The 561,448-nt window shown below is 38.6% G+C and overlaps 14 protein-coding genes across 24 annotated transcripts; 7 read left to right on the top strand and 7 right to left on the bottom strand.

Moving 5' to 3' along the window:
* The first annotated feature begins 32,708 nt into the window (after positions 1-32,708).
* On the top strand, positions 32,709-52,776 carry zbtb34 (zinc finger and BTB domain containing 34). The gene is made up of 2 exons (XM_057356984.1): positions 32,709-33,014; positions 44,791-52,776. Exon 2 carries the CDS (start codon positions 44,825-44,827, stop codon positions 46,352-46,354), a length of 1,530 nt encoding a protein of 509 aa, XP_057212967.1. The 5' UTR covers positions 32,709-33,014; positions 44,791-44,824; the 3' UTR covers positions 46,355-52,776.
* Positions 52,777-54,217: 1,441 nt separating this feature from the next.
* On the top strand, positions 54,218-167,194 carry ralgps1 (Ral GEF with PH domain and SH3 binding motif 1). Its single transcript, XM_057356152.1, has 21 exons — positions 54,218-54,519; positions 61,980-62,067; positions 62,833-62,966; positions 65,366-65,470; positions 65,667-65,717; positions 72,025-72,108; positions 74,172-74,261; positions 75,722-75,814; positions 87,988-88,114; positions 141,073-141,210; positions 141,373-141,466; positions 144,696-144,763; positions 148,604-148,730; positions 148,856-149,010; positions 152,372-152,420; positions 152,516-152,596; positions 152,741-152,846; positions 155,426-155,518; positions 155,776-155,881; positions 161,901-161,992; positions 162,182-167,194. The coding sequence occupies exons 3-21, from the start codon at positions 62,910-62,912 to the stop codon at positions 162,209-162,211; spliced, it is 1,746 nt and encodes a 581-aa protein (XP_057212135.1). The 5' UTR covers positions 54,218-54,519; positions 61,980-62,067; positions 62,833-62,909; the 3' UTR covers positions 162,212-167,194.
* si:dkey-191c17.2 (uncharacterized protein LOC100005628 homolog) lies at positions 58,794-61,409 on the bottom strand. The gene is made up of 2 exons (XM_057357111.1): positions 61,405-61,409; positions 58,794-59,565 (listed from the first exon to the last, which is right to left on the bottom strand). The coding sequence occupies exons 1-2, from the start codon at positions 61,407-61,409 to the stop codon at positions 58,794-58,796; spliced, it is 777 nt and encodes a 258-aa protein (XP_057213094.1).
* On the bottom strand, positions 91,345-115,285 carry angptl2b (angiopoietin-like 2b). Its single transcript, XM_057356153.1, has 6 exons — positions 115,135-115,285; positions 114,709-114,770; positions 103,870-104,744; positions 94,270-94,463; positions 92,597-92,867; positions 91,345-92,517 (listed from the first exon to the last, which is right to left on the bottom strand). Exons 3-6 carry the CDS (start codon positions 104,723-104,725, stop codon positions 92,318-92,320), a joined length of 1,521 nt encoding a protein of 506 aa, XP_057212136.1. The 5' UTR covers positions 104,726-104,744; positions 114,709-114,770; positions 115,135-115,285; the 3' UTR covers positions 91,345-92,317.
* Positions 167,195-185,718: 18,524 nt separating the features above from the next.
* On the top strand, positions 185,719-195,152 carry LOC130568367 (glycosyltransferase family 92 protein F13G3.3-like). The gene is made up of 2 exons (XM_057357174.1): positions 185,719-186,015; positions 193,147-195,152. The coding sequence occupies exon 2, from the start codon at positions 193,161-193,163 to the stop codon at positions 194,463-194,465; it is 1,305 nt and encodes a 434-aa protein (XP_057213157.1). The 5' UTR covers positions 185,719-186,015; positions 193,147-193,160; the 3' UTR covers positions 194,466-195,152.
* A 3,081-nt stretch (positions 195,153-198,233) lies between these two features.
* hmcn2 (hemicentin 2) lies at positions 198,234-285,504 on the bottom strand. Its single transcript, XM_057356507.1, is given in 81 exon segments — positions 198,234-199,543; positions 199,634-199,760; positions 199,915-200,034; positions 200,123-200,434; positions 201,970-202,098; positions 202,195-202,320; positions 202,522-202,641; positions 202,762-202,896; positions 203,734-203,853; positions 203,979-204,038; positions 204,119-204,359; positions 204,452-204,573; positions 204,664-204,801; positions 205,008-205,160; positions 205,354-205,524; positions 223,755-223,836; positions 223,978-224,168; positions 224,309-224,443; positions 224,551-224,764; positions 225,189-225,379; positions 225,844-226,113; positions 226,392-226,526; positions 226,672-226,806; positions 226,945-227,052; positions 227,150-227,314; positions 227,634-227,755; positions 227,908-228,064; positions 228,829-228,956; positions 229,072-229,216; positions 230,077-230,218; positions 230,298-230,434; positions 230,972-231,053; positions 231,133-231,326; positions 231,636-231,914; positions 232,351-232,448; positions 232,536-232,719; positions 232,801-232,925; positions 233,031-233,190; positions 233,652-233,795; positions 234,150-234,281; positions 234,385-234,466; positions 234,591-234,787; positions 234,869-234,982; positions 235,074-235,235; positions 235,743-235,839; positions 236,084-236,271; positions 236,404-236,517; positions 237,264-237,497; positions 237,581-237,731; positions 237,832-237,974; positions 238,279-238,557; positions 238,669-238,826; positions 238,986-239,112; positions 239,477-239,624; positions 240,303-240,433; positions 240,578-240,775; positions 248,015-248,098; positions 252,227-252,472; positions 252,755-252,882; positions 256,973-257,132; positions 258,143-258,296; positions 258,824-258,936; positions 259,292-259,436; positions 260,001-260,128; positions 260,216-260,311; positions 262,270-262,464; positions 263,304-263,462; positions 264,633-264,746; positions 265,577-265,704; positions 266,826-266,967; positions 267,455-267,727; positions 267,968-268,089; positions 268,996-269,140; positions 270,315-270,578; positions 270,903-271,023; positions 271,109-271,215; positions 271,355-271,526; positions 280,455-280,577; positions 280,973-281,131; positions 282,446-282,516; positions 284,849-285,504. Coding segments are annotated over 81 exon segments (12,639 nt in total). The 5' UTR covers positions 285,108-285,504; the 3' UTR covers positions 198,234-199,164.
* An 861-nt stretch (positions 285,505-286,365) lies between these two features.
* ncs1b (neuronal calcium sensor 1b) lies at positions 286,366-322,168 on the bottom strand. 2 transcript variants are annotated; one of them, XM_057356213.1, is made up of 9 exons: positions 322,047-322,168; positions 319,412-320,285; positions 308,739-308,763; positions 304,398-304,536; positions 301,016-301,094; positions 293,150-293,238; positions 292,975-293,052; positions 290,033-290,149; positions 286,367-289,947 (listed from the first exon to the last, which is right to left on the bottom strand). In XM_057356213.1, the coding sequence occupies exons 2-8, from the start codon at positions 319,473-319,475 to the stop codon at positions 290,051-290,053; spliced, it is 573 nt and encodes a 190-aa protein (XP_057212196.1). In that variant the 5' UTR covers positions 319,476-320,285; positions 322,047-322,168; the 3' UTR covers positions 286,367-289,947; positions 290,033-290,050. The 2 variants fall into 2 exon arrangements, with proteins under 2 accessions (XP_057212197.1, XP_057212196.1); XM_057356214.1 differs by lacking the exon at positions 322,047-322,168 and having other exon boundaries at positions 286,366-289,947; positions 319,412-319,516.
* Positions 322,169-323,943: 1,775 nt separating this feature from the next.
* si:dkey-164f24.2 (uncharacterized protein LOC566607 homolog) lies at positions 323,944-339,052 on the top strand. 5 transcript variants are annotated; one of them, XM_057357313.1, is made up of 13 exons: positions 323,944-324,309; positions 324,453-324,657; positions 324,780-324,814; positions 329,986-330,336; positions 336,066-336,113; positions 336,480-336,515; positions 336,697-336,993; positions 337,103-337,141; positions 337,271-337,327; positions 337,449-337,541; positions 337,660-337,761; positions 338,485-338,539; positions 338,685-339,052. In XM_057357313.1, the coding sequence occupies exons 2-13, from the start codon at positions 324,492-324,494 to the stop codon at positions 338,750-338,752; spliced, it is 1,347 nt and encodes a 448-aa protein (XP_057213296.1). In that variant the 5' UTR covers positions 323,944-324,309; positions 324,453-324,491; the 3' UTR covers positions 338,753-339,052. The 5 variants fall into 5 exon arrangements, with proteins under 5 accessions (XP_057213296.1, XP_057213300.1, XP_057213298.1 ...); XM_057357317.1 differs by having other exon boundaries at positions 338,485-338,554; XM_057357315.1 differs by having other exon boundaries at positions 338,485-338,588.
* Positions 339,053-339,481: 429 nt separating this feature from the next.
* Positions 339,482-341,587, bottom strand: epgn (epithelial mitogen homolog (mouse)). 2 transcript variants are annotated; one of them, XM_057356575.1, is made up of 5 exons: positions 341,453-341,587; positions 341,252-341,359; positions 340,737-340,854; positions 340,499-340,654; positions 339,482-340,363 (listed from the first exon to the last, which is right to left on the bottom strand). In XM_057356575.1, exons 1-5 carry the CDS (start codon positions 341,487-341,489, stop codon positions 340,309-340,311), a joined length of 474 nt encoding a protein of 157 aa, XP_057212558.1. In that variant the 5' UTR covers positions 341,490-341,587; the 3' UTR covers positions 339,482-340,308. The 2 variants fall into 2 exon arrangements, with proteins under 2 accessions (XP_057212558.1, XP_057212559.1); XM_057356576.1 differs by having other exon boundaries at positions 341,252-341,319; positions 341,453-341,554.
* Positions 341,588-341,706: 119 nt separating this feature from the next.
* mthfd2l (methylenetetrahydrofolate dehydrogenase (NADP+ dependent) 2 like) lies at positions 341,707-348,681 on the bottom strand. Of its 2 annotated transcripts, XM_057356573.1 has the most exons (8): positions 348,371-348,679; positions 347,703-347,887; positions 347,415-347,537; positions 347,187-347,339; positions 346,591-346,698; positions 344,471-344,563; positions 343,539-343,664; positions 341,707-343,119 (listed from the first exon to the last, which is right to left on the bottom strand). In XM_057356573.1, exons 1-8 carry the CDS (start codon positions 348,511-348,513, stop codon positions 343,004-343,006), a joined length of 1,047 nt encoding a protein of 348 aa, XP_057212556.1. In that variant the 5' UTR covers positions 348,514-348,679; the 3' UTR covers positions 341,707-343,003. The 2 variants fall into 2 exon arrangements, with proteins under 2 accessions (XP_057212556.1, XP_057212557.1); XM_057356574.1 differs by lacking the exon at positions 346,591-346,698 and having other exon boundaries at positions 348,371-348,681.
* Positions 348,682-350,331: 1,650 nt separating this feature from the next.
* On the top strand, positions 350,332-355,101 carry lipg (lipase, endothelial). The gene is made up of 10 exons (XM_057356572.1): positions 350,332-350,555; positions 351,395-351,585; positions 351,837-352,016; positions 352,602-352,713; positions 352,804-353,028; positions 353,120-353,362; positions 353,468-353,588; positions 353,739-353,963; positions 354,074-354,169; positions 354,454-355,101. The coding sequence occupies exons 1-10, from the start codon at positions 350,453-350,455 to the stop codon at positions 354,464-354,466; spliced, it is 1,509 nt and encodes a 502-aa protein (XP_057212555.1). The 5' UTR covers positions 350,332-350,452; the 3' UTR covers positions 354,467-355,101.
* A 13,377-nt stretch (positions 355,102-368,478) lies between these two features.
* ipo11 (importin 11) lies at positions 368,479-516,614 on the top strand. Of its 2 annotated transcripts, XM_057356365.1 has the most exons (30): positions 368,479-368,590; positions 372,347-372,493; positions 376,452-376,552; positions 377,689-377,761; positions 380,055-380,258; positions 404,945-405,077; positions 405,950-406,008; positions 408,392-408,440; positions 412,788-412,858; positions 412,966-413,158; positions 413,482-413,634; positions 415,912-415,955; positions 417,218-417,308; positions 420,351-420,398; positions 421,078-421,183; positions 437,274-437,400; positions 446,143-446,176; positions 446,462-446,502; positions 447,009-447,125; positions 448,272-448,385; positions 453,373-453,488; positions 457,635-457,711; positions 468,808-468,887; positions 471,244-471,324; positions 475,957-476,052; positions 476,144-476,257; positions 478,412-478,533; positions 489,322-489,417; positions 490,551-490,635; positions 515,538-516,614. In XM_057356365.1, the coding sequence occupies exons 2-30, from the start codon at positions 372,356-372,358 to the stop codon at positions 515,700-515,702; spliced, it is 2,928 nt and encodes a 975-aa protein (XP_057212348.1). In that variant the 5' UTR covers positions 368,479-368,590; positions 372,347-372,355; the 3' UTR covers positions 515,703-516,614. The 2 variants fall into 2 exon arrangements, with proteins under 2 accessions (XP_057212348.1, XP_057212349.1); XM_057356366.1 differs by lacking the exons at positions 368,479-368,590; positions 372,347-372,493; positions 376,452-376,552; positions 377,689-377,761; positions 380,055-380,258 and adding an exon at positions 391,458-391,554.
* A 35,156-nt stretch (positions 516,615-551,770) lies between these two features.
* On the bottom strand, positions 551,771-553,469 carry htr1aa (5-hydroxytryptamine (serotonin) receptor 1A a). Its single transcript, XM_057356369.1, has one exon. It carries the CDS (start codon positions 553,260-553,262, stop codon positions 552,060-552,062), a length of 1,203 nt encoding a protein of 400 aa, XP_057212352.1. The 5' UTR covers positions 553,263-553,469; the 3' UTR covers positions 551,771-552,059.
* Positions 552,706-560,436, top strand: rnf180a (ring finger protein 180a). 3 transcript variants are annotated; one of them, XM_057356373.1, is made up of 5 exons: positions 552,706-552,807; positions 554,906-555,652; positions 557,803-558,034; positions 559,013-559,138; positions 559,291-560,436. In XM_057356373.1, exons 2-5 carry the CDS (start codon positions 555,260-555,262, stop codon positions 559,491-559,493), a joined length of 954 nt encoding a protein of 317 aa, XP_057212356.1. In that variant the 5' UTR covers positions 552,706-552,807; positions 554,906-555,259; the 3' UTR covers positions 559,494-560,436. The 3 variants fall into 3 exon arrangements, with proteins under 3 accessions (XP_057212356.1, XP_057212355.1, XP_057212357.1); XM_057356372.1 differs by lacking the exon at positions 552,706-552,807 and adding an exon at positions 554,786-554,828; XM_057356374.1 differs by lacking the exons at positions 552,706-552,807; positions 559,013-559,138 and adding an exon at positions 554,786-554,828.
* Positions 560,437-561,448: the final 1,012 nt, after the last annotated feature.

Raw genomic sequence — 561,448 nt, 5'->3', positions numbered from 1 at the left:
AGAGGAGACAACTATTTTTGACTAAAATTTTAGTCTTTTCAATTGAAGTTAATTCTTGCTTTACTTGAAGCTTATGATATTACTGTATTTACACATTTTAAACATGTAAAATAATTTGAATCTTAAACTAAACTATTAATTACAAATTGGAAAATTTATAAAAGCTTTGACTTGACAGGTGACATAACGTGAAAAGGAACAAAAACCACAGTCATTTATTTATCAAACACATTTTTTCTGTTGTCATTGAAAAAATCTGATGTCATTTTTATACAATAATACAGGGTGTGCTTCCTTTGTCCTTAAACATTTAGCTCACTTCAACATTTTTGAGAGTAAAACTGTATGTCATGAAACTTACATTTATCCATTTTGTCATTAAAAAGGTTGCCATAGATAAATAATAATAATAATTTCTTTTTCAACAGGACATCTGATGTTCCGTTCAAGATATAGTCAGATATAGTTCAATGCATTGCGATGTATATGTGGCATTGCTCGCTGTTTCATAAGCATCATTTGGGGTATCTTAAACTCTAATAATGACAATCATTAACATATTTTATAGATTGTTGTGCCGTCATACAAGAATCTTTCATCAAATTTGACCCTTTAAGACCCTGACATCTTATGATGAAAGGATAAACATGCAACCTTCATATTCTTATGCCTGCTTGACCAGGCTCAATCTTGGCAGATGTGCTATACATTCTTCAGATGTCTCACATAAATAAAACGGACCACTGTCCACTCCCTCTCCAAAGGTTAGTTCTTCTCCAGATATAGATTTCCAGTCTCTCGCCTAAAATGCCACAGTTAATAATTAACTATCAGAACATTTGTAAGGGGGAATCTATTTTTTACGATGGGTCATACTGGTAAGGTTAATTGTTGGATTTACTAGCAGCCAATTTTCCTTTTTCAGCGTTAATAGAGATGGATTTAAAAGGGGTCTAATAAAAGGGGTCCGACTGACCTTTGCAGTCTATTGTTTGATTAAAATACAATTTAGAATGTTAGGGGTCTCTGAAGATTAAAAAATAGCAGATTATGTTTTGATTACTTAGGCAAACTGGGTTTAAATAAGTAACGGAGAATGTACAGTCAGCCGGGTATCACCACAAAGTAAACCAGACAGGGTCATACTATTATTGTAATATATAATGGCTATTCAACAAATAAGTAAATATAGGCACATAATATTAAGATGATGCATTTGATGGTGTGTTCAAAAACTACCAGCACATATGATAGACTCTACACAGTGTAGGAGATAAAACATTGCTCAGAGGTTGCTCAGGAGATTTAATTTCGCAGTTCTCCGTTGTATTTGTTAAATATTGTGTTTCTTTTACTATTCAACAATAAAATAACTATAAAAATGTTATGAAGATTAAAATTTTATGTAGATTGTATATTTAAAACAATTTGGGTTTGGTAGATTTCACACAGTGGAAACATGCGATTTCTGGATATCTTTCTATAAATAAACATCAACCTCAGACTTTTTGTCAAAATTAAAGGGACTTTTCACCCAAAAATGAAAATTCTGTCATCATTTACTCACCCTCTTGTCATTTCAAACCTGCATGACTTTCTTTCTTCTGCAGAACCCAAAGAAGATATTTTGAAGAAAGTTGGTAACCGTAAGGCACCACTTCTATTGTATGGACACAAAACCAATGCATGTGAATGGGTGCCAATTAACAACATTCTTCAAAATATCTTCTTTTGCATATGATTTAACTTTTTTTCATTGTTACATTTTATTTTATTCCGCAATCAGCAGAAGAGTTAACCGAGGTGGTGACCACCCCCAGCTTTCCTCCATTCATTTATACACACATACTGTATCCCAACCACTCACACTGTAACTTCCCCAAGTGATTAGAACACAGAGGTTCAGTGTTCCCTGCTAGAAACTGAGGAGCGTGTGGCTGCCATCACCCGTGGTCAGGCTTTGCCCTGTGTAAGCACGTCCGCCGGCTCACGTGTTGACATGATAAGCAGAGCCTTCATCCGGCCGTGGCGCTAAGAGTGCGTGTCAGCCCCTGTTTGCGTTGACGTATGAGTGTGTGTATATGCGCCGATTTGTGTATGCGCACGTGTGCAGGAGTTTTGTGTTTCAAAGGCTCGGTGTAGGCTGATCGGGCGTTTAAGTTGCTAGGTCGCAAAGGACGGCTTCTTTTGGGCTTAGAGAGTGCCGTGTGGGCTTCCCTTCCCTATCCCCCCTTTCATTTGTCATCAGCAGCAGGGTACCCTCCTTCCCCCCCGATTGCCACCATGCACTTCCTCTGCTGAAAAAGTCGGGTTGACATGCTTACATTGAGCAGCAGCCACCCAGAGCTGCCATACATTAAGATGAATGCCACTTATGTTAAATTGCCCCTTGATGCCTGTATTTCACATTTAGCTTAATGTAAATTTGATGATTCAACCTTCACTAAACTTTATTTTATGAATATATGCGCTCTTTATGGATTTCCTCAACTTCTTGTGAGGATTTGTTAATGAGCGCAGGAGCCAGAAAGCAAAATAGTTTCTCGGCTTATTATAAATTGATAGATCTACCAGATGAAGTAGCTTTCTAAGTCTGCTTTATAGTCGTGGCCTGTTCATTTTTTCACTAGACAGGGATTTGGCGCAACATAAGCCGCCATCTACGATGTAAACCAATCAGGTGTGGAATAACTTTTCCACGGCTTCCAACCATCAGCAGAAACTGCAACCAAAACTGACACAGGAGAACCGTATTCAAAATCATTACAACAGATTGTTATTGCCCTAAATCCATACTCTGATCCACTTGGCAGCTGCTGTCAACCTTGAACGGAACTGATACGCCAGGATCAGCCCGCTATATTTCGCAAAGCAGAACATAATACTTTGACAAAGGCCTTCAGGAGCACGTTGAGGAAAACGGGCAAAATCAGCAAGCCCTGACACAGAATTGAGTCGTAAGCCATGCTGGAATGAGATCTTGGTTGCCTGGAGCCAAAGACAGCTGCCCACAAACTGCTTGCCCAGTGGCTGGGTGCTTTAAAGGAACTGCAGGTTGGTTCTTGTCTTCTGATGCCTGTGGGAACATTGAGTTCTCTCTTAAACACTTGATCATAGAAGCCTACATGCCTGAAGAAGGACTGGTCTGTCTGGTAGGGCACGGTCGGATTTTATTGCCTGGACTGGCACTCAGAGTTTGGCAGAACATTTGCAGCTATATTCATAACTGAAGGTGTGACCTATGGCTACACAGGACACTTATATTTTATTTCTCACAATGTGAAGCATTTTGTAAAAAAATATTAAATAAAAGACTTTCACACAGAATACATTTTTCCATTCTACAGCGCTACCAGTCTATTGTATTTCTGTGTAAATAAGGGGCCGTGTACAAACAATGCGTCTTTGCGTCTGAAAACGCATGATGCAGCGGTCATGAATGGTTTTAACCCTTATGCAGTCTTCGGGGTCTTTTTGACCCACAAATGACGTTTGCTAAAATATAAAATGTAATCTTTGTCCAAATGGCATGATATTTTGTAAGTCAACTAGTCCTAGATCTACAAAGTTCTTTTTGAATGATATCTTGATTTTATGTTGGTGTGGAAAAAAGTCACACTCATGGTCTTCGGACAAAAATTCATCCTCAAAATCAAAAACAACGCATGTCACACATAAACAGAAATAAAGTCTACAATGCAAAATGATCGTCTTCACACATGCACACACAGAGCGAGAGAGAGAGAGAGAGAGAGAGAGAGAGAGATGAAAGGATGAGACAAAACAATTTCGCACAGAAACACAGCTGTCTTACAGTTAGTAACTGATGTTTATATAAAATTTGTAGAATTATATGAATAACAGAAGATTGAAATAAATTATAAACTCTAAAGACTGCAAATTTTCTCTTTGTAACATCTTGTTCAGATTTGATTCTAATCATAATGTAACATTAATGAAAAATTGCATTTTATAACAGCCACAACGCCATTAGCTGTTATACAATGCACTGTAACCCACTGCTTCTTGGGGCTTATTGCTTTATTACGGAATGCGAGGGATGTGCTTTTGATAACAGAAACTGACATTGCTACTCACAAGCTCGCAACGCTTGCCCCGTCGTGGTCTTCTGATTGGTCCGCTTCTCTGGTACTCACGTTGATGCGCTGCACGGACGCGACGTTTTCGAGAAGCGCTTCATGCCACCTAATCTAAACAATATCTTAATTGCGAGTCTTTTGACTCTCGCATGAGCGCAGCGTTTTTAAGACGCTGTGTCAAGGTGAAAGAATTTCAACTTTTACGCTTCGCCTTTTTAAACAATTCCTGAGCGCTGCTTTTCGCGTTTTTCGATGTTTTTCTGTGTGAATGGGTTCACTGGAATCTTGTTTCATTGTTTACTGGAAATTATTAATATGTTTCTCTCATAGACTTGCCATGCACTTAGTCTGCGTTATAGACACCTTGGATTTGGGATATTTCCCACCACAATCCCGAAGTAATGTCTGGATTTAGCAACATTTGAACTATTTAGTAATATTAAAACATTACAAGAGCGCCGTTCCAAAAATGATTTCCTGAGGTGGGAAATAGCCTATCGTAATTCCGAGGTGACTTGAAAGATAGCCAGCCAGACGAATTTCTATACTGTACAGTACATGTGTCTGTCCAGCCTGATCACGTTGGTCTGTCTGCAGAGTTCTGTCTAAAAGACTAATTGTGAATTTGTTTGTATTTTATTAAGTTAAAGCAACCCACCTGCTCTGTCCTCGTTGTATGAAGCTTACCATGACCAACAAGATTCTCACAGAAGGGGTGATACTGAACATGGCATAATTGTAGGAGGACAGCTATTGGAACAGAGTTCTATTAATAGATCATTGCTCAGTTTAATGCAATTAAGTCCTAAAAATTCAGTGCGCTTTCACACCTCTCTATTTCTCCAAACAGGTGACAGCCATCTTTAGTGGTTATGACACAGTTTGCCTCTCCAGATGATGTTATATGGTCGTAATTGAGTTAATGAGTGATGCCCAGAGAGTAAGTGTGTTTCAGCACCAGCTCACATGCAGTCTCAAGCTGTTAATGATCTCAACAGGGAATCACTCTCTAAAACAATAAACTAATCAACCTGGACCACTCACATTACAGGAGCAGCGATGCCCAATGGGGTCGAAGCGATGAGGGATTCCTAAAAAATGATCGGACACAACATAATTTTTGTTGCTTTTGAGTGCTGAGAGGATGACATGAAACAGTTAACAAGGCATATGCACAGAAAGTCTTTTCATTAGTCTTTTCACTTTTCATCCGAAAAGAAAACTTCTGTCATCATTTACTAACCTTCATATTAGTCCAAAGCTGCATGGCTTTATTTATTCCATACCAACATGAGATTATATGAAGAATGGTGATGCTGTTTGTTCTCCCGATTTCATAAAAGTGAATGGGGACTAAAGCATGAGTCACTAACATTCTATCTAACATCTCCTTTTTTTTTAAGAAACGGTATAGGGATTTGGAGCAACATGAGGGTGAGTAAATGATGACAGAATGTTTATTTTTTTTGGCAAATAATCCCTTTAAAAACAAATAACATTTATGCTGATAGCATTGAAAACGTGTCTCACTGTTAAATTATTTAAAAGTTGAAAAGTGAAGAAGCAGAAAGGAATGTAACGCAAATTCAGTTATTTCTAAATGCTGAATGAAGAAATATTTGGTGGCTAATTGGATTGTACTATTCATTTTACATTGACAATGACATGAATTTGGTTTAAAAACATGTCACTTCGCATTTCCCCAGAGAACCACTGACTTGCGCGGAAAAGTTTATGGAGCTAAATGAATCCTGCTATTAACTGTGTCTATATTTAAGTCAGATTGGGTTTGTCCCCCGTATTGTGTGACCTGGCGCTTACCTTCAGCTTTGTTTCTCATTTTGCTTTTTTCTTCAAACCACAAACCACAATATGCTAAGACTGTGGCTAACCAGCACTCAGAGACACACACCGTGATATTCTCAGATGACAAGCTCAGTGTGTTCATTGGCATTTCATGAATTCATGCCATGACCACTGAATCTAGCCAGTCATTCTTAGCAAAGACAAAATGTTTATTTGTTGAGAAATGTAAAGCATTTGGTGCATTTAAAATATACATTATTTGTTTATGATTAATAAACAGATACTATTCTATATCTGTGATTTTTACCCCTGCTGAAAAGACCAGAATGGTCTGAACACATTTGTGGAATCCTGACTTGCACTAATGTCACTGCAGATATGGTGACCTGTTACTAGACTCATTATATGGAACTTCTGCGAGAAACATTTGTGTAACTAGCAGGTGTGGGTAACACTCCACAGACCCTATTCATGCAACACAAGCTGAACAAATCTCTTTGTAAATTATTCTAAAAACCTTGTTGCATTCATTTCAATTCAGTATGCATGTAAATGTGCACGCATGTGCATGGTTGTACATGTGTTTGCAGAAGCATGCACATGTCACATTGGACGGGTGACAGCTGTAGCAGAAAGCACTCCATCAGTAGTACAAAGAGCTGGGAGGAGAAAGGGAGGTACAGATCAGTTAACAGCACTGCACGCTTCTCTTTCAGTCTGTTAGGAGAGGTGGCAGTGATCAAGGGCCCGGTGCCCTTCGGCATGAGGGCCGAGAGGCCAAGGAGCAGGTGTATGTCTGTGATGAGAATATGGTGGATGTCCATGTTCCCTTGCATTATAGAAGTGTTTTTTACACCCTCATATTGGAGATATTCCAGGAAAGACACATTTTAGGGTTGTTAATTTGCTAGCATGCATGTTCTAGTCAAGACTGCACATGATCCTTTAATGGAAAATTTTGAAACAGCAACATCTGTGAGCCCAATGTTTGTACTCTATTCTATTGCATCAAAGATATTTCATTGCCACTGAATGCACGTGACTTATTCAACCATTTTCTGTTTTTGAAAAATCACATTATGGCATATCCCGGTCCTATTGAGCAGTACAGCTGATGCCAAGAGTTAGTTGGGATTCAGTTGTGCCATTGTTGTGTTTTGAGCGAGATCATATTTTGAAACACTGCTTCAATTTAACGGGATGAAACGACAGTGCCAGTATTTCATATAACTGTCTAGACATCCACATCATTGCTACAGCTTCTGTCGAACGAAACATTGGGCCTCCACATCTGTCTTTATTTGTATATGGTTTTTCAATGTCTATCAGTCTGTGACTTTTCTAGCTCACTGGGTGTTGGTGAAAATCCCCAAACAAGAACGCTATGATAAATGTATTATCATATTTTCGCCATGGTTAACCATATATATTTTCTATCCTCTTTCAAGCTGTTTAGTTGTGGAGATAAATATTTACTAAGCAGGATAAACCATGAAACATAACCAATCTGTTAAAAACAGAGCTTGTGCTCGATGTTGTAGGGAAAACGATTGGTTTTTGGTTAAAAAAGTTTTCAAGGTCTGTGCAAGGGATCAGTTTCCTTTTTTTATATTTTAATCGCAGCTCAGTTTGTATGGAATAATACATTTTGATTTCATTAAGCTATTATAGAGTCGGTTGATGACAAAAGTGATGACAAAATTTAGAGTTTAAAGCAAATCATGTGCAGAATTTGTGACTTTTTTACAATGGTGGGAATAGATTTTACCATGGTGAATGTGTGATTTCTACTATAGCATTGTCGACAAACATTTTTTATAGGAGTGTCAAATGATGAATCGCATCCAGAATAAATGTTTGTTTACATAATATATGTCTGTGTACTATGCATATAATTTTATTTATAAACATACACATGTTAGGAAATATTTGCTTGTTTTTATTTATATTTACCAATTATTTAAATTATACATAAATCGTCGCCTTAGAATTATAAGGTTCTATCTGCGTTTTGAGATATTGAGCTTTAAAGTTTTTGCATTTCATATAGCAAAATAATATAAGAAACAAATCTCTTTCATACATTAAAAAAAGACAGAGACCCCAAATGTATTATAAATGTATAATATCAACATTTTCTGAAATGTGTAAATGTGTAAAATAGAACCTTCTGATTCTGAAAAATCACTTTCTGTTTAGAATTATAAGGTTCTATCTGCAAAACATTCATTAAAGAAATACATCTTCAAACAATACAAACACCAACTTATAATGTTTGTTAAAACATTAAATTAGTTTTGTAATATTGTGTTGACGTGTTAAATTATTTATGAGTTTTATTTCATACTTTAGGACGCATAACTTTTTGTTCAAGTTAAGCATAAAAGGCAGTGCTAAATGTTTTATCTGTGCAGTGCAGTGCAGATGTTAATTTCAGTTAGGTATATGGTGGGTAATTCTACACATTATTTCAGGAACCATTAAGTTTCCGTTGGTTTAGACAGACAGGGCTTTATATTGTAAAATTTAAGACATTATTCGCATTATGGAGTAACATGTAAACATAGGAATTAAGCTAACAGTTAGCGCTGCTGGCTGTTGTGTCTATAGCTAAATATAAAAGCAAAAAATACTGTAGTTTGAGCTGCTTTCCTTGACAGGAGTATCAATAGCAGTTAACCTTAAGATTTCTTTTAAACATTGATTTGCATTGCACTGTTTCCACTGTCACTGAGGAGCCCGGCCACATGACAAAGAAAGCTGATCCTGATTGGTCCTCTTGTGTGCTTTCAAAGTGCTGGTTGGCTCGCAGCTAGAACCTTATAGAACCAAATTATAATTCGATTTTGTAGATAGAACCTTTTTGTTTCCTTAAAAAAGTCTCAAAATGTACACATTTGAAATAACAAACATGGCATAATGTACATAAATTGTCACAGAATAAGAATATGCGAAAAACTCAATTTTGACAAAAATAAGGCAACGAAATGTTAATTCATTTTTACATTTTTCTTGAATATATGCATGTATGTGTAGGCCTATATGTTTGTAAATACAAAATTAATATGCACAGTACACAGACATATATTATGTAAATACAAACCTTTATTCTGGATGCGATTATTCACGATTAATCGTTTGACAGCTGCAAATTTTTTACTTCTTACCACATTTTGCAATGGAATTTCAAAGACACATTTACAATTACACTATTTTATTTACTTATTTTCATTTATTTACTGTATTTATTGAAAGTTGCATTTAAAAGTACACTCAAAAATGCCCGTTGTGCTTCTGTATCACATGACTCCAGTCTCTTTCAAATGACTTTGTTTCATTTTCCTTCTCTAATCTGCAAAGGACGTAATCCTGGCCGCAGGTTCGATTTGACTGTGTCTAATCACTTGGTCTTGTGTTTGAACTCTCAGACTAGTGAAGAGAGGAAAAGCTGAAAAGCAGGTCCCACAGTCTTGGATTCATTAACGGTGGGATACTCCCACTTTTTAGGAGGCTGGCATGGCAGAGGCTAATGTTTTCCTAACGGTCTTTTCCACAGAGATACGTTTGCACTCATCTTTGATAGTTAACCCAGGCTGACATTTCCCTGACTCCTACACCAATGCTGACCTGCTTCCTATTAGTGCTCGTCCACCCGTTCGGCCGCCTCTGCGGGCCCATTGTGCCTACACGCACACACGCACATTCAGGGTGCTGAGCAGAAGATTTTAGAGTGGGAAGCCTAACACATCATCAAAACATGCTTGAAATAAACACAGTGGCTTTAAAAAGTTCACTTTTGAGCCTGAATTATACAGTTTCGTATTTTACAAGGCAGAGTTTGAAACAATGTGCGTATACACAAAACTCGACGGCTGCACAAAAAGTAATTTCAGAAATGTCACCTCGGAAATACAATACGGTTGTGACTGTGTATGGCCAGATTTAGTGAGATTCTGTGTTGACTCGGAGCAGAGGAATTTGTTTGTTTATCGCCATCTCCAACACACCATCACTTTTGTTTTGTCATCTGTTATAAGGCCAAATTTTTGAAATAATGATTGTGGCTATGTAATCTTGACAATACACGGGCTAATACTAAGCCAGCTTCAAACCATTTGAATATTCTTAATACAAAGCACTTGTGAACCTTTCCATTTCGCAGTAATATTTTACAGAAAATCTAAAAAGCGCATGCGAGGCCGTATGCGGATGGCTGTGTTTTGAATCCTTGGTTCTTTTTAAACTTATTGTCCTTTACAAATTGGCTCATATGGTGGGGGAGCTGTGAATCAGGCATCCATCTTCAGCAGTGCTAGCTGTTACTGTTTGGTGTGCTCTGCATTTATCAAGTAGACTCACAGAGGCACAATAAATGGGTGAAGAGACTGGCCCGGGGCTGAGCCGAGGGGGCACACTTACTAAAGGACACCAGACAGCTACCACCTGCATTTGAGTCCCCGTGGAGCTGAGTGTGTGCATGTGGGTGGGTGGATGATTGGGGAGGGTTGTGTGTTGTATTTATGTGTGTGAGTTCGTGTTTGTGTGTATATGATTGTCTGTTACAGTTTTGTGGTACACTGCTGCACGTTTATTTAACAGTAATGCAGCTGGGTTTGCACTTGAATTTCTCTTTGAAGATAACAAAGGTATTTCTGTTTATCTATATTTTGGATTTATCAGGAATGTTTGGTCATGGTAATGCCAAAGTACTGTCGCATTTGGAAGGGAATTCCAAAAACGACCACAGAAACTGCTTCAATCATTTTTTCTGTATAAAATCTATAAACATAGTTTTGGTCTTTGCACTCAGATACAAAAATTTGAAGGAAAAAATAATGCAAATGATGAAAAATGATGCAAGTATAAAAATTTGAAGGAAAAAGGGGCGAGAAAGGCTTCAAAACATCAGATGTTTGTCCACATGTGTTTTGTTCCTCTGTTCTATTGACAGTTTCAATGCAACAACATAAACAAACGTTACTGCGCATACGTGATTTTGTGGCCCGAACTTAACTTCCGGTACATATCCGCAAAGTGTCACGATTTGGCAAGGAAAAGAAGCCAAGCGCAGGCAGCGGTAAAGGGGTAACAAAACAAGATTTTAATAAACAAACAAAAACCCACGATGGGGTGCAAAACAAAACCGGAACTAGATAAACGGAAACAAAACAAGAACTCAAAACAAAACACTTCCCATGAGAGGGCAAAAAACTAAACAAAATCTAAAACGAGACAAGGTATAATCACTCGGCAGGGGAAGGTAGGGAAACACGAAACACTCACAAAGTCCAACAGGAACGCAGGTAAGAACAGAGACAGTACATAGGCACACGAGCACAGGGTACAGGTTACAGGTGCAGGTGCAGGGTACACGTACATACACACAATCCACGGGCACAGGACAATGACACATGAGGACTATTTAAAGGGAAGACAAATGAAGGATAACGACACAGGGCAGGTGAGAAACATTAGACACGGCAGGGAAGCAATACATGAAACGAGAGGGGTGGGGCCAATGACAAGACACGAGAAAGCACGTGAGATGTCAAAACATAGACAACTCATGGCTTTCTCACATAAAACCTAAGGGCTCCGTCCCGATCCTGCCACACGACTAGAAATATAGAACCAGGAAGGCAGGACCGTGACACAAAGAAAATAGAGTCCCTGTAGATTATTTCTGATAACAAGCAAAAGAAATAATGAGTAAATTACATTAGCAAGTTAAAGTATGTCTCACCAGTATTATTTTGGGTTAGAACTGTTACTTGGCTAAACTTAGATGCGACTAAGTTACACGACCCATTCAACAAATTGTTTTTTTACAATTATTATACAATATAATAATTAATATACAAATCAACAAACACCGACCAGGCACTTGCATTCCGATGAAACGGTCTATACTGTTGTACTGTATTATTGCTTTTCTGCATTTCTCTATTTGCTGCCGTAATAATGATTAAAATTCCAGACATGCAGTTAATAAGGACATCAACAAAATAGCTTCTAAATAATGTCATATTTTCATTAAAATATTGTATTAAATTATGTGGTCAGACTTCAATAGGGGCATGAATGGCGTTAGGAAGCAGTGGCAGTTAGATGTTGGATCTTGGACTTTAGAATTGAACCAGATATGATTAAAACATTCTCCAGTCAGAGCAACTCAAGCTAAGTTACTTGCAGGGTTGCATATGTCCTATACTGTCAACAACCTGCCACAAAGACTAAACTAGACCAGCGATTACAAACACCTTCTGTTCTGGCTCACTCCATCTTTCTCATCCTTAGATCATTTAGACAACTATGGGGAGTCCTATTGTAATTTTGTTGTCTGTAATTGTGTGTCTCAATTTTGTAATATTACATAGTTGTTTGCTACATTAACGTGATTTATTTAGCATCATGCAAACATACTGTATACTTTATGGAAACTGGTATACACTTGTATACCAGTTACACTTGTTGTTGTTACCCCACTACAACAAATGAATGTAAATTTGATCAAAATTATGTTCAATATAATTTTATACATCTATCACCCACCTCTCACCCAAACATCATGGCTATTTATTTTTTATTATAGTTTTAACCCATTTTTGTTTATTTTGAACATTTTAATTGGTTGATATAAAGGGAGTATTTTATTCTACAATAAACGAGAAAACAAACAGGACTTCACAAAGCATAGGGTAAAAACATAACAGACAAGGTGTGTGCTGTCACAATTACAGCAAATTTAGACCTTTACACTGTCCCAGTTAAAATAAGGCTACATTAGCAGAGTTGTGTTGCATCCAGCCTGTTCAGCCGATATTTACATAATTTTTGCATAGGCTAGATTTTAAGCTTGTGTGATTTGTATGTATCACTTCCAGCAAGATCATGCTCATTTAAATGATTTGAATTATGTTATTTAACTCTTGTAAATTGAATCGTAATTTCACAGCTGCATCTGTATCTTGAAATCATCATCTAAAGACCAAAGTCGTACCCGCTGCATAAAGTATTAACTTGTTTAGCTATGGTTTTTAGATGATGACAAAATAAAACAATCAATTAAAAAACAATAATAGATTTAGGTCAATATATGTATGGATTTTACACACAAAGCCAAAGACTTGATGCATTCAAGCTATCTACGTGCATTATCCAACCTCAAGTTGCTTGCGGCATGCTTCTAAATGGCTAGGCTACAAGAAAAACAGGAGTTTGTCAAAACTCGTTTTTCATTCATGACTTATAACTGATTAAACAAACTGTTTTTACATTACTACTTGTTTATAAATTAGAAATAGGCTAATTGCAATGCTCCATCTTACACATATTTTTGCTATGTTTTTTCTACAAATGCAGTTTAGATAGCCTATATCTTTTTGTTGTTGTTGTTTTGCAAAGAGAGTGTTTCGTTCTCCGCTTGTAATTGTGACCCCTACCTTTATGTTTCACAGTGTTACACAAACCTCAAAAGCATGTAAATGCATGTTATGTCACTCTTATTTCTGCCGAGAAACTGAGCCAGCTGCATGGGCCCAATAGTATGGAAACCTCTCCCAGTTCAATACTGCCCCCTACATTTCAACCTGTGCACTACAGTAAAACGGAAGCTTCCCTTACTGACCCCCCAAAATAATAAAATAATTATGTAATTAAAAGAAAGACCTTACATTCACACAACACATATATTTTACAACCTATATTTTTCATACCAATTGTCAGAAATATTTATTCTACATAGGCTACATCAGGAATGAATCTTATTTAGCTTATTTCTTGTTTTTCATTCATTTTCATCAATACTTCATGTGTTTGATCTCTGATTGGCCCATAATGACTTTTTCAGACAAACAAAACAAATGATATTACGTTCAGAGAACTGATTGTGCTTTCGGTAAATTTCTTCTGCAGATGCTTTGACATGTGAAAACGATTTCAACACTGTCTAACTGCGAAGAGCAGTAATCTAATTTGTATTTGTAATTTTATTAGGTGTAATCATAAATGCTCATCAATGTCCAATGGCCGCACAATAGGGAAGGATGAGTGTGTCTTAAAATTAATGCTATTAAGAAAAGCTTGCCTTCAATCAAAGGGCTATAAAACTCATCATTATTAGACACGACCCCTCCAGAGACCCATTCGGCTGCTCACTAACCTGAGTTATTACTCAAATCACTGCTTTCATATGCTATATAATCATCACACAATATTACAGTACATTCACTTTCAGAACCATTGTTTTAGATGGCCTCTCATGTTTATGTTGAAATTTGTATTATTATTCTACATGTCCATCTTCCTCTTATTTTCTGTCGTTTGTATTCTCTTTTTCTCAGCTTCTCCTATTCTTTATCTTCTTTCTGATCTGAATTCTATCTGAAGTTGTATCACCATTTCTATTGTACCATATCTTTTAATATGTTTTTCAGATCATGCCATCGCCCGCCGTACACTAACGTTTCTCTAACCTCGGCCGAGAAAACAGTGCTGAGTTCGAGAATCATCAAGGCAGACACAGCACTCCACAGGAGCGTTCCGAACAATAGAGTTCTGGAGAATGAACCGAGGGCATAAATCCCCCTCCCAGCTGTGGGCCCGGTTCGATCCCCATGCTAAATTCCGGAGAGCACACCGGAGGAGCCTTCAGGGCATAGAGGCTGGCAGGGTGCAGGGCTGTGGGAGTCTGAGGAGCCCAGAGGCTGCCTCTCAAGATTTAGGTGGGGACGGGGGTACCACATGAGGCCTATTTGATGCACTGTGCATTCTTTACCCCCTTGTGTGTTTGGTGTCTCGTATGTGTAAGTGAGTAGGTTCAGCAAAAGTTGGAGCGATCTACGTACATATTGCCCCCCCTCACCCTTCGCTTTATTCCCATAGTCTTTTTAGCCCTCATCTACGTCCCAGCTTGCCTCATGCCAGGTTTGATTCCCAGAGTTTCCATGGATGAAGCTCGGAGACCGAGGGTAATAATGTGTGCCTTTGTGAGGAAGTTCAGACCGAGGAATAGTGCACATAGAGTTCAGAGCGGGGTCGGGGCGCTACGATGCTAGCACACACGAAGGCCAGACACACATCTCATATCCCCGACTGAAGAGCAGAGAGGCTCTGTCTGTCCGCGACAGAAAAGCAGCATGAATCACTACAGGCCATGAGACGGGGATAGACGAGAGTAAAAAATAGAGGCAATGCTGTTTTTTGCAAAGGTATGGTAGGCTCTCGAATCGCCTGTGCATCCCAGCGAGATTTGTTTACTAAGACGAAAGCGCAAGGCAAAGTGTCTGTTTGTTTTAGTAGATATCAGAGCTCTCATCACGCAATGCTCTGAAATGGCACAGGGAATGTACAAAGGAATAGGAGCGGATGTGGTTTTTCTAGATGGAGTGAAGAAAAATGAGGTTTTTTGGTTTGATGAAAACCAAATCCTGTATACACTGCTGCTTCAGCGGAATACCAAACGAAAAGAGAGAGATGAAATAGTTGCCTTGGTATTTTATTTCTGCTTCTCGTACAGGAATGGCATTTTGCTACCTTAAAGGGACAGTTCACCCAAAAAGGAAAATTCTGTCATCATTTACTCACTCTCTAACTGTTTGCTTGCCTACATTCTTCCAAATATCTTCTTTTGTGTTCAACTGAACAAAGACATTTATAAAGCAATTTTGTAATTATGTACGCTAAGACATATTTAGGGGTTACATGCAGTATAAGCATTGACTCTCACTTTAAAAACACAATCCGGTTTCTAAATACGTTACAATAACACGTCATATTTTTGTTTTCGATTACCAGTTCATCAATCGATTAAACAGAATCCCTTTGTAATTCAAACAATAAGATCTCAGGCAGTCATTTGTAGCACATTATACATGAACCACTCCAGATCTTCGATGCAAATGCCGCTCTTCAGAAGCCCTTTGAGGATGACAACGTTTGATGACACAGGCCTGTGAAGAAGAGGAATGTGCATCTCGCCCACGCTAGCAGGCGAGCGACCCCAACTCAGCCCCACTGAGGGGGCGTCTCTGGTCACTGTCCATTAGCTTCGACTGGTTCTGCCCGCACAATGGGCGCACTTTGTCCGGGCCTGTCAGGGATGCACTGCGGTAGGCATGAGGGGGTGGTTCTGGAAGCTTTGATCTTCGGCTGCTCACTCGCTGGGTTGTGCCGTGTTAGAAAGCCGATCCTCTGATATTTCTGTCTCTGTGCATCACTGTGATCCGTACTATAGACAGAAGAACTTGGAGGTAGAGAAGAAAAATGTGAAAAATCTGCAAATTATTAAAAGTTTCACCTTGAACTGGGTTATGCGTCTGTGTAGCTTGAATGGCAAGATGGCCTAGACTCTTCTTTCTGTATTAAATGTCTTAATTAGATTTTAAAAAAGAGGTGAAGTGAAATAAAAAAAAAATGCTTTCGTGGTGTGTGTTTTCTCATTTGTGTGTGTGGATGTAGGCATGGTTTGCTGGTCTTGGTCTCAGATGAGTATTAGTTTGACCAGGCCTGGAAACAGCTAAGACCAGAAAAAGAGGTTAGACTTGGTTTCAGCGGTGAGATCTCAGGGAGTATTGTTAAAAATCAACGGGTTATGGCCTTTGCATGTTCTTATGTATCAAATGTACATGTTTTAATTCTCTCATGTGTGTGTGTGTGTGGCGAGGGTAACCACTTTAAAGTGCTCATTGAAGTGTGATGACACAGAGACATGCTGATCAGTATGCTCGTGAAAGAGAGAGTGGGAGATACATCTGTGTGTGTGTGTGTGTGTGTGTGTGTGTGTGCATGCGTTTGTGTGTCTTTGAGCCTGTGTGTGATTTTAGGAATTTAAATCCATTAATCATATATCCATCATGAAGCTCTACATTCATTTTTTCCAGTAGCTACTCATGGTGGAAATCGACTTTGAAAGAAACTTTTTTTGTTTGTCTTTGAGTAAGTCAAGCTGTTTTTGTCTACTGCCTTTATCTTTCCCCTCCTCTTGTCTTCGGGCTCCTCAGATAAGACGTTTCCTTCCTCCCCATCTCATTTGTAAATGGTTCTTCGGGTTCCTCTCAATAACGATTGCTTCTTGGATTGAATTATAACTCCTGCCATGGTCCTTTAGACATCTATTGCTTCCATTTAAATATTTAAGCAACAAAGTTTTACAAGTTCTCCCTAGGGTGAGTTTAAGAGGACTGATACTGGCTGCTCACTGTCCCATGATGCGATGAATGGCGTTGAGGTGGAGTCATCCCAGATCAGGTAACTGGCCAAATTATGGCAGACACTAAGAAGCGCTTTGGACAATGACCTACAGAAAACAGTAGACAAAAGAGCCTATTTTAGAGCTGGACAATGCAGGAGGTCAGAGAAGATACATGAGACAAGGTACACCCTTCAGATGTACTCAAAGACATTATGATGGCGCTGTGCTATGCACACACGTGTACATTTATTTATGGTCTAATACAATTTGATTGCTTGGATTTATATACTTCAAAGACATGTGATTTACACACATCAGTGTAGCTTTATATTGTGAGGCACTTTCCGCTCTCACCTATATTACTTACTTAATTTGATCTTGACACTCGTTACCGGGAAAAGGTCATATTTTGAAATATCAGTGCTATCTCTTCATGGTCAACTTTGAGGTCAAAGAAATGTTATTAAATCATATGTTTTTGCCTTAAACATCGATTGCTGTGATATTGATTTGGTGAGAAAAAATGGGTCAGAAAAAAGTGGCAAATACCATAGACCGTTTTTCGATCTTTAGCATTTATTAAAATCATACACTCAAAAATGAAAATCTAATGTAGTTCAAAAAGGAGTAAATGAATACATATGTTACTGATTAAAATGTGTTATTTCTCACATCCAGGGGTTAGTTTATATTACAATATTAGCCCTTAATTAGGCTATGTGTGTGTGCGTGTGTGTGTGTGTGGGGGGGGAGGTTAAACCCTACGGTATGGGGACAAAATGTCCCCACAAAGATGGCAAATCCAAAACCCTTGTCCTTGTGGGGACATTTTTTTGTCCCCATGAGGAAACAAGCTTATAAATCATACAGAATTAACTTTTTTTAAAATCTAAAAGAGCAGGAAGTTTTTTGTGATTGTTAGGTTTAGGGGGTGGGTAGGGAACATGATATACAGTTTGTACAGTATAAAAACCATTGCGTCTATGGAATGTCCCAATAAAACATGGAAACCCAACATGTGTGTGCGCGTGTGTGCGCGTGTGTTTATACAGTATGTGTAGCTATTTACATTTTAAAAAATTCCTCACCATTTATTCCCTGGAAATTTCTCAGCATTGATTTCCCTTTGTTATCACCTTCCAATGTGAGTCATTCTGAATCATTTTAACATTTTGTGTTGATTTTGTGTAAAATAAATGAAAGGGACAACACAAGTTGTGTCACACAAAAGTAACTCATTGTGTGTTGTCCTTAACTTTTTAGAGTGTACATATCACTTTTTTATAACAAACAACAACATTTTGGTTGGTAGAGAGTTTTAATGACCTACTGACGTGTGTGTCCTCTTGAGGGGCCGCATGTCCATATCATCTGTCATCATCATACTCAAAATTCTTTCACCTGCACCATAATCCCTTATTATTCACCTGAGAGCCAGGATGACAAGCCTCTCTCTCTCTTTTCTCCCTCTCTCACAATAGTATCATTTCACTGTTCGCTCTTTACTTTCTCACAATGATGATTAATCTGAAGGGCATAACACAAATTGGACAGAAATTACAGAGATGACAGACAATAGGATACTGGGAGGTAGGGGGACTAAATTGTTGAGAAGTTCTACTGAGCTTGTCATGGATGTCACATAACCGCTAGCTCCATGCACACAAGATCCGACTCAGTGCTGGACTTTTTATACGTGGCCCATTCACATTATCAATGTGTGGCCCTTTTGACCTTTTGGGGTTACAAATTAGATTGTGTTTTACCTACTCACAGGAGAGATCATCACAGGTAAGCAAAGACTCTATTAATAATGCACTGTGGTGTTTTGTCTGTTGCCAGCAAACCACCCAGGACGAGTCAAAAATGCGATGCCATGAAGAATTTCTCTCCATTGATTCCCTGGCAATTTCCCAGCATTGATTTCCCTTTGTTATCACCTTCCAATCTGAGTCATTCTGAATAATTGATGAGAAGACAATATTCTCACCCTGAGGCTTCCCTGTTACACATGACAGCTTGCTCAGTGATGGGTTTTCTACAGCCTGTGTAGAGCTAACACTCAATATCTCTGATGGTGGAGGCACTCTTTGAGTTTATATGGCCCATTTAAAAAGTTCTCAATAATATAAACTAGTATTGTCCTTAAAGGTCCAACGTTTAATTTTTTGGAGGATCTATTGACAGAAATGCAATATAATATACACAACAACGTCTTCAAAGGTGTATAAAGAGCTTACATAATGAAGCGTTATGTTTTTCTTACCTTAGAATGAGCTAGTTCTGTCTGCATGCACTGCGGGTCCCCTTACGTGGAATTCATCCATGTTGTTTCTACAGTAGCCCTAAATGGACAAACTACAGAGCGTGTTCCGTAAATACATCTCATTTAGCAAAGCGGAAACGTGACAACATCTTAGTTCCATGTTAGCCACCATAGTGCTTCGAAAGGGAGGGGTGAGCTGTGGACTGAGCCGTTGGTTGCAACCTCACCACTAGATGGCGCTAAATTTTATACATTGGACCTTTAAATTACATTAAATACTATATAATTTAAAGTCTCCATGAACCGGAAGTTGCTATCGTTTTTACTTCCGTGTTCTGACACATTTCCTAGTGAAAAGGAATTTCAAATGAGAAAATTAGTGGGCGTGGCTTGCGTTTTTCACTGTGTAAAAACAGTTGTTGCATTGATTTTGAAATGAAACTTGCAGCAGACTGACAGTTGAAGGGGAGGAGTTATCGGATGCTCCAGCCAAGCCATCTAATTTACGTCATTTAAGATGGATAGTCATTTCAGGGCGGAAGTGCTTTTTCAGATTTTAACTGAAGATTATGAGGGCAAATGAATTTTAAAAAGAAAATGACCCACATTGATAAGCTATTTACTATAAATGCTGCAATATTTCATGAAAAAAATAAGAATTGTCATTGTTAATTTCACTGGGACTTTAAATTAAGTTATAAACGGTCTTTTATCAAAAGTTAACATCTATCATGATATTTTTGCATTAAAAATATTACTGTACCTTCATTGTATTCATGTTTGTTTTTAAAACTCATTTTTTTGTAGTAATTGACATTATACCACATATGCTGTTCAAAGAGCTTTACTTTTAAAAACCTGGTATTTTAGTAAAATTATATTACGGTACTAAATCACATCAATGACTTCAGATTTATAGTAATTTACAATTATACACTTTAAACGAATCTCTGAGAAAAGTAATATTCTGGCAGCTGGGGCGCCAGAAAAAACATAAAAAAATTGGAAAATACATGTTTTTCATGTTATTTCATACCCTACTTGTAAATTTGACATTTTTTAAAAACAAATTTCTTATCAAAATCATTCAAATAAAATTAGCATTTTTACAGTATGGATTTATAGATTAGTATTCTTTTAACACACAGTGATGCAGATACAAAAAAAATGGTACAAGACATCAAAAAAAGGCATTGTAAAATTTCTCATTACTATAAAGCAAAACAAGACATTGAGACCATGACACAAACTCCTCTCTTCTCTATGGCTTAAGGTTTTTGAGGTGCGTTGACTGTGAAGTTTATGAAAACAAACAGCAGAGACTAGGCATTGAAGAGATTTCTGCTTACATATGGTTTGTGTTCCTCTAAACCACCCCATACTATCTCTCAGTCCTTCTCTCTGAGAGAAATATCTCAGATGGTCGGAGGAAAGACTAGCATATCCAGTCTTGAATGCACCAGAAGGAGCAGAACGCTTTACAATATGTATTGAATGAAACTCTTCACTTATTCAAATTCTAAGTGCATGTTGCTTTTGGAATATTTCAAAGGCTTCATTTAGGGGAAGTTGTTATGCTGGGAATTATAGGAGCAGTCGATAGAACAGGACCAAACACCATCTGTGTAAACACACAAGGGCTTAGCATGGCTAGCTAGAGGCGATGCACTGAATCGTATGCATTTACAATGCAAAGTTTAGCGTGGATGCTAAATACAGATTAGGATGTCGGTGCAGTTTGTTGGCTTTATGCTTTAGCTAACGTATTGAAATGCATAAATTCATTTAGAAAAACCAAGAGAGGTGAAAGTTATTGACGTTTTTCTTGTGCACTTTTTCAAAAAAGAAAATCTGGCCTGTGAAGCCAGGCCAAGTTTCATATTTCACACAGATTTCCAAAATCTTTCCAAATGGTTTCTTCATATTTTGTAGTGTTGACTGTCCTAAAACAAATGTGTTGTCATATACGCTTTATCTTTCTTTGACATTTTTATTGTGTATGTCAACTTCATTTAGTTATTATTCCCCTTTTTGACAGGTCAGCCTACAACCTATTTTGATCTGGAAAGTGAGATTTCAATCTTCCATTGCAATATCATTCCAGATTATAGAACTGCAGATATTTCATGCACATCCATCCTTGTGTGGTCTGCACCTGTCAGTTTTTTACTACCGTATCATAATGTTGGATGAATTGTAAGTTCTTTGTCCCATTTTTGTCACTTTAACAACTCAATATCACATTGAAAGGAGACCACAGCATATGCATATATACTGAATACTCCCACCATATGCACTCGATGGTTGAATACGGCTAAATCAAAAGGCAACTTTACAAATTGCTCCTGATTTATGTATGTCGCTTACTGAGCTGTCATGGCATCTCACAGCATGCAATAAATTCTCATTCTTGTTCGACTTGTTTTTCCATCTCAGCAGAGCACTTTTTCCTGTAGGGCCAAACAGATGTGATTTCTGTCGTTTAGAGCTGCGCGGTTCTATATCATCATATGCAATGCAGAACCGCAGCTGTGACAGTGTGCCTGTAATACAACAAAAAAGACATATATTTAAGAAATAACATCGTTTCAAGTGCATTACAGTGCTGAACAGAGGCATTGTAAATAAACAAATTGTTTTTGTTTATAATGCATAATAATGTTAGTGTTTGGGATAGAGTGTATCAATTAGTATGAGTAAGTTGAATTCAGCTAAAACAACCACTTTTTCTTTCTCTGGCAATCTGAACTCTGACCCAAAGAATGGGTTGAGACCCTGACTAATTGAATTATGCTTTAAATCTCACACACTGCTTGTAAATGTTGTTTTGAACTTCTGGCCCCCTTGAATCATCACTAGATTGTGTTAGAGCATTGTGTTATCAGTGCAAAGGTCATGGGTTTGATTCCCAAGGAGCATGATTCCCATATACAGTATATACTGTATATTAGGGCTATCACGATACTCAACATTCACTACATAATTATTGCGGCTCAAAATTCACGATAAAGATATCATCGTGATATTTATCCAAATGTTCATAAAAAAGAAATAAATGATGCCATCAGTGAAATTCATTTTTGTTTAGTTTTTTTCTGTTATTTGGTCAATGAATCACACATAAAATAAAAGTGTATGAAGGCAGAGAGCGTTTTTAGTTGTAACTTATGGTGAAATTTTTAATGGGTGCTGAATAGTTTACGAAATTACGATATGTGCAGAATTAACACGATTTCGATAATTGTGGTTTTTAATATCATAGTTATTTTCAATACCACTATATTGTGACACCTCCGTCAAAAATGAGAAAAGTGAATGCTCTCCACACACAGTATATGTGACTCAAATAATTTTGCTTCAAAACCCACTAAATACCACACTCTGCCCGGTCTGAAATATCTGCTATTGCTGGATATAAATGGAGGAGCCTGATAAAAAATTCTTGTTTAAATGAAAAGTCGTCTGACGCACTTAGAGTAAAGGATTTTGCCTCTGAACTCTTCATATAATTGTTGCTGTCCTTCTGTAACTTTACATGTCCAAATTAGCTGTTTTTCAGGAAATTGACAAAAAACACTGTACTTTATAAATGATTGTGATATATTGTAACACATACTGTATATACTATACATACTATAAATGTCTGTGTGTGTGTGTGTGTGTGTGTGTGTGTGTGCGTGCATGCGTGTGCATGTTTATATATATATATATATATATATATATATATATATACACTATATACAGTATGACTATAAATAATTTCACTTGTATTTTTGTGTTTCAGCCAAGTGTGTGTATTTCCAAGCACCATCATCCACCTGATCTCTACCTGCAGTGTTTTCCCACCATGATCTTTCCACGTACTGTGAGTAGGGGCTCAAGAATGTATATCTGGCTCAGCTGTGTCCACATAAACATGCGTCTGTTTTTTTAGGAAACCAGATTCCAGATCAGTGGTAGGGGCTAAGGGGACACGGGCAAAAAAGATGAAGGTCGTGACTTTTAGTGCCTTAGTTGGGGCCACAGTCAAGTCACTTATTGCATTGCTCTGGAATGAAGTGTGAATAAAATGTCCGCCATCATTTTTCCTCCAGAAAACCCCTATTTAAAAGGAGGAGGCTGGCTTTCATCTCGGGTTTATGAGGAGTCTTTAACTCACACATCATGTTGGTAGAAATAGTATCGGAGAGATGGAAGATGGTTTGCGGTATTCCAAGTTAATGCATGACACTTACCACATCTGTACGTGTGCCATCATTATTTGTCAGCTGCATGGAAATACGTGTGCTTCTCATGGCCTTAAAAATGTTAATTATCACATTTGTCTCTGTTCCTATAAACCGTCTGCCAAGCGGCTTCGTAGAGTCTTTAAGGTCCCACACAGACATCTTCAGGGAACCAATTAAATTCTACATGCGTCCCTTTATTAAAGACTTAAAACATCAGGGCCAATGGGAAACTGACATGACAAATACTGTATAGTCATTTGCCTCTTGTGAAGTAAAATTCATACATAAACGGAGATGGCATAAAAATGATTTCATCCATTGGCATCTCACAGAGACTGAGGAATTAAATGAAAGGGAAAATGCATTTGTGTTCCACGTAACGTTCCACCAGAAGATTTACTGCCACCGCTGACCCCAAGTGCTTTTGGCGGAAACCCTCAAGAGAACCCAACTCCGGCCTTATGCCAAACATTTAAAGAGGTGATGAGAAAACTATCCAGATGAGAAAGGAATACATTGGTAGGAACACAATACCCTTTCTCTTCCTACCTAACACACACACACACAGTGAAAATCTTCACTAACTCTCTTGGCTGACCACTCTGGACTCGTCCCCGGAGGTGGAGGTTGCTGTGAAGGTAAAGTGTTGCTCTCTAGCCACTTTGCTGCTGAGGATTAAGTTTATAGAGATTGGAAACTGAAACGATTGGTTGGTTGTTTTCACTACGGGCACGTTAACCGCCACAGGAAACATTATTGCCAGACTCTCCATTTAGGAACGGAAATAAAGAATTTGTCAGAGTAATCTGAAGGTAATTAGGTGAAGCGGAGCAGTTGGAACGACAGAACGCACCCTTTGCCCCCTTTGCTCTATGAGGTGTCAACTTCTAGCTGTCTCTCCCTGGCAGGCATCTTGACCCACAATGGCGGGGTGTGGGAATCGGAAGCGTGAGTGCCAGCTCGCTTCTGCCATCAGTTTTTGTATCATTAGGATCAACAGGACTCAATCACAAATCTCCTGAAAATGTAGTTTTAACCTAGCTTGCACTCTGACAGGAAGTCGATCTGAGGGGCTTTAGATCATTTGTAATCCCAGCTGCTAATTGGGTGGCTGTTGAGTATTACATTATATGGATATCTAAGTGAACTTTTAACCTTTTGTCATTTTGTCTGTATGGTAGAGCAAAGGTTTATTAAGCAGTTCGTCATGCGACAAGTTGACATTTATATAAATAAATGTTTTTTTTAATAGAAAATCATAACTTTTATTGGAAAAAAAGAAAATGCTTCCATTAAAATGCCACAACACCAGCAAAGGTCAAAGGTTGATTTGGTCAGGCGCAAAGGTTAACTTGTGTCACACAGCTGTGGGTAACCACCAGTCACTTCGCCTGAGCGGGACTGACAAAAATCAAACATGAGTGAGCGCAGCTATGGGTCAGGGCTGGTTAAACTCGGTCTGGCGCAGGTTATGAGATCTACAGTCTAAAGGGGGTTGAATTCTCTCCGGCGAGCACCTGAGCTCACTGTCTGTTCCCCGAGCGCTGACCCTCCCCGACTGAGATATTACCGCTTCAGGCTGTTGCTCTGTACAAGCCCCACTCCCCGTCTGTATTTTCCTCCTTCTCTTTTTTGCTGCCGGCAGATTGAGCCCATAAATGAGGGGCTTTCAGGCTCTCATGCAAGATCACAGGTGCTTATTTAGAAAATGACAATTTGGTCTTTCCATAATTCCATGTTACAGCATTACCAGATCTTATCGCGAGAGCCCGTATCTTATTCCTCAGGTTTTATGACTTAATGAAAGATATTTTGACCCTTTCTCATACAGCATACAGACACACAGGCATAAAACAGAGCCACTGGGGGGCTAGACGAATAATCCTAGGATCTTGGCATGGGAAGGCTGTGTGTGTTTCAATGATGTTCATCTGTGTCGGTAAACCTTTGATGAAGCAGATTCAAGGGGATACTTGGAAAAACTTAATTTTCTTATTGTCATATTTTATTATACCTCATGTTGTTCCCAACCTGTATGACTTTCTTACTTTCGTCAAACACAAAAAATAGAATGTTAATGATTCAGACTTCGTCACTGTTCACTTTTATTTCTATTCATTTTTTCAATTCAATAAAAGTGAATGGTGGCTGTAGCGAGGAAGGCGGGACGAGAGCCGTGGGGCAGGAAGGCGGGGCCGGTGGCGTGAGTGATAATGAGTATCAGCTGTACGCGCACCGGTCCCGCATGCCTCACAGGGGAGCTCGGGAGCATAAGAGGACGAGCGACGGGACTGCCGACGAGAGAGGACCGGGCCCGGAAATGTTAAGTTTTGTGTTTATGTTTGTGTGGCCGGCTGTCGTCCGTGAGGGGCTGCCGGCCTTTTACTTACGTATTATTGTTTGTTTATTTTTGATTAAAGTTTTTTGTTAAATGTTTGCCGGTTCCCGCCTCCTTCCTTTCCTTGTCTTGAACTTGTTACATTGGTGCTAAAACCCGGGAGGAAGGAGGGACATGCTGTCGAAGAGCCCTTGCCGCCGATCGGCCTCGCGGTGCTGGGGAGTTCGGGCAGCGCAGACAAAGGATGTCCGCCAGCGGCTGCCCGAAGCGGTGGTGCCGGAGAGAGAGAGCTCGATACATTTAATTGAACCGGTCACATACAATATTTACAGGTGTAATAAAACGGTCAAAGGTAGACAATGATAAAAGTAACAATAAATACTCTCACGGCTATTTATCCGCAAGCCATGTTTGTCAAATGTAACTAAGGTATCATACACCTGGCAGTTTATCATGGAGAGCACACCAGCATGACTAGTGGACATGATTTAAAGTAAGTGGTCAACACCCTGGAGAGGTGTGTGAAGAGTCAAGGCACTTCCTGCTGCGTCCTTTACAAACAGGAAGTTTAAATCCTGGGAGCAGACAGTGTCTGAGACACATACTGAGGCACTTGCGTTTGGAGAAATTTTTGGATAGGATTAACCCTGGCCACAGTGAGCTATTTTCAGTTTAGGGTGGGCAAGAGTTGAAGTAAACATCTTAAAGACTAGAGGTGAACTACCATGTGTTAACTCTGTAAAAGTATTTAATGAAATAACCAGTTTTATCATGCAAAAGATTTTTTCTTTTTAAACAACTAATACTTATAACTAACTTCATTCTCATTTTCTTCATAACTTTTTTGATATCACCATTGTAGGCCGCTAAACAGCATGTAGAATAAAATGCTTTCTCTATAAACCTGATAGGCGTCTTCATCTCATTTCACTGCCCAGTATTATTATATTTCTCAAAAGTACTATTCTTTTTTTAATTAGCAAAAAATTACCAGACTTTTACCAGCGATTTCTCCGTTATATAATAATCCGCTGAGACACATTTCTCTCCTTCTATCTTCTTATGTTCCCTTTTTCTTAGTTGAGGCCCCATAACTCAAATACCTCTATCAAACTTACATGCTTTTCAGGGGATGTAATTTCAGCCACTTAAGGATCATTAAAAAGAGATCATATTAAATATCGCTGGTTAAGAGGCGTACTGAGGGGGGATAGAGAGAAATAATGAGGAGATTTGTTTGTCAGTCAAATTCTGACCAACTCGATCCTTCAAGCCGTCTGAGGGAAGGTGGTGGGGTTGCACCGGGGGTCTTTATCTTTTGCAAATCTACCGATGAAATGTTGACAAAACAGACGATTTTCGGTAATTTTCGCCGTGGCGCTCTTTCAGCGAGCCAGTCAGTCAGAACCCCCTCATTTCACGTAGCACCACGCCACGACCTTTGACATGTATCTCGTCCCGGGCTTCTTCTCCAAATTGGCGAAGGGACGTAACAGTTGTGCCTTTCAGGTCAGGTGGATGCAGTCTTGGAGTTTAAGGCTGAAGGGCTATAAAGGATCTCATTGTGTTTCTTTCCCCTGTGGAGCTTGGGCAGAGGGATAAGAAATGTGGTTAATGGCTCAGGAGTGGGCTAATCATCAGTTGCCATTACTGCTTCAATATCAGCAGGGATGACAGACTTATCAATGACAAAGGGCCCAGGTGAAGACCTGGACCGGCCCCCTCAGTTTTGATCTCTGGTCCGCTAAGCAGGAGCTTTCATTCGAGCTAAGCACCAGTCAGTATACTTCTCTCACTCTTACTCGTTCTGGCTCCTTCTTTCTCTCTTTTCTCTCCAGTCGTGCCAGGAATCACTCATCCACTCCCCCCCTGCGGGCCCCCACGTTATGTTCTCTCAAGCCTTGGCCATTATATCCCCAATTTGGCTTAATTTCTTAGGCAACCGCAATGTGATAATGCATCTCTGTGGAGAGGATATAAAATCTCATGATTGTTCTTTTCATTTAACCTTTTTTGTACCTCATACAATGTGTGTGTGAAATGAAACAGTTTGCCTTTATTTTAATTGACAATTCAATTTTGTATTCATTTTAAAACATGACAATGCAAAGTCACTCGATACCATTTAACTTAAACTTTACGGTTTAAAGTTTGAGAAAAGTGAAGGGAAAGCCATATAATAAATAAGAATTAGAGCTAATACAAAATTAAGAAATTCAACAAATGTATTTCTCAAACTTGCAATGTGTTCAAAGAAAACAACAGACTTTATAAAGAAGACAGAAAACAATCTGTGACATAACCCCTATCTGTCATCATGGCCTTTGGCAAATGCTATAAAATACTATTGCTGAATAACTCTGATCACCCACTGGGTGCCAAATGAGAAGGCTTTATTTCTTAAATTCAATCACCCCGGCGTTTCTGTGTGGGAAACCTCACATCAATATGCTTCAGGCATATATTGCATGATTATCATCTGTCATTAGAGCTCGCTATATTGAGGGTATTCGGTGCTAAAGTGGCGATTAGGTGTAAAATTATCAGGAGAAAAGAGAATGAACTGCATATGGGAACTTGAGCCTGCACATCACAACACTCATCTAAACTGTTGGAGAATATTGTTTCGACTATTGCACTGGATTTGTTTAAAGGAAAGAGAAAATTGTAGCTGAGTGTTATATTACATAATGTTTTAGAATTACATCTCCAACTCTTCAATATCCTGATTTCTTGACGGTCATTGATATTGAGATATAGTTTTTTAACTAATTGACTGGTCTCTTGGAATCTTTATGGTCTCTTTAATAAGTATTAATAATTTGTCTTTTTCTTTGTATTACTGAAAGTGCACGTATACGTGCAAAATGCACGTATCATAACAATGTCTGTAAGGACATTTGAATCATAAGAGTGTGAGTTGCTTTCACAAGCTTATGAACACATTGAAATGTTTCCAGGAAGGAAGTTTAAAACTAAGAAAATTTAGTTTTCCAGCTAAATAAACATTGTTCTTTTCAGCTACGAAAACTCTGAGAAGATTTAAAAAGCAGAATTTCAGCTTACAAGTTGCCACGACTATATCCTTAAGGCTGGATAACACAGTTGTTGTGTTGTGATCCGATTGTTAATACTTTTGTTGTTTTTTAGATGGTGCGAGCCGAGATGAAATTTGTATTGCTCAGAGGTTGCTCTTTCATAGCTCAGGAGTTTTCATTTATGTCGAGTCTCAGATGTTTCTCCTATAAAATTGCTTAAAACGAATGTAGAGTGTATAAAATAGTCTGGATTTGAGTACATTTGAAAATGAAATGAGAGTTCATATTGAATCTTTTGACTTTTGACAGCGAGTGTGGCAAATCTGAGTTCAGTTTGTGACATTGTCGAGATCTCTAATAGAGACTTTTGTGAGATTTTTGTCTCCTTTTCTTATGAGAAACACTCGAGATGCAGGACACTTAAGCACAAATTTCCTTTGCTCTCCCTTTAATCTCACTGATGTCTAAGAGAAATAGCCGAGATATCTCATCTGTGATTTTTCTTATAGGAACCACCCATAGATGCTACAGTATTTGCTCAACAAATATCAGCAGATATGATGTGAATAAATCTTTGAATATATCTAAATGCGGGTCTTCTGATCTCAAGCTAGATGTGTGAAACAATGTGCACTACACAGACAAAAAGCATGAGATATAAACATGTTCAATAATCTGATCACTGAATCGTATAGTATGTTTTAAACCCCAGCTTTGCCAAATAGTAACCTTAGAGGAATAAGTCATGCGCACACACACATGCACACCTGGACAACCCGAGCCTTTCACCGGCTGCCGTGGTGAGGAGCAGGTACTGACAGACTCAAGCACCTGCTATTGGAAAGTATGTTCTCCCTCAGTGATCCTGAGTTTTACAGGACTGGGAGACTATTGTTCTCTCCTAGTGCTGACAGCCAAGGTATTTCTGGACTTTCTGGAGCACATACAAACACAATGGCCAATTCATGTAAGTTAGTAGCCTATAGGAAAAATAGCCTTAGGATTTGAAGACGGTTTATAACAGTAAAGCAATCTGAAGGTTTCCTTAAGGGTATGTTCCTGCTATAAATGCATTTGATGATAATATCTGAATTCCTTTATAATTTCCCTGTCTGAGGGTCAAGCTACCCTTTTGAAGAAATTCGAAAGATCAGTTAGCGCGCCGGAGTGACAGTCACCTGTGACACAGGTTTGGCTGGCCAAGAATGCAGTGCACCTGTAAAACCGAGTTGCTCTGATCTGTATCTGCAGCTATCAACGGCAAGCAATCAATCATCGCTTGATTTTTTCTGTAATTGACACAGTTATGTGCAAATGGTTTAAAAAAGGTAATGAGTTTTTTAATCGTATTAAAGGAACAAAGTATCGATTTTTGATGTATAATCTCATTACTAAAGACAAGCGCTGGGATGATTTATTGATTGTGGCAATCAATAGTTTCATCAACAAAAACAAATTTGGTTTGTATGCAGTGCCTTTTCACTTTTAGAAATACTAGGCTGTCGTCTATAGTCGTGGAATTTTAATCCCATACTTTGCTGTTTTTCATGCCTGATATGCATCCCCTAGAAAATGACCACTCTCCCAGCCAGGCCTATCTTAAGCAGGAGGGGAATTTGCAAAGTCACCTGGGCTACAAATCACAGCGAGGCACCTCTGAGCTCCGGGGCCACCCTGATTGGGTCCCCCGCTCTGATCCCCAATGCTGACCTCGCTCAAAATCATCCCCATTAGCTTACTGCTGAGGAATTCTCGGTCAAGTGAATGGCGCAGTAGCTAACAAAGGTCTGTTTCAAGAAGATTACAACTTTAACAGGAAACCCTTTGATGAGCGATGCTGTTTGAAAATGTTATCAATATCACCGTCACCCCTCGGGGTCAAGAAAACCATTTCTAATCACCCATACCTGTGGCTACCTATTTCTAGTGTTTGTGTGTGAGTTTGTGTGTCATTCTTTAATGGCTGAAAGAGAACATGGGAGAAAAAATAGGCGAATTAGCTCAGAGAATAGAGGGGATGCTTGTTTAACATGGACCGCGTTCAAGCGCACGTGCGATGACAAAGCGATTTCGCTCCTTACACCGGTCATCCACCTGCACTCAGATTAGGTCAGATATTCGTTTCTGAGGCCAAACTGTCCCTCAAATAAGTGGATGAAAAAGGTCATTGTGAATAACATTCTCTAAAAAAAAGAGTGAATTATGTAACCACTGGGAGAAACAATGATGCAAAAAAACATTTGCAAGAGATTTTAATTACTGTCTCTTGGATATAACAGATACATTATGTTTTTGAACTAAACTTAATTTTCAAAATAACTAGCCTACCTGATAGGTAGACTACAGGTTTAGTAAAAAAACACTCCATGTGCAAACTATTGTATAGAAATGGCCAACTTCTGGAGGTATGATCATGCATACCTGTGAAAATGTATACATAGATAGAACACAAATAGATTGGATCTATTTAGGCCCTGCATTTTAAAACATTATGGCCTGGTTTTACAGACAAGTCTTATCTTAAACCAGGACTATGCCTTAGTCAAAAAGTCGCTTTAAAAATGCCTTAGAAAAAAAATGACTGTGTGCATCTTGAGACAAAACAATGGCACTGACATATTTTAAGATATATTACGGCAAGTTATTTTAAATGAAAACAGATCAAACATTCATTTTAGTCTGGGACTAGCCTTAAACCTTGTGAAACCTCGCATAAAATAGCCATGTACACTGTCCAATTTCCAACATATCTAGTCCTCAATTTAAGAACTTGAATAGACCAAACTTAAGTATCCTAAATAGCAAATAATTTCTAACTGTGAAAATATAATGTCAAGATAACATTGTTTATTGTTTATCATTTAATATTATTTAGGTCTCCCACTGCCATAAATTGGGATATACAACATTGTTGCACAAAATAAGTATATTTATATAAATATGGTTTACTATTAAAGTATATTATGATCATACTACGTTATGAGAGTTAGTACAGATGGTATAATCCCAATAGTCATTTACTGAATATTCAGAATATACGTCTCCTCTGGTACGTTAATTTGGCCTGTGGCGCCCTCTGTTGTTTCAATTGTAGTATATCAGCTTGAGACTGACCATCAGAATACAAGTTGACACTTCATAGGGTAATGATAATCGTTTATTTAAATGTTCATTTTTTATGATTTAATTTATTTTATCTGTTTGCTACATATTTACGCTTTATATTACTCAAGACAGGGTATTTAAAGGAACATGTTTAAATAGTAGTTTGCTTTTAGTGAACCTACTCAAGTTTAACTCACATTAAAGTAATAAACCTAGGCACAATAGGCTACCGATCCATAATGAATATTGTTGGATGATTACATTTTGTTACCCATTGTCTTTGTTCCAGTATTTAGTCTATATTAGTGATGTTACGTTGGTGAACGAATCGTTCTTTTTGAACGAATCTTTTAAGTGAACGAATCGTTCTCGTTCACGAAAGGCAATGTCTCATATTTCTCGTTCATCTCTCCCTCGACTTTCAATTAAAGTTTATGTATATAGCGCTTTTTATAATGTTGCATTGTTTAAATTACAAACACGTAACAAATTATTATTATTAGACTATACGTTCCGCAGTCATAAACAAAAACGTCATTAACGTCTAGCCTACATACAGTAACCTAGAGTCGTCCGGGTATTCACGGAAATGGTTAGCGGACACTTTTCACTGAAATTATTGCAACAAAGTAAACATCCTCAAACACACTGTAAGTTACCCTCCTTGACCCTTGCACTTCCATGAACGTGTGTGAGGGATGGGGCGAGGACCACCGCTGATCTTTATAGCACATACCCGCATCTTCGACACCGCGTCAAGAAACTTGCAAGCCAGAGCGCGTCCCTGGAGACTGGTCGCGTCCACTTCCGGTGGGGCAGAGTGCTGGAAAAATAGCAACGGCTGAGCAGCAGCACAGGCTCAGCTGGGGAAGGAGGAGGTTAGGCTGGAGCTAAAGCGAGTCGCTGTGCATGGGAATGGGCGACATTTGACTGCGGAGAAGGTGAGAGGAGACATTATGAACAGCGGTGTGTTTAATCAGACGCAATTGTTGTTTTATTTGATACTGTTCCTAAATATACATAGCTAACCCGGCTAACTTGTTAGCAATTCCTTGACAGCTTTCGTACGGGCTAGCCTGGCAGCAACTTGGCTAGCGAAAATGTGATGTGGGAGTTTGTATGCAGCGCATATCTGATTTAAACCGTCATCGTTTCCGTTTACCATTTTACCGCGAAAATTGACTGCTAAACGCAGATAGCCTGTTTAGTTTCCCTTGATATGCAGTGTTAGCTACCAGCCTCCACATTCCACATTTCTCTCAGTCACTGGGCCACTTTCCCGTCCGCCTATTTTAGGCAGTAAACAAAGTTTTTAAGAGCTGGAAATCGTGTAACATTCACTGTGTTTACTCACAAAACGTCTGCTGCATTTAAATGCACTGAGTAACGTTATCGAAAATGTAAGATATTGGCTGCGTCCTAAAATCTAGTGAGGTGCCAATCTAACGTTAGTCAGATTTTCTTTAGAAAGCACCTGTGATGTATGATTCCCAAAACTGCTGTCCAGGCAGCTCACGGGCCAGTGTGTCAGTTGAGTAACGTTAGTTACTTATTTCTTGTGTTAATCATATATTTACTGTTCAGGTGAAACTACATTTGATTGGTTGTCAACTTAATCGTGAATCCTCAATTAATGTTTTCATCTCATTGTAATTAGTTTGTTTAACGATATTAGTTTAACGTTATTAGTTTGTTTAATTGTTAACGCTTGTTTAAAGGAATAAAACAAACACGGGTCCACGTTACTTTCGTTTTCGTTTCCGCCCACATTATTTTTACGTATGTAAAACTTACATGTAGAAGACATACTCTTAAAAAAAACTAAGTTTACTTCATTGTTTTCTTTTATTATTGACGACGTCTCAGTAAAGTAAAAGCACGGGAAATAATACGTATAATTTCTTCATGGAGCATATTTATGGTTTTACTTAAATGGGTATTTATTGTTTTGTCTGTACATTATTATCACTATCAAATCTGTGTACAGCACACAATAGATATGTAGCAGGAGTCCAAAGGGCAAAGTGTTTGAGTCATGGCAAATATGTTTAAAAAGAAAAGTCCACTTTAGCTGATGGTTTACACATAGTTAAACAAAAACAAGATCTGAAGCATAGTTTATGTACATATGCATGTATACCTCTGCTCTTGCTGGTGTTGTTCCTCATTCACAAGCTTTGAATAAGTGTCTGCCTAGTGATGGTTAAGCGTAATTGACAGATGCAGGCTAGTAGGATACATGAAAAATGTGTCACCTCACTTTACTAGCCTTTCCGGTTAGAACATGAATAGAAAGAATAATTTAGGTCGTTGCTGGTGATGGGGTAATAAAGGTGGTTTATATAGAGATGTCTGGCATAGTTTCAAGCTGATCATATACCTTGAAAATGTCTTTGGTTGAGAAATGTGTTAAGAGTAAAAAGGAATAATGCTACTTGACATTGTGTGTAATTTGCTCATCAGCATTGCATAAAATCGTCTTCATTGTCGACTTCCTTTTTCTAGTAGAAAACGTTTTTGGTGCATTGCTCCTATAGGTGCATTATGGTATAGCTGGAAACACAAATGTCCCTCCCAACCACTCTGCATGTTTTCCCCGCTAGGCTTGTCTGAACAGACGGAGCCAAACCAATTAAGCCGTGTGCACGAGTAGACATTATTGCTTTGCACTCGATAAACCTTTCATTTTTGTGGCCATGGTTCTCTTCAGGATTAGCTGTTAAACGGCGTTTCGGTATGAGGGCCCTGTTATGGCAGTTTTATAGCACACAGAAATAGAGAAGGGATCTTGGTTTTTGCAATTTCTCGTATCTTACACAAGACCTTCCCTCTGCTGCTGAATCTGATGACATCTCTGTGAGTATATTTATTAAATGTTTTGGGAATTGTGAACTGCAGTTTTTGGCTCAACCTTGAGGTTTGGCTGTGTATTTCTTGTCGCTTGGCCGGCTTCAATGGGGAGCAAGTTTAGGTGGAAGAAAGGATGGCTTTGACCTGCGCACCCAAAGCAACACAGAATAACTTGAGGATATTTTTATCCACTCTGATTACGCCTGTTAGATATGCAAAGCCTGGCTGATTTCCCTTGCCAATTTCTTTTATAGCGATTCTTAATTATCTTTTTGAGTTTGTGCAGCAGCTTCTCTTTGATGCAGCTTTTCCTTGCCATCAAAATGGCTGGACTTATCATGGATAGAGCTCATTTTAGCAGACAGAATGAGCACTTAATATGTATTGACCTTTTACATCTCTCCTGTCAGGTTTAGAAACTCTACAGTACTGTTTTAACTGAAAATTCCTTTGCTGTAGTGTAACCTCATGACTGGGGGTGAGTACGTTACCTGGAGCTTCTGACCCATTTTTTGTTAGTCTTAGAGCTAGCTACTGCAAAGTCGTGAATACCACATTACATACTGTATATACGTGTGTCCAACACATTCTCACTCCCAACTCGTCACATATTTACGCTCGGTCAGCACCATTCGGCGTCACTTTTTAACGCGCAGGGTACCCGTTTGGTGACGTTTTTCGACATGCAGGGCACGAGAATTTTACAGTCATTATAAAATTGTATATTAGAGATCATTTGCAATGATGATGTTTCGGGGTTTAATTTAAGTTTAACGGCCAGGATAATTGTGTTTACACGATGCTGTTCAGGCAGTTTGAGCAAGTAATGTAACAGTTTATTTATCGTAATATAAAACACAAGATAGACTACAAGTAGTCACAATGTCGTTCAAAAATACAGATATTCCAAGGGTACCAACGCAAAACGATCGATTTGTACGAGGAACAGATGTGAAAGTGATCACCTTCTGGCGTAAATCTCAGATTTAGCTAATGTTCCGTTTTTTTTTTATTTGCTTGTTGTGTTTTATATGGCTGAGAAGTGGTTATGTTTAGGGTGAGGGTGGGGTCTCCCAAATCTCTCTTATGCCATTTAATATTATATCAATATTAATAATAAAATAATATATTATTAACGGTTTGTTCTCGCACCATTGGACACGTTTACGGTTTATTTATCAACGACCTATATAAATACATTGCTTTTTCAAAGCAGAACTGTGTACTGTAATTTGGTTCTTGGCTGTGACACCAGCAGCAGTTATGGCAGATATAAAACGTAGGGGCATTTTTGTTTGTTTAGCTTTTGGCACTCCGTAGAATACAATCTCAATAAATCAAAGTTTTGCTGAGAAAAGCTGTGTTGTTTGTTTAGCCATCTCGTGGTTGGCTATTTCTTGAAAGTAGTTCCCCACAAAGTTTGCGAGCAACCCTGGCTTCTTTCCCCCTCTTGTGGCCTATATTAAGTTCCTCCTGCCAAACTCTGCACGTTAAGCATTTTTGGCGCTACTGGACTTGGTTTTTATTTTGCAGAATAGGCTAAAAGGCGCTTATCTTGAAGCAGACCTTCTGCAGCGTTCATTTGCCAATGCTGATATGGCACTTTTCAGTCTTAACTGCAATGCTCAGTGAACCGGTCGAAGAAGTTTTCAGAGTTAGCCTTGATTTTTTGTTTTTACTGCTGTTTAGGGATTCTGGGTAGTGTTTCCTTTAATGTTCTCTGTTGCTGAGTGGATTTGTTTACTATATTACTATTATATATATTACTATATCTCTGTTTGGAAATATTAAAATACACGTTTTAACAGGCTACACCGCGACCATAAACGACTATTTAACTATAAAGACTCTAAATGAGCTAAATAAACCCAAGTGATCTTGTGAAATGTGCTGGTCCTTGGCCAAGGCAGCGTTTACCTCATCTTCTTTGTTTTGGTACGTTAAATGCTTTGTTAAAATTACAGCTTTGGAACAAACACATTTGCTTGCCCACTAGTAAGGAGATACAATAAGTAACTTATGGTAAAGACGTGTCATGCAGTGAACCAAGGTGACACGTAAAGGGATCACTTTAACTTTAACAGCCCTTTGATGCTGTAAAATTACCCTTTGACATGCAAGTTGACTGCTGACAAATCTTTAATATCACGGTTTACATTAATGTATCACATTGGTTTATTGTATGGGTAGGTTACTTATATCAGGGTATGAGGAAGTGGTTTTAATAATTTTAAGATTCAGAAGCCGTGTTAGAATCCCCCTCAGGACATTTTGAAGAAACCTGTGCTTCCATCTCCCTGGAGCACAGCCAGCCAACACGCTTGAGTTGATCAGATCAACTGAGCATACATTGGCACTCGTCAAACTTACATTCAGCTTGGTTCTTGGAAGACAACCTTGCTGAAACTCCTCTCTATGCGATTGTACTTGATACATGATCGTAATGAGATAAGGGAGCGGTTTTCAATTTAACCTGATTTTCGTCATTTTTACTTTTACGCATCGTTTTATCACTACATTTAAATGGCTTAAGTGATATCTGGCTATGATATTTATTTGTTTGCTCTGAAATCTCGGTTCATTTCCCTTCAATCACATATGTAAATAAAAATTTTATCTGAAAAGCCATTGTGTAGATTCAGAATGTTTAATAGTCAAGTAAACAGTAAAAAAAGTGGAAAACACTGCTTGACTGATTTTTACAGTTTTATTTAGCTAAGTACCAATGTTTAATAAGCTAATGTTATCTATAATGTCAATAAGCTAATGTTTAGTGATGCATCGAAATGAAAATTCTGGGCCGAAACTAGGGATGCATAATAAATTATCGTCCATATCTGTATCGGCCAATAAATGGTCATTTTTTATTGAGTTGTTATCGGTATAACATAAAATTTAGGCCGATATATTATAGCTGGTAAATCATAAATCATTTCCTCTGTTTAAACTTCTTCAGCTGCATGCTGCTTACAGTTTAAATACAGTACAGTTCTATCTTTCTGTCTTGATCATTTAATAACTGCTATTAGCAAAACATTGTTGATGTAGGTGCAGCATGTAGATACAGTATTTATGAATGTGTAAATTATAGGAACAAAAGCATATTATTTGAATCAGACTGCTGTCTGAATGCTTTGTCTTGAGACCTGTTAGACATGTGGCTATTAAGACATTTTTTCTGGGTTGCTCTGGAAAAACATAATTTGTTTATTAAATAAAAAATATACCAGAAAAGTTGAAGCTTAAAGAATCTGTAACTAGTGTAAAGTAGGCTTGGTACATGATTTTCAGGGAAAAAAGAGAACTTATGATTACCTTGTTTTCTGCAGTCAATGTTTTCAAATAAAAGCAGTTGTCCACTAGACTTTTTTATTATCCGTCATTTTGACGGACAGGCTCGTAAAAAATCTGTCATAAATCTATATATCTCTTTTTACCCGTCACTATAGTGCAAGGTGGCGTAAGGTGGTAATTAGCATGCTGTATTTTAATACAACTGAATGCCCAATAAAGCCATTGTTGTTTATATTCATTTATATATTTAATGTTTCTGTTGTCAGACATAACATAATAATTACAGAAAAATGTTTATGTTCATATGTCTAGTCAGAAACGATGACAGGTAAATAGTGTTTTGTACTCACTCACAATGTGCTGCTTCTGCCGCTCACTGAACAGAGAGACATTTTTCCACTCACTGAAAGTTAAGGTTTATCCAAAAAGACGCTAAACGCTTTTGTGAAGGAAAAAACTCTGTAAACAGCGCACCACTGCTCGCCTTTGTGTGTGTGTGCGTACACGCGATGCGGGGGTCTGTGACAGATGCATCTACACCACGAGTCTCCGCTGACTGCGCGTGCTCGCGATTTTCAAAGCGGACCAGGCATTATAAGTAAGCTAATGAATGGGAAACACACTTCCCTTTGCGATTGAGTTCATGGCAGGGGTAGTAGCCTACGATCACACTCTAATGAAGGGAAATGACAAAGCGGGGAGTTATTTTAATCCGTCAAAATGCCGGACAGCCTTCAGATTTTTTCGTCACTGGTAAAAAAAATCCGCCAATGACGCTGGTGTTTCTGTTCGTTCCCTCACTTCTGGTCAGAATGACAGCATATGTGCGATGAGACAAATGTTTTCTGCCGATTTTCATTTCCTGCCGATTGGGAAATGTTTACGTTTCCTGAATTGCTGACAATTCATACTGAATCACAAGGGAGTGAGAAGGAAAGACTTTAGGGCGGATGAAGCTATAGGAGAATCAGGACAGAAGAATCTCAAATGGGAGATGAGAGGAATGAGCGAGTTAATACAGCTTGTGCTCTGAGGATAAACTGACAACCCGCTACCGCCCACTTACTTTGTAATTTTGCTTGTATCATCTTTAAGATGGATTACTCTTTCTCTCATATTGTTTTTTGCCCATGCATTAACTGCATCTTTTAATGGTGCATAATGCATACCATGAATCAGACACCCATGTCTCATTAGCTCGTAGACTTTGATCTGGACAAATGGCCTAAGAGCTTTGCTATATGATCTGCTGTTTTACTTGAGGGACGTGCACATGTTTTTCAGGTGTGTTTGATGACCAGCCACAGGCTCTTTGTCTTTATGGAGGTGGGGTGTCTCTTAAGTCTGTAAAGTGCTTGTGTCTTCATGTAGACATTGAAAGATTCATGGTCTGGAATCTCTGGATTAAAGAGCGCTCTAGATGCAACACTAAAACTTGCACTTTCGAGCCAGAGTTCAACTGACAACGTTTCTGTTTTGTGGATCTTTGTGAAATTATACAGATGTGGTATCTTGTAGTGGTGTAACGGTTCTCGGTAAAAAATTGAACCATTTTAATCATCTTAAATCTGATGACACATTTATAATGTGGTTCGTTAAAAATTATAATGCATTAAACAGACAAAGTTCAGCTAATGTGTGTTTGTCGATGGATACACGTAACAAATTAAATTACGTAGACAAATTTCAATAGGATTGACGTATTCTGTACAGTCATTTATGCTTTCATCACCCGGGTGTTGTGAGCGCGCGAGTGCAGGTGAGACCTGAACAGCACATGTTGCTGTTTAAACTACACTCATTCAAGCCTTGCCAATTTAAACATTTAAGTGCAAGATGACGCAGAAGAAAACTCGCTTGCGCGCTGTGAGAAGATCCGGAGCGCACATATGCAAAGTCTCAGACATGGTGCAAATATTGAGTTGTCTTTGAAGCGCTTAAACGGACAGATTCACACACGAATTAGGTCAACATGCCCCTCGTCGAGTATCTTAACAAACATAGTAGGTTATGTCTTAAGTGAAAAACAACGCATGTGTACCTGGATCGGTTTCATTCCTCTTAAAGCGACAGCAGCATACTCCTGCTGTCTGTTAAAAGTCAAGGAAATCACTCACTGCTTGTGACTCAATAGCTTCTGTAACTTAAATTATGATTCATCTTTATTTAATTTGTACATATGCAATGTTATGTTTTATTTGATTACTTTAATCCATTTCTACCCTAAAAGGTGTATATATATATATACTGTATATACAAACCCGATTCCAAAAAAGTTGGGACACTGTACAAATTGTGAATAAAAAAGGAATGCAATAATTTACGAATCTCATAAACTTATATTTTATTCACAATAGAATATATTTTAGATAACATATCAAATGTTGAAAGTGAGACATTTTGAAATGTCATGCCAAATATTGGCTCATTTTGGATTTCATGAGAGCTACACATTCCAAAAAAGTTGGGACAGGTAGCAATAAGAGGCCGGAAAAGTTAAATGTACATATAAGGAACAGCTGGAGGACCAATTTGCAGCTTATTAGGTCAATTGGCAACATGATTGGGTATAGAAAGAGCCTCTCAGAGTGGCAGTGTCTCTCAGAAGTCAAGATGGGCAGAGGATCACCAATTCCCCCAATGCTGCGGCGAAAAATAGTGGAGCAATATCAGAAAGGAGTTTCTCAGAGAAAAATTGCAAAGAGTTTGAAGTTATCATCATCTACAGTGCATAATATCATCCAAAGATTCAGAGAATCTGGAACAATCTCTGTGCGTAAGGGTCAAGGCCGGAAAACCATACTGGATGCCCGTGATCTTCGGGCCCTTAGACGGCACTGCATCACATACAGGAATGCTACTGTAATGGAAATCACAACATGGGCTCAGGAATACTTCCAGAAAACATTGTCGGTGAACACAATCCACCGTGCCATTCGCCTGTTGCCGGCTAAAACTCTATAGGTCAAAAAAGAAGCCATATCTAAACATGATCCAGAAGCGCAGGCGTTTTCTCTGGGCCAAGGCTCATTTAAAATGGACTGTGGCAAAGTGGAAAACTGTTCTGTGGTCAGACGAATTCAAAATTTGAAGTTCTTTTATCAATCTCAATTACAAACATTCATGCGCTCTGCGGTCAGAAGAAGGATCCGGGTACTGAAATGGCCAGCCTGCAGTCCAGATCTTTCACCCATAGAAAACATTTGGCGCATCATAAAGAGGAAGATGCGACAAAGAAGACCTAAGACAGTCGAGCAACTAGAAGCCTGTATTAGACAAGAATGGGACAACATTCCTATTCCTAAACTTGAGCAACTTGTCTCCTCAGTCCCCAGACGTTTGCAGACTGTTATAAAAAGAAGAGGGGATGCCACACAGTGGTAAACATGGCCTTGTTCCAACTTTTTTGAGATGTGTTGATGCCATGAAATTTAAAATCAACTTGTTTTTCCCTTAAAATGATACATTTTCTCAGTTTAAACATTTGATATGTCATCTATGTTGTGTTCTGAATAAAATATTGAAATTTGAAACTTCCACATCATTGCATTCTGTTTTTATTCACAATTTGTACAGTGTCCCAACTTTTTTGGAATCGGGTTTGTATATATATATATATATACAGGTGCTGGTCATATAATTAGAATATCATCAAAAAGTTGATTTATTTCACTAATTCCATTCAAAAAGTGAAACTTGTATATTATATTCATTCATTACACACAGACTGATATATTTCAAATGTTTATTTCTTTTAATTTGATGATTATAACTGACAACTAATGAAAATCCCAAATTCAGTATCTCAGAAAATTAGAATATTACTTAAGACCAATACAAAGAAAGGATTTTTAGAAATCTTGGCCAACTGAAAAGTATGAACATGAAAAGTATGAGCATGTACAGCACTCAATACTTAGTTGGGGCTCCTTTTGCCTGAATTACTGCAGCAATGCGGCGTGGCATGGAGTCGATCAGTCTGTGGCACTGCTCAGGTGTTATGAGAGCCCAGGTTGCTCTGATAGTGGCCTTCAGCTCTTCTGCATTGTTGGGTCTGGCATATCGCATCTTCCTCTTCACAATACCCCATAGATTTTCTATGGGGTTAAGGTCAGGCGAGTTTGCTGGCCAATTAAGAACAGGGATACCATGGTCCTTAAACCAGGTACTGGTAGCTTTGGCACTGTGTGCAGGTGCCAAGTCCTGTTGGAAAATGAAATCTGCATCTCCATAAAGTTGGTTTATAACAATATATACACTAAAATATGCAATATGCAGATGCACTACAGCTCCCCCTAGTGTCTTCTATAGAGATGTGCAATAATTGCGATGATCTGAAACCATCGCGATGAGGTCAAACAATCGCGATGAGACGATTATTTAATAATCGTGACAGCCCTAGATTTATTATTTTCATAGAGTGTGTAGTTAACGTTAAGCATAGTTTATGTAGTTTAGTATGGTGAAGACGATGCGGTTGATCCGTCATCTGTACGGATCATGCTCTACGGTTCGGAACACATGTGACCTGCAGATTAACCGTAAGTTTATTCATCATTGCGTAAAAGATAGTTTTAGCGTGCGCATGCTCTCGCTCTCTCTCCATTATCTGGAAGAGTGTATTCTTGCATGTATCTAAACTTAAACTGCTTAAAGCGTGTGACCTGCGGATTAACTGTAAGTTTATTCATCATAGAGTCAAGCTTTAGCGTTCTCTCTCTCTCTCTCTCTCTCTCTCTCTCTCTCTCTCTCTCCAGTATCTGGACGAGTACAATATTTCAGCGCATTCTCACGTACTGTATATCTTAACTTAAACTGCTGCGTAACCAACAATGTTGTTGAGTCAAAGCACAAATATTGTGCAAATGCGCACCACCTCAGCAATTTTTTGATGCACCACCCACTCATGATTCAGTAACGCATTTAAGAAGATGAGAGAAAGTCGGTCGAGATGCTTCATTCATGATCGCCAACTCATAACTCATGTCACATTTATAATCTTATCTCTAGAGATCCCCTTGTCAGCTGTTCACTCTGATTGCACATTTATATCATATTTATTTGTTATACATATTGTCATTGTTTAATGCATAAAAGATAAATAATAAGGTAAAATAATCTGTTAAATTAATCTTTCTATTGAATGCAAAAACAAGTTGTTATAGTTATTATTATTTGCATTAGCTGATCCGAAAATGATCAGATCCGTGACCCAAAATCTGTAAAATGATCCGAAACCGTTTTGTGATCCGTTGCACCACTAGTTTAAAGAGCAGAGCATATCATAAGCAACACAGAGATCATGGGTTCAATATCCAGGAAATTTATGAACTTAAAAAATGTATATCTTGACTCCTTTGTACGTTTCTTTGAATAAATGCCAAATGCGTAAATGTAAATGCAAATAAATGTTCCTAAAATGTACTTTATCTCTATTTTCAGAATAGTAAATAGTCAACAAAGAAGTAAATGAATCCCCTGTTAGTTCTGCGTACCAAGTTTGTTTTCTCATATGAATGTTACGGTAGCATAGTACGACTTTGTTTAGCTTATGATGTTTGCTCTCATGTGTAAAAAGTTTAGTGAAGTGTGGTCAGACAGTAAGCACGCTGACTAAAATCCTGCACCAATATACCAAAGGCATCTTTTGGCTGTTATAGCCTTGATTATATTACTATTTAATAATGTACCTTTCTTAGACCTAGATTATTTTGAAGGTCCCATGAATTTGTGTGTTAGGTGCCGTTTCTCTTTTGTTTTTGTATGTCCTTTTTGAACGGGNAAAATAATCTGTTAAATTAATCTTTCTATTGAATGCAAAAACAAGTTGTTATAGTTATTATTATTTGCATTAGCTGATCCGAAAATGATCAGATCCGTGACCCAAAATCTGTAAAATGATCCGAAACCGTTTTGTGATCCGTTGCACCACTAGTTTAAAGAGCAGAGCATATCATAAGCAACACAGAGATCATGGGTTCAATATCCAGGAAATTTATGAACTTAAAAAATGTATATCTTGACTCCGTTGTACGTTTCTTTGAATAAATGCCAAATGCGTAAATGTAAATGCAAATAAATGTTCCTAAAATGTACTTTATCTCTATTTTCAGAATAGTAAATAGTCAACAAAGAAGTAAATGAATCCCCTGTTAGTTCTGCGTACCAAGTTTGTTTTCTCATATGAATGTTACGGTAGCATAGTACGACTTTGTTTAGCTTATGATGTTTGCTCTCATGTGTAAAAAGTTTAGTGAAGTGTGGTCAGACAGTAAGCACGCTGACTAAAATCCTGCACCAATATACCAAAGGCATCTTTTGGCTGTTATAGCCTTGATTATATTACTATTTAATAATGTACCTTTCTTAGACCTAGATTATTTTGAAGGTCCCATGAATTTGTGTGTTAGGTGCCGTTTCTCTTTTGTTTTTGTATGTCCTTTTTGAACGGGACATAAGGTCAGGCTTCCCCTCACCAGTTTTTTTAAAAGGTTGTAAATTTGTAATACCAGTAATAACTGTACCTAAAGTGACATAAATCGACTAAAACTGCATTTCACATCTATCTTTCAGGTTCTCTACAAACCAGGAGAGACGTCAGTGAGTCATGGAGGACTGTGGAAGCCTCATAGAGTTTGATGTGCCTGGGTTCAGCAACACCGTCCTGAACCAGCTCAATGAGCTCCGTCTCCAGGGCAAGCTGTGCGACATCATCGTCCACATTCAGGGACAGCCGTTCCAGGCCCACAAGGCCGTGCTGGCCGCCAGTTCACCGTACTTCCGCGATCATTCATCTCTGGGTACAATGAGCGGCCTCTCCATCTCGGTAATCAAGAGCCCTGAAGTGTTCGAGCAGCTGCTGGCCTTCTGTTACACTGGCCGCATGACGTTGCACCTGCGTGACGTCATTAGCTTTCTCACAGCTGCCAGCTTCCTCCAGATGCAGGCTGTGATTGATAAGTGCACGCAGATTCTTGAGGGCATTCACTCTAAGATCAGCCTCCCAGTGCCTGGTGGAACGGATTCGGACAGCGATTTCACACCCTCGAGGGCTGGACGCAACGGTGTGAAAGACAGAGGTATTTTTATAAACCCCACCGAGATTTCGCCACCCTACTATTCACGCCAAAATCATTGCGTGGATGTGCGTGGCTCAGGTAAGGGGATGGCGCAGCAGGCAGAGGAGGGACAGTCAGATCGGGCGAGCAGCGACGGCGTATCCGAGCAGGAGGTGTCCATGGAGGTCGAATCAGAGCAGGTAGAGCTCATAGGAAAGGATGGGCAGGTGACAGATGTCCATATCAAGGTGGAGAAAACGGACCGGCCCAGCTACTCCGACAGCTCATCGGCAGGTGATGATGGCTACCACACTGAGCTCGTAGATGGCGAACAGGTGCTAGCCGTCAGCGTAGGATCGTACGGGCCCGTGCTTTCCTCCGCCGGATACACCTACTCTGCACTGCCTTCCCCGTGTTTTGTCAGCCTGAGTTCCTCCAGCCCCTCTCGCTCATTGCTCAGTAGCTACCGCGGTGGTCGTTCCCGCCCCAAACGTCCCGTGCCTCTTCCAGCTGATTTGCTAACTCAGCTCAAGCCCGCTGCCGGAGAAAGCGACGGACCTGCAGCAGCGACTGGCTTTGTGAACGATGTGAGGGAACGGAGTCTCCGTGGCCAATGGTACCCCCACAACGAGCGCCTCATTTGTATCTACTGCGGCAAGTCGTTCAATCAAAAAGGCAGCCTGGACCGCCACATGCGTCTGCACATGGGCATCACGCCCTTCGTCTGCAAGTTCTGCGGCAAGAAGTACACTCGCAAAGATCAGCTTGAGTACCACATCCGCGGCCACACGGACAACAAACCCTTCAACTGCCAAATCTGCGGCAAATGTTTCCCCTTTCAAGGCACACTCAACCAGCACTTGCGCAAGAAGCACATGATCACCGGCACAGAAGTTAACAATCACACGGACTTGCTGGCAGATGCACCCGATGGCCAGAAGGGGGAGCAAGAAGACGTCTCTGAGGGAGAACCAGCCTACGGAGCAGCGTGCAATGATGACGCATTGACGAAAAATATAGGCGAAGAGAGTGGCAAGTGTAGTCCGGATGAAGCCCCTGCGTCCAAATGTGGTTATTGAGAAATACGTTTTCATATTCGGTTGTTTGTTCTTATATGATAAGGAAGCAGAAATAACAAACCTGTCTTGCTCATTTTCTACTCCTCTGTTTTTGTGGAAGTTCTACATGGGACTAAGATCAAGCTAATGTTTTTAAGGAACCAGAGTTTTTCAAAGGGAAGGAGTCCTACAATCGGGGAAATAAATAATCGAAGAGGCGGCGTATTCAAGGGCCTCCCAAGAGTTTTATCACGTTTTTATATATCTATATATATTTCCATGTTTTTCGACATATTTACAGAGTAATATAGGCATGTTGCAATAATGAATAATGTGAAAGCTCAGATGAGACGCTAGTCATATCACGCTTTTACCTGACCTATTTTTGCACATATGGCCCGTAGTAGGTCACTCACTCACAAGGAATGGTTTTTCTGCCAGCTCGAGGCTAATTGTGACACATCCGTTCAATACCTCATTATACAACCTCATTATACAACCTCAACATACTCATAATGAACAGTATTTTTAGCTTCTTTTCAACTCCGGCCAGGTTTTACCTCACAGCAAAGAACCTGAAAAGAGGAGACATTTGTTTTGTTCTCAGGGTTTAATGGATACGGTGGTGAAAACCTTGAACAAAACATCTTCACTTTATCAAGATATTTCAGTTATATATTCTTAAGTGATTGTATGAATTCTGAATCGATGTAGTTCAGTTTTCTTCAGCAGCCATTTTATGTACGTCTGGGCGAAGAGTGCTGGCAAAGGTGTATCTGTGGTGCGTTTTGGGATCAAGGATCCAGTACAAAATATGAAGATGAGGGCTCCCTTTTTTAATGATGCAATATTTCTTCACATAATCACAACATGTTTCTAGCGTTAACCAGTTGTATGTGTAGCTTCAACATTTACAGAGGAGTTATACTGTTTATCAGTTCAAGAATGTAAAATTTTTTGGCCTTCATGTGTTTATTTTCGGTTTGTGCCAAGTTCGTTTTTGTTTCAAAAGAGTCATTTGCAGTTTGCTTTTCCTGACACTGAGAGGGAGGGTGTGCCTTCAAAAATGAAACCTTAAAATGTATATTTTACTTTAGTTGAAAATATGGTTTGGCACAAAATTCATGCACGTTGTGAAAATTGCCTTAGGGCCGTACCACCTTGGGAAAAGGTGGAAAGAATTCTTGAAACATTTATAACGTTGGTTTCCTCACTCGGTCAATGGTTAAAATTTCTTTTCTTACAGTTACTCAGTTTGAAAGTGCTTAGGTATTTGTGTAGATTGGACAGCGATGATAAGAAGCTTTCCATTGCTTCACACTTAATGCATTTGTTGACGTACAGACCAGACATTCAGTGTTTCAAATCAGAAATGAATAATTCAACAACATTCACTTCCTGCAGTCATGCTTTAGTATAGCACTTTTATGCATTTAGTAGTGGGATTAGAAAACTTTAGATGTCTGATATCACCGTAATATCTATTTTCATATCTGTTAACAGTACAGAAACATACCTCACTTCTTTTTTTTCTTTTTCGAGACATGGTAGTTGAGCTGTGGTTAGTTATGACTCGTTCCTTTTTTATGGAGATAAGAGAGAATTTTCACATGGCAATTTTAGGTGGATTGTATTAATGTTTTTTTAATCATTCGAACAGATCTCAGATAGGATACATATGGTGCAAAGCAGAAAGTCAGATAATATTTGATTGTGTTTTATATTCCGTAGTTGTCAATATAGTTGACTAATTGCTTATTTGCCTCCCTAACTGTCTGATTTGATTTATAGTTCCTGATGCTCAGACAGATTTAAACATGCCCAGTTTTCAGAATCAAGTGCTTTCATGTGTGCTCGATGTATTGTACACACCCTCTTTAAGTTCACTTTAGCTACTGTCATATAACATCTGCGGTATTATCCCATCAACACAACTCCTTGTCACACCGAGTTTCTAGAAAAACTCAAATACGGGACGTACACAATGACTTTAATTATGGTGCTCCTCCTTGTTTGTTTGTTTGTGTAGTATTGCAGTATCTTTCTCTGATAATGTTTACTCATTTATTGTTTTAAAACTATATGCATATCACTGTTTCAGTTATAAATGCTCTTACATTTGACATTTTATGTGGTCTGGACAAATGTGTATGCTTGGGCCCCTCCTCCCAGGGTAGCTTCATCACAGGTCCCGGGCGTTCCCATTTGTCCCCCAGAGGAATAGTTCACTCAGAAATGAAACTTCTGTTATTATTTACTGAGACGTATGACGTTCTTTGTTTTGTAGAACATAAAAGGAAGTATGCTAAGGAATGACAGCTTTAGTCATTCACTTTTATTGTTTGGAACTAGCATCATGTGAAACACTGGACATGGCGTATGTATAACAGAATTTTCAGTTTTTAGTCAAATATTCCTTGAAGATTTATCGTAAGAACTAAGAAAATTTGAAGGAAATGACACCTCTTCCTTTTTCCCACTTTTTATTTAAAACTAGCTTTGATGTCTTTGCTCTTAATTCATATTTCTGAACAACTAAACAATATTTGTGCCATTCGAATCTTATCACACGCTCATATTTCTAGCAGATGAGCAAAGATCAACCTAACTCTTTTGTTTTAAACTCCTCGAGCTTGAACAGATAATGCCCAACAATGAGCCAAATGTGCTAATTGTGTGGTTACAGTTAACAAGAGCCAAAACGCTTAATGGGAATACATTAGGACTGGTCCATACTACTGACAGAGCACCCTTTGGCGCTGCTCTATGAGATGACGTATATTATTTGAAATAGTGTAAGCCTGATTGCTTTGTTCCCCGAATGTAGGGTTGCACCGAAACGAAAATTCTTGGCCGAAGCCAAACATGATGTGAAACACTTGGCCAAAGGCCGAATAATACCGAACACCGAGCATGGTTTTTTGCATTTCTTCTATTTATTAAGCAATTTTTTTCATTATTGCACAAACTGAATAGTCAAAATGTGCTTTTTATAATTTGTCTTGCTTTTCAATAAAATACAATACAACTTAATATAAAATTGAGCAAAACAAAGTAAATTCAAACAAAAAATTGAGCCCTCTCCCTTCATGAATAGCCTATATTAATTAGGCCTATAACTGACTGCTTAAAGAATGTAATGTAAGTTACTCTGTACCCCTACAACAAAACAGTTCTTTAAAAAGTGTCATTCCACATTAGGCCATAAGCTAAAAATACGAATAAACTAAAACTGTTGGATTATTATAGGCTACATTGCAAAATGATTTGAAAAAAAAAAAACATCCAATGCAAGCAATTCTGACTGATGCTGACTGACAACCATTTCAGTTCACGTCTCTCCTCCAAACTCCGCCCACAAAAGCTGACTGTTCTCTCAGAAGGTGCACTGGTGGCCAGGATGCACCGAACATACTTTGACAAGTTGTTTAGTACAGGGATCTGTGTGCACGCGACGACTGTATGATGTCGCGAGCGGCGGGGCTACTGTCAGACAGCCCGCTTCCGTCTGAAGTAAAGTTACCGACCGGTAAAGACGCTTTCATTCGGAAATTTACTTCCGTGCGGCAAGTCCCGTGCTGTGTCTTTCTCTGACACTTTAAAATGCTCCACGCACACACACACACACACGCACTGCCAAAATGTTTGCGGCAGTAATAAAGCGCACGCGTCTCTGTCTCTCTCTATCTCTGCGCTGGTTGCTGCTTGATCGTATCACGAGTCATGTTAGGTCAAATTTATTCGTCCATTTCACATATTCGGCCGAACTTGCGTTTTTTGCTATTTTCGGCCGAACATTTTCGGTGGCCGAACATTCGGTGCATCTATAGGGATACCCGAATGCGTTTAGATTTGCGAACCAGGCCTTTCATCTTACATATTGTGAACACGACTTTGGCCTCTGACCAAAGAGCAAACCAAAAATGTGAAGGGTTTGTGAATGATGCTGCATAGCGGACTAGAAAGAGACCAAAACCAAGCCCTGGAACAAATATTTTTGAGAAATCTAATTTCCCTGTCAGGGCTTTGCCTGCAATAAAGAGGAAATGTATTGGCTGTTGTTAAATAAAAATACACTAGTTTTGTTGAGTTGAGAGATGTGTAAAGCCTGGCCTTTAGCTTTTGATAAACTGGCATTGAATTGTGGGGGGGGGGTTGGAGAGAGGTCATGAGTAAAGTCAGAGATGTTATATCTAGAACGTGTTTGAGTTTGAACCCATGCCTTGCCGTGAAACAAAGGCTATGTCACACATCAACCCCGCAGGTCATATTTTGTGGCCGTGCCCAAGACTATGGAATGAGATTAAAAAAGGGAGAATGTGTGTGTATCAGGCTTTTGTACAAATACTGAACTAATGGTTGTGTGCAAAGAGGGTTCTCCTATAGTTGAAGTTTTCAGTATCGTAGTTTTTTTGGTTACCTGGGGACGTTGTATTTGTAGGGGATTCATATGCATTAATATCAAATGAAGCAACAGAGATTTAGCATCACGAGCATTATGCAGTTTTGACAGCAAGAAAATATGCTGAAATAAAATGGGACAATCAGACAGCTTCAAAATACGGAAGCGTCCTCTTTAAAATGACTTATTTTTGTCGACTTTTGCCTGGCTATAATCTTATCAGAATGATGACGCTTTCAGGTTAGCAAATATCTGTATCATGTATATTGTTTGTTGTCTATGGGGGTATTGGGAAAATGCATGCCGGCCCACTTATTGCTAAGGTAGAATTGCATGGTGCCCTCCACATTGTAATACAAAAATACAGATTTGTTTTTGTCTTACAACTTGAAAGTGATTTTCATTTATACCTATTGCGATACTTCATCTGGCATGCACTTAATAAACTTATAGATACCTTAATGATTTTTTAATGAAATTTTATTCCATAAGGGATTAATTTACTATGTAATACTCACAATTTATGGGACTCATAAAGCCTCAAATATTTTATTGCTTGGGATGTGTTCCTTGTAATGGTGCTTTACGACTGGTCAGGTTTTTTTAATGTAAGCAAAAAGATGATATTAAATCTGTGATATAGGGGTTAACTTACAATTGTAAATGATTTAATGAATTGTACAAATAGCGTCATGCTCATACTCATACTCACCTAGGTCCATATTCATTCAGTTCACATGGATACAGTTCAGTTTGTGCCGTACACAATAATCAAAAAAGAAGTGTTTACAGGATAAGCTGTTGGACTACTTTTTTATTGTGCAGCTCATCCTTTTTAACTATTGATACTTACTTCAGGTAGTTTATGAACACTGCTAGAAACTTAGAGATGTTGAAAAAAAGAAAATCTTGACGTCTTCCATTGATTCTTCACTTCCACCATGTCTCCACTGTGTAGTAATAAGTAAAAGCAATAACGTTGGAGCAGTTTTTCCATTGATGTGTTGCCTCTCTGATTGCAGCAGGATTATGTCTCAAAGAGTGTATTCAGGATGTCAGGGAGTTGAGATCAATCATGAGCAGGAGAGGATTTCTTTATTTTTGGAATATATCCTTTTTGTGAAAATTTGGATGGGTTGGGCGAATATGTTTCTTCTAAGGTGTGGCTTGTTTTTGTGGTTACCATAGTCCACATTCTGTTTGTGGCCGTCTTCAGTACATGTGTGTGTGCGTGTGAATGTGATCATCTACCACCTCATTGACACTGGTGGAAATCTTATTTTGTATCCGTGTCGAAAATGGGTTTTTGGGCGAGAAACCTTGTTGCCATTGTTTGTGCTAAAGATCTTCCTTCTTCATGCATTAATACTGTAGATAAAACTGGCCAAAATTTGTGAACATGAACATACGATGTGTTTATAGCAGTCTGAAACGCTGTGAGCTTGTAGTTCTCATGTATCCGTGAAATGGCAAAAAAGAAAAAAGTAGAACTCAGGGTTTGCTAGTATACAGAAAATGCCATTTTGGATATGCAATGTTTTTTTTGTATGTCCAAAAATAAGCTTGCACTTTTACTTCAGGTGGGGAAACAATTCCTCAGTCATTGGTTCCCAGAAACAGTCTGCCTCATAGGTGCAGAAAGATGCACCGAAATGTTTCCGTTTTTGCTTTCCGAATGCATGAGACAAGTAGAGGAATACAGAAGATCTTTAGCTCTTATCAAATAAGTAGCACTCTGCCCATCCACTCTATGTACAACCTCACAATCCTACTGTGAACCTCAGAACTCTACTGTTTTATACAACTATGAAGTAGATGAAGCTAGCTGACGCTAATGCTGTAACGATTAACTCGCCATTTACATATTTTATTTTATAGCATGAAATATAAAGTTATATTTATTCAAATTATATATTTTACTCATAATCATTCTGTGCTGCTTTTTATTTCCGTTCTTAAAGCTTGTATATTGCTTTTTTATGATACAAAGAAATGTTAATAGATAATAAATGCATTTGTTTGTACAATAAAGATGCTGATTTGGCAAATTGTCTCTTGTTTGGATATCCATGTCACCTATATCAGTATAACAAAAATATGCACTGTTAAACCTATGCGTCAGTCTGTACTGACTCCTGAAGGCATATGGGTAGTTGACAAATAAACTGCACTTGTGTCCTATGGTGTCACAGCAAAAAAATTGAAAAACTAACAATGAAGATTAATCTTTTTTATGCTATTTTAATAGTATAAAATAATATATTAACATTTTGATTTCTGCTGTCAAACCATAGGACACATGGGTCAAGTACCATACTTAAATGTCTAAAATTGGTTTTGTAGACAATAATTTGTATTTTCCTTCAATACTGTTACACAGCATCATAGGGTGAGACCACAGATGTTAGCTGAAGTGCTAATAGTCCATATTTGCAAATCCTAGGCAAATAATTTCCAGTTTTATTCAACTGTATTATTGACGAGCTTTGTTTTAAAATGTGGGGAAAACATTAATAATTAAGTGACCCTAAACTTTTGAAGAGTGTGTGCGTTGCAGCGTTTGGAGAATTCTGTGCATATGCGTTTAATGTCAGTATCCGGTGGTAGTGCTGTGACGACCATTTTCCACTAGATGGAGCACATGTACAGAAAATGCAGTAGTATTAGTTAGTCTAGTAATAAAGATAAAATAGCAATGATGTTTTTAAAGGGGCGTATACTGTTGTAATTAACTTTATGAGACTCTAAGCAAGACGAAAACATATTGGCAATGTGAGAACAAAAAGTCACTGGAAAACAATTTAATATTTTAATTTTTCATGTATTTGTGTCTAAATTTTTTATTAAATATTTAATTAATTTAACTTAAATTATATTTCATTTAAATTATATAACTAAAGTTAATTATACGTTAGTGTAATTCGTAATTACATAAAAATGCAAAGGTGCATGATAAATAATGCAGTATTGTCATTTAAAAAATCAATAGTTGTATATTTTTCAAGATATATATTTTAGCATATCAATCAAGCATTCCACTGCTATTAATTGGCTATTAAATAAACTGAATAACAAAATGAATTGTCCTCATGGACATGCTGCTCTATACACATACACAATACTTTTGAAACAAGTAATACAACGATATATAACGTCATAATCATAAACGCTTAAGACAACTTAAACCATACACAACATATTTAACCAATGTTTATATTTTCAAAGTATTTTAAGAAAAAAAATCATATAGTGTGTATCACTGGTATAAAGATACAATTTAGCAAGTAGGCCTATTTTAAAAGAACAGCTATCTGTTACATTGCATATATTTATTAGAGCCGTTATGCGAGCGACAGCATTGACCTCATTAATGATTGGTTAGTCATGATAAAGGCGGTCTCTGGATTTTTCTCCACCCTACGTAATTGGTCATTGTTTCTGTAAATCAAAAGTGTCGCGCGCCAACATTTCCAGATTCTGATTCCCAGCTGTTGGCAAATGACTCGCGTCTCCACCATCCGGTAACATCGTGCCTACGCATCGGGACTGCGCTCAATGCCCGTCATCATGCCTACTCAAACCACAGCGTTTGCACTGTCGGGTGAAATCTGAAATTGGCTCAGACGGGCTTTAAAAAACCCGTGGTCATCGGATGAGACTGTATCCATCGAAATTTGGAATTTTGTCCGTTGGGTCGTGCTGCAGTACAGAGAAATAAGACTGGCATAGACTGGCGCGTGCATCTTCAGAGCGGGCGAGGACGCAACAGTATTTACATTCACAGGTGAGTTGAACCTATTGTTGACATCAGTGCTCGTGCATAAGTGCATCAAAACGACGACCACAATTGGCCACAAAAACAGCAGCAGTGATGGAGTTGCGTCACGGGGGGTCGTCTGCGTCTGCCTGGCGGTTTGCCACACTGTCAGGATGATGCATGCGCCATTGCCTTGAAAATACTGTATTGTGCATATGCAGTGTTTTAAATTATATCCTCTTGTCAAAAAATAGATCTGTGTTTAACAATTTTCAGATTTTTTTATATGGTTTGATGTGTGATACAGTGTTGATGATGTGGTGGCCCTGCTCATCAATATTCAGAAACATCGTACGTCTGTTATGTCGGCACTGCCATAGCCATAGCAATCGATATATATTATATAGATCTAGATTATACTTTACCAGAATGGCCATTTAATGTTTTTAATGGCGTGTTTATGAAAATCTAAATGAAACTGGGCTTACATTTGCATGCATTTATCATTAACACACATTATAAACAAAGTTAATTTTGTTGGTTTGTTACAGATATTGCAATTTGCAGTGAAAGGGATTATGGATGTAATGTCAAGTTTGTTACATTAGCTACATTGGTGTGAAGTCGCTGTGTCTGGGATTTGGTCACATTCAGAGAGCTCATATATTATTGATGCTTCAGATATAGAGACTGGAGCACTCCGCTTAGACATTTTCAGTGGTTATTCAATATTTATTCCATGTTGTGAAGTTGGCATATAAAATGGAAATAAGTAGGACTCTTTAATGAGATAAATGATGTTACACATCAGTATGTCTGAGTAATGTTTCATCCGTGAGAAGTCTTTTGCACTGTATAGAAAGTTGTTTCACTAGTTAAAGTGATAGTTCGCCCAGAAATGAACATTCTGTCATCATTTACTCACCCTCTTGTCATTTCGAACCTTCATGACTTTCTTTCTTCCAACACCACTTTTTGGGTGAACTATCACTTTAATGTATGTTATGAACAAATATAATCTTCATAAACAGTTTGGCAGTACACCTATTCTTTAAAGAATTAAACATTTCAAGTTATTGTTTATTATTATTGAGGGTCCTATTTACTATTTTAAGAGTACGCTGTTTTGCTATGTACAACATGTTTGTAAAATAAAGGCATACATGTTGCTGGAAATGCTGGATAAATGTCTTTCTATTATTGTATAGTATATCCTGATGCAGCTTTATTTTTAATGCTGAAAATTATGGTTGGTAGCAGTATTAAATTTGCTTTAAATAGTCGACCTGTCTGTGTAAATAATACATTTGCTTTCCAGCACCACACCTGCAACTCTTCCCTGACTCAAATAATGTGTGTTTCTGTAGTTTATGGTTGTGTTGTTGAGCCTTCAGAATCCTATTTTATCTCATCTGCTAGATTCACATAGTGATTATGTGGCAGCATGTGCCGCACAGTGGTGAGTGCGTGGTGTAACTTCTACATTTATGAGACAAATCTGTTTTAACAGATTATGTGTGTCACTGCCACTGGTCTTTAGAATTTGTTGGTCAGTAGTAGACCTTAAAGGGACAGTTCACCCAAAAATAAAAATTCTGTCATCATTTACTCACCCTCGAGTTGGTCCAAATCTGTCTCAATTTCTTTGTTTTGATTAACACAGAGAAAGATATTTGGAAGAAGTTCTTGGCCACCACTGACTACCATAGTAGGAAAAATGACAATGGTAGTCAAAAGTGCCCCAGCACGGTTTGCTTTCCTACATTCTTCAAAATATCTTCGTTGGTTTTAACAGAACAAAAAAGTTATAAAGCAATTTTCCTACTATGGTGGTCAATGCATGGTGGCCAAGAACTGTTTGGTTACAAGCATTCTTTCAAATATCGTTCTCTGTGTTCATCACAACAAAGAAATGTATACAGATTTGGAACAACTCGAGGATGAGTAAATGATGACACAATTGTTATTTTTTGGTGAATTGTTTCTTTAACAACATTACTAACAGCATTAGCAATGTTCTCTTTGTGTCAGTATGGAAAGTAAACAGATTAATTATTTAGAGTTGATGGCAAAATTGTCTGTGTCTGCGGTTGTATGAGTCTGTGTAAACAATGCTAGCTTTGTTTTTGTGTTACGCCTCCAAGGAATCTGTTGTCTAGTGCAAAATCTAAAGTGAAAATCTCTTTTTTTCCAGAATTAACCCTTGTTTTCGAATTGTTTTGTGATGCTTATAATATTTAGACTTTTCGGCTGGCTTTTTGTAGCTTAGCTGGTACAGCATGTCTGTGCTATACAAAGAAGGCATGAATACTTAAAAAATGTGTGGTACTTAAAGTGCTAAATGAGTAATGTTAATTATTGTAAAACTCATACTGTAAGAAAAAATATGGCAGACTTTTCAGGTTCTTAGGAGTAAGAAAAAATATTAACTTCTAATGTTGAACATGTCCAATCTCTAATGTGGCAGATTTTTGCTTGCAGATTGCTCGGCCCTCAAGAGTTGTGTATGTACAAAAATATAAAAACATTAGTTCTTTCTGTTGCCATAGAAACTATGGATGTCTCAGCAGACTGTGCTTGGACTGAATCCGTCTCTTAAATGAAATGGAGTAGAATCACACCTGTGGGTCTGTAGGGAACAAAAACAAACACTTTATTTTTCTTTTGTAGAGACATGGCGATCAGAGCACATGACTTCTGACTGTTTACACATACACTGCAACCTGTACATGTGCGCTAAAAAGACAAGAATAAGTGTGTTTGGATTCAAAATATTTTACAATATGTTTATCCTGTAAACCACATGCAGTCTAGTCAATCTGGACTACTGTAATCCCCAGCTGATGGACTGCAGATCATGATCCGCTCATAATCGCATTCTATTACTCGACCCGATTACTGCCATTGGACTACCAGAAACAATTGATTTCATTTTATGTTTTACATTTTTTTATTATTTCCTTTATTCCCACTTTTATGTGAAAAAGTACAGGAAGTAACACGAGGCAAAGTTAAATTTATACGTCCATGTGAGCACCACAGCTTGATGTGAGAATGTGTGTTTACTACAGCGATCTTCTGCTGTCTTTTATCTACAGTCTTAAAAATAAAGGTGCTTAAAAGTTTCTTCACAGCGATGCCACAGAAGAACCATTTTTGGTTCCACAAAGAACCATTCAGTCAAAGGTTCTTTAAAGCAGTGGTTCCCAACCTTTTTTCCTTGGGCCCCCCCACGTAACATGTATGACGTACATGTATGACAATCGGACCCCCCCTCAAATATGTGTGTGTGTGTGTGTGTGTGTATACACACATAATTGCTACTCACACACACATTTATAGATAGTAAATATAAATAAATGAAATAATTGAATAATAAATTAAATTAAATGGTTGAATATGAGTAATATAAAAGATTTTAATTACATTTTTACTTGAATACTCAAATAAATTTTCAGGTTATTTTTCAGGTTATTTCAGTTTATTTTCAGGTTATTGTATGAACATACAGAGTATACTGAACGTTATGAAAGAACGGTTAAACATTAACATTGCTGTACTTGCATAAAGAGATGTGGCTACTGTCAATTACTGCTTATTTTTACAAGGTGTCTTTTCATTTTGCTTGGTTTCATGCTGTCATTTACCAATTTTTCACCACAGAACACACATTCTGGCCGAGACTTGTCTTGTCCTTCAATAAAACCTAAATTTGTCATAGCGTCTAAACTTTTTCCTTTATTTCTGACGAAGAATCACCGCATGTACGTTTCTCTGCTATTTTTCCTTTTGATTTTTATGTTAACACGAACGTTGACGCCTGACAGAGGACGTTTCTCATGTGAGTCTCATATCGAGAACAGCCAATGACAGTGCTTCCAGCTACCGCGAAGCCCCGCGTGAATGTCTGCCGATGGAGCCGGAAAAATTGAAATAATTATTTTATACAAGATATAACCATTTTTAAAGCATTATCTTGGCATTGTAAGCACATGATTTTTTTAAAACATACAAAAATATTTTTATTTAAAATGATTAGTGGAACATTTTATGCAGCTTTATTTAACCTCAAAGCATGTCAGCTCCCGCGCCCCTCATGTGAACTCTGGTTGCCCCCTAAGGGGGTCGGGAACCACTGCTTTAAAGAACCATATCTTTCTTACTTTTTTTAATAATCTGAAGAACCTTTTTTTGCCGCAAAGAACCTTTTGTGACATCTAAAGGTTCTTCAGATGTTAAAGGTTCTTCATGGAACCAAAAGGTTCTTCTATGGCATCGAAGAACCTTTTGAAGCACCCTTTTTAAGAGTGTAAGCTTGCCTTTGGTTTCAGGCCCAAGTCTTTATGCAGCCGGTCCATCCTTTCGAGGTCGGTGCTGATGTTGAGCACATCTGCATCCATTGACAGGAACACAGAGGAAGCTACTGTAGGAGTTCTGTAATTTCTATCCAAAGCCAACATGAAGCCACCAGGCAGAGAATACTTCACTGACCTGGATCCCATCCAGCTGTCATAAATCTTGATTTGGGCCGTCCTCAAGAAGTTCTTCATAGTCATGTCTTGTACTTCAGCATGTGTCAGAGGAAGCTGTAGACATTTTGTGATGTGCATCATAATGGAGCATGGGTCATTCAGCTCTGTGTATGCGGATCCTACTGATATATCATCTGAAGATGTACTCTGAACTTTGCTTTTGGACGTGAGATTCTCGCTGTCAGCTGTATTTCTTTTTTCAGGATGAAAGCCTGGTTGTTCTCTTTTCTGAGATGATGAGTCAGCCATGTTGCTTTTCTGCTCTTCTTCAGACATTTTGGTCTCTTCTGATACAGATGGATTAATGTCTTGCTTCTGTGCCAGGATCAGCCCCCACTGGCCCTCATGCTGATTTAACCAGGTCTGTGTAGAAGCCAGCTGGAAGCTCTCAGTGTCGTAATAGTACTCTATGTCTAAGGTTTCTCCAACACAGCGGGCACCCATTTCTCTCAGACGCTCCTCTGTCAGCTCCCCTAGCTCATACTCCATCTTTACTGGAACCCGCATGGTGCCTTGAAGCACTCGTCTGCCTTTGTCTGCTCTGTGATTCGCAATACCCGTTTTATTTCATAAAATTATGTTTTTCTGTTTTGTGAATAGTGTGGAGGGAGAAAGTCTGGAGTGAGTGAAAATTCACTGCGTTGCAAAATGACGATGCGCATAAAAAACAGAGAAAAATGTAATTATTCAGATGAGATGAATCATTTAAAAATCCTGCGCACTGTTAATACTATAATTTGCATACATTTCTGTCAAATAGAGACAGTTGCTGAGATAGAGAGACAAAAATAATAAAACTTCCCACTAGTCTATGAATTATAATCTAGTAAACATCTATCATTTACCCACTGAGTGTATGGACCTTTTTCACAAGACTGTGATGCGTTCAACGGTCATCAGCATTGTAAAAATCATTTTTGTCGTTTTCATTCTAAAAATATGTATGTTTATAACACTATAGTACTATAGTATACGCTAATGCGAGGCTGTTTCTTGGAAGTCGCAGTAAATTTGACTTCATTCTCTCCTTTGACTGCCATTATCAGACTCTTTCATTTCTTTTTGTCATTTTGTTGAAAGTAGTGAAAAACACTATCCTTGAGTTTTTCTTTTGCTATTTGAGCAAATGAGAATGCACAAAAAATATGTGGTAGTCTCCTATTCAACGCTTTAGAAGTTTACCCAACTATGACGACTTCTGCTGCTGAGAAGCCAGGAAATGTGAAAAAGTCCATTAAACATTCATCTTATTCTTGTGTTTTTGGTGTTATAGCATGTAAAAATAAAATCAAAACATTTCCTCACAAAAATATAAAACAATGCGCACGACTGTCGAGTGTCAAATATAGTTTTGATACAGGAATAACAAACACGTTTTTTCTTACCTGTTGTTCTTCTCAATAAAAATTAAACGTTTGCAGGTTTGCTTGTATGTTTTGTTGATAACAATGCGTAATCACAGTTAAGGTGAGCTTCACAGCTCTGCTTGTGTTGTAGTTACTGCTTTTGTCTGTGTTTGCCATGGTGAAATGCACTGCAACCTGCAGCTCTCGCTAATTACATTCGTTTACGCATTAAGAAAATGAGAGGACACACCAAAAATAAGTCTGGACACAATTGGTGTGATGTGTATGTATAATGTGGGCCACTAGGAAGCCATACAGACAAATAAAGAAATGCAGGCCTGCTTGTGGTCAACAAACGTGAGTGTTCATGAGTTTTGACTGAATACTTCAAATTTTCTCAAGTTAAATTCTGCTGATGTAAAGATACAGGTGGTGTGTTTATTTTTTTAATAACATAACCTAGTAGTGTCCTCTCAAAATGTAGGCTGCGTGTAATATGTTGACTCGTGCTCTTTTGTTTTAGAATCAGCATGTAGATAAATACATATTTATTTTTTATATTTTATCATGTATTTTAAGTCTTTGCTGTTGTCCTAACGTACACCTTAGGAGACATACACGGTAGGTTACTCTGTAATACAGTTTAGGGGGTGAATGTATGTCACCTTATTTAAATGGTATATTAAAGTGATAGTTCACCCAGAAATGAAAATTCTGTCATTTTTTACTCAACCTCTTGTCATTTCAAACCTGCATGACATTCTTTCTAATGCAGAAAACAAAAGAAGATATTTTGAATAATGCTGGTAACCAAATGATGGAATTACCCATTGACTAACATTGGTTTTGTGTCCATACAATAGAAGTGAATGAGTACCGCCGTTGTCTTCGAAATATATTCTTTTGTGTTCTGCAGAAGACAGAAACTCGTACAGGTTTGAAATGATTTTTTAAAATTGTTCTTTAAAAAAGTCATGAAATTTAAATAGGGCTGTCACGATTATTAAATAATTGTCTCATCGCGATTGTTTGACCTCATCGCGATGGTTTAAGATCATCGCAGTTATTGCACATATCTATAGAAGACAGTAGGGGGCGCTGTAGTGCATCTGCATATTGCATATTTTATTGTATATATTGTAACTAAAGCATGGTAATACTTGTAAAACGTACCACTTTAAAAAAATAACCTGCAGTACAATTTAATATTATTTCAGTGTGAAAACCAGTCTACCAAAATCTCATGAACATAGAAGTAAACTTTTATTGTAGTTTGCAAGTGAGAAAAAAACAGACTAGAAGCTTTTCTATGACTGATAGCATTTTAATGGTGGCTTCAATTCACTAGAATGCATATTTTGTTACGACACTTTCATTTTTGCAATTTTACACGTCTAATACATGCGTGGGCAACTTATAACACACGAAAGACACAGAAAAACACGTATTTGCGCCATATGACCCCTTTTAGAAACCAACCTTGATTACACAAAAGGAACTAAATGTTTATGTTCCACTGCTAACCACCGATTGCTTCTACAATCATAAAGAATCATAAAACATCTATTAAGCTCACAATAACATTGTTATTTTGTTCTCTGTTTTCCAGTATTACAGCACCACAGATTGGAATGGCCTCCTTATCAACCCCATCACACAGATATTAGCCATGTGAAAGATCTGGCATAACAAAATGGGTATGAAAATCTCTGCGTATTATTCTTCTATATTATTGTTGCTTGTTGTGTATTAGTCCTGCGTAGCCAGACCTTTGACTTACACAGGAAGAGACCTTTTTGCTGAATTTTAATGCAGCCAACCACAACTCATTTCATTTTTGGGCAATAGGATATTTCTCATTGGCTCATTTAAACAAGAAATGGCTGGCAGGCTAAATATAGGACATATGAGAAGCAAAATGTATCCCATATAAAGAAAAAAGAGGGTGAAGTTGTGGTGAAGACCTCCCTCTTCTGGCTATTTTAAGCATTGCAGCTTGTTGTGTTTACCCTGCTTTTAAAGCATATTATAGTGGATATCATCATGGAACCGTTTTTTTATGTTAGTAAAATTGTCATTTTTTCCCCCACAAGCATTCACTTTAAAACTAAAAGCATTTATTGGTAAAAAAAAACTGAAGCTGACAAGAAGCTGCGTCTATACAGTATATGCAGAAATGTTCTACTACGGTTTCTGCACTAAGTGACCATATGTACCGCTATTGTTTTGCTCTCTTACTATTCGTAAATAACTAAATTGTTAAAACTGCTTTTGATATCAAAACAAATATACAATACTAGTATAATATAATATCTATTGTTTTAATTATTCAATCCTTTGACATCCTCAATCTTCATCATACTTTGTGTTTTATAGGTTTAATATACTACATCTTTCCTAAAGTACAATCACATGGTGTGAAAATGGTGTAGACTTGTTAAATGTGTTTGTGTGTGTTTCAGGGATGGCTGAGAGATCATGTGTGGGGGTGAGCAGCTGAGATTGGCTGTGATCTGGATCTTCTCTACAGGCTGAGAGCATGTACAGGAGGAATGGGCTCCCTGCCAGCATCAGCATCACCTCTGGCCACACACAGGTACCCAAACACATCCCATGTGCATACTAATGCTTTCAGCTTTAAAAACATATGTGCTGAAATGTACAGTTATTTATTAGAAAGCACTTAGGAATGCTTGATTCACATTGGTCAGTTGGCATTCTATGATCAGATGTTTTTGTATAACTGTTCTAAACGCTATAATTTCCGGTTGTCCCAGGCTACCGATTACCAACACAATGCTAGTTTTAGGCCTCTCATATCACTCCATGGGCTTTCTCTTTAAACACAATAAAATGATTTAAACTCGATTCAATATTTCATAAATGCTGAATGATAGGCCATCACTCTGAATATTTAAAACACTTTAATAAAAGCATTTATTAAATATTTATTAACATTTGGCAACTTACAGTGCATTCAAGGCACACATTTTATTGAACTAAACGTCAAGAACTGTTAAGCATGAACCATTAACGGTGGAAAACAGCAAAATCATGCAACAAAAGCTATTATTGTACTCATAACCATTCAATTGTCACATCCTAGGATTAGAGCTCTTATAAATATGAAGATGCACCAGATGCATAACTGCCAACTATATACATTTTGTATTTCAGAAGGTGTGATGGCAGTCTGTGAAGAGTGGGGGCGCTGTTTAGGCTTTTCAAAGACTGTAGAATACAGCTTATAAGATATCACATGGGCTGTGTCCGAAATCGCCCACTGTACGCTCATTCACTATTCACTACATTAGTTCACTAATATTGTCCACTTTAAGCGGGTGAAACAAGTGACTAAATTCGGACACTCGGTGCGGTGCACTGGAAATGCTGGGGGCGCCATCTTCTGCCGAGACACGGGAATTCATTCAGCACGAGCATCAAGATAGATGACTAGCAGCTAGCCGTGAGTGTACATCGGTTGTACACTCAATATTATGATGCGTCATGGGATTGAATGAGTGCACTCAATAAGGTCCACTATGAATTCGGACACCACTAAAAATGGATGTCCCCTCAAATAGTGCACTATATTAGGGTATAGGGGGCTATTTCGGACACAGCCATGGTTTTTGCTTGCTGAGTTTGCTTGCTGAGTGTGCAGAAGTGTAACAGCACACAAATTCATTTCATGTATTAAAACAGCTGTGTTTTTAAGCAAAGCGAAGTTTTAGTTGGTTTGTTTTATGATGTAGACTGACACAGTGATTTCATTTTTGTCAGCTGTACAACAAATAGAAAAGCCAAAAATAAGGATATATACCTAAGATATTTATAAGAAAATGTTTTTAGTTAAACAGTAAACAGAACAACTGTCCATGTCCTAAGTTTTGTAACAATTTCAGTTTGTAATATTAATATACACTGACCAAAATTATAAACGCAACACTTTTGTTTTTGCCCCCATTTTTCATGAGCTGAACTCAAAGATCTAAGACTTTTTCTATGTACACAAAAGGCCTATTTCTCTCAAATATTGTTTACAAATCTGTCTAAATCTGTGTTAGTGAGCACTTCTCCTTTGCCTTTTGTAGTTATTTACCCCCAAAATGGGGGCAAAAACAAAAGTGTTGCATTTATAATTTTGTTCAGTGTAAATCATATTTGACTTATAATAGCTCAGTGGTTTCACAGTATTGTTTAAAGGAACAGTAGGAAAAATGCTTTATAAATTTCTTGTTCTGTTGAACACAGAAGAAGATATTTTGAAGAATGTTGGAAAGCAAAAAGTTCTGCGGCACTTTTGACTAACATTGTAATTTTTCCTATTATGGTAGTCAATGGTGGCCAAGAACTGTTTGGTTACAAGCATTCTTCCAAATATCTTTCTCTGTGTTCATTAGAACAAATACATTTTTTAATGTGAGTAAATGTTGACACAATTTTTATTTTGGGGTGAACTGTCCCTTAAACACATATACCGTGTATCTAAGAACTCGATGCTATTAAACCGAACATTATTGACCTTCTATAAAGGCATAAAGGAGACTTCCGCCAATTACAGGGAAGACGAGATTCAAATGAGATTTTTAAGCTAATAGTTTTCAGTATAAATATAGATAATACACTCAATGCAATCAGAAACGTCAAAGGATCTGTCTGAAACTGTATCCTTTTTATAGTGACTATTATTTCCTATTCTGTCTTTGCCATGTGGTCTGTTTTGGTCTGACTTTAATCACATTACGGGCTGCTTTGGCACGTCGCCTGTTAATAAATTAACGGAAGTGATATGGAAGTGAACGTTCTCGTCCACTTTTACATCTGTGACGAATAATCAAATGCAATCAAATCATTCAGGCAGTTGTAATGAAGCTGGTTCGGTATCCACAGGAAGAGCTGAACTGGCTGTGGATTTTGGCCTATATGGATTTTATAGATGTGTGAAACCTTAGGGCTGCTAAAATGTGTAGTTTATCTCTGCTGTGTCTGCAGGACAGCAGCAGTTCAGAGTCTCTGGATGGACGGAGCTTGGACTCTGCTAAGAGTTTTGATGCGGTGGTGTTTGACATGCTCAAAGTGACACCTGAGGAGTTTGCTGTGAGTACATGTGCACAAACTAAATTTTTTGGAGGATGGGAAGTGTTTCATTGTCTGTTCATTGATTATTGCAACCCAGTTTGCTCCATTTAAGATGCAATTTGTAACTTTCCACTGCAAAAAATAAAACCTTTTAGCCAAAGAAATGAATAGTGCTCTTGAAAATTGTTTAACAGTGTAATGTTTTTCTTTGCAGAGTCAGATCACTTTGATGGATGCTCCTGTATTTAAAGCAATACAGCCTGAGGTGAGACAGATGTCTATGACGAGAGACTGTTGCCACATGTGATGTATCTCAAGTCCAACTGCAGTAACAACATGCGCTGCGATTAAGTTATATAAACTTTCCTGGCTGTTTTCCTAATAACAGGGAGATATTCAAGATCTATTTTAAAAGTTAAGAGTTTAAAGCATGCACTACAGAGACTCATTAAGTCTTCAAAAAACATGTGTAATACATTGACTGCAGGATGTGACAACCAGCCCCGTTCTCTTTTTCGTGGCTTGTCCACTATCCAGACCATAGGATTCAGAAGACACACGCAGCAATATTGGAGTACCGCAGCTATGAACTGATCTCATGTGCTCTTTTGTGCTAGAGAGTAACGTGATGTGGCAGCTTTCACTACAACTGTGCATTAATAACGCACACACAATCCTTACAGACCGCAATAGCCACAGCATCTTGCTCTAAATTATTCCATTACATTCACAAGAGCTTTTCCTCTGCTTTGAGTTACAGGCATTTCAGTACTTTCTTTACAAGAGAACGGTTAAGATGCAGAGTTTTTCCATCCATAATGCAGTTAGGTTTGCAATGGCATTTTATAGTTTACACAGTTTTTGGAGTTCACATAGTGAAATGTGATAAAGATTTCCAAAACATTTAAAGGCCCACTGCGATGCCTTGGAACGCGCAGCATTATTTGAGAGACATATCGAGTGACCCCGCCCCCTTTTCAAATAACCAGTAGCGTAGCACACAGTCAGCCTGGCAAAGCTGCATTTAACAGCGTAGTAGCCACAGGTGTGTAAAAGTCTATCGAAAAGAATAGGAAGATCAGTGAGACCAGTGATGAGTCGTTTGAAGCTTGTTATTTACGTTGGTGAGTGACACTGGCGCTGCCACTGGCGACACGACCCTTAACATACAACATTTGTGTAGACTTGAAATGGGTCAGATACGTGTTGCTTTCTCAGTGGATTTGTGCGTATGACCGTGGAAATGATCAGCTCTGTGCTATCATGTCTCTGAACTGCAGAGGACACTAACGCGAAATTAAGACTTTAATGTTAATGGTTACACTGTCTGGATCATCCCCCATCTCATTCACCATGTAGGACATAATAAATGTGCGAACAAGTGGCTGATTTGCTCTCATAGTGAAGGGGGCGGGACTCTTCGGATTCTAAAGCGGATTTGATTGGATGAGAGGCTGAAGTGTAGCGTGATGTCATGGAATTTCTAGATTTTTTTGAGCGTACCTGCCAGTCAGTTTTGAGCGCTTATATCTTCTAAACGGGAATTTTGTCAGCGCGTAGGAGCATATCAGTTTATTGACGTCCTTAAGGCTAACTCATTTTTATAAAAAGAGAAAACTTTCATTTTGATTTCACTGAGGCTTTAAGTCATTTACATAGTCAGAAACACAATGTACAATACAATGCAATGATAAAAGCGTCTGCCAAATGCGTAAATGTAAAATGTACACTACATGAGCATTTTAGTTCGTTTTCATGTGTACATCAGCTGTATAGTCCACAGATGACAAAAGCCCCATGCAATTCTAAAAGGTATGTATAAAGCATTATAGAAATTGAAATATCTAAAGGAAGAGAATAGAAATGTTCTATCCATAAATCCACATCCACGAAAATCTTGAACAATAATTTTTACAAGATGATGTTAAATAATTTGTAGGGTGAGAAAACAGTGTCCCAGTTTCATCTCGAAGAAATATTAGCTTGGCTTTCTCTGGGTTCTCCAGGCTGCCGGGCAATGGTGTAATGCTTCTGCAGAGAATTGCCTGGCAATATGTTTGGCAATGGGTCCTACGCAAGTCCTCAAAACGCTTAAGTCTGGAATATTCTGTTCCCATTATGTTGACCTTGGTATGAATCTGTGTCTTTTTTCAGAGACATGAGCAAATGGAATTACCATTCATTTAAAACGGTCTGGATGGTTGAAACTGTGGAGAGTTTGTGTTTACATAATATATGTCTGTGTACTGGGCATAATAATTTTGTATTTAGAAAAACACATTTACATACACATACATACATATTTAGGAAACAGTTACATGTATTTATTTATATTTAACAATAAATTAAATTATATATAAATGTTTTTTTTTCTTTTTTTCTTAAATATATGCATGCGTGTATTTTTATGAACTCTGTTTTTATGAATAGTAAAAAGTTTAGGGAATATGCACAGTACAAACGTCTATTCTGGATGCAATTAACCACGATTAATTGTTGTTTGGCTTCAAAGGACATTTATTAACCTTGTGGAGAAATGGGGTATCCAATGCCATTACAATGCAAGGAAGAGGCAGAATAATGTTTTCGGCTTGTGTTCAGTCATAAACACGTAATTTTCATTTTTCATTCCTTTAAAAGAAATGAAAGTTCTTTCATCGTAAGGGAATGCCCTTTTTAACCTGTATTACCTTCTTTCAGCGAAACACAAAAATAAATAATAGATGTCAGATTTGGTAAATTCTGTAAATTCTGACACACTTGTGCCGACCATCATGACATAACAAGAAAGAAAGTCTGTACTGGTTTGGATTGCCTGCGAGTGAGTAAATAATGACATGATTTAAATTTTTGGGTGAACTTTTCCTTTAAAAATACACTTTTGCACTGTATAAATTAAACAGTACAAGAACGGAGAAGAATCACAATTTACTGCCAGCTTTTACACTGTAAAGTTGAACAAATACATGCGTATAATGCAATTATCATGAACATATTTTCTAATCAAGACCACCTGATTAGTTTTCTAAAAATTAAAAGGGCTACCTTAATCATAACTGTGAATGTTAGTTTACTGTCCTCTGCATCTCCAAATAGGTTATTGAGTTTTTCGGTGTGATGTTCTGTTTAATGACAGCTGGTGTTATTTTTCAGTATAAAATGAATCTAAATTTGAGGATACATTCTTTACATTGCATGAAGTGTTATAGCAAGGCCTTTACTGTTTCAAAGCATTAATCTGGGCTTGGATTGGGTGTAAGAAACGGGAATGCAGTATTTCCATCCTTCTTTCCCCCGGAGACCAATCAGTCACAAGTGACAAAGACTTTTCTCCACAGCTTCAATGCTGTCATTTTTATCTGCCTGTACTCCAAGTGTTTTTATTGCTGAAGTCCTTTTTTGAGTGGTTTAAAACGGTGTTCAGGAAAAATCATTTTATGTGCATAGAACAAGATAAATACTTTCCTCCCATTTCTGTTGACATGTTTGCATTGGAGTGTTGTCTACTGTCTACACACATAAATTACTTGGTTCATTGATTTTGTGAAAATATATCAAACTTCCACTGTAGTGAACCTCCTCTGAAGGGGCTTTTTCAAGACGGCAGCCGTTTGAAACACATTGAATTCATTTGGCTACAGTACAGTCCCGCTGGAAAAGAGCTAATTTTAAAAACGCTGAGTTTGACCTCCCCAGCCACTAATTCAGGTCCCATTCATTGCAATCAGTTTTTCCAACCCTGACATCTTTGACAATGAAGTGGTTTTGTTATTGTTGAGACGCCTGTAAGTTTCACTCGTCTGTGGAACATGAATATATAGGAACGTTTTGGTTTTGACCACATACATTCATTCATCAGTATTTCAATAGTGTGCTTCAAAAATTTTGTGGATTTCTAAAAGAAGATGTTCTTGAAGTTGACACGGACATTTGAATGAATAGATTTCAGATGTAGGTCTTAAACAAATGGATAGTTCACCTAAAAATGGAAATTATTTGATCATTTATTCACTCTCGTGTCATTCCAAACCTGCATGACTTTGATCTGCAGAACACAAAAGAAGATATTTTGAAGAATGTTGGTACCCGAACAACACTGGTCCCCGTTGATTTCCATTGTATGAACACAAAACCACTGAGACATTTCTCAAAATATCTTCTTTTGTCTTCCACAGAAGAAAGATCTTGAATAACATGAGTGTGAATGGGTGAACTTCAATGCTGTTTGAGGAAAATGACAGGGCAGTGTCCCTTTATATGATTTTTTATTTCCTTTGAGAGACAAGGGCTTGATGTACAGTTAGGCCTATAAAAATATACTAGTATAACTTTTTTTAAATTAAAACGTCCCGCCCTGAAACAATGCAAGTCTTGTATCAGCTATCCACAAACAAGAGCCCTTACTTTGTCAAAGTGGTTGAACTGTAACATTGACTTGAGTCCAAGAAAATGTGCGGCTCAAAATGATGACTTAGCAAACAGACCTAAAATATTTTGGTAAGTGTACACCCACTGAGCTGCACATTCACGTGGAAACTCCACTTTCCGAGCCCATGTGGAAACAGAAATGCCCTCAAAAGTTTCCATGTGTCTGAACGATGCTGTAAAAGCTTTAAGATCCATAGCTTGTGTGAACCTGAGAAGGCTTTGAACCCTCTCAAGTGTCAATGAGGTGAAGGAAACAGACAGATGTGTCAAATTCTAAATGTCATCTTCTCTTGAACATGGATATTATTTTAATTTTTTTGAGCGTATCTCACACAACACAATGTCTAAACGACCTTACAGTGCATCTTTTACAGTATATACAGTGAGGGAAATAAGTATTTGATCCCCTGCTGATTTTGTAAGTTTGCCTACTTACAAACAAATGAAGGGCCTATAATTTTTATGGTGGGTTTATTTTAACTGATAGACACAGAATATTAAAAAAAATCAGGGGAAAAAAATGTTATATAAAGGTTATAAATTGATTTGCATTTCAGTCAGTGAAATAAGTATTTGATCCCCAAGCAAAACATAACTTTGTACTTTGTGGAGAAACCCTTGTTGGCAAGCACAGAGGTCAGACATTTCTGATAGTTGGTCACCAGGTTTGCACATGTGTCCGGATACATTTAGTCCACTCCTCTGTCAATCTTTAAGGTTTCTTGGCTGTCGCTCAGCAAATTGGAGTTTTAGCCTCCTTCACAGAGGTTCTATAGGACTAGGGTCTAGAGACTGGCTAGGACATTTAATGTGCTTCTCCTTAAGCCACTATTTGGTTGTCTTGGCAATATGTTTTGCGTCTTTGTCATGTTAAAGGCTCATCCATGACCCATCTTCAGTGACCTAGTTAAGGGGAGGAGGTTCTCGTCCAAGATTTTACGGTACATGGGCCCGTCCCTCAGCCCCTCAATGCGGTGAAGTCATCCTGTATACCTGTAGCAGAGAAAAAGCCCTAAAGCAGAATGTTTCCAACACTGTGCTTCTCTGTAGACATGATGTTCTTGGGCTCATAGTCAGCATTTCTCTCCCTCCAAACACAGGAGTCCATTTTGGTCTCACAGCAGTGCCAGCACTTTCGCCAAAGCCTTTTCTGAATCATTTTGATGTTCATTGTCAAACTTAAGACGAGCCAGGCGGGCCTTCTTGGGCAGGAGGACCTTGCGGGTGCTTCAGGATTTCAGTCTACTGTGGCATAGCGTGTTACCAATGTGTTACCAATGTTTTGCTTGCTAACTGTGTTCCCAACTGTCTTGAAATCATTAACAGGTTTCTTCCGTGTAGTTCTGGGCTGATCTTTAACATTTCTCATGATCATCTTTACCCCATTGGGGAAATATTGCAGGGAGCTCCAGAACAAGGGCATTTGATAGTTATTTTGTATATCTTCTATTTCCAAATAATCACACCAACAGTTGTCTCCTTCTCACCAAGCTTCTGTCTGTAGCCTATTCAAGGTTTGTGCAGGTCTCCAATCTTGTCGCTGACATCCTTTAAAACCTATTTGGTCTGGACCATGGTGGTGGAGAGGTTGAACTGGAAGATACAGATTCTGTTGGCAGGCATCTTTTATATACATAACAAGCTGATTTAGGAGTACTTTCTTAAAGTGACAGGACTAATCTGTGGTCCATATAGGCACATAACCAATCTGTGGAGCCAGAATTCTTGCTAGTTGGTAGGGGATCAAATACTTATTTCACTGACTGAAATGCAAATCAATTTATAACCTTTATATAACATTTTTTTCCCCTGATTCTTTTTAATATTCTGTGTCTATCAGTTAAAATAAACCCACCATAAAAATTATAGACCCTTCATTTGTTTGTAAGTAGGCAAACTTACAAAATCAGCAGGGGATCAAATACTTATTTCCCTCACTGTAACACACTGTTAAGCTTGCACAACGCTGGTGGATTTATACAAAACAAACGAGTAAAATTGAAAATTTCACGTTTTCTTTTAAATGAATGTACAGTATGTCGGGGTATGTAATGGAAATGTTTAATCTGCTTTACAGGTATGTCATCAAGCATTTATTGTCTTTAATATCAGTAAACATAACCAAAATCATTTTTTTTATGTAGGAGCTGGCAAGCTGTGGATGGAACAAAAAGGAGAAGCACAGCCTTTCACCCAATGTTGTGGCCTTTACGAGGAGATTCAACCAGGTAAGATCTTTAACAACTGCATTAAAACTGCATTTATTACAAGCCTAAATACCAGTTAGTGTTAATAACCTGTGGGCAGGACATTTTGTAGCCTATTTGGTTAGTTGAGGGTCAAAATGTCCTTGGTTTTTGTTATTTAGACTATTAGGCATTGCAGTCAGCAAGTATTTGAAGCTGTTAACTTTAAAGGCATAATTCACTCAATGATGAAATAATGAAAATTCTGTCATCATTTACTCACCCTTCGAGTTGTTCCAAATCTGTATTCATTTCTTTGTTCTTATGAACACAAAAAAAGATATTTGGAAGAATGCTTAAAACCAGACAGATTTTGCCCCCCATTGACTCCCATAGTAGGAAAAAATACAATGGTAGTCAAAAGTGCCTAAGATCTGTTTGCTGCCCTACGTTCTTCAAAATGTCTTCTTTTGTGTTCAACCATAACAAAAAAAAATGATAAAGTATTTTTTCCTACTATGGTAATCAGTGGGGGGCAAAATCTGTCTGGTTACAAGCATTCTTCCATATATCTTTCTCTGTGTTCATCAGAACAAAGAAAATGATACAGATTTGGAACAACTCGAAGGTGAGTAAATGATGACAGAATTTTCATCCCTTTAAATCCTGGCTTTTATTACAACTGCCTTTGTATTAAACAGATCTCTGATAGCCCAGCCCTCACACCATTACTTGTGACAGGAATTGAAGAGAGATCTTCTTGGGGGGAGGAGGTTAACGTTTCTGTGGAAAGATTGTCAAATTCAATTTCATAGTTTCCTTAAGACTTCACCTCTTGAGTTTGAAAGTCAATGCAACAAATTGAATCAAGTAATACAGATGAATAGATCTCATTATACTGAAAGAAAAAAACACCGTGGAGCGTCACCGTATGATCCAGACACGGGCACACAGTACTTCCGTTCATTTTTATCTACATTAGTATAGTGTAGATAGTGTAACCTCGGGTTCCAATTTCTATAAATTTAGCTCATCCGAGTGCATTAGTGTCATAGGTGTGCATTTGTTGCTGATGGAGGGCACAAATGAAATATGGCTGCCTCCTTGGATATTATAGTTATGCAGTGAAACAGACGTGTCAACAGTTTTTTGTCTTATTTACCTACTCCGTCTTCTGTAATGCTACAAAAAATTTGTTAATGGTTTTTATGCGTTTTGTTCCTGTTTGTGTTGTCCTGGCAATTGTCTGTTTGTATTTTTCACAGGTCATTACTGACTTCTATACACACATGACCTGACAAATTATCCGTTCACACGCTTTTCCTGTAAATGCACAGCACTTTCTTTATCCCCATTTCTGAAAATATGCCTAGAAATAGCCGTTGAATAGGGGCATTATCCAGTGGAAATGAACATGATTTTTATTTACATGGAATTTTAGTTTGGCAAAGCTTAAATGTCTTGGTATGTTAATATAAAAGGCTATTTGAGATCTGCAATTACACTTGCCATTTCACTTGCTTTTAATCTTGCCCGACTAGAAAATTCCTTATTCCTCAACATCCAGTCGCATTTTCTTTAGCTTTTGCATTTTTGTGAAAATTTGCATCCTGATTAAAGACTATTTGCTTGTATTGGTTTAAACCAAGCGGATGTTCTGGATCTTTCCACTGGGTAGAGTTTTACTCCATCTGTTTATACTGGGCTCAAACCACATTTAATTATATTTTGATTTGGTTTGATTTTGACCTCTTTACATTTTCTTGCTTCAGGGTTTTGAAATATGTTGATTTTGTGCTTTGCCACCATGTAGATCTTGCGTCACTGTGTCTTAATGCTTTCCGTTTCCACAAAAGAGACCACAATTTTTTCTTACAACACATTTCCTTTTTTATTTCCTTCATTTTTATACAGCAAGTCTATGCTGAGTAAGTTTGTATTTGTCAGGAATTACCTTTTGTTGGCTGGCAACATGTAAATGACAGAATGTGTACACTTCAATGTTCTGTCTTCACAAAGGTACTATAGCTTTTGTACTGTGGGCTTGCTGCTTGTGTGTTACGGGTCTAATGTTACTTCAAACTTTTAAAATGTTCTTCTCTCAGGTGAGTTTCTGGGCAGTGAGGGAGATTTTAACAGCTCAGACACTCAAAATACGAGCAGAAATTTTGGGACACTTCATCAAAATTGCAAAGGTGAGACATTTTAGCGTTATTGCTGGTGCTTTGTGCTTTGTTTGTGTTGCCATAGCATCTGACATACAACTGACCCTGTGTGTTTTATTGAAATCAGGAAAACGTTTATTCATTTTCATATTCACATCTGAATTTCATTAGGCTTAATGCTTTCGTAATTGCATTTGGCCTTGCCTTTACTTTAACTGGTGTTAATAGAAATGCAAGCAAGACATTAAACATGCAAGCTTTGATGGGCAACAATAATTTTCCTTTAACAATGACCATTAATAATGATGTCATCGCAAACCAATAGCATATAGGGGAGTGCATGTGAAATAGTTTAAACAATCATTATTTTTTCAGTTTCTTTTGGAACAATCAAGCATTGTGAAACCAATTATGAAATATAATATTATTATTGTTTTACCATTTTCTCATGTAAATGTCAGTCTAACGTAAGTGCTTTTCTCGTTAACCAAGTATTTTTTCACACATTTTATTTGACTTTCCATCTGTCTTGTAAAAGCTGTAAGTCAGCACAAAAAGCAGCATGGTTTTTGTAACGGACCAAAAATATGTATTTAAAAAGGAGAATCGAAACCATTTATTTTCTATGTACAAAACTGCTTTTGATTTCCAAATCAAAATACATTTTTGAATAAGTCTAATAAAAATTACAGTATTTTTCCATCCTGATAAAATGTGATGTTTTGCTTAACCCATAAAAAGTTCTAATCTAATTATATAAAAATACCTTTGTTGTTGATTTGATACACACACACTGAATATTTATGAATAATCCTGACAGTATTAAAATCTTCTCACCCACACACTCCTGTGAATTCAATCAGTCTGCAAGCTCTCCTGAAGCTAAATGCACCGTAACACAGGAAAACCTGCTGAATGACTCTATGTGGTTGAACACTCACCCTGCCTGCCAAGTTTGAAAATCGCAGCACTTTACCCAGCACACCCTGCTACCGGCAGACACACATGAGTGAGTCAACAGGCCCATGTTATGGGCCCATGACAAGTGGTACATGGTGCTATACAGAGGTCAAACGTTGACAAAAGCATGACATCATCTGGCTGGAAATCAGAGTGGAAGAATAGATGAAAGTGGAGTTGATTTCTGAACCAATTATTTTTTGTCATAGTTGATGGAAAGATCACAAAACCATGAAATAGTTGTTGTCAGACAGAGACTTACAATTTATATGATTGATTGAGTTGTATAGCCTAATTGCAGTATCATTGAATCCATGAACATCTGATGAACCGGCTTCTTTGTATTTGGACTGTATTAGACGAGTATCACTAATAAATGGAAATTCATAATCTATTTATTAAGTGAATCCTGGTTGTTATGAAGACTAAATGCTTGAGCAGCCTCACAAATCTGTGCCGGTAGAATCTATTGCACATTCACAAGTTGTACACATATGTGCATTAAAGCGGTTTGTCCTTATTGTTGATAGAAACTGCTGGAGTTGAATAACCTGCATTCGCTGGTGTCGGTGGTCTCTGCTCTTCAGAGTGCTCCCATTTTCAGACTGAGTAAAACCTGGGCGGTAAGTTATTATTGATTAGATTGCATTTGTTTACAAAAGACTAATATAGCTACCTGGTTTTTGTTTTGTTTTCGTGCTTTATTAAAGGATAGCTTGCATTCTTAGATTTGACCTCATACCTGATTATTTTTTTGCACATTTTCTGTAATGTAGATTTAGAGTATCAAAGATTCTACAACACAGACTAAATGGGTTTTCGGTTGTTTTTTAGGCAGAGAAAAATCTCTTTAATAATCTGTTCATAGGGGAATTGTTGTGTTTAACCACCGAGTGGTAGCTGTTTGCTGCTGTGTGATTTAGCCGGCAGTGCTGTGTTTGTATTTATTTCTCTAGAGAGCCTCCGTGCTCTTGGATTTCCGTTGATCTTATTTACAGAGAGCACAGCAGTCTGAATGCATTAGGAGAGTGAAAAAATGAACCGTTTGATCCCATTTCTGAACATTTAAGTCACTTGGAAAATTTAGAAAGAGCTTCTTCCAAGATCGTGTTTACTATAGCCAAAGCTTTAAATCTATTTAAAGTGTTTAAAAGTGTTTGCATTACCACACTTTGAGGTCTAAAAAAACCTCTTAGGCTTTTTTCCGGATGAAAAGGGCTGAAGTGTATAGCGCCACTAACAAAACTTGCTACAGTGAGAATTTGGATATATCTGCTAATATTGTTTCTCTTTTATCTGCATTGGACTTTGGTTGTTTGCCATTACATCATCTTAATCTGAGTTTGTTTTTTGGTTTATTATAAATAATGTACATTGACAATCTGTTATGCACCAGTTTATTTTACACAGCCTCGGTTGTGGTGGACAATGCATTTTTCCAAAATAATTTCTCCCTTGTATGAAATTTCAATGCAGTTTCATGAGCTAAAATATCATAATACTTCTTTCCTTCCCAGTTGTTTTTACCTCAGTATATCACATTGCTCTCATTTGCAATGGTGGAAACCATTTTTTCAGCCTCGTGTGCTTTCACGCATTGATTTGTAAACTGAATCCACCTTTCTCCTGATATATCTATCAGAGCGCCAGAGAAATTGAATAATTTATTAGCTATCTGACTTATTATCTGATCCTCATTGTTTTCTTCGGAGCAAACCTAGAGGTCATCTTGAAGAAAGATCACATGCCTTCAGAATAGCGTCCAAGAGAACCTCTTCATTTTTCATCCTTCACGTGATCATGACTTTGAGAGGCATGTTATTAAATAGAGGGTGTAAACATATATTGTTCCAAGGACATTCAGTGCAGGGTAGTAAATGTGATTTTAAGGCAAAGGGGATTTCAGATCTGGCAGGTTTATAATCCCGTGCTAATTTCAATAAGAGATCTCCGTGGTGGGAGTTTAGACTCACTAAACTTAATGATCTGGGATGCGCGGCGCTGCCAGCTGCCAAAATTCTGCATTTTGCCACAGCACTTCTCCAAATTGAGAAAAGATGGAAAAAGAATGAGCATTTTATTTTGTAAGCCATTGTGGCAGGGCCGTTTGTCTGATACCACAAGCTTAACTCTTACGCCATGGATATGGCTTTTTCAAGAAAGGGTATTTTGACAATGATTTTTGACAATTAAATAATTGTAGAGATTTTATTGTATTAAAGACCAAATTAGTTTATTCAAATTCATCAATGTAATTTATTGATAAAGCATATTATAACTCCTATTTTATACCTAAAAACAATAAGTCACTTTAAAGAGTGTTTTTTTTTGGTTTACGCACAGAAAATCAGAAATGCAGAAACCTTGTGAAAAAAATGCACACCTAATATACAGTATTCCTAGTGAAAGAGAAATATTAAGGTTATGCCATACTACTTTAGTGTTCTGCATCCCATAATGCCATCTCTTACAAAAAAGGATATTTTCAAGTGTGCTATTAGTATACTTATTTTAAACTAAAAAAAAGTAACGTGTACTTCTTTTTTGTCTACTATTTACTGTATGTACTTATCAGAACTGTACCTAAAAATGACACTTGTTTATACTTATACTAACCGAAAAGTCTAAGTGTATTTGGTATGTACTTGTACTCCTATTCATTGTAAAAAAATTGTTCACTCAACTTACATTTTTTTGTTATCGTTTTGCTTTGACTCAGTTAAGTTTCATTTACTTAATTATTTTCAACATTCAATGTTTAGTTGAAAATCGTAAACTTACTTTTTCAAGTTGTCTGTACTAAAAATTAAGTTCATTCAACTTAAAGTAGCTTATTTTACTAACAAGCAAATTTAGCTAAAGAAATAAAAACACACTTTTTCAATAAAATGACTTTATTGTAAAGTGTTGCCCTTAAAATAAAAAAAATGTAAAGGACAAAAAACATCAGACATTTTGTTATACAACCTACGTTATTTGTTATGGCCTACGAACATCTTCAGTCAGCTTCGTGCTGCACAAGATCTCGCGGTAAATGCTGAGAACGCGAACGTGATTGCTACTGAATTGACTCAACCTGTGTTTTTAAGTCGAGGCGACAAATACTCTTGTCAAGTCAACTTACAAACTAGTTGAGACAGTAAAAACTTAAGATATTAAGTTGTATGAACAAATTCAGAAACTGCAAGTTGAGTCATTTTAAGAAAATGAAGTGGAAACAACTAAACTGCTGAATAATTTTTTACAGTATACTTTTTATATTTCAATCAAAAGATTGTAGAAGTATATTCTAGGTAGTTGTGTTTACTGTTTATTTGAGTCACCTATTGAATATTTTTTTCACATAGTTTACAAACAAGAGTTTACATATAAGGTATATTTCAAAATGAATAAGGTATTGTTTAAAAATATATACTGTAAATAAACTAGAAGTAAACTAGAAGTATGATGTTAAGATCATTTATTATCATTTAAGTATACTTGCAGTAGTTTACTGAGACTATACTTCAATGTGTATGTGATGCAAGTATATACTGTACCTATACTGTAGGTTCACTTGTACTGAAGTACAAACAAATAACATTACTGTAAACATCTACTTTGTTTACTCAAAGTTTACTACTGTTAAACTTACTTTATTTAACTAAAAAGTTGCCCAAATAGTATTGAAACAGTATATTTACAAGTATATACTATTGGTACATTGATATTAGTATACCTATACTTGACACAAGTATATATACTGGCTGAAGTATAGTTAATAAAATGAACTTTGAAGATGAAGATGAAAATTGGGTTTTGCTAAAAAGTCAAGCGTGCCACATGCCAGCATTTCCCAACACAATTTTCTCATCTGCAGAGAAGGTTTCAGGAGACTGGTAGGAATGATGACTATCTTAGATCTGGCTGTTCTTCAGGAATGGGATAACGGAGGCTCATTGGCATCATGTGCCAGTGGCTATCCAAATATTCCTATTTGTTTATTGTATTTATGCAGTGAAGGTTAGACAGAGTTGGACAGCTGCATCAGGTGTTTTTGCACATATACATTAGCACAGAGTTAGTCCAGAATAAAAAGAGCCCGCACAATCCCTCTATTCATTTCACTATCTATCTTTTAAACTGAAATTAACTTTCATTAGACACTATTAATATCTCAGCTATGTTTTAGGAGGTTTCTTTTCCCATCAATAGGGATTTTGAGCGTATGAGCGTTAAGAAAAAGTGAACATTAAAGTATAACATAGTCCCAATTGTGGATTTGAACATTTCATTTATTGATCGGTTCATGATGAAAAGCCACTTGCATGTGTTTGCTGGTTTACTGTGGCGACTGTTTTAAGCAGGGATGGATTAACGCACGGGCCTACTGGGCACATGCCCAGGGCACTAGACCAGCAGGGGCCCTGGCAAATGTATTATATGTAAAAAAAATGTATATATATTTTATTTTCTCAATAAAATACCACTGAATACTGTGGAATAAAGACATTATTTTTGCAGTTGTGAAGTATTAACCGTAGCGAATAAATCAAATAAAAAATCCCAATGCATTGCCGTGCTGTTGAGAACCAACTTTTTTATTAAGATAACGTTAAATGCTTTGATGATTGATATTGCTTAATTTGTAATACATGGACTGTTAAATGCTCGTCTTCTTAATGCAGAAAATAATTTATGCAAGGAATAAGCCTATTCCCAAGTGAGTTTGAGAGGTCAGAAGCTTTTTTAGGTGTTGAGTTCTGCGAAATATAAATAAACCAATTTGTGTTGTTTTTTGTGCATTTTACACAGAAGACGTTTTTCTATTCTGTTGAACTACTTTTATATTGTTTTTCTATGTAAACACGCTCTAGACGGACGTGTTTAACTGTTATGCCTGCGTCTCGCGCCGCATGCAGCGTCTCTCACATAGGCCAGGGTTTTAAGACGCTGTTTCAAGTTGAAATAATTTCAATTTTTACACACAGAGTGAGCAGCTCGTCAATGTCAGTTCCACAGCAGTGGACCAATTGTCATAAGCTTTTGTTTACAATAGCAAGTTGGCATATGGCAATTTCTGTTATCAAAAGAGTGCCACGAGACCCTCAGTCTGGTATACGTTTTGAAACAGTCAGATTCTATATACAATATGTCTTACTCTGTATTCTGGGCTTTCATGTTTATTGGTGTGTTGCAATAAATCATACAGGAAATAAAAAACTGAAGATATCTCATTGGTTATACATACAGAATATGAAGTGCAACCGTGTTCAAAGTGAAGACAAAATATATCTGAACACTTTCTGAATGTCAAATGTTAGAGGACCATGTTCATAGTTAGCGGATGAACTGTTCCTTTAAGCACCCAGACCCATTTTGGGACCACTGCAAGTACATATACAAGGAACGTTTATGGAAGAAAAGTTGTGAGAAAAGAAAGAAGAAGCAATAAAAGAGTTTGGAGGCCTGTTGAAAAGAGATGAGAGGAGAAAACAGGCTCTGCTGACAAGAAGACAAAGAGCCAATTGATTCTTGTATGTATCCCAACATTCCCTCAGTGTTACACGTTTTGCACTATACAACATTTTCCATCTCCTCAGCAGCCCGCTTTTCATTTTCTTTTACTCGCATTGTTCTTCCTACTTCTGTTTACCACTAATAATCCCTATTTCTCCGCTCGTTTCTTTTCTAACTTAAACAAGAACGACAAATGGACCTATTGGCAATAACAGGCCTAAGGATTGCTCTCTTCTGCTGAAAGTCTCGTCCTAGACGAAGCGCAAGCTAAGTGGAGACTTGTTCCTAATGCGGCCCTGAGCTCAGTGCCGTGCTGTATTTACGGCTGCTGATGTATGGAAGGTTTAACTGCGATCTGGCAGTCACTTCTGGACTCCATGAGCTCCGTTTTATAATCAAAGCCAATCGTGCGTTACTGTACAATAAAATAAAGACATAAGCGTTTGAAGGGACTCCCTCACTGTGAGAACACTGCATGTGTGTCTATGGGAATGAGTTTTGATTGATGAAGGTCAGTGGGTTACATCTTTGTATATAAATAATATGAATAATAAGTTTGTACACACACACACACACACAGATGGAAGTCACATTGACTGAAACACACCACTGCTGTTATAGTTTACCCTGTTCATCATTTACAGTAGCTTTGTAATTTGTTTTTGCTTTTAAGTATTAAGCAGACTCCCTTAGCTCCCAGTAGTCTGTCAAATCTTTGTCATAATATTTTCATTTCCACACCAAGTTGCTATCTAACTCTCCTGTCATTGATTTTCTCTGCGCTTTTTAAAATAAACTAAAATCTCGACCACTTGCTTGGAGATATAAATTAGAATGTGTTTGAAAAATACATCTTTCTCTGTGCGGGCTTTGCGTTTACCAGTCTGATGGAGAAGCGTCCATGTTGAGGCTTATTAAATTCATCTGGTACATTTTTGGCCCAAAAATTAATAAACACGACACAGAGAGACAGTTAACTGTCACTTAATCTTATCACTTTCTTACGGCATTGCTTAAGTATGAAACCGACAAAAACGAGCTGTTGCAAAATGAATGTTTTTGAAAGTCATGTTGAGAAAAGCTTTTATATCACTAATATGTATTATTATTATTATTATTACAGTCAATGTCTTGGGGAAGCAGAAAATGTACACTTTAAAAAAAATTAGAGAGGCCGTATAAGATATTTTGTTTATTAGCACTAATAACAATGTCAGGATAAAAAAAAAATGCGGAAGATTTTTAATTAAAAAGGACATTTTAGAGAAATACAATATGTTAAAGGGATAGTTCACACAAAAATGGAAATTCCATCATTTATTCACCTTCACGTTATTCCCAACCTGTACTGTATGTCTTTCTTTGGTAACCAAACAACATAGTCCCCCATTGACTTCTGTTGTATGAACATAAAACTACTGAGACATTTTTCTTTAATATATTATTTTGCTTTCCAAGAGTCATATACAGGTTTTGAACCACGTGAGAGTGAGTAAATGATGACAGGATTTTTATTTTTGTGTTAACTATCCTATTAAATATAGATAATTTGGCAAGACATGGGTAGTTAACAAATAACTTTAGGGCAACATTTTAAGGAAAAAACTTAATAAATTTAAACCGCTTTTTATATTAGAAATATAAATATTAATAATATAAAATAATATATTATTTACCGTTTGTTTTCTAAACTTTTGTTATGTCACACCATAGGACACATATACTGAACAACAGTATATTTGTCAACCACCCACATGGTCCAGAAGCACTTCCTATTTCCTTTTTTTTATTTCACATTTGTTAAATCCTAAAGATTTTCATTTAACATTTTGATTCAGTTGTAAATGTTTTGTTATTTGTTTTTTGTTCTAACACTTGAGTAGTGTTAAAAACTGAAACAGGAAGTGCTTCTGGACCAGAGTAACTTATGTCTTGCAAAATGGTAGTCAACCAATTGTAAAACAAATTAACAATAACAAATTCAGGAATAATGGTCAAACTGGCAAATCACAACCAATAGCACAGGTCAGAAATTGAAGCAACTCACAGAGACACACGAGACAAGAAGATTGTGTGAAGAGGAGGCACTGCACATGCTGAGTTAACACATCATTATTGAGCACATAGAGTAACAGTACTCTGGAGAGACACTGTAATATCACTTCTGGACACACAGCAGTTCACATTGTTGTCTCAGCAACATGCTGCTTATATTGTTAGGATTGCAAGTGTCGAGGTAATAATGTTCTCTAAAAACACTTTTGCTAACATTTTCTTTTAGAAAGTGAACCATTCAGCATGTTTAATTTCTGTGTAGAAATGGCACGCAACATTTGATAATGTTGAATTCTTAGGTTAATGAGGCGTTGTGTAATCCTAACGGCTATTATGCACACGTTGTGTGAAATGATTGTATTCAAAGGCACATGTGCTGTTGTATGGAAGTGTTTTCATTTATGGCACTCATAAATCCGCCCAAATACTGAATCTGTTTCATGTGACTGTGTTCTTCCCATAAATGAAAAATATATCCTGTGNAGTAGTTTACTGAGACTATACTTCAATGTGTATGTGATGCAAGTATATACTGTACCTATACTGTAGGTTCACTTGTACTGAAGTACAAACAAATAACATTACTGTAAACATCTACTTTGTTTACTCAAAGTTTACTACTGTTAAACTTACTTTATTTAACTAAAAAGTTGCCCAAATAGTATTGAAACAGTATATTTACAAGTATATACTATTGGTACATTGATATTAGTATACCTATACTTGACACAAGTATATATACTGGCTGAAGTATAGTTAATAAAATGAACTTTGAAGATGAAGATGAAAATTGGGTTTTGCTAAAAAGTCAAGCGTGCCACATGCCAGCATTTCCCAACACAATTTTCTCATCTGCAGAGAAGGTTTCAGGAGACTGGTAGGAATGATGACTATCTTAGATCTGGCTGTTCTTCAGGAATGGGATAACGGAGGCTCATTGGCATCATGTGCCAGTGGCTATCCAAATATTCCTATTTGTTTATTGTATTTATGCAGTGAAGGTTAGACAGAGTTGGACAGCTGCATCAGGTGTTTTTGCACATATACATTAGCACAGAGTTAGTCCAGAATAAAAAGAGCCCGCACAATCCCTCTATTCATTTCACTATCTATCTTTTAAACTGAAATTAACTTTCATTAGACACTATTAATATCTCAGCTATGTTTTAGGAGGTTTCTTTTCCCATCAATAGGGATTTTGAGCGTATGAGCGTTAAGAAAAAGTGAACATTAAAGTATAACATAGTCCCAATTGTGGATTTGAACATTTCATTTATTGATCGGTTCATGATGAAAAGCCACTTGCATGTGTTTGCTGGTTTACTGTGGCGACTGTTTTAAGCAGGGATGGATTAACGCACGGGCCTACTGGGCACATGCCCAGGGCACTAGACCAGCAGGGGCCCTGGCAAATGTATTATATGTAAAAAAAATGTATATATATTTTATTTTCTCAATAAAATACCACTGAATACTGTGGAATAAAGACATTATTTTTGCAGTTGTGAAGTATTAACCGTAGCGAATAAATCAAATAAAAAATCCCAATGCATTGCCGTGCTGTTGAGAACCAACTTTTTTATTAAGATAACGTTAAATGCTTTGATGATTGATATTGCTTAATTTGTAATACATGGACTGTTAAATGCTCGTCTTCTTAATGCAGAAAATAATTTATGCAAGGAATAAGCCTATTCCCAAGTGAGTTTGAGAGGTCAGAAGCTTTTTTAGGTGTTGAGTTCTGCGAAATATAAATAAACCAATTTGTGTTGTTTTTTGTGCATTTTACACAGAAGACGTTTTTCTATTCTGTTGAACTACTTTTATATTGTTTTTCTATGTAAACACGCTCTAGACGGACGTGTTTAACTGTTATGCCTGCGTCTCGCGCCGCATGCAGCGTCTCTCACATAGGCCAGGGTTTTAAGACGCTGTTTCAAGTTGAAATAATTTCAATTTTTACACACAGAGTGAGCAGCTCGTCAATGTCAGTTCCACAGCAGTGGACCAATTGTCATAAGCTTTTGTTTACAATAGCAAGTTGGCATATGGCAATTTCTGTTATCAAAAGAGTGCCACGAGACCCTCAGTCTGGTATACGTTTTGAAACAGTCAGATTCTATATACAATATGTCTTACTCTGTATTCTGGGCTTTCATGTTTATTGGTGTGTTGCAATAAATCATACAGGAAATAAAAAACTGAAGATATCTCATTGGTTATACATACAGAATATGAAGTGCAACAGTGTTCAAAGTGAAGACAAAATATATCTGAACACTTTCTGGATGTCAAATGTTATAGGACCATGTTCATAGTTAGCGGATGAACTGTTCCTTTAAGCACCCAGACCCATTTTGGGACCACTGCAAATACATATACAAGGAACGTTTATGGAAGAAAAGTTGTGAGAAAAGAAAGAAGAAGCAATAAAAGAGTTTGTAGGCCTGTTGAAAAGAGATGAGAGGAGAAAACAGGCTCTGCTGACAAGAAGACAAAGAGCCAATTGATTCTTGTATGTATCCCAACATTCCCTCAGTGTTACACGTTTTGCACTATACAACATTTTCCATCTCCTCAGCAGCCCGCTTTTCATTTTCTTTTACTCGCATTGTTCTTCCTACTTCTGTTTACCACTAATAATCCCTATTTCTCCTCTCGTTTCTTTTCTAACTTAAACAAGAACGACAAATGGACCTATTGGCAATAACAGGCCTAAGGATTGCTCTCTTCTGCTGAAAGTCTCGTCCTAGACGATGCGCAAGCTAAGTGGAAACTTGTTCCTAATGCGGCCCTGAGCTCAGTGCCGTGCTGTATTTACGGCTGCTGATGTATGGAAGGTTTAACTGCGATCTGGCAGTCACTTCTGGACTCCATGAGCTCCGTTTTATAATCAAAGCCAATCGTGCGTTACTGTACAATAAAATAAAGACATAAGCGTTTGAAGGGACTCCCTCACTGTGAGAACACTGCATGTGTGTCTATGGGAATGAGTTTTGAGGTTTTGATTGATAAAGGTCAGTGGAACATCTTTGTATATAAATAATATGAATAATAAGTTTGTACACACACACACACACACAGATGGAAGTCACATTGACTGAAACACACCACTGCTGTTATAGTTTACCCTGTTCATCATTTACAGTAGCTTTGTAATTTGTTTTTGCTTTTAAGTATTAAGCAGACTCCCTTAGCTCCCAGTAGTCTGTCAAATCTTTGTCATAATATTTTCATTTCCACACCAAGTTGCTATCTAACTCTCCTGTCATTGATTTTCTCTGCGCTTTTTAAAATAAACTAAAATCTCGACCACTTGCTTGGAGATATAAATTAGAATGTGTTTGAAAAATACATCTTTCTCTGTGCGGGCTTTGCGTTTACCAGTCTGATGGAGAAGCGTCCATGTTGAGGCTTATTAAATTCTTCTGGTACATTTTTGGCCCAAAAATTAATAAACACGACACAGAGAGACAGTTAACTGTCACTTAATCTTATCACTTTCTTACGGCATTGCTTAAGTATGAAACCGACAAAAACGAGCTGTTGCAAAATGAATGTTTTTGAAAGTCATGTTGAGAAAAGCTTTTATATCACTAATATGTATTATTATTATTATTATTACAGTCAATGTCTTGGGGAAGCAGAAAATGTACACTTTAAAAAAAATTAGAGAGGCCGTATAAGATATTTTGTTTATTAGCACTAATAACAATGTCAGGATAAAAAAAAAATGCGGAAGATTTTTAATTAAAAAGGACATTTTAGAGAAATACAATATGTTAAAGGGATAGTTCACACAAAAATGGAAATTCCATCATTTATTCACCTTCACGTTATTCCCAACCTGTACTGTATGTCTTTCTTTGGTAACCAAACAACATAGTCCCCCATTGACTTCTGTTGTATGAACATAAAACTACTGAGACATTTTTCTTTAATATATTATTTTGCTTTCCAAGAGTCATATACAGGTTTTGAACCATGTGAGAGTGAGTAAATGATGACAGGATTTTTATTTTTGTGTTAACTATCCTATTAAATATAGATAATTTGGCAAGACATGGGTAGTTAACAAATAACTTTAGGGCAACATTTTAAGGAAAAAACTTAACAATAAATTTAAACCGCTTTTTATATTAGAAATATAAATATTAATTATATAAAATAATATATTATTTACCTTTTGTTTTCTAAACTTTTGTTATGTCACACCATAGGACACATATACTGAACAGTATATTTGTCAACCGCCCACATGGTCCAGAAGCACTTCCTATTTTCTTTTTTTTATTTTACATTTGTTAATTCCTAAAGATTTTCATTTAACATTTTGATTCAGTTGTAAATGTTTTGTTATTTGTTTTTTGTTCTAACACTTGAGTAGTGTTAAAAACTGAAACAGGAAGTGCTTCTGGACCAGAGTAACTTATGTCTTGCAAAATGGTAGTCAACCAATTGTAAAACAAATTAACAATAACAAATTCAGGAATAATGGTCAAACTGGCAAATCACAACCAATAGCACAGGTCAGAAATTGAAGCAACTCACAGAGACACACGAGACAAGAAGATTGTGTGAAGAGGAGGCACTGCACATGCTGAGTTAACACATCATTATTGAGCACATAGAGTAACAGTACTCTGGAGAGACACTGTAATATCACTTCTGGACACACAGCAGTTCACATTGTTGTCTCAGCAACATGCTGCTTATATTGTTAGGATTGCAAGTGTCGAGGTAATAATGTTCTCTAAAAACACTTTTGCTAACATTTTCTTTTAGAAAGTGAACCATTCAGCATGTTTAATTTCTGTGTAGAAATGGCACGCAACATTTGATAATGTTGAATTCTTAGGTTAATGAGGCGTTGTGTAATCCTAACGGCTATTATGCACACGTTGTGTGAAATGATTGTATTCAAAGGCACATGTGCTGTTGTATGGAAGTGTTTTCATTTATGGCACTCATAAATCCGCCCAAATACTGAATCTGTTTCATGTGACTGTGTTCTTCCCATAAATGAAAAATATATCCTGTGCCGACAGCATATGTTTGAATGTCTGGAGTGTAATTTTGTAGTTCTGGGAACTCATCAGTCTCACAATATTATCTGTTGCATTTTAATATTCAACATATGGCAAAAAACGCTTTATTTACTTTCTCTTTTGTCCACAAATCAGATAATCTGCTGAATAACTGAACTGTTTGTTTCCTGTTTGTTTATCTGCGTTCGGAACAGTTGATCAGTCGAAAGGACAAGGCCACCTTTGAGAAGCTGGACTTCCTTACGTCAAAGGAGGAGAATTACAACCGCATGAGAGAGTACATCAGATCCCTCAAAATGACCCCCTGCATCCCTTACCTGGGTAAGTGGGAGATGAAATGTAGATGCACTGTCCATTAATTTAAGGTTAAACACAGAGAAATCTGTCAAATGAGGTATGATATGTTTTTTCTTTTTATGTGTACGGTTGGTAACTGTATTCTTCATTGACTCTACCCATAACACCTCGTCCATAGAGACTACATTCTGTTCAGCTGGCAGTACATTGGTGCTTTAATTTATATACAGTCTTGCCCCCTAATGCTTGTTAATTGAATAATTTGCACTTTTTCATAATAAGGGCAGGAGAATGATATAAAAATATAGCACACGACCCGACTAACCAGAACCGTCGAGAGAAAGAGTCGTGTCAACTCTGTTGACTCCGGAACAGTTTTTTCACAACAATGGAGGTTCATGGAGTCTTAGTTCCCGGAAGTTACTAGTAATGCATGGCGCTGCGGCTAAACAGACCAACTGAGGTAAACTTTTAACACATTTTAAGATGCAAGTCGTTTAATGAATAAAACAATTAAAGAAATAAAGAATGAAAAGAAAAAACATAACTTCCTGAAACTATCTGAAGGCTCTATGAATCACGTGATGCTCTTAAAATGTAAACTTCTGTTGTCGCAACTCTCTATCTCATATATTTGGAAGATTTCATGTCATTTCATTTCATTTCAGGCAGACTGGATATGCTGTTGAAGGAGTTGTTCAACTTCAAAATGAAAATTCTGTCATCATTTACTCTCCCTCTTGTCATTTCAAACCTTTTATGACTTTCTTCTGATGGACACAAAAGAAGATATTTTGAAAAATGTTGGTAACAGAAAAGCACAGCCCCCCATTCACTTCTATTGTAACCAATGCATGTGAATGGGGGCTGTTAACAACATTCTTCAAAATATCTTCTTTTGTGTTCTGCAGAAGAAAGAATGTCATACAGATTTGAAATGACAAGAGGGTGAGTAAATGATGACAGAATTTTCATTTTGAAGGTGAACTACTCCTTAAAATTGCTTTTCTAACCAAATACTTTGTGACCAGCAGGGGGCGTTTTAATAAACCTAGTACAGTAATGATCCATTTGCCTTTGTTGCTTTTCCTCTCAAAATTATTTTTAATGGCATAGCGTTGTGTTTCACATAATATAAACCTTTAAGATGTTTTTAATGCACATTGCAAATTAATTGTCTAAAAACCCAATGTTTTGCATTCTTTGGTCCATGTTTGTTTTAAAAAAATGTTGTTGGCTGATTAACAAAATAACTTTCTGTGGAGGAAGTACCTCAACCCAAGAATCAAATCCTTGAATGGAATCGTATGGTTTTTCCCTTATTGTTTTGAAAATTGTTGTGTTGGTCTTGACATAGTTTTTGTCATATTGTTTATATACTTCTTATATCTTTTTCCTGCTTTCTGGAATTCAAAACAGTGACAAAGCGTGTTTTGCCTTCTCTCTAATTCCAACACTAGTTACGCACCTGCCCAGACTAACTGCTCCTAATAGCTGCTATTTCTCTTTTACGTAAAGACTTTTTAGTTGCAGAAGCTCAGAGGGATGTGATTTACAGATGCATTAGTCTCTTCTAGCAATCCTGCAGACAGTTGTGACAGCATTTGGAAATAGATGCTTCCTTCAGGAATACCCAAAAACCAACACTCTCCTGGGGAACAGGGCCCAGATCCCAACTCGATTATAATCCTCTTACTATACAACAGTACGATCTGTTTGCTTAATGCGACTCAATCATGAAAGAGATCTGAGGCTTTGTGCCGAGGAGATTGTTTGGATCTGTTTCCAACTGCTGTCTTGTTTTTACGAGAGGCCATGTTTGTGTTTTTTTAGACATGGGTGTTTGATTCTGTGTAGACATGAAGCAGACCGTTCAGTATGTCATTGCCACATGCTGGATGTCCAGGCACACGGTCTGAACTGGAGTTTTCCAGGTGCTTCTGTGCCATTGTGGAATGCGAATAAATGACAGGCCAGGCAGAAATAACATGAGAAGGTTGTAACTCACATTGTCTAGAAACTCTGGTACAGACAGAGAACGACAAAGAACGTCAAAATCTGAAACTAATCGGAACTGAAATGCAGAAAGAGGCACAGTCATTTTTTTAATAAGGTAAATACGGGGATAGGGCTGACGCACGCTGTCTGCGCTCCACCACATACGTCTTTTTCATTAACCGAATTTCCTTTACATAATTCACATTGAACGTCTGCTTCCACTTGGGCGGCGTCAGTAAACACTGTGTCTCCTGCAGAAACAGAGAGCTCTCTCAAACACAACGCCACGCAGACTGCCGTACCTGCCGCCTGTAACTTGCGGTCTAGTCGCAGGGAACTCCAGAAATATGCTTCTGTTTTTAAGCAAAGGAATGTCTCTCAACAGCAGTCAGTTGAACGTGGAGTGGAGAGCGGGTACGGAAAGACTGTGACTGAGATTTAGCAGCCTGTCACTTCTTATCTGTTTTTCCACTCGGCTTTTCCAGTGGCCTGTTCCATTATTGGAAAGATTTTTTGTCGCTTTGCATGGTTTAAGGATGGAGAGAGGTGCAAGTTATGTACAGAAATAAATGTTGACTCCCAAGCCATTAAACAAAACACAAGGAATGCATTTTTTCAATCTTTATATACACCGTTCCCCTTGATTTCCATTGTAAATATGCTTTTTGTTTGTTTTTGATGACTGAGAACTTAACTTATTTTGGAATGTTACAACTATTGTTGATGGACCTTTTTATCCTATTTTAGTTTTTTTGAATTGTCAAAGAACTTACAGCTGTGAAAAAAATGAAGAGACCATTTCGAAATCAGTTTTTCTGATTTTTAAATATACTATTTATAGGTATGTGTTTAGGTAAAATGATCATTTTTGTATTTCATTCTGTGAATATTGTTTCTACTTGCAGAAAATGAAAACTGGAGATACAGGAGATGCTCTGTATTTTTTCAGACCTCAAATACTGCAAAGAAAACAAGTTCATATTCACTTTTTAACAGTAATATATGTATTTAGGAAAAGTGCAAAGTCTTGTCATGCTGTCAGTCTTTCACATTGCTGTTGCATGACTCCTGAGGTTTGATTTTGTTGAAATTCAACAGACACTGGACGGGAATGGCCACAATACATCTAGAAATGATGATTAAATGAAAATTTGAAATGGTCTCTTTATTTTTTCTTCTTTTTACTTGAATACACATTTTTATGACAGCTTATACCAAAATCAGCGCAGATGTTCTAAGCAACAGACGTGTAGCTGTACAGTGCATCTTTTATTGCAACAATTGGACAGTACATGGGGAAATCTGTTACACTTACAGTATATTACAAATTACACATTATTTTCAACAATATTATGTTTATATGTATAAACATGTGCTGGGTCTTCATTTGATACCAACAGCTAATTTACACAGTAAATACAGTTTTTAAGTGAACCAAACCAATGACTGTTTTAAGATGTGGCATTTTTTTAACTGTAGCATTTATATGAATTTCAAAAATGACATCCCTGAAATAAATATGAGTCATTCATCTCATCAGGAAATATATATTCTCTGAGCTTCGAATAAACTAGGAAAGCGTAAACTACAGTATCCAACTATCACCGGATCGGACGTCCTGTGTCTTATTCGTAACAATTAATGAGTACTGTTCGTTTATCTGTGGCATTTTTAACGAAATAAATCAAGACAACACAGTCGCAATTGCACTGAATATTCAACACAATCTCACAGCAAAAACGTACCTATTTTACGAGGTGGTAAATTTTGGCTAATTCGTATGAATTCGTGCGATCTAATTCGTACATTTTAGTACGATTTGCTTTCGCACCAGTGACGTTAGGTTTAGGGATTCAGTATGGCTTTTTTCTAATTATCATTGTTTTTGTAAGATTCACCACATACGAAATTATACGAATTAGCCGCCTCGTAAAATAGCTACGAATTCTTGTGAGATCAGGATGGAATATTTGGTTAAAAAAATTTGTGATGTTCATTGTACCATTTTAGGTTTTAAGGAAAATAGGTCAAACAATCAGACATTTTATTTTCTGACTTTGTAGTCGCTCACAATTCTGCTACTTCCCCATGTTTTTAGGCACATGTTATATCTAGCTACTGTATTTACTTAAAAAGCATAATTAAAAAAACACAGTCTAAGTGAATTGCACTGTATAGGGGGAACATGGGCAAGCAGTCATGAGTTTGTGCCCTGTGTTTCTGTGCTGCTCAGTGGAAGGTGTTTGGGTTGGGTCGGATCATCATGACAACCTTCTTGAGAGAATAAGAGCCTCCTCTGAATTCAGCCCAGTAAACCCCGTCCTGATAGCGACTGCGGTAGTGACCTCCTCTGTACCACACGCCGTTCAGATTTGAGTGGGCACAGGCATTGTACCACCAGCCTCCCTTTTGGTAGTGAGCGCAGTTGCCTGAGAAAAAAGCCAAATGTAAGTATATAGACCAGTTTAGAACCACTGTATTATAGTTGTAAATATCTCCATTTTGTACCTGTGTACACATCATGATCCCTGTCCAGAGTGGTAAACTGCTTCCCATTGTGCCAAGTTAGGGAGTCACCGGCATTGCCGTGGTAACGGCCCACCCTGAGCTTGTAGAAGTCGGCCTCGGACTCGAGACGGAAACTTGCGTACTCTGCGAACGTCTTGCGTCCAGCCCAGTCTTCCAACGTCACCAGCAGTTTGTAGTTCCCCTGGTTGGTTAACCAATGTATGTTTTCCAGCCCCAACCAGTATTCTCCATCGATGTTTCCAAAGCCTTGCTGTAATAAAACAGAGGAGGTTACTGCCATTGAGCACTTGATGGACCAAGTCAAATATTTCTCTTAGTCTACATTACTTACTGTATAATATTTTGTCATGTCTTTATGACTGACAATTTGCCATTTACTGTTGGATTTCTTAAATGTCTTTTGACAGTTTTGGTTCGCTTTTCTAACATCTCTCTCCCTCTGTTTTCCTTTCTCTCTGTTTGTTGTTTCTGGTTTTACTAGTAGGTCTGTATTAGCCATCACATACTTTGTATCAGTAGTCTGCTCTCTAAGCCCATGGACACTTGTAATTCCTGAACCACCCGTGTGCTAATACTACTTCTAGGGCATTGAAAACCTGTTTTGAACCTGGCGACGATTCAAAAAAGCTGTAGAGGATTGCTACCGCTTTGAAAACCTGATACTTAATAAGTACAGAACATTATCTGTTTATGTATTCTACAGCATATTACGCATACATATAAATCAAATGAATGTTCAGAAAATAATTGAGTGAGTTTCCCCATTTGCAATGAGGCATGTCAATGCCGTGTGGTAGTTTCTGTTTGCCATATGTTCCTCATTAAACTTCTTTAAGATCTGTGCATTGACTGACTTCCGAGTTAGCTTATGTGAAGCAGGCGAGAGTTATAGACCATGTGACAACTGATTCACTTATGTACAGTAAAAACAAGCTGTCTTGGTAACATTTTAACATAAATTGCATTTGTTTGTAAATTGACTACAATTACGTTCAGACAGTCATTTATTGCCACTGTATGTATCACTATATACTGTATATATATATCACTCACTGGGAGACTGCCAATTTAATCCATAAATATAAACAACTTGCGTTCAACAACACACATGCACGTTAACATATTTTAACAAATATATTCTTTCCACACGTTTTGGTATCATTGCAAATTGTTCTGGTAGTATATTGTAATTTTAGGCTCCCAGTCCTGATAACAATATTTGAAATAATAATATACCTAAATTAAATATACTTCGATTGAATAATTTACAGTTTCTGACAATCCACTAACATCAGTGTACATAGAGAAATACTTGCAATAATACCATATATCTTAATAACAAATATTCTCTTTAATTTTTTCCCTTGTATTATTTTTATTAAATATTTTATTATGATGTATGTAAAGCTGCTTTGCATCAATGAAAATTGTGAAAAGCGCTATATAAATAAAATTTAATTGAAATTGAATTGAATATCATACATTCCTCAAAATGTTGTGCTTTGTCTATTTTGTACCATACATCTCATATTTTGATGGTTTAATTCAACCTGAAGTGTCAATAAAACCAAAACCAAATATTGTAAAAATATGCCCCCTGGATATCACTTTTGGCTACTCTACTGTATATAAAAGCTATAATATTGTATTACCTTATACGTCTCCCAGTTTCTGAAGAAGTTGACCGATCCATCCATTCTTCTCTGGATGACTGTCCAGCCACCAGGGTCATGTCTCTGATCACACCACACCTGCATCAGTTTGTTTGTGTTCTCCGGCTTCACTAGATACATGCCACTGTTAGTGTGGCCGTCTTCCAGAGCCTGCAGACAGTCTTTGAATGGACCTTAGACAAAAAACACGAAAACATATTTACCCTATTCAATTTGCACGTTAATTTTAACCTCCTTGTTCCGTTGTCATTCTCTGATACAGTTCCTTTATAGGAAATCTTATAGCAGGAACATGACAAAACATACAGTTAGTGTTTTGCTTGAAGGCAAATTCAGGTGCAGAGCTGCAGCAATGTCTCATTGACTGCTGCTTGCAACGGCAAGGTGATGGGTTCAATGGCAGCCAAAGCCTGTACTGCTTAAACAATGTATACATTGAATGCACTGTATGTCATTTTGGATAAAAGTGTCCGGTAAATGCATACATGTAAAAAGAATTATACTTTTTTCTGAAAGGCAAACTCAGGATTTCCCTGCACACTGCTCTCAGATAGCTCTTTTGTTCATGGCACAGCTGGAAAAGCCTTTAGTTTAAAGAGGATTGACCTTGGCTGCCATTCTGGCCTGGGACGTTGTCTCTCCTCTCCCAGCCAAACATAACGCTGGCACTGAGGCCAAAGAAAGACCCATTTGCTAAATAATGCAACAGTAGCAAGTAGATTAGCAAGCACTTCCAAACTTCCCTGGGCACAGAGTTGTGTTTTTATAGGGATGTGTCAAATATGGCTCCAACTTCCATGTTTTTCCAAAGAGATGCAGAGGAAAACGCTTTTCATAAGTCAGTCCTGTCTTCAAAATAATTCCCTATACAAATGGAGGAACAGTGACACTATGTTGATACACACACTGTATATAGTGAGGCTGGGTTATCCATATTATATCCATATATCCACATTTGTCATAACTTTTTGAAGTAATCTAATATGACATAATCCTGCTGAAACACCAGTAAGAAGGTCTTATCACAAGATAAAACTGCAAGGGCGTCAACCTGAACTGGTTTATTTTATAATAATCACCGGCTGCACATTATCTTGGTTATTTTTTACCACTATTTGTGTATTTGTCTAACCAACTAAATAAACAAGGATGTGGAATATCAAGTTGAAATTGTTATTTTAGCTTACTTGCATAGACCACGGAGAATGAAAACACAGGTATGGAGGAAACAGGTTTTCAAGATAAGCATCCAGTTATCCGGACAGGGGTCATTTTTCAAAAATATTGTGCCACAATCAAACAATCAGATTCAAGTAGTCCAGATTGCCTTGTACATAATATCATCGCTGTCCTTACGAAACTTCGGATATCAAAATTCGCAGCTTTTCCGGAATGTAAAAGTTGACAAGCACTTTTTAATACGTTATATTGGTTAAATATTTGTAAAACCGAGTGACAAACAAAAGATAACTAATATTAATGATTTATGATCAAAAATTAAAATCATGAAATATTGTAAGGTTTCAAAAAGACAGCAGCAATATATTATGATATGCTGTTTCTTACAGATGGAAAATTAATGTTCAACCCAACCTGAGATTTCAAAGCAAGCTGGCGATGACCTCATATGTTCCATTATTGTTTGTGTATTTTAGCTGTGGGATCCTTGCTGTCAAATCTGGCAGACAGTCGTGTTATCTTAGATCTCAGTCTTTAAAGTACTTCTGAAGCCCTGTGGTTTACCTACAGTAGTCTGGAAACATTTTAGCGTTTACTCTCATCTTGTAGCTTTTAAAAAGCAGGCCTCATGCCTGACGGCTGGCCAACAGTATACCCCTCATTCACAATCACTTCAGCGCCTTCATCACTCTTGAAGTTAGAAAAATCATCTGGATGTGCCTTTCACTGAAACGTTGAAAGTAGCTTTAGTGAGTTTCGGTCTTTGCTGCAAAAAAAATGTATAGGCTGAATGAAAGTGTATGAAGGTGAACAACAGTAAGAGTTTGGAAGAACTGGTAAAGGAATAAGTTTGTCTTGACTGTTCACACCAAGAATGATAACTATAAATACAAAAATATATTAAATTACTGTAAGATTACATTAGTTTATTATAAGCTCTCATGTTGAAGTTTCACATTTTAAATGTGTGTGGCCTTTTAAATTTTAACGGATTTTAATTGGCTATCAATGTTTTGTCATTCATCATCTGAAAAAAGTCGCTCTGAAAGTGATCCCAGAGATATCGCTCCTCTGTATTTTTAGAATTTTATTTACCTCTTAGTTAATTTTTTTTAATTGTTGGTGTGAACAGGCCTTTAGTCCTGTGTGTGATTGGTGAGCCACCAGAGTTTAAAAAGTTCAAAAATATGATATAAAGTTATATAATTTATAATGATGATAGTTCTTTCCCAAACATATTAGTAATCTCTGCATATAAAGCTTAGATGGTAAAATTCAGACATGTGGATCATTCTTGCTTCTCTATCATTTCCACATACTTGATATAGTATGGCTGCTGTGTTTGCTTTTTAAAATAATTATGCTAATAAAAATTCCAGCCTTTGCTAATCGGAAACATGGTGTTGTTGCCGTACTGCGTGCCACAACAGACTGCGTAATCTCAAGGGAAAGAATGTAATGTTTTGAGGATTCCTGTGTGTTTGTGTCTTAAGGAAACACAAACACAGTCGCCACAGATATCAGGTTGTGCGTGTGTTGTAAGATCTTCAAATACTGGATTTTGAAATCTCTCTGTCTGGATGATTTTCACAGCATGAGAGAAGCAAAATCACGCTACCTGACAAATTTAAGCAAACTATGCAGATGGGGCTCATTAACCTCTTGCCGTGAAAACAACTGAATCCATTCCAGCATTCCCAAACCCTGGAGCCTGTTATTTATTGTGACAGAAGATTTATAGAATGACAGGAAACAAGTATTGCATAGACTTATGACATTTAATAGAAATACATTAGGGGGCAAAAGGCAGAGAAAGTTTTTTTAAGCTTAGAAATACAGTAAACAGTGTTTATTTGTCCATAGTTTCTTTGTTCAAAAGAAGATTAAAGAACAAACTTTAATTTGAACAAAGAAAAGGGGCCCTAAATTATTTAAGATTCTGCATTTGTATATGAAGCAAAAGGAATACATACTAATACTTATATTTTTTTAAATCTTTTAAAAGATCTGCCATTTTTTATTTGTTATGAATTTATGGTAAAACATTCTGTATTAGATTGCAAAAAAGTAACAACATTGAACATCGGACTTTTTGACCCATCTGTTTTTCTTTTTCAGATGATTTGTTTGTTTTATCAGAGTTGTAGGCGGAACATCACATGTACCCTTTTCGATTATGTACATGAACTTTAATGAAACCTCATTGCACATTCCCTCATATCTTTGAGCTCTGAAGAGATTGCTTACTTTCCAGCGGAGAACTCTGCTTGTCAGCATGTTTAAAAAACTCCCACCGTTCTGTTTAATAGGGAAGAGAATCTGTATGCCATGGAAACTCAAACAGAAGAGCTGAAATTATAGGTTGAATCTTTTGTAATTCACTTGTAACCGTATACACTCATGAATGAACAAGATTGTAGTCTTTAGTAGGTAGTAAAGTTTAACATGCACTTGAGCTGGCACGAACTCCCCTAGTTTGTGAAAAACCTGATGCTTCAACATTCCAAAGAAAATCTTGTGCTTTTCAATGCAAATCTGACCTATTGTACATTTTCAGTGTGAAGAAATGTTGTGATGAATGCACATGGCTCTAGACTAACCTTTTGCACTGGTTGCACTGGTGCGCCTTTTCTTAGGTGCACCAGCACAAAAGTTAGGTGCACCCAAATTTTCGACCGCATCGCATTTAACACCGCAGTTTTACCAGTTCACTTTTTTTTAAATCGCTGTCCATATAGGCAAAATTGACTTGACATTGTAAATGATTAACTAACAATCTGGTCAACATAAAGTTCTTTATTTGAAGCACAATTCTACAAGAAAGTTAACTTACTGAAAAAGTGTTGGTGCTTAAAGTGCTTCACTGAACTGAAACTTAAAACATCCTAAGATAAATGGACATAACCTGGGAGGTTGATGGCTCCGTGTCAGAGCATTATTTATGATTTTCGGACGGATCAGGCCTTAACTTAACATTATTCACAAAAAGTTGTCAATCGTTCTTTTCATCTTCTCTCATCATCCGCGGCGGCTACATCCACTCTGTTTAACTGACGAGGCTATAGACTCCTCACCTCTCTGTCTGACTGCAGCACACGCATTTCACACCAGAGGCGCTAGGTTATTTTGACTGACAGGCTCGTAAAAAATCCGCCAAAATCTATTATTACCCGTCTCTATGGTGCAAGGTGGCGTTAGGTGGTAATTAGTATGTTCGTTACGTCATCACTCTGTACTTGCGTCTCGGAACTTGTTGTATTTTAATACAACTGAATGCCCAATAAAGCCTTTGTTGTTTATATTCATCTATATATTTTATGTTTATGTTCATATGTGATTCGATCTGGGAAAACCCAACACATGGTGCAAATTTATATATTACAGTTTTTGATACCATATTCAAGCCCTTTCCAAATCAGTTTTTATTTTGCTCATACCTTGTGTATGTAACAAAAGTTGTGGCTGAGGTCGGCTGAAGCGCTATGATTTTCAGGAACGGAATTTGGAGAAAAACGGGTTTAAAGTTAAGTGATGAAAATAAAAGCACAACAGTCCAGTATCACAAGGAAAAGTCACTTTACTGTGGTAAAACACTTACTCTAATAACAATTTAATAAAAAAACATTTCCCAGTGTTGAAGTCTATAAAAATACTGTACAAAACCGTTTGAATAAAACGAAAGTAAGGAAAATGGTGCAGGGCACACTTAAAGAATGAGAGCTCTGCCATTATCACTACACAAGGAAACTAGCAAACATTACGGACAACAACTAATAAGCAGTGAAGCAAGTTTTACGTTGTTTATCATGTGCATAGTGTCTGGACTTTTGATCATCCCTTGTATGTTTAGCTCTGTCATCTCATGAAAACATTGTATAAAAAACTTTGCATGCCGTAGTTTACACAGGACTGGCGGGAAATGTGCATTGATACTCCTTCATTCTTCATGTTATGTGGTTTACTTTGATAGGTGTCCCAGCGCAACATCTGACGGGTTTTCCCAGATCGCATCACATATGTCTAGTCTAGTCATTAACAATGACAGGTGAAAACATGCACGTCCCTTCGCGAGCATATCACGCTCTAATGAAGCTAATGAAGGGAAACGGGGAGTTACAAATTGCCCTCATTGTAATCCGTCAAAATGACGGACGGACGGACGGCCTTCAGATTTTTCCGTCACTGGTAAACATTTTTTGTCAATGACAGAGAATTTTCGGTTAACGCAACCTCTGGTACACACACGTACAGGAAAATCTGGACCACGGCCAATCAGAGGGGGGTCCGCCCTTCACTATCTCTGATTGGTTTAGACCACGATATGGTCCTAATTTGTCTGTTGTTTAATCACAGGGATACTTTCAGAGTCTCTGAGACTTTTTTTCTCCCTCGAACGGCTGGTCGCACCGGTGTGACCTCAGATTTTTCTTAGTCGCACCATTGAGAAATAAGGTCGCACGTGCTACCAAATTGGTTCGCTTCTAGAGCCCTGATGCAGCTGTTAGGTCTGGCAAACAAACGGAAAGGAGTTTGGACAACAGTATGCGTGTGTATGAAAGAAGGCAAACAGGCAGTGCCACGAAAGAAAGATTGAACTGGCTAATGGTCTAATGGCACAGAAAAAAAAACTGTGGAAGGGGAAAAACAACTTTGGGGTAAATCTGTTAAAAAAATCTAGCTAGCATTCACAAAGATGGATGAGGTGATGACCTAGAGCTGAAGACGTATCCATCAAGTCAAGTGAACTTTACTAGAGAGATATGATAAGAAGGAAGAGGAAACGAGGAGGATTTTCACTGGTGCAGGTCGCGTTAAAACAACATAGTAAATCTATCAGCAGGCTGTTTCTCTCTCTCTCTTTTTCTCTCTCTCAAGGTCTACTAGGAAGACACACAAAAGATAGAACTGTGTGTTTGTGTCTGGGTCGCCCATGTCTGGTACCACTGGAATAAATGACTTCACTCCAGTGCAGATGCCTTTTCCTTTTTCTCTACCTCAGCTTCATCGTTCTTATGTGGCACATCCTTATGCCATTTCCCAAATCGTCCCCTGAAGACATTTTCTGTCTGTTTTTTTAGTATTTTGTCTTCTGTCCAGGATCTTTCTCTCTGTTTCCTTACAGACGTCTCTTTTATACTGTGGTCTCATTGTGAATGCTAGAGTCTCTCTGAGGTGAGTTTGTGGAACCTTTTGCTGATAAATGCATGTGGAAAATAGCCTTGGAAAAAATGCTCATATGACCAGATAAAGTGCAAATACAACCACTGAAATCTGCTTTTTCCATTATGCATTTATAGTTATGTAGTAAATAGTTCAAATCATTCAGTTTACAATGTCTCAAAGGTGCCATAGAATGGGAACTGTATTTACCTAGGCATAGATGAATAATAAGAGGTATGTACATGGAAATGACACATCGTGAGCCTCAAACATTATTGTTTCCTATTTCTTGTGTAAATCGTGTGCATGTAAAAGACCACTGAAAAAGAGGCCAATCCCAACATAACACCGACTGTAACGATACTGTTGTACGCCCCCAACGTTGCATATACCCGCCCATGTTCTTGGCCAGCCGGACGTGCACAGCCGAATCATCGGAAGTTCTACAGGTATTGTGAGTAGGGTTGGGCAATGTCTACCAAATTGGCATTGGATGATGTCTACAGTGAAACTCTTGTTAGAGAGTCGGACTCGTGACCAGAAGGTTGCCGGTTCGATTCCCAGGGCCGGCGGGTAACGACTGAGGTGCCCTTGAGCAAGGCACCTTACCCCTACTTGCTCCCCGGGTGCTGCAGTGATAGCTGCCCACTGTTCCGGGTGTACGTGTGTTCACGACTTGCTGTGCGTGTGTTCACTACTCTCTGGACGGGTTAAATGCAGAGGTCACATTTCAGGTATGGGTCACCATATCTGACTAATAGGTCACTTCACTTCACTTAAACAAGCCGCGACGTTATGAAGTGAGGCGCGTCTAGGCGCAAGCTGCGTAGAGACACGTCTTCTTTATAGAAACTGTGAAGCTGACGTCACGCCCTATGTTGCATGTTGCAGTGGCGCTGCCATCTTGGGAGGATAATACTCCACTGCTATTATTGTTTTGATATGTACCGTGTAGCGAGGAAGGCGGGGCGAGAGCCGTGGGGCGGGTAAGGCGGGGCCGGCGGCGTAAGTCAGCAGTGCGACCGCCGGTCCCCGCATGCCTCACGGGGGAGCTCGGGAGCATAAGAGGACGAGCGACTGGATTATCGAGAGAGAGGACCCGGGCCCGGAAGTTAAGTGGAGTTTGTTTATGTTTGTGTGGCCGGCAGTCGACCATGAGGTGGCTGCCGGCCTGTTATTTGCTGTTTATTGTTTATTTATTTTTGAATTAAAGTGTGATGAATGTTCGCCGGTTCCCGCCTCCTTCCTTCCCTACATTGAACTTTATTACATTGGTGCCGAAACCCGGGAGGAAGGTGGGACATGCTGCCGAGGAGCCCTTGCCGCCGAGCGGCCTCGCGGTGCTGAGGAGTTCGGGCAGCGTGGACGAGGGCGTCCACCAGCGGCTGCCCGAGACCGTGGTGCTGGAACGAAGAGGATTCGGTGGGGACGGAGAGCCCGTGGTTGTGCTCCTGGGATGAGGTGGGATGGCGGCCATGGAGGGAGCGCGGGAGTGCCGGCTGCCCTCAGCCAGGAGTCATCGCCGGCCGCCAGGAGGCGGATGGAGGATCGGGCCGTCCGCCGGACGTCCAGCACCACAACCTAGCGCCGCGAGGAGGAGCCTCGGCTGGGCTGAGGACCGAGCGGCAGCGTGTCAGGGAACCGGACCACATTTTTTTGTTTGTTTGTTTTTGTTTTGTCCTCTCTCCCCTCTCTCGTCCCGATCGCTCGGGATGTTCCCGGCTCCGTTCTCTCGCCTCGTCCGTGCATGCCCCAGTCACTGGGGCCCTCATGGGAGAAGGCCCCCCGGGGGGGGAGTAAGCACAGGCTCGGTGCTGCCCCCCCGGCCTGTGAGGGGTGATGGGGGTATGTAGCGAGGAAGGCGGGGCGAGAGCCGTGGGGCGAGTAAGGCGGGGCCGGCGGCGTAAGTGGCAACGAGTGTCAGCTGTGCGACCGCCGGGCCCGGGTCCTCTCTCTCGATGATCCGGTCGCTCGTCCTCTTATGCTCCCGAGCTCCCCCGTGAGGCATGCGGGGACCGGCGGCGTAATTGGCAATGAGTGTCAGCTTACCCGCCCCACGGCTCTCGCCCCGCCTTCCTCGCTACATACCGTTACTTGTTTTGTTTGATATATGGAGAAATCGGAAGTGAAAGAACCATGGGCTTTTACTGAATGACTCTGCGTAATGCTATTAACACAGTAAGACCGACCTGCCATAGTTATGTTTCCTAATCTAACAAGAAAAACAAAACACTGCATTGAACGTACAAGCATTCATCCTCCTAAGATGGCGCAACATTAAATGCGGCGTGACGTCGATTAACGAGCTATACAGCGCGAGCTGGGCAGTTATCAAGTCAGGCGTGTCATCTGTACTGTGCAAGCTTCTCAGTTAAAAACTCATGCGCGTCTTCTTTATACAACGCAAGCTGCACAGATATAAAGTCTGACACGTCTGTTCTGTATCGTGCAAGTTTATATCCCCCTTAAGCCTTGTTTATATTTGTTTACAATGCAATTTGAAGCACAGAGCAGCGAGAGTCACGTGACGAAAGTAAATGGGACAGTTTTTCGAACCTGGGACAATATCAAGCAGGCACTTAGTAAAGCCACATTCTATGTGGATATCAGAGAACAATTTAACATTTTGTATCAATGAATTCTTTGGCACCTTTAAAATATGACTACTTTGACTACAAATTGTCAATAATAAGCTTTAAATCATTAATTAGTCTGCCTAATTTTTAGTTAAAACAAAAATATGATTTTCTTCTATACAACATTAAGAGCATGTACATAAAATGTAGTGACGAAGATTTTTTTTCCATTGAATAAATTACATTTAATTTATCTTAACTTTTTTAGTGGGTTCATGCAAGAGTGTCTCCTGAATGAATGACACTGCTTTGTTTATCATGTCCATCATCTGACCAGGTTAAAGTTGTCTTTTTGAAGCTGAGACAAGAACAGATGCTTTATTGTCAAGAGGGGCTCAGACGTCTTTGTTCACACCAAATGCATTCTTCGCTCTATATTACTTGCAGGATTAATTGGTTTTATTTGTGCAACACAAAAAACATCGCTCGACTGAGAGTGTCTTTGCACATCTGGACTTGTCAAACCAGACGTGTCAATGAGCTCCTCGCACGGATTTTGCATTCGAGTTGAAATTTTTCTAATTGCGTGGAAGACACGATTGAGGCATATATTGTGCGTTCTTGGCAATCAAATTTTTTTGTAGAGAATGAAACTGAGACTCACCAGAGGGTTTGTTTGTTGTAGATGGGCTGTTAGTTGCACCTGGAATTGTGGGAGGAGGGACCGGCGGGACTTTTAGGTTCTGATCGCTCTGGATCTCATTGGTGATCTGGTTGTTGCGGCTGAAGGTGGGTGGCTGGTTGGGCTTATTGATGGGTGATGAGGGTCTTGGTTGAGGTTGGGGCTGAGGTTGAGGTTGAGCCTGGACCCTTGGAGCCACAACTGGTGGTCCCCTCTGACACTGCGCCTCGAGAAGGGAAATGAGCGTTGACTGGTTATTTGCTAGTGATGCGAGGTGCTGATACTTGTACTCCAGATCTTTATAGCGGTTGGTAAGCTGCAGCATCTCAGAAGTCTGGTTAAGGATCTTGTTCTCCAATTGGGACAGCTCCAGCGCATTGTCCCTTTTGCGGATGATCTCGTGCAGTAGCTGCATGTATAGCTGCGTCACTCTAGAGTTCATGTTGCGAGACTCCTTGCGCAAAAGCTTCACCTCATTGACGATACCGCCGTCCACCTCAACGAGCTGCTGCAGAGTCTCGATTTGTCTCTTCTGTTTGTGTAGCTCTGAATTGAGAAGTTCCAGCTCCTGCTTATTGACACGGTTCTCCAGCACAGCCTCGGGCTCCTTGGAGTTCACACAGATGGCTCCCGTAACCTTCTGCTGGGGTACAATGAAGGTGTAAGAGCACTTGTCTTGGGGAGGAGGTTCGGGGGCCCGCCGGGTGCGAGACGTTGACAGGAATTCAACCTCTGGACCTTCATCACTGCTGTCAAACTCCTGAGCGCCACCCTCGGTTCCTCGGATCGGTCCACTCACCAGGAGCAACACCAACCATACCAGCCCAGGACGATCCATGATGGCACTCCAAACAGGCCTGTGAATTGCATGAGGAGAGAAGAAAGTGGAAGGAGAAGAAAGAAAAGGGGGAATTAAATCTCATTAGATTGAGAATTGCAAACAGAACAAACTGCATAACTAACAACCACTTAAACTGACAGTTCAGCCTCATGTCATTCAAAACATGCACATGACTCTTTCTTTTGTGGAACACTCAAGAAGATATTTTAAGAAATGTCTTGGTGGTTTTGTGTCCATACAATGGAAGTCAATGGGGGACAATGTTGTTTGGTTACCAACGTTCTTCAAAATATCTTCTTTTGTGTTCTGCAGAAGAAAGTCAGTCATACAGCTTTGGAATGCCATTAGGGTCAAACGTCAAATAAGTTACATTTTCGAAAGATGCTTTTGTGTTTTTTCTGCATTCTTTAGTAATCCTTGAAATTTAATAGTACATTAGACTTTAATGCCACCCTTCGTGTGTGAAGATATATTTTCCACCCTTTAGGCTCACGCATTAGACCAATTTCAGAACAAGTCTAGCTTAACCAAACTTACACAACCCCAACTGATCTAGACAGAAGATCTGGCACCTCACTCTGTTCCTCTGAACCTTAAACGCCCCAGTGAGCTCATTACTAGAGTCAGTGAGCTGCCTCTGTTTCTAATACAGCCAGGGAAGTTCTCTGGGGACAGATTAGATTTCACTTGGAAAAAATGATCTGGCCTGCCACCATGTTCCTCCAGGGCTGATTGAGAGACAGACAGGAGTGTGGCCGGCTGAGTTATGAGGCTCTTCAGACCTATATTTTGAAAGTTAACTGGAGCTTCTGGACTTAGAGGCTGTGTCCACCGAGGCGTTTATGCCTGCGGCCGGCGTGTTTTTTCAATTGTTTTCAACAGAAACGCCGCGCTTTTAAAAAAAGCCATCAGTTGATGTCTTTTTCCGCGCTCAGCACTGGTGCTATGCGTTTTTCCCACGATCAGCGCCGGCGTTCGACCAGGTGCCCAGAGTTGAAAAATGCTCAACTTTGGGCAGAACGCTGTGCCTGCAGCGGGCGTTTTCAGCTGAGCTTCTGCCGTTTTCAGCTGCATAAATGCGGCATCATTAAAATTTTGTCATCATTTACTCACCCTCAAGTTGTTCCAAATCTGTATACATTTCTTTGTTCTGATGAACACAGAGAAAGATATTTGGACGAATACTTGTAACCAAACAGTTTTTGGCCACCATTGAGTAACATAGTAGGAAAAACGGCAATGGTAGTGCCCCAGAACTGTTTGCTTTCCTAAATTCTTCATAATATCTCCTTTTGTGTAAGAAATGTATAAAGCAATTTTCCCTACTATGGTAGTCAAAGGTGGCCAAGAACTGTTTTCTTCTACAGAACATTCTTCCAAATATCTTTCTCTGTGTTCATCAGAACAAAGACATTTATACAGATTTGCAGCAACTCAAGGGTGAGTGAATAAAGACAGAATTTCATTTTTGGGTGAACTGTTCATTTACAAGAGCGATCATAAAGATTTATCCCATAAGAAATCAATCCAACAGCAACCATAATTAGTTATAATGAAAAGTCATGTTTTATAATCAGGACAATGTTGACAACCCAGCCTCCATGCAAAAGCAAATATCCTGTTGCAAAATCAAACTTTCCCTGCTGCAAGGTGACAGACTATGTTTAATACTGTTGAATGAATGGATGTGTTTGGTCAACATCGATGTCCTGGCAGGATCCAGCTCTGAATAAACGCTACATGACGCCACTTGGTTATCTAAACCTTGCCAGAGGCTTGAGCATCGCTGAGGGAGAATGGAAAATCTGATGTAGCCCTTTGTTCACGTAAACACACATCTGATCATAAGTGTATTGCACTAAATGCACTGTGCGAGGCTCGCACAGACCTTGAAGTTTACAAGGCTCGGTAATCCTGGATGAAATTGTATAATCCTAACACCTGCTTTTACTGAATAGATGTCCTTAAAATTTTTGTTTACAGTCACCGAAAAGTGTGACATGATTTATTAGTCAGTTTTGTTTTTTTTCACTGTGGAAATACCAGTTACATAAAAGCCATTCTGCGAGACCCTGTCAGCGCATGGTGTTTGATATTTATGAAGCCGCTTTGTGTTGTTTACCTCAAATTTCAAAGAGAACAAGTGTATTATTGTAAAAACAGCCTCGGGCTGTTTGAGAGGGTGGAAACAGTAAGAGATGGCGATGGAGACTTCGGAGGAAGGATAACAAGAGGGTTATAGTCTTTGGAAAATTTAATTGAAAGCTGCTGGTGGATACTGTTACAGCGTGCCGCTGTGCAACACCTTTCTGACCTACAGTGTGCAGGTTCTCTGATCTCCGCATACACAAATACACAAGCATCTACAGGTAGTCCATGCATATGATGGCATAACTGTAAATTAAGTTTTTTGCTTTCCTGTAGCTCAACGGGTAGAGAACTTCATGGGTTTGATTCTCAAAGAATTCACAAACTCATATAGAGTGCCACAGAGATGATGTATTTTTGTAGGCCAACCCGGAAGTTAGCGCCACATTGGTTCCCTCGATCAAAAGCCTATGCATTTTTCCCATAGACTTTTGGAAGATCTGTGATTCCCAAACGTTTGTGATGTTTACACGTTTTGTCTATCAAGATCTTTTACACAACTTTTCAAACTTTATTAAGATGAATCCCCATCCATGTTTTTAGAGATTTGTGTCCATGTTGCATTATTTGTGACATTTATATGTGTGGTGACCAGTGTTGGGGAAGTTACTCTGAAAAAGTAATGAATTACTAGTTACTAATTACATATTCAGTAGTGTAATTAGATTACTGTACAAATTACTCTCTCCAAAAAGTATTTAATTACTCATTACTTTCTATATCCTATATCAACCTTGATTAGTTAAGAAGTGATTCAAGGATAGACACGAAACGGCTCTTTTAATTCATTCAAATAAATGATATAAAACTACATAAAGTAGTACAAGTATTACAAATGTGAGAATTGTACATTAAAGCATGGATTTTAAAGATTGACTTTGAATTTTGATATCAATTTCATTATTGCACACACATATATTACACAAAGTATTTAGTTTAATTACATCAGAAGTAACTGTAATTAAATTACAGGAAAAAAATGAGTAATCCCTTACTTTACTTTTTCAAGGGAAAAGTAATTAAATTACAGTAACTAATTACTTAGTAACTAGTTACACCCAGCACTGGTGGTGACATCTATTGTCCCCGCCAAAGGAAGTAGTCGTTTTTAGTAATTTGTTAGCAACCGACGTTTTTAAGACACAATAAAGTTTTTAAAAAATAACGAGCTGGTTATAACTGGTGTGTTTTGTCATAGATTAAAAAATGAAAATACCGTGTGGTTTTGTTAACCACACATCTGATTTCAGGAGATTTACCAAAAACCCCATAGACTTTGGGGCGATGGAATCGGAAGTGCTAAAATGCTAACTTGCTTTCGGGGTTTGCATACAAAAATGCATTATCTCTGCCGTACTAGCTTGATGAGGTCACTTTGGATAAATGTGTCTGATACAGTAAATGCATACTTTTAAATAATATAGAGCGACTTAGAAACTGTTTTGTTGTTGTTTTGCCTATTAGAGCATAGATTTTTTTGTGGAATGCAAAAACAAGTAGGTTTAAACAAATAGCAAAAAGTTGCAGTGTGGTTATAAGAAATATCTGCCCTTTTGGGGCACTGCTTGTCCAGTCAAATTCAAGGAGTGGATCTGTTGTGTAGTAGAGCAAATTACAAGCTGCTATTATTCATGACCTGGGTCAGAGGAGTAAAGATCACTTTGCTCTGTAAACAAATGCAAAAAGGTCTGTCACAATGTTATCATAAAGGCACTGAAGACTTGTAACTGACATGAGTTGAGTGACTTGAGAATGACTTGAGAATTTTTTTTTGAAGGAGATTTTGTAGCACATTCTGGGAGGACTGCCAGAAGGGAGATAAGTCAGTGGATTTGATTTATTGTAAAGTTCAGGTTCACTTTTAAAATACTAGCACTGACAGAGGGATAGTTATAGAGGATTTATAATTAAAAGGGAGAAGGGAGTACAGATTAGAAACAGATAAAATTAATGCATCACATAAATATGATGAATATATCAGGATTTCCTTAAATGAGTCCCCAAAAGACATGTTTTTGGTGTAAGGCTGTCTGTCTGGTATAGTAAAGCAGGACTGATGCAAGATTCTGAGATTCAGGCTATTTTAACACAGTATCCACAATGACAGAAACACCAAGAGATAAAGTCAGAAAAATGCACAAGTATGCATGATCCACATTTCGACTTCCTAACTGAATCAGCCCAGATTCATCTAGCGTATATCTCTCATCTGCCCTTGACAGGGCCCTTCATGATAGTAATGTTTAACATCCCAGTAAACACACATCTTAAAATTGTTTATTATCTCTTTATTTGTCCTGCCAAACTATTTTAGTACTTCCGGCTACTGATAAAGTTGCATAACATTCACAGAAAAAAATGATGTTGACGAAACCCTTCCTGGCGTTTCCTGTCTTGTGGTAAATCTTTATGGCCATTACTTCAGTTCATGATAGTATTAGCTCATCACATTTGTTCTCCAAAAGCAACTTTCAACAAAAACATGTTATTCTCATGGCCACATTTTGCTGTTTTATGATGACTAGTCTAAAAGTGCTTTCAATGACCCTCCTCACAAAAGGTTTTTCTCTCTGATCTTTATTCTCAGGGACGCCCACGTTTAAAAGCTGTTGACTGATGACAAGAAAGATCTATAGAGACAGCTGCTCAGATCAGGTTTGGCTTGGTATGGGGTTAAATGAGGTTACAGAGCTCTTAAAGGGATAGTTCACCCAAAAATGAAAATTCTGTCATCATTTACTCAACCTCTTTTCATTTCAAACCTGTATGACTTTCTTTCTTCCGAAAAGAAGATATTTTGAAGAATGTTGGTAACCAAACAATGGCGGTACCCACATTGGTTTTGTGTCCATACAATGCAAGTCAATGGGTACCTCCGTTGTTCAGTTACCAACATCAATCCCAAAATATCTTCTTTTGTGTTCTGCAGAGGAAAGAAGCTCAAGTCAGCAGTAGAAAATAACAAAAGTAGCAATTTCTGTCTCCTTTCCACTTTCCACTGTAAAGTATTATTCTCAGGAGGGGCAGAAACCCCCACCTCATGTCTCTGTAACAGACCAGTAATGATAGGTTGGACTTGTGACTTTTTGGATATTCTGACACACTGTCTGACAGCAGGGATATTACAGCAGGCACCGTCTCGCATGATCTAATGCTGCGGACGGGATGCGGTCCTGTGAGCTTGTGTGGGTCTGGTAAGAGGGGATACCTGTGGTTTCGTTCAGTGGAACATAAGATGCGCTCGAGAGCGTGCGATACAGAAATTCAAAGGAGACCCCAAGTCTAAGCGGTAGGGCTTCCCGGCCCACTCCAAGAGACGGTGGAAATTCCTTCAGTTGTGATGAAACGTCTGTGTGATCGCTTCTAGTCATGGGTTTAGCAGAAAAGGCACTCACAGACAAGAGAAAGCACATCTGCCTAATCCACAAAGCTGTCATTACCCCCTTTGGTGGGAACAAAACAATCCTCCAAAGTCCGTCCTTTCTTACATGAAGCACTTTTAGACACTTTGTGAAGTGTCCTGACAGGCCAAAGCGAAGTTTACCTCCTCCAGTGTTTTATTACAGATGGGCCATTACTAACTGCATGACTGAACTCAACTATTTCACATATTCTTGTTTAAAAGAAAAAATGTTTTTCACAAAAAGAATAATAGTCAATGGAAACGAGTTCTGCTTTGTTATGATCAGAGTTGTGTAATTTGAAATTATATTGAAAAGTCCTTTCCAATTAATTTCATGAATTTGAGTTGCACTTAGAATGGAAAATACCAATTGGAATTTCATTAAAAATATATAGCTGGCCCCAAAATCAAGATTCTGTCATCATTATTCAATTTTGAGGAATGTCTCAGTGGATTTGTGTTCATAGAATAGAAGTCAATGGGGACCAATGTTGTTTGGTTACCAACATTCATCAAAACATGTTTTGTGTTCTAAAGAAGTCATACAGATGTGGAATGACATGAGGGTGAGTAAATGATGAAAGAATCGGGGGGGTGAACTCTTCCTTTAGAAAAGTAGAATTGATTTCTAGAAATTGCAAATAAAAGGAGTTTACATTTAAGCATTTAGCAGACGCTTTTATCCAAAGCGACTGATATTGCATTATACTATACATTTGTATCAGAGTATGTGCAGTCCCTGGGATCGATCCCATGACTTTGCCATTTCTAACGCCATGCTCTAACCACTGAGCTACAGGAAAGCTTTAGTTCTAGCAAAGAATAAATTACTCATCAATGTATGAAATGCCACTGCTTAATACAGTAGATTCAAATGTTGGTGAATCTTTAGTTTTGTGACCTGCATCAATGTGGTTCACTATGTATTGAACTTTAGCACGTTTTCATCAAGGAATAAATATGCAATCGACTCATGAAAAGCAATTCATAACAAAAAAGGACTGACGAAATTCCAGTTGTCTTTCCAAATTATGTTTTTCAACTCATCTCATGGGAGCCAGTTTTATTAGTCATTTTTCCTACTCCTGGTATTAACCAATTGCTTTAGTCCAGTGTGGGGCGGGCTGGTGGGGAATAGAGACGTGACAGGTGGGGGTATAAAAGTTAGCAATGGATTAGGGTTGGTCGAAATGTTTACCAAATTAGCATCTGACGATGGCTACATTGAAACATCGGGATGGACAATGACATCGCCCTGCGGCGTTTTAAAGTCAGCCGTGTCTGGTATGAGCTTCGCAGAGACACATCTTTAAACAGCGCGAGCTGGGCAGTTATCAATTCAGGCATCTGTACAGCGCGAGCTTCACAGTTATAAAGTGAGGCTTGACTGTATTCTTATTCTGATGTTATATTCATCAAGAGTTATAAAGTGAGGCGCGTCTTCTTTATACAACACGAGCTGCGCAGTTATAAAGTCAGGCTAGTCTGATCTGTACAGTGTGAGGTTTTATGCGTCTTAGCCTTGTTCATATTTGTTTACAATGCGCAGAGCAGCGAGAGTCACGTGACGAAAGTGAAACATTTGTTGGAATCACGATGCCAGCTCAACATCGTCATGTCAATCAGCCATCGGCGATGGACGATGGCCCAACCCTAATGGAAAAGTTTGTGACATGGAATGAAAAGAAAACCGGAAATTCTGCACCAGCAGACAAAACCAAGACAGAGAGTGATCAAAGTTTATTACCATTATGTTGGGGCCATTGGGGACAGGTGGGGCTCGGAACCCTTCCCTACCTCCAAAGTGGGGAATGGCAGAAAAAGTTTGAGAAACACTGAATTAGAGAGTTCACAGTTGTACATTAACTGGCATTGCAGCTGTTAAGTGAGACTTTCCATAGAACAGTAACAGTGTTTCAGTCTTTAATTAGGGGGTAAGGGACAAAACAGATGTCCTCTCTCTCTTTCTCATTTTCCATCTCGCTTTCTCTCGTTCTCTCGCCTGCTCCTCTCATTTCAACCTGAGCATGGCATTCCTTGAATTCCACCCCTCCTCATTAGAGTGAGCCAAGCTGACACACACGCACACACACACACACACACACACGCACGCACACACACACACACACACACGCACGCACACACACACACACACACACACAGACTGGTGAAGTCTAACATTTACCTAACACTTGAGCTGTGTGCCCTCACACACAAATACATGCACAGCTTCACAGAGTACACACACACATTGAATGCACGGTTTTCTTTTAACAATAAACCCATTTGACGGTTATTCATTTCATTGATTATGTCACAGTGCCATGTCAAATACTTTTTTTCTGTGTGAATAATGCAGTGCAGAGGTGTCAACGTACTGTACAATATGATGAGCACAGATTCTGAATCGTGTTCAGAAATGCACAAATGTTGAACTTTGACAAAAAATGTGTACTGTAGTAAATCTGTTTAGATTTTAAACATCCTGCAGGTAATCCAAGCTTTTGTAAGACACATCTGGTGTGATGGTTGTAGGAAGAAATGGAAGAATCGTGGTCTAGACCATTGTATAAACAATTCTGAGTGGTTTGTATCTAGAATTACGATTATGAGCTGTGTTCGTTTTGTTGACAAGGGAAATGGTAAAGGCTGACGTGTAAAATGTCTACGCATTCACCCATAAGCTCTCTCTCATTCAAAAAGAAACTGACTGAACAAAGCCTGATTCAGGATTTGTCTCCGTTCTGATCGCTACAGATGGAAACGGCTTCCTAGGGGATGAAACGAGACACATCCACAGTCTCCTGCATCCTGTCCCATCTTAAACTTTCGCTCTGGGAGCGAGATATGAATCTTATTGCATCTTCTTATACAGTAGTGTATCTCTCTATTCAAAATACTTTTTATGTCTTTTTCCAAAAATAGTATTTTATAAGCATAAAAGGAGAAAAAAACCCTTAGTCGTGTTTTACATTGCACCCTTTTGTACTCTTAGAACCCACTTTTTTCTGTCATACATCACACTTCGAAGTGTATTTATAAAACCGTCTAGACTCTGTCAGCACTGGAGGGAAACGACGCTTTTTGCACTGAATTCAGTGCAGACAGGTTTATTGGTTCTGCGGGCGTGCAGCAGCTGCTTTGTTGTTCTAGACTCTGTGCGGGACGCTGATAACAGGCATCGTGTGTTTATAATCAATTAACTGCCTGTTGCCACTAAAATACGCTGTCCCAAATCTCTGACTTCCTTTGTCCCCAACAAGCCCGCAGGACTTCCTTTCAGCCCTGCAAAGTTTAACCCTCCACTTAAAACTATCAAAATGAGATGTCGCCCTGGGCAACTATGCTAATCCGCACAGCCTGTGAGAGTCTCGAGGTGGGAGGCAAAGCTTAAAAACGATTATGAAAGCACACAGCCCTCTCCCATAGAAAAGAAAAATCACACAAGAGATATTTTAAATGTCTTATTTGTTTTTCCTAGACAGCAATGAGGGTAATGGAGATAATACAGAGCCTCTTGCTTCTCAGATGTTTCTCTCAAACATTTTGGGAATCTCACAGAAGTGTCCATAGAAGTTTTAAAAGAGATTGCACAGTGTCACAAACTGTTCTCAGATTTTAAGTCTCCAACAGTCTTAAAAATAAAGGTGCTTAAAAGGTTCTTCAAAGCGATGCCACAGAAGAACCATTTTTGGTTCCACAAAGAACTGAATGTCAAAGGTTCTTTAAAGAACAATCTCTTTCTTACCTTTTTATAATCTGAAGAACCTTTTCTCACCACAAAGAACCCTTTGTGAAACAGAAAGGTTCTTTATTGAACCATTTAGACGAAAAAAGGTTCTTCTATGGCATCGTGAAGCACTTTTATTTTTAAGAGTGAAAGTGTGCATTGAAGTCAGATATTTCAATATCTTTATTAAATTGTGAATTTTCTTTTGCTTTGTCAGCAATTGCTCAATAAGAATTTTAGGTAGACAAAGTTTACCATTAAAGGAATAGTTCACTTCAAAATAAAAATTCATCTTTATTTCACCCTCATGTCTAAACCTGTATGACTTTGCAAAACTCAAAAGATATTTCCATTGTGTTGACATAAAACCACTGAGACATTTCTCAAAATATCTTTCACAGAAGAAAGAGTCATATACACGTTTTAAACAACATAAGGGTGAATAAATGGTGTCATTTTTATTCTTGGTTGAACAATCCTGAGCCAGCAACTTGTGAGCAAACAGATTCCTATAACCACAATGCGTTGCAAAAAGCATCTCATTACACAACAAAAGCTCACCGCTGACCGTAAACAGGTGTTTAAAAGTTCATTCCAAGATTAGTACAAGCACTACATTGTGGTCAGCCAGATGCAATTACACACATTCAGAGACATTCAGCAGAGCGAGTAGAGCCGCAGGGCTCACCTTAACCTTACCTGATATCTCCAGTCTATTGCACGGCTCCCTTTTCAAACCCGTCGGTGTCCTGAAGAAAGTTCTGTGAAAAGAGTCATCACAACTAATAAAACAACTAGAAATTGCTCTGTGGGGTTTCCCTCTCTCTTGTAATCCCCCCACTGTTTCTCTTTGTCAGTATGTCCTCCTTGTCAGTGGAAAGGTCTTCCCTCTTAAAGACTCCTATTAAACACCTCTGACGCAAATGCCTGTCAGATGCCGGTAGCAGTCGCTTCAAGACCTTTTCTCTGAGCCAATAAATGTGAACAGTCCTTACAATTATATCAAAGAATTGTGAATATCAGATCTCTTAAACTGATTGATTCCTACTGTAAAATTCGAAAGCGTGTCCAAGAAATGAACAGTAGTGAGGTTTAAGAGAAGTAGTCAGAAGTCCTCAGATGAACCTCTCTAATAGGTGCAGAAGATCCAACAGCATGGTCAGCTTGCTCCTCACAGTCCAAAGAAGGAGCCCTTGTGATCTCTCTCAGTCTGACTGGACTAAGTCCATCACTCCTGTTCCAGTAACCCTGTCTACTGCTTTTACTCTCTCTCTCCCTCTCCTATTTACAACAGGCACTTACAACAGGCAGTGAATTTGGGGTTGGTCCACTCCCCTCTCCACTTTTCTCCTCCCCTTGGCACAAAGGCATCTGAAGGCATGAGCTTCAGATCCCCCACCCATCTTCACAACCCCTGCAGTTCACTTCTCTATGGTTATTTCCGGCTGGTCGGCTACCGGCTGCAACTGTTGTCTGGAGTTCAGTGATGTCACAGCAATCAGGTCCTAATGGGCCGTCTGTATTGTGTGTGTGTGTGTGTTTTATGGTCGGAATCAAGACAGAGAGGGGTGGAAAGATCAAAAAGAAAGTTAAAGAGAAAGGGTGAATGGTAATTGTGTCCTTTTTCAAGGGGAACTTAAATTGAAGGCATTAGTTACACACGGTTGGTTTATAAAAAGTACAAATAACAGTTATTGACCAGTGCATCTCTGTTATTGCTGAAATAAAATATTAAAACTGTGTTTCGGTGACACATTGAAATGCATTAACACATTTTTAGTGGTTCTTGTGGAGTCGATCTGGGTTCACTTCATTTTATTGGTAACATTCTGCTTTGTTTTTGGGGCCGACAGGTCTTAATTTTTACTACGTGAATATATTTCTGCTTAATCTTTCAATTGCTCTGATTTTAGGTTTAACCTGGAGGTCTGGTGGATAGTACCGTTGTTGCTTTAAATGAGACATGAATTATTATTTACAGCAAGCAAAATTGTAATTTCACAAGCCATCTAACAAAGCAGTTAAGGCAAAATATGTCCTGCACATGAATCTGATGTGCTTAAACCATTCTATACTCCAATTTAGAAAGATTTATTAATTTAACATTTCACCACGTTTTAATGACCTTTTCCTCCTTCACTTCAAATGAAGCCTAATAAAATCTCTGGCATACAGTGGTGGTTCTGTTAAAATCCTTAATTTCTCCAAACAGGAAATCGCTTTGTGGGTATTTACAAGCTTTGGGATGTTTCCTTGTGGAACATTTGCAGTCCGTGAGACTCACAAGGTGTTCTCACAGCAGATGTTTAACAGAAAGTGTTTCTTGTTAGGGTCAAAGCTCACCTGGTTTTTTAGGAAGAACAGCTGAGTACAGGACCTTGTTGAGAGCTGTAAGACACATTGACCAACTGTATCCCACTATCATCTGTCTCTGATCAATCATCACCCATTCACTGTTTAGACTGTGTACACACTTCTGTTCTGAAAGTTTCAACTCAATCTCACAGCAAAAACTTAAAGGGATAGTTCACCCCCCCAAAAATCTATCATTTAATCACCTTCTAGTTGTTCCAAATCTGTATAAATTTTTTTCCCCCATTGATGGTAGTCAATGGGGGGCAAAATCTGTCTGGTTTTAAGCATTCTTCCAAATATCTTTCTCTGTGTTCATCACAACAAAGAAATTTATACAGATTTGAAACTACTAGAGCAGTGGTTCTCAAGCTTTTTCGTTGTAAGGCCCGCTTTGTGTAGGGTGCATCGTTTTGCGGCCCCCAAATAAACATATAATCTCAAAATAGATTTAAATAGATTATAATCTTAAATTTAACATTTTAATTAAACCAAAAACATATGCCGGTATACAGTGCTGGAAACTTAATTATTTTGTTTGGTGGTCTAATTTTTCTAATGTTTGATTCCATAAAATGTATGATACATTTCTATATTTAAATAAAATGCCACAAAATCTGTGGCCCCCCTGGATCCATCTTGGGGCCCCCCAGGAGGCTACGGTCCCCAGTTTGAGAACCACTGTACTAGAGAGTGAGTAATTCATGACAGAATTTTCCTTTTTGGGTGAACTATTCCTTTAATTATTTTACGCTAATTTTGGCTAATTCGTGTGAATTGGTACGAGCTTATTTGTACGTTTCAGTGCGATTTGCTTTCGCGCCAGTGACGTTTGAGGGGCGGGGTTAAGGGTGGGGCTTCAGTATCGCTTTAGTTTTTTCTAGTAATTGTTCTTCTCTGTACGATTTAAAACGTACGAATTAGCTACCTAGTAAAATGGTTATGAATTCCCGTGCCAAATGCCAAAGTTACTTCTACAATAAACCGGGTTTTAGAACTGGAAACAGATTTCAGGCCAAGACAATATTTTTTTTTTACATTGTTCATGTGGAAATAATATATTTTGAGTAGGCAAAGAGCATTCTGGCCAAAGTGTCAAAGTTAATACTTTAACTGTATAATGTGAATAGAAGGACAGAATACTGAAAATGACTTTTTAGATTTGATCCTGCTTTTTTCCAGAACTGTTTTGTTGCTGCTAGGTATAGAATACTGCTTTGTTTGGCAGAAATGTCTTCTGGAACACAATGTTGAGTTTTTAGCGCTATGCCTGATATCCAGAAAGTCTTGAAAATAATCTCTTACTTCTTCCTGACGGAATTTGCAATGAAGCAGTAAAGGTTGGCATGGAAAGAGAGTATTGGAACATTCTCTGTGATGCGTTTAGGCCACATATACACTTCTTTTGAAAGTGGAATGGAATTCCATTATGTCAAAATTATGATGCCTGACATAACAAGCATTTGGTCATCTTGTGAATAATAAACATGAATGCGATTCAATGTCTTTTACAAACAGACATTTACAGTACTACACCACTTTTCAAGCTGGATAACGTTTGGAAATTCAGCTTTGTACTATTTGTTATGGTGTAATGAGAGCCCAGTTACCACGGCAACTTGTATTTACACCAGACACACACAAAGTGGTGTCACACCAAAGACTTTATAAGGTAACCTCTTGAAAGTGATCTTTCATCAAACCGCTATTGATGAACATACGTTTTCCACATGCTAGCGGCAGGACGTTACGCACCATGTGCAGCCCCCCCGCGTTTCGTGTGACTCACAGGGCCAGGCGGCATTGTGGTTCCTGAATAGAGCTCTAATCTGTATCATAGACTGAGTTAACTGTGTCAGATTCTTTGTCGAGGAGTGTGCGCTTGGATTTTCTCCAAACACAGTGTGTAACTGTGGGCCGCTTCTCTTTCCAGTGATAATCCAAAGCAGGTGCAGCTGCGATAGCAGATGTTTTCCTGTGTATTGTACGGGTGGTGACCGATAATGTTTTTGAAAAACAAAATTAGGTCACGTGGGGTGAATCGAGGGAAGCATTCTCACTGTCACAGTCAAAGCTTTTAGCGAGTTGTTCTCAAATAAATAACTCCCATGGCTGCTTCTCACTTCAGAAAGAAAACAAGCATCTGTTGCTAAACGTAGTCATTCGGCTGCAGAAATAATTGTGATGAGAAAGGTGAAAGTAATATCCGGAGCTGTCATCTCTCTCGATTTAACCTTACCCACTGTGAAACATCTCATGACACTTGTTTCAATTTCCTTACCAGATGTGAGCGATTCATCCATCTGCGAAGACATTCGCAGGCATTACTCTTCAACATAAACAAGTTCATTATTATTCAGAGGTTTATTTATTAGCAAACACTTGTACTGATAATGAACAGAATTGTGTTCTTATGTGCCTTTTAAGTGCGTCAAGCAAATATTACAGAGCTTCCATGCAGCCCTGAGATGTCTTCATTGCCCCAGACATCATAGCTTGTAATTTCTCAACCTTCCCTTTAGCAAACACAATAGCAGTTCAAAAACGAAATAATTTAGCTGAATCACAAAACAAAACAAGAAAAGCAAGAGAAAGGACATGACCGTGACAAGAATGTGCTTCAGACATCGTGCTTTTCCTGCAAGCCTCTTTTCCAAAAATCTTCCATGTCAGCATCGATACCGAGAAACAAGTTGAAAACTCACAAATCACAGCATCCACGTCAAAAACAATCACATTTTACCTAGTTTTTCGTTGTGTTTCACCTTTTGTTAGGTTCTCCTGTCCCGTTCTTTCCATCTGGTTTTTGTTTGTTCCAGTACTTTTGTTTAGCAAACGGACTTGTGTTTGGTAACAAGGCTCTGTTGTATATGCCTGGACTCGGCTCAGTTATGGGCCCTGAGCCACTTGATTGCACAATGAGAACATTTACGAATGTCTGTCGTTTTTGCTGTGACTTGGTAACACATTGAGGGCAAACCTCTGATAATCAGAAAGCGGACAAGGAGTTGAAAGGATACAGAATGATAATAGTTTATCTGGAGGATTGGATGGTGATTGTGGCCTCTGTTATACCTGATTGAAGCGTACCCTTTGTTCCTCATGTGTATACGCAAAGAGCGTGATATCATCATCTTGTGATGCCAGCACTTATCTTCAACAGTAAAAGCCTGTGTGCTTGTTTTTTGGAAGGTAGATGTACACACTAAACAAATGAGATGACTAGTAAAAATGCTTCTATATACAAGTTTTGTATTTAATACAACATCTGAATTAGATTTTTTTTGTTTTCACCTTCTTATGATGAACAGTTCACCTCAGAATGAAAAATAATTTGCTCACCCTCAAGTTGTTCCAAATCTGTATAATGTCTTTGTTCTGATGAACGCAGAGAAAGATATTCGGAAGAATGCTTGTAACCAAGCAGTTCTTGCCCACTATTGACTACCGTAGTAGGAAATATTGCTTTATAAATTGCTTTGTTCTGTTGAACACAAAAGAAGATATTTTGAAGAATGTAGGAAAGCAAATAGTTCTGGGGTACGTTTGACTACCATTGTCATTTTTCCTACTATGGTAGTCAATGGTGGCCAAGAACTGTTTTGTTACAAGCATTCTTCCAAATATCTTTCTCTAAGAAATTAACACAGATTTGGAACACGTCAAGGGTGAGTAAATGATTACAGAATTTTCATTTTAGGTGAACTGTCCCTTTAATAGCAACATGCTCTCAAACTGGGATGATTTTTGCCAGTTGTGCAAAAGTTGTCACTGAACGTTAGGAAATCTGTCCCTTTGTCCTCATTTAACTTGGCCGATGTCACAATACTTGCTCCTGCAAATTTGACTTAAAATTTGATTCCAAATACTTTCTTTCTGTTTTAAGATTTGTACATGTACAGTATGTACTTTATGTGGTCATACTGTCGCTTTTCTGTCTTCCAAATCATGACTTTGTGTGTGAATGGTTAGATTTGGTTATGATTAGGGGTGGGCAGGAGTACCCGAGTACTTGAACGTGACAGTGACGATCGGTCATGGGTCTAAAATATATATTTTTTATTAAAATTATTTTCTTTCTTTCTTTCTGGTTATGCTGGCTTTTTGGGGTGGTATGAGATTTGATAGGTTGTGTTACGTGAGGTTGTGGTCCAGAGTCAAGACCGGAGCACAGCTGTTAAAAGTGCACATTGATGGCAATCTTGTCAACATAAATGTTTGTGTCAGTGTTGTAATTTAAATCTTTTCATTATCGCCATCATGCACACGCCCCGCCTCCACACATGCCCAGCCCCGCCCCCAAATACTCGAGTTTTTAAAATCTCTCCAGAACTTGAATGATGAAAGATGATAAAAAAAATGCCCATCCCTGTACATGCTGTAAAGTGAAGTGGTGTCAATTTTGAAATATCTGGTAATAGGTACAGTAAGCTCAGGAATATGTTTTGATTTTAGTCATTTTAGCAGTTTGAGAGAGTTTATAAATGTCTAAAAAATGATGGCATCGAAGAAATCAGATACAGTATGTAATGTGACAGTTTTGAATCCTATCTCAGATTAAAAGACAATCTGTCTCTCTGATCTTCTGTGCATGAAGATTCATGTGTTCAAGTTTTCCAGCCATGGAAAAAGTGAGCATGTGAGGTCATGACAATTCCTCAGAGCAATCTGCAAGAGGCAACAGTTCATGCTATTGTTATTTAAGTTTTGATGTTCTTTGGATTCTAACTATTGCTAGGCGCTGATATAAGGATTCAGTGTTTTATGGCACTGAGTGAGCCCGTTCGGTAAAGATAGAAAAGGGCTTTGCCGGGTGAAAGTCTGCTTATATAACTAGAAAACGAATCTGTGACATCATTCCAGCTGCAAGGATCAGGAATCACAGGGGGACTGGGATGTAGGAGTAACTTTCATGTATTTAAGATATAAGACCTACATTTATTCCTTTGAAGTGTCGAGCGGAGGTAGACAAGAATTGTGTGGATTTGTTCAAGAGAAGCTTGGTGCCTTTGGGTTTTGTGCTATCCTGCACTCGCATTGTGCTTATGAATAAGTCCCAAAACACATCAGATCGGCCTCTTTAGCAGGGCCACCGCATGGATTCTACTGGGTAAACATTAGTCAGAACAAGGCTAAAGTGTTCTCCCGTCTTCATCGATGATGGATGTCCTCACGTTGACCTCAGGTGACCCTTTCACCCCCTGCGCCTCAGATTACTCATCCTTTCCACTCTGAAATAACTGACAACGGCACCGTGAAAAGTGGGTTGTGTTGCAGACGGCAGGAAAGTTACTCTTAAAGCTGTCTACCTTGTTAAGTCTTCATAGAAAAGATTATTGTTCAGATTGTTTGACATCAGCCCTTAAACTGTTAAACAACAGTAGGACATTCTAGCAGTTGCAAGATGTCTTGCAAAACAAATGATGCATAAATAGAGCATACATGAAATTATGTAAAATGAATGTTACGTTACGTGACATTGCATTGCGTTGCGATTTTATACACTTTATATACTGTATGTTCTGTGAACTCTTTAATGTCATTCTTTTTATATCAGCAGAAGAAAAGATACTGGACATCCAAATAATTGAGTCTGTTTGAGTCCGTACTTTCACTGAGCAGGTCATCAGCTTGATTTTGATTGCCAAAACAGACCTTTATAATCGGCTCCTGTTACAATTGCACCCATCCTCCCCCTCCTTCATTCACTCAACTGCCCTGCACTTCCTGTTAAGGCTAACCAACCGTGCAGCTGAAAAATTGAATCTGACAGTTTGTTTTGAATGAAAGTTTTGACCCCTGATATTTCTGTGCATGCTACTTAAAGTCTCCTCGGCTTCTTTATGTTGTTAGTTCTGGCTTCATTTTGAGCTGACTCACAGCTGTCTCCCTCACCTGTGAATAATAGCTCTCGCCTTGACATCAGCACGTTCACGCATGTAACAGTAGCTCAACCCCAAGTCATTTTCCATGGTGTCATTGGGGGGGCCTGAGCATGTGCGCTTTAATTGAAAAATGAGATCTGGCTATTGATTTTGCACCTGGCCGTATGGTGTATAGTGTGTAGAAAAGCGGGCCTGTTTGTGTGGGTACTGGCCTTTGTATGATGATGATGATGTATTTGTTTGCATAGGGAAACGGCTTCAGTTGTTAAATTACATTATCTGGTTTAAGATGGCTACTTTATTTTACTTTACTTTAATACTGTGCATAACTTGCTCAGTTAGGTGGGATCAAATTAACAGCATTAATGTTAAAAATAAAGATGTGTTGCTAATAGCTTTCTCTTGCCATTTTTCTCTTGCGTGTGACTTATTTTTTTTTACCTAAATGCTTTTATATGGAGGTGCTGACTTTGCATGTTGCATGTTGCTACTGTTCTACTACATTCACCATAATTCATTTTCTTCTCCAAAGTACTTTGGAATTTTTGTACGTCCTAAGTATTATTTTCCTGCTGTGCTTATCATGTTTTCTACTCAAGCCACATGGGCCTGGTGCGATTTACAGTTATTTTTACAGGATACCCCGGTGTCTTCTGTCCACAAAAATTGCTGAGGCACTTTGTTAAAAAAACATGAATGATATGAATTTTAATCTCTTTTCCCTGTAGTTTCCATAGTTTGGTAGTAGGGTCTGTATGGTAATAAAATAGTCTCCATCATAATGTCTTTGACCGCCTTCGGGAAGAATCAAAAACTTGGCCGAGCGTACATTATTATGAAATTGTTATCACATCCCGGGCTTTCCTAAAGCTCATAAATCCATAGTTGATAGGAACAGCAGACCCTCGGTTTTATTTGACAAAAAATCTGCCATCTGCCAAGAAAAGGCAGCCAGAGCACTCCACATTTGGATTAAAAGAATATTCAGAAAAGTGGAAAAAACTGAGCCCCACCAATTTATGTGTACCAGCTAATTGAATAAAATGTGCTGTAGTTTCCATTACATTCAAATAGTTCTGACTGTTAATTCTGATTACACAAGATTTCATTAAGTGCCTGTAAACACATACTGTACCTGTGAAGACACATTCTGTATTAATGTGCCAGCTTGCTATGTTGCTTGGCAACCGCAAACCGCCTGCAGGTAAGATAATAAACTATATTATTTGTCAAGATCTGTTTGTTCAAATAATAATTATTAATAATCATAACTTACTGATTTTTTCCCTATTGCTGTCACCACAATTTTACAAAACAAATAAGACACTGACTTGAATCTGAAAATTACAGTGATTATGCCATGGGTTAGGGGGGGTTTAAAGCGGTCAAACACCCCTACCCATGGCAAAATCACTGTAACATACTGTAACAACTCCACTGCTGATACAGCATTTAGTGACTATGATTATAACTGCGATTGGTTGTACTGAAACAGTATGGATAAGCTATTAAAAGTCCAAATAACTTTAATTTGTATGAATATTTTACTTTCTATTTAGTCTACCGGAAGTTGTTCACCCAAAAATGAAAATTCTGTCATGAATTACTCTAGTTGTCCCAAACCTGTATACATTTCTTTTTTTGGTTGAACACAGAGGAAGATATTTGGACGAATTCTTGTCACCCATCAGTTCTTGGTCACCATTGACTACCAAAGTAGGAAAATGACAGTGGTAGTCAAAAGTGCCCCAGAACTGTTTGCTGTCCTACATTCTTCAAAATATCTTCTTTTGTGTTCATTAGAAGAAAAAAATTTTTTAAGTTATTTTCCCTACTATGGTAGTAGTCAATGGGCTCCAAGAACTGCTTGGTTATAAGCATTCTTCCAAATATCTTTCTCTGTGTTCATCAGAACAAAGACATTTATACAGATAGCAGAATTTAAATTTTTGGGTGAACTGTTCCATTAAGATATTCCATATTCCTTTTTGACAAGACAGTTCTCTGCACATCACAAAGAAGGTATCTATGACAGGAGATTATAGTGCAGCTTTCAACAGGTGACTTCCCACCGCGGTAAGCAGAGGTCCATTGTAGTAAAAGAGCAAGGCTTTCAGAGGATGACAGCACTTCTGTAATGCAGAATAAATAGAGAGGGATAAAGATAAGTGTTTCCAGTAATTATCCCAACTGAGGATTCTTCCTCCGACATTCACAAAAAGAAAGACGTCATTTTGTCTTCAGCTGAACGCGTGGAAAAATTCCATCTGCTGGATGTTACCGGAGGTCGTCACTCAGTGGCTGTGCTTAACATAAACATTGTGCTTATGGTTAGATGTGCTGAGGAAGACGGACGATGCAAGATAAATCTGACTCGTTTCAGACTGAATGAGATACACTGTCAGAAGGTTTTACATAGTTTCCCAGTCCTTACTAAAAAATTACTTTCTGCTGCCAAAAACAACCAAATCAGTTATACCTTAGAGCAGGGCTATTCAATTAGTTTGTCATGGGGGCCAGTTCATGAAAAGCATCCCAAATGAGGGGCCGGAGAGATATGGCTTGCAATACTAGGGATGACACAACAACAATAAGAAATCTGTTTTATTTTTTCCCAAATTTTGTTTTTTCTGTTTAAATGTTTCTGATTCTGATTTCCGTCCTTTACTATACAATATACAGTATTTACCCACATGAAAAAATACTTCAGTATACTACAGTATTCACTTATAAACTATATTAAAAAACCTGCAGTAGATACGTTGAACCATACAGGGAAAAATAAAAATAGAAATAAAATTGTTTTTGTTTTTTAGTCTACTTAAATGCAAGTAATATTTTTTTATAATAAATTCTAATTTCGTATAATTTTACTAGCACATTTACTTTAGTTTACTAGGGCTTTAGTTTACTAAAGTAAATAATATACTCAGTGGTTGAACTATAAAAAAATCAAGAGGGATGGTGTGGTTAAATGTGGGTGTGTTATAACTTGTTCAAGTTAACCAGACTTTTATTTTGAGGGGTCGCCGCAAAGGGTGTTTGGTTTGACAGTTGCTTTTCTCACATGAAACAGGTTATGTGCGTTCTCTTAAAGCTCCACGAGCACACGCAAAACAATTGCAGATTACATATTTACACACCATCTGAATATTTCTAAAGTTACTCATGCACAATTTGAATTGTGTTAGCTGTTCGGTGCTACTTTTTGAAATAATACATTTGCCATATTCTGTGCCATTCCGCGTTACACAGCAACATATGCCTGGATTCCGCAATTCAATCATAGGGTCCTAAGTTAACTATGGGAGGCCGTATGTTGTATTTTTGTCCCATAAGACACCCAAAGTTTTTTTCTACATTTAAACGTGCTGATGTTGTATTTTAAACTGCACAACAAAAACATTGGTGCATTGTAAGACGCCCAAGCAGGCTTTTCTACATTCAAACACGTTCATGTGTTGTATTTTAAAACTGCATAACAAAAAAAGAGAAATTCAGTGAAACAATATTAGCCAGAGGCGCTGTTCTCCGACGCGCTATTCTCCGCCCTTGCCTCTGTATTTTTGAAATGGTGGTCCTATTCGTGCTAGCAAAATGTCAGAAATGAAACTAATAAAAGTTAGTCCGTCATCGTTCTGTTTACCGCGTCTCACAGGAGAGGCTGCTTGCGAGTCGCGCCTTTCGCCTAATGTCACGTGACTCCTGCTCTGTGCTGCATGGAACAGACGCGCGTCAGTTCGTTCCCGACTGAACTAAATTTAGAGATTCTTTTTCACACTGTGCTACTTGAAGGGCCGGAACAAATTACACCGCGGGACGCCAATTGAATAGCCCGGCCTTAGAGGAAGAGTGGAAGTATAAGCTCTGTAATAGTATCTCTGAAGAAATTTTCCTTTTGCCATTAGGCTACATACTTTCCCTTCAACCTTGCACACTTGTTATAAGAACTGCTGATTTTAATTTTTCAAGTGGCTTGTCAACCAGAGATACCAGAGAATCAGAACCTGAGCCTGTCATATGCATCAAACAAAAATTTGGGATGTTTGTAATGCTTGGTTAGAAACATCACAATTTACATAATTTTTGCTTCAAATTGTACACATATGCAGTTATCGCAATGCAAATTTGTTGAAGTTGAATACATAGCTTGCTACTCATCATTTCACTGTTGCTAAACTTATCAGGTGTACATCATTCTGAAAGCTGATTGGTCCGTGTTAATGAACATTGCAGCTTCAATGCTTCCAATGGTCTGTGTGACTACCCTGTCATCAGTCTCGACCTGTGCCGACCGGGTGTAAGAAATATCTCACTAGTTCTGGATTATGCCTGTTGTGGAGAACTTTTGATTGATGGCATTTTCTCATAATTATCCCTAATTGTGTTTTGCTTTTTCAAGGCTTGAAGTGAAACAGTGCAGTCCTAGTGTAAGTTTCAGCCTGCCTCACTAATTTCCTAAAAGACGACACTTTAAAGTGCCATCATTGCAACGGTAGGCTGATAGCTGGATGTTTTCAGCTTCCTTTGAAGTACTGATCACTCACAAGTTTTAAGTGTCTGTAAAATTGTGACATGCTAGCCTTGATCTCAATAGTAATCATAACTTGTTGTTTAACTGGGGGAGTGTTTCCTGTTTAGTCAAAGCTGGAGGACTGCGGAGAACAAGGTGTGCTCTGTCGATGTGTGCTGAGTTAATGTATGTTTGGGTTCAGGTCTGATGGGTTTTATGCCTGCTGCATTGAGGAACAGAAAAGGAACGACATGGTCGGCATGTTACGCTTCATGCCATGCTTAAGATATTGCTGGGTTTGCTTGTGTTAACTGCAGGGGGACCTCGAGTTGTGTGTGTGGACACCAACTCTCAGCCCCTAGATATTCAGGAAAATCAGAAGTACTTGTTTTGTTCACACGTAAAATCTATTTTAAAATGAATATTGGTCACAATACTGCACAAATAACAAGCACAGTTTTTTGTTTTCCTGTGTTGATGGATTTTGTAATGAGAAGGTGAAAAGTTTTCAGTTAGAACATAACAGGAATAAATCACGATTTTCCACTTTGTCGCTGGTGCAAGGATATTTTAGTTTACTAAAAGTTTTAAAACATTTCTAAAATATTTGCATAATTATTTATATTATTATTATTATTTTATTATTTATTATATTACTTGACCAACTTATACTAAGCAAAAATGAGAAATGTTGCCTCAGGACTAAACTGCACTGCAAAAAATGACTTTCTTACTTAGTCTTTTTTTCTTGTTTTTCAGTAAAGATCTAAACATTCTTGAATCAAGAAGCATTTTCTTGATGAGCAAACTGACCTAAGAAAATAAGTCTTGTTTTTAGTAAAAAAAAAATGAAATGTCAGTGAATTAATTAATTTCTTAAAACAAGCAAAAAAATCTGCCAATGGGGTAAGAAAAATATTCTTGAATTGAGTGACTAAGAAAAAGGTAAACCTTAATTTAAGATTATTTTTCTTACCCCATTGGCAATTTTTTTTGCTTGTTTTAAGAACAAATTCACTGAAATGTAATATGTTTGACTAAAAACTAGACTTATTTTCTTAGGTCATTTTGCTCATCAAGAAAATGCATCTTGATTCAAGAATTTGTAGACATTTTTACTGGATAACAGATTGTAATAAACATGAGGCGTTTATGCACGGTTGTGCTTGGATTTGAAGTTGTTTGTGTGTGGATTGTCCAATGCCAAACCGCGTAAAGAACGTCTCAAAATCCAAATGCACAGAACAGGATGAATGGACGCGCGCTGCAGGATACACAAATGCACAACTTCTCACTGGTATGCGCAAAATGATTATACATGAACACAAAATAAAACATTGTATTCACAAATCTGTCTCTATTTGTACAAATCGCCTCGTTTATTACAATCTAAATTTCACAGATTCAAATCATACGGCATTTGTTTGTGAATAGTAAAATGCAAGTGTAACTTGTAACTTGAGAAACTCACATTCACGGATGACTGTGCATGCATTTGTTAATCATTTTGAGATGAAATTCATCCCATAAAGTAGAGCCACATAAAAATAATAAAATAATACAATCTGTAAAATAAAAAAACATAAAAACTAAAAAGATTAAAATAAAAGCAGATTCAAAATATTAACAAAACTACAATTAAACTGAAAACTAAATTGTAATAACTCTAACCTGGGAGCAGTAGGGGTAGGGACATTATAAAGAGCAATCTGGACAAAAGTCTGTGTAGTGCAAGAGGAGTCAACATTTTTGCTTGGTTTTTCTCAAAATAAAGACCTAAAATTAAATAAGCAAATATTGCAACATGAGTCATCAACATTTTTGCTTTGTTTTTCCACAAAATAAAGGCCTAAAATTACATAAGCAAATATTAACTAAAGTGAGGATTGTTAGTGTTATGGAGAGCACTTGAGCTAACACACATGGATGAAAAACTAACATATGTTTATCTTTTATTAAAACTATCTGTCTAAGTTTGAAAAATATTGCCAGCCAGTCGTTTCTATTTCATCAGCAAAGCCCTTTGCTGACAAAAAGACTTTTTCAGTCCTGCTCACATTAAGAACAGCAGAGTTCTGTGAAATGTGATCAACATGCGTGCACCCAGAGCCAGTGTGGTACATGTCATTCTCCCATTGAGTGGATGACTTATTCTTGTGTGAGAATGAGAAAGCTTTTTAGACATTGTTCACAGTAGGGGGCAAGTGGCCCGTCTCAGCAGAGGCAGACCACACATTTCACCAGTTTATGAGTCAGTTACATTAAAATGCTATTCGTGGAATCATTTCGAATGAAAGAAACTTTTTCTTGATTTTATTGCAGATGTCTGGTAACATACTAGACGATGGTGGATGTGTTTTTGAATTTGTTTCTTTTGCTCATCAGTGATGCAGCTCCAGTGTGCGAGCTAAAGCTTTGACTCTTGTTCTGATTTTGAAGCAGGCCAAAGATCATTGTGAGATCATATCCTGTCTACAGGATAAATCCCTGGGAAATGCTTTAGTCAGAGAAATCCAACCAAAATACGACCCACGGAAACCAGGAACAAGAGATGACCTCGTGTTCCCTTGACCCAAAAACGTACATTCTGTCATTATTTGCCCACCCTCGTGTCATTTCAAACCCTCTTCAAATGTTCTATGGATCACTGTTTTTCAAGGATCTGTTTATTTTTGGGCTTTAGACGATATGGACTTTAGTGAAGTCTTTAACTTGTATGAAAGGAGTTTCTATAACAGTTTCTGGTCATTCCCGTTCTGGCATAAAAGACACTGAAGACCTCAGCCTTTAGATACTCTGGCACTAAAGTGATTTATCACAGAGCTGTAGCTTGTTTTCCGATGCGCACCATTAGCTTCCCTGTACCAATGTTTTGGTTGCGTTGCTCAGGACCTGCGTTCAGATGAGATCCTGGTGACGCGGTAGGGGCGAGACCTCCACTTCGAGAAGCAGGCATGGGTGAAGACAAGGCCTCGGTTCTTGGAGGAGGTGCTCAGCGGGTGATCGCTGCACTTGAAAGAGAGCCATTGTTTGTTTTGGATCGACATCCACACACACACAAAAGGAGCTGTTGAAATGTTCTCCATCCTCAGGGCCTTTTGTTGAAGGCTCAGCCTTGAGGCATGATACTTCATTCACCTTCTGTTCTTCTGTTTGGCTCAACTGTTCTGTTTATATGGGTCATTTTGAAAGGTTTCCCTTTCAATGATGTCCTAGAACTGAAACTTTCTAACATTCTTCCAAATATCTTCCTATGTGTTTAGCAGAACAAAGTAATTTATACAGATTTGGAACAACTTGAGTGTGAGTAAATGATGACAGAATTTTAAGTAAATTATCTATAGATGTTTATATAATTCATTAGCATTAAAAAATACAGATTAAAAGGGAGTTTAAAGTGTTTTAATCCATGAGGTTTTTCCCCTGCTATTGTTATATGTGAGCATACCGTAGACATCATTTCTGATATCCATTGCAAAAACAGCACTTAAAATGATAAATGTAAAGAGCTGCTGTCCGGAATGAGAAAACCAGAGAGGTGTTTTCAGCCACAGAATGGAAACGGAAGCAATTCATGACCTTGTCACCTCTAACTCTTAATTTTATTTCCATGTTAAACTTCTGTGTTTTTTCTTTTGGGTAGCTTTCCAAAGGTTCTGTATTATTCTGAAAGTCTCTCTTGGTGTAAACTGCTCCTTTTGTCGCTACCCTTGTACTTTTTATTGGAGTTATGAATTAGTTCTCGTCATAAATTTTCCACTGGAAAGAAAACACGGAAATCTTTTTACATAAGAGAGATCCAAATGTATTTCCAGTGACTGGCAGAACGGTGAGAGGTGTGTCACGATCACTCACCAAAGGATTTGTGTTTGTTTAGTCATTTGTTTGACAGCATAAAAATCTAAAAACTCATTACTCCAGAAGTATGATTGCCTCAATAGCCACACATCTTTTGGACTCATTCTACCTTAACCACATTACTATAGATTTTTCTAAAGCTTCTTAAATAACCAGCCTGGTTTTATATTTTATTGTCTGCTGGTTTTGGAGCCAAGCTTTCCTCTGAGACCCACATGTCCCGTTGGAGAACCTTCCATTCTCTGTTTCTCCTTTTTCCATCTATTGATACTATACAAACAATGGCTCGGTATTATCCTGAGCTATGGAAAAATCCAGCAGTCAGCCTCAGGCGAGCTGGTGGTGTGGTAACACGAACGTTCCAATCACAGCACAACCCGGTGTGAGGAACTCGCCTTTTGTTATTATTTCCCATGTTCAGCAAGTACAGTAATTCATTTCAGATTGAAAGAAGTGCCTCAGTCAACCACAGTAGCTGCTTCTGCCAAATTCAGTGGTAACAAAATAGCCTCTTTTCACCAAACATTTTTGCTATATTTTATTACCAGTTTAATCCTCAAAATGAACAAAAACAGAATTGTAGGTCAGAATTTATGCAAAGAAGAACACATTATGTTTTCATTTGTTGTCTGATCTTATTGTCTGTAAGAAATATGTGATCTAAACTACCCTGCACTTTACCATCAAAATAGTGTGTGTGCTTTCTCAACACTTTTTTAACCACAGCTTTAAGCACAGGAAGCTTTCGGCTCAGTGGTTAGAGCATGGCGCTAGCAACGCCAAGGTCATGGGTTCGATCCCAGGATATTGCACATAGTCAGAAACAAATGTATAGTACAATGCAATGTAAGTCGCTTTGGATAAAAGCGTCTGCCAAATGTATAAATGTAAATGAAAGTGTAAATTCCATGTGGATTCCAGCTTTTATTAGACTAATTATTACAAATTGAATCGATTAGTAATGTTGCAGTCTTATCAGCTCAATCTTTTTATCTAACATTTACACAAGATCTGAAGTAGTTTCTTCTCTGTTTTTAACCCCAAAGTATAAACAGACATACACACAATGGATAAGCCACCAGAATGCTTTAAAGTTGTTTAAAGGGATAGTTCACCCAAAAATGAAAATTCTGTCATCATTTATTCACCCTCAAGTTGATCCATACTTGTGTCAATTTTATAGTTCTGCAGAACATGTAAGATATTTGGAAGAATGTCAGTAACCAAACAGTTCTGGGACACTATTGACTTTCATAGTATAGGGGAAAAAACTACTACTGGTAGTCAATGGTGCCCCAGAACTGTTAATTTTCCCATTGCCCATTTTTCAAAATATTTTCTTTTGTGAGAACAAACAATTTTATACAGTTTTGGAACAACTTAAGTGACAGTAAATCATGACAGAATTGTATTTTTTGGCTGAACTACCTTTAAATATAGATAAATTAGTGTAATGGTCCAAAATCAATGTGTGCAACTTAAAAAGTTTCACTTTTCGTAAATACTTTTTGGTGACCTTACATGTTGTCAGGTTGTTAGTGTAATTGACCGTGTACGTGAACTCTGATGTATAATGCAGAAAACCTTCGACAATAATAGGAAAGGGATAGCAGGGTTTCTTCTGAGTGGTTTTGATGCCCACAGCAACACTACACACAGGTTGTGTAATAAGCCACCTCAGTAAGCAGGATCTGAGATCCTGGAGGATAGGATGGATGGAAAATCCTCCCCAGCCCTGCACTGCGGTCCCTGCCGAACCTCATGAGCTCATTGTCTGGCTAGACGTCTGCAGGCTCTTTCAGCACAGCTGAACAGTAGCCTGACCACATCCTCAGAGCTCCACAGCCCTGTAGTCCCTGTAGATCACTTCTTTTATTAGGAAAATGAACCTACAGCAATGTTTGTTGGAGAGCTAGTTTGTTGGTATAAATCTGTCATTGCCTTACAAGACGTTATTGAATTAGATTCTTGTGTTATATTGTATTTCTGGGCTGTTAACATTGCAAAACATAACTGCAAAAATTATATTAAAATAAATATTTTTAATGGGTTTTCAAAACATTACCTTACTTCAGCTTTTATTGGAGAAATAAACATTGGAATGGGTTAGTTACAGTTAAACAATACTGAACAGCAATACTCTGCATATTAAAATAGATAGGAGATTTTTTTTTATTTTACAAAAATTGCATAAATCTTTCAGAATGTGTCATTTTATACCTGTATTACTAGCCATTTGTTATTGTGGATTTGCCAACCAAGAGGATTATCTGAAGTTCATGGAGACATTTGTGAGATTTCTGCTTTTTTTTCTCAAGAGAAGCATCTGAGATGCAGGACACTTGCAGAAGTTTCCATTTGTTCTTCATTTAATCTCATTGACAAAATAATTAAATATCAAAGAGATCTTGTATGTGATTTTTCTTGCTTATGGGTTATAGTGTATCAGGCTTTTAGTTTTTTTATTTATTTTTTTGTATTTCCTGTTTGTTAGCCCTGTATTGTTCTGTCTGCCAAATCTTTGACGTTTGACATTTTCCGTTTCCATTCACATTAAGTCACATTAAGAGTCCCTACCCAGAATTAATGCTGATTAAGAAACAGGCACATCCTTGTTGAATTCCAAAAAGGAACGAACAGTTTTCCGAAGGTCACTATATATGGAATATTCCAGTCTATTGACATCTGCCTTATGTTCTTCATGTCCAAATGTTGAAGAAGTGGCGTCAAGCCACCAAAACTAATGAGATTTCTTACTTTCAACAGAACTGGAAAACTCTCCATGTTTTCAACAATAGTTTTCCTGTTGATATAAATTCATAATGGATTACTGTTATTGGCATGCGTACAGATGTTTGAACTCAAATTTGTGTTTAGTTCCAATTCCACGTTAGAAACAAAAAACATGCAGAAGAAGTTAGTTCAGGATTATAAGCAGGAAATTGTGCTTACAGAGGCAGATTAAAATATATTTTCTGTATTATATCCCAGTGGTCAATGTTGACAGTGTTGAAAACTTTGACATTTTTCCTAAATGATCTCAGAGGAATTGTGCGACAGTCTCATGTCAATTGCCACATCAAAGGACCAAAGAGAGACAGTTGCATAAGTTTGTCAAATATCTTCCATGAAGTGTGGCTTTGCCATGTGGGTATGTGTGAGTGTGATGATGTTAAGTGTACTAAGTTATGTACACGTAGTTATTTTCCAGTGTCTTTGGCTGTTTTATATAAAGTCCTTGAGTCACTGCACAATAATAGACCCTTTTATCTTGTTATGCAATAAATAAAGCTTCCCATTCCACATAAAAATTTCCATAAACTGTCGAAGTTTCCAAACATGCCAACATATTGAGTTGGTTTGTTGGCGAAAGGCATTATAACGTGAGTTTGTGCTAGAGAGATGTCAGGTAATAATAGACTATATCATTGTTTGTCTATATGGAGATTTTGTTTTTCAAAATATGCTTTTGGCTGTGTAGGTTTTTACTGTTCCATCATACCATTTTCTTCTACGATACCACCATATTTGGCTTTACAGCTCATAAAAAATGTTTCATTGGGCTTCCAGACAAATCCAGGTGCTCCATATCAAACTGAAAAATACATACCATCCAATGTATTACTCAAAATCACGTTTCTTTTTTGACATGCAGTGATCTATACTTAACACTTTTTCACAGCCATCCCAATTGTTGGAAAGCCATATCCCCTGAGACAGCCACAACACAACACAGCACCCTGAAGTCCTGCTGTCACATGTTAACTCACACCTCTGGAATGTTTCTCAGCCCCTCGCCAGGCCAAGTCAAAGCACTGTTCTAGTTGTTTGCTTCAAGACGTGCATTATTTCAAAGTTTTTTCCATAGTAAATTATGAATGCAGACAGCCCAAAACCACACATCTATAAAGTGTTAAAGTGTATTTAAATGAACTTTTCCACAATTATAATTCCACATTTAAATGTTCTTGCCATTCCCAAGAATTCATGAGAATTCATGAATGTTGCACAGTGTGTAAAGGTGCTCTACATTCTTTGTGGTTTTGGCAACACAATCTCACGGGAATTCGTAAAATATTTAAGATGTGCCTAATTCGTACGATCATATTCGTACATTTTAGTACGATTTGCTTTTGGCCCAGTGATGTTAGGTTTAAGGGGAGGGGCTTCAGTATTGCTTTTTCTAATAATTGTATGTTTTTGTATGAAACATTACATTACATTACATACATTGTACGAATTCATACAAATTAGCCACCTCCTAAAATACTTACAAATTCTTGTGAGATCAGGTTGATTTTGAACACCTTTTCTGGATACAGCAATGAAAAGTAATGAAAGTGATTGGAAATACGAAGGTTACCCATGCAGATAAAGTGAACAGTATTTAGCTGGGCCTTTGATATCAATATGTCTGCTAATATGACTTGCTCCATGAAAGGTAGATGCAAAGGCTACGTTTTAGGCTGCTTTTAAAGTGTCCAGTGTGTCATTTTTTTGGAGGATCTATTGAAAGAATTGCAATATAATAAACATAACTATGTGTTCAGAGGTGTATAAAGACCGTACATAATGAAACATTATGTTTTTATTACCTTAGAATGAGCTATTTCTATCCCCTTACATGGAATGCGCCATGTTTCTACAGTAACCCTAAATGGACAAACTGCTCTACAGAGTGTGTTTTGTAAATACGTTATCTCATTCGGCAAAGAAGCCAAAACATGACGACATCTCAGTTCTGTGTCAGCCACCATAGTGATTCGAAAGGGAGGGGTGGCGCTAGATGACGCTAAATTTCGTGCACTGGACCTTTAAATCCCTTTGAAAAAGTACCACTTCAATAACATAGCAGCCCTGACTGAAAAGCTTTGCTCTGTGCTGATTTAGGGTTAACAGAACAACTCATATAATATAAATACAATTGACACCATGCTTTAGATAAGAGGAGCCTGACTGTCTGTTTAAACTGGGATTGGCTGACAGTCATAAACTGTGAACATGATGCCTTTACACAGCGGTGGAATGCATTTGCCATCACTACTGTGCATGACAACCTGTTTTGTACCGCGTTTAACTCAACACATCACACTTAACCATCCAACACTTTCTAAACACTGTTCACAAGCCGACATTTTGTGAGGGCTAACAAAAAATTGTTCTTGCATTGCATCACAAAGTCGAAAACAAAACATCTGCTCTTTGTCATGGTAATTATTCAAGTTTTCCACACTGTCTGCTTCATATCAGTGTTTACAGGTTGTTGATCTCATGAACAATCTTTGGCCGTTGAAGTTGTGAAGAAACAGCTGGCTTTTGTGAAGCGGTTAACCTTTCTATGATCTTCTACTGTATATTGGCCTCTGTCTACTTGAAAATCATACAAATGTTGCACATTTCATGATGCCTTTTTATTTGCAACGTACTGTGGTGTATTTTGCCATGTAAATATGCTGTTTCGGACATGCCATGACCTGTTTAATGTGATCCATAACTTAAATTAATATAAAACTGTGTTGAATCTATTTTATGTAAGTGTGTGACTGGGCTTCCAGCCTGATGTGTGGCCTAGATGCTTTTGATATTTATAGGCCAAAATCCACAGCTCTGCATGTTCACTGTGGTTAACTCGCATGTGATCATATTTACGTATTATTAGCGATACATCACAGGTGAAGCATATCAATCTTTGATCATCTGTGACATGTCAGGGTTTATTTTAATCACAGAGATCAAATCTTATGGTATTACAGTGAAACACTCAGTACTACGTTGTGAACATCTTTGGAAGGACAACTAAATGCATTTGAGTGTTGTATTTCAGGGAGCATAAACCTTGAAGTCTGTAAATGTCTTTGGAGGTAATGGTCCCTGATTTTAGGAGGTGTAGCACTCTGCCAGGCAGGAAGACCACGCTCCAGCGTTACTCCCTGTTCTATTCAGGGACATCAGTATTTGGACTGAATATCAACGGCTGTTTGCTTATCACCTCCTTACTTTCAGCTGGTGCTTTTCTAAACATCGTAAATGATGCCTTCAGAGGACACTTTGAAAGGAGAATGATCATAGCAGCTATGTTGTAACTTTGTTTAAAACAGAGGTTCTCAAATACTGACTCTGGAAAATGAATTGTAGAGACCTACAGCTCGGCAGCTTGAACTTGATTGGTAGCATATTAGGGACAGATCTGTAAAGAGTTTCAATTTTTGGTCCCTTTTTAACACAAAATAACAAAGAAAGCAAAGAATGTATATTTTCCATACAATTCATGGTGATCATAGTATGGCCTTAAAGGAACAGTTCACCCAAAAATATAAAGAACCTTTTTCTTCGGATGTTTAAGGGTTTTTTTTTTGGAACCATTCAACCAAAAATCAAAGCACCTTTTTTTAAGATTGTGTAGATGGCAGCTGAGGAAACAATCATCAACTTTCACCTTCAATATGAATTAAATGGTGTCGTTTTGGTGTTGTAATTGAATCCAGTGAGAGGTCACTGGAGGTCAATGAGCCTCTAACTTCACAGTTCACAGGAAGTATGTCAGGGTCAATCTCGGCTGTACAGCTGACCTCTGACCTCCATGAGTAAAGCACTTACACACACACACACATACACATAAGACTGTTTCTGTGGCTTTAAATGACAGCTTCACTGTCTCTTATAACGCCAAATACTATTTCAGTACAACTTTCCAATTGTGTTAAATGTCAAGTCAACTTCAACTCATTTTAAACATGTGTTAACTGAAAGGTTGAACCTCATCTCTCATATAAGATCAGTGCAAGTTTACACAAATTAAATTATCAGTATTATCAAAATTAAAGACTACCATGGTAGGAAATATGACAATGTTAGTCAAAAGTGCCCCAGAACTGTTGTCCTAAATTCTTTAAAGTATCTTCTTTTGTGTTCAACGGAACAAAAAAAAAAAGAAGTAATTTTTCCTACGTACTATGGTAGTCATTGGGATCCAAGAACTGTTTGGTTACAAGCATTCTTCCAAATATCTTTCTCTGTGTTCATCAGAACAAAGACATTTATGCAGATTTGGAACAACTCAAAGGTGAGTAAATAATGACAGAACTTTTATTTTTGTGAGAACTATCCCTTTAAAGGGTTGTTTGATATGTTTGTATGTTTACAGTTTTATATGGTATAATGCTTGTTCCATTGTGACACCTTACTCAATATGGTGTGACAACATGCCCCATAAATGCATAATCAAGCCGGTCATCAGTAAGGGTAAATACACTTTACACATCAGATTTTTCCAATAATGAGAGCACCAAAAAAAACTTCTTTATCCCAGCACAAAACCAGGTGTCACTTCACACCACTTTAGCAGAACATTTACCATATCCACAAGTCATCTGCTTTAGCAATGGAATATGAGACCCGCTATGTAGCTACTAATGGTTTTTAACTGCACAGATTCATTTTTCAGCCAAATGTTGAACCTCGGTTCCACTTGGTCCATTCCTCCGGTGAAATTTACTGATTCAACATTTTCTGCTAACGCTTCACTCACACCTGTTATTTATTTAGCAGCAGTCTTGAGGCTTGCCGTGAGAAGACAGCATATCCCTGTCTGTGTAAAGCACATCTTAGCTTCTCAGTTAATGACAAATTGCTCACATTAACAGACTCATAACTTCTACCTGCTCATTATAAGGCATTTCCATGACCGCTATAGCGGAAACAGATCTCTAACAAGCAATCAGGCAGTACCCCCAGGCTGCCATTTCCAGACCAGACACTGCACACGGGTTTAGTTGTGTCCTTGTCGCCTAACAATTAGCAGTGAGGATGAGAGTCCTGGAGAGAGATATCTCTGAATTATTTGTTGAAGGATGTGCTGCAAGTGGGGTGGAGAGCCACTGAAGTGCACAGTTCAAAGCTTTGAAGTTTCACAAGACCAAAGGAAAATTCAGGGTCATGTTTCTCAGAGAAAGAGATGTGATGAGATTGTGATAGAGTTGAGCAGCATGTAAATATTTGTTTAATGGGTTGTATGTGGTATTTGAGAGCAATTTTATGCAAATGTCAATCTTACTATGAAAGAATAGTTTTTATTATAATAGGTTTTCACTATATTGATAGCTCATATCAATATTTGGTTGATGAGAAGTGAGATTTTAAAGTTGCATATTCTTTATTTGTAGAGCCTGATTTTTCATAGTAAGTGCCACTTTCAGAATTGTCACATAACGGGTCCACATTTCTCATAAATAGCCACATGAAAATTAAAATAAAATATTTACTTTATGTTCTATGAAGAGCCGTCTCTTCTTCATTTGTTGGATAATGAAATTATCCAAATTATTCTGGATAACCAGAAATCCTAAGGTACGTTGTCTCTCAAAAACGTGCGTTCTGATGTCTTGACTGAATCAACAGCGGTTTATTAAAATATGGACAGATTGAATACTGGACATGTCCCTACCACTTTTTGGAAGAAATAAAAAATACGGAGTGTCTATACAGTGCAAATAGCCCGCCTTGTAAGCAGAGGCTATACACTAACTTAGCCCACCATTTTCAGATTGGAATAGAGACAATGTAAGAATGGCACGAGGAAAGTGGCGGCTCCAGTGGCGTAGAGCATAAAGCGCTTGTTACTTACTTCATGTCGTCGTGGGTTCGGATCTGTTGTTTGCCAAACTGTTTCCCTATCTCATATCAGATCGTAAAGGCATTTGTTTTCAATAAAATGATGCAAATATTTGAAAAGTGGGTATTCAAGTCATACATGTACCAAACATTAAGCACTTAATTGCAGTCTGTTGCTATATTTTTCCTTATGGTTCTCGATATGCGGTTGCTATCGTCTATTGCAAGATTAATCACATTGTGTTTGATAGAAAACGTGTCTCAAATAAATGTGACCCTGGACAACAAAACCAGTCTTATGGGTCAATTTTTCGATATTGAGATTTTTACATAATCTGAAAGCTGAATAAATAAACTTTCTATAGATATATGAGTTGTTAGAATATGACAATATCTGACTGAGATACAACCGTTTAAAACTCTGGAATCTGAGAGCGCAAAAAAATCAAAATATTGAGAAAATTGCCTCAGAATTTGTTAATCAGGGGCACTGTGGCAGGCCATCCACTCACAAAAATAAAGTTTTTATATATTTAAGGTAGGAAATTTACAAAATATCTTCATGGAACATGATCTTTACTTAATATCCTAATGATTTTTGGCATAAAAGAAAAATCGATCATTTTGACCCACACAATGTATTTTTGTCTTTTACTAAAAATGTTCCCGTGCTACTTAAGACTGGTTTTGTGATCCAAGGTCACAAATGGAAAAAGTCACAACTTTGCAGTTTCATGAAATGCATCGTTCAAAACTAAATTTTGAAAGTTCATTATATAGTATTTGTAGCCTATCTGGCAATGGCCGAAGTAATAAGTGAAAATAAGAATTTTTATTTTTCCATCTGTTTCCCCTTGATAAGTCATGTTTGTCATTAATAAGGGTTAAACGTTTCATTCTGGGACCCACCAACAGGTAGGCTAACCTGTGTCAGACACACCAATTTGTTAACATGGGGAATCACATACACATTCTTTTCAGTAATTTTTATTTAATCACAAATTAATGCGTTTAAATGCAATATTAAAATACCTGATGGTAGGTCTGCATGATTATGGTAAAATCATTATTGCTTTTCCCCATGATATTATAATTGTGATTAATAATGTTGATTAAATTGTTTTAAAATGTTTTAAACTGCACGCTTAAATTGTTTATATAAAACATTCTGCTCATGAAATACTTGATTACTGTTGTATCGTCTCAAAGGGTTGACATTTTACACATTAAAACTCATCAAAACTGTGGAATAACTTATACGGAACTACAAGAATTATTTGTGATCGCTGTAAATGCGCTGATTACGCCCCCTGAAAGCAAAATAAACACATGCTTCCTTCACGCCATGTACACGCCCCTTGCGCATCCATTGTCCACGCACAATAATAGTCTATTCCCATCTGAGTTCATATTCGTTGTTAAAGTATTGTTGTCCTGTTCCCATTTGTCCCCATCATTTTTCAGAACAAAGTTACGCCATTAGATATGAATCAGTTTGTTTGGTTTCAAAATTATTCATTGATATACTGTACATGTACCACGTTTTATGTACAGTAGTTGATGTAGTTGAGTTTTCATGTTTTAAATTATTTATATTATACCGTTATTAATATTTATTTAAATCATATTAGTAGAATTAAAATAAAAAGTCAGTATAATTAGCTTCATGTTGTTGGTGACATAAATAACGTTTTTTTAAGGTAACTTCACTGTAGTTACACTATTTTTAAATATGAGTGGCTTAAAGCTTTGAAAGTTTTTAGCTTCTTTGACCAGATACAAACTCCAAAGTCCATTTAAAAACCCGCCTGTCTGTAATGAAACATTTTTCTTTGTTTACTTTAGGAATTTACCTGTTTGATATGACCTACATTGACTCCGCCTACCCTGCTTCTGACAGCATCATAGAGACTGAGCAAAGAACCAATCAGATGAACAATCTTTTGCGTGTCATCGCCGACCTTCAGGTGTCCTGTAACTATGGTCAGTTTCTTTCCACAAAGTATAATTACTGTTCAAGCAATATGATTATTTACTGTATGTGAATATCAAGAAAATTCTTAAAGCTTCTTTTTTTTTAAAGCTACCAGGATTGTTTTTATACAATACATTTGAATTTGATCGGCACATGTATTCACCCCACAGATCATTTGGTCACGTTACCACATGTGCAGAAGTATCTGATGTCAGTGCGATACATTGAAGAGTTGCAGAAATTTGTTGAGGACGACAATTACACGTAAGTTACGCTCAATCTAGAGGTCTACTACAGTAGATTTTTGAGTATCTGTTTCACATCTGGATTCAGACCGTCTGGTTTGAAATATGTTGTACAATTTCTTGAACATTATAGCTCAGTTGTTATAAATGGATTAGTTAACATACTTAAAGGAACAGTTCGCCCAAAAATGAAAATGATTTAATCACCCTCAAGTTGTTCCAAATCTGTATAAATTTCTATGTTCTAAAGAGAAAGATAATTGTAAGAATGCTTGTAACTAAACAGTTCTTGGCCACCATTGACTACCATAGTAGGAAAAATTACTTTATAAATTACCTTGTTCTGCTGAACACAAAAGAAGACATTTTGAAGAATGTGAGGAAATATATATATATATATATCCATATATTTGGAGCAACTCCAGGGTGAGTAAATGATGACAGACGTTTTATTTTAGGGTGAACTGTCCCTTTAAACAGAACTGGATTTATTTTACTCTATTCAGCTGTTTGAATGAAACAATTGTTTTGTTAAATTTGTTAAATTTTGCTACTCCAGATTTCTTTGTATTCTGTTGATCACTATGTCTATGCCAGTTTACACACTTCAAACTATTCACATCTGTAAAACTCTCGTAATCCAAGACCTCCTTAGTTTTAACACTTCATTCTGCCCAGCTGCCTATAGTATTTATTAAACGTGTCAGTGGAATTCATGTTGTCGTGGGTTTAGCTCTATGGCCCACAGGGCAACCAAACACCTAATTTACTGGCCACAGCTGCACCAGCATGGCATGACTTTATGTTGCATTATAATCCCTATTTCCTTTACCTCAGGCCGCTGAACATATGAATCCTATAATGTGTTTCCCTGCTATAGTCTTATGTAATATGCTTTCATGTAAACACTGTAATATACAAATGTGATGAGATTACAAATAAAATGTTATGAGATTTAAAAGAAGGATTTGGAAGTACATCTATTTGTGCTACAAGTGTATAATGTGTAATTATGTACAATGTGTCCAAAGACATTTGCAGCATGTGGGGTTTCACAGGGTGATATCATCATTAAAAGATGCTTTTCTGCTTCTTGTTTCCTACTCTCAGACCAAGAGCTCAGAGCTCTCTTCATGCGCACTGTGTGGTCCTGTCTGTCTGTTTTGAATGAAGGGCAGGTGGTTTTATTGCGGTCCAATTTCTTGCAGTCTAGACACAGTTATAAATGCGACACCAGGAACTGCGAAACACTGGAATTTCGTATTTCCACTTTCTCCATGTGGATGTTTCAAAGTAATTTTCCGTTTAGATTGTCGGCTCTCTCGAGGTAATTGTGTGGAGAGTGATCTTTTCAGTCACAGTTTTTAAAGAGCTGTTATCTTGCACTTTTCCATGAGCGCTATTCATTTTGAAAGAACTTTAGTCACATATGCAATGTTTTCTTGTCGAAACCATTAGATACAATATGTCAGATAAACTTTGATCTAATAATTTTAATATTATCAGTAAACTGAAAACTCCAGGCTTCTCAATTTCAACATTATTTACTGTTTCCAAAAATTAAAATCATATATTTAAAGGTGCACTGTGGAGGTTTTAGCGGCATCTAGCGGTGAGGTTGTGAATTGCAACCAATGGACCTTTCAAAGCATTACGGTGGATGACACAGGACTAAGATGTCGTCACATTTTTGCTTCTTTGCAGAAGGAGATAACGTAGTTATGAAAAGCGCTCTGTAGAGCAGTTTGTCCGTTTAGGGCTACTGTAGAAACAACACAACGAATTCCATGCAAGGGACCAGCAGTGTATGTAGATAGAAATAGCTCATTGTAAGCTAATAAAAACATAATGCTTTATTATGTAAGGTCTTTATGCACCTCTGAACACATAGTTATGTTTATTAAATTGCATTTCTGTCAATAAATCCTCCTTAATATCAAGCACCTTTGATGAAATATACATAAACTTAAATTATAACATTTGTGTGGTTACAAGTGGTTCGTGCCGACATGCAAAGACTAGACCCCTGTAGCGAGTGTGCACATTTAGTACCAAGGTCTTGTGTTGTTTCCTTCTAAGGAAGAAACGATTAGTTTGCCTTATTGAAATTCACTTTACTGAATTATTTCTTCAGCCACATTCTAACAGCTGACAGTAATAAGCTGAAGCTGTTGGCCTGGTAAGGCTGTCAAACACGGGCTGTGTGGATGATGAAAAAATTAAAACCGAGGACGACATTTAGATGACACGGTGACATAATTCACACGTCTTTTCCAGGCTTTATTAAAAACAATTACGTATCTGACTTACTTTTTAAAACAGCAGATGAAATTTGTCTGGACTACAGTAAATCTGGGTCATGGGGGACAATTATTTACATAGACTGTGTAATGTAATGAAGAAATAGATTGTGAAGATGAACTCTAAGGTACTCTAACAGATATCAGTGTATATCAGGCATACTATTTAGTTATGGTGTAGATAAGGGACTTTTATGTGATCTGGCTATGTTGAGCTTTTATCTGTTTTTTATATGTACTGTATATTTTGCAGATGTCCTTCTGTAACCTTGCATCTCCATATTTTGTGAATTTTTTACATTTATGCTTGTCACTTTATTTTTCAAATATTTGGTTTTCCAAATATCTAACCCATAAAAAGTATTCAAAAGTGCTAGTCAACTTTGACAACACAGTGTTTAATCATTTAAAAAGTACAGTGTTTTTTCCATTTCCTGAAAAACAGCTAATTTTGACATCTGAGGTTTTGCAAGGATAGCGACATAATATAGCTGTTTTAGAATAGTGTTTGGGCTAAAAGATCATTAAATGAATGAATTGTGAAAAATGGGCATACCTGGAAACTTAAGACTACTAAAGTTACTCCAAACGAAATGTTACTCATTGTGCCACATTATGCAGGATTCACATTTCAATATTCAGACAAGGATTAGGGCTCACAGGATACTCTGGGTCCTCTGGCAACCCTGCGTTTTTCTGGTTTGTGGATGTGAAAGGAAAGCAGGGTAAAAACTGGTAATTGTTTGCATTTGGGAAACTGACATCATCGTCTGGAGCTCTCCAGGGTTGGAAAACTACAGCTGTGGTTCCTCACTGATCTTACGATTCAGGTTAACAGTCTTAAAATCAAGGCCACACTTACAGTACAGTACGTTCTGCCATTTGGCACGGCTTCATGAAGCCTTGCTGAGTCATTGAAGTCAAAACCTTATTTTTTATTTTCTACAGACTTTCATTGAAGATCGAACCTGGGAACAGCTCGCCTCGTCTGGTGTCCTCTAAAGAAGACCTTGGAGGTAAAGTCTATATGTGGATTCAATTTAACTTTTTTAAAAACTGCAAGAGGTTGATCTATAGTCTTTTGAGGGGGGTGTTAACTAGTGGAAAAATGGGGATCATGAGAAACTTTGTTGAAGAATCTCAGCTGTATCTGATTGGGGGATGTGGTGTTCGGCTTGGATGATAATATGTCTGGAAGTCATTGTTGGGTAGAGGGATTTCGCAGATGCATGCATTGGTGGGGCAATGAAAAAGTGAGACCCGTGTAACCTCAGAATTTTCAGGGTGTTGTAGGTAAGCCCCACAGATGCTTGTTTAAACAGAGAAACCTTCTTCCATGAGCTTTATTGATCTCTGTCTGGCAGACAGAAACCATCAGTAAAAATGGCTCTTGAGGAGACCTCCTTCTGGATCATGGTGGTCTTTAGTTAAGATTTGGATGTGTCGTGTGTTTTTTTATTCTGGACGTTAAAGGGTTAGTTCAGTCAAAAATAAAATGATTATAATGATAATAATTAACAATGTCGTCATTGCTTTTTTCCATACCAAAATATCTGTTTTTTTCTTTAAATACTTGAAAGCCAATATGGCCTTCACCATACAAGTCTTTCTCAGTTTGGTGTTTTATCGAGAAAAGCATCTCAAGATTACAAGCCAAGCTGGTGGAGAACTTGAATGAGCTCATGGTGTATGTCAGTTCCTCTCATGAGCGACAGAACAATTAGGATGTTTCCTGTTCTTGTGTATCAGATGCTTGAGCTGGAAATTAAATTATATCAAGCATTTTATGGTTATAACAGCTGTGGCAAAATGTACCAACTCATGGAAAAGCGACTGGTGAGAATATAGGGCATGGATTTTAATGTTCTGCGTGATGCCATCATTTGTCATTCTCACAGATGGGAAAAAATGTATACATTTTAAATGTTTAACATTTATCAAGTTTTATAAATGTTTAGACTAGTCTTCAAATACCAGTGTTTCACAGTTTTTTGTAACGTGACCTGATAGTTTTGCCTTTTCTGTGTAATTGAATGTATTTGTCAAGGCTCTGCCTCTATTAGTCATGTTTTTCTTGGTCCTGTGGCAGAGCCATGACAAGGCCTTTGGTTATGTGTGGAGAGAAACATATTATTGTCCTTTTTACAATAATAATAGTTCTCTCCAGTGTCTCGTCATTGGCCCCGCCCCTCTCATTTCATGTATTGCTTCCCGGCCATGTTTGATTACCCTCACCTGCCCTGTGTCGTTATCATTCGTTTGTCTTCCCTATAAATGCCCTCATGTTTCTTTATCCTGTGCTCGTGGATTGTACTGTGAACTTGTACGTTTGTCGTGCTTACCAGTGTTTTGATGTTAGCCTTACGGTCCGTGTGCTCCCTGTTTGCTGTGGTCCTGTTTCCCCTGTCTTAGTAAGTGTTTAGTTTAGTCTTTGTCAAAGTATTGTCTAGTTTAGTGTTTAGTTAGCCTTGGTCCTGTGTGTGTTTGTATTATTATTTTTGTCACCTTGTCGTTTACCCCCCTCGTGGGTGTTTTGTTTCGGTCTTTTTATTTATAATTAAAATCTTATTTGTTAACCCCGTCATTGCCTGCCTGCATCTGGGTTCTTACTCCATGCAATCCTTGTCAGTATTTTTCTAAGATTTTACCAGATTTCAAAAATTCCCACAAGCAGGCATCAAGATAATTGGTCAAAATTGACCTAAATCCATGTTTGGTGACAACTCCATGTGGCGCAGTGACTGTAACTGTAATTAATTCAGTTCTATGAGATTCTTCCATAATTTGCACACAAACACGCCGGATTCACAAAACTGTTAAGAGAAACTATAAGCACTTTATTAAGATAAATGATAGGACGTTCTTAATAATATTATATAAGTGTAATTAATTCTCAAATATTTTCTTAAACATCTTCATTTTTCAAAGAATAAAAGGGCAGACTTTGTCAGTGATTATACTATAGGAGTAATTTGTCCATTTGTTAAACTTATTTGTGTAACAAGCACCTCGCAACTCACGTTCTTATGTAAGCGTGTAATGTGTTAAACGGCATTAACGAATATTATAGGTATACTTCTTTAGCGTATATTTTACGAGTCTGTGTAAGTAAACATTTTGCAATGTATGTAAAATCACTCTGGATTTTCTAATAACGAAGGCTAAAAATCGCTAAAGGCAGTTAGACCTGATCAACATTATATCAATATAACATTCATTATTGGCGAAGAAACACCACCAAATACATGTAAAAAAACTATTTCCTTTTGAGCTTTTAAAGACAACCGTGAGGGTATTCTAGCTTAGCCTAGATTATATTTACAACAATAAAGCCGTTCTCATACATATTTTCAGCTTCTAATGTCAGTTCTGACTTATAACGCGACGTCTTCTAACAAATCACTATCAAAAGCGGCGATTTTGGCTATATTCTTTCACACAGCCTCTGTCTAGGTAACCATGTGCATATTTGCAGACGAAATGTATTCATGTTTACACATTCAAACAGTGGATAACAGTGACAGGTTGTTGGAAATGCTGTTTTGTACTCATTTCATTCAGGAGTCACCTGTCGAATGTGCTGCTTCTTCCTGCTGCTCACTGAGACGATCCCTGCACGGGGAAAGAGAGATCTTGCGCTCGCGGGACAGCACTGGTGACATTTTCCCACTGAATGAATTGTTTATCGGAAAGTCGCTAGATTTTTCGCTTTGTGCTATCCTGAACAAAAGCTGCTAAAGGGCTCGTAAATGTGACTAAATCAAGAGACAACCTTGCGTGCATTAGAAACAACGTTTTGTGCGCGCACGTTTCTGTGTACTGGCCACAGAGGCACACAGCAGAATGAATATAGCGAAAACATTATGTGAAATTTTCTCCCCCTTGCTTGGGTCCCAAGCGCGCATGGGCCCCTGGGCCTGTGCCCATGCCCATTGGATAATCCGGCCCTGATGCTGGTCATTTATTATTACATTCAATTATGCATTTATAAATATAATTAGTTTTGTCTTGGATCATTTTAAACACATACACTTTGCTTTTCATGAAACTCATGAAAAAATATTTTCTTGACCCAGATATCCGGTGTGTGAATGATATCTGGTGTGTGTTTCTAATGACACTGCTGGCAGCGTTCAGGACAACTCGCTTCTGATTGTTAGTTCAGACCAGAGGCTGTTTCTAGTTAATCTAGGGATCTTCTTGCACTCTATAGGACCTAACAAACTGTTTAAAAGTATAGGGAATGTCAGGATGAACACAGTCCTAATGATAAATGAAAACTACTTCCAGCATTGCAACAAATACCCTTCCGGTTACATTTTATTATGGAAAAAGACCTATAAACATAAAAACTGCAGGAAACTTTTTTACTGGATGGCAGACTGTCCACTTTTTTTGGCTAATCAGGCTTTTAGAGAGCAAAAGCTTTTCTAACTGTGGTTTTAATTTTTGTTTGTTGTGAATAGGACAGAAAAGAGCTTGAGGGTGCAGTTAACATGTACATGGTCTACCAGTCTGTATATTGTAGTTAACTGAAAATGTAAATATTAAAGTGAGTTTTTTAACTAAGCTTAATGAAAATTATCACAGCATGTGATTAAATGAATGAAGATCTCATTCATTAACATTAGTTAATGCTTCATCTAGCATTACCAGAATAGAGTGATATAGTTTTACAGCATTTAATAATCATTCTTAATGATAGTTAATACAAAAATGATTAACAAATATTAATCAATACATCTTTCGGTTTTAAAATTTCAAAAAATATCAACATTTTTGTACAGTGTATTGTTCATGGTAACTAATGTAGATTACCAACGTTAATTACCATTTTTCTGTGTGTGTGTGTACAGGGCCCTCTGAAGTGTCAGCCTCAGTGAGATATAACCGCCGGCCGACCTGTCCTGATACATCAGTGGTTGCCTACCTCCCGACCCCACCCCCTGCCCGCCACAGGAAGAGCCACAGCCTGGGGAATAAGTAAGTATCATGTTACATTAAAACACTACCACATGTGTTATGACATAAACACTGGTCCCTATGCCAAAAAAGAATTACAAAAACGAACCTCAATTCAATTCAACAATTCTGTTTTCTCTTTTTAGTATGATGTGCCAGATTGGTGTAGCGGAGAGTAAAAGTGCAACTTTCCCAGCTAAAGAAAAGGCCAGACACCTTTTGGATGATAGTTTCTTAGAATCACACAGCCCTGTGAGAAACCACACTTATGATTCAGTGTTCACCAATGGCATTTCACTGGGTAAGTCCTGTTCCCTTTCTGTCGGTCTCTCGACGTTGTGATTGATCTTGAGAACCTATCATCTCTGAATGTACTTTTAAAAGGCCAATGAAGTTGGTGAATGGCATGGCATGCCAGTCTCCGCCCCGTACATACTGTACAGGTATAAAAAGAAAGATGGCGTGCCCATTCATTCACCTTCTGTTCTTCGGAACCTGCTGAGCTACATGCTGAGCGCATTTTCTTTGATTGAACTACTGAATTCTACGATGCAGAGCAACGGATTCGTCCTGGTGTGTGCGATTTCCCCTGGGCATTTTGGTAGCGAGCCGAGGTTGTCGACTAGAGCAAATTTCCCTAAAAGAGCAAATTTCTCAATGTGTGCACTTGCCGCCAGGCATGTCTCACCACTGTAATCTTGGATGTGGCCGGCTCGTCCTCGAGCCTGACAGGCACGATAGCTGCATCACATGTCTGGGTCATGCTGAGGCAGCGTTCATGGATACGGCATGCCCGCACTGCGAGCATATGCCGATCAAGGCATTGCGGTCACGGTTGGCTGTGTTCTTTTTGGACCCAGCCACAGCATCGTCTGCTTCCCGTTCCGTGGTGGCTACCAAGCCATCCGCAGCGGCGGTGATATGGGGACTCCCATGGACGTTAATCCACCGCGGACCGTCCATGCCCCGTCACGCTCGCCTACCTTGTCTCCGATGGGCGGCAGTAGACTGTCCCATAGCGGATCTACGCAACAGCATACAGAGGATGAGGTGTCAGGCTCTGCCTCTGGCGAGACAGCCGTGCTGCCAGCCACAGAACCTCCCCCCACAGGGATGTTGCAGATCTTCCCACTAGTTCCTCTGTCACGATATCTGGGGGCCTGGTTACAGCTTCCCAACCCGTCGCAGTGGCTAGTGAGGACGATCCATCTCGGCTACGCGATCCAGTTCGCCAGGCGCCCGCCCAAGTTTCGGGGCATTCTGTTCACCTCAGTGCGAGGCCAGAATGCTCCCATACTTTGGGCCGAGGTTGCCACCCTTCTGGCGAAGGGGGCGATCGAGCCCATCCCTCTGGCCGAGATGTCTTCAGGGTTTTACAGCCCCTATTTCATCGTCCCCAAGAAAGGTGGGGGGCTGCGCCCCATCCTGGATCTGCGCACTCTGAACAAGACCCTTCACAGGCTCCCGTTCAGAATGTTGATGCAGAAGCGCATCCTGATGTCTATCCGACATCAGGATTGGTTTGTGGCAATCGACCTGAAGGACGCGTACTTTCATGTCTCGAATCTCCGACGGCACAGACCGTTTCTTCAGTTTGCCTTCGAGGGTCGAGCATTCCAGTACAAGGTCCTGCCCTTTGGTCTGGCGCTGTCTCCCCGTGCCTTTACCAAGGGCGCGGAGGCTGCTCTCGCTCCCCTCAGGGAGCAGGGCTTGCGTATCCTCAACTATCTTGACGACTGGCTTATCTTGGCTCACTCGCGAGATCTGTTGTTTATGCACAGGGACCTTGTGCTCTGGCACCTCGACTGATTGGGCCTACAGGTCAACTGGGACAAGAGCAAGCTCTCCCCCGTGCAGAGCACCTCTTTTCTCGGTATGGAACTGGACTCTGTTACCATAACAACGCGCTTTACCACCTAAACTTTTTCAGAGGCTCCTGGGGCATATGGCGTCCTCAACGACAGTCGTGCCTCTCAGGTTGATGCATATGAGACTGCATCAGCATTGGCTTCAGAGTCGAGTTCCTTGGAGAACGTGGCACACCGGCACGAGGCGTATTCACACCACGTCTCACTGCTGTTGCACCTTAGCCCCATGGACAGACATGTCCTTCCTGTTTGCCTCCCTGGACACCTCCCATTGTCTGCTTTGGTACTCCCTGACCGAGGTTCCTGAGGGGTGCGAGGAGGGTGAATCCTCCCCTCTTGGGACCTTGATGTGGTCCTTGTGGACCTAGGAATGGCCCTGTTTGAGCCCCTAGGAGAAGCCGTTCTACCTCATCTCACGATGAAGACTGTTCTCCTAGTGCAGTTGCTTCCATCAAGAGGGTAGGGGATCTGCATGCACTCTCTATGTCCAACGAGTGCCTTGAGTTCGGGCCTGGTGACTCCCACGCGGTGCTGAGACCCCGGCCTGGCTACGTGCCAAAAGTTCCCACCACTCTCTTCAGGGACCAGGTAGTGAACTTGCAGGTGCTCCCCTCCGGGGAGGAAGACCCAACCCCTTCCATGTTGTGTCCAGTACGCGCTCTGCGCCTTTACTTGGACCGCACGCAGAGCTTCAGAAGCTCTGAGCAGCTCTTTGTCTGTTTTGGAGGACAGCAGAAGGGGAGAGCTGTCTCCAAACAGAGATTTGCGCACTGGATCGTGGACGCCATCACCTTGGCGTACCGATCCCAAGATCTCCCGTGCCCACTGGCAGTGAGGGCTCACTCCACCCGGGGTGTAGCCTCCTCGTGGGCACTGGCTCAGGGCGCCTCTCTGGCAGACATCTGCAGAGCTGCGGGTTGGGCTACGCCCAATACTTTCGCGAGGTTCTAAAACCTTTGTGTAGAGCCGGTGTCTGCCCGCGTCATACACACCAGGTAAGACCGATGGCCAGCTGGGCGTACGCCTGTGAAGCGCCTTCTCCCTTCATCAGGTGAGTCAGTTCACTGTTCCAGCTTCCCTACTTCCTCCACTGGACAATATAAGCATTCCATCCATCACTAGGCACTTCAAGCTTACGAGCCGGCTTGTTTATTCTCCCTATGGCAGATGTGGTCTCTGTAGCGTTCTCCCCTCAGGCGAGGGGGTAGCACTTCCCAGTGTTCCTTACGGTGTCGAGCGGCTATCTCGCCCCTAGAGTAGCAAAGGCCACCGCCTGTACGGCCGTTAGTAAGAGCCTCTCGTCGGATTCACGCATTTATGGGTAACACTTTATAATAACGTCCAGTTGTAAGTGATGTATAAGTGATTAGTTAATGATGAACAAATAATTTACAAAACATTCATAATGGCATGCCATTCGCCAACTTCATTGGCTTTTTAAAAGTACAATCAGAGATGATAGGTTCTCAAGATCAAACCCCATTCTGTCGGTTCGACATAACGTCTCGTTCCTTCCATCAGGGAACTGAGGTTACATACGTAACCAAGACGTTGCTCAACCTAATAAAAAAACTCTAGCTATCTATTAGGGTTTTACCACTAAATCGTAGCATTATTTAAGCATTTGAGCACTGGGTCAAATTGCTTGTTTTGGTTACAGTACATGTTTATATTTGCATTATGAGACTTCACATCTTTGTTAAAGAAAATTTCAGAAATATTTTTTCAACCCTTGAGTTTGAAAGAAAGAAATTGTTAATTCTTGATTCTCATAATTTCTTTTTTGCTCTGCAGGCAGTAGAGAAAGTTCTTTTAGTGATGAATTATCAAGTACAGTTGAGAGGTAAAATATACTGTACATCATTAGTATTACAATATTACATCTTTATTTATTTATTTCTCAATACATGTCACTTTTCATCTTCTTATCTCATTTAGAGGTCGCATGTACGCAACTCTCGGCCCAAACTGGCGAGTTCCCGTCTGTAACTCCGCTAGAAGCAGAAGTTATATATACAGGTATGAAAACTGCTGTTTATGTGTGTCCATAAGTATGCATCATTAAAAATTGTGTACAGTATGAGGGGAAAATAATCCTTTTCAAAATAAAATACATATGCTGTATATATATAAATCATAATACATAGTGTGCTTGTTTATTAGTATCCCTGGGGCCGTGTCCAGCTATGAATGCAGTTCTTTGAGCAGTATAACCATTGAAGGGCCCTTACGGAGAAAGACTTTGATGAAGGAGGGTAAAAAACCCACTGTAAGTGTGCTATCAACTGTCTCTGCAGTGTGTTACAATGACATGCTTGTAATTCCGTTCATGATCACAATGATGTTTGGTTTGTGTGTAAATGACAGCCGTCTACCTCCTTAGCTCATTAATAGAGATTGTGAAGACCACAGTAGTTAATGAAAGAAAATCTAGAGACAAAGCGCTGCCGCCATCTACTGGTGAACAATTAAACTGCAATAACTACAACAACTTCTCAACACGTTATCATACACTTAAAGGGATATTTCACCCAAAAATGAAAATTATGTCATATTTTACTCTCACACAGGTTGTTTTTGTTTTGGGGTATACTATCCCTTTAACACTCTATTAAACCTTTAATTAAGCTCACGTCTAATGTAAACAAAATGTGCATATAGGAGTAAAACATGGCGGGCGGGTCAACCCTAACTTCAGAAGCACTCACAGTACCGGGTTATTTAGGCCTGGTTGCACAGACAAGGCTTATAGCTTAACACATTGTCTACACCGGACGCGACACGTCAGGCGGCTTGTTCTTAAAGGGATAGTTAACCGAAAAATAAAAATTATGTCATCATTTACTCACTCTCAGATTGTTCCAAACCTGTATACATTTTCTATGTTATGCTGAACAAGAAGGAAAATATTTGGAAGAATGCTGGTAACCAAACAGATCCCATCCCCCATTTACTGCCACAGTTGTGGCCTAATGGTTAGAGAGTCGGACTCATGACCAGAAGGTTGCCGGTTCGATTCCCAGGGCCGGTGGGTAACAACTGAGGTGCCCTTGAGCAAGGCACCTTACCCCTACTTGCTCCCCGGACGCTGCAGTGATAGCTGCCCACTGCTCCGGGGGTACGTGTGTTCACCACTTGCTGTGCGTGTGTTCACTACTCTCTGGATGGGTTAAATGCAGAGGTCACATTTTGTTGCCTTGTACTTGTACATGTGCAATGACAATAAATTGAATCTAAATCTAAAATCTGTTTGGTTTCTGACATTCTTCCAGATATCTTCCTTTGTCTTAAGCAGAACAAAGAAATGTATACAGGTTTGAAACAACCTGTGGGTGAGTAAATTTTGGGGTGAAATATCCCTTTAATGGGTGTGTCGTGTCACATTGTGCCGTGTCTAGTGTGGACAAAATATAAAATTCTAATGGGTTCTAGTGCGTTCTATTGTCTTTTGTCATGTCACGTCGCGCCGCCTCTGGTGTAGACACGGTGTAAGACAGGACTATGCTTTAGGTAAATTAGAATATTTAAGTCACTTTTGAAAAAAAATGCTTTAGAAACAATTTTACTGGTGTGCACATTGAGACAAAACAATGGCATTGACATATTTTAAGATATGTCAGGGCAAGTTAGTTTAAGTTAAGACAGCTCAAACATTCATTTTAGTCTGGAACTAGCCTTGTCTGTGAAACCGACCCTTAATGTGCTTCAGTGTGTGGTCGAACTCTGGCGCGGTTCGATTGAAATATAAATGCAACACTTAGGCATCTAGATGAACCCAAAACAAAAAAGGATAAGATGCGACCCTGAATATCAAGTGATGTGGTGAAATAAAAAGAGGGTTTATTAGATCTTGACTTTATTAGATTTTGACTAGTTTAAACCCTTCATGAGGTCGTCTTGGTTATGACTGTAACCTTTGTTCCCTGATGGAGGGAACGAGACGTTGTGTTGAGAGACAGACTGCGGTCTGATCTTGAGAACCTATCATCTCTGAGAGGAATTAAAAAACGCCAATGCACTTGGCGAATGGCACGCGCACGCCAATCTCCGCCTCACGAATACGGCAGAGGGGGGCCCGTCCAGCGCCCCAACACTGCGTGCCTGTTTCACACGGCACCTCACCCGTACAGGGAGGCGACTGTCGTGATGCCGACGCGCCTCAAGACCTGCCCGAGCAAGGGTCAAGTCTGACCAAGGGGTGAGGGTGCGAAGGCACTGACGCGTGATAATAATATGCCTAACAGGGCGGAATCCGGGGAGGTTTGACGGCTCTGCGACTTACCTGCTTATTGTCGCCAGCCAACGCAACGTCCAGTGGAGCGCAGTATGGACACGTCAGAGACACCGTCATGTCGAGAGTGCTATGGGGATAGAATAAAACCCAGAGAGAGAGAGGATACTCTTCTGTGAGAGAGTGAGCGTCAGGCCGGGGCAGAAGCCTTCCTCCGCGGGGGTCTACGTCTCTGGCAGGCCGTCGACTGGGAGGGCACAGATCCTGGAGGGGCCGCCGTGGGGAGGCAGGACTGCTGGGGCAGGCGATGCTTGGGACCTCAACGACCGATAGGTGGCCAGGTCGCGGCAGGGCATTGACTCGCCTCCGCCTTCTTCTTCGCGGAAAAGTGTTGTGACACATCCTTCACGGTGTCACCAAACAGCCCAGGTTGCGAGATGGGCGCAGCCAGAAGGCGTGCGTGCGTGTGTGTATGATATTCAATGTATTGCTGATAGTTAACATGTTTTCATGCACAGCTGCTTTGTAACAATGAAAATTGTAAAAAGCGCTATATAAATAAAAGTTGAGTTGAGTTGAATGTGTTTGATGTGCAGTTGTTATCTTTGTGATGGCAGCTCTCATCATGGCGGCGATATTGGATTGTCCTGTCTGGCTCTATTCTCATCTATTTTGGTTCCAAGGCACTAAGAGCAAATGAGCGAAGACATGTAAGTTATCCAATATTAATTCATTTGAAAATGAGAAGTCTTGCTGTATGAGGTGCTCTTTACTTTCTTTACATTCAGCTAGTTTGGTGAGGATCATAACTGCAAATACGAACTGTGCAAAGACACACTGTAGTAACAAATATGTAGCAACGCGTTATTTTAGCTAAGCACCTACTGTGTGGCCCACATGCATTTTGAAACATCACTTTTAAGGGTTTCTCTTAATCTCTTTATAATTGTATCTATTTGTCTTGAAGTATAAATCCAGGCCGTGTAAAAAGATCACACTCACAGGTTGGATGGTGGCACTGCTTGACAACCCTGAACATCCCAACATTTTCCAGCTCACTGATCCTGAAAGAGGTACCACAGTTATCCAGCTAAGAGGAATATCTCAAAATATATATTTTTTTGTGTTGCACAGAAGAAAGAGTCATATTCAAGTTTTAAACGACATACGGGTGAATAAACAGAATTTGTATGTATGAGTAAACTATTACTTTAAGTCAAATAGTTCCCAGCATTGTGAAAACTAGACATATAGAGCCGTGGAAAAAAATTTGAGACCACTACAAATTTTCATTTCAAATCAGCATTTCTTGGTGTATTGTCGTCATTCTAGCCCAGTGTCTGTTGAATTTAAATAAAATCAAACCTCAGGAGTGACATAAAGTCATTCAACAGCAATGTGAAAGACTGACAGCATGACAAGAAACATGAAAACTCATAAAAATCCAGGTTGTCACATAAAAAATAATTTTTGAACTTTTCCTAAATACATGTACAGATTTGACTGTCGTATTGCTTAAAAGTGAATATGAACATGTTTTCTTTGCAGTATTTGAGGTCTGAAAAAATACAGAGCATCTTTCCTGTTATTTTCACCAGTTTCTCCAGTTTTCATTTTCTACAAATAAATGCAAATAGAATACAATGCAATATTTTATTTGAAATTTGGTAAAAATATTGTTAGTAGTTAACAGAATTAAACAAGAATGATAATTTTACCTAAACACATACCTATGAATAATACATTTTGAAATCTTTTTTACTTTGTGTCTCTGTGGTGTTTGACAATGGTTTAGAAGCTGAAGTTCCCTTTCTGTCGGTCTCTCGACGTTGTGTCGAGCCGACAGATGGGGTTCGCTCTTGAGAACCTATCAACTTCTGACTAGTTTAGAAAAGGCCAATGAAATTGGCGAATGAAATTTGCATGCCGGACTCCGCCCCCGGATATCCGGGTATAAAAGGGAGACGGCGTGCTGCATTCATTCACCTTTTGTTCTTCGGAGCCTTCACTCTGATTGACTTCGAGACTTCATCTCTACGCCGAATTACTGCTGGAACCTTATGACGTGATGCAGTGGACTGTCCCTTCCTGCAGCGACTTCCCCTGGGCGTCTCGGCAGTGCCAGAAGAGTTCGAGTTTTTTTCTCTAAAAGAGCAAATTTCTCCAGCGTGGCATGTCCTGCTGTTCTCATGGGTGCAACACACTCATCGAGGAGGGAGACAGACACGATGTCTGCTTCCAGTACGCTGGGGCAGACGTTGTGGATACGTCCTGCCCGCACTGCGGGCGGTTGACGATTCAGACGTTGCGTCACGGGTGGCTGTGAAGAAAGACATCAAACCAGAAAGACAGCCAATAGCCTAGTGGGCAGTGCTCCGACACGTGGCACGGTTGCGCATCGGGCGACCTGGGTTCGATTCCCGTCTCGTGGTCCTTTCCCGAACCCTCCCACTTTTCTTCCTGTCCTCTCTAACAATAGCTGTACAATTAAAGTCAACAACAAATCTTAAAAAAAAATCTAGGCTACAATGCAAAATAAAAAAATTACAGCAAGATCGATAGCATGGTCACTGCAAAAAAATATGTCTTTTAATCTCTCCCTCATGTGGATCTCTTTTAATGGATTATCAACATGTTAAAGACATTTATGCATGTAATGTGGTCAAATTACTAAAATGATCCAAACTATCATGTGATTGATGCTTGTACTGGCAGCTCCGTCTGTTTTTTTTTTTTTTTTTGAAGACTGGTTAGGGGACCCCCAAGAGCCTTGACGCAATTCGAACACTGCTTGTGGTCCATGAGAAACTCCTCTGGCCGAACCTTGCATAGATGAGTAAGGCCGAGAAGGTCCGCTTTCTCGACGCGCCCATCTTGCAAGGGGGGGGGCTGTTTGGTGATTCTGTCGACCCGCAGTTCTCGAAAGTAAAGAAGCAGACAGAGGATATCAGGCATATCCTCCAGCGCCGCGACTCGGCCGCCACGGCCGTCGAGTCCCGTGCACCGTCTGCTTCCCAGCAGCCCTGGTCTTCTTCGACGCCCTCCGGCTCTCTCTCTTAAGAGTTCTCTCTCTCTGGGTGTATATCACAGCCGCTCTCACCCTCTACACGACGGTGTTCGGCAACTCGACGTTGCGTCACGGCGAGACCCAATGTCGAGGATAATCAGTAGCCCTCAGCACTCTCAGTCGACAGTGTATTGTGCTACATCATCGCCAGGCAGGTAAGTCAGCAGAGCCGATCTCCTCCCCGGGGGCTTCCCCACGGCAAGGAATCCGCACTGCCAGCCATCGAACCACCCCCTGGGAGGTCGATGAAGCAGATCGTACCCCTAGCCCCGGTCTCGGTCCCTGGGAGCCTGACTAGAGCTCCCAAACCGTCACAGTGGCTACGGGATATGATCCGTCTTGGCTACGCGATACAACTTACCAGACGCCCGCTCAAGTTCGGGACATCCTCTTACCTCAGTCAGAGGCAAGGATGCTCCCGTGCTTCGGGCCAGGGTCACCACACCTCTGGCAAGCGATCATGCTCGTCCCTCTGGCCGAGATGTTCAACGGGTTCTGCAGCCCATACTTCATCGTCCCCAAAAAAGGGGGTTGCTAGATCTGTGTACCCTGAACAGGCACCTACTCAAGCTGCCGTTCAGGATGCTCACGCAGAAGCGCATCCTGGCATCTACCAGATGTCAAGATTGGTTCATGGCAATAGACCTGAAGGATGCTTACTTTCATGTCTCGCTTTCGGGCGGGCGTATCAGTACAGAGTCCTCCCTTTCGGTCTGTCCCTTTCCCCGAAGAATCATGGAAGCAGCCCTCACTCCGCTCGGGGAGAGAGGAGTGCGGGTACTAACTATCTCGATGACTGGCTCATCTGGGCACACTCGCGAGATCTGTTGTGTACACACAGGGACCTAGTGCTCTGGCACCTAAATCGGTTGGGACCACAGGTCAACCGAGAAAAGAGCAAGCTCTCCCCTGTGCAGAGCATCCTCTTTCTCGGTATGGAACTCGACTCTGTCTCCATGACAGCGTGACTGACTCAGAGCACGCTCAGTCAGTCTTGAACTGCCTGAAACACTTCAGGCAGTCAGCGGTCCACCTGAAACTTTCAGAGGCTCTTGGGCACATGGCATCCTCGGTGGGGGTGGTCCCCCTCGGGTCGATGCACATGCGACCGCTCCAACACTGGCTACAGAGACGGGTTCCCTGGAGAGCGTGGCACACCGGCAGCAGGCGTATGGTCATCACGCCTTTCTGCCGACGCACCCTGACCCGCTGGTCTTCAATGACCTTCTTGCGGACAGGGTCCCCCTAGGGCAGGGGCAAGGCACGTCGTGGTGACGACGGATGCCTCCCTGCAGGGTTGGGGTGCCGTGTGCAACGGGCACGCAGTGTCGGGGCGGTGGACGCCCCCGCCTGCGTTGGCATATCAACTGCCTAGAGTTGTTGGCTGTGCTACTTGCACTGAAGAGGTCGCAACCTCTCGTGCAGGGCAAGCACGTGCTGGTCCGGTCAGGACAGCACAGCTGCCGTGGGGTTATTAATCGTCAGGGTGGCATTCGCTCACGGCAGCTAACACGACTCGCCCGACGCCTACTCCTCTGGAGTCAGCAGGTGATCCACACACATCCCAGGCGACCTGAACCAGACTGCCAACGCGCTCTCTCGTCAGTCGACGCCTCGCGGAGAGTAGCGACTCCATCCCCGCGCAGTCCAGCTCATATGGGAGCAGTTCGGCTAGGCGCAGGTGGACCTGTTGCCTCACTGGACTCCTCCCATTTCCGCTTTGGTACTCCCTGACCCCTCGGCACGAATACCCTAGCACATAGCTGGCCGCAGGGTAAGCGGAAGTATGCCTTCCCCCAGTGAGCCTCATTGCGCAGTTCTTGTGCAAGGCCAGGGAAGAGGAGCATCAAGTGGTACTAGTTACGCCCTAGTGGCCTAACCGCGCTGGTTCTCGGAGCTAAGTCTCTTGACAACAATTCCCCCTGGCCGCTCTCCCTGGCGAAGGACCTGCTTTCCCAGTGGAAGGGGCACATTACGGCATCCCAGGCAGACCCCTGGAACCTCCATGTCTGGACGGGACAAGGAGATCCTGAGTGGCCCACCCCCTGCGGTGGTTTGGACATCACTCAGGCTAGGGCCTCAGCCACTAGGCGGCTATACGCCCATAAGTGGCGCCTCTTCTCCTCCTGGTGCTCTTCTCGGTGAGAAGACCCGCGGAGTTGCTCGATCGGGAACATGCTGTCCCTTCCTCAAGAGAGACTGGAGAGTAACCTCTCCCCCTCCACACTGGGAGTGTATGTAGCCGCTACGGCCACTCATCACGATCCAGTTGCTGGGAAGCCTCTGGGACAGCACGACGTGGTCATTAGGTTCCTAAGGGGTGCGAGAAGGCTACCACCTCATCCGCACTCCGTACCCTCTTGTGACCTAGGTGGTGGGCCTCAAGAGGCCCCCCCTTCGAGCCCCTCGGAGCTGCTGCTCTTTCTCACCTCACAATAAAGATGGCTCTCCTGATGGCGCTCACCTCCAAGAGGGTAGGGGACCTACAAGCACCCTCCGTGTCCACAGATTGCCTAGAACTCGGGCCCGGTGATTCTCACGTTATCCTGAGACCCCGGCCCGGCTACGTGCCCAAAGTTCCCACCACTCCCCCTAGAGACCAGGTGGTGAACCTGCAGGGGCTCCCCACCGGGGAGGAAGACCCAACCCATCTGTGTTGTGTCCAGTACACGCACTGCGCCTCTACTTGGACCGCACGCAGAGCTTCAGAGGCTCTGAGCAGCTCTTTGTCTGTTTTGGAGGTCAGCAGAAGGGGAGGGCTGTCTCCAAACAGAGGCTGGCGCACTGGATTGTGGATGCCTTCGCTACAGCATACCGATCTCAAGATCGCTCCTGCCCGTTAGGAGTGAGGCACACTCCTCATGGGCACTGGCTCAGGGCGCCTCTCTGGCAGACATCTGCAGAGCTGCGGGTTGAGCTACGCCCAACACCTTCGCAAGGTTCTAATACCTACGCGTGGAACCGGTGTCAGCCCACGTCCTGCAGGGCAACGTGTAGGACCGGCAGCCGGTAGGGCGTACGCCTGCGAAAGCCCTTCCCCCTTCCTCTAGGGGGATCAGCGGCTATTTACGCCTCCCCTCTTTCCCCCACTGGGTAAAGAACAGGCATTCCATCCATCACTAGCACCTTCCTGGGGGCAGGCTGGGCAGAGCAGCCCTGGCCCTTAAGGCCGGGGAACAGTTGAGTTATCTACCACATAGCTCTAACCGGACCTAGTGCTCCAGATGTGGTAACCCCCCCCGTGGGCGGTTCCGTCTGATGTATCCTCATGAATGGTTCCCACCTCGGCAACCCATGACCTCCCTAGGTGGACCTCCACCTTGCGGTTAACTCCTTCAGTCCACACGTTTTCCCATGAGTTCTCTACTGATGGTGAGACCACGTGGTGTCTCCACTAATTCCTCCCTATGGTAGGTAGTGGTCTCTGTAGCGTTTTTCCCCCAGTGGGGAATAATGCCTACCCAGTGGCCCTTGCCGTGCCGGGCGGCTTCTAGCTGATAGAGAATCAAGGCCTCCTCCCGTGACGGCCAGTGGCAGGGGCTTCCCACCTTTATCTAAAGGATCACGCTGTGCCGTTTTCCATAGGAACCCCATCTGTCGGCTCGACACAACGTCAAGAGACCGACAGAAAGGCAACGTCTTGGTTACGGATGTAACCTCAGTTCCCTGATGGATGGAACGAGATGTTGTGTCCTTCTTGCCACAACTCTGGCCGCCCGCCGCAGCGGTCGAGGGATGCTCAGGCTCCACAGACCAAAAGGTGAATGAATGCAGCACACCGTCTCCCTTTTATACCTGGATATCCGGGGGCGGAGTCCGGCTTCGCCAATTTCATTGGCCTTTTCTAAACTAGTCAGAAGTTGATAGGTTCTCAAGAGCGAACCCCATCTGTCGGCTCGACACAACGTCGAGAGACCGACAGAAAGGGAACTGAGGTTACATCCGTAACCAAGACGTTTTCCTAGATCACAAAATCTATCGAAATGAAGCCAAGTGGGTTCATTTGTTTTCATTTGTGGATCCAGGCAATGTTTACAAGTTCCAGACTGGATCGCGTTTCTCTGCCGTTATCTGGCACAAACATCTGGCCGAGGCTTGCAGAAGTACAAGACCACAGGTAAGTTCCTTATGAAATAAACATTTTTAACTGAGTGGAAAATATTTTTCCAGGTCCTGAGCAAATTGCATGTGATGTTCTAAATTTGTAAGTTGTTTTTTAAAACAGATCTGCTAACATGGCAAAATTTAAATGTTTGGCATAAACATAAACCAACAGAAGGAATATTCTCCACCTTGTTCTCCCCAGATACCAGCAAACCTCATGTCCTTTGAATAGGCCTCGAGAGTGATGATAAATTCATGTGAATACCTAAAAATGTGAACAATTTTTGAACTGTATCTAGCCACCTGGGAATGATATTTTTACACTTTGAAGAAAGAAAGAAACTGTGTTTTTTGCACTTCAACCTCTGTGCAAATGGGCATAATATTGCTGGAAATGAAGTGGCAGCTGATTAAGTTCAGAAAGTCGGAAATTCATTCGGATGGAAACACATCTGTGCCCACAGAAGATGTCGCCTGGAATTCAGTTTCAATTCAGTTAGTTTTACCTAACAAACCTAAAGCTGTGTGTGAAATATGTTGTAAATAATGTGTCTAAATAACAATATCTAATTGATGTTTCCATGTGACTAAGTGCCAAAGTTATGACTTGTATTGTTACAGTTTTTCTCAATCGATTTTGCACATATCTCAGTCTAAATGAGTCATCATTTCCCTAAATATTTATCTCAAATAATGCAGAAAGAAAGGTTGTTTATGGCTGCTGTCATTGGTCAGTGTTGCTGGTCACTGAAGACCCTGTCACAGGACAACATAGTGAGGTTATTACTGTTATTTTATACTGTAAACTAAAAGCTTGATAGACATGATAGAGGTTTTATGTTCTTGTTGCTGATGTGTGTGGTTTTAAAAGCACCCACAATTTGATGATGTTGCTTTCAATACAGTCCTCCAACAATGAGAAAAAAACCCTGAAAAAAGTCTGTGTTGATCATTTTGAGTGCATCGACCTAAGTGTAAAAATGTGCATAAAATCGATACAGATCAACTGTGAACTTGTTAGCTTTACGTTAAATTCATGTTAGATGTTTAAGAGCACCTTGAGAGCAAAAGTGGAAGTTGGAACACAGTCTAAACCTGCATAGCGGGTTCATTGTAGTGATGTCACACACATCTTACTTTCTTGTGGGTAAAATACAGATTTTTATTATAAGCACATTACCTACAGTAAATTATGCTTGGGAAACTTTTGACAGTAAATTGACCCTCCTCAGTACACTTCACAAGGCCAGTTCACATCAACAGTAATTACATTTAACTCTTTCCCCGCCGTTAATACAATTTTCTGTCATTTCTAACACAAGTGGTGAACTTGTCATTAACAAGTTTTTCTGGATTTCCATGTTTTCAGTGATATACAGTACAGCACCTTGGAAATTATAAGGTTCTATCGCCATTCTGAGTTTTGAGATATTGAAAGTTTCTGCATTTCATATAGCAAAAGTGATATGAGGAACATGTCTCTGTCATACATGATAAAAATCCTCTTAAATTTGTAAATTAAAGCAATAAGCCACCCTTAGCTGTTATAAAATGCAGTCTAACCCACTGCTTCGCGGGCTTTATTGCTTCTATAAAACGGTTATTCCATATGCGTAGCAAGGTTTCATAAAATAAAGTAAATAAAATGATATTTAGGCTATGTAATGCGGTCAGCCGTTATAAATCGGGTATTTTATAACGGCTTAGAACTCGTCTCAGCCAATCACAATCAAGGACCAGAACTGACCGTTTTATAAGGGGATTTTTGGAACAGGTCAAATGCAGACAGAACCTTCTAATTCTAAAAAATCACTTTTTGCTTGGAATTATAAAGTGCTATCTTGCAAAACATTAGCTACTGCAATAATTCTCAAGCAACACAAACAGTTTACTTAAATTATTTAAAACATACAATTAGTGTTGTAATAATGTGTTGACCGGTATAAAAAAGTTACATTGAACCAAGTTAAAAACGTCCCGAAATGTACACAACTTAAAGGTGCAGTTTGTAACAATTTTGCAGGAAAATATCCAAAAACCATTAAGCTAGTGTTATATATTTTGTTCAGCTGAGTACTTACAATATCTCAAATGTTTCCAACTACTTGTACATCATGAGAAAATCGCCATTCTAAACATTTACATGGGAATGTGCAGTAGTGTTGCTTTCGTCAATGAAAATTATGACGAAATATGGTCGTCAACGAACCTTTATCACGTGACGAAAACGAGACGAGACGCAACGTAAATGCTGGTCATGTGTCGATGACTATAATTAAATGTACAATGCAATATTGTTGACGAATAAAAACGAGACTAAATGTGGTTTACAAAATAAAAACTATGCTAAAATGTCTCTTCATTGTCGTTGACCAAAACGAGACGAGACGAAACGTTATTTCGTCTGATGCGGAATCCTGTTATTTAAATGTCATCTGGCTGTTCTGCGTGTCTGAATGAATTATGTGCACAGTCTAACATACAACACGAGTGATGGTCGAGTATTTATCTGTGCTGCACTGTATGAGGATGTGAACACAAGAACTTCATCTCCAGAGTTGCTCTGAGTTTATTTTACGAGCGTTTACTGTTTGAGTGAAGCTATCGGCAAACACAAAAACTCAAGCGTCTAACCAAAGACCCGTCAAAATAAAAGTCCCGTTAAATTGAACACTCCGACAAAAAATACTTTAGTGAACTATAATAACTTTAAACCTCTCTAGCTCCAGTGCTATGTGCAAAAAAAGTCTGCATTAATTTACTGCATTCTGTATGCTACTACAGGGCACTGAGGGCACTTACTCTTCTCCTGTTGGTTCTTTGCAATGCTGGCAAATGTAACCTTCCAGTTGACTTGCCAAATCACTTACATTTGTTTTATTAATAAAGGATATTGGAAGTAAAATCGGTCTGGGTTATGACAAATGCTACACACAGCGAGAAAAAGAAAATTTGTATAGGAAAAAGATGCATCGAGAATTGTTTTATCATCACATTCGCCCTCTGAATCGTAATCGAATCGCATCGTGACGTGCCTAGAGATTCCCACCCCTACCGATGGCCGTAAATTCAAATCAGACGTCTTCCGTGTCTGGAATAAGATAACCTTGTTTGAAATGGGTTTGGCTAAAATAATATTTTGGTTTCGTCTATACTACTAGGTACTTATACTGACTGGGTTACATAGAATTGCATTACAAAAAAGAGACTAAAATACAATTTTCATTGACTAAAACTAGACTAAAATGTCATCAGTTTTTGTCGACTAAAACTAGACGAAAATAGTCATGGATAATTCTGACTAAAATAAGACTAAAATGCTCAGACTTTTAGTCGACTGAAACTTGACTAGACTAAAAAGTGTATGAACGTGACTAAAACTAATAAAAACTAAAATGACAGCTTGACACAAAGACTAGACTAAAACTAAAATTAAAACAGGCCGCCAAAAACAACACTACTGTGCAGTCGCCTGTCAATGGCATCATATCCACGTTCCCCTTTGTTACCGCCTTTACTGACGTAGAAACAGCATGACAACAGTGTCGTGGACAAATGCGGAAGTAGTGTGTTGCGTCTAGCAAGCCACTGACTTGTTTCGAGCAGTCACTTATTTATGGACCACAATTATTTACAACAATTATAAAACTTTACCTCATCTGCTAACATGATTTCTCATTCCCGTCTGATTGATGGCCATCAGCGGTGGAGTTGAAGACAACAGATCCCATCATTCCATGCTCCTTCACAGCGTCATCAAGCTATGGCATTCTTGTTGTTTTGATCGTGCGCCCTCTAGCGGCGTTTTTTTTACAAACTGCACCTTTAAAGAAAAAACATCACATAAATATGTAAATAACTTGTCACAGAATAAGAATGTGAATAAATGAAAAGTTATAAAATGTGATACAAATGTTGATAGATTCCAAGGTGACAAGTAGGGGTCGGATTTGATATATTCTATATTTTTATATACAGTAGATGAAAATATTCTGGGCCATGTGGTATTGCCAAATACCACAGTGGAACCCATAAATGTGTGCCAATCTAAACTTCAGTTTGAGGTTCTACAAGGTCTACAGACAATATGAACAAACTGTTATGGCTTTATGATGTCTGAATGCTTCTCGGCAGAGGTGTAAAGTACTTAAGTAATTGTACTTTATTACAGTTTTTAAGTATGAGGTTCATTACTAACACTAGTTACTTGTATAAACCTTCATCTTATTTTTACCTTGAAAGGTACAGTCGTTTTGTAAAACTAAAGAATGAAAAATACATTTGTAGTTAGATGGAGTAAATTACACAGTTTGAGGTGGGGCCACGTTTCTTATTGGACTACTGCTTTACAACTGTGATGTTTACATTTATATTACACCCATAATTTCATCAAAACTCAAAACAACCAGGTAGTAAATACAGGAAATAAAAAGACCTGGAAACCAGAAAGACACCATCAGATGCAACAGCCGCTTAGTCTTGTGGGTTTAATGTTCGCTCTATCAGAATTTATTCAGCAAATACGTTTCCATTTTTCATTATTCGCATTAACTGATTTCCATCATACGTTTCTGATGCGAAACTTCCAAATGTGCACAAAACCAGGGTGATGGAAACCCGACTTGTGACAAGAGTTTCTCTTTATAGTGAAGTGATTTCCATTCATCTTTAAGACTTACAGAATCTATCAATATGTTCCTTTGCACTTTTTAATGTAGCTTTCATTTTCAATTTGGAAATAGTAAATGTTTGAGAGTATGTGCAAAGAACACACACTCAGTATTTTTTACATTTCTACTTTTCTGGCATCAAAGCGTGGGCAGCTTCAGTAAGTAGGTATTCAAATGAACAATGTCCTGAAAAATGTGAAGAATTGTTGTGTTCTGCAATATCTCTGAACATCTTTCTCCTCCCTTGTGGACTGATTCATTCTTTTGGAAAACTATAATGCCTTTTTAGTCGTAGTTCACATAATTAGGCTATTTATTTAGCTTCTTTATTTTTTTGCTTATTTTTGAATACTTTGGCTTGTATAAATTGAAACATATGTATAAAAGTACATTGCAAAGTCCAGCATTTTACACAATGACACGTTTATGAAGTGTAGAAATACGACACAATGATATGATATTAGGGCATTTGTGCAATGTATGTCTAATGAACTTTGATCAAAATGCTGTATAAATGAAATAAAGTGATCAAGGTGCAAACTGAAGACATTTGCTGGTTCTACTGTAAGTTCTTTGAAACATTAATATGTTGGTCAACTGTCAGTGATCAACTGCTCTGTCTTTCTGGGTGTTTATTACAGTAGGCAGTCCTTTTATTATTGATAAACATGTTGGTTTGCGTGACACTGTTCAGACACAGCAGTTTAAAGAACATCCTGATAATCAGGAATAAACTTTAAAATAAAGCCTAATTTTGCTTTGACATCAATTATTTTACACTTGCATGCTAAGTGACATCTTGTATCATTCAGCATTTCTTAATAACTTTTATTTTTTTATACTTTGTTTGCACCTGATTTGATTTGTAAGGAAAGCTTACAAGCTTTCATTTCGGGTTTAATATTATTATGCATTGCATGTTTACCAAATATATTAAAATGTTCGACATATGCTCAGATTTAGTCAGTTTTTAGTCACATACACAGCCTCTTGTGTACCATACACTCTTAAAAATGAAGGTCCTTAAAAGGTTCTTCACATTGATGTCATGGAAGAACCATCTCCCTTACCATTTCAATGAGCCTTTTGTGAAACAAAGAATCCTCGGGTGTTAAGGGTATAACTTTCTCAACCACAATTAGTTTGAGACTGCTATAAGTCTAAATCAGCTAAAAATCACGTGAAACAATCAGACAGTAAAAATGTGTTTTTGTCGTTTTATATAACCATACCAACAAACAAAAAGAAACTAAGAAAAACTGTACATGTTTAAGCACGAGTTCTTTATGGAACCATTTAGACAAAAAAGGGTTTTCTATGGCACCGTGAAGCACCTTTATTTTTAAGATATATCTGTTCTGTTTTTCTCAGAAGATTGGAGATTTCTCCGAAGCACTCACTCATAGCACCTTTTCAGTCAACATGAACACAATTTTTCTCATTTTGCTGTAGGTTGTTGTTGAAGGTAGTAGAGATGCATTCAGTAATTTATTGTTTATGTACTTACGTAACATCGGTTCCCTGAGATACGGAAACGAGTACTGCGTAGCAGGACGCTATGGGGAAAACTCATTTTTCTCAGATGACTGAAGCTTTTTAATAACGCAGTGAATACTGCACGGCCATTGGTTCGTGCAAAGTAAAACTTCGAACCAATGGCAGCAAAGCTGCATGGACCTATGGCGATGGAGCCCGCCAAACTGGGCGGGGCTTATGGCTATATAAGCAGACACATCGCCGCAGTGTCCTCAGGTTACTTCGACTGAAGCGAAGACCAGCTGCAGCTTGTAAGCACGGCCAGGAACGCACTACTTGTTCCCGTATCTCAGGGAACCGAGGTTACATAAGTAAACGAGTACATTCCCTATCGATACTTCACTCGTACTGCGTAGCAGGACGCTATGGGGAACCAATATAATCCCGCCGTGCTACAAGAGGAACGATAAACACCAGTTTACCCCGGAGCCAGGGCTCGGGGGCCAAGTATGGAGTAGGGGAGCCCTGCGGGAGTGGATGTGGCTAAGCTAAGAGGTGGTCCAGTCCGGTTAATAGTCCCAGTGTGCTTGGTGCCAGTGCGGTTGGAAGCAACAGTCAGGAATCAACCGTTTAGCAGAGAGGACCCGAGCCTGCAAGGCCGGGAACATCCAGACTATAGAATCTGGTAAATGTGGAAGGTGAAGCCCAGCAGGCTGCCGCACAAATCTCCGCTATGGACACACCGCTAGACCATGCTCATGAAGAGGCGACACCTCTAGTAGAGTGGGTTCTAACTCCCGTGGGGCATTGAAGGCCCAAGGAAGAATATGCTAGCGTAATAGCCTCAACTATTCATTTAGAAAGTCTCTGCTTCGTGACCGGGGACCTTTTGGTGCTGTCACCGAAGCAAACAAAGAGCTGTTCCGACCACCTGAAGGGGGCAGAACGCTCAATGTAAACCTTCAGTGCTCTGACAGGGCAGAGCAGGTTCAGCTCCGAGTCCTGCTCGGTGGAGGGGAGCGCAGAAAGCTTCACTACCTGTGCTCTAAACGGGGTACAGACCACCTTATGTACGTAGCCATGCCTTGGTTTGAGGACCACCCTAGTGTCGTCAATGCCAGAGCTAGAAGCAGAGTGGTTTTAAGCGTTAGGGGACGGAGGTCCACAGACTGCAGAGGCTCAAAGGGAGAGCTCTTAACTCTGTGGGCAGATCCCATGTGGGAACAGTGAGGGTGTGAGGAGGGCAGAGCCGCCTGGATCCCTTCAAGAAACAAACAGCGAGGTTGTTCTTACCCACCGTTTGGCCTGCTATGGGGGCATGGGAAGCCGAAATGGCTGCCAAATAGACCTTGAGCGTGGAAGGGGAACAACCCTTATCCAACAGCTCTTGCAGGAAGGACAGTATCAACGATATGCTGAATGAGACTCGTTGGCTGGGAGACAGAGCGCTCTTGGCAAAGTTGATCCCGAGTCCCAGGCATTCTAGATGGCTGAGGAGAAGGGACCTGTGGGACCGTAGCTCGTCCTCTGTCTGTGCTAGAACAAGCCAGTCGTCGAGGTAGTTTAGAACGCATATTCCCTTCCGCCTGAGAGGGGATAGAGCCTCGTCCATGCACTTCGTGAAAGTGCGAGGAGCCAGGGACAGCCTGAATGGAAGGACCGTGTATTGATATGCAACCCCTTCGCAGGCGAATCTCAAGAAACGTCAGTGATGGGGGCTATCTGGATGTGGAAGTACACGTCTTTCAGATACAAGGAGAAGAACCAGTCCTCTGGGCATATTTGCGAGAGGTTCTGTTTCAGGGTAAACATTCTGAAACGCTGTTTCATAAGGGTGTCATTCAGTTCAGATGTTGAAGTTCAGATGTTCGTTCAGATGTCTGAGATCGAGGATGGGGCGGCGTGTATAGCCTCGCGATACTATCCCCAGAACCCAATCCGATACCCCGGGGATGGCCCGTGTGGCAAGGGGTTGAATGTTTTGGGGAGGTATGCTGCCTAGTGGGGGCTTGACTCCTGTGGTACGTGGAAGAGGAAGGTTGCTCTTTTTCTGAAAAGGTTTGTGTTTTATTACATTTTCCGCTATAACAGCGATTAGTTGTGTGGGCGCTAGAATGGGCCCAACATTCACAACAGGGTTGAAAAACACATTTCCGCCAGCAACCGGGATTGAACAGAGCTCGTTTGGAAGGAGGTCCAGCCGCAGCAAGACCTGGTCCCTTCCTCTTCCTCACTTGAGTCTCAGGGCGGCGCCTGAGGTGCAGGGTCCAGCGTGATCTTCGGCCAGGGTCCCTAGCGCTGAGGGAAGAGTTTTCCCAGGTGAGCGGATGAGGACCTGGAGCCGGGTCTTTTCGGCAGGAAGTGCTTCATGGCCTGCGAAGATTTCTGCACTGCCACAAAGCGTTCTTCGAAGCCCTTAACCGCAGGTCCGAAGAGGCCTGTGGCAGAGATCGGAGCATCGAGGAAGGGGAACTTGTCCGCCTCCTTGATCTCCGTGAGCATCAGCCATAAGTGGTGCTCGAGTACCACGAGTCTGGGCGCGTAGTGCGAGATCCGTTGCGCTTCGCAGCTCTCTGAAAGACATGGGGGTCAGTTCCAGACTCATCCATTCCCTGGAGGAGTTTGGCCTGAAAGACCTGGAAAACTGCCCTGGAGTGAAGCGCTGAAGCCGCTTGGCTGGCGGACGAGAATGAGCGTCCAGCGAGGGCCGAAGTCGTCCTTCATGGCTTAAGGTGGGTCAATTTCGCCGTCCATCCTATGGCCCTGGGCGGACACAGATGTGCGGCCACTGACTCATCGAGGGGAGGCAGCCTCTCGTAACCTCTGTCCTCTGAGCCGTCGACCGAAGTGAGAGCGGAGGAAGAAGAAGGTCGTAGACGAGCCGAATAGGGGGTGTGCTATGACCTTGTAAGTTCTTTGTGAACTTCCGGGAAGAATGGTGACGTTCGCTGACGAGGGGCCTGGGGGCGCCCGGCAGGAACCACTCATCCAGACGGCTGCGAGCAGGTTCTTCTGGATACCAGGGGCTCTAGGAATGGAATCACGGGATGCTTTGGTAATCGAGCGAGCTCACAGGATCGGCACTCCGACAAGTATCGACACGCGAAAGACACACCCGAGGACGATGATCATGAAATTCCTGAACTTCAGAGATAGGGAGCGAGTACTAAAGGCAGCCAAAATCAAAGGGAATGTTCTTTACAATAATGTACAAGTCTGTTTTCATCCAGACCTCTCCGCCGGCATCCACAAAATGCAGCGCGACTATGATGAGGTGCGGAAAAGGCTGCGAGACAAGGGGATTCACAAGCACAGAATTCTCTTTCCAGCACAGCTCCTGCTGACTCACGAGGAAAGATCCTACACCTTCCAAACTCCATCTGAAGTTGACAAATTTGTCCAATCACTTTGAAAGAGCACAACGAACTGGATGTTAGGAATATGTAACGGTAATATTGGTTAAGATAATTCATTTTATATAATTCTCACACAAAAGAGAGTAACAACTTTTTTGCGTTACGTTCTCATGTCCAAACGTTTATTTACATGATCACACAAACTAAAATGGCCATGATTCACATTTAAATTTCGGATCGTTGGATTGACACTCGAAAGGGAGGTTCAATAACCCATAACGGACTTTACATGGTCAGTTGGGTTGTTCGATTGTTGTTGCTGTGGGTTTTTCTAAATATATTATACATATATTTTTGCCAACTCATCAACTCAGTCCCCAGGTATGTCATTATCTGATATGGGCCTGAATGTTCCTATATATTAATCCTTTAATGGGTATGTTTATGCATGTTGCATTGTTCTATACAACAAACTAAAACGTATTGGTAGTATTCGGTAATAGCAGAGTGAGCTTGGGAGAAGGAATTTTTGGACACCATTTCGGGCCATAAGCGGTTGGTATAAGGTGTGTGTTTTTTATTTATTTATTATCTTTTATTATTATTATTATTATTCTCTCCCCTTTTTGGGGGGGTATATATCCTATCAGCCCTCCTCTAAAAAGCAAAGCGGTCAGACTTATAGACATGTGTATTTTACAAGCTAAACGTATAATTGCTCTTAATTGGAAAAATATTAATGAGCCAAGAATTGAAAAGTGGGTTACAGAAATGGCGTCAAACATGTCAATGGAAAGATCACGTATATTGTCAAAAAGAAACAAAATGCTTTTGAAATTGTCTGGAAACCTTTTATTAACCTATTAAGGTACAATACAAATGTTGGTTACATGCTACAACAAGAACGAGGTCTGGGGGAGTAGGGTAGTAACATGATGTATACATAGACTTGGGAAATACTCTTTACCTGATCTGGATTTCTCTCTTTATTAATTCTATGTAATTCTGTTTAATTTTCCTTTTTTATTTGTTTTGTTTTGTTTTGTTTTGTTTTGTTTTGTGTTTTGTTTCATTTTTTTTGGGAATGGGCTGATGGGAGGGGAAATGGGATGTAAATTGTTTGCTATGTTTACATGATTATTGTGGAACCTGGCATGTTGTGGAACCTGTTGAGATATGCAAACTGAAAAAAGTAATAAATAAAAAAAGAAAAGAAAAAGAATGTACTCCTAAGTCAGCTGTTATGTATATAAAAGATGCCTGCCAACAGAATCTGTATCTTCCATTTCAACCTTTCCACCAGCATGGTCAAGACCAAATAGGTTTTAAAGGATGTCAGGGACAAGATTGGAGACCTGCACAAACCTTGAATAGGCTACAGACAGAAGCTTGGTGAGAAGGAGACAACTGTTGGTGCGATTACTTGGAAATAGAAGAAATACAAAATAACTATCAAATGCCCTGGGTCTGGAGCTCCCTGCAAGATTTCCCCAATGGAGTAAAGATTATCATGAGAAAGGTTAAAGATCAGCCCAGAACTACACGGAAGAAGCTTGTTAATGATTTCAAGACAGTTGGGACCACAGTTAGCAAGCAAACCATTGGTAACACACTATGCCACAATAGATTGAAATCCTGAAGCACCCGCAAGGTCCTCCTGCCCAAGAAAGCCCGCCTGGCTCATCTGAAGTTTGACAATGAACATCAAGATGATTCAGAAAAGGCTTTGGAGAAAGTGCTGTGAGACCAAAATTGAGTCCTGTTTTTGGAGGGAGAGAAATGCTGACTATGACCCCAAGAATACCACCCCTACAGAGAAGCTCAGTGTTGGAAACTTCTGCTTTAGGGCTTTTTATCTCTGCTACGAGTACAGGATGACTTCACCACATTGAGGGGCTGAGGGACGGGCCCATGTACCGTAAAAATCTTGGACGAGAACCTCCTCCCCTTAACTAGATCACTGAAGATGGGTCATGGATGTGCCTTTAACATGACAAAGACCCAAAACATATTGCCAAGACAACCAAAGAGTGGCTTAAGGAGAAGCACATTAAATGTCCTAGCCAGTCTCTAGACCCTAGTCATATAGAACCTCTGTGAAGGAGGCTAAAACTCCAATTTGCTGAGCGACAGCCAAGAAACCTTAAAGATTGACAGAGGGGTGGACTTAATGTATCTTGACACATGTGCAAACCTGGTGACCAACTTTCAGAAATGTCTGACCTCTGTGCTTCCCAACAACGGTTTCTCCACCAAGTACAAAGTTATGTTTTGCTTGGGGATCAAATACTTATTTCACTGACTGAAATGCAAATCAATTTATAACCTTTATATAACGTTTTTTCCGCAGATTTTTTTATATTCTGTCTCTATCAGTTAAAATAAGCCTACCATAAAATATTTTAGACCCTTAATTTCTTTGCAAGCAGGCAAACTTACAAAATCAGAGGATCAAATAATTATTTCCCCCACTGTACGTGTTGCTCTACGCACCGCTTACGCACTGCACACGGAGTATGTGTGAAACGGGCGTAACAAAACAATAGTGACGCATAGCACAAAAATGTTGTACTCACATAAGATTGCTGCGCCATTCCTATCGGATCCAATATTGACGGCACAGCACTGCTTTTTAATTTTAGTCTCTCCACAAATCCAGCATTGACCTGTGCCTTGTTCACAAAGGAATCCGCTGTAATGTTTTACCCACGTGAGCTGGAACATCTTTAAAAATCAACTTCAACTACACATTACTAATGTCAGAATCCGAAGTAAGGTTATGCAGCGACTGTGTTCTTCCACAACCAGGCACTGACTGCACTATATTTTGCGATCTTTGATAGCATGTTTATTGCTTGCCAGTGGGCAGGGCTAGAGAAGGAGTCATTGATATTCTTCTGTGGAGGCAGTGTTTAACCTATCTATGTCATAGATAGGTGCATTCCAGGACCTGGCATTCGCTGGGCCTGGTGTCAATAACCGTTGTAATTTCAGTAATAAGGGCATTTTCAGTTCTGACACTTACAGGATGTTTGTGTGAATTCCCTCTTATATAACAAAAGCACGGGTTAAAATTGATGTCTTAATTTAAATCTCCTTTAATGCATGTAACAGCTGGGCTATGTCTGCTTACTGTACAGTGGCTGTTGCGAGTACGTTTTTATTGATTAAAAATGATTTCACATATGAACCAGTTTGTTTTTCTTTTTACATATAGGTCGTACATGCTGCATGCCTTCAGTATAAAACGCTAAAAACTTTTGACGATCAAAGATCTAAAAATGATGGAGACAAAAAAAGCTATTGTTGCGTTATTATTATATAGATGTTTTTAGATTACAAAAGGCATTTTTTTTAATGAAAAACGGCCTGTTTTTATTATTTATTTATTGCTAAACACAGAACAACGAGCAGCCGTACTTTGCGGTGTCTTTGTCTTAAACACGATGGCAAAATATGACCCAAACGGCTGTCTATAGTTCACACGCACATCGACACGTCTGTGAGCTTGGTCAGGAAAGGAATGACACAACTATGGAAGGCCGTTTAGGCAAATATTTCTGTAGACGTAACGTGTACAGACGATATAACGCGTGTATGTGTTATTGCGCCTAAAGACGTAGGCCTTTTTTCAATTCCAAGAACACAAAAAACGGACTTGTGTTCTTGTGGAGACCGGTCTTGTGAGGCAGCATCGGAAGAACGAACTTGGATGGACGCACCGCAGTTACTTCTGGGACTTCAATTCTGGGACTTATTTTTTACTTGTACATATTTACATACATACATAGCTTTACACTCTCTATATCTTTATCTTATGTTTATTGTATTGTATTTCTTAATTTTTTTATACCCATAGGCCCTTATTTAAATCATTGTGTACTGTATTCTATTGTGTTATGGTCTCTGTGTACTGTTGTTGCTGTTTCTGTGTTCTGGATGCTCCTGTCACCAAAACAAATTCCTTGTATGTGCAAACATACTTGGCAATAAAGCTCTTTCTGATTCTGATTCAAGTGGATTCCGTAGGCGCGCAAGGCTGCATACGATGTATCCTTGATATCGAGAACACATCCGGGTACTTTCATGCGTTCTCTGTTCTTGAGTATTGGAACCGGACTTTGACAGTTATTGATGACGTAGAGTGAGAAAACAAGGACACAAGACCACTGAAGAACGCATATTGAGAAACGGCCATAATTCATTGTACAGACGTTAGACACGTGGACGCGTAATTGTGTGTAGAAGCGTAAACCCAAGACTTCCGTTGTCAAAATAAAAGTCACATAAAGCGATGTAGCCCTTACAATTTTTTATTTTGGCAAGGCTTTCCTTGTTTACTCATCATGATTAATTATATTATTTTAATTATACCATGTTGCTTAATAACATGATGATAATTTATACATTTTGATATTCAGAAAAGATATAAAAAATCTGTTAAAAATATTATATAGCATCTGTCACACTCTTGTTGTAATGAATTTGAAATTTACCATCAGGAAGATAATTGGGCACATACAGTAATTAAATTAAAATTAATTTTGAAGAAAACATTGTAAATTGGTTTAAATAATTTTATTCTCTTTGTGAATTAGGACTTTATGAATGCTGGTATGTTATATTTTTATGCACTGAAATTAGCTTTATGTATCAGATTCCATTAAAGAGAAGACCCAAGAGAGAGAGATGAGCAAAGAACCAACACAAAATGCAGGCACGTGCAGAGGGGGGATTTTGGGCTTTGAGCCCTGGCCCTTTTTCTTCCTTGAGAGAAAGTGCCCTTTTTCTGGGAATTAAAAAATAAGTAAATTAATATATGTGTGTGCGCACACGCGTGTGTTTCTGTGGATGCCTCAATGATCTCCTGGGTCACTGATTACCTTACAGGTAGACCTCAGTTTGTGAGACTGCGAAACTGTGTGTCCCGGCAGGTGATTAGCAGCATAGGTGCTCCACAAGGAACTTTTCTGTCTCCATTTCTTTTTACCCTTTACACTTCTGATTTCCAGTACAACACAAAGTCATGTCACCTGCAGAAGTTTTCTGATGATTCTGCTGTTGTTTGGTGTATTGAGATGGGACAGGAGATGGAATACAGGACACTGATCAACAGCTTTGTGGAGTGGTGTGAAGCTAAACACCTACAACTAAATGTATCAAAAACAGAGGAAATGGTCATTGACTTCATGAGAAAAACAACGCAACACATCCCTGTCTGTATTAGGGATTGCGATGTGGAGATCGTGGACTCTTACAAATACCTGGGGGTCACATTGACAATAAACTCAACTGGTCAAAAAACATGGAGACAATTTAAAAAAAGAGCCAAAGTTGACTCTACTTTTTATCTCTATCTATCTATCTATCTATCTATCTATCTATCTATCTATCTATCTATCTATCTATCTATCTATCTATCTATCTATCTATCTATCTATCTATCTATCTATCTATCTATCTATCTAAAAAACTACTACAGTCATGAGAGCAAATCACAAGAAGAGTACAATGCCAATAGAGAATGTGACGCTGACGTCACACCCTATGTTGCATGTTGCTGTGACGCCGCCATCTTGGGAGGAAAATACTCCACTGCTATTATTGTTTTGATATGTACCGTTATTTGTTTTGTTTGATATATGGAGAAATCGAAAGTGAAAGAACCATGGAATTTTCCTCAACGACTCTGCATAATGCTATTGCAGTTTTTTAACATAGCAAGACCGACCTACCATAGTTATATTTCCTAATTAAACTAGAAAAACAAAACACTGCATTGAACGCACTCGCAGCCATCCTCCCAAGATGGCGCAACATTCAACGCAGCGTGACGTCGATTAACAAGCTCTATAATGACAGAATGATTGGGAACAGGTGTGATCTCCATGCGCAGCACATGGAGCACCAGTTATTTAACTCATCTGCAAGCACATTATTTGCTTTACAAATTTCAAAGTGCTTCACAAAATTGTGAATGCACTTAAAAAAAAATGTTATCTACATTAGACAAAATTCATAGCACTTGGGTTTTATTGGAAAATACTGCCATTTACAAGTCTACACTAATTTACCGTCAGCATAAATACATCATCACTGCACCTGCAGATTCGCGAGGTTATTCACATAGGAAGCGTTTGTATAGCGTGACAGCAGCTGCATCGAATGTGCAAGGTAAGCAAGCCAACCACATAGCTTATAATGGGACAGGAAACATGCCCATATAAGGCGTCATAACTGTCCCACGTTGAATAACTTTGCAGTACAACCACTTAGAGACAAGGGGGTGGGCTCATTTTACTCAGGCAATCAATCAGTATCCCAGGAACTTCCTTAAGCTACGAAGCCACGCCCATAGCAACCATTTACAGCAACCTAGCAACCGCTCCCATAGACTCCCATTATAAAAAGTCCAGATGGATATCTTTGCAACTCAGTGTCGTAGAGACAAGGGGGTGGGCTCATTTGACTCAGGCAACCAATCACTATCCCTGAAACTTCATTAAGCTACGAAGCCACGCCCATAGCAACAAAACATGTTAACTTAGCAACCATTTAACAAGACCTATAACTCTACATCAGAACATCGTAGAGACATGGGGGTTGGTTTGTTTCACTTGGGACTTGAAGCATCATCAATTGGTTTCTACTAAGCCACGCCCATAGCAACCAAACAGGTTAGCCTAGCAACCATTTAGCAATACCTATATCGCTGCATCAGAACATCATAGAGACACGGGGGTTGGTTCGTTTCACTCATAGCTTAGAGTATCATCAAATGGCAGAGGCTAAGCCACGCCCATAGCAACCAAACAGGTTAGCCTAGCAACCGTTTAGCAATACCTATATCTCTGCATCAGAACATCATAGAGACACAGTTGTTGGTTCGTTTCACTCATAGCTTAGAGTATCGTCAACTGGCAGATGCTAAGCCACGCCCATAGCAACCAAACAGGTTAGCCTTGCAACCGTTTAGCAATACCTACAGTGGCTTGCAAAAGTATTCATCCCCCTTCATTTTATTCACATTTTGTTATGCTGCTGCCTTATCTTAAACTACTTTAATTTTTTTTTTTTTACATTAATCTACACTCCATGCACAATAATGACAAAACAAAAAACTGATTTTTGACAGCTTTGCAAATTTATTAAAAATAAAAAACAAAAATAAGTACATTGCATAAGTATTCATACCCTTTTCTGGGACACTTGAAATTTAGCTCAGAAGCATTAGTTTTGCTTGTTGATGTTTATACACTTTGAGTGGAGTTAACCTGTGCCAAATTCAATTGAATAAGTATGATTTGGAGCGGCACATACCTCTCTATAAAGGGTGCAACAGCTGAAAATGCATATCAAAGTAAAAACCAAGACATGGGGTAAAAAGAACTGCCAGTAGAGCTTTGAGACAGGATTGTATCAAGGCACAGATCTAGGGAAGACTTCTGAAAAAAAATCTGCTGTATTGAAGGTTCACAGAAGCATGTAGCCTCCATTTATCCTCAATGAAAGAGGTTTGGAACCACCAGATCTCTTACTTGAGCTGACCTCCTGTCCAAACTGAGCCATCGATGGAGAAGGGTCTTGGTTAGAGCGGTGACCAAGAAGCTGATGATTACTCTGGTTGAGCTCCATGATCATATATGGAGATGGGGGAAACTTACAGAAGGACAAACATCACTGCAACACTCCACCAATCTGTGCTTTATGGCTTAGTGGCCAGACTCAAGCCTTTGCTCAGTGAAGACACATGGAAACTTGAAATATGCAAAAACGTACTTCAACGAATCTTTTAAACTCATTTTTAAAGTAGTCTGGGATTAGGCTAAAACCCCGTCCGGGAAACCAGCCCAAAGTGAAGTAATATATATTTTTTGTTAAAAGTTACCGTTACAAGGTCTGAGATATACATTGAATGTTTAACTGTTATAATTGAATAATTTTGGAGATGGTGATACAGTCTTGTTTACAGTCTTGTATTTACTGTATATAAGACATAGCCTACTGCAAAAACAGTTTACTGTCAAGCTGTTATATAATTATTTATTGTCCAACATTCCCAATTTTACTGATGCATGTCTTTAATTTAATTTATTTTCATATGTTAGTATTAATTCAGTGTTTATAATGCTAATACTTGAACTTAAAAGAATTTCAACCAAAACTGACAGGGTTTCTAGAGAGCAAAGATTTTGTAAAAAAAAATGGAAGGTTGTAAAATAAACCGTTAAATAGTGAAGTGAAAGTGACCTATTAGTCAGATATGGTGACCCATACCCGAAATGTGACCTCTGCTTTTAACCCATCCAGAGAGTACTGAACACACGCACAGCAAGTCGTGAACACACGTACACCTGGAGCAGTGGGCAGCTATCACTGCAGCGCCCAGGGAGCAAGTGGGGGAAAGGTGCCTTGCTCAAGGACACCACAGTCTTTACCCGCCGGCCCTGGGAATCGAACCGGCAACCTTCTGGTCACGAGTCCGACTCTCTAACCATTAGGCCACGAATAAAAAAAATAAATAAAATCACATCTATAATTTTTTAGTGGTGCACCATTTGATCACCCAGCGGTCTTTACTTTGATTTCTTAATCCTGTGATTGGGTATTGCTGCAATTTATTGTTTTCATTGTTCTTTTATTGCAACACACATTTAGTCACACATGCATCACTACTCTAACGAATGACCACTAGGTCAGCCACTAAAGGAATCAGCCCCTTTTGTCACTAAGGGGTGAACTATTTGGCCTGTTTGGCAGTGTACTGCTACAGATTGAATGAAGTGGTTGCCCACCGGAAAACATTTTGAGACAACACAAAGCTGAAAGAATATTTTGAAAGATGCACTACACTAGAAAACATTTGATTAAGCTCAAATTAGGCTGTGCTATGTAGATTACATATTGGTGGGGCAGTGCACACCCTGGATTCACAGCCAGATCACACTGTCTCATTTGGCGAATTATTACTAATAAATAGGGCACATGCATGCTGTAATAATATGCATATTTTGTTTGCAGCTTTGTTTATACATATACATTGTATATCGTCCCTGTCGTGCGGAACCCTCGCATCTCCAAAACCATTATTTTTCAGGAAATTAAAAAACTGCATATTTTTTGAGTTATTAAACATTGTATCGTTAAAGTTGGTATTATACCTTATATTGCTATCATATACTGTTGTGTACCAACATTAACACAACATTTCCCCAAAACCATGTTTAATCGGAGATACAAGGTTTATGACTTGGGAGCAGGGAGATACGAGATTAGATTTAGATTTAGATTCAACTTTATTGTCATTGCACATGTACATGTACAAGTACAAGGCAACGAAATGTGACCTCTGCATTCTCCTGCGAGAACCTGTGGACTGACTGACCATCCCAGCTCCATCCAAGGCAATTCCATCACCTCCCAAGAAAAAGGCGACCATCTGGCCGGCCCAGCTCAGACAATTCCATCCCCATCCGAGAGCAAAGACGGACTACCTGTCACATAAATGCTAAATTTACAATACTTGGTATTTAATGCTAAACTTACATCACATGACAGCAGTTTGAAGTTATGGCTGCACTCAGTGACTTTGATTGGAGGTAGCTGGGTGGGTGTTGTAGAGAGTGGGGGGCTTGTTGGTTGTGGTTCGGGGCGTTTCATTTGTTGGGACTGTGTGGGTCTGGTCTGGTTGGTTTTGTTTTGTGGTCGATGTCGGACAACAGAGGAATAAAGTTAATTATGCCATTACTACTTTTCCCTGGTTGTTCCTCTGTTGTCTGTTGTTGATCGCGGAATGGGACCGGGTTGGACCTGCACGGTTTCGGCGGGTGGGGCTTCCTGGGTCTCGGCTCGTGGGCTCTCCCTGTTCTTCGTGGACGTTGCTCGGTGGCTTTGGTCGGGGTCACTGATTGCAGCTATGACACGTCAGAGGAGATCTGGCCCTCCCAGCTGAGCCTGGTTTCTCCCGAGGTTTTTTTTTCTCCATTATTCATAATTGGAGTTTGGGTTCCTCGCCACAGCAGAGCAGTGCAGTGTTGGCTTGCTCACCGGGAGACTGCATTTATTTATTTATTTATTAGATATTATTTATTATAATGATCTTGCTTGGTCTATAAACACCATGCACTGTGCTGTGTTTTACCTTTCTGTGTTTTTCTTATTTGCTCCTGTAAAGCTGCTTTGGAACAATGTACATTGTGAAAAGCGCTATATAAATAAAATTGAATTGAATTGAATTGAATTTAACCTATCCAGAGAGTAGTGAACACACGCACAGCAAGTGGTGAACACACGTACCCCTGGAGCAGTGGGCAGCTATCACTGCAGCGCCCGGGGAGCAAGTAGGGGTAAAGTGCCTTGCTCAAGGGCACCTCAGTTGTTACCCGCCGGATTCCCTGGGAATCAAACCGGCAACCTTCTGGTCACGAGTCCGACTCTCTAACCATTAGGCCACAACTGCCCCCGATTATGCTGTCATTGATAAGAATGGTATGGACACAGACGTCGCTGCTGCCAGCAGTGTTCATCAAAGTCTGTGGTCGCGTTAAGCCTTTTGACAAGAGACAAGGCTTTAAGAGCTAATAAAAGCTAATGATGGTTACATACATCTTCCTAAACTCTATTTTAAACATTAGAGCTATGAGTGATGCAATACCAAAATAAAACGTTAAACAGGCTGTCTAATATAGGCGGAAATTAATCTGCACGCAAATAAAGTCGGCGGTCGCGTTGAGCATCTTGACAAGAGAAAAGGCTTCAATTGTTAACCAAAGCTAACGACTGTGGTTACATACAGTACATCTTCCTAAACTCTATTTTAAAGATTTAAGAACTATAAGTGATGTAATACAAAAAACGATGAGCTGACTAGGCTGTCTAATAGGCAGAAATTAGCCGAATCTGCTCGCAAATTTACCTTCGTGGCTCACAGGCTTCCTTCTGCACCGAAGCATTACAGCTATCGATTTTTAACAAAACAGGCATACTCAAATGTATCTAACCTAACTATTTTCACTCGTTATTGTCTAAAAAACTTTCAATCAGGAGATGTAATGCCGAGAGGTTCCCGCGGAGTGAAGAATAGGTGGAGTTACGAGACTTCTCAGACAGTTGAAGTGTCCAATGGAGTTAAGAGATTTGCTCTCAAGCTATTTTCAACACTTTAGATTGGTTAATAATTTGTAAAAAATAACAGACCCACATGGGGACTGACCAATAGCATCGATTTGTGAAAAAATATGAAATTGACCAAATTTGGACATAGGAGGTTTCCGCCCGACAGCGACGATATAGTCAATATTTATTCATCCATGTATGTTTTACAGGACTCTCACAAATGCTTTGATGTCACAGATGAATTTAAAAGGAAAACGTGGGAAGCTGCCATTTTCTGAGTCTGCTATGCCAGATTATCTGTGGTAAGTAGAAAAATAAAATAGCATAACTCAAATGCGGCTTTTTGAATTTGTTTTGTGCTTATCCAAATGACAATTTTGTCAAGTAGTCCAAATGTCACATTAGTCATGTAACAAGGTATTGTTAATTTTTTATTCATTTTTGTGCCTCTTTTACTTGTAGTGGTCAGAAGTTTCAAGTTAGCAACAACAACAAGTGTTTTTTTGCCGTTACACATCAAATGTTTGCTCACATTTCTTAAGATACAGTGGAACCTAAATGTGATCCTAATTAATCAACTTTGGTATATCTTTGGAAAATAATTGACATATACAGCATTTTTTAAAAATCTAAAGTATGTTTTGATTTTTCTCTTTAGACGCTGTCATCAACACACAACGCGAACAAAAATATTTGTTTCCTTGTAATTTTGTGTTTTATGTTGACTGAGAAGTTGCTTGATTTAAGTAAATTTAATATGGTGATATTATTATTAATATAATAAATACAGACATAGGTAGAGATATATACTGTAAATAGATGTTATTATTATAATATATACATGTCCATACATATCTATCTATCTATCTATCTATCTATCTATCTATCTATCTATATATATATATATATATATATAAACACATATGGATACAGACAAAGATATATTTGAAAAAAATTGCTGACAGAGAAGTTGGGAGAAATAAAGTTTTTATATAAATTTTCATGTTTTTATTTGTCTCTTTCTGGTACAGTTTTGTATGAAGACTTTTCCTTGAAGGCCCATGATTGATTTCTATAATTGATTTGATTTGATTTAGGGTTTAAATATACTTCATTATGTTTTGCTGAATGAGAAGTTTAGAGAAAAATACTATATAAAATATTCATGTTTTTATCCTGGCCTATATTTCTAGCAGAGCTTTTCCCTCATACAATGTGGAACATCTCTCATTCATGCACTAAAAGAACGTCTGTATGAATTATTTTTTTTCCATTTAAGTTATTGGAGATATTTTCTTGCTAGGCCAAGTTGCATTCATTACAATTGCTTTGAAAACATGAAATATGCCCGACAGAAAATCAGCTTACAGTTACTCCAATGTTGAAAAGGCCGCAATTTAATGTTGTTTCGTTTTGAAAAATCAATTAATTCAACATTTATTCGGCATCAATTTCTGACCGCAATTCACCCACATTGAAAGGCAAGACGGTGAAACAGTGTCTTGCCTCATTGTTCCAAGGTTACCACAGCGAGCAGAATGCAGTTCATGGCCTGACCTGATGGTAGAGCGGAGAATGGGAAGCGGCGACCTGACAAGAGCTGAGATGATAGAGCTGGATAAAGAAGGATGCGGTCACCTGACACGTCTTCACCACAAAATTTCAAATGCTATTATATTATTAATGATAATCTTAAACTATAATTTACCTTATTAGTAAGTTTATTTGTTTTATTTAGCCTTGTTGTGCAAGCTCTCTGGAGCTTGTGCAGAGGCAGCAGCTTTTGTCAGAGGGGAACTGGAATCCCCTGGTTGGGCCTGGGTTCTCCTGAGGTTTTTTTCTCGATTAGAGTTTTGGGTTCCTCGCCACCGTTTGCATACTGTTTTTTGCACTATTTGCCTGGCCGGGGGACTGCTTTAGAATTTTAAAGTTTTACTTAATATTGCATATAGGAATTTATAGTCTGTTATATTTGACCTGTGCTTCTCTCTCCTTTATCTTAAATGTATGCTCTCACTGAGCATGTGTGTGTGTGCGTACTTGTCTGTGTACGTGTGTGTGTGCGTGCGTGTCCGTGTGTGTGTGTGTGTGTCTATGTGTGTTAGTACGTGTGCATATTGTGTGTGTGGAGTGTTTTGTATGTGGGTATGTCTGTCTTCTGTGTTTTCAACTTTTTCTTGTTTTTGCAGGTACAACTTTAATTGTTTTGCTTATAGTCAATATGTCTTATGTACAGCTGCTTTGTAACAATGAAAATTGTAAAAAGCGCTATATAAATAAAGTTGATTTGAAACAACGTTGCGACGTAATTCATCGTTGATTCAACCTTGGTCCTTGATGTTGATTCAACGGTGAATCAACATTGAAATGCTGGCTGGTGTACACGAAATTATGTCTTTGGGCACAGCACAGGTACATGTTACGTCTAAAGACATTTTTGCTAAAGTGGCCTTCGATAAGTCTAAAGACATTTTTGCTAACGTGGCCTTAGATAAGTCTAAAGACATTTTTGCTAATGTGGCCTTCGATAAGTGTAAAGACATTTTTGCTAAAGTGGCCTTCGATAAGTCTAAAGACATTTTTGCTAAAGTGGCCTTCGATAAATCTAAAGACATTTTTGCTAAAGTGGCCTTCGATAAAGTGCGCGACGATCGACACGACTAATGCATAAAGCACTAGTGATGGGAAGTTCGGATCATTTTACTGACTCGGACCTTTGAGTCTCGTTCAGCAAAATGAACGAATCTTTTTTCGAGTCATATCGTTCATTTCGTTCATTTTAGCAAAATATAATTAAAATGTTATATGTTACTTTCCTAACACATCTACTACTTATGCGAACGTTGATCACAAACAATACAAAACTATAATGCTATAAGAAACAGAAAAGATTAATTCATTGTTTACCTGGGTCTTTAGTCTATGATTAGCTCACCACACCTCTTATCTGACAAGTCCTCGGGTTTGACTCGTTCGTTCACGACGTGACAGCTTTTGTCACAGGACCCATAGAATGTTGCGCAATGCGCATGCGCGACTGGACGAGTCACTCGCCGAGACGACTCGTTCTTCCCGAGTCACATTAAAGATTCGTTAAAAATTAACGAATCGTTTAAGAACGACCCTTCACTATAAAGCACACACCTTAAGAGAATTCAGGTAAGACAGCTTGTCTATTTGGATCTCTCTTGAGCCGATAGGGTAGATGCTGAGATCGCTGATGACGAACCAGCCGGGTGGATGATCTCCTCGTGCTCCTCTCGAATTAAAACATCATAAAATGAGACATCCGGTTTACAAACATGACTGCTCCCGAATAATTACATGGTTTTCATAGTTGAATAAATAAACGCAAGGATTATAAGGGCTGTCATCTGTTCTCCTGAAGAAGTCCAGATCGTCGTGGATCAATATTAAAGGTACTGTTATTTTTTGTGTTTTTTATCTCCTATTAATTATCCATTTAAAACCCTTGGAATTAAAAGTAAATCTATTAAAAGCACAGCATTGTTCTAACTATGGCCGGATTGTATTGTTATTCTTATATATCTCTTTATTAGCGCATTAATGAAGAAAAAGTATAAGGTTAACAGTCTCAGACTGAAAGTGAAAGTAGCGTTATAGTCGCTGAACTTATTAAATGTTTAATTCACTTTGAATTCTGTATTTTATAAAATATTAAAACCCACTTAAGGTTAGAAAAAATAAGTCCCTTCAAAAGAACAATAATCCGATACCGAAGATTTTGAATCCTATAGTGCAATAAACCTAATAATTCATATGTTCTGCCAATATTAAAACATCTTACAGTACTAGTGGCCAAAAGTGATGGACCTCTTCACATTTAATTCAATATATAGAGTTAATTTTGCTTATTAAATGTTTAATTCACTTTGAATTCTGTATTTTATAAAATATTAAAACCCACTTAAGGTTAGAAAAAATAAGTCCCTTCAAAAGAACAATAATCCGATACCGAAGATTTTGAATCCTATAGTGCAATAAACCTAATAATTCATATGTTCTGCCAATATTAAAACATCTTACAGTACTAGTGGCCAAAAGTGATGGACCTCTTCACATTTAATTCAATATATAGAGTTAATTTGCAAAAACATGTTTTTATTGTGAGCTATTATTATTTTATCAAAATAACCCAACTGAGTAGCTGCTTCCTCCCCACAATATGGGATTCCTTTTGTGCCAATAAAAATGAACGCAAACTTTTAAAAAACGAACAAAAATATACAATGAGAAAGAAAAAAAACACTTTGAAAATGAAAACAATAAACTCAGTTGCAAGAATGTGACATGATTTCTTAACAATTTTCTAAGTTTCGTTTTTGCAAATAATAGTTTTGAATTCGCTGCTAGATTTTTCATTTGCGCTTTCCGAGTTTTCGTTTACGCTTCGCAATTTTTCGTTCGCCTTTCTGGCACAAACTCACGTGTGGGCGGGATTTATGGCCACTTTACTCTCATTGGTTAGTGAGATTTGGATTGACAGCTCCCTGACCAGGAAGACGATACTGAAGACAGTGCAGCGGATTAGAGAGCGATCTGTTTGCGGTTTTCTGTATTGTATTGTTTAGTGTTTGTACTTAAATTACTTATTTATTTTGTAAGTATATTAGCAGGGTTGCCAACTTTCATGCACTTAAAAGTGGGACACGCTTCCAGGCTCTATCACGCCGTAACAACAAGCCAACATCGAGTAAAGACAGGATAGATAGCCATATTCACATGCAACTTTACGTGGTTTTAGAGGCCGTCAAGACAGCAGTCTATAATTTATAATTACAATGATATCAGGAAAACGAGATGCCTAGTGAGTTTTGAGGAGATATACAATAAAGTGTTATGCTTCCAGTTCATATTTCTAATTTATAGATTATAATCGTGGTGGCATTTTATGTATCGTTTCTATCTTTAAATGTTTGTTTATAGTTTAAGAAGTCTCTCTTCTGCTTTTCTTTAACCTGTTTTATGTAGGTGTGTAAATACATAATGAAATTGTTGTTTGCAAGAGGCAGACTAAATTAATAAAACATTCTAAAGGCCTCTAATTGTGTCACCTTATGAATTTGTTTTGTTGTAGCGTTTAAAAAACATAAATGTCATTTGAATGTATTGGTAGTGTTTTATGAGGTGTACTTTCTGTGAATGTAAAGAAAGGGGTATAATACTGTACATTCACCATGAGTTTAAAAAGAATGATACAGTACTTAACTTATAAGTGGACTTAATTCTTTAAAAGGAGACTGTTTGCAAGAGCGACATCGTCATCCTCCTCCTCAGCTGGACACAAGTCACCCTCAGGTACATTTATGTAACCGAGATAATAAAATCGCTAAAAGTTTCTCTGTACAGTAACTATGCAGCAATGTTTTCATGTAGCACGTTAATTTCTCACAACCCAATAATCTGTAACGTGTCTTTATTGGATGTTATAATGCAAGTTGTTCGTTCCTTTTTAAGAAAATTATCTTAATAGGCCATAAAATAATACCTGACAAAAAATATAAAGCACACAATGAATGCGCTTAGTAAAGACAGAATTGCTACTGTACAGGAATAAAACTAGTGATTTTCTTTATTATCTGAATTACATTCATTTACCTGAGGATGAGGAGGACGCTTGGATCCACACCACGCATGACTTACCTACTGCAAATACCAATTACTAATATACTAACTAAATAAGAAAGTAGTTTTAAGTACAAACAATAAATATAACAGCATGCAGATCGTTCTCTAAGATTCATTGCACCGTAATGTCTTCAGTATCGACTTCCTTGTCAGGGAGCTATCAATCAAAAACTCACTGGCCAATCAGCGTAAAACGGCCATAAGTCCTGCCTACACGTGAGATTTGTGCCAGAAAGGCGAACGAAAAATTGAGAAGCGTAAACGAAAACTCGGAAAGCGCAAATGAAAAATCTAGCAGCGAATTCAAAACTATTATTTGCAAAAACGAAACTTAGAAAATTGTTAAGAAAAATAGCAGTTTATTTGAAAATCAAGTCACATTCTTGCAATTGAGTTTATTGTTTTCATTATCAAAGTGTTTTTTTTCTTTCTCATTGTATAATTTTGTTCGTTTTTAAAAGTTTGCGTTCATTTTTATTGGCACAAAAGGAATCCCATACCCACACGAACCCCTGAGCAGTTAAGCGCAAACCCCACCCCTTGAACGAAAACCCCACCGCAACGTCTCTGTTTAGGTAGAAACAGAGCGAGGTGCAGATGGGCGGGTCAACCGCAAGTGAGTGGGACTTAAGCCGCAAGTGAGCTGTACAAACCTCCAGAGGATTTTGATTGGTTTATTTAATGTTGTGTGTTGTAGTATTGGTTCATGATCCAGTTGGTGTGGTATCTTTGGACACTAACAAAAAGAGGACCCATCACAGCTTCAGACATGCACACAAAAGCACACACTGGTGCAACACACTACGCTTCTTCACAGCCTTTAACAACCCCCCATACACAATGCCTTAATGCTATGAAGGTAAAATCGTGCCAAAATTTTTTTTGCATGCGCAGGATAACATTTGTAAGAGCATACGTGACATTGCAAGTGTAACCGGTACTACTCGCCCTGCTCTGCAGCGGGCCTCGAACTGGCGTCGGTCCGGATGGGAGACGGGCGCTCTAACGAGGAGGCTAAAGACCGCAGTCTCTAGCGTCTGTCGCTAGGGGAGTGAGGTTTACATGCACAGCTCTTCACTAGCTGGCCTCCGTTACACTAGCATAAAATAAATTTGCATTCGCAAAAAAGTTTTGTAAAGGTGTAAATCAAGCTGCAAGCGAAAGAAAACAAGTTTTGCAGCATTGTATCATTTTTCGTAAGCGTAATTCATGTGTTGTGAAACGGCAACTTCATATTACGTCAAATAATTATGGTCTGTATTCTTCTGACCACACTTTTGACATGTTTTTTGCGCTGAAATACGGCCAAAAGCATTGCGAGTCTGTAAACAGAGGTGTGCGTGCAAAAACAATGGTGTTATGAACTGCAAAACGGATTCATCGTGCAGAACCTGTTTTTGTGTATGTAAAATAAATCTGTTGCAAACATCTTGCCTACGCAGGCGAAAACTGTTTCTTGCAATAAACCGATGTGTACGGTTCCGTCTCGCCTGCAGCCAGGTGTACTTGCACACTTTTGGCACGATTCTTTCACTAATTTGAGTTTGCAAGCGTGAAGGGGGAGGCGGGGCTACCTTCTTGTGACCAATCAAATGAGGTTCCTGATGACTCATCGTTTTCTCTTATCTGATTGGTTCAATAACGCGCCAGTCAAGCAGACATCAGACACTTTAATGCATTCACCCAGACGATTCACCCAAAAGGCTAATGATGTTTTATACCAGTTTGTGCAACTAAAACAAGTTTTATGTTTTTGTTTTAACTCATCGTTACAAGCTCTGTATGATGAAAGTCAGATGGATGGAATAGGCCTACTCTGCGTTGTGGGCAAGAGTGAAACTCGTTGTCAGACAGCACCAGCATCACTTACAGGTAGGGTTGGGAATCGAAAATCAATTCCAATTTGGAATCGGAATCGAAAGGCTAGGAATCGGATTGGAATCGAAAGGAATAGGAATCGGATACTTGAGATTAAAATTTGAATTCCTCTCATCAATTCCTGTGTGCATATTTTCAGAAAAGTACATGCGTTGCATGATCTGCTGATATCTCAATAAAAGCCCTTATGAAAATTATCGATATTTTTTACTATAGTAAGCATAGTTTAGCTATAGAATTTGCATTAAAGCACAAGAATCACAAATTAACCATAGTTGCATTATAGTAACTGCAGTTTAACCATGATGTAGTTCAACTATGATAATACAAATTGTAATAAATCAGAAAAGGTGTGTTTCTATGTGTAAATATACACAAACCGGTGCTCATAAATATATATATATATATTTAGCAAACAAGTCAATAAGCAGGCTAAATGACCCTACAGGTTGATATCTAAATGTTTTACTTCAACTGTGGAATCGAAACTGGGAATCGATAAGAATCGAAATCGATAAGCAGAATCAGAATTAGAATCGATAAAATTGAAACGATTCCCAACCCTACTTACAGGTGATAACTTACATTCGTGTCGTGTTTTTTGTGATGGGTTTCCGTGATTTGCGTCTTTATCGTGTCATACTTACTGTGAAAGAGCATTAGGGACATTCTACCGAAAACGAACATTATCTGTCCTTGAACTGTTACAGTGAATATTTCATCCAAAAAGTATTTCATTCAAATAATGTCTTAAACTGACTGATGTTTGATTTCTGTGAGTTGTACTGTAAAGGAATAGTAATTCATTAGGTTCTCAGATATTTTTTTCTTTATTAAAAACAAATCCTGTCCTTGTCCTCAGCCAAATTGGACCTACAGCTTTCATAGTTTTGTTAAAACTCCATCAATAGCAAGATTAAGATGTTGTCATCCATATCAATTAAAAAAAAGGCATGAAATTATACATAAATTCTACAAATAAATACTATTGTATAACTGTCCCCATGTTTTTGGTCAGTCCTGTCACGTTAACATAAAACTCAACATACAATGTGTGCAATACAGCTTTGGTTCAGAGGAAATTACATAATTTGACTGTGGTGTAGCTTACACTGATCAAGGGTGAGTTCTGTCATTGAATTGTATGATTTTAAGATTGTTTTTGTATGTTTGTATGCAAGTGTCAAGCCCTGCACGGTAAATGTACGTTTCTGGTAGAATGTCCCATTAATACAGTCATGATCAGGTGGCATTTGTATTCCATTCATCACGCAGTCAGGCGGGCATAGGTCAGGGTGTGAAGAGGATTTGTGTAGCGGTTTCACATCGAAAGAGGAAATAAATGCTTTTTATGCTCTACTATCAAAAGAAAGTCTCTGTGGGAAATGTACAATAGATACGCTGGCTTATGTATACAAGAATTGTATATGGATTTTGGTTATAACCACATGGTGAGAACGAAAGTCTTTTTTGCTGTTATATCTATGTTATATATATATATATATATGTGTGTGTGTGTTATATGAGTTGTTTTGGGTTAATGAGGTAGGTACATTACAACAATGTAAAGAGGTTTTTCTCACTGATATATCAGTTTCTTATTTTTATCTAAAAACGCTCATATTTGCCTTCCAAAACACTGTAAAATGTTTATTGTCAAATTAACAGTAACTTTGTCATGGCTCTGCCTCACTTAGTCATGTTTTTCTTGGTCCTGTGGCAGAGTCATGACAAAGCCTTTGGTTATGTGTGGAGAGTAACATATTATTGTCCTTTTGACAATAATATGCGTTCTCTCCAGTGTCTCGTCATTGGCCCCACCCTCTCGTTTCCTGTATTGTTGTTATTGTCCCGGCCGTGTTTGATTACCCTCACCTGCCCTGTGTCGTTATCCTTCGTTTGTAAGGGCCTGATCAGACAGAACGCGCCTTTTTTTGTGAGACGCGCCTTTTTTGAATTGTTTTCAGTTGGCAGGGAGCGTTTTGCGCGCTGCTTATGCGCGCCGGGCGCCTCGCGTTTCTGCCGCCTGCTGCGCCTCGCGTTTTAGGCGGAGCGCTCGGAGCGCCCGAAGTTGAAAAAAACTCAACAGAAAAGCAGAAAAGCGCTTGACGTCATGTGCGCTTTTTTCCATTGTCCAATTGAATGAGTGGAGAGGCGGGGCTTCCCTTGTGGCAACGGAAGTTTACAGATGCTCGGAACGCCTGGAGACATGGAGGAGAAACTTGTTGTGGCTGTTTCGGGTTACCTAGCAACATACAAAAAACGCTGCGCGCTGCTCTTTTCAAAGAGTCACCAAAAGAGCAGCGCGGCGCGCCTCGCGTTTTCGAACATGAAAAGCACGTTCTGTGTGATCGTACCCTAATGCAGCACTCTGGACTTAAATCCCTCTCAGCCTTGTTTTGAATGTTGGTTGTATTTGCTGAAGTGCATTCCAGAATTGTTCTCTTCATAGACGTGTAGACCATGCATTGTGCGTTGTGGTCATTGGCCATTAGTATAGGTATGTCTGAAACCACAGTATGCAAAAATTCATAAGCGAGAAATACCTCAATGGTCTACTCCAAACTCGTTTAAATCTCCTGTATTATCTTATTTCTCTTTGTAAATAATTTTGATGTTAATCGACTTTGAAATACATTTGTGTGTGAAATGTGCTACATGAATGAACTTGTTTTCCTTGCTTGCCATGCTTTGCCTAATTTTGATAGGCAACCAGGGTGGTTTTATTTTGCAAATCTGGCAACCCTAGATGTTAGTCAAGTTCAAGTTCCAATATTTTTATTGTCCTTTCTCTCCCTTCAGGGGGGAGAAATGAAACACAGTGTTTCTGAAGCACCATAGTGCAGAAACAACCATAACATATAGCACATTTGAACAGACACATCTGACAATGAGATTTTACCGAGAATTCTTTTACAATTATTCAGAGTCTGCATGAAAATGTAATAAACAATGTGTTCTGTTAAGAAGTTCCACTAAACTTGGCAATACTGTCTTACATGTATCCCCTCATTTCTCCACAGGTAAAAAAAGGCAAATGGAACACAACAAATGGAAGAGCTTTTTAGGAATATGTATTATCAATATTTTATTCTTCGTTCTGATGTTGGCATACAGAAACTGGCATCCTGATTACACAAGCATGCCAATTTATAATAAACTGAAAATCTCGAAGGCTTCACATTCAATAACACCCATCAAAGACTCACAACACTTCATGGTGTCTGCATTTATTGACCACAGATTGGATGGGACCATTCGAGTCATCAGTATTATCGACAGACACAATCTTCAGCCACTTTACTGTGCTTACTGCACTATTGAACATGACTGTAAAGAAGCTGAGACTGACGTCTGGATACATAGTGACCATTTTGGCTTCCCATTTCATGTCTCAGATGTGATTTGTAAAGGTAAACACGTGCAAGATGCAACACGTGTCCTCATCTCAACTAAACCTTCCCTGGACAATGAAACCCACCAGTATCTGCCAATACAAAATCGTGTAATAAGTGAGACTTTCAAGTTTAACTTCACAGTTTGCATCTCCAACCTTTTTGGTGACTACAACAATGTGCTGCAATATGCACAAACTATAGAAATGTACAAGCTTCTGGGCGTTCAGCGAGTGGTCATCTATAACACTAGTTGTGGACCAGACCTGGAAAAGCTCTTAAAGCATTATGAAAGAGAGGGAATAGTGGAGATTGTTCCATGGCCAATTGACACGTTTCTTAACCCGTCCCCAGGTTGGAACTTTAAGGAGCACAAGGGTGACATTCATTATTATGGACAGTTGACAACACTCAATGAGTGCATTTACAGGCACATGTATCAATCCAAGTACGTTCTCCTGAATGACATCGATGAGATTATTGTGCCTTACAAATATGCCAATTTACCATCTCTTATGAAGAACCTCCAAGATGAGCATCCCAATGTGGGTGTGTTCCTCATTGAGAACCACATATTCCCCAAAACACAGTTTGAGGACAGTGGTCGCTTCAAGCGACCAGAATGGCGTAATATTTCTGGGATCAATATCATGGAGCACATTTATAGAGAACCTGCCCGAAAGAATGTTTTCAATCCCAAAAAGATGATTGTTAACCCAAGGATGGTGGAGCAAACATCGGTACATTCCTCCTTGAAAAACTTTGGAGAGACATACCATGTTCCATTTGATGTGTGTAGGATTGTACATGTACGAGTCCCACTGCAGGGGCATCTGACCAAAGAACAGCTGGCTGTGGACAAAAAAGTGTGGGACTTTGAGCAAGAATTGGTACCAAATGTTGACAAGGCATTGGAGAGTTCTGGTTTGTTAAGACCTAACAGCTGACATCATCGAATTGAAATGTGAAAGCAATATTTCTTTTTATGTTGTCAAATTGTATTATGAAAACATCTATTTTGTCATGTTTTGGATGCTGATTCTCATGATAGGGTGTTGGTTTGACAGTTTCATATACTAGAGGACCTCTTAAAGTCCCCCTTTGGTGAAAATCAAGTTTGTAATGTTGTTTATATGTCTGTGTGGTGTTTTTATTATGCTTTAAGATAAACCATGTGCAAATTCATCATTTTAAACCATTGCTGAGTATTTTCTCCATAAAACTGCAGTTTACCAAAGACAGTTTAAAAATCCAGTTTGCTTCATCCTTGATGTCGAACGGCCTATCTCCAGTATCTCCTGTTTGTTCCAGGATGGTGAAGGACATGTTGTCCTGGAGAATTCCTGATTCAGAGAATGCTGGCTACACTGTGCTGGTTGGTATGCCAAGCGGAAGAGTCGGGAGCTTGTACTGGAGAAGAGGGAAAAGAGCTCCCAATGGCACAATCCCGCCTGGAAGCGCACGGTCTGTAGCAGGTGCTGTGGCACAGGAAAGACAGCAGATATTTTGGATGTTTGTTACAACCTAGTAGAAGTCTAAGGGTTGGTTAATCATATTAGAAATTTTACCCTGGGTTACCCCGCTGCGGTTTCAACTCTGCTTCTTCAACACGAGCATGAGCTGCTCACACATCAAATGAGAGGCATCTATGTACCTACAGTGAGGGAAATAAGTATTTGATCCCCTGCTGATTTTGTAAGTTTGCCTACTTACAAACAAATGAAGGGTCTATAATTTTTATGGTGGGTTTATTTTAACTGATAGACACAGAATATTAAAACAAATCAGGGGAAAAAATGTTATATAAAGGTTATAAATTGATTTGCATTTCAGTCAGTGAAATAAGTATTTGATCCCCAAGCAAAACATAACTTTGTACTTTGTGGAGAAACCCTTGTTGGCAAGCACAGAGGTCAGACATTTCTGATAGTTGGTCACCAGGTTTGCACATGTGTCCGGATACATTTAGTCCACTCCTCTGTCAATCTTTAAGGTTTCTTGGCTGTCGCTCAGCAAATTGGAGTTTTAGCCTCCTTCACAGAGGTTCTATAGGACTAGGGTCTAGAGACTGGCTAGGACATTTAATGTGCTTCTCCTTAAGCCACTATTTGGTTGTCTTGGCAATATGTTTTGCGTCTTTGTCATGTTAAAGGCTCATCCATGACCCATCTTCAGTGACCTAGTTAAGGGGAGGAGGTTCTCGTCCAAGATTTTACGGTACATGGGCCCGTCCCTCAGCCCCTCAATGCGGTGAAGTCATCCTGTATACCTGTAGCAGAGAAAAAGCCCTAAAGCAGAATGTTTCCAACACTGTGCTTCTCTGTAGACATGATGTTCTTGGGCTCATAGTCAGCATTTCTCTCCCTCCAAACACAGGAGTCCATTTTGGTCTCACAGCAGTGCCAGCACTTTCGCCAAAGCCTTTTCTGAATCATTTTGATGTTCATTGTCAAACTTAAGACGAGCCAGGCGGGCCTTCTTGGGCAGGAGGACCTTGCGGGTGCTTCAGGATTTCAGTCTACTGTGGCATAGCGTGTTACCAATGTGTTACCAATGTTTTGCTTGCTAACTGTGTTCCCAACTGTCTTGAAATCATTAACAGGCTTCTTCCGTGTAGTTCTGGGCTGATCTTTAACATTTCTCATGATCATCTTTACCCCATTGGGGAAATATTGCAGGGAGCTCCAGAACAAGGGCATTTGATAGTTATTTTGTATATCTTCTATTTCCAAATAATCACACCAACAGTTGTCTCCTTCTCACCAAGCTTCTGTCTGTAGCCTATTCAAGGTTTGTGCAGGTCTCCAATCTTGTCGCTGACATCCTTTAAAACCTATTTGGTCTGGACCATGGTGTTGGAGAGGTTGAACTGGAAGATACAGATTCTGTTGGCAGGCATCTTTTATATACATAACAAGCTGATTTAGGAGTACTTTCTTAAAGTGACAGGACTAATCTGTGGTCCATATAGGCACATAACCAATCTGTGGAGCCAGAATTCTTGCTAGTTGGTAGGGGATCAAATACTTATTTCACTGACTGAAATGCAAATCAATTTATAACCTTTATATAACATTTTTTTCCCCTGATTTTTTTTAATATTCTGTGTCTATCAGTTAAAATAAACCCACCATAAAAATTATAGACCCTTCATTTGTTTGTAAGTAGGCAAACTTACAAAATCAGCAGGGGATCAAATACTTATTTCCCTCACTGTATAATCAATGTTCTGGACTAATTAGCATATTCCTGAATCTGTGTATACTAAATGAAGCAAGGTTGTAGAGTTACAGTCATTTTAAGGCATGAAGAAATTATTTTGACAGGAAAAACTTTTGCGTATGCTATTTTAATCCTTAAAGATGAGTTTAAGGGACTTTATGGGTTTACTTTATATAAAATGTATCAAACATCACAAAACTCAAAGATGTTATTGTGCACTGCAAAAACTCAGCAAAAGGCACACTGCACACTAGACGTTGTAAAAATTCCTTTAAGTTTGGAGTTTGTTTGAATCGTTGATGTAATTTCCTCTGAGCACACAGCTGTGCTCTCTAGTCATGTTGTCCATTTATGCAAACAAATGTTAGTTATTCAGTAAATTCAGTAAAATGTTGAGCTACATTAAGGTTGGGAACATATCAACGTTATGCTAAATATTTTCTTAGATCTACACTACAGGAACTCTGTTGTTATTGATTCCTTGCAGCGGTCTACACACTTAAAAATAAAGTTGCCTCACAATGCCATAGAAGAACCTTTTTGTATAAATGGTTCCGTAAAGAACCTTTAACACCCAAAGAACCTTTCTGTTTCACAAAAGGTTCTTTGTATCAAAAAAGGTTCTTCAGATTATGAAAAGGTAAGAAAGAGATGGTTCTTTAAAGAACCTTTGACTGAATGGGTCTTTGTGGAACAAAAATTTGCCAGAAGTACCCGCTTTTTGTTGTGTTCGCACCATAGGAACCAGCCGGAATTTTAGTTCGGGAGAACTTTTTTGGAGGAACACTTTACTGTAGCTCCTTCTCCGAGGCAGGGTCTAAACCAGCAGGATAGGAACGACCCATGACGTAAGCAAACTCTGATTGGCCGCACTTTTGTTGTTTGTCGTTGTTCGACGGGCACGCTTAAATGACGTCGCTGTCGGCCAGCTTATGTCACTAAATGGTTCCTTTTGCAGATGCAAATGCGATCGGGGATATGGCCTGAGGGAAAACTTAGTTCACAAACGACAGCCCTCTTTACTCGTTCCGGAACTTTGTTCCTGAACTTATCCGTCGGTATGGCATCGCTGTGAAGAACCTTTTAAGCACTTTTATTTTTTAAGAGTGTACCAGAAGTGACGTTTGTTTCACATAAGGTTTGTTTATATTGTTGCCGTTGAAACGTTCCACAAAGAACCATTCAATCAAAGGTTCTTTAAAGAACCATCTCTTTCTTACCTTTTTATAATCTGAAGAACGTTTTTGTCGCCACAAAGTTCTTCAGACGCTAAAGGTTCTTTATGGAACCGTTTAGACAAAAAAAGGTTCTTCTATGACATCGTGAAGCACTTTTTTTATTTTTAAGAGTGTACTGTATGCTTGTTACCCGCATGAGAAGTGTACTCAACTTCATGTGGCGCTGCACAGACTGGGGGGCAGAATTGTTGAATATTTCCAATAAATATGTTGTAAATTATAAGGAAACTTTAATGTGCAAATCAAAAAGGGATTTGCTAGACCAAAATATATTTTTGTTAAGAAATGTTTAATCTACAGTTTAGTTTTAAAAAGTCGTAAGCAGTCAGATCACAAACACTCGTACAGTGGTTCATATACACATGCACACACACTCACATCATGTTGATACTGGTATTTTCTATACATATACATGGAACCTGAGCCTCACAGAAAGCTTTTTAACATTTTAAGACATGTTTTATGTTTTAGCACCATAGTCTAGTCTCAACATTGTATGCACCCTTTCCTGAAGCACTCTCTCTCACACCCACAAACTCTGACACGTTGGAGTACTCTGTAAAGCACAAGAATACACCAATACAACATTAAAATACATATGCATGTCATTACTTTTAAAGAATGTGCTATTGATCGGATAATATTGAAGCTGTCAACAGGGAAATGTGTCTGTGTTTGTCGTATGGAGGATTCATTTTTGCAGGTCTTTTTCAATGTACGACGATTATATGCACCAGTAGCTTCCTACTGTATTTTTCACTCATGTTGACACTTGTACCGAAGAAGGAAATGAAATGTGTTTTTGGTAATATAGTTTTGACCCACAAAGATAACTGCACAACAATGGGAAGACAAGAGCTCACGCAAGAATGACTTTAAAACTACTAAAATACGTTTAAATAAAAGAAATATTAAAAGGTGCGGTGCATTTATTATCTTCGTAATAGTCCATTGAAAAAATAGCAGTGACAGTCCCAGGACTGCAAGATTTGAACATCTCACAATGTACACTTTTGTAGGACTTTAGATTTGAAATGTTTGTCAAAACACATGTTTATGTGTGTTCTCTATCACTCAAGTTAAAAGGACACAAGTTCATTTATTCATCTTTCTCTTATGGCCCATTCAGCAAAAGCACACAGATCCAGCGCTGTTCTGCTGTAGGTATCTTCGCAGTCATGTATACTCAGAATGGGTATTTCGATATGGAAATGTAAATGATAAAGATACTCTGATAGGTAACGCGCCCCTGGACTGACAGCGTAGTGGCTTGTACCCGAAGTCGCACCAGACCGGGCCGGTGCAACGGCTTTAAAGTGAAGATAATCCCTCTTCCTGCTTCATCCTTGATGCCGAACGGCCTATCTCCAGTATCTCCTGTTTGCTCCAGGATGGTGAAGGACGTGTTGTCCTGGAGAACTCCTGATTCAGAGAATGCTGATAAACGGGCTACACTGTGCTGGGTTGGTATGCCAAGCGGAAGAGTCAGGAGCTTGTACTGGAGAAGAGGAAAAGAGCTCCCAATGGCACAATCCCATCTAGAAGCGCACGGTCTGTAGCAGGTGCTGTGGCACAGGAAAGACAGCAGATATTTTGGATGTTTGTTACAACCTAGTAGAAGTCTAAGGGTTGGTTAATCATATTAGAAATTTTACCCTGGGTTGCGCCCCCTCTGGTAGCTGTCCGGGCAGGGCGTGTCAAGACACTGGTAACCACCCCGTGTGTTAAAGCACATCTGGTTTGCTCCACACTGGACACCTTGTTGAGTACACTCATCGATGTCTACAAGAAAGAATGGTTCTAATAGTCAAGCTTAACTTCTGAAGAAACATCTATCTGACTTTGATACTGACACAGTATGTATCACAATAATCACGGATGTTTAAGATTTCTTACCAATTCACTAACAACAGAATAACAAGTGGAGAAAATGTACCTTTGCATGTCCGGCCGTTGGATGACAGTTGGTATCCTGGAGGGCAGATGCACTTGTAGCTCCCAATTGTATTTCTGCACTCATGTTGGCAAGGCTTTCTAAATGCACACTCATCAATATCTTTGTAAAAAAAGTAAAGTTAATATTTAATTCTCTGTCACCAAAATACGTAATAGTATTACATCCAAGACCTTACAGCATTACACACCTATGCAAGTACCGTCCTTGCTAGTGTACCCAATTGGACATTCATGCCTGGGATGACGTGAAGATCCGAGATGTTCAGGATGCACTGAGAGGCGAGTGAGGTAAGGTCGCTCTAGGGTAGAGACCAGCTGAGGGCGGAGCCTGGCTTGTACCTGGGTATTGTTGGCAAAGATATGCCCTCTCTCGAGCCCAGCACAAGAACGGCCATCACCAAGAAGGACAGTGCCTGGTGGACACAGGCAGCGAAAACTGCCTGGAACGTTTCGGCATTGAAAAGCGCATGGACTCGGCACTTGCGCACATTCGTCATTATCTGCAATTCCAAAAAATAATCATTATTAATTAACTTCATTGGTTTCCTGTTGTGTGATATATGCTGTGTGATATATAAATATATTATTATTATATATTTTATGTTAGAATATATGTTTATGTTATAAAGTTCTACATATAATTGTTGTCAAACTGTATCCCCATTTTTCATGATTATTTTTTTTCATAGATCATTACTATTGGTCACTGTTGGAAAATTTTGTCTGACTTGTTGCTAGTTTTAACATTGTATTTCTTTAGTTTAATGTTTTATGGGATTTATAGTGGGAACAGAAAATGCAATTCAGAGGTCAACAGACAACTATGAGTAAAAATATTATCATAACAGGATACAAGAAGATTGATGAAGCTTCTTTAAGGAACTGTATACTGACCTTTTTAACTTAAACATTCCAGTAGTATTCTGCTTAGTGATAAGGGTCTCTAACCAATCATAGAAATATCTCTTACTTATGAAACATGAAATGAAAGTCTTGTATATAAAAGATCTGCTCAGAGGAGCACCCAAGATGAAATTGTATGGTTTTCAAGGAAATTTGTCAGTTTCAGAATGTAATGCATTGGTGGCAGGAATTGCGAAAAGATATATTGATTTAATGAGGCAAAAGAATGGTTGAGGGAAGCACAAGGACGTAGGGATCAAAGACAGCTAGAAAAAAAGAAAAAATATATATGTAATGTGCAAGCACTAACAACACTAACGTGATGAAGAAGTTGTTTACAGAACAAAAAGAATCAAAGAGCAGGATCAACTGCCCGCTCCGAAGATGGAACCCCTCCCTACTCCAACAACTAAAAAAAATAACAACATTTCTCTCTCCTACACTCTTCTCCTCCTTCTCAGACAGCCTTCCAAAGTCTCCAAAGATCTATGCAACACTCCTGACTCCAACAGCTGAAAGCCTTATGAATAGAAAGAAAACAGGCGAAGAAAGGGGAACAAGAAGTGGAGACGGATGGGGAAGACGAGGAGGAGGCAAAACGAAATAAACAAAATACAGATGATGACCGTTGCTTCATCTGGCTCAAGAATCGTTGCTTCAAGAATAAACTTTTTGAAGATTAACCTGAATTTTTCTAACAGTTTTGGAAATATTTAACCAATAAAAGTATTGAAAAGAGCTAGTCAAACCGATTTTCACTTTCATTTCCTGAAAAGATGCAGTTTTGAAAATGCAAGCTTTCAGTCTGACAGCAATGATATTTTAGGTTGCATAAGTTTTTTTAATTTAAATTTTAATATAATTCAAAGGTGAAACAAGTGATCTTAGCCACTTAAACTTCAGATTTGAACCACAAATCTTTTTTTTAAAATCTCAAATATAAGCCAGAGGCAGAGAGTGTTTCATAGAGATTAAAAAAAGAATATAAAGGATTATATTAAAGCAATATAAAGCCTTCACTGTTATTACAGTGATATCTGTCCGATAGTATTTTTTATATATAATTTATGACTAATTGTTCAAAAGCATCTTAAAGGCATTTGTGACATTTAACTCTGATATTGAATCTCACCTAGGCAAGGTCGACCAGCTCCTTGTGAGCGGAACCCTCTCGGACAAACACATCCGTACCCACCAATCGTGTTCTGGCATATTTGACTGTATCGACACATGTGACTGCCATCCTGGCATTCGTCTATGTCTGCATGCAAGAAAAAGATGTTTTTAATAAAATATATTAATCATTTAAGAAAAAAAAAAGACTTTCACTTGATTCAGAGAGAACTTGACACCTTACCTACACACACCCCATTTTCTGCTGTGGTCATACCAGCTGGACAGCTGTCAAAACACTGATAACCCCCGTCTGTGTTTCTGCACTGTTGATGTGCTGGACACACATTCCTCAAACACTCATTTATATCTAAATACACACAAGAACAGTCAGGGACTAACTTTCAATGAATGAGCAGTTTGAACGGGATATGAATTTATTTATAAAGGGGTATTTTAATAAAGCACTTTCTTTCAACCCTGTGTCATCCTACGGATAAGTAGTTCAATTTTAATGGTAAAAGACATATGAAGATTCTGAAAAAATTTAATAATTCACACTGTCACTGACCGAGGCAGCGATGGCCCACCAACTGGTGTCCCGGGTGGCAGGCGCAACGATAAGAGCCTAAAGTATTGAAGCACTGCTGCTGGCATGGCGAGATCGCTGACTCTCGACACTCATCCACATCTAAGGAAAAATATCTGCCAGTTTAATTTCCTCTATATTCTAGATGGTTCATGCAGTCAAAAACTGTTTTCAGGGCTAATGCTTTGCTAAAAATAAATTTTTAATAATGTACATATTAACCTTCACAGCTGGTGCCCACCACACTGGGTTTGAAGCCCGTGCCGCACTTGGCTTGACAGCGATACGTTCCCGCTGTGTTCACGCACTGCTGGTTGTGATGACACAAATGGGAACCTTGTGTGCACTCGTCCATATCTGTATGATAATACAAACCCATGTAAAACTGCTGATTACAATCTACTCGATAACAAACAAATCGTGACAGTTTATTGACACGAATATACTGTAAACCAAGCATTACAATATATTCAGAGAACATTCTGGGTTCAATCCAAATTGAGCTTTATCATATGGAAACCGCAACAGTGTAGTTCCCAAGCACAAATATTATTGTTTTATTAAATCTTACGCAAGGTACAAGATTTGTTCATGCCAGTCTCAGTAACATGTAGATTAGAATGTTGTTTTACTAACTACATAGATCACATTTACTACCTTGCCCTGTGTACTTCTGATAAGCATGTGCCTTACCATAATTGACGTAAAAACTGTGTGACGAATACATTCATGTGTTAAATAGGCTATCAGTAATAAGGTTGACTGACTTGTGTACAGGGTTATTTTTACTCAAAGGGATAGTTCACCCAAAATTATATTTATTTATTTATTCACCTTTTTGTCGTTCAAAACCTATATGTGACTCTTTCTTCTGTGGAACACAAAGTTATATCGAGAAATGTTTATTGTGTCCATATAATGGAAGTCAATGGGGGCCAGTGTTGTTGGGCCACCAACATTCAATAATAAAAAATAATAACATAAATTTAAAATAAAATAAAACAAAATATAATATAATATAATATAATAAAATATTTAGTAAAATAAAACAAAATAGAATAGAATAGAATCTTTTATTTTGGGGGGTGAAAATATATGTTTTAAATATGGACAAAATCAACCACTAAGTTATAAGTTAAGTGTGGACAAGGGTTTCATTGTCTGGATGCTTGATCAGTATACAGTAAGCCTGACCTTGGCAGGTGTTTGACTCTGCAGACATGGTGAATCCAGACGGACATGCACAGGAGAAGCCGCCCATGATATTATTACACGAATGTGTGCATGGAGAACCCACAGCGCATTCATCTTCATCTAAGAGATCAATGACAGTCAAAACATTTCCTGAAAACACATTCTATTCTCTAAAACAAAATCATAATATTTAAATATTTTCTACATGCATTTACAGGTAACACTAATTTAAAAGCAAAATTTACCAGCACAGTACGATGCTGTGTCCAAGACGAAACCTTTTGGACATTTTTCCCCGTCCCCTTCTGCGTGGAAACAGAACATTTGGTTGACGTTTCACATTAGTTTCTACACATGAGAATTTCACATGGCTTCAAACACAGACCTGGTACGTGTAAGCTGGCGGTCATTCTGAACTCCAGGCTCACTGTGAAAAGGCTGTAGGTGCCAGATATTCCTGTCAGTCTCAGGAGTTGAAGCAGGGGACCCTGACGGTTCTCAGGACCCTCGAAAACCACAGAATGATTGCAGCGCAATGTGAAAGGAGTCCCTTCCCGCATGTGATTCTGTGAGGACCAGGAATAAAGCTGGCCGGAGCCCGTCTGCACATATGACTCATCAAACTCCTAATGAAAAGGGCAAATAACCATTCTTCACCATTTGCTCAAAAGAGTTAAAATCAAGATGAAAACGATGTCTTAAATGCTTGAATCTAAACCTGTAGGTTGACATTAGAAGACAACAGCACTGGGGGAACGAATCCGTTGATAACAATGTCCACCAGTAGAGCCCCTTCAGCATCCAGACCTCTGGCCACATGGGTCAGCTTCAAGATCTCTCCTGTCATTTCAAGACAAAAAGACACAGAGTGGCTATTTCACAGAGAACCTCAAAGCATGAGTTTAGTCCTTCAGAAAAAAAACTCTTAACCTGTATCAAACTCCAGTTGAGATTCTTGTCTGAACTGCCCTAGTGTGAAAGAGAAGCCGTTTTGGGTGTCAGGTGATTGGTAGACGGTCGTCCAGTATATCGGGGCGAATACAGACACAAGAACTCGCAACAAAGGACCTGGAATTCATACAAAAGTTTCAAACAAGTTTCAAACAAAATTGCAAAACATGGGTATTTAAACCACCAAATAATGACATCTGAGCTATCAGTATAGTGAAAACCTTAAGTAAATAATTTACTTTGTTCACGGTAAGGTTGAACTTTGCATTTAATTGCCCATATTCATTGTATGTGACACAGTTCACGTTTGTCTTCTCACTCACCAACACTTGGAGGAATGTTGTCAACGTGGGCCTCAAGGGTGCTGGTACCATCTGCTGTATTCTCTGTGATATTGGCTTCCAGAAAGGCGACTCCAAACTCTTTCTCATTGACCATGCCTATCAGACTGCCTCGTGCACGCCGTGGAGACTCTCCTATACATAACAGAACATAAGTAATGGAGAATGTGTTGAGTATGTAGTAAGCGTGTAGAACATCCTATACTTATGAAACTGTATTTTTTTGTACATATAGAGAATATTAATTTTAGAAATCAGAAAAAAAATCAAGATTTTAAAGTGATGATTTATGATACAGAGAAATCTGTTTAAATAAATGGAGGACTACCTGGGCACAGTGACACTTGACATTTCCTGGAATCCACATTCGGACCCTCGCATGATGGGCCCCCATTGGCTGGTGGTGGATTGTTACAAAATCTGATTCGCTCCTGGATGCCCTGTCCACAGGTGACACTGCATGGGCCCCACTCTTCCCAATTTGAGTAGCCCCCTGGAACTACAAACCCAGAAACAGAATTTAACCAAAATTATTATATTGTCGCTGTCGTTCTAAAACCCCAGATGTCCAAAGTCACTGTTTTTCAGGGAATGGAAAAACTGTATTTTTTTAATGGTTACATACTGTGTTGTCAAAGTTGACATTAATCATTTTTATTGGTTAGATATTTTGCAAAACCCAGTGACAAACATAAAGGGTGACTAATAATAATGATTTAGCACCAAAAAATAATAGAAAACACAAAATATGGAGATATAAGGTTTAAGAAGGACAGAAAACCTGCTTGTCTTAGAACAGTGGTTCTCAACCTTTTTGGAGTACTGGACCCCATCATAACTCGAATGATCCTCATGGACCCCCACGCTCACACCCCATCCCATTTTCTTTCCCCAGCACAATAACATATTTCCACTAAATTACGAAAATAAAAAGATAAAGATAAAAGTAAAGTCAAAAATTGTATATTTGTTAAGTCAATATATGTAAGCCTAACTTAAAATTACACATGACCATTTAATGGTTTTCAGTTGTATTAAAATGACACAATAATCACAATTACGTTGCCAAAACATTCTAATTTCAGTATCTCCAACAGTATAAACACACTTTACTGCAGTTTATTCTTTTGACATTAATTTGTCAACAAAGACTTACACCAACCATTACTGATCAGTTACTGTTATGAGTAACCATTATATAATGTTTAATGTGTAGAAAATGATTAAAAACAAGAAAACAATAGTTCCCTTTCTGTCGGTCTCTCGGCGTTGTGTCGAACCGACAGAATGGGGTTTGTCTTGAGAACCTATCATCTTCTGAGTATTTAGAAAAGGCCAATGAAAATTGGCCAATGAAATTTGCATGCCGTGCTCCTCCCCGAATGTCCGGGTATAAGAGGGAAGCCGGCGTGCTCATTCATTCACCTTTTGTTCTTCAGAGCCTACGCATCTGGTGAGCTTCTCTACGATCTGGGTGATCATTCTTTCTGCTGGAATCTACGACGTGGACAGCGGACGGTCCCTTCCTGCAGTGACTCTCCCCTGGGCGTCTCGGCAGTTCCGGAGGTGTTCGAGCAATTTCCTTTTCTAAAAGAGCAAATTTCTCCAGCGTGGCTTGTCCCGCTGTTCTCATGGGTGCAACACACTCATCGAGGAGGGGGACGGACACAATGCCTGCTTCCAGTACGCCGGGGTTCAGACGTTGCGTCACAGGTGGCTGTGTTCCCACGGGACTCAGCCACCACCTCGTTTGCTCCCCATTCTGTGGCGGCAGGACTACGGCCCTGCCGTCCGCTATGGCAAGCAGCGAGGGTGATATGAGGATTACTGTGAGCGATAATCCGCCAGCCACGGCTCACGGACCGTTCACACCTCGTTTCGCTCGTCTGACCGTTCCCCAAAAAGACGGTCCGCCGTCTTATTCCTCAATCACGTATTCGGACACGATGCGTGATGATGAGAGGTCTCTTGCAGCATCGGGGGGTGACGTACTGCCATCCGACTCCGACGATTCTTCGGGCTCCCTCCCTCGGGGGGTCGAGCCCAGGAAAAAGCGGATGTTGAGATGTCGGCCATGCTTTCCCGGGCCGCCGTGAGTGTTGGGTTGCAGTGCCCGCACTGCCTCTCCCGGCGCTCACGGCTGGCTACATGGCGCCTCGGGTTTGAGCGCGGCTCCAAGCCACGCCCGCCCCCAGTGCCGTGTTTACCGGAAGTGCATGAGGAACTTTGTAAGACCTGGAAACCCCCTTCCCGGCACGTTTCACGTCAAACAAAGTTCTGTCACCCTCTCTTCCCTCGAGGTTGAGACAGCTGGAGGATACGTCGGTGTCCCCCAGGTGGAGTATGCCGCCGCGGTGCACTCGTGCCCGTAGGTGGCGGCCACCTGGGGGGGCTCGACCTAGACTCCCGTCCAAAGCATGTGGTGTCTCAGCATCTCTGGTGTCGAGAGCTTACATTGCGGCGTACCAAGCTGCCTCCTCTCTCCACGCTATGGCTCCTGCCAGGCCAGGGCGTTGAGAGAGCTCCACGAGGGTATGACCGACCCAGCGCTTATGCAGGAACTCCGCGCCTCCACCGACCTCGCTCTACGGGCGACCAAGGTGACCACGCGGGCCCTGGGTCGGACGATGTCCACACTTGTGGTCCATGAGAAACTCCTCTGGCCAATCCTTGCGCAGATGAGTAACGCTGAGAAGGTCCGCTTTCTCGACGCACCCATCTCACAAGGGTGGGCTGGTTGGTGTTACTGTCGAGCTGCAGCGGCCCTGCTCACCCCCCGCCCGTCGGGGGGGGCGTGGGACCCGCACGCGGCCTCCCCGGAGGGTTCGCGACAGTAAGAAGCAGTCCTCCGTGCCGCAACTCGGCCGCCTCGGCCGTCGAGTCCTGTGCACTGTCTGCTTCCCAGCAGCCCTGGTCCTCTTCAACGCCCTCCAGCTCTGGCGCCCCCCACTCAGGCGGCCCCCCCTGGAGGAGACAGCGAAGAGGAGACCATCGCCCCATCAGCAGCCGTGGCGCAGCAGCCGTCATGGGAACACCTCAGGGGGATCGAGGCTACCATTGGGCCGACCCCAGCCACATCGCTGGGAAGTCGGATAGGGACGGATCCTGCCCCGTCTCTCCATCTGCTGGCCCCCTCCGGGGGGCTGGCGCCCACTTACTCTCAAAAGGAGAGTTTCCTCTCTCTCGGGGTTACCACAGCCGCTCTCACCCTCTGCACGACGGTGAGCGGCAAACTCGACGTTGCGTCATGGCGAAGCGCAATGTCGAGTATAAACACCAGCCTTCAGCACTCTCAGACAGAGAGTGCGTCGAGCCGGACAATTGCCAGGCAGGAAAAACAGCAGAGCCGATCTCCTCCCCGGGGTCCTCCCCCCGGCAAGGAATCCATACTGCTAGCCATCGAACCACCCTCCGCGGGGGCGATGAAGCAGATCAAACCGCTACGCGATTCAGTTCGCTACACGTCCGCCCAAGTTCCAGGGCGTCCTTTTTACCTCAGAGGCAGGGATGCCCCCGTACTTCGGGTGGAGGTCGCCTCCCTTCTGGTGAAGGGATCGATCGAGCCCGTCCCACCGGCCGAGATGTTCAGCGGGTTCTACAGCCCATACTTCATTGTCCCCAAGAAAGGCTGAGGGTTGCGCCCTATCTTGGATCTGTGTGTTCTGAACAGGCACCTTCACAAGCTGCCTTTCAGTATGGTCACGCAGAAGCGCATCCTGGCTTCCGTCAGGCGTCAGGACCGGTTCATGGCAATCGACCTGAAGGACGCGTACTTTCATGTCTCGATCCTCCCTCGACATCGGCCGTTCCGACGGTTCGCGTTCGAGGGACGGGCATATCAGTACAGCGTCCTCCCCTTCGGTCTGTCCCTGCCTCCACGAGTCTTTACGAAGGTCGTGGGAAGGAGGTGTGCGGGTACTAACTATCTCGACGACTGTCTCAAGTTTTGGCACACTCTCGAGATCTGTTGTGTACACACAGGGACCTGGTGCTCCGGCACCTAGATCGGTGGGGCTACAGGTCAACTGAGAAAAGAGCAAGTTCTCCCCGGTGCAGAGCATCCTCTTTCTCGGTATGGAACTCGACTCTGTCCTCACGAGCGGCCCCGCTCTCCCCCCGGGGGGGGCGCGAGACCCGCGACGAGGAAGCCCGCACCCTCGCGGCCTCCCAGAGGCAGTGCGACTGACTAGCGCGCCCGGTCAGTGTTGAACTGCCTGAAGATCAGACAGTCAGCGGTCCCCCTGTAACAAGAGGCTCCTGGGATACATGGCATCCTCGGCGGGGGTGGTCCCCCTCGGGTCGATGCACATACGACCGCTCCAACACTGGCTGCAGAGTCAAGTTCCTTGGAGAGCGTGGCACACCGGCAGCAGGCGTATGGTCACACGCTTTTCTGCCGACACACCCTAACCCCCTGGTCTCCATGACCTTCTTGCGGACAGGGGTCCCCTTTGGGATGCCTCCCTGCAAGGTTGGGGTGCCGTGTGCAATGGGCAAGCAGTGTCGGGGAGGTGGACGGGCCCCCGCCTGCATTGGCATTTCAACTGCCTAGAGTTGTTGGTTGTGCTACTTGCATTGAGGTGGCTACTACCTCTCGTGCAGGGAAGCACGTGCTGGTCCGGTCGGACTGCACAGCTGCTGTGGCGTATTCTTTCACTCACAGCAGCTAACATGACTCGCCCGATGCCTCCTCCTCTGGAGTCAGCAGGTGATCAGCTCCCTGCGAGCCACACACATCCCAGGCGTCCTGAACCAGACTGCCGATGCACTCTCTCGTCAGTCGACGCCTCGCGGAGAGTGGCGACTCCCTCCCCGCGCAGCCGGCTCATTTGGGGGTAGTTTGGTTATGCCTAACAACTCCGTGAGGTTCTAATACCTACGCGCGGAACCGGTGTCAGCCCGCATCCTGGCAAGGTGTGGGACCGGCAGCCGGTAGGGCGTACGCCTGCGGAAGCCCTTCCCCCTCCGGGGGGAGCAGTGGCGATCCCGCCTCACTTCTTTCCCCTCGGGTAAAGAACAGGCATTCCTTCCATCACTAGCACCCTTCCAGGGGACAGGCTGGGCAGAGCAGCCCTGCCCCCTTAGGCCGCGGAACAGTTGAGTTATCTTCCACATAGCTCTAACCGGACCTAGTGCTCCAGACGTGGTAACACCCCCTCCGTGGGCTGTTCCGTCTGATGTATCCTCATGAATGGTTCCCACCTTGGCAACCCATGACCTCCCCAGGTGGACTCCCACCTTGCGGTTAACTCCTGTCCGCACTTCTTCCCATGAGTTCTCCCCTGATGGTGAGACCATGTGGTGTCTCCACTAATTCCTCCCTACGGTAGGTAGTGGCCTCTGCAGCGTTTTTCCCCCAGGGGGAATAATGCTTACCCAGTGGCCCGTACGGTGCCGGGCGGCTTCTCGCCATTTAGAGAATTAGGCCTCCGCCCGTGACGGCCGGCGTTAGGGGGCTTCCCAACTTTTTGTGGAAAGCTCTGGGTCCCCCTTCCTCTCCACTGGAGGGTCATAATTTCGTGTTAGCGTGTTCATCTGACTCGCCCAGGCCAGTCAACGTCGCTCCGCAGAGATTGTGACGCGGCTCAGTGCTGTGGCGTTTTCCATAGGAACCCCATTCTGTCGGTTCGACACAACGTCGAGAGACCGACAGAAAGGGAACGTCTTGGTTACGAATGTAACCTCGGTTCCCTGATGGAGGGAACGAGACGTTGTGTCCCTCATGCCACAACACTGGCCGCCCACCCCAGCGGTCGGGGGAGGATGCTTTAGGCTCCTCAGACCAAAGGTGAATGAATGAGCACGCCGGCTTCCCTCTTATACCCGGACATCCGGGGAGGAGCCCGGCATGCAAATTTCATTCGCCAATTTTCATTGGCCTTTTCTAAATACTCAGAAGATGATAGGTTCTCAAGACAAACCCCATTCTGTCGGTTCGACACAACGTCTCGTTCCCTCCATCAGGGAACCGAGGTTACATCCGTAACCAAGACGTTTTACACAGTGTTGCAGTGATTATTATAAATGATTTATCCGTGCACTCAAAATTCATTTGCACTCATAATCTTTAATCAAAAACATTAAGCTCCTCTCCCCCTTTAAACAACAACTCTTCACCACATGACGTCAGCAACAAAAAAGCGGTAGGACTATGCTGACTGTCCAATGGCTAAGCATTTTTAGCCCTCCCCTCCAGGCCCAACTTATAACAAACCAATCAAAAAGGGAAAGGCAAAATAAAGCCCCGTCCTACATTTTTAAAAATGTTAAGCGATAAGCAAAAGAAGTTAATCGCAACTTCCGTTTCATGGTGACTAAGCTCATGAATATGGAAATGCGTGGTGCTTCCATGAAAATAGGCTTGTTTGACTTTATGCGGCGGTGCGCAGAACCACCTGGCATATACTGCAAGAGCAATTCAAAAGCAAAGAGAGCAGTCAACTCTCTCTCGCGGTGCTGATATGTCGGAAACAGATGAGTGATCTAACACTCTAATTTGTCAACAAGGACTTATAACAGTAACTGATCAGTAATGGTTGGTGTAAGTCCTTGTTGACAAATTAATGTCAAAAGTGTAATGGAGGCCTTCTAGTGTGTGAAAGTGTGCATGTGCAAACAGCTATCTTTGTTAGATCACTCATCTGTTTCTGACACCTGGACTCCAATTCGGAGCGGTTTCGTGCCAGATCAGTTGTAAGGAATGCATCAGGTCAGGTGCATATCAGTGCAAGTTGGGCAACTCTCAGATATCACACACCAGAGTTCAAAGTCCACAGTAGTATAATCATACACCTTGTGTCAAAAGTTTGATTGATTTATGACCCCTCCTGTCAAAGGTCTGTCACTCTGTCCCCCACCCTTCCTTCAGTGGGGCTAACTACCTACATACCCCCCTCATCACTCCCTAATCAAAAAAGTGTGTTTTTCAGCCTGTTTGATTTTACTATAGGCTATTTGTGAAAGACAGATGTGTTTGTAAATTAGAGAGAGATCAAATAAATATTTATGTGGGTTTTTCTTCTAAGAATGTGTTGTTTCCTTGTTTTATGGCTTTTATCATGCAAATGAGTGAATTGAGACTTGAGGTCTGCAATCTTATCAAAGTGTGACTGTCCCCCTGCTATCCCAGGCTAGTCATTTTGACCTGTCAATCAAATTAGGCAGGGTTTTTTATGATCTGTCAGTCTTGTTTGACAGAATATATTTTATGGCTGTGTTGTTGTACCCCCTGTAGTTGTCTATCTATCCCATGGCCTGACAACCTACTGTTCTCACGTTACGGTGTGAAACCTGAAGGGTGTGTTTTTAAATGAGAGATTTAAAGTTAATGTTTATGTATGTGAGGTTTTCTTCTAAGGGAGAGTTGTTGTGTTAATCCTTTTATCTGACAAATGATTATTGTGTTTGGGTCAGCATTTATATAATTGTGGCATAAACTACATTTGATTCAAGGACATACCCTGATATGTTCTTTGACGGATGAGTGTAACCATATGTTGTTAAACATATTGCAAAATGCTCTGACGAAGTTTTAGTGAATAAGAGTTGTAAAAGATTTCATTTATGGTTTTTACCATGTCTTGATTTCCTTCTGCATGGATGGGTGTCTACGATCTGGTGTGAAGGAAAATCTTTAATGTTTGTGTTAATGACTCTATTTGATCTTTTTGGCATTAAAAATCAAACATGTCCCACATGGGTTAAACGTTTTAAAACCAGGAATAAGAAAAAAACTAGTAAATATCTTCATCTTCATTTTGTTTAGTTCTACACTGTTTTATTTAATAAATGTTTAGTTTCAGATGATATCTCAAGATCTACATGAAGGAAAGTACTATCCCCTAGTTTATTTCTAACCCTAGGTCAAAATACAATTGTTTAGCACTCATTTCAAAATTCAAGATTGATTACCGTATTCTTTAAAAATGTAGAACAGTCAAATAACTTCTTCGCATCACAACGGTGGGGTTTTAATTGTAGCTTCTGTTAAAGGAGTTGTAGCTAAGGATGTGTTTATGGTAATAGGTTGAAGGGTTTTTTGGGGGACTCAAACACCCCCGCATCCACTTTTCACAGCTTAAAGGTACAGTGCGGGATGTTTTGTATGATCTATTAACAGAAATGCAATATAACATACAAAACTGTGTCTTTAGATGTGTATAAAAACCTTACGTAATGAAAAGTTATGTTTTTATTACCTTAGAATAAACCAGTTGTATCTACATAGGGAGCGGGCCTATCTACATGGAATTTGTTATGTTGCGCAGCCATGTTTTGTACAGTAAGCTCTAACGGACAAAGAGCTCTACAGAGCGCGTTTCGTATATGTTGGTCTTCGTGTGTGTTTTTAGACGCAGCTTGCGTCATCACTGAGTTGAAGACGCACAAAGTAGTAAGTCGTAGTACGGAGAGGAGGAGGAGTAATCGTCGTCTAGCTGAAGCAACTGATTGTTCTGTCTTAGAAGTTTTGATAAAATGGAGGATTGTGCACAAGAGCCGACAGCGCGTGAATCTCCGTCATCAAAGAAGCGCAAACGTGATGCTGCCAGACGAATTAGAGACAAACGGCGGCAGAAATCCAGGATAAACATCGGTGTATCTATTACCAGATGGAAGGCACTGTTGAAAGACAAATGTTTTCAAGGCGACGCCGAAGTTGCCTGTTTTCTGCTAGACTGGTAAGATAATTCAACATTTTCAATGTTTCCACTTTTTCAATGTTTACCAAACAACTGTTTTGTTGAAACGGTAACGTTAGCATTTTATACAAATGGCCATATAACCTCAGAATAATAATGTCATATACATTCATATACATCAATATACATGTCATATACATTCATATACAATCATATACATCAACCCTAAAACATGGCTTGAACTATGAGAAAACAGCTGATCTTACCAGCATTAAAGCGAGAAATTTTGGATAAATCAGTGAGGGAAATGAGACAATTGAACAAGAACTCAAAACAATGAACAGGTCAAAACTTAAGAATTTGATTTTTAGAACTACTTTAAAACAAAGGTCATCCGAACAAGTATAACTAAAAACGGAAAAGAAGTAACCACGCAACTAATTATAACTAAGAAGTGGTAAAGTAATAAAATAAAGCTGAAAAAAAATACTCACGAAAACATTATGAAAAAAAGTTAAAATGAGAAACTTTACATAATAAAATAACCATGTCTGTGTTATCACTTTCTGTAGTTTACGTCAGAAAATGAAAAAGCTGTCCTAGATTTACTGGCTAGCAGTTGAAATGCCGGCCATCGGTTTCATTCGTTAGGTATAGTAAAAACATGTAATGAAGCTAACAAACGTATAACTGACAAATCACATCAGATTACTCTAAACAAAAGGCATGTCATTTGTAAATATTCACAAAACAGTGACAAACAAAACAACTTCTAAAAGACGTAAGTGTAAAGCCTGACAACTTAGTACTGACTAAACGCAAATGTTGAAACTATACAAAAGGTTTACAAAAGCACTGTAAACCCGAATGTTCAAAGAAATTAAACAGTTTAAGTAGTGTAAACTTAATTTTATCCAAAAAAATTCCTAACTTAAATGTTTTGAGTTCCTGTAACTAATTCTTACTTTTGAGTTAGTTTAACTTAATTTCAACAAGTTAATTCAAGATGATTTGTTGAGAATGAAATTCAGTTCCCAGCATGCTTTGCGTGAGACTGCGTTAGGAAAGTAAATTTTGAAATGAAGTGTTATTTTATGAGTTTTTAGAAAGGAAAAAGCCTTGTTAATGATGAATGTTCATTTATCTTGGATATTTAGAAGAGTTTGTTGTATTTTTGACTTTTGGGGTTACCATCGTTCAGAAGAGTGGTGCTTATGCTTAGGTTGTGGGAGGTGCAATAGCAGTCGTGTGTGTTGCATCACTCTCTGTGAAGGCTGTTTGTTAATTGTTGATGCAGCTGAACTGTTTAGGTTGTCTTAAGACCTTTCATTTATTTAGCTGTAAATAAAAAAAGTTACTTTGCTAAATGTTCAAAATTAAAAGGAGTCAACAATAGTACAACAAACTCAAAACGTACTAGTTTTGCTTACTTAAAATTGTTCAAAATTAAAAGGAGTCAACAACAGTACAACAAACTCAAAACTTATTCGGGTTTACAGTGAGGAGAACAACTTAAGATATGTAAAAAAAAAATGTGTGTGACATTCACATGGTGAGGATACAAACTCGTGCAGTAAAACAGGTATGTTTTGTATGTCAAAAAGTTTTGAGCAAAACTGTTGATGAGTGATTCTATAATTACGGGTACATGGGGTGTATTTATCAATTTGACTAAAATATTCATTTCAAGCAATGACCAATTTTATATTAGGTGATATTTCTCTTTTTTTTAATAAAGAAAGTTAGCAAGTTCTTTAATTTATTTAGCAAAAAATGCAAATTATATACTGGAATTTGCAGTTTTTGTGCTGTCCGATATCATACATTTCAAGTTTGCTCTTCAAAATTAACTCTAGAAGACATGTTTGTGTATATTATTTTCATCATTATTTGTTCAAAATAATCATTAAAACATGATAAAGGTGTTTTTAAAACTATTTGAATCTTTAATAAACATAAAATTATTCACTTTGTGTGTGTCCGATAAAGCTTTGTCAACTATGTTACCCATTTATATAACCCCTATAAATCAGCAATGGTTTGCTCCAAATTCAAATAAGCAACAATGTGTGATACCATGCCCTTTTTGTCAGGAATTCTGAAGACAGTGTGGTAAATTTCAACTCCTCCTCTTCAATATTTCATCAAAATGATTGTCTGCATATGGAGTGGATTAATTGTTCATCAACTATGTTATCAACATTTTCTTGTGTATTTACCTTACATGTTATAATCAACAAAATGTAAAGAAAGTACATAGAAATATAAGTTGATCAAGGTCATATGGTGACATGTTTAAGGTCTGTAGAGCCTAAAATGGGCCTAAAATGGAGGAAATGTCAACTATGTTACCCATCAAGTGTAACACAGTTGACAGGGAATAACACGGTTGACAATGTTGTAAGGGTTTACTGGGTTTATGCTTATTAAGTCCATCGATTAAAAAACATTAACTTGATTAAATTGTTACTACACAGAAATTAAATGATAATATATTAAAAGTGTAATAAGGTAGTAATTACATAAATGCATGATTTGATTTATACTTATCAGGGAAGAAGTCATCTGATCTGAAACCATTTTTCAACTATTGTTATTAAAATTTTGAATGATACAGGGATTAACTCAACAATATTATCCATACACTGAATAAATCCTTACACTCTAGCTAGACTTAACGACATCATTATAGATATTTTCCATTCTACCCCTATAGCCTACTCATATTAACAAACAATAATTGCATGGATCATTTTGATATGTTTCAGTGATTTGAAATGACAGTTTCCTGATGACATATGTAATTTTAGCCCTATCAATTATGCTACACACTATTTCAAAACAGAGTCATTTCTGGTCTAGCGAGATGAGGTTATCTGCTGCCGAGAAGCAGCACCAGTACAGGGCTCGGCGTGATGCTGATCCTGAGAAAAGGGCTGCATATTTAAAGAAACAACGAGAAAAGTGGCATGCCTTAATTGCATCTGACAGATTGTAGATTTGTTATCAAAATAAAGTTTTTATCATAAAGCAAGGTTTCTCTCTTCTTTTCCTAATGCTTCCCGTCAACTGTGTTACTTTGTTGTCAACTGTGTTACTTTGTTGTCAACTGTGTTACGTGGGATTTTTGTGCCATAATTTGTTTAAATGTTGGCTGAACTGTAATAAAAATGATGGGGGACATTTTTAGAGAGCAAGGTCTGACATAATAATGTTGAATAACTCTAAACTCAACGTAATGTGGATTAATGTAGAAAAAAATCATCCTTGATGATACTATCCCACAGAATATCAATTATCCAGCTCAAAATTCATATTTTCAAAGCAGTTAGACAAACAACCACAAACACACTGAAGAATATACTAAAGAACTGGCAAACAAATGTTTTATCAAATGCTTAGTATTTCATTCATGTCTTCTATGACACAACTTTTGTCTGTAACACATTTGACAAAATAACGAATCAGATGTTTATTTTGATTTAAATATTTAAGTTATCATTTGAGTTTAAGCTTGCCAATTAATGAATTTTGCACATTCCAGTAAGCGGGTTTCCATCACTCTGGTTTTATTCGCATTTTGAAGTTTCGCATCAGAAACGAGTGATGGAAACGCCAAATTTCTAATTAAAAACCCTTAATTCGCTAAAAAGTTTTTACGCTCGCTTGAGGTGGTTTTTCATCTTTGCGAAAAAGGGTTAATGCGAATAATGAGATATCGAAACGCATTTGCCAAATAAATTCCTCCAAAAAGTCACGTAATTGCACTATGAGAAAGCGTAACCTGACTAACCAGAGTACTGATCTTGTTACACAGCATCAGTAATGTTGTTATGCTCATTCTTAAATGCCTGAGCAAAGTCGTCAAAGTATTTCTGTAATTGCCTCTTAGAACTGTCACGACTGTGTTTCCCGAACAGCAGGCCTCCACAAAAGCACCGCATTTATTGTGTTTCGTAATCGTCGGCTTGCGCAAGTATTATTCTATATGAAAATCATTATATTCAGTGGCTTTTCTTACTTTTCTTACTGATATTTAGTGGCAGTTTGTTAGGAAGTGACGGTTGACTATTTGGATGGAAACGGTGCTTATTCGAACATGTTTTATGCGATTGTCACGCTCGGGCGTGGCTGAAGAACCCAAATGCAGGCAGCAGTTCAGGGGTTAACAGATTTATATATTTAATGACAAAAAAACAAAAGGTACAAAACAAAACACCCACGATGGGGATATAAACAAGAAAACAAGATAACAGGAAGCAGACAGGACGTAGACTAACTAAGACTAGACTAGAAATAAACAACACTAGACAAAAGCTAAACTAAAGACTTACTAAACTCGACTTGACTGGGGGTTTTCACAGGACCACAGGAACACAGCAAACACGTGCTACATCAAATACACTCGACGGCACCATATACAATACACCAGCACAGGACAAAGAAACAAGAGGGCATTAAATAGGAGAGACAAACGAAGGATAACGACACAGGGCAGGTGAGGGTAATCAAACACGGCCGGGGAAACAATACAGGAAACGAGAGGGGCGGGGCCAATGAAGAGACACTGGAGAGAACGCATATTATTGTCAAAAGGACAATAATATGTTTCTCTCCACACATAACCAAAGGCTTTGCCATGGCTCTGCCGCAGCAGGACCAAGAAAAACATGACTAATAGAGGCAGAGCCATGACAGCGATATTCCAATATGCGCATAAGCTAAATTCGCAACTTTGGATGGAAACCCGGCTAGTGATATATTATGGAAACAAGTAGAATATTTAGCAAAAAAACACACTGATTTTTTCACTTATAGGTTGTTATGAAATGTACTCCTAATTATAGAATGACTCTGATAGTGAGAGATCCACGTTGCGTACATGTTGTGTATTTGAGGGTATAGTATTAGGATTAAATCACACACTCTTTTCCTAATGCATATCTATATAATCGGACAACATGGTAACACTCATAATAAAATAAAAACCATTCAAGTAATGTAAAACAGAAACACTCACTGTTTCTTTTTAGTTTCAAACCTCTTCATTGCCATTAGTTCGTGTTTTACATCTGATAGCAAAGAAACCCAAGAAGTCTAAACAGTGAGTGTTTCTGTTTTACATTATTTGAATGGTTTTTATTTTATTATGAGTGTTAAACAAATGGTTAAATGTTTTTTAACAGTTTGCTTCAGATCTAAACTTTACACGAACAAAGTTTAAGCTGAATCAACTGGGCTTGTTTTATTTAAGTGTCAGCCTTTTATGGTTGCTTTTCCCTCAAAACATGTATTTAATATACTTTTATTTTCTGACACAAACCAACTGAACGTATTAAAAATAATAGCAAGAGAAGCCCCCTCTGCAAGTATTATAAGTACCACTGTATTTTTCTGTATGTGTAAAATGCTTTTTATGTCTTTTTACAGACAGATCTGATAGATTGTGTGCTGGATTGTGAATTACACGTAAGTGGTAAAATGTAGTTACATTTAAGAATATCTTTTACATGTAAAAATCTAGACTTAAACTTCTAACAAACGTACAAATAAACTAAAAATGGCTATAGCATGCAGGAAAATGGGGAACTTATGCAGACATTGTGTCTTGTGTAATGCTGTAAATGGTGTTTTAAATGTTTAATAAACATATAGAGCTCCCAAGATAGATGTGCTCTGGTTTCAGCTTTTAGAAAGTTCTTCATTTAAAAGATTGGATGTTACCTCTAGTTTTTAGCCTAGTTTGATCTTATTTAGACAAATGTTTTGGTCTTTTCATCTTCTTTTCTTGATTGCTCTAAGTACTGGCAAAACATGCATATCAGTAGCATTTTAATTGACCTACACTTTATGTCTTTCACTGGTGTAGACCTGCAGCAACAAATGCTAACTCCATGTGCATTACCCAACCCAAATCTTACATGTTACTTGAGGTAAGGATGGGTTTAGTCATATAGATACACTATTAACATCTCTATAAACCAGTGCTTCAGTAAATGAATCAGTTGATAAATAGCTAATTACTTGAAGGATGAATATACGTTTTGTGTTACCATGTTGTCCGATTATATAGATATGCATTAGGAAAAGAGTATGTGATTTAATCCTAATACTATACCCTCAAATACACAACATGTACGCCACGTGGATCTCTCACTATCAACAGTTTTGCTCAAAACTTTTTGACATATACAAAACATACCTCTTTTACTGCACGAGTTTGTATCCTCACCATGTGAATGTCACACACATTTTTTACATATCTTAAGTTGTTCTCCGTTTACCACTTCTTAGTTATAATTAGTTGCGTGGTTACTTCTTTTCCGTTTTTAGTCATACTTGTTCGGATGACCTTTGTTTTAAATAGTTCTAAAAATCAAATTCTTAAGTTTTGACCTGTTCATTGTTTTGAGTTCTTGTTCAATTGTCTCATTTCCCTCACTGATTTATCCAAAATTTCTCGCTTTAATGCTGGTAAGATCAGCTGTTTTCTCATAGTTCAAGCCATGTTTTAGGGTTGATGTATATGATTGCTTTGATTTTTGCACACTGCATTGGAAGATAGTTCGTTTTCATTAGTTTCTGGAATCAGGACAAAATAAATATATTTCCTTTATTTGCTGTTATAAATGCCATAAAAACTGCTTATAAGACTACTACGTCTCACTTTAGAATAGGTACCAATTCTCACTATTTACTAACTATTAACTATGACTTTTTCCTCAATAAACTCCTACTGCTTATAAGGTAGTTTTTAGGTTTAGGTATTGGGTAGGATTAAGGAATGTAGAATAAGGCAATGCAGAATAAAGCATTAATATGTGCTTTAAACATACTAATATACAACCAATTTGCATGTTAATAAGCAAGTAGGACTTTCATGGAAAATGTAAAAAGTATTGTGTTGACAATTGATGTAATTCTAGTAAGCAAATTACATTTAGTAATTTGTATGTGGGTATATTCCAAGCAAACAGGGTTTTCTGCCTGATATTTGACACTTTAAACAACTTTCCTAAATCAAGCTGTGAACAGATGCTTTGTTTAGTAAAATACAACTGATCTACAGCATAGCGACCTCATATTTAGCTCATAGGGACTGCATGCACATTTTGTGCCAAATATTGACAATTGACAATGTGTAAGAATAAACATACATACACAGTAGCAAAAATACTAGATGTGTAATAAAATAAATGGAGACATTAAGATGAAAAAGATTTTGGATGTAAATACGTTTTTTATATTAAATCAAAGCAATCATATACATCAACCCTAAAACATGGCTTGAACTATGAGAAAACAGCTGATCTTACCAGCATGAAAGTGAGACATTTTGGATAAATCAGTGAGGGAAATGAGACAATTGAACAAGAACTCAAAACAATGAACAGGTCAAAACTTAAGAATTTGATTTTTAGAACTACTTTAAAACAAAGGTCATCTGAACAAGTATAACTAAAAACGGAAAAGAAGTAACCATGCAACTAATTATAACTAAGAAGTGGTAAAGTAAGAAAATAACGCTGAAAAAAAATACTCACGAAAACATTATGAAAAAAAGTTAAAATGAGAAACTTTACATAATAAAATAACCATGTCTGTGTTATCACTTTCTGTAGTTTACGTCAGAAAATGAAAAAGCTGTCCTAGATTTACTGGCTAGCAGTTGAAATGCCGGCCATCGGTTTCATTCGTTAGGTATAGTAAAAACATGTAATGAAGCTAACAAACGTATAACTGACAAATCACATCAGATTACTCTAAACAAAAGGCATGTCATTTGTAAATATTCACAAAACAGTGACAAACAAAACAACTTCTAAAAGACGTAAGTGTAAATCCTGACAACTTAGTACTGACTAAACGCAAATGTTGAAACTATACAAAAGGTTTACAAAAGCACTGTAAACCCGAATGTTCAAAGAAATTAAACAGTTTAAGTAGTGTAAACTTAATTTTATCCAAAAAAAATCCTAACTTAAATGTTTTGAGTTCCTGTAACTAATTCTTACTTTTGAGTTAGTTTAACTTAATTTCAACAAGTTAATTCAAGACGATTTGTTGAGAATGAAATTCAGTTCCCAGCATGCTTTGTGTGAGACTGCATTAGGAAAGTAAATTTTGAAATGAAGTGTTATTTTATGAGTTTTTAGAAAGGAAAAAGCCTTGTTAATGATGAATGTTCATTTATCTTGGCTATTTAGAAGAGTTTGTTGTATTTTTGACTTTTGGGGTTACCATCGTTCAGAAGAGTGGTGCTTATGTTGTGCAATAGCAGTCGTGTGTGTGTGTGCGTGTGCGTGTGTGCGTGTGCGTGTGCGTGTGTGCGTGTGTGCGTGTTGCATCACTCTCTGTGAAGGCTGTTTGTTAATTGTTGATGCAGCTGAACTGTTTAGGTTGTCTTAACACCTTTCATTTATTTAGCTGTAAATAAAAAAGTTACTTTGCTAAATGTTCAAAATTAAAAGGAGTCAACAATAGTACAACAAACTCAAAACGTACTAGTTTTGCTTACTTAAAATTGTTCAAAATTAAAAGGAGTCAACAACAGTACAACAAACTCAAAACTTATTCGGGTTTACAGTGAGGAGAACAACTTAAGATATGGTAAACAATCTATGATTGTTTTCTTGTTTTTAATCATTTTCTACACATTAAACATTATATAATGGTTACTCATAACAGTAACTGATCAGTAATGGTTGGTGTGAGTAACCATTATATAATGTTTAATGTGTAGAAAATGATTAAAAACAAGAAAACAATCATAGATTTACCAACATGATATAGAAGCTATCCATTGTTCAATAAAAAACAGTTTTCAACTTCTATCAGGAGTGGACAGTAGTATAATCATACACCTTGTGTCAAAAGTTTGATTGATTTATGACCCCACCTGTCAAATGTCTGTCAACCAGTCACTCAAATACACAGTGTTGCAGTGATTATTATAAATGATTTATCCGTGCACTCAAAATTCATTTGCACTCATAATCTTTAATCAAAAACATTAAGCTCCTCTCCCCCTTTAAACAACAACTCTTCACCACATGACATCAGCAACAAAAAAGCGGTAGGACTATGCTGACTGTCCAATGGCTAAGCATTTTTAGCCCTCCCCTCCAGGCCCAACTTATAACAAACCAATCAAAAAGGGAAAGGCAAAATAAAGCCCCGTCCTACATTTTTAAAAATGTTAAGCGATAAGCAAAAGAAGTTAATCGCAACTTCCGTTTCATGGTGACTAAGCTCATGAATATGGAAATGCGTGGTGCTTCCATGAAAATAGGCTTGTTTGACTTTATGCGGCGGTGCGCAGAACCACCTGGCATATACTGCAAGAGCAATTCAAAAGCAAAGAGAGCAGTCAACTCTCTCTCGCGGTGCTGATATGTCCGACTGCTCGAAATGACGCCACATGACGGGTATGTTTGAGTCAGAAATGCGCAGAAGCTGCGCAATAGGCTATATTAAATATGATTTGGTTTACATGAACCTTCAATGAAAAGTGAGTGAACATGATTTATGAATACAAGTAACCAGTCAATTTGGCAATTACTTTGGCTGCAATAGCCGACACAGTTGATTTTTATCTGCATCTGGTGGGTGTGAATTCCAAACCCTGAATGCATGATAATAACCTAAAACATTTTTAAAGGGTTCTATGGACCCCCTGCAATTACGCCACGGACCATTGGGGGTCTTCAAACACCCATTTGTACACATATGGCCTGTTGCTATAATAAAATGTATTATCAATAATATCAGTTAACTATATTATTTATAATTATCAACACTCTAAAATTATCCAGTGGCTTAGTAAATATCACAAAAATAAAAGCTATATTAAATTTAATTTACCCAATTTAAACAGTATATTTCATTTAAAACTTACTGGTTAATGTAAATTGTTTCACCCAAAAATAAATGGAAATTACCAGTTTTTCTTAAGTACTGTAATATAGTTTATGCTCCAAGCTGTAATGCAGATTGATATACAGGTAATACTTTATTTTTATTTGTGTGGTCCCCAATAAAATGAAAATTCTGGATACACATAACAGGGACCCTAAAATAATAATTTTACCTTGCACTTTCAGGGATATTGTTCTTTCTGCAACACCAGCCTCACTCTCGGCAACACATTTGTAGTCTCCTGAGTCTCCAATCTGGAAAACACAAACACACATTAAACTTGCACACAAACCTTTCTATCAGAACAACTTGTAGTAATGGGCTGTTTTGAAAAGCCTTATGTATATCTTACATACTTTTACAAAGCATTGTTGACCTGCATAAGAAATTCCTACCGTGGCACTGTAAAGAGCCAGAGAGCCATTGCGGAGGGGATGAAACCTCAAAGAGCCAAGCAAGGGCTGTCCGTCTTTATGCCAGCGTAGGGAGGGGACGGGGTCTCCGCTAACAGCACAATCCAGCATAGCTGCTTTTCCCTGAACTACAGTCTGAGAGGTGCGGGCTTCCCCTCTAAGCACTGGAGGTTCTGCAAAGACAAACAGGTGTGCTTAAAAAATACTACAACAGCAGTTATACGATTTTTTTACTGTGATACAATAAAAACAGGATTAAACATCAAACAGTCCGAAGATATACAGAAGCTGAATACCATCAAAGAATACATACCTCTAACACGTACAAATGAGAGCGTCCGTATGGAACCCACAGCGTTCTCTGCAATGCAGACGTAAGTCCCACCATCACTTACAGTGACGTTCTCGATAATCAATGAGCTTCTACCAGATCCATCAACACTCACACCTACAGACAGAAGATGAAAACATTCACATGGTGCAATGGACAATGTCAAGTCATGTCATATAGATGAACTTTGGAGGAAACAACAGAAGGACTATTCATGGCTGTACCTGTATAGGGCCGGTTGTTAGCTGTCCAGGATACTGTAGGGGGTGGTGTACCCTGAGCATGGCAGGAAAGAGTGAGACTTTGACCTTTATTCAGTGTCACATCTCCAGGTAGCTCTTTAAAAGCAGGTCTCATGTTGACTGACAGGTGAATGTCACGTCGGGCTGTCCCAGCAGTGTTAGTAGCCACACAGGTGAAGACACCTGCATCACCAGTCTGCACATAAAGATTATGGAACAATTATTGTTCCACTATTATGGAACAACCTTCCCTATCATACTAGAACTGCTCAGACCCTATCTGTCTTTAAATCCAACTTAAAGACTTTTTTGTTTTCAATGGCTTTCATCGTCCCATGATATTTGTGATAGGCTTTTAATGCCACACCACTTTATAGCTTTGGTGTTTTTAATACTAATATAAGTTTTAATTAAGCATTGTCGCTGTACTTTTTTTCATTGTTGTAAAGCACTTTGGTCAACCCCGGTTGTTTTTAAATTGTGCTATATAAATAAAGATGTATTGTATGTACAGTATAAACTAATATAGCAAATCACAAGGGCATTATTTTAATGCACATGTTCAAGGGCATTTTTATATAATTCATAAAATGTTTTGTAAACATGTAGCCCAGACTGACCTCTGCCCTTTCGATAATGAGTTCTCCAGACCTCAGCAGAGTGAATTTGCCTGGTAGGTTGGGCACAGGGACCCCCTGTTTCTCCCAGCTCACCCTGGGCTCTGGAAGACCCTGTGCTGCACATGGCAACAGTGCTTGAAATCCTTGGATGACGGACATCTCGGACTGACCTACAGAAATTATGGGTGGGGCTAAGAAGAGAGACACATACAGATATTTATGTACTAAATGTGGCTGCAAAATGGCTGCAAAGAATTTTCTTTTTTGCGTGAACTATCCCTTTAAAAAATGTGCATTCTTTGATCTTTTACTGACCCTCATGTCATTCCAAACCTGTAGGGCTTTCTCTTTTCTGGAGAACACAAAAGAATATATTTTGAAGAACGTTGGTAACCAAACAACACTGGCCCCCATTGACTTCCATTGTATGGACACAAATCACAAATTTCTCAAAATATCTTATTTTGCGTTCCACATAAGAAAGAATCACATACAGGCTTGAATGGAATGAGGCTGAATAAATATTGACAGAATCAATATAAAAATATAGCTGCAAGCAGCGATGACGGGCCCAAGCCCAAGCAATGAAAGGGTTACACTATGGGCTCTATTTTAACGATCAACAATGGCTCCTTTCATCTTGTGTAAATCTCACTTTGCAGAACCAGTCTGATGTCCTGGCTGGCTCTACCAACATTGTTTCGGGCTGAGCAGGTGTAGATGCCCGCATCACTACGCTGAGTGCTGGTGATGTGCAGGGTGCCATTGGAGAAGAGTCTCAGGTGGGCACCTTCCACCACGGGCCTACGCTCCCTGTGCCAGGTCACATCTGGCTTTGGTTGACCATCAGCAGTGCACTCCATACTGACCAGCTGACCGAGAACTGCTGTGTACTCCAGACGAGGTACAGACAGCACCGGAGGAACTGTCACCCAAAATTGTAAGAGACAAAGTGAAATTCCTTTTCTCACTTTATTGAGTATTCTAAAGAAATACCAAGTAGCACCTACAGAATATTCTACTATGTGTGCTGTTTATAAAACATGCACTCATTTTGTTTCCTTTTCTTAATGTGGAGAAAATCATTTGCTATATTGATCTTTTGAGGTCCATAATATTTTTCATTTTTGTTTTGTTATTTTAGTCTTAGTAAAGACCAAATCCATTGTAAGGTCTACTTTTATTTTAAAAAAACCCATGTACCTTGCAAAACTAGGTTGGTCCTTCCCATAGCCGTGCCTGCTTCATTCTGTGCAAGGCACTGATATGTCCCAGCGTCCCCAAGAGTGACCCGCGAAAACTTCAACGCTCCATTGGAAAGTACCGCCAGTCTATGACCTGAAAAACAGTCAAAACGATAACAACGTAGTTTTGTTTGGCTCTTATTCTTCCATTATGCCTCTATTATGTGGTCACTATAAATCATTCAGTTCAATTCAAGTCTAATATTTTTTGCACCATTTAAGTCCATTACTAAACCAACCTGTTGCCACGGGAACACCTTCCCGTTGCCATGTAATTGTGGGCCTGGGAAATCCATGCACTTCACAGGGCAGAACCACAGAATGATGTAAGACCACCTGAACCTCCTCTGTCATGGGCCTGATCTCTGGGGGCTCTAACAATCCAAACAGACACACAAAAGTAAACAAAAAATATTTTTGGTCAAGACCTGTGTTATCTATAATCATATTCATGTGAAAGGTAATGTTAAACTTGTTTGAAAGACTACAGTAGTATAAATTTCACATCTTACCCTGGACAGTAAGAGTAATGTGTTTGTAAGCCACTCCAACTGAGTTACGTGCAGAACAAGTGTATTTGCCAGCATGACTTGGTGTAGCTGCCAGGATCTCAAGAGCACCTACACCACAACAGAGAAATGATAATAAATACTGCATAGATATAGTAATATTATGATAATAGTTGGAGCAGTTTATGGGGGTCTGTGGCAGGCTCACCTGTGGGCAGTACACGGTAACTGCCCCCTCGAGCACCCAGCTGCATCCAGTTCTTGTTCCAGCTGACGATGGGCTCTGGACGGCCCGTTGCGTGACACGGCAACACGACAGGGGACATTTTAACAGCTGTAACACTGCTGACATCGTCTTTAATTGCAGGAGGAACTGAAACCCATTGGGAAAACATGCATGCCATGAGCACATGAGCACTTGCACACGGGTCCAAGAAAACATGTCATCATTTACTCAAACCTGTCATTTCAAACCTGTATGACTTTCTTACTTCTGCAAAGCACAAAAGAAGATTATTTGAAGAATGTTGGTAACCAAACAACATTGGCCTCCATTGACTTCCATTGTATGACACAAAACCACTGAGACATTTCTCAAAAGATCTTCTTTTGTGTTCCACAAAACAAAGAGTCATATACAGGTCTTGAACGACACAAGGGTCAATAAATGATTTTATTTTTGGATGTCAGACCTTGCAGAATGACCTCTATGACCCTTCGCTCTTCCCCAACTTCATTGGTCACCGTGCACTCAAAGTAGCCCTCATCCTCATCAGATGGGGAGGTAATGATCAGAGAGCCAGATGACATTAATCTTCAAAACAAAACCATATCACTTACTACTACACAACTGCCTACTGTATCTGCAAATTTGGTCTGCTTTGAAATCACATGAACTCTAATATTCCTATATTTTGAATACACAATGATCATCCATAGGTTAAAAGGAACATTTAGTGTTCAAACCTGTAGGCACCAGACTGAAGATCCACATTGAGGGGCGTACCGTTCCGCTTCCAGCTCACCTGAGGAGCAGGTATACCTGTGCTCTCACAACTCAAAACTGCTCTCTGACCCATGACCACTGTTACATTAAAGGGGCCTGGGCTGATCGAGGGTCCAACTGGAATAACAAATGAAGACATATTAAAAGTAATGTGATATAATATTGCTCATGTCATAAATTCACCCATTAAAACTCATTATAAAATTGAAAATAATAAACACTTCTTAAAGGGATAATTCACCCAAAAATGGAAAATTCTGTCATTGTTTACTCACATTTGTGTCATTTCAAACCTGTATGACTGTCTTTCTTCTGCAGAACACAATCAGAGATATTTTTTGTGGCTAGAAGGGATACAGCCATGGCCGGAAGTGATGCAAAATCTTGCCATAAAATTACAATAAATGGCATTTGTTAATGCCTACACCCCCAACTCTAAACCTAACCTAACAATAAGAAAAAAATAGTAATTAACTTATGCGGTATTGAAGTGTGCATGCCCAGTGGAGGTAGCTGTATCCCTTCTAGCCATAACCAAGGTAGTTTGTAGAAATTTGGTAACTGATGGCACCCATTCACTTCTATTGTAACCAATGCAATTGAATGGGTGCCGGTTAACAGCATTCTTCAAAATATCTGCTTTTGTGTTCTGTGAAAGAAAGAAAGTCACATGGGTTTGAAATGACAAGAGGGTGAGTAAATGATGACAGAATTTTCATTTTTGGGTGAACTATTGCGTTTCTTTTTTGGTAACAGTACTTTGACAAATCTTCCACACATGATAAATTAATAATAGAAATAAACGTTTTCTGATGTTAAGATCTCAAAATCACAAGATGACTCTTTAGTGCAATGAAGAATGACCCATCGTTTTGCAATACCGTAAACTTTCAGGTCCATGCCACGATGATCTGATCCTGCCTGGTTCGACACACTGCAGTAGTACCGACCTGCATCAGACAGCTGCACCGACTCGATGCGCAAAGAGCCTTCTGACAGCAATGTTAATCTGTGTGCCAACAGAGACCGAATTATGTAAGTGAAAACGCCCAATAAACTGGAATAATTCATAATATTTCCTAAATGCTGTTGTATATTTATCAGTGTTTCAGGTTCAAACTTACCTGCCATTATGAAGTGGAACTGGGCCTCCATCCTTCCTCCATGAAACAGAGGAAGAAAGGCCTTCCTCCACCTCACAGGGCATCACAGCATCCTGATTCACATGTGCTATGATCAGTGAGCTGCCTGGTCTGATGACTGGAGGCACTATATAAACATAAGTGAGTGGTTGTTTTGCTTGTAAAGTGCCCATAAAGACCCATAGAAACAGCTGGTATTAAAGGAATAGTTCACCCAAAAGTAAATATTTGGACTAGGACTGTCTGAATAGACGATATTAATAATCATAATTGATGTCTGTTAATACTACACAAATGATAATGTCATAAAAAATAAGTGGAAGCATCTGGTCATAGTACAGCAGGTGATGGTTTTGCATCTAACATTTAGTCTTAAGAGCCAATGTGTCTCACAAACTCTCTCTCTTCCTTCCTGCATTCATACTTTGAGTGAGATTAATTGGCCAAAAATTTGGACCTCAATACATTTCCAAACCTGTATGAATTTTGGGGAAGAAACATTATATAGTCTAGTGATCACTTGTGCGCTATATTCTAAGACCTTTGAAGCCATATGATAACTGTGTAAACAAAAATTTTATTTGATTATTATTTGTTATTTGAAAATCTTAGATACAAATTTAAATTTTACAAAAGCTTGCCCACCCTTTGCTAAAAGCCATCGTGATCTCATGGGAATCCGTAACTATTTTACTAGGTGGCTTAATGGTATGAATTTGTGCATTGTGAATCATACAAAAACGTACGATTACAAGAAAAAACAATACTGAAGGCCCACCCCTAACCCCGCCCCTAAACCCAACATCACTGGTGCGAAAGCAAGATCGTACGAATTCATACGAATAAGCCAAAATTAGCCACCCTGTAAAATAGTTACGTTTTTGCTCTGAGATTGTGATGAAAAAGTCCACATGGCTTAACATGGGCTAACAGAATGAGACAGAATTTTTAGTTCTGGGTGAACTATCCCTTTAAGATGTAACTTACAGATAATCTCTACAGTGAAGAACAGACTGGTGCTACCAGCCATGTTTGTAACCACTCAGTTGTACTGTCCACTGTCGTGGGTCCTGACATCTTCAATTTCCAGATACTGTCCACCGGCAATGGTCTGAATTCGACCTCCCAACTAAAAGAGACAGGACAGCCAAGGCATGAGGTTTTTATCATGCAATAAAAAAATATGTCCTTTATGAATCCACCCTCACCTGTAGTTTGACATCATCCTTGTACCACTCAATCTCTGGTGGAGGGTCACCGTCGGTTTGACATTCAAGTGTCAAGTGACCTTTGGCCGGTACAGACACAGTTCTGATGTCATTTGAGCCAAGCAGAGTGGGAGGAACTGAAAGTGATTAGACAACAAAAATGATGCAACTGTAGAATACTGCTAATAATTTGTTAAAAGACCAGTGCATTCAATTTAGCGGATTCTAGTGGTGAGGTTATGAATTGCATCCAACGTCTCACTCCACTCCACCCCTCCCTTTTGAAGCACTATGGTGGCTGACACAGAACGAAGATGATGTCACGTTTTCACTTCTTTGCCGAAGGAGATAACGTATTTATGAAACGCGCTCTGTAGAGCAGTTTGTCCGTTTAGGGCTACTGTAGAAACAACATGGAGAATTCCATGCAAGGGGACCCACGGTGTATGTAGATAATAATAGCTCATTCTAAGGTAATAAAAACATAACGCTTCATTATGTAAGGTCTTTATACACCTCTGAAGACATAGTTATGTATATTATATTGCATTTCTGTCAATAGATCCTCCAAAAATTACACACTGGACCTTTAAAAGACCAGTTTTCACTAGCATATGGTAGACTAGTTACAATTCCTAATACAAATAGCCATGATCAAGTCTAGGTTTACTCACGTTGAATGCGCACCCAGTGGTTTCTGCTGTCTTCTCCTGCTGGGCTAGTGGCAAGGCAGGTATACAGCCCTGCTTCCTCCACCTACAGTGTTTCATATAATGACAATATACAATGCAATACATATATATATGTATAGAAAACAAGCTAAATATCTACCTACCTGAACTTTGTTGATCCTGAGAAGCTGGCCATCTCTCTGTATTATTTCCATGTTGTTCTGTAGGGGGCGTCCATCTTTTAGCCAGCTGAGGTTTGGAGGGGGCTGACCGGTAGCGATGCACTCCAGCTCCAGCACACTGTCTACAGCAACCAGCAGCTCATTTGGAGATGAAGAGCCAGAGATCTTGGGGGGTTCTAGCGTGTGTAAAATAGATAAGGCAAACAGATAAATCTAATTATTTGAATAAAAATACCTACCTACTAAAAAGACCTGCTTAGAACAGCATCAATTGATCACTAACATTGTGATCATTCAGTGATATTGAGAAATTACAAAATAACGTTTTCCTCTGAGCTTGAATTACTCTACAATTAACATGTTCATGTAATTTTCCCTGGCTGCTACAATGAGCGGATACAACGCAGCACTATTCCTTTGTAACTTGCGAGCTCATGGCATAATCTGCATAGTTTCAAAACAAAATCCATGGTAAAAGGAAATACCCAGCACGGTCAGGTTGAAGGTCTTGGTGCTGCTTCCTGCTTGGTTGCTTGCAACACAGCTGTAGAGGCCTCCATCACTGGCACCCACATCAGAGAGCAGGAAGCGAGTTTCCTGTCCATCCAGCAGGAGGTTCCGGTGCAGTGAGAGCGGTAGACCATCTTTCAGCCAGGAGAGGGTGGGAGGGGGTACACCACGAGCTTCACAGGTCAGTGTTACTGAGGAGCCCTGGACCACAGCTACTTGTTCTGTGGGTTCGGTGCGCTCCACAGCGGGAGGAGCTGCAAAAACAACAATCGAAAGACATGAGCTCAATATTAGCTCAAAGCTGAAGTGTTTTGTGTTTGTAAAGCGAGTAACAACAAACATAACACAAAGGGACACAAAGGTGGATATTTGGAAGAATGTCACTACCCAAACAGATCTCATCCCCCATTTACTGCCATAGTAAGGAAAATAAATACTATGGGAGTCAACGGGGGATGAGATCTGTTTGGTTACTGACATTCTTCCAATTGTCTTCCTTTGTGTTCAGCAGAACAAAGAAATTTACTGTAGATTTTGAACAATCTGAGGGTAAGTAAAAGATGACAGAATTTTCATTTTTGCGTGAACTATCCCTTTAAATAAAGGGGTTTGGATTTAGTATTTGTTAACATCTGCATTGCAATTCTTCCGTAAGTAAATGAATAGATCAAATCTGATGCTTCGCTTTACCTTGCACTTGGAGGTCAAAGTTGAGCTCAGCCAGTCCAGCATGGCTACGTGCCACACAGGTATAGATGCCTGAATCAGACAGCTGCACCGGTGAAATCCTGTACCAACACAAGGATACAATATTTCATCGATCTAAAGTAACATCTGTATTACCAGAAAATACAACATACTTGTGTGCAACTGACCTGAGAACAGAATCTGCAGAAAGGAGGCGGATGCGAGGCGACAGGAGTAAAGGGTGACCGTCCCTCATCCAGCTGATTTGAGGTTGGGGGTTTCCAGTGGCTTTACACTCCAGTGTGACCACACTGTGTTGAGTGGTGTGAACCTGACGGGGGACGCTGGTCTCTCCGATAATAGAGGGAGGAACTGAAATAATACGAAAAAAGGATTCAAATAGATTTACAGATTTGTATTGTGTATGATAAAAATACGCAAAGTTTATCTTACCTGATACGAATAACATATAGATCTTGCTATCTTGTCCAGCTGAGCTGACAGCCAGACACGTGTATGTTCCTGAGTCATCTGGCTTTATATTTAAAAGTGTTAGAGTGCTGCCATCTGGTGAGATACTGTAACACATCAACATATAACAACAGTTTATTCAAGTAGAAAAATGAAAAATATTAAGACAATCGCCATTTTATTTTATATAAAAAATGGGTTTAATGTCTTACTCTATATGCTCTGTGTTGCCTTTCTCAAGGGTTATTCCATTCCTCAACCAGCTTATTTTAGGAGTGGACGTACCCATCACCCGACATTCAAGAGTTAGCTCCTCCCCCACAGGTGCGCTGACCTCTGATGGGTGGCCAGAATCTATAATAGTGGGTGATGCTGGTGGCGGACAAATAAATGTAGTTAGCTAGAGTTTCACAAACCACACACACAGAAGCATAGATCTGTGATTTAAAGGAACAGTTCACTCAAAAAAAAAATTGTGTCATCATTTACTCACACTCGAGCTGTTCCAAATCTGTAGACATTTCTTTGTTCCGATGAACACAGAGAAAGATATTTGGACGAATGCTTGTAACCAAACAGTTCTTGGCCACCATTGATTACCATAGTAGGAAAAATGACAATGGTAGTGAAACAATGGTTGTGTTCAACAGAACAAAGAAATAAAAACAAAAAATTCCACTATGGTTGTCAATGAACTGTTTGGTTACAAGAAATATCCTTCTCTGTGTTCATCAGAACAATGACATTTATGCAGATTTGGAACAACTCGAGGGTGAGTCAATGATGGCAGGATTTTTATTTTTGGGTGAACTGTCACTTTAAGGCAGGTTTACCTTGTACAGTAAGTAAATAGTCTTTTTGTGTCTGTCCTTCACTGTTTTTGGCTATGCAGGTGTAAGTGCCCGCGTGAGACAGCTGCAGAGGGCCTAATTCAAGCCTGTTTCCTCTCATTGACCAGTTCCACCGCAAACTGCTTTCTACACACAAAAAAACATACATTTCTATTAACAAGATCTTATTGTCACGGTTCCCCTGTCATCAGTCATCTCCAGTGCACTACATCTCCCAGAATTCCCCACTGCTCATCACCTGCACCAGATCTGTAATCAACACACCTGCCAGCCATCACAGTATATATAGCCTGTTCTGTTTGTTAGTCTTTGTCAGGTCTCGTCTAATATATATGCTGTGGTCCTGTGCGGTATAACCTGTTGGATTATTAAAAGACTCTCTTGACTACTCCTTGGTCTCTGGTGCATACTTGGCAACGAGCGTTACGTGACACTTATATTTACAACATGTTATAGACAAATGTGTGGTATTTTACTGACCAACAGGAGAGCCATCTTTAAGCCAGGAGATGCTGGGTACAGGTACACCAGAGACCTCACAAATGAGGGTGATGTGAGAGCCCAGGTTCTGTGTGACGATCTCGTGGAGAGGGCCCTCCATCACGGGAGGCACTAAAAAAGTAATATAAAGAATTCATATCTGTAAATGCATAATAGTGTTCATGTTGAAAGGTATTTCTGTATACTGTGTTTATGGAACTAGAAAACAACTCACCATGCACTGTTACTCTAAATGTGCGATCTACTTGGCCAGCAATATTGGACACCTTACAGGTGTACACCCCTCCATCAGCCACCTAAAGAAGTCAAAAAAGTGTCCAATGTGCACAAAGGTGTAAACAATGTAATGACTATAAAAAGACTAGCTTAGTCTTATTTGTTTAAGTGGACCACCTAGTTTGAAAGTACGCTATTGCTCACCTGCACCCCGACTATTTCCAGTTGCTGGCGTTGTATTCTTAAACCATTCCCAGCAGCCAGCTGGTGCCCATTACGATACCATGTGACCTCCGGTTCAGGGATGCCACGGGCCTTACAGCGCAGAACCATTGAGGACCCTACCTGAGGTGTCATGACCTCTGACTCTGTGTCTAGACGTGGTACAAGTGTAGGCAGATCTAGAAATAAAGATCAAAATGTTAACTGAAAGAAGTTAAAATAAAATCTACAGTAAACTTTTATTATTAAACTACACTGACCATAGACTGTAAGCACAATGCTTTTCTGGTCTTGTCCGGCTGAGTTTGTGGCTGTGCAGACATACTGGCCCGCGTCCTGCTGTCCAGCCCTGTGCAGCTGCAGCATCTGACCACCTTTGGACAGAATGATGTCACATTTATTGTACATAAACTCTTCACAAAGCATCATTTATAAACCGTGAGTTATATTTAGACAGCAGGTCACCTGGTAGTATGTGAATGCCGCTGGTAAACTCCAGCAATTGACCATCTTTGGTCCATATGATGTCAGCAGGTGGATATGCCTGGACATCACACAGCAGAGAGATCATGTGACCCTCCACCACATGTAAATCCTCCTCTTGGCTGCCTACTATCCTTGGTGGAACTAAAAGTGACACATAAAAGAATATTTATTAGATACAGCATTGTATTTCAAATGATGTATTGAGGTAGCCAAGCCATTTGTTAAAGGTCCAGTGTAAAATTCTTTGGAGGATCTATTGACAGAAATGCAATATAATATACATACTGTAACTATAGGCTATGTCTTCGGAGGTACATAATGAAGAGTTATATTTTTATTACCTTAGAATGAGCTATTTCTATTTGTACATACACTGCGGGTCGCCTTGCATGGAATTCGTCATGTTGTTTCTACAGTAGCCCTAAACGGACAAACTGTTTTCTAGAGCGCGTTTCGTAAATACGTTATCTTCTTCGGCAAAGAAGTAAAAACATGGTGACTTCTTAGTTCTGTGTCAGCCACCATAGTGCTTCGAAAGGAAGGGGAGAGGGGGTGGAGTGAGTGTTCGTTGCAATTCGTAAACTAGATGCTGCTAAATTTCATACATTGGACCTTTAACGTAATGAAAACATATTCTTTTTATCCTACCTTGAACAGACAGGCTGTAGAGTCTCTCGACAGTTCCGGCTTTATTTTCAGCTACACATTGATAACTGGCCGTGTCAGACACCTGCACATTCAGGATCTACAGAGAATGACAACTTTTGAGGAATAATTTAAGATCCATTTATGTTTGCCAGACACTGTTATCCAAATTGGCTTATAGTGAGTCAATTCCAATAGAAATTAAACCCATGACTGTTTCGTTGCCAGCACAATGCTCGACTAGTTGCTAATTTATCAATAGAATTCTAATAAAAGAGCTAATGCTTAATAAGGGAAACATTTAATGGTTGCGGGGATTACAGACATCAAGTCACGATCATCACCTCCAGTAGTTTCCCATCCTCCAGAATCTGAAGATCAGGGGTGCTGTAAAGTGGCAGACCATCTTTAAGCCAGGAAACAGATGGAGTTGGGTTTCCTGTGACATCACAGCGCAGTGATACAGTGGAATTGACCACAGCAGCCACGTCCTGCATAAACTCATCAGCCTGGCCATCAATTACAGGGGGAACTGTATAAAATGCATAAGTAAGTCATTTTTATTCAGATCATACACTATCCTTGGTAGTAAATCTGACAAATTGATGGTTATTTGTTGGAATGAACTTTGAGATCTGCCTAATTGTTACTTTGACTTTCTTACCCAGCACATCCAGGTCGTAATGCATTTGGTCCTCTCCAGCTTCATTCACAGCCTGGCATGTGTATCTCCCAGCATCCTCAAGCTGGACACGTGGGATCTGCAGGACTTGACCTCCTTTAAAACAGAAAAGTTAAGTAATTTATACTTTTACACTGTAAAACAATTCCATAAAAATTGACAGCTGGGGCTGTATAACGTAAAATGACCGTTTTTCCTGTAAAATTACATGGTTTGCTGTTTTTCTTTTTAATTTTCTGTCTTTTTCTGTAAATTGATGGTTTTTGACCGTATTTCAAAATAACGTGAAAAATGTGTTATTAAAACAGTATAAATTCGTAAAATTAGTTTGAAAACAGCCAGTAAATAAAAAAGTGTTTATTCATGTGATTTTCTATGGCGGTCATTAAGTGGTACTTGAAACAACTATTTTTATTAAAGGTGGTACTTGATCTGAAAAGTTTGAGAACCACTGTTGTAGTAGATTTGAATTTCCAAACTTTATGTGCCTCGATGTCATGATTAAATTATCACTTTAAACAAATACCTGTAAAAAATGTACTATTTTAGCAGATGGGGCGGCAGAAAAAATTAAATATATTTTTTTCTGAAGTAAAATGACATGCTTTTACCGGCTTGTAAATTTACTGTACTATAAATTACTGTAATTTGACAGTTTTACCTGCATTTCAAAAATATGTTAAAGTTAGGTTAAATGATTACATATTTGTATTACATGTACAATATATTGTTTATTTTACTGTATATTGTATTGTATTGTATTGTATTATATTCCACATCCCTCATTACACACTACTGACTCTAAGTGCACTAAACAGACAGGAAGCTTTCCGTCCACTCACCAGGTAACAACACGACTCCATCTGAGCTTGTGAGTTGTCTCCCTTGTCTATACCAGCTGAGTCTAGGAGGTGGAATGGCATTGCTCTCGCAGGACAGACTGATGGAGTGTCCCAGTACCACCTCCCTTCTTTCAACCATCCCTTCATTGCCATCAGGGTCCTCTTCATCGCCCTCCCTCTCGCCCAGTGTAAACCCAGCAGCACTATTTACCACACGGTGAAAGATGGGAGGAACTGAGGTAGACAGAGTTGAGAGTGAAGCATGAGCACTAATGTTTATTAGCATGAGTGTGTGTGTATTTGGGTGTATTGCTGACCCTGTATAATGAGATGGAAGTCTCTATTGTCCTCTCCAGCAGTGTTGGTAACCACACATGTGTACTGGCCTTCATGGGACAGCATGGCATTCTCGATGTGGAGCATGTGCCTGTCCACTCTAAGGCCGGTGTGTGTGTTCTCATTTAACAACTGTGAAACATATGAGTGTATTTTTTGTTACTTAACTCGTATTTAATATATTTGTATTCTTGAACAGCTGTTTAGAAAAAATATATACAAATATGCAAACCTGTCCATCTTTAAACCACTGTGTGGCAGGTTCTGGAAATCCCTTGGCGAGGCATGACAGGGTCAAGGTTCCATTAATTTTCACTTTTTCATGTTTTCTACCAAAATTGAGAGTTGTTGAATCACCCTCGATCTGAGGAGGAACTGAGCCAAGAGCATACAGTGTAGTTTAAAAAACACAATTCAAACATATTAAAGTAATACTGTATGTATTAAAATGAGGGCACTGTTGCTTACATTTTCTTTACTGTCGATGAGATTCAAACTTAAAATTCTTATTAAAATGTTTTTCAAAATAGTTAGCACATCAACAAATGAACAGAAAACAACACAAACAAACAACACTGGCCCCATTGACTTCCATTGTATAGACCACTGAAACATTTCTCAGAAAGAGTCACATGGTTTTGAGTGACATGAACACAGAGTTTGCAAATAATTCACTTACCCAGAATTCTAAGGGTGTGGTGCCTATACGCCGTTCCAGCTGGATTGGTTGCTCGGCAGGTGTAGGCGCCAGCGTCACCACCACGGGCCGCAGCCACATGCAAAGCCTGTCCACCCTGTGTGTATGTGAGCTGGGGACTGGACACGATAGGCTGGTTGTCCTTGAGCCAGGTAATAGTGGGAACTGGGATGCCTTCCACTTCACAGTGAAGAACAGCCGGGAAGCCCAGAACTACAGTTACCTCTGAATTCTCACTGGAGTCACGGATGCTGGGGGCAGCTGTGAAGTAAAATAGCTTTCATGTAGCTTAACTGGTAGGAGATAAAAGTGTCTGCCAAATGTATAAATGTAATATTCATGGAAAACGTGGATGTTTTGAAAATTGTGTACCTTGTACGTTCAGCCTGAACTGGCGAGTCTGAGTGCCAGCGTTGTTACTGGCCACACACTTATACAGGCCGCGATCTCTCGGCATGGCGGACTTCACTCTCAGCACCTGCCCCTCTTCCAGAAATTCCACATGAGGGTCTCCGTTACGTGACAAAACTCTGAGGAAGAGGAGGGGTTGAATTTAAACTGCACAATAATCACGATGACCTCAAACAATCACAATTATATTTGTGAGAATCTGACAAAAATCTAGCGAAATGCTACCACCATCAACAATTGAATTTGACAGTATTTCTACACATCCCGACTCTACTCACTCTCCATCATGAGTCCATTCAACTTTAGGCACAGGACGACCGCTAACTTTGCAGTGCATGTCCACTTGCTGTCCTGCCATGACGGTCAGTTCTTGCACTCCAGACGAGCCCGAAATCACTGGTGGGGCTAAACAGACACATACAAACAACACATTAATACCAAAACTGAAACATAAAGACATTTGCATTACCCATTTATAAAGATGTTTGGACATGGTACAGTAAGTATGGTACTACGTGACTATAAAACACAGTCACATACCATTATAAATTATAAAAGCTACCAGACACAATCACTTAATTTCTTCCAAATGTTCAAATGTACTTAATCATTCCAACACCTCATAAAACAGCTTATAATAAAGTAGAAAACAAACTATAGGTATTTGGGCCAAATGCCACAAGCGGAGTCCTATTATTTATTAGACTACAGCACGTGTACCTGAAGGTTACTTTAAATGAAAAAAAAAGCTTGTCTGCCAGTATTTCACCTTGTACTTCAATAGTGTACTCCCTCCTGGCCTCCCCAGCGGAGTTCTGGACAGTACAGGAAAAGCGGCCAGCGTGATTATTCTGAACACGATAAATCTTTAAAAGCCTTTTCCCATTCTGCAGATACACCCCTGGAGTCTCCAGTACCTGTAAAACGAGAGAAGGTCATCGATTTAATAGTAGTGGCCAACTCTTGTTAAACATTCCAGGACCACAAGATGGCACTGTGGTACCAGTACCATAGAGACGTCATGAAATAAAGTAAAGGGACATAAATATAAAAGATCAATTTGTATGTACAAGTGTCTGATTTGTTACCTTTAGAATAAATTATTTTATTACAGACATTCATACACTCATAAAGATATAAATAAATAACGTATACACTGTAAAAAATGATTTGTTGTTTTTTTGTTGTTTCTACTTAAAAAAATAAGTTACCTTGTTGCCTTAAAATTTTAAGTTAGTTCAACTTAAAAATATTAGTTCACTTAATGAATTTGTTGCAAACTCGTTGTGTTGACTAATATTTTTAAGTTGAACTAACTTAAAATTTTAAGGCAACAAGGTAACTTATTTTTTTAAGTTGAAACAACAAAAAACAACAAATCATTTTTACAGTGTATAAATAAAAACATTTATTAATATTAAAAATGTCTGTTTGTGGAAAGAGTTATTGAATTTATTGCATACCGGTTTTCTTATTATATACTGACTTTTGCTAAAGTGTATTGTGTAATTTTCTTATTTTTACTGATTTATCCATCTGTTCATTTTTGTTTTAGTTTCATTGTACAAAACACAGATAAACAAGAAGCAACATACTGGTCTATTGTCCTTTGTCCATATAATGGTTGGGGTTGGGATGCCAAAAGCATCACATCCCAGTGTGAGAGGCTGTTTCAATGTGACCGTCAGGTTTACAGGCTGTCCATCATCTTGGATTTCTGGTGGAACTACATTTGGGAAGACACAGAAATCCTTCAGCATAATTCATTACTTTCCTACATTTGCAGGGCAACATGCATATTAATAAGCAATCTGTACATTTGTTCCAAATCTATTACTAAAGCTACTTGCTAATGATGCAAGAGTCTCACCATTGACCTTTAACCTGGTCTTCCTTTCCACAGTGCCCGCTTCATTCGTGGCCACACACTTAAAGTCTCCGCTGTGACTGGCCGAAGCTGAGCCGATCACCAGTGAGCCATCCTCAGCTGTGGATACACCGTGCTCTGAACGCTCCATATGGATCTCCAGACCATTTTTGAACCATCGCACCCAAGGAGAAGGAGAACCTTGCCAAGAGATGAAACCGGCAAAAGAAAGAGAGACATTGATCAGATAGCATCACAGTTACTCGTGTACGTTGAATGGCTCCCCGGAGCTTAAGCAGAAGAACAGAAATCCATCCATCTGACAGCAAAAAACAAAAAGCAGACACAAAGAGGATGCCAGCAAATTTCTCTATTCAGAAGCAGACCGGCTAGCGTCCTGTGAAACGGGACTTCAAGGTTACACGCAAGTAAAACTGCCAGAGACAGTACATCATGTATATCAGAGGAGAAGCGATCAGGCATAAGAACTATGAGCTCTGGATTTATAGCACAGAGACAAAATCAAGAGTCGTCATTCACCCTTTGTCATTTCAAACTTATGACTTTCTTTCTTCCGCAGAACACAAAAGAAGATATTTTGAAGAATGTTGGTGGCACCCATTGACTTGCATTGGTATTGTGTCCATACAATCAAAGGAAATGGGTGCCAGCGCTGTTCAGTTACGAACACGCTTCAAAATATCTTCATTTGAGTTCTTCAGAAGAAAGAAAGTCATACAGGTTTGAAATGACATGAGGGTGAGTAAATGATGACAGAATTTTCATTTTTGGGTGAACTGTGACTTTAATACTTAAATAAATGGAAATGGAATCTGCAATAATTCCCCTCAGTTTTGAAAAAGCAAGCTCTAAGCAATTACCTCCTCTGGGAGGGGACGGGGCAGAGGGCAACCTCGTACTTGTTTAACAATCATCTCTTAAACCGCCTCCAAAAAGCCATTTGTGTAAGTATTTATTTGCCTTTGCTTTCACCAAGAGTACTGTGGACGAACAACGCTCCATGTTACAAAATCTTTCATCCTGCGTGAAGTCTCTTCTTGTGCTCCACGGAGGAAAGAAAGCCACGTAGGTTTGGAAAAAGCACAATGGTGATTCAATTATGGCCATTTTTATTTGCGGGTGAGCTTTCCCTTTAATTTTGGAATCATAAGACAATCAGAAGTGCAGACAAGAAAACTTCCAGAGCAGATGTTTATAGTCATAATGTTTGGATTTATTGTTTTCGTGACTTAAAGAATGATGTGCACAGCTGGCAATGTTGACATTACAGAATTACATTAGGAGCAGTTTATTTTTTAGAAATCCCACTTACAATACTTCAAATGATGCGTGGTCTAAAAATGTTTTTGTGTGAGCATGGGAATTCAATGTTTATAAGCATTCTGATTTTCGTGGGTGCGGTCGTGTCTTTAGATGTAAGCCAGTGTTAATATAATGGATTGGTTTGTGAAAGACTGGCTTCTAAGAGCCTCCAAAACACTGCACATTTTCTTTTTTATTGCTTTTTCACAGGATGTAGAATTAGTGGTATAGGAGGTGCAGTAGCTATGTTTAAAGTGAGTTTACAGTCTATAATTCATGCCACTAACCCTTACGCTAAGAAATATATTTTCCTTAACTCTCAATATATTAAATAACTTAATATATATTTGAAAATATATAGATGAAACATTGTTAATATATTACAATAATACAATGTACTGAATAATACATAAGGAATTGCTGCTTTTTGTATAGTGCGAAATACATCCCAGAAAAATTAAGAGACCATTCCAAATTTTCATTTCTAGATGTATTGTTGCCATTCCAGACCAGATTCTGTTAAATTTCAACAAAATCAAACCTCAGGAGTGACATAAAGTCATCCAACAGCAATGTGAAAAGCTGACAGCATGACAAGACACATGGAAACTGTGATAATCGAGGTTATCTCATGAAAACGTAATTTGGGATTTCCTAAATAGCCTACAGATATTAATGTTGTATTGCTTAAAAGTGAATATGAACTTGTTTTGCAGTATTTGAGGTCTGAAAATACAGAGCATCTTTTCTGTTATTTCTTCAGTTTTCATTATCCGCAAATAAATGCAAATAGAAACAATATTTTTGTTTGAAATTTGGGAGAAATATTGTTAGTAGTTCACAGAATAAAATTAAAATAATCATTTTACCTAAACACATAGGCTACCTATAAAAAGTAAATTCAGAAAACTGAAATTGGTCCTTGAAATGGTCTCTTAATTTTTCCATGGCTGTAAATGGTCATATATGGAAATGTCCTATATTATTCAATATATTGCATTAATTTTCCAGTATATTCTCAGATATTTGTTTCGTAAGGGAACAGCTATTACAAGGATTATCAAACCGGTGTCTACCACTGTCCATTTTGTGTAGCCCCATCTTCCATTGTATGGCCAATAAGGGACGGGAAGGTAACCCCGCCCCCCAAAGTCACATCATTGGCTAAACCAATGGATTAGATGTTGGACTGCATGCTGGTTTAATAGTTCCACTGGACTATACACTGTTTGGTAAGTCAACATAGTGCAGTGTTCGTAGCACAAATGGTAAAGAAGATTAACATTTAGTGTTAGGAGTCAAAACCCACAGTAACCCCTTAGTGCTTGTCTTAGCAAGCAAGGTCATTGCCATCAAGGGTCCTATAATGAAGAGACCCACTACAGCCCTTTATAGTATAGTCTACACATTAGGCTCGAGGGAGAGGAAGCCCTCTCATAAAAATGCTGTCCCGGGCCCTGTGAATTATTGCAATGGCTCTGTTTGCTAGAACCACTAATGCCCCGCTCAAACTCGACTTCAAAATGCATAATTTGCATGCAAAGCCGTGCGAATTACCATTGATAAAAAAGCATTGTAATTTTTATACAGACATCATGGACATATTTGCACATTTATTGTTGTATTTGTTATTTTGAAGCTGTATTGTACAAAACTGGATTATGCAATATGTGACCCTGGACCACAAAACCAGTCATAAGTCGCACGGATATTGGATGGACAACTTTAAAGATGATTTTCTCAATATTTAGATTTGGTCACACTTTAGAATAGAGACCAATTTTCACTATTAACTAACTATGAACTACGACTTTTGCCTCAATAAACTGCTTATAAGGTAGTTTTTAGGTGTAGGTTTAAGGGATGTAGAATAAGGTAATGCAGAAAAAGGCATTAATATGTGCTTTATAAACACTAATATACAACCAATATACATGTTAATAAGCAAGTAGTTAATAATGAATTTGTGTACAACCCAAACAATACATCCAGCTTATTTCCTTATGACCCTTATGACTGGTTTTGTGGTCCAGGGTCACATATTATTAGCATTTCCTCTATCTGAAAAGATAAAGCAGTGGCGTATCGATCTTTTACACAACGTCATTTAATATGAATTTGCAGGTAAGTTCATCAAACTTGTCCTTTGGAATGCAGCAAAAAGTTTGTAGTCTACCGCATTCGCATACATATACATGAAAGTCAATGGAATGAAAAGACTGAATCAAAACATGCATCACATTAATATCTATCTGTAATTCCACAGGTTGAGTTTGAGTTGGATCCTGATTGTGAATTATTATTGTGAAGCGTCTCTTGATCCTTTTAATGATTGTAAGTAAATATGTTCAACAGCATGTCTGTTTGCACATGTTTTTACTGTCATATTCTCTAAGTGCTACACAGACGTCTCAGCCACACTCAAGCATTAGTTGCCATAACAACACAATTAAAGGCACTAAAATGGAGTAGAAAAAAAAACTAACAGCAATTCAACGCAAATTTCAATTAATAGCTCAGATGACTGGCTATGTGACTTTGACAGAACGGGGGTGAAAAACAAGTCTATTTTTAAAGAGATAGTTCACCCAAAAAAAGAAAATTCTTTCTTCATTTACTCACCATAATGTCATTCCAAATCTGTATGACTTTCTTTCTTCCACAGAACACAAAAGAAGATGTTTTACAGAATGTTGGCGAGTAAATAATTTGGGACCCCAAAGACTTCCATTGTGTGTACACAAAACCATTTCAGAGACATTTCTCAAAGTATCTTCTTTTGTGTTCCACAGCACAAAGAATCATATACTCAAAAACTATACATTAAACATAAAGAACTGCAATATTATTATATCTTGACCTAGATATTACTACAATATGTCGCCAAGTCCCTGCTGAATCGGTGCTGATTCCCTACTCTTATCTTTCCTCAAACAAGACCCATCAAACACTTTCTCCCCCTGCACTCTTGCTCCTCTCGTCCTGCAGCAGCCCATAATTAAGATTCCTTTCCCGGTGGGCCCACTTTTGCCGGAAAGCAGATGTGGCCCTCAGAGACAGAAGAGCAGAGTTCCAGCTGCCGTGTAGCACTTCACACACACACACACACACAGTCACGAAACACATTCATCATGTCATATCTGCGACTCACGCAGGGTTGCCATGGCAGGTTTCCGTCATAACAACACCTATCAGCTTACGACACTGGGGAAGACTACGCACATCAGCAGGCAGTGTCACATTCGCAAATTCGCACAAAACACCTTTTCCTTTCCAAGTGTGTTTATGTGAGAGAGCTGTTGATTCAACCTGTGTAAAGTGTTACCAAACCTGAAGAGAAACACACAATTACAGCAGCCAGGACAAGGCTGAGATGAGGAAAGAGACCATCTGGTGCGAGATGCAGGGAAATGGAAAACAGGGCTCCCGAAGACAGAGAAGGCTTTTCATGGGAGGATGAGCTTCACTATTCATAAAGGTGCTGGAAGTGTCTGAATGATGTATCATCTCCTTCACAATCATATTTCATGGATTATTTACATACAGATTGTTTATCTATAAACTCAGCCCATTGTATGTATTTTATATATGTAATACAGTATATTCAGTGGCTCGGTCATAAATTGTTATAATTGGTATAAATATGCAATTTTTGCTCATATATTGCCATTATTTATAAAACAAAATCAGGGGATGATGAAAAAACAAACAAAATGAATACAAAATTTTCTTCTGAAAAAAGACCAGCGTACATCAGCATGAATTTCCAAACTAGTTTGACATGCATTTTTTCTGTCCACACTGAACACAAAACTACAGCACAACGAAACACAATTACAGTCAGTCAGGAGATATGTGATGTTCAGTGTATGGTAATGGAAAGAAATTGTGGAGCAATGGCATTTCTCCGAACTGTATATTTCTTTTTTTTCCTACAATCAAACAAGCTTTGCAAGTCATTCCGCTTGCTATTTTATATTTTGACCTGTTACCGTAGCCTATAAAAACAAGTTGAAATTATTAACTGATCAATTTAAGTAAAACAAGTGAAAATTGAAAAGACTTCCCTGATGAAAAAAACAACAACAGAACACAACAGAACATTTTTATGGATTAAATGGTTATAATTGGAATTACTGGTTTTATGGAAACTACTAGTATGTGGAGTCTATCGGTGGGGTGTTATTTGGCAGAATAATCCTATAGCAATAATGCCCCAAATCCCTACTGTAAAAATAATAGAAACAAATTCTAATGATTTCCATTAAAATACCATTATGAACCATGGGCTTTTCCATTAAAACCATTACAAAATTATTTTTGTAGTGTGTTTTGGGCATTATTCCAATAAGATTTCCCTGCTGAAAAAAAACATAGAAACCATTAAGGAAGTTGTAATGGTTTTAATGGTTTTATAGGGATTTGTATTTGTTTAAATGGAAACTGTAATGGTTCTACTGGTATGTGATGGATTCTATTGGTGGGATGTTAAATCCTACTGGAATAATGTCCAAAACACACTACAAAAAGGCATTTTGTAATGGTTTTAATGGAAAAAGCTAATGGTTCATAATGGTATTTTATTTTAAACCATTAGAATTTCTGTAATGGTTTCTGTTGGGGTTCTATTGTTTTTTTCAGCAGGGTTATCATCCCACCAATAGAATCCATCACATACCAGTATAACCATCACAGTTTACAATAAAACCAGTACAAATCCCTTTAAAAGCATTAAAACCATTATAACATATTTAATGGTTTCTATTGTTTTTTTCAGTAGGGATACCCTGCTGAAAAATAAACAATAGAAACCCAACAGAAACCATTACATAAATTCTAATGGTTTCCATTAAAATACCATTATGAACCATTAGCTGTTCCATTAAAACCATTACAAAATTATTTTTGTAGCGTGTTTTTGGGTATTATTCCAATAGGATTTAACATCCCACCATTAGAATCCATCACATACCAGTAGAACCATTACAGTTTCCATTAAAACCAATACAAATCCCTTTAAAACCATTATAACTTCTTTAATGGTTTCTATTGTAGAAAAAGTTCATGTATTCTGATGGAAACCATTAGAATTTATGTAATAGTTTCTGTTGGGTTTCTATTGTTTTTTTTTCAGCAGGGAACAAAAAGGAATTTTGGAATTTTTGGAACCATTGGAAAAAGCTAATGGATCATAATGGTATATTAATGGAAACTATTAGAATTTCTGTCATGCTTTCTATTTGGGTTTCTATTGTTTCTTTTCAGCAGGGTTGGAAAGCCAATTTGATTAAACTTAAAAATGTTTACAGTGTGTGAGTGAAGCCACCCATTGCGATTTTACAATAACCAAGCAAATAACAAAATGTCAAAATACTCAAAATAACAAGCTTGAAAATCCGCTTATTAAAGTAATAGTTCACCCAAAAATGAAACTTCTGTCATCATTTACTCACCCTCTTGTCATTTCAAACCTGTATGAATTTCTTCTGAGGACACAAAAGAAGATATTTTGAAGAATGTTGTTAACCGGCACCCATTCACTTGCATTGGTTTTGTGTCCATACAATAGAAGTGAATGTGTGCCGTCGCTGTTCGGTTACCAACTTTCTTCAAAATATCTTCTTTTGGGTTCTGTGGAAAAAAGAAAGTCATACAGGTTTGAAATGACACGAGGGTGAGTAAATCATGACAGAATTTTCATTTTTGGGTGAACTATCACTGACGTCACGCACCACCTTCTTTAGGTCCAAACACACTACCAGATGCTAATATACACTCATGGAATGTTGTAAAGCCATAATCTTAAACTTCATAACAAAATCCCAGATGCCCAGACAGCCATTCAATGTAATTATAAATGTCTGTTACTTGATACAAGTGGAGGCTTGGACCTAGAAACTGTATTCCTTACGTCACAACTTAACAAGCAGATTTGAGCATTTAGTCACGTAGTAGCAGGTAATGCTATCTAACAAACAATGTCTTCCAGACTAAACAAGTTTAGTTTAGATGCCCGGTGGGAATACCGGAACCTCATGCCGGGAACTAGCATAGCAAATAACATATGCTGTTCTTCTCAGCAGGGTTCCTCTCTTTATCTGTACCTCTGTGACCTACCTCGTGCTGGGCAAGGAATGATGACTCTCTTGTTGGTCACACTCTCAATGATGGTCTCTCCATTTGTCTCAAAATAAGGGGCCTCTGTAACCACATACACACAAACAGTTCACATGTTAACTTTAAAGGTCCACGGCTGAAGGTTGGATTCAGGGTCAATGCAAAGTGATTTGTAACTTAAAACTTAAAGGAGCGCATTATGAGCTGTTTTACCGCATAAATATATTGCGTGTTGCAGAAAAAAACTATAGAAACCATTAAGGAAATTCTACTGGTTTCCATTAAAATACCACTATGAACCATTAGCTTTGTCCATCAAAACAATATTATTTTGATGGACAAAGCTAATGGTTCATAGTGGTACACTACAAAAAGGCATTTTGTAATATTACAAAATGCCGTTTTGTAGTGTGTTTTGGGCATTACCACCCTGCTGAAAAAAACAATAGAACCCCAACAGAAACCATTACAGAAATTCAAATGGTTTACAATAAAATACCAATATGAACCATTAGCTTTTTCCATTAAAACCATTACAAAATGCCTTTTTGTAGTGTGTTTTGGCCATTATTCCAGTAGGATTTAACATCCCACCAATAGAATCCAACACATACCAGTAGAACCATTACAGTTTCCATTTAAACCAATACAAATCCCTTTAAAACCAATCAAACCTGTCACGGTCCCACCGTCTTGTTTATGAAATTCTAGTCGTGTGGTGGGATCGGGACAGAGTTCTTGGGTTTTATGTGGGAAGACCATGAGATGTTTATGCCTCTCATGTGTTTTTCCAGTGTCTCGTCTCTGTTCCCGCCATCTCGTTTCCTCGTTATCCTTCCCCGAGTGTTTAATGTCCCACACCTGCCCCATGTAATTATCCCTCGTTTGTCTTGCCTTTAAATACCCTCGTGTTTCTTTGTGTTGTGTTCGTGCATTGTATGTGTTTGGTGCCTGTACTGTGTGTTTCTGTATTGTGGTCGTGCTCTTGCTCGTGGTCCTGGTCCTGTTCCTGGTCCTGGTCCTGGTCCTGGTCCTGGTCCTGGTCCTGGTCCTGGTCCTGGTCCTGGTCCTGTTCCTGTTCCTGTTCCTGTTCCTGTTCCTGTTCCTGTTCGTGTTCGTGTTCGTGTTCGTGTTCGTGTTCGTGTTTTGTGAGTTTTGTGCCTTTTATGATTTAAGACGTTTGGTCGTGTCTTTGAGTTTAGTTATTTGTCTTGTTTTCGTTTTGCCCCCTCGTGGGAAGTCTTTTGTTTTATATATATATTTCTGAGTTCCGTTTACCCATTGTGGGTGTTTTGTTTCTGTTTTGTCTATTATTTAATAAATATATCTGTTAACCCCTTCACTGCCTGCCTGCTATTGGGTTCTTCTGCCATATCCTGACAGAATGCACGAGCCCTCACAGAACCCAGCGGGCAGGAATATGGACGGCACGGCGTCGTCCTCGCGGGCCGCCCAAGCCCACTTGCTGCTGGGGTTCCGTCAGGGGAGTTACGGGAACCGGGAGTTCGCCGGGGCATTCTCGACGGTGGCGAGGGCGTCTGAGTTTGGCGAGGCAGAGTTGAAGGCGATCTTCAACTGCTGCCTCACTCAGCGCCTCGCCCCGTCGGAGAAGAGGCTGCTGGCTCCCCTTGGGTTCGCGGACATGGTGAGGTTCGTGGCCAACCGGGACGGTCCCGAGGGTGAGGTTCCACTCGGAGCCCTCCCCCACGGTCGACTACTCCGGAGGGCCTCGTCCTGGCTGCCGCTGCCCGGGGGGACTCAGTACCCTTCGGCTGAGCTCCACGGTCCCCGGTTCTCCTGGCGGCGCCTGTGGCGAGTGGGGGAGGTGTGACCCGGGGATGACGTCTGCGGTCTCCTCCGATGCGGAACTCCCTCCGGTCCCCACGGATTCGCCAAGTCGGCTATGGATCCGGTGGTGCGGAGAAGGAGGGAGAGGCGCAGCGGACGAGGCAGCGCTCCAGTCCGGTGCAGCCGGTGTCCAGTCTTGTGTCCAGTCCTGTGTCTAGTCTTGTGTCCAGTCTGTGTCCAGTCTGTGTCAGGCCGGTGTCCAGCCGGCGTCCAGTCCGGTGGTCCAGCCGGCTCCAGTCCGTGCCGGTCCAGTCCGGTGCACCGGCGTCCAGTCCGAGTGCAGCCGGCGTCCAGTCCGGTGCAGCCGGCATCCAGTCCGGTGCAGCGGCATCCAGTCCGGTGCAGCCGGCGTCCAGTCCGGCGTCCAGTCCGGCATCAGTCCGAGTCCGTGTCCAGTCCGGTGTCCGTCCGGGCCAGCCGGCGTCCAGTCCGGTGATCCAGCCGGCGTCCAGTCCGGTGATCCAGCCGGCGTCCAGTCCGGTGCAGTCCAGCCGGCGTCCAGTCCTGTGTCCAGTCCTGTGATCCAGCCGGCAGTCCAGTCCGGTGATCCAGCCGGCGTCCAGTCCGGTGATCCAGCCGGCGTCCAGTCCGGTGATCCAGCCGGCGTCCAGTCCGGTGATCCAGCCGGCGATCCAGCCGGGTCCGGATCCGGTGATCCAGCCGGCGTCCAGTCCGGTGATCCAGCCGGCGTCCAGTCCGGTGATCCAGCCGGCGTCAGCCTGTCCAGCCGGCGTCAGCCATGTCCAGCCGGCGTCAAGCCATGTCCAGCCGGCCTTCCAGCCGGCGTCAAGCCCTGTCCAGCCGGCCTTCCAGCCGGCGTCAAGCCCTGTCCAGCCGGTCCCTGGGAGACTCCCAGGGCCAAAGACTGTTCCCCCCAGGACTCCTCCTAAGTCCCCCAGGACTCGCGCCCTCGAGCGCAGCCGGGGACTGGGACTGTTCCCCACCCCCTTTGGACTGCCCCCTATGGCTCTTGTTTTGCCCCACCCCCCCTCCCATGTTTGTTGTTTTTGTTGTCCCACCCCAGTCCTGTGGTCTTGTTGTCTGTCTGCCCCTTGTCTTGTTCACCATGTTTGTCTGGTTTTTGTCTTTGGTCCAGTCTGTCAGGTCTTGTTAGTCACCCCTTGGTGAACACCTGGAGGTGTTCATTAAGGGGGGGGCTCTGTCACGGTCCCACCGTCTTGTTTATGAAATTCTAGTCGTGTGGTGGGATCGGGACAGAGTTCTTGGGTTTTATGTGGGAAGACCATGAGATGTTTATGCCTCTCATGTGTTTTTCCAGTGTCTCGTCTCTGTTCCCGCCATCTCGTTTCCTCGTTATCCTTCCCCGAGTGTTTAATGTCCCACACCTGCCCCATGTAATTATCCCTCGTTTGTCTTGCCTTTAAATACCCTCGTGTTTCTTTGTGTTGTGTTCGTGCATTGTATGTGTTTGGTGCCTGTACTGTGTGTTTCTGTATTGTGCTCGTGCTCGTGCTCGTGCTCGTGCTCGTGCTCGTGCTCGTGCTCGTGCTCGTGCTCGTGCTCGTGCTCGTGCTCGTGCTCGTGCTCGTGGTCCTGTTCCTGTTCCTGTTCCTGTTCGTGTTTTGTGAGTTTTGTGAGTTTTGTGCCTTTTATGATTTAAGACGTTTGGTCGTGTCTTTGAGTTTAGTTATTTGTCTTGTTTTCGTTTTGCCCCCTCGTGGGAAGTCTTTTGTTTTATATATATATATTTCTGAGTTCCGTTTTCCCCATTGTGGGTGTTTTGTTTCTGTTTTGTCTATTATTTAATAAATATATCTGTTAACCCCTTCACTGCCTGCCTGCTATTGGGTTCTTCTGCCATATCCTGACAAAAACCATTATAACTTCTTTAATGGTTTCTATTGATTTTTTCAGCAGGGCAGTAGGATTTAACATCCCACCAACAGAATCCATCAAATACCAGTAGAACCATTACAGTTTCCATTAAAGCCAGTACAAATCCCTTTAACACCATTAAAACCATTATAACTTCTTTAATGGTTTCTATTATTTTTTTCAGCAGGGGGGGGTTTTATTCTCATTCAGTAATGGATTTGTATTGGTTTTAATGGAAACTGTAATGGTTCTACTGGTATGTGATGGATTCTATTGGTGGGATGTTAAATCCTACTCGAAAAATGCCCAAAACACACTACAAAAAGGAATTTGTATTTGATTTAATGGAAAAAGCTAATGGTTCATAATGGTATTTTAATGTAAACCATTAGAATTTCTCCAATGGTTTCTGTTGGGTTTCTATTGATTTTTTCAGCAGGGGGTTTTCATCAAGGTTATCCTGATGGTGTGCAAAGACTTCTTAATAAATTTTATACAGACTACATATACACAACAGAAATACTATACCTAACACTTGCAGAAGAATCTCTATGGTGTCTTCTCCAGCACTGTTTCTGGCCACGCAACTGTAAGTGCCGCTGTCCGGGTGTTGGACTGTCTGGATCTTCAGCATTCTGTCAGTGCTCACAAGAAGTCCATCATGAAGCCAACTAATCTGAGGACTTGGTTCTCCTTGAACCACACATGGCAACACCACCGTCTGGCCAATCAGAGCCTTCAGAGAAGTAGGTGCTGGCTGAATTCTTGGTTTAGCTGGTAAAATTGAATAAATGTTGTAAAGTCTGTCTTATCTGTAAGCTGAAGAATATGAAAGGTTTACAAATGCCACACTCATGTAAAAACAGCATGGTAGGGATTCGTTGGAGAGAATAAATCTCAATTTACTGTGGTAGTACCATCACTGTTACCAGGGTAACACCACAATACTTTTTCATGTGCAGGCAGAATGTGTTCAAATTTAATGTGAAGGTAAATTTACTCCTTTTAAATCTGTGTTAGTTGTTACAGATAAATTTTGAAGCTGTTGGATTTTACCTTGAACATGTAAATTGTAGGTGAGTGACACGTTTCCAGCTGGGTTAACAGCAGAACAGGTGTAGAATTTACTGTCTATCAGTCTGACATCAGCAATCTTCAAAGAACCAGACGGTAAAACCATGAACCTGTTTGAGGAAAGGTCAAAGTTCAGACTGTGAGGTAAAAGGACGCATGTTTTTAAATCATCGTACTTCTACAGATGTGTTACACTGGTGCTAGTGAATGTGCGGTCATTTGTGTATGCACCTTGGCGATTGAAACCAATCTATAAAATCGGCATGAATTAATTTCGTCTGGAATCATTTTGCTCAGCAACTTTATTATGACAACTAGTCTGAAATACAAATATAACTCCGAAAGGAACATACAAAGGTTACCATGTTCACTAAACCTCATTGGGACAAAGTTCTCCACCTCTGCACATGTGGACTATCGCTGAGGCTACCAATTAGATGGATCGAGATCCAGACCCAAGATTGGTTCCACCTGGTCCATGAATCATTTTTATAAATTAATATAATTCTGAAAGTAATTTGTTTTCCGTCCACATGGAAGAGTTAAGGGCCCCTTCCCGTGGGACGTGTTCCAGTGTCCGGCTGCACCCTCTTTAAATAAAATTGTTTATCTGTGTAACATGCTGTTTATTTTTAAGACGCCACTTTAAATAGAAAAGTTCAGCATGTCTTGAAACACCTGCATTTTGTTTCAGTTAAGTGCCTCCCATCTCAATGTTTTGGAATGTAAGAACGTGTCCTTTGTGAAAGAAGCTGGACAGAAGCTACATCTGGAGTGGAAAATGTAGCATGAACTTAATCCAGCACAAGAGGCATGAACACATTTACCACAGAATTACAATCACAGCAAACATTTTAGCACAATGTATTTAGATAGTCATGCGCAGCGGACAGAAAACAAGACGCATGCTAAATATGAGAGTCACATAAAAGAATGCCGCATCTGTTAATAAATAAAAAAATCTGTTGCAGATGAACATAATTATTTGCAGTTGAAGAGGCAATTGTAAATTATTTATTTATTATTTCTTTTTTTACCATGCTTTAAAGCTGCCAACTTGACAATTCACAGTGGCAATATATCAGAAATTCATGCGTATTTCATAGACATTCAAACTCAAGGTATACGATCATCCCAACATTTGCTTAGAAAGTTTTGATACCAGAACTCCAAGAACTGAATACCCCTGTCCTAACTGCCCATGATCGATGTTGGAGTTCAACGGACACCATCTCTAATGTCTAACAATTCAAGCAGAAACAAACAGGAGATCAGACACAACCATACACAAAGAAAGATGCTGAACCCATCAAAAAGACACATAATTTACCTTCATAGAAACACATTTGCACACTTGCAGATACAGACTGTGGGTAATTATGAAAATCAGTGGTGCATGAGTGAGCCAGAAAGAGACAGAAAGCAGAATAAATTGATCTGGGTTTAAAAACATAAAAATAGATAACATTACAATCATCCTCATGATCGAATCATGAGTCACTGAGATGTTGAATGATGAACGGAGAATGATGTTAAAGGTCCAATGTATAATTTTTTGGAGACAGAAATGCAATATAATATACATAACTATATCTTCAGAGGTGTATACAGACCTAACATAATGAAGCGTTATGTTTTTATTATCATATAGAATGAGCTGTTTCTATCTACATACACCGTGGGTCCCCTTGCATGGAATTCGCCCTGTTGTTTCTACAGTAGCCCTAAACAGACAGACTTCTCCACAGAGCGCATTTCGTAAATACGTTATCTCCTTCACTAAAGAAGCGAAAACGTGACGACATCTTAATTCTATGTTGGTCATCGTAGTGCTTCGAAAAGGAGGGGTAAGGGTGTGTTGATGGCTGTGCCCTCAATGTAGAGTCCATATTTGCCACACCATATTAGTTAGAAGTTGATTTTATGGCGTTATAAATAGCATAGTGAAATTCTAATTACGTCTTCACTCTTTTTATATCATTGTTTTTTCTACTAATGAGGCATATTTTGAAGTTGTCAAAACCTTAAAAGACAAGTCATGCTAAGCAAGGAAGTATAAGTATAAAGTTTCTGTTTGAATAGTCTTTCTTACTGTTCAATGACACTCCACCTTACATTTACTTTAAATTACATCCTAAAAGTCAAAAGTTAATTGGTTTTCCCAACCTGTGAATGGTCCAATGGGACAGTATGTTTTAACTTGATTGACAAATGGATAAAAAAGCATTTGGCAAAAAGACAAGAAAAGCAACTGGCACAAAAAGAGAGAAAAGCATTTGGCAAACATTTTATTAAGATGTGATTTAAAATAATTTATGAATGTAATTTTTATTATTTTATTTATTAAAACATTCATTAAATAAACAGTTTTAAATTAGTCTATTTATACATTTAAAAACATTTCTATTAATTTGTCCATTCAAAAAGTGATTTATTTACATTTTTACATTTAGAAATAGATTTTTTGTTTTATTTTAAGCAGCACTCTTTGTCTTCCTCTTGATCACAGAACATGTAAAAATCCATCACACTCGGTTAAAACTCTAACCCCTTAAAGGTTAAAGCACTGGTGCCCCCTCACATCCCTGAGGCTTTCCCGCTCTACGTTAAACACACTTTCCACACACAATCTTCTTTCCTGTGTGGCAGATGTCTCTGCAGTGGTGTGTTATTCTCGTCAGGCAGACGGAGACGTCGACATGCTGTTTTATGAGACAGGAAGCTCCTGGAGACTTAAACATTACGCAGGCTACACTTCTTCCTCTGTGACTATCACTCAAAACACACACTCTATTCACACATCTCATTCCTTTTCTTACCAGCAATACACCACCTCGCCGTTCCGGTAATACTCCACTGTTACAGAAATACCACATTACCTAATCCTAAAGCTGTCACCCTTACACTATTGTAATACCTATCCACTGCATCTCTCTGACAAATGCCATCACAATGCTCCAGCGTCTAAAAATTCCCAGCATGCTTCTGTAATTCTGATTCTTCCGTCTTGTCATCATAAATTTATTTTTCATTGAGTTGACCTGACTGAGATATGTCTGCTCAGACTTTACCTGATAGAGATATGTCTGTACAGATTTATTGCTCAGTGGCACTTTCATAGAGCAGAAGACCAAATGGAGTTCCCATTTTTGTTTATACAAGTTTTAACCCTGTCTCAAGTGAATCTCTTAAAAAATCAGTGGAGGACATAAAAAGAGACAGAAATCAGACAGTTACGAGTACGTTGGCATGTCTTAGCACAGTTCGAGCTTTTTGTCTCATGAGCAACCAGAGAAATTCAGCGAAATTGTCCATTCGCTCAATTGAATCTATGCAAAAGATCTTATACAGTATGCGATTTTCCTCTCCTATGGGTGCTAGTACGAGTAAAAGCATCAACCCGATGAGTCAACCTAAACATAATGAACCTAACATCTGCTTTCCAGTCAAGCCCATGTGATTCCACCTTTTGCTTTTGTTTAATAGTAGATAGAGAATGACTCCACAGGACTTTCACAATGACTGTAGGCACTTACAGCTTCTCGCTCAGTTTTGTTTTGACAAAACCCAAACCTATCAAGAAAGACATCTTAAATCCAGCTTTAACTGGTGCGAGAGCAACATCTCCCACATCACATCCCTGGACTTCAGAAAGAGATCTATAGGGAAGCACAATTCATCAGAATTTCCAACGCTCAAAACGAGAGATTAGCGTTGAGACCCTCTTATTTTCAGTTAAGCCAAATGAATGTAAAGCATCAGTCCGTGAAGCTGAAATCTAATGTGACTCGAACGGCTCCAATGAAACAGAACTGGCTCATGTTCTTGTCTATGGGAGTCAGAGATAGAATGAGGTAAGCAAAGTCAGCTGGGGTCAATTTTGACACAGCTGAAGTCTTTTATAGATGGCTGCATCACCTCATCAGGGCCCATTCCTTCACAGCAAGAAATCATTTATCACTCATCGAGGACATATTTTTGCCATTTATTATGCACTGTAATGGCATTGTTCCACTGTACAAACAGTTTAAATATTTAGATGAAGTCAAACGCGGTCGAAAAGGCTACAGCTTTGGCCTCGTGGTTCAATGATTAAGGTGATTTAAATGAGAACGTTTTGGAAAGATCTGCATTAAAGTTGATTTAGTGTATTTATGTGATCATCGCGGGGTCTAACAGGATGGATTAGAATAATCTTACCAGGCTGTGACAGGGGGAATGGGCTGACCATTTCTGCTCCAAGTCACAAGAGGGGCAGGACTTCCGTGAACCTCGCATGTAAGGATGACCTCTGAGCCGACCTCAGCCGCCTTTTCAACCATTGCCTGTGGCCCATCAACGCCAACGATTCTTGGTCTGGCTGTTGAAATGAGATTTTAGATGTTTAGTTACTTAATACAATTTAACTGTGATTTTACATGAAACAATTTACACACAAAAAAATGGAGTACATGTTAAAGCTGTGAAATATACAGATAAATGAGTAAGAAATGTAAAAAATTAAGTAAATCTGAGTAACGCAAATATTTCTATTAGAATGCACCTAAATGTGTATATTAAAAATATAATGTGTTAATGAAATACTTACATTTAAGTTTATTTAATGAAAAAATGTCAATTTTACAGAAAATTTCATTTTTTGCAGTGTTGCTGTTAATTTCTGTGATATTTACTAATCTCACAGAATTATTAATATTTTTTTAGTGTAATTTGTGACCCTGCATGTGATTTATTGTTTATATATATATATTATATATTTATATAATGTCAAGAATGTCAAAGCCATGTCAAAGATGAAATCAGTGGACAACTTTCTTTTTTGTGCAAAACAATGAAACGTAGTGCCAATAAAATCCTTAATGACTACTTTAATGCTCCCAATCTCATAAATAGATTTTGGATTTCACAGACAGGGTCAAAAATCTTTTAAAAGCCATTGTGTATACAATATTTCAACAACAATTATTCTGATCTGTCACACACTAAAAAAATATATATAAAAATCAATAAAGACGTTTGACTTGTTTTCTTTTTACTTTTTACATTTACTTGAGATTTTTTTTAATCTTCAATGAAATTTATTTTTCTACCCCACTTACAAATATTGTTTTTCTTGCATAAATGTGGCCAAATTGAAAGTTGAATTTATGTTAACAAGAAAAAATGATTTCCCAATGTTGTAAGAATCTCTGAAAAAATATCTTCTGTATTCTCTTACGCAATTTTGCAATTCAGTCTATTCTGTTTCAACTGTGTTTATATAACTTTGGTTTGTTTTTGACAAGATAGAAGTATTGACTAAGAAAGCTTTTTCAGCATAAAGATCCTTTTTGTAGATGGAAATTGAGCCTGAAGTATGAGATTTCTCACTGTTAACACTCAGATGCATCTCTCTGTTGGTGTAGCCCACTGCACTGGTGGCGGTACACACGTACACCCCTGAGTCCTCCGCCGTGGGACTGGGAATGTACAGGCTTCCATCAGGTCCTTCAAGAGGTGCCGACACAGCCTTGGTTTCTCGACCCTGGGAAGAGAAGATGATGGTCCTGAAACAAGCATATTGGTTGCACTGGAATGCACATACAGTCCAAAGTCTCCACGGATCAGCGAAACCTCTGAATCCGCCTCTCAGGTTACCAGGAATCAAGCATTCCCCGTGCATACCATACCCCCACCCCTTGTTCCACGGAAAACAAGATAGCTTTAGCAGAACTTCTTTCATGTGACCAGAATAGCAATTTACATGCCTCGGGTGTATTCTGCGGACAACACGCCCCCAATCTATCGTGTTCTGAAACAAAGTGGTGGAAAAATGAACTCCCTGTGACAGGGCCAGGCGGATGTGAGCTTACATTTGTTTGAAAGGCCATTGGAGAGAGTGATGCATCATAAGACAAATGGACGACATCAGGACTACGCTTACTGCCATTACATTAAATTATCCCGGCTCACTGTTTAGCACAGTGCTATCTCTCATCGCCGGGTTTATAACACGGCCAAAAGTGTCATTAGTGAACAAGATGGAATGAACTAACAACTGTGATGATGTACCTTGGACCAGACGATGGATGGTGCGGGGACCCCGCTTGCTTCACAGGACAGGGAGATGGCTGTGCCCTCATTGGCTGTGTAGTGCAGGGGTCCGGCTTTGATATCGGGAAGAACTGCGAAAGTAGGTCAGAATAACAGCTGTTCAGTGCCCCAACAACCTGAGGTTCAGGATTAGACTTCGCTAAAGATACTTCAGGAGGAATTCAGCTTAACGCCTCTAAATATGAAGCTCTAATATTAGCATTGATTTTAGCGGCGTTATCGACTAGATAAGAAGAACATAAATAAATGCGTCTTAATACAAGCAATAGTCACTTTCACACATACTATAGCGTTTTTATAATTTTAATAGAAAATGTTTCGAAAAGGACCCTTTATCAAAAATTGGGGGAAATCAACCCAAACAGGTTTACAATGTTACTTGAAAGGTTCAGTTTTTATCTTATGTGGAGATGGTGTCATTCTAACCATGAACATCCACTGAGATTGTGATGTTGACTGATCCTGCCACATTGATAGCAGTGCACACATATATCCCAGCCTCCTCAGGTACAGCTCTATCCACATGAAGACTGCCGTCACTCCTTAGAAAGACTCTCCTGTCCAAATGCACCTATAAATAGGACAATCATGCATAACTGTATTAACAGTAACACAATGGGATGCTAATATACAAGCATTTTTGGAATTTATGGTTTTACAACAGTCTCCAGAAATCAGTAGGGAGAACAGCAGTACGATGTTATCCAATAACAATAAAACATAATATATTTTAGGTTCAAACACAGTTATTAAGAGTTATGTGAACTGTGATTTTAGACCAATGAGATCAATTTACTATGCTCAACTTTGTCACTTTGCTAGTGGTCCAGTGGTCATAGCATTATGTTTATTCTAAGTGTGAGGAAGTCCTTTAAATTGTCATAGATTTTGATTGGATGTTTATGTTTTATCGTGCATCGGCTTGAAAAAATAATGCTCTAAAAGTGATGCAAACAATATTGTTCTTGTTGTCTTATTCTTTAGTCTTAAAGTTATGCTGTAGACTCAACTATTCTCTTAAATTCATAAGAATTTTTTTAAGTTTTTTTCTTTATAGTCATAGCCATCATCCTTGTTGTGTCCTTACTCATGTCATCCAAAATCTCAAGCTTTGATAAAATGCAGCATCACTCACTTGTTTTCCATTGTGCGTCCAGACTCTCTCGGGAAGAGGAATCCCATCCAGTAACATGCAGGGAATGTTCAAGGGCTGACCGCTAAGAACTGTAACAGCTGGTGCACCCTCAGCTAATAACGGTGGTTCTGTAAACAAGAAAGTGAGATTTCACAAAAGACCCATTTCTAGACTTCTTGATGAATATTTGACATATTGGTGAGAACATTGCATACCTAAACCAGTTACAGTGACTCTTGCTTGTGTCTTGATGGATCCGAACCGGTTTTTGGCCTCGCACACATATACACCTTCATCGTCCACCCAAACACCTGGAGGGATTGAACACAACTGCACTGTTTATAATGTAATGGACTCTTGTGTAATGAAGCTTATAAACATTTAGATCATTAAAGTTAATATTAAGGTTTATGATAGTTCACAGTTACAATTATTCATGTCAGTGCCATACAGTCACAGACAAAATGAAGAGAACATTCCACATTTTAATTTAATCAGCATTTCTAGATGTACTGTGGTCATTCCAGTCCAGTGTCTGTTGGATTTCAACAAAATCAAACCTCAAGAGTGACAAAGTCAACACGAATGTGAAAAACTGACAGCATGACAAGACATGAAAACTGTGATAAAAAGGGTTATCACATAAAAAATAATTTTTGAACTTTTCCTAAATACATGTAGAAATAGTACTGCTGTATTGCTTAAAAGTGAATATATTTTTTTTTTTTTTTTGCTGTATTTGAGGTCTGAAAATACAGAGCACCTTTTTTGTTATTTTGACCTGTTTCTCCAGTTTTCATTTTATGCAAATCAATGCAAATAGAAACATTGTTTTTATTTGGAATTTGGGAGAAATATTGTTAGTATAGTTCACAGAATGAAACAAAAATGACAATTTTACCTAAACACATAGAAATAGTAAATTCAGAAAAACAGATTTTTTTTTAAATGTTCTCTTAATTATTTCTCTGTGTGTGTGTGTGTGTGTGTGTGTGTGTATAGGTGTGTGTGTGTGTGTGTGTGTGTGTGTGGTGTGTTGTTGCGTGTTGTGCGTGTTGCGGTGCGTGTGCGTGCGCGTGCGCGTGCGTGCGCGTGCGCGTGCGCGCGCGTGTGCGTGTGTGTGTGTGTGTGTGTGTTGGTGTGTGTGTGTTGTGTGGTGTGTGTGGTGGTGTGTGTGTTTTGTGTGTTGTGCGTGTTTGCGTGTGTTTGTGTGTGTGTTTGTGTGTCTGTGTGTGGTGGCAGCGGACATGTTTAATGTTTCAAATTATTTTTAATGCTTTTTAACGACACAGCCTATTATCTGCATGTTTGTTACAGTTATCAACTTCAGTCTTAGACATTTTCAGCTTTGCGAAAGAAAAACCTCAATAAGTTTCTACGACTTGAAAATGTATGAATATTTATGGCCATGCTGATTTGCTTACATTAAGAAGCAAAGCTGTTAATTCCATTGCGATGACAGATCAAACTTCATTTGTGGTAATTCATTCCTGCATTACGCACATACTGCTTTACAGATGCAACTGTCCATCTTATTCAAAACAACGAAAGCGTTGTTTAGCGTTTTAGCTTTCAAGAGCTCTTAAGAGCAGTTTGCACGGATGGAATTTGCACTCACAATTGTAGCTGTTGCATCAATACAAAAAGTGACACATTAAATAACAATGATTGTGTCTTCATTTACAAAACAACCATGTTTACATGTTCTTCTCAAGAGTGATGGCCTCCGGTTGCATTTGTGCACCCTTTAAACCGTTCGGCTGAATGTGTCTCTCTTTAAACACATTTTCACTACACACACGGGCCTTTAAACACACCCACTCAGAGGCAGGTGGGAACAGACCCACATGCTCTTAATGCTTTTAGTAACCAGGTCAGCCAACAGCAGACGTGCAGCTCAACTCTGTAGTGATCGTCCAATAAAAACATTGCGGCTATAAACATCTACTTTATCCATATGCAGCTCCCGGTTCTGCCAGAAGCTTCAGTGCTGGGACCTGCGGTTTGACTGTTTACCCCACCCAACCCCCTTGGGTAAAGAGACCATCCCATCCAGGTTTCCCTTCTCATCCTCTAAGAGAGAAGAAGCTGTCAGCTCTGACTTTCAGTTTCTCAGTAGTGGGTTTCTGAACCACCTCCACTCCATGTCAACACCTAAAATAACATCTTCACGATTCTCCCGTGGGTGGAACGGGATCTCGTGCGGTGGTCTGCTTCAGTACCAGCAACCGTCCTCCCCGAACATGTATTGAAAGATATGTTTACTCACTCTGAATGTGAAGGGCACCAGAAGGCAGTTGAGATGTGCCTGCATGGCCAGACGACTTGCCAAAAATGGGCCGCCCGTCCTGGCGTCTCCATGTCAGAGAGGGTGTGGGGAAACCGCGGGCGATGCACGACAGAGTAATGTTATCGCCCACACTGGCTGTTACGTCCACAGGGGACACAGAGAACGCAGGAGCAGCTGCAAAATATGAAGAGCCATTAAATGTTTTAGAAAAATAGTGTTGGAGCATTTGGCAGATTTCAGTTGTTTTTGAGTCTTTCGTTCTTTCCTCCTCCTTCAAAATTCAGTTTAAGTGCCGTAATTCCATTTGTGTTTTTGTTTATTAGTAGTTTTAATTTTTAATTATGCTCCCTTTGATTTCATTAACAGAAAACAGCAACTTTCACATGTGATTACGGGTGTTTTTTCACACATTTTGCAGATCCATGTGGCTTTTCTGTAAGGGATGAACAAACCTTCTGCTTTTTTAAATGAACATGACATGACTGTCATAACATCAAAGGTAGAAAATATGCACGTGAAAAATATACTAAACAGTATTCCACAAGATATTTCCCCTATACATCACATATACAATAGCTATGGAAGACCAGCTCTTAATAAACATTATGGTCTGGTTTTGGATCTGTCAGAGCAGCTCGTAAAGTATCCGTGTGAGCTACTTGGAGTCTGAGAATGTTGTCAAAGGCAGTATTAAAGGAACATTTCCAAATCTGAAGTTATTGAAACCGGCATTTGCTCTCCAAATTTCACACCCTGCAACAGTGCGGGGGAACATTTCCACTTGTGGTTTGGAAGCTTTTGGGGTTATGGTTTTGCTCTGCTGAAAATCAAACAGTTTTGTCCAAGGTCTTTGTTTTATGCTACGAACTATGTGCAGTTCAAAGTTATGGAAAAGAAATCGAAATGCTCAGCCACTGAGCTCAATAAATGAAACACAATGTAAAACAGTATTGTGATTTTCTATCGTATTGTAGCAGCTATCATGTATGGCGGTTGTGGACTTATGTTCTCACCTCCCACCTCCAGCCTGACCACAGCAGATGTGGAGCCAGCAGTGTTTATGGCCACACAGGTATACTCTCCAGCATCCGGTTCCTGAACCCCTCGGATCTGCAATGTTCCACGATGGACATCCTGTTCAGCAAATGGCACTGTCCCCAGATCAAGATCTCCTGAAGACAGATGGTGTAAAATCAAAGAAAACATGAAGCCAATGTTTTGAAAGCTGAAAGCACATGGAAAACTTGTGTGTACTTGTCTGTTTTTATGCAGCGCTCTTAAATCTGCACTCTTATCATCAGATAGAATTGAATTATAAAAACAAAACAGACAACAAAGTCATCTTTTGCTTAAAGTGATAGTTCACCAAAAATTCTGTCATCATTTACTCACCCTCGTAAATGGGGTGAGTAACTTCTACTTCTACTACTTCAAACCCCGTTTAACTTTCTGTGATATTTAGAACCAAAACACTGATTTATTTATTTTAAAAGTGTTGTTTTGGGTTTTTGGGTTATGATTGAAGTGAATTGTCATCCCCAAAGCTTCAAAAAGACACAAACAGATTAGAAAATAATTACAAGCGACTCATGATGTATGTTTCAATTGTCCTAGATTCTTACAGATTTGGTGAGAGAAAATAAAATATAACCTTTTATGTGAAACTATGTTTTTGACCCATGCCTTATGCATCTCAGGATGCTAGTGGTGGAGTCTGTCTGTTGCCATAACAACTTTAACAAGATATTCACAACATCAAAAACAGCAAAAGTCAAAAACTTTATCAAATAATGGATCACATTTTATGTTCACCATCGTATGCCTTCACACCTGGGTGTGGTTATTTTATAACACATTTGTGTGCTTTTGCCGCTTGAGTCACAATCCACTCCCATTGTAACCAGAACACCAAACTTCGTTTTGGTTTTGAAGATCAAAGAAAGCCACCAGGGGTTTGAGTGACACAGGGATAAATAATGACATCATTATTTATGGATAAACTACTCCTTTAAGTACCCGGCTTATTGGGTTATTGGATATGAAAACAGATGCCTGTGTTCTCACATGAGCCTCCACTACAATTTCACAAGAAATTTCAACAATGCCTCATCAAAATCTATCGAGACCCAATTGTTTTATTTTAATTTATGTTTATAGCATGTCAACAAGTGTTGTTTCTACTTTTATGTTGAAAGACATTTAGATGAAACATCTGGGACAAAGCTGATTCTTCAATGAAACTCAATTGGATCTCCAGGACACTATAAGCCAATACAATTGGACTGCATGAGATCTTAAATACACTCGGAGGCCCATGTTTTATCCTGAGAGAAAGTATTTACCTTTTTGCCATGTCACTGTTGGAGGAGGCATGCCAGAAGCGTGACATTCAAGAGTGGCATCTCCACCAGCAACAACCATCACCACCTGCTGTGTCAGCGAGATACTTGGACGCTCTGAGACGACAACAACCGGGACATAAATTAAAACGAATCCACTTAACATTATTATGCTATTAGAGTCTCTGTGAAGCTCCTGTAGTGCATTTGTGAAATAACATTGACTGTACTAAGGGCAAGAAAGAGCCATTTACTAAGGATACAACATTGAAAAGCCCAAAGAAAGATAAAAAAAGACGAAGGTCCGAAACTTTTGCTTTCACTAAGGCAAACATGATGCTGTTTAAAGCACTCTCAATATTGTAATAAGTGGACGCTTGTGGGGAATACTTTCTGTTGGCTAATATTTCATGTCACTGCCACCGATCAGAGTCACATTCGCAACACATAAATGCACTTCTTTAATGTGAATTGATTGGGCATCAGTCCAGACATTGAGCAAACACATCTTCACTATCTCTTTAAGGAGATGTCAATAAGACGTGAGGTGAATCAATGACAACTTAAACTGATTGGGTATTTGGCTTTTAAACTGTCAGATTAACAATGACATTCTGGGAATTTACAGGTCATTTAAATAAATGAAATTCACAGAAAGATGCAGCAGAAGCTTAGGGGAGGAGTGAGGGCGGAGCATGGATGAGCTCATGCATATTAATGAGCTAGCACTATTCCTCAAAATGCCAAATCACATTTACTTATTCAATAAGGATACAATTTACACACACAAGCAACATTTATTTTCAAACTAAATATACCTCAAACACTTGCATAAAGATTTAACCCCACAATTTTCCTCATCCTCGTCTGTCTTTGAGTCGGCACATTCTGACTGGTTTACTAGCAGATAAAAGCATTTCAACACAACCACCGATTCCAGCACCCACCTGCATAACTGATGGTAACAGACTGGGAGGCAGTGCCAGCCTCGTTGGTGGCCAGACACGTATAGTTCCCAGCATCCACAGGCGCAGCTCTTCTGATTGTGAGAGTGCCAGACTCAGAGATGCTCATTCTGAAACCACAGTAAGGGAAATATTAACCACAGGCGTTGATATTATTACATCACAGAGACAGTTGTGTGTGAAGCTTTTCATACTGAAGCGCTAGCATTTTCTTAACATCAAACTGACATTGGACAATAGAAAATTTGATTTATTTGAATCTGTACACCAAAGTCTTAATGGTTTGTGGATAGTTTGCTCTAACCGGAGTGGAATATAAATAATTCATTTTAGGAAAGAAGCGCAAAAAACTGTGTGTGTGGACTTGGTTTTTATATGTACGTGGGGACCTAAACCTGAATGAACACCAACTCATGGGGACTCGTGTCACTGTGGGGACCAAAATTGAGGTCCCCACGGGCACAAAAGCTAATAAATTGTACAGAACAATAATTTTTGAAAATCTAAAAATGCAAAAAGTTTTCTATGATCTTTAGGTTTAGGGGTTGGGTTAGGGGATAAAATATACAGTTTGTACAGTATACAACTCATTACACCTATGGACTGTCCCCACGGAGATAATAAAACATATATATGTGTGTGTGTGTGCCTGCGTGTGTGTGTGTGCGTGTGCATGTGTGCGGCTGTTGGAGACAGACTGCAAAAAAATGTATTTCTTAGTATTTTTTGCTTTATTTCAGTACAAATATCTAAAAAGTATCAAATCAAGATAAAGAACTATTGAGAAGCAAAAAGATAGTTCTCCCCAAAAGGAAAATTCTGTCATCATTTACTCACCCTCTTGTCATTTCAAACCTGTATTCTTTCTTCTGCAGAACACAAAAGAATATATTTTTTTTTAAAGTTGGGAACCGAACAGCGCTGGCACCCATTCACTTCTATTGTATAGACACAAAAACAACATTCCTCAAAATATCTTCTTTTGTGTTCTGCGGAAGAAAGAAAGTCATACAGGTTTGAAATGACAAGAAGGTGAGTAAAAGATGACAGAATTTAATTTTTGGGTGAACTATGTGAACAAGTATTTTTTTCTGAATAGTGACAGAATTTCAAGACAAGTCTCATGTAAATGTATCTTCATTTTAGGATTTTATATATTTGTACTGGAAAGCAACGCATTTTGCATTACACATACAGTATGTAGAGTAAAGGAGGGAAGCTGATCGACTACCGATGGTTGTTGGTAAGAAAGATGTTGCCATGGCTCCAGAAAACCTTCGGAGGAGGCGATCCAGATACAGAACAGGAGATGTGAAGCTCTGCACCCAGAGAGAAGCTTTGTGTCTGAGGAGAAACAACCACAGACGGGGCCTCTGTAAAGAAAACAGAAATGCATGATGAATAATTCCCATACCTAGAGGAAAAACTGCACGCAAAACTGAAAATTCTGTCAATATTTACTCATCCATATGTCATTCCAAACCCGTATGTTTTAATATTTATGTCAAAAAATTTTTTTGAGGTAGTTTTAAAAGCATGTGGTCTTGGAAGGACATGAGGGTATTTTGGGGTACAAAAGATTGGACTACGTAAGCACAATGGTATAATATCTGTGTTAGCATAACTGCACATGCTAAACATTATTATATAATGAGATACACATCTCTGATTTGTTCAGCTTGTTGTTCAACATGAAAACTTGTGTCTAAAAGGACCCGCCAATCCAAGAACATGCTGGGCTCAATCTTGCTTGCTGTGTCGAATTTGTGCTGTGGTTTAGCGGGTTGTAATGGAAAACACATGACGGTTGGACTCGTGAGACCACAAGAGTTGATTGTTCGACCAGGTGGTGTACAGTACCTAAGACCACCAGCCACACGACAGCCTGACTCTCTCCGTGTGCGTTTGCGGCTCTGCACTGGTAGGGTCCTGCGTCCTGGGTGCGAACCCAGCTTATCTCCAGAGAGGAGTTGGCCAACACTTTCACCCTCCCTGAGCGGGATGATAAAACGGTGCCGGCCCGATACCAGGTCAGATTGTGCCGCACGGAGCCTTGAACCTGGCACGACAGTACGGCCGATGCACCAGGGGATGAGATCACATTCACGGTGGGGTGCAGAACGGGAGGGGGCTCTGAAAAAAAATCATGTAATGTATATTAACTGAGGGGCAAAAACACTTGAGAAAATGGTTTTGTAATTTGTTATTAGAGCAGTTAAACAAGTCTTGAACAGTCTAATTTATAATCCCATTTCTCATTTACAACTTCCTTTCATTCAGAAAATTACGACCTCTTTTTCATCCTGAGGTGATGGGTGTCAATGCAAGATAGTGTGAAAGAAAATGTCGGATGTATCCGAATTTGTGCAATACCTCTAACAGTGAGTTGCGTGAGAGCTCGCCCCATACCCGCCGTGCTCTGGGCCACACATTCATAAGATCCCTCATCATCGCCCGAGGCATGGGGAATTTCCCATGATGCTTTAAAGGAAGACCTTCAATTACAAGAAAGCAGCAGGTAGAAGTGATGAGTCAAAAATTAGAGCCTTTGATCACTGTCATGCACATTTAAATTACACAGACATTCACTTCACGGAGAATAGTTAGATAGATAACAGAGATTAAATTAAACTGAAAATATAGCTTTAAATTTCGCAAATTACATATGAACATATAAGCACAAACACAGCAGCAAATGAAAAGAAAAAGATAGTTTGAAGTCAGTAACAACCAGCTCGCACCGAATATCTTTCACCATAAGTCAACATTATTTCATGTCAGTAATTCAAAACAGAGCACCCACGTAGACCAAAAAACAACAACAACGCCTTTTGTTCAGTTTGGAAGATGACTTTCTTTTGTGTAACGTACACAACCCCTGCTGCTCACATCCCTTCCAGGAGTGATATGTCAGTAAACCCTCTGATCCTTCTTGGTTTGAATTCTGACTGTAAACAAATGCCCCGTGTCAGCACGATGTATCAAACAGAGCAAAAAATCATTTAACAGATGTTCATTTTAACATCTGCTCCATTGAGTTTATTTAAAGTCATATCGCTGGAGAGAATGCCTGCAAAAGTGTTAGGGCATGTTTGGGTTTGGAGAGGCATGAGAAAGAAGAAAGGGTGTAACCGTGTTGAAAAGACCAGGTTAGGTAAGTAGACATTTTGAGGCTGGTCCATGCTAGTTTGATACTGGTCTAGATGGTGGTCCAGCATAGCCATGTTGTGGTCAACCAATCTGTTTTTGTGAAGTTTGTTGAACAGGGAAGTGTCAGTGAGGCTTAAAGAAGTATATAGTATAGCACATAAAGAATGCTGGTCTTTTCAACAGAATAAAAGAATGATTTTAGCAATATACAATACCTGAAATAGAGAGAGGTAAGAATAAGATAGACTCACTCATAGGTTCCCTCATCTCCTATCGTGATTCCATCTCTGGTGAATCTGAGTTTATAGGGCAGGTCACTGTTCACAGAGCAGTCAATCGTCGCAGGCTGCATGTAGAATGCTTTCACCACAGTGGGCATGCTTACCAATGGAGGCTCTGTGGGGGGGGGCGTGAGGGTCAGAGGTTAAAGGAACTAGTTGATCACAGCTGGATTACCCCAAAAACAACATTAATACATCAAAAACAACATTAGCAAATAAACTTAAGGAAACAGAACATTCTGATTTGAAAAGGGACTTTAAAAAGAAAAAGATATATGTTTACAAATGAATTTAATTAATTAATTAAAGTAATAAATTAAATTAAATAAATATTAACTAAATTAAAGATTCTGTATACTGTATATACTGTACATATATATATATATAGCTTATGTTAAATTAAAGCTTAATGGAATTTACAAAAATTAAATAGAAATAATTAATGTATACGTATGTATGAAGAGTTTGGTTCCAAAATGAGATAACTCCGTTTAAAAATATATATATATATTATGGATTAAATCAAAACAAACCAACTGCAGTTTGATTGATATTAATTGGAATGCACAATAAAAAAACATGATTTTTGAAAAATGTTTAAAACGGAGTTACTCATTTTGGAACCAAACTCTTCATATATATACAGTATATATATATATATATATAATAGTAATGTAAATTAATATCTTAATATAAATCAATATATTTACATTATCCATAACAAAAATTATATAACTAATAATAATTAAATGTATACTTTATAATTTACTTGATTTATCCCTAACATGCAACTTTCCACTGCTGAACTCTGTTTAACATAGCTAAAAAGCCCTTTGTGTACTATGCTTATGGTTGGCTTGTGAGGCAAAATATTAAATGCTCCCTCAAGTCTAAGTCGATTTGGATAAAAGTTTCTTAACAACATTAAGAACTACTCAGATCTTAACCTCTTAATATGTGCCCCTATTTTTGAAAATTTAATTGATTGCAAAAACAAGTTTAGAACATGAATATAAGTGTAATACCTTTCAAATGATGCATAGTTTTTGATAACTGATTAATGTAAAGCTAAGGTAATAAATAATGCAGACATGCTAAAAAACGCTTTTTGCGTATTAGGGGGTTTAATAGGTTTTTTATAGATGCATGATGCCCTTAGACTCATATTATTTCTTTTCCCTTTTGTTTTCTGAGAGAGAACTGTACATAATATGATTCAAATAGAAAATGGAAAATAGAAAACAGTTAGAAAAGAGAATAAATGCAGACAATGCAAAAACATCTCTCACCCGGGATAATGTTGGTGTAGGAGACACTTGACAGTCTCTGAAAGTTGTAGCCATCTCCATCTTTGCCAGATACTTTGAGGAAGAAGCTCTGTGAGGGAGTTCTGAACTCTGGGATGCTCCAGAGACCTCCGAATCCTCTATCAGCTGGTAAAGGAACAGGAATGGTTCGCAGAGAGCGGCCCCCTAGAGACATTAACTCCATATTGGAAACAAGCCCAGGAGGCTTCAGACCTGAACACTTCAGAATCGCATGAGCTGGAATGCCTGGAATAATATATTGGGTCAATAATTCTTAGTTGTTTTTAAAAGACACATTTAAGAGTTCTTCAAAATATAAAAATCTATATTCGCTTCTAGATTCGCTTATTCAAGTCTATATATGACTCTTTCCTCTATGGACGAGAAAAGAGGATATTTTGAGAAATGTCTCAGTGGATTTGTGCCCATACAATGGAAGTCAATGGAGGCCAATGTTATTTGGTTACCAACATTCTTCAAAATATCTCCTTTTGTGTTCTGCAGAAGAAAGAAGGTCATGCAGGTTTGGAATGACAAGATGAGGATGAACAAATGATTAGATTGCAGTACCTTTGATAGGCCTCTCTCTGGTCCTGTTAAACTCTGTGACCGGCGTACTAGAAAACCCCGCCCTGAAGTCCAGATTACTCACACCTGTTACTCTTAGCGTGTGCCGCCCACTGCAGCTCACCTAGACAAGAAGGGAAGTCTCAATGGCCAAAGCTAAAATGTTTAAATACCACATATTAATAGACAATAATCAGTGCTGTTAGTACCTTTAATGTCCACGGTCCAGGTCGAGGGTTCTTCAGGTTGACCACCCGTGCTGAGTTTGGGATGTTGAGTAGTTCTGTCAGGCCCTGCCTTTCCCCAACTGTGCGACCTAATTTTTCAGGTTACAAATCATAAAGTTTAAGGAAGGAATGTTTGCCCCAAATCCCATCTCTGTATTTCAAATCACAAACTAGTTGATATGTTTTCAATGCAAAACTGGTCTGTACAAAATAAGAGCATGTTTCTACCTAGAGGGTCTCTGAGCTCGATTTGTGGTGCTGGACCACTTAAAGAAACAGTGACCTCTTTTAGACTGGGGTCAAAGGGCACATCCCACTGGGTCTCCTGGGCGTTCTCATGATCAGAGGAGAGAAGGTGGACCTTCATGGCCTGGACGGTTTCCTCAACCCATTTGAGAACCTACAAATATGAGTCAACAATTGAATTGACAATTTTTACAAAAACTAATCATTTCTAGTCAACTAATCATTTCTAATAAATAAGGTTAAAAAATACATTTCTGTTAATGGAAATCAAATAAAAAATGGCCTATACTGTATATTATTTCAAAAAATTGAAATTAGAAATGTTGCTTTCGTTGGAAAGTTGAAAATGAATAAAAACTAAACTAAAAACTGAAACAAATTAAATGTATATGAATAAACAAATAAATAATAAAAGAAAAGACCACATCTCAAAATTGTTTAAAAACTTAAACTAAAAATAACATGAAAACTATACAAATATAAAAAAGCTTATTCAAAATATTAATAAAACTGAAAACAAAGTCTTCGATTGAGGATGAATTTCTAGATTCATTTGATTCATTATTTTCTAGACTTTATTTTGTTTCGTTTTGTTTTAATACCTGTTCACCAGGTAAGGATGACCAAACATTTACACTGACGTATAAATGAAATACATTTAGATTAAAAATGAAATTAGAAATAGTTTGAATAAAATGTGTTTACACATAGATTTATTGAATTCATCATTTGTTTGTCAATTTTTTTATGATTTCCATGGGAAACTGCTTCCAAATGTGCATCAGTTGTACCTCATGACCCAGACTGTGACCAAAAAAACTAAAAGAAAAACGTCTGGTGCATCTCAGATTAACTTCAAAAAGAACCCATTCAAAGAGATGAAATACTGACTCCACTCTGTTCATGTAGACTTCTCATTGGTCTTGACACTACATCCACTCACAACAGAGGTATGCCACAAGCCCAACCTTATTAAGCAGTGAGGAAATGAGATCAGATTAACTGTCAGACAGAGAATGCAAACTATCTCCAGGCTGACAAGCCATCAATTTTATACAGAGCAACCCAGACAGTAAAGGAGCTCTGTTTTCACTACACAAACACAGAGCCGAAGAGATACAAATCTACACGGCAGAAAAGATAAGCAGAAAACCATTCCAGATGATTAGCAAATAAAATCATAATCAAAGACAGAAGTGACTGGCCTCACCTGATTTATAATGAGGATAAATGACATAAAATATCAGATGTGCAGGTTTGTGAGACTTCTGTTTGCTACTGTGAAGTGAGACTGTTATCAGACATCACTGACCTGAGAAAACTTGCGAAAACTCTAATTTGATAGATAGCACAGGAAATGACCATATGCCTATTTTTCCAACAGCTTATTAGCAAAATCAGTTTGTCTAACAACTAAAGGAAACAAAGAGTGTTGAGGTTTCATTCCCTCACGGGTCGTATTTTTAGATTCCAACCATTAACGTCTTAACAGGCAGCTGTGTGTATTCGTTCTGACCTTTCGATATTGATAACAGCCGTAACGGTCGCTCTGTGTCCATAACACTGAAGGAAAACATCGCTTCAGTAAAGCCCTCAAAAAATGAGGCTTACTTAACACATCTTTATACATTTAGGAATGCGAGACCAAATTGGAGTGAACGTAGCCTTTGATAATTTCATTACTCAGATTCTCCCCTCTGTATTTCACTCTTTCTCTCCATCTCTCACTCTCTGGCTGCAGACAGCAGCTGGTTCCTCTCGGAGTTTACAACTGGAAACGGCTGTAATGAGTGCCACATGTGCAACTATCCCCCACAGAGTAACAAAAAACTCACCAATGACCTACATCTGCCTCAAACCAGCGTCTGTTGCAGCGCAGGCCTCGCGGGAGCCGGGGATAGATTGGCTTTGTGATGACATGTATGGTCCACCTAGAGTTTGGATAAGGACATGCGTGTGTCTCTGAAATATTTCAAAGATGGACAGAAGAATTGTAAGGATCATCAAGAACATCCCTGAAACCACATCCAGCGAGACAAATTTTAATGGGAGGCAACCAACCGGCTTCTAATGCAATGGATAAGCCGTGGAGGAGTGTTGGTTCGGAAGCAAAGAGGCAGAGATGGAAAGGATGAGAGGGGTCAAGTGAGGATCAGTCTCGAGTAAACTGGCTACTGACCGCAGCAAATGGTTTGGAGGGTTTTTTTCTTAAAAAGAAGAATAAACGCCCACGGGCGACAGGAAGAGAGGTCAACTACAGTGGGTGTGCTGTCTGAAGATGAGACTAGCCGAGGATGTCATCTGAGGACCAAATTCCTACTTTGCACCCACACTTGAATGATCCGCCTAGACACCTGCCCCTGTCAGTTCCTGTGACATCACAGGAGAAGATACATTCGTCGCATAAAGGTGATGTCACAAAGGTTCTCCAATGGCAAAAACAGAGTTGGAGATCTAGGGCCCGTTCTTCGTACCTCGCTAACTCAGTTAGCTGGATTTGATTGTTGACGATTTCGCATGATCTTGGATTGTTCGGTTCTTCGACGCTCATCCTGGACTTGTTGTCTTAGCAACAGGTCCGTTATCTTAAACCTGCTCGGGAGCAGGCTTATTTCATGTAAACAGGATTAGATCGTGGTCATGATGCAGTCAAATCGGCTTCATTCATACAAAAGCAACTTGTTGTACAAGGTACAAGATTAATAGAAAGAGCTTTGCGAATTTAACATGTAATTAACGCAATGTTTTGCTTTTAGAACATTATTTATGTAATATAATAAATTTAGAACAATTTTTGTTTCTCATTTACTGTGAAAAGTCTTCGGTGAGGACCGAAATAAATGAATGAATAAATAAAATATTGTTTTTTTTCTTGTAAAGGAGATATTCGCATATAATATAAAAATATAAAAAAGAGATATAAAAGCTCAGACAGTGCATATGATATGGGGGATTTATAAAAAATGCAGTCTGTCTTGCCATTTGCAAATTTGTGGTAGTTCAGTCTCTTAAGACCCCATCTTAATTAATATGATATAAGGGAACTAAAGATTCTGCAGTCATGATCATGTCAATGAGCATTATGTGTCTTGATTGATGTCATAGATTGCATCACAGGCCTCTGAGGCCTCGTGTTATTTTCTGAAAATAAATTATGATATTTGCAGGTAATATTCATTTTAATATTAGTAATAGTATTAAGCAAAAAGTAATTGAATCAATAAGGAAGCTGACTGAATAAGCTGTTAGATGGTGTGTGACCTAATGTGCACCTACAGTATCACCAGCCAGCACTGAAGCAAAATGACCTGAATCTGCATGAGTCAACAATCTTCAGTCACATTTATGATGGGACTGTGTTTGAAGACACCACTCCCTGACCCAAACCTGTTACACTGCAGCCCTAGCCAAGACAGGATCATGAAATGACCTTTGGGCAACTGATAGGAATGAAGGATTTCAGTGTATCAAAAGTGCCTGACAGGGCCTGTACTGTGTCATGTGCTACACTACATACATCATCAGAAAACAGAGGAGACCTGTGAGGGAGGTACAGCCTGATGACGATCTCTAAACCACTACAGACTGAGCTTCATGAGATATAACTTTTGGTATACAATTTTTGTATTATTCTTATATAAAAAGCAACACAAACATGCATTATGCCCACATGCATTTTACTTTTAATCTCCATGGATAATAGGCAGGCATCAGTGTCATCTTTTACCTGCAATAAGAGATGTTAGGTCAGTAAACAATATAGAAATAGTTACTTAATCTCCAATCTTTTTAAAATTAACTCTCCAGTTTAAGGTGTGTGTTCTTTATATTGTCAAGGTCAATGTTTTGAAGTTTTGGCTTTTGAATTTGCATATATCCAACCCAGTGGCGTAACTTTGTTTTGAAAAGTGGTGGGGACAAAGACGACACAAACTTTAATAAATTGTTTCTGTAAGAACTCGTTGGGAATATTCATGGACGTCACAAGCGTGAAACATGTAGGTGACTCCTACAGAAAACAGTATAAAAACTGCGCCGCTTTATTGACGGCTTCAGTGGTGTAACGTTAGTGTGAAAGACGCATGACAAATAATATTGACACAGCTGTGAAGGAGGTTCGAATCCGCTGATCTCACTATTCTAATTTTCCACATCACATATCAGATCTGCTTCCATTTGTTTTTAAACTATATCATGTTTTCATCAATAGATCATTTAAAGCATGTTGTGCTTTATTATATGTAAGGATGGCTGTTGCTGTACGTAATTAAACGTATTAATTCCTGATGAAACAAAAACTACTGAAACGAATGTGTGTTTTCCCCATGTTAAAAAATTGGTGTTTGACACAGATTACCTGTCGGTGGGTCAAGGATTGAGAGTTTGGGAACCCCCTGCTAATAAGGACAAACATTCAAGTTACAGGGGAAACAGTTGAAAATAATATCTTTAAAAAATCGTATTTTCACTAATTACTACGAGCATTGCCTGATAGGCTACAAATATACAACAAACTTTCAAAATTTTGTTTTGAACTCATGAAACTACAAAGTTGTGACTTTTTCCAGTTTTCTATCAAGTATTAAAATGTAATTAATCTTGCAATAGACGATAGCAACCGCATGTCGAGAACAATAAGGACGAATATATAGCACCAAAGTCCAATTAAGCGCAAAATGTTTGGTACATGTATGACTTGAACAGCCAATTTCAAATATTTTCATCATTTTATTAAAATAAATACCTTTACAATCTGATAAGTGATAGGGAAAAAGTTCAGCAAGTAGCAATCCCGAACCTACGACGACATGAAGTAGATAACACATGCTTTACGCTCTACGCCACCGGAGCAGTTAATTTTCTCGTGCCTTTCTTACATTTTGTCTATTCCAATCTGAAACTGATGGGCGGAGTTAGTATAAATAGCCTCTGCTTACAAAGCGGGCTACTTGCATGGTAAATAGACACTCCGTATTTTTTATTTCTTACAAAAAGTGGTGGGGACATGACCCACCCATCCACCCGCAAATTACGCCTATGATCCAACCGTTCAAGACTTTAAAAGTTTATACATGGATGTGCCTTGTGCCTTTTGTGGAGTGAAATAAATAATTCACAATACATTAAAAGCAATAAAATAGCACAACAAACCCATATTTTCCACGATCTATACCACATTTCTCACGTTTTCATAAAAAAAACTATGGACGTAACTGCGTTTTTTGACGTAACAACCAGCCAATAGCAGCGCTGCTGATCACTAGTTCTTCTATCGATATATGCTGCCTTTCCAATTAAGTCCAGATATACTAATCGTACACAAGAGGTGCGTTCGAAGAACTGAATTATCCAGATCATGATTAGCGGGATTAGGTCATCTCGGATATTTCATTTGATCTTGGATGTAGTAAGCGATGTACGAAGAACGGGCTCCTAGACTACAATAGATCTTGTTACATTGGCTAAACACAGCTCAGACAGTTTTTCCTCAATGCTCTTAGGTGGGAAAAGCCTGTGGGCTGGTTTGGGCCTGAGCCACTTTGGTTGTGAATGTGCTAAATCAAATAGAATTCCGTGGATAATGAGCTCTTTAATGAAGTACTAATGAAAGAAAGAAAGAGAATGTATTGTAAAATGGCTAATGTGAATGAAGACCAATGCTAAGCTCTGAAATGTACTGTATTCATTTTGCAAGAAACACATTGTGGTTGGCACATTACACAGGTTGCATATTTTTTTTTATGTATTAATATCAAGTCAAAGCCAACATTGTTGTCAATTCTGCTATATACGTATGTACAGTATAGGACATACAGAAGATTGAAATTTGGTTTCCCTCACACCCGCGGTGTAATACATCAACATTACATAATACAAGTATAATAAAAAAAAGGAAAAAATACTAAGATTCATTACTTACAATCAAGACATCACACCACATGAGTTTAAATATATTTACATATATCTGCTGTCCTTCTGAAACCCTGTGTCTCCATATTTTATTATTTTATGTTTGCCATAAATCATTATTATTAGGCACCCTTTATGTTTGTCACTGGGTTTTGCAAATATCTGATTTATTAATAGTATTAAAAAACTGTGAATTTGGACATCCAGGGTTTCAGAAGGACAGTAATGATATTTACATTGTAGTGCAAACAATATGATGATGTGACTTGATTTCTCCAGTGTGTCATTTTTTGAAGGATCTATTGACAGAAATGCAATATAATATACATATGTCTTTAGAGGTGTATAAAGACCTTACATAATGAAGCGTTCTGTTTTTATTACCTTAGAATTACCTATTTCTATTTACATACACCGTGGGTCCCCTTGCATGGAATTCGCCATGTTGTTTCTACAGTAGCCCTAAACGGAGAAACTGATCGAAAGAGCACGTTTCATAAATACGTTGACTCCAAAAATAACAAAGCAAAAACGTGTCGCCATCTTTGTTCCGTAGTGCTTCGAAGATTAGGGGTGGAGTGAGCCGTTGGATGCAATTCACAACCTTGCTACTAGATGCAGCTAAAATCTCCACATTGCTCCTTTAACATTCTAACAAGCGTCTACAGATAAAAATAGGCTCTCTGGCGAATTTTGCCACATTTACAACCATTGTTTAATGTGCACTACCCTTGTAAATAAACTAATCTAAACTGAGCATGTGTATTTAATGCATGCGTGCGTGTGTGTTTGCGTTTGTGCGTTTGCATGTGTGCGTGTTTTCTTTAACCTTCCATACTTCTATATCCTGCCAAGATCATGGGTGCTTTGAATAAAAGAATTCCCAAATGCATCTATATTCTTTGCATTTTGCTATAATTGTTTCCTGCAGTCCACAACATATCAGAGCAGATGTCCATCATCACTGACAGAAGCATCATTATACCTTAAGCACTCCTTGGACAATGATAAATCAGATCAGAACCGCAAACAAGAGTGTCCATTAATTCTAAGCTCTTCTTTCCAACACTACAGTAATCTCCAACTACATGTTGAGTTTGGCCAGCCTGCCGTTTCATCCAAAGCAATATTGAGCGTTTAAAGCACCGACACGCTTTCATAAAGTTTTATCAGCAAATCGCTGCAGTGATTAAGGCGAGCCCTGGCTTTTGTTTAAGGGCTGCCTCCTCCCTCAGCTTCACAAAGAGCGGTCTGTTGGAATCGTCCAACCTGGAGCCGGCCCTGGACAGGCAGCTGTGCTGGAGCGAGCAGGCATGATAGATCATATCCGGGATTACTAAGTAAAATAAGCTCTGCTCCCACTTCTTGCCCCATCTCTCTCCCAAAAAATGACAAAGCGCTGTGTGTATTTGATTTGGCTGAAGCTTACTTAACTCTTTTAAGCGTATTTATCAGCGAAGTGGCATTCTGGTTAGATTTGGAAGGCAATCATGAGGGTTTCGGCGGATTTAGGGATTTGCTGCAGCAGATTTTTGAAAATGCCTGGACTACTGCAATGTTCTCAGTTTTACTAGTCATTTTTGTTTTTGTTTACTGATGAAAATACCTAAGCATCTTTATTTACTTGTAAACTTGGGTAAGATAAAAGTGTATTTATATAAGAGAACATTTTAAAACATTTCCCTTTGCATTTTTGTCCTGTTTTAAATATAAATATAGTGATATGAAAAGCTAAAGACCCAATTAGATATCTTATAAAATAAAATTTTGTCATAATTTTATCACCCTCGTGTTGTTCAAAACCTGTATGTGACTCTTTCTTCTGTGGAGCACAAAAGAAGATATTTTGAGAAATGTCTCCAGGCCAATGTTGTTTGATTACCAACGTATTTCAAAATATCTTCTTTTGTGTTCTGCAGAAGAAAGAAAGTCATACAGGTTTGAAAATACATGTGACATGACATACTTGGATCTCAAATGCTGATGATTCTGAGTCTGAAATGTACAGGCATGAACTAGTAATGAAGAACATGCTGCTCTGTGGTTTCTGGAGGACTGGGCGAGAATTATTTTTTGATGAACATCAGGGGATAGAGCAACGACCTTTAAGAGCAACTGTGTGACCCTGACCTTGAGACAGCACCCACAGTACGGCAGGAGTGCTGTAGACTGTTAACAGCTTGGAGTTGCCCAGTCCTCCTCAAAGCAGACACGCTCACCAACAGGTACATGTGGTAAAGCTCTCAAAGGCAACTACTATCCACCCCCGTCTAACCATAAATCAATAACACACACATCTCCTGGTACAAATAGACACATATGCAGGTACAAAGGTCTTCACTTTTCATGGCAGAAGCATTTGAGCAGTAAGCTTACTTGTTAGTTGATGTATTTGCTTATGGATTACTTGTCAGACTCAGTATTTCCTGTGTTGACATGCATGATACCATTGTGTCACGTAAATGAATCTCTGCTGTCCTTTATGTTCTTAATGTTTAATGTCTGACGGTGAGTGAGTAGTCTTGATTCTAGTTTCCATTTTAAAGAGAACCAAAATGCTCTTTCAAAAGTCATTTTTGAGGAAGGCAACTAAAAAATGCATCTTTGATATTTAAGGGATAGTTCAGCAAAAAAAATCTGTCATCATTTATTATAATTTATCTTAATTTATAAATGTTCAAGTAACTTCTATATGACTTCTGTGAAGCACAAAAGATGATATTTTGATTAATGCCTCAGTGGTTTTGTATTCATACAATGGAAGTCAATGGGGGCCAATGCTGTTTGGTTACCAGCATTATTCAAAATATGCGGAAGAAAGAAAGTCATACAGGTTTGAAATGACATAAGGGTGAAAAAATGATGACAGAATTCTCATTTTTGGGTGAACTATCACTTTATTGTAAGTTGGATAGATTTTGGTTTGGACAGAAATATTTATATTTACATATCCAAGTCAAGTAATGCACGATGATCAATGACTGTTAAGTTCAGGTGCTGTTCTCCTTTCAGTTTTTCAGAAATAAATTATTTTAGGTCAGGCACTTTGCACCCTGGTTCCCCCCAAAGTGTATTTCCAATATTTCAAACATATGTTACATGTTATTCTTTTGAGTGTGTCTGCAATTTATGTACTGTACATGCGAATGTCACGCGAGTTCACGCATCTCACCTCATTGACTTGTTGCTTGTCCAGGTGAAAGATTTGACCGGAGCTTGTGGCAGCGATCTCCTCATATGCTCTGTATCCTGGCTGGGACCGATCCCCACAATCCCCCGTCAGCACAAACACAACCTGGATTCAGAGGGGATGGGGGGGAAAGTCAAGGAACATTAATGAGTGTGTGAGTGTTTGGGTTAGGGGGAAGGGTGTCGGCGTCAAACGTCAACACTGGTGTATATTCCATAAAAAGAACAGATGGATTTTAAATGGACTGTGAGCTATTTAGATTCATACCAGGGGTTTGAGTGACTGCTTGCGCTCTGAGCACGATATATTTAAAGGGCCACTATTGGTACTAAGTGGTGTAGGGAATATCATATACATCACCTTTAAATTTTGATTTCAAATGTCCTTTTTCTGTAAAGTCAGACCTATAACTGAAATCCTATTCCGATCATGCCAAACCAACAGCATGGTTATGACACTGGACAAAAATGTATTCAAATTTACCTGAGACTGTGATTTACCTGAGACTGTCGGAGCTGCACAAGTTGAAGAACATCTCTCTTCAACCGGTAGTCTTTGGCTCGGGCATCTGTAAAAACATAGATAAAAGATCCAGGCAGGGAGACCTCTAAAGCCTTCTTGATGGCCCCAATGCTCATCTCTGGACAATCACCTCCACCCTGAGAAACAAGAAGAACAGGGCCTCCAGTATGAACATGTACGTTTATATACTAAATAGACTCCTGCTAATCGAGGCAAATAAAAGTATACAGATTGCATTGGCTCAGGCCACGGGTTCTAGTACTTACTCAAAACCCCAAAGGGACAATAAGAACACAGTGCTAATAAAATTCTGTGTGTTTAGATGGACCAGGATACTCAGATAAAGCCACAGAGTGCAAGTAAGAACACAGAGTACAAAATAGGACTTGATGGTTTATAATAAAGAGTCAGATGGTTTCGTAACACCAGTGGTCCAGAATACATGCGTAAACACGTGAAAAACGTGAAGACTTGAGACAGAAAGAGGGTGGAGCAACAGCATTTTGAATGTGCTTGAATGAGGTGCGGAAAGTTGTGGTAAATGAAGGCCCACATGGAATCGGCTGTCATTCACACATCTTTCAATGTTCACTTCTTAAATATTTGAGTTATTTTGATTATAAATGTGGGACTGTCAGCTCCATTTAAAACATTTAAGCATGTTCAAATAAATTTCGCAGATTTTCCCTGAACAAAAACTTGGACATCGTTACAGACAGGAGGTTAATATTTAAAATTAAGAAATGTACACTCAAAAGATGACTGTTTCAACCCATATTTTACCCATGCACTCTTGTATTTCTGTGCACTCTAACAAATAAAGGTGCTTCACGATGCCATAGAAGAATCCATAAAGAACCTTTAACATCTGAAGAACCTTTCTGTTTCACAAACAGGTTCTCTTTGGTGAAAAAAAGTGGAGCGACGCGATTTCTCATTCATTTCAATGGAAGCTCCACTACTTCCGGCAACACGAGTGACAGTGACCGTTGGCGACAGGAAGTGCGTGTGTCTAGCGACGCAACAATTTGAGAATTGTTCAACTTTATGCAAATTAAGAGCATCTTTTGGGAGCAACTACCAATGGGAGTAAAGCAGCGGCGCTCCCATCATCTGTCTACGTCAGTTACTGCAGCGTTTGTTTATAAATGTTTCTAGGACAAATAAAGTTAGGAACGCCTTCTAACGACCTCTTAGCGAGAGACTAGCAACACACAGCGCGAGACTAGCGACAGTCACTGGCGGTGTGAACGCAGCGTTGGATTACAAAAATGTAATAAAAATATGATTTTTTTATGGTTCTTGGTGGAACCAAAAATGGTTGTTTGACATCAAATAATGATGTTTGATCATATGATTGCAATGAATAAAACATCATCTAACTATCAAGAATTCAAATAAAATATTACTTCAAAAAGTAGATCTAGATCTTATGGTAGACTTGTACACACCTGAACAAACAGCTCTTGAAGATCCTTCTGGAACTTCTTGGGGTCAGTAGTGATAGAAACAGGACCTATGTCTAGTTAGGAAAAACAAGGAATCAAGAAACATCAGCTGTTTTTATTGCGTACAAAAGCTTAATGTTAGAATGCTTTTGATCTTCATTAACTGTTTGGAAATATTTCAGTCTGAACACCTCAATTCGACAAAGAATTCCTTCGGGAGTAGGCGGGAGTTTTGAAAAGATTTGCCTTATTCACCCTCATTAATGATTTTAAGCAGTGAGGATTAGACCCGGGCATGAAGCCCCATCCATACACACACAACACCACTAATGAGTGTCTTTAGTTTGTTTCAAGACATTCTAAGCCACCTCGGAATCACAAAACACATTTGTCCCCGATTATACCTTATTACCATCAGCATTTACAAACGGCTAACTCGAAACGTTCGACTGCTGAGACAATAAATGATCGACCGTGGAAAAATTCCAGCAGTCCTCACGCAAGAGCGCATAACGTGATCTCATCGTTGTTTAGACTTGTCATCACCCACCAAGCTAATCTCTGACCTGTTCCCTTTTTTGGCTGAATTTGGCACTGCTTTGGACTGACTGAAAAGTTGATTGATTAGAGGGATGAATCTACAACATATGGATGAACCGTCATAAATAAGATACATTGTTCGAGTCAGATATCCCCATGTTATTCTTTTATTACTCAGACAAAAACATCATTTTCGCAGTTATTAAAAATGAAAGACAAAGAGGAGGATTAGAAATCTGACAGTGCTTTGGGGGGAAATGACAAGAGATAAATTTGGCACACTTTTAAGGGTAAGCGTGTCTTCTTTTGAAAGCAACCGGGACAGATCGATCAATACAGCGCTTAATAATAAAAAAGATTGAAGCTATGATCTTCACTGCCAGCAGATTTGTAATGAATCTATTTATATCTTTGAAACAAAAGATCAGAAGGTAAAACTTGTGTGTTATTTCTATCGCCAGCGGCACAAATTGGATTTCTACTGTTGTTTATTCTAGCATTTTAACATTGGCTTAACCATCGACATGACTTGAGTGGTAGTCCTATGTTTGGCCCAACAATGGTCATCTTTAGTTTTGTGATTTTCTTTGGTGGCGCTATAGGTGCAGAACTATCACACCTCACCTTTCGCTCATGTAAATATTAAAAGCATCTAAGCAAATACTGAAACCAGCTCCAACATTCCTCCACGTCACTTCCATTTCTACACTTTCTCTTTCTCTTGGTCTTCCTCTTGTGGGAAGCCATAGGCTCTGCGCTGTCACACCTTTCTGTATGTCACCAGCTGTCTTTGTGATCTCAGAGATTTACAAGGTCCACAAGGGAACGTCACATTAAAATGTGTGGGAAGGACTGGCACCATCCCCCCCACACCACGGGCCTAGGACTGACGTCTCTCTTCTGACCAGGGGGCTGGGTTGACTCTTCCGGAGAATTGAATGGAGAACTGCGAGTGATTGTGTTAATTACACACTACCAGACAACAACATGTGCTTCTCATCATCTCCTAGGGCACCCTACCCCCTCAGGCAACAGATAGTTGGTCTGAAGCATACCGCATTGGGGACATTTACCTGAGAATGTTTCTCTGCAGATGTGTAATTTCAACATAGATGTTATTAGAACGACAAACGTATGTAAAGCAAATATCTGTAGTGTGCTGGAAATGTGAAAAAGAATGATCTGTCCAAAACATACCCAAAAATAAAAATGCTGTCATCATTTCATCACCCTCTTGTCATTTCAAACCTGTACGGTTTTCTTTCTTCCCCAGAGCACAAAAGAAGATGTTTTGAAGAAAGTTGGTCCCCAAACAGCGGCGGCACCCATTTGCTTTTGTTTTATGGACAAAAAAAACAATGGAAGTCAATGCAACAGTGCCGTCGCTGTTCGGTTAACAACATTCTTCAAAATATCCTCTTTTGTGTTCGGCACAAGAAAGAAAGTCATACAGGTTTGAAATGATAGTAAAGTAAATGATGGCAGAATTTTAATTTTTGCTACTTTAACCAGCTACTGTACTTAAAGAAACTATAACACGCTAAATACACGCGTATTGTTAAAACATCTCTTTCGCCATATGAGCCAGGCATGTCTCCATGATATGGACCACTTGCTTCGGCGGTCCCTTGTGGTGAAAATGTTTCTTGCATTTTAAACATGTTTTTTTCCAAACATCACAGTCCAATTACATTCCTTCAGTGCTATACAAACTTTGAAAACTTCATACTGTGCCATCTGTTTCTCTTTATAGATATGAATTTCACATTTACATAAGATAACATTTTTCTTTTTTGGTATATGGGCTTTTAAAAACACGACAAACTGACTTCCTATCATTGAGAATAATGAAGAGAGAGTAACTACCTGGATCATGGAAAGGAACCAGGACGAAGTTCTTGATTGGTCTGGTTCTGCGGCTCAGGGTCCTCTCCAGGATGCGTGACGCACCGTCTATCACCTGTTTGAGATCATCGTACATAGAGCCAGTAACATCGAACACAAAGGCCAGTGTGGACGCGCTGTCATCCGCGACGGAGCTCTTCTTCACCGGCGGACTGGATGAAGCGCCGTGCGCGCTGATACTCAGCGCCAAGAACAAGAATTTAACCACGGACCGATTCATTCTTATTTATAAATTCATTTGACTACTGCTTTAAACAAGTCAAAGTATAAAGAAACCCAAGTCCCATCAATCCCAGCAAAAAAAATGTAACGGTATTACAACCTCACCAGGTAAATGTTTTGGGAGTAAACCAACTCATTCAATTTCCAAATCGAAAAGTTTGCAATAAAAACTAGTTTTCCAGAGAATGTTTCGATGTAAGTAATCCTAGTTGGGTTTACCAGACGCGTTTTGTAGTAAAGTCCTTATGTATCGTCCCATCCTTGGCAGAAGTTGAAAGAAAAGTTGAAGGAGCTTGAAGCGCGTGGACACCCTCTATAGAGCGCTGCACATTGAGAATACTGGCGGGGAGGGGTATGAGGAGTCCTCCTTACAACCTGATTTTTGTGTGTAACTTGACCCGATTTTGACTTCCAACCCCATCCCACATGGCTTGCTCCACTTGAACGGGGGATTCCACAAACGCCCATGCCAACAGCGTCCATCCCTTACGAAATGAACCATGGTTTTACTACAGTAACTAACTATTGTACTTTAGTAACACCATAACCACACATTTGCAATTGCCTCACTACAATAGTTTAAATACAACACATATTGGTCAATCAATCTGTCCAAAAACAATGGTTACTACATTTACTATAATAAAACCATGGTTAACCTTCCTAAGTGATGTTAAACATTCATGTTTCTGACATCCATTATATGAGCAACGAATGCAACGCCGATTTTACAAGTGTCTTGGGAAGATAAAACAGTTTGTTCACAAATATTGCTACGTATGTAATTACATTGTACCCGAAATGTAATGTAAAGTGTGACCAGAAGATCTGATGGTTTGCTGTAAACACTGCGTTTTCGAATTTAGCATGCGCAATTTTTAGTCTCCGTTGAAATAATTTCGGTTTATTAATAGAGAGAGTTTATACGCAGCTGCCACACATCTAATAATATACACGCGCTCAGTGGACTCCGTCTAATGTTTGGCATAAAAGACAAGGCTCCAGTAGAGGAATCCCAGATGTTTTTTGAAAGGAAATACTCCGGATACACCGCAACCTACTTGTATATCCGGCTGAATTGTAGTAATGCTCAGATGCATCAATCAAACGTCACGCAACTTTGGTCGCATTGTCATTTATTGTTATGTTAACCGGATAGCAAGGCAGCAAACGTAAGCCCGGCCGATAACATGAGATTACTAAAACAAGGAAGGAAAGGGGCGATGTCACGACCCAGCAACCCCAGAGATTTTTCAGTAATCACACCAATTAGAAATAGAATGGGTTTATTGAGAGTGTACAGATGTTGTTCTTTCGATAATTCGATGTAAAGCCAACAAGACATTTGCACTCAAGTCAGCACACGGTTGGTCAAACAATCAAGACTCATCCAAATAACCTTGCCAAATTACACAATGCCATTCAAACCCATTGAACTTTAGGACATATTTCAACATCAGCATACAGTATTGGGCATGTTATAAAACAAGAATTTGGTCTTTGCTTAGATTTGACTTATTTTATGACGTGTTTTTATACAATGGTTTACTTAGTAGGTTTAGAAAACCACTCCGCTGTCTATCTTTATTTAAAACACCGTTTATACCAAAGACAAAACCATTATTTTAAAGACAAGTCCATTTTCAGTGCCCAAGTTTATAATATTTTCATATCAGTTTACCTTGAGAAGCAGAGCATCTGTTAAAATGAAATACTCTAACACACTGTTTGTCTGCCTCTTTCCAAGTCTTCTCCAGTTTTCCTAAACAGTCAATTCATCAGCCTTCTGCTCTTAACAATGTCAGATAAATAATCCAGACCTCACTGCAAAAAAACAAAACATGTTTATGACCTTTCATGTAGCAATTCAAGCCTGTGCAAAACATACATTCCTATCCTCCCTACTCGCAAGTCATTCTTGAGCCGTCCTGTGTTACTTGGGTGTGAAGTCTGTTTTGTTTTATTGTTGGATCTGGAAAACAAGCTTGTGAGTTGAGTGTGGGGCCTGTCTTATTTTAGTCAACGAGAACTGTTATTGCTGATTCAGAAGCCCGGTGGCATTGACCGGGCCACCAGGCTTGAGTACTTCATAATGAAATTGAAGACGTGCCACAGATGCTCCATTACAATAGAGCCGCAACATTCAAGACAGATAAAAGAATCTGTGCTGCAGCAACAAGCCGTCACAAGACTTTACAGATACATGAAACCCTTGTGTGGCTGTATGTGTTGTGCAGTGCCATGCATTACAAAAAAATATTATTTATTATTTAGTCTACTAAGAATATTTTAATGTCAGGTCAAGTAACAGGAGCTGAATTGAAGGTATGATAATATGTAATTGTTTACACCCGAAGTATTAAGCCAAGTGATCTTTAAATGCATAATAATAATGGTGTACTATTAACCTTATTATATGTTATTATTATTAATAATAATAATAGCTATAATTACAATAATAGCTTTACTATTATTATTATTATTATTATTATTATAAAACTTGTCTAGGGCACTAAATGAACACATGGATTAAAAAATATGTTATTAAAACAAAAACTCCAGTCATATGGATTGGAATATATTAGGATCTTCTGTGGAGAAAACACAGGATAACTGTTTGAGCAATATTTTTGTGATTCTCTGGAACCGATTTACATTGAGACTGAGATTTGATTTATGCTTAAATTTTGTGTGACAAACTAGATTAAGGTTATGGATTCATTGACCACTGCAAAGTTTCTTGAAAGAGAGCCAATTTATCCATTGTGCTGATGGAATACACACTCTGTGCTCCTACTGAATGCTTAAACCACTCAACAATGCTGTCCAATTACATATACCATAAAGTGATGAAAATGGATGCAGACATTGATAAACTACCTCAGATATTAATACCTTTATCTTACTTACAGACAGCAAATAACATTAGAAGCAGTTATGTAGCAACTCAAATTTAATCATGAGGCAGAGAGTAACGGATAACGAGACTAACTGAAACAAGGGCTGTCTTCATCTGCCTGACACAAATATCTTTAAGCCTATGGCTTTTGTCTGAAGGAAAACCAGACAGGAAAAGAAAGGAACAGCAGTTTTTTACGCTAGTTGCTGGATGCAAAGAGAAAAAAATATATATATAAACAAATGTTCAGGTTTATATTTTAGCTGTGAGGTTTGTTATTTTCTTTACAACCAAAATTGTCTCAAATAAAAATATTTGTTATATAATTTTTTGCTTATTACAAGCTTGGTAAATGCAGTGAAGGCAAACACTGTAAATATTGACTGTAATATTTATTTAAATAATTCATGTAATAATATTTCCTGTAAATATTTTTGGACACATGTATAATAAAATTCCTTAAAATAAAGGTATTTGTTGTATAATTTTTCTCTTATTAAAAGCCTGGTGAATGCAGAAGGCCAACACTGTAAATATTGACTGTACTTACTGTACTTACAGTAAATATTTATATTTTAAAAAAATTGTACGTTTGTCTTGGTGAATGCAGTGAAGACCAACACTGTACATATTTCGGCAAATATTGACTGTAATATACTGTGATATTTACTGTAAATATTTCAATATATATATATATATATATATAATTGTATAATTCTTTTTTGGTGAATACAGTGAAGGCCAATACTGTAAATATTTACTGTAATAATATTTACTGTAAATATTTACTGTAATAATATTTACTGTAAATATTTAAAAAATGTATTTGTTGTATATATTTTTGGGTGAATGCAGTGAAGGCCAACACTGTAAATATTTCCGAAAATACTGACTGTAATATTTACTGTCAATATTTCTATAAATAAAATAAAAATATTTGTCATATACCTTTTCTTGGTGAACAATTAATTGTAAATATTTCCAAAAACATTGACTGTAAATATTTCTATAAATAAAATTCACAAAATGTGTTGTATATTTTTGATTATAAGCTTGATTAATGCAGTGAAGGCAAACATTGTAAAAAGTGAGAAAATAGATGATTATATACCTGTATTCCTCATGATGTTAATTCATGTATGCAGTTGACAAGGTCAAGTTAAACTGCTTAACATGCTAGGTTAATTTTGTATTAGATAATAGCATTACATACAGATGTACACACATTAGTTATGTTCAGAAATAACACTGTAGCACGTTGCTTGGTTACGACACCGTGTTAAGGTCTTTGTAATGAGTTTTGCCAGCAATGGAGGGGCTGTACATTATAAACAATATAACTGCGTACTATACACAATAAATTAATCTCCTTTCACATTCATATTACAAAAGAAATGCAAGACAGGATAATTGTCTTTCATTTTAAGAAGCTTTAGAAACGTTGAGGCTTGTAACAGCGATCCATACATTTCAAGGTCAACAAAAAATAAATAAAACATAACCAGGCTCTTAAATAATAAAAGAAGCGTACATCCACAATATCCCAGCTGAGTATGATTAAAAATATGAAAACATATTTTTTACACATATCTATAATTCAGGTCAGTCAACATGCGTTTTTAAAATCAGTGCCTTCCACAGTGTCCACTTCATTTTCTCAGTGAAACAAGCACTTGTGAAAATCCATGGGATCCTTCAGTATGCGTACACAAACACAATTTTCAGAATGGCAATTTCTTTCCTTTTTGTCACTGTATGACAAAGAAAAGGGTCAAAGGCGATTTGCTTGTGAGGAGTCGTGAGGATGAGTTCATAGTGGTTTATCTATTCTCTCTTGTACTTCTCAGTCACAAGTGTCCAGAATGAGAGGTCAGATGAAGAAGACTCATCTCTTTACATGGCATCGTGGGTTGGCATTGCACTGGATCCTCAGGCCCACCTGTAAAACAGAGTTCACAGTGACTTCTTGAAGAGACTGTTGACAAGAAAATTTAAATAAATATTTTTTTTTCAACACAACATACCTATATTACAAACTGCTACTATACTAGTCCATCATAGAGTGACAGAGCTTGTACAATAGATGGATCTGCCTTCGAACCCTCCTGGAACTCTTGGAGGGTTAACTTCCCATCAGCATTCTGGGTAACAAGTATACATGATATTAGTCTGTTTAATGTATATTTGTCTGCTAGAAGACATAATTCTTTATGAAAAATATTGTTCCACATTCCATATGGTGTCTCAGTAACTACACACACTATAAGCCACATTAAGATGATTTTCCATTATGCATGATGGAAACTCAATGTTGCTTCACATGCCCATCAGGGGGCGAGAACGGATTCACAACAATGCAAAGCACAACACACCACACTTCAGCACCAGTATCTACCGACTCCCCGGAGAAGCGATCCTGATCTGAGATTGCAATGAGAAACACCAAATCTGTGGGAATTTCAACAGTGAACAAACAATCCTTGATCTCATCCTTCAGCACTCAAAGTGGGGCATTAATGCCAACATTAGTTCAAGCGCATGCCACACTACTGTTTCTAAACCTGAGGGCAGTGTAAGTGATGCTAGCTTGGCCACAGATATAAGCTCTTGTTTCGTACTGTATCTCCTTGATGTGCCTTGTACTGCATTGATGGTAGAGGATGTGGATATTGAAACTGAATTATTAACTATTGATATTATGTCAAAGGTATACACGGCACTGGTTTGGACTAATTCACCAAAAATGAAAAATAATTGACTGACCCTCTTGTTATTTCAAACCTGTATGACTTTCGTTCTTCCACAGAACACAAAAGAAGATACTTTGAAGAATGGTCCTATTGACTTCTATTGTACGGACACAAAGCCAATGCAAGTGAATGGGTATGGCCGTTATTTTGTTACCAAGGTTCTTCAAAGTATCTTCTTGGGTTATTTTTTGTAACCCAATAGTTGGGTTAGAGATATTGGGTCGTTTTCTTAGGTTATTTCTGAAGTTCATTGGGTCATTTCTGTAACAACCCAGCCAGTTGGGTTAAAATTGAGCTGCGTGAACGGTTATTTTAAAGTCCCCGGCAATATTTCATGAAAAAATAGGCATTGTCATTTTTTATTTCATTGGGACTTTAAATTTCAACAGTCGACTGGCTCCAATGCTGACAGACGAGAGGCAAGTTAAAGTCGCAGTGAAATAAAAAATGACAATTCCTATTTTTTCATGAAATATTGCAGCGTTTACAGTAAATAGCTTATCAATGTGAATCATTTTCTTTTTAAAATTCATGTACCCTCATAAAATTCAGTTAAAATATGAAAATGCACTTCCACCCTGAAATGACTATCCATCTCAAATGACGTAAATTAGAGGCTTGGCCGGAGCATCCGATAACTCCTCCCCTTCAACTGTCAGTCTGGTGCCAGATTCATTTCAAAATCAATGCAACAGCTGTTTTACACATCCAATCAATACGCAATGATAAACACAGGACACTAATTTTCTCCTTAGAAATTCCTTTTCACTCGGAAATACGGAAGTAACTTCTGGTGATCGCAACTTCTGGTTCACAGGGACTTTAATATTAATAATACTTATTAAATCTCTGCCGACTGTTTTTATAATCTGCATGACTGTTGGTGCCAACAGTTGCTTTTTTTTAACCAACCTAGTCATAAACTTTTGTTGAAATCATATTTTAGATATTTGGCAGCGTACTCGGGACCCAGCGGAAGCGTCAGGGCTCCCAACCGCTGCAGCGCCACTCAGTCAAAAGCACCGGAATTCAAATGACGAGTGTGTTAATTTTATTTTGTTACATTTATTACTTTTATCATATTTTTAAAGCAAATAGCAGCAAATACATTTTTGGGGGGCATTCACTGACCAGAACAAGAGTGGGCTTGCCTCAGTTGCAGTTTCGTTTTCTGGTAATAACAGACTTGCAGAAATGGCCTTCATTGACAAGCTTTCAAATTATTTATCTATCTTTTAGAGAGATTATATGCGAAGGAAATCTTCAGAAGTGGGAGACTGAAGCCTTGACTGACAAATTTGCAGGCAAGAGATTAATGTCTGAAAACTTCCTGAAAGTACAGTCATGTGAAAAAGGACCTAAAATGTTTCATTTTTGACATTTAACAAATATGTGATGAAACGTGTACATAATAATAAATTAATATAATCTGTCATGTGACTCATGAAATTAATATTGTGTACGAATTTTCACAATTAAAGTCAATAGGAAAAGTGTGACCCCTACAGGTCATCAGGCTAAGATGTAAAGACCTTCTTCATTATAGTGAAGTGTGCTTGTACTTTTTTCCACATGACTGTACATCATTTTTGACAATACAGTTTTAATTATAAATAATAATTGTAATATTAATAATAATACTGTGTATGTGTGCATATTTGCAAAAGAGAATATCTGTTTATAGGTTGGAACAAACATCATTCAGTATCAGGAAGAGCAATGGAAAACCTTCATGTTCTGCAGCTCAAGTTTATGATAAAAGGAAGTACATTAATAAAACAACTGCAACCAAAACTTTTTATTGGAAATAAAGAATTATAAAGGTATTTCTATGTTGTGAATTATTTGTTTACACTGCAATAAAATAATAATAAATAGGATGGCCGAAGATAATAAACAACAGATATAACAATAATAATAAAATAATAAATAACATGTTGGCAAACTTAACCCAACAAATGAGTTATTTCATAACCAAACAGTTAGGTTAAACTTGTAACCCAATATATTGGGTTAAAATAACCAAACAATAACTGTTTTTAGTGAGTACAGGTTTGAAATGATGGGGGGTGAATATATGATGACAGAATGTTCATTTTTGGGTAAACTACCCCTTTAAATAGCAGTGATTTCTCTAAGCACATGTACTAAATCAACAGCCCAAATTGTTTCTTTGTTTTTTTTTAACACATTTAGTAACAAAACAGACATGTTACCTTATCCATCATGGCAAAAATGCGATCCACTCTCTTCTCTGGTGTGTTTTCCTCTTCTGGAAGGTCCACTGTGTTTCCCTTAAAAACGCAAGCAATATTTAAGACATATGCGATATTTGGCACTATAGAAATGGTAAATTTCTCTACACTTTCAGCTGAAATAAAATGTACATACCACCATTTGATAGATGGCGTCCACTATATTGAGCATTTCATCACGTGTGATGTAGCCATCATTATCAAGATCATAGAGCTTAAAGGCCCCTGCCGTATGTAACAAGAGGTCATGGTGACATTGGTGAGTAGCTATTGCAACACTCCATGAAGAATGTTAAAATAGGACCTGATACTCTTCAAAAACAAATGGTCAATAAAAGGCGATGGCTAAGCTTTAGAAAAGTTAGTCATCCGCAACACCATAGTAGGAAAGTTCGTTGCTCTGTTGAACACAAAAGAAGATATTTAGAAGAATGTAGGACAGCAAAAAATTCTGGGGCACTTTTGACTACCATTGTCATTTTTCCTACAGTATACTATGGTAGTCAATGGTGGCCAAGAACAGAACAAAGACATTTATACAGGTTTGGAACAACTTGAGGGTGAATAAATGATGAAAGAATTTTCATTTTTGGGTGAACTGTCCCTTTAACTGTACCTTTAAAGGTACACAACAGGGCCCGTATACTTACAGCTTCTTAGAAGATTTTAAGATAAATTAGGAGCTTTCTTAGTGGATTCTATGTAGGAGTCTTACCTCTAGAGCGATTCAGGACCAATCTAAGAGCACCTCTGAGCAAGGAAAAGACAAAAACTTTTTTCTTAGTTAGGAGGCAAGGTTGACCCCATTGCTATGTATGGATATTAAAGTCCTTTGTGCCTTAGCCTCTGGGGGATCGCTTCACGATGTAGCGGAAGCGAATGAGATGGTTTCACCCTCTCTCACATGCTCGCCGCATCGCGGGGTCCAAGCACCCGCCGCTGAAGTGTTCCCCTGGCACTTCTTCAGATCAGGCAGAGGATGCGCCTTCCCTGGCTTCTGCAGAGCTTGACAGCACCGCCTCAGAGCGATCCTCCCGCGATTTTGCAGCATATGAGGACGCACTCAGGGTGGTGACTCATGCAGTTGAAAGACTAAGTCTCAACTGGCCGCAGCAGCAAGAGGCTCCCAAACGCTCGAGACTGGATGACAGATTTCTGTCTGGTGGCCTGGGGGAGGGGCGTCAGCGACGCTCTTTCCCCTTCTTTGGCGATCTCCATGACGAGTTAACTCGTTCATGGAATAAGCTCTACTCGTCCCGTGTCTTTGTGCCTTCAACGTCAATTTATTCGACTATCGTGGACTCAAAGACAAGGGGCTATATGCTAATGCCCCCCATGGAGGAAACGCTGGCAGGCTATCTCTCCTCTGTGGCATCATCATCCCTGAAAAAGCCTGTGCTCCCCACCAAACCTTGTAGAGTGACATCGTCATTGGTGGGGAAGGCTTTCCAGGCAGTGTGCCGCTCTGCACACCATGGTGCTTGAACAGGTGTATCAATCTGACCTGCTCAAAGATCTGAGTACAGGCGGGACGACTGATGAAGAGGCTTTTTCAGAACTCCGCCAGGCCACAGATGTGTCCCTCCATGCCACCAAGCAGACGGCCCATGCCATCGGCCGATCTATGGCTGCTTTGGTCTCCACGGACAGGCATTTGTGGCTCAACCTCACGGCATCAAGGACAGGGATCGTACCTTCCTCCTTGATGCCCGTCTCCCCTCCGGCCTATTTGGCGATGCTGTTAATAGCGTCATCACTAGGTTCCGGGAGGCGAAGCGGCATGAAGAGGCATTTGTGAGATTTCTTCCCCGCCGTACTCCGACATCGGGAGTACGGCCCTTCCCAGCCCCGTTCTGGCCCAGTCTACATCAGACGGGAGGTCCAGAAAGAGAACGTGGTGAACCGTGTGCCCCCTCGTAGAGACAGACCTCTGGGAGGCCGGACCTGAGGAACATCATCTCCTCCAAGAAGAGGCCCTGATGGTTGTGCGCCCAGGACCGTGGGGGTGTGCCCTCCCAGGAAGGGGCGCTTAGCATTCCAGCATATATTAGAGGCTCCTTCCTTGCACCCTCAGGGGACCCCTGCGCTATCTCCGCTGCCAATGGCGTTTCGGGGGCCAGCGGTCCCCAACTCATCGTTACATGTCCGGTTGTCTCCTGCCACGATTCAGGACGCTGGACATCTAACATCCCCCCGATAAAATGAAGTGTCAAAACTAATACCCCTTTCAGAGAAATTGGCAGCGTGGAGACTTCTGCCAGATATCTCCCCTTGGGTACTAAGGACTGTAGGCATAGGCTACAGGTTTCAGTTCGCATATCGTCCTCCGCGTTTCAACGGCGTGGTCTCCACTTCTGTGAAACCAGAATGAGCGCATTTGTTGACACAGGAATTGCAAGCTCTACTCGACAAAGGGGCCATAGAATGTGTTCCCCTGTCAGACAGAGAGACAGGCTATTACAGTCTATATTTTCTGGTTCCCAAAAAGGACGGGGGGTTGCGTTCGATATTAGATCTTCGCGGATTGAACCGCTTTCTAAGAACATACAAGTTCAAAATGTTGACAATCAGGACGATCGTGTCTCAGATTCGAGCAGGTGATTGGTTTGTCACAATCGATCTCAAGGAAGCATACTTTAACATAGAGATCTTGTCACAACACAGGAGGTTCCTGAGGTTCGCTTTCGGGGGCGAAGCTTATCAGTATCGGGTTCTTCCATTCGGCCTAGCCTTGTCACCCCACACGTACACAAAATGTATGGATGCAGCTCTGGCTCCTCTGCGACTCCAGGGCATCCGCAATTTAAATTACATAAACGACTGGCTGATTTTTACCCAGTTTTGGGAGCTAGCGCTTCGATATCGGGATGTCGTCCTAGCTGATCTCGAAATGCTAGGATTGAGGCTCAATGCCACGAAAAGTGTTCTCTCTCCTGCACAGAAGACAACATATGTGGGAGTTGTATGGGACTCGGTCACGATGCGGGCACAGTTGTCCCTTGCACGTGTCGAATCTATTCAAAACACCCTAAGAACATCAGGCTAGGTCAGAAAGTTACAAATCACCATTTCAAAGAGTTGTAGGTCTCATGGCGGCTGCATCCACGGTGATACCCTTGGGCCTCCTGCATATGAGACTGTTACAGTTGTGGCTCAGATCCAGGGGATTTCATCCAAGGGCCAATCCCCAGAGGCAAATACAGGTTACGCGCCAGAGGTTTCGTACCCTTTCTATGTGGTTCAGACCTCGGTTTCTGACTTTAGGTCCCACTCTCGGTCTGTGTTGTCGTTGCAAGATGCTAACGACACACGCTTCCCTCACGGGTTGGGGTGCGGTCTTAGATGGCCATCCAGCCCAAGGGATCTGGAGAGGTCATCTTCTCGAATGGCACATCAATTGCCTCGAAATGATGGCTGTATTTCAGGCCCTGAAATACTTACTCTGGCAGTTATGAGGCTACCATGTCCTAGTGCGGGTGGACAACACTTCAGTAGTCTCGTACATAAATCACCAGGGCGGGAGCGGTTGCACCACCTGAACAAACTGGCCCAGCAGATCATGCCTTGGGCAGAGGGTAAATTCCTGTCCCTCAGAGCGATTCACATCCCGGGGCATATGAATGTGGGAGCAGACTTGCTGTCCAGACAAGCTTTGACGAATGGGGAATGGAAACTCCACCCCGAAGTGGTCAATCAAATCTGGGAAAGATTTTACGAAGCAGAGGTGGACCTCTTTGCTTCACAGGAGACAGCACAATGGCCCCTCTATTTCTCTCTGACTCATCCAGCTCCCCTGGGTCTGGAAGCGATGGCCCATACGTGGCCCAGACTGCATTCTTTACGCATATCCTCCGATAGCTCTGCTCCCGGGAGTCCTGGCAAGGATCCGTCAACAGGGGTCTCGCCTCTTCTTGATAGCTCCCCGTTGGCCAACCAGAGTGTGGTTCTCGGAACTAGTAGCCCTCCTCGATGGCTCACCTTGGTCTTCCAGTCAGGAGAGATCTTTTGTCTCAGGCGCAGGAGACAGTGTTTCATCCCGTCCCGAGCTCTGGAAACTCCATGCCTGGCCCCTGAAGGGAACCAGCTGAGAAGTGCTGGGCTTCCGCCCAATGTAGTAGAGACTACTCTAAGTGCTAGGGCTCCCTCCACTAGAAGGAGCTACGCCCTTAGATGGAGTGTTTTTGAAAGATGGTGCATGTCACACCACGCAGACGCAATTCACTGTCAGATTGTTTCAGTGTTGGAGTTTCTGCAAGAGAAACTGACCTCAGGGACAAGCCCCGGCACTCTCAGGGTTTATGTGGCCGCCATTTCGGCCTGCCACGCCCTGATTGATGGGGTTTCTGTGGGAAAACACCCTTTAGTCACCCGCTTTATTTGTGGAGCGAGGCAGCTGAGGCCTCCTTCTAGACATACAGTCCCTTCATGGGACTTAGCGATAGTGCTCGAGGGTCTGGTTAACGCCCCTTTCGAACCTATGGAGTCAGCACCTGTCAGGCTTCTGACCCTTAAGATGGTTTTTCTCATGGCAATCACTTCTCTTAAGAGAATCATAGATTTGCAGGCGCTCTCAACCTCGCCATCCTGTTTAATTTTTGCCCTGGGATGGTCAAGGCTATTCTGCACCCGAGTTATCTGCCCAAAGTTCCATTCTCCATCGTGCATCCGGTTGTTCTTGGGGCCTTCTGCCCTCCACCGTTCACAACATCGGAGCAGGAACGATTACACAACGATCCATGCTCTTTGGAATTACGTCCACCGTACCAGCCAGTGGCGTATATAGAAGCAGCTTTTCATATGCTATGGGAGCCGCAACCGGGGGGCGGCTGCCACCAAGCAAACGATGTCGCATTGTGTGAGGGATGCTATTGCTCTGGCCTATGAGGCGCGCGGTCAAGCTTCACCTCTAGGAGTCAGAGCTCATTCAACAAGGGGGGGTTTATCTTCTACAGCCTTAGAAAGAGGTGTCCCCTTGCAGCAAGTGTGTGATGTGGCGGGTTGGTCCTCTCCGCACACATTTGTCAGATTTTATAGGCTGGATGTCCATGCTACTCCAGGAGTCTACATCCCAGAGTGACGTCTGAGGCCTCCTCTCGGCTTGTGCACACACACCACACAACCTTGGGGGGTCCAGACACTTCCAGTGCGTTGGCGTTGGTATTCTTGTTCCCATAGCATTTGAAACGCAGCATCGAGAGTAGATTTTGATAGGGAACATCTCGGGTTACTTGGCTGTAACCCTCTTCCCTGAAAAAGCGGGAAAGAGATGCTGCGCCTCAATGGCGCACTGTAGGCGTGCCCGGACGTCCTTTCAGACAAAGTTGGAACCTGAAGTCACGTCCGCTTCACATGTATTTATAACCTGCAGGTGCGGGGGTAATTAGCCACGTCACCTGCCGAGGTTATTCAAAGCCAATTCTTGGTGTGTTTGACACACGTGCTTCACAACCGGTTGAACAAAGAATGTTCCCATAGCGTTTGAAACGCAGCATCTCGTTACCGCTTTTTCAGGGAACAGGGTTACAGCCAAGTAACCCGAGACGCATTTAAGTATAAACCGTTAGATTGAAATTATGTGTCATTTTTTCTGTTTTACGGTACTGACGCACTACATCTATATTGTTTGTGTGATCATTTTGCTTATAGAAGGTTGTGACAGATCCAAATCTCTGCTGCATCATTGCATTTTAGCAGTTGACGATTGTGTTAATGTAGTGATTAATTTCTCGCGTATGGCATTTCTGCGCTGTCTTGGATGTTAGCGTGTCTCTAATGAGATCGTTCACAAGCATGATCCCTATACAATCTAATGTGTTGTCTTATTAACTCACTGTCATTCTATTCAAGTTTTTTTTTGTATAGCGCTTTTACAATTTGCATTGCATCAAAGCAGCTATACAAGAAAACCAAAACCAAGAAAAACAAAAGTTGAACACAATAACTAGAAAAAAAATTTGATAAACCTTAAAAGTAATATAGAAATTGTCATGCATTGCAAAACACATTTCTTCTCACTTTTCGTGTTTCATCCATTTTCTCTGCTGCTAAAGAAACTCTTAATTCTCTTAAAAGTCCTTCTCGCAACTCCTAACAATTTTGGACCTTAAGAGCTCTTTTAAGGGTTAAGATGCTTTATGAATTACTTTAAGGAAACTGAACTTTAAGTGATAAAAGGTTTGACAACGATACAAGATTTCATTAACTGTTAAAGTTATGAAACTGAACTGGCGTGGTCTTTAACATTATAAATGCCTCAACATTTCACTGTTGACTATGATTTTGTGGTCTTGTATTGTTTAATGATGACAGGTACTTTGGTGGTGGATGAACATTTGCTATTTTTAGTAATATGTTGAGTACAGTACTGTGACTTCAGGATAAATCATGGTTACATTGTTACTTACACGTCTCCTTGGACTTTTACAACTAACGAAGTTGGACTTTTACAACTTCGATAGTAATCTGTCATTTGAGAGCCACGTCGCCAACACCTGTAAAATTGCGTTTTTCCATTTTAAGAATATATCTAAACTACGTCATATGCTGTCAATCTCAGATGCAGAGAAGTTAATTCATGCATTCATGACATCAAGACTAGATTACTGTAATGCACTGTTAGGTGGTTGCCCTGCAGGCTTATTACAAAAACTCCAACTGGTCCAAAACGCGGCAGCTCGAGTTCTTACACGTACAAAAAAGTATGAACATATTAGCCCGGTTCTGTCAACCTTGCACTGGTTACCTATAAAGCATCGCGTTAACTTTAAAATCTTGCTTATTACCTATAAAGCCTTACATGGTTTAGCTCCTCAGTACTTGAATGAACTCCTTTTGTATTACAGTCCTTCACGTGCATTACGCTCTCAGGCGTCCTGTCAGTTGGTAATACCTAGAATTTCAAAATCAAGTGCAGGTGGTAGATCCTTTTCCTATCTAGCGCCTAAACTTTGGAATAGTCTTCCCTGCACTGTCCGGGAGGCAGACACACTCTGTCAGTTTAAATCTAGACTAAAGACGCATCTTTTTAATCTTGCATACACTACTCTTCCATAATATAAATCTTCAGAGGGTTTAGGCTGCATTAGTTAGATCAACCGGAACCAAAAACACAACTGATGTACTTGTTGCATCAAAGAGTACAGAACAGTACTCTACTCTCAGCCAGTCTTGTCTCATTGTTCCAAGGTTACCACAGCGAGCAGGATGCAGTTCATGGCCTGACCTGATGGTAGAGCGGAGAATGGGAAGTGGGGACCTGACAAGAGCTGAGATGATAGAGCTGGATAAAGAAGGACGCGGTCTCTTGACATGTCTTCACCACAAAACTTCAAATGCTATTAGATTATTAATGATAATCTTAAACTATAATTTATTTTATTATTAAGTTTATTTATTTTATTTAGCCTTGTTGTGCAAGTTCTCTGGAGCTTGTGCAGAGGCAGCAGCTTTTGCCAGAGGGGAACTGGAATCCCCTGGTTGGGCCTGGGTTCTCCTGAGGTTTTTTTTCTCGATTAGAGTTTTGGGTTCCTCGCCACCGTTTGCATACTGTTTTTGCACTATCTGCCTGACCGGGGGGGCTGCTTTAGAATCTTAAAGTTTTACTTAATTAATATTGCATATAGGAATTTATAGTCTGTTATATTTGACCTGTGCTTCTCTCTCCTTTATCCTAAATGTGTGCTCTCACTGAGCGTGTGTGCGTACTTGTCCGTGTACGTACGTGTGTGTGTGTGTTGTGTGTGTGTGTGTGTGCGTGCGCATGTGTGTGTGTGTGTGTCTCTGTGTCTGTGTGTGTTGGTGCGTGTTGTGTGTGTGGAGTGTTTTGTGTGTGGGTGTGTCTGTCTTCTGTGTTTTCAACCTTTTCTTGTTTTTGCAGGTACAACTTTGATTGTTTTGCTTGTAGTCAATGTGTCTCATGTACAGCTGCTTTGTAACAATGAAAATTGTAAAAGCGCTATATAAATAAAGTTGAGTTGAGTTGAGTAATCAAAAAAGTGCTTACAGCGAAGCTTTTCATCCAAGGTCCCGCGTGATGTCACAGAGAGAGCCTGAATGAACTCGGAGAACTCAATCCTTCCATCCTGAGAGAAAGAAAGACGAAAAAATCAAGTAATTGAGATAATTGTGTCTTTTATTTCTTCCCCACCCTCTGTTCTTCCTTGGGGCTACAGAAATTGCCGTCTACTGCCAAATATAAAACAAATAAGTTGTGACACCTTTTTTAAATGTGTCTATTAAACGTTTGACAGTATAATTGATAATACAGCTTCCAAAATCTTTATTATATACCCTAATCCATTCTCTATAGCCTGATTTTGTGTGATTCATGTCTAGGCACATTATGATGACTAATTCTTTTGATGTGTTCACTTCAGATCGAGCAGGTGAGCGTGAGGAACTTTAACAATGAAAGACAGCATTCAGTTCCCTTTGAATACAATTATCCAATCAAAGCATTGTTCCAGGATTTCAGCCTAGTCACTTGATTTGCACATGTTTTTTGTGTGCGTGTTTATTTTTATTTTATTTTTTTCTTCTCATGCATTACTAAAAAACTCAAAAAGCGTACAATAAAAAAAAAAAAAAAGTGCGCATGCAGTAACTTGACAAGAGGCTTGAGAGAGACAATTGACTGACAAAAAATGAAAAATGCTGTGTTCAACAATTTTGTTATTCTAAAGATGTCATTATATGATTTGAAGTGGTCAAAAGTCCAGACCACACATTGCCAGGTTTAAAGCCACAATGTGGCTACTGCTGTATGTTATGAGTCACTGTTCCGTAGGTATATGAATCATGTTTAAAATCACAGCATTTCTACACCCTGCAGCCACATATACCGACTGAATTGTTCCAAATGAGGAAGAAGAAAAATGAAGGGAGATCATGAGTTTTCCAGTCGTAAATAACACTATAGTATACTACAGTAATTTATGTGGACAAATATACCTCTACTGTATAGTAAAAAAACGAAATACACAGAACTTAAAAATAAAACAAATTTAGGTAAACCGTGGCCTTAACAAAGGTCTTCTGAAGCGAATCGATGCGTTTGTTTAAGAGAACTATCCATATTGACAGCGCTTTTAACGTTGATGTCTAGCTTCCATCATCTCTGGAATGCATGTGAACCAGAGGCTTGTTTTTCCAGCAGATGACGCTTGCGAGTCGTAAGTTCCGGTGACGAATGCTACATTTTTCATTTTGTTCTAACAGGATAGCGTCTACTCCGGTGGGAGTTTTCGTCACCATCATTTGCCGGAAAAACAAGCCTCTGGTTCAAAAAGTGAAGGACAACCACATGACAATGCTTAATGTCAAGCCCTGCTACTTCAATGCTGTAACAAAACTAATGTGAAAAAGATTTGACCCACTTGACCCAGTAAAAGCATTGAAATTTACAGGGTAATTACCATTTAAATGCAACATTAACACTGAGCATTAAATCAATGTTGTCTTGTTGTCAATGCTGAAGCAAAATTTCCTGGCAGCGATGTCTGGGCATCTGCGGTCAGAACAATCATTATTGTGAGTCCTGGTCCTTTAACCTTTGCTGTAATGTCAGACTTTTGAGATTGTTCTGCGGGATATCACTGCGGTTCTTTACAAACCAAGACTGATGCTATCTTCAGAACAACGATCGCTGGAAAAGTGAAATTGAGGTGAAACACATTGCAGAATGGTACGGATCGTTGGAAAAGAGCAAGTAAAGGCCAAGGCTAATGTGTTTCACTAACAACAGTGGTGCCTTTCAAAAAGAACCCATAAATAAACAGGGAGTTGTGTTTGAGTCTCAGATGTTAGTTTGGCTGCTATACAGCTCTTGTCTGGCGGGGGTAACTGGCTCCTATAATCACATTAGATCGTTCAGATAACCAAATTAGACCATTTACCAAAGCATTACTTGGAACCAAGTACAATATACAAGAGGTAATTAAAAAGGAAATTAACCTTTTACATCCCATGCATATACAGTACATTCACAGTCTTTTTTACAGTATTTTACACACATTTTTTGCTGAAACATATACACACATCAAACAACAACAACGACCACCAACACATTCGCAGACAGCCTGAGCAGGTGTCTGGTTCAAATGCCCAAAAACATTCACTCATAAATCACTTTTGTCACAAATGATCTCTTTATGTGGTCATCCATGACTCATGTCTGTCCTTTGATCACTGCTCTAATGGAAATGTAGACACCAGGCGACAGAAACAGGGGTCAGACATGTAAAGGATAATGTACAGCTGGTCGTCTTTTTATAACATATATGACATTATATTTACAAATGATTAAACCAAATTGCCTGTTCGTGACATTTGAATGTCGTTTCGTACCTTAAAACCGAAAGTAAACGGCTTTTCCTCGCAGAAAGTCTACATTCTGTAAAAATGAGGTAATAAATGATTTCAAATTCACATTTCATGTCCAGTTTTTTCTCATGTGGCAAGTAGCCGTGTAATAAGCGGGATAATGTACAAGCAGCCAGCTGTTATCGCGAAATAAGCCCCTTCAGTGTGATACAATGTCACACTGTCGGGGCTTATTTCTGCGATAACAACCAGCTGCCTGTACATTATCCCTTACATAACGAACCTTCAAATGTCGCGACTGGCCAATCAGAATCAAGCATTCTAATGAGCCGCGTAATAAAGAATACATAACTGCTGTAAAATATAGCGACACCAATGCATGAATCCAGCGTCAGAACCTAACAGACAAGTCAAAACTGGACTTAAACATCAGTATTTCACATACTGTGTATTTTTAGACTGTTTAAAGAAGCAATTGACACTCTTTTCTATTCTTATTATGATTGATGATATTAAAGGACCATTGTGTAATCTTTAGCGGCATCTAGAGGTGAGGTTGCAAATTGCAACCAACAGTTCACACCACCCCTCCATTTCAAAGCACTATGGAGGCTGAGAGAGGACTAAGATGTCATCAAGTTTTCGCTTCTTTGCCGAAGGTGATAACATATTTACGAATCATGCTTTGTAGTGCAGTTTGTCCGTTTATGGTTACTGTAGAAACAACGTGGTGAAATCTATGTAAGGGGAGCTGTGGTGTATGTAGATAGAAATAGCTCATTCTAAGGTAAGAAAAACATAACGCTTCATTATGTAAGGTTATTACCCAACTACACAAATTACACATTTAGTTGAATAACCGATGAAAGTATTCGGTTTTGACAGTTCTCAAGTACTCAATTTTCCAAAACGAATCCTTTAGTATTAAATAGTAAAAACTGCTCAAGTGCAGTAGTTCACTAAGTAAAGTGTGTTCTTATGTAAAACTTTGTATAAGACAATAGAAAAATCTTTGGCCCTTAAAGAATTCAATTACGCAACACACTAACAGTGGTGCATTTTACCTTGTTCTCGTCAAAAACATTGAAGACAAATGATGCGAACTTGGTGGGGTCGCCGAAGGGGAAGAACTGCTTGTAGATCTTCTGGAAACCTGCAGCATCGAGCTGACCACTCGGGCAGTCTTTTATAAAGCCCTTGTACCTAAAAGAGAGGATGGATTCATATTATAGTACAATAATATCAAGACACTCAAGAAAATATATTAGAAAACACTATCAACATCTGAATGTAGTCAAGTGAGTACAGCACGCTGTTGACTGATTTCCATGCACATGCAGCTTTACAAAAGCTATGAAGTCTGCTCTGCTTTAAACCAGTGGAAATAATTCATAGCTAAGTCTGTCGGCTTCTCATACCTCGCGGTTAATTAAGAATGACATGACCGAGCCAAGCTATTCAATATTCCAATTTGCACACCCAAGAATGAGTCTAAAAGTGGTACGATTGAGTGTCTGTTGCATTGTGACATGCTTGTCAATCCCTGTCTTGTCAACAGGAGAACTAAATTGACAAACGCATTAAACTATTACACACACAGAAGAATAGAAAAGTAAGGAAAACCGTATTTCATTCATTTCATTTTGCTCACCTTTCATTCAAGCAGTAATTTTGAGTAGTGTGTTAAAAATGTTAAATGAAACCACTGATGTCAAGTTCAATGGATGCAGACGGTTAAGACTGCTCGACCTACCACATAATGAATTGAAAGTGATGAAACACATCAAGAAACACATCACCTCACAAAAAATACTTAATCTGTCATTATTTATGAACCATCATGTCATTGCAAACTGTCATATGCTGTTGCCATTTTCCATACACTGACACTTCCTAGTAACCATGTCACTCAAAAAACTAGTCAATCCAACTTTAATTCTGTTTGACTGGTATGTGTGCCCCATTATCGATAAAGCAAAGGAAACAAACAAAGCAATGTTTCAAATGGGGAAATCGGCATACAAGTGTCTTGAGAAACTTTCAAATTAATATTTAAACCCAGACACACTTTAGCTTTAAGGTCTCTCAAAGTTGTGAAAACCAGAGAAACTACACAAAACACTCACAGATATCATCTGCTACGAAAACACACACGCAAGTATCCTCAAGGGGTCAGGAGTTTGTATAACCTCCTGTGGCTTTATGACGCCATCATCTGGCTGCATGTGGTGCAATGCCAACTGTGTAATGTCTCAACAATTGCCCCATTACGTCACACCGGCCGGAAAAGAAAACACTCAGACAAGCAAACTGATGATTCGCAAATCAATTGGGCTATTTTTACAGCTGAAACCGGAACAAGTAAACCAAAGAAGAAAATGTTCTCTGTAGGTATGAATCATGCTTGATTCAATCACTGAAAAAGCGTTTGTAGGTGGTTTGGGTTGGGAGGGAGAGTGTTTGCTGCCTGTCGGCAAGCCCTCAAGAACCTTTGACGTCTTAACCCAACACATCAACCTAAACACAGGGATGTTAGCCCTTATGAAACAAAAATATATAATGCCATATTAAAGTAATAGTTCACACAAAAAAATTATGTCATCATTTACACACCCTCTTGTCATTTCAAACCTGTATGACTGCCTTTCTTCTGCAGAACACAAAAGAAGATATTTTGAAGAATGTTGTTAACTGGCCCCCATTCACTTGCATTGGTTTTGTGTCCATTCAATAGAAGTGAATGGGGGCCAGTGCTGTTCAGTTACCAACTTTCTTCAAAATATCTTCCTTTGTGTTCTGCGGAAGAAAGACAGTCCTACAGGTTTTAAATAACAAGAGGGCGAGCAAATGATGAGAGAACTGTCATTTTGGGGTGAACTAAGTAATACATTTAGGCCCCTATTTTAGTTTATATAATATTTTTAAATAACATAATATTTATATGACTATATATAACTATGTAATGTATAATTTATAAAATATTGTTTATATAATACATATTTATATATTTTCATGTTTATATTTATATTTCATATGTTTATATTGGTAATTTATATTTAACACATATTTTCCAAAAATGAAAAGCTGCGATTCCTTATGTATTATTCAATATACTGTAATATTGTAATAAACAATGCATTATTCTATATATTTTCCAATTTGCATTAAATGATTTAATATATCGAAAGGTAACATATATTTATAGTTGGGAGACATCTTATCATCCTAGTTCATGAATATTAATAGGTCGTACGCCATTTCCCGAAAATCAAGCAAGTGTGTTCTAGCCATATTAGGATTACAGTTTACCAATTTCACATTTATTCGGTTGACTTTTTAGGGTAGATTTTGGCAAATTAAAGAGTGGCACACACACATAACCGAAGGATCACACTCTGCATGGGATTAAACCACGAACAGAGCGAGCATGGTGCAAATGAGAGGGGTATCCACATTCCGTTTTCCACTAATCCACCTTGATTGCGATTTAATTTGAGAGGGCCGCTGTTGTCAAAGCAACCCCTGCTGTTTTTGGAAAAGTGAGAAATGCAAAGCAATTCCAGTTCAAATATGGTGTGAATAAATAGAGCATCTACTTTAAAACAGACATTCAAATGTCAACAGAAAACAAAATTACCCCGAAAAGCCTGTTTCTCTTTCAACATGGGAGGGGTCAATACATATGGTAACTGCCATGCCATGTTAAGATTACAAGTCATTTTCTGGAAGACCATTGAGGGCTAATTGCAACAAAATATGCCCTTCCTAAACAAGTCATGGTTTTGGGTACCAAACGAAGTATAGTGTGCATGTTTATACATGTGTTTCTGTTTAGCAAGAGTTCTGATAAACGATTTTCAATCCTGCGGCAATTTGCAGATTGCAATAAATTTAAATACATTCAAAATCGTTCATTGTGATGGTGGGCACACACAGTACATCTCCTGCAGCCAATGACAAATGACTAAATGAATTGGCCCTCTGTTGAAGTGTTGCTCCCCAGGCTGTTGGTTAACCTATGCACAGTCATTAATTCAAACTCTGAGCTGGCAAGCTTCAATATAAAGTAGCTAGCTGATCAATGCACATCAGTACATATTAAAACAGCCATTTAAATGCATGTAGCAAATCAAACCCCTGGTCAATGCTATAGGGATTTTAGTACAGATGGGTATGAATTTACCAGCGACATAATGTCTGGGTCCAGGATAAGAGGACGTTGGTGTAGCCTATGCCAATGAGAATGCAATTCTGCCTATCCCTGATATGATTTCAGTTTCATTACGTTTTAGCTCTTGACAAACTGAGATTTGAAGACATAAATATTAGACTCATATAAAATGAGATATGATGAATGTGTATACTTTTTACGCATTTGCTCACATTCACAGAATTCAGTACATTTACCCAAAATGCACCTAGTTCACGTCTCACTGCAGATCCACATGCACGTCCTCTATGGCTGGTTTAATGTCTGCCAGCCGCAGCAGAAATGAGTCAACAATTTAGCCTGGCAAGCACCCAAGGGCGCAGTGCCAGTGCTAGACTGACCTTGGACATGCCAGCAAAGGTGCCAACGCTTTGAATCAGTCATAGACTGGCGTTCAGCAAGGTCTGCCAAACTACACAAGCCTATACTATAATAAAGGCTCTTGAGACTTTTGGTAAGGTTTTGAGGAACTCTTGAATTCAATGTTGAGTTATGAGTTACAAGAAAGTCCACAAATATTAATATTCAACTCTCTTTGTTATATTGAATACAATATATGGGGATCAGAACTCTAAGCATAATAAAAGTCACCCATATGCACTTCATTATGAGTTTTCTAAAGCTAAATGATAGCATTGTGTGAGGAACAGACTAAAAAATTTTATTCACTAAAAATCTCGTCCTGAGAATCAGCCTCGGCCACTTATCTTTTTTTTTGTATGGAAAAAGAGCAAGTCATGCAGGTTTTATAGATATGAGAGTAACTAAATAATGACAGATTATTTTTGGATGAAATTTCCCACCAACCGTCCTTTTTCACCATGTTTTACTGCACACATCTATGGCTTCAAACAAAAATGCTATTATTACATCAACAGTCTTCATGTATTTTACAGCTACTTCTACCTGACGTTTGGGAACAGGATAGTAGCAGTTAATGCACAGCTAGTCTATAGCATGACTGGCAAATGTGTGTGTTTCAGGGTAGGAACTGAATTTTTTTATCCCCAAGGAAGCACAGACATAAAAAATGAGAGGAAAGAGTGCTGTGTTGAGTGGCCAAAACAGATGGAGGTAACACATGCTGTACTCAGTATGCCAAAACAGACAACGGAGAAGGAAGAGGAGGAAACAGACAGCGTCACACAATACAGGCGAGTGAGAGAGAGAGAGAGAAACAGACAGACAGACTTACCATTGCTGAACCTCTTTCTCTGTAACTGTAGGAAAACGGGGATACAAGTTATTGAAATGTTATTCAATTATGAAGCAAAATTAACGTTTCTCATGCAAATGGTGCCACATTGTCAGACAGATTGCTACTTTTCATTCAGTGTGCCTCCCTTAATGTCAACACATTTTACAGCTTAATTTTAAAATATTTAGAAATAATTTATCACTTCTATCTGCAGCAGGCTTATTACAGGGGCAGTCCAACAATGTTTGTACCTACAAGCAGAGTTATTATAGTTTTGATTTTAGTTTTATAATATTTGAAATTAGCTTTTATTTTTAGATTTTCATTATTATGTTAATTTTAGTTAAAGCTTTTGTCATTTTATAATTTATTTGTTTATTTTTTATGTATATGTTATTTTTGAGGCATTTAAATTTTTCCTTTAGTTAAGTTTTTCCAACAATTTTTGGGTAAATATTTGATTTGATTTCAATGAACAGAAACATTTTCAAAGTTTTAAGTTTAGTAAACTAAATAACCTTGCCTACAAACACTTCACTGCAAGTCCAGATTATTAACTCACTGAACAAAGAAAACTTTGCAGTAATAAGTGGTGATTTTGCTTGATAGATTATCCGGAAAAAAAAACATTCTTCTGCGGAACACTAAAGAAGATATTCAGAAGAATATTTGTAACAAAACAACACTGGCCTCCAGTGACTTCTATTGTATGGACACAAAACCAGAGACATTTCTCAAAATATCTTCTTGAGTCTCCCACAGAAGAAAGAGTCTTATACAGGTGTTTAATAATATGAGGGTGAATAAATTGTGTTTTGGGTGAACTATCCCTTTAAGTGAAAATAAGGTAGAGAATAAAAAGAGAGAGTGGATCAATGAAAAGAGGTGGGCCACAAGATAAGAAATACATTGTGGTTTATTAACTCTCCAAAACAATTGGTGAAAGAAGCAAGCTGGTAATTTACAGATTTAGACCAAGAACAACAAATCCCCAAACAATACAGTACACGATTCTCCTATCTACTGTATATTACCTGACCTGTAACATCCTGAAAAAATCAATAAGCGTGATAATAGGTCCATTGTGTGGAAAAAACAAACAAGTGGACTTCCTCTGAGAGAACGATGCTAAATTTAATTATCTAACATAATTAACTTAACAAGTAGTTTCCAACATAAAATTCAAAATTAAATAGATGTAACGACTCACAGTGAGCCATGAAATTTTATTAAAAATGTATTTAAGTCAGTTGAGATGTTAAATGAATCGCAATACATGTTTTGAACAGCAGGGGCCGCTGTGTTTACTGCAAACTTGAAAACCGTGGATAGGCTGATATTTGTTTAAAAAATATATTTGATTTGGAATTGTTTTAAAATTGCAATTATGTTCTGCTATTTGACACAAAAGACATTTTTATTTTGCAGCATTTGAGAAATAATAAAAGGGCCCTTGTTCATTTCTAATTTGTCTCAACTCATTTTGTAATAAAAAAATGTATTCTGAGATCAGTTTCGTGAATCGCATCGCATCATGAACTGAGTGAATCGTTACATCCCTACATTATACTGTATGTAGGCTACCTTATTTACTGAAAAATGTTGAAGTCTATTTACAGAAAGTGCCTATAGGCAGGAATAGGAACCAGCAATTTTGCGATTTACAATATCAAAGGAAGGATCCACCACATATAATTAACAATGACTTCCTTACAGTTTTACGATCTGTGAAATACACAAGAACTGGGGGAGAATTCTTGTTTTGCATTAGCATAATCCTCCTGCTGTTGCTTCCTGTTCTCCGTGAGCAACCCACCACTTTAGAAGACAAACGTATTTGACTGATTGGGTTTAAACGTGGGAAACCTCGCAAACTGAGCAGGGATTTTGTTCGCTCATGCAACAGATGTCACTTTGGGTAAAAAATGATAAGGAACTACATGAAACTGTACCCACACAAGTGCTGGAGTGGTACAGTTTTGTTGTTGCTGGGAAACAGCAGTAACCTAGAAATAATATGGGAACAATCACTAGAAGATATACAGCACCTAGTAAGCACAGGATGTACAAAACAGCCCGGCATGGGTTTAGTTTGGAGCTTCCACACTGTCACTTCACTATTTGTCTAGACACTTGGTTGCTTTGGAAATTGATAATCTGGAACGGTGAAGTAGCTGTTTGTGCAGTGCAGTAAATCTATCACAATCTATCAAGAGAAGCATCGTAAGTGAGTGATCGAGTCTATAGTCTATGGAGGACTAAACCTGCAAAAATTATAAATAAATGAATGTATAAATAAATAAATATATAAACGAATAAATGTAATAATATGAAAATAAATACAGGAATGAATGGTTTGATAAAACAAAATAATTCGTTTTAGCTATTATTGATCTTAGCTTTAACTTTTCTTTTCATTTTTTAAATTGATTTATTATTTTTTGTGTCCATTTTTAATTATTTTTAATTATTATTATTTTTTATTTTTAGATTATTTTATTTATCATTTCCTTTTATTTTTACATTTATTTATTTATACGTTTATTTATTTTTATATTTATTTATTATCGCATGTATTTATTTCCACTTTTATTTATTTATTCTTGTATTTATTCTTACTTTTCTGTGTCTTGTATGATAATTAGATGGGTTGGTCTTGCCTACTATTGGTTCAGCGTAGATTGAAGCGTTTGATCGATTACTCTTGACTTGTTTTGGACTAACGTCACGTCACTCACTGATCGTTTGCTTCGTGTATAACGTTTATGGCGTGCGCACAATTAGCTAGAGAGTTACAGCATTTAGCCAATGAAGTCGATAACCATGCATCAAATGACTATGTGTCATTCAGATTAGATGCACTTATTGAGGATTTATTACAGATTGACGGAGAGATAAATGACAAAGTTCTTCAAAATCTGTGCGAGTCAGGGGGTGCTAAGGTGGTGACCAAGTTCCGGTTACAGGTCCTCTGCCAAAGAGGTGCATGAACGACCTCAGCAGATTCGTCGATTCTGAAAGCACAAGACGACTTGATATTAAGATGTCTAATAAACACAGACTTTCTTGTTACATGATTTTGACATTCTTGTTAAGATTGCAAATTATTGGTATGATCGCCCGTAACGGCTGAAGCGAGGTGAAAAAATAAATAAAGCGATTTGACACGGGATTCGTACCCATACAATAAAGTGAGGCAGCGTGTCACTACGGTAACAATCACACTAAGCTATTTCGCAATGCTAGCTGCTGCGGATCTTTGCAATAATATCAAGATGTCACACAACAATATGCAGCTGGATGAATCAAGGGAATATGCCCGTTTTAACTTGTGACCTCTGTGTTATTTATCTCTTATGGAATGTAGTTTACGAGTACCGTTTAGTAACCACGTCTTTTTAGAAGGAATGGTTTCCATTTGATGGCCCCTGTAGTGAAAGAACGATGCTCATTACTACCGTGTTAACTTGTGACTTAAGTTCACTATGTCTCAATTCATTTACATTATGTTACATCATGTTACATTAAATCTTTACGCTTTTTCTAACCGAAAGGCTGCTTATAACTATCACTTTGACAAAGCGTTAGCTTGCGACTTCGGTTTACAAGCTCATCTGTGTAGTTAAACCTTATTACATTTTGTGCTTTATGATTTTCACCAGTTGAACTGTAACGCCACCATAGCACCCTCTGACTCGCACAGACTTTGAATGTGCTGCAAAGAGGCTAACAACTGAGGGAGAACTTTGTCATTTATCTCGCCGTCAATCTGTAATAAATCATCAATAAATGCATCTAATCTAAATGACACATAGTCATTTGATGCATGGTTATCGACTTCATTGGCTAAATGCTGTAACTCTCTAGCTAATTGTGCGCCCGCCATAGTTACTTAACGTTATACACGAAGCAAACGATCAGTGAGTGACGTGACGTTAGTCCAAAACAAGTCAAGAGTAATCGATCAAACGCTTCAATCTACGCTGAACCAATAGTAGGCAAGACCAACCCATCTAATTATCATACAAGACACAGAAAAGTAAGAATAAATACAAGAATAAATAAATAAAAGTGGAAATAAATACATGCGATAATAAATAAATATAAAAATAAATAAACGTATAAATAAATAAATGTAAAAATAAAAGGAAATGATAAATAAAATAATCTAAAAATAAAAAATAATAATAATAAAAAATAATTAAAAATGGACACAAAAAATAATAAATCAATTTAAAAAATGAAAAGAAAAGTTAAAGCTAAGATCAATAATAGCTAAAACGAATTATTTTGTTTTATCAAACCATTCATTCCTGTATTTATTTTCATATTATTACATTTATTCGTTTATATATTTATTTATTTATACATTCATTTATTTATAATTTTTGCAGGTTTAGTCCTCCATAATAGTCCACCTTCAGCATGTCAAATTAAAATCTCCATAGAGAATGTTGTGTTTGAGGAAAAACAGAGGGGGATTAAGAGAGAACTCCTTGCATCCTTTACAATCATCTTCCATCTAGAACCATATTCCAAAAATATTTTTGTCCACAAAACTCCTGCTATCTGCCATTTGTTGGGCATGCAGACAGTCCTGCTACAAATTCATGCCATTGGTTGCTACTGTACGTCAGACTGTTTAAATTAACACATCAATTCTTTAATACTGTAAAGTTTCATTTTTTTAAGTTCTTTGTTTATTTACCCTGTTCTAACTATGCCCTGGTGTGCCTTGCTTTTCACTTAGTCTAATTTGTTTGTAGATTTAAAAAATGTTTTGCAGTACAGCCAGTAAAAAAAATATATTTCCGTTAAACACATCCCATTGTTCACACATGCTCATACAACAGCTTTCCCAATTGCTACCATTTCCACATCAGCACCAAACACACCCTCTCTGAACAAATGTGCTGGAGAGAAGGAAACTGAAGGAAAGCTGTTCCTTTCAGAGTTTGTCCAATTTGACAACACGTCTTTCCACAGAGAAGATAATCATGAGCCCACATCACATCACAACACATTACGTGCGTCAAACTCTTTGACTGCAGACTTCTTACATCTATGCAAATTTGTTCATTGTTTACTCGGGTTAACCCACATCCATGTCATTTTTGAAAGGTTTTGATCGACATGAGGGTAAATACATGATGTCCCAGTTCACACATGGCATAAATATGACATACAAATATGGTTAAAGTTACAGCAACATGTATATTGCTAGTGTTGTTGTCAAGACCACCTAAACCAAGATCAAGACCATCCAAGAGTGTTGAGACCAAGACAAGACCAAGGCAGGGCAAGAGCGAGTCAAGACCAAGACCAGACCAGCACTCCTCAAATTAACTTGAAAGATCCACATAACCTTAACCCTAGTCCTTTTTAATCATCTCTTGAATTTTGTAGTCATTTGTATTCATTTTGTTCAAATATTTAACAGATTTCTGACTCGCCAAAACAGTTTCAAAAGAAGTCCAATAAGTTATTAATTGCATTTGATGCAGAAAGTTCTACATTCGATCAAATAATGATGCTAACAAATAAATCAGACAATGCACCAGCAACAAAGTAAGCCTGAGGCCAAGACAGGACCGAGACCAAATGCAATCGAGACCAAGCCTGTAGAAAATGGTTTCGAGACCAAGACCAATATGCAACAGAACAGCATCAGGTTGCATTTTTCAACTCTCTGCTAGAAGGAAATCTTCTAGCTGGCTTTTCATGCGAACAACACTGCCAAAATTCTATGAATGACTTTTTTGCTCCCGTAGCCAAGCTCTGTTTGTATTAGGATCACCAATTGCTTAAAAATCACACAGTGGCGAGATTGTTTTCTGATATTGTGATGCGCCTCATTGCAAAGGCACCGGAAATCATTGTTGAAGGGGATCGGTGGTAAACAAATCATTAGTACTTCAAGCTTTGGAAAAAGTGATTCGGAAAAGCGTGACAGGAGGGAAATGACTGACCCTGCAGACATACAGACAGTGAGAGTCAGTCACAGCACAATATCTAAGCAATTAAGACTTCACACTTCTATGCTGGAAGCAAAATGACTTTATTGCATTTGGACTATATGGCCACTAAACTCAGACGGGAACATAAATGTCAATTGTATGCAAATCTGCCAAATGGGAAAATAACAGAAAGGGCGCAACTTTTATGTACCTCCTCTACTCAAGTGGATAGCACTCTCTTCAAAAGAATAATCGCTGCTGTGGCCAAATACTTCACACATTGATACCATTGAACCTTCAACCTCTTTATTTAAATTTGCCTTATTAAATCATTCAGGCCTTCAATGCCTGGCCTTGTACTGCTTTGAAGCTAAAGAGCTGGTATAGCAGCTTCGATCAATACCAAGAGATATGACCTCCATTAAATAATCCAACGACAATTGCTATAAAAATGAAAATGCCATCATCCAATGTTACATAACAGCAGAAGAGAGATTCCCCATAAATTTTAGTTAAATGCCATGACAAATCGGTTTCACCACGCTCTGAATAGGCAAGGATGGGAAGCTTTTGATCAGGGTCTTCCTGGCAGAAGAGAACACTGAGGACAGGGAGAAATCTGCCTATTAGGGGTGTAACGGTACGTGTATTCGTACCGAACCATCACAGGCTACATTCCAAATATAGTCATCATTCCTATGCCCTACTCCCTTCGAAGGGCAGCGCCCTTGGAGTTTAGACTTTGGAGTGAACAAGGCATTTGTGTGCATTATGTAGACGTTTGGAATGCACTTGGCAAAGAAAGGAAGTGACCTAATTTCCTCATTATCTTCAGCTGGCATGTTCACGTGACAATGCACCATTTTGTCCGTCAGCAGATGTCGCTGTTTTAATGGCATAAAACCTGTTTGCAAATAAACAATACATTTTATATTTTGAAAAGTTTTTTATATATATTTGTGTTTATATATTATATAGCATATTTTAAAAACTTTTTAAAATATAAAATGTATGTTTATTTGCAAACAGTTAGGTTTAATGCTTAAGTTATGCCATTAAAACAGCGACATCTGTCACAGGAACATGCCAGCTGAAGATAATGAGGAAATTACGTTGCTTACTTTGCCCAGTGCATTCCAAACGTCTACATAATGGCACGCAAATGCCCTGCTCACTCCAAAGTCTAAACTACAAGGGCTCTGCCCTTCGAAGGGAGTAGGGCATAGGAATGATAACTTCATTTTGGAATTTTCCCCTCGACAGCTCGTGACGGTTCGGTACGAATACGCGTACCGTTACACCCCTACTGCCTATATGAAAAATCTAGTATGTACACGCTTCCATTTGCTCTACACCACATGTGAAACTCAATCATGTATCCCACTCATGAGAAATAAACATATACAGCAGCACATCCTCCACAGCTGTTAAACAAGTTAAGCCGTCCTTTAATTCACATAAACACATACAAGATACGGTGGCCGTGACCATAGACTGAATCAAACCATCAGAGAGACGGCAATGCATATACTAATAATTTTATTCAACACAGTCTACGTGAAACTTTTCTTTTTGGATATCATATTTTATATGTTTTATATATTTGATTAGACAAGAAACGCTACACATTTTATCATAACAAAACTGTATAACTCAACCTGCACTGTAAGGCACCAGAAAAATACAGTAAAATAACATTTTTCACATAAAATTAAGTGCTTCATGTTACAGTCTTTCTGTAGAATTTGACCGTTTTTACCGTTTCATTGTAAAAAGTAAAAGGACATTTTCTGACAGAGGGGGCGCCAGAATATACCATAAAATAAAAGAAATCTGGATAAATGTACGTTTTTTCTGTAATTTTGTAGTTTTTACTGTACTTCACTGTAAAAAAAATCCCATAAAAACTGATAATTTCTGGCAGCTGGGGCGGCAGAAAAATGCCACATGGAAACTCACATAAAATTGCATGTTTTTTCTAGTTTTTTTCTTGTAAAATTGCAGTCTTTTTCTGTAATTTGACATATTTTAAAAATACGTTTAAAAATCAGTACAGAAAACAATTTAACAATACATCCATATAAACCAAACCAGTTTGGCACTTTTTTAAGACTAAATTACATTTAGCAAATGAAAAATATCTCAATGACAATATCAATATCACTGAAAACGAACTATTTGTTCTCCCTAAAATATTTGTTCCTGGAGAGCATACACTGCAAGAACAAATACACGAAAAGCTGATTTTAAATTTCAGACTTTTCCTTCAAACGTCCCTTATAGAGATCATACTGGAGTCGCGGAAAAATATCAAGCTGGCATTGCAAACCTAAAAATATGCAGCTGACGACTTTCCTTTTACTGTTAGAAAAACATCATTTTTAGCTACACGCTTGAGCTCATGAAGAGTTGAAAGACATGGCGCAATGAAAGGAGAAGCTGATAAAGGTTACAAATGGGGATGAGGAAAAAAACAAAGGAGAGAAAAGATAAAGAACTGCTGAGAAGAAAGAGAGAGGGGAAGGTGGAGGACTACAGAGGGAGAAATGCAATGTACTACCTTGCAAAGGAGAACTGATAAGACCTTTTACAGTATTGGCTCTATTATAAAATGGAAGAGATGGATTGAAACAGAGCACAAGAGAGAAAAAAAACGAAAGGAGGAAAGAAATGGGAAGAATGACAGGGTCATGGAGCCCATCCCAGCACGGAGGCACATTTTCCTACAGGCTGCAATTTTCTGCCCAGCACTTTCCATGTAGCGCCCACCACAGATCTCAACGCACAGCACACACCATTATTAGGAAGCCATTCGCTGTCAGTTCCCATTCTATATCTGCATGACTTCAAAGCAGCACAGCCTACATTACTGTGTTCAATGTGTTTTAACAAAAACATTATTTGCTCATTGTCTTGAACGATTTCATGATTCTGATGATTTCTAAACCAAAAACTTGTTTTTAAATAATCTAACATATAGTGATCATTGATCAAGTTATCAGTTGACAGTTCTCTCTTAAAGGGACAGTTCACCCAAAAATGAAAATTCTGTCATTAACTCCCCCTCTTGTCATTTCAAACCTGTATGACTTTCTTCTGCAGAACACAAAAGAAGATATTTTGAAGAATGTTGGTAACCGAACAACGGCGCCGGCAGTATCATTCACCTGCATTTACAACAGAAGTGAATGGGTCGCCGTTGTTCAGTCACCAACACTCATCAAAATATCTTCTTCTGTGTTCTACAGAAGAAAGTCATACAGGTTTGAAATGACATGAGGGTGAATAAACAATGAAAGAATTAAAATTTTTGGTTGAACTGTCCCTTTAAAAATCTTTATGCATACAGTAACATCAAAATACTTGTGTTGACATGATCAATTTAAGCTTCGTTGTAGCCAGGCCACCATAGTTACTAACGGATTAAAGTGATTCGTGCCCTTAGAGATACTGTTGTCTTCTGACTGTACTAGTTTAAGAATAGAGAGCCAGCTCATGTGTTAACATATATATCCTTTGCATCCATGGAAACCCAATCTCCTTCACTGGCAGAGAGCAAGCCACTTTCAGATATGTCTCTGGGCAACCACCAGCCTGATTGCAGATCTCAAGACCTGCCAATTTGCATATTCATAAAGCTTGTGTCCCAATTGGAGGGCTTGTAAAACATTCTGATTAGGACCACTTCCAGGCTTCAGCTGATCACAATTTGCGATGTCATGTGAATTGAGATTTCTTATAAAAAACGTGTATCAGATGCGAATTTACATTTATGCATTTGGCAGACGCTTTTATCCAAAGCGACTTGCTTTATCCTATACATTTTATACATAGGCATGTGCAATCCTTGGGATCGAACGCACAACCTTGCGTTGTTAACGCAATGCTCTTACCACTGCGCTACAGGAATTTACACATGTGGTGGACCCAGTCAGATAACAAGAAAAAATCAATAATCAGCTTTTTAATAGCCTAAGCCTAAACTTTCAAGTCCTTTTTATTTAAAAGCTAAAAGAAAATGACAAAAGTGATTGGAAACTGAAAGAGTAACACGTATTACTGTAAAAATGAATACTAAGAAAAAACAATGATGAATACAAACTGTTAAAAAACAGTATTTCTTATGGCAATTCCATGCAAATGTGAACCTTCTAGTTTTTACCAAAGAATTTCACCATAATGATAGGTCAATATTTGGTGGTTAACACAACTGTTTAAAGTCTCTCAAAGTTTTAAAGATATTTTTTAAAGCATAGCTTTCCATGGTCAGGTAAGTGAATTGTCACATCCATAACGAAATTATCACATCCATAACAGTCCATAACCCTCATAAATGGGCACATTAAAATCAAAATACAGTAAATATTTTATGTTCTATAAAGAGCGATCTCTTCTCTATTTGTTGGGTGTTATTGCTTCTGGATTGTACATTTTAATTCACAGAAATCCTGTTGTCTCTCAAAGACGTCCTATTTTTGTCACATCCATAACACAAGAATTTTTCTCTCTATTAAAACTTGTGCAAAGACTGATTTTTTTGTTGTTGTTTGTACTCGATCATTAGGGTTTAATAAAATATAAACAGATGGTTCAATATATTTGTAATAAATATATGCTTTAAGAATTTATATTTCAAGTTTTGACTAAAAATGTCACATCCATTACGTCGGAAATGCCCATACATTTTTATATGTTAAAAAGTGCATTACTTACAATATGTCTTCCTGGTCAATTCCTCCACCACTTCTGGTTTGAGCTTGCTGTTTGACTTCCCCATGTTCTCCACCCACTCACCCTTACCGGTTCGGGAAATGTCAGCTAGAGATCCAACCAAGGCAACAAAGTGATGGACAGATCAGCACCGACAACAAACCCAAGAAAATCCATACATCGTAAATGTTGCTTCTACTCTCGCCCTGAAGATCTTTTACAAATCCATCTTCAATTACGGTCGAGTCCTTTTGAACTGTTGCTTTGAACTGAAGCCATTCGTTCTGTTATCTGCAGAAGTACGAGGCTCAGATGCTGACCTGTTGGCTTTGATTCTTCAGTGGGAAATGAAAGGTCTTTTCAAAGGACCATTGGTTACAATAGACACTTATTCGCTGCTTCCGAGAGCTCGCCCGTTCGCTCGCACTTAAGCGCCAATTCGATCTGAGCCTCTCCACCCACCCTCCTCTTCTCTGCCTCCTGCTCCCTCCCTGTCTTGTTAGCTGTGAGTGACTCTTAAAGGAGATTCTTCACTCCTGTCGACTTGATAGACGAGGTATAAACTCCTTGTTTTACGCCCTCCGAGATGTCCAAGTGTTTCAGGTAGCAGGTGACAGGATATGCAATGTCATTGAGCAATGACTGTGAATAATGACTCAGAGGGCAAATATTAGAAAGATGTATGTGAACAGGGCTGCTCGTCACCCTCACTGGTCGCATTAAGCGATATGTGGAAGCCAGAGAAAATAAATTTTCCTTGTGTCACAGTCGGCTGATGCCACTTTTTCTTATGTCTAACCAAAGCATCTCCTAACTGCTGTTTGCTTATCTCCAGTTCTCTTGCCAAGGTAAGGTTGTCCAGAGAAACCTCCAAACACTGTGGACACAAACAGTAATGAGGTTCGACTGCACTAAAATATAACAGTGCCTTTACTCCAGCAATCTTGATGGACTTGAGGGATGAGCAGCACTGCCCCGGGGAAAACCGCTGACCGAACGCCCTCCATGCAGATCTCTCTCACACTTGACTTTCATGAGAATGATTTTCTCTCCGTGTCTGTGTACGGGTGACACAATACACTGTTCTCTTGCCAGCACTGCAAGTGGATCAATATCCTCAGAAGTGGGGTCAAACTGAATTAGTCAAATCATATTACAATAAGTATTCTGTATTTGGTTTATTTTTTTCTACTGATGTTTGTCAACTCTGTTGTCAGACAAGGTTCAAATGGAGCTATATGAGCTCTCAGGTAATTAATAAATAACCAGCATGACAGAGGCATTAAAGCTGAACTTTTCTGATAATTCTGAGACTAAAATCTTCCTCTGATCTTGTTATACACAGACAGCAAAACGTTCTGGGAGAATGTTTGGAATCAAGGCACACAGCATAAAAACATTTTTACAAAGAACCATGTCACAGAAGCCATTTGAAGCTATGAGACCAAATATTACATTATAGTCTCGTTGCACCAAAGCTAATAACCTTCTTATATCGACCACAACCATTTAGATGAATGTAGAACGTGTGTTCACTGCCTGTAAAACCCATTAAAGGGACAGTTCACCCAAAAATAAAATTTCTGCCATCATTTACCTTCGAGTTGTTGCAAATCTGTATAAATTACTTTGTTCTGGTGAACACAGAGAAAGATATGTGGAAGAATGCTTGTAACCAAACAGTTCTTGGAGCCCATTGACTACCAAAGTAGGAATCATTACTTTATATATATATTTTGTTCTGTTGAACACTGAAGAATGTAGGACAGCAAACAGTTCTGGGGCACTACGGTAGTCAATGGGGTCCAAGAACTGTTTGGTTACAAGCATTCTTCTGAATATCTTTCTCTGTGTTCAACCAAACAAAGAAATGTATACAGGTTTGGAACAAGAGTTGTTCATCCATGACAGACTTTTCATTTTTGGTTGAACTGTCCCTTTAAACACTGCATGCAGATATGCTATACTGCTGTATTTGTGCATCTTTAATTACTGTCAGATGTGGGACAAAATAGTGAAACATGTTACAAGTTTTTTATTTATCCTTATTTATTTTTTCTGTATACAATTTTGTTTGTAATATTATGTTGGTACATATTCATAATTTGTCCTTCAACTCTTTTTTGAAGTCTTATGAACACCTTGTTACAAAATTCCAACCTGGATAGATCTGCCCTTAAAAATTAACCATACTTTTCACTACAGTGACCATGGTATTCTTTGTATTATCCTAAAACCTAGTAACCACAAGGGGGTGGAACATAACGAAATGTATTACCGTGTAAAACATATCTCGTTTGAACTGTAACTAGCGATTTACTGACGAAATTACGGCTGTTTAGACTAACGTCAATATCCTATTTTAAATGGCCACATTTTGCCAGGTAACAAGTTAGCGATTCACCAAAGTAAACGTAAACTTATCTCTAAAGAAGATAAAAGCATTATGTAATTACAAAAACGTTCGCTTTTATACAAGCAGTTTGTCCGCTGTGAATGTAATAGTTGACTGTATCCATGGAAACTCTAACGTTAACCGGCATGACGAATTTAAGGGCATGCTGCCATCAAGCTACGTGTCACACTGTTCTGAAACACATTCTCTTGTGTCTTTTTGTCAAAATTCCACGACACTTACCGAGTCGTATTTAGCGTTTGGGTTGTTTCCTAGTGATGGACTGCACACATCGCTCCTCTTTCAGGGTGTGTTTGGGTTTCCTTATTCACTCCCTGAGCTTCTGTAAGCGTGAGTTCATTCAGACAGAACTCACTGCTCTCCCAGACTCTCCAGAGGCTGGACAAACTGCTTTTATCACTCTCCATTAACCCTTTAGTTTCTTCAAGGTAGCGTATTTTGGCTACTTGAACGAGATTTCATTAAAAAAGTGTGTTAGAAAGAAAGAAAGAAAGAAAGAAAGAAAGAAAGAAAGAAAGAAAGAAAGAAAGAAAGAAAGAAAGAAAGAAAGAAAGAAAGAAAGAAAGAAAAAGAAAGTCTCTGAAATCTATGCTTATGTAAAAAAGAGAAAAAACACTTGCTTTGAGTACATTGTACTGTTTATAGTATGATGTGTTCTTTTAACATCCCCTAATAGCTCATTTCTTTGCAACCTGAAAAATAAAAAGCAACATGATTTGTTGGCATGGAAACACAATCCTTTTTGTCCTTTCAGATAATGATATTATTTATTTTTTACAGAAAATAAGTACAAATTTACACCAGTTCAAATTAGAGGAAACATAATTTATTACAGACTAAATTCAAAGCAAAGCAAAATAATTCGATTTTGAATAGCAGATGCTGTTTTATATCCAAGCATGGTCTAGCTAGCTAGATATATTTCATAACATCCTGAGAACGACAGTACTGTTCTATGCAAATTTGAGATGTTTATAGGAAAGCCATAGTCTAATGCTGACAGAAGGGAGATGCATAGAAAACCCAGTGGAGATGTCCCTGCCATGCAATGTGCTTGTTTGGCACACTGGCAGCTGATTTCAGGCCTCTTTCACCATCTGTTATTGGCTATATCAAGCTCACAGTTTCACATGAACCAAGAGCATCATTTAGATGTGCAGTAGTTATTAACAAATGCACCCAATGTCTGTCTTTGATTGCCATTCAGGCACAAAGTAGCCATTTGTCATCAAACTTGTTTATGTTCAGTTTATTTTGCACATATGGCATTAAATGTGAATTAGAAATGCTGTTGGCAGATTGCTTGTGTTTTCCGTCATGCTTTGGATAAAAGTGTCTGTCACATGGAATATAAGATCAGTGCTGATAAGAATCCGGATAAACGACTGAAAGCCTTCTGTGTCATGCCTGTGTCCTTTCTACATACCTGTGCAGCATTTCTCAGTTGGATGTGATGGGTGCCACACAGTGAGGGCTAACACCAATTTATCATCTTTTCCACTTCTGCTGCTCTCTGATGTTAATAAAACATGCTGCTCTTAATTCCCAAGATTCTAAATAGCTGTTAAAAGCAACATTTGGCCTCTGGATGAAACTAGGTTAATGCCTCCTCATGAACCCCCCATCATACATGTGGTGCATAATATATATATATATAGTATGCTCCATTTTACCCTGTTGTGATTTTATTGTTTATTTACTGTATATTGTAAACAAAGAGAAAGCCAAATAACGAAAAATATATATTTATCTAATTTGTGCATTTGTAATAGCTAATTTACACTGTTTATGTCAGAATTCATTTTTCAAATGACATAAAAAAACGACGTTGTGTTTTTGCGTATCAACAGCACTACCTAAAGGACTCACTTTAAACTGCAATACAAAATGTACATCAATATGAAATGCCATAGGGTCAGTTGAGAATAAACGGCACTGAAAATAAATTCAACAATATGATACCTATTACAATTCTGGAAATATTACCATCTATCAAGCTGCTCATAATTTAAACACATATTTTAATGACATGTACGTTAGTTGACCTTTCAATCAGAAAACACTGTTGGTGCAGCGTACAAACTTTTATTTTGAAAAAGAATATGACCGGAAACGAAAAACTATGAAGTTGGTGGTTTCCTATGAAATTATGATATCCGTTTATCGGCTATTTTATAAATTAGATGAACGAGACAAAACGATATTGATGACGGTTTGATAGGAAATTTCAAATATGTATAGACATTTTGATGTTTTGTTTAGTATCTGTATTTCATGCGTCTTTCGTATTTGACAAAGACAGTGGAGGAGAGTATAACGTTTAAAATGAACATTACCTTTTAACCGGGCCTCTCGGAAGGGTCACGTTTTTCTCCCAAACCTGCTGCAACTTTATCAACTTGGACAGTCAACAAACAAACTTACTCGAAAGTCATGCGATAATACAGCAGCTGTTTGTTGGAGCGACTTGCGCCATTATACAAAGGTAGTTTATTTTAGTAGTTTTTTAAGTAAATATACAACAATGATAAGGATATAAGTGGCTTTATATGGCAGACACACCAATGTTATACTGTAGTGCATACTAATAAACGCTTTATTTCTCCTTTTTCTGTTTCTCTCTGTAAGCTTAATGTCAATACTCTGAAGCACAATTACACTGTGAACATGAACTCTGATGGACAGATTGTGGCTGCATCCAAACCTTTTCATTTCATAGGAAAGAAAGAGAACATCATTCAAGCCGGTCGAGTTGTGAAGTCTGTGGGCGACAGAGATGTTCTCGTGCTTTACCACCAGGGGGACTTTTATGCCATCGATGTTCGCTGCTACCGTGAGTTCAAAACAAGCGTCCTTACGTCATCAATATTTGACATGTTTGCAAAGATAATCTGTTAGGAAAACGGTGTATATTTAAGTACTTGTTTGCTTTTTATGTTAATTATTTTGTTGCAGACGCTGGAGGTCCACTACACAAAGGAGATATTGAGGTGGGTTGTTCAGAAGCCTTTAATGAGGGACATTACCCAAGTTTGTTATTAATTTTTTTCCACAAATCCATGAATAACTTTTGCATTTTCTCTTTTGCCAATCAAGGAGTTTGATGGCCGGTCATGTATAGTGTGCCCATGGCATAAGTACAAAATTACATTAGCTGAAGGTGAGGGAATCTATCAGGCAGTGGACCCTTCTGTGAAGTCCTTGAAACCAACCTGGTGCTCTAAAGGTGTTAAACAAAGAGTACACACTGTGACAGAATCTAATGGAGATCTGTTCCTCATCTTAAATGACTCACCAGGGGCCATTGACTCTGATCATTATCAAACTGAGAAATATAGAGACACTTTTATGAAAGAAGGAACAAAAAAAGGAAAATGACTTTATATAAGGGGACGTGAGATAAAAGAGGGACTCTGGTTGATTTCTATAACACTGATTTTGTTTTATCTATCTGAGATTTAGCCCCTCAGCTTTGGTCTTTTACAAGTGGTTAAGTGTTCTGGAATAAAAGATTTTCAGTGATTTTATATTCTATGATTAGAAAAAACGGGGTAATTGTTAACTTAATTAACATTGATGTTTTTTTTTGTAAATATGAATTGTAAATTATTTATGACATTATACATTCAATTACAAATAGTGTTAATAACCCCTAGCAGTCTCTTGAGTTATCTTCCTTGAAGTTTCATAGATGTCTTGGTGTTTTTTACTCAGATCTGCTCAGTTATTTATTAACAGATGCACAGACAGCAAAGGTAATTTTGAAGAACACATGCCGGTAACTAAAAAGACCTCTGTGTAAACATGCTGTTGTCTGTTTTGCTTTTTTATCTTACTGGTGTCATAAACGTTTTATACGGTAGAAATCCACACAGCATGTGTCTAGACTCATTTGCAAATATCTATATTAATGTTTTTAATTGTGTAAACAGGAGGGTACTCCCAGTAGGTTTGATGTGTTATGAGTAATGATAGAATCTGAAGTGAAGGAGTGCTTGGTGAGTGAGGGGTCAAAAGAGACATGGAAACACAGGGTCCACTGCTGGAAGAATGGAGATTCCTAATCATTCTGAGTGGTTGAGGTATTTTGGGGGGTAGCTTAAACATAAAAAGTATATTCCACAGCAATACTACTGACAAGAAAAGATGAAGTTTAGTTAGATAAAAAGTAATAAAAACGTAAGATAAGGAGCAGAAAGGGAAACAGAAATGTATTTTCCTTCGCTCATGTATTCAGATTTATATACACAAATGCATGCAGGTTTGATGAGGAAATACTATTTTAGAACACACGTTTTAAAGTAGACTGTTTGATTGGTTTACATTCAGTCACAAGGGCCAAAGCCAGATTCACAAAGCAAGAATTTAACAAAAATTGCATACTTTGTATTATTTTAAACCAGAAAAGTTTGAACACATGTACAGTTAGGGGGCAAATTTTTTAAATGCCACCACATTAATTTGGGGCATGCTCTTCAAGTGTCAGAGGGTCTAAGGTTAACTGATACTTTCACATCTTCCAGTCATTCAACTATGCAACTAAGCTTGTAAATACCTTGCAATTCCATAACAGATTACCTAAAATAGTTTCAAATGAAGGTATTTTACAGCACAAACTGGTACAAATTAATTTAGATTAACTTAATTTTATTAAATTAGTCGTTGTGCAAAATTATTTGTCATATACATTCTACTTCATATGAGTTTTTTTGGTTGCTTGTTGAGACATTTAGAAGATTTGTAATCATCCAGATAGCCAAAACACATTAACTAAAGTCATATTTGTCCTCACAGAAAACAAATCAAGATAAATCTATTCCAATCAATCTTGTCTTTCACAGACAAGGCTTAAGGCTAGTCCCAGACTAAAATGAATGTTTGAGCTGTCTTTACTGAAAATAACTTGCCCTGACATATCTTAAAATATGCTAGTTTTGGCTGATGACGCACAGTTTATGTGGGTGAAATGCAATGAACAATCATAAAATAGCCATTGTTTTTCTCTACCCACCAGTTATGTAACTCAAAGCCTATCACAGCTCAACTCCAGTTTTTCGATCACGTGCTTGCTCTGTAACGTGTATTGTGTGGGTGTATGGATGTGGCTGAAGAAAGAGGGCAGGGATGAGTGTATCCCACAATGGACACTTTGTGCATGCTACATCAAACGTGCATATGTGTTTATAGTAGCCTATATTGTTAAATACAATGATTTGAAAGTCCATTTGTTAACAAAAACTGCAACACTTTAAAGTAAGGTTGTATTTTTAACATTTGAATGCATTAATGCATGAACTAACAATAAGATACTTTTAAAAATAATAAAAATACGTTTATTAATCGTTGTTAATGTTAGTTATATGTCGATACAACTGTTCATCTTAGTTCATTGTGCATTAAATAATGTTAGCAATGACAAATTTTGATTTTGAAAATGTATTAGTATGCTGAAATTAACATATGTTGTTTTGTTGATTGTTAGTTCATGTTAACTAATGCATTAACTTATGTTAACAAATACAACCGTTTTGTAAAAACAACCATTTATTTTGCGGTAGTTTGCTTGCAAAAAAAGTTCATTAGGTGAGATAGAGACATTTTAACTTAAAATGCCAAAAAGTATAAATTATAAAAAATTATAAATTTATATCGGGTCGGTTTTTATTTTTTATTTTCTTTTAAAAATTTGTTTTGTCGCAGTAATATTAACCTCGCAAAGAGCTGTTACAGGGTCAGCCCACTTCAGTATTGATGCTGATGTTTTAACCCCCTCCCCTATAGACAGAAACAGAGCTTTAAATAGAACCATACTGTCATTGGGACTTTATTTTATCCGCACTGCATCTAACGTTACGGCAATCCTGCATTTCTCCATAACGTTTTGACGCTCTCGAGCCAGTGAAGATGCCCAGCAAGAGAAAGAAGAACATGCGCCGAATGAGGAGAGTTGTAAGTAACGTTACTTGATTTTTCACAGATATTCTGCGACAAAAAGAAAATAATATGTATATATATTTGTATATAGAGGCTGCAATATGTTTTAAATAGGGTGCAATTGTTTCCGTTTTGTCTAATTTTAGTCCACATGCTATGTGTGAGATAATGCCTAAATGTCATAATAACGTTACGTTACATGTCTAAAGCACTGTAAACTGTTACTAGTTAACCGTCGTCATAAGTTTATAACGTAGGCTACTGTGTGTTCGCGATTGGCCAAAGTACAGAACTTAAAATATTGTTTATTTTACGAGAACAGAGAACAAATAATCATTTTATTTTATTTAAACAGCATGTTGTGGGTGTGTCCATAGGAAACAATACAGAAATGCAGTCGTATGTTTGCAAGCCCCCACTTTGTAGCTTCATAACATGGCTTTTATATAAATAATAATAAATAAATAAAATAAATAATTATTTGTTGTTATAAGAGGCTTGGTTAACATAAGTTTAGTGCTTAAACCTAAGGCCTAATTGCAAATTATATAGGCATAAACACATATCTTAAAATAAAGACTAGAACGATTTACTCTCTGCTTGTAGTTCCTTCAGGGTCATGCATTTTCTGCTTTCTAATACTTGCAACTCACTTAAATAATACCTTACTCTTAATTATACTAATGCATGTTTGGTTTGTTACAATAGAGTGAGTGTTTGGTTTGCTTTGTGTGCTTGTAATGTCCACACATACACCAAATAAAATCTTCTGACCCACCCCCAAACTCATATGGACTTTGTTGATATTGGCACATCCCTTGGGCAAATCTGATTCCAAACGTGGTTGAGGGCACATTCCTACAGAGACAAAAACTGATGAGGGTTTTGTCCTCCAAGAAAAACAAAAAACATTATTTCTATTAGGTTTCTATTATAAAGGCAACACTTTGTTTTAACTATTTGGTACTTAACAAATGCAATATGTCATTTTGTTGACATTGCCAGACATTAGCCAGTGATATAAAACTCATACTTTGTGCTAACGGAATTTCATTGCTGGAATTATCAGCAGCTTTTTTTCAGTGGATGCCATTAAAATCTCTTGAATACCATCTTCAGTTTACTTTGCACTGCCGACAATGCAACCAAGTACTGCTCACTCTCTGTTCTTAAACCCTATGGCATGTCATCATATCAACAGACCTGCCATTCACACAAGTATAAAAATAGAGAGGTATCTTTTATCTCTCTAGCTGGTAAGTCTCCCAGATATAGCCATTCCTAAACCGGTCCGGGCACATTTCAGGGTCTCTAATCATCCTTGTAAAATAGAAAATAGTGAGAGTACTGTGGGCGAACACATTCCAACACACTGTTTGTTGCTACCCAGCACAAAACAAAACGGCTAGCTGCCTTTTCCAATATACACTGGCCTTCACTTGTAACCCATCATCAATCTTCCAAACTGGTTTCTCTTGTTTATGTATGAAAGACCAACTCCTTTCCATCTGCCCCCAAACACTATACCTTTTTACGCTGCTACACTGTTGACAGCCTGTTGTGGTGTCTGAAACGAAGCTGGCTTGTTTCATGAACTCAAGCCCATGTTTTGCCTCTTTTGGCTTTAATTGTTGTGTAAGAGCTGTGGCCAGTCCAGTGCTGATGCTGGTCTTCACACATGGTTGCACTTTATACAGTATGTGAGCTTAAACTCTTTTGAAGCCTGTGTAAACCGTACTGTCCAGCCCTTGCTCTTGGCTAATGAAGCAGTGAGTCTGATTATAAAGCGATCGTGGCTCCATTATGATGTGATTAGCATTTTGGTCTCTTCTTTATGGTCCTGTCTGGAGCTCAGAGGGGTGCTGACTCTCGCCTTACTAGGCATGGCTGAATCAGTTGGATTCAGCTTATTTTTTGGCTTTAGACAGCCAAGTTTTGTTCACTTACGTAACGTCTCAGTGAAGTTAAAAATCTAAAACCATTAGTGCAGTTTCCAACTTAAAGGGGTAGTTCACCTATAAATGAAATGTTTTTGGTCATTTGCGCATCTTCATGTCAGTCCAAACCTGTATGACTTTCTTTCTTCTGCAGAACACAAAAGAAGATATTTTCAAGAATGTTGGTAACCATACAACATTGGCCCTCATCGACTTCCATTGTATGGACTCAAAATCCCTGTTTTGATTTCTTTAAAGTGATCTCTACTCTTTCTTTTATTTGCGAGCAGCAGGCCCAAAGAAGCGCCCTAGAGGACCAGTATGGCTCTTTTGGAAAGGGGGCCCAAGGAGTTTGTGCAGTCTCTCCCCCAGTTATCACACGGGTTCCAGTCGCTAAAACCTCTGAGCTTCCTCCTGTGGTTCCAGTTAAAACTCATGTGGCAGCGGTTGACCCGGTTGAAGTTCCAGCTGAAATTACTCCTGAAGAACCAATTGTGAAAGAGGAGATCCCAGCCACAGATGACGTTAAAGATGATGTGTTGAAGGCTGCAGAGGAATCTACAGAAGCTCCAGTGGACCCCGCTGTAGAGGAACAACCTGTGATTGAAACAGCAGACATTGTCACAGCTTCAGTAACAGAGGTATTGCGATCACTTTTCTTTAAGGTCACAGGTTAAAAGAATTCTTGATATTAATCTAGTGCACATCAGAAACTTCCTTTTTTGGAATGAAGAGATAACAATTGTTACCTAAAGAGGTACTTTATTTATATAGCGCTTTTTACAATTTTCATTGTTACAAAGCAGCTGTACATGAGACATATTGACTATAAGCAAAACAATTGAAGTTATACCTGTAAAAACAAGAAAAAGGTGAAAACAAAGAAGACAGACATACCCACATACAAAACACTCCACACACACAATATGCACACGTACTAACACACATAGACATAGACACACACACGGACGTGCAGACACATGGACGCACACACACACACAGACAAGCACGTGCACACACACACACATAGACACCGACGGACAGTCCATAGGCGTAATGTTTTTTATACTGTACAAACTGTATATTCTATCCCTTATCCCTAACCCTACCCCTAAACCTAAAGATCATAGAACACTTTTTGCATTTTTAGATTTAAAAAAAATATTGTTCTGTACAATTTATAAGCTTTTTTGCCCATGGGGACCTCAATTTTGGTCCCCACGGTGACACGTGTCCCCATTGAGTTGGTGTGCATTCAGGTTTAGGTCCCCACCGGGATATACAAACATGAACGCACGCACAGTGAAAGCACACATTTAAGATAAATAAGAGAGAAGCACAGGTCAAATATAACAGACTATAAATTCCTAAATGCAATATTAATTAAGTCAAACTTTAAAATTCTAAAGCAGCCCCCCCGGCCAGGCAAATAGGGCCAGGCTCGACAGTGCTTGCACAACAAGGCTAAATAAAAAATAAATAAACTTACTAATAAAGTAAATTATAGATTTAAGATTATCATTAATAATCTAATAGCATTTGAAATTTTGTAGTGAAGACGTGTCAAGTCGCCACGTCCTTCTTTATCCAGCTCTATCATCTCAGCTCTTGTCAGGTTGCTGCTTCCCATTCGCCGCTCTACCATCTGGTCTGGGCATAAACTGCATCCTGTTCGCTGTGGTAACCTTGGAACAATGAGACAAGACTGGTTGACAGTAGAGTACTGTTCTGCACTCTTTGATGCAACAAGTACATCAGTTGCTGTTGGAAGTGTTCCTGGTTCCGGTTGATCTAACTAATGCAGCCTAAACCCTCAGAGGATTTATATTATGGAAGTGTAGCGTATGCAAGATTGAAAAGATGCGTCTTTAGTCTAGATTTAAACTGACAGAGTGTGTCTGCCTCCCGGATAGTGCAGGGAAGACTGTTCCAAAGTTTAGGCGCTAGATAGGAAAAGGATCTACCACCTGCACTTGATTTTGAAATTCTACCAACTGACAGGACGCCTGAGAGCGTAATGCCCGTGAAGGACTGTAATACATCTATAGATGCAGTCTATATATGAAATATAGAGGTGTGATCATTTGTGCAATGTAGGCGCTGGGTATTTTGTCAAGTCGGTTCAAGCAAGCTTTTGTTGTAATTTTAACCATATGCAGCTAGTACACAATGAAACAAAGTTCATTTAGGACCAAGGTGCTGGGATTAGAAGCATTTCTGAATGCTGGTATCTTTTTAGGCATAGTACTTTTAAAACTGACATCGATCACCAGTTGTCTGTGACCTGCATAAAAGTGAGTATTTGAGCGTTTTGTTTTGTATTGTTTGTAGTTCACAAAATAAAACAAAAATGATAATTTTACCTAAACACATACCTATAAATATACATTTTAAAATCAGAAAAACTGGTTTTGAAATGGTCTCTTAATTTTTTCAGTGGCTGTTTGTACTGCCCAGTCTATCCAGTCCAACTAGTAAGAAATGTCAGCTAGTTGTAGTCACCCCCTTAAAAGAATAGTACACCCAAATATGGTGGTTTGATGAGTGATCTGTCAACTAGTCGCTTTTATTGAAGGCCTGTATATCGGCCTTATTTTGTGTTCAGCAGATTTGAACCCACCGGGATTATTTCATATATTTCGGACAGTGTTCAGCTGATGTGAGGAAGTCATCTACACCTGGGATAGCATGGCTATAAATTATAAAAGTAAATTACTTTTACATTTACATTTAGTAATTTAGCAGACGCTTTTATCCAAAGCGACGTACAAAGTAGGGGAAAAACAGTAGAAGCAATTTGTGCAACAAAAGAACAACAATGCATAGGTGCAGTACAACTGGTCTCAGTCATTCTATCACAGTATACGAAGCTGAGAAGTTTTTTTGGGGGGGTATAGGAAAGTAGAAAAGAAGTAGAAGACTGTACTAATGGGTCAGATGTTGATGGAAGAGATGTGTTTTAGCCGATTCTTAAAGACCGCTACAGAATCCGCCAATCTTGTGGCAAGAGGGATATCGTTCCAGAGTCGTGGAACACATCCGGAGAAAGTGCATGAGAGTGATTTTTTTCCCTTTGTGGGACAGCACCACAAGACGATTGCAGAGCGCAGGGATCGGGCGGGTACATAAGTCTGAATTAGCGAGTGAAGATATGGGGGTGCCGAACCAGTGGTGGTTTTGTAGGCCAAAATTATGGGGGTACATTATGAAGGAATTTTGGTGAACTGGTCCTTTAAGAAGCTTGTCTGCTAAACACAAAATAGGCCTTCGTTACCAAAAACTCTCGATTTTAAAAACATCTTCCCTACTTTATACACATGTGAGAGCGCATGGCAATAATGTGCTGACAGAGACAGATGTCTGTGTTGAGACATGAGTGCATATACTGTATATGCAAGCTTGAATTCCTTCCCAACCCAAACCCAGGGCCATTACTAAAATTACTACAATACACGGGGCCTGGGAAACAACATTTACAGGTGAGCTGCTCTTTCCCAGGCGCAGTGGAGTCGGCTCTCTACCATAGAAGACCTTTTTGTAGCCTCTACTTGTCATCAGGGCCCTGGACAATGTCTGAGATGCCACAGTATTGTCAGTTCCTCTCTCTCCCTAGTCTTTCATCCCTCACCCTCCCTTGTGTATTTTTTGGAAGAGAAGCCAATCCCTGAATGCCCACCCTTCTTTTCCTGTGAGCTTTGCTTCAGCCTCTCCACTCCCTGTGCAGAAAACACAAGTGCTTGGGCTGGACATGCACACACATTTAGAGAGGCCAGGGTCCAAAGTCCAGGATCAGAGTCTTTTATTAGAGAGACGGGTCTGTGATGTCATGGGGCTCATTCTCAGTTGGTTTCGAGCCCGTCGGGAGCCCGTTGACTTGCTGGATGTCTCAGTGGAAACGCAGGTGAGCTCCCACCTTACTACACCCCTATCCTATTGAGGGGTTTAGTTTAGATGGTAGAGACGGAATGCTCTGTACCCCCAGGATGGATAGTGTAGAGGAGGAGTTTAGATGTGATGAGTGTTTTAGTAGATAGATGAGATAGATGAAGATGGAGGGATGGAGATGAGGAATGTGCTTAGTGTACTGTAGGTGGGGTGGGAATGGCTCAGTCATGCCTGCTTAAGAGGGGGCGTGGCATCTTTTGTAATGTTTGCTTTTACACTGGATTATCTGTCAATTCTTCCGTGATTTCCTGGTTAGGATTGTACATATAACCATGGAAAAAGTAATAGATCACTCCAGTTTTGTCTCTATTCTGCATTTATATTATATACTGTATATTCTGCCAATTCCAGTTCAGTGTTTGCTCAATTTAAACAGAAACAGACCTCGGGAATGACATAAAGTCACCCAACAGCAATGTGAGAGACTGGGGCAAAGACGCATGAGAGTTGCGAAAACGTCTGTCTTATTCCATACATTCGTTTTTGATCCAATACATGTACAGTAAAACATAAGTATTGTGGTGTTTAAACATGAATATGAACTATTTTTCTTTGCAGTATTTATGATCTGCAAAAATGGCATCTTTTTTGTTATTTTGGTCAATTTGCCCTGTTTTCAATGTCTACAAAAAAGTTAAACAATATAAAAAGCAATATTTTTATTTAGAAATTCTGATAAATATTCTCACTTGTTCACTGAATGAAACATTTTATTTAAACACATACCTAATTATAGTTATAAAAAATGAAAATAATTTTGAAGTGGTCTCTTATTTTTTTCCGTGGCTGTATGTCGGCATGAGGGCTGCTTTAATATCACATGCACACATGCTGAAGTCTGAGGTTGGAGGGGGCATGGTGACCAACAAACTGTCTTTTGTCTCATTTAACAACTGTCCTTGTGACAATAGTGTGTGTGCGCGTGTTATACTGTGTAGGCCTCTAAGCCATTGTGTGGTTTACACAATGCATGAATCTTAATGTCATTCTGTGAATTCCACTAGAGAATTTATGATGCAAGTATACATTAATATGTGTACATGCAATGCATGAAGCTTTGGAAATATATACAAAGTATATAAACATTTTAAGTGCTTGGAGCACTTACCTTCTGTCAGCAAGTCAAGAAATGCAAACTGAGTGTAGAGACTAGTAAAGACATGTAGGGCACATTAATATTAAATAATACTCGATATTAATTATTGCCATATGTCATAAACGTTTGTTACATTTTTTACTACAGTACATGCATTTTAACATACAGCTCTGAAAAAAGGGGCCATTTAATTCCAATGTCTGTTATATTTCAACAAAATCAAACCTCAGGAGACAAGGCAGACAAGACACATGAAAACTGTGATAGAAATCAGGCTTCTTCCATCAAAAATTCATTTTTGTAAACACTTCCTAAATACACGTCGAAGCATTAGTATTGTGTTGTTTCAAAATGAATATGAACTCATTTTCTTTCATCTGCAAACATAGCATCTTTTTTTGGTTATTTTTTATTTTTATTTGGAAAATGGGAGAAATGGTCGCAGTAATCACAGAATGATCATTTTACCTAAACATACTTACAAAAAATAAATTCAGAAAAACTGAAAATAATTTTGTAATGGTATGTATAGCATTTCAACCAACTTCTTTAAAACGCTTACATTCACTTACACAATTGTAATGATTTATAACTGAAGTCATATTATTGAAGTGAGTTATTTTATTTAGGTAGATTTGTTTTTAATCAGCATGTGGACCCCCATGAATCCTTCACGGACCACTGGTTCAACTTGACCCATTCTAGGACCACAGTTTAAAGGGGTCATATGGCGCGAACACGTGTTTTTCTGTGTCTTTGGTGTGTTATAAGTTGCCCATGCATGTATTAGACACGTAAAATTGCAAAAATTAAGTGTCGGAACAAAAGATGCATTCTGTCTAAAAGCGAATGCTCACCCAGACCTGCCTGAAACGCCTCGTGTAACCACACCCCCACAAATCTACGTCAGTCCGTGGTATGATTTGACTAAGACCGCCCAAATGTATACGCAAGTAAGGTGGGCATACCTGTCAGTACAATTGCTTTGGAACCTGATGTTCCAAATATGGTAAGAGGTGTTACATTTCCTTCTCACGCTTGCAGTATTCGACCAATCACTACGCACTGGTGAACTGGCCAATCATAGCATACCTCGCTTTTCAGAGCAATGAGCTTTGTAAAAAATCTGCACGTTTCAGAGAGGCGGGGCAAAGAGGAGATACAAACATGCACCGTATGTGGAAAATACAGCGTTTTTGAACTTTAAATGGTGTATACACATTGCATTACATCTAAAACAAACGATAATATTCGTTTTAGCCGTGTCATACGACCCCTTTAAGACTCTGACAGTAAGCTTTAAAATCTTGTTCTTATCTGTTTTTGTAGGTCACAGCATCTATAGACGAACCGTTGCCCATCCCAACAGAATCTGAGGTATATAACACCATCAGTCTTCTGCACAGCACCTGTATATGTTTAATAAAAACACCCTCGCCTTTGGTCAAACACATTATTAGGCTTTAATATGTGGGTTTTTTATTAGCACCTCCTCCTTCCCTTTAGGGTGCACAAATGTGCTTTTGTTTCACACCTTTGCCTTATGGGGTGTACAAAACTTAATTCATTCAAGAACGATTACCCTTTTGACTCTTTTGACCAACAGAGGACTCAGACTTGAGCTATACACAAATACACAACATCTAGAATAGGAGGCTTTGTAATGGGCATGGATTGAAAGTTTTGTAGGTTTAACCAAATTTGTTTATTCAATAACTATGACATTTTCTAAACTATTTACAGATCCAGGATAAGGACACTGCCCCTGTTGCCACAGAGGTAAGATCATTTACTCGTATTGTTCCATACACGGTGGAGATGCCGACAACCTCGGATAGAAAGAAGAGTGAAATATTGCTCTATGCTGTGCAAACAGCTGTGGTTTCATTTAATTTAATATACAATGTTCTGGTCAAAGCGCATTAAGTCATTATTTCCTTTAAAAAAAAAACTTTTGCAGATACGTGTTGTAGCTGAACCCGTCGAAGCACCTGAGCGTGAAGTTGAAGCTGTCACTGAAACTCCTGCAGAGGAATCATTGGTAATACCTGCGGAGAAAGAAGCTGCAGCTGAAACCATATCTTCAGTTAAACCTCCGACAGAAACATCGGCGGTTGACGTTGAGCCTGTAGTTGAAGCTTCAGTAGACATCAACAAGCCTGTTGTCGAGGTTGTGGAAGAACCGGCTGTTGAATTGGAAGTCACGAGTGTTGAAGCTGAGCCTGGGGATATCCACACGGTCACAGAAGTCACAGAGGTGACTGATTCTTTGGATTCTTTGCATGAGTGTATCTGCATGCATTACAGGTGAATTTCTCTTGTCCTTGTTAAGCACCTATTTGTATGATTTTTTCTCTCGGCTATAGGGTGCACATGCAACATCTGAACCAGAAAAAGTTCCAGTGGTGAGTTCTTTGGATTTACATTTTATTGTAGTTAAATGAAAAGACTGTGCCATAACATTGAACTGATTTGCAAAGCATGCCAAGGGAGAAAATAACTAAAGAAATCCTTGAAATAACTCTATAACTTAGGAAGCTGCAGTGGAACCAGAGCCTGAGCAACAGGCAGCCCCACTGGAAGAACACACGGTATAATACTTTTTTATTACGGTTTTAATGGGTTTGTATTAGCATTCAAGTTCTGAATCCTTTTAGATTAAAGTTTCATTTTGAACCTGGTGTCTTGCGCTTGGGTTCTCATATGCTTAAGCCTTTGGTTGAGTCCACACGCGGTCCTGTCGCTGAAGGTTTCATTGTGACCGAGTCGTCTTTAGCGGTTGAAGCAGCTATTCCAGAGACACAGGTGAGCAATTGCATGTCTCCAATGCAGACACACCTACCTGTACAATGTGCTCAACAAGCATTAAATCCTATTTGCTTCTTGGATTGATCCAAATAGAGTATATGGATTTTTTCCACAGATTCCTGAAACAACAACAGAAGCCCCTGAGGTATCATCACAGATGCTGACAGAAACACTTCCTGCTCCCGAGACTGTGCTTGTGCCAAAGGAGATTATCAATGTGAGTTAATAAATGCCCAGTTTCACAGACAAGGTTTAAGGCTAGTCCCAGACTAAAATGAATTTTTGAGCTGTCTTAGCTGAAAATAACTTGCCCTAAAATATCTTAAAGTATGTCAGTGCCATTGTTTTGTCTGGAGGTGCACACCAGTAATGTTTTTTGCCAAGACATTTTTACAAAAGCAACTAAATATCCCAATTTAACTAAGGGTTAGTCCTGACTTAAGCTAAGCCCTGTCTGTGAAACTGGGCCTATATGTTTAGCTTGACTGCTTCATCACGATTTCCAGGGAAATGATCACATTAATATTCTTTTAAAGTTTAAAGCTTAAAGAAAAAGTTAATTTTGGGAAACCAGTCTTTACAGAACTTGACAATTGTTTGTTTGCAGAAATGTGAAGTAGTACAGCTTTTAGTTTTTCTCTGATTTGAAAGAGAATTTCTATTAGCAATGATTTTGTCACAATAATAAAATTGTAATCTATTTTGAATATTCTTTACATTTCGATCTCAAGATGATTTTATGGCACAAGTAGAAACAGAAGCCAAAAAGGTATTTTGTTTCCCAAAACGAAACTTTCCTCCTAGATTTCTCTGTTTGCCCAGGTATCTCTCACAGACAGTTTAGTTTTGTGATATGACCCTTAACTTTTACAGTGGACTCACGGTGAGAGTCAGCACCTGTCAGTGCTATTTGATATCATGTTATTTCTCATTTTCACAGGACTTCGTGGACAACATGAATGGATGTCTGGCAGGTGCTGAAGTTGCAATTGAAGGTTGAAGTGTCTATGGCACGGATAAGGATATTCTTGCTATCAGAAGATTGTTATGTGACTCATTTTGACAATTACACTTAATGCAATGTGTTGCAAACCTATAGGCCAGCAATAAACAATTTATTTTTGTTTGTTTTATTTTCAGGACCTGAAGTACCGCTCCAACATGAAACTTTGCAAAGTGCCTTTTTGTGGTGGTCAACAAATTTATGACGATATATGGCTGTTCTTCATTGATGAATTTTGATAGATTTTATTCTTATGCTTCTAACTCATTTCCATATGCATGTACAATAGATTTGCAGATGCTAAGCAAACATAGTTCAAAATGGTGGAGTATTGCACATTTTTATGTTTGTACTTGGGAATGGAATACTTTGTGTTTTATTTGTTTTATTTGATCAAATAATTTGGAGTGGAGAGCTTTCTAAAGAGAGCACAGTTTTATATGATAACCCCCACACCATTTACATGTGCCTTTTCCAAACTTTTAATAAAGGGAGTTCAAGACTATTTGCTATCCTCAACTTATTAATTTTTTTCTGTTTTAATATAAATAGTACTTTTTAGACAATCCGCACATATGTTTTCAACACTCTTCTGAGAAGAGAAAGGTATAAGCTGATTTACAATTCACTTTGTGTTGAGGTTCATTTCTGAAGCAGATTTCCTGACCCCTTTTTTCCAGATGCTGAGTCAAATCCCCCTATTCCTCAAACAGCCCTAGAGCATCAGATTCTTTTATAAATGCTTTAGCTGCTGAACAGCTTCATTTCCTGACAGAATGTCTCTCTTGTGCAGCCTCCTGTACCACAGGCAGAATATTCCTATATAAATGTTCTATAGTGTTTATATCACCATCAAAGAATAAGACCAGAAAGTTGCATCGACACATTAAAGAAGGCACCTGCTACATGTTTTAAAGAAACACACATACTAGACTTATGTTTAATGCTTTATTTTTTTATGCAATAAATAAACATGTGATACATATACATTAGCACGTTTATAGTTTAGCATTAACATGCTGTTTATACAATAAATATCCATGTGCACGTCATACATTCACTAGAGAGGGAGCTGGTGGACAAACAAGAAAAATGAAGCTGAACAACACATACTGTTTGCTATTCGTTTAACCACTTTTAAATAATAAAAAATAAATCAATGCTCAACAGTATGTGTGGTATCACTTCATATAAGAATTACATTACATATTAAATTACATTAATACGTAATTTGCCAAATATGGACCATGTAATTTGATGTGTAACTCAATGTTTTATTCTTGCCAATTCTGTATCTGTCCACTAGAGGGTACAATTTAACTTGTTTTCTATCGATTTCATTCATTTTTTTTAATACACTACCGTTCCAAAATTTAGGATCACTTGACAGAAATGTATCTTGTGATTAAAAAAGTTTTTTGAAATCGATGATTTGCCTAAATAATGGGGAACCAGTTGGCAACCAATAAGAGCCAAGCACAGATCTACTACTTCAATACTGTTTGAAAAGCATCTCAGGGTGAGACCTGGAAAAAACTGGCTGATAAAATCCCAATTCTGCAAATTCAAGGCAAATGTCAGCTACTCTAAAGACACTAAAATACAACATAGCTTTAATTTGTTTTAGTTTTCTTGAAACTAGTTATGTGTTTATGTTGTTATTCTATAATCTAAAAAAATATATTAATAAAGAATGAATAAGTGATCCTAATTGTTTGAACTGTAGTGTATATATTTTAAAGCACTTTTTAGTTAAGTAAATTACACCGAGTTCTCGGAGCCATAGTTCTTGTAGGGTGGTGATGTCTTGCGGCACCTGTTAAAAACAAATGGCATTTCATTATATAGCTAAATAATCTCAACACACACACAATTCAATTTAATACTATTTTAATCATTAAAAGTGTTGTATAATAATTAATTGTATAAAAAACTGAACTCAGCTAAATACCTTTTGTTCAAAAAGCAGAACACTATAACCCCGACGAGGGCTCCAAGTAATAAAATGACCCCACAGCTAATTCCAATGACCTCCTCAGGACTGGAAAAACTATGGATGTCCAAAAGCATATGTTCACAGCGCACACCACTGTACATTTGGTTACACCTGCAGAGAGAGGAAATCATGTTTACCAAGGAAGATGTATGATTTAGCAATCTGGAATGGATCTGGATGTGGCAGGTCTCACCGGCAGATGGGAATGTCCAAGTCAGATAAGTATGTGCATGCTCCATTGACACAGTATCCTTCATGTTCGGTGCCACAGGGCTTTTGGATAGCCAAAACTTGTGGTTCCTCTTTACTTTCTGCAGATGTAATCACACCCAGACATATTCACACGAAAAGTATGAAGGATTGTGAAATTATGGCAGGTATTTAGACTTGTGTCCACATGCCAAATGCACCAACACGTGAAGCTGCATTCTTACGAACATTCATTCGCATTAAAGTTATGTGGGATAGAAATCAGCCGCATCAAACTTTAGGTGATCATTTACTTACTGTAGTTTTAAGGTTTTCTTTACTGTAAATGGCCACTAACAATTGAATGTCTCCTAAACATTTTGTCCCCTGAAATAAGTATCATTATGATGCACTGGAATGCTTGCTTTTTTATATATCAAAATATAAAATAATATATTAAATAAGAATTAAAAAAAACTTTTGTTTTGTTACTGTTAATTGTAAATAATAAATACTAACCATTATTAGCCAGCTGTGTTGTGTTTAAAACAAACACATCCTCTGAAGTCATCTTAGCATGTCCAGATCTGCAGAAAGCAGCAAGGACCACAATCACTGCAAATACCGCTGCAGTTTTGTAAAACAGAAAAGTGATTATAAAACTCTTATTGTGTTGGAAACAGAAGCTCAGAGTGAATAGGATTAAAGTAAATAACTCACCATGATGTAAACACCTTTGAAGCGCTTGTCGTGGCATGATGGGCCTTTGGTTCGATTTTGAGATTCTTGGTCTGCTGCTCTCCAGATGAAAGTGCTTTTTCCTCACAATATATACGTACCATCTTTGTACATCCTTTTGTGCGTCACTAAAGTAAGCCAATCAATTGAACAGGTCGTACATTCTCTTCCAGAAGCTTACTTGTATAAGGCCACGCATAACTTCCTGGTCCACAGGCGAGCAGCGTGCACGTACATGTTCTCACCCGTGAGTTTTTATCTGCTGAAGAAAGTATTTGAAAACAACTGCAGGTTCCTAATTTTTGACGTATTTACGGGCTGATTATTTGTGTGATCTTTGATCATTTTTTGCTCGGCACATTTTTGCTATTTTTATTAAACCAAATTTGAAACATTGACCTAGAGGGATAGTTCACTCAAAAAGAAAAATGTGCATGCCCAGCATGTGTCATAAAGGGTTGAACTCAACTGTAAATTAACCCAAAATTCTGGGTTGTTTTAACCCATTGTTGGGTCAAATTTTCTGGGTCGTTTTGGATACAACACTGACACTAAGTTGAAAATAACCCATCATTTTTTTTATGTGCATGATTCTAACAGCATCATTTTTTCCCGTTTGACATTTAAGGTAATAACAATCCAAATAAAAATCCAATAAAATAATTCCACAGTATTGTTCACCTTACGAAATGTTGTAGAGAAGCTTCCGATATTCATCAACCTAATTCAAAGGCGTTTTATTAGTTAGGAAGAAATTATATGAATGAGTAAACAACAGAAATCATATCAAATCCTTTTATACCGATGGAAATCATAAATATACGCTATACCATATATAAAAAAACAAAACAGCACACATTTTTCAGAATAAATAAAAACACATACGGTAGATAGATAAATAAATAAATATATAAATAATACAGTAGTCCCATCTTGTTGTTTGGAATTTAAATGAAGCTTCCAAGAAAATTGTCCTGAGAAAATGTATTAAACCTTCAAACTGTCTTTCGCTGCCTCCCTTTAACATGAGCGTCTAACAGCTTTGTCTGTCACACATCTAACAACCTTCAATTAACCTCAGTGATGCCACCTGTTAAACACTCTTGTAAGTCCCACGAAACTTCAGAAGACTTCCGTCCTCGCTCATGCTTTGCATTGTCAAGGAAGCACGTAATATTACACTTTACAGTAAACCCCCTATTTTCACGGTTCTGACAAAATAACACCTGCGGTAACAAAGGCAACAGTTCAGTATCTGTGAGGATGCATCATCTTAATCGTTATTACAGAGGTAAGAAAAGAAGAAGGGTGTAGTTGCTGTCACAGACATGCATGGCTGCCATGCTAGAAAAGGCCTGTAACAGCCTGCCGACGGGCAGGGAAGGGTGTTATAGAGGAAGCTTGCAGGGGCTTGCATGTATAACCAGGATATGGCCAAAAAAGGTGCCAATTAAGTGAATCCAGATTATGACATGTCTTAAAAAACTGCTTTCTTCCTAAATGCCTTTAATGGTATTGTCTTCCTGTGCTCTTTCAGTATGTCGGGGCATTTTTGGCTGCGGTGACTGTGTTTTTCATCACCATGGCGATGGTCATTGGGCCAACTCCACCAGGCACAGGAGTGATAAATCCAGCCTTCTCTTTCACTGCTAATCAAAGACAAAAGAACAAATGTCTATCGTTACATCTATGCCAGTCATTCCTCTGCCTTAGACAAGCAGTACTTTTAGAACAATACAATAAATCAAAATATAAATCTTGTTGCTAAGTGACTTTTGGGGTGCGCATACTGTTGCCAGCAAGCACACATTGAGCTCCAAACAGAGCTCAATGAAATAATGAAATAAATGAACAGCTATCGACTATCACTATATGATGAAAGTGGATTTTGAATATGTTGACTGTCACACACACAATCAAAAAATGTTTCTTTAAAAGACAGATGGGTAATTAACACATCAACAATGCTATTGATGGTGTATAAAAATGTGTTCATATGATATTCTTATTGATCGATGAAAGCACAGTCATGGCCTGAGATTCATGCAATCTAGCATACGACATTTACCTTCGAAGTCCACATCCCCAATCAGACGAAGTTTACCAGTGACAGGGTCCTGGACACGATTGATGCCAACATCAATTACCATAGCACCCTCTTTTACCATATCTGCTGTTATTAAGTGAGGCACACCTGTATTTATACAAATTAAATATCCGATTTTTAGATAAACACATTCTTTAATCAACAAAATACACGTATTAACAACAAAAGTGTTTTTAAAACTATTTTTTATATTTCAATATTTTTCAGTTTTTTATTTAAAATGAAAACGGATCTATACAAACGAAATTGAACCTAATGCCAACTCATAATAATCTTACGAGGGACCCCTAAACAATGACCTTATTCTAAAATGAATGTGAATTTAAAAGCAAATTACAAAGTAACACAAATTCCTTATTTGTGCCTTTTCCCATAAGTCATTGGGTCACATCTGAACATGCACTGTGCTGATTTCAACATCTTAAAAATGTGATCTGGTAATAAATGTCTCTAAAACAAAAAATGCAAATATGTTGCATGTTGCAATCTAGATTCCAGATAAAGTACAGTTACTCAGTCTTTAGAGTTTACTTTGGAATAAAAACCAGCAGGCTAAAAACAATTCATACAGAAAAGTTGAAAATGAACTAAAACCCAAACTAAAAAACACACTACATTTTTTTATATTTTCTTTCAGACATGTTTTTCATTCAGAAAATCTAAATATATGGGTAAATATGAACTTATGCCCTGTCGCATCACATCGCATCCAGTAGGAATCAGAATCAGTATTCCAGAGAGCTGTGTAATGTGATTCAAAGAACAGTTCACCCCAAAATGGTCCCTGTTGACTTGACCATAGTCCTTTTTATTCCTACTATGGAAAGTCAAATGGGGACCATTTTTGGGGGCGAACTCCTTTAACCTAAACCTGCTAAAACACAAAGTCTGACCTGCAGCTGCAATCACTATGTCAGCCAGATTGCCAAGTTCCTTTAGTCGTAGTAGAGGAGTACATCTATGAGCCATGATAACTGTAGCATCACCTGCGAGATAAATCTAAAAGTCATATTCTTCGAATCCAGCTTTGTAAAATACATGCACATGCATTAATCAATTAATAAAAAGTGGAAGTATTAAAAGACTGACATACACATAATAACAGCATTCAAGTATCATTTGTTTGTCAGTGTGTCATGTTTTTAAATTAGGATGATAAAACAGCTTTAACTCTAAAATATGATTTTTACAAGAAATTTCTTAAGCAACTGTACATCACTGCATAAGCCAAAGTTCTCTTTATAACCATAACACTTTAGAGAAGGTTGTGCAGGAGTGCTTATCCCGAAAGGAATTTTCTACATGTCAGAGCCCAAGCCTACTATAAGTGATTGATTTCACGATGTAATTTAAGAATGCCTTGCGTTTCTTCTGCTGTAATTGCCAAATTCCAGTGTCAATCTCATCTTTCATCTTTAATATGTGTATTAATCTCTCTATTCAACTCTGAACAATCACAAACACGCCAAAATTAAAGAGAGCATCCGGCCGCTCCTTTTCCTTCATTTTGTGAAGATCAATAAATCAATAGCCCACTTTCGCAAGAAACCAAAAAATCAAAGAAATGTCAAAAGTTCAAACAATGCTTGGTTTGAATCATGGTGATGCAATATATGCCTACCACCCTCAATCCTCTGCGGAACAGAACCAAAAGATTCGAAAAACAAAACAGGAAACAGGCAGAAATTGGGTACCGGTGTTATCTGAGATAAGAATGACTCCTTCCACAACCACTAAGCTGTCACCTTTTGAAATATTGCTGACCTCCAGGAGACATGGAGGTCATCGTGGCAGATTACGTGGCTGCCTTGGTTTACAAATTAAATTCTGTTAATGGAGACGTTTAATTCATTATTATAAAAAATGAATTGTTATAAATGATTAAGTTATTATTCAAATTAATTAATACATTTATAATTATAATAAACAAGTCAAGTAATAAATTTATTTTTATATTTAATAATAATATTTATTTAATATTTAATAAATATATCAAATGTTAAGGTCATTCTAGGTTACAGGTAAAACCAGTTAACAGTGGCTACATGCATGGGTTCATTTTGTGAATCTCACTCCCCTTCAACAAGCAACGGGACTGGACTGTTAGTTTATTGATTGTAATGAAAACACGTTGCATTTGAAACTCTCTGAAAACATGTTGCAACCTCTCTGTGAAAAAACAGGACAAAACAAAACACACTTTTAAGATTTTGTTTTAACAGAACGATCTGTTTTTAGCTCAAATGTTGTTGATGAATATCCATATTGTAGTTCAGTTGTATAATCTTTAATTTGTTATAAAATCGTGACTCTGCAAATCTCTACGCGGTATGTGGCTGTTAAGGTTAACTTAGGTTTTTACATTTTCTGGCACAGTTTCTCAATAACAGCTTTCGGACTTAGATGTGCTGTTTTTAGAAGTATTTTAAAGTTGATCATGTATCAGAATTAAAAAATCTATTTTAAACAAACTGTGGGTGAATGACACTGAATACACCATCATAATGAAAATAAAAGGACTTTTTGACAAATGCAACACTTTGTAAAATCTGGTGGCACAGAATAAAAATATCCCCTTAAAAGGCATAATGAGTGTACAAAGCTGCATATGTGGAGAGAAGAACACATAGGTTCAAGTTGTTCCCAACCTGTATACATTTCTTTGTTTGGTTGAACACAGAGAAAGATATTTGGACGAATGTTAGCAACTGAGATTTCTGGGGCACCATTGACTACCATAGTAGAAAGAATATTGTATTTTTTGTTCTGTTGAACACAAAAGAAAATATTTCGAAAATTTAGGAAACGAACAGTTCTGGGGCACCTTTGAAAACCATTTTAATGGTATACTCAATGGTGCCCCAGAAATCTCAGTTGCTGACATTCTTCCAAATATCTGTCTTTGTGTTCAACAGAACAAAGACATTTTTACAGGTTTGGAACAACTTGAGGGTGAGTTATTCATGACAGAGTTTTCATATTTAGGTGAATTATCCCTTTAAATGTGTCTCACCTCCTGGTCGTTCATGTGTTCTGTCTGAATGTAGCAGCATTGCAATAGGCATTCCTACATTCTTGGAACGTCCAATTACAAGCACATTTTTTCCAGCTGTTTCAAAGCCTGAACAATAAAGTTGGTAGAAGTAAATGTTTTTTTTTCTTTGTAAATCAAAGTTTGCATACAAAATGCTTTTAAACACGTAAGGCCCTGCAGTCGGCAGTTTATAAACTGGCATTAGATATTGTTGTAAGAGGTAATGTATTTAACTCACAGGTAGCTCAACATGCAAATCAACTACAAGTCATCATAATGTCAATGGGCTATAGTTGCACAAGATGGCGCCGGTGAGCTTCCGGCATGGGACCTATGGTTCTGCTGTTCTGCAATCGGTCACTATTGTGGAGTCTGCAGACTAATTTCCGGTCGTATAACACTATCGAGTTGTTTTGGCTTAACTACTTTCTTCTTATCTATCTAAAAAACATCCATATTTGCCACCCAAAAACCTTTTTCCCATACAGTGTTATACAACCGGAAACTACTCCAAAAGAGCCAAAATCTCACCGGCTCCATTTTGTGCAACTAGCAAATTCTCTGGAAGCTTTGACCTGTTCTTCTGATGATTTCCCACACGGCTGCTGCTGTGGCTGGTATCATACATTTCTGGTCCAAGCAGAGTTTCCCAATGTTTACAATGTGGAATCCATCCACATCTTTCTCTGGGGCAACAGCGTTGCATATGGCTCTCTCATTTATGTGCCCTGACAGAGAATGACACAATCTTCAGGATGCGAATTCTGAAAATGAGCATCTGATTCAAAACAGTAATGCAGTACCTGGAAGAGGCAGTTGAACCAGTAACCCACTGATGTTCCTGTCCTTATTCAGTCTATCGATGAGTTCCAACAGGTCTTCCTGAGATACAGATGATGGTCTGAAGATTGTGCTGCTTGACATGCCTGTTAAACAAAATGTTACGCTTTTAAAAGTCATTTTTTAATAATAAAAAGCTCTGTAAAGCTCAGATACACTATGGGGATTATTTCAGGATGTAGAGCCTACTGAGTCTTGAGGTTGATCAGACCAGAATGAAAGTTTGTTGTCTTGTGTTTTGTTTTGCTTACCAAGTAGTGAAGCTGTTCTGGTTTTGTTTCTCACGTAAGTGTGGCTGGCATGATCATCACCCGCCAGAATAACACTGAGATGAGGTCTTCTGTTGCCTTGGGCCACTAGCTTTGCTATATCAGTCTGGATTTCTTTATGGATCTGACGGGCGAGTTCTGTTCCTGAGACCACAGTGGCAACATGTCTATGTGACAAAACAACACACTGCGCTTGACATATAAATGAAGTACCCAATGATTAAAAACAGTTATAATGCACCTGCAAAATACTTAATAAATTATTTTTCCTTTTTTGACAGGACCATTTCATTTTAGACACTCCCTTAAGAAAACCAACCGTGTTTTATTATAATAAAAGTGCAGTAACCATTTTTGTCGGATTGTTTAAACAATGGTTGCTGTAGAAATACAATAGTTAAATTTTGTGAGGGCCGCATGGTGGCGGAATATTCAAATAACAGTTACAGGAAATACAACAATTCAGCAACGAATCGTACTAGGAGAAATGTCTACTGTATGTCGTGTTTATATGGTCACACTGTCGTAATCATGTCTCGCGAAACCAAAGGATATGCTGCTTCTAAAGAACACAGTGGTTGATATATAAATAAATGCAACCTTTGTTTGTCCTTTAGTGAATCAGTCAACTGGATAAATTTAGTCCTAACCTTACGAGTGAGTGACAAAAAGAGCTTCGCCGGCTGCCTGTTTTCAGGTTAATCCATCGCTTTGATCGTTGGCAGTGTTGGAAATATGACGTTAACGATTTAAATCTGGTATAATTCAGTGTCAGTGCAATAGGGGCTGCCATAGTAACTGACAGTCGGGCTAAACGCGCGCCTGGTGGGTAGTGTTCAGTGGTTGCGTGCGACGCTGCGCCGACCGATCGGCAAAGTTGTCATAGTACCGCGAGAGCGAAGCAAAAGTACGGTTTATGAATCGATCTCGCGGTATTTAAGTATCATACGCTGATCGGTGTGCGCAGCGCTGCATTTAAATGGCAAACACTGTACGTCACGCTATTATTTCCGGTGTTGTGTTGTCATGTAAAACATTTTTGTTTCCAAAAGATAATTTGTAATAGTGTCTCTTTATAATGTTATAATTTATAACGTGGTGATCTGATAAATACAAATATTTAAACCTATCATGAAATTCTGAAAAACATGGCACAGATCTATACGTAATCAGAACACACAAGTAGACACACAAGTAGAGAGGCACGTGGTATAAAGATCATGCATACCTGCAGTCTCTTTCCACTAACAGTAGGTGGCACAGTTGCTCTTTAATACCTACCAGAACCAGTTATTTCAAAAGAGAGAGATTTATGAATGAATATTAATTTCAGAAATAGTTCAATAAACTGTTATTCAATTGTTAATATTTAACATTCATTCTTAAGATGTATCCTAAAAACCCTAGGTTAGACTGCAAAAACTTGCACTGTACCCTGAGACATTCAGAGATACAGCCTTCTGCTCTATTGTATTCTGTAAACTGGTAGAAAGAACAATTAAATCCATTATTAAAGGATTAAATGTTTCATAACATGCCAGAGTGAAGTGTATAGGTAAGTTTCATTTGTAGAATTACTTGCAGAATACATTCATCAGTGGATGAAACAAAAGAACTAGGTCAATTTTTATGCAGTCCACTTATTCTGCTATGACAGAAGTAGCTGATGAATACTGTGTTTTTGTTAAGCTCTTTAGTATGCAGACCTTGACTTGAATACTAGTTGTGCACACACTTCATCAGGGTGTTTTCCAAAAAGGATTTCACTATAAATGGAGGGAGGGGGCCAGACTTCATCTATATGACCGACTTGGAATTCATCAACATTCAGCCGCCTGTTCTAATTCCATACCGAATATGCTTGAATTAAGACAAACATGGACATGTCTGAAAATTTCTGGCAAATAATTTCGTTGTAGAAAATATGTTCTGTTAAAACTACACATATAATAATTGAGTCTGCAATTTGGTAAATGTGTCTTTAATTTGAATCCTTTTTAGTGTTATTCAGTGTCACGTTTTACTTTATTTTAGTGTCTGACCTATTACTTTGCATGTTTTAAATATAATTGATATTTACTGACAATACAACTTTATTTTTTATTATAAAAGCCCTTCTTTAGATGAAGGTGTCTTTTTGCTGGAACAGCTAATCAACCAGCAAGAAACGCCCAGAGACCTCCAGACAGTTTTACGTATACGTTTAAAGCTATATTTCACAAGAACAAAGATAGCTTATGAAACTTAAAAGAAAACAGGTATAAATGCAAGTAAAGTGGGCCCATGTGTTAGTAACTTGAACACACAAAAGTGTCTCATGTTTGTATATTTGTAAACAAACACAGTCATGTGCAACACTGTGTTATGGGTCGTTAACCTCTAGTATACTAGTGTGCGTCACCGTGAACGCCCCGCGCGCCATCAATAGGTCGGAGAGGAAAGGGTTAACCGAAGCGTGAGAAACAAATTACAACTCATTCAATTTCAAACTCATGCCACGCCTTCACACGTAGTGCCAGGGGCTTGGCCAATTAGAAAGAAGGAATTCTGTCGTAGATATCTGCCGATGGTCAGATGACTGAAAAAAAAACTATTTAAAACTCTAATGAGCAACCTGATACAGGTTCATACATTTTCCTGACACCTCTTACTGTGGGAATAAGACGCATAAACGTCCCCCAGTTACCGTGGTGTGCAAGCAATAAATACATTATTTTAAAACTCATAACATTATGGTAGAAAACTCAATAAGAAGATCGATTTTCTTATGTTTTATCCTGTGCCGTTTATTCAGCGCTTTGGCAACTGCACCGGGCGAGACTGTGCCATTGACTGGTAAGAGAGATGTCTTTGTCTTTAACGCTTGATCTAACTGGTATTAAAACCTGCAACATTTACAATGTTTAATGTGCCTTGATTTCTTTTTAAATGCATTTCTGTTAGCAGTGTGGTCATTGTTTTCATTAACAATGACTAACAATAACGTCTGTGATTTGAGATTTAAAAGTACAAGTTAAGCCCCGCATTCACCCGTTTGCGATGTGAACAAACCTATAAATGAATGAATGGACGTTTAAAATATCCGCTTCTGACATGCTGGAGCTGTGTGAGGAAAACCCGGAGAATCCACTAGGACTCGGGGGTTGCCTTTTAAACGACCGCCTATTTTCCACGTTTTTTTAGGGGTGTATCAGATGTTTCGCACTAAGCTAAAGCTAGAGGGACTTTTAGTGATGAGGATTTGACTTTGGAGACACTGCTTTAATTTGCTTTTTTGGTGGCATTTAAATATATTGCGCGGTACTCGACATAACGGCTGCCGTTCAGCTGACGCTAGTCATTACAAATGCTCTGACTAAAAAGTAACAGATTTATTTGATAAACTGCTAAACTCGCGGTTATTTGGCAGAGCCTGTAAGGTGAACTAGAATGTTCTCGCTTTTATTATGAATAATAATTAAAAAATAGCCTCGTTTTTGCATTCCCTTCTTCTAGTAACGTTAGCTCGATTGTTCACTCCACGAAGCTTTCAATAAAATGTCTCGAGCACGTTATGAAACGATTACGTTTAGCTGTATTGGAATGGCTGAAGCCCCTAGGTTTAGTATTATGTTGTTTAAATTCCTTTGAGATTACACTGAAATTCATTCGTGTTATTTAACAATCCGTTGTAGATGACCTAGAGTATGACTTGCCTACGGATCCAGTAACGTCATTACTCCATGACAATATCAAGTACAATATGCGGAAATCTTTGGATCTGGATGAGGATGGCTGTTACCTCATTCCCGGGAATGAGGAAAGCGTCGAGAAATGTGGCTTCAATACTTCAACCAAGACTATTCTGATCATTCATGGGTGGACGGTGAGAAATCTATTTTTTAAGGCTCATAAGTTCCCTCAGATCTTATATTATTTGTGGTATGAAGCAACAATTAAAAAAAGGTCCCTCAGATTTCATCTTTGATGTATGTTTTTGGGTCACACAGGAGCAGGTTTAACTAAATACGTGTTTTGCTTTTAAGTAGTAAATCGTGGAATTTTACACTTGTTTGCTGGATGTCTCTGTGTTAGTATGGTAGTATAGTATAGTAAGGGGTGTGTTCTCTTTCACAGATGAGTGGGATGTTTGAGAGCTGGATGTACAAGCTGGTGGCGGCTGTACAGAAAAGAGAGTCCGAAGCAAACATGGTGGTGGTAGACTGGCTGGGCCTGGCCCACCAGCTTTATCCCGACGCTGTCAACAACACTCGCCGGGTTGGAAAGAGCATAGCTACTGTTTTGGACTGGCTCCAGGTAGGTCTCTATTAAACATCCTACTGGGTGCGTTTGTTTCTCTTTGTGTGCATGCGTCTTTTGAGCAAGCGAATTTGCAACCTGAACGCTCTGCTTGTGGTCTTGTACTTGCGTCTTTGTCCGTAATGTTCGTTCGTTCGTTCTTAGAACAGCATAGCAGATGTCCTGGTTTGTTTTCTCCAGATGGGGCTTTTTGTGTTTGTTATTTTGAAGTGTTTAGAGTTTGCCCAAGGCATCATGGGTATTCTTAAGGAACAAGAAGTATTAATGGATAGAGTTGGCTTTCTAAGCTGACTTGGAGGCATTTGGACACATGTGAAAAGTATAAATGAGCAGCAGAGTAATCTCGCCCGCCCATAACACACACCCTTGTTGGCATTGAACATACAGCAGTGATGCATATGAAACAATGACTTTGACAGCTCAAAGCTGGTCTCATCTGTCTTATGTGGAGATCTTAAAAAGAAGAGAGCCTTAGGCCAAATTAGATATTTTTTTTCTTCCTCAAAAGCTATGAGCATCTTTGGTTTTGCTTAGATGTCGAAAAATATATTAAAATGGACTGCTCCTTTTTGTTTATTATAGGAAGAAAAGCAGCTACGACTTGAAGACGTGCACATGATTGGATACAGTCTCGGTGCTCATGTTGCTGGCTATGCTGGAACTTTTGTGAATGGAACTATTGGACGTATAACTGGTAAGATTTCCATCTTTGCAACATGTACATCTTGAAGGCTTGTACACCACTTTTTTTAAAATAAGATTTTGTAACTTTTATTTTGATTAGGTTTAGACCCCGCTGGTCCCATGTTTGAGGGTTCAGAATCCCACAAAAGACTTTCTCCTGACGATGCTGACTTTGTCGATGTCCTTCACACATACACGCGGGGAGCTCTTGGTGTCAGCATCGGCATCCAGGAACCCATCGGACACATCGACATCTATCCCAATGGTGGAGATGTACAACCAGGCTGTTCCCTGGGTGACGTGTTGACCACCGCTGCCGCTGGAAGTGAGTACTTCAAAACCATACATTTGACAAGTTATTAATGTAATAAATTCTAACTTTAAAGCTCTCTTAACAATGCTTTGCAACCACACAGATTTCATAGAAATCATGAAGTGCGAGCACGAACGGGCGGTGCATCTCTTCGTGGACTCCCTTATGAACAAGGACCACGTCAGCTATGCCTTCCAGTGTACCGACCCCGATCGCTTCAAAAAAGGCATCTGTCTGAGCTGCAGGAGGAACCGCTGCAATAGCATCGGTTACAACACCAAGAAAGTGCGCAAGAGGAGAAACAGTAAAATGTACCTGAAGACTCGTGGGGAAACGCCTTTTGGCGGTAAGTCATTCTCATGCGGCGTCCTTGTTCTCGGTAACATGCCGTAACTCTGAGTCACCGAAATGAGGTTTTTGGATTGTGTTAAACCAGTTTGTCGCTCTGCAGGTTACCACTATCAGATGAAAATGCATGTGTTCGACAGGAAGATGACGAAAGATGCAGATCCCACTTTCCACATCAAACTATACGGGTCCCATAACGACACTACTAATCTCAGTGTGGACATGTAAGCATCTTAACATTATGAAGACCTTATACATTCTGATTTGTGTCCTGCTGGGATGATTTTCAAATGAATACATATAAAGCAAGCTTTTAATGCTTGGGTTAATGTTCTCTTGGAAGTCCTGACCTGGTTTCTCTGTGGTTTTCACAGGACTGATGGAGTTGGTCTAAACCTCACAAACACGTTCCTCATCTTCACTGAGGAGGACATTGGCGACCTTCTGAAAATTGGACTTCGCTGGGAAGGCCCTTCTGACTCCTGGTCGTCTGTATTAAAGCACATGAAGTCATCATTCTTTTCGTGGTCGAGTGAAAAGGCTGAAAAAGTTCTTGAGATTCGGAGGATCAGAATCAAAGCAGGCGAGACCCAGAAAAAGTAAGTTAGGGTTAGGTATTATTTGTGTATAATACACAGCACTGAGAGCAGTGGCTTATTTTACACTTGAAGTTGCTACTTTTATTAATGCCATAATGTTAAATCTATAGAGTCACCTTCTGTGCTGAAGACACTGAGATATCACCAGGAAAAGAAATAATGTTTTTAAAATGTCGCGATGGCTGGGAGGTGAAGCCCAGGAAAAGGTACGTATTCACTGCTTCCATTTGCATTATGCAATATGTGTGCATGTTTATATTTACATCCAGTATCATGCAAGCATGTGTGCTTTATTGCTGAATATCAGAATGTCTGATGTAGATAAAGACAATGTGCTGATATATGGCCATAACGGCTCGAATGCTCTGTGTCTAGACTGAAAGATGCATCCAAGCCTCCATTAATCATTTGTAAATGAATAAACAAACAAAAGTTGAATAACACCAAACTGTCTTCTAATATATCTGTAAATACTTTATTTCCCACACAGATTGCACTACTGAAAAAGCACTGTTACAATAGAGGTGGCACAGGGCCTGAGCACTTTTCTTTGTTTCTGTACACGTTTGGCGGGATGTTGCACCGTATTTGTTTTCAGTGGGTTGAACACAGAACATGCTGCTCAAATAGCCAGCTGTGCGAGCTGGCCACCGGACTTGCTCAGGGCAGATTTTCTACCATTGGGATGTTCTGGATTGTTTGAGATTTTTTTGTAGATCTTTGTCTTTTGATATTGTGTACTGTTGTTTAAAGCCTCCGTTCTGTGAATCTCAGACTCTCCTCAAAAACATGATCCTCGTCATATATATATTTTTGTATGTTTTTAATTTATGAAGGATGAAAAGCACTGCAAAAAGCCAAGCCTATTTATCAACTTGCACACCTTGAACCAAGGCTTAAGTTAATTCTCTCTCAAGTTACCTGACGACCACTTATTTTATGTGTGTGTGTCTGTGGATTTCAACAGCGAGAAGGATTTTATATGAATTCACAGTATTATTTAAGGTCAGGAAAATGAAGCGGAATGCTCGTTTTGTCTTTAACAAAAAACAGTTGCACATTAGTGCCTTGTTGTGTACAAGTTTTATGTATATAATGTATAAAATACTGAAGAATTTGTAATAAAAAACATTGGATTCTCAAAGCTGTAGTATGTGTGTTTTAATGGAGAAAAGTTAGTTATGTGTTTTAACAAATGTAGAATATTTTTGTTAATTTCATGTTGCATACCTAAAATTTTTATTTTATTAACTTAGGCTGATTTGCATGTACCAAGTGCTTGTGTAACATGAGTATGTATAAGAGATCTCATAAGAGTCTTAGGTTTTTTGGGGGGTTACAGTTAGTGTTGGGCGATATTCTCTTTAGTCAGATCGTTCTATCGCCAGCCCGTTGATCGCCGATACACGATGGTGTCGAGGGGCGGGGCAATTTACGCACTTATTTATGACAAGCAGATTTGTGGACAAAAACAGAATCATGGCTAGAAAATGCTTGTGAGTGACTGCAATTAGCATTCTATCAGAGTTTAAGTTCAGTGCAGTTGGCCACATTCCCACCGCAACCTTTTAAACGAGAGAAAGTAAACTATTGCTGTAAATCAATACCCGTAATCCAAATGTGTCATTGACACCCGCGTGCGCTGTTATTACTTGATTGCCAAACGGGAACTACTCGTGCTCTGGTTTTAAACCCTCACGCACATAGCGAGTCTACGTTGGATGGACACTATTGTCCATTGTAGTCAAATTCAAAAAGTTAAACTAGAAACAGCGCAAAACTATAATGGCTCTCAGTTGTATGCGATATATTCACCAAAAAGTACACTCCTCAAGGTTAATTTGTTCTTGTTTATCAATGCCTAAGTATATTGTTCCGTAACTGTACGTCATAGGTCTGAGAGCATGGGTCACAACAATAAAAACAGGATGGATGTCCAGAATGTATTATACTGCACCCAGACCCAGTAGAACGTACTGTTTTAACGCTCGATTGGTAAATACTTCATCTAATGCAGTACCATGAATTTAACAAGTTGTCTTATTCGTATGAATTTGTACGCTGAATTGTACAAAAAACTTATGATTACTAGAAAAAACAATACCAAAACCCTGCCCCCAAGCATAACGTCCCTGGCGCGAAACCGAAACGTATTAAAATGTACATATCGTACGAACTCAAGAATTAGCCAAAAGTAGCCAGTATGCTATTTCGGACGCAGCCATTTTTTGTTTTGCTGATCGAATGTCCTGATACACATTCTGATAGCAATCACTAAGTAAAATTGTCTATTTATATACATAAATATCCTCTGTAGAAGGTGCAGGACCATCAAATGTACGATAACACTTTACAATATGGGGCTATTTGTTAGCAATTAGTCAATACATTAGCTAACATGAACAAATAATGAACAATATTTTCTAAAACATTTATTAATCAATTTATTAAGCATTTATTTTTTTAATCAAACGTTGTGTCTGTTAATATTAGTTAATGCACCTTGAACTAACATGAATAACTGTATTGACATCAACTAACATTAACAAGAATGAATAGGGTAAATGCTGAAAACTAAATTGTTCGTTGTTAGCTGAAGCTATACTGCTGTTAACAAGTACAACCTCATTCAATCATTGCATTCGGTCTGAATGCAATTATAGGATCTTCTTGTCTATCAAACTATGTATTTTTTTGGAGTAAGTGTGGCTTTGTAAAGAGAGTGGGCTTAAGCTCAATGCTAGCTTGCTATTGCTAGCCTCTTTGAAATTCCCTAGCTACCTTTAATGATAAATTGGATGTTTTTAATAAACATGTCTGCTAAAGAAATGTAATAAAATTTGAATGTTATTATAATCACTTATGTTTAGATTAGAAAAATCAAATCTTTTATGAATGAAGATTGTATGAGGGCTTGACAAACCTTCAAAGTATTTGCGGTGACAAATCTTTCACTAATGTTGAAAATGTGTCATGTTGGCTTCCTCTATGGTGTGATGGATAAAGAGGGCAAGCAGATAACATTGAATGGGCTGATCAAAGATATCCAATAGGTGTTGTCTGACATAACGCTACCTTTGTAATATGATACAGTGATGCAATCACTTCTCACGATATACAGTATCTCCATAGTTATATACAGTATATTTACCATTTCCGGCTCAAACAGTTATGCCGCTGATATTAAACCATATCAATGACTAATGAAAAGGCCTAATGAATAATCTGTGAACCGAACTCTACAGTTTTAAATCTGAAAGGCTGAGCCCTGTCCTTTTATTTATCTACTGTCAAACATTTTGATACACATTATCATTTGTATGATTGAAAACAACAATAAAGTCATCTAGAGACTTTGCAGTACAGCCAACGCAGAGCTTTCCTTCAGCCACCTGAGAAGCTTTCCGAACATTACGTCACATGATTTGTGTTTCATAAATGTACACACACACGCAATACAACCTGTTTACAAACATAAGTCTACCCAGATTCACTACCCAGTCAGGTGAAACCCCCCACCCCCACACATACCCACAGTATGTGGGCAGACACACACTTCTCTAGCAGTGCACATGTCCCCATTCAGAAGATGTCATTTCCATCACCTACGATAAACGCTTGTATGGAAATGTCTATTTTCATCTTTGGCAAACTGCGCAGCACTCGTGTGACTATGTAGAACATTATGAAAAGAGAGTAGAACATACACCGTGACTCTGCGCTTTGATGTCACTGGAGCCGGAGGTGAACTGCGCAGAATGTTCCATTCAATCTTCTTGGAATCCATTGTTACGTCACACAGCGGGACATTCTGGAAACATTGCCAGAGGGGGTGTTGTCCAGCAGAGCTACAGTAACACGCCAGACATCATCTAGTCAAAACACCTGTTCCCATTGGCATTTAGACCTCTGAATATATGCAAAGTACAGACCAGGGTACAGTGATTTACAAGTCATATTAATAAACAGTCATATTAATAAACCGATGTGATGAGTTGGACACAACCTTGTGCACATGATTACACATTCACAGGTCTAAATACACAAAGACTGAATGATCCCATAGTCCAAATGTGAGAATGTATGGCATGGGTTATGAGATCATGACTTCAGTCTTTCACAACTTGTGAAAATGAATTTTATTTGGTAAAACATATTTCATCAATTCATAACTATACAAAAATATCTATTTGGACTAATCATAACATGTCCCAGTTACTGTAGCTTCAGTTTATAATCACAAATAAAGCTGCAAATTTGCATGAGCTTTAAAATAGCAACATGTTTTTTTCTATATAAAATGACTTAAAATATAGAGTAAGAAATTGATTTTGCTAATTACTAATTTTTATTTTCAGTTTGCTCCAAATGTTGCACATGTATAAGAAAATGTATGGGGAATGTTAATTCAAATACAGAATTGCATTGCCGTTTTACACGGTTACATATCACATATGGCATTAAAATCCAGTCAGTATTATGCTTTTATAGTCAAATGATTCATTTTCATTGAAGAACAGAGAGGTATTTTCACCTGTTGTATGTATCAGAACCTGCATTTACAATTAAATTTATTAAGGTTTGATCAAAAAAAATGTTTCCACCCTTTCCTAACAAGAGCTTATATATTAGTTGATATGGTCTCATGTTTCTTGAGCTCTTGTTCATTGCATTCATATTTGCTCTGCAGTGAATTTTACATGCACTTTTCATATATTGTACCCAAATGTGGCTTTTCCCAGAAAAAAATCATTTTTCTAAGAAAGATTCCATTACTGGTTTCATTTCACTTTTTCTGTTACATGAGTATTTTTTTCTTATTTCCTTCTGTAATAGACGTCTTTCGAATAAAGGGGTTTTAACCCGTGAATGACTGAATGTTCCTGTTTTTGTTGTAGTTGATACTATAAATCTTGGAAGTCCTGCTTGTCAACACAAACCATAAGAACCTTTTCATGTGTCATAACTTGCAATATGTTGGTGTTACAAATAGTTCACTTGAGAAGCTTGAAAACACATTCACGACAATAATTAAGAACCTAAAGAGATTTCAGATGTTTTCATTATAATTTTGTTTATAAATGTTATATTTCTTGACTAAAGTTTATGAAAGCTTGACAATGATAGATTTGGGAAATTGATCTTGTGAATTGCAGAATAAAGTTTGGAATGTTGGTGTGGCGAGTATGCCATTATCTAAATGGGTGTGATAATTCTATGTGATTCTAAAAATGCATTCCTCTGACACCTTTGTAATCTTTTGTGCCATATAGCTGAAGTTATCTAACATTTCACTGTGCATGTTTGCAGTAAGAAATTACCTTGGATTTACTATAGATGTGTGTGTATAATTTGATCTGATCTTTATCAGCCAAAACAATAGACAAACACACATTTTCCACATTGAACACATAGTGTATAAACATTTACAGTGCAAAGTTGAAAAAAATGTAAACCCTTGAATTTGACACTCCTTTGGTGGTTCATTGTGCGAATTTTAATGTTTATTCAAGAAATGCACCAAAGCAACTGTAAGAAGAAAAATAAGAAGGTCAGAAGCTGCTGTGTTGTATGTCTGACGAATCCGAGTTATTACAGTGAAAGCAACCTGGAAACAAAGTAAATCTAGTTTAGCTGGCTATAACAAAAACCCTATAGAAATGTGAAGAAAATATACTTGGCAACTGGTTTAACCATTTTGTATCTGATGACTTCTTAAGTGAGTTGTTTTTTGGGGGGGGGGTAAGACTATACAACAGAGAACAAGTGAAATATATTTTGATAATGTGGAAAACAGTAGACATCTGTACATAAATGTATCAAGGAATTTTTGCATTTAAAAAAGAGAGAAATTTCTTTTATGATGTGCACAAGTGACTTGAGGATGAAATGTAAAAATGTAATTTGTGATTTGTGAAAAAGCACCAAAGTGAGAAAAGCATAGAACCCGTCCAGGCGGATAAAATGGTCTGGAATCTGCACACGAGTAATAATGATGCATCATTTTGATTGAAGACATCAAGTACAAACAAGCACAACAGTTCTGGACTAACTGATGATCCAATTGGAACCGCCCTGTTTCTGCATTTGATCACCCATAGATGCATTCTTAGAACTTTAGGTGCATTAGCATTTAATTGTCATCAAACATAACATTTTTACCAGTCTATACTGATTTGACTCTACTAGTAGCACCAGATAAGGATGGAGACGGGAAATATTAATTACCATTCAACAACACCCGTGAGAAAAAAAACAGCAAAGGCCGTAATCATGTCTACTGTAAATCTTCAGCAATCCTGTATTTCTTCATTCCTCAAGGAAGAATCATTCAGAATTTACGGGTGAAGACTCATACAGTACAGAGATGTGTGTGTGCACATCTAACCAATTTTGGATTAAGAACCATCTCATTGTTTAGTGAAAAGAATGGCGTCTCCCAGGCTCCACAAAACTACACATCTCACATTAGACGTGTCCTGTGAGACTTTCTCATGGGAAACAAGTGGCTGACAAGAAGAATGTGAGAAAAAGAGAAAAGGTCTTGGCATGGGTTACATGAACAAGCCTACTGTAAATATCATAAGAAACAAAATTGTTCACAGTCTGACTTTCTACATTTGCATAATCTCACAATTTCCTTCAAAATCAGATTAACTCTTATTACAGTTTTTCTCAGTCGCTTTGGTACATTTCTCGAATCATCCTAGACATTTGCAAAACAGTAAGTGCATTTCTCAAAACAATTCGTACATATAGCAAAACACCATGGATTACCTGCAAAAGCCAGTCTCTTACTCAAAATCCTTAGTTCATCTCTCAAAAATAAATATCTGTGTCAATGAACATGTCAGTGCCATCAGAATGACAAGTCCTTGTGTACGTATAAAACAGTCAAATTGCTTAGTCATGTTGTCAATATAACAGTGTACTCTGGAGGGATGTTCTGATGTAAACTATGGCTAAAGTTTTGATGACAATTATTGAAAATTGTAGGTTACACCTTAGTGTATGTGGGAGTTTGATTGCAAGAGACTGGACATGATTCACATTTACGCTTTTACTGTAATTTATTGACAGACGTCATTTATACGTCATTGCGATACAGAAAGGAAAAGACAGCACTGCATAGCACAAAGAAAAAAGCAAAAGTAGAAATGTGAACATAGGACAATCTCCTTAGGGAAAACTGTACATGCAGTGCTGTAGGAATTACAGCGCAGTCTTCCTACACCTCCTGACTTTCCTGTCTGTTGGGCCACAAATTCTCATCCACATCACAACGAATATCTTCTCTTGCGATGCAGCGTGGAAAGAATCTTTTAGAGTGTCTTATCCAGCCTCTGCAGGCATCTGCTGTGATGTCATCACACGCTGCGTCCATGGCAGCCAGAAGGGTCATCTGTGTATGTGGCTGGCGATCATATACTTTCCATCTCCATGCTGAGAAAAATTCCTCAATGGGGTTAAGGAATGGAGAGTGGGGTGAGAAGAACTCCATCAGCATCCTGTTGTGGGCCGCAAACCATTGCCTGATGATGTTGGAGTGATGGAAACTGACATTGTCCCAAACTATCACGTACTTTGGCAGGTCATCTCCAATCTGACCCCTCTCTTGTTCAGGGATGAGATCCCTGTAGAGAGTGTCTAAAAAGGTGACAAGACGCTCTGTATTGTATGGCCCAATAATGGGAATATGCGTTAGCCCACCATTCTCAGAGATAGCAGCGCCCATGGTTATGTTCCCACCCCGTTGGCCTGGCACATCAACTGTAGCTGATGATATTTCGACCATGCCTTCTGCATTTCATTAGGTTGAAGACTGCCTCATCCGTGTAGATGAAGCTGTGCAGTGGTTCACTTGCTTCCAGTTCCATTATACGCTAGATCCAGAAGACACAAAATGAGTTTTATGAATTACATGCATTTTCATTTTGGCCAAGATACAGTTACATCAAATGTGTACAGCACATATTGCATCTTCTTTTCTACAGCCATAGCAAATGTGTAAAGGTCATACTTACTGTACTGTATATAGTATACAATATTTTACTGTTTACTGGGAGGTACAGTTGCTGCATGCTCATACATGTTTTAAGTGTACATATTGGTAGCGCAGCTCCTTCACTCTTTCACCATTTCTTTCAAATGGAACAGTGTACAGCTGCTTCATATTCATTTGGTGTCTTTTTAGCACCCTGTCAATGGTTGAGATGCTGACTGTTAGGATGTTTTCAAAGATGTTGTTGTCCTCTATATAATGGCACTCTTTATCTCCCTTAGGCTTATGGCATTGTTTTCTACAACCATGGTGCAAATAGCCTCCTCATGTTCAGGTGTGAAAAGGGGCCCTCTGCCACCCCTGTGAAGTTGTCTTGCAGTCCTATGTGGAAAAAATATAGTAATGCAAAACACAAAATTGAGTAAGATAAAATGTCACTGTTTACGTAAAGTATACTTACTGTATATTGTAAAATGCAAGTGGAATACTGTAATATTGTATGAAGCATTACAGAAAGTATACAGTATTACAGTACAGTGCCTATTGCTAGATTACATAACTGTTCTGTCGACAAAAAGTCTGAATGATTGAGGACAGTTGTTCTCCCAAAATTTGGCTGCACCCTTCGACCAGCCTCGGCCATTGTAAGCCCATGATTGAGAACGTGGTCTACAAGTGTGGCTCTTATCTCATCACAAATGCATATGTCTTCGTCCTCGGCCTCTTCTTCTTCTTCTTCTTCTTCTTCTTCTTCTTCTTCTTCTCTCTGGCTGTTGACCCTGTCCAATTCCTTGTCCTTCCATTGTCGAACATTGTAACATTGTGTTGTGCTCCGGCTATATATACTGTATATACTTGCCAGTTGATGGTTCATGAGATGCACATTCGTTAGAGAAAGTCAAGATTCACCTGGGAGCAATTTACCAATTCAGGACAGATTTAGAAAAAAAGTCTAATGGAAATGTATAGAAATATGCTTGACATATTATGACAACTTGTTCAACCATTTTGCATGTAAAGACTTATGCTATGAACAAATGACTAGATGTTTAGAGGGGTAAGACAATTGCACAGAGAACTATATGATACATTTTGAGCAACATGACAATAGCAACTGATAATGTAGAAAACAGTAGAGAATGGTACATGATCATTTGCATGGTTGTACCAAAGCATTTTCAACTTATTCAAAGAAATGAGAAACTGCTTTTTTGATATGCACAAGTGACACAATGATGTGAGGATTGAACAGGTAGTTTTGAGAATTTCAATTCTGATCTGAGAAACGTACCAAAGCGACTGAGAAAAACTGTAATAACTCAACTGTGTGCGAAGAAAACCATATTTAGCATTCTGAAACATGCAGGACTTACAACCACTTTTTGCTGCTGTGTGAATGAGACCAAAAGAAAAGGAGGACTTTGAGAAACTAAATAGACCTGCTTTTAGTCTAGAGCTGAATTACAGGTAATACAAAAGTTGAGGATGAAGGAAGTACTGATATTAAAAACTCTGCTCAGATGCTTTAACCCTGAATGCACCAGATGCATGTTTTTGTGTCTAGTTTACTGTTGTTAATTTGAAAGCATGCTCAAAATGCAAACTACCACATCACCACAACATTATGGAAAAATGCCAAGAATTTACAACATAAAAACGATAAAAGCACCACGTGTAAGAGTGATGAAACATATTCAGGTTATATGATCCGGGGGTAAAGGGGAGTCAGCATGAGGTAAAGATAATAAATACAAACACTACAGTCTTATCTTTGTCTACAAGCGTTATTACTGTTAGATAAATGTTCCAAACACAACTCAGTATTACAGTACTGTGAAATATTATAAAAATTCTGCTTTTTGGAAAAAAATGCCCCTTTTTCATTAGTAATTGCAATGCTGGTAAACTGATCACCCCAAAAGGAGGGGACATGTGGATAAATGGGAACTGTTATGAAAGTGAATCACTTCCTTACACAAATTGTATTCCCCAAGGATCACATTTTTGGAATCAGATCATCATATGACTCCTCTTTTCCTTACTGTAAATCACAAGGGAGTAAATCCTAAAGGTAGAACTTTCCCACAGACATCAAAAGGAGATTGCCCCCTCTCACCCTAGCGTGATGGGACAGTGAAGTATTGTGGGTTTTTCATCTGAGAACTGGCATGGAGGCCACAGGCTCGCGACACAGTTACAAGGAAGCCGTTCTGCACGTCTTGGAATGCATGGAAACATACAATTGATCTATTGTTTTAAAGAATTGCAGTCTTTTCTAAAACGCCTAACAGGTTTCACAGGATAGATAGATAGATAGATAGATAGATAGATAGATAGATAGATAGATAGATAGATAGATAGATAGATAGATAGATAGATAGATAGATAGATAGATAGATAGATAGATAGATAGATAGATAGGGTAACACAGTATGCGGTTTTCTGGTTTCAAACATACTTGACTGGTTCAAGTTCAACTAAGTTCAACTGATATGAAAAGCAGTGGGGGTCACTAAAGGTCTGCATGCCCAAGGCACAGTTTAAAGATGAAAAATGTTCAGTCGTAAAAAACATGAGAAATTAACTCTTTTTACCAACAGATCCACAATAAATTTGAAAAGCATTGATTTGAAATAAAGACAGAGGCAGACAACAAAGCCCTTTCTGACTGATGCTAGCCGTTTTTGCTGTGGGTGTAACCGCTTGAAATAGGGTTTCAAACGATAAAGAAGAGTGAAATAAATGTAAGGTGGTGATTGGTCCACAGCAACTGCATGATTCTGCCTTGATTCCCATTGGCTGAGTTTTATGGTCTCACCTTAAACAGGGTTACTGGAGTTCAGTGACATTCTCAAAATGTGGCGTGTGCGGCTTTACTACCAGCTCTGTTTATGGAAGCTTTTTTCCGGAGAAACACGTGTCTACTGTCAGTTTCTGGCTTCTCTGTAATAGAGTTAGATCACAGCCAGCCTGTGTTTGATCTTAACAGTTCTCACTATGCTGGACAGCATTTGCTCTTTTATAGTATATTCTGCTAACCTTACATATTCAGCTTCCATTCGTAGCCTATAATTAGTGACAATGGAAAGCTCATCGTTGACCACTAAAACAAAGTCCTGTCCATTAAAATACCATCATGCTGGCACATGTGTAGAACAACTGGTCAGCAAGAGAAACTCAACAAGTCCTCAGTCATTGAACTCACTTAAGACACATGCAAGTTTCTACCTGTAAATATGTTCCATGGTATATAAAAACACAAATGAGAATGATTTAATGTCTCATTTGTTTCTCCTCAAACAATGAGATTAAACAAAGACTAAATATACTGTAGGCTGGACGTTTCTTTTGAGAAAAAGTGTCTATTTTTCCTAAACTTCCTCACAAACTTTCTTACCTTTAATGTCTAGGCAAAGGACTTTCATATGAGCGACAACCTTTTGTCTCATTTGTTGCTTCATTTTATTTCTCCTATATACGGTTTTAGCGGAAACATAGGATACAACAAACGTTATGTGGCCCAAACTTAACTTCCAGGAGACCTCTGCAAAGAAACAATAACTGTTGAGTAGTTATAATTTAATAACTAATATACAATAAAATAATATTATAAATGAAATATAAAATAAATTGTTACATTACTAGCCACTAGACAGACAGATAATCTAACACAAACTGGGCTAACTTCGGGTCAGGCGTGTACATCCGATAAAACTGTCTGTAAGAGGTTTTAGAAGCAAATAAGTATTTAAAGAGATTTTGACGAATAAAGTGTTGTGTAGACCTGTGTGGCCATGTCTGAGTGTTGAATCTGAAAAACAAAAGGCAACACGAGTGGACAATAAGCAAAACCCTGTATTAAATCTTTGAATAGGTTTCAAGTTTTACTGTCAGCCAACCAGCACAAGATAATGCATCATGAAGTTGCAGCAAACATTTCAGCATTGGACCCAGATTCAGATAGGAAAATTCATTTTCTGTGGTAGGCCTACTGTGATTTTTGTTGGCCGACTGTACCCACACATTTCAAAAGAAGGTGGATTTCCCCATGTTTCTGACTGTTGAAAACAGGTTGTGGTTTTGATCACACAATAATCTCACTTTCATTGTGTGCATCACGGCCCACTCATCTTTTCTCCCAAAAAGCTGTTTGGTGTTGTGTACACTCATTATGAAACAGGTTAATGACAAAGAACGAACTTTTTAGGGTGAAAGCCAGTGATGTATAAAGTACCTAAAAGTAATACTTGAGTAAAAGTACAAATATCTTGCCAGAAAATTACTTTGGTAGAAGCGAAAGTAACCTTTTAGAATATGACTTGAGTAAAAGTCTTAAGTAACAGATACATATTGTACTTAAGTATCAAAAGTACTTTTTATATTAAATCTACTTAAGTATTTAAAGTAAAGTTGAAGCAAACGTTGTTAATAAAAAATTTTTTTTTAGCATAAGGATCAAAAATGGTGCTTACATAGAAATTTACAACTTTGAAAAAGCTGTTTCAAGTTCAGTAGTTTTATCTGGAACAACGTGTTGCCAAATTGCTAAACTATCAAAATACAAGTTCAGAAACCACATCTTTATAACTTTACTTTATAAATTACAACTTTATAAAAGGATAGTTCCCTCCCACCCCCAATGTTATCCCTCTCAGAGAACAACTTGGAACAAAATCATAACAAATCTGTCTGGCCCTTACTTCTTTCTTTCCTTGCATTTCCCTTACATTAACAACCCAATTATTTGATAATTCATTGAAACTGAAAAATTTGCTGTTTATCTTTAAAAGAAGCAGCACATTAAAACCTTTTGAAATTAACCGCGGAGAGCACCTTTTTGCACGTATCACAGGCAGTTTCTGCCAATCTCATATTAATCTTGAGTACATATACAGTAGTATTGCATACATCGTATCTTCGAAGAGTATTTTGATCAAATTTATAAAAGAGAGATACAGCTGTACGATTATTTCCGGAAAAACACGAGCTGCTAGAGGTGGTACTAGTTGGGAGAGTGGGACGGAACTATCCCCAGCAAGCAACACATCATCACATCATCCCTTCATGATTGTACATTATGCACGTAAACGCAGATTGCCAACAAAACACAGACTTTTGACTTATCGCGTGCAGTTCATGTACGGCATCTTTGGCCCTGGGACCGCGCCATCTATCAGTTTCAAACGATCTCCAAATCCAGCCTCATATCCACCGTTTATATAACATCCATCACTGAAATGCCGTGAACAAACAGACACACATAAACTTCACTATCGAATGAGTAACGAGCTGCACCACAGCACCCATCTTGACGCAGCGCAGACAACCTTGATGGTAAGCGGATCTCGCTCGTCGGTTGGCTCGTGGGTGGGCTCTTTCGCCTTGCCATGCTTTTGGCCAATAAATGGAATAGGATCCCTGTGACAACACAGGGATCCAGAATTAGAAAAAAACTTTACGAAACAAGTTGTTCAAGAGTCTATCACGTACAGAAATACTACGTCATACGTCCAACTCGTTTTTTAACAAGTTGACCATGTTAAGCACGAGAAGCCAGCATGTTTATCAGTGTAAAGAAGTCAGAATGCATGACATAGCATCATACCCGATCTTTCACCAATATTTGGTTCAGCACTGTCATGGTGACCGGATTTAAATTCTGTTTCTATGCTTTTATTTTGTAGTATCGAACCTGCTTAGGGGAAATGTAAAAGTATACATTTTGCTCAGGAAATGGAGTAAAAGTAAAAGTCTGCAGAAATATAAAGACTCAAGTAAAGTACAGATACTTCCAAAAAAAACTTAAGCTCTGTACTTAAGTATTTTTATTTCGTTACATTACTCTGCCAAAAACAGCCTCATATTGCACGGCCACAGACCACCCACAGTCCATTAATCTAAATTCTGACTACTAAACCCAAACCACACACGTAATCGTACTAGGGTCTCCGGGTAGGCTGAATATTTGCATTAACCGTACATTTACCGTAGACTAGACTTAGTTTGCGCCCAGTGTCCCCATTATGGTAGATGCGCGCCGCCTAGAGGACAATTCACGCAACTTCAAATGTTTGTCTCTAATCTGCTCTCAAAAGGTTTCAGAAGTTTTTTTGTCAAAAGGTTCTTCGAAAGGTTACGGTAAGAATATCTTTATAATTTTCCCTACATTTTATCCTACATACTACAATGGTAGAGGTGTATTGAAGTAATAAACTGCCCCATCGTTTTGTGTCATGCATAATACAGTATTTATCGCTGTTTCGGATATGGGGTCTTTTTCAACGAACATAACAAAAATATTATAAGAAAATGGCATTCACTTAACAATCGACGTACTCAACAAAGGGCTTAGAAACAAAAATATATTCAAACAACATAAACAAATAATAAACAAATAAAACAGTATTTTTACAAATTTATTACAATAAATAATAATGACTGTCTAAACAGAAAAAAATCACATAAATGAATACATATTATCATTGCAGATTAAAAGTCTTCATTCGTGATTACGTCATTTTGACGCGACATCAGATGCTGTGTATGGCGCTATCCACACAACGCGTGTGCTGTGTTTAGAGTGACTGCACGACTGTTTTCATCTGCATTGACATATTTGCGTAAGGTACGTTACAATAACAGGGAGCTTGAGAGGATGTTTTGGCACATCAAGCCGCCAAAAGTTTCATAAACTGTGATAAAAATATGACAAGATGCACTTTTCGATTTAGGCCAACATACGCGCGAGCTCTTGTGCAGTATTTTAGCCTCCGAGCTAACATTAAATGATCCACTGGTTTTCTGTTGATGATATTTAAATTATCATATTACTAAGAGTGCTTGGTTAGATTTAGCTTTTTTCAGATGGTTTTATTTGCGGAGATAATAATGCTTAATAGCAATTCTCGGTGCATATGTCAGGTTCATGATAAACTCTTCTCATGTGTCCACGGCGCATTTTCTTTTGCAGTTATTCTGTAAGTACAGCAAATGCAGAAAGTGCAAGACTTCGTTTCACAGATAAGATGCAAATTTTACATAAACTTGCAATCAAAAGGCTGAAGATAAGCTTTAAATCGTTCGTAATCATGATGTTGTAAATGTAAATACATATGCACACGTGTGTTTTTTTGCTCAGTGCTGTTTTTGTTATTGATCCTCTGCTGGAAGTGTTGATGATTTGTTCATTGTGTTAATTCCAGTCCACGCGGACCTGTCAGTTCTTTAAATTGGACATTGATGTGATTAACTAAATGTCTTTGTTTTTATTCGTTCCCATGGATGTGTGTGAATATTTTCAAACAGACCTTATCATTAAGATGGCATGACTGATATATCTGCTGATATTTTGTCATTTTGAGATTATCAGAAGGGTTAATTTGTTAATTTGCCAAACAGTGGTTGACGGTGGTGGTATTTTCATAATATTAAACCTGGTTTAACTAATAGGCTAAATGCTCCATTTACATGATTTTTGTGCATCTTATTTTCCATCCTTAAATTGTATTATGCTGCATTTGGTCTAGCAGTTAAATAAATTGTTAGGGTCCTTGCCTGATCGTACAGTATCGTGTACCATGGAGAAGGGCTGTGCAAAAATATCGATACATGTAACTATAGCAATATTATTTTTTTCAATAGTGTATCGATAGTGATACCTCTACTATCGATATATTTTTTTAAATCATGTCATATACATACGGCCAAAAGTAAGTGGAACAGTGAGCATGGCGAAAAATATAAGAACGCTTGGAGCTCTCAGAGCTGATGTGTGGGTGTGCTTAGGTTTTCAAAATAAGTCATGGAGTAATGAGTTCTATAAAATAATGCTGTTTGTAGGCTTCGCAAGTCACGACACAAGTCACTTGGCTACTGCAGTGCATCAGACAAAAAGTTTATTAAGAAAAGTAACAATGACATTTATTGTGCTTTCACGGATGTGTCACCAGCACATTTACAGCACGGATGAAGCAGGGTTTTATACTGCCCATGTTCAGTGATTTAACTGTAATCAGGGCTCGACATTATCGCTTGACCGGGACAGGTAAATGTTTCGTATGGGCAAGTGAGAGAGAATTTTACTTGCCCGACCGGACAAGTAACTTGAAAAAAAGAACAGTGCGACATATGTAGAATAATAAGAATATATGCATTAGATTATATGCATTAGACAGAGCTGCGTGTTTGTCGTGGTTGTGCTTGTGTAACGGGGGCTAGCTAGTGTAAAGCTGTGCAGTGTGTAAACCTCGCTCCCCGACCAACAGAGACGCTCTAGCGACAGACGCTAGAGACTGTGGGCTTTAGCCTCCTCGTTAGAGCGCCCGTCTCCCATCCGGACCGTCGCCGGTTCGAGGCCCGTGCAGAGCGTTGCAAGTGGGACCGGTTACATTGGTGCCGTGACCCGGATGGAAGTGAGGTTTAAGGGGGTGATTGTAACGGAGGCCAGCTAGTGAAGAGCTGCGCAGTGCGTAAAAACCTCACTTCCCGACCAACAGAGACGCTCTAGCTAGAGACTGCGGTCTTTAGCCTCCTCGTTAGAGCGCCCGTCTCCCATCCGACCGTCGCCGGTTCGAGGCCCGCGCAGAGCGGGGCGAGTAGGACCGGTTACACTTGTTTGTGTGTGATAATAATCAATGCGCACCGCACTGAGTCCACGCGGACGCGGAATCCTGTTATTTAAATGTCATCTGGCTGTTCTGCGTGTCTGAGTGAATTATGTGAACTACACTTGCACATTTCTGCCTGTGCTACCAAACTTTAAACCTTTCTAGCACCAGTGCTATGTGCAAAAAAAGTTAATTTACAGCCTTAACATTAATAATAATTACTGCTTGCCTTTGTTTTATAGCAGTCACGGAGAGTAGGCCTATAACCAAATTCAGGCGGCCAAAGCGGACACTAGTTAAAATGCTTAGAAGCAAACTTGACCAATCTAAATCCAAAACAATTATATTGATTATATTATATTATAATTCAAATGAAATATCATTTTTTTTTATCTTTGGGCAAGTAATTTTTGTACTCGGACAAGTGAATGTCAAATTTACTTGTCCGAAGGACAACCACATGACAATGCTTAATGTCAAGCCCTGTGTAATGCACCACAACAGCCAAGTGACTTGCGTGAGCCACCTTATTCCCCTGTGCAACCCACTTGAGGGGCGCAATCCACAGTTTGAGAACCCAGACCTCTGATCTAAAGGTCCATGCATCGCACATCATGGCCACTCTGCAGAGGTAAGGGATGTTTTTACACTTATCCTTACAGAAAACCCCCAGTGGTGCACAGCATGTTGTATTTCTAGCTCTACTTTTGACATTTTCTATTTAAAGTATTGCAATATATCGCAAATGTGTATTGTATCGTATCGTATCGAAATACATAGCAATATATTGTATCGTGACCCATCTATCGGGATATGTATCGTATCGGGAGGCACTTGCTAATACACAGCCCTAGAGAAAGCTGCATGTTAGAATTGCCTCTGTCAGATGTTTCTAATTTGTCTTTGTAATATTTCACAACACTTTTTGATAATAAATTACATGCTGCGCCATAAAGGTCTAAAATATAAAATGTTTCAAGTGCCTGAATCCACAGCATCCTTAAATTAGACCTTTCGGGTTAAATACATTGTTTACTTGTGTTCTTTCCAACACACTGTATCCTGCACTTTTACAAGCTGGCGTATTATTACTACAGTTTGACAAAACAGCAAGGATGTATGCAAGTCACAGAAAGCATAACTGGTAAGAATATAAGTTTGCATGGGTAGATTACATTTTCTACACTACCTTTCACTTGGGATCAAATGAAATAAACCAAAGATGGTGATTCTTGCCTGAAACCAATTAGACCACAGCTGCCACCTCCCACATCAAACACTTTTATACATATTTAAGATGTAGTTGCACTTAACGCCCTAATAACTAAAGGTTTGTTTTATAAGCATTGCTTATAGCTGTTTGTTCTGTGTGCAGAACTTGACAATAAGAGTTTGAGTTCACAATTTTACATCTGTGCCATGTTTGCCAGTGATCAGAAATGATGGGACTATCGTTGTTTGTTCATTATATGAGAATGTCATCTGCTATCCTAGCTGTGATTGTTATTGAAGACCCAAAATCAGACATTGTCACTTGTCGTCAATAGGGGGCAGAGTTGGACAGCAATATTTTTAAAACCTTTTAGCGCACTCCTCTACTACAGTTAATATGTGAGAGATTGTGAACTCTTGTGTTTTTTCTGAAGCCATTTGAACGTTTTTCTGTCATTTTATTAAAGCAAAGGATTGCTGGGTATGTTAACTTTGAGTTTTTTTCTTTTTCCAGACTAATAAAGTGTTAAATGAAGCATATTCTGTTCTGTGTGTCTCCGCAGGCTCTTCTAATGGATATCCAGAGCGCCAGCTCGGTGGTGCTGCAGGCTTTGACCCAGGCCACTAGTCAGGACACAGCTGTGCTGAAGCCAGCCGAGGAACAGCTTCGCCAGTGGGAGACCCAGCCTGGTTTCTACTCCGTGCTTCTGGTAAAAATCTGCTCTAAATATAGCTGTTGAGTGGGCACAATTCAGTTTAAAACATCATTTTTGCATTTTCATATGGTTATAAGAAGAGGTATTTTGAAACCATACTCAACATAAACTTTATGTAAGGAGAATGAAATTTAAAGGTACAGTTTACACAAAGATGAAATTGAAAATGATGTTTTAGCGAATGCTTGTAACCAATCAGTTCTTGGCCACCATTGACTACAATAGTAGGACAAATTGCATTATACATTTCTTTATAAAAAATATATTTTGAAGAATGTAGGAAAGCAAACAATTCTGGGGCACTATTGACAACCATTATCATTTTTTTCTACTATGGTAGTCAGTGGTGGCCAAGAACTGTTTGGTTACAAGCATTCTTCCAAATATCTTTCTCTCTGTTCATCAGAACAAATACATTCATACAGATATGGAAAGTGAGTATATGATGACAGATTTTTTTATTGTTGGGTGAACTATCCCTACAAGTCCTTAACCTCAAATAATGTTTCCCTCTACCAATTCTTTCAAATATAACTTGCAGCTACATTTTTAAAGACGTCACGTCGCAATCGGTCACGTTGGACATGATACTTGCATAGTAGTTGGCATCAGAAATGTTTGCATTGCAAGTTTCTTAGCTATTTAATCATTATAGACACTGTTTAATTCTCCCTCCTCTGAGACAACACATGAATCCATTGGCTTCAGTGCTGAACACCATGACATGCAAGATTAGCCATTGCATCCATCTTCTGTTTCAAACCTGCACATTCCCACTGAGGGTTAGAAGAACAGAAGGAAGAAAAATATGTTTTTCAAAAATGTCCTGGGTTCGGTCAGTTTCATTAGGAGATTGACATTGTGTGTGATTTTATGAAGGCTGTTTTGTGCCCTGCAGTGAGAGGCGATCCACCTGAGCTATGGGCCGGTGTGCTCGCCAGATGGCCATCAGCCACCCTGATTCATTTTGCAATTCATGTCCTGCCAATGTTTTATTTATGAGTACTTTTATGACGAAATAAGAAATTGAGCCTTTCAGAAAGATGAAGTATGTGACAGTTACAAGCGACAGCAAGCAATGCCTGTGTTGACAAGCTGAACAGCGCTGCTGTAAGTGGTCCAGGAGGGTATTGTTTCGGCTTATGGGATCCAAATTATTTTCAGAAACATTTCAATTTCATATTTTATTCCTTGGCAGATGGGACAATGGGTTTATCCATAATTTAAAGGTCCAATGTGTTTTTTGGAGGATCTATTGACAGAAATGCAGTATAATATGAATAAATATGTCTTCAGAGGTGTATAAAGAGCTTACATAATGAAGCGTTATGTTTTTATTACATTAGAATGAGCTATTTCTATCTACATACAGTGCGGGTCCCCTTACATGGAATTCACCATGTTGTTTCTACAGTGGCCCTAAACGGACAAACTGCTCTACAGAGCACGTTTCGTAAATACGCTGTCTCCTTCGGCAAAGAAGCGAAATCGTGACAACATCTTAGTCCTGTGTCAGCCACCGTAGTTCTTAGGTGTACGGTACAGCATGCACTGTATTTATTGAACTAAATTATTTGGCAAAAAGCAACTACAGCATATTAGGGAGTAAGGGTTTTATTCAAATATACAAAAACACGCAATTTGTTTACAATTTCCTGTTGTTTTTTGACTCACACTCTTTAAACCCAAAATGTGTTGTTTATTAAACCTCAGGCCCTTCACCAGAGACTCAGCTGTGCTTGTGTTGTCATACAGCACCGGATGTGATGCTATATGTCCTCACAAATCCTTTAAGACCTCAAACTTGGCACGTAGTCCTTCTTTATTGAAGTTTAGCATGAAATAGGATTGTAAAGGAGCACAATCCCACGTATCAGCAGAGTGTTCCTCCTGAGATTTCTCCAGGCGTCAAGTTAGACTGCATCAGACACGCGCTATAAGAATGTCTTTCACGTTCCGTCAGCCTCTTATCTTTTTGTATTCTAGCCAACCTGCTGTCACTCGGTCTGTCATCCTGAGAAATCAGCCTGGTTTGTATGGTGTCACGTTTAGCACGTTCCTCTACCCAAATGGTTCTTTTGCCGACCTTGAGGTGAATTACAGAGAGGCAGGAATGCGAATCGTTACTTGCCAGCTTTCTGTTAATATGACGTTTGCCGGTCACATTTCAAAAGCAATGAGCAGCCGTTTGTGTCAGCAAGCAGGGAAATGGTGCGTTTTTCAACACAACTGACAGTTTTTCCTGAGACTGTTGTGCTTGGTTATTCATTACCTTGTGCTCATCGTCTCAAATAGGAAATGTGTCTCTGTGTAGAACTAGACTCGTATCTGTGGAATGAGCCCTGGTCTCTGAGCAGCGGAGCGTGGGGATTTTGGAGTACTGTGGCTAGGGCTGTGCAATTAATCGAAAATTAATCGTAATCGTCAATTTTGGCTTCAACAATTACAAAAACAAAATAATCGAGGCAAAACGATTATTGTGCTGCATTCCATTTAGCAAGGATCCTCTCTTTTCTTGTGGTATAAATCCACAGTGCACCCTTTTCCTTTACAGTGTTTCAGCTGTGCTGTTTCTTTACATTTATTTTGCAGTTGAATTCACAGTTTAAAAGCCAAGTTTTCATTTTTCTATGTTGTTTTAAAAGTTAACGAGTAATCGTGTTAAATAATCGGGATCTCAATATTGGCCAACATAATCGTGATCATGATTTTTGTCATAATCGAGCAGCCCTAACTGTGGCCATACGTCATAGCCTGGCTGAGACAGTCTCTCTTGAACACATCTGCTACTACATATTTATCAATGAGCATTAGTTTGATGTGATCCTCCACTCTCATTCCAGACTTATCTTGGTGGGTTAAGCCCTAAAACTTGAATTATTGAGAGTGTTGGTGTTTCGTGTCAATAACTTCAGAGGTAGCTTTACCTGACCCCCCGGAATGCTAAAATCATCATGTTTTGGTTCCACGGTATCGTATCTGTGTATCATTTTATACAATATATTATCTATCTATATCTGTTTTTAAAGGTGACAGATTTTTCAGCCACTAGTGGTGCAACCTGGAATTGCAAAAATCAAACAAAAATAAATATTTTTAAGTTTAATTGAATATGCTGCAGAATTAGTTTTCAGTTTATTGTATTCTTATTCATATTTTGAATTACCATTTATTTTTATTTTTTTGCCTTTGTTTAAAATATATTTTTAATTAATTATTTTATTTATAATAATTTTATTTTATTTTAACTATTAGCAATTTTGTTATGTTTTTTTTCTCATTTTTTATTGCTTTTGTCATTTTATTATTATTTGTTTCTTTTTTATGTTGCTATATAACAGGGGTTCTCAAACTTTTTGGGGCAGGGACCCCTTACAGCAATTTTTTTTCCAAGGACCCCCTCATAATTAAAACAGTTATTAAGTATATGCTTACTACAATTTGTACTCTTAAATGCCATTGGGCTTTATTGCATTGTAATATTCACCCTAATTCACCACTTCAGACCTGTTTTATGGAACAGAAACACATTTCAATTTAAATCACATTAATACCACTTATACTTGCAAACAGTGGGTCAAGTTAATATTTTAGTGCCTCAACTTAATTCAGTTTATTCTTGAGGCAGGATGCTTAATTTTTAGAAATCAGAAAGTTAAGAAATATTAATTAAATCTTTAGAATTTAGTTTATGCAAGTAATTGCTATCGTCATCGGCAGATATCACTCGGAATAATCGGTTATCAGTATTGGTGGAGAAATCCATCTCTTAACAAATATAAATATAGTTTGTTTTCAAAACTTTTGCTGATGTACGGTATATTTGGCAACTACCCATATGCTGACCTGTCACTGTTTCCGATTAAAGTAAAAGAATTGTAACTTTTTCACTTCATCTCAAAGTTTGATGGTTTAAAGTTACACTTTTCTCTTTTTCTTTGGTCTGCTATAGAGCATCTTCAATAATCACTTGTTGGACGTCAACGTGAGATGGCTAGCTGTCCTGTATTTCAAGAACGGTATCGATCGCTACTGGCGACGAGTCGCACCTCAGTAAGTATATCTGATTCTTGGTCGCTTTCTGGGCTTTTCTATCAGGACTGATACTTTAACTCCGAGATGAGCGTGACTGTTCAGATGTCTTCTTCGCCCACTTAGAACCATTATCACATTTGTGTCAAAGCAGGCCATCAGAGTCTCAAGAAACTAGCAGCTAACAATGGCCCATTAAGCACATCAGTGAGAATTTTTGTCATGTATTTCGCACAGATGACTTTCGGCATTATCGACGTGACTAATTTAGTGAAAATTGGAGCTGCAGTGGGAAAACCTGCCATTATAAACATTTGCATTTTAAGGCTGCTTTTCAGCTTTTTTTATGTTCTTTAAGATTTGTACTTGCTTTCTTCGCGTTTCTGTTTTCCCCATATTTTGAACAAAATTGGAGAGAGGTGACTAATACTTTTAAGGCACTAGGTCTGCGCACGATGTGACTGCTGTGCTTTCACATTCCCAGCGCTTTGTCTTGACACACCACATGGCGTCTTACAGAGCTTCCTGAACTACTTAAACAGTCAAACCTATGAAACTAAATTTTAAAGAAACACTAGAGCTCACGTCTTTTCAAACCGGTTTGACTCCATCTTGTGCAGAACACAAAAGAAGATATTTTTAAGAAACAGCACTAGCCCCCATTGACTCCAGTGAAGGGTTTCTTGGGTATTGTTGAAGGGACAGTAGCTCAGTAGTCCTCTTTCTTGAGAACCATTTTGTTTAGTTCTTTAATTTTCTCCTCCAGCCCTCGGCGTCGACAGACCAACCAATTCAGATTCTGACTTTAGTGATTCTGTCACCTGAACGTCTGTTTAATTTGAGCTTGTTTTCCCACTTTAATTCACAGTCGGAAACTCTTCTGTTCTGGTTAGTTAGCAAGCCACCAGAGATTTTTTTTTATCATTAACCATTCTCCTGACATTTGCCACAAGCTGTCCAAACCTTAATTTTAACGGGAATATGTATCGTTTTAATTAAACTTAATTTGTTCTTCTATTAAACAAATGCGACTCATTTGATGTTTTAACAATTAATGCGAGGTCATTCATACATTTTTAAGTGTGTCTTAAGTGTTCCAGCTCTTTAGGAATGCTGAAATGTATGTCGATAACTTACACTGCACTTTCTCTCCTTAGCGCCCTGTCAGAGGAAGAGAAGTCATCTCTCCGCGCAGGTCTCATCACCAATTTTAATGAACCAGTCAACCAGGTCAGTGAAGATACAAGGTTGCACAATCAGGATTATTCCCCACATCCTTTACCACATGCTCTCCTCTACCCTTTGTTTATAATCAGACTCGGTAAAAAGAACCATCAGTCATGATTGAGCACCAGTAAGCTCTCCTGTTTAGGAGGTGAGCGGTTAATCTGTGATTCTGGTGAAGATCAATGGAAGTTGAGTGGAAGAGCACTTAAGGACAGTCTGCTGTAATGTGTTGTGGAGCTGTGCTGGAGACATTGATTCTTGGGCTATACAGTGCAGTAATTCAGCCCTTGAGTATTTTATTAATGTTTGATCATTATAGGAAAAGCCATAAAGATAAAGAGAAATGCCATCCATGGATTTAAATCCACATCTGCTCTTTTCAGCTTTAATAACATGGATTATTTTTAATTGATACGGGTATATAAAACCTATTTATATATCTGTTTGGTGCTGAAAACCCTGTAAATATCAGGCATGCTTAAATTGTGTTTTCCAGTCTGGGAATGGTCTTAGGTTATTTTTGTCATTAAAGAGATAGTTCACCCAAAACTAAATATTCTGTCATCATTTGCGTATTTCAAAACCTGTATGACATTGTTCTGCAGAACACAAAAGAAGATATTTTTAAGAATGTTGGCAAGCGGACATTGTCGGTCCCCATTGACTTACATTGGTTTTGTGTCCATACAATGTTCTGACAAAAAGTCAGTGGGGACCAATGGTTTTTGGTTTCTAACGTTCTTCATATTATCATTTTTTGAGTGGGGATTGCAGAAGAAAGTCATACAGGTTTGAAATGTCAAGAGGGTTAGTAAATGATGACATCACTTTAATGCAATTCTCCTGTAGACCTCCGCGAAGAATAAATAACTGTTGAGTAGTTTTAATTTAATACAATTGACATACAATAAAATATTAATATTAATTAACTGTAAAATCAATTATTTTATAACCAAAAACTGAGCGGAAGTTAACTTTGGGCCAGGAGTGTGCGTCCGATGAAACCGTCTATAAAATCCTTATCCAGTATTCTCCAATGATTGTGACAATAATGGACAAGTGATAAAAATGTATTGGCCAAAAAATTTGGGAAACCTGTACGGGTGATTAAACTACATACTTGAAGAGAATGTAAAAGTGTTATTGTGTTATTGGTGGTATAGATTTTTAGCGAATGTGGAGAATGAATAATGTAATATTTATTCATAGTAAAGTAAATGTCGAAAGGTTAATGATCGGTTCACACACATAGGCAGCTATATGAACAAACAGGAAATGTTTATCACATATTGAACTTGTATACATTTACAGTTACTTTTTACTTCTAGTCATTATTTTGTCTTATTGGTTCTTGCATCATTTGATTCTGTGTTCCACAAGATGGTTAGTGGGGTTAGTTAAGGAGCGTAATGACTGTGCTCAAAACATGTTTTGGCATAATGTCACAAAATTAATTGTATGCTTTAATGTGGTTTCTCATTATGGAAGATGGCTGACACAGCACAAATATCTAGAGATTTGCATGCGTTAGTGAATGAGGTAGATGTAGTACACAATCGCTGTCCTATTATTTCCAAAATTGTAAATAAAACGGTATGGAATCCGTTATGGAAATATACTAAATCAGTATATGTTTGAATAAAATATAACAATGATTCAAATGAAAGTAAGCTTGCAGGTTTCTGCTCATTTTTCCTCTGCTCATTTATGACCTGTGTAAGGAAGGTTTTACTGACTTTCTGACGTATCGAGAATACCTCTTTAATTATTTGTGATACTGATATCTTATATTAGTTTCAAAATACAATATGTTTGTGGTTAGCTGGGATGATGTTTCAGATTATTGCCTTATGCACATACAACCACTTTTATTACCCTGGAATTACCTTTTCAGTTTTTCTTTATTACATACAGCTTCCCCTGATCCAATTGAATGTTATGAAACTGCATCATGTTACAAGAAATATGTTAAATATGCGAGTGCCCTTCCGCATGAATTCGACAATGTCAAAAAAATGATTTAACTGCTGCGCCGGTGTGTTTTATTTAATGGCGATAGCTCTTCTGCATTTATGGGAATTGGGCTAATTCATTTCATTAAAACGGTCAATTAAAATCTCATAAACATTTGAAAGCGAGTCAAATGCCCAAAGGAAAGTAGGACTGCACTGAATTACTTGAGTATTTATTCAGTTCCCATGTAAAAGAGGATTGATGTATTCACAGGTGGCTGAAAAACCTGCTGCTTGGCCTTAAAATGGCATTTGTTGAAATGTTGCCATGTCTCGTGTTGCAGATCGCCACACAGATAGCGGTGCTGATCGCTAAAGTGGCACGTCTGGACTGTCCACGGCAGTGGCCCGAGCTGATCCCTATTTTGCTGGAGTCTGTGAAGGTTCAGGACAGCCTCCAGCAGCACAGAGCACTTCTTACCTTCTACCACGTCACCAAAACTTTGGCCTCAAAACGGCTCGCTGCGGACAGGAGACTCTTTCAGGATGTGAGTAGAGCTTCTGATGTCATTTCCTGCTTGACATGTGTTCTTACAGTTATGGGTGTCACAATATACTGTTGATAATAGGATGTGGTATTGACTAAAACCATGATACTAATCAGCATCCATTCAAAATTTTCACCCCAAAATTAAAATTCTCTTCATTTACTCACCATCGAGTTGTTCCAAACCTGTATAAATGTCTTTGTTTGGTTGAACACAGAGAAAGATATTTGGAAGAATGCTTGTAACCACACAGTTCTTGGCCACCATTGACTACCATTGTTGTTCTGTTGAACACAAAATAAGATATTTTGAAGAATGTAGGAAAGCAAACAGTTCTGGGGCACTTTTGATTATCACTGTCATTTTTCCTATGGTAGTCAGTGGTGGCCAAGAACTGTTTGGTTCCAAGCATTCTTCCAAATATCTTTCTCTGTGTTCATCAGAACAAAGAAATGTATACAGATTTGGAACAACTCATGGGGGAGTAAATGATGACAGAATTTTCATTTTTGGGTGAACTGTTCCTTTAAGTTACAATGGTTACAGATTCTCTTTCGGCCTTACTACATTTGTATCTTGAGTGCGATTCATTGACCAAATGTAAAACAAAACAAGCAAAATATGAATATGATAGTGTCCTTTATTTCTTAAAAATTTATTTCAATAGATATCATGATAATATCATTATCGTAAATTATTTTGGTGGTGTGAAAATAAGATCTTGTGATTGGCCTACTTACAGTTATATAAATGTAAATATGTTAGAATGTAAAAAAGAGATTCTACAACAAGAGACGTGCAACTAGCACAGTGTAGAAAATTGTTTGCCAATGACAAGTCAAGAGTTAACTGCCCTTACACAAATATACGACAGAATGTTGGTCCAGAAGTCTGAGATAAAAGATTTTTCAAATTTGTTTAAAGTAATAGATAAGCCAAAATGAAAATTTTCTCTTTTCATGTCATTGTTTTGCACAAGGAAGAAAGTCATGCAGGTTTGAAATGAGGGTGAGTAAAGGATGACAGAAGTTTCATTTTTGGTGAACTGTCCCTTTAAGACCTTTGTTTGCAGTCTATCCGTTTTTCTGGTTTTATCTGTCCACCTCGCTTTCGATTTCAACATGGCGGCGGCCTGAAATCAGTCTATAGAAAGATAAATATTCTCCTTTAGGCTGGTACTTTTTTATTCTTGTCCTCTTTTCCCTCCTCCCCGGTTTAAGAAAAGCTTAAGTCATTTTCAATGGTCTTCCAATCTCTCATTCCTTTTTTTTACCCAGGCCATACCATCATCTGCCTCTAGGAGGCACTGTTTATCTGCCCACATGCACACCATCTGCCCCAGTTCACTGAGCATCCCGGGAGATCTATGAGCACTCCTGTGTGAAATATCAGCAGATGTTTTGACTTTTTTGAGCTGCATCATATATCTCTACATTTCTACGCTTTACGCTCCGATTGTCTCTGAACTGAGAGACGACACACCTGAACCTCTGTGTTGCAGGACACTTTGAGAAGACTTCAACTTCTGACAAGTGCTTTATCACTTCATGTTAATGCAAGAACCCTTTTCTCTCATGAAGAAAGAATGAGTATTCTTTCTATGAGTATATAGTGGCAGATTGTTGAAGTGCTCAGAAACAGTTTTATGCCACAAAACTTTTCTTGCTGGCAATGATGTTTTGCATTCTTGTTAATAATATATAGGCATATTTTGTCCTTTCGACAGTATTATTTACTCTTTTTTATGTTTTTGACATATCTGGCTGGTTATTGTGTGCAATATCAGACACAGCAGGAGCTAGTGTCTGTCTCAGCTACAACTGCACCTGTCAGAAAAACATCCCATCCTGATTTTGTTCTTCACTTTTTTTGTGAGAAATATTTCACATGTGTTGTGACAGAGTTCCAGAGAAAAAAACTTTAGGGATCTTAGAGAAACTTCTTGATCGATTGAAAAGTTGTTGAAAGAGTTATGAGTTTTGACTTCTTGGGTAAATATATTGCGTTTTCTTTGACATTTTCCCTACAATCTGTTGCACAGGTCTTCACATACCCTCCCATAAGGAAATCCAGGTTAAAAATGGGATTACAGTCCATAAAGTGTTGGCAGGGTAACCAGACTGAATGACATATCTGTATGTGCTCTGTAGTTATCAGCTCTCGTCATAAACAAATCAGATTTTATTGTGTAGGCACAAGTTTTGCTGGCGGTGCCAGATTAGCCTTGATGTTTTCAAAGAGGAAATCCATGACTCAGTAATTCACAGCAGGAGTGCGCTCGAGCACACAAGTGCAGTGACACATTTTGGGCCATCTACATGTATGAATGTGCCTGGAGTTCTGAAATCAGGAAATAATGTGTACAAATGTGATTATTGTAGGTTCAAACTAGTGCTCTCTGTTGTGTCATTTTATTTTGGCTGTGTTAATGTTTGTGATAAAGTATGTATGCTAGTTTAATACGCCGTTTAAAGTGCAGTATAGAGAAGTATGTCATTGGTTGAGGTTATATAGAATGAAATGACTTCAGTATTTGAATGGCTGCCCATAACTTTTGCACAAAGAATTGCAGGTTACTTGCGGAGTTTTCTTTACATGGGTTGTGCCTTGGCAATGCTCCTCTGCACAAATCTGGGTTGGCAAATTTACATAATAAAACCAGCCCAAATGGCCATTAACTAGCCAGAAAAAGACGTAGACTTAGAGTACGTTTACGCGATGAAAAATAGAAACGTTTTTCATTTGCGTTTTTGAAAAGTTTCACGCGCACACGACAGCATTATCAAAACGATCTGCATGGATCTGGGAAAACTAACAAGAACGATGTATTATGCATGCCATGCCAGTGGATGGCGATGTTGCCTGCGCACATACGCAAACCCTGTTTTAAGCTAAAAGTGCTTTTAATACAATTTGTCGGTGTGTATGTGTGTCTACAGTTTGTGTATATAAATACAATGTCTCCGCTGGTTGTAGTGGTGCAGTAAATCTACTTTTTGCTGGAGAAATGATCACATAGCACAAACATGCAGCATGGAAGCCGCCATTATTGTTTTGGGAATACTCGCCCATGCCTACAGACTCGACGCGTAATAGGCATGCGTATGACTATGGAAGCATATTTGTAGCAATTATCAAATTGAAATGCAATTTGAAAAATGGCATGCAGTATTTAAAATGACAATGCATTTATGTCTTTAAATATACATTTAAAATAACATATGTGCAACATTAGGTGCAAAATGAAAATGAAAATTCTATAACACAATTGACATTTGTCTGTTCCTACACTACTTTTAATATGTATTTTGAAATGCATATCATAACGCTCTTTAAGTTGCAAAATTAAAATGCATTCCCCGGATTGAGTATATGTGTTTAAGATAGCCAAGCACAACTGTAGCAAAATGAAAATTCTAATGTTATTTTCCCTAAATGCATTAACATTCACGGGTTGAACATGGATTTGGATTGCATTTTGGAAGTTTGGATTGCATTTTCATACAGCGCGCCGAGTGTTGCAAAATTCAATGTGGATTTGAGAATGCATTTCGAGCTGGCCACGCCCCCTCCCTGATACAGCGTCATTGTGTGAGGGCGGAGCCAGGTGTACGTGCGTTGATGTGAGGCTGCAGACAGAGCTGATAAAAGCGTTAAATCGCTTGCCCATACACGTTTTCATCATCAACACATTCAGTTTTTGTTGTTTTCTTAGTCAATATCTTAACATAATAATTCAGAAACTGTTTTTGTGGCGCAACGTTTCCGTTTCCATTTCTGTCTTTGTGCTCTAATTCGTGTGCATGCGATTTATTGCTTTTATCAGCTCTGTCTGTCTGCAGCCTCACATCAACGCACGTACACCTGGCTCCGCCTTCACACAATGACGCTGTATCGGGGAGGGGGCGTGGCCAGCTCGAAATGCATTCTCAAGTCCACATTGAATTTTGCAACACTCGGCGCGCTGTGTAATGAAAATGCAATCCAAATATGTTCGACCCGTGAATGTTAATGCATTTAGGGAAAATGACATTAGAATTTTCATTTTGCTACAGTTTTGCTTGGCTATCTTAAACACATACTCAATCCGGGGAATGCATTTTAATTTTAATTTTGCAACTTAAAGAGTGTTAAAATATGCATTTCAAAATACATATTAAAAGTAGTGTAGGAACGGACAAATGTCAATTGTGTTATTGAATTTTCATTTTCATTTTGCACCTAATGTTGCACATATGTTATTTTAAATGTATATTTAAAGAATAAATGCATTGTCATTTTAAATACTGCATTGCCATTTTGCAAATTGCATTTCAATTTGACAATTGCTACAAATATGCTTCCATATATGACGTCATCGTTTTTGGATAACGCCGCCTCAGAGTTTACACGGAAACGATAACTTGCACTTTGAGACCCGTTTTTAAAAGTTTGCCTTTTCAGTCCCCTAAAACGCTGTTGTCGTGTAAATGAACAGCCAAAAACGCATAAATAGTTTTGTGTAAACAGCCTCTTAGCAATAGTTTCTTTTTTCTGATTATGGGCGTGATGCAACCATGCAAAGGCGAATCTACATGACATTCCCCACAAAATCCAACCTGACCACTTTGAATTATAAATCAATATTGTAAACTGTGAATTGGGTTAAGATTAGGAGACCCTGATTTTTATAGATGTTGTCAATAAGTGATTTTTTTTATTTTTATCCAAGAAAGGTTCAGATCGCAGTTAACAAATTTTATCTGCTTCTGGTTAAGTATTTTGGTAACACTTTACAATACGCTTTGATTTGTTTGTGTAAGTTAATGCCATAAGGTATCATCAACCAACAGTTCACAGCATGTAGACGACTATGGAGGACTAAACCTGCAAAAATTATAAATAAATGAATGTATAAATAAATAAATAAATATATAAACGAATAAATGTAATAATATGAAAATAAATACAGGAATGAATGGTTTGATAAAACAAAATAATTCGTTTTAGCTATTATTGATCTTAGCTTTAACTTTTCTTTTCATTTTTTAAATTGATTTATTATTTTTTGTGTCCATTTTTAATTATTTTTAATTATTATTATTTTTTATTTTTAGATTATTTTATTTATCCTTTCCTTTTATTTTTACATTTATTTATTTATACGTTTATTTATTTTTATATTTATTTATTATCGCATGTATTTATTTCCACTTTTATTTATTTATTCTTGTATTTATTCTTACTTTTCTGTGTCTTGTATGATAATTAGATGGGTTGGTCTTGCCTACTATTGGTTCAGCGTAGATTGAAGCGTTTGATCGATTACTCTTGACTTGTTTTGGACTAACGTCACGTCACTCACTGATCGTTTGCTTCGTGTATAACGTTTATGGCGTGCGCACAATTAGCTAGAGAGTTACAGCATTTAGCCAATGAAGTCGATAACCATGCATCAAATGACTATGTGTCATTCAGATTAGATGCATTTATTGAGGATTTATTACAGATTGACGGAGAGATAAATGACAAAGTTCTTCAAAATCTGTGCGAGTCAGGGGGTGCTAAGGTGGTGACCAAGTTCCGGTTACAGGTCCTCTGCCAAAGAGGTGCATGAACGACCTCAGCAGATTCGTCGATTCTGAAAGCACAAGACGACTTGATATTAAGATGTCTAATAAACACAGACTTTCTTGTTACATGATTTTGACATTCTTGTTAAGATTGCAAATTATTGGTATGATCGCCCGTAACGGCTGAAGCGAGGTGAAAAAATAAATAAAGCGATTTGACACGGGATTCGTACCCATACAATAAAGCGAGGCAGCGTGTCACTACGGTAACAATCACACTAAGCTATTTCGCAATGCTAGCTGCTGCGGATCTTTGCAATAATATCAAGATGTCACACAACAATATGCAGCTGGATGAATCAAGGGAATATGCCCGTTTTAACTTGTGACCTCTGTGTTATTTATCTCTTATGGAATGTAGTTTACGAGTACCGTTTAGTAACCACGTCTTTTTAGAAGGAATGGTTTCCATTTGATGGCCCCTGTAGTGAAAGAACGATGCTCATTACTACCGTGTTAACTTGTGACTTAAGTTCACTATGTCTCAATTCATTTACATTATGTTACATCATGTTACATTAAATCTTTACGCTTTTTCTAACCGAAAGGCTGCTTATAACTATCACTTTGACAAAGCGTTAGCTTGCGACTTCGGTTTACAAGCTCATCTGTGTAGTTAAACCTTATTACATTTTGTGCTTTATGATTTTCACCAGTTGAACTGTAACGCCACCATAGCATAGCACCCTCTGACTCGCACAGACTTTGAATGTGCTGCAAAGAGGCTAACAACCGAGGGAGAACTTTGTCATTTATCTCGCCGTCAATCTGTAATAAATCATCAATAAGTGCATCTAATCTGAATGACACATAGTCATTTGATGCATGGTTATCGACTTCATTGGCTAAATGCTGTAACTCTCTAGCTAATTGTGCGCACGCCATAAACGTTATACACGAAGCAAACGATCAGTGAGTGACGTGACGTTAGTCCAAAACAAGTCAAGAGTAATCGATCAAACGCTTCAATCTACGCTGAACCAATAGTAGGCAAGACCAACCCATCTAATTATCATACAAGACACAGAAAAGTAAGAATAAATACAAGAATAAATAAATAAAAGTGGAAATAAATACATGCGATAATAAATAAATATAAAAATAAATAAACGTATAAATAAATAAATGTAAAAATAAAAGGAAATGATAAATAAAATAATCTAAAAATAAAAAATAATAATAATTAAAAATAATTAAAAATGGACACAAAAAATAATAAATCAATTTAAAAAATGAAAAGAAAAGTTAAAGCTAAGATCAATAATAGCTAAAACGAATTATTTTGTTTTATCAAACCATTCATTCCTGTATTTATTTTCATATTATTACATTTATTCGTTTATATATTTATTTATTTATACATTCATTTATTTATATTTTTTGCAGGTTTAGTCCTCCATAGACGACGTACTATTACTTGTTAAAGGGACGGTTCATCCAAAAATAACATTTCTGTCATGATACCATGTCATTTTAAACCTGTGTATGATTCTTCAGGGCTCTATACTGCGACCAAATGGTCGCATTTTGCGACTATTTTTCCTGCCGGTGCGACTGCCAAATTGATCAGTAGATCATTTTTGTGCATTATAAATTTAATCCGCAGAAACATTATATTGTATAAGCAACGCATCCAGTCACTCTATTTCGCCTCCCCTCCTTCAGCCATTCGCTTATCTATTAGTGCCCCACTCCACAAAGCCGTAATGCACGGGCGGGAGTCGTATTCAATGCTATATTGATGAAGCGGAAGGACCGACAGAGCAGACAAGTGAAGCGCTCACTCTTGCAACTAAAACAAATATATTTCTCCTGTAGAATGCAAATTTTCCATGGCTAAGGTACAAACAGGAACAATAACGAAATATGTTGCCTGTATTTTATGCAGTATGAAGCTAATGCAGGAAACAACATTTGCAACAGGGTGTTTAAACTTTAAGCACTATATTATTGTATAAAGCTTTCCAACAATACTGCAAAGAATACACAATGTTAGACAACGTTAAATACTTTTTATTTGTGAGTCGCTATTATGGATGTAACGATTCACTCAGCTCACGATGCGATGTGATTCAAGATTCTGATCTCACGATGCGATTTATTCACGATTTACTCACGATTTATTTTTACAAAATGAGTTGAAACAAATTAGAAATGAACAACTTCCCTTGCATTATTTCTTAAATGTTTCTTGTTTCTTTGTATAATAAAATTGTTTTATTTCAAATAACAAAACTAAACTGCAATTTTATAACAAATTAATAATAGAAAAAGTCTCTTTAATATAAACAAACTAATACTGTCTGTGCTTTTCTTGGATTTTTTTGCATTTAAGAAATATCAGCATGTCCACGTTTAGGTTTGCAGTGAACATGGCGGCCCCTGCTGTTCAAAAAATGTATTGCGATTCAGTTCACACCTCAACCGATTTGAATCGTCACAGCCAATTTTCAACCGGCTCATGGTGAATCGTTACATCCCTAGTCGCTATTGATAAAAGCCAAACATACAGTATGTATTAATGCAGGCAGCTTTCATGGCGAAGCGTTGTTTGAGAAATGCACGTGCGATTAGATGTAGTTAGTGTTTCTTTTTTCTTGCCTCATGCCCGAGTCTGGTGCCGCCTCTATCAAATGTTAGTCTATAGCCCTATTCTTTGTTCTGTGGAACACAAAAGAAGATATTCTGAGAAATGTCTCAGTGGTTTTGTGCTCATACAATGGAAGTTAATGGGGGCCAATGTTGTTTGGTTACAAACGTTCTTCAAAATATCTTCTTTTGTGTTCTGCAGAAGAAAGAAACATATACAGGGTTGAAATGACTAATGGTGACAGAATCTTCATTTTTAAGTGGACTAACCCTTTAATTTGTCATTATAAGTATCATGAGTTGTGAAAAATGTACATATTGAAACTGAATGCTGTTAAAGTATTGTCTATTGTTATTTTAGTGCATTAACTAACCTTATTGCAACGCTTTGCTAGTATTGTGGTGAATTGAAATATGATTTCAAGATTTAAGATCTTTATTGTTATTGGTACTTTGATATGATGAAATTCTGATTTGTTCCCCTCGAGAAGATTGGGTAAAAGTGCATAATAAACAAAAGCAACAAAGAAATACTTGATATCAAGAAATTCTCTCATCTCTGTTTAACACATTTTACCTGTCACAAAATGCGTCAAATGAAATGAAATGTGGATTCCATTAGGCATACTGATGCTTTATAGAGAAACGTGACGCTTTCTCAGTATTTGAAACATTAAATTTTAGTTTTTAAAGGCCTATTCATTCCTGCCAACAAGACAATAAATCCAGACAGTTCATTCCTGTGGACACATTCACATGGGGGACGCAATTTCTTGTGATGCCATCGATTTTCTCCCAGTCCACCCCTTTGTTCTGTGACATTAACTCACCAAGCACATAGGTGTGGAGCTGACAGCTATAGATATCACTGCTCTCTGTGCGCCAACATTGCGTACGCTAACCGGAAATGGTGGAGCAAATATGAAAAGCTAGAAGACAAACTGGGGAGATTGTTTCAGATGTCTTTTAATGATTCGATTCAGTGTTATCAATCTGCTTAAAGGTAGAGTGATAATAAAACCCATGCTGCTTATTCTCAACGTTGTGTGTCCTGAACTCCGCACATTCGTTCAGCAATCAACAAACGTTTGCTCGCTTTAGAGGCTCCTGGAGCTTGGTAATATTCTCCAGTGGTTGTATTGTAATGAGACATGCCAGGTGCTCTGCCATTGATAACTTGCAAGTTTCGAGGCCCATAGTACCTCAAACCTCCAGAACTGCTATTTCGCATTTATGCTATGCATGGAACACCTGTCACCAGCTAATTTAATAGCGCACGCTTGTGCAAATCTGCATCTGGAGGTGGGGATTGAATTTAAACCGCAGTCACGTGCCGCGTTTCATGATTCATTTAGCAATGCAGGGGGCAATTCGCTTGTAATCTTTCTCTCGGCTAATGAAACGAAACAGAACAAGCGTCTTCTGTTGAATGCTGATAAATTTACCATATTAGGAGGAATTAGTGCCAATTTTTCCTCCTGTCTTTGTCGAAAAGTTTTTTGAGAAATTGAAGTTGGCGCAAAAATTTAGGATTTTGAAGAGTCCAAGTCCTGATATCAAGATGATGGATTTGCTTTGCTCGTCGCACCGATGAAAGCAATTTGTTTTGGGTGGTTATATGTGACATGAGGGGAATTTATTTGCTAATAAATTTGGAAAGGGAAATCTGCCTCTGTTGTAAATCAACATGTGTGGGGTTTTTTTGTCGAGCCATGTTTCCATTCTATGTGTTCTGTCTTACACTGTAAATTAGTCCGTCTTTATTGGGCACTATGAGTGCATTCACAACCCGGCTGACAAAGAGGACAGATGATATAAATTATCAATAGGAGAAGTCTGGTCAGCCTTGAAACTTGTGCCATGAAACTTGCCTGAGCGTTTTAAAGGGGTCATATGGCACAAATACGTGTTTTTCTGTGCCTTTGGTGTGTTATAAGTTGCCCATGCATGTATTAGACACGTAGACCTGCCTGAAACGCCTCGTGTAACCACACCCCCACAAATCTACGTCAGTTCGTGGTATGATTTGACTAAGACCGCCCAAATGTATACGCAAGTAAGGTGAGCGTGCCTGTCAGTACAATTGCTTTGGAACCTGATGTTCCATGTATGGTAAGAGGCATTTCATTTACGTCACACGCTTGCAGTATTCGACCAATCACTACGCACTGGTTAACTGGCCAATCATAGCACACCTCGCTTTTCAGAGCGATGAGCTTTGTATAAAATCTGCACATTTCAGAGAGGCGGGGCAAAGAGGAGATACAAACATGCACCGTATGTGGAAACACAGTGTTTTTTTTACCTTAAATCATGTATACACATTGCATTACATAAAAAAAAGATAATATTCGTTTTAGCAGTGTCATATGACCCCTTTAACGATAGCAATTTCACAGTATCGGACGTGCTTGGTGTTGACATGCAGAGGCCAAAAGTGATGTTTGGGTTTCACGGGTAGTTCACAACTTGTGAAATGTAAATGAGGCCATGTTTAAACCTGGTATGTAACACAAATCTAAAAAAATACAGAAATGACTAACTGGATGATGGTTGATTGACAGGTGAGTCAAGGGTCCTCTGGTGCCGCCTTAAATCCATTGGCATTTCCACTATAAATGCAGTTTGCTTATACTGTATGTGTTTGCTTTTTTTTCTAATTCTGTATTCGCCCAAAACTAAAAAATGTGTTTATTTATTTATCATCTATTCATTTCACTTATGTGAAACACAAAAGAAGATGTTTTGAGAAATGTCTCTGTGGTTTTGTGTTCATACAAAGGAAGTCAAATGGGAGCCAGTATTGTTTGGTTAACAAAATTCTTCAAAATATCATCTTTTGTGTCTTGCATAAGACAGAAATTCATACGGGATTGGAACAACATTAGAGTGAGTAAACAATGGAAAATGTTTCATTTTTGGGTGTACTGTCTCTTTAAGACATCCAATCACAAAATGCATTGGACTGCATTTTATGCCGCCTACCTGCGATCCGCTACACTAGATGGGTGTATACGTGAGTGACATCATCATCATGGCATCAGGAGCAAGCGGGTGGAATGTGTTTGGATATACCACACAGTGTGTCCTTTCAGGTTAGAGACCAACAATTTATACAACTTGGTCTGACCTCAATTTTGGGAGAGGGCGATGGCGACAGAATCTGTTCTCCTCTTTACTGGCCGCCTTCGATTTTGATTATCTTCTCTGTCGGTTTTCAGAAGTGTCGCAGCCAAATGTTAGTGCCGCCACACAAATTTGTCGGGAAAATGAGATCATCGCTCGACTGCTGATTGTCATTTCTGAGTGTGGGTGAAATGTTCCGGCTTCCATCAGGAGCTTAGTCTTAAAGGTTGACAGATTTTGTACTGGGGTAAATGAGTTTGGAGAGGCAGGAATATAATTAGTTTATGCTGACCCCTCTGCGTGACCTTTAGCATGAGATGTTGATGCTGTTAATGGTCATGCCATGTTTCGGCCAATGTTCACATGGTGAACGGTAATGATTTGGAGTTGTTTATGCTGTATTTGTCTGGAAAAACAAGATATGATATTATGGAGATGGTATTATGTTATATTCTAATGATCATCAAAACCACACTGTTTCCATGGTAATTTAGTAATTACATCATTAAGCTGCTGATATGCACTGTGCCAGTTTGCACCGTGATGCTTATTTTGGCTGTACTTCTCATTTGGGCTTTTTGACTAAATGATAAGGATTGGTAATCACTGATCATTTCACCTGTTGCTAGGCGATGTTGTTAAGCGTGCATAATAATTTTTCAACAGAGTTAAAAAAAACTGCCATATTTAGAGTTTTGTTTTATTCTTCATGGGTTCTTCAATGTCCTCTCACTGAAAGTATCATTTGGCATCTGGGGCCATATGTGTAAAACTTTTTAGAAATGCTCTTAAGAGTAGTTTTAAACTTTGACTTAAGTATTCCGGTTTTGCGTTTAAATTATTTCTGTGCGCTTAATTACACTGTGAACTGGCTCTGTCCGTGTTTGTCTCTATGTCTGTGTGCTGAGATAGATGAACGCATCCCCACAAGTAATATCTAATAGCGAGTGGTGGTCGGGCGGTGAAGTGAGACTGCCTGCAACATGACAAGCAATGTGCGGTTGAGTTGCTGACGAACAGACGCGTGCTGGCTTTATTGTATGCCCATTGGGCATACTAATGGGATAATGTCCGAATTTGGCACATCAAGAATGTATTTTTACACTGCATACGAAAGCAGCACGTTCGCGTTGCTCTCAGCACATGCAGAAAGAGCGTCTACAGCATCATGCCAAAGTCTATTTAATGAAAGTCATGCCACTCGGCGGCCTTTCGGACAGCTATTTACGTCATAGTAAGAGCGCCTCCAGGCAGCTATTGAGCGTTGCATTTCTTCCAATTGATTGCAATGGCAGTGGCGCACCTTGTTTTTATCTTTGGCCTTTCTTATTGAGCGCTGGTGTTTGCAATGTTACGCGCACCGCACGTTTACTTCCATTACAGCAATCGCAAGTTTTCCATTACGTTATTTTAAATACTCTGATGTGCAAAACCTCTTCAAGAAGCTTATTTTATTGCCATGTTGATGAACAGTAAACCAAGTTGATTTTTGCTTAAAGATAATAAAATAAGGCAAGTTAAATAGAGAATTTCAGTAAAATAGTTTGTTTTCTTCTTAACTTTTTACTGTTCTTGTCACATAAGCATAGAACAATGAAAATACACTTTAATGTGCCAAGCCATCAGAACCGAACCGAACCAGAAACCGAGGTACGTATTGAACCGTGGGTGAGCTGTATTGTTGCATCCCTAGTAGCTTTATACATACTGGCCCTGGTATTTTTAAACAGACAGTGACAACATTTTGTATTATAATAATATTATTTTTAATAATTTTTTTTAGAGTTTTGCCAAAAAAGAAACTGTTTCAGAAGTGCAATTTTTATACTGAAGAACTGAGAATGTGGAGCATTTAAAGAGCCACGAAACACTAAACAACATTTATTTAGATGTAAAGTTGGTTGTGTTGCACAGCATAGAAAACAATGTTAGCAACTGTAAGTTATTACAGTAGAGAAAACTAGTTCATTTCTAGCTTGCTTTTTTGCGCTATTTTTGCCTACCGGGTTTAAAATCGTCATCTGGCCAACGTCAAAGGATGTGACGTGGCGATGTACTATATTATACATCAGTTCTCTCTGGTTCTCGAATCTGATTGGCTGATAGCAGTGAGATATTCCACCAGGATCATCACGGGAACGGACCGTTCTAGTGATGGGAAGGACTCGGACCTTTGAGTCTCGTTCAGCAAAATGAACGAATCTTTTTCGAGTCATTTCGTTCATTTTAGCTAAATATAATTAAAATGTTACATGTTACTTTCCTAACATATCTACTACTTATGCAAACGTTGATCACATTACAAACAATATAAAACTATAATGCTATAAGAAACAGAAAAGATTAATTCATTGTTTACCTGGGTCTTTAGTCTATGATTAGCTCACCACACCTCTTATCTGACAAGTCCTCGGGTTTGACTCTTTCGTTCACGACGTGACAGCTTCGTAAGCTAAACCAATGCAGTCTGAGCCAGAAAGAGAATTGATTAGTTCACCTCTCGAGTCTTCGGGTTCGAGTCGTTCTGATCACAATGTGCGTTCATACTGGCGAAGTCGCTATATGTACAGTATGATGTACGCTGATTTATCGAGCCAACTGCACATCTCAAAAGCATTACAATAATATACAACAGGTTAATATAAGGAACCTTTTTAAGAAATTGAACATACTTGAATGCAAAAGAAACAATATTCACCTGCACAGCCATGAAAACAGCTAATACAGCTCTTAATAGCTCTTGTACTGCGACTCTTCATCGCCTCACTAGTGCTGATAACGAAAAAGCGCCTCCATTATGGCGTAATGCTGCAACTGCAGTTAAAATCACAGTCTGTTGAATGCACGCTGTTTTTATTTGATTTAAGACACCCGACACAATTTTGCCCAGAGACTGAGGCAGCACGAAATTGGACTTTTTGTATGCCAGAAAAACCCTGAAAGCAGTTGCTCCTACTTTGGTAGTCAATGGTGTCCAAGAACTGTTTGGTTACAAGCATTCTTCCAAATATCTTTCTCTGTGTTCATCAGAACAAAGAAGTTTATACACATTTCGAATATCTTGAGGGTGAGTAAATGAAGACAGAATTTTCACTTTTGAGTGGTGTTTCGCTTTAAGTGTCTCTCACCCAGGCTGTCACATGGCTTCATATGACTACTGCCATAAGATGTACTACATTTATGATTTTGTTGTTTTAAATTTTTGGATCAAATTGTCTGAATGGTAATATAGCAAAAACAAATTCGTGTGTGGCTGAGACGATACAGTATATTGTGCAATTCTTATGCTCAGTTTCTCAATGAATTATTGTTAAATGCCGGCACATCCTAAAGCCAGAGGGCGCTCTCGTGCAGAAACTCCGAATATGGGACACAGAAGAAGTACGATTTACTTTTAATGCCAATGGTCTTATTCTGTCGCTGTTCTTAAAATCTTTTCAGGTATTTTCATGATAATAAAGTATATTTATAATGATGATGTGTTATGTGCATGTTACAAACGACTCAATCTCGTAGTGATTTTAGATCGAGCAGTACTTCTTACTGATCAAAGAGCCGTAGTTCACAGAAGAGCTGTGCATAGAAAAACGAAATCGAAGCCTTTGCAGTTCAGAATCGCCATGGACATGTCTAATTAGTGTGAATCGTGTTATATATTGTCTCAGCCTTAGTTCTGTATTTCACCAACATTTTAATAGATATTGACCTTCTTTCCCTTGTGGAGATTCTATTACCGGCATTGGCCAGTCATTGGTTCACTAGATGTTCTGCTTGTAGCGACAGGTCGAGTGTGTGATTGCACCTTCTGCAACACAATAGCTATTGCTGTGGTGTAAATGATGTGCTACATGTGCAAGACCTGCGTGTGTCCAGGGAAATGTTGTACACTATGATCAAACCTCATGCGTTAAAGCTACAATGACAGCAGGTTAATATGATGGAATTTTGTTTCATAGAAGACGTTCTACGATCATCTTTACAAAGATCACAAATTGTATTATTAAGTAATTGTGTGCTTGAAGTTCTTTTTTTCTTAGCTTTGGCCAAGTGTGTTTAGAAAGTGTGTTTGCAGGAATGCACCTAGAATGTAAATGAAGACCTAACTCGAAATTTTGGGACCAACCATCCCAAATTTTCATTTAATCAGCATTTCTAGATGTATTGTGGCCATTGAATTTCATTTCTAGATGTATTGTGGCCATTGAGTTTCAAACAAAGTCAAACATAAAGCCATCCAACAGCAGCGTGAAAGACTGACAGCATGACACATTTTTGAACTTTTCCTAAATACATGTACAAATATTATTGTTGCGTTGCTTAAAAGTGAATGTGAACTTGTTTTCTTTGCAGTCTTTGAGGTCTGAAAATACAAAGCATCTTTTCTGTTATTTCCACCGGTTTCTCCAGTTTTCATGTTCTGCAAATAAATGCAAATAGAAACAATATTTTTATTTACTTTATTTGAAATTTGGGAGGAACATTGTTAGTAGTTCACAGGATCATTTTTTTACCTAAATACATACCTATAAATGGTAAATTTAGAAAAACGTAAAATAATTTTGAAATGGTCTCATAATTTTTAACATTTTATTTAATTGTTTCCTGTTTGCTAATTCGTATATAGTGTACATGCATGCATACATGAATAATATAGCTGCCGCTTTAAGATATTTGTGGAAAGAACAGAGCATGCAGTATTTATATGGTAATGAAATACCATGAATTTCTGATGTAATGTGTAGTAATGCACCTTCCATGTACTGCCTCAAATGAGCTATTACTTAAATACTTTTTCTGTCAACTGAGGATTCTGTCGTAATTGACCCTTCGCAAAGCCCGCTCCCTTTTGCTATGTCCGACATCAGCCAAAGTGCTCCCACGGCACTTAAGAATAATTATCGTGAAATAATCATTTCTGGAACAAAATGACTTGTACTTTCAGCCAAAAGCAATAAGAAGGTCTGCAATATGCAACAATATAAACAAAATAAAGATCAAAGCTCTAGTCTACAGATCATAAAACTGAAAGCACTGCATCACCTTGCGATCAAGAATCACTACATTGAGGCGCAACACTGTTCCTGTAAAGCTGGGCAGCTTTCTATTCACTATTCTCATCATAAAAAATGAAAATCAGTATGTATTTATAATTTCACAGTCAGTAAGTCAACCTATAGTTAACTAGCGCTAGTTCACTACTGTAAGAGTAGCCTAAAGAGTGCTTGCTGTAACGACATAACATCTGGATAGCACCATTGGTTTCTGACCATAAAGATCAAATTTTACCTCAGATAAAATTCTGGCAGTGTTGATGAGATGCAGCCCTTCAGCGCAGATCATATGACAGTCTATGAGGTAAAATACTATCTGCGTTATGATTGGTCAGGTTGCCTGTCAATCAAACTCCAGGCGAAGGGTCAATTGGAACAACACACTAAATTGTATCAAGTTAATAGAGAAACGTTCTTATAAGCTGTGTACCTTTTAGCAGTGCCAAAAGAAATCGCAATAATGGTTTTCCAAACACTCCTCTCGTCTTCCATTGTTAAACAAACATATTCCCGCAACATTGAAAACACCAGAGCCACAGCATTTACATTTCCCTGGGACATCATTCTCTGAATGGCTTACTCATAACTATCCTTGCAAGGAGAAAGTACTTTAACACAGAAAAATTGCCATTTTGACACTCTATCTTGAGGTATATTTCCCCAGCCACCAGCCTGCCTTGTGCAACATGCATTGGCATCTTTAAATGACCTGGAATCAGTCTCAAGATATGCTGGTCTGTTTGACGGGTTCATGGGAGAGTCTGTATGTTCAGTCAGACTGTTCACATTGAGATCAGATTTGAAGATTGGGATGCCTATTTTCACAGCGCTGGTGAGAATTGATTTACTGGCATTACTGTCATTATAGTGTTTTTCCCTTTCATTGGGGTTAGTGTGGCAGGGGGTTATTTTAAAAATGGACTTTCCACTTGATACGTCCTCTTTTCCTCTTGATCTTGTGATTTTATCATCTGTATGGGAATTACACAATTTTCTCAGTATCCAGTTTTAACCCAATATCTCACATGAAGGTGCCTGTCAAGTGTAGCTTTGCAAATGGATAAGCGGGCAGTTTGTATTTTTGTAAAACTCTTTAGCTCTTCAAGACCCAAGCTGATAATTATAGTCTTTTTTCCCCTTGATAGTGCTTTTAGGAAACCACTGGTTCTAAATGTGATTTTAATGTATTCATTATGTAAATTATTTGGCAGAAAATTCTTCTTTCCTGCCAAATGATTGTTCAGAAATAGATCAGCCATTGTTTCGTTTAGTTTTTGTCTGTATTTAGTATTTAAATGTTGCAATTTTTAAGCAATTTTGCTTTCAGATGATCTTTGAGGATTAAGGCTGGTGATTCAGACTTTCTATATGCTGTCCAGAAACAGGTCATAGATGTTCACTTTTTTCCTCTCGTGGGGGTTCAGCCGTGCATGTTGTCATAGCGACAATAAGGCCAAGCCCCAACCGGTGTTGATGTGTACCTGGACTGCAAATTGCAAACCTCACTGTGTAATATTTCTGTTGCGTTTTCCTTTTTGCTTCATACCCACTTCTGATGTAAAACTTACACCACTTAGTAACTACATTTTTCTTTCCATTTAAGTACTTGTCATTGTTTTTACTTCCCTTGAAAATGACATTTATCAAAATGCACAAAAGTAATTGATTACACAACCCGCATATACAATTAAGATTATCGATTATCATCTGTTGCGCGCATCCTACAAATTCGGTCTTATTTTTGACATCTTTGCATGTCAGACAGCTCTTCTGAAGTGCTCTTCACGTACTGCACTCTTGAATGATGTGTTTGCCTCCTCTCTGGCGCTTTGAGAATATCTGTAAATGAACCATAGAATAACATTTTTAATGTCTTGCTATCCTCAAGCTATGCCAAAGGAGTTTTTCTACATCTGCTGGGTGATTAGAAATGTTATTAATGTGGTGTAATTTTCTGTATTTAGATGCGTCAAAGCATATCTTTATGTTGTGGGGATCATTTGTTTGGTTCTAGTGGCTTTTTTGTCATGTTTTTGCTTTTCGTGTAAAGGTGATTTATGTTTTCTAAGAAATATGAGTATTAGTATTTGTTTTTTGTTGATGCCTGGTTTTAAAGAAGAGTGGCAGAGGTAGTTTGATCTATGTCAAGTTGTCAACATTCACTTTGCAGTAAATGTGCACCAAATGTTTCTTTCTAACACTCAAAACTGTAAATAAATCTATCTCTCAGCCATGGTTGTATTTCACTTCTATTTTAACTATATAGTGAAAAAAGAAAACTCCAAACTTGCTTGATTTATTATTTTGAGTGATTCATAAAAAAAAGGTCTGCTGGATTTCTCGAAACCTAGAGCGATTTATTGCTTCAGGTTGCAAAAAGCATATTAAGTTTCTTTAAAGAGCTGAAGCAGCCTAATGTAGATTCTCTTTTGCCACATGGCTGTAAGCAAAGTAAAAAATGTGAATTTGGTCCTACAAACCCTATTCAGTTTGGTATTGATTTTATCTAAAGTAACTCAAGTAGGAGCTCTGAAACAATTAACCTGCCAATATTTGAAAATGTATAGAAAATTCGATAAGTACTGTAGGGTACAGCATTGATCTAATGAGAGACTGGAATTATTTGGGACTCAGGAGAAATATTTCGATTAAAGTGACAGAAAAGTTAAATGAATAAGGACAAAAAATAAATAAATTATAATTACTCCTAATTGTAACATTTGAGATATTTTGCTATTTGATGCACACTGCATCTAAATTCGGTTGTCACTTCACCTTTTAGTTCAATTCAATTCAATTCAATTTTATTTATATAGCGCTTTTCACAATGTGCATTGTTCCAAAGCAGCTTTACAGGAGCAAATAAGAAAAACACAGAAAGGTAAAACACAGCACAGTGCATGGTGTTTATAGACCAAGCAAGATCATTATAATAAATAATATCTAATAAATAAATAAATAAATAAATAAATAAATGCAGTCTCCCGGTGAGCAAGCCAACACTGCACTGCTCTGCTGTGGCGAGGAACCCAAACTCCAATGCTGAATAATGGAGAAAAAAAAACCTCGGGAGAAACCAGGCTCAGCCGGGAGGGCCAGATCTCCTCTGACGTGTCATAGCTGCACTCAGTGACCCCGACCAAAGCCACCGAGCAACGTCCACGAAGAACAGGGAGAGCCCACGAGCCGCGACCCAGGAAGCCCCACCCGCCGAAACCGTGCAGGTCCAACCCGGTCCCATTCCGCGATCAACAACAGACAACAGAGGAACAACCAGGGAAAAGTAGTAATGGCATAATTAACTTTATTCCTCTGTTGTCCGACATCGACCACAAAACAAGACCAACCAGACCAGACCCACACAGTCCCAACAAATGAAACGCCCCGAACCACAACCAACAAGCCCCCCCACTCCCTACAACACCCACCCAGCTACCTCCAATCAAAGTCACTGAGTGCAGCCATAACTTCAAACTGCTGTCGTGTGATGTAAGTTTAGCATTAAATACCAAGTATTGTAAATTTAGCATTTATGTGACAGGTAGTCCGTCTTTGCTCTCGGTTGGGGATGGAATTGTCTGAGCTGGGCCGGCCAGATGGTCGCCTTTTTCTTGGGTGGTGATGGAATTGCCTTGGATGGAGCTGGGATGGTCAGTCAGTCCGCAGGCTCTCGCAGGAGGATGGTACGGGATTTTCCGATGTAGCTGGCGTAATCTCTAGTTGTGGATGGGCATATGACGTTCATCTGGGCCTGGCGGAATCTCTCCCTACCTCGGGATGGGCATCCCGAGGCGAGGGCAGAAAGAGAATAATTAGCGTAGCTGCTGTTCATTAGCTATGTGTTAGTGAATGCTTGGCTGAAAAGATGTGTCTTTAATCTAGATTTAAATTGGGAGAGTGTGTCTGACCCTCGAATAGTATCGGGGAGGCTATTCCAGAGTTTAGGTGCTACGTATGAGAAAGCTCTACCCCCTTTGGTGGATTTAGTTATTCTAGGTGTTATCAAAAGTCTGGAGTTTTGAGATCTTAGAGAGCGTGATGGGTTGTAGTGTGGTAGAAGCTCTGTTATGTAGGTAGGGGCTAAACCGTTTAAGGCTTTATAAGTAATTAAAAGAACTTTAAAGTCAATACGATACTTAATGGGTAACCAGTGAAGGGTTGATAACATTGGGGTTATGTGATCGTATTTTCTGGACCTGGTTAGAACTCTGGCAGCTGCATTCTGAACTAACTGTAGTTTGTTTATTGATGCTGCAGGACAACCACTAAGCAGTGCATTACAGTAGTCAAGTCTTGAGGTCACAAATGCATGAATAAGCTTCTCTGCGTCAGCCACACATAAAATATTTCGCAATTTGGCAACATTTCTAAGGTGGAAGAAGGCTGTTTTTGTGACATTTGAGATGTGATTTTTAAATGACAGGTTGCTGTCTAATATAACGCCAAGGTCTTTAACTGTATTTGTTGGAGTAACAGTGCAGCCTTCAATTTGCAGGTCATAATCCGAAATATTCTGCTCACGTGTCTTTGGTCCGATAAGTAATATTTCTGTTTTATTAGAATTTAAAAGAAGGAAATTACAAGTCATCCAATGCTTTATATCGTCGATGCACTCTGCCAATTTGGATAGTTGGAAGGAATCATCTGGTCTTGATGAGATATATAGCTGAGTATCATCTGCATAACAGTGGAAGCTAATTCCATGTTTTCTAATAATGTTTCCAAGGGGCAGCATGTATATGGAGAATAGCAAGGGTCCTAAAACCGATCCCTGAGGTAATCCATAATTTACTTGCGTTAGATTTGATGATTCCCCATTTAAATGGACAAATTGATGTCGGTCTGATAAGTAAGATCTGAACCATTGTAGTGCCTGTCCCTGAATACCGGTATAATTGTGTAAGCGATCTAGAAGTATTTTATGGTCTACAGTATCGAACGCAGCACTAAGGTCGAGCAGGACTAGGAGTGAGATGTTACCTTTATCTGATGCTATGAGCAGGTCGTTTGTAATTTTAACGAGTGCAGTTTCAGTACTATGATGCGGTCTAAAACCTGACTGGAATTTTTCGTGTATGTCATTATTTTGTAAGAAAGAGCACAACTGAGTGGACACTACTTTTTCTAGTATTTTAGACAGGTAAGGGAGATTTGAAATCGGTCTATAGTTTCCTAGTTCATTGGGGTCTAAGTTTGGTTTCTTGATAAGAGGCTTAATGACGGCCAGTTTAAAGGCTCCTGGGACATGGCCTAGATTAATTGACGAGTTGATAATGTTATAAATGGGCTCAATTGCAACGGGTAATAACTCTTTTAATAATTTAGTTGGTATGGGGTCTAATAAGCAAGTTGTAGGTTTAGATGTTGCAATAAGTTTAATTAAATCTTCCTGTTTTATAGGTGAAAAACACTGTAGCCTTTCTTTTGGGGCGATGGTTGGTACTAATTTATAGGACAGACTTGGAGGTTGAGTTTTTACTATTTTGTCTCGTATGTTTTCGATTTTCTCTGTAAAAAAATTCATGAAATCATTGCTACCAAGGTGCGGCGGAATACCCAGGTCAGGTGAAGTCTGTTTATTTGTTAGTTTAGCAACTGTACTAAATAAAAACCTTGGATTGTTTTTGTTAGTTTCTATGAGGTTACGGAGGTGCTCAGCCTTTGCTGCTTTTAGTGCCTTTTTATAACAGTTTGCACTCTCTTTCCACGCAATTTTAAAGACCTCTAATTGGGTTTGTTTCCATTTGCGCTCCAGTTTACGTGTTTCTCTTTTAAGGGCGCGAGTGGTGCTATTGTACCATGGTGCTGCGTTTTTCTCATTAATCTTTTTTGACTTCATAGGTGCGACAGCTTCTAATGTATTAGAGAAAATAGTGCCCAATTTGCTGGTCATGTCATCGAGCGATTCTGTATTTATTGGTATGGTTATTAAAGGAGTCAGATCTGGCAAGCTCTTTGCGAAACTATCTTTAGTAGTCGAGGTAATTGTTCTACCCTGTCGATAACGAGTTAAACGGCTGATTTCTGCAGTGCGCAGTGTACATGTTATAAGATAGTGATCAGTGACATCGTCGCTTTGAGGTATAATATCTATATTGGTTAGATCGGCTCCGTGAGATATAATCAAGTCTAGTGTATGATTAAATCGATGAGTGGGTCCATTGATGTGTTGTGTTACTCCAAAAGAGTGTAATAGCTCTGTAAACGCCACTGCTAATGCATCGTTAGCACTATCTACGTGGATATTAAAGTCTCCGACAATTAGTACTTTATCAACGTTAACCAATAGGTCCGATAGGAAGTCCGCAAACTCTTTCAGAAAATCAGTGTAGGGACCAGGGGGTCTATACACTGTAGCCAACGTACAAGAAAGCAATGGTTTTTTACTTTCGTTTGGAACAATTATGTTCAACGTACTTCACCTTTTAGTGATGCTTAATCCTGTTCTGTACACACACACTTCACAAATTTTCGGGAGTGACAACCGCATTCTTCTACCGAATTTACTCCCGAAAAATACAGGTAGTGACAACCGCATTTACAGTAATTCCACGCAGTGTGTACGGAACCGAACTGGACGACTAGTTGTTAACGGCGTATTTAAACGTGCATTAGAGATGCGTGTGGCTTTTCTGTATGCACAGTACGAGAAAATCATATGAAAAGATGTACAAGTGTTTACTATTTCACGTGTTTTGAACAGGGCTAGTTGCTAAAATCATTAGCCCTGCGGTAAAGTGACAGTGTTGCCAGATATTTTAGGGCATGTTCACTTGGAGTTCGGTTCGTATGGCTCTCTTGGTCCGGACCAAAAAAAAATGTAGTCCTGGTTCGCTTAGCGTTCACACTGGCATTTTAAAAGCGAACCTAAATATTTAGAACCTAACATCTTACGTGTAAAGTCGCAACGGGATTGGACAGCTTTTATGATTTATATTTTAAAACGGAACTTACCGGATATCCAAAACAATGCTGTGTGTGCTGGGTTATACATGTTCAGTGTATGCCTGCGCATATGAGGGAATTTTTAGCAAGCCGGTAACTCGCGAAGACCTCATGAAGTGTTTAAAACAGTCAAAACGGCGCCAGGATTTCCTCCGTTATATGCGCAAGCACAGATCTAATAAACACTCCTTTTATTTGAACAAATCACTTGATTTTTGGGTCGTATATTGTTATCACTTCCTGGTTTTGGTTCGATGCCTTTGGTCCGTGTTTTGCATTCATATTTCAATCGAACCGCGCCAGAGTTCATTTGAAAGCAGACCGAGACCAATCTTTTCAGCGGTCTCGGTCCACTTGTTTGGTACGCACCAGGGTTCGGGTGGCAGCGTTCACACTTACACAAATAAACCGCACTAACAGAGCAATCGCACCAGAGTTCGTTTCAATCAGCTTTGTTAACTCCATAAAGTATCTACGTATAGCTTCATGAACGATGACCAAACAACAAACATGAAACTTTAAAAAATATGAGAACATGCAGGGCTTGACATTAAGCTTTGTCATGTGGTTGTCCTTCGGACAAGTAAATTTGTCATTCACTTCAAATATTTCTTGTCCGGAGATAAAAAGTATTTCATTTGAAGTTTCAATGTAATTGTTTCGGATCCTGATTGGTCAAGTTTGCTTATAAGTATTTTAACTAGTGTCCCCTGCGGCCACCAAAATTTGTTAAAGGACTCATCGGATGAGCACTTTCAACAAGTTGGTATGGTTGCTATAGTTACAACTCGCAAAATGTGGGAACAACTCCCACTCCGTACACACATAGAACGATATTTTCAAACTTGTTATTTAGAGGTTCTGAGTCGTGGGTTTATACAGTAGAATGTATATTTGTTTTGTATCATTCCAGTGAGTTTCCCATTGTGTTTTACTTGATCTCATTCACTGGGGTTTTCAAGGCAGTATTCCTTGTAAATCTGTCATGAAACTTATTGTGAAACTTGCTAGTACAGTATAAATCCATTTGAATCGAAACATTTTCTCTTTAGGTTTATTCATCCAAGTGTAGCCAGTTGTTTAAGTTGGGAAACAAACTGGTCTATTAATCACACACCATTCCTAACAGTTTAAATGTTTCTTTAAAGGATTTAACATTGTCAATGTCACAAAGTTTGATTTTAAAGAGTTTTTGTTTGTGCAGAATGTTGTACATTCACTTGTATAATAGGAAAAAATGAACTCCAGGGATCAGATATTGTGTCTGTACCTTCAGGTGTACATAAACCTACAAAACATGCAACACAGTAACCACAGGTAGATTCTAACCCCCCTCTTGTTGTTCTTCTGTTTTTTTTTCTAGTTGGCGTCAAGCATCTATAGCTTTGCGTGTTCTCTGTGGAATCATCATACGGACACATTCCTACAGCAGATCTATGCTGGAGACCAACAGACTGCTCTCAGCTCCCTGGAGCGTACTCTGCTCTCTCTGAAAGGTACACACACATATTCGCACGGCCAGTGCTGAAACGCTTACTCATGGCTGTTTATGAAATGTCCCTTCATACGCCTACAGATTACCCACTTGCACAGCTAAAAGAAAACACATTGGGGGTATTTCAGTTCACACTGTTAAAGGTCCAGTGTGTAGTTTTTTGGAGGATTGACAGAAATGCAATATAATATACATAACTATGTCTTTAGGGGTGTATAAAGACCTTACATAATGAAGCGTTATGTTTTTATTACATTAGATTGAGCTTTTTCTATCTACATACACAATATTGTTTCACAATACTGCTCTACAGAGCGCGTTTCTCAAATATGTTACTGTATGTCCTTCGGCAAAGAATCAAAACTATGATGACATCTTAAGCCTAATTTATATTCATGCGTTGGACCTGCACCGTAGCTATGCCGTAGGCTGTGCGTAGCTCTGTGTAACCTAACGTGCACCTCTCCAAAAATGTAGCAACACGTCAATTTAACACGGAACAGAAGCGCTGTGATTGGTCTGCTTGAAACCCCTCCATCAGGTCAAAAAACTCTGCGATAGCGTCACGTTTACTCGTACGCATTTCCGAATTAATTGTCTAAGTAAATTATTTGTTCTGCATTTAACAACTGACGACTATTGGTCATTGCCTGTTGACACGGACAACAATGGAGAAGTATAAAGGAAAACCGGTGCGTTGACCGTAGTGCTCCGAAAGGGAGGGGTGAAATGAGTCATTGGTTGCAATTCACAACCTCACCATTAGATGCTGCTAAAATCTCAGCATTGCTCCATGTTATTGTGTATATTGTACAATGTTACTTTTTGTTGTGATTTTGAGCTATTGAGAAGTGAAAGATCGCTTTCTTGCAGTTCTTCGAAAGTTGACTGTGCATGGATTTACTGAGCCAAATAACAACATGGAAGTCATGGTAAGTGTTTTTAACAACCAATGTAATTTAACTGTATCATAATGTATATTTAACATCGGAGGGGGAGTGCGGTTGAATTTTTTGAGTGTCTGATTGTAATTATTTTATGAATTTAATAATAACAAGTGTGCTTACAAAAGTGGAATTTAAGTTATTTCAACAAATATCCTTGCGTCCTCACCTCAGCTTTATTTTCTTTTACTTTCCATCATCAGGTATTGCTTAATCTTACAACAGGATGGAAATGAAACTCTTTCATTCTAATATTTGCTTATTGCTTGTTTACGATCTCAAAGTCAGGCCTGATATTTGCTTGGGTTCACTTTATTAACATAGCTCTATTTACACTGCATCACCCATAAAAATGCATTCTGGAAAAACATTCAAATTAAAATTGAGTTGTCGGTTATGAGGAAAATAAACCTGAGGTTTATGACGATGTTCTGACAAAAAGGACTCATGTGCATAAATGAGATGCTCGTATGCAAGCAGGAGATGGGGAGTTGGGAGAAAAACAGGTCAGCATGAATATTTAATGCATTACATATGTCTTGATGTAGTTGTGCATTAAACATAGAAAATCTCTCGCCTTTCAACCTTGCCTTGAAGAACTAAATGCAATATATTTGTTGCATGTAAATGGGCTAAATAATATATTTGCCAGCGCTGTGAATGATGCAGTCTGGATGCGAAGAGAGTTTGCCGGCACGGAGCGGGGCAGCCACACTCTGCAGGAAGCCCATATGGTGCCTTCATCTCTTAATGCATCCGTGGGAGCTTAGCAGAGATCTTTTTCACATTACATTGATGTAAATCTTTCTAAACCCGAATGAGTCTTGGGACGGAAGAACAAAACTTTGCCGAAAACAATAAGAGGCAAATACAAAGTTTTTGTTGAACTGTTGGTAAATTGCCAATTTTGCAGATGTTTTCAAATTGCAGCACGATAATTTAGTTAAAATTGAATTCATTGAATATGAGAAGGATGTTTATATCATTTCTTTCAAATGCATGAAATGCATTTTTTCATCATTACGTGCATTTTGCAGCTGTGTCTAAACATGTTCATTTTGCTCACGCTTCACTATGTGATTATAATATAATCAGATATAATATTGTGGTTAACAGTGAATGAGTCTGTGGGTTTGCACACAGTATGAATGCGCGAAATTATTTTGTCGCTTATGTTCTTTTTGTGAAAAAATGTGTTCTCTGTGTTTGACAAAGTACACTTATACACCAGACAAATCAAATGTATTTACTTGCATGGCATGCAGTCAGTCAGTCCCAAAGATCAGATTTAAAAACCAAATCGCACGCAGTGTGAACAAAAGCTTCCTATTCCTTCTCTTTTTGCTTTAAGGAAGATTCCCGTTTTAGGCATGTTTATGTATTCACCCGTTGATCCGAAAGTCTATTTGTTAGACCGTCTGGACTGAACATGTTTTTGGAGTCTATACAACTGACATCTTGAATTTGAGCTTATTAGCCGTGGCAAGGAAAATGATGATGGCACCGTTATTGATCCATTCGGGAGGTAAGACAACGCCTCAAATAGAATATTTATGAAGAGTTGTTGCCTCTGGCTCTCCTTCAGCATCTAAAGCTTCAGTGTTTTCCCAACTGAGCCGTGGCTCTGATGTGTCTCCGGAGTATCACAGTCATTAAAACACTCTTTCAGCTCAAAGCCAGACAGTCACGTCACAAATGTCCATCTTCCTCCTACGCTCCTCCTCATCCTCGGTTTATCTTTACCTCGTCCATATCAAACACAGAACATCTTTAGCTCCTACAGTCTAAAAGCCTTTGACTGATGCCTCTTCAGCTTTCCTCACAGCATATTGGATGCATTAAATAATTCACTTAAAGCGACAGTGTGTAGTGTTGATTTGTCTTCGTTATATGGAAAAGAGTTGCCTGGACATTCTTGTAAAATTAAGCTTTTATTTAGTTATTGGGGAAATGTTATTTCTACTCATGACATATCACTTTCCTTTTGCTTGTGCAGTAAATTGCAGTTCATTGTCCTGTTAATTATAGAAGGTGAACTTTAAGTGCCGCTATAATTTACTCTTTGTGGTGCCAGAATTGATCTGCCAGCAGTGTTACTTATGCCCCGTGTTGTTCAAGGGGTTTCCATATATTTAATGGCCGCATTAGGATTGTATCTTGGCACGGCAGGCCTCTCTCTAAATCTGTTTCAGCACACCATGTAAACAGGCTGTCCTTCCACAACCTGAGTTAAGATTGCCCGAGGCTCTCTGCCAAACCCGCCTTCAACATGACCTGAAAAAACCTAGATGTTGTCTGCGCTTATGATCTAAAAGTCACTAACCGCACCTGATACCGGCGCTTCATTTACCATCCCTGTCTATTTCCCTAGGGCTTCCTCAATGCTGTGTTTGAGAGACTAAAACAGTTTTTGGAATGCTGTAAGTATTACATGATTTCCTTTTCTAATTCTTATATTTGAAACTTGTTTAAGGATTGTTTTTAGAGTTAATGATAAGCAAATTTTTGACTAAATTGTTTAACGTTTTTATTTAAAAAAAATATTGTTACTGTTGTACCAGGTACATGTGCAGACCGCTATAAGTAGACTATTCGTTGGTGACATCATCATTGGCTAAATGGTCAATAGCAGACAGGGGGCAGGGTTTGGGAAATGTCATTATTTTTGTTATAAGAGTGCTGCGGTCATGATTTAGTTTTGTAAGCCAAAACCTAGCACTTCCAGTTCCCTCATCCAGATGTCTGTAGGTTTTTTGAATGGATTTTTTGTTAAATTACTAAAATAATAAGGTCTGTGGCTAGAGTTCACCCAAAAATGAAAATTCTGTCATCATTTACTCACCCTCCGGTTGTTCCAAACCTGTATACATTTCTTTATATATATTTGGAAGAATGTTAGTAACAAAACTGATCTCATCCCCCATTTACTGCCATAGTAGGGAAAATAATACTATGGGAGTCAATGGGGGATGAGATCTGCTTGCGGAATATTTGTAGAATTTGCGCACATTATCTTAATAGACAAAACATTTAAGTATCATAAACGTATGTTGATCACAGAACCCATTTTGTTTTGCGATAATTCAAAAGCCTATGGAAAAATTGAGGGAACCAGTGTGATGCTAAGTTTCAGGTTGGCCTACAAAATCCGTCATTGCAGCAGAAAGTTAAAGTACACCCTGAGCTTTTCCATCAGCATATGAATTCTAAACATTTATTCATGGCTTAGGGAATCTCCTCAGACATGTTTACGTGTAGAAACTGAGCAATATCCAGAGGCCGCTGTTTTTTATTTGCATGTAAATTGTTGCACATTTAGCTGAATGTTTAAATGAACCTAGAATTTGCCCATCGTGCGGTGCAGTAGTGTCAGAGGTGGGTAGAGTAGCCAAAATCTTTACTCGAGTAAAAGTACAAGTCACTATTTTAAAATTTACTTGAGTAAAAGTAAAAAAGTATGCAATGAAAAAACTACTCAAGTAGCTAGTTACTTAGTTACTTTGTATCTGATTATATAGGTCTACTAAATTAATATTAACGCCAATATTTTAATATTGCATATAATATCTTTGCAATATACTAGAGAGACTAAAGAATAGACAAACACCGAAGAGATGAGCATTTCTGTAAATTTCATCTAGTCCTGATGTCAATGTAGTTTACACAACTTATTTAGAATAATAGACCATGTCAAACTAAAGCATGAACTAAACTCAGAGCATTTCCTAAGATGATCTAGAACATCTGCAGTGCTCTCTTAAATGAAATAGGCCTAGGCCCGGAGGCGGATTAACCATATGGGCAATTGGGCGAGTGCCCAGGGGCACCAGGACTTTAGGGGCACCAAATAAACCCGCAATACAAAATATATTTTTTTATAAATGTACATAAGCACTTGTTTTTTAAGACTTAAGTCACGCATCTGCACTAAATAGGCGTGGCACCATGTGCGGAATACCCCCACTTCAGATAAAAATGATTCTGTCCTCCGCACTTTTTCGACACACATCCGCCAACATTCCCGCCCATGTTATCTGGATAGTTACATAGATGTGAGTGAATTAACATTCAACCATTCACAAGTGAGTGTTATGAGGTGAGTTGTCTTTCGAGTACACTTTAATCTTCAAACAGATGGAAGCAGGAACGACGCAGAGCATTGTTGTAGCGGAGACTAAAAATGCGGGGATTAGCACTGATTAATAAATGTATATATACATGGCATGCGTCAGAAATAAGATGTTATAGTGCCGATAATGCTAATAGTACGTTTAGGTAAGGCCACTATTTAAGGTCCAAACCTGGGTTTTAAAGTGAAAGTGAAGAACGGTGTCACACTATAGCAATCAATTCATATGTGTCCTTTTTAGTGGAGTACACTTTTATCTTAGTACTTATGTGATCGTTTAGTAAGAAGAATGTACACATACTGTGCTTAAAAAGAGCGTTTGAATAGCTGTATAGCAGTTAAAATAGTAACAATAACGTTTCATGTTATTTTTATGAATAACCTTGCTATACATTGTAATCTGGTGAATGTCACTTTGGTGAATTGAAGTCCCAATGTCCTGAAAATCTGTACATTGTTCCATTGTCCCCCTAATGTGAATACATACATGCAAACTATATGTGTGTGTGTGTCCCTGTACCCCCACTTTGTGGCACGCACAACACCTGTTAAAAAATGTTAGTGATTTTTTTTCACTACATCAAAACCTGAAATGTAAGGTTACAACAGAAAGCAGGTGCCCCTTAACTACAGTAGGCCTAATTGTTGAAGATACTTAATGGAAAAGAGTTGTTTTTTGTGTTCTTTTCTACAAAAGTGTCATGTTAATGTGTAATTCTTGTAAAATAGTATATTGTAAATTGCTGAGTTTCATTCTTATAAAATTTTTTAATATATAAATCTTTTAATGAGTGGATTCGTGCGTGTGGGTAGGTGGGTTGATGGGGGGCACCTCTGGGGCTGTTGACCAGGGGCAGCATGAGGTCTTAATACGCCTCTGCCTAGGCCTACACATTTTTGAACATATTTCATGTTTTCTCGTGTTGTGTCACGTGTGTGTTGTGAAACGCACTTACTTGTAAACATACAGTAAACAGTGAACCACACGCCCATCAACAAGTTTTCTTCCTTCTGTTCTTCAAATGTATATTTCTGCAAGCCCACGTCTCTGTGTCTGACAGGTAACGCGCATGTTGCTGTGTCTGACGAACAGGTCGCGCGGGTGCGCGCAAATGGCGGGCATTTATCATCGCTGGCAAACAATATGACACATTTGCAGTTTTGATTGTATAGATATAGATTAATATCCACTTCATCCAACGCTCTTTGTGTTCTGCGTGTTCTTAAGTTTCGCGCTACGAGGAGTGAGTAATCCTGCTTCAGATGATTCAGATCGTGCTGCGAACTGAACAAATCATTTGAACTGATTCATTAGCCTATTCAAATGGTTTTGCCCATTGTTCAGTTAATGCTTTCAAAAGAATCGACTCAAACGAATCGATCACTCGGGAATGCCCGTAAAAAGAGACGACAACCTTGAAATAAACAACGCGTTTTAAAATGCATATTTTAAAATGAAGGAACGAAGGAACGTCACGCAATGTAAGTTATGTAACGAAGTAAAAGTCCAGATTTTCTATTAGAAATTTACTCAAGTAAGAGTAAAAGTACATACTTTTAATGTTACTTAAAATGTACATATTTCCCAAAATGTTACTCAAGTAAATGTAACGAAGTAAATGTAGCGCATTACTACCCACCTCTGAGTAGTGTACAGAAGAAAATTAAGTTTATGCAACTGTAGTAAATTTAAGCACCATTATTATGTTTATAACTTTTATATACTGCTTTAAACGTTCACGCAGAGGTATTCCCAGTTTAGAAATATAGTAGTATTTTATTGAAGTGGATATGAATAGGCTTGTGAGGCTCAAGAATATCCACTACATGAGTTTGGGTTATGGTTAAGTACATTTTTTGAAAATATTTTACATTGTTCTTATTTGTTGAATGTATCCACGTGTATTGCACTTTAAAATATTATTTATGACTTGAATTTATAATGAGAATTTTTAATTAAATCAGTATTATTCTTATTATTTCTATGACTTAATCCAAACTAATACCTCAAGTACAAAGCTTTGGATTCATTTCTCATTGAGATCACAAGGCTAATTCTGATGGAGCGAAGAGGGCTTTATTGCACGGTTATGAAGTGCACAGTCACAGGCCGAGCTAATTTGTTTTCGAAAGATCACTCGTTCAAAGGCACAAACTAAATTTCAGGAGACAATAATGCCCTATCTACATGGTTTCACCTGGAGACACTGTGTCCTGCTTGTTCCGAGTCTGGTGGTTGCATGAGTTTATTTATTATCAGATGCGACAGAAGCCAGCTGATATCTGCTGGTGATATCACAGACCATATGTTTTCCCGACCGGTGCGTGGGTCAGATTCCATTCAGCCTGTTGGTATTTCGGTGTGGATGAGAGACTTAGCTTATGAGCAAACAGTATGTGAAATATCAACTCCGGGCCAGATAAGGTCTCCAAAATAATCCTGGCTTTTGGGATCTGTTCATTTCATAATTTCGCTCTGCGCTGAGAGAAATTGGCTTGAAAGGTTTTCACTGAATTGAAAGCTGACTTGTAAAGAAATGATGAGCAGTTTAGCTATTATGCTTAATAACAAGTGATTCATTTCGCATTGTGTGTTTAAGTATAAACAGCTTAATGTTTGTTTTTCTACTTTCTGAAGGTCGGCAAGTTGGACCGGGCAGCCCCTGCAGGGAGAAGCTTGAGAAGACCATCATACTGTACACCAAAGTTGTAAGTCTTAAAACGTCCAAATTCGGTCAAAAGGCCAAAGAAAATATGCTTGACACTTAAACTTGAGATGTTGAGTGTTTCTCGTCTTCTCTCACGCCCTCTGTTAGCTGCTGGATTTCCTGGAATATCACCCGTGGCCTTTCATACCTCTCATTCAGCGCTCGCTGGAGTTCGCCGTCAGCTACGTGTTCACCGAGGCCGGGGAGGGAGTCGTTTTCGAGCGCTTTATCGTGCAGTGCATGAACCTCATCAAGATGATCGTCAAAAACGATGCCTACAAACCTGCCAAGAACATCGAGGGTAGGCGGCCCATCATCAGATCCCGTAATGACTTTGGCGTGCTGAGCATTCATTTGAAAGTTCTGGCTTTGACGGCCTTAAAAAAAAATGTCGAGGACGTTTTAAAGGTGGTAGGGTGCAATCGCGACTATTTAGAGAACGTCAATTACGACGTGAACAGTAGAGATTGCGGTAAACTGATATAAAAATATCCCTATCATCTTTATTGCCTTTCTATGGACTGTACGAGGTCATTGTCTGATGTTTTAATGAATGATCTAATATCATGAACATTACCACGTGCGTAATTGTGTATTTAATTGATGTTGCAATATGCATTTCAGATAGCAAGCCGGAGAGCCTGGAGGCTTATAAAATTAAGACGGCGTTCTTCACGCACCAGACGCTGACGGAGATCGGCAGGAGACTGGTTTCAAAGTACTTTTTGCTGACGGAGGAAGAGCTGACCATGTGGGAAGAAGACCCTGAGAGTTTTGGTATGTTTTGGGTTGAACTCTGGGGAATGGGGGGAAAATAAAAAGAGATTTTAGGCAGAATGTTAGTGAATGACTGCCTTGGTCACCATTCATTTTCTTTGTATGGAAGGGATTTCCATAAGCATTTTCACTATTCAGAATTTTTGTTCTTGACTTCCTTTTGTAAAAGAAAGTCGTAGAATTTGAAAACACATTGTTTTCGGTAAATAATAGGATTTTCATCTTTGGGTGAACTTGCGCTTTAAGGTTTTCACTTATGGTGAAATTCATAGTTTGAGGTAACATTAGGGCTGTCACGATTATGAAATTTGGCTGACGATTAATTGTCTGTTTAAAGGTTTTGACAATTATAACGATTAATTACAATTAATTTATCCAATGAATAAAATATAGATGCATTAAGAAATGCGAAAGTGAAAGTGAAAGTGACCTATTAGTCAGATATGGTGACCCATACCCGAAATGTGACCTCTGCATTTAACCCATCCAGAGAGTAGTGAACACACGCACAGCAAGTGGTGAACACACGTACACCCAGGGCAGTGGGCAGCTATCACTGCAGCGCCCGGGGGGCTAGTAGGGGTAAGGTGCCGCCAGTCCTGGGAATCGAACCGGAAACCTTCTGGTCACGAGTCCGAGTCTGTAACCATTAGGCCACGACTGCCCAAATGTGACAATTCCTCTAAATAACTTGTAACATTCCTTATAGAGTGATGATGTCGTCTTGCTGTGTATATGCGGCAAATCTGGAATCACTTTAATAAAACTCATAAACGCATAAAATACAAATTTGATACAAATGCATATCTCAAAATATGATGAAATTTCATTTGAACGTAACAGTGAGTGCAGATCAAGGACGGTGGATGTAAAATGCTGCAATCACCCTTGTTTTCTAAAGATTTACAGTAATCGCGGTTATCTGAAATAATTGCAATTATGTCAAATAATTGTGGTTATTACAGCTCACAACACCCCTCACCCCTCCCTTTCGAAGCACGTCGGTGGCTGCACAGAACTAAAATGTCGTCACGTTTCGCTTTTTTTCAAAGGAGATAACTTATTTATAAAATGCGCTTTGTAGAGCAGTTTGTCCGTTTAGAGCTACTGAAGAAACAACATGGCAAAAAAATAGATAGACATAGCTCATTCTAATGTAATAAAAACATAACGTTTCATTATTTATGGTCTTTATACACCTCTGAACACATAGTTATGTATATTATATTGCATTTCTGTCAATAGATCCTCCAAAAAATGACATACTGGACCTTCAAGGTATCGTACGATGAAAGTTAGAAATTCCACTATTGTGACAACACTAGTATGACATCAGATGTTCTTGAATGAGCTGGATTTCAAGATATACTACATTATCTTATTTGTTGCTTTAATCTCACAACCTTACCGTCCTCTGTGATGTAACAAATTAAATTCCTGTCAAAGCAATAAGCAGTTTGCTGTAATTTAGAATCTCAGTGTGTACTTTGGTGTCATTTTCTAATCTCTATTGCCGCGGTTCAGTGATTTGTTACTGGCACGGGGAACGCCAATTGGTGAATCATCCAGAGGTCTGGCTGTCAAACCAGTATAATTGCCATTAATTCAGTGACTCGGCAGCAGACGGAATTGTTCTGGCTGGTGGATGACCAACCCATTGGAACACGGATACTAGAAATGATAAACGAGGTGAAATGATCACTTTTAATGACATTGGCTCATGTATAAGTGTTTTGGTCAGATTATGGAACTGTCGGGGCAGGGCTGTATTGTCATCTTACTCAGTCTGGTATCCTGTGATGTTTTGAACATTCTGAGGATTTTAAGTAGACAAAGACATACAAAACGTTGTCTGCACATGTCGAGAATGACTTGATGAGCATATGTTAGAATGGGTTGGAAGTTATAAACCATAACAATCATTCAAAATGATTTGCACCATATGCCAGCATTTTCAGCAAGAGTATTTATGAATGTGTCGGTGAAAATTTACAGGAATTGTTCACCGAAAAATGAAAAAAGTCATCATCTTATTTATCCTAATGTTGTTGCAATCATGACTCTTTACTTTTCCAAATCTTCCTCTTGTGTTTGACAGACAAAAGAGAATCATGCCCATCTAGAGTAACATGAGTGTAAACAAAATCTAGATTTTTGTTTCTTTTTTTTGTGATGGGAGCAGTGAACACTTTCAATGGGTTTTTACAGTAAGTTGTGAATCCTAAACTCTTGCTTGATGTCTGCATTGACATTTGCTTTTAACTTCTCTTTCTACAGCCGTTGAAGAGACGGGAGGTGACTCGTGGAAGTACAGTTTGCGGGTGAGTGGAAATAAAACTCTGAAACCTTGTCAGTTTTGTTTTTTGCATTGCCCTTTACATATCTATTTTCATTTAAATTTGCCTATCTTGTCAGGACAACACGATGTATTCCAAGGGCAATGGGGCGGCCAGTAAATGCAAAGTGACCAAGTTAACAGGTTTTGGATCTTTTCTGTAGGATCATAAAGAAGAGCTATGAATCTATGGGGTCAATGTAACTGTCCTTGTATGACTTAATGTGCATTACATTTGGCTGCCTACCTAATGTGGCTTTTATATCCTGGCTTTAAAATGACATTGGGCAACTAAACTTCTAACCGCAGGCAAGAGTAGCGTTTTACATCACATTTGTCATGACTTGGTGAAGGAAGCCTCTGTGGAATCGTTTCACCTTCAAGTAGGAAGCGAATATCTTGAAAATAAAGTATTAGGCATGAATAGCATCTCTGAGTGGAACTGTTCACAAGCAATATAAATCTTAAATGTCAGTCTAAAGGAGCGTTGCACAACTGGTGGCCCTCGAACCCAAAATTGGGACATGGATGGCAGGAATAAATAATAAATGACAAATAAGTGTGAAATAAGTTTGTCCCTATTTCAGCTTTTTATGTTTTCATTGGTTTAAGATAGGGGGTGTGTTATACATCTTCTGAAAAAGCACAGCATTTACAGATCCAAACACAAGCAAATGCTCTTTGACAAAAACAACATTTTCTCCACTTTTTTGTTTTGAATGTTTTTTTATGAATATACCAACCCACGTTTGGGAAGATGTAAAAATAACAAGTGAAAATAGAGAAAAAAACATATTATTCTGTTATCTCTATTGATATATTTTTTGTTCATATATGCATAGAAGAAAATATTCTGGGAGCTATGAATGTTTATGAAAATGTTCAAAAATGCTTGCAATGCCATCATGCATACCTAGCCCTGATACCTGTCTTCATTGATTTTTTCTCTGACCTGCATCGATTACTTCAGAGTTTCTGAAGGCACAGATCATATGTTTCGACATGCGTGACGAATGTAAAGCATGTTTCGCTTGGGTGTTCCAAGCTCTAATAACAGTCACCAAGGGCCACTGGTTCAGGACTAACACCATGAAACCTCCATCAGTGCACATTATTGATTGTGTTAGTGATGGATAACTTAAGATCACATGGGTTACTTTTCATGTGGGTAAATGTTTGTGTTTATGTATTGAATACAACTTCATGTATGTGTCATATCTTGTTTCATTTCGCACAATATATTTACAGCCATGCACGGAAGTGTTGTTCCTGGACGTTTTCCACAACTACAGCCAAACTTTGACCCCAGTGCTACTGGAAATGGTGCAGAATCTCCAAGGTTAGTTTTGTACATTTGTTCACCCTCACGTCGTTCCAAATCCTGATACTGTTGGCATATAATGTTCATAGTGATCTGGAGCCATCAAGCAAAAATGGCAAAAAAGATCTTGCATTCCCTTCAAAGCTCACATTTAGCCAATGCGTTTGCAACTGGGACTCAAAGCATGGGTTAGAAAATCCTAAAATTCAACTTAAATAAAAAATAAAAATAAAATCATTTTTGGGAGCTAGCCCTTTAAATTTCAATATGTTTCTCTGAGCTTTACAGGCTGTTATTATAGCAACTACTATAAATGTATTATTATGGATTTAGCACATAAAATATTTTTTTCCGTTTAATATATATTTTTTATGAATTTTCTGTAAATAACGACAGGCAAACTTTTCCTAATGAACTCATAGTTCATACCTTTGGGGTGGATGATCTATTCATGGATGCAGTATAGATTCATTTTTTCTAATAATGGACTTAAAAAAGTCAACATTATCATGAATGACTGTAGGGATTCAAGGACACAATGAATAAATTAGGCAAGTCAAAGCTTTTAATATGCTGATTAAAGTCTCACTGATCAAACAAACCTTACTGGTTAAATGGAGCAGTCATTATGTTTTATAATGAAAGCCATGTCAGATGGAGTGCGAGTAGATCTCATAATATGATCCTCTTATAAAACGGAAGCTTGGTTATTAGTGATCCTTTTTATCTCCATGAATTATCATTAACTTCTTATGTGACATATTTAACTGTCCATGTCTGACGCAAGAGGCAGCTGTGAAAATATTTCGCGACATCTTTTTGAAAACGTTTAAACATGGAAGTACTATTGACATTAGCTTGGAGAGGCATGCATGACATCAAATGACACATGTCGTGCCATCGGTTCTTCTTCATCAAACATCTCTGTGTTTCTAAATGAAGGGTATTCTCTGCTTCTACTTTAGATGTTGCCTTGCAGGGCACATGTCACCTTCATCGCTTGTGCGTTACTGTTAGCCACAGGTAGCAATTATGCTAACTCGCTCAGCCAAGGACTGCCTGACAACTGTTACGCTCTCATTACTTTTCATATAGACTCCCTAATTAATAAGCGAATGAGTCAAATGACTTTCCTCATATTACTTCATTAAAATAGTCGGTTAGCTTCACATGTACAGTGGGGTTTGAAAGTTCACCTTGAAAGTCAGGGACTTAATGTGGACCTGGAAATGAAGTTTTAGAATAAAAAAATAAATGAAGGAGGTGTAAAAAGTGATATTTAAGATTCCTGACTTTGTAGGTTGCAAATTAAAGGAGAAAATTGGTCATGAAAACCCATTTGTACGAAAGGTCGGATGTCCTTGCTTCCAGTGAAGCACACAGGATGTTATCTGGAACGTGCGGAGATCATGCTGGGATAATAAGAATGATCAGGATGTTCAGAGACTTGATTTAATGCCAGTTCGAAGCATGCTGTCCTTAAAGCGCAAGAGGGACATAGTAAGAAAATCTGAAATTCATGCTCATTTTTAATGTTATATTTAGTAATAGAGTTTGTAACAAAAAGATAAATAAATATTTTTAAAAAATGCATTTTGGACTATTAAAAATCGCTGTTATTTAAATTCTTTTAGACATCCATACTGTAATTGTCACGGACTGGCAGAAGAACCCAAATGCAGGCAGACAGTAAGGGGTTAACAGAGACTTTATTTTAACAAAGAAACAAAAGACAAAACAAAAACCCACGAGGGGGTAAATGACAAAGTAACAAAATAATGATACACACAACAGGACCAAGGCTAACTAAACACTAAACTAGACAATACTTTGACAAAGACTAAACTAAACACTTACTGAAACAGGAACAGGGAGCACATGGAACGTAAAGCAGACATCAACCACGGGTAAGCTCGACAAACGTACACACTCAACGCAATCCAAAGGCACAAGACAAAGAAACATGAGGGTATAAATAGAGAAGACAAAGGAGGGATAACGAGCAGGGGCAGGTGTAGAACATAAGACACAAGAGGGAGACAATACCGGAAACGAGAGGGGCGGGACCAATGACAAGACCTGAGAAAACACATGAGATGTCAAAAAACAAACATCTCATGGTCTTCTCACATAAAACCTAAGGCTTTGCCATGGCTCTGCTACAGGACCAAGAAAAACATGACTAAGGAAGCAGAGCCATGACAGTAATTGTCCAAGTACAATGGTTGTTAAAGGGATAGTTCACCCAAAAATAAAAATTCTTTCGTCATTTACTCACTCTTATGTCATTCCAAACCGGTATGACTTTCTTCTGCAGAACGCTACAGAAGATATTTTGAAGAATATTGGTAACCAAACAACACTGGCCCCCATTAACTTCCATTGTATGGTCACAAATCATTTCCCAAAATATCTTCTTTTGTGATCCACTGAAGAAAAAAAATATATATATACAGGTTTTGACTGACATGAGGGTGAATAAATGACAGATTGGGGGGTTAACTATCCCTTTAACTTGTCTTGCATAGAATTAAAATAACATTGCTTGTCAATTACTTTAATATCTAATTTGAAATTCAGTGATTTTCCAGAGTGGACAAGTGGTGATTTTAGCGAATCCCGTTTCATTATGGCGTGAAGTGAACAGCATTATAAAAGCACCCAATTCAGATGACTGTGATAATGATCTCTCTGTTAATTTCCTTGTAGTGTCATTATCTTTATTTCACTTCCCTTTCCAGCGTTTTCTTTGTTCTAATTATACATTGACATTTACGGAGCGTTGCCTCCTCATTGTCACTTGGGGAAGGTTAATTGTGATTGGCTGTGGGAAATGGAACACAAGTTTTGGTTGTTTATGTTATTACGATTATAGCATTTTGCATGCTTTGTGGTGATTATTGCACATGTGTGAAAGCAGTGGGGTTTAGTTGTAGCATAAGTATATCCTTTTAAAAATCTACATCTGTGTGTACAGTTTTTACTGCAGTTTGTTGTTATACCAGTGATATTATGCTTGGTGTTTAATGCTAAATTGGTAGTTTGTTTTTTCTCTCGCAGGTCCCAGTAATGTGGAGGAACCGGTACAGATGCTCATGAAGGATGCAGGTGTTTTCCATCTCTTCCTTCTGAAATATATTTAAAGCTGAAGTGTGTCGTTTTTTATGTTTGCATACTTTCCTGTGTCTGGAAATTTGGAGTAAATCGCTGGTTAAATTTCCTGAAAAATGTGAACTTGTGGTGATTTCTTAACATTGCTTCTTGATCAAGCAGGCACAGCAACATGGTCTCAACCAATGATGTGAGTTTGGGGCGGGACTATCTGTTTGGTTGACCAATGTTTAGAAAATCTGTGGAATAAAGAACAGCTCCATTTGGTGATGTTAATGGTGTATAAATTGCAGTTTACCCCAAAATAAAATTCTGTCATCATTTCCTCACCCTCTTGTCATTTCAAACCTGTATGACTTTCCTTCTTCCGCAGAACACAGAAGAAGATATTTTGAAGAAAGTTGGTAACCAAACAGCACTGGACCCCATTCACTTCTATTGTATGGACACAAAACCAATGCAAGTGAATGGGGGCCAGTTAACAACATTCTTCAAAATATCTTCTTTTGTGTTCTGCGGAAGAAAGAAAGTCACACAGGTTTGAAATGACATGAGGGTGAATAAATGATGACAGAATTTTTATTTCTGGGTGAACGATCACTTTAATACCCAAACGCGTCTTTAAATCAAAGGTTTCGAGATACTGAGCTTTGCAAATTTGTTTGTGTCGTTTCAGTATACAACGCTGTGGGGCTTGCGGCGTATGAATTGTTTGACAATGTGGACTTTGATCAGTGGTTCAAGAACCAACTCCTTGGAGAGCTTCAAGTCAGCCACAACAGGTATAATCAAATAAACTTTATCGATCTCCTCTGAAAATCATTTAAACCTTGCAATGTTTACTCGAGGGCCTGAAAAACACATGAAGGTGAATGAAGTCAGGAAGTCCACAATATGACGTTTCACATCAAAGATTTCTGTAGATAAAACAGGATTCGCTCCTATTGTTTTTTCTGTGAAGTGATGTCACCCAGCAGGTGCATTCAAAGAAACGCTTGTGTGCCACAGTAGGATCTAACCCTTCTCCAGATAAAAGACTTCATATCTTTCTTTTAGATGTTCTTTTTTATTCCATTACTTCCCTCTGAGCTGCGAGACGCTTTACTTCATCAAAAAAATGCGGGATGAACCTCTGCACCTTCCAGGTTCTTTTTCATTTCGCTGTGATTGTTTCTGGAACTTTAGGCAGGTTACGTAAGAGGCGTATAGGTACACACGTACTTTAATAGTGCTAAATATAGTTTGGTTTGCATTGTTATATTGGCTTCAGTAGCTTATAATTGTACATTGAATGGTAAACGAGGACAGCCCATGGAAAAAGCTGATATCTTTCGGGTTTTCTCTGTAGTCTTTTTAATAACAGCACACAAAAGATTTAGATCAACCTCTCAGACAGGAGCCTGGATAATCTTTACACTGTGTCTCAATGACATTCACTGCCTTCTTACAATAGCAGTATTATATCGGCTGGAGTTGATGAATTGGTTTGGCAGCGTTCTTCTGGAGAATTCCGGCAGTGGATTGGATGAGGTCACAAAAGTTGGGAGGATGCGAGACGTGTACAGATGTAAAATAAATCATATCTGATAGAGAAGAGTGTAGAAATATTCATTGGTGGCCGTATGGGCTGGGCTAACATTGAAAGAAATTTTGAAATAAAGGAGATGCTACTTTTGTAATATGTTACATACTTGGTAACACTTTACAATAAGGTGCTATTTGTTAACATTAGCAAATGCTTTAGCTAACAATGAACAATTTAGTTTTTCAGCATTTATAAATCCTTGTTAATGTTAGTTCATGTCAATACAGTTATTGATGTTAGTTCATGGTGCATTAACTAGGGCTCAACGCTCAGGATTTTTTCAACTGGCCCGGCTGGGCAAGTGATTCCATTTTTTTCTGGCCCTGCCAAAATTTTCACTGGCCCCATCACAAAAAGTATTAAATAAATCTAGTTATTTGTTTGTTGGTTTTCTTACCTATGTAATCTTAATAAATAAGGGTGTCATACCATAAAAACTATTAGCCTATAACTCAAAATTTCAAATATTGTTGAAGACAACTAATCAATGAGTACTAAAATAAGATAATCAAAAAGTAATCAAAGTATGCACAGATAAATGTAATAAAGCAAACATACAAATAATCAGTGCATTTCATGCGTTTAAGGTTGGTCTAATAATAGTAGTTATCAGGTACAGAAATTAAATAATGTAAATGCTTTATTGTCTTCATTGTATTAAATATAATATTGATTTAACCTTACTAAAGTTATAATTTAATCAGTGGAGTGCAATGAGTGTTTTTGTCTTTGTTGTTTGATGAACAAAACTGAGGCGTTTATTATGCTGCTGCCCCTTTAAGAGAAGCACGGATCTAATATAATGTAACACACGCGTTTTGTTCCCACATGCGTTTTTTTCCCGTAAGACATAATTGATTACTTTTTACAAGGATACTTGGTAATATTGGCATTTTGGCATAATTTTGTGTCGACATGTCAGATTAAGAGTAAGAAGACGTGAAAGAGAACTCTATTCAGTATTTTCCCTGTTGCCTGATATGGCATTCCGGCCGAGCGCGTATCCCAAACAACACGTGAGAACCGAATCCAGTCCTCTTTTGCATCTTTTTGGTAATATTTAAATAGGCAAGTCTTAAAAACATATACATGATAATTTTCCATGACGATACAGCACTGGCCTGATCGGGCAAGTGACAGTTCTCTCAACTGGCCCGAGGATCTCCCATGCTGGCCCCGGGCCATCGGGCAGTCCTTTATGTCGAGCCCTGTTAACAGTGACAACGTTTGATTTTGATAATGTATTAGTAAATGCTGAAATTAACATGAATTTATATTTAAAAAATGCTGTGTAAGTATTGTTCATTCTTAGTTTATGTTAGCTTACGCATTAACTAATTGTTAACAAACAGTTTCTAATCCGTTTTTTTGTCTACAAAAATAATGTCAAACATTTAAAGGGATAATTCACCCAAAAATGAAAATTCTGTCGTGATTTACTCACCCTCAATTTGTTCCAAACCTGTATACATTTCTTATTTTTCCCCTTTCTACTATGGAAGTCAATGAAGCATCAGAAATCTCAGTTGCTAACATTTTTCTAAATATCTTTCTTTGTGCTTAACAGAACAAAGAAATCTTTACAAGTTTGGAACAACTTATGGGTGAACTATCCCTATATCCTTTGTAAGATAACATTTTAATCAAGTGACCCTAGACTTCTGACAGTTTTGACGGTTGTGAATATCAAAACAATATTAGAAAGTAAACAGATAGCCATGTAAAGTTTTGTCTTGGTACAATACCTTCGGTACTTTAGTTAGTTGTACACCAATACTAGGTAGTGCTAAATTGTATTTTAGCGTTGGTGACAATTCTGTGTTTAAAACCAGTTAATCTTCACATGACTTGACACAAAGCCATTTTGTCTTCACAAAGACTGGAAAAAACTGAGCTCTGTTGTGGAAGATCTTATTAAGATGGCTTTTGAAAACCATAACCCCTTTTTCGTCTTCATGCATTTGCCTGTGTGTTTTGTCGTATCTTTTGGTTTTAAGAAAAGAAGGGAGTAAGAAAAAGGGATTTTAACCTCATCTGCATATTGAACGTCACATTTACATGCAGTTCCATGTTTTTTTTATTTTAATAACCCACGTTTGTCATTCCTGTAGGCTAGCACATGATGTGCTCAAAACTTTATGTCCGTCTCGCATAGAATGGCAAAGACATCTGCAGGCAAGTATGTGCGCATCTGTGGGCTTTGGTGTGGCTCTGGGGGGGTTCCAGCAATCGCTCGACTGCCTGTGTGAGTTTGTGGGTGTTGAGGGGAAGTCTAGGTGCCTGATACTGACAGATCAAGCCAACGTACGCCTGCAACTTTTTAATCAGCTGCATTTGTCAATGTCGTGATGGGACCGTATGCTTGAAGAAGCCTCGGAGGGATTATCAGAGAGACACATGACTAACCCTGGTGCTGACATCTGATATCTGCCATCTGCGCCTTGGGCTGCGGGATTTGACAAGTTTATACACGGCAGAAAGTTCACAGTATGCATTATACCTCCATAATTTGTCCCCGCTCCTTTTTTATGAGAAACGCTTGCAAATTCCTCGACCTTGTGTGTGTCATTTCCCGACTGGCAGCCCTCCAGACATTGATTTATCACTTCATCCGACCTACAGTGTCACCGAGTCAAGAGTCTTGAGCTTTGCCTTGATAAACAGATTATCTGCCGACTGATCTACTGCTTCTGAGGTAAAAAGAAGTAGCTGCTTTTCGTCAGGTGTTACTAAAGACTGCATCAGTTGGCGGGGGAAGTTTGTTTAATATCTCTTGTTTGTTTATATTTTTTTATTGTTTTTCTCTGAAGTTCTTGGAGGCATGCGTGTTTCTTTTCGTCCTGGCTGTGTCACATTCTTTGAGCTTGTAGGGACTCGGGTCAGTGGTCGATGACCCTCGCCGCATGCCAGAATCCATCGTGTTTCGAGCGCGGCATAAAAGCCACACCGCGGGCGAGCTGGGAAAGCGGTAACGTGTGTGACGGTCAGCGTGCGATGCGCAGCAGCATGAAATGACCTTAAAGCTTAAGCTTGGCAACTGTGGTGCTAGTTCAGCTGTGGGGAAGTGAACCACGTCGAGTGGCAAATCACAAATATCAGTCTGGTCCGCAAAAGCTTATAACACCTTCTCAAACTCACTCGAAGTCGTGATGTGTCCAAATATTTATGTTTACATGAAATAGGAAATTATAATTGTGGAGGTTTTTTTGGGCTCTGTATTTTTTTTATTGGGCTCAATGGATATCGTAAGCTAAGATAGTTAGAGTCATCAGTATCCATCAGTTTCAGTTTTATTGGCTGGGTAAGGGTACGTACCTTGTGTCAGCAGTGCAAACGTTTTGCAATGAGTTTGTCTGATGTTTGTGGAATATCTTGGAAGGTAAAATAGTTTTTTAGTTTTGTATAAGAAACACAAAGACAAAGATGTTGTTAGTGTTGTCTGCACAGATTTTCGTAGGGCTGATCGAATGGATTTACGCAACATCTGGAAATATACTGTATATATATATATATATGTGTGTGTGTGTACACTGTTTAATCAGGGGGATATTAATAATCCTGAATATTTATAATGTATTATTATAATTTTTTTTAAATCCAGTATTGCAATAATATTGTTACTGCTACAATAATTGTGTATATTATACAGGGTTTTTCCTGCATACGTAGAGAATTTGGAGGCTGCCGCCTCAGCCAAATTTTGTGCCGCCTCCGACTCTCTGCAAAATTATGTCGGGTGTCTTCACAAAAAACACTGCGGGCATTAAACAGACTGTCATTTGTAACTGCAGTTGCGGCATTACGCCACAATAGAGGCGCTGTTTTCAGCACAGTGAGGCGCCGAAGAGGTCAGTTGAAGAACTTGGGAGCTGTATTAGCTGTGTTTGACGGCTGTTCATGTGTTTTACGTTCAATTTTTTAAAAATGTTTCCTAAATTAAAGTGCTGTATATCATTGGAATGTTTTTAGCTGTGAAGTTGGCTCGTAGAATCAGCGTTATACTGTACACAGCGAGTTCGCCAGTATGAACGCACATTGCGATCAGACCGACTCGCACACAAATGACTCCTTTGAACCGATTAATTTAAACAGAATGTAAGAGATCAGCGATTCATTCAAAGCTCAGTGAACCACAAGAGAACGTAGGATGTGAATGAACTTTGCTCATTTAGTAAGACTGGTTAATTATCGCATGAAAAGTTAGTTAAGCTTGTATTCAAATTTTCAACTTTTCTGTTCAGGTGAATAAATTGAATGTTTTCTATAACGTATTAGTTGTCATTTTCATCAAATTTTTGGAACTTTAATATAAGTGTTTTGTTAAGTCACTTAAAGGGACGGTAGGCCTACACGCGCATTGCACCACCTCCGCCTCATTTTGAGCCAGGAAAAACCCTGTTATAGTACATTACATAGTTTTAAAAATTGTATTCTCAGAATCTGTATCAAATAAACCTGCGTCTAACTTGCGCTCAGAATGTGATTTCATTTTTGGGCAGTTCTTAGCCAGAACAAGCAACAAATACAACTGGCTTTATGCTGAAAATGTGATTAAGGGAAATGTCTGTCTGAGTGTATAGCTGTATGACAGCAGGACTCTTTAAACCGATCATTCATCGTTCTATTCTCTGTGAATAGAGGAGTCATTCTATAAATAGGGGTACATTTCATATCATCATATAAGTGAAGAAATCAGTGTGTTTTTTTGCTAAATATTCTACTTGTTTCCATAATATATCACTGGAATGTGCAAAATTCATTAATTGGCAAGCTTAAGCTCAAATGATAACTTAAATATTTAAATCAAAATAAACATCTGATTCATTATTTTGTCAACTGTGTTACAGACAAAAGTTGTGTCATAGAAGACATGAATGAAATACTAAGCATTTGATAAAACATTTGTTTGGAAGTTCTTTAGTCTATTTTCAGTGTGTTTGTGGTTGTTTGTCTAACTGCTTTGAAAATATGAATTTTGAGCTGGATAATTGATATTCTGTGGGATAGTATCATCAAGGATGATTTTTTTTCCTCTACATTAATCCACATTACATTGAATTTAGAGTTATTCAACATTATTATGTCAGACCTTGCTCTCTAAAAATGTCCCCCATCATTTTTATTACAGTTCAGCCAACATTTAAACAAATTATGGCACAAAAATCCCATGTAACACAGTTGACAACAAAGTAACACAGTTGACGGGAAGCATTAGGAAAAGAAGAGAGAAACCTTGCTTTATGATAAAAACTTTATTTTTGATAACAAATCTACAATCTGTCAGATGCAATTAAGCCATGCCACTTTTCTCGTTGTTTCTTTAAATATGCAGCCCTTTTCTCAGGATCCGCATCACGCCGAGCCCTGTACTGGCGCTGCTTCTCAGCAGCAGATAACCTCATCTCGCTAGACCATGTCATAGTCCTGCCTTCTTGTTCATGATTTTCTAGTCTTGTGGCAGGATCGTGACAGATCCCTTATGTTTAGTGTGAGAAAGTCATGGTTTGTTTATCATTTGACATGCCATGTGCTTCTCTCAACGGTTTGTGTGGAGAAGAACCCATATGCAGGCAGCAGCGGTGAAGGGGTTAACAAATTATTTATTTAACAAATAAAACACAAAACAAAAACCCACAATGGGGTAACGAAGACAGGACTAATATAAAAACAGAAACCAAAATACTGAGGGGGCAAAAACAGCAGGACAAACATAACTAAAACTTAAACACGACACAACGTCTTACCAAAACACAGAAGGGTAACAAAGGCAGGGCAGGGTAAATAACAAACACGTACTTCACAGAAAGGCAAGGAATCAAGGACACGAGCAAAACACACCGCCATCTACAACCAGGTAGGTACAAGAACAACGATCGAGCACAGGACAATGAACACGAGGATATTTTATAGGGAGACAAACAAAGGATAATAAACGAGGGGCAGGTGAGGAACATGAGACACGGCAGGGAAGCAATACGGGAAACGAGAGGGGCGGGGCCAATGACGAGACACAAGAAAGCACATGGCATGTCAATGATAAACAAACCATGACTTTCTCACACTAAACATAAGGGATCTGTCACGATCCTGCCACAAGACTAGAAAATCATAAACAAGAAGGCAGGACCATGACAGACCAGAAATTACTCTGTTTTGAAATAGTGTATAGCATAATTGATAGGGCTAAAATTACATATGTCATCAGGAAACTGTCATTTCAAATCACTGAAACATATCAAAATGATCCATGAAATTATTGTTTGTTAATATGAGTAGGCTATAGGGGTAGAATGGAAAATATCTATAATGATGTCGTTAAGTCTAGCTAGAGTATAAGGATTTATTCAGTGTATGGATAATATTGTTGAGTTAATCCCTGTATCATTCAAAATTTTAATAACAATAATTAAAAAATGGTTTCAGATCAGCTGACTTCTTCCCTGATAAGTATAACTCAAATCATGCATTTATGTAATTACTACCTTATTACAATTTTATATATTATAATTTAATTTCTGTGTAGTATCAATTTAATCAAGTTAATGTTTTTAATCAATGGACTTAATAAGCATAAACCCAGTAAACCCTTACAACATTGTCAACCGTGTTATCCCTGTCAACTGTGTTACACTTGATGGGTAACATAGTTGACAGGTAACATAGTTGACATTTCCTCCATTTTAGACCCATTTTAGGCCCTACAGACCTTAAACATGTCACCATATGACCTTGATCAACTTATATTTCTATGTACTTTCTTCACATTTTGTTGATTATAACATCTAAGATAAATACACAAGAAAATGTTGATAACATAGTTGATGAACAATTAATCCACTCCATATGCAGACAATCATTTTGATGAAATATTGAAGAGGAGGAGTTGAAAATTACCACACTGTCTTCAGAATTCCTGCCAAAAAGGGCGTGGCATCACACATTGTTGATTATTTGAATTTGGAGCAAACCATTGCTGATTTATAGGGGTTATATAAATGGGTAACATAGTTGACAAAGATTTCTCGGACACACACAAAGTGAATAATTTTATGTTTATTAAGGATTCAAATAGTTTTAAAAACACCTTTATCATGTTTTAATGATTATTTTGAACAAATAATGCTGAAAATAATATACACAAACATGTCTTCTAGGGTTAATTTTGAAGAGCAAACTTGAAATGCATGAAATCGGACAGCACAAAAACTGCAAATTCCCGTATATAATTTGCATTTTTTGCTAAATAAATTAAAGAATTTGCTAACTTTCTTTATTAAAAGAAAGAGAAATATCACCTAATATAAAATTGGTCATTGCTTGAAATTAATATTTAGTCAAATTGATAAATACACCCCATGGACATGGTATGTACCCGTAATTATAGAATCACTCAGCAGAATATTATGATCATCATCTTTAAGGCATATTATGTTTCCTTGTGCTTCAAGAGATTGAAATACTAAATAGCAGAATTTTTCAATTCCCTGAACACGTATAACCGTACTCCTTCATAACTAAATCCCCCAAATTCAATTTTCAATACAAAACGGTCACAGCGACCCAAATGCAACACGCTTAATAGTTCTTTCACTCATAACACAAAGGCGGCAAGTCACCTCTCCATTTTTGTGACTTGAATTTTTCACAATAATATGAGTTTTGTCCAGAGGGACTGTGCTGTCAAAAACTCCTGTGAGTTTTTCATTTTAGGATGGGTATTACATCTTCAGATGGAAGAGATAATTAACATGGTGATCAGAAGCTCAGGCATATGTTTGACAATTTGCGAACTTTGCAATGCAACCATATATGATGTATTTTTACCAAGAATCTGAGTTAAAAATGGCTGTTTATATGCAGCATATGGGAATAATTGAATCGTTCCTCTAAATTGTGGTGTGTTAAGGTCCATAAATAATAGGGATGTAACAATATTATCAATATCGTGTTGTCGCAATAGCAAAGTAGTCTCAATATTATCGTGGTCACATGATTGTATGAAATGATAGGTCTTCCGGGCCTAGCATAAAGAATGATGTTAACAGAAAAATAGATGTTACCTTTGTCAAGGTCTATCTGGTGCAATTATATTTTTTATAAAAGGGATTTTTAGGTCATTTGACCCATCTCATACTATAACTCATACCTCTAAGCAACAGTTATGATTAGAGGATAAAGAAAATAGGATGCTTATGGCACGTTTCCAAGTCATCGTTTGCCATTTTAAACATTGCAACAAATATCGTACCGTGGACTTTACACCAAGGTATTATCGTACAGTGATATTTTGATACTCTTACGTCCTTAATAAATAATAAACAACTTTTCATACTTTATCATACTTTCCTGCTGCTGTTGAGGTGTTTTTAAGTATGCTGACATAGCAACCAAAAATGTCATGTTTTTATTTTTGTGAGTAAAAGGTTTAGGCGTTTTTGCAGATTTCTCTGTTGCTTTGGTCTGCTATGTGCATTCATGTAAAAATAACTTTTCAAAAATCAGTCGTTTAGTTTAATGTTGAGCGTAATGTTTAGGCGAATGTTTTCTATCGTGTTTAATACTGTGTACTGTATGTGCCTTGTCTTCTCCTTTCCCCATTTACCTCATAACTTTCCTGTCACATTGCTCATTAACTCCTGTGTAAATAATTCATAGTTTATAGGTATACAGTAGAGCTGCACGATTCTGGATAAATTGAGAATCCCGATTCTTTTGTTTCAAATAGAGATTGCGATTCTTTTACTATTCTGAATGATGACTAAAAAAAATGTTTATTTAGGTATGTAATACGTAGGACTTTGCTTCAAAATTATTACATATTTTATGGTTAACCTACAGTAGTTATAGTGAGAAATTTTTTACCACAAATTCCATAAGTTAACTAAAGTGTTTTTTTTTACTTTAAATGCAAAAGTTTAACTTCCTAAAAAGTATTAATGCATTGAGTTAACATGTATATGAAATATTTCTCAGTATAAAAAAATTCATAAGGTGACACTTGCAATTAAAGGTCTTGCCTGATATCTACAGACTGCTTGAAGGGGTCTTTAAAGAAAGACACTACTGATAAACATAACAATGCAGTATTCTCACCTGTAAACAGTTTAAAATAACTTTGGCAACTTGATGAAAAGCTCTAATAGCGCAGCTTCTCTATTAGCGTAAATACAGTGATAAGCGCCACACACTCTGATGACGTGTTTTACCGCAATATAAACGTGCACTCAGATTTGTCAGCGCTACAAACGGTCTAAAATTGATAGTTTCGTTTCAGACCTGACTAGTTAAGATGTGAAGCATATTAGAACAATGTAAGAAAGACACTCATAAGAGCAGTTTTGTTGTCAGGCTGTATTTACTTTATATGTTGGTCTGTTGTTTGGTGTGAGATTAATTTGGGCAGCGTAGGAGCTTGTAAACGCGTCTCATGCTTGTGAGTTGGCAACTCTCTGCTTTAATCCCAATACTTCTGTGATCATTGGACACAGAAATAATGATAGTGTGTGGTTGAAAAGACTGTTTGTGACGTCGTTACCAGGGGCAGACTTACCATTAGGCAAAGGTAGGCAATCGCCTGGGGCCCCGAGCTACCAGGGGCCCCCAAAAGGAAGGGGTGGACTTAACCAATAAGCCATGTCAGCAGCCACGTAGAGCCCCAAGTAATCATCAAAATAGTCGGGATATCCCTGTTAACGTTTTACGTTATTACATCTGTACGAAGGCACTCCCCCCATTATAGATTAGAGTGGACCATTCCATTAGCACCGTATATGCGCGAGACGAGTTCGACACCAGCTAGAGAAAGTTAATGCAGCGGCGGAATTAGTAGAACTGCCCACAGCAAGAGTGTCATTGTGCGGTACATTAGCTGCAAAACGAAGTTAAAGTCGCAGGGAAATAAAACAACAAGAACGCAGCTACACCAGCGGAGAGGAAAAAAGACGATTTACAAAAGATTGTTGCTAAAGTCTCTGCTTTTTCCCCACACAAACTCCACCGCTGCTCCTACAGCAGCAGCGCCTCTCTCTCCCGCCAGACACAGCACTCTCCCGGCCACGAGCAATGAAAATGTGCCGAGTGAGTATTTCTCCATGAACACCGACAACACAGTTATAATGAATGACGACCAAAACATCTGTCAAACAAAGAGCGCTGTGCGCTTGGTAGGAGAGGGCGGCCAGTTCAAAGGTAGAAAGGTTGTTTGACTCCGCTGCGCAGACCGATGGGCACATAAAGACATAATATAATAACGTCAGTACAGTGCTAACGATTCATACTGTACACACTAGTACAGAAATTTGGTCACATTAAAATGCATGAAAGGTCGTTAACCACAAAAAACACGGAGAGAGGGCACACTTTGTAGATAGTAATCCCAGATCAGGGTTTTTCCTGCATAAAGAAATTGGAGGCGGCCGCCTCAATCAAATTTCGTGCTGCCTTAGACTCTCGTCAAAAATATGTCGAGTGTCTTCACAAAAAACACTGCGTGCATTATTAAACAGATTGTCATTTGTAACTGCAGTTACGCCACAATGGAGGCGCTGTTTCGTTACCAGCAGTGAGACGCTGAAGAGTTCAGTAAAAGAGCTATATTAGGAGCTGTATTAGCTGTGTTTCACGTCTGTTCAGGAGTTTTACGTTCAATTTACATTTACTTGAATTTCTTGAAAAGATTTCCTAAATTAACTTGCTGTACATCATTATAATGTTTTTAGCTGTGAAGTTGGCTCGTTGAATCAGCGTTATTCTGTACACAGCGAGTTCGCCAGTATGAACGCACATTGCGATCAGAACGACTCGCAATCAAATGACTCCTTTGAACCAATTCGTTTACATAGAATGTAAGAGATCAGTGAATCGTTCAAAGCTCAGTGAACTACAAGAGAACGTAGGGTGTGAATGAGCTTTGCTCATTTAGTTAGACTGGTTACTTATGGGCGAAAAAGTCTTATAAAAAAGGCTTATATTAAAATTTTCAACTTTTCTGTTTGATTGAATAAATTTAATGCTTTATATAACTTATTAGTTTTCATTTCATCAAATTTTTTTAGAACTTTATTATAAGTGTTTTGTTAAGACACTTATCCCATGTTTTTCATTCCGGAATTAATTATTATATATTTTTTAATTAGTCAGTGTCTGTGTTTATTAAGCTTAGTTTTCCCCTGTCACTTTGACTGGGGGAGAAAAGTTGTGTGCTTTGAGGAGGAAGAAAAATAAGGGTTGCAGTAAAGTAAAATGGTGCATAGTTGGGGCCCCCATACATGGATTTGCCTAGGGCCCCCAAATCACTAAATCCGCCCCTGGTCGTTACATACCTTATGATAATAATGCTATCTCTGCTTCTGCGGCAGCACCAGCACATATTGAAGCGTTATGGTTTTAGTCCGAGGTACATTAGACACGAGAATCATTGATTTTCATTAATGAGATCGCGTGGGTGTTTGAATCGAGATCGCGATCTTTTAACGATTAACCGTGCAGCTCTAGTATACAGTAGGAAGTCTCTGAGGACACAGCTTGCACTAACAAGCAAATAGTAAACTGCTCCCGGCATTAACCTTCACAGTATATTCATGTACTGTAAATATTCTCTGTTATTTACATGTACTGTATTTTGTGGGAATAATCATGGGTTACTTGTCATGTATTAGATGGATTGTCGAACAAGCACAATGTTTTAACCTATTACCTCAGATTGAACTCATTATATCCGAAGCAATACATTTGCTCTATCTGTGGAGTGACCTTTACAGGTAATGTAAGGAGGTGCGGGCTTTATTAGGTCTTGCTGGTATTGGTGCCGATGCTGAAGTTTTTATCACCCCTAGCTGTAATGACTCGCTGGCAACCGGACCAAAGTGGCTTGAACCTCTGGTGTACTTTCTTACACTCTTAGCAATGCCAATGGCGGAGTGATATTTTCTTCAAAAAAGGTTTTGAAATGATTCCTGCCAGTCTGTCTGTTATTGTCTCCAGTGACTTGTGAGGTCCCCGGGGCTCAGAGTCGTGACTAGCTCATTTTGAGAACCGTTCCTGCAAATGGGGATCAGAGTTTTTGGCTTTGATTTTGTGGCTTTGCCTCTGAGTTAAGTTGAATAGAGGCAAGGCAACAAATCCGGTGAAGTGCATTGCAATTCTTTGTTTCTTTGTTCTTTATTACTTTGTACTTGAGTAAATTTGAATTTTTATTAAATATTGAATGATATTTGTTACCATTAAATTTATTCAGGAAATGTATTAATATATTAAAATTAGTGCTGTCAATCGATTCAAAAAATTAATCTGATTAATCACACATTTTCTGTGATTAATCACGATTAATCGCACATAACAATAATATTTTAAAATATACTTTTACATTTTAATAATTTCACATTTAATCTTCAAATTGATGTAGAAACAACATATTTCTTTAACAGCGTCATTTTATGAATGAAAGAAAACATTTTGATATTTATGATATTAATTATAGCCATTCAACAATATAATTGAGAGCTATCATGAAATATACAGAAATTGAAGGAAGTTCTCAAACACTCGTCTTTAATGCTAAATTATAAGTAAATTGCAGAAGAATTCTCATTAAAGCTACAAAATCACATTGCTTTCTTTTATTTTGTTCTTTGATTAACGGTAGTGACAGGAGTCACAGCAGCACGTTTAAGAACGTGGCCCCTTTAAGAGCTGTCTCAGTACGCAGATCTGACCGTCACCGCACTCCCATTTTCACAACTCTTTGCATTCATTTAAGATTTCATTTTACACTTTGAAGTCTTGCTTAAGAAAATGCTAGACAAAACGGCTTTCTTACATAATCTTGTATGATTTTATCCATTCAAGCATGAAAGAGAACTTAACACGGATGTGACACGGTCTGACAGAGATTCACCGATGCAGCCTTCAGCCCGTGACTGTTTACACCAGACTGGACATCGCGTTGCGTTTTGCCGCATCCCACAGTTTAGAAGCCGTCTATCTTAATTGAACGCGTCAAAGCAACTGTTTAAAATCGCGCTTAAGTGGTTTAAAAGCCTGTACACGAATAAGACCGTGATTACATAATGTAACGCTAGACAAAGAATGTCAAAACAAACGGATGCTTCGTTAATTGTGTTAAATATTTTTCACGCGTTAATTTGAAAAAAATTAATCGCATGCGTTAATGCGTTAACGTTGACAGCCCTAATTAAAATATTATGAATATACAAAGCAATGTATTAATTAGTATTCCAATACAATATCCAATACTCCTCTGTGTTTCTTTGATTTGGCGGTGAAGGTGGGATCAAGTTCTTTAGGTTCATATATAAAATGCACATTTAATAAAAAAAAGTGGGAACACTTCAGTATAGGGGGCAATTCTCACTATTAACTAGTTGATATTAGCATGCCTATTATTGGCATATTGGCTGTTTATTAGTACTTGCATGTATCAAGCACATATTCTGCATGACCATACTCTACATCCCTAATCCTACCCAATACCTTAACCTTACAACTACATTACTAACTATTAATAAGCAACCAATTTTATTTTGCAAAGTTTATTTGGGAAAACGTCGTAGTTAATGGTTTGTTAATAGCGATAATTGCCCCCTATACTGAAGTGTGAACAAAAAGGTTCTTAGACCTGATTTTTTGTACAAGAATAAATAGAGCAGAATCAAATACTTCGCTTAAATCAGATTTTTCACACAAAAAAATATATTAATATTAATATTGTTTTTATAATATAAATATGTCAAATATATAAAATAAATAAATAGTATATATTTAGAATATATAATGTAAAATAAATAATATATATAGGCATCATTTCTGTCGTTTGTATTAGCATCAGCATGTCCATAGGAAACTAGATCTGTAAGATTTCCTCAGTGTTGGGTAAGTTACTCTGAAAAAGTAATTAATTACTAGTTACTAATTACACATTCGATAATGTAATTAGATTACTGTACAAGTTACTCTCTTCAAAAAGTATTTAATTACTTATTACTAATTAGTTTCTATATCCTACATCAACCTTGATGAGTTAAGTGATTCAAGGATAGACATGAAATGGCTCTTTTAATTCATTCAAATAAATAATATAAAACTACATTAAGTATTATTATTAATTACAAATGTGAGAATTATACATTAAAGCACGGATTTTAAAGTTAGACTTTGAATTTTGATGTAAATTCCTCTTCTGCACACACACATATTACACAAAGTATTTAGTTTAATTACATCAGAAGTAACTGTAATTAAATTACAGAAAAAATAAGAGTAATCCCTTACTTTACTTTTTCAAGGGAAAAGTAATTAAATTACAGTAACTAATTACTTAGTAACTAGTTACACCCAACACTGGATTTCCTGCACACATTTTTGGAAAGAGAATTATTGACAAACCTTACAAGAAAGTGCCATAAATCAATAGATGAAAGCACTACAACCGTCTCATATGTAAAAGACTCAAAGGCCCACAAATCATCCTTCAGCCTCTCATCTAGTTTTGTTGCGGACATAAATAATGATGAATTAAAGTATTAAACTGCAGCATAATAAAAAGCAAGAGCGAGCAGAATGGAATAGTGGGAAAAGATCGAGCATGTCTTCATATATTGCGGATATTATTACCGTGTATGGATGAATTTTCCAACAGCTGTACACGTTTCGTGAGAATATGAATCTCGAGCGGCCAATTATGTGCATTTTAACACGGTCTTTGAAACTGATTATGAAAATGAATCATGGATTATGCTGTTGAAACTGGGCAATACTTTTGAGATTTCCTCTCCGATTGCACATAACGCTTGAATAATTTTTCACATGCACTTTATCTGGTGTTCTGTGGCGGCACATGAGGATATTTGTGGCTGCTCGTCCACGCGCGCATGATTTTGAGATGGTCGGGCATTTAGGATGTTATCGCACCTTCACATTTATGATCATTTTACGTACGTCTTTATAAATGAAGCGTTTCGTTTTGGATTTCTGCTTGATCTTCTCTTTTAAAAGTCTTTTTGACAGGAAGTTCTTCTCCTTTTCAGTACCCGTGTAATTTTATTAACTCCCTGGAACAGAAACTTTTAAATTGCACAGAATCATTTTAAAGTTTAAGGTGTGCTGAATACCGGATTTAAAGAGTATTCTGAACACGTCGCTTATCCATTGTGTCTAACACCTGCAATTCACAACCTTGTCTCGGAGAAGCTACACTTTTTATGAGATGTAGAGGGGTTTAAAGGCCAGCATAAATGCATGCTCATTTCTTGAGCTCTTGTGTTTTTCAGGTACAAGTTGATCAGAAGGCGGGTCATCTGGCTGATTGGTCAGTGGATCTCGGTGAAGTTCAAACCAGACCTGCGGCCCCTCCTCTATGAGGTCATTCTCAGTCTCATGCAGGACCCCGACCTTGTGGTGAGTCAGTCAAGAACTATAGATATACACTTCTGTGCACTGAATAACTATGTGGTCAAATGAAGGATTTGATTTTCACCTTAGTTATTCCAATATAAAGCTTGGAAAAACAAATGTTTTCAAAAACAAATGGCAAAAACTAGTTTATAAAACTGTTAGTTCTGGTTCTTGATTCTGATTGGTTGTGCCATGTTCTAAGCCAGTGCAAAATTTGCAGAAACATACACCTGTTTTAGAATCGGTTTGCTTTAAACGTTTATAGAGGTAAAGTTGATTCCGGCTTGTTAAGACTATCAGAAGTAGTCAAGAATTAGACCCCTTTTCATTTTTTTGTATTTTCAAACATTCAGATACATTACGGTTGCTGAAAGAAGAACGGTCACAAATTCCCAATGAGTATTGCTAATTATCGACTTGCTTCTTTATCATTGAAAGCACTGACAAATTGCCCATTGGCCCAAATCAATATTGTCTTCCCCAATTAGGACTGCGCGAGGATGCCGATTAGCCGCTTTGTGTCTGGGTAAATAATTAGAGGCCATCATTAGGTGCCAGCTTACCAACAGCACCATTAATCAGCAAGAGCAGTGGGTGATCACTAATGCCACTGTCAGTGACCGAACACTCTCTACAGCATGCAGAGATTAACCGCATTTAGTTGGAAATCAATTTTTTATGTGCAATTTGTACCCTGTGAGAAGCTTTCGGATGTTTTTGCTACTGCCATCCAACACTTTTCCAAAGTAACCTTTTTGTTATGCGACCGTTGAATAGACAGACTTGACATTTCTCACCAGTTATTTCATTGTGTGGGGTCACGTGAAAAATGAACTGGTCGTTCTAGATTGAGCTTTCTTTGTTGCTCTAATGTCTGCTCGCAGTCAGTAGGCTAAATCTCTGTCTGAAAAATGACAGTTATTCTCTTTAAAGCAAACTGTTCATCAAATTCACCACTTTCAACCATAAACTTGAAGGCAATTACTGTCAGATTTTTAAATAACCTGCTGTGGGCAATTTTTATTTTTAGTGAAAATGGTTTTACGCAATTAAAGGTGGTAGATTTTGTCCTGATTTTAAAATTCAACACATACCCCAGTTGCCCCTGTTCGACAACACACTGACATTGATGCTGATTTTGAAAATGTTAACCTTTACATATGTCTAAAATATACATATATATATATTAATGTGAGGTAGAAATGTGCAAAAATACCTTTACAAATACCTCTTGGAATTCACTGAATGAAGACAGATGTTTGTGAAAATTCTTGGTTGTTGGGAATATAGGAGACTGGAAGCGGAATGCTAGCAGAGGTGTGGTCACGTTCATTCTGTGAAGGAGAGACAGAGAAAGAGTATCAGGATCTCTAACTTTAAAGGCAAAGGGCGCTCTGTAGATGATTCAGTCATGATTGAAGTTTTGATTGTCGCTGGCTTCAGAATGCAGCGTTTTGCATTTCATCTTGGTTTAGCTCCTCCCTCTTGTCCATTCCTGCCTTGATCCTGATTACATTTACATGTAAGACTTTGATTATGGTGATATGTGTGCTTGTGTCGTCACCGTGGTAGTTGTGAATGTTATTACTAGGCAGCACTTGGCATAAAAACATGCTGGTGTGATCGATATCTCATATCATATAGAATGAGTGGTTTTGTATTGCAGTATATGTCATAGTGTATTAGTAGATACAATAGTATTATAATATCTTTATTTCGCTGGGAATTGAACGTAAAAAAATGTATTATTCTGTTCATTACTTTGCAAATGATAGATTCTCAATTTCAATGTATTAATATGTTTCTGTTGCTTGGAGCTACAGAAAAATGTTTCTGGAGCGTCGCCTTCGCAGTGTAAAGGATTTGATTCCCAGGGAACATGTATATTGATAAAAACATATTTTGAATGCAGTGTAAATGTTTGCATAACTGTATTTGTACAGCAATTTTCTCTTTATTTGAAATTGAATAGACTCAAACCAAATGAAAAATTATATATAATAATACAATTAGACTTGTTAGATTCTAAGACTTGATATATATCCACACCTGTGAATTTTACAGTTTTCAAATTCACTCTATTCAGTCTATATTTTTGGCATTACTCTGTTTATCGCTCTCCTACAGGACATATAACACAGTCCTTCCCACTGGTATCTCCACCATCATGCAATGTACACAGTCATGCTGCCCAGCCCTAATATGCACTTATTTATTGATTTATTTGTTTGTTTATGTAACCGGTGTAGTCTAAGCACCGAGGCCAATGTTTGGCATGATCTTTCGTGCCATATCAACCCCTAAAGTCTCGAGAGGCTTAGATCCTGTTTAAATATTTAGCTTTCGATGGCAGACCATTAGCATGCAGCTCAAACGTCTGAAAACACTTGTGTGTTTGTGTGCGTTTACGTGCGTGCCATGAGAAACTGAAATCTTGGAGATCAGCTCAAAAGGTTGACTACAGGCTCACTAAATACAGTTACCTCCTCTTCAACCGTGCAGCTGCATGTGTGCGAGGGAAAACCCAAATAAAGTTAACATGTTTATTATTAACTTATTGAACCCAACTATAAAACCAAGTTCTGTGTTACTTGAAGAACCAAAAGCTGAGACAACAGGGAGGACATATTGAAAATCGATGGAAAACAGAACAAACTGAGAGCACCAGTAGAATATTCAGTTAATTGATTTCACTTATCATTGTTTGATAAATACAAATATCAACCTTAAGATGAAAAAAAAATCAAGTTTATAACAATGGTTTTTACCATACTGATAGGTCGGATGTCAAGAGCATTTTTTTTTATTAACTGTTTTTTAAAGCATAGTTTTCCATAGTTAGAGGAAGATCCCATCCCTACCCATCTCCTTCAGGCTATCGCTCCATCAGTTGTCCCTGCTCTCATCCATATTATCATCTCCTCTCTCCACACTGGTACATTGCTACAACCACTGCTTTTAAGGAGGCCCGCCTAACCCCACTTCTGAAGAAACCCACACTTGATCCTGCACGTGCAGAAAACTACAGGCCAGTATCTCAGCTCCCATACATTGCTAAGTCTCTGGAACGTGTTGTGTTTGACCAACTCTCCTCCTTCCAGTCAGGTTTCAAGACCGGCCATTCAACTGAAACTGCCTGACTCTCTTTCATCAAAGCTCTGAGATTGGCATGGGCAGCCTCTAAATCATCAATACTCAACCTGGTAGATCTGTCTGCTGCTTTTGACACCGTTAATCACAACATCCTCTTGTCAAACATCAGGGTAATGGGTGTCTCGGGAACAGCGCTCCAATAGTTGAAGTTTTACCTTTCTGGTACGTCATTCAGGGTATCATGGAGCGGTGTGGTCTCTGAGCCTCAACATCTCACTACTGGGGTACCCCAGGGCTCGGTGCTTGGACCACTGTTCTTTTCAATAGGTATGGCATCCCTAGGATCGGTCAATCGGAAACATGGCTTTTCCTATCACTGCTATGCAGATGACACACAACTCCACTTTTCCTTTCAGCCAGACGATCCAACAGTATCTGCTCGCATCTCTGCATGCCTGAGTGATACTTCACTCTGGATGAAAGACCTTCACTTGCAACTGAACCTTGCAAAGACTGAACTGCTTGTGATCTCAGCTTACCCAAAGATTCATCACAACCTCTCCATTCAACTAGGTTCATCAACCATTTACCTTCCAGGACAGCCAGTCCTCATGGTAATTGATGATCAGCTATCATGTTGCCAGCACGACCTGGTCATGTAGATTTGTCCTGTACAACATAGCTCCTATCAGAGCTGGTACAAGCACTAGTCCTGTCCAGCCTGGACTACTGTAATGCTCTCCTGACCGGCCTTCCAGCTTGTACAAACAAACCTCTGCAAATAATCCAGAATGCAGCGGCAAGAGTGGTCTTTAATTAGCCAAAGACCGCACACGTTACACTGCTCTTCATCAGGTTACACTGGCTACTGATTGCCGCTCGCATCAAATTCAAAGCTCTACTTTTGTCTCACAAGGCAACCAATTGTTCTGCACCCCCATACCTACACTTACTAATTCAGACGTGTGTACCCTCCAGATCCTTGCGTTCTGCGAATGAACAACGTCTTGTGGTGCCATCCCAAAAAGGCACAAAATCACTTTCACGAGCCTTTTATGGAACTGTTCCACGATGTTGGAATGATCTGCCTGTTTCTATAAGAACAGCGGAATCTTTAGCCATCTTTAAGAATCGGCTAAAGACACATCTCTTTCGTCAACACCTGACACAATAACACAGACTCCTCTTGCTATCCTTTTACTGTTTATCTCTCTTAAAAAAATCTATTGTCTGTAAGTATTGTCTATATGTTTTTATTTATATAGCTTTGTGCACTGTGTTAGGCAAACTGAGGCCAGTTCTATGCCACTAACGCATTGCTGCCCTTTTGTTGCACTGATTGCTTCCATTGTTATGCCTGTTTTGTAAGTCGCTTTGGATAAAAACGTCTGCTAAATGACTATATGAAAACGTAAGTAAATTGTCACACCCATAACAATCCATATTTCTCAAAAATGGGCATATGAAAATGAAAATATAGTAACTATTTTTGTTCTATAATGAGCCATCTCTTCATTTATTGGCTAATATTTCTTCTAGTTTGCACATTCTAATTCACAGAATTGAATATTATGTATTAATTGAATTAAGAGTTAATTTTCACCATGCCTGCAGCCATAATAAAAAATGGAGCAACATAGTTTTGAAAATAGGCAAGAACATTCGTTCATGTTGTATGCCCATTCGACAGCCGCTCTTTGCACACTCAGATTGAATTATTGGCGTACACGTTGCACTAGCATGATTGGGCATATCACAGTTCCGGCACACTGCCCCCAAGCCGTCCTTGTTGTTGAGCCTGGCATGGAATATTTATGTTTGTAAAAAATTAATTTGTCACACCGCAGGAGCATTTCAAATTAACCTGCAAAGTCTAAAGGTGCTTAAAAACAGTAAAACCTTGAAGGAAACGGTGACCACTCGTGACACATTTCCTCACGCAAACATATCAGTTTGGTTTTAATTAAAAAGCCCACTACATGCGTATATAACCCCCCTAGCAATTCACAAACACGCTCACGTTCATCTGCAAGCGTGGTGCTGCATTCGAACCGCAGAGGTACTGTCATGTCTGCCTTCAGACAAACGGCTTGTGTTGACCTGACAGTGGCTGCGGGGTCCGGAGGCTTCAGGCGAAGATGGATGACTCCGATTACACTACTGCAACATATCTACAGCTCTAGAGACTTTACCCCTCCTGCTTATAAATCCCATGAGTAATTTCCTAGGCAAAACAAGACCGGCATGCTAGTGGATAGTTTAGGTGTGTGCGGCGCTTGTGTCTGTATCTGACCAACCCCGAAATGAGAGACTCCAGAGTTGGGGACAACGAAGTGCTCGTGCCTACAGGAGGTTTTACCACCTCGTTTTTCCACTGTAGAAGATCATTTATCTCCCCATGTTTCAACATTGCCTGAACTCTATTATGCAGCGGAAATGAGATCAGGCTAGTTCTATTTCATGGTTTGTCAGCTTGAAAGGAATAGGCTGATCCTTTTCATATACATGCACTCTTATACATACAACATGCGTTTCTAAATAGAGTATGCTTGCCGATGCTTTCGCATATGTGTTTGTAGGTAAAACACTCTAGATTTGTTTCATGCAAATGTCAACCTTGAAATAAAATATGTAGTTTTACCAAAGGTTTTCACCACCAAATTTTGACATCTGACCCTTCAGTAATTCCTCCCCTAGACCTCACATGCAAAAATCTATAACCCACATTTCCACATTCCACATTAAAAATGTGGGTTATAGATTTTTGCACTTGCACTTTAAAAACACTTTGTGTTTTTAAAGCCAAGTTTTCATAGTCAGGTGAGAGAATTGTCACATCCATAACGGTCTATATTCATCTTAAGTGGGCACATGAAAATGAAAATTTAGCTATTTTACGTTCTATAGAGGGTATGCGTTGACGTCACTTTCCCACGTGACCACGCCGGGACACGCTCCCTTGAGTGGTAAAACTGAGGCAAAATGGCTGCATTCAATAGGAGGAACAAAAACCGGTACTAAAACACAAGCAGCTGGACTCGACGGTGATCCTTACGACTACCTTATGACTTACAAAGGAATCAGGTGTTCTTAGACACTCAAGCAGGCGCGTTCCGGCGTGTTCACGTGGGAAAGTGACGACACGTGCATATACCCTCTATAAGGAGCCATCCCTTCTTCATTTGTTGGGTATTATTGCTTCTGGGTTTCATATTTTAATTTACAGAAAAAATCTCTCAAAAACATGCATCCTTTTTTGTCACATCCGTAACACATACACTTTTCTCTCTTTTAAAATTAAAAACTGTGTGTAGACTGATATTTTTCTGATGTCTGGATTCTATCTTCAAGGGTTTAGTCAAATTTAAACTGTTTGTTCAATATATTGGTAATAGTTCAGTGAGAATTTATATTTCAAATTTTGACTAAAAATGTCACTTCCATAACCCTGGAATTGCCCTTATGTGGAAATGTGGGTTATAGATTTTTGTGTGGGAGGTCTAGGGGAGGAATTACTGAAGCAGATGCGTCTTCTGCGATTGCTCACGGAGGCTAATAACTATTATTCCACTCCTTCTCCGACCGGATGAGGTGAAGAATGCAGGATTATAGACGCTCATATGCATAACAGAGGCAAGCTGAGTAGGCCGATAACATGGATGGTGTCCGAACCTTTAGGTGCTCTGGATGGCCAGGTATTCGTCTGACAGTGGCAGGCGGGGCCCATATTTTGTTAAAGGATTGCTGTCACAGAATCTCATCTTTTCCACTCATGATTCCCTCATATCTGTCGGGTGGGAGCTCTGTATCATGGCAGGCAGCAGAATGTGCCTTTTTTCAGATGTGTTTGATGTGTCATGCCACAGATGCCTCTGAGACAGAAAGCGGCTCTGCTTATCTCTGCTTTTTGCCTCGGTAGAATATGTAAGCCCTTCTAAACCCCTTTGAATGAAGATGGATTGAACGGTTGGCTGTTTTTAAGGTTTGCGTTATTGTTTCTGCTAGTTACACTAAACATAGTCTCTCATTTACAAATGAAAATACGGAAATAGCAGATTTCATGAACGTCTAACTTGTGTGGAGCGTGAACGCTTTAATGGAAGGCTTGGGGACAATGTATCGATATTCTCACACAGCGCACACTTAATTGTTTTTATCGGACCAAAACTCGGTGGGTGTTAAGCACAAAGCATTAAAATCCACTTTGGATAAAAAAGAAAAGTGAGGAAAAATTGCACATTTTTTGCACATATTGATCAATGCACACCAGGGGTCAAGACTTGTCATCATGGTCTTTGTCAGTTTACTACCTAATAAATGGATTTGTCGTACCCCCTAGCTATTACATTCATAACTGCTCCATCATTAGTTTTGATGTGTCGCTGAAAGTTAATCTTCTGCTTGTTATAAACGTGAGCATAGCGCACACCATGCCGTCCCATCAGGCCGTGTAATAGATCATTGTGAGAGGGCGGCGAGGTCTGTCATTAGCCACCTGCTTGCGTCTTACTTTCTGTGCGTTCCTCAGCTACTCCCTCAGGCTCCGCCGTTATCCCGTACAGGCACGGCCTCATAATGATGTTAATTTTGTTTTGGTTACAGGCTAATTTTCAAGATTTATCTGTTGAGGAAACTTTCGCAGGCTTTAGAGGTCTCTTGTCAAAGTGCAGCGCACTGATTTGAGGGTGAATTAATGGCCGCCCTTAAAGTGTTCTTGGAAGGTGACGTGTGTCATTTTTTTTAAATAGGAGATGAAATACTTTCCTGCTGTTATTCAGGCAAAGATTTTGCAAAATTCGCAGGCTGTGCTGCTTTTACAGAAAACCAGCTTTACCAAACAGTATGTGTGAACAGCTTATACAGTAAATGTATGACTGCGGACTGAAGACCAGTGATAGACTGGGAAATTACAAGCTTTAATGCCTGTTTTGTACTAGATGTGCGCCGGTATTCAGTAATCCTGTATATTATGATAATGACATACACAATAGTTTTATTGTTCACACTTTAATAAGAATTGTTTAGATTTCCAGAATGCACAATAGCTTCTTTTACATGAACTGTTTCAACTTTACAACACTGCATATGTGTTGTGTATAAGCGTCTAAATAAAAATGAATATAAATGAAACGGGCATTACATGAGAGGGAGTCGTGCATATAAAAACATGGATTATGTTACAGTAAAATGGAGATCAAACATTAAACATTGTTATATGGACTAAAACTTGTTCTTTTGCTTATAAATATGTTTAAAACAGGATTTTATTTTATTTAACAATCATTTTAGTCTATCTTACAATTATAAAAAATTTTCCAATTAAATTTTTTAATTTGATTTAATTTGATTACAATTATTTAATCTTACAATATAAATCATATTTGAATTATTTTACAACTGTATCATTTTATTTTACAACACTTTTATTTTAATTTTACGTTATTTTACAATTATTTTGTTATTTTTACCATTCTTTTTTTTTACAATTTAAATTATTCAATTGTATAATATACAAATGTTTTCATATAATGTATATTCATGTTATGGTGTAACTAGTGCATCCCAGAATGTTCTATATAGTGCTGTACATTACTACTAATACTGACAACGTAAAAAAAAATGTTTTTCAATTTTTGTTCTCTGTTATTTCAGGTTCGCATCGAAACAGCCACAACACTAAAGCTGGATATCCTTTCTGATTGCCTGAACGATGCTGAGTTGGTTATACTTCACAGACTTTACACCAGGGTGGTCATTTTTCACCTGTAATTGGATGGATTTATGTTTGAGCACTCTTGTAATTAGTTTGCCTATTAACCCAGAGCCACTCTAAAGCACCTGCTTGTTTGCCTGGTGGCAAATTATGGCTTCAAGTACTTCTCAGCCCCATCTACATGTCTGATTATCGGTTGTATATTTAAGAGGTCTCCAGAAATCACACCTGCAGTCATTACACTTAACTCAACTTCACCCGTTGATGACTTCGAATTCAGAACTGAACAGTTCTTACCGGTAAGATCGTGTCTCCTTCAGTTATGATTTGATTGCATTGCGTTTACTTTGGGATGTAATCATCAGCTAATCGTTTGTTACCCTAAGCCCTAGATGACACGCCCACAGTCTGATTCATATTGCACACAAAAATGAAAAACGCTTTCTCAGTCTTGTGTACTCTAGTTTCATATGTTGAATTGATGCAATGTACTGGAGAATAACTACAACAGTAACTATATATAAACAACAGTTTATATATAAAAAAATAAAAAACCTGTTGTTATTTATTTACCCTTACAGTATGTTGATCAAAAACTGTATGACTCTTTCTTGCCTAGAACACAAAAGATAATATTTTCAGAAATGGTTTTGTGTCCATACAATGGAAGTCAATGGGGTCCAATGTTTTTTGTGTATCAACTTTCTTTAAAAAAATCTTTTTTTGTGTGTTCTGCAGAAGAAAGAAAGTCATACAAGTTTGAAACATCTTTCTAACATCTCTCATTTCTCTCTTTGTCCCTTAGTACTTGGAGTCTATATTCAGCCTGTTGTTCCAGCTGCTACAGCAGGTCAACGAATGCGACACTAAAATGCAAGTGCTGCACGTTATCTCCTGCGTCATTGAGAGAGTCAGCATTCAGGTGAGCCTCAGTCCTCATCACAGGTCAAATGAAGTCATCGAAACACCACCGCTGCGTTCTTGACCCTTGGATGGATGCTTTTCTAAAGTTGTCCTCAGGTCAACAAGCGTATCGTTTTTGCACGCTGAGCGACATGTATTTATATCATGTCATTACCAAACTGTGTTGACGGCGGTTAAGGCCACAACCTTCTTTGTAGATGAACTTTAGCTGTTGGCTCAGAGCCATTTAATGTATGACGTTTATGATTCAAGAACAGAACTTGTTGTTGAAGCTTGCTGGATTTAAACATGAATAAATCAGAGGGTTGTAACATGCATGCAGTGAGCCATTGGAAAAGAAGGGCCCTTCAGAAGGCACTGACAAAACCCGACTGCTTCAATGATTCACGCTCCTCTCTATTGCCCTGCAGGAGCGTATATTTGGCTTAGAGATTAGTCAAATGGGCAGTATTAAATATAAAAGTGTTTTCATGAAAAGGTCCGTTTTTATGGCTCTCTCTAATCCGCCACCACAGGAGAAAATGTATTCACGTTTTATGACATCATAAGCTCAGAAATGTATGATTTGACCCTTGAGCAGATCCTTTTGACATTTTAGCCGAAGTTTTTTATTCACAGTGACCGCTTTTCAACAAAAGCTGCTTTGTTGGACATTCTTCAGGCCAGAGCTTGAAGGGATAGTTCACGCGAAAATGAATATTCTGTTATTGTCATTCCAAATCTGTATTATTCTTTATCTGTGGAACACAAAAAAAGATATTTTGAGAAATATCTCAGTGGTTTTGTGTCTATACAATGGAAGTCAATGGGGTCCAATGTTGTTTGGTTACCAACATTCTTCAAAATGTCTTCTTTTGTCTTCTGCAGAAGAAAGAAAGTCATACAGATTTGAAATGACATGAGTGCGAGTAAATGATGAAAACAAATTCAGATAAATGTACAGATCAATAAAAAATGGGAAACAATAAGTACATTTACTGTAAGCATAAATGAACCCATCTTGTTCAATTTTCTTTTTTCAGAATTGAAAAACGCTTTTTATCTTTGCCCGCGTGTCTGTGTGCTAGCAGCCCTGTTCTCAAGTCTTGGTATTTGATGTGCCGTGTGTGTTCAGTGAGATTAATGCTTTGTTTATTTTCTTTAGATCCGACCGTATGTGGGCTGCTTGGTTCAGTACCTTCCTCTTCTTTGGAAGCAGTCAGAAGAACACAACATGCTCCGCTGTGCCATCCTCACCACCCTCATCCACCTCGTACAGGTACGGTACGCCCCTGGGGCCGAGAATTGAACAGATAACCAGGCTTTGATGCTGGGTCTTAAGTGCTTCGCTCGAATGTGATGTGCTTACCGTCACCAGTGGGGGCCTAATTTCCGCTGTTGTGGTCCGTGGCTATGAACACATGCCCCGCTGCCCTGCTGCCCTGCTTCTTTTATCCTTGAGAAGACCTTTATTTTAGTACGATCTACTTCATCCCTTCCCTGCTGTAGACAGGGGCTTCTTATTGATGGGTTGCGTTTGAAAATTGCCGCAGTGGTTGTCTATCTTCCGCCACGTGGGGTCTTGCAAGCTGCTCATTTGATTCCGTTTTTTCTTGCTATGAGCTTCAGGAGCTGTTTCGGTGTCGCTTAGCCCCTGAGGTGATACTTAGATTTTAAGTGTCCAGGGACTGTGTTAAAACGCATGTCTTGAACTTGGTTTAACCAAGAGATCAAAAGAGCAACACTGTTGTAATGCAGGAATGACTTTTTCGCACTTTTTTACAATTTGTGACTTTAAAAAACTTGGAAAAAGATTGAAAACCACATGCTGGGTTGTGACTCTCTGAGCCTATTTACACCTGGTCACCTGGGCGTTTTCTCTGATCGGATAGCTATCAGATTTATTAAAACCAATGCATTTACACTTAGCCACATAAATGCGTCTCAGCTGAACGGATATGAATCCGATCTTTTATTCACGCGCAAAATGCAAATGTTAACTCTTTATTTCCGCCAAAATGAAATGACAGGGACTGTTGTTTTGCTTTATTTACCTCTGCAAATGCAGTCATGTCTAAAAATGCATGCAAAACTCGTATTGTAACATTCTCTCTTCCAAAGCGCTGGTACTCTCGTGGCATCATGCCTTTGCAGAAAAACCACAAGTCGCGTTCTAAAGGATGACGAGATCTCAGCGCTCTCATCCTAACCACGTCTACAACCACACATGTAAATAGCCCCAGCGCGTTGCCGCAACGAGTGTCTGCGTTTCGTGGCTGCTCCATCCATTCCCCGGCTGTTTTAGTGGTTTATTTGCCTCAGGCGCGGCTAACTTGCGAGCAACATACATGCGTTTGGGAGGAGTTAAGCGCTCGCACTGATATATGTGTTTTTAACAACCAGATGCATTTAGACATGATCAGTTTTGCCTGGAATGCATCCCAGACCACCTCATGAAGTGGTTTGAGCGATCGGATTTAAATCCGTCTCGAATGCGTTTCAGAGGGCATTTACACCTGGTCTTTTCACGATCGGATAGCTATCCGATCAGAGAAAACGCATGAAGTGACCAGGCATAAATAGGCTCTCTGTGTCCTCTAAATGATGCAAAGCGAGCGCAGTTTTCTTTACTGTTGTGATGTATGTTCTGTTGAATTAGAAAGTTTGGACAGGACATAGTGAAGGGCATTTTTGATAAGCCAGTACTGTAGTTTTTACTAGGGGTGTCACAATATCAGATTTTCACTACGTGATTATCGTGACAAAATCCACAATGATGATATTATCATAATATCTTTTGTTTCAAATAATAAATGATGCTCTCAGTCAAATTCGTCTTAAATATTAATTTAGTGCATTTTGTTTTTTATTTGTTCAATGAATCACACTTTAAATACAAGCGTAGAGGGGACAAAAAGAGAGTTTGTTACCACTCTGGCTTTTATAACAAAATTGTTTGTGCTGAATTATTTACAATATTATGATATCGATAATCATGGTTTTTAAAATCACGGTTACTGCCATATATCCTATTTTCGATTCACTTCACAGTCATGGACCGTGGACCTCTAGTCAGAGGCGGATGTTTTTAATATTTTTTTATTCAAATAATAATAATGATAATAATATATAACAATAATAATAATAGTAATATTTACTGATAAAAAGGTGTTTACTTATTTTTTCAAGTAGCCGTGTAATCAGCTGGAGAATACACATTCTGCCCCCCCCCCGTATAGGTTTATTTAACGATACCAACCAGCTGGATGTACATTATTCCTTACATATTGTCATTTACAACTAAATGGTTTAAGGGTCCTTGACTTGTCCTTACTTGTAACCACTTCTATACTGTATGTAATGTACAAACGCTGATTTATACTAGCATGGATCAGTGTCAATGTTTAATTTTCGAGTTTATAAACATTTCTCTGAAGAGAGTTATGAAACAATCTTCAGCTTGATTGAGCCGTTCTTTGTCTTTGAAAGTGCTCTGTGCTTCAGAAACCACATCTTGCGTATTACCACTTTCTGCTCACACCGAAGACCCTTCATTACCGTGTCTTCAATACTTGTAAATCACAGTAGACAACCACATGAATCAGTTTGAGATTTCGCCCCGAGGCTTGTCCGAAATTTGCATACTTCCAAAAATCTGACAGCTTAGTTGACCAGCATAAACTGTGCGATTTGCATATTAAAATGAAACCATCTATTGTGTCAATCCAAGACTGGCATATCTTACCACCCGCCATCAACAGTTTGCTATTAACCTTGCGTTTGTTTGTGTTTTCTGTGGCCTCCACTGCCAGCCATATGGTATCACAGCTGCTCCTGTCATGCCTGCCGCAGAATGCTGAAGAGACAATATTACCAGCAAGCATTCAAAGTCAATCATCCTTAAATGGGCCCTATCATGGGTCCCTCCCCAAAAGCATATCTCTGGCAGATGTCCAAAAACAGATGCGGTATTTGCTGCACATTTGGATGTGATTTGTTGACCCGTGGAAGCTAAATTGCTTTGGCTCGTGCTGTGGCCCTGGAATTGGCCGCTGTTATGGATGGAGCAGGTATTTGGAAACACGTTTTTCGGGAAAGCAAAATTTCCAAAATGTATGATCGGTTACTGCTTGCTTTTTATGTAAAAACATGCAAACATACTAAAATAAAGCAATACGATATTAATAGAATACTTAAGGAAGTGTCTTACAGTGATTGGATCATGTTTAAAGGTAAAGTGTGTAGCTTTATTGTTCATAAAATATTTTCTTCAAATCGAGTTTAATAGGCAGAGACAACTTCAGTATACAATAATATAAACAGTGATGCTATAGAAACGTAATGCTTATGAGCTTTTTTGCCAGTTTTACACATTGCAAAACATTGGCTCAACTAATGATTTGAGTTTGTGGGCGGGAAAATGTATTTGGCCAACTATTTGCTGAGGGAAGGTTGGGAAAAACTCCTTATTTTTGACATGTACTTTTTAACAAATTGAACATGCTTAACAAATGAGTAAATTTTGCAACATTGCCAAATTAAATAAAACAAATTATTATTTTGTTAAAACATGAAGCCTATTTTTTAGCTGTTTTATTTTTGTGTGTGTGTTGCTTTGTTCAGTGAAATTGGCAACATTGCAAATATAAATTTAAAAAATATATATATATATATTATTTTGCATAATAAATAAATAAAAAATTAATTGAGCCTATTTTGGATCTATTTTATTGACGTTTCATCGGACGCACGTGCCTGGATGGAAGATAACTTCTGGTCTGAGTTTGTTTATCGATCTGGCTAATAGCTAATATTACAACTATTTATATTTAGTTTATATTAATGTTGATTTACAGTATATTATTATTGTACTGTATTAAAATTGCATTGATTTGTTGAATTTTGTTGTATGTTTATTTTATTAAATTAACAATTTGTTAAATGGGTCGTGTAACTTTGTCTTTAAAAGTTTTATTGTTGTCAATTGTATTATTGTAGTCAAATCTAACAAAAAACATTTCTAGAAACGATACAAATGACAAACAGGCAACAGTAAAGCATTACAGTGTCATCAAAGTTCCTCTGTTTGTCTCAATTTTCAGAAAACCGCATAGCTCACTTTCTTGCCTTTCTGCTTGCCAAGTTATGACTCTTCATGCCTGCGGTTGGTTTCCTTGCCTTCTGTTTGTTGTTTTCATCATTGGCCCATGACAGTAACAAAAGCATCACCTGGGTCCTGCAGATGCTACAGTCTAGCCTGTCTAAGCCCCTCAGAGCTTTCTCTCCATGTGACTTTGATGGACAGCTCAGAATCAGCAGACTGTCGAAGGCAGTCATGCCCTGAACTCAAGAGCCCTTGCCGGTGGTCTTTGCAATGAGCTCTCATCATTCAGAGGCTGAGTAGACGTATCTCACCCCCGGGGAGAGCACGGATGCTCTAGAGCACGACCTCCCGCGCAGGGCCTTCGAATAAACTCGAGAACGCACAGAGAGCGGCCGTGTGTTTGTGAGATTCCCTTAGTGGAGAGCAGCAATAGTAGAATATTGCACCTGCCGCTTTTCAGAATGAAAATGATGCTCTTTGTGTTCGACTGTAAGGTGGAATAAAACTAAATTTTAGCTGAGAGTAGAATTTCAAATAGCAATGTTCCTTGAAATTCTCTTGAAAGCCTGTTATCATATTTCTCGGAATACAAATGTTTTTCTTTATGCTACTACTTGTTGAATTGTACTACTTGTTGAACGGCTGATATAACATGCCGTATTTTCAGGGCATATTAAACACTTTGTTCATCTCTAGCTTGTTACATTTAAACGTATTATTCAGATGAAATGATTTTGTCATTATTTACTCCCCCTCATGTTGTTCCAAATGTGTATGCTGTTGTATTTTCTGTGAATCACAAAAAGACATTTTGAAAGAATCTTGCAGGTTTTTTTCAATACAAGGACAGTTCGTCGTAACCATGGGATGTTAAACTCAGGAAAAAAAGACAGCAATCTAAAACAATTTTTTTGTTTGTTTGCTTTTTTGTCCTTTTGGAGCTTAACATACAAGGTCAATATGAACTGTTGTTGCATTTGTTAAGATTCTTCAATATTTCTTGAGTGTTTTGCTGAAGGTAAAAAACACACGTCATCATTTAACATCAAGAGAGTAAGTACAGTAAATAATGACAGAATTATGTTTGTGCGTGCGTGCATGCGTGTGTGTAAACATACCGTGGTACAGTATGATGTATTGAAAACTTTTGGTGTTATTCCAGGGCCTGGGAGCGGAAAGCAAGAATCTGTATCCCTTCCTTCTACCTGTTATCCAGCTGAGCACAGATGTTTCACAGCCCCCTCATGTTTACCTGCTGGAAGATGGGCTTGAACTCTGGTAAGTCTTCAAAGGTCTAAGCTAGGTTGAAGTCTCTTTTTTCATTTTTTTTTTTTTTGCCGTGCACTTCCAGTCAAAGTGGCTTAAAAAGTTGTTGATATAAAGGCTGATGCTTAAACACCTGAAATTGTTTTGCATATAAATATATGTTGTGCCTACATATTAATGTCTTTACATTAATAATATTTTTTTATATACAAGTTGGTTTAAAAAGTGAATGTAAAGCAGCCGGCCAGTGGCCAGCACACAAGGAAATCATTTGGTACTTATTAGAAATATCCCAATTAGCTACCAATGCCAGCGGTGTTACATGCTTTTTTGGGCTATGACACATTTTTTAGATTTCAAATTATTTTAGAAAAACAGGCTAATAGGCCTATATTTAAAAAAAAAACATTGCTACTGTAAATAAGATATGATTCAAAGTTTCTCGCTGCTTCAGCTGCATCTTTAATGACCTTATGTGGAATTGAGACCCCACGGGTGACATTGTAAAATATTTCATAAGAACATAATATAACATAATGTGCCATAATTCCATTTGTTGACATTCTTGATAGATTTGATTACTTTTATTCTTTAAAAAAATGGAATTTTGTAATAATGAAGAACAAGCAGATGTCCACATTTGTAGCTGGTGGACTGACGCTATGTTCTGGCGAGTGTCTCTTAGGGTTTTGCTCTGTTTATATATTCTCTAAATGAGTGGTTCTCAAAATTTTTCGTTGTAAGGCTCCCTTTGTGTAGAGTGCATCGCTTTGCGGCCCCCCAAATAAAGACTTATAATCTTAAATTTAACATTTTTATTTAAACAAAAACATATTTGGTTATACAATGCTGAAACATCAATTCTTTTGTCTGGTGGTCTTATTTTTCTGATGTTTGATTGCATAAAATCTATGATCAATTTCTATATTTCATAAAATGCCACAAAATCTGTGGCCCTCTGGATCCATCTCGCCCCCCCCATCCCCCCCCCCAGGGGCTACGGCCCCCAGTTTGAGAACTACTGCTCTAAATGTTTCATGTTGTCAGGGCTGTGTTGTGTTTCTGCATCTGTATGATTAATACTTAATGTTCTCTGTATTCGTATGCTGTCACAGGTTTGTTTTATCTGTGTGTGGACTGTATACATATCAGGGAGACCCCAATGCTGAAATGTCAATGTTGTGTTGATTTTATGTCATCTCGTTTTTTTATAGATTTACCTGCTTTCTGTATAGTCTGATAGACTGACAGCAGCGTGATTCGGTAGATGGAGAGAGATCTGATAATTCTGATCAATCAATAAATGTAATGCATTTATAAAGACATAAAATTAAGTTTCTATTGTACTGGTCTTCTGCTATAAGCTTTGAAACAGATGTGTTTTATTTCTATTTAAATAATTTCTGTGATCTTTATTTACATTTCTGATTATAAATACTTAAAAATACTATATTTAATATTGTATTGTCAGGTGTTGACAGCTAAACAACATTCAAGAACCAACATGTGCAGTGGGGGTCCAAAAGTCTAAAAGCACTATATTCACGTTTATTAATTATTTTAAATACAAAAAACCGTATAAAAAATATTATTTATTATAAATGGTTTTATCAGCATTACAATTTGAGTGACAATGAATTGAAATCAAGTCGCACGAGTGTCTGAATGTGAGTTCAGCTCGGCTGATTGTCATTATGGTGTACGTGTGGCGATAGTGTATTTCGAGATCTCTTCATTAAGCCGGTTGGCTCTGTTGTCAGCGACGAAAGTCACGTGTTGGCACTTTGATCATGCGTATATATCGTTACTATAGCAACCAATGCAGATATACCTGCGCTGGTCCTCCTGAGTATCAGATATTAAACAGAAATTAGCATTTTGTGTCGTGAACATAAATAGAATACTGCTTGCGCTACAGGCATCAAAAGAAGGCCTCTTTGCTTTTTGGATGAGAAAAAGAAATGTGAACATCTTGAACACATAAGCATTTTGTTTTGCTGTGTGCAAGAAATAGTTTACTCAGCAATGTTCTTTTATCATTTATTTGCATCGATGTTGTTTAAAACCTTTGTCATTATTTACTTACCCTTAAGTCATTCCACACCCGCAAGACCGTCGTTCCTCTTCACAACACAAATTGAGATATTTTTGATAAAGTTCAAGAGCTTTCTGACCTCCATACACAGCATTGCAACTACCACTTTCAAGGTGCTGAAATGTTGTAAAGGCATTTTTAAAATACTCCATGTGACTGTTTTGTGCTCTTGATTTTGTTAAAACAATCTTAATTTGTGTTCCAAAGATGAAGGAAGGTCTCACGGGTGTGGGATGACTTGAGGGTGAGGAATTAATTTCAGAATTTAATTTTTTTGTAAAACAAAATGTAAGAAGCCCTTTAAAGGTGCAGTGAGGGATTTCGGATAAACGCTGTGGAGATTTGAAATCAATACCCAAACTAAATAATTTCTTTCTCATTGCTCCACCCTCAAAATAACAAACTCTTCCTCTCCTCTTCACTCTCAAAAAGGATGTGTTAATAATCAACACTCTGTTTGTGTTATGCTTTTTAACACATGGTGTCATTTTAACACATTTTGTATTAAATAAATGAAAGGGACAACACAAGTTGAGTTCAGAGTAACACAAAACACACAGAGGCATGTTGACAAAATGTGTTGTCCTTAACTGAACACAAAATGTGTTGTTTTTGCAGTGTCCCCCCCATCATGGGTGAATGTGCCCCCTTTTGCTGATTAGTTAAGAGATTGTTGTGGTGTTGTGTAATCGGTCTCATCAACTGCCAGGACTATGCAAAACAACATATTACTGTGCAAACACAATATAATAACGTTTTTTTTAACACACACACAGAGAACAGAAATTGTTTGTGTGGGTGTTGATTTCAAAATTATTTAAATTTTCGAGATGACACCTTTAATTTGGACCACACTGCCTTGCTTTGTGTCTATTTATGAAGTCTTTTAAGCACGTAGATATTGTAAAAATATAAGAATTGTGCACGCTTCCAGACAAAGTGATAAAGGTGAGATGTTCACTAGCATCACCAAATGGTATTCAAAAAGATAAAAAAAACACTACTGAACACAAATCCGCCCCTAACCTCACGCCATGCGTTGAGCACGAGCGCCACTTTTCAGCGGAATAAACCAGCAGATGTCATTGACTGCATATTAAGCAGGAATACAAGTCCTCATCATAATTAAAATCACACATGTCAATAATGTGACAAAGTATACGCATGTCAGAAGTCAAACCATCCGTTTATCTTTTGACATTGTTCAAACAATTTCCGGACCAAAGTTGAAGCTATCAGTGGTATAAACTGCCCTCAATCTAAATGGGATCCCAGTTTACGTCTGTTTCTCTGTTTTTTGCATCCTCACTCTGACAGCCACTGACACACATAATGCTTGAAAAAAAACATTGTCTGTCCTGATGCGAATGATAGCATGGATCACAGCGGCCAGCCTATTTTTTAGTGCCACTCTGTGTAAGTGGCCGGCCCCAACATTACGCGATACGAAGACGCTGAGTCAGGAGGAATTTCACGGGTAAATGAATTTGTCATCTTCATCTTGGAGTTCACACGACGCTCCCTGCGTTTCAGATCGATATCTTTTACAATAATAGGCCCCATCATAGATTTCTCCCTTCATATCCTTTCTGTGCGCTCATTTCTCACGCGTTCCGTTTTGTTTCTTTTCATTCATCTCTTCGATGAGGTTTATTTTTCTAGTTCAAAGCTTCAGACTCGCACGGTCTCGGTTTGATCTTTTCCACCGTTCATTTGTCAGCCCCACTCGATCTGTCTCGAATCTAGACAAGGAGAGTCATTCCGTACAATAAAGCGACGTGCACAAAGACTCCTCTGTAGCCACCGCATCCGAAATAGCAGCACTTCAACAAATTTACCGGCATCCATCTATTTTGCGGAAGGCTTTTATGAAAGATCATCTGTTTTGTTTAAAGATGGAAGCTGTTCAGTTTGAAGCCACCTTTTTTATGAATGGCTGCCACTGTAGTGTTTCCATGGACACTAAAAGCACAGTTCTTTTATTGTCGTATTACTATTATTTGTAGGTTTTTCATCGTTTGTGTCACAATGACTGAGTAACAAGGCTGACTGTGTTTATGCAGGTTGGTGACATTGGAGAACAGCTCTGCCATTACTCCAGAGCTTCTCAGAATCTTCCAGAACATGTCTGCCCTACTTGGTAAGTCGTTTCCTGTAAAATAGATTTTTTATTTCAGATCAAGTTGAAGGCCAATGTCATTTACCTGTCAGCTAGACATAAGTTGAAATGCAGTTCGGCTGAATTCATCGTTTCAATTAAATTCTTGTTGGCTGAATCTTAAATTGACCTCAATCCTTTAATGCACTGCTTCTCAATCTCCTCAGGCCAATTATCACCTTTGATCAAATCTGAATATTCCACCTAGTCCCCCCTTGTCCTTTTTTCATTTTTTTATCTTATGGGCACCTTCTTAAAAAATTTAATAGTGACACAATTTCATGTTCTGATTATCCTCAGTATTCTTGTGGTTACAGGAGTCTCTTCACTGACCGATCTGTGAAAAGACCCCATTAAGAAATACACAAATATTAGAGTAATAGTATTTAGAAAGGGTTGCAGTGTTGTTGTAGGTGTAAATGTGCAAGCTGTTCATTCAAGTTCAAACTCTTGGATAGTTCATCAAAAAATGAAAATTCTGTCATCATTCGCTCACCCTTTTGTCATGTCAAATCTGTATGACTTTCTTTCTTCTGCAGAACACAAAAGAAAATATTTTACAGAAAGTTGGTAACCAAACAACGGCATTACGCATTCATTTCTATTGTATGGACACAAAACCAATGCAAGTCAATGGGTACCGCCATGGTTTGGTTACCAACAATCTTTAAAAAAACATATCTTCTTTTGTGTTCTGCTGAGGAAAGATAGTGATGCCCGTTTGAAATGACATGAGATAAATTATATTTAAAACAATTTTTTGGGGGGGGGTGAACTATCCCTTTAATACTTACCTGCATTGATGTTAAAACTTCTTTGTTCTTTGTTGAAGAACTTGGATTTGGACAGCTCGGGTACATTATTGGTAGCAAGCTTAAAAATGATGGCTGATCTAGTGTTTTAATAAAAAGCAGATTGCTATTAAAGCTTGTTTTCCACTTCATTGAACATATAGATTATTGCTTTGTGGGCAAACCGAATACCTAGCGTTTTTGTCGATCTCTTGAGTTTTTTGCGCACACAATAAAAACGCACAGCACCTAATACCTATGTACCTACCACATTGCAGACGAAGGAATGGAAGCTCTGTATTAGAGTCTTCAATGTACAATAAAATCTTATTTGTGGATTGCAATGAAAGATATTTATTTTGCAAAGTGTAGACAACACCATAAGCACTTCCTGTTTCTTTTTTTTATATTTCACATACTGCATATAATGAAGCATTAAAGATGGCTTATTATCTAGAAAAACACGATTTAGGTTTTCTATAGTTCAACTGGTGGAGCATGCCGCTAGCAATGACAAGGTCACGGGTTCGATTCCAAGGGACTGCACATACTGATGAAGCGTATAGCTTGTCTACACTGTTAAATATCAGTTTTTTCTCTCCTGTGGCTGTAATAGAATTGGTTAATTAATCGTTTGATTGGCTCACTGTAATTAAGTGTGCTTGCATCACTGCCTTCCAGAACTCTGGGAAATGTCACACAAAGGTACTTGCTCGAGATGGAGCGTTCACAGCTCTCCACGTAGTAGCGTAAGGCCAGCACCTCACATGACCTCAGACTGTGGAAAAAATCTGCATGAGCGTCGTAGCCGAGGGATGGCGGAGGTCAGCGCGAGGGAAAGAGACGATAGGAGAAAGCATTTCATTAAAGCATATGCCGGCGCATTGAAATGCAAAGAGAGTGGACTGATTGAAGCGATTTTTCCATTTGCATGATCATTTCTTCTTTGCTCGCCTCTTTCAGGTGCTGGTAATATTAGCACAGGGGCCTGTTAACACTCTTTCATAAATTCCTCAGGGAGCTAGTTAAGCAAAAAATAAAATAAATTTCTCTCCATCAGATGGAATGAGGGTGACCTCTGGCCGGGAACGAGTCAGCATCGTCTCGAATCTCAAAAGTACATTTTACATTTATGCATTTGGCAGACATTTATCCAAAAGGACTAACAGTGCAGGCAAGATCATTTTTTGAATGCATTCTCTGGGAATCATACCAATGATCTTGTTAGTACAATCCTTTACTGTTACAGGTTTTGGTACTGAGTACTAAGATGGGCATTCATCTCACTTCTTTGCAGTCAGATTACTGCACTCCCGGCTTTCCGATATGTGCAGCGTGAGGGAGTATAAACTCAATAACTACCTGAGACAGAAAGTAAAAATAATTAAAAAGTTACAGGTTGTTGCCCGCCACCAGCTCTCTGGCGAACGCAGCGCACCGTTCAGTCCGGCTTTTGGGCTCCTCGTCTGACTGGATGATGAAATCTTATCATCTGTTGTAACTTGGCGTTCTTAGCAGCATCCGACGGGGGACTAGATCCCCCACTTTCTTCTACTCTCTGTGTTCACAGCCACTCACCTGCTGGGGTCTGGGATGAAAGGTGTCTGCCGCAGCCCTCCTGCTGGCTACACTACCGACTCTCTCTCAGTCTGTGTGTGCGATTCAGAAATGGCCTAGTGTGCTTCTGGAGTTCATCTTTGTAATCATGGATGTCCCAGTTTAGAAAAGAAGTGTAGTTTGAAAATATTGCAAATCAAACTTTAAGGTGTAATCCTATTTTTTTTATTGATAAAATAATGATGATCCTCATATTAATAATAACATATTTTTATTATTATTATGACTTGTAATAATAATAATTATAGTTATAGTAATAATTGTTGTTGTTATTGGTAGTAGTAGTTGTAGTAGTAGTAAAAGTTGTAGTAATACATACATGACAATAAAAGCAACAATAATAATAAATATTGGTTTATTTTTAGCGTTATTATTAGTAGTAGTAGTAGTAATAATAAGAAATGTACAGATTTGTGTGTATTAATATTAATTATTATTGCACATACATTATTACTTGTGTGATGAAAACATAGTTATTAATGATAGTAATAATAATAATGTATTTTATTATTATTATCATATACAGTATATATCATATTATATCGCATTTATGTAATTAGTATTATTAACAATATTATTAGTATTATTGTTATATTATTATAGCTGTGAGAAAATGGCCACTATGCTTCAACACACAATCAATATTAATTTTAATATGTAATGTGCTACTAATAGCACTACATGGTGGCTTGGGCAGAGCTTTTCAAATGTATTTTGTGTGTACCAGACCTGCAGAGTTACAGGAGATCAATGACTTTTCAGCAGCTCGCATGGGATTACAGTTTATAGTGGAAATGTTGACACTTGATTTAATAAGGTTTTCCGAAATGTGATGAACTTCTCTATTTGCGACGGCAGCGATTCATTAGTGGTGTAAATACTCATACCCCAGACGATGCACAGTCCCGCACGTACACAACAGAAATCCCATAATAAATAGACTCGGGTGCTGTGAGATTTGCCTTTTAAAATGCCAGATCATTTGTTGTAGCTTTAATAACCCAAGAACGTTTCTTACCAGTTTCAATAGCCTCGCTGAATTTCTCAAATGCCATCAGGTTGATGCTTGAGCCATTTTGCTTTGCTCGTAACCATTCACAAAAAAGTGCCACGTTTCTATAGTGAGTCAGCTCCGTTTTACTGATGGACTGATTGATCTTGACAGCACTGGAAATGTTTTCTCGCCCACCCTCCGTTTTATCAGACCCTACAGTAGAAACTGTCAGCGGATGATCGTTTTGTGTTGACCCCAGCAGCAGGAGCTCACAGATTGTTTTCTCAAACTAAATTTGGCCTTATAGACGTTCCCGCAAGCCCTCGGCTGGTTTACTGCAGTAGAAAAATAAGGTTTCTTGGCTGCCACAGCTCAAACTGTCGATTGTGCAGTTGAGTTTAATATTCACACATGATGTCTGTTTCTTTATGGATAGGAAATGATGGTCTTCCTGCCGTTTGTCTGGTTTTCATCTTGGCAAAAGATGCTCTTCTGATCACTCCTTGGTGCGTCTCGTGGCATTTTTAATGAAAAAAGGTCTGGCTGCTCACGCTGTTAGCTGTGTTTATTGGCCGTGTCAAGAAGTCAGTGCCCGTGAGAGATGTGGAACATCGTCTGCGTTTCATAACAAGCCTTTAGAGATGGAGAAAAGTGATCCTTTTGGACTTTATTGTCCAAACTTTTAGAAGCATTTGGTTGTTGCAAAGCTCAGGTTGCTTGTTAGTTTTTCATGTTTAATAAAAACATTATTATACATTTGAATTGTGTGTTACAAACTTGGATTTATTTCTGGATGAAATGTTAATGTCGTCTTATGACTCTCTGCAGGTCTGAAGAGCCTAATGCGCTCCTCTATTCATATCACAGTCAGGATAATGAATTAATACAGCTATACATTTAGTGATTTGTGATGGTGTACTGTATGTCTGCTCATAATAGTAGCGCTCACAGAGAGATCCTAATAACAATCATGGTAAGATTTGAAAAATCTATAAATGAGATTGCAATGGATCATATCCTGCTGGGAGAAATCTTTAGAAGCAACGTTTTTATGCCTTTTTGCTTTTACGCCTTCGATTTCAACCCTATATGCTCTGAGAGAAATGCTTAATAGCTCTGCCAAGGAAACGGATGAGACGCACCGTCACACTGTTCATACATATTGAAATTAAGTTTATTTGCATAATTTTGGTAAAAAAAAGGTTTTTGCACACAGGTGACGCTCTTCGCAGGGTACATCCAATTTTCTAAGGAAATGAATGCAGCCTTATTTCTGCATTATCATCAAAGCTGCTGGGAGCAATTTTTAACATTGTGATATTAACATAAATGGCTTAATGTTTTTTCCGTTAGCTTGCTTTTGAATTTCTTCCATTACTTTGTAATGTTGGCTGTATATAAACTGTAAGTCTCAAAACATGATATGTTATAAGGTAATTATCATTTTTTTTGGATTGCTGTTGGCATTATATTGCCAGTTAGAGTACCACTGTGTATTTTTTGGAGGATCTATTGAGATAAATGCAATATAATGTACGTAACTATGTGTTCAGACTATGTAAACTATGTGTATAAAGACCTTACATGATGAAGCGTTATGTTTTTATTACATTAGAATGAGCTATTTCTATCTACATACACCGCGGGTCCCCTTGCATGGAATTCACAATGTTGTTTCTACAGTAGCCCTAAACACACAAACTGCTCTACAGAGCACATTTCGTAAATACGCCATCTCCTTCGGCAAAGAAGCGAAAACGTGATGACGTCTTAGTTCTTTGTCAGCCACCGTAGTGCTTCAAAAAGGAGGGGTGGAGTGAGCCGTCGGCTGCAATTCGTAACCTCACCACTAGATGCCACTAAATTTCATACACTTGACCTTTAAATGTTTACTGTTAATTCACAATATTGCGTGTTTATTGCCTAATAGTTATAGCTTTTTTGGTTTACTGACCTTTCTGAATCATGTTATGGTCAAAATCTATTGAGGTATGAGTTGGCTCCTACAAATATATATTATTGGCTTTTATTTAATGTCAGTGAAAAAGATTGGTAGCTGTATACAGGATTTATTGAATCCTATTTGTCGTTTTTACATTTAGATGCATTAGCAATGCCCCTCACACATCTGTTTGGCTGACAAGTTGCTTTATTTTTCTTTGCCTCTGGGCACGTTGAGTTCAGCCCTTTGCTGTCTGCACTATCGAGCACTGAACAGTCCTGAAGGCCTCCCAATACCTCATGATGTCTTAGTGGAGCAGCAAACAATGGCTGAATATTCAAAGAAAATTAGGGTAAAGTATGAAATTGCAATAATTGCTTCCTGTTCCTTACCCATGAAGTTAGACCTTGAAGTCTGCTCTTTCTGAAGGGCCTTCATTATCTTTCCGTTTTTAAACGGTCTGGGTTCTTCATAAATAAGCAGCGATAAATAATAAATATGCATCATATTTTCTTATATTAGTTAGACGGTTTGTAGCATATTTTAGCATTTATTTTTTTAATAATTTATTTCAGGTCTCTAAAGGGATAGTTCACCCCAATAAACATGACACGTTAGTATGACTTTCTTCCGCAGAACACAAAAGAAGATATTTTGAAGAATGTTCATAACTGGCACCATTGACATTGGCATTGGTTTTGTATCTGTACAGTGGAAGTGAATGGGTGCCAGTGCTGTTCGGTTACCAACTCAACTTAAAATGTGTTTTGTTGTGTGTTCTGCGGAAGAAAGTCATAACAGGTTTAAAATGACAAGAAGGCGAGTAAATGATGACAGAATTTTCTTTTTTGGGTGAACTATCACTTTAACTGCTTTCATTTTCTATTCAGGTTGCATGTGCAGCCTATACAAAACTGACATGAAACGGAAAGAAAAGATTTCATACAGCCTTATAGCGGCATGTTTAATCACGTCTTGATGAACTGGTCATTATATTCTCAGAGGGAGCTGGTTTAGTCAAAGCAGGATTAGCTCATAACTCACACTGACTGCATTACTGTGAGAATTCCCAGCTAATTATGCTTAAACACGGATTTCAACACAGGCTCCACAAATATTAATTTTACAGTTCCCTGTGGCACCACTAATAGATTAAAGATACTAGCACATTGTTCTTTGGAAAAACAATCCTTTAGTTTGCTTTTATGGTCCTCTAAGGCGTCTTTACATAAACTATAGTAACAGCAGCTAGTGGAGATATTAAGATTGTGTTTGTCTATAAATGGTTTTATTTCGATTTACATATGGCTTTGTTATGGCTTTATTGACGTCATTTCGAAGGAAATGGCAACGTAGGTCACTTCTCTGACATACCGTGCTGTACAAATCAGATTTGTTTACCCTTCGCCTGATGAATCACAGCTCGATAATTACAAATAAGCATGTTTCTAAGCATGGGCCTTTCCTCTCCTAAACCGTCCATCACTCCAGATTACGTCTCTGTATGACAACATGCTTGTGACGCGCTCATTTCTGCGCTCGAGACTGTCGTTCAACTGATGACATAAATATTCATGAGGCACACGAGACGGTTGAAATTAAATTGTTTCGTACCTCATCATCCGTAACTGTGTGTGAATCACGGAGAAGGCAAGTAGAAGACATGGAGCGACTGTCTCTGTCATTTATTTATTGTGAAATGGGAATGATTTTAATTTTCATTCAAGTGATTTGAACTCCGAGGTGTCCGCGGACAGCGTTCTCAAGTGTCGAATGAAGATGAAGCTTGAAGTGCTCTTGTATTTGAAACTGACCGCTTAGCAGTGTTGAGCAAAGCACATTTTGGAGAAACCCGTTGCTTTATTTCGGACTGTTAAAACTGGTTCAGCACAACCACGTATTTAGAGGAAAGTTTCTTGATTCACTAGACATGTTTTAGAACTGGACCACCTTCTGTCGTAATATAATTTGTCTTTCTGGTTACATTGATGGTTTCTCACAAGTGTTAGATTCTATCCCACAGCTAACCCAAGTTTTTTATGTATTTTTTAAATTATTACATTAACTCTCGCTGTTGCAAGTAGATTGCATAGGAAGTGTCATTTATGACAGTATTAGAGGTACAAAATGTATTATACAGTATACTGAATTTGTAATATAAGGGCGGTTCAAGAAAATATGAACAACCCCATACAAGGTGTTATTTTATGACCTTACATTATATCAAAGTATTTTACTTATCTTAAAAAGGTCAAGTGTGTTTTATATTTTACTGTTATATACCAACTAGAGCTGTAATCGGGCCTTAAAAGTTAGGCCCGACAGTGCCCGAGCCCGACAGAATTTGGCCCGAGCCCGACAAGTACATTTTGATTGACAGCTTTTTAAAAGCCCGAACCCGTTTATAGCCCGACATTAGGCTATTCAAATGTGCGCACGCGCACAGCTTTTTGTCAAGAATGAGTCATTTATACATGTTTTAACATAATTTATTAATGACTAACGTAGGCTATAGGCCACTTGGATGTTGGAACAAAGAAATAAATAAGTCCTCTGTAACATCTCACATATCCCACTGGCTCATTATTCTCATTATGCACATGGTCAAAACTTTTCCACACCTCAGACTTTGCTTTAGTTGCTGGTGCAACCAAAACGTAATCGCCAGAGGCAAGCCTCCGTTTTACCTCCTCAGCCAACCCGTTCTCACTCCCGACTCGTCACATATTTACGGTCGGTCAGCGCCCCACGGCGTCACATATGAACGCGCAGAGTACCCCTTTGGCGTTGTTTTTCGACGAACAGGGAACTGCGTTGCTGTTTTCTAAATGCTCCAGACCGAGATGCGTGCAATTCTTAGCATTTCATAATTATTTATGGTTTTAATATTTTGTAGCACCTAACCCCAACCTCACCCTAAACCTAACCCTAACCACTTCTCAGCCATATAAAACACAACACGCGAATAAAAGTACAGTCACAGGTATTTATTACACAAAGTGACCAAAAGCATTACAAAATAAATCAAACAACTCGTTTCGCATACCTTTTTGCACCAAAGCCTTACGATAACATTACAATGGAGATGCCGTGCGTGTCCGTGAATACATGAACTCGGCTGAGGCTCCCATTCAAAAGATAAACCGGAACAGCTAGATGCAGTCGTTTGCGGGAGCCAATACCGTTTCACGTTCAAAGCCAACGAAATGACGCGATCGCACACGAGACACGGGAAAGCCAATGGCATCGAAGCTGACGTAACTTCCTCTAGCGGCAAATTTTGAACTTCGTTCTTCACTGGATTTGAGATTTACGGCGGACGGTGATCCCTTTCGCATCTGTTCCTCGTACAAATCGATCGTTTCATGTTGGTACCCTTGGAATGTCTGTATTTTTGAACGACATTGTGACTTGTATTATGTGTTTTATATTACGATAAATAAACTGTTTTAAACATTCAATAAACATTACTTGCTCAAACTGTCTGAATAGTGTCATGTAAATGCAATTATCCTGGCCATTAAACTTAAATTAAACCCCGAAACATCATCATTGCAAATTATATCTAATATACATTTTCATAATGACGTGAAATTCGCGTGCCCTTCACGTCGAAAAACGACGTCAAAGGAGTACCCTGCGCGTTCAAAAGTGACGCCGAAGGGCGCTGACCGAGCATAAATGTGTGACGAGTCGGGAGTGAGAATGTGTTGCAACCCTCAGCATCCATTTTTGCATCTTTGTCGCGCTAATCGGAACGCATCACATGACCGCTCATTTATCGCGCAAGCCTGAGCCCGGCCCGAGCCCGTGTAAAATGATAGAAATTAAGCCTGAACCCGACCGAACCCGTCGGGTCACGTCGGGTTCGGGCAAAGATCTTCAGCTCTAATGCCAACTAGGCAATTCCATACAAATATCAACCTTAAGATGAAAGTTTTTACCAAAGGTTGATACTGATAGGTCAGATGTCAACATTTGTTGGTTAACTTCGTTTAAATACCCATGTGGAGTCTTGACATTTTTAAAGCATAGTTTTCCATAGTCAGGTAAGTGAATTGTCACAACCATAACGCTCCATAATTCTCATAAATGGCCACATGAAAATTTAAATCTAGTAATTATTTTATGTTCTGTAAAAAGTCATTTGTTGGGTATCATTGCTTCTGGTTAGCACATTTTGATTCACAGAAATCCTACAGTGTATTTTGTCTCTCAAAAACGTGCATCCATTTTGTCACATCCATTAACGCATTTTCCTCTTTTAAAATCGAAAACTTGTGTATAGACTGATATTTTTCTGATGTCTGGACTCTATCACCAGGGGTTTAGTAAAATATAAACAAATTATTCAATATACTTGTAATAAATACATTCTCTGAGAATTGATATTTCAAATTTTTCCCGAAAGTGTCACATCCGTAATGCTGGAATTGCCCAACTATAGACACATATTACTTTCTGAAGATGGTGGCACTGTCAAAACATTGCTTTCTTTGTTTGAGCAACGCTGGTTTACAAATGGTGTATGTTTATGTGTGTGGCATTAATTTTATCCCATAAAGACATCATTTCCTTTTTCAAAACAGACACGTGACCTTGTGTATGGGGCGATTGGTGTATTTTTCTGTCCATCCAGCTTCCAATAGGGCTTGTGATGTTGTGTTAAAACTTGACCAACTCAGCTCAGAAAAGCTATTTTATCTTCAGATCATCAGCTGGCAATGGACACAAATGGTGTGTGTGTGTCACTGGGGAATTGTGCTGAATTGGGACCTTCTTGACCTTTGGAAAGCAAAAAAAAAATCTAGCCGTTTCAGGCACAATTGAAGCAGTGAGTCTGCCATCTCTCATTACTGTTAACAGTGCAGGGGTCACCCCACACTAAAGCCCTCGAAATTCCCCCCAAATCCTGTTCAGCCTTTGAGACATTCTGCCATTTTTTTTATCCGAGGTCACCGTCGATGCGTGCAAGGTCATCTCCAAAGGGAACCCGGGACAGTCGGCATTCTGAATCTCCCAGTATATGAGTGAATAACTCTTTAGAGTCTACTGAGGCTTGTGCGCAGCGATCGTGTTTAGAAGAATCTGTCTTGGTTAACGAAAAAGGCCACAGTTTAATTTAAGCTTAACAAGATCAACCGCAGCGTCTAATTGAAAGGGATTATTGGACTCCATGGCAACTATAGCAATAAATAGAACGATAAGTGCTAGATGAGTGACTTGCTCCGTGATTGCAGCTGCTCATATTACTTATTCCTTGTTGTGCCAGTGTACAGTGTTTAAATGTAATTGTTAGTCTAATTTCTGAAAGATTATTATCTCTCGAGTCACAGCTTGCTGTCTTGTAATCTTGATTTATACGCTTCACTACCCGTGAAAAGGACTTCCGGAACTGTGGTAGAGGAAAGAATCTATTCCCTCATGCACTGTTTGTTCTCAAATGATTCTTGATTGATCCACAAAATGTGATTTTCCTATTCAGATTTTTTAATCATCATTTTTCTTATACACAAGACAAAACGTTGGTTTTGCTATCTGGCTTGTTTCCATCTCCAGCAGCTTGACTTCTCGATGAGTCAAGAGTGTTTGAAAATGTCTGGGTTCCAGAATGCTCTTTTGTTATACGAAAACTATTACCACTGTCTCCTGCATCGTCGTGTTGTCCCCCGATTGTCATTTCTGTCGATCTTCCTCCACCCCTCAATCATTTTATTTGGTTTCTCTATTTCAGAACTGAGCTCGGAGAATGTGAGAACCTGCTTTCAGATCATCAATGCCTACATTTATCTCTCGGCAACAGATTTCTTACAGGTGAGTGCAAGAAAAATAACAAACTTCAAAAAAGAAGTCCTTCAAAGGGAGCGAAGATGGAAATTACGGTATTAATGAAGTGTGATGTAACCTTACGTGCACTTTTCTGGGAAGATAAATGTGGCGGAAATTTGAAAAGATTAGTATGTGAGATTACGGTTTAGAATGATAGTGGACGACCAAGGTTAATGACTTACTTTTACTGAGTCAGTTCTGATATGCAGTTTACAAAAAAAAGGTTTTCTTTAACTCTTGAATTAATATGTTTGTGTTGTAGCTTACACTTACATGAAAACCTTAATTATAACTTGATTATTTTCGCAATAGCAAGAAAATTATAGTGCAATAAAGTTAGCAGGATGTAAATAAAGCTGAAGTTAGCATTTGCTTAGTGAGAGATTAACAGTTAGCTTGCATGAGGGTGTCAACTTCAGGCATCGATTTCAATCACATGTTTATTGTTTTATGTACAGTGCCCTCTACTATTATTGGCACCCTTGGTAGATATGAGCAAAGAAGGCTGTAAAAATAAATCTGCATTGTTTCTCGTTTTCAACCTTTATTTAAAAAATCTACAAAATTCCAACATTTCATTGAAGGAAAACAATTTGAAGTAGGGGGAATTGTAAAAAGAGTGTTTTCTTCCATACATGTTGGCCACAATTATTGGAACCCTTGTATTTAATACACTACTCAACCTCAATTTATAAGAAAAACCGCTCTGAGTGTTTTCTTTTCAGTCTGATGAGGTTTGAGTCATCCGAGTCCATTCCTCCATAAAGAATTTCTCCAGATACTTCAAATGTTGGTGCTCCCTCTTCTTCAGTTCATCCCACTCATTTTCTATAGGGTTCAGGTCAGGCAACTGGGATGGCTATGGCAGGATCTTGATTTTGTGTCCAGTGACCCAATTTTTGTTGATTTGGATGTTTGTTTTGAACTAGAGATGCACCGATTGCAATTTTCTTTGCCGATTCCGATTTCCGATTTTATTACAAGTGAAACCTGCCGATTCCGATTTTCTATCCACAAACTATAATTGACAGTATACTGTATATAAAACCATATTAACTTTTCTTCAATACACATTTTTTTATTTTCATTGAATAAATGATTGAACATTACAATTTCCCCAAATTTCCCTAAATGCAGTTCTCCAAGCTGCATTAAATTACAGAATCTTCTCTTTCCCAAACAACTCTTAAATTGAAGAACTCTGTGACTGAAAAGAAGTACAAATAATAAAATATAACTAAACATGTCACTTAATTTACCTTTTTCATTTTTGTACTCATCTCACAAAAGTCTAAGATAACAATAAAATACTTCAACTTTATTCTTGACTGTTTCTGTTTATGAAACTAACATTGCTTTATTTCATTTTTTCTGAAATGTAAAATAAATTGTCTTTATCTTGTGTCTGTAGTATTAAAAGAAGTGGGTTGATTTTTGCTGCAACTTCAATAAAAAAGTTAAAAATCTTATGAGTATCAATCAGATATATATCACATATATTGGTTGATTTATTCATTTTTTAATATTTTGGATTTTTAAAAACAAGTAGAAGTCGTGTTGAATGTCATTTTACCTAGGTGAAATGACCACAGTTTTAATGTAAGACAAGGAATCAGGTTGAATGGAATTTACGTTTGTTTTACACAGAGTGAACGACTTCAACATGAGTTTAGCATGTGTCAGAGTTTAGCATCACTGTTAGCATATATACCCCATGTAGACGGAGCAGCGAGAGATGAACTACAGTGTTGTACAGTACATGATGCGTGTGCACGCGCGTGCAGTCAGCGAATATGAGAGATGCGCGTCAGTCAGCAGAGACACACGCGAGTACAAACGAGCCGTGAAAGACAGGCTGTGCGCGCACACGTTTACATGTTTACTTGCGGCTTTGAGTGTACTGACGGCTGTGACGTTCTTGCCCGCATCACGGGAAACAGAAGATCGGCTTGGAATCGGCGAGACGTGAGACTGACCGGCCGGTCACCGGTCGGGCCGATCATACGAAAAAACGGCCGATTCCGATCTCTTGCCGGTCAATCGGTGCACCTCTATTTTGAACCAATGTGCCAATGGACGATCTAACCACGACCCATTATAATATTTCTATAAGAGCAAGTCAGGTTTTTATTTTTATATCTGTTGGTATTTGATATAAAACATGTTTAGAAATAGAAACAATGCAGATTTATTTTTATATTTTAGGAACAGTTCAAAAAATATTTTTTGATATTTCGCTGTCATTCTGAAACCTTGGAAGGACAGCAACGATATAAAAAACGGCTAAATAACACACTTTACACTACGGACTTCTCTCTATTTTTACCCCTGTAATTTTCAGAACTATGCCGAAGCCCTCTGCAGATCTTTCTGTGAACTGCTAAAAGACATCTCCACAGAGGGACAAGTCCAGGTTTTGAAGGTACGATTCGATCCCTCACACTCTTTCACAAACAGACTGATCAATCTTTCTCGTAAGGCTCTTTTGTGGCCGCATTCTTGTTGTGAAATGAAGTGGCCTGGCTCAGCTGCAGAGTAATGACTGGAAAATCATTCCTCAGCTCCCTCTTGTTGCTTTGAATAGGATGCAGTTAGCGCTGCTTTTTGACTTCGAAAAAGCTCTCCTCACTTACGCTTTCTTCAGCTCGTGCACTCGAGCGCCTGGATCCGACAGAAGAGGTTCGCTTTTGTCGCCGTCCTTCACCATTCAAACACTTCTGCTTTCATGAAACGATTCGAGTGTTACGACCCTGATATTTTATTACATTATTTTTGTGACCAGTTTAATCAATTCGCTAAGCGTTGCCAGGAATGGTGTTTTATAGCGCAGATGCTTGTTTTACTGTATAGGGGTTGTACGGATGAAGGCTGACTGATGTGGGCATCAAAGTGGACTTTGTAAAAGGTGGTGGGCACAGAAATGTTGTAGATTCCCTGCCAGTGTGCTGCCATTAGAGATAAAGCTTTTAGCTTGGGCTTCCAGCTGGTTCTTCATAGGTTAGCAGATGCACATCGGAGACCTCAAGCCAATTTGGAAGATAACACACCGTCTGTGCTGTAAGAGCTGGAGCTACATTGATAGAGTTTTTGAATCTGCATTTTAGTCTGGTGGCATTTTTTTTGTGATTTTAGAACATGTGCGGACAACTCATCGTTTTTATGTTTCAGTAATCAGCTGAAACATAAAAGTGTGAAAGAGAATTTATGGCCGTTTCTCAATATGCATTCTTCAGCGGTCTTGTGTCCTTCTGTTCTCATTTTACTTCATCAATAACCGTCAAGTCCGGTTCCAATACTCAGGAACACAAGAACAGAAAATGCATGAATTTACCAGGATGTGTTCTTGATATCAAGGATGCATTGAATGCAGACTTGCACGTACCGAACCCGCTTAAAGTCGTATATGTAATTGCGGCGTGCCCATCAGAGTTTTCTCTTCCAAGGCTGCCTCGCAAGACCGGTCTCCGCGAGAACACAAGTCCGTTCTTTGCGTTCTTGGAATTGAGAAACGCCCTATGTGTGTTGCTTCCATTGTGCCAACAGGCAACATCTTTCCATGAGAGGAAAAGTAACGTAATTGGAAAAAGAAAAGCCCAAGGTTATCTGTGATATAACTACATATTTTCCACGGTGTTGTAGAAAGATTTAATAAGTTCATTTTGCTGGTGCAAACCAAGTGCAAGACTTGGAAATAAGTATGCAGGGAAAAACTGTAGTACTGTGTGTGTACAATGATTGTACCGATACTGTATTATTTGCATATTCAAGTAGAAAAGTATAAATCACAATCCATGTTTATTTCTTGGAAAACATTCTGCTCGGGAATCCAGAATAAACGTTTGAGTTTACATAATATATATGTCTAGACATATATTATATAAACGCAAACATATATTATGTAAACGCAAACTTTTATTCTGGATTAATTGTTGAACAGCCCATCATTCTGCATATTTAGATACAAATAATAGCCTACATATTCCTATAATGGTTGGTCATTTAAGATTTTTTTTTTCCCTTCAGCGTTTGCGGATGTCAGACACACTTGTATAGACCTCTGCACAGATTACTTCCACCCCTGCGACTCTTTCTATATTGTTCAGCATGCATTAAAAGTTTGTATAGCCGGTGAACCTGTGACGTGCTGGCAGACATTCTGCGAAGCACAGGTATCATGTTTTATGTGTAAATCATAAAGTCCAAGGACAGAAGTTTTGTAACTCATTAATTAACTTGTTCATGTACATCAGCAGTATCTGGAGGCGTTACATTCGGGTTATTGACATGTTTAATTAACACAGACAGAAGGGCCGTCTTCTCGGTAAATCTGTTTAGAAAGATGTCACTCGAGTCGGCTTAAGGACGGTGTGAAAAGGCGATTTTGCTCTCTTAAGGTGTACATGAATCAAAGCCATTTTAGTTGATGTCCTTTCGTGACTGAAATCACCTTTGTCAAGTGGAACTAATGTGAAGCTCTTCTGTTAAGAGTACTCCGAAATCAAACGCATTCTTTCATGTTGCTTACGCTCTGGAACCGTCAGGCTTAAGGAAACAGGCTTAAACTTGAAGCTGGACGATATTTTAAATGTTGTTAATACATTTGTATTGATATACATGATGTAAAATGTATATTTCATCATTGATTAAGAGACTTGTGAGAGATTTATGGTTCATTCTTGTCTCTTGACTTGTAAGACTGAAAGCGTAATGTCTGTAATGAAAGCGTCAGTTGCAAAAAAGACACCAGAGTTAATAAGTTTGATACCTGTGAAATTTAAACTATTTTAAAGGAGTGTAGATCACTTTAAAATAAGCCCCCATTGACTTTCCATAGTAGGAATAAAAATGACTATGGAAAGTCAATGGGGGCTTGTTTTAAAGTGAACTACTCCTTTAATAAATCATTACAAAATTGATTCAGCGATATGTCGTATCAAATTATTTGAGTAACAATACAGCAGGTATTATTTTTTATATTGTTGTGTATGAATTATAGATTAAATGTTTGTAGGTATGTGTTATGTAAAACGGTCATTTTTGTTTCATTCTGTGAACTACTGACAATATTTCTCCCCAAATATTGTTGCTATTAGCATTTATTTGCAGTAGATGAAATCTGGAGAAACAGGTCCAAATTCAGAAAAGATGCTCTGTTTTTTTTCTTATTCACTTTTAAGCAATACAACAGTAATATTTCTGCATGTATTTAGGAAGAGTTCAACATTTATTTATTTATTTGATGACCTCTTTTTTTATCACAGGTTTCATGGGTCTTGTCATGCTGTCAGTTTTTCTCATTGCTGTTGGATGACTTTGTCACTCCTGAGGTTTGATTTTGTTGAAATTCAACAGACACTGGACTGGAAAGGGCATCTAGAAATGCTTATTAAAAATCACTGCTATATGCATATTGTCTTAGACATTTGCAATATTTTGAAATACATCTCTATTGTGCAGTCCTAGTACATTTTTTATTTAATTTGGTTTTATTTTTGCTATTTCAAGCATTGCAGTTGTCAGGTTCTTATACCGAGGATTGCTGTGGGGTTATAAAAATTATATAAAAATGCGGCTTCCTATCCATCCCGACCAGAGCATCCGTAGGGAAACATGTTGTCGTTCGTGATTGATTTGAAGAACAAACTATGCGGCTGGAGCAAGTACAAGCGTGAGCCCGTAGGGGCGTCTTTATGAATGTAACACACTTGACCACCAGCATGTGTCATGCAGTCAATGCCCACTCCCCCCCGAAAGTGCCATTTTCCAGGTGCAGTCTGCACACGCTCGGTGTAAATTGTAGGCAAGATGACTAAATATAAGGTAACCTCAAAACACTGAAGTGTGCCCAAACATACATTGAGGCCAAAGGATTTTCTCAGTTGTTTGCTTTTCCTCCTTCACACTTGAAAGTCATTGTAGTGGCTTAATTCCCTCGGCAGTTCGCGAAGGCTTTACCAGCTTCGGCTTTATACTGTACTCGACCGTGGCTGCAATCCAGACACATCAGAAGAGTTAGTTTATATGTCTTGTTTCTAAATTACCCTTTTGCAGTCACTTAAGTGAAGTTCTGCTCTCTGTGCCAGGCTGTTCTGCTTGCAGGCAGCATAAAGAAAACCTTGAACGTTGTTGATCACCTTGAGGGACTCGATCATCCTGTCGACATTAGGGTTGCATTGGGTTAATAGGCCGAGAGCTCTTCTCAGACCAGTGGTACTGTAGATTTCCTCAGAGTCTGAACTATGACCGATAGGGCTGGCCCATACAGGATATTGAATGTTTCCAAAGTGCTTTTTTTTGCTAGTGATGTGGAATTAAGCAGCTTTGTAAATGTCATGGCAACTTTGTTACCAAAAGTCCCAGTATGGTGGTTTACTGTATAATATGCTTTGTATTTAAATACTGTTATGTATTGCTATGTAGAGTTATAATGGTGTATCTCTCTCTCTCTCCCTCCCTCCCTTTAAATCATTGAAGCCCCGCCCACACACTATTCCTCGTGACCGGAAGTAAAGAGAGGTCGTTTTGAGTGGGGAATAGGTTAACAATTTTGATTGGAGATTATGATAATAAATAATAAATTGCACAGATAAGTCACCTACAAAAAACACATGATTTCTTTTTATTTCATGCCGTCTTTAAAAGAGAAGACATATACATTCTTGTTTACTTCTTGAATATATCAAAAGTACCTTTGAATATACTTGTATATACATAGCATAAAATATGATTTAAATGCTAAGGCACAGAGGCACGGTATGACTCACACTTTGGATAAACAGTTAAACATCAAACCTTAGCATTTAAATATAAGCTTTCTACACACACACATCATCAGCTCACTCCCTAGAAGTCTTTGCCGTTTTTTTGTAACCGCAGTTCAGCATATAAATATAATGCTTCCTCCAACCCTGCTCCCCGGTCCCATATGTCTGCTTTTCACAGCGTTGGAGGTTGTGTGATCCATTTCTGAGCTGAACATTCCATTTTAACCCGTGCCTACTTTCAATGAATTTGCTATATGAAATGAAATGTTCAATATATTTTTCTCCTGCAGGTTGTTGAAAGTGCCATTAAAGTAAGTCCTATACTGGGCTCCCATATGTTTCAGCCTCTTCTGCCGTCTGTGATACGAGGAATTGTTGAAGGCGAAGTAAGTCTGAACACTATATGATTCTACAGTATCAGCAGTGAAACCGTTTCTTGTTTTCAGTGCTTATAAATACTTGTGTGTTTGACTGCAGAGGTACCCGGTGGTCATGTCTACACACCTGGGGGTGACGGGTCGCATTCTCCTGCAGAATTCAGGCTTTTTCACTTCCCTTCTCACACAGATGGCTGCAGAATTCAACCAGGAGGTGAGGATGACTGCCAGCCCGCCGGCATCTGCTTGCCAGATAAACCAGCGAATGGCACTTAATCATTAAAAAAAAAAAGAGGCTAGTTCTGGTCCTGGATGCTGATTGGCCGATTTACAGAAATAGCATCCATTACAAAGACAAATGAAATGAATAAATTTTAACTATGTGTCAAGGTCAAATTCATTGCACTGAAAGGATCATAAGCAAAAATTCTCGAGCTTCAGCTCTGCGTTGTGTTTTTTGCGGTAGCAGATCTTACTGTAATTTGGTCCCTGTGGAGTCAGACGCCCACATCGAGTCTTTTTCTCTCACCCCTGCGCTGCATCTCTAGCACCCCTACTTGCTAAATAATTGAACTCGTTGGCACTATCGCCGTCTCAGCATATCTCACTATTCTCCATAATTTCTTCAGTCCCAGAAATATCTATCCCACTGAGATTCCATTATTTACAGTATCAGCCAAATAACTTGAAAGTTGGAGGTTTTAATATATTAACCCTGTCAGGCAACTCGAAGCGCCCTAATGTTTTTCCTTTTATCTTGTGGCGGGTGTATTAATCTTGTTTTCACCGTGTGCATCACTTAATGCACTGGTTAAAGGGATAGTTCCCACATAAATGAAAATTCTGTCAGCGTTTCATTGCAGACCTGGGTGCTTTTCTTTTGTCTGTTAAATAAAAAAGGAGTTTTTTCGATGGTGACTACAAGCTGGAAAGTTCTAAAAAAAAGTATTTTATATGACCTCCTGGTCGCCATTTATTTTCTTTGTTTTAAAAAAAGTGCAGCGTGAATATTTAAATTCACCCTGTGGTCGCTAATTTTACTCCTTAAAATTAATCGTTGACCATCAAAATTACACATTTAAACGTTTTTTCTTTGACATTTTGCCTTAAAATAGCTTAGTAACTCTAGTAACTCTACACCTCAGTTTCATTAATGCTGGGGCCACACCAAAAGATTTTTTTTAAGTCTTATAAGAGTTTTAAACGGTGAGAGACCACAAACATGAGGAGAAAAAAGCATTTTGCTCCTGTAATGTGTGGTGCGCCGTGATGTGACAAAGAAAGCACACCACACACACCAACAGATTTTCAAACCGAGTCCTGACTGTGAACACAGGAAATCTCGCAAATTCTCTCGAGATTTCAGAATAAGTTATTATTTCACTGTAAGCTTTGTTTATTATATATGCGTTCAATATAAACAAATGTGTACATATAACCTTTTATGTCATTTTAAAAATATTATTCATCGTTGAGAAATTGCTCAAGCAGCGTCGTCTAAAGATTTAAGGTGGAACAGCACTAGATATAATTTTATTGCAACTCAAATATTGTTGTATTTATGTCTTCACAGTAATTAAAAAAGAATATTAATACAGTTTTGTAAAAAATAGCTGCTGACATTATCACCCGTAAGAGTCTACTGTTTCCGCTAGCTCCACTGGACCTATTTTTTCTGTACCACCTTAAAGCATCCGCACACTCGGACTCCAACCACTACCGTTTAAGATTCGGGGCGGCTCCGATGTTCTTCCGATCAGGTTCATTCACTCTTAACACACATCACACCACAGGGAAATCTTATAAGAGAATCTTTAGAGACGTTTAAGATCATTGGGACTTTACCCAGGACTGTCGGAAGGGGAGAAATCGGCCCGATTATCTTTTGGTGTGGCCCCAGCATTAGTCTATCCCCGCCAGCAGTTCCAGACGCTGCTAAAACTGAAAGTGAAACTGAGAGCTGACACAGCAGTGCAGCGATCATTTTAGCCCGAATATATGCGCCGTCTTTGCATATTTATGCCTCAAACTGCTGATCCACAGGGGTCAAATGAGTTGATGTGATTGGTTACAGGGTAATGATGTCATTAACCAGAGCAGTTTCAAATGGCATTTTTTTATTGTCTTTGGTGAAGAAAATACTCCGCAATGGTTTCAAAGTGTAAATTTGCACATGGTTTGTCTTAAAGAATATTAAAAACACCACACAAACGTATAAACAACATTAAAAACTTTTCATCGCAAAAGAGGTCTTTAAAGTATCTTAGTTTGGTTTCTGTTGAAGAAAGTCATACGGGTTGGAAAGGCATGAGTCAATTTTTTGCACTTTAAATATGAAATGAAAATGTTTATCTCTTGTTTGTCACAGGCAGACCAGCTCTTAGGAAACATGATTGAAATGTGGGTAGACCGCATGGACAACATCACCCAGCCCGAGAGGAGGAAGCTTTCTGCTCTGGCTCTCCTGTCACTTTTACCGTCTGAAAACGGGTTAGTCATCTTACAAACGCTGCAGCTTCTTCCTGTCACATTTGCATGTAGATCTCTCAGGCTTGTATACAGCATTAGGTCGGAAAGCTGTACAAATTGTAAAATTTCTACAAACGACTTGACATTTCGCTTTAAAAAGCAACGTTACGCAATATCACTCGGCACACCGGTTGGTATCTCTTGGGTCGGGCGACGGATGTCAGCAATGCTTCCATTATCGTGCCTTGTCACACGGCGAGATTACGTGTCTTGTTATAAAAAGTAACCTGTATGGTAGCGCTATTATGTATGGGGCTGTCATTTGCATACGATCATGATATCAGCTGTCAGATTTCCCGTGAAGGGAAATGAGTCATTTTACCTGTAATATTACATGTCATTTAAAATAACACGTTTTACAGTTCAATTTATCTTGGCCTTTTCCTGTGCTTTAAATTATTTTTATGCGAAATTCTTGAGGCCAGATTTTAAAGCGGGTGTAACATAGACAGTACTACTATGTCTTTAATGTTCTCAAAGCTTAATTTCCAGCCCATTTATATAAACTGAGCTGGAAGAAGTGTTCATACAGAAGTCATCGCAGGCATGACATTCTCAACAAGCTCTGTTTAATAGCAAAAAAGCAGTTGAAGATTAGAGTACAAAATAGAGGTCTCAGTGACAGTTAACCTGTTAGCCATTTGAAAGGTACTGGTAGATGTGTTTCTTCAAATAAGATCAAAATTAATGTAAATATCTTTGTGTATGTGTAAACCGTCCTTGGAACATGTTACAGAGGATGAGAATATCAGTCATGGACACTTCTATTTTTTTCAATATTTCTTCATTTTTATTATACGTGAATGTTCTGTCAATTATTTTTTTGTCATTTGAGAACATCTCGTAGAGCATCGAATTGTTTTTTCAGAACGGTTTATTTTTACAGTTTAAATTACAACATATAATGCACTCAGAAATCAGGACGTGTTATGGTAATGAGAATTTCAGCAAAAAGAGAAATAAAATGCATAAATAATTCATTCCTATGTTAAATTATGGTTTGCGCGTGGTAGAAAACACAATTACAGTATGTTTATTATTTTTTTATGTTACCAAAACATATGTTTTATAACAAAAAAATGTACTGCCATGATGTTTCAGTGGTTCCTTGAGAAAGACCCTTTCATGTGCCTAGCGTGTTACATTAAAAAGGAAGTAAATATTACAAATAAACATAGCTTAAAACTTCTCTCGAGGAAATAGAAACTCTTCACATTTCTCATTACAATAGAAAATGTTGAATCAGGTTGCATGAAAGCACATCAGCATGTCCCTACATGCACGCTCATGTTTAGACCCTCTGTTGCCTGTTTGTCGCCAAATCATTTCACACTCCCGGTTTGTCTTATCTATTGCATGCATTCGCACATTGTACATGCATATCCGTCTATGCGTGTGCCCACCGCGAAGCCTCGGATTATGGGGCGACATCGGCGATTTGAATGAACTACAATGCGGCGGCAGGTCTGTTGTCACCTTATTTCATTGAGATTGATCGTACAAGCCACTGTTCTATGAGATCAATAATGACATCAATACCAGAGCCCTTCATTGTCAATCTCTCTCCCACCCCAAGCAGTGGCATATGACAGCTCCATCATGGCCTTGTTTTGCTTCTCTGGGTCTCGGGGCTTTGCTGTGATGTACAAAAGAGGCTCGAGACAGAGTCTGCAGGGGGAGCAGAATAGTCATGTGTTATCACGCTTTGTTGGATACTTGAGGCCGAGCGAACTCTCTGAGCCTCGGTCTCTGAAGCACAGAGGCATGATTGGTGTTCTCTTTATTATTGGCACATTGTGCTTTCTGCTCGCATACAAACAGGGAAAGATCATACAAAAGTGAAATTTTGCACATTTACGCATCCTCAAGTCATTTCAAAACAATATGACAGACGGATTCCTGTCAAACACAGGAGGGGAGATTTGAAAGAATGTGGAACTGTGTTTTTCCATATCATAGAATTCAAGAGTGACTTTCTGCTTAACATCTCTCATCTCACAGTCATAATATGCGAAAACATTTTTAGTACTAAGCAATTAATCAAAATAAAATTGAAGTTGCAAAATGCGATACAAAGATACTGTATCTGGGTTCTTGAATTTTTTGCAACTCCCAGCCTTGACATTAAATCGGCAGAACGACGAGATGTTAAACGCCTCACATCGCTGGACAAACCACTTTTTTTTTTCAGTTTAAAGTTTTCGGCCAAATCATGCAGCCCAACTTAGAGCCATTTTAATAAACGCTGCATTAGAATATTGCAATATACATACTTATTTTAGGAGCGAATTGTGCTCTGCCACAATCCCTTTTCAAATGATTGTTTTTTAATCTGTTTTGGACTTGAGCGACTCAGAGAAAATGATGAAGGCTGAGTCTGAAAGGATATTTAGCCGCGCCGACAGCCTCGCATGAAACCAGGCACAGCATATTAATTTTCACAGGCATTCAGTGGATTCTGAATGGCATCCACTCATCCTGCTATTTACTATTCTATTTGCTCGAGTCTGACTGCACTGTTTCTGAACAAACACTTGTGGCTTTACTGCAATGTTCCAGACACTGAATGTTTCTTCTCGCAGGCGAAATTCGTCACATATAATTTCGCCCCCTAATCGAGCTTAACAACGGGTGATGACGGCATTGAAACCATACATTTGTCTGTGCTGCAGTTATTTGGAAAGCAGAAAAACTTACGATGACAATAGTAATGGAATAATTTCTGTCCGTGCAGCCGCGACAGAAATGGCAGAAAGATACACGGAAAGATCATTTTTCTATGTGCTCAAATAAGACCTTTAAAGGTCTGTTGACAGAAATGTAATATAACATACATACCTATGTCTTCAGAGATGTATAAAGACCTTACATAATGAAGCGTTATGTTTCTCTTACCTTAGAATGAGTTATTTCCATCAAAATACGCTGCGGGTCCCCTTGCATGGACTTCACCATGTTGTTTTCTACAGTAGCCCTAAATGGACAAACTGCTGCAGGGCTCTAGACTGCGACCAAAATGCTCGCAAATGCGACCGTTTTTTATAACGTGCGAGGTCAAATTTCACAGGGTCGCATTGGTGCGAGTGCGTAAAACGAATTTTTGCCACGCCAAAGATTTATTTTAACATTTAATGTGATTTACGAGTGGTGAATGATGCGCTTGTGATTAGTGCAGGAAAGAGCGAGCAGAGAGCTCGTGCACTCCCTCTGTCTCCAAACTAAAGCGTGTGTTTGACTTCATTCGGTGTTGCGCAGACCGAAACAGCATCGCGGGACAGAGTGCTCCATATGCTTTTAAAACGCTCTCACTGAACAGTAGCTGCATTTACATGGACCAGTGTAATCCGATTAAAAATCCAATCCGAATGAAAACGCTCCATATAAACACGTCAGTCAGATTAAAAATGCCCAAGCCGATTGAAATTTCAGTCGGATTGTAAGGGGTGGTTTATGCCGTTTGTAATCCGCTTGATAGGACATGTAAACACTTGATCAGATTAAAAACCGAAGTAGGAAAATGTGCGCATGTGCAAAGACGACGCTGGCTCGTACAGACGTAAGGGCGTATGACGCACGGAACGGAGCAGCTGTTGCTAAAGAAACCAAACACCATAAATCTGACAAAGCGTTACAAATTTCCATATGCTTGTCATCTCTAAATGAACATGAATGTTTCTATGCATTTAAAATGTCTTAACTGTTTCCCTGTGAGTGAGTTTTTAACCGCAGTTTCTCAGTTCCTTTTTAAACACGACATGTACAGACATACTGTAGGCTAAAATATCTAATCATAAAATTTCACTTATATTCGTAGTAGGCTACCGAACATTTACAGTATTTTATTTATCGTTTACTTACATGTGCTTTGGAAAGATTAACTGTTTTTACCATGTTAAGTCATTGTTACGACCTTGCTTCATTGATATGTAGACATTATTTTGCGGTTTGAATTGTACGTTATTATGCTGGTGTCTGTGACATAAAATAAATACATCTATGCTTACAACATTGTTTGAGTAGCTGTTTTGTGAATATTATAATGATACCCGCGTCCACCGCGCCCGTCTCTGTTTACCGTTAATGCTGATATATGAATCCGCATATTATCACTTCTAAAGTTCGGTATTAGCTGTTGCTAAACATTTATTTTAATTATTGTTTGCCAGCAGACGCTCTGGTGGGTCTTGGTAGTTTTGTCTAGTTCGTGCCATTTGTAAAATAAAATATACACGACATGTGCTTTAAAACACTGTTTTAGTGGGTATCAGTGTGCGCATGTCAGCAGATTATATCGGATTTGAAGCTTGTCATGTAAACACGCACATCAATCAGATCACTTAATTTACCTTTCATGTAAACACTACATTCAGATTGCACAATCTGATTAAATTCAATCCGATGTGTCCATTTAAACGTAGCTATTGATGTCATATTCAGATCATTCTGTGCAGCACTTAATGAAGTCGAACACATTGGTTTCTGAACTGTCTCTCTCCCTCACATTTTAATCAAAATGAAGTCCAATGAAGTGTTTTCCATGTTAACTTCTATCTTTTGCGATGTCCTAACAGCTGTGAAAAACAATGTGCGCGCCAATGTCCGCTAATGTCTGATTCGCGACGTAATAACTCATTTGAACCGATTCATTTTGTTGAAACAACTCATATATCAAACACTGAAATCACGAGACTCACTGTCTGAACCCATCAAGTCCGTCACTCAAAACACCTCAGAACACAAGCGTTCTTAGACCATTTAACAAGAGTGGTTAGTAAGATTAAGTATTTAAAGTTTATGACAATGTGTAGTAAAGTACATACTGTATATAATAATTTAGTTCTGAGTTACTTTTGAGTTTTGAGCTAGCTAATTAAATTTAATTTTATGCGGTAAAAATAAAGAAGACAGTGGCAAAATTACAGCTTTTTGTAAAGAGGGCAATAAATAAGGATTGTGAAGAGTGACAGGTTATATTTGTGTCAGATCATTTCATAGCCAATATATAACTTGAATATAAAACTAAATAATAACAACTGTATAAAATAACAAATACAACGTTTCTTTGCATTTATTTTGGATTTATTGGGCTCGCAAGTGTTAAAGCGCAAATATGAAGTGGTCTATAGCCGACTATTTTAAAAGACAGTGACAAATTAACAGAACGATTCATCAACTGAGGTCATTATGCAAGGTCTTTATCAGAATCAGAATCAGAAAGAGCTTTATTGCCAAGTGTGCTTGGACACACAAGGAGTTTGTCTTAGTGATAGAAGCTTCCAGTGCACATACAGGTTAAAAAAGTGACAAGGCACAGGTAACAAAACGTAAACAATAAATATGTGAGAGACAATACACATTTGGCAAAAAGGACAATACTAGACAAAAGGACAATAGGCAGTATATTGTATGTACAGATGTGCTATATACAAATTATATGGTGTTATATACAAGTTATGCAGGGGAATGTGGATAGCTGAATATTATATAAATTACTATAAAAAAGGGTGCGATCAAATTGTAAGTTGGTGCGACGAACTGAGAAAGTGGGTCGCACCAGTGCAACCAGTGGGAAAAATGAGTCTAGAGCCCTGTGCTGTACAGAGCCCGTTTCGTAGATATATTATCTCCTTCGGCAAAGAAGCGAAAACGTGATAACATCTTAGTTCTGTGTCAGCCACCGTAGTGCTTCGAAAGAGAGGGCGGAGGGGTGGAGTGAGCCATTGGTTGCAATTCGCAACCTCACCGCTAGATGCCGCTAAATTTCATACACTGGACCAAGTTGGGCCAGCTTTGAATAATGATATTGGTGTTTGTCTGCCGATATCTTAAGATAAGATCTTTAAAGCTCTGTTATAAATATGTATATTTGTTTACATTGCTTTTTCTTTAAAAATGTCTTTAGTGTGCATTGCTTGTCCCCTTAGTCTCATATGTCATTTGTCATAAAAGGCATGTAGATGACATATTATGACATGTAGAAATCACTTTAAGCTTTTGAAATGTCTTGATAGTACCATACAAACAAACGCAAAACTTTCTTTCTCACTCCAAAAGAGCATTTATTAAAACTAAGCTGCAAAAACGTGTTATTTTTAGATTTCGTAATATATATATCAACTCTCTTACATTTTAACTCCACCATTTCATTGTTGTAGAGATGAGACATGACCAGTGGTGAAAAACTCTTTAGTGCCAAAAAACTGGACAAACATTGTGCGTTTAAATGGGGAGAAAAATGTACATTTGATCTTAGACATTGTGCCAGGACATACATGACCCCATCATGTGGCTAAACAAATGAGTGATTTTGCAGGTTAAATTACCCAAAACTGCTGGTTTGGTAAAGTCCAGGCCTTTTATTCTGCTCCAAGCTGAGTGATAAGAGATCTTTAATATGTAGCGTCTTTGATGGTTACTGCTACGCTTCTTGTAGCTTTAATATCATTGGATTGAGATAAGATGCTACCCTCTATTATGCTACAAAAAGTCATTTTAAAGTAAACTTTATTAAATGTATACCCGAGGAGTCTGTTTAGGTTTATTTATGGGACATCTGCAGGCAATGTTGTAATTGGCTTTCGCATATTCTTATATTTGCTTAGCTTGACGGGTTTACAAAGTATTTTTAGTCAGCATTTCTGAATGATTTTGCATTGCTGAAAATGTCACATCTCTGAGGTTAGCAAGAGGGGGATATGTTAAAATACGAGCACTTTTCTTTTTGGATTAAGGAATCACTAAATTCCCCACCGAGGACGGGTGACGTAAGGCGACACGTCATGTCACGTCGTAATTTCACACAAGCCTCCTTTCATTCCTGAACGATTTCTTGTTATTAAGTCGTATCGGTTCTGCCCCTCTCCCTTAACAGCTACAATACCTCATCATGTGCCTCCATTTCACCAAAGCAGAGATCTGATTGCTTTGCTCCTGAAACGGTATTGACTGCTTCATTTCAGCCAGCAATGTTTTTCAGATGTTGCACTGACCTTCCTTATCTGGCTTTTCATCGAATGCCGCACGTGAACAGATCCAAAGTGACAGAAGAATCTTCACATGCTTCTAAGTGGAAAGTGGAGGAATGTCATGTGTTTCAGTTCTTATATGTGATGAATGAACCAATTTGTATCAGACATTGGCGGCAGGTTTAGGAGGGTTATATGGAAGGATGTGGTGACAGGAAATTTGGCTCGGGCACACGTGATAGGAAAGAAGTGCGCTAGGATTTATAAAGAACACATAAGGCCAGGACCATAGGATGTGCGAATGTCAAACATAGCTTGAATTTAAGGTTGTGAATGCATTTAAATGCCCACCAGTGCTGCGTCACAAAGCATAAAGCTCTCCTGCATAAAGCCTTTCATCTAATGAATGTCTTTAGAGTTATTGGCAATAACTGTCTCAGATTATGTATGTGTTCTAATGTTCAGATCCCATGAGTGTACTCTACATTTTAACAGTCAGTTAGATGAGGATTGCTGTTAAGCTTATGATTATGTTCTCTTTGCAAAAGCGTTTAAGATTGAAGACGTTTCTAGGCTAAAAAGTCGCTTTCCATTAGTGTCCATCTTTTTTCTAGACGAAAATCTTGTTTTTTCCTAAAAATATAACTCATTAACAGTATTTAATCTAAAAGCTTTTTTATCTCATATACAGTATACATTTCAATGCCCAGTACAGGTACTGGGGTTACCTGGTTGTCGATACTAAATTCAAGCAAAGTGTATTGGTGCCACATTGTGCTTTGTGCTCTCATACTGTATGTTTAGTACAATTTTTAGCGAATGGTCAAATGGACTTTCTTGTGCAAAATGTGAGTCATGGAAAAGCATTAATGCAGATACTGTTGCTTGTAATTAGGCCTTTCACATATCATGTATTTCACAACGCGATTATTGTGGTCAAAAAATCTTGATAACAATATTATTGCAATATCTGTTAGATAAATAAGAAATCAACAAAATCTACATATTGTTTAATTTTGTGTTTTCTCTTTTTTTTTGGCCATTGAATAACACCATTACAACTACACAATAAATTTGTTTTCAAAATATGAGTGTAGTGAGACAGAAAAAGTTTGTAACCATTGTGGCTCTTAAAACAAAAGTTGCTAAATTATTATTTATGAAAATATCATATGTGTAAAATGAACACGGAATCAATAATTTTGTTTATTATATCAAGGCTTTTGACAATACTGATATACAGGTGCTGGTCATATAATTAGAATATCATCAAAAAGTTGATTTATTTCACTAATTCCATTCAAAAAGTGAAATTTGTATAGTGGAAACTTTACACTGGACCTCAAGCAACGTGGATTCTGTGCCTCTCCTCTCTTCCTCCAGACTCTGGGACCCTGATTTCCAAAGGAAATGCAAAATTTACTTTCATCAGAGAACATAACTTTGGACCACTCAGCAGCAGTCCAGTCCTTTTTGTCTTTAGCCCAGGCGAGACGCTTGTGATGCTTCCTGCTGCTGACCAACTTTATGGAGATGCAGATTTCATTTTCCAACAGGACTTGGCACCTGCACACAGTGCCAAAGCTACCAGTACCTGGTTTAAGGACCATGGTATCCCTGTTCTTAATTGGCCAGCAAACTCGCCTGACCTTAACCCCACAGAAAATCTATGGGGTATTGTGAAGAGGAAGATGCGATATGCCAGACCCAACAATGCAGAAGAGCTGAAGGCCACTATCAGAGCAACCTGGCCTCTCATAACACCTGAGCAGTGCCACAGACTGATCCACTCCATGCCACGCCGCATTGCTGCAGTAATTCAGGCAAAAGGAGCCCCAACTAAGTATTGAGTGCTGTACATGCTCATACTTTTCATCTTCATACTTTTCAGTTGGCCAAGATTTCTAAAAATCCTTTCTTTGTATTGGTCTTAAGTAATATTCTAATTTTCTGAGATACTGAATTTGGGATTTTCATTAGTTGTCAGTTATAATCATCAAATTAAAAGAAATAAACATTTGAAATATATCAGTCTGTGTGTAATGAATGAATATAATATACAAGTTTCACTTTTTGAATGGAATTAGTGAAATAAATCAACTTTTTGATGATATTCTAATTGACCAGCACCTGTATAGTGACCGGTAGTTTTATTTGTTCTTTTGGACATATTATGCCATTGTATTTCACATAGTATTAAGCTTTAGGTTAATATGTCACTTTTATTTAAAGTACTAAGATCAATAGTATACAGTATGTGACCCAGTCTGTGAAATCCAGGCTAAAATCTCAAAATCTAATCATGATATTAGGAGCATTAAAGTAGTCATAGCCTGCCATAGTCATGTTTTTTGCTGTATGGTGTTTTTATTTATCAATACTCTGGATCGGTATCGCGTCGATAGCCACTGTAAGAGTTATTATGCACTAAATTTGAACATTTTCTTATGTCATACGATAGCTATATGTGAGGAGAAAACAAAAGATCATTAAGTTCATGAAAACTCTGCTACTGCTGTCATCTGTCACTCTCCATGCAGCATACTCTAGTGTTCGGTGACAGTCAGGACGCTACTCTTTCCAAGATGTTCCAATGTTTTAATTATTCTGCGTAATCACTAGATAAGATTCTTTGGTTTTGTTTAAAAGGATTGTATTTTGCTGGAGTTGGTAATCACTGATGGATTTCTTAGATTAAAGCATTGGAAGCAGTCTGAGTAAAACGCGTGACTCACACACAGTAACTCTTTTTTAAACCTCTGATTAAAAGGCTCAGTAAAATGTTGGAAGGATGCAATGCAATTTATGTATAACATATCTCTTACCTTTGTGTTGTAACTTCAGAAGAAGGTGCGTTAAGCGCATCAAGGCGGATGTATTAAGTGCATCATTCTGTGCCCGGGACACAGTACGTGTAAATAAGAGAATGAATGAAGCGCATCAACCAGCTCCCAGAATGCGCAATACGTGTAGAGAAGCTGATCCATTAAGCACATCATTGTGCACCCGGGATGGGCAATGTGTAATGTACAGTAGTGAAATATTTTCGCTTTTACTCATGTACATTTTTCAAGTATCTGTACTTTGTTTTTACTTTGAAAAAAATGATTGCGCTACATTATAAAGCATATATCATTATGTTCAGTCAACTTTCATAAATACGTGATAGTTTTGTTCAATACAATGAAATACTGTACATGCAATTCTACACTTATCAGGAAAAAGCAGTACTAGTATCGGATCGGTATCGGCCGATCCTTCAGGAATTGGAGCGGTAAAGGAAAACCTTGAATCGGCATACCCCTAGTGTTTATCGCTGTAAATTTCGAGATCAAATATTGACATTTTCACATACAGTATAATACTGAAATGAATGATTTATTGACAGTATACTGTATTATTTTGCAAGAAAGTTCAGAAAGTAGGCTTCCTAAACATTGATTTCAGTCTTTGACATGGCATCACTCAGTCAGTATTAAAGATATCAAGATTATATTTTCACAGAATGTTATTTACATCATGTAGAAGGATTTTATGTACAATGACGTTCAAATTTCGGCTCAATTTTCACTTGCAGGTTCACAAAGCTGTAGTATTAATTTTAGCATTGGCTACAGGCGTTTGGGTATTTTAACACTCCTGTCCGCAGCCATGCAAAGATGAGGTGCGAATAACCCAAAATATTAAATAATATGCCTGTGACAGTAGTGTCATTGCTCATATGCATCTCTTAGAGTTTTGTATAATAAAAGGACTAACGTTTTCCACTGTGATCATTTCTCAGCGTGATCCAGGACAAGTTCTGCGGGATTGTTAACATCAGCGTGGAGGCACTGCACGATGTTATGACAGAAGACCCTGAGACCAGCACCTTTAAAGAGTAAGCTTCATTCTCTCTTTCTCTCTAATGACTCTTCTCCTGCCTAATGACCTGGAACCAATGGCACACACTGTCATGTTACAGTGTTTAATGGCACCTCCTCAATGCTGGCACCACCAAAATCACACTTGACATCAAGAGAGATTATTTAATGGAATGTCTGTTTTATACTTATAGTAGTGATTCACGAAACATTGCAGATTCACTAGACTGATAATGGAAACGAAAAATGTTCATTTTAAGCAGTGAGATTTTATCTTCACATAATTGATAACGTATTTAGTATTTCTGTATAATATTTCATCGAACATTTTAAGCGATTAAGTCAATAAACTGTATTTCATTTGACAAAAACACATACAGTAGGACTCAAAGTGTTTTACATTTTGTACAATTATGTGTGATAAATATAACAGGGACAAAAACTGAAATCTCGCTTTTTTGACGCACAGTATTTGCATACGGAAACAAAATGTATGCCTTTTTTACATTATGACTTTATGACCAGCATCATTTTGTGTGCTGCTTTTTTCTTTTTAAAATTCATGTAGGCAAGATTTTGAGCCTATTTTCTCTATAAAGAAAAGACTGGACACTACAGAAATAATTTAAAAGATTTTAAAAGCATTTTTGGTGGTTAACATTTTAGCGTTTTCCCATCTGATACATAACACTGAAGCAATGGAAAGCGTGTCTGTAAGCAATTTCATTTTGTACACAAGGTTAATGCTTTAAATATAAGACGCCTCATTACACCATCATACTGTATCACTATACCGTGTCATTGTTTTTTATTGTTCGCTTGGTGTCGTAAGCTGCTCATGAAACGTGAATGATATGCAGGGCGGCCAATAATTCATGACTTTAGGATGAGGTGCCATACTCTTACCGGAGGCATTTTATCATTTCCAGGCCGGGTGGATACACAATCTCATACATACTTCAGCGGAGTGTCAAAATAGCATTCATAAATGGAGTGAGAGTTTACACAGTCGGTGCGCAAGGAAAAGGACGGCAATTTAAAAAATGATGTGTAACATGAATGTCATTTCTCTGCTTCGTGCCAGCTCGCTTTTACACGCATGCACGCGTGCTTCTCCACCTAACAACCTCTCTGGTTTCCTGTCCTCTAGTTGCATGCTGATGAGTCACTTTGAAGAGCCGAAGCTGACGGACGATGAAGAGCCTCCGACGGAACAGGACAAGAGGAAAAGGCTGGTGAGTGTTTGACCATTGCTCGGAGGTCACAGATGTTACCAGCTACTATTGATGGCAAGTGCCACCGAGTGGCACGTATTGATGATTTGTAGTGGGCAAACAAAGGTTGATGAAACAGTATGTGAGACTAATTTGAAATTGAGGTTAAAGAATATTCAATATCCCAGTTTTGGCCCAACCAATGGGTGGACTGTCAGTTTCTGGCATATGGGGGGTGTTCTGAAAACATGTTTTGAAGTACCTTGCAATTCCTTTTGGTGACAGTAGTGAATGTATTGAATATTTCATTTACTGTGAAGTGGGATTTTTGAAAGGTTATAAATAAAAATGGCCAAATTTACCTGAGGTGCTGCAGTTAAGTGAGTCACTTTTCTTAATCGTCTGCATAATAAGATGTTCCCAGTAGTATTTGATACTTTCAGCCATTAGCCGGTTTTAAATGAAACTCTGTTATGCGCTAGCAAGCCTTGACCTTTTTTTTTGGTGGGGTTATCTGACTGTAGAGGTTGGAAAATAAATGTTTGAAAGAGACAGAAAAGCAATAATTTACAGTTCCAGTTTGGCTACGATAGACATGTGAAATTACAGTTACAGCTCTTGGTTAAAAAGTAAAAAGAGTTTTGCTGAAGAATGCGAAACTTTTGGATTATGTAATAATCTTCTCTTTTTACACATTTTACTTCGAATCTAATACCAGCTCTATGCTGTACTGTGAACTTTTTTATTTTCTGTTTGGTCAAACAGTGCTTTATTAGTCAAAACTTGTCTGCACACTGACATCGCTGCCGTCCTCCTGAAACTTTGAATCTTGTAACCTTGTCACTGGGTTTTGCAAACATCTAACCAATAAAAGTTTGAAAAAGTGTATTTAGTCATTTACAAAGTACCGTGGTTTTTTTTTTCATTTCCTGAAATTTGGACATCCGAGGTAACCGTATATATATGAATGTGCATGATTATTTAGAAGTTGTAACACAGGTGTTGTGAAGTTGTTGTTAGAAGTGTTTCAGCATTTATTTCATTTGACATTGTACGATTTTCATTCTGCTGTAAACTCTGATCAGAACATTTGGAGCGGTTTGAAACTGATTTGAGCCGACGCAGAAGTCCCTAAAGAGTGCGTGCATTTGTCAGTAAACTGAGAAAGCTGTTCTTTATAGGTAATTGAATCTTAAATCAAATCCAGATGCGATGTTTAACAAAAGTGGAGTCATTTGCATTCTTAATCCAATCTAATTGTCATCAGAGCTCAGCGTGTGAAGTATTATCCACAACTGAAAAACGTGAGATGAAATGCTCTTTCTTTAAAACTAAGATGAACTGAACATTAACAATGTAAAGGAACGGTTCACCCAAAAATGAAAGTTCTGTCATCATTTACTCACCCTCAAGTTGTTCCAAATCTGTATAAATTTCTTTGTTCTGACAGAGAGAAAGATATTTGGAAGAATGCTTGTAACCCAACACTTCTTGGCCACCATTGACTACCATTGTCATTTGGTAGACTATGGTAGTCAATGGTGACCAAGAACTGTTTGGTTACAAGCATTCTTCCAAACATCTTTCTCTGTCTTAAACCAAACAATTAAATTTATACAGGTCTGGAACAACTCGAGGGTATTTTTGGGTGAACTATCCCTTTAAAGGTCAAAGAACTCATGGTTCATTTGTGTCTTATTTTGATGCATTTGCTTGTCTGAAACGCAGCAGTACCTGTATAGCTTTGTCTCGGCAGGAGTAGTAAGCAACAGTGACTGCAGCGCTGTATTGAATTATGTCTGTGCTCCCGCAGCAAGTCGGGACGGTTGCGGAGGGGGACAGGGGTTGTGAGCAGGGAAAACAGATAGAGGAGAAGGACACAGAGAGCAATCAGTCCCCGCGTAACAGGCGACTGGGGCTCAGAGCAGTCAGTAGATAAAGTCAAAGAGATGTATTACGCTACAAATCTGCACTGACACACGGAAGGTGTTAGTTCCTGCCGGTTAATGATGCACAAAATGGATTAAAAGCCAAAAACGTGTGTGTGTTTTTATCGCTGTTCCAGCAAAAATGCACGTTTAGATTTAAAGGGGTTTATTTCAAATAATCACAGCCATTAAGCAGTGGTCTGTCACGAGGTGGATGTTACGAGCGGGACGATATTTGTGCAGTCATCCCACACAAAATTGGTTGCAGCAGCTTTAGTCAGCGGGTGGCTAGCGTGTTAACCTTGTTTCCCAAACTGGTTAACCTGTCAGCGGGGTTGTGACTGATGTCCGCAGTGCATCAGTGCCATTATAAAAAAGAAATGGAACTGAAATGCTTTCACCTTGGTACTTTATGGGCAGGTGGCCCTCGTTTTTTTATTGGATGTATTTGCTGTAGAGCTTCATATGGATGTGTTTTCCACTGTTTTGCCATCAGTGTATTTGCGATTAAATGGATGTAAGTCAGCATTTGCATCTGACCTATGACCTCTTACTGTAAAGAAATGGAAACCTGCCCCAAAGAATGTAAATAAGATGCCATGGTTGATGAATGTCATTCTTTTTAAAATGGATTTGACATTTTATTGGTTAAATAGGTAAAATATTCAATCTGCTTTTATTAATGCTGCAAACTATTAGTGTCAATATTGAGGTTTAACCCCACCCCCTTTTGCTCTCGTCAATAACTTCCTTGTTTTATAATTAGTTTACTGCTGCAGGATTTGAATGTCAATCCAAACAAGAATACTGAGTTAAAACTGTTTGCTTTCAGAGATGCGGTATTGCAAGACAGATGCAGTTATTTAATAAGCATATTTCTCTCTGATCTACTACCCATGATCCTTAGGTGTGCCACATTTTTTGCTTGTTAAAGGGATAGTTCACCCAAGAATAAAAATTCTTTCTTCATTTACTCACCCTCAAATTGTTCCAAATCTGTAAAAATTACTTTGTTCTCATGAACAAAGAGAAAGATATTTGGAAGAATGTTAGCAATTTTCAGTTCCGAGACGTCATTGACTACCACAGTAGGAAAAATTAAAATGGTAGTCAAAGGTGCCCCACAACTGTTTGCTTTCCTACATTCTCCAAAATATCTCATTTTGTGTTCAACAGAACAAAATAATATACAATCATTTTTCCTACTATGGTAGTCAATGATGTCCCAGACTTTAAACTTGCTAACATTTTTCCAAATATCTTTGTTCAACAGAACAAAGAAATTTATGCAGGTTTGTAATAATTTGAGGGTGAGTAAATTTATATTCAGTTTGTGATGAATAATCCCTATAGCAGTGGTTCTCAAACTGGGGGCCGTGGCCCCCTGGGGGACCCCAAGACGGATCCAGGGGGGCCAAAGATTTTGTGGCATTTTATGAAATCTAGAAATGTATCATAGATTTTATGCAATCAAACATCAGAAAAATAAGACCACCAATCAAAAGAATTGATGTTCCTGGATTGTGTAACTGAATATGTTTTTGGTTTAATCAAAATTCTAAGTTTAAGATTACAAGTCTTTATATGGGGGGCCGCAAAGTGAACCACTGCCATATAGGCATTATTTCATGCTCTTCCGGGCAAAAAATATCACACGCTTTCCCACTTTTCCTTAACCTGTGACGCATTTATTTCTTTTTGGAGTTTAGAAAAATGTCTTTCTGAAGTAACCATCACCTGACTTTGTCTGCATTCAGTCCAAGTTTGGTCTTCTCCAACTATTTTACCCAATGATTGCCGCTAAACTATTATCTGCTGTCATTAGCATATTATAGAGAGAAATCAAAGCTAAATTGGAAACTTCAGTGCATACAGTCTTCACTAATGTATTCACATAGCTCAAGATTTCAGGGTTCTTCCAAATTGCATAAAAAACTCTGAGAGCGATTGTGAAATAATGACGGCTTCCTCCGCTATGCCTATAAAAATTTTCAAGCCCGCTCTCTTGCAGTTAGTCTAATTAGATTATTATGCAGTTGTTATCATAGCGTAATAGTAATATGCAAATTTTTGACTAGGGAGCAAGAGGGAGGAAAATTGGATGTGGGAGAAACAGAAATTCACACTGTTTGAGAAGTTTGCGGGTTTATGCAATGGAGAACGACATCTAGTGCCACTACAAAATCCTGAAGTGGACATGTTGTCTTTTGAATACTTGTTCTTTATTAAACGCAATTCTGTACTGTACAAGCCTATAATATGAGGGTCAAGGAATTGTTGACCTTTGTGCGTTTAAAATAAGATTTTACCACAAAAGGTGTCATTTTTTATCATACTCATGTCACTTTGCACCCCTGTGGTGTTATTTTCCTGTGTAAATCTTTTTGTTATTCAGCTTTTGCAATCTCCTTATAGTTCACAGGACTGTCAACATCAAAAGATGCAAAACACTTGTTGAAACAACATAGAGTGAATAAATAATGTTATACGTTAAATTTTGTTGAACCGTTAATTTAAATGCATCACAGCAGTTTGTTTCTCATCAAACTTGTCGACGGCATGCGATTTGGATGGTTTAGTTTGTCACCGTTTTACAGTTATTGTTTTTCCTTCCAGAATGCTCTTTGGTACCGTAGCCATGTCTAAGGTCTTTGACCTTTTCCGCACCTAAATGAAGAGCTCTCAGCACGTCTCAGACAGCTTAACCTTCAGTTTGATGAAAGGACCTCACTGAGAAGCCACTCGAGCATGCTCTGCTCTCTTCTGCTTTACGTGGTCGCGCATTAGTGCAGCTAGCATAACAGCACTCTGTCCTCCGCAGCAGCCTCTTAGCGTCGAGCAGCACCTCTCTTTCCTCAAGTGACTGGAGAGAGAATCGTGTCAACCCTGATTTGACTCAATTTGAGAAACGTTGGAAAGATGTTTGCGTGATATTTATAAGTACCATGCAGAGGTGATCTTTTTTTCACGGTAGCATTTTTGTAGTCGGTCTACGGTGCTTAAAGGGGGCATGCAACGCTGTTTCATGCATTCTGACTTATTTACAATGTTAAACGTGATGTCTTCTCATACGTGACATGGTCATCTTGTCAAAAAATGAGTTGGACGTATGACTTAGTATTTCTGTGCTCGATACACTCCCCCAGCATTCGTATAGGTTTCGGAAAGTTTTTTTTTAACATGAAAATCCGTTTCGTAACGACTTTTCTTAGTCCCTTAATGGGCAATTCTCCCGGAAAAGCACACAAGGTGCAAGAAATTGCCTGCCCTTCCGTCAGCTGATGAGCGAGACCCTCTTACGTTCCCCATCAAGGTTGGCTGCGCTGCGTCAAGATTGGCTGCGCTGTGTCAAGATTGGCTGCGCTGTGGGAAATAATCGTACAGCTGTATCTGTCTTTTATAGATTTGATCAAACTAAAGACTCTACAGATATTTGAAGGGTGCGATACTATTCTGTATGGCATGGGTCTTCAACTACTTTGCCAGTTTTTTTTTACCATATCCTCATTTCTTCTGTTATTTTGTATTTCTGTTATTTATTGCATTTAGTTTTTTTAGCTTTTATACTGTTTTTGTTGCTTTTACTAATTGGTCATATATTAAAACATGCACACAAATATTGAATTCAGTATTTGGTTTTATATATGTTTTTTCAAGAAAATATTTGTGAAGATATTTGGTTGAATTAATGAAAGTAAAATCAATAAAAGTAAAAACGCTAATACATTCAGCACAACAGTAATCCCTGCCCCTTGTGGCGTTAAACTGGCGTTTTATAAAGCAAATCAATTGGTATGTGCAAGAAACTGAACGCTAATACGCTATTATCACATCATTCCAATCACAATCATGTGCCCTACGCACTTGGAAGGTCAGACCCTTTGAAGTTTAAGTTCTGGAGGGAGATTTACAACTGTTTTCATAAATATAGCCTTTTAAATCATATATAATGAATGCAGTAATAAAAACAATACACTTTTTCCCTTATCCGAGACAACCATTCATGCGGTGTACCCTTCCTGCAGTTACTTTCAAGGGCACAAGACGCGTTTGGAACGCAACCTATCGCGTACGCAAACCAACTGCCTGTGGCTGTGGATTGCCGATTATAACTTTGTAAATAAAATTAAGTTTTGTACCAATACTGTTTGGTTACCAACGTTCTTCAAAATATATTTTTTTGTGTTCTTCAGAGGAAAGAAAGTCACACAGGTGGAATGATATACACTGCGTTCCAAATTATTATGCAAATTGGATTTAAGTGTCGTAAACATTTAATTTTATATTGTTCAATTAAACTTATGGATGGTATTGTGTCTCAGTGCTCTTTGGATCACTGAAATCAATCTCAGACACCTGTGATAAGTAGTTTGCCAGGTGAGCCCAATTAAAGGAAAACTACTTAAGAAGGATGTTCCACATTATTAAGCAGGCCACAGGTTTCAAGCAATATGGGAAAGAAAAAGGATCTGTCTGCTGCCGAAAAGCGTCAAATAGTGCAATGTCTTGGACAAGGTATGAAAACATTAGATATTTCACGAAAACTTAAGCGAGATCATCGTACTGTGAAGAGATTTGTGGCTGATTCAGAGCACAGAAGGGTTCGTGCAGATAAAGGCAGAATGAGGAAGGTTTCTTCCAGACAAATTCATCGGATTAAGAGAGCAGCTGCAAAAATGCCATTGCAAAGCAGCAAACAGGTATTTGAAGCTGCTGGTGCCTCGGGAGTCCCGAAAACCTCAAGGTGTAGGATCCTCCAGATGCTTGCAGTTGTGCATAAACCTACTATTCGGCCACCCCTAACCAATGCTCACAAGCAGAAACGGTTGCAGTGGGCCCACACATACATGAAGACTAATTTTCAAACAGTCTTGTTTACTGATGAGTGCCGTGCAACCCTGGATGGTCCAGATGGATGGAGTAGTGGATGGTTGGTGGATGGCCACCATGTCCCAACAAGGCTGCGACGTCAGCAAGGAGGTGGCGGAGTCATGTTTTGGGCTGGAATCATGGGGAGACCGCTGGTGGGCCCCTTTAGGGTCCCTGAAGGTGTGAAAATGAACTCTGCAAGGTATGTAGAGTTTCTGACTGAGCACTTTCTTCCATGGTACAAAAAGAAGAACCATGCCTTCCGTAGCAAAATCATCTTCATGCATGACAATGCACCATCTCATGCTGCAAAGAATACCTCTGTGTCATTGGCTGCTATGGGCATAAAAGGAGAGAAACTCATGGTGTGGCCACCATCCTCCCCTGACCTCAACCCTATTGAGAACCTTTGGAGCATCCTCAAGCGAAAGATCTATGATGGTGGGAGGCAGTTAGCATCAAAACAGCAGCTCTGGGAGGCTATTCTGACATCCTGCAAAGAAATTCAATCAGAAACTATCCAAAAACTCACAAGTTCAATGGATGCAAGAATTGTGAAGGTGATATCAAAGAAGGGGTCCTATGTTAACATGTAACTTGCCCTGTTAGGATGTTTTTGATTGAAATAGCTTTTGATTTCAGTAAATATGACCTCCTAATGCTGCAAATTCAACAAATGACCATTTTCAGTTTTTTACAACCTATGAAATGTTTTCAAACTCTGTTGTGCATAATAATTTGGAACAGTGCATTTTGAGTTTTTCATTTTTTAAATAAATACTGTTGTCAGTGGGAGGTTTGTTCAATAAAATTCCAAATGTACCCTAACTGTTGATTACTTGAAAATTATACTGACTGTCATTTGCATCGACAAATTAGGAAAACCAGAGAAAGATATCATTTGCATAATAATTTGGAACCCAGTGTAAGGGTGAGTAAATTATGAAAGAATTTAAATTTTTGGGTGAACTCTCCCTTTAACTAGGACAAACTGGTATTAATTAACAGGAGTCATTGGGCACGAGTCACCATTGACACTGAATGTCAGGTTCCCCTGGGGGAGGATTTCACGCAATTAGTAAATATAAAGTCACTTACTATGCTAAATGGCAAGTACCTAACCGAGAAACAATTCCTGTATGTCAATAACAGGTCTCTGTTTTTCCCTTGTGTAAATGATTGTTTTTAATCTTGTGTTTCTATAGTAGCAGATTTTTTTACTGCGTTGCTGCTGGGCCGGTTATGCTAATTTTGACCTTTCATAATCCCCTCCTTCAATGGTATATTTAGTCACAAGAAATTTCAAACAACTGTTAAATCGTAAATGTTAACTTCATCCAGACCTTTGAAAAGACTTAATTTGCTTTTTTTGTGTGGTAGACAAGGGAATTGTAATCCAGATTATCCAGGCGATGTCATATTTCAACATTTTGACAGGCTGTGTTTTTTTTTTCGACAGTTCATATTAGATACAGTATTAGTCAGGCTTTTGTAAAGTTTAATGTTTAAAGAAATCAGCAATAATGAGATAAATTATTTGGAGATGTTGAGATAGATTGTAATCTAATTTTGTGTGTATGATGTTGATATTGGTTTCAATAACTTGACTTCCGCTTGCGCGGTCATGTTGATTACTGCTGGGAATAAAGCAGATCAATACATGGACACTTTTATTGCACAAAGGGTAAAATTGTAAGGTCTGTCCTTCATTCAGCTGTCAATTGTGTCATTCGTGGTAGGGATGCACCGAATGTTCGGCCACCGAAAATGTTCGGCCGAAAATAGCAAAAAAAAACGCAAGTTCGGTGTTCGGCCAAATATGTGAAGTGCCCGAATAAATTTTACCGAACATGACTCGTGATACGATCAAGCAGCAACCAGCGCAGAGATAGAGAGAGACAGAGACGCGTGCGCTTTATTACTGCCGCAAACATTTTGGCAGTGCGTGCGTGTGTGCGTGGAGCATTTTAAAGTGTCAGAGAAAGACACAGCACGGGACTTGCCGCACAGAAGTAAATTTCCGAATGAAAGCGTCTTTACCGGTCGGTAACTTTACTTCAGACGGAAGCGGGCTGTCTGACAGTAGCCCCGCCGCTCGCGACATCCTTTGACATTCAACAGTCAGCTTTTGTGGGCGGAGTTTGGAGGAGAGACGTGAACTGAAATGGTTGTCAGTCAGCATCAGTCAGAATTGCTTGCATTGGATGTTTTTTTTTTCTCAAATCATTTTGCAATGTAGCCTATAATAATCCAACAGTTTTAGTTTATTCGTATTTTTAGCTTATAGGCCTAATGTGGAATGACACTTTTTAAAGAACTGTTTTGTTTTCGGGGTACAGAGTAACTTACATTACATTCTTTTAGCAGTCAGTTATAGGCCTAATTAATATAGGCTATTCATGAAGGGAGAGGGCTCAATTTTTTATTTGAATTTACTTTGTTTTGCTCAATTTTATATTAAGTTGTATTGTATTTTATTGAAAAGCAAGACAAATTATAAAAAGCACATTTTGACTATTCAGTTTGTGCAATAGTGAAAAAATTGCTTAATAAATAGAAGAAATGCGAAAAACCATGTTCGGTGTTCGGTATTATTCGGCCTTCGGCCAAGTGTTTCACATCATGTTCGGCTTCGGCCAAGAATTTTCGTTTCGGTGCAACCCTAATTCATGGTTAATATCACCATGTTGGGTTATTTCAGTGAACCAGAATTGCGTAGTCAGAGTAGATCAACGATCCGTTTTGTACTTGAAACATTTTAAGGTCCTTTTATTCGATGGAACTTTTTTTTCACAATACTGTCAAACATTTAATCACGATTCATCACATCCAGAATAAATGTTTGTGTTTACATAACATATGTCTGTGTACTGTGCATATCAATTTTGTATTTATAAACGCATACAAATAATGTAAATATTTAAGAAAAATACAAAATATAAAAATGAATGAACATTTATATACAAATTTAAATTATTGGTAAATATAAATGAATACATGTAAATAATTCCTAAATATGTACACATGTTTATGTGTTTATAAATACAAAATTATTATGCACAGTAGACAGACATACAGTATATTATGTTAACACAAACTTTTATTCTGGATTTTATTCTGGATTAATCGCAATTAATCGTTTGACAGCCCTATGAAATATATTTATAATCAATATGATCAACTCAGAACCATGTCTATCATCTTCATGTGTGAAATGAAGATGTTTGCAGTGCATTATAGCTTCCTTGAGGGGAATTACATTGCCCAGAGGTTTTGTTCTTTCATAGCTCACGAGAATTGAGTTTTCAGTGGTGTTTCTTGTAAGTATCAGATTAGTCTCAAATGTGCTTAGGAGAAATAAGACGAAACCGAAACAAATTAGATTAAAATTGAGTATGAAGCTTTACAATGGATGTGGAGTAGGTATGTAATATATATAAATGTGTAGTTAAAATAATAGATTTTGGTAAATTTGATGAGATGGGTTTGACTTCATATTGAAATCTTAGAAAATCTCAGTTTAGTTTGTCCCATTGTTAATCACCTGAAACTCTAATTGAGACATATGTGAGATATCTGAGACAAATGAGGCTTAAGCAAACTTTGCATTTGCTTTCAATGTAATATTTATCTTTGTGGTTTGGCAAAGCTGGAGTACACTTAAAATTCCTTAAAATGCTGTCTACGTATCCTGTCACTAGATTTTGGCACGTAGCCTACAGTATAGTTGTGTCAAAAACCTCACATTAAACCGCAAAGCGTTAAGCGGTTTTCTCTCAATATGCTTTAGGGCTACAACACCCTCTTACTTAGAGAATCTATTCCAATAAATGATCTTTGACCTCTTTGTCATGGAGGTATATTAAAGCCACCGCTCCATAAAAACCCCTCCTACAACCTTTTTCACTTCTCCGTAACCCACCTCATGAAAGTAAAGCCACAACTCGCCAGGCACACACAAGTCACCTAATGCCACTCAAACTTGATGCTTGGATTGATCCTGGATTACTGATGCTCGAATCATGCGGCAAACCTCAGCTCTCATTTAGTCTGCTGCCTCTTTGAGTGACTTGATGAGGCTTAAAAGTAATTAGAAATTCATGAAGCATGATCCACTCTCTCACTCGTTCCCTCATTACCAGCCCTGCAGAGTGGATGCGATGCAGGCCATTAATATCATTTAGAGTCTGTTTTAACAGTGCGAGGAAGTGTCGAGTAGGCAAACATGGGTTTAACCTTTTAGACAACTTTGTGAGATACGAGTGGGATTTATTGGAGATTCGGGCAGTAAGTTACAGCTGCCCCATAAGGGGCGTAGCCAGCGAACTTTTTTTTAGAGTTGGCCGGGTAAGACCCAGTGATTTTATTAGGGTGACCAAAAAATCCTTACAGACAGAAATTCTTTAACTTCTACTGTTATTTACACCAATTATTCATTACCCATAGTTTGCTGGTCAAAAACATACACAAAGAACGTAAAGTAAACAATTTATTTGCAATGCTTTCATGTGCTAACATTATTTCAAAATAATTTGCTAGCTATCATTTGCAGTAAGTTAGCATTTTTTATAGAAAATAAACATTGCAGTACCCCAACTTAAACTTTCGCGAAAATGTAATAAATGAATGAAATCCAGTTAAAAAAGACTGATTTTACTGACCTGATCCTTCTGCTCGCGATGAACTTCCATGGTACACAGACAGTACACTGTCACGAAACGGTTAGCAGCTGTTCAGCTATAGCGCTCAGACTGTTTGCGTCAGTGCATCAGCGTATGACATATTAACGCGAGAGTAATGTTCTCGCGTTACTTTCAGTGCATACGCTAAATGATCTGCGCAGCACTCCGTAAACTCCGACACGCATCTTAAAACGGCTTCGCACAACAGAGGTGACCAGATAGGTGGCCATCCATCATTCAGGGGTAGCTGTGGCCACCCATGTCCACCATGTAGCTACTCCCCTGTGCCCCATCATCCCTGAAAAGTTTGATCTACATAAACAGTCAGTGACCTTTCCTTTGGGAAAATGGATTCATGGCTCGGCTGTATCGTATTTTACAGTGCTGGAGGTGCTAACAGTAACAGGGATCAGTGTGCAAACAATTCACTTTAAGGAGCCGGGGGACTGATGAATAAATCTTGCGTTCGCATGAGACAGGCATCAGAAAAAAAACGATATTTTTAAGAAGCAAATTGCTTGTAAATGTGTTCTCCATCTGCACACTTCTGACTATGCACATGTTCTTATTTTCTCTTACTTCTGCATATTTATGCAATGAACAGTTCATTTTTTTAAAGATTTGTAAGGTTAGACATTTGCGTGTTCATACTTTTGCTGTCATATTATGGATCAAAGTTTGTGCCAAAACTAAACAAACAAATCCAGCGTTTTGCAAACAAATGCAGTCTTCTCTGCAAAAGAAACTCAATTCTGAAACAAACAGAAAGCGCTTTACAAATACATAATGCAATTCGAGAGAAAATGCAAAGGTGTAACATATGAATGTACTGTGTATAAGACTTTTTTATGAGATTCTCTCACCTTGATTTTCTCACAAATGTGATCATGCAGACTTTCTCACAAATGAGATCATGCATACTATTTTCCCGCCAATGCGACCAGTTTTTCTTAATTGTTGCACTGCGCATTAATGTTATATTGTTCAAACAGCGCATCCAGCTACATCCTTTCACCTCCCCTACCTCTTCCATTCGTTTACCCATCACCAAAGCCGGGTGCGAGAGGCGCATTCAATGCTAATGATGAGGCGGGCGTAGACTTCTGAGGAGAATACCTCTGCTAAAGGATCGACAGAACAGATGAGTAAAGCGCTCACTCTTGCAACTAAAATAAAGATGTTTTGCCTGCAGAATGCAAGAATTTGCAAATGACAACGTGCCAATGGAAATGCATCCAGGTATGTTGTACGCTATTTGTATATTAAAACCAAAGCATCATTTATTGTTTATTATTGAGAAAAGTTTCAACAGTTTCATGAGACTAACTGAATGAAACTTGATGAATGAAATTTGTTGTAATTCAGTTTCTGGCAATGGCAATGTTCAGGTTTTTCTCCTGGAAACTAGTGTAAAATTCCCAATAGCACCACCTGCTGTTTTGGAAGAGGAAGTTGTATATGCATTTGTGAGAAAATCTGTACGGTCATATTTGTGAGAAAATCAAGCTGAGAGTCTTAAACACAGTACATTTATATGTTGCACCTTTGCATTTTCTCTTGAATTGCATTATGTATTTTTAAAGCGATTTTTGTTTGTTTCAGAGTTGAGTTTCTTTTGCAAAGAAGGTTGCGTTTGTTTAGTTTTGGCACAAATTTCGCTCCATAAGAAACCTACGCAAAATAAGCATTGGAATAGGCACTTACTGTATTTGTATAATGTTGTCACTGTTGGACTGAAACCTCGTACCTCGTATTTCATGGTTTTTTATAAGTATTGGTCACTGTAACAAAGTTCAATGTAGGGAAGGAAGGAGGCGGGAACCGGCGAACATTCATAAAACTTTAATTCAAAAATAAACAAACAATAATACAGAAGTAAAAAGGCCGGCAGCCCCTCACGGACGACTGCCGGCCACACGAACATAAACAAAACTTAACACTTCCGGGCCCGGCCCTCTCTCCTCGGCAGTCCCGTCGCTCGTCCTCTTATGCTCCCTAGCTCCCCGTGAGGCATGCGGGACCGGTGCGCGTACAGCTGATACTCATTATCACTCACGCCACCGGCCCCGCCTTCCTGCCCCACGGCTCTCGTCCCGCCTTCCTCGCTACAGTCACCCTTCATGTTTGTCTTTGGTTTTTACAAGTAAACCCATAAAAAGTATAGATAAATATATATTTTTTCATTTCCTGTCAATTTTGGTAATACCACAGGAGTCGCGGGACCCGATACGGATTCTTGCGGTGCGGGATACATTTTTTAGGATGAAACACGGTAGCGGTCAGAAACTCTGGTACTATGGACGGAACGGGGCTTTGGACGGGTCCCCACTCCCCACATTCTTCTAACTGACCACATGTAGAGCCTGATCTGAGAACTGTGTTATACATGTGCTGCACGCGTGGACCAGTTCTTACTCCTTTTTAAGTTTAATTTGCACGCGTCAGACCCCAGACAGAGCGGGGTTTTTTTTTAGAGGGGAGATGGTCATCAGGACATTTCTTGCATGGATGTTAAATAGTTCGGTTAAAAAAAGTGATTTCATTTTGCACGAGCTAGCTATAAGCCAACGGGTTTCGTTTATTCATGTTTTGCTTATAGTTTGAGTGAAAGATACGTTGTATTTGATGTATTTAATTATATAAATAATTTGTCTACTGTATTGACATTAAAATGTAAGAACAATGTTGTATATAAAAAATAACTGATATGTTTTTGTATAGCGTATATTTTATTTCTTATGTAGAAATTTAAATGTGAGATCTGGAAACGTGATCTAAATTTAGCAGGATCCGTCGGGTCGGGACGACAATCATTCTAAGCAGATAGCGGGTGAACACAGAGTGAATTTTCAGCGGGAGCAGGTATAATATTTGGCGGGCGGGATCAGGACAAAAAAAACAGTCCCGCGCAGACCTCTAATACAAGCTTTCAGCAGCAGTTTATTTATTTATTGTATTGAGTTTGGAGAGTTAAATTTCAAGTGGATCTGCCGCAATTATCTGATAACGCGAAAATCTGATCATTTGTTGGATAGACACTTATTGGAAATAAGAGAGAGGACATAATTTGATTTGGTCTAATGGCTTTTGCTTTTTCAAATCCACATAAATGTTTTTTGTTTTTGTTTACTTGAGACTTGCATCCTCTGTTCTGGTTAGTTATAACACAGTTCTGTTGTTTACAGCAGTGTTTGCCAACCTTACCATCTAATGTTACCCCCACAGCCCCTTCAGTACAGATCAAGTACCCTGTTGTCACCAAACATTTTCTGCTATTATATTCTGTTGCAAGTGTCATGCATACAAATTTACAACACAACTCAAATGTTTTGGTTGTAGTTTTGGGTTTTATAGAAGTAACAAATGGAAATCTTGTTTTCCATTTCCATTTCCTTGAAAGGTGTTCAGGTTCCAATTGGGGTTTTTGTATCCCTGATTGCAAGTCCTTGGCTTACTGCTGTGGTACTCAACAGGGGGGCCCAAGCTGACTTCCAAGGAGTCCACAAGTTGAATAATATTTTAAAATTAGACAAAATGAGCATTCAAATACATTTTTCAAATGAAATCCAAGATATTTCTTATAATTTCAACATTTTTCAAACGAATAGGCATTTTTCCAGTTAATGGAAAGCTGTAAAATATTTTATGGGGTAGAAATTTTGAGTTTTTGTGAGTGGGAGGGGGACATTTGAATATTGTTGAATACATTTGGGGGCCTTGGAGTAAAAAAAGTTGAACGGTTGGCTTACAGAATGTCAAACAAGGAAAAACATAGTGTGATTCCTTTGATATATAGCATTATTTAAAAAAACATTATTAAAATGACTTATGATAAAACATATAATAAAATAGCTTTAAAAACGGCAGAATACCTGAACAAGAATATCCGGATAAAAGTTCTGTTAAAAGTTTCATTTGAAAAAGTTGTGAAAAGTCTGTCAGTATTTTTCCTAAAAGTTGCCACTTAATAATGCTGAATATTGACAAAAAGTCATTATTAAATCTAACAATGACATCAAATTGAAAAATGACTTTGAGACGAACTAGGCAAAAATATCAAGATGAAAGTTCTCTTAAAAAGTTTGTGTGAAACACCGCTGTGAAAAGTAACTGCATATGTTTCTGTTGTCAGTATTGTTGTTAAAAGTTGTCACTTATTAATGCTGAATAATGACAACAAAATAGCATTAATTCAAAAAACAACATAATTAAAATGTAAATGAATTAAAAACTTAAAAAAACTGAGCAAAATATCAAGATGTTGGGAGTTTTGTTTGAAACACTGCTGTGAAAAGTATATTTTTCTGTTGATTTTTGTCACTTATGCCTAATGAATAATGAGTTTTATGAGAAACACAAAAAGCTGTTCTCTCAGCAAATGTTTTTGTTTAATTAAATAATGACTCATCAATCTTCCGTAAAAAAACGGAATGAAATATTTTGATAATTTTTTAATGAAAGGAAATGGCTTTTAAACTATAAAAAAGTATGACTAGAAGAAGCAATAGCAAGGGAATAGTTTATCAATAAATTGCTGTACTACTTGAGTCATGATGTAATAAACTTGAGCTATAGGAAAGACCGCAATAACTGACATTAAAACCAGTCCTTCAATCTGAACATGATCACAATCTGTGCAGTCAGAAGATGAAGGCGAGTCTGTCATTATCACAAGCTTCTCATGTTTAGTCCGCACTGAGTTCTACTTAATGATGTCGTCGTGATGGCATCTACCCTCATTTTCTGTTTAAATACACTGGGGAAAAGGGGGATCAAGGGTGAAGTTTAAACATAGATGACTTTTCTTTTGATACACTTGAGATCGCCTGCATTTTACACTCCTGTTCTTCAAAGCTCTTTTTATCCTCATTCATTTGAGGAAAATCCATTAGACGTTCACAGTGGCTTGAACAGTATTGCTTCCAGGGGTCTCTGCTTTATACTATATGATTTGTAAAGAATAAAACTTCAAAGTGCTTTTCGGAGTTTCCTTTCTTCCCTCAAAGCCGTCCTTGTTTTTCATCAAAACCTCCCGGTTTGAGGTCTCGGTGGTGCCGGTGCAGAAGACTTCAGTGTCTTACAATGACTCCATTATAAAAACTGCAAATTCAAGTCCTTTCTCAAGACCTATTTATCTAAATATAATAATGCACATTAAATACAGGGTCTGTCCAGTGGGAAATTTGATGGCATTGTAAAGTTTGTTTTTTGGTAATCGTGTATCTTCACACTTCATTTCTCCACTTACGATATAAAATAATCATCTGTGCTTTTTTCTTTGCTAATGACACTGAATGTGACTATAACAGTTATTTATTTGTCATTCAGCTGCAATTGATAGATGTATTGATCGTGTTCTGAGGAAAACATCAAGGCTACATCAGATCACTGTTCAGCTCTTTTTTAGGGCGTTTTCACACCGGTGTATCGATTGCTTTGTTCCGAAACCGGGGGTTAAATCGCTACAATAGTTACATTTATTTTAGTTCGGTTCGCATTCACAAGGCAATATTTCCAAACGGACCAAACTTTGTTAATAAAAGTCACGTGCGAGTAAACTCTCATTCGATTGGTCAGAGTGCATCTGTTTATTTTCCGGTCAGTAACGCGAGTGATAATGAGCGTCAGCTGCGCGTTGTCACGCGTATCTCACGGCGGAGCTCGGGAAGCATAAAAGTAGAAGGACGAGAGAGAACCAGGCCTGGATTTTATGTTTTATTGTGTTTGTGTGACCGGCAGTCGACTGTGAGGGAGCTGTCAGCAATTTACTTTCGTTTTGTTGTTTGTTTATTTTATTAAAAGTTTGGTTTAACGTTCGCCGGTTCCCGCCTCCTTCCTTCCTTACTTTGAACATTGTTACAGGGAGCCATTAGCAAAACAATCCCTTTTGCGTCACGCAACTTTACATGATTACCCATCATACATTGTGATACAGTCTGGTTCGTTGGTCCGTTGGGTCGGATGACTTTCACACGTCTACCGACCCGCTCCAGAGTTTGTTTGCAATCGGGTCGAGACCACCTTGTTCAGTATGGGAGGCAAATCCTGCCAAATTTAAATAAATAAATTAAACTATGAAAATGAAAACCAGATTAGCAATTTCATTATGCACAACTGCGTGCACAATATGTGCCAAAATGAAAAATAAAATGAAATTATTTTCATTTTCATTTTTACACTGACAATGCGTTGTCCCTGTCAAATTGAAAAAGAAAATGCAATTGGTGATTTGACATTTCATTTTCACTAAAATCTCGAGGCAAGACTGCCAATTTGAAAATGAAAAGGCAAATGTGAAAAATAAATTGTAAAAACATTTTTTACAAAGGTTTTATTAATGTTCACGCAATAATACTGACACAATTCAAATTAAAATGTAAACTTTGATTTTCATTTTATTCTATTTTCTCTTCTCTTTTATTTCATTTTCGTTTTCATTTTCGTCTTCGTTTTCATTTTCTTTTTCTTGTTCACAGTCATGCAAATTACATGTTAATTAGTGGGTGTGGACGAGCGTCTGCATTACTGGGAACGCCCACAAAAACGTCATATCCGTTTATCCGAACGAACGTGTGTAGACCTTGTCAGGCGCTTGGCCTTAGCGCTTTGTAATGATGACGATGACTGTGCCTGGTGCAATACCGAAAATTGTTGTGTGGTGTTCTGCATCTCTGACAAGTTAACAGACGAACAAACTAAAGCATTGGAGAGCCCGTATCTCTATCCGTATCCGTATCTCTAGCCGCTCTTGTGATACCATAAGCGAATTGGTCTGCGCACAGCGCGCGTGAGGTTAAACACATCTTATCAACCTCAAACCGAACATTTCGATGGATTCTATTGTGCTGAGAAAGATCGCTTTGTTTATGTTTTCTTAAAAGCAGTCACAGTGTAATGATGATAGCGTGCTCGGGTGCGGATGGTCCAGTGTAAGAGCAGGTCAGCGGCGGAGTGGGGACAATGGCGCTCCGGCATGTTTCAGGGCACGCTAGAGATACGGGCTCTCCAATGCTTTAGTTTGTTCGTCTGTTAACTTGTCAGAGATGCAGAACACCACACAACAACTTTCGGTATTGCACCAGGCACAGTCATCGTCATCATTACAAAGCGCTAAGGCCAAGCGCCTGACAAGGTCTACACACGTTCGTTCGAATAAACGGATATGACGTTTTTGTGGGCGTTCCCAGTAATGCAGACGCTCGTCCACACCCACTAATTAACATGTAATTTGCATGACTGTGAACAAGAAAAAGAAAATGAAAACGAAAACGAAAATGAAAACGAAAATGAAATAAAAGAGAAGAGAAAATAGAATAAAATGAAAATCAAAGTTTACATTTTAATTTGAATTGTGTCAGTATTATTGCGTGAACATTAATAAAACCTTTGTAAAAAATGTTTTTACAATTTATTTTTCACATTTGCCTTTTCATTTTCAAATTGGCAGTCTTGCCTCGAGATTTTAGTGAAAATGAAATGTCAAATCACCAATTGCATTTTCTTTTTCAATTTGACATGGACAACGCATTGTCAGTGTAAAAATGAAAATGAAAATAAAATAATTTCATTTTATTTTTCATTTTGGCACATATTGTGCACGCAGTTGTGTATAATGAAATTGCTAATCTGGTTTTCATTTTCATCGTTTAATTAATTTATTTAAATTTGGCAGGATTTGCCTCCCATAGTTCAGGCGGTCTCGGAGCGATTGTTTTGGGGCGGATCCTAGCGCGATTGCCTGGTTCACATATGCCTAAACGAATCGAACCAAGAGAGAAAACGCACCAGGTTTCGAAACAAACCCTTATGTGTGAAAACACCCTTAGGTTGTATGTACAATGTGCCTACCAAGGCTATTTGCAGTGCCATTGATCTAGAATCAAATAAATCCCCTGTTTCTACCTTGGTACTGGTAATTTCAATCCTTGTTTTCTGTCAGATGTGTAGAATGAGAATCAAAACTAGTGATGTGATGCAAAGGATTCACTCTTTTGAATCACTTCTTTGTGATGAGTATATCATGCAAACACTCATTCTTGTGCTGAATCATTTTGAATCACTATGTGGGACACTTGAGAACACAGGGAATATAAAGAAAGCTGTGAGATTTTAGGTCCATCCGACTCATCGGAACAATTTAAGAACCAGATATGTTTCTCATGTTACAAAGCAGTTTGGCTCTGTCGGATGGGAATGTTGAAATGTCATTTGGTTTAACTGGGTTATAGTTTGTTCAGTCTGTTTAGTTTGTTTCTGGGCTCATAGCCGGCAGTATCAATGCAGCGCTCTGTGAATTCAGTCATTATGATTTTTTAAATGCAGAAAAAAGCTGCTAAATGGACTAATTGTGTCCTGGTGTCTCACAGCACAGCAAATCAATGCTTTAAATATGTTTGTCCCTTTGTTTTCTTGGACTCAATGTTTGTAGTTGTCTTTCAATTATTGTTTTTATTTCATTTCATTTTTCAAAATCATTTTTGGGGCCGTGTAGTTTGTTGCAGAATTATGCAAAATATGTATGTAACAAAGGATAGGTAAAAAAAATTATTAGACCACCTGTCTAGTAAAGAGAAAAAGATTATTGTAATTTATTCAGCAGATAACAAAGTGAAACAACTAAATAGTCTTTATTGACATTTTTATGAGTCGGCACATTAAATTTCTGACAAGTCAGAAATTAAGTGTTAAGCCCATTGCACATTGAGTCCGAAATTTGCATCCGAAATTTCCGCACGTTAAAAATAAATACGACCTCACGTTGTGTCAATCACATAAAAAAATCCGTCATAAAAAAATTCGGACCGGGTTCGATTTTCTGCGTTTTTTGCATCCGTCAAGCATTTTGAGTGGCCATTTTTAACAATTCAGAGACACCATACAAACAAGAGCCAAATACTAAAAAACGCATACGAAAATTTTGGACTGTATGTGCAAAAACCATTAAGCTGCAAGTAAATAACTGTAATTGGGCATAATAATGAAAATAATAGTGCTTAACTATTTTCTGCCTTTCTTGTGAAACAGTCATTTAGAAAATTCATGTATAACAACAATAATTATATTTTAGCATTAGAAATGTTACAGTGAGTAAAGATCTTACTGATGGTAGTAACCAGTCATGCTTTTATGTTGAATGGAAACAACAGCTTTGACACTGACAGTTTGATTGACAGGCGATCTGACCAATCATAACGACGATATTATGTGACTCAGTGACTGACCGCCATTTTGTCCGACAAACAAACCAGTCTGACAAACCTGGCGTAGTAGAGCTTTGGTGATTAATATGAAAAAATAGCTTTATAATTATTGTAATAGTAAACAGAGAGATATGTACCCAGCTTTAATGGACGTTCACACTATAATGATAAACTATATCTAACTTATAACTTTTAAAAATCATTCTTAAAGGGGTCATATGACACGGCTAAAACTAGTATTATCGTTTGTTTTAGATGGAATGCAATGTGTATACACGATTTAAGGTTCAAAAACGCTGTATTTTCCACATACCGTGCATGTTTGTATCTCCTCTTTGCCCCGCCTCTCTGTAACGCGCTGATTTTTTACAAAGCTCATCGCTCTGACAAGCGAGGTGTGCTATGATTGGCCAGTTAAGCAGTGCGTAGTGATTACGCCTCTTACCATATTCGGAACATCATGTTCCCACGCAATTGTACTGACAGGTGATAAAATGTCATCGGTACTTCCTTATATCAATTCGAGCCCAAATCTGATATGGAAAATGAAGATGAACAAGCCGATACATCAACTTTGCCAGCGCAACTTGAGCAGGATGTAAAGGATTGGTAAGGTTTTATTAAAAAAGTGATGTTAAATAGTTAAAAACTATAGCTAACTGTTTTACCTTTTATATACGACATTATAAATACTATAAACAAACAACCATATACATCATACAGAGTTTGTGTGAGATAGAAACAAGCTCGCATTACAGCAGGGAATGGTATAAATAACGCGAGCGCTTTGTCCCTTCTTGATCAACCAGTGTTATGCCACGTCTCGTCGCGACTCAACAAAGATAATAAACCCAAAATAAATACTATATATAAAAAGACATTATAAACACGACATTTGTTGCCTCTAGTGGGAACATTATTACTGATTATTAGGACTTATGTTGTCTTTTTTCACGTTGTGTGTGTGTCTGCATTTGCAGATCACAAACACACGACAAACTCAACTCGCGTTAGTCCATAACAAAGTCTTTTACAATAAAAATATACTTACAGGTTGCGAATCTGAAGCGCCAGCGAAGCTGTAATAGTTAGGAACAAACTTGAACATTCGGATTGTACTTTTCTGGAACAGTGTTGTAAATAAAATGTAACCGTTCCTTTTTAGTTGTCATCTTTTGGCATGGCAAACAAAGAGTCTTTCTTTTCGCAACGAAACTCACAGTGTCTCCGCGACATGGCTGCGGCGGTGACGATACAATGAGATTTACAAGTACGCCCACCTCACTTGCGTTTAGATTTGGGCGGTCTTAAGTCAAATCATGTTACGAAGTTACGTACATTCGTCGGGGTGTGGTTACACGAGGCGTTTCAGGCAGGTCTGGGTGAGCATTCGCTTTTAGATAGAATGCATCTTTTGTTCCCACACTTTAATTTGAGCAATTTTACGTGTCTAATACATGCATGGGCAACTTATAACACACCAAAGACACAGAAAAACACGTACTTCCGCCATATGACCCCTTTAATGAAGGAGAATAGCAGAGTTCACATCACAGCTATACCAATACAGATATGAGACATGATATTGTTGGAATAATAAATGTATTAATTACAGACGGAAGCGTTTGGGAAGTGGTGTTTTAAGGCGGAATATAATACTTGTTGATATATTACTTACATATTACAAGTATGAGCAATCTGGCAAGATACGCTTTGTGTCCCTGTGATGTGATGAGCGCACATTCAGCCTTCATATAGCAGCATTTGCAGTGACATTTTAAAGCAAAGACGTTTTCAGCAATGAAGTCGTAAAGCAACAGCTGCACTGTGTTTGTTGTATTTAACACAAATAAAGATTAAGACACTGATGGACTGTTATTCTTTTCTGTACCGAACTAATATTTAAAAGTTGACTTTCGTTTTCACAAAGAAGGATCGGCCGACCAAAGCTCTGCCCGAAGTTAGAAGTGGCCTACTGCATTGCGCAAGTTTAGAATTAACATGACGTTATCGCCTGCTAGTGTGGATGCAAATATAGGTATAATTATTGTTACATTTATTTCCAATCCTGAATGTATCCCTCGATTGCATATAGCAGACCTTTTTATGTCTGAAATCAGCGTGTCATTTTTTCAGAAATTCTTCACTATTTCCCCAGCAGTGCACAGATTTACACTTTGAGCGCATGGCTGATACCGAAAGCTTGTCGGACATAGCAACAGGAACGAAGGGTGGCGAAGTTCTGTAAAGGGTCAATTGAATTGATTGATTCGTTTATTTAGTTATGGTTGTGTGCTCAAAATCAGCAAGCGGCACAGATAGACATTGCATTTGTAGTCTGGTGTTTGGCTGGTGGAATGGTTATCGCAGAATGAAAACACCTTTGACTGACAGCCGTCAGAAGTTCATTCACGCAGAATGATGGACTCTCTCTTTCTCTCTCGGTGCGAGCAGACATCTCAGAGATAGATCTGCACAATAACTGCTGACGCTGCTGATGTGTGGTGGGGGGGCTTGGTGGTGTCCTCTGCACGTGTCAGGAGGGGAAAATGTTAAGCCAGTACTGTCTGGAGAGAAGTTCTGTTAGATATTTGTCATACTTAACCTTTTTACATGCTAATATAGTTTGCAGATGGTGACATTTTAAATCTGTGGAAATGCCTTTTCCCTTTTATATTTCATAAGCTACTATGTAGCTATCCTTCACATTTGTACTGTAGTTATTTTAGCGTGACCTTAAGTCACAAAAACAATTGCCATTATCAGTGCTTATCGCATGCAAATACGCAAACTCGAAAAGAGCTTAATGAATTCATATATTCCACATTCATTAATGCTACTTCTGAAGGTTTTTCTTCTTACAGTGATTAGGATTAAAAACACCCTGGCAACCACATAGCAACACAAAAATAACCCTATTAACACTCCAGCATCATGACGGTGAGTTTTGCACAGGCAGATTTTCAGATAATTGGGTCTCTGAAACCAAAAAGTGGCGTTTCTCATTTCTCGTTTTGAAACCGGTATAGGCATTTCTCAATCTCTTTAATTGATTTGCAAAAGACTGACTTGTGCTCAGAAATTGGCTTGTGCCCAGAAATTGGCTTGCGCCCTTTTTCATTGGACAATTGAGAAACCCCCCTTCCGTGTTCTGCAGAGACCTATACATGGATTTCAGCGCTATCAATTCCACTGTAGATGTCCTGAAATGTACAAGCATAACAAAAAAACTCTCAGGTTAATATATTTATGTAAATGTATTCTCTTGCTCCATCTCAGCCCTCCCTCTTCATTAGCAGAGTATTATTTATGCATTACATGTATTCATTTATTCATTATCGTGCTTGTGAATTTCAGAGTCACTATATGAGAGCAGAACGTTACCCGCTGAAACATGCTGTGCTGTCATTGTAAAATGTCTTCCACCTAAAAGCATTACATTCTATATGACACTACTATGTACTTTCGCTTTAAAGACCACTGTGGGTTTGTGTAAGAAGTTGGTCATGTTATTCCAACTTGACATGGGTCCAGAGAACATCTTGTGAAGAAATTCTATTCAAATATTTATAATATGAATTTCCATGGACAGATTAAATGCAATCCTAGTATCAGCAATCAATATAAATAGCAGAGAAGAGTATTTTTACAGAATTTGAGTCATTTTACCAATAAATCCTGATCATGTATTATGTTTTCTTGTGAATGAAAGAATTAAAGCGTGAAAGGCTGTATTGTATTAACTGTATTGCGATGGAAAGCGGGGTGGGGTTAATGAATTTATCATGATGAGGTGGAGACGTCAGGCCTTTGTTTTAGCACAGGCAAGTATGGATGTGATTAGCATATAAATTATTTTCATTTCTTCATCGGTAATGTCTCATTTGATAAGTCTTAGCTGTCTGCTGATGTGCCTCACTGTCTTGATGCACAAACGTGAATTATGCCTCTTGTTTTTGTGACTTGGATTCGGTTGTGTTTCTCATGTGTTGGTGGACATGAATGGATTTGATTTACTATTATATTAATATATTCTATTTTTTATATCCTTCGTGCTTGTCATGTGTTAACCATTTGGTTGTCTCTCTTCAGCTGTATACAAATTTCCCTCAAGCCTAAATTCTTTTTCTGCCATTTTACGATTACCTTTCTGCCTGCTTGTAATAACACATTGACTTTTTATTGACTTTGTTGTAACGCTACAAACGTTGTAATGTTTGACTACCATCTCTGTCTCTCCACAGCTGGCCCTTGAGGACCCCGTTCACAGCGTCTCCCTTCAGCAGTTTGTCTATGAGAAGCTCAAAGCTCAGCAGATGCTGATGGGAGATCAGGGCTTCCAGGCGCTCATGGAAACGGTGGACACGGAGATCGTGCGACAGCTCCAGGAGTTTCTCCAGGGCATGTGAGGAGACCACAGCGGACTATTAACAGACCAGAGACGCCAACCCTCTGATCCAGAAAACAGCTTCCATATTTTTAAACACTTTGTTTTGCTTTCTCAAACACACCTATTCACAGTTTGAGATGATGCAGAGACTGACAGAAAAAAACAGACTGTAAATGTAAGAAAGAAGAAAGGAAGGAGCTGTTCTGATGCCAAGGTTTTGTAATGAGAAATAAGCTCTAAAACTGAATTTTAAAAGCGGTGAAGGGTGCAGGCAGTGTTTACACTAAGCCTTCATATAAAAGAAGTCATTTATGTACACCGCATGACCGCATTCTCACTTCCCCCCACTTGTGGCTTGTCCGCATTTTGCTTTAAGATCAGTATATCGGAACTATGTGAACGTGTTTGTTTTTTTGTGAGTGGAAGATATTTTCGTATCGTGATCCACACAGTTAAATGGATGTATAACTGTATGTTTACCCATGATAACTGTTGCTGCTAATGCTCCTACACTGCACCTCTCTTGTGAGGTCATAAGGAAGCCATAAAAACCAAAAACATCAGTTTAATGAAACAAATCTATATTATCACATACAGTGCAAACGTTTGAGTGATGATTCTTAGTTTAGTAGCTTTTTTTATGCAAAAAATAAGTGCAGATATGTTTACGAAGGCGATTTTGGTTTGTGGGTTTGGAAGCGCAGTCATACAGTAGAGCAACTTTTACTGTGACTGAATTTTCAGAGTCAGAAGTAAAAGCCTTATGCTTACAGTAAGCCTTACAGTAATTCACCTGCTAATGTGTCATATCTGTAATAACATGCTCAAAGACATTACGGCACATTTCACTCGGTAGGTTTATTTTCATGTATGAACCCTATTTTTTCATTGATGCCGCTTCAATAAAGTTCAGTCCAGACTGACAAGCGTCGCTCGCTTTGTAAGCTTGCTCGTTCAAACTGTTTTTTGAATGGTTGCCATGACCTCAAGAGCTAAAGGGAATTCAGAATGTTTGGCACGGTAGTCAAAATACTTCGAAAAAGTCTTTCATTGCACAATTAAGTAAGTATAAACGAAAGCGTTTTATGTGTTGTGGGTTGAATTGTTTTTAGAATTGGTTAATAGTATGAATAGGTTTGGCATGGCAGCTTTCAACAAGTTCCCCATCGTAAACAAAGCTCACACACTCCTGCTGATGTATTAATCAGAGACAGTCCCCGGTGGCTAAATGTGTGAATCACTCTCAATTAAATGTGGCATTTGTTGAATTACTGTTATTATTCTCCCACTTTTAGCACCTGTATTGGTCAGTTTCCTGCCAGGTTGGCTCCTTTAAAGAGGTGCTCATTCAAAAGATTTACTTCTCCTAAAACAATACGTTTCTAATGCGTACTGAGACATATATGGAGAAAAGCGCTTTACAGAAATAAATGTGTCCCCGTAAAATTTTTTGGGGTGATTTACTGTTTTCTGCGTAAAATCATCCTACATGATGTAAAGAACATTCTGTGAAAATATAACCTTGACATCTTTAATATTGGAAATCATAGTGAAAGTCAAAAGTTTGATGCTTGTTATCTCAGAATTAGATTGAGAATTTAGCCTGCGCTGGTAAAAAAAAAAAAATTTTTAATGAATTTACGGTTTAATATTACAAAATTTTCACATATTTTTGAGATGCGATAAAAATGTCAAATTACAGAAATAGACTGTAAATTGCAAGTGTAATTGTACTACATTTTCACTTTTCAGTGCAACTACATATTCAGAGACTACATATTGTCCCTTTAAAACAGGACCCTGCAATATAAAATTCAGTCTGCATATGCTGAAGAGGGACTCTCAACTCCGTTTCGCTCAATTTATTCAGCACATTTGATGTTACGAAAAACAGTTTGAGGCAAGTAGTAGTATGACGGTTATCACACTGATAAGGCGACATTCAGCGCCATTACTGATATGGCAAAATAATGACAAGAAATGAGGGCAGCTGACTTGAGAATGTATAGGAGAAGATTATGATAGAATTAAATGCCCCTGTGGGCACACAAGCAAAGAACAACAAGCATCTCATTGTGAATGCTCATTTTCTGTTCCCACAATGTAGTGCTGTGCTGCTATTTTAAGAGTGATTCCAGTAGAACAATCACTGAGAATAAATGACCTGAAACTCCGCGCTTGAAAGTGCACTTTAGCATTGTAGTTCATTTCAGTTGTGAGAGATTATTTAATGGAAAATAGTGTTTTCAGTTAGGTGAAGGGTTCTGTCATATTGATCATTCAGGAGCAAGCGTGCTCTGACATACTGAAGGCTCTGACTAATGCCGAAAGCTTTAATGTAGATGGTATCAAAGCAACATAAACAAACTTGACTCTGCATGCACGCTTTTGTGGTCCAAACTTAACTTCTGGTACACGTCCGCAAACAATAGAGTTCCTGTACATTATTTCTGATAACAAGCAAAAGAAATAACAAGTAAATGACATTAGCTAGCAAGTTAAAAGTATGTCTAGCCATTATTATTTTGGGTTACCAGTAGAACCGTTACTTGGCTAAACTTAAATGCGACAAAGTAACAACCCATTCAACAAATTGTTTATTTAATCAAATTAATATACAATAAAATTCAACAAATTGTTTATTTAATACAATTTGTATACAATAGAATAATTTAATGTTAATAAAAATGTAAATAGTTAGCTAGACGATCAACAAACACAGACAGGAAGTTTACTTCGGACCAGGCTCGTGCCCAATGAAACTGTCTATATGTGAGATGATACAGTAACTTTTATATAAGATGATCACAGTGCCATGTTGTGTCATTCGATGTTTTTTATGATATTATTTCAAAAAGGTTTCCTTGAAGCTAAATAGGTTTTATATTCTGTTTCGCTGCTGTCCTTCTGAAACCTTGTATCTCCATATTTATTTATTTGTTTGCCATAAATCATTATTATTAGTCATGCTTTATGTTAGTCATTGGGTTTTGCAAATATTTAACCAATAAAAAGTATTAAAAAGGGCTTGTCAACTTTGACAACACCGTATGTAATCATTGAAAAAGTACAGTGTTTTTCCATCTCTTGAAAAAATGCCAATTTGGACACACAAGGTTTCAGAAGGACATTGACGATTTATTACACTAAAAATTGTACTTAGGTAATTAACCTTCATTTTCTGTTTGGTATATTTTGGAATGTCAAGTTGAAATTGTGTTCAGAAGAATTATTCCTCAGAGCAATAGAAAAAATCAAGAAGAATCAACTAAATACTTAACAGGTTGTTTGTTGTTTTAAGTTTCACTTCATTTCAATGCATAAAAATGATGTGACTGCTATCAGTGTTACGCAGATGATCCTCAATTGTATTTCAATCTCTTGTTCTCTCTCCTCTATTGCAATCTCAGAGAGGATCTCATCATGCTTCTCTGACATGTCAACCTGGCCGCCTACTCATCCCATCAAGACTGAGCCGCTCTTCCTCCTCCAAATCTCTTTGTCATGGCTGAAGGTCACATCGTCGTTGCCTGCAGGTGTCTAAAAACGCTCTGTGTCATTCCAGATGACCTTTGAAAATATAGCCTGCCAAGCTACAATCTGCTCATGTTAGCTCGGGGATGTTCGGGAACGCTTTTGGGTGATGAGTGTTAGGAATCTTTTGTGATAGTAATTTCTAGTTGTTGTAATTGAACAAGTTAGAAAAAAGCAACTCCTGTTTTCGGGTGAACCATTCCTGTGAGATAGATATATCATCTTATGTAAATCACTTATATAATTCAAAGCTTTGTACATGTTTATTCACAATTGCAGGCTTTTTGCATTGCTTGAAAAAGTTGAACAGCGACAGTGCTTTTGTACACAAAGCCGGTTGTTAAAGATGAGCATGGTGTCTGTTGGGTTAATCTTTCACTCACATCCCTTAAAACCTGTTTTGTCTGGCAGTGTGTGATTACACCGAAGCACAAACAGAGCCTTCATTGTGACGGGGAGCCAATATCTTTTATCCATTCATGTGTCAAATCAATTTAAAGTTCCTAAACTGGGGAAGGAACAAAACAATGTGGTGTCAGAATAAAGAAATGGGAAGCCGATATACTTGACTTCGCAGACGTGGGCGGCTCCATCTTTTGTGCGATGAAGGAAGGCTGTGCCGACCTGAAAACGCTTGTGTTCGGTGTGCGCATGCTCTAGAAAAGTTGCCTTAAGGACAGTGTGTTTTTATCATTATGCAGGTTAAATTTACATTTGCTTTGCTTAGCCTGTGCTTACTGAATCTGGTTTACAGGAACATACATTTTTAATTAATGTAGTTAACTTTATTGTAAACAATTGAATTTATTTTTGCTTTTATATGTGCTTTGTTTTTTTGGATGGGACATGGTGGTGGACAATTTATGTGAAGGGAGAGAAAAATATATTTCAAAGCTTGGAATTTCGAAGAAACATTGTGTTCCCTCGCAAAACTTGTTCATTCTCACCCAAAAATATTTTGTGTTGTCTTGCAAACTTTTGTTTTTTAAATATTTTCAAAAACCATGTTTTTCTATTGTACATTCCAATGAATATCAATCAAACTGCAGTTGGGTTGATTTAATTAAGTAATAATAACTAAAAAATACAGCTGACTAACACAATAATGCATGATAGCATAATAGAAACATTCCTTGCAAACACAAGAACAAAAAATATTCTCAGGGGAACGCAAATGTTTTTGCGAGGGAAAACAAAAGCTTTGTTTTCCTCTTATTTTTTCCTGGGGCGCCAGGAAATGATTCAGAACGCCAGTTTTATTTTAACATACAAAAAATGCATAAAAAAACGAAAAGCTCACAGGAAATATACAGTAGAAACATGAACTACAATTAAAGCAATTTTCTGTTATGTTATTAACATTTGTTAATCCTCTCTTTTAGTAATACAGTATGTTGTACACTGTAAAACATTTTAAGAAAAATCATGCGAGAGCATTAATTTGACTGAAATTTCCATTACCCCAGAAACACAATGCAGTGCAGAGCAAATCAAAAAGCTGTAAAGAACAATACAGAAAAAAAATCCTGCTTTGAGTCAATAAGCTTTGCACATGCAATCGATACATTTTCAAGTCTTGGCTTTGGTTTACGCTCCAGTGCACCTACAGGATGTATGAACGCAACATTCTTGTTTGATCTTCAGTATAATAACATATTAGAATAGAAAGCAAAGACGTTCACATTCCAAAGCTGGACATCACTTGTACATGAGGACTACTTGGGTATTGCGTAATCACATGTAGGCCTACTTGCATGTACTGATTCCCTCACAAAGCTTTATTCAGATGCGTATTATCTCTCTTGAAAGCAACGCTTGTGCCTCTGTGGGATTTCACTCACTGTACTACAGCCATTATAGTTAAAAGTTGCAATTAATCTTCTGTGTAATTGTGCTGGATTGAAGGGGAGCGAATGATGGCTCCAGGTGCTGCTGAACTAGATACATAAGCACAATGTGCTTAATAAATGCAGTCTCTTTTCATTCTTGAAGACCGTAGTTATGTGTCTGGAATAGGTCAATACTTTTTCATCAACAGTGTCTTTGTGTCTTTAGGCAAACAGTGCGTTTATTCACCCCTCGAGCCAAGCTTATAAGCTCCTACAACCTTCCACTCGAGCTGCATTCAATAGCTTTTACTGATTTACAACAAGTCGTTTGTTTGGAGTCATGTATTTTGCACTGAATGTTGGTTTTAAATGTTAAAATGGATTATGAATAAAGAAACAGCTGGTGTTTGTCATATTTTACAGTAAAACAGCACAACATGGTTTTCTTAATTACATGCCCATTTCTGATATGTGGCATATGTTTCTAGTATTAAAAAAAAAACAGTTGTTACAAATGATTACAGTAAGTTTTGGAAAGCGATCAGAAGTTTGAAAAACATCAGCCATACGCATTTGTTCCCATTTAAAGCAGTGTTTCCATATGAGCTCTGCATTTTGGGCCTCTAAAATACATTTGTGTTGTTTTCTGTCAAAACTTCTTTGGTATAGTGATATCATCGCTTAACTGTCATTGGCTTGTTGAACGGTTCGGCTCAGGTTGGACTTTTGATTGCAGTCATGTTTTTAGGCACCAGACATCCACCCACTCTTTGATTTGCACACTTTTCAATCAGATATCACAGATTCCTTTGGAGAACAACGAAGCTCCCCTGCAGATAAGAGATGAGGAAATGACTCAAACCAGTCACTTATATTGCTCTCCGCTTCTCAATTAGGTCCTGGAGTGGCTGTTGCCGATGAGACGTTTTGACTGAAAAAGAATTCATTACAGCTCCTTTGACATCAGCCTCAGTGAGGTGTTATTTCCCTCAGGGGGATGTCTGTTCAGAAGCATGTGTTCTTGTGCAGCCATCGGAGATTCAGTGTCATTTCTGAAAGAGAGAGAAATGCGATGAGAAGATTGTTGAAGCACAAACATTTCGGCCAGCCAGGTCAACTGAAGTAAATTTCAGAATGAGAAATAGACGAGAAAGCAGGCACTAGACCATTCACAAAGAGTGAAAACAAAATCTAATAGTCAATGTTTGTAATGTCTGTAAACTAGACGTGTCTCAAATTTGTATGACAAATAAATGTAAAGTACGTCTCGTAATATTCAGTTTGACCTTCTGATACATAATCTGATCAATTTGATGCCTTTTGTTGCTTGAAACTCATCTCAGCATTCACATTTCAAGTGTGAATGTATTGGTACAATATATTATCCATAAATTGCAGTTTGCCTTATACTCTCACGTCTGGTCTCTGTTTCTTGTGCTGTAAATGTTTTCTAGGTTCTTTGACAGTCTGACAGTTGCCCTTTGAGTCTCTTCAACACAATCCTGACCCTCAGTTTTGTCAGAGACCTCCGGCAAGATTTAAATTCTTGCGTCTTGACATCTCAAATAAAACGCTAAGCCCCATCGAGCATTGCTGATGGGTGATTTCCAGAAACACTGGGGTTTGCTGTTAAATGGAGATCTCCATGGAACACTCTAGGGAGGCCAGACAGCTTCGGAATATTTTGCAGGTGGCATTTCTGCTGCCAAAAACACTATTACTGGAGATCAACAGCTTGCGAAATCAAAGTTCACATTTTGCTGCTCGTCTTCACAATCTGCGTCTTTAATTAGGCTTCATAATGTTTTTATGCGCTCAACCGCATATATCACTGTAAATTAATTGAGGGTTTAATCTACGATGCAGACAAGGAACTCTTGATACGCTGTCCAAATTCATTCCAGAAGTGCTGCTGGTGTTTGACACTTCCTGCAGGCTACTACAGCCTGAGTTTATCATGAAGATACATCTGCTTCAAATCCGCTGGAGTACAAGCAGCCATGTATGAAGCACTTCATTTATTCGTTTTTGATCATTGGTTACTCTCACAAACTGGTGGAATGTTTATGTACGCAACCTTATAATTTACAGGTTTGGCTGGGCACTCTATTCTGATAAGAAATGCTAATGCTATGGAATATGTGACGTTTGTGTGCCTACCTATTTTAACCCATATACAGCCATGGAAAAAATGAAGAGACCACTAAAAGTATTTTCAGTGTTTCTGAATTGACTATTTCTATGTTTGTGTTGAAGCAAAATTATCATTTTTGTTTGATTCTGTGAGTGGCAACATTCCCAAACTCCCAAATTTGCATTTATTCACAGAAAATTGAAACAGACGAACTGGTCAAAATAACAAAAACGATGCCATGTTTGCAGATCTTAAATCTTGCACACAAAAAAAACAAGTTCATATTCATGTTTAAACAACACAATACCTGTTTTTACATGTATTTTAGGATCAGTTCATAAATGAATATTTGATGGAATAAGCCTGAATTTTTCACAACCTTCATGCGTCATGCTGTTGCAGTGACTGTCTTTTCTGAGAGTTTTTGTTGAAATTCAACGGAAACTGAACTGGAATTGTCACAGAACATGCAGAAATGCTGATGTAAAAGCAAAACTAAGCAGTCTCTTAAAGGTCCAGTGTGTAATTTTTTAGAAGGATCTATTGACAGAAATGCAATATAATACACATAACTATGTCTTCAGAGGTGTATAAAGACCTTACATAATGAAGTGTTATGTTTTTATTACCTTAGAATGAGCTTTTTTTTAAGGGGTCATATGGCGCGAACACGTTTTTATGTGTCTTTTGTGTGTTATAAGTTGCCTATGCATGTATTAGACACGTAAAATTGCAAAAATGAAAGTGTGGGAACAAAAGATGCATTCTATCTAAAAGCGAATACTCACCCAGACCTGCCTGAAACGCCTCGTGTAACCACACCCCCACAAATCTACGTCAGTTCGTGGTATGATTTGACTAAGACCGCCCAGATGTATACGCGAGTAAGGTGGGCGTACCTGTCAGTACAATTGCTTTGGAACCTGATGTTCCAAATATGGTAAGAGGCATTACATTTACATCACACGCTTGCAGTATTCGACCAATCACTACGCACTGATTAACTGGCCAATCATAGCACACCTCGCTTTTCAGGGCGATGAGCTTTGTAAAAAATCTGCACGAGAGGCGGGGCAAAGAGGAGATACAAACATGCACGGTATGTGAAAAATACAGCGTTTTTTATCCTTAAATCGTGTATACACATTGTAATACATCTAAAACAAAGCAATAATATTCATTTTAGCTGTGTCATATGACCCCTATGGTTTCTTTTTTACCGTGAGCCACTTTAAATCACCTTTAATTCCAAATTCTTTGCTTGGGTTTTGACAAGCTTTCCAAAGTTTAGCTTCAGATTTGGAAGCAATACTTTTGGCTCCTTGTGGAATAGATTACAAATGTAGATGGATTAAGAAAGCCTAGTTCAAATGCCTGGATCGCAAAACTCCTGAGGAGGGATGCCCCTTCTGAATTCCGCTTGCTTGGAAAATCTGTTGTTAGGCTTTTGGAAATGAATTACAATTCACTTGTTATTAGTCTCAGTTTTTTATTTCTCATTCATAACGGAAATGAGAAATGCAGTACACACTTGTTTTTGTTTAAGGGGAGGTTACAAATTATATTACAAATAATGTACAGTAGTCCTAAACGGACAAACTGCTGTATAGAGCGCATTTTGTAAATGCATTATCTCCTTCAACAAAGAAGCGAAAACGTGACAACATCTTAGTCCTTTGAGAATTGCTGTAGTGCTTCGAAAGGGAGGGGTGGAGTGAGAGCCATTGGTTGCAATTCCCAGCCTCACCGCTAATTTATTACAATTCAAATTGGAAATTAATTACAATTCACTTGTTATTAGTTTCAGATGCCATTAAAAAAATTTTAACGTCCTCAACAACATGAATAACTTTTCTCTCAGTTTTCCCACATTATACATTGTGTTTATAGGAACTACCAAACCTGACAGAGGAGAAGGCCATGGAGACCTGCTGCTATGGATTTGGGGTATTGCGTAATGCTGAGAAGACTCATTAAAGAAACATTCAGTAGATGGTGAGCCCCTTTTGAACAGGTTGCTCTTTAGGGTTCTAAATAATTGTTTTCCAATGTCTTAGTTCAACTCAAAGTGCTGACTTGAGGCGCTGTCCGCAGCGGTACACCCTTCTAAGCCACCTGTTATTATTGCTTTATTTAAATTAGCTGCTGGAATCAAAGAAAAAAAACACATTTCCGCCCAGCACTTTAATTCCTGTTTATCATTCTGCACTTTTGCTGTGGCATGAGATACTGAGAGCTCATAAGCTACTCTGTTGTGTTTAGGAAGCTAAAGTAAAAGTGTGAAAACTTTAATTAAATTGAGCTCTGTTTTTCTTTTACCGTGAACCACTCAGACAGATAAACCTTTAATTCCAAGTTCTTCGCTTGGGTTTAACAAGCTTTCCAAAGTTTAGGTTCAGATTTGGAAGCAAATATTTTTTGCTCCTTGCGGGATAGATTACAAATTTAGATGGATTAAGTAAACCTAGTTCAAATGCCTGCATCGCAAAACTTGTGTGTCGGAATGTTGAGGAGGGATTTTTCTTCTGCTTCTGAATTTTGCTTGCTTGAAAAATCAGCTGTTAGGCAATTGGAAATTAATTACAATTCACTTGTTATTAGTTTCAGATTTTTTCAGTTTCCATTTGTATTGGAATGCAGTTCACGCTTGTTTTTGTTTGAGGGGAGATTTCAAATTAGCAGTAAATAATGTACAGTATAAAAGCTTGGGAATTTTAAAGCATGTTTTCTCTCTGTTATTGGATTTTGTGAAAATATACTTTGCTCAATGCTTATTTATGTATTTAACCTTTGAAATGTCACCGTTTCTTACTTGACTTTACGGAAAAATGAAAATTCTGTCATCATTTACTGGCCCTTTTGTCATTTCAAACCTTTATGACTTTTATTCTACTGCAGAACACAAAAGAAGACATTTTGAAGAACGTTGGTAACCAAATCACAGCAGTTCCCATTGACTTCTAGTGTACAGACACAAAACCAATGCAAGTCACCGGGTACTGCTGTTGATCTGCAGTAGAAGAAAAGTCATACAGGTTTGAAATGACAAGAAGGTGACTAAATGATGACAGAATTTTCATTTTTGGGTGAAGTATCCCTTTAAGTGATTTTTTGGTCAAGTGTCTTTTCATAAGAGACAGACTTTTGGTCTGTATTTCAAAGCATTTGTGATAACATCCATTTTTGTTTGGATTGTGCGTTTTCATATGTACAGTATTCCCAGTACATTCAGTGACAGTTAAAAGGTTAAAGGTATAGCACTTCTGGTTATATTTTTAGAACAGATTGCTTTATCTTGTTATTCTGGTTGTGTTAGTTCCAAGCTGCTAAGAATCACTTGTTTGCCATAGACAAATATATGCCATTCAGGGACCTTCAGTCAGGATATACATTAGCTGCTTCCTCTGTCTGTTCATTGTACGCATGGACCGTAAATCCACTCGAATGCAAAATCACAGCCAGTGCTTTGAACTGTGGCTTTATTTTGCTATTATTTATCCTCCTATTATTTTTCCCGTGCCTTTTGACATCAGAGTGGTAGCACCTGATAATACATAAAAAGTGAAATTATCTGCTTTGCCACATCTGTGATGGTGTGAATGTAACAGGCAGTTGTGAGTCTAAATTAACGGAAGTACAAGAATAGACAATTGAAAAAATGTAGTTCTGGGCTGGTGTAGCCTGTAATTTAACCTGCAGGTGTCAATGTATTAAAGAGTAGTTTTAAATTCACACTGCTTGTTTTTAGATTTGAACTCTGACAAATTTAGTCCATAAGCCCAGAATTTGTAGTGTATACACTGATATTTCAATTGAAATAAAAAAAATTCTGATACATGGATGCAAAAATGCTGGAGCCAATTTCTTAGACAACAAGAGCAGGTGAATGATGTGTGATGTGATATCTTATGATCAAAACATAATTGCAAGATTTAGTTATCGCATTCACTCTAATCCGAATATGTTGACAAAGCACGTATGATAAACTGTACTCTATAATTCATTTTTAAGCGCTGAGGTTCAGTTTCTCTTCTTTTGACGTGCTAGTGAGCTTGAAAATTGTCTGTCAGGAGTCTCATAGCTCTTACATGACGCAGCACAAAGGAAAAAGAACATCAAGGCCAGTTACAAGACAAATTGCTTTCAGAGTTAAATCAAATGTTGTCATTGAGTTTGTGAAGAACAGTTGTGACATATTTCAAAGATCTTTGTTTCATTACTCTTGGCTGATGTTGCCTCCTGACAACAACTGTGAATGAAAGTCAGCTGTGACCTCAGGTGTAAAAGTCATGGGCAAAAGCATTTCATTAAACCATATGTAAGTTTTATAAAGATTTTCCTTTATCTGCATTTTGTAGATTTTGTAAAATCAGCACATATTAATATTAATACGTCTCAACATTTTGAAAGGCATAATATTAATAATTCTTAGGACTTTCTCAGCATATATTAATGTAAGCAATACCTTTCTGATTAATTGGCACGTCATGTAATTCGTTTAATTTCATTTTTCTAATCTTTAGGACTGAAACATTAATTGAAGGCATGGGTTGGCCACAGCAATTCACATTCAAGGTCAACTCCCCTCCCGGTTTAACACTTTATCATTGCCTTCAAACCAACAGCTAATGTTCAGCTGAGACATCGAATACTGACAGATGCGTGGAAAGCCTGTATGCCACAACCTGAGCAGGATGCGGCCCTCGGATCAATTATTAATAAGAGTCTGTCACCTGCCAAATATATTTTGTGTTGACTTCCATCTATACCCGCCAAGGTTATAGAATTACAAGCCGTTTTTTAAAGATTTAAGACTCAGAAATGCTCAACTGGTTGAGTTATTAAAAGCGCTGAATTATTTTTTGCGGTGTAGACAACATATCGATTACTTTACACCATCGCGTTTCTTTCCTCTGCATGTGCAGTTTCTTTGATGGTCTGCAGCCTCACCTGCTTAATCCTGATCACGTGGTCCTGATCGATCGTGCTACTAGATTATGGAGGACGTTGTTTGGAGGACCTTGACATAATAAACTGCACTTTAACAAAAGCCTGTTTGTCATGTCCATGCCTGTAGATGATTTCTGGTGGAGTTTTCTGTATGCCGTTGTTGGAAGGTAGCAACTTTTCATCTGAGAGGAATCAATTAATCGATGTTCATTGATTTAATCACTCAGTACCTGATACTTTGATAATGAATCTGTAAATCAGCATAATTAAAACAAGAAGAAATGTAGTTTATTGGTTACAGTTACCAAGAAATGGCCTTTCATTAAGGCAGTTCATTACTTGATTCACAAAGGGATAACTCATCCAAAAGTAAACATTCTTGTATCATTTATTCCACATCATGTCATTCCAAACCTGTATGAATTACTTTCTTCTGTGGAACACAAAAGAAGATAATTTGAGAAATGTCTCATTAGTTGTGTCCATACAATGGGAATCAATGGGAGCCAATGTTGTTTGGATACCAAAATATCTTCTATGATGTTCTGCAGAAGAAAGAAAGGTTTAGAACATACAGTAAGGGTGAGTAAATGATATAAGAGTTTTCCATTTTTGGGTGAACTATCCCTTTAAGATCAAAATTCACATCATCCACGGTTATCCAGTGATACGGCTGAACACAAGGATCTTAATGGGACCCCTCTTATCACAGAGCTCAGGATAAAATTCCCAGTTGGCCCTTTCTGAAAATGGCTCCAGGCTTCAGAAGATCTAACAGGAAAACATTCTGTCTTTCTGGACAAAACAATTACTTGGAGCTTCTCTGAAATACTCAGAGACCAAGTTGACTCATGCGGTTTTGAAGCCAGTATGTGTTTACTTGTAAGCATAAAAACTAAAGATAGATGTGTTGATTGATTTTGAGTTTTGCTCAAATAAATGGATATACCAGACGAAGTAAAAGTTTGGGTTTGGATAGGAAAGACCTTGGCTGTCGTTTCTGTTTATGTGGGAAAGAAAGAATGTTTCGGCTGATGCTTTTGCAGACTTTAAAGAAGGATTGAGAGGCTCTTGAGAGGGATTGTGCTCTTGAATGCAGTGACGTCAATAGCAGTTCATGATGTGCTGGAGGAGCTCGAGCTTTATTGTGATATGAGTTTCTCATTGGAGGAAAAACGACAGCACATCTGAGATTATAACTAGTGTAGGTACAAGTGCCACTAAGAAAACAACCTTTTTTCATTGAGCATTGCACATCTCCAGGCAGACTTCTATTATTACTCTGATTCGCAGAAGTGGCTGTGCATCGAGTGCATTCCTGCTTCCCTTGAAGAGGAGGCACCGATCGCCACTGGTACACAGACATACAGTATATTATGTAAACTCAAACTTTTCTCTACAGCTCTAGATATGACATGTGCTCTGTTTCTAGGTTAACAAACTGAGAAAATTTGTACAAATCGCCCATGTTAAGTGTAAAAATGCATGCACTTTGGGACATTCTTAAAGCATGCTGGATTAACATGGATCATTAGTTTTTGCATAGACTTATGAAGCACATGCCAACTCAAGTGCATGTTTTTTTTATTAAAGTCAAAGTATGGCATTGCAAATACGGATATTCAAGTTTCATTTCTATCTTTTGATCAAATTATGGTGATGACATAATATGAAATACATTAAGATAAGTGCCATACCAGTAATAAATAAGATAAGTGCCAGAACAGAAGTACACTGTGGATTTTTAGACTCCACATTGTGGATTTTTGGATTTTACTACTCATTTTTTGTGTTTTGCACACAAAAGGAAATAAAAAAGACATAAAAATATAAATAACAAATAGAAGATTTTTAATTGTAGCACTATTTACTGACGTTATGGTCATTAGATTCTGAACAGGATGGTCTGCACGCCTCCAGAGTACACAGAGATAGACAAAACAATTTGGTATTATTGCGCAGGTAGTTTATACACCCCTTTTTTGGAAGCAGTATGTTTTACCTGGGGAAACATTGGATTCACCTGATTGCAGAAAGCCAGATCAGAAGAACAGAAAATGCAGACTCAGTTCACAAAAAATAAAATAGAACTGGACAGGTCTGTTTATATGAATATAAACTGTTTTATACATTTTCCCCACACAGTTAAAGTGATACTTCACCCAAAAATAAAAATTCTCCATTATTTTATCACCCTCTTGTCATTTCAAACCTGTACGACTTTCTTTCTTCTGCAGAGCACAAAAGAAGATCATTTTTGCACCCATTGAATGGCACTGGTTTTGTGTTTATACAATAGAAGTTCTGTCGTGACAACTCTCGGAGGGTTTAGCATGACAGTGTACAGTACATGACATATAAATGTATTTGGTCTTGGCGGAATAGATCTGCTACGCTGCTGCGGCGGTGCAAGTACAGAGACTTGCTACTGCCAATACATCCACAACATGCTGCTGCACATATATACAGTATCTCACAGAAGTGCGTACACCCCTCACATTTTTGTAAATATTTTATTATATCTTTTCATGTGACAACACTGAAGAAATTAAACTTTGGTACAATGTAAAGTAGTGAGTGTACAGCTTTGTCCCCTCAAAATAACTCAACACACAGCCATTAATGTCTAAACCGCTGGCAACAAAAGTGAGTACCAAAGTATCAATATTTTGTGTGGCCACCATTATTTTCAAGAACCGCCTTAACCCTCTTGGGTATGGAGTTCACCAGAGCTTCACAGGTTGCCACTGAAGTCCTCTTCCACTCCTCCATGATGACATCACAGAGCTGGTGGATGTTAGAGACCTTGCGCTCCTCCATCTTCCATTTGAGGATGCCCCACAGATGCTCAATAGGGTTTAGGTCTGGAGACATGCTTGGCCAGTCCATCACCTTTACACTCAGCTTCTTTTGGGGTCGTTATCACATTGGAATACTGCCCTGCGGCCCAGTCTCCGAAGGGAGGGATCATGCTCTGCTTCAGTATCTCACAGTATATGTTGGCATTCATGGTTCCCTCAATGAACTGTAGCTCCCCAGTGTCGGCAGCACTCATGCAGCCCCAGACCATGACACTCCCACCACCATGCTTGACTGTAGGCAAGACACGCTTGTCGTTGTACTCCTCACCTGGTTGCCACCGCACACGCTTGACACCATCTGAACCAAATAAGTTTATCTCGGTCTCATCAGACCACATGGCATAGTTCCAGTAATCCATGTCCTTAGTCTGCTTGTCTTCAGCAAACTGTTTGCGGGTTTTCTTGTGCATCATCTTTAGAAGAGGCTTCCTTCTGGGACGACAGCCATGCAGACCAATATGATGCAGTGTGCGGCATATAGTCTGAGCACTGACAGGCTGACCCCCCACTCCTTCAACCTCTGCAGCAATGCTGGCAGCACTCATACGTCTATTTCCCAAAGACAACCTCTGGATATGACGCTGAGCACGGGCACTCAACTTCTTTGGTCGACCATGGCGAGGCCTGTTCTGAGTGGAACCTGTCCTGTTAAACCGCTGTATGGTCTTGGCCACCGTGCTGCAGCTCAGTTTCAGGGTCTTGGCAATCTTCTTATAGCCTACACTGTAAAAAATGATTTGTTGTTTTTTGTTGTTTCAACTTAAAAAAATAAGTTACCTTGTTGCCTTAAAATTTTAAGTTAGTTCAACTTAAAAATATTAGTTCACTTAATGAATTTGTTGCAAACTCATTGTGTTGACTAATATTTTTAAGTTGAACTAACTTAAAATTTTAAGGCAACAAGGTAACTTATTTTTTTAAGTTGAAACAACAAAAAACAACAAATTTATGGAGATGCAGATTTCATTTTCCAACAGGACTTGGCACCTGCACAGGTGCAAAGCTACCAGTACCTGGTTTAAGGACCATGGTATCCCTGTTCTTAATTGGCCAGCAAACTCGCCTGACCTTAACCCCATAGAAAATCTATGGGGTATTGTGAAGAGGAAGATGCGATATGCCAGACCCAACAATGCAGAAGAGCTGAAGGCCACTATCAGAGCAACCTGGCCTCTCATAACACCTGAGCAGTGCCACAGACTGATCCACTCCATGCCACGCCGCATTGCTGCAGTAATTCAGGCAAAAGGAGCCCCAACTAAGTATTGAGTGCTGTACATGCTCATACTTTTCATCTTCATACTTTTCAGTTGGCCAAGATTTCTAAAAATCCTTTCTTTGTATTGGTCTTAAGTAATATTCTAATTTTCTGAGATACTGAATTTGGGGTTTTCATTAGTTGTCAGTTATAATCATCAAATTAAAAGAAATAAACATTTGAAATATATCAGTCTGTGTGTAATGAATGAATATAATATACAAGTTTCCATTTTTTAATGGAATTAGTGAAATAAATCAACTTTTTGATGATATTCTAATTATATGACCAGCACCTGTATACTGTATAAAATTGTATAGCTACATATTAAACATCCACTATTTATTTTGTGCCTTTAAAGACAGACTTCAATTCAAATGATGTCTGTACCATTAAAGCAGTAATTACAGCTCTAAAATACCTCAAGGGAAGCTAAATGTTCTTGCTGCTGAAGGATGTTATTTCATTAAATGATTGACTGCGAAGCCTTTCATTGTGTGTTTTTTCAAAGTCTCTGAGTGCTTGGATTCTTTGCTCTTTTTAATGCCCATTTTATTCTTTTCTGGTCCAATTTTCACGGATTTCGAAAGTGATCTATGCAGTGCTCTTTCAGCGCAGGGTGAAGTACTGCGTTCTTTATTCTTTCTTTCTCACACCCACATTGTCCTCCCACCATTCCTTCTTTCTTCATTAAATGTGGTCATGCTTTACATTAAGTGCTCATGATAGAGTGTAATTACATAAGAACTAAGTAATACCAATGAAAACAAATACTTAAATGTAAACAATTAATGCCTGTAATTGCACATTATTTTTCCATTTAAAATAATTATGTTAACAGACTTAATGTGTAAAATTTACCTGAAAGGTTTAGGAATGTGTGGAAATATATGAATCCCCATGTCATTCAGAACCTGTATATGACTCTTTCTTCGGTGAAACACAAAATAAGATATTTTGAGAGATGTCTCAGTGGTGTTTTTTTCCATACAGTGGAAGTCAATGGGGACCAATGTTTGGTTACTAATGTTCTTCAAAATATCTTCTTTTGTGTTCTGTAGAAAAAAGAAAGTCATACATGTCTGAAATGACATAAGGGCATTGACATTGTTGAGCAAACTATTCTGTAAAAAAGAACAATAAAAGACTAAAACTTCACTACACATCAAAATCGCCAGTGTTAAAAAATTCAAATTAACACTCACAGTGTTTATATAATCCACACTTTGAGAGTGTGGATTATATATACACTGTGTGTGTTAATTTGACCTTTTTTAACACTGGCGATTTTACTGTGCTTTAACTCATTTAAACTAACATTTATTCTCTACACAGTGAAATGTCAATATCTCTCGAAGATTCGCATTTACATAAAGGATTTTCCCCCTCATATGAGTTTGGTTCTTCATGTACTCCTACACTTCCTTACTCTCTTTTCTCTTTCTTGCCCTCCTCGAGATTTCTCTTTACACCGAGTTCCTCACTGTCTGCACCCATAAGGCTCCATTCTTTTTGAACTTCAGGAAGAAGAACTCGCATGGGGGACTCATACCTCTTAAAAGGATAGACTACAAAGAGCACAGACACAAGGCCCAGTGACTCTGAGCGGAGCAGGGAAGGGATTCGACGTATACGGGTTGGATCCTGTAATGATGGGATCATGGGATTGACTGGGTGGTGAAACTACTCCGCAGCTTCAAACAGAAAATGGCAGGACAAAAGTCTAATGAGAACAAAAACGAAGGGAAATGAGCCACTGCGTTGAGGGTTTGCTTTGAACTGGAGACGTATGAAGCTCAAGCGTATCTTTAGCGATTGTTACTGGGGGCGAATAGCAAACATTAGTGTGTAACTGAGGGGCCTTCCTAAAACCTTCCTCACTGGAAATTTGTAAACATTTTGCAAGATTTGTGCGATATTATGCATAAATATTAGTACGATTTGCTTTCGTGCCAGTGGCGTTAGGTTTAGCGGTGGGTATAGGAGAGGGGCTTCAGTATTGCATTTTTCTAATAATCGTATGATTTTGTACGATTCACATCACACAAATTTATACAAATTAGCCACCTTGTTAAATAGTCTCCAGAATTCTCATGAGATCAAGTTGGATTACCAGTATTTCTATCTTTTTTTTAATAGTCTAAGGTCTATTGATAGCACTCATTTATCTGTCTTTATGCAAGGATTATGGGGTGAATGTCATGTCACGTAAGTAATCTATATTATGAGTATATGTCTCATGATTTTTAATGCGTCCCCAACATTGTTCCTACACCATTGACTGTTTGCCCATTACATTCAAGTATGATCTTGTCTATTAAAGGTGAAGTGTTTCATTTTTGCACCTCTAACCGAATCAAATGAAATTTCCAAACATGAAATGTTTCCCAAACATTTAAGTCAAACAGGCACACACTCCAATCCCAAACGGACAGTTATTTTGGTCATACTGTGACATGTCAGATTGCTCACAGGGCAATGTTTTGAAAGCACCACAGAGCAGTGTTGGGTGTAACTAGTTACTAAGTAATTAGTTACTGTAATTTAATTACTTTTCCCTTGAAAAAGTAAAGTAAGGGATTACTCTTATGTTTTCTGTAATTTAATTACAGTTACTTCTGATGTAATTAAACTAAATACTTTGTGTAATATATGTGTGTGCAATAGTGGAATTGACATCAAAATTCAAAGTCTAACTTTAAAATCCGTGCTTTAATGTATAATTCTCACATTTGTAATTAATAATACTACTTTATGTAGTTTTATATTATTTATTTTCATGCGTTTCATGTCTATCCTTGAATCACTTAACTCATCAAGGTTGATGTAGAATATAGAAAGTAATTAGTAATAAGTAATTAAATACTTTTTGGAGAGAGTAATTTGTACAGTAATCTAATTACATTATCGAATATGTAATTAGTAACTAGTAATTAATTACTTTTTCAGAGTAACTTACCCAACACTGCCACAGAGCAACCATGCTCGTCATTTTTGCTAGTAAACTGGGAAAACATAAAATGACACTCTTTACCTTTAATTCCACCCATAATGACAGCACAATATTGAGTGTATGTAAGAGCTCTCCTGGAAACAAGTACGCTCATTCTGAAAATGAGTTAGGTTCAGTGATGAAGTGGTTGTGTCCTGTGCAATACACTCTGAATAGAGTTGCACCCATCACAGCTGAAATGAGAAAGCCTGTCTTTTAATGGCCTCCTCTAGTGGTTTTCACATGGTACATCGATCTAAAATAATAGAAATAATCATAGCATAATTGGAGGCAAGCATTGTCTGTTTTAAATCGGTTTACTGTAAGTTGTGTGATTTACAGTGTGATTAAATGGTTTGGAGTCCAGTAAGTCATTCATGCAAGGAAATACCTATGAGATCGTTTGTGTAATGGTGACTAATGGAAAATAAAAAATAAATGTTATGAATAAAATATCATACCATATATTAAATCATCTCTGAAGATATATTATAATTTGTGTGCATAATGCTATTTAGAATGTTTTACACCCACATGGTTCTATTGTATAGAAAATAAAATTCACTATTATTTCATTTGTTGAGGTTCTGCTTTATATGCATTGGTAATGATATGAGCCTTTGAGCAATAAGCATTTAAGTCTGTATCATGCTGAACACAAAAAAAAGATATGTAGAAGAATGTTTGTATCCAAACAGTTCTGGGGCACTGTTGACCTCCATAGTAGGAAAAAAGTACTATGGTAGTCAATGGTGCCCCAGAAATGTTTAGTTTCCCATATGTCTTCTTTTGTGCTCATCAGAACAAAGACATTTATACAGTTTTGGAACAACTTAAGGGCAAATAAATGATGACCAAATTTTTATTTTTGGGCGAGTTATATCCCTTTAAAGGAACAGTTCACCCAAAAAGAAACATTCTGTCATCAGTTAATCACCCTCAAGTTGTTCCAAAACTATATTCATTTCTTTGTTCTGATAAACACAAAAGGAGACATTTTGAAGAAGGCTTGTAACCTACAGTTCTTGGCCACCATTGACTACCATAGTAGAAGAATGTATGAAAGCAAACAGGTCAAGAACTGTTTGGTTATAAGCATTCTTCTAAATATCTTTCTCTGTGTTTATCAGAACAAAGAAATTCATACAGATTTGGAACAACTCGAGGGTGAGTAAATGACGACAGATTTGATGATGGTGATTTTTATTTTAGGGTAAACTGTCCCTTCAATTGCATAAGTCATATGGACTACAGTAGTGTTCTTTGCATTACCATATGACCATGAGATTTTTCAAAATCTCTTTTTTTGTGTGTGTTCCACAGATCGATAAAAAAGTAAAGAAGTTTCAAGTTATCCAGTAAGTTTGAGGCAGTCGTGGCCTAATGGTTAGAGTGTCGGACTCGTGACCAGAAGGTTGCCGGTTCGATTCTCAGAAGACTGAGTAACAACTGAGGTGCCCTTGAGCAAGTAAGCACCTTACTTTCTCCCCGGGCACTGCAGTGATAGCTGCCCACTGCTCCGGGTGTACGTGTGTTCACGACTTGCTGTGCGTGTGTTCACTACTCACTGGATGGGTTAAATGCAGAGGTCACATTTCGGGTATGGGTCACCATACCTGACAAATAAGTCACTTTCACTAAATACAGATTTTTTTCCTTTTGGGAACCGTTCCTTTCGCTGGTCAAACAACTAATGGAGCACCAACGCTCTATGATGACACTCACAGGCATGCAAACTATCTTATTAAAAGCAATGAGTTTGAGATCAATAAGCTTTCTCAGTCCTTTCCCTGACATCCCCGACGTTCATTGAAGGGTTTCCTTTAAGAGAACATCTCAGTATGCCTCGGTACAGAACATTGCACCACAGAAATGTGACTTGTGCAGAAGATTACCCTGAATGCAGTTTTCACCTCATACAAGGTAAGACGAGATCATTAGTGCTGTATTGCAATAAATAACAATGAACTTTAAAGTCATTCATAGTTTATTATTAATTTGCATCAGTTTGCAAAGACAATTTGCAAGTGACTTTTAGTAGCCTTCACTAATTGCTAGAACAAGTCCCCTAGGAGTTACAGTGTGATAAGTGCTTTGGGACACAAATGTATGAGAGCAGAGTTATGATCTCAGGTGACACGTGTGTAGGTCTCAAACTCACAACCTTGTTTGTAACTTTTGATTGTTTACAAGACAACAAAGGTAAGTTTTTCTGTTTGCATTTTCAAAAAGCTTTTACATGTCAATTTTGTCAAATCGAAATAGAGTAAAAAGCTATATTATGCATGCCAGGCCAGTAGTTGGTGATGTCACAGTTTTGCGTTTTCACAGTTTACACCACGGCATCGTTGCACTTCAAAACCCAATTTCAAAAGTTTGCATTTTCAACAAACTCATTGTGCTCAGTCAATTCAAATTTCGTGAAAATAGGTTCACTCAATCTACTTGCATTGGGACTACTTTTTTTGTTCACATGTACTATACATCAATGAAAATGACCTTGTGGATGTTATGTTTAAATCACATTACCCATCCTTTTAATTATGCTGTTTATTTGATTTAGCGCTGCACTAATTTAATATATTTGTAACAAATTACTGCAACTAGGGAGGGGATTTTCAGTTCCCAGCATGCTTTGCGTGGCACTGCATGGAGAAAGTAAATATGTATATTAATGTAGGTGTTATTTTATGTGTTTTTTAACAAAGAGAAGATGGGAGACATGTTCGTTTTTAACGTTCTATTATGCTGGGAATTTAGCTTGTCAACAGGCAACATGTAAAAATTGTTTATTGCTTATCAAAAATATGCTGACATGTGCTTTAGGAAAGTACTCAAAACTATTGTGTTTTATGCTATTCTGTTTACTGTCCTATGGGGCCCTATTTTAACGATCTAAGCGCATGGTCTAAAGTGCAAGGCGGAGGTGCACTCGGGGCGTGTCCGAATCCACTTTTGCTAGTTTACCGACGGGAAAACGGTCAGCGTGCATGGTTTAAACGGGTTTTCCCGATTCTCTTAATGAGTAATGGGTGTTTTTTGTAATGTGCAGTAAACCAACCAGAGTCTCATCTCTCATTCCCTTTAAGAGCCAGTTGTGCTCGAGCCATGGCGGATTCGCGTGCGTGAGGTTAAAGCGGCCATTCCCTGTGATGCCAATTTTCAAACTTTAGTTAGTGTGTAATGTTGCTGTTAGAGCATAAACAATATCTTCAAAATGATAAAGCTCAAAGTTCAATGCCAAGCGAGATATTGTCTTTAACAGAATTCGCTTTTCAAGGACTACAGAGAACGACTGGAATCGGACTACAGCCCTATACTTCCTGGGTACATGATGTCACTATTCTGCATTTTTGAAAAACATCCGCCCAAAGGAATACGCCAAAAAAGGGGCGAGGCCTTCCATAAAGAAGAGGAAGAGCCGCTGGAGTAGTGTTCGGTTATCAGACATTGTAAACATTTGACTGAGCTTGTGCAATTAATTACTTTCACTTTCATCACAGTCCTACAGCTGGTAATAAGAATTCAGCTACACACATTCTAAGATAACCAACAGTCAAATAACAGCTTCCATGACTTTAACATCGGCTGTGAAAGCTGTTCTGTGTAACACACTGATAGTGTGTGTGTGTGTGCGTGTGTGCGTGTGTGTGTGTGTGTGTGTGTGTGTGTGTGCGCGCATACCTCTAAAACACTTCTATGAAATGTTCTTGAAGTCCTATCTGCTTACAAATGTCTCCTGGTCAATCTGCTTGTTTTATTATGCAACTTAGGTCCAATATAAGAAGGCAAAACTAACGCTTCTGTTATTAGTTTTAATTAATATAACCGGTCTGACCCAATCGTCCGGTGTCATTTCCCTCGCTATATTAGGAAACAAATCGCGATCTCTAACAAAGATTGACGTTTGCACATGCACTAGCAGACCTCCGTTACACTTGGATCGATCCTCGTGTGTTTAACTGATGAAGTGAAGTTGACGCCATTGTTACTGTTTATTGCTAAAAGCCAAAGCTTATGAATACACGTGCACTGAGAGGGGGACCGACCAATCACAACAGCCTGAGAAACGTAAGCTCGCTGATAGGTATGGGTGGGACATCTTCAGACACACGCTCTAAAGCGGGGAACCAATCACGACAGACCTGGTCAGCTTTACCAATCAGAGCGTTTCGGAAGGAGGGATATAGACCGGAAGAAATCCAGTCGTTTTGTAAGAGGGACAGCGGTGAACAATAGACTTGAAATATGTGAAATATAAAGCGTTTTTAAAACTAGAAACATGAACATCCATTGTTAAACACCCCAAAAACATAGCCAAAGCTTCAAAAACAGCAAAAGAATGGCTCCTTTAAAGCGCGCGTGCAGACCATCTACAGGACAACCTATTTCTGTATGTACACAATAATAATCTTTTACATTGTAATCCATTTCTTTTTTTTTTATTTGGCATGTTTGTGTGCTGCTGCGCTTCCCTCTGTCTAATAAGTAAAGTGAAAGCGCGTTGTGGACCCGCCCAGAGGCGCATTTTCTACTAACGCGCCCTTTAAATAAAAAGAAATTGCGCCATTGACAGGTTTGAGTTGGTCTATGGCGCAGTCTATTTTCAGTTCCTCAAAATAGCAACGCGCCAACAATGCGCCTGAAAACACCTCTTTTTTAGACCAGCCCAGCAAGAATGAGCGCAAATGCATTTGCTATTTAACCAACGCGGCGCAGGACGGGAAAATGAGAACTGCGTCGGGCTGAAACTAGCAAAAACAATTGCTGCGCCTTTCACCGCATTGCGCCGAGTGTACGATAGGGCCCATAAAGTCGTGGGAGATCTCTTTTTAGAGTTATATTACAAGCTGTTCACACATTGTCAAAAAAGCAATTTATACATTTTTGTTGTATAGTCATCGTTTTACCAAATAATTAGTATTTATAGTGTTGCAATAAGAAATAAAGAATACTGTTTGTCACAGGCAATAGGCTAAGTTTGCGCGTGAACTCCATTTGAAATCAGAGCGTTCCCTTACCAAGACTTTTAAGTATCCGCAAATGAACTGCACTGTCAGCCTTCTTGGAATGTCTTAATGAGGAAAATCTTGCAAATTTCCCTTCATTCTCCGCATCCCAAGGATACTTTCCGCTACATCAAATATTGTTTACTCTTAACGCTTGATTTGCATCCTGATGCTGCTCTGCTCATTGGACATCGAGTGGAAATTTCATGCAAATGAGGGGAATCTTCACACTAATTTGTTTGAAGCCCGTGTGCCCTGCATGCTTCTATTGTGCTGCTGAAGGGCTTTGATGTCATCAGGTAATTGCTCCCTTAGAACTGCGGACGTTCGGCTTTAGAGCATCTCCATGGTGACCAGCGCAGCTCAGACTGCCTACAAGTATCCGAATAGCTGTGTATTATTTCTTATGAATGGAGGAAAAGGACACAGCTTAAGCTACAGACATTTCTGTGCAGCATGAGAGGTCCAGTGCCATGCAGTGAAAGTGAAATAGTGAAATAGTGAATGCACTTTGGATGTTGATCTGACAGCTTTGGCCAGAGAACGGCTCTTTACACGTCTGAAATAAATTCTAGCATTGTACGCTGCATGTGGACAATTTAAATAGATTATCATATAATTATAGAACAAGACAATCTGCTGCCACAGTAATTATCAAAACAAACGTAAAGTGGTTCTTGCGTTACTCTACAGATAATAAATATAAGATAAAACTTTATTGGCCTGATTACCTAAGTAAAAGAGTTATACATTTAAAATGTATATATATATATATATAATTTTTTAATGAAAAAAAGTATATGTTGACATAATAAAAATTTTGTCTATACGGTTAATTTGAAAAATGTGACCATACACCTTGAGATTAAAAGAGTGTTAAAGGCATGGCAAAAGAGATCAGAGGCGTCATGCCCATTCAAACAGAAGGGGCACGTGCCCCTCAGATTTTTGAACAGTCAGTTTTGCATGCAACATCCAAATGACGAGTTAGGCATCTATTAATCAGTTGCGCGATTCTATAGAAAGAAACTGTATCAGTCATGTGCTGCGCCCTCATCATCTTTTGGACATTTTCGCCGTTTTGATCACGTACAGCATTTTATCAATCCGGCTACAGAAGCAACAGCGCTGGCTAATGATGCTATTCAGCGTCTGCGCGCGATCAGTAGCTCGGCTCACGGAAACACCCGCATTCCCGAAACCATAACAAGATTTTCAGACTCGTTCTACGCTAGTATGCGCCGTCGTTTAGGCAAAGCATTTGTCACCCACTGTCATTTAGACCCCGTGACCAAACGCTGGTGCAAGATCTGGACCTTTTTGACTTAAAGCGCGCGCTGCCCAAACCGATCCGTGTACGTCAGAAACTACTGTGAGAATGTGCTGCCTCGTATGCTTTTAAATGGCTCGTTGGTTTAGTCTGCACAGTCAAGCACACCTCTTGGCAGTTGGCATGCAGGTAGCATCGTTTAAAGTGAATAACTTTTATTTTACAGTATATCAACACTTCAATTTCATGGTGCAAAGACTGACAATACTCTTAAAGAAAATATATTTTCCTCTAAATTAACTATCAATAATTTATAAAATCAATACATAGAGTGGTATATTAGTTAAAATAATATATTAAATAATACATAAATATTTGACACTTTTCATTATGTAATATATTGCATTATATATTTTTGTTTCATCATAGAATGAATTTTATAATCGACAATAGATTTGTATTAAAGGCAGTTTAACAAAGGGTAACTAATTCTTCTTTTTTTTTGCTTTTACTTTTGTGCTCTATGTTCATTTGTATGCAAACAATTCAATTCAATTCAATTCAATTTTATTTATATAGCGCTTTTCACAATGTGCATTGTTCCAAAGCAGCTTTACAGGAGCAAATAAGAAAAACACAGAAAGGTAAAACACAGCACAGTGCATGGTGTTTATAGACCAAGCAAGATCATTATAATAAATAATATCTAATAAATAAATAAATGCAGTCTCCCGGTGAGCAAGCCAACACTGCACTGCTCTGCTGTGGCGAGGAACCCAAACTCCAATGATGAATAATGGAGAAAAAAAACCTTGGGAGAAACCAGGCTCAGCCAGGAGGGCCAGATCTCCTCTGACGTGTCATAGCTGCAATCAGTGACCCCGACCAAAGCCACCGAGCAACGTCCACGAAGAACAGGGAGAGCCCACGAGCCGCGACCCAGGAAGCCCCACCCGCCGAAACCGTGCAGGTCCAACCCGGTCCCATTCCGCGATCAACAACAGACAACAGAGGAACAACCAGGGAAAAGTAGTAATGGCATAATTAACTTTATTCCTCTGTTGTCCGACATCGACCACAAAACAAGACCAACCAGACCAGACCCACACAGTCCCAACAAATGAAACGCCCCGAACCACAACCAACAAGCCCCCCCACTCCCTACAACACCCACCCAGCTACCTCCAATCAAAGTCACTGAGTGCAGCCACAACTTCAAACTGCTGTCATGTGATGTAAGTTTAGCATTAAATATACCAAGTATTGTAAATTTAGCATTTATGTGACAGGTAATCCGTCTTTGCTCTCGGTTGGGGATGGAATTGTCTGAGCTGGGCCGGCCAGGTGGTCGCCTTTTTCTTGGGTGGTGATGGAATTGCCTTGGATGGAGCTGGATGGTCAGTCAGTCCGCAGGCTCTCGCAGGAGGATGGCACGGGATTTTCCGATGTAGCTGGCGTAATCTCTAGTTGTGGATGGGCATATGACGTTCATCTGGGCCTGGCGGAATTTCTCCCTACCTCGGGATGGGCATCCCGAGGCGAGGGCAGAAAGAGAAAGAGAATAATTAGCGTAGCTGCTGTTCATTAGCTATGTGTTAGTGAATGCTTGGCTGAAAAGATGTGTCTTTAATCTAGATTTAAATTGGGAGAGTGTGTCTGACCCTCGAATAGTATCGCGGAGGCTATTCCAGAGTTTAGGTGCTACGTATGAGAAAGCTCTACCCCCTTTGGTGGATTTAGTTATTCTAGGTGTTATCAAAAGTCTGGAGTTTTGAGATCTTAGAGAGCGTGATGGGTTGTAGTGTGGTACTCTGTACCACACAATAACTCTTTTACTACTAGCACAAAATTGCATACAAGATATTTGTTCTCAAAATACACCAGACTTTACCTTAAAATGTACATAATTTTCTTTTTACAATCAGATGGTTTGTGCGATGTTTTGAATACGCTTAAGAGATGTTCTCAATAACATTGCTTTAAATGTATGTATTTGTACGTACAGGACATGTTTCTCTGTGTTGTGCACACTGTGGCCCTTTAAAAAAAATAGGTGCATGACGCCCCTGAAAGAGACCGTTCCTAATTTCCATTTAATCGGCATTTCTAGATGTATTGTGGTCATTCCAGTCCAGTGTCTGTTGAATTTCAACTAAATGAAACCTCAGGGGTGACATAAAGTCATCCAACAGCAATGTGAAAGACTGACAGCATGACAAGACACATGAAAACTGTGACAAAAATCGGTGTTATCATGTAAAAAATAATTTAATTTTTTTTTCTAAATACATGTACAAATATTACTGTTGTATTGCTTAAAAGTGAATATGAACGTTTTCTTTGCCGTTTTTGAGGTCTGAAAAATACAGGGCATCTTTTCTGTTACTTGTTGCATTTGGACCTGTTTCTCCAGCTATACATGCAAATAGAAACAATATTTGTATTTGATATTTGGGAGAAATATTTGTTAGTATTTCACAAAATTATAATTTACCTAAACACATAAATAGTAAATTCAGAAAAAAGGGTTTTACATATGGTTATAGTAAAATTAATGGAATTCATAACTTTATCTCTCTTATGAGTCGTCTTCATTAAAAACGAATGTTTTCATTTATGATTCATGAGGCGTTTCATTGTTTTGTCAATTTGTTTATCGTTTAACAAGGATTGTTAAAATATTTTATACCTTTACAAATTATCCTCCAATCATAATTATTATTACTGTTTTAGATTTGATTATTATGCCATATATTCAATGTTTAAACTGATTGTTCACCTAAAACTGAAAATGATTTACTCACCTGTCATACTCACCAAACCGGTATGACCTTTTTCTTCTGTGTAACACAAAAGAGGATATTTTAAAGAACTGATCAAAACACTGGTCCCCATTTACTTCCATTGTATAGATACAAACCCACTGAGACCTTTCTTTTGCATTCCATAGAAAATACAGTCATATACATATTTTAAACAACACGAGGGTGAATAAATAATAACAGAATTTTTATTTTTAATTCATTCCGGCTCTCTTATCTGACTAGACAAAAGCCATTCAAGAATGCTGATACAGGACCAGATCAGCATTGTGACTCTCTGTTACAGTAACCGCTGAAACAATACAATGACAAAGTTATCGATTCCCTTAGAGGTCACAGCAGACAGTGATCAAACATGCTCAGTCCCTCTCTCTCTCTCTCTCTCTCTCTCTCTCTCTCTGCCAATCTTTCTTGCACATTCTGTCTCATTGTAACCGCATTAACCTCTCAATAACAGCCCAAGCTAACAAACAAACTATCTTCATGTCATGATTGTTAATCAGCCACTCCTCCTCCTCCGTGTCTTACATTTTCCCTCTTTTAACATTCTGATGCATCAGCTTTGAGCAATTCCAGGGCATTTAAGGAAATTTGTTGCGAAATGTGCCAGTAGCAGCATGAGCATCATCTAAGACCTTCTGCTGAATCAAACGGCTTGGTCAAGTGTGTGAAAGGAAGCTAATGGAATTGAATGTAGACAGCAGTAGTACGGGAAGTTGTACGAACCTAACAGCGCTGACAGGGAGAGGGAGAGAGAGAACAGTTGAGAAAACCCGTCTCGCATTATATTGAAGTCAGGCTGTATTCAAACATTGTTAAAACTTTAATTACATGTCACGGCTATGTCAATACACACTCATTTGAGATAAGGGTGATGGGAGAGTCACGCTATATCAAACTATGAAATAAACAAAAGCCCTGCGGTCAGTCAGTGGGAATCAGACTGTGCTGTTTGACTTCACTAACATTTCTGTGGGGGCTTAAGAGATGACTCACGACCAATAACACAGTGAATTTATTGTGTCCATCCAACTGTCTCTTTAAAGTTGTAAACAAGATGTTAAATTGCTATTATTTTGTTGTTTCCAAAGACGTTTGAAGAAGATGAGAGATATTCACTTACCATACTGAAGACAGTGTGCATTCAAATCATTTGTCAGTACCAGCCATTGATTTGAACTGAGTGATGGATGTGAAACAAAAATAAGGTTGATGGGTAATTTTAGCGGGCGTCTTTTAACTTCTGTCACCACATTAGTCATTGGCTTGTGAGTTATTTTGCCCTTAAACCCTCTTTTCTGCTGTATCTGGAGTCAAACAGACAACCATATAATGCCCACTTATGGGAAATGTGAAGCATCATTTTATGTTTATTTTAACTAACCAGCATGAACTAAAACTATGTTTTTGCGCAGACAATATTGCTTTCTTTTTAATTATGTAAAAGATATTAAAGTTTCTCTTAATAAAGTTTGACATCTTAATCCCTCAAAGGGATAGCTTTATCCTTATTTATTCACTTTCATATTGCTCAAAACGTTTATATGACTCTTTCTTCTGTGGAACACAAAAGAAGATATAAAATGCTTTCGTGCCCATACAGTGGAAGTCAATGGGAACCGTTATTGTTTAGTTACCAACATTCTTCAAAATATCTTATTTTGTATTCTGCAGGAGAACGTCATACAGGTTTGGAATGACATATTCCAATTATTAAGAAATTTAAATTTTATGTGAACTATCCATTTAAATCTCATTTGGTTTTACCTTCTCTAAAACCAGTACTGATATAAAAGCTCTCAAGTGGCTGTGATGAATGATTCACTAAACACAAGCATTGGCGTGGATTTGTGTTAAGGTCATGGTCTTTCTCTTACGTAGCCTTTAAAAAGTCTGTATTAATTCCTGATGAAATAATCCAGACAAAATAAATCACAAAAAAGGTCCCAAAAAGATTTTTTACAATTAACCTTTTCCTACTCCTATTTGAAAAATACAGTACTTAGGAAATTCATAAGACCACCACCCAATGTAATGTTTCTGCAAAAGCTGCCCTAAACTAACAATATTGGTGATTACCAAAATCATTTTTATGTTTCTGTCATGGGTAATCCACCAGTATGCGTAATGCTCTTAAATCACAGACGTATTTCTAATGCAAAAATATAATTCTTGTTGCCATCCATGAATTTACTGTTTTACAAGAAAGGCAGAGTTGAAGAGTAAAGCACTTTATTATTTTATTCAGACGCCCAATTAGATTAATTTACTTGTAGTCCTTAATAGAAAAACTAGTTTTTAAGGTGGAATGCTACACTCGATTAATTTCTGACTTGTGAGAGAAGTTAAATGTGCTGGCTCAAATTTGGCAACAAAACATGAATAATGCCTATTTAGTTGTTTCACTTTTCTATTTGGCTAATAAACAATCTATTACAAATTTTTAGTTTTAAACCAATTTTTGTCAGATTGCTTAAAGATCGGGCAACACCAAGGCCGGACTTACCATTGGCCTTGACTGGGCTCCAGCCCAGGGGCCCCGCCCTTCAGGGGGCCCGCCTGCTGTCGTTAATTTGATTTGTTTAGTTATATGCCAGTCATTTTATTTTTCATTTAAACTTTGTGCATTGGCCTACCAATGTTCAATAGCACTGCCTTATGTAAGGAATGATGTCGTTTAATTGGCTAATCGTTCCGTCAGTCATGTTGGCGTTTCCTGATTGGTCATTTGTGGATTCTATCCGTTACGTTTACCGCAGTTGAAACCTGTCTGCTCATTAAGACGCTTGTTCTAATGGCTGACAAGAGCAATCGCAGTGCCGCGCTTAAAGAAAACCAAAAACTGAGAGACAAGAACGCGAAAGAACAGCATTTAGAAAATAATGATTCTTTACACCCATGGCACCACACCTTGATCTTTAGGCAGAGAATCCAGAGCATACCTGTCACCATCTCCCGCCAGGCCGCCACCCTCCGGTTTTATTTCAGTTATTTCTCCTTTGAAACTCGCGGACCGACGTGAGCCGGAACGCGTTCACACGCTGGCGCCCGCCTTTGGTAGGCGAAATTGAACGGTAGCCGAAGTAGAGTAGAGAGGATTCACATCCCCGCGAAAAACTGTCTCTGAATACACCGCTATATGATTCCACTCCGCGTTATCCGTTTGACGCTCTCTCCTCACAGTCTGTGTCCGCTCACTGAACACGACAGATCGGTTCATCCACAGGTAGATGCAGTAGAGTCTACTAGCTGTTGTTGTTGTTACACTTTCTTTGCTTTTACAAAAAACGTGTTATGAAAAGTGTTGTGTTCTGCAGACATCTCTGAATAAAAACAGGTAATATAGAGTTTATTTCTAATATTTCCCGTTATGTGGCCATAAGCGGTTCTTGTAAATAATATGCAAACACTGTTAAATCCATCCATGTAAATAAAAAATGAAAACATTCTGCTAACTAATAAACAAAGTTAAAACAACCGAACTACGGGACGCGTGAAGGGACAAACTGCTCGTTCTTTTTCAAACTGCGTTTAGATAGTTATTTCATGTCTGACGTTGAGATCTCTGGCAAAATGTAAATGCTAAATTAAGATGATACCTTGCAGATATACCATTCATGGATTCATGGCATGTGAGCTGCATTATAAACAGTCTCTTAGATTTACATTTAAGAATTTGACATGAAAATGATGTTATGTTAGACATAAAGTAATTAAAAGATTTAAAACGATTTATAACAGAGGGGTGCCCTATTTGCCCTGCACAACCTCAGTTAACTAGACTTTACAAAACTATGGACTCATCTCATTATTATGAAACTATTTAAGCCATAATAAGACGTTTCATCTCATTATATGAATACAATTTTAATGTGCATTTCAAACTCATAGATCTGTCATATGCTTTACTGATGGAATTGCAATAGAATACTAATATATTTTTAACACTTTACACCGTTGCATTAATTAACATTAGTTAAGCATTAGATTACATGTCTGCATTTGTTAATCTTTATTTTCAGTATTTACTAATATTTTTAAAAACATGCACCTGAACTAACATGAACATTTGTATTTGGCATTAACTAACAATAAACAAGATTAATAAATGCTGACAACTGTATTGCTCATTGTTGGTTTCATGTTAATGCAGGTGTTCTCAAATTTGAGATCCAAGACGTATAAGCTCTCAACATCCTCCAGAAATACAGGGAGAACACACACATTTGATCCTTTTTAGTAGTTTTCTTATTATGGATCAATAAATTTAATTTTAATTTTAAAATACATAATGGTAGGGCTGTATGATTATGTCAAAAACTATATTAGTCCCCTTGATATTGTAATGTTGATTATTAATGTTGATTGGATTTTACATTTAAGTATGTTTGAAACTTCCTACACGCTATAAACGTACCACTTGTGGCTCCCACTGTCAAAACAAGCATTATAAACGTGTAAACCAATGAACAAGTGTCATTGTTAGTCATTGGAGAAAAAAAACATTTACTAATGCTAACAAACACATGATTTTAAATGGTACGTGGGCCCCGAAAACAACTCAAGCCCAGGGGCCCCCATCCTCCTAAGTCCGGCCCTGGGCAACACACACAGTTTCTGCCAATCTCATATTAATCTTGAGTACCTATACAGTAGTACTGCATACGTCGTATCTTCAAAGAATATTTAGGTTGATCAATATTTATAAACGGAGATACAGCTGTACGATTATTTCCGGAAAAACACGAGCTGCTGGGGGCAGGCAGTGGGACGGAACTACAACACGAACACACAACACATCATCGCATTAATTCCTTCATGTTTTTACATTATAGGTCGATTGCCAACAAAATACAGACATGTGACTTAGTTTGACTTATCGCGTGCAGTTCATGTCCGGCATCTTTTGGCCCTGGGACCGCGCCATCTATCAGTTTCAAACGATCTCCAAATCCAGCCTCATATCCACCGTTTATATAACATCCATCACTGAAATGCTGTGAACAAACAAACAGACCTCAACTTCTCTCACTATCGCAAGAGTAACGAGCTGCAGCTGCAGCCCAACAGTGCAGCCAATCTTGATGCAACGCAGCCAATCTTGATAAGTGGGTTTTCCACTCGTCGGTTGAAACGTGGGTGGGCTATTTCTTTCACCTTGCCGTGGGCGTGCTTTTCCAGGAGAATTGCCCAATAAAAGTAATAGGATCCCTGTTACTAAACAGGGAACCAGACTTATAAAAAACTTTCCGAAACAAGTTGGAGTGCTGGGGGAGTGTATCAAGCACAGCAATACTACGTCATATGTCGAACTCGTTTTTTAACAAATTGACCATGTTAAGCATGAGAAGCCAGCACGTTCAAAAGTGTAAAGAAGTCAGAATGCATGACATAGCATGTTACCCGATCTTTAAATATTTGTGTTTTTATTATGACAGGTGGTCTAATAGTTTGTTAAGCACTGTATTTACAATAAAATAAATTATAGTTTGTTGTGCAATGTGTAAGTTTCAGGCCGCACCGATTTCATTAACACGAAACCAAGGCAGCACCAGATCTGTCTTTGATGCTGAATTAATTTCCCACATGCTTTTGATCTCATGCTTTCCAGCAAGGAAAGAAACTTTCACTGCTTTAAGTGCTTAGAAATCATGGTTCACGAGTCTTTGCAGTGATGCAATATATCACTTTGTTCTGACAGAACCTATGCGGTTTTAACTCTTCTCACTGTTCTAAAGCAAACGTCAAGTGTGACTAACAGAAATTTTAAAACGCTAGCTGTCTAGAGAGTGATCAGACACTCTCTTTTCTCTCACCATTTCGACTCACGAATAGTTACACAGGTTAAAATGACCTTGCGATCGTCCCTCAGGGCCGTTTTCATTTACTCAATTGCACGAGGGAGGGAAGGAATTCATACTGTGCCTGTTCCTTATGGTCTCATCAAGTTAGTCGCTGGCAATTTATAACTCTGACACGGGGGCAAGACTACTGTCTTGGTGATGGACCATTTAAAAAAAATACACAAGTGAAAATAAGTGAAATGAGTTCATGGTCCCTTTAACCAGCGATGGTGGATTAAAGGAGTGAGTCAGCAAATTTTTTCACTCCCATAGCGGATATTACCCAGAGTGCTTTGTATTCATTCCAGCTTTCCTGTGGCTCAGTGGTTAGAGCATGGCGCTAGCAAAGCCAAGGTCATGGGTTCGATCCCAGGGGATTGCACATAGTTAGGAACAAACGTATAGTACAATGCAATGCAATGTAAGTTGCTTTGGATAAAAGCGTCTGCCAAATGCATTAATGTAAATGTAAACGTCATTCACAATATCCATTGTCAGGTTATCAACGGTGTCAGCTTTCTTAGCAAATGGCGTTATGCTAGTGAACAGGCACGTTTTCAAATGTAGGATGAAATAACAAATCATAAACATTACATTAAGTACTAGCTCTTCCATTTATCTTTTTTTACATTTTCATTTTGCCAAGGTTCTGTGTGGGCAGAGCTTTAGGATGTACAGTAATAGTAACTTTTTTGCATCGTTGCATTTCCTATCACGTTGTGCATGTGACCACTGAACACGAAATGTCACTGGTGAAGAAGTTGAAATGAAGAGATTCCAACCGAGATATTAGCGAGGAAGTCCATATCGATAGCTGTTATTTGTCACAGAATTGATCGAGGGTATTAGACTTCAAACCATTTCAGAATCCACTGAGGAGTTTTCATTTTTAATCACAATTGCTTTGCTTTTGGACTTACAGATTTAAGGGTCTTAAGATGCTGGTGTGATGGAGCGTGGCATGACTACACTATCAGAGGTACAGAGGGCCCATGGGTATTGGTCTAGCTGTGCCTGAGGCAAACTAATCATTGTGTGCTCTCCACAGCTCTGATACCAACTGTCACGTCTTTTTAAAGTGCAAAACTTTAACTTTGTATTGCTTTACTTTGAAATATTGTTTTTATTTTAATCACTTGAAGTAAATTAGATTTGTCGGCAAACAGCTAACCACACAAGTTTGATTCAAACCATAATCGTTTCATGCCATTTTAACTTTGACAACTGATCCAGCGTGGTTTAGAAATCATCACAGAAATCTGTAAACACATGACTTAGAATTTCATTTCCTTGCAATGACACTGTGAGCCGTACCTTTTTAAGTCCATAACTAAAGTGATTCAGATACAATCCATTTTGTGTGATCTATATATTTCTTTTTTATTTCAAGGTCACTCTAATGTAATAAAACTGCTAAAAAACAGAAGGAACAGGAATAATTGCATTACATTGTCTACACAAATTATCTGCTGGGCCTTGATATGTGTGCACTTCAAATCCCACACACTGCTCATTGCGAGAAAGGTGCCTTACTCTGGGCTTCAATAATAATATAGAGAAACCAGACTGGTTTTATTAAGGACTTTATTGTTGAATGCAACAACGCAGATTTCACTTATAATTGTGGTCTGACAGTCCTTGTCTTTCATCTGAATCCATCCAGTGGTAGGCTATATGCACAGTTTATGGAGGAAGCAAAAAACTTCACAGATAAACATACACAGAAGGACCAAGCTCTACCTCTTCTTGTGCGGTTCTGCCTTTTATGTCCCTTCAAATGAATGGAACTGATCAGTCATTTAACAGTATCAGCATCCATTAAATAGCATTGTTCAAAAAACAACTTTTGATGAGATGACGCAGTTCCTCAGAGTTCACTGTCTAATACATTTGCATTTCAAAATTTTCTTAAATGCATTTTGAAAGTCTTTATTGAAGTACGCGTATATGATGGGATTCAACAGTGAGTTGGAGTATCCGAGCCAGTTAATGACTGCCCTCAACCACTCCGGCATAAAACAGTCTTTACAGAAAGGCAAAACAAGCGCCACTATGAAAAAAGGCAGCCAGCAGAAAATGAACGTGCCCATAATGATCCCCAGAGTCTTGACCGTTTTGCGCTCTCTTGCCAGAGCCACTTTGCGCTTCGCTTCCGTGTTTTTTTCGTGTCTGTTCTCGAAGCAGGTCTGTGGGTTGTTTGGCAGGGCAAGGTGGTTTCTGGAGACGCTTTGGACTTCTGTGATCTCGAACGATTCTGCGTCCTCCGCGTGTTTCAGCGCTCCGTTTACGCACACGCAGGGCTGTGGCTCCACGCTTCGTCTCCAGGTTTTGCTCACCTCGCCGTTCGCCCTCCTCGGAAACAACGCCGGAGACACGCTTAGGCATTTATCCGATACTTTCTCAGTTTTCTTTACCGTTTTCCTAATTCGAAACCTCGCCGCTCTGAATATCCTGCCGTAGAGTACCAACATAAGAATGAGCGGGATGTAAAAAGCTCCAAAAGTTGAATAGATGGTGTAACCGTGGTCTTGGCTGATTGTGCACGCGTTGGGATCTGCCCGGTCCTCCGGCTTCCTCCAACCCAACATTGGCGGAATTGAAATGGAAAATCCTATAAGCCAGGTGAGGCTGATCAAGATAGCCGCTCTTCTGGGGGTCCTTTTATTCACGTAGTCTATGGGATCAGTGATCGCCCAGTACCTGTCCAAAGCAATTGCGCACAGGTGCAGAATGGAAGATGTGCAGCACAACACGTCTAGAGATATGAACAGGTCGCATATCTCCTGTCCAAGTGTCCATATGTTCAAAACCTGATACAGGGCCGCCATGGGTAGTACCAGCACCGACACCATGAGGTCTGTGACAGCCAAGGAGCCGATGAGATAGTTAGCCACATTCTGAAGCGATCTCTCCAAGGCAATGGCAGCAATTACGCACGCGTTTCCTAATATGGCAAACAGAATTAACGCACCCAGAAAAAGCGAGGCGACTATTTGGTAACTCAGGGTAACTTCACTAACTATCGTCGCGTTCTCACTCCACTCTTGGGTTTCTGTGGTGTTGTTGAAACTCTCCATGGTGAGAGCGGTCACAGTATTCAGAGACAGTCTCTTACGCCAGTGTGTCTGTCCAGCGTCACCTCGCTGCTCTGAAGACGCATGGCGGTCTCTGGGCTCAGGAAGTGCTGCACACTAGAGCTGCTATCATTGGCGCCCGGTGACGAAGTGAATTCATTTATACGAGTCGTGCTGAGTGCGTCAGAGATGACTGAGAGGTTGGCGCGCGCACTTCGGCACAGCGGTTTGTCGAGCAGCTATACGTTTGTGTGCAAAGATTTAAAGTAGGTTGTTCTTCACGTATGAGCTTTTCCCTTGAAACGTGTTGTGAGATAAAGGAAATGTTCAACAGTTGCTTTGCACACGAGTTGTGGAAGTACACGGTGTCTGTTTCTGTTAAGGGCAAATTGTTTTTGTTAGTTGTGCTACGTTTATAATGCTGATATAGCTTTGTTTTTACATATTAGATGCACACATCTTTTCCTCATATTATTCTGGTGAACAAATAATAAGTGAAAAATAAATTATTACTGTTTTTTTTTCTTTACAAAAATTGAAACAAGTGATATCTGATGTCAATTATGACAATGCTTTAAATATTGTGGCCATTTTAATGATTAATTAAATAATTGTAATAATGCAGAACTTTTTGTTTGTCGAATACGTCAGAAACTGCACGTTCAGCACCACGGACAGCTCCCGTGTTACCAGAACGGAAATTTGCTGCCATCTGGTGAGAATATGGGAAAAAAGATGAAAGAATATATGACAGCGTGATAACGGGACCCGATTCAAATCACTCGCAACATATATGTTTACCTCTTTCACCTCATTTACTGCTGGAAAAGTGACAGAAATACTCATCTAGTTTTTTTCATTCATTTTACAAAGTTTGCTTTTTGCAAAGCGAACCACGGAAACGTATGTGGTTCTAATAATACTGACATTGATCACGTTCGCAAACATTAAAACATTATATAATTGATCATTAGTGAATAGTTCTTATAAAAGCTTACAGGACATTCATTTTAATGATAATAAAAAGAAATTACATTGAAATGATATCATCCATTAAGCTTCCATTTATCAACAATGTCGTTTATCGTAGATGCCCATTATATTTCGCCCTTATTTTGCGCATTATGCCACTCTTAATTTAATTCTTACAGTATACAATCATAGTTTTGTTCTTAAAGATTGCAGTGCCACCTACATAGCACGTGGGTTGAGTGAGACTTGAAGATGTTTACATTATTCAATTCAATTTGAACGTTTGTTTGTATAGCGCTTTACACAGTTTACACTATTGCAAATCAGCTTTACACAAGGGCACAATATAAAACACACGTAAAACAAAAAATAATAAAAATAAGAAAAATTTTAAATGATTCACTATTCATTTATTCTAAACTATTCTTACAAATAAGTACAACACATAAAATAAAAATTGTAACTGTACAAAACGAAATGAAATATAGGCATAAATTAATTACAATATAAATACATGTCTTTTACTGTCTTTCAGCATGTCACTTATATGCTGCTAACTGTTCAGAGAAAAACAGCTGACCTTGTCTGTTGAAAAAGGTTGGTCTAGTTACTTCACCAAATTTTTACACTCTTATAACACAATGCTTTCATTGTTGCTTGTTTGGATTCTGTAGGTCCTGTGAACAATTGTGCCGCTGAACTGCCATTATTTAGGGGGCTTTGCCATTGTCAACTGTGCAAATGCCTCGGGGGGGCCAGTATGTTCCTGCTCATCTGGGCCTCAGTTGTCATCCTAAATGTTCTCTGGTCTGGTGCGGAGTGAATGGGCTTGTTGGCTGTGGTGGGGGCAGGGCTGGACTGGGAAGAAAAATTGTCCCTGGATATCTTGAGGGAATCTTGAGCATACGGCTGAAGCTCTGTGCTTAGAGGTCAGACCCCTGCACAAGGCCATCAGACTAGCCCACAAGAAGGCTCTTAGCTTGGAAAGTAATCTACTTTTTCCAGAGCGTCGTATCATAGTAGAGCATATGCTTAGGTCCAGCCACCAATCTTCCCCATGCCGAAGGACTAGCCCACCTGCTCAGACTCCCCATGACAGAACCAGCACGCTCTCTAGGAGAACCAGACTAGAACCTCTTGAGTCAAATATTATAAGAGGCTCACAGATCTCTCCAGAGGATTGGCCTTTCAACCGTAGAGCTCATCTGATGTTTCTGAGCAGCTCTGAAGATGAACACGAGGTTGGAGAGCAGACTGGCGCAGCAACAGCAGAGCTCAGCGTGGCTTCATCCCTACTTACGCCCACTCCCACCAGGGAACGCAGGCTGAGTAAGAGAGAGAGAAGACGACTGAAGAGCCTGAGGAGAAGACAGAAGAGAAGAGAACGAAGCAGACAGAGTCAGCTGCATGAGAATGAGCAGGTGACACATTAACACAGACATAACACAGTCTTGTACACACAGTGAAAAGGGGAAAGATAAGTTGTTTTTTGTAACAAAGAGAGAATGCTGTGATTCTATTATATTTACATTTATAATAATACTAATAAGACAGTGAATCCAGATTTACAGGGATGGATGAGTGATTGTTTTCATTTGAATTGAAATTCATTTGAAATGAATTATAATAATGAATAACTATTAATTTGATATGCATAATTTGAATGTTCACTTTTATATAAGTATATATATGTGTGTATGTGTTTAGGTATAATCATCATTTTTGTTTCATTCTGTGAACTACTAAAAATATTTATCCAAAATTTCAAATGAAAATATGATTTGCATTTATTTGCCGAAAACTGGAGAAACTGGTCAAAATAACAGAAGAAATGCTTTATATTTTTTCAAACCTCAAATACTGCAAAGAAAACAAGTTCATGCTCACTTTTATGCAATACACCAGTCATATTTGTGCATGTATTTAGGACAAGTTCAAAAATTAATTTGTATGTGATTACCTTGGATTCTTATCAGTTTTTATGTGTCTTGCCATGCTGTCAGTGTTTCACATTGCTGTTGAATGCATTTTTCACTCCTGAGGTTTGATTTTTGATGTCTGGTTTATTATCTCCGTGGGGACAGTCCATAAGCGTAATGATATTTATACTGTACAAACTGTATATTTTATGCCCTACCCCTAAACCTAAAGATCATAGAAAACCTTTTGGATTTTTAGATTTTCAAAATACAGTTCAGTACGATTTATAATCTTTTTGCCCGTGGGGACCAAAAAGCGTATAAATCGTACTGAACGACACAAGTCCCCATGAGTTGGTGTTTATTCAGGTTTAGGTCCCTACCGGCATCGGGATATAAAAACAGGGCCACACGCACACATGCACGCGTGTTCCATGTTTTATGGGGACATTCCATAGATGTGGTTTTTATACTGTACAAACTGTATATCATATTCCCTACCCCTAACCCAACCCCTAAACCTAACAATCACACACAACTGTCTGCTCTTTTAGATTTTCAAAAAAGTTAATTCTGTATGATTTATAAGCTTGTTTCCTCATGGGAAAAAATAACTGAAATAAAATAACTTATAACTGAAATAACTGAAGAAAGTACAATATAGAAACACCATAAGTTTCTGTGTTTTCAAGCTCAACTAAAGAATGAATGATTTGCTCAGAATAGATAATTTTCCAGCAGAGGGCAGCTTTTATCAATCAAGTGTTAAGATAAAAATTTGCTCAGCCCCATGTCATTCCAAACCTGCATGACTGCAGAAAACAAAAGAAGATATTTGGAAGAATGTTGATAACCAAACAACATCGGACCCATTGACTTCCATTGTATGGACACAAAACCACTAATACATTTCTGACATTTAACAAAGAATATATCATTACTAATATATCATTACTTGCAGTGTGACAAATTACGTTTTAAATGTTCAAAATGTTTACAGTAACGTGGTCTCTCAATTATTATAAAGTCATATAATAGTTTTAAAATAGTTTAAGATGAACTACATTGTACTCTTGAAGTTTACTTCCTGTCACATTCCCGACACACACAGGGTTATAATAGATGTTGTCTATTTTTGCTGTCGGTGTTCAGACTTTCTTGCTGGTGTTAACAGGGGAAATCTTGTGAGAATGATCTTGGTGATCTCAGGATGCGTTACTGGGTTGTCTAGGGGCATGTGAAGACGTTATGAGAAGTATATTTGGTGATAATGACACACCTAGGGAACAGGGTGGTCCCTGGAGTCTTCTGAGGGTGTGATTGTTGTAATTACGCAGACGGGCCCTGAGCTCCAGAGGTGCCATATGTGGTACACACAACCTCTGCTTGAATCCTTGTGAGACTTTCTGTATCAAAATAGTCCAGAACAGGAACATTTCTAAACGTTTTTGTTGTATGTGATAATCAACAAGCGAATTGGAACATTAAGATCATGGTGGCCCATAGGGTCATGATTATCCAGAAGATCAAAATAAAACCATGTTTATACAAACCATCTCTAAACTCTACCACAGTCATCCTACTCAAGTAAAGGTGAATCTCACCAGATTGTTCAGTTTAATAGCACTGAGTCATTTCTCCCTCTGTTGAAGAGCTCTACAGGGGACCCATCTAGCTGCAGTGAGGATGAGGAGCTCCCAGGCCGGGATCGTGAAGGCTACAACTGTGCTGTATGTCTAGACGTCTACTTCAGTCCATACAAGTGCCACCCATGCAGTCATATCTTCTGTGAACCTTGTCTGCGGATGCTGGCCAAGAACTGCCACACCAACACACCATGTCCATTGTGCAGGACCACCATTAAACATGTTTTCTTCCAGAAAGGTTTGTTTCAGACAAAAAGACAATCTAAATAGTCTGATATCTAGACTGAGGAAATCCAAAAGATACTGGTCAAAAAGTAACTGCCCTGCCATGATTGTCCTCCTCACTGGATGCCCCAATGAATTTGTATGGTAGTATATTCACAATGTAAATTATGTGCAGATGCTCCGAGAGCTGTCAAACATTATGGTTTCTTTATAGAAATTGAACAGAAATGATGCACTTACTGTATATCAATAGCTAAAACTAAAGGTGACATTGATAAATCTGGGCATATGGGACAGACTGATCTGGAAAACATGATCTACTGCATAAGCTATGTAAATCAAACCACATAACATGAGGCTTTTTTGTCGTAATTCTGCCTCATCTTGTCATGTCTTTCTTGATCTTGTGGCAGAATCACGACAGGATTCCTTGTTTTATGTGGAGAGAGAAGTTTTGGCCTTCCACATTCCCTCTCTCTCCGGTGTCGCGTCTCTGTTCCCGCCCTTTCGTCTCGTTATTGCTTGTTAATTAGTTCATGTCCCACACCTGTTCCCTCTTGATTTGCTCCCCTTTAAATAGTCCTCATGTTTCATTGACCTGTGTTCGGTCATTGTGTGTGGTGTGCTTGTGTTCGTTGTGACATGGCTCTGATACAGAGAGTATTGTTTTGCCTGTGCTCGTTACTAAGAGTCAAGTAAGTCAAGTCCAGTAAGTGTAGTTATTTGTCTAGTGTTGTATTCATCTAGTTAGTCTGTGTTCTTGTTGTCTACTTGATTATTCCCTTTGTCATTATTGTTTTACCCCCTCGTGGGCCTTTGTTTTGTGTTTTATATTTTATTATTAAAATCTGTTGTCCAATGCTGCCTGCAATTGGGTTCTTCTCCTCAAGTTCCTGACACTTTTTAATGCACATTGACCAATTATTAGTAATAGCGCTGAGCGCACAGATGATTCATAGACAAATAAATTCACACATCCCACTCTTCACAGAACTGAACCGCACAGCCCGTACGTTCTTCCCAAAGGAATACCTGTCTCGGAAGCAGGCCTTCCAGAAATCAAGCTGCGCAAAATGGCCCCTTCCGAGCTGCCGTAAACTGCTTAGAATATTTGGAGGTAAACATTTTTTTTTGGAGGATAAAATGTCCAAAAGGATGAAAAATTGCTAAAATAGGAATAGCAGACAGATTTCTGAGGTATTCTTATATGGCAGTTATTAATACAATGTAATGTTTCTTGCTATCTCCCTCTTTATTTTTCTTACTTAGGCATTCAAAGACAGGCAAGTCCAACTGGCAGACGGCAGTTCCCTGCCGGGGGCTACAGGCTTGATGCCTTCAACTTTGAGGATGATTCGCATGGCTGGCGATTTGACATGGACATGGTGATCATTTATATATACTCTGCCAACTGGGTCATTGGCTTCATTATCTTCTGCTTGTTCTGCTACTTCTTCTTCTCTTCCTTTTGAAAAGGACATGTATGAAGGCAGCAGTGTGTAAGATCTTATAGACAGACAAATATCACAAGCTATGGACTGTGGTATCCTATTTAAGAAGCCAGTCATCAATCACAGGACGAAATATTTTCATGAAGTTGAAACTGCCTCTAAATTGAAGTGGAGTTTTGAGTTTGTGGATTGAGTAATATGTTTGCTTTAACAGGATTTTGGCAAACTTTGTCGAGTGTTGAATTCACAGTGACCTTAAATAGTATTTGGGCTCATGAGTTAGTCAAAACAGTGGAGTTTGGTCAAACTATGGCAGCGAGACAGCGAATAGTTGTCTTAAATCAGAGGAGATCTGGCCCTCCCGGCTGAGCCTGGTTTCTCCCGAGGTTTTTTTTTCTCCATTATTCAGCATTGGAGTTTGGGTTCCTTGCCACAGCAGAGCAGTGCAGTGTTGGCTTGCTCACCGGGAGACTGCATTTATTTATTTATTTATTCATTTATTTATTAGATATTATTTATTATAATGATCTTGCTTGGTCTATAAACACCATGCACTGTGCTGTGTTTTACCTTTCTGTGTTTTTCTTATTTGCTCCTGTAAAGCTGCTTTGGAACAATGCACATTGTGAAAAGCGCTATATAAATAAAATTGAATTGAATTGAATTAAATCAAAGACGGCGCCGTCTGCGGAGCCAGTTAGTGTATTTGCACAATTTCATTAGAGAACATTTTGGTCCCCTGGCTACCATGTCAGAAGAGAAAATTCTACACAAATTTAGCCTGCCACGGAAGCAAATTCTGCAGCTCTTGCATCTTGTTGGCCCAACTTTGTCGAGACAAACTCGACGGAGCTACCCCCTCAGCCCCGAAAATCAGCTGCTGCATGGCGGCTCTTCGTTTTTATGCCGTGGGGAGTTTTATGGAGGTGTTTGGGGATGAATATGGGCTGAGAAAGACCTCGGTGTGGCGTCCACTCAGTGACAAACATCCTGCTCCGTCATGCCACCGATTACACACGTATGCCTTTCGCCAGGCACGACGTGATGGAGGCACATCAAGGCTTCAAATGAGTGATTCACGCCAATAATGTGAATCAACATAGATCGTGGAGAACATTAACACACGATGGCAAACTATGAGAATATAAATGACCCTTTCAAAAACAAGCGAAGCCAAACAGCCAGTTAATGTAGCTGGTTAACGCAGAAAACGTATGGCCGTGAGGGTGCGGGATCGGACACATGCAAAATTATAAATACATGCATACACACACATATTTCTTTCTTTCTTTATGCTATTTCAGTGAGCCCTGATAAATGCAATTTGTGCTATTTCTAAAGCGTTTCTTTATAATAAACATTGTTTTCTCAATACTTTACCCACTCTACGCAAGGTAGAGCGAACAAGGTAGGCCACCACGGACAACACCTGCTAACGTGGCACTTAAGAAGGTTTACCTTAAGTAACCTCCAAAGGTATAGTTCGGTGAACACGCCTAGAAAAGGTATAACTTGAGTTAAGGTGTACCGTTAGAGTCTTCGTAGCGCACTAAGAGACAACGTTATCGGGAAACGCAGCCCAGTTTGTTATCTGTGTATTTGCCATTATGTGAAAGTCCTTTGTAAATAATCTTATTTAAAGAACTGTCATTTGCAATAAGAAATTACTTTTAAAATCATATCAAATGTTTTACAACATGTCATGATATGCTAGTTAAATTCGTAGCATTCGTTAAATGTGTCTGTTTAGGAATACATTTAAATACCCCTGGTGAACAGTCATAGAGGATCTAGATGACACCTTTTGCCTTTAAATAAAAAAGCCTCAAATTAATTATAATTAATTTTATTAAACATCAAAAAAAGATGGGTTATTTTCAACCCAACGCTGGATTAAAAAGGGACAAACCCAGCTGTTGGGTTAAGTTAACCATGAAAACGTTTGTTGACCTAGCATCTTAGGTTGACGAATTACA

Source organism: Triplophysa rosa, linkage group LG17 (assembly GCF_024868665.1).
Source record: "Triplophysa rosa linkage group LG17, Trosa_1v2, whole genome shotgun sequence".
NCBI lineage: Eukaryota > Metazoa > Chordata > Actinopteri > Cypriniformes > Nemacheilidae > Triplophysa > Triplophysa rosa.
The sequence above is the reverse complement of the archived record's forward strand: the minus strand, read 5'-3'. Positions and strand labels throughout refer to the sequence as shown.

Excerpts from the sequence above, each read along its gene's own strand:
- ipo11 (XM_057356365.1), top strand. The coding sequence starts at position 372,356 with ATGGATATCCAGAGCGCCAGCTCGGTGGTGCTGCAGGCTTTGACCCAG. Across the intron at positions 376,553-377,688 it reads TGGCGACGAGTCGCACCTCA|CGCCCTGTCAGAGGAAGAGA; the intron begins GTAAGTATATCT and ends TTCTCTCCTTAG. Across the intron at positions 489,418-490,550 it reads GAGACCAGCACCTTTAAAGA|TTGCATGCTGATGAGTCACT; the intron begins GTAAGCTTCATT and ends CCTGTCCTCTAG.
- angptl2b (XM_057356153.1), bottom strand. The coding sequence starts at position 104,725 with ATGGATCGTCCTGGGCTGGTATGGTTGGTGTTGCTCCTGGTGAGTGGA. Across the intron at positions 94,464-103,869 it reads TACAACAAACAAACCCTCTG|GTCCATTCAAAGACTGTCTG; the intron begins GTGAGTCTCAGT and ends TTTTTGTCTAAG. Across the intron at positions 92,518-92,596 it reads GGATCATGATGTGTACACAG|GCAACTGCGCTCACTACCAA; the intron begins GTACAAAATGGA and ends CTTTTTTCTCAG.
- htr1aa (XM_057356369.1), bottom strand. The coding sequence starts at position 553,262 with ATGGAGAGTTTCAACAACACCACAGAAACCCAAGAGTGGAGTGAGAAC.
- LOC130568367 (XM_057357174.1), top strand. The coding sequence starts at position 193,161 with ATGGAACACAACAAATGGAAGAGCTTTTTAGGAATATGTATTATCAAT.
- ralgps1 (XM_057356152.1), top strand. The coding sequence starts at position 62,910 with ATGTACAGGAGGAATGGGCTCCCTGCCAGCATCAGCATCACCTCTGGC. Across the intron at positions 65,471-65,666 it reads TGACACCTGAGGAGTTTGCT|AGTCAGATCACTTTGATGGA; the intron begins GTGAGTACATGT and ends TTTTCTTTGCAG. Across the intron at positions 144,764-148,603 it reads CTCTAAAGAAGACCTTGGAG|GGCCCTCTGAAGTGTCAGCC; the intron begins GTAAAGTCTATA and ends GTGTGTGTACAG.
- mthfd2l (XM_057356573.1), bottom strand. The coding sequence starts at position 348,513 with ATGGCAGCCCCTATTGCACTGACACTGAATTATACCAGATTTAAATCG. Across the intron at positions 347,888-348,370 it reads TTTTGTCACTCACTCGTAAG|ACATGTTGCCACTGTGGTCT; the intron begins GTTAGGACTAAA and ends TTTGTCACATAG. Across the intron at positions 346,699-347,186 it reads GGAAATCATCAGAAGAACAG|GCTTTGAAACAGCTGGAAAA; the intron begins GTCAAAGCTTCC and ends TTTATTGTTCAG.
- lipg (XM_057356572.1), top strand. The coding sequence starts at position 350,453 with ATGGTAGAAAACTCAATAAGAAGATCGATTTTCTTATGTTTTATCCTG. Across the intron at positions 352,017-352,601 it reads CTGTTTTGGACTGGCTCCAG|GAAGAAAAGCAGCTACGACT; the intron begins GTAGGTCTCTAT and ends TGTTTATTATAG. Across the intron at positions 353,589-353,738 it reads ACTAATCTCAGTGTGGACAT|GACTGATGGAGTTGGTCTAA; the intron begins GTAAGCATCTTA and ends TGGTTTTCACAG.
- ncs1b (XM_057356213.1), bottom strand. The coding sequence starts at position 319,475 with ATGGGGAAGTCAAACAGCAAGCTCAAACCAGAAGTGGTGGAGGAATTG. Across the intron at positions 293,239-301,015 it reads CTTGGATGAAAAGCTTCGCT|GGGCCTTTAAGCTCTATGAT; the intron begins GTAAGCACTTTT and ends TACATACGGCAG. Across the intron at positions 290,150-292,974 it reads TTTTTGCCATGATGGATAAG|AATGCTGATGGGAAGTTAAC; the intron begins GTAACATGTCTG and ends CTTGTTACCCAG.
- zbtb34 (XM_057356984.1), top strand. The coding sequence starts at position 44,825 with ATGGAGGACTGTGGAAGCCTCATAGAGTTTGATGTGCCTGGGTTCAGC.
- rnf180a (XM_057356373.1), top strand. The coding sequence starts at position 555,260 with ATGCTTAGGTCCAGCCACCAATCTTCCCCATGCCGAAGGACTAGCCCA. Across the intron at positions 558,035-559,012 it reads ACATGTTTTCTTCCAGAAAG|AACTGAACCGCACAGCCCGT; the intron begins GTTTGTTTCAGA and ends CACTCTTCACAG. Across the intron at positions 559,139-559,290 it reads ACTGCTTAGAATATTTGGAG|GCATTCAAAGACAGGCAAGT; the intron begins GTAAACATTTTT and ends TTTCTTACTTAG.
- si:dkey-164f24.2 (XM_057357313.1), top strand. The coding sequence starts at position 324,492 with ATGAACTCTGATGGACAGATTGTGGCTGCATCCAAACCTTTTCATTTC. Across the intron at positions 324,658-324,779 it reads CATCGATGTTCGCTGCTACC|ACGCTGGAGGTCCACTACAC; the intron begins GTGAGTTCAAAA and ends ATTTTGTTGCAG. Across the intron at positions 336,114-336,479 it reads CCATCCCAACAGAATCTGAG|ATCCAGGATAAGGACACTGC; the intron begins GTATATAACACC and ends AACTATTTACAG.
- epgn (XM_057356575.1), bottom strand. The coding sequence starts at position 341,489 with ATGCCACGACAAGCGCTTCAAAGGTGTTTACATCATG. Across the intron at positions 340,655-340,736 it reads TTGGACATTCCCATCTGCCG|GTGTAACCAAATGTACAGTG; the intron begins GTGAGACCTGCC and ends CTCTCTCTGCAG. Across the intron at positions 340,364-340,498 it reads TTCTGCTTTTTGAACAAAAG|GTGCCGCAAGACATCACCAC; the intron begins GTATTTAGCTGA and ends TGTTTTTAACAG.